The sequence below is a fragment of the Natator depressus genome, chromosome 5, assembly GCF_965152275.1.
Source record: "Natator depressus isolate rNatDep1 chromosome 5, rNatDep2.hap1, whole genome shotgun sequence".
Taxonomy (NCBI): domain Eukaryota; kingdom Metazoa; phylum Chordata; order Testudines; family Cheloniidae; genus Natator; species Natator depressus.
In genome coordinates this window covers 133557901-134132166 of record NC_134238.1, presented here as the reverse complement: position 1 = coordinate 134132166, position 574266 = coordinate 133557901, and the positions used below count along the sequence as shown (strand labels likewise).

The window sequence follows — 574266 nt, the reverse complement described above, 5'->3', positions numbered from 1 at the left end:
GCTGACACAGTCAAGAGCAGGTGCGAGCGCCATCTGCTCTGCAGCATGATGAGGGTGCCTGGCGTCCCACTACCAAGTGCCCTGCCTCTCAAGGGGAAGCTCCACCATGTTTTTTCTGAGCCCAGACTTGTATGAGGAAGGAAGAAATTGGTAGGAAGTCTCAAAGCAGCCAGCCCCCAGCCTTTGCCCTATGCCCTGGGGAGGAGTCAGGTGTCTCCAGGGAGAAATCTGGGGTTTGTGACCCTGCATCCCCACCCACCCTCTGTTCCGCTATTCTGGATGTGAAGGGTGATTCCAGAAATGAAGAGTAATTTCAGGAAAAAATGCAGTAATAGCAGCAGTTTCCGGAAAACACTGGCCCTAGTCGTAACATTAAATACAATAGTCTCAAGAGATATACCTGTGTTCATCAGATCTATCACTCTGCCTTCACATTGTTCACTCTGCTGGTGGGTTCTGCCTCGTCCCCCATTCTTTGTCTGTCTTGTCTATTTAGATTGTAAATTCTTCAGGGCATGGGCCATCTACTATTCTGGGTTTGTACTGTGCCTAGCACAACAGGGGCCCACGGTTAGTTGGCTCTTAGGCACTAAGGTAATGAATATGATTTATAATAATAACTCTCCTGCCACTTTGAGCCAAGGACGCTAGCCTTGGGATGTTACTTCTTAAAAATGAGCTGGGGTTAAAACCATGGAATATTCCTTGTGACAAGTATCCCACAAATTCCATGGACCTTCCTTGTTTTCTTTGCCTTCCCAGGGTTTCCAATTTCCAAACCTTATGTGATCTCGCAGCAGGAATGAGGGGAACAGCCGTGGGTCTCAGACCTCTATGGCTCTGAAAAAAAGTGCTCCTGAGACCGTCTGCACAGGTGAGGAATTGGGTAAACCATCTCAATAACTGTCAGTGGATACAGGAAACATTTGGGATGCCCTACAAAGACTCCAAGTTGTAAGCTCTCCAAGTTCAGGATTGTTCCCTGCAGATGTGGAGTCATTAGGCAGATGTCATTCATGGCTTCCCACCTATCCTGACTGACAGTTGGCAGCAGGTCCCTCCCCAATCTCACTTTCCCCTGAGAGTTCTGGTGAGATGCACGCCCAGAACTGATACCTTCCTCTCTCTCCTCTGGGGAAGGGTTTGGGGAAAATCAGCTCCTGATAGGTTTGATCTCTCCCGCACATATTTTGGTTTGTTCACACCTTTTTCCATTCCTCTCTCTGGTGGAGGGAGTGACCTATGTCTGGATTCTCTCTGTCTCCCATCAGGTGACGGGATGGTGAGTGAGAACGAGGAGACACCCCAGCAGGAAGATGCTGAGCAAGTAGAACCACATGGGATGTTATCAGGAATATCCAAAGGGAATGTTTCTGGGAGTTGTGCACTGCCAGAAAAAGCAAAAGCCTGTGAGATTCAGCACAGGCCAGAGGAAAACTCAGACCTTATTACATGCGAGACCATCAGCTTGGAAGACACATGCTACATATGCCATGAGTGTGGGAAAAGCTTCAGTGGGAACTCTGACCTTCTCACACATCAGAGAATCCACAGGGGAGAGAAACCCTACACGTGCTCTGAGTGTGGGAAAAGCTTCAATCGGAGCTCACACCTTAACAGACATAGGAACATCCACACAGGAGAGACACCCTACACATGCGCTGAGTGCAGGAAAAGCTTCAATCGGAGCTCAAGCCTTATTAGGCATAATAGAATCCACACAGGAGAAAAACCCTACACGTGCTCTGAGTGTGGGAAACGCTTCAGTTATAACTCAGTCCTCATCTCACATCAGAGAATCCACACAGGCGAGACACCCTACATGTGCTCTGTGTGTGGGAAAAGCTTCAATCAGAGCTCAAGCCTTATTAGACATCAGAAAATCCATACTGGGTGGACACCCTACACATGCCCTGAGTGCGGGAAATGCTTCAGTTATAGATCAGCCCTTACCATACATCAGAGAAGTCACACAGGTGACAAACCCTATGGATGTTCTGAGTGTGGGAAACGCTTCATGGATAGTTCAGCCCTCGTCACGCATCAGAGAATCCACACAGGAGAGAGACCCTACATGTGCTCTGAGTGTGGGAAAAGCTTCAATCAGCGCTCACACCTTATCAGACATCGGGCAATCCACATAAGAGAGACGCCCTACACATGCGCTGAGTGTGGGAAAAGTTTTAAGCGGAGCTCTGCCTTCATCTCACATCAGAGAATCCACACAGGAGAGATGCCCTACACGTGCTCTGAGTGTGGGGAATGCTTCAGTTATAGCTCAGCCCTTACGAAACATCAGAGAATCCACCGTGGAGAGACGTCCTACATGTGCTCTGAGTGTGGGAAAAGCTTCAATCAGAGCTCAAGCCTTATTAAACATCAGAAAATCCACATATGAGAGAACTGTAATAAATGCCTTGATTCCAGCTGGCCAAAGATTGTTTTTTACAAAATCACAATTGCCAATTCCCACATAGCGACCTTTGCACCATGTTCACCGTGGTCTCTCAGCTCCCCTAGATGAGTTGCCTGCTTCTGCCTTTTGCAGCTCCCCGTTCTTTGGGGTCAGTCCTGTGATTTTTTTTCTATCCTCTTTTTTCCTTTTGAGTTGTAGGAGTGTGTCTCCCTCCAGCCAGGAATGTTCATCAGCTCCAGGTAGGGGAGAGAGATTTGACCCAACAAGTTACACTGAGGCAAAAACTGCCTGGGCCTTACATTCACTAGGACTGTACGTGGTGTTGGCTGCTCAAGTGACCTTGGTGTAAAAAGACAATTATAGTGGTAGTGCAGATGTAGCCCAGGTGCCGTGGTTGGCATTAGCTTTCCCCTTGACCTGACCTAAACTCCATCACTTTTCCTAGTCTAAACAAACCCTGAGCATCATAGTTATACTGTCCCCCCATTTCAAAGCAATTGTTAGTTATCAAGTTCCCCCTTTGGGAACCATTTTTTTTTATTCCCAGTTGCTCTGATGTTGCTTCAGGTTGTGCTGGAGACCAGATATTTTTACTACCGTTTTCCTCACTTAAAATATATTGAACTATAACAGAGAACAGGAACAGGGCATGGATAGGGAAAAATGTTATTTCACCCTCTGTAGCAGCGGAAGAAGATAGGGTAAGTCAGAGGGATTCCCTTATTCCCCATCACCAACCCAGTCCCCCTGTTGTTAAAGTGGTTAGGTCAATATTTTTTCTAAAGGGCTGGGAAGAGTGTTCCCTAGTAATGACGTGTAACTAAGCAAAATACCCATGCATTTGGCTCCCAAGGAAGCTGTGGCTCAGGTCCTGCAGGAGATCGCTCCTGAAGAAATCTCCTTCCTAATCCGGTAGGAATCATGTTGCTTACTATTTGGGAAATGCAGTCCCTATCTAGGTAGGGATGGAAAAAATGGAAGTGACATTTCTATTCAGCTCACCACTGTCAGATGCTGCAAATGTGTAGAAAATGAAATCTGTGTTGAATGTGATATAGCTGCAGAAAGATACCTATTTTTAATAGATACCTGACATGTGGTGTCTTACAGGGATTCTAAGCCACTCCTGAATTTAGTCCCTAATTTGAATCTGTGCCACCAGATTAAGGAAATAAAAGGGCATATTTGGGGGAGTTATACCTCACTTTCACTACTGATATATTGTGTGGTTGGTGAAGAATCCTATGACAGAGAAGTGTAAAATTACTCCAAGTAAGGTCAAAGATTTGACAAGAACTCAGGTAGAAACTGCAGGTACGAGTGGTTGATTTTCACCCTAGAGGTGGAAGCTATGGTGATGTGTGGTCCAGGTAAACTATTTTTAGAACACTGCTCCCCAGTTAAGTGCCACTGATCATGGTCCTAAAGGATGCCATGATTAAATTGGGAACAACTGTCTTTTACCATTTGGAGCCAAAGTTTCATGAAGCACAGAGAGAAACAGCTGATTCCTTCAGAGCCATTCCATGCCTATGGGTCCCAATCTGGCTGACTTGCTGGACAAGAAGCACTTCCATGCTGGTAGCCAATGATGGTAATGTACCAGATTCCAAGTTCAGACTGCAGGATACATGAATGCTGAGTCCAGAGTCTGTGGTTTGGTCTCGTAGCTTTGCTATTAAGTCCCTATGCATTTGTATTGCTTCTCCACTTGCTGCTACATTGAAAGATTAGAAAGTGTGAAAATAGAGCACAGGTGCTTTTTCTCATAATGCAACCTTCCCACATAGTGTGAGACCCCTTCCACCCACACTTATGGGAGAAGATCCAGGGAGAAATGAACTCACAGAAATGGAAGGCTCCTAGGTAACTGTAGAGTGTGACTTCACACAAAGCTGACTGGGTGGAAATGGGAATTAAGAGAATACTGCCCTATAGGTTTATATTTTGTAATCTTTAAATGAATTGTTACCAGCGACAGTGAAATTAAACATGAAGTTAATTAGTTAACCCTTCCTTCCTAGCAGAGGAAGCCACACCCCGGAAGCTCTGCTGGGCACGCTCCAACTGGAGAACATGTATAAAAGCCTGCAGAGTTTCTCAGTCTGGGCTGACTGCCGGAGGGGAAGGAGGCTCGCCGCCAGCTCCTGAGGAGGGACAGGCTGCACTCCAGGATCCAGAGGCCAGCCAAGCCAAGGCCCAGATGGAGGATCCCCCAAAGTGGAGTACACTGTGTTTATGGTAGGGAGTGACCCAGGGGAACTTTGAAGACAAAGTGTGTTAGAGCCGCAATGACACTCGGCATGTTGCAGGCGGATCCCTGTCGAGCTAAGGCCAAGGGGAACCCCGCCACTAGCAGGGCCCTGGGTCAGGACCTGGTGGAGAGGGTGGACCCAGGTCCCCCTACTAGCCCACCCACACTGCCCTGACACTTGGGGCGAGCTGCATGGACTCCGGTCACTTGGCTGCATTACCCCGCCAAAGGGGGGGCGGTGGCCATTGGGCCACACTTCTCTGACACGTGTGGGTGAGCTGCAAGGACTCCAGCCTCTAGGCCGCACCACCCCGCCTGTGAGGGGGAAGGTATTTGGACTCTGGCCATTGGGCCACACCGCCCTGATACTTGCGGTGAGTTACCTGGACTCTGGCCACTAGGCCGCACTACCCTGCCTGTGAGGGGGAAGTTATATAGACTCTGACTGTTGGGCTGCACCACCTTGCCTGCGAGGGGGAAGGTATATGGACTTTGGCCATTGGGCCACACTGCCCTGACATTGGGAGAGATTTATATGGACTCTGGTCATTAGGGCCCACAACCACGATCAAAGGGGTGATTGTGCAGAAACAGGCCATTAGGCCACATTGGGCCGCCCACAGAGAGATGGGCATGGGAGACTTGAGAGTGGCGAGGGTTCGACACCCCATCCCACCCCTGCCACAAAGGGGTGCTGTGGTGCCAGACCCGCCACAGGCTGATTATGTGATAACTTTCAGTGTTCCAATATAATTCAGATTTTCTTCTAGTTCTCTCCCTGCCCCCTCCTACTATATAGGAAATTGTTGCTAATCCTGAAATTAAAACCTCACTCCAAAGGAATTAGAGTGGAGGAATATGTGAGAGAAATAGCATGGATGAAAATAGAGACCTAGTATAGACTGTCATTATTTCTATTTAAAATTGAATTTATTTTGATAAATTTTTAAATAAATCATCTGTTAGGAGGAAAATTACTTGAGACAAGATGTGTAACAGCCACAGAGTTCCCCAGGTCTCTTGTTTTCAAAGCAAAGATGTCACATTAGGCAGGACATGTCAAAATCTAAACTGGTGATGGATGTGTGATGGGAGCTTTTCTGGGTTGTTTTTTTGGGGTTGTTTTTGCAACCAGTTATTTTTATAGGTGCTAAGGCCCCTTTTCCTTTTAAGTACAACACTTTAACTCTCAGGCCTGGCTCTGGAAACCTTCTCAGAACTGGCCTTGTGTTTCTTTCATGTGTGATATCTTTGGGGTTCACACATCCACACTACATGCGGTTCACAGCAACAGATACTTTGAGAAACCTGCTGGGTTAAGTGGGCCTTTTCCAAACTGACATTGGCCTAAAGTCTGCCTCAGTTCAGCTGGATTGGGACACATCTGTATCAAGGGAGTGGTTCACACCTGATTTTCCCAGAGACCTCGGGGGAGGGGTGGTAAAATAGGATAAGTAGGAATCTACAACAATGAAGTTAAAGATCAGGGTGAAAGACCCTCACTTTGCAGGTCAAAAAGCCTGTTCTGTTCATTCCTTCGGACACATCTGGCACTGGTCACTCTCAGGCAGCACACGGGGTTAGCTGGACCATTGGTCTGACCCAGTATGGCCAGTCTTGCGTTCTTATGTAAGCCCTCTACAGCCTTGTCTACACTGGCAGGCGTCTGCACAGTCAACCAGATTTCTGCAGTGTAACTTCTGAGGTGTGCACACTGCCAAGCCACTTAGTGCGCAGAAACTGCTCAGTAGCAGCGCTGTAAAAATACCACCCTGATGAGAGGCGTACAGCTTTCTGTGCTGGGGCTACAATGCTGCGCAGAGCCCTGTTCCATTACAGCTCTGCGACTGGCCTCGGGTAGGCGTCCCACAATCTCTGTTCTCATCTCTCTGGTCATCGGTTTGAACTCTACTGCACTGCCCTCGGGTGACTAACTGGGAACGCCACCCCTTAAATTCCTTGGGAATTTTGAAAGTCCCACTTCCCACAGAGACCAATTATGGTTACAGACCCATCCTGAAATTAGAGCAAGATATTTTAAAGCTTTATCTCATAGTAAAGTAACACAATTCAAACTTGTCATCGCAGAGGAGCAAGCACTCCGTCATTTCGTATTTATTGCTACTGATCTCACTGAAAAACTTCCGTGGTGCTGCTCCCAGCACTTCAGGGAGTTTTTCCTCTTCTCCCTTCCAGCTGTGGCTGTGAGACTGCCGTACCTCTCCAAATGGCCAGCTTTGCTCTTTGACTTACATCCTTCGCTTATTTGAATGAAGCTGTGTCTGCTACCAGTTTAATTCATAGCTGAGACCTCAGGCACCAGCAGCTAATTACAAAGGCTAAATTCCCATTGCCATCAGTGGGAGGTTATCCAGGGCTGCAGGATTTGGTCCATGATCGACCAAGGTGCTACAACAGCTGCACTCTTACATGGCGAGTCCTGCAGCCTATTACTAAACTGCTCTGCCATAGTCTGCAGGGTGGCCTGACTTGCTGAGAATCTGGCAGAAGAGAGACCCTGGAGCAGAGAAGGAAAATGTCGTCAGCAGTCATAGCCGGCAGGAGCAGGAAAGGTTGAGTTTGTTTTCAAATTTCTCTGCTCAAGCCTTTAATCATTCCTGTGGCTCATCTCTGAACCCTCTGCAATTTATCAGGGAAAACCAACCAACCAACCAAACCAGGCTGTTCTGAGTGATGTAACAATCTATTGCCTTCCAAGGTTGAATATCAATTAGATCGTTCTATTCACCTAAGAGTTCAACTTTAAGGCCTTTTTGTTTTCTAGTTCCAATCCAATCCTGTGCCGCAGCATCATTGTTAACTCATCACTTGGTCACTTCACGTTCACAGAGCTGGCAGGTCTAAGTCTTTCCTCCCACACCAACATGAAAAAAAATCAGTGACAGAAAATGCCCTGAAGCCCCTCTGCTGCCTTGCCCACTAGACTGGGGAAATACACGAGGGAAAGCTCTTTCCTCTCTCCTCTTGACCCTGAGTAACATTTCTGTCTGTCCTTGAGATCCTGCCACAGGGACAAGGGTTGAGGATGTATATGACAATTTAAGGCTTCATTGATTTGTTCATTCCTTTACTCCTTCATTAGTAACAAGGGTGCATGAGCTTGAAATAATCCAGCTCTGACTTTCACACAGGAGGCTATTTCCAGGCTCACAATTACCAAAAAAAAATAAAAATAAAAAAAAAATCTGTCTTTCTAACCTGAACAAGTTGAATCTGAAGTCATTGAGCCCCAGGATGCCTTTCTTTCATCCAGTATTTTTGGAGTATATCACATTAACTGGGTAGGTCTTCCCCTAGGAAGTGTCTGTCCAGTGGCAGCACCCAGTGCACGCTCCCCATTTACAAACTCATCTTCAGTATATAGGCCATTGAACCTAGCGAGGGGGGGAGGATCCCTTTGGTCGGGCTCCAGCCTAAGCAAGCTCCTGGAGCCAGAGCCTGGCAAGCCTGAGTCAGCTGGCCTGGGCCAGCTATGGGTTTTTAATTGTACTGTAGACATAAACTTGGTGTCAAAATCCCAGCTTTCTCATCAGGAAATCAAGCCCTAGTCCACCACGTGACAGGTCAGGCTAGTCACCGCTATATTCATGAGGTCAGAAGCAACAACTGCCCCTGCATAGGGACTTAGGGGAACAACTTGTCCAGCTCCTGGAACAGCTTTGTACAAACATTTCCCCCATCAAAATGATCCAGGGCTTTTAAAATGAGAGTAAGAGAACAAACTAAATCAAAACCAGAGAAACTGCTGTCAATCTCCCCACCACACACAGTTTGGGTCTGAATTTTTGTCCTGAAATTTTGAGGCAATAAAACTCTCACTGCTATTGTCCAGAAACAAACCTAAACCTCCCGTGAACTATCTAGGACTTTGATTGCTGAACCAGCAATGCTTCAGCTCCTTCTGTGAGATTTGCAGCTGCCCAATACTGCTGCTATTCCAGGGGAGCAATTCTTGGCTCCAGTAAGCATTGATCTCAGCCCTGTTCTGTGTATCACGGGTTTCTCTAGGAAAGGGCAGTGAATGGTTCTAGGGTCCAGTGATCCTCATTCAAATCAGGCCAGAACATGAGAATCCTTCCCCTTTCCCAGGCTGTGGGAGGGGAGACATTTAAAGGAGCTCTCTGAGCTATAGCACGTGGCTAAGTAAAGAGAAAAAGCCCTATATTCTCCCTCTGCTTTGGGTGCTGGGTTTACTCCTGAAGCATCTGCTACCCATGTAGTCCCTATGGATCACCCCTAACCCTTGATGCTGCTCCTTTCTACAGAATGTGAAAGGAGCGGAGGCAGTGCAGGAGCCTTCTGGGGACACAGATCTGAGGCTTTGGGAGAGAGAGATTGTCTGAGACATCAGAGCGCTATAAACCATGCAGCCACCTCCTAAATCAGGGGCCTGTTCCAGCCCTGAGTCTGGCTACCAGGGTCCCTCCCACAAAGCAGGGTGCCCACAGACTGCAGCCTGAAAACAGGCAATTGAAACTAACTCATGCTCTCCCTGTCGTGGCTTCCCCTAGACCAAATGGCATCCCAGCCAAGAAGCATCTTTGGTGCGCCCTCACCCCCAATTTGTTAAACCTTTGAATACCTTTTTTTATTGCATTTGTAGCTCATTTCATGATTTCAATATACAATTTGGATGCATGATTTTCTATGTCATAAGACAAATTTGCATGCTACGATCTGTATTTATTCATGCCATATATAAGCAAATAAAAAATTCATTTCCTTTAAGCATATAGAAACTTTTTAATTTTAACAGTAACTGAAATGTACTAATGTCTAGAAATTGAACTGTCACCAACACAGGGTGGAGCAGTATTAAATAGTGTTACAGTAAGAGACAGAGTTAGAATGTTAACCCTAGTCCTTTAGTTCAAAGGTCGCTTTTCTCATCTTTCTCCTCATGAACTGAAGTGCAGCATTACAGAGATCGAAGCACTGGCCAATCTCCTTTTCAAGTGATGAAATAGCAAGTGATATCAGTCTCTCATTGGCCATCGCTGATCGGAGATGTTTTATTGAGACTAAGCTTCAAGGTGAGAAGCAGCTGGCCAAATATAAAAAAATTTGTGCAGGTGCCAAAGTAACTCAGTTGGGTGAGTGTTAGACTGAAGATCTAGAGGTCTCTGGTTCAATCCCAGGCTTTGGCATGCTCTTTCATCCCTCTTTGTGCAGGGGTGAGCTGTTTTCTGGAAGCACAGCAGTTCCTTTACCTGACCCGAGTCACTCATTTTGGGTGCCGCTGTAGGAAAAGACGGTGTGGACTTCCGCACCTGCTTGGCTCACCTCACCTTTCTTTCTTCTCTTGCTCTTTCCCAGGAAGGGGAAGAAAAAGAAGCTCTCCTTCAATCTGGAGTCACAAGGGAGACAGAAGGTTGACTTCCTGGGAGCCAGCTCCAGTTCTTTGCTCTAGGCCAGTCGCCTCTTGGAGCCTTGTAGCTTGGCCTCCTCTGCCCTTGGAGGTTGGCCTACAGAGGCCGGCTCTTCCCGCTGGCCTAAACTTGCATGACTTGCCAAAGGAGAAAGTGAGGTGGGAATGGGGCAAAAGAGGAAGGTAATGCTGAAGAAGGCATGGCAGAAGCTAAGCTAAGCTAACCTCAGTGGGGTTAGTAGAATGCCACCATTCATTCTGTCAAAGCCTGGGAAGGTGCGGTTGGCTGCTGGGAGGTAGAATCCTGTGCCTGCCTCTGGCACCCCAGGGATGGCTACTTGCAGCTCAGGAGAAGAAGCGGGGTTCTGGGTGGAAGGAAAGGTGGCAATGGGGAGTCCTAGTGGGCTCCTTTCTGGCAAGATGGTTTTCAGATTTAGGCTTGGGAGGAACCTGAAAGCTGTGTGTGGACTTGTTCCAGTGAGAACTGCTGCTCCTTTCTTGCCGACCTGGGGGCGCTGGTGACAGCTTGTGGTGGGGCAGGTGCTGACTTGAGTGAATGCGATATAGGAAACCCTAGCCTAAGTCCACTGCTTGTCTCCTGCCTTGTGACATCAAGATTTAAATCTTCCTAGCACGTGCTGCGGATCGTGCATTAAGCCTACCTGGTTGGCCTGGTCATTGCCAAAGTAGCTCAGTTGGGACTGCATTAGATTGATTTGAAGATTTCTGGCCTGGTTCCAGGCTTTAGCACACCCCTTCACTCTGGGCATGTAGTGCTAGGCTTTCTTCTGGGTTTGCAGCTGTGCCTTGAACTCATGAATTTTCCTAATTTCAGAGGCAGCATTTGCAGAGGCCAGTATGTGGGGCTGTGTGCCCCACCTGGGTTAGCTATCCCTGCTACTTGTGGTGCTGCCAGGCTCCCTCCCTGCATAGCAGCTGCTGGAGGGGTAAGTGGAGAGGGTCTGCCTTTGCTGCTTCCTCTCCCTACATTGTTCACATGTGGGAGGGGCTGTTGATTATAAGGGGTGTGGCTGAACCTTGAAATTATGCCCCCCCTTTCAGGGGACTCCAGTTGTCTGTGCCTGGTTTCCAGCTCCTCAGCCAAAGGAAAAAGTGGTATTCTTCACGTGAGTGGCCAGCTCTTACTTTTTCTCATGAAGGGAGGAAAAAAGAGTCTCTTTTCAAAACCCCTGTCCTACCATTGACCGAGTTGTGACTTTCTAAGTTCCTGCTACTGTGGAGGATTTAGAGTTAGTGGGGCCCTGTGTGCATAAAGTCCATGCAACATTCCACTTTCATCCCAGCCCTAGTATGTCTCCAGTAGCCGCTGTCCCCTGGCAGCAGCAAAGGAAGTTTCCACCCATCCAGGAGACCCCAGCTTGGGACTAAACTCAGCTAAGGCTTCTCCTCTCCCCCATCTTGGAATCAAATTCATACTTTTACTATGAGTTAGAGCGTCCCGAATCCCCAGAGTCTGGCTCAATGTCACAAGTTCCCAGTGTCTCCATGGAAGACAATTTGTTAAATCCCAGATGAGTGGAGTTAAATCAGTTCTCAACCTGAGTCCTTTGCTCTTAATCCTGAGGGTATTGTCCCACCATGGAGCCATTTACCTCCTCTCTTTCATACAGAAGCACAATTTTCTTTGCACAGACACAGGAACAGCAAGATCTTTCTCTGTCCCTTGCGCAAAGAAGGGTGTCAAATTCCACGGAACCTTCCTCTTCTGCAATGGAAACAATGGATAAACAGGGGGCCCTGGTCACATCCAGCCCTGGCAGGCAGATGTTCCCTCCCCTTTTCCTTAGTGCTGCTGCTGCTATTTCATGGAATGTCTGGGATGGGGAAAAAGCTGAGTTCATCCAGGTGGAGGGAAAAAAGGACCCTGAAAATCTCAGGGCCTCAGGGAAAACCCAACCCCTGCTACCGGAAAACTGTGGTGTTGGGGATGTGCATGGGAAAGGGACTGTGTGAATTGTCAAGGTGGGGAATGAATAACAATCTACAACTAGATCCACCTCATTAACCACCGACAGAGGCTAATCATACTGCAGATAGAAGGGAAACCGGGAGCGATTCTTTGCTGTTCAGCCAAAGAAACAGTAACCCAATTGCCCCGCAATGAATGTGCTGGGGAAAGCTGGACTTTTCAGGCAGGTCCTGCTTTTCACAGCAGATCCTAAAAACACCTGGAGCTCCCCACACCACTTCTGTGAGGTGTTGAGCTCCTCACAGCACCCCCCCACCACCATTACCTTCCAGCAGGGGGTGGCAGAACCACCCACTCAATACAGGGGAGAGGGCTGATTGTCTCTCTGCACCCTGAATCCAGTGCACACATTCTCTCTCCCACACACATAGAATCTGGCCCTGCTGCAAAGTGATCCCTATGAACCAGCAACCTCCAGGACAGCAGGATTGGCCCTCAGAGCTGGGAATGTGTCCCCCATGCTGCTCTTAGGCCACTGAATGCTTTGGAAACAGGAGGGCCTGCTCCTTTGCTCACACCCAGAGGGGATGTGGCCCAGCAGTCTCCCTGCATGAGTTTCAGTCCTGTTCAGTGAGGGGCAAGTGCCGATTGCATAAAAGGTCTGTGGGGGTTTCTGCTCCTAAGTCACCTTGGTACCTGCCAAAAGCAACCTGTATCCCCTCTGGCAGCAGCTTCTAGGTGGAAGAACTGGGGGAGTTTTTGTGCACCTCTGCTCGCAGACACCAGCCCCACAGCTTCCATTGCCACAGTTGGCAGGATTGGCACTCGGGGCAGAGGCAGCGCTTGGAGACCCCCCTGGCCCCAGGGCCCACAGGGACATGACAGCCACCTCCGGGAGCACACGCCATGCGGAGTGAGGGTGGGCAGGAAGCCACCTTAGCCCCGTTGTGCTGCCGGTGGGGGTCCCCCAGTTCTTTTAAATTGCCCGGGGGTGGCAGGCGCGGTCCGGGGTGACCACACTAGAGGATATTTTATTCCGGTTAAAAGGTACTGGAGTCTCATCACTGAAAAGCCACATCTTGAGTTAGGTTTGAACCAGCAGCCTTTCAATTACCTGGCAAAGGTGAGTACCACAGAGACTGATAACTGCCTACTTCCGAACATTGTGTAAGACGCACCTGCAGGGTGCAGACTGGTTAGTGCAAAGGGGAATATTGCTGGGGTTCTGAGTTCAGGCCTTAGCTGGAGCACTGGTTTCTGTTATGTACCTTTCCCCAACTTGCTTTGCCATAGTCACATGGAAAGTGCCATACCAGAGTAATGAGAGTAAGTTCTAAAATGTGAAGGTTGGTGCATAGCTTGGGACCCCCCCCCCCCCCCGTGCTGCCATTGGCTCTGGGTGAATTGTTCACTGGCAGGGAGGATTGATTCATTTGCTGCTGAGGAAGCTGCCAGGACAGGTCTCTGGGCACCAGATCTCCCTGATTCTTCCAGCACATCCCAGGCTGCCTCCCTGCCCCAGTCACTGCTGCAGGAGGGTCCTGTATGCACTGAGCCTAAAGTCTTTCCAAGCCTTCTTAGGGCAGTTGGCAGCACGTCAGTCACATCATCTGAAGGTCCTGAGTTCAAGCCTCAGAGAGAGCAAATGCTTTTGCTGCCCTGCTTCAGATTTTCTAAAGGAAATCAGAGAAAAGAGACTAGAGCAGAGTGATTTCTAGACACTCTCCCATCCAGCCCACACGCACACTTTTCAAAGGCATTAAATTTTCCTTCTCCTTTATGACTTTAATGCAGCTGGAAATACCAATTCCTAGAGACCCCTTCCCACAGAGCACACAACCGTAGTGCAGAAAGCTGGGGGCTACCAGGTTGTTGTGGGCAAGTAGTGAAAGGGATGCACAAAAAAATCCACTCGGGCCATTGCCTCCCTTACCGCCAAACAGCTTTGACTCCTGATGACTGTGATGCTGAGACTCCACTGCCTCAGCATCCTCAACCTCCACTGGAGGCCGGTTCCTTAGACCCCTGTTCATATTGCAGACCCCAGCCGGTCAGACCCCAAGCCTGCCCAGCCACTCACCTTCTGCCCCAGGTGAACCAGCTGGTGGGCTGCATCCACAGGTAGGCAGCTTATACTGCTCCCCTCAGAGCAGCAGCTGCAGCTGTTGGCAGCTGATCCCCCCCCTAAGGCTTGGGGGAAGAAGCTGGGGATCACATTTTATTTCTTCCACACATCGAGTCTCACTGTGTTTGAACATATTTCTCTCTAACCCTGATTTTAATTCAGAGCCTCTCCCCCCATTTCTGCTTTATGCCTCATTCCTGTACAGATGTGAACACAAAGAAACTTTTGGTGACCACTTGCAGCTACTTCCCTGAAGATTTTTTAATTTAATGATTGCTGCCTCCTACCCCCATTAAGAACAGCTGATTTTATGCCCAGGCACTTCGTCATCCTCCATAACCATGTCATCAAAACCACCTGGATGACTGCTTGAAACTCCTGACACTACACACTCCTCCTCTTTCATGTGTGTGACCTCCACGTGGCTGTTGTAAGATACATTTCCTCCCATTTCTCCTACCTCTAAGGTTTTCACATTGTCATCCAGAGCAGTTTCCTTTTCCGTGTTTCTCTGAGATATTTTCCTCATCTAATTTTGGAGGCTCTTTAAATACTTTTAGTTGGGAGATACTGTACAACCTTGCTAAAGCTTTCCCTGACTTGTTTTCTAATTTAACTCTTTTGCCCTCTACAGCGGCAATTTTGTATGGTCCCACGTAGGTAGGTTTCAACTGCCCTCCCTTTCTTGTTTTCCTTCTTGCGTTCAGTAATATGACAGTGTCACCAACCTTTAATGTTATTTCCCCATATTTATGAGTGTTAGTTTTGGCATACTGTATTTGTTGCTTTTCTTGTGCATTTGAAATATTACTAATAGCCACTTTCGTTTCAGCATCATGGCTACCTTCATTTTTCATGATGTAGTCTTTGTTGTATTCTTCATCGAATTGCTCTAAATCTGTTGGTTTTGGAAACAAATGGAGAAGGAGTTGTGTTTGTAAAATGAACAATCACAAAATAATATATGAACCCGAAAGCTGAAGGACACTTACCATGTACTTGTCTGACACTTGGTCTGGAAATCCTGGCTCAACACCATAGAGTGGTCAATAGGGTGACAGTTTGGTTGTCATGTTTGGTTTTGTTTGCAAAGAAAATACAATGTCACCAAGAAATTCATCCCAATTAGTCGCACTGTCATCAACCATCTTCCACAGTGCTTTGTAAAAAATGGTGATGGATTATTTGTGGGGGAAGGGAAAAGTACTGTCTTTACTGAGAGAAATTGTATGTATTCAGAAAGGTGTAAAGAGGCCATGATAGTGCAGTGGGATAATTCCTTTTACTTGAAATAAAAGACAAGTTGAGTTTCAATGTACTAAAAATGTGAAGCAATTTGTAGCTTCTGTTGTAGTGCATTCTCCTTTCTATTAATACTAGGGTGACCAGATGTCCCCATTTTATCGGGACAGTCCTGATATTTGGGTCTTTTTCTTATATAAGCTCCTATTACCCCCACCACCACCACCCTTCTGTCCTGATTTTTCACACTTGCTGTCTGGTCACCCTAATTAATACTGTAATGTTCAGTGCCCTAAAATTACCTTTTGATGGATTTGTTTGTGTTTTCAGCTAGTCCCTTCGTTTGTGGATGGTATGGGCTGGTCAAGCTCCCTTGTATTCCCACATTTTTGCACATCTCTCGGTTAAGCTGAAAGGAAAAATTGTATGCCATTAACTTTCCTCTGGATAGGTTTGGTGTGTAAAAAGAAAAGAAAGAATACAAGGTTATGTGACAGTGTACCCCATAAGGCTTTATGGGGGGGGAGGGTGTGCTTATAATGTATGTATGATATGACTGGAATATGGTTTTTCTACATATGCTATGTAACATATCTATGTAAAGGTTATGATCTACAGGTTATGTTCATCCTAGTTGTATGCATGTACCATTTGTGTGTTCAAAGTTATGAAAATTGGCTGTATACTTGCTTGATTTCTAAGTAGCCTTAGTTAGAACATTTAGTCACTTCTTGGGAAAGGAATGTGCAAGTTAAGTACTCAGTCAGGAAGCACTTAACAGACAAAAGAGCTTGGAAGGCTCCAATCCACATAAGAAGTCTACCTGAGGATGTTCAGGGTAGCACCTGGGTAATGGCTGTTGGCTTCAAGTCCTGAGTCATGCATGGGCATGTGACTTGCCCATGTGATTCCAAATCTCCATTTTGTGACTGGGTTCTACACAAGGGGAGAGAGGGGTGTCCACCCAGAAGAGAAAGTCTATTTAAACCCTGGGGAGACCCCTCCATTTGGTCTTCAGCTGGCTTAAGTTAGAGCCTATCCAGCCCAGGATACCTGAAGGAAACTGGAACAATGGACAGTGACTACGGGGGGTGTGTGTGCGAGTGATAGCTGGACCCAGACTAAAAGAAGTTTAGTCTGAAAAAGGAGACTCACTGAAACATCTGAGCGTGAAGACAGTATTCAGTTTTTATTTACTGTATTAGAGATAAATCTTGGTGTTTTGTTTTATTTTATTTGGTAATTCACTTTGTTCTGTCTGTTACTACTTGGAACCACTTAAATCCTACTTTCTGTACTCATTAAAATCTCTTTTTACTTATTAATTAACCTGGAGTACGTGTTAGTACCGGGGGCAGGGGAGGGGGGAACAGCTGTGCATATCTCTCTATTAGTGTTACAGAGGGCGAACAATCTATGAGTTTGCCCTATATAAGCTTTCTACAGGGTAAAACAGTTTTATTTCAGGTTTGGACCCCATTGGGAGTTGGGCATCTGAGTGCTAAAGACAGGAACACTTCCTAAGCTGCTTCCAGGAAAGCCTACAGCTGTTAGGGGACGTGGCTCAGACCTGGGTCTGGCTCGGAGCAGGCTAGCGGGTCTAGCTCAAACCAGGCAGGGTTCAGGTGTCCTAGGCTGGAAAGGGCAGGAAAGCAGGGGCAGGAGTAGTCTTGGCACATCAGTTGTCGGCTCCTAAGGGGTTTTCTGTGACCCAACCCCTCACAGTGGCGTAGTCGAGCAGGATCTGTGCACAGCTGATTGCTTTGAGATACTGGTGGTGATTTTAAGTGAAGTTTAAGTGTGGTGACTGGAGAACAGATGAAGTGGTTACTGGTTTGTTATTTTCTGTTTGCTTATTTTGGGTAAGGAAAATAGGGACAGAAAAGGAAGCACAATAAGTAAGAGTGAGGATCAGAACAAGCTAGAACTGTACAGGTTGCAAATTACCCAGAAAGGCTGAACACTGGGCGCTGCAAAAGTCTCTGTTAACTAAGAAGCCCCTGAGCTGAGTGCATCCCAGTTTCAGTGAACTACAGAGGGAGTGTGGCCCAGTACAAGAAAGCAGGAAAGTGACTACCAGTGAAGCAGCTACTAAACTAGAGCTGGCTAGACTGGAAGCAGAAGAGAAAGAAAATGAACATAAGAGACTTATCAAATTTTAAAAAATTTAGAAATTAATGCAGCAGCAGAAGACAGAGAAGAAGATGCCCACAAGACAGCTATGGAGGCAGAAAGAGCCAAAGAGGAGACTTCCCTCAAGAGAGAGATGGAGGCCTAGAAGTATGAACTGGCTGTTATGGATTTGAGGAAACAAACCCCTCCAGCTGCTGGTTCCACTTCCCCAAAAATCCATAGATGGGCGCAACTAAGTCCCCAGTATGATGAAACCAGCGATACTGCCGAATATTTCATCACCTTTGAAAGACTGTGTGTACCCTCCATGCAATCCCTGAAGATCGAAAGATGACCACATTGATAGCAAAATTGACTGGCAGCGCTCTGGACATATTCAGTAAGGTGCCTATTGATGATGCTTCAAACTATGGTAAATTTAAGGAACTGGTTTTGAAACCGTATCAGGTTACACCCGAAACCTACAGGGTTAAATTCAGGAATCTTAAAAGGAGATCTGGATTGAGTAATGTGGTTTATGCAAATGAAATGAGAAATTTGGTAGATAAGTGATTGAGGGGTAATGGCATTACAAGCTTTGAAGGAATGTGTGATTTGGTTACTCAGGAATAGTTCCTGAATGTGTGCAGTGATGATGTAAAACAGTATTTGTGGGACAAAAAGGTAAATGAGGCGGGTGAATTAGCTGGGTATGCAGACTCTTATGCACAAGTTGCAATTAAACATGAGGCCCTGGCAGAGGGGCACAGGGTTGGGGGGAAGCAGAACCACCTTTTTACCCCTGGGGAAAAGGAGGTGGGGCGTTCACCTCCCCATTCCCCTGTGACCCGTCCCAAATCTCCTGTGCAAGCAGAGGAGCCCAAGAGGTGCTCTCGTCGTAAGTCCACTGAGCACCTGAGGAATAAGTGTCCCTCGCTGAGTGGAAACAGGCAACAAGTAACACATGACGCTGCTGCTTCTCAGAGCCAGGCTGCTGCCTCTTTCCACACAGGATGTGTAAAGCTTGCGTCTACAGAACCCAGCAGTGAGCACATGCGTGCTGTTAAACTGAATGGGAGATTAATCACTGGATTGAGAGACACAGGCGCTGAGATTTCTGTGGTCAGGAGGGACCTGCTCCAGGAGGAGGATTTGTCGCCAGGCAAAATGGCAGAACTGGAAAGGGTGGGGGGGCTACTTGCACCTTTAACTGAAGTTCACAGGCAAACTAAAAATTTGCTAGCTGACTGGCACCGTGGCCCACAGCTTGGCACCGTTTCTACTGGGGCTGATTTCTTTAATGTGGCAGAATCTGTCCCAGAGTTGGTGAGCAGTGAGCAGGAAGTGTGCGCTAACAGCCCTGGGGGGTGGGGTGGGGGTGAAGCCACAGGGACTGCTGGGGGAATAGGAGCGTGTCTCTTAGGAGGGGGATGTACCACCCTGTAGCATGGGGGGCCACCCAGCTGCTGGTCAGCAGGGGGAAGGGCCTGCCCTGGGGTGCACAGAGGCATGTGTCCCGAAGGTGGGGGTTGGGGTCCTGGTGACCACTGCTGTGGGAACAGATCTCCAAGGACTCTGTGGCAGGAAGCAAACCCAACCTGAGTGAAAAGGGGGGAATTTTGCTGGCCAGTGAAGGGTCTGTCATAGCTGGTAGCTGTGAGCCCACAGCCAGACCAGGGTCACCTTCTCTTCTGGGGGACACAAGAGTGTCTGACCCAGAGGGAAGCCAGAGAGGGAAGCCCAGATGGAAGGTGAGGGGGGGCCAGAGAGTCCGTCCACCTTTTGTAGGGAGGATCTTTCTCATGACAGACCTCCCTCCTGTGGATCAGGTCAGAGGGGAAAATTGGGGGTCAGATCTCCGAAGGAGAGTCCTCGAGGTCAGGCAGGCCTCTGGGTAAAGGGAGTGGGAGTGAGGACTCCCATCCTATTGCTAGCCCGTTCCACCGGGGTCGTGTATAAGCCAGGAAAATGTGCCACAATATCAGGACCACTCGCCCTCTTTGCTTCTCTGCAGCTGCTCACTCCCTCGCCTTTGCTGTCTCTGCTCCCCTTGACTGTCTCGGCACCTGGCCCCACAGGGCTTCCTTCCAGCTGGAGACTCTGTTTTCTAGGCCTACTCCTGTAGATAGGAGCCTCTCTCCTGATTCCTAAGGACTCCACAGGAGAAAGGGGCTTCTCCAGGAAATTGCCACTGCTTCTGGGAATCTATGCTGCTCTAGACACCGTGAGAAATCTTTTGGCTCCTCATGCACAAGGCAACTGGAAAGCTGAGTGCACATCCAGGGGCTTGAATCCTGGACCCTCAGATTAAGAGCCTGATGCTCTACCAACTGAGCTAGTTGAAAGCATCTACCCTTCTCCCACAAGAGCAAGTAGGCAGGCAGGCAAAAGAGAGGCAAAAAAAAAAAAAAAAGTCCCACCAACCCTTTGTCTTTTTCTCCTCGGCCACTGCCTATCAGCAGGATTCTTCCTCCTCTGCCACCAAATCTCTGCACCTCTACAGTCCTCTGCACCCCAGTCCCCCATGCTTCCTCCTCTGGAGGGACGACTCACGCTTGCACAACTGGAGACAGGGGAGCTGGGCATATTGAGCTCAGGGCTTTGTCGCAGGCTACTATAACTCCAAGAAATCCATGGAGATTTGAACTCAGACTGCAGGGTTCAGAGTCCTGACTGTTTGACCAGGGACCAGATTGCATTGTGCTGTTTGGGCACCTATGAGCTGCACCTGGCAGGCTGGCAGTCTGCACTCACAGGTGCTCTCCAGTTGCTTCCCCTCTCCGAACCGTCTCTCCTCTGCTGTCTCGAGTGTGCGCTCTCTCCCCGCTTGGCTTTCTGAGCCCCCGTTGCCCTAGAATGTGACTTTCCTGCCTGTTGTTGCCTGATCTTTGGATTGTGTATTAATTATATAGATTACTTAAGAATCCCCAGTTATCACTTTAAGGATTGACAGGTTCTTCTCCCAAAATCAGACCCTGTATTATTTAACTTATTCTATAGTTGGGAACCCTGATGTGCACAGTTACAACACTCACACTATAGGAACTCTTTTATATTTAATATAGTTTATTAATATATTTAGCACAGTCACAATTTAACCCCAATTTAACAAGATAGAGAATGTACATCTGCACTTCCATATGCTCACACCATCCCTTGTAGAACAATCTGAAGTGTTAACCATCATCTTCCTCATCACCATCACCTTCCCCATCATCACCAGTGGCATCATTCTGGCCCCTCCCAAGGACTACACCTCCTTCTCCCGCTGCCCCTAGGCTGGGATGCCACTTTTATAATACGTTACGCTGACGCCGTTATGGTTGATGCATATTCGGTAGGGGATTTTTCCCCTTTTCCTTATTTGCATTTCCTCACTTCACTAATTTTGGAGTGTCTTTTCCCTATAGGTTAGTATATTATTGATCTCAACTTATTATTGTAGACGTCAATTCGTCACCCTGGCCGTTTTGTGGTTAGGTGTCACATTTGTTATTTCTGTCCTAACTGGTTATTGCGGGTTTTTCCAAGTTGTGGTGTACCTGTTAAGTTTAAAAGGGTATGAACTTAGGAAAGCCCCTTGGCCAGCCTGCTTTAACACATCATATGTGGACCTTATGCTTTAGCTCATCACCATCTATCTGGCTGAAAGGTCCCAGACATATGTATGCAGACTTTGCCTTAGCTCAACAGACAGGATGTGGCCTGTAAGTCCCTTGCGGTGTTACAATCAAACTACTTTAATATAAACCTCTTATAACCTATTATAATAAAACAAATAACCAGACCATAAGGCAATAAGAAATCCATAAGAAAAGATATGTAGGCAAGGAAGCAGGTTAGCCCTATAGGCTACAGCCTAGACTCTGAGTCGCATCAGGTGGGGCCACTGGCTACCAGGCTTCCATCCAAGTGCGCGGGGCCCAGGGCAGGGAGTGTTACTGATTTAGGAACCTCCCTGTGCCAAGAGGGGACCTGGTGACTGGAGCTGCTGTGGTTGTGTGAGAGACCAAAGGGCACCTCCATTCTGGGATGGAGGGGTCTGGCCTGCAGGCACAATTGCCTTTGCGTTGGGCAGTTTTCTGGCAACCCTGCACAGAAGGGGCTGCAGCTGGCAGCAGCTTAAAGCCCTTCTCTCCCTGCTGCGCTAGGCACGGTTTGGATAAATGCAATGTCCATGTTTCATAGAGGCTCTTGGTGCCTTGATCGGAAGAGCAGCGCAGCTGGGAAGCACTGAACTGGCTCCGTGTTTTCTGTTTGCAGGGTTGGCCCCAGGAGATTAGAGAGACAAAGTGGGGGCCAACTTCTGCTGGGAAGAGACAAGCCTTCAAGCTCCACAGAGCTTGTCCTCAGGCCCTTGTCTCTCTCCCCAACAGAAGTTGGTCCAATAAAGGATATGACCTCCCCTGCCTTGTCTCTTGGTGTTTTCTGCTCCCACGGGCATGGCTGGCTCAGCAGGCTCAGGGAGTAACATCACCACCATTGGAGACAGGAGTGGAGCAAACCTCACAATCCGTGTGGTTACTGCAGGTCTGTCCAGCTGCCCCCTCCTCCCTCAGTGTCAGTCATGCGGGGAGCCTGTCTGCCCCCTCCTCAGCTACAGTCCCCTGGGCAGGGCCAGTCAGTTGGGGTGTGTCCCAGCAGCCCCCTGCTCACTCCCACGTGGAGCCCAGATCTGGGTGACATGGCCCTCTGGTTTGTTTGATCCCTGAGGGGTTTTCTGAGTTCAAATCGGGACCCCAAGTTTCTCCTCACTTGAGGAAATCCCTGTGAAAACTCACCCTTTCCATGTGTCTCTTTCACTCCCTCTGCCAGAGACGTTCCCCATTCTTTTAAGTCCAGCGTGAGGAGAGGGGGAGAGAGAGGTGAGGTTTCAGGCTGCTGTGTTATGGCAGGATTGCTGCTATTAATTGCCAGAACCTGCTAATTCTGAGGAAGAAGCAGGGGGAAAGGGGCAGAGATACAGAGTCAGGGAGTGAAATGGAGAAAATACAGGAAGAATTTCTAGCAAGGGCGAAGTGTAATTAACAGAATCCAGAATATTCCCTGCACATTGTATTACTCTGGGCCTGATTCTCTTCCGCACTGACGACCCTTTCCCTGTCTCTGGCCGTGTCTAGAGGGCTTTATGCCACTGTCGAGCCCCTTTACAGTGCCGTGAAGGTAAAGGTGTTATGTCGTCTTAGTGCAAACAAGAATCAGACTCGTCCTGGGTGTCCAATGACCCCTCCGCACACCCAGGGTCTGTTTTTCAAAGGCTCTGAGCACCCACAGCTCTAAGTGAAGTCAGTGGGACCTGATGGTGTCCAGCACTTCTGACAATCAGGTGCCCAGTGCTTGTTCCATGCAGGGCTCTGGAAGCATTTAATATACTCGGTGGCACAGGGGGCACATGTGGCTCTGTTTGGGGAGGCTCACACACAGGTGCCAGAAGCTCTCTAGAAGTTGGGGGGCCACCGGCGCTTAGATCATGGCCCTGCCACCAAGGCCCCACCCCATGTCATTGTCTTCCTCTGAGGCCCCTCCCTCACGCTGGCACTTATTGCCCAATTCCCCGAGGCACCCCCACTCTTCACTCCTCTCCGCTCCCTCCCCCGACACCCTCCTACCTGCCCCCCGCTCCTCTCTCTCTCTTCCCCCAAGACTCCACTCAGCCCCTGCTTGCTCCTCTCTGCCCCTTTCCTGTAAGGGGGGGCTACCAGGGGAGCCACGGGGCCAGGCCCCCATCTCTTTTTTTCTGCCTTAGGTGAGCAGGGGCCAACAGGTCCTTGGGGAAGGAGACAGGGCAGGAAGAGGTGCAGTGGGGAATGGAAAGAGGCAGAGCATAAGTGGTGCCCCCACTTCTCTGGAGCTTCGCTTCCAGCACTGGGAAGGTGACAATGGGCCCACGTGCCTCCAGAGGGGTGACCCGCCCCACACCCCCAGCAGCTCAGCCTCCCCTGGCCTCTTAGACGTGCTGCCCATGCTCAGCTCCTTCCACACTCTAGAGAGGCGCAGCACTCGGGGTAGGACTGAGCCATGGGGCACTAGGTGAGTGGCAGAGGCTCCGGGAGCTGAGAGTTTGCCTCGCACCCCTCAGGGACACAGCGTGAGGCACCATCCCAGGCATCTCTATGCAAGGAGCAGAACAGGGTTTACTTGGGGTGCAGAGCGTATTGAGAGCCTCTCAGAGGTTTGTCGAGATGAATTGCTCTGGTTAGCAAGTGTGGCTAGAACACAGGCCTCGCTGTGAGCAGGATTTGAACCTGTGCAGGGAAACCCTATTGGATTTCTAGCCCAACACCAGAACCACTCGGCCATCACAGCTTTGAGCCCAGCAATGCCCCAAGGCCAGAGAAACTGGGAAACAATCACAATGCCCAGGCCTGAAGTCATCTGAAATACAGAATTCAAACAGCATACCTGGCTCTCAAAGCACAGGGGGAATTTGTGGGTCTCGTTGTTTAGCCATGTGGTTAAGCATCAAACCAACCCCCTCCTGTGGGGTCTGAAATTATTGCTCTCCCCACTGTAAAGATAGGGACATGGAGATAGAATTAAACTGGCCAAGGTCACACAGTGAGTTAGAATCCACCAGCTCCCTGCTCTAGCCACCAATGTTCGGACTTTCTCGCTTTTATTAAACTGTTTTTATTATTGGACTCTTTTCTCTATTTAGAAACAGGACTAAGCCATGACTGGACTGTCAGACTGGAGAATGGGACCCGGCTCCCTTCACCTGGACCCCAGATTTCTCCTCACTTCAGAGAAACTTGTTTGTGGTCAAATGAACCACATTCAAATGACTACAGATTATGAACCGTTTGTTGTTGTTGCCTTGGTAAATCCCCCCCCCCCCCGCCTTTTCCCTGAGTCAGGAATGATGATTTCTGGGTTCACTCTCATTTCTTTCAGTGTTACGTTAGCATCTATTGCAACTAACTGGTCAGAACCTGTCACTTCCGAAAGTCCCAGATGTGTGTCTCAGTTTCCCCACCTAGCTCCCTTCTTGGTGCCTTTGATTTTCCTCAGAGTCTCCTTCAGAGCACTGGTTTGTTGGCACCAATAACCAAGTCTGATTTCCAGGTCAGCAGACGTGTCCTCCTGTTGCTAGAACTTCCCTTTTTCACATCTAGAAAGAAACAGGTTTTTTCCCATTGATCATTATTTACTTTATTGTCGTATTTTACTCTGAATTTCTTCCCAGTGAGAAACACTGAATTGACGGGCCGGGAGAATGAATCTCTGTGTATCCAGCCACAGAATAGCCCCAGCTCCAGCAATGGTTGTGCAAGCTTCCCTGAGGTGTCCTGTCAATGTGCTTTGTCCCTGATTTCCTGAGACCAGCTCTGGGGACCGGACGGGAGTTCAGTCCCTGTGGGCAATTCACTCCTCGGCCTCCATGCTTTGACCAATAGATTCCAATGGTCCTGCTGGTCTTTATTCTGTGGACATCTGCCCATTTGCAACTGGACTGAGATCAACTTCCCTCAAACCAGCTCATTCCTTACCAGTCTCTGAATGGTCATCATGTCATACAGACTTCTGTTCCTCCTGCCCTGGGCAGAACTGCTGCACTGATGCAGCTGCCCCGCTGGAAGCTCTCTAGTGTAGCCGCTGGAAGCCAGTGGGAGGGAGCTTTCCACCCCCAGCCAGCAGCCATAACCAGGTTAGCAGGAGAAACTCTCTCAGCGACATAGCACTGTCCACACCAGCACTTAGGTCGGTGTAACTTGTGTCACTCGGGGGGTGGCTTCTTCACACCCCTGAGCGACAGACGTTCTACTGACACAAGGGGGAGTGTAGACGCAGCCTTAGCAGAGAAGTGATTTAGAAAACAGGTTTTGTTTTGTAGGAAATGCAGGAACCCCGGGTTTGTAATAAACCAAAGGAGATTCCGACCCCACGAGTCACCTTCACCACTTTGCAGTTGTGCCCTGGGATAGTTGTTTTCTCTCAGCCTGTGCCCACTATCATGCCATGTGAAGGGGAAGGAGCCATGCACCTGTCTAGGGTGCTTCTGACATCCTAGAGGGGAGAAAGAAAAAAAGACTCTCAGTCCCACATGCTACTCACACAGGGGGGGGAACTTTTGTGGTAATTTTAATAGAATCAAGGAGCTTCAAAAGAGTCAAAGGTGCTAACGTGACCCTGTCCCTGTCCAACATTAAACAGGTGAAACAAGGCTGGCTGTTTGGGCTGCTGGACAGAACAAGCCTTCAGGCTGAAAAGCGAGCAACATTTCTCTCAATTTCAGCAAAAAACAACATTAAACAAACCCCCCACAAAAACAGGCACCTGAAAAAGTCCTGCCCCCGACTTCACCTTTCCAAGGTCTTCTCCGCACTCTCTCCCGCTCCGAGTGAGAATCCTACACCTTGATCAACAAACCACAGTCAGACCCAAATGCAGCTGTCCCTCTGCAGGATGTTGGAGAAAAGCACAGGTGAAAAAAACCTCCAGAGTCAGCTGCAAACGGAGCCTTGGCAAGGACTTGGTCGAAATTTGAAGCCGGGATCTCTTGTGTCCTAAAGGAGACTTACACCCTAGTCCAACAAATCCTTTGGGAACTCTAAGAAAACCTGCATTCCACAGGAGTTTCTAAAGACAAATGACCAGCCACACACCCAGGCAGAAGAAGCCTGGGAAGGTACAACAGCAAACACACCCTGGGGGAGGCCTTGTCCGGGAGCTGCAGCCAGGCCCTCTGGCACCTGAAGTGAGACTCAGACCCTTACAGCAACAAGCCACATTTGGCCATTGCTGAAATTGTTAAGCCTCAGAATTTTGGGCCAGAAACCAACAGCCAAATCTAGCTGTAAAACTGAACCACTTGGAAATGACAGGTTTCAGAGTAGCAGCTGTGTTAGTCTGTATTCGCAAAAAGAAAAGGAGGACTTGTGGCACCTTAGAGACTAACGAATTTATTTGAGCATAAGCTTTCGTGAGCTACAGTATGCATCCAATGAAGTGAGCTGTAGCTCACGAAAGCTTATGCTCAAATAAATTGGTTAGTCTCTAAAGTGCCACAAGTCCTCCTTCACTTGGAAATGGCACTTCAAGCGTGCCACAATACCATAGGCAACAGACTGGGTGTGCGCTGTTGGCTGCCGAGAGGTAGAATCCAGTGCCTGCGTCTTTACTTCCCACGGCGAGATATTTTGAGCCCCCAACAATTAGGGGAAGAACAGGGAGATGAAAAGCCAAAGAAAGTTTCAAGAGTTCTCCTTCTTGACTGAGCTGGGTGCGCTGTCCAGGTCACGGATGGTCATTCTGGGGAGGGATGTGGGTCTGGTCCAGTTTGGGCAGGTTGTTCTGGGGAAGGAAGTGGGTCTCAGATATTTGGAGGTTTGGCCCAGAGCCCAGTCTTGTGGGGGCACAGCTGGTAGTCCTGATCCTAGTCTGTCTGCCTCTCTTCTGGCAGAGAAGGTCAAGCAGGTGAGTATGAATAATGATGCTGTAAATAACATGTAATAAAGTCATGGATGTTTTTTCTTTTAAAAAATGTTTTAACAGTTTTCAATCTGCCCCAATTTCATCAGGCTCCAGTAGTTCCTATGAGAGATGTGAAGGATGAGCTATTGTAACTGTTCCCTCTTCGTGGGAGCAACAGCTGGCTGGGGTTTTGGCAGCTCAGGCTTTTGTTAGCTGGTTTTACCCACTGTGTTTTCTTTTGCATGTATTCTTTCATAATGTATTTGATGTACCTGTGTGTATTTGATGTACCTGTGTTTTTCCCCTAAGGCACACAGCTGTACAGGTTTTATCTACAGTCTTTACAAGTTCAAGTTGCAGATGGAGGGGGCTCCCAGCAATGGCAGCCTTGGGGGGGTGTGCGTGGCTAGAAGCTGGGGGACTGGATCGGGACCCCCTACCACTTACTGGTCTCTCTGCCCTGCAGTTTTAGTCCCCCCCAGATTAGCCTGATTATCACAACAAAAGTTTTTTTTCTGCTGCTGCTAACAGCCCACCTTCATCGATTGGTCTCATTAAGAGTTGGTATGGCAACCTCCGTTTTCTCGTGTTCTCAGATTATACAATCTTCCTACTGTATTTTCCACTGCATGCATCTGATGAAGTGGGCTTTAGCCCATGAAAGCTTATGCTCAGATAAATTTGTTAGTCTCTAAGGTGCCACAAGTCCTCCTCTTTAGCTTTTCCTGACTGATTGTGCTGGGGGCTCTGCCTGGCTCCAGCGCTCTGGTCCCTCAGCTACCAATGCCACCTGGGAACCCTGATCAATTCCAGCTTTAAGGAGTGCTGAGATCCATCTGTCTCTTTCTCTGGCTCTCTCTAGGTATAGCCTCCTGACCCTGCCTTATGTGATCAGTTATAGTTTGCTAGCCCTAACTTTTGTAATCAAATTTAAGTTAGATTTAATATTGGAATGGTTTTGTTTGTTTGGCTCCCCTTGTAAGGTTACTACCTGGAAATAAATAACTTTCATGGTTAAGCTGATTGGTCTCCCCCATCATGGGTGTGTTTGGCTTTTCCATTCACTCTGCAGCAATGCTCCTGGGACCTAAGCTAAAGATCCCTGCAGTGCCCAAAGATCCTCTGGGGTTTGCTCATCAAGTGGATGCTGCATGCATCCGATGAAGTGAGCTGTAGCTCATGCTCAAATAAATTTGTTAGTCTCTAAGGTGCCACAAGTACTCCTTTTCTTTTACGGATACAGACTAACATGGCTGCTAGTCTGAAACCTCTCATCAAGTGGGTAACGAGCAGACTGGTTGTGGGGTGAAAGTGGGGACAGGGATGTGCTGAACCTGGGGGCAGAGGAGGGTGGCAGATTAAGGTGTTGCTTAGCCCAGCCCGCTGAGGCCAAGGACATATGAGGGTAACAGCTTTAAATTGCTGTTCAATCCAGCCGACTGAGTGCCGGGACGTATAAGGGGTCAGCTTGTGAGTGCTGATTCCCCAGTCCTCTCAGACATTGTGTGTGTGTGTGTTCATCAGATTTGGGGGCTGGAAGACCCCAGCCCTGGGGAACCGAGGTCCTGCAGGATAGCTCCATTGGGAGGGAACTTGCAGAAGGAAGGAGTAGCGCTCCATAGGAAAACACAAGTAACACAAGCAGTACATTGACAGAATTACAGAATCTTTCCCCCCTGAAGAGTATCCCTAATAAATGAGCATACCCCAAAGTAATGGGCAATTCTGGTAACAGCTCATTTTGGGCTTGTTTTGAAGGGGGATTGACTTCATTCTTGGGACAAGTAACTTGCTATGGCCAAAAATACTTTAGCACTGTGCGCCCTTCCATACAAGTCTTATGTACCAAATACTTTGGGTCTTCCTGGATAAGTCCCTGAATAATCAAGGATCTTTACCAAAAATGTCATCACGTCTTAAAAGGAAGAAAGATTGTCATTGTGTAGACCATGAAACAAGCCCTGCAACTTTTTGAAATGTATCGCGACAGTCCACATGGTGCACATCAAGGAATATTCAAAACGAGAACGACGTTCTTTTTGGGGAGACTAACCACCATTGTGCTAATGTAGTGGCCAAAGGAGAAATCGCCGGCTTCTGGACCTGTGTGCACTGTTGCTTCGGTTCATATGGAAAGCTGCGTAATGCCAGGTTGGGAAACAGGCTTCTGCTTCACTACATCATTATCTGGAATGACTCAACCCGATAGGACACCTCCTACGATACACTGCTACGAGTGACACTCTCAAACAGGTCCCCACAGCTCCCCAGCCTTCCCCCACCAGGAGGCAGGTGTGAGAGGATTGTTCTCCCGAACTGACGGGAAGAAACAAGGCTGAGAAAGGCAAAGGGCCTTGTCTTACATCACACAACCTGTCAGGATAGAGTTAGGAACAGGACCCGGGTGTCCTGGCTTTCAAACTAACCATGAGTCTGGAGTTTCACACACTGAATGATCAGAATAAAGTGACCTGGAACGAGCTACAGACCAACAACCATTCACACTGATTCTTCAGCAAGTGTTTTAGAAGCACGAGAACACCAGCAAGAACCAGGAACGGCTCAGAGACAATCAGCAGCGAGAAGGAGAACAATTCACCAAGCAGATGATTGGTTCTGGCTTATTTGCTGGGCCTTAAACGAGAACAACAAAGTCCTGAATCTCCTCCTTGCCACTTGACCCTTGACTTGATTGCTCAGGCAATCAGCATTGACATTCTGGCGGTGGGCTGAGGGTTCCCCAGATGGCCCAGGGATGGCTCAGGTCACCGGTGAGGATCACTCTCAGAGCACGCTTCCTGTCCCATCTCTTTGGGAGGCCTCCCACCATGAGGGCTACAGAGCAGCCCCCTCCTCACCGGTGGAAGGAGGGAAGCAGGAAATGGGAAACCAAAAAAGACAAACCCCAATGACTCTAAGGGACAAAGGCCGAGCTGGGGGAAAATTGTCCCACCTTAACCTCGTGTTTTCCGTGCTTAGAATTTGGCCAGCACCGGGCGGATCAGGCTGCCTAGGTATCCAACCTCTCTGGGGCTCTTACCTTCTCCACGGGGACGTCTGTCTTCTCGCTCAATGAGCAGTGGGAAAGGAGAAAACTCCAGAGAGGCTCCACCTCGCGCTCACATACATGACCCTGAATTCTCTCTCTGTCCTCAAGGAGACACCTCAAGAAGGAGACTCCCTGCAGCAAAGTCCCGGGGGGCTCTGAGACCCCCCTGCCCTGCAGCCTGTCCTCCCTGGCCATTGTCATGGACTTTCTGTGAGGTCACCACCTCCCAACCTCCTTTGACCAATCAGCTGAGTGCTGCAAAAGGCCCTTGTGATGTCACTGCCACTCCCACCCTGCAGGGCTCATGCCCTGCCCTGAGCCGGCTCCTGTGCGTGTTTGAGCTGCTCCCCCTGGGTCACCCCCACAAACTCAGTGGTCGTGCAAGGGTTCACGCAGGCCACACGTGGAACCATCAGAGGATGCTCAATGTGCTGCACTTGGTTTTGCAGAGATTTGGAGACTTGAAGGCCAGAAGAGACTGTTAGATCATCTCATCTGCCCCCCTGCACATCACAGGCCTCCTGTATGGCGCAGTAGCGAGTTTTGGACCAAAGCAGACTCGAGAAAGGCATCTCATCAAGGGATGGAGAAAGCACCACTTCCCTTGGCAGTCTGGAGGAAATTGACCCCAAGGCCACACTTCTGAGTCTGTATCATAACACACATGCACAACAGCACTGCGCGAAGTATGTACATGTCATCTTAACTCTGATGTTTCCTAATGTTTAAAGGCCTGGTCTCCAGGGTGTTCTTTGTGCTTATAGATCTATTTTGGGGAGAGATGCACTAATTTATTTCCGAGTGGTAGCCGTGTTAGTCTGTCTCAGCAAAAAGAAACGAGAAGTACTCGTGGCACCTTAGAGACTAAGAAATGTATTTGAGCATAAGCTTTCGTGGGCTAAAACCCACTTCATCGGATGCATCCACTGGAAAATACAGTAGGAAGATACATATACAGAGAGAACATGATAAGATGGGTGTTGCCATACCAACTCGAACAGACTAATCAATTAAGGTGGGCTATTATCAGCAGGAGGAAAAAAACTTTTGTAGTGATAATCAGGATGGCCCATTTCAAACAGTTGACAGGAAGTTGTGAGTAACAGTAGGGGGGAACTTAGCACGGGGAAATAGCTTTTACTTAGTGTAATAACCCATCCACTCCCAGTCTTTACTCAAGCCTAATTTAATAGTGTCCAGTTTGCAAATTAATTCCAATTATGCAGTTTCTCGTTGGAGTCTGGTTTTGAAGTTTTTTTGTTGGAGAATTGCAACTTTTAGGTCTGAAACTGAGTGACCAGGGAGGTTGAAGTGTTCTCCGACTGGTTTTTGAATGTTATAATTCTTGATGCTGATTTGTGTCCATTTATTCTTTTGCGTAGAGACTGTCCAGTTTGGCCAGTGCACATGGCAGAGGGGTATTGCTGGCACATGATGGCATATATCACATTGGTAGATGTTCAGGAGAATGAGCCCATGATGGTGTGGCTGATGTGATTAGGCCCTATGACGGTGTCCCTAGAATAGATTTGTGGACAGAGTTGGCAACGGGCTTTGTTGCAAGGATAGGTTCTTGGGTTAGTGGTTCTGTTGTGTGGTGTGTGGTTGCTGGTGAGTATTTGCTTCAGGTTGGGGGGCTGTCTGTAAGGGAGGACTGGCCTGTCTCCCAAGATCTGTGAGAGTGATGGGTCGTCCTTCAGGATACGTTGTAGATCCTTGATGATGCGTTGGAGAGGTTTTAGTTGGGGGCTGAAGGTGACGGCTAGTGGCGTTCTGTTACTTCCTTTGTTAGGCCTGTCCTGTAGTAGGTGACTTCTGGGTACTCTTCTGGCTCTATCAATCTGTTTCCTCTCTTCAGCAGGTGGGTATTGTAGTTGTAAGAATGCTTGACAGAGATCCTGTAGGTGTTTGTCTCTGTCTGAGGGATTGGAGCAAATGCAGTTGTATCTTAGAGCTTGGCTGTAGACAATGGATCGTGTGGTGTGCTCTGGATGAAAGCTGGAGGCATGTAGGTAAGTATAACGGTCCGGTATAGGGTGGTGTTTATGTGACCATCGCTTATTAGCACTGTAGTGTCCAGGAAGTGGGTCTCTTGTGTGGGCTCTCCTTCTGCCCCTCCACCCCCACGAACATGATAAAGTTCTGTGGTGACCTGGAATCCTACTTTCGAAATCTCTGACTCAAGGAATATTTCCAACACACCTCTGAACAACGCACTAATCCACAGAGACCTCCCTACCAACACTACAAAAAGAAGGATTCTGCGTGGACTCCTCCTGAAGGTCGAAAAAACAGACTGGACTTCTACATAGAGTGCTTCTGCTGACAAGCAGGGGCTGACGTGGAAAAGCAGCATCACTGCCCCATAACCTCAGCCGTGCAGAACACAATGCCATCCTCAGCCTCAGAAACAACTCTGACATCATAATCAAAAAGGCTGACAAAGGAGGTGCTGTTGTCATCATGAATAGGTCGGAATATGAACAAGAGGCTGCTCGGCAGCTCTCTAACACCACTTTCTACAAGCCATTACCCTCTGATCCCACTCAGGGTTACCAAAAGAAACTACACCATTTGCTCAAGAAACTCCCTGAAAAAGCACAAGATCAAATCCACATAGACACGCCCCTGGAACCCCGACCAGGGGTCTTCTATCTGCTACCCAAGATCCATAAACCAGGAAATCCTGGACGCCCTGTCATCTCAGGCATTGGCTAGGGGTGCTGGTCACGTAGGGCCTGAGGAGAGAGTCGACACAGCCAGATAATCCTGCTGTCAGGATGCCAATGCCTGAGAGGATTTCATCGCAGTCTCTGACGAGGGGGTTCAGGCTCCAGTGCTCTGCTCTGTTTTCCCAGCCCTGTCCAGGGGGTTGTTTCTAGTTTCAGAAATGGGACAATGTTCACACACTCCCAATGGGTCTTTGCATGAAGCAGGCCCTAAGCCAGGGGCCGGCAAACTTTTTGGCCTGAGATCGGATCAGGTTTCAGAAATTGTATGGAGAGCCGGTCAGGGGAGGCTGTGCCCCCCCAAACAGCAAGGCATGGCCAGGCCCCCACCCCCATCTGACCCCCCGCCTGCTTCTCGCCCCCTGATGGCCTCCCCAGGACTCCTGCCCCATCCACCCCCCCCCCCCCGGTCTCTGTCCCCTGACCACCCCCGGATCACCCCGCCCCTAACTGCCTCCTGCTGCCCCATCCAACCCCCCCTCCTTCCTGACTGCCCCCCCGGGACCCCTACCCCATGAAACCACCTATTCTCCCTGACCGCCCCCAGACTCTCTGCCCCTAACTGACCCCTGCCATAACTGACCCCCACCACCCCATCCACCCCCTCTCCTTCCTGCCTGCCCCCCGGGACCCCTGCCCCATCCAACCATCCCTTCTCCCTGTCCTCTGACCGCCCCTGAACTCCCACCCCTGACTGCCCCCCACCGCCCCATCCACCCCCTCCTCTGCTTCCTCACTGCCCCCGGGGACCCCTGCCCCATCCAACCACCCCTTCTCCCTGCCCGCCCCGGGACCTCCTGCCCCCATTCAAGCCCCTGTTCCCCGCCCTCTGACCGCCCCGACCCCATCCGCCCCCCACCCCTGACCATCCCCCGAACTCCCCTGCCCTCTATCCTACCCCCCTTCCTCCTCCCCCACTCCCTGCCCCCTGACCGCGCTGCCCGGAGCATGGGCCGGCGGCGCCGGGAGCGGAGGCTGCGGGGGGGGGAACAGCAGGGGCGGGACCTGGGGCTCTCCGGAGCTCGGGGCCAGGCGGAACGGCTCAGAGCCCTCGGCCCCCCTTCTGCCCCCCGCTCCCCACATGTCGCTTGCCCCCAACCCCGGGGAGCTGCAGCAGCTTCCCTCTGCCCGGGGCAGGGACTCGCAGCCCCCCACTGGGAGCAGCCTGGACCCCCCTGCCCGCACAGGCTGTCCCGGGAGCAGCTCCCTGCGGGGGCAGGTCTCCCCTTCCACAGGGGGCACTGCTGGGGGCGAGGCTCGGGGTCCCAGTCGGGGGGGGTGCCAGGCCGAGATCTCTGCACAGGGAGAGTCTCGGGGGGGGGGCAGCGGGAATGTCCCTCCCCCACCCACAGCCAGGGCTCGGGGGGCCCCAGCAGCAGCAGCCGAGGCCTGGGGGGCTGGCGAGGCAGTGACCGCAATTCCCTCCTGCTGCCCAGCTGGGCCCCGGGCTTGCTCCACCCGGCGCCTCCGGGATCCTACCACGCTGGAGTCCCTGGGTCTGGCCCGGGGGGGGGGTCTGTCTCTTATTTCATGTCTTGTAGCCTCACCCCCCGGCCCTCCAGCAGGGATGTGGGGCCAAGGGGCCCATTGCTCAGGGGCCCAGTGATTTCAAAGCCCTGGGCGGAGGGGATCGATCTGTATTTCTAAATAAAAATGAAGATACAAAATGTCACGAGATCAGTCAATGCCACAACTTACACCCAGTGGGTGACAGACCCCCCCCCATCCCCTGCTAGTGCACCCCACCAGAGATGCCCCAAGACAAACCAACAGCCATGGCCTGGTGCCACCCCACTACCCCTCCCCACAGCTCCGTGCGGCTGCCTCCCCACAAGCCCCCAGGCCCCAGTGTGGCCGAGCCCCTCCACAATCCCCCCCCGACTGTCCTCCTCGCCCCAAGCCAGGGTGCAGCCGCCCCACCCAGCTGTGCCACCCCCCCACACCCCCCTCCACAGCCCCTCACAGCCATGCTGTGTCCCCTGGGGCCATGGTGCTGCCCCTCACTACCTCCCAACCCAACCGCCACAGCCATGCCTTTGACCCTAGTCCCCAATCCAAGTCCCCTGTAGCCTCTCCCTCCCCCAGATCCCTCCCAGACCCAGTCCCCATCCCTGCAACCCAATCGCTCCCTGCTGACAACCCCCCCTCCTCCTCCCACAGCACCAACCCATCCCCTACCCTCCCTGCAGAGAGCTGACTGGTGGCACAGGGTGCAGCCCAGGACGGGACGGAGGTGTGGCAATGCTGAGCATCACAGGGCATGGGTTTAGACAGCTAGAAAATCACAGGAGCAACACGGATCCACACAGCGGAGTTAGGTGCCGAAACTCCCTGTACAGCACATGGGCCACAGAGGCACCGTACAATACAACTCACAAAAGCCAGCTCACTGGGCAGGGAGCCAGCCAAGCCCGCGAATGGGAGAGACTGACAAGGGGGAGGTGTCCTAGCCCGACCCTTCTCCCACAGCACTCACCTGGGACGTGTCCAGCTGCCTAGCGTAGCTCGGGGCGTGAGTACCAACCTCTGAGTACCAACCTCAGGGCAGAGTGTTACACACCAGGGCACAAACCCCTTTTTGCGGCTACAGACTAACAGGGCTGCTACTCTGAAACCCATGGGGATTGGGAGCTCTACATTTTGATTTCACCCACCAAAAGCCAACTCCCCAGGCACGGTAACAGCCTGAACAGAGCATCACAGACAGTCCCCTTGGGCACTCTCCTCTGTCCTGCCACCTAGGCAAGCCTGCCTTTATGCTAGATCCATGGTTCAGGGAGGCCTGAGCATGAGCTGGTGCTGCCAGCATCACCCCCACACTGTCTGCAAGGGAGAAAGGATTGAACCAGGGTCCCCCGTGTTCCAGGTCACTGTTATCCCCTCTGCCACCCTCAATCTGGGGGCTTTCCCTTCTGCACCTACCTGGCAGGGCATCCCCACGTCAAGGTTCTTGGATCTTAAGAACAATGAAAAATCAATCAGGGTCTTAAAAGAAGAATTTTAATTAAAGAAAAGATAAAATAATCACCTCTGTAAAATCAGGATGTGCCGAGAATTCTGCCTGCACCAGGTGGATCAGACCCAACAGGTTCCAAACCTCTCGGAGCCTCTGACCTTGTCCAAGGGAAGTTCGTTTTCTGGCACAACCAGTGGTAGGAAAGGAGAAAACTCCACAGAGGCTCCTCCTCATGCTCACAGTCGTGACTCCTAATTCTCTCCCCGGCCTCAAGGGGAGACCTGGAGAAGGAGACGTGCGGCAGCAAAGCCAGGGGGGTCTCAGCGACTGCCCTGGCCCTGCACCTCTGCCCTGCCCTGCTGATGTCGGGGTCTCTCTGTGAGGTCACCCCCTCCCCACCACCTTTGCCCAATGGCCTGAGTTCCTGCAAAAGGCCTTTGTGATGTGACTGCCCCACCCACCCCTCCCCTCCAAGCTGATGTCCTGCCCCTGCCCAGCCTCTGTGGAGGTTGGAGTTGTTGCCCCTGGATCTAGGGTTGCCAACTTTCGCACCCAACAAAACTGAACATCCTTGCGCTCCCCTTCGCTGAGGTCCCGGCCCACTCACGCCATCTCCCTCCCCTCCGTTGCTCACTCTCCCCCATGCTCACTCACTCGCTCATTGTCAGCGCGCTGGGGAGGGTCCCTTTTCAACTGGGTGTTGTCGGGATGGATGTGGGAAGGAGGGCTGCCTGCCAAGCACCTTTAGGAGGAGGCGTCCCTCCCTGTCAGAAAATCATCTCCCTCCCTCAGCTCAGTGATGGCCTGAATTGCTCCTTCTCCTGGCAGAGCCAGAGGATTGAAAGCAGCAACATCAAACCCCTGTGTAGCTCGCAGGAATGAACACAAACACGCCCTTGTATCTCAACAGATGGTTACTTTTACCCTTGGGAAACTACAAGCCTAAAGAGAAAGGCGGTGGCACCACATCTAAGGAATAAACACAACACAATCATCATCGTTATGCCCATTGTGACTGCAACATCTTTTTATACACGTCTCATTATCATTCGTGCATTCTTTTCTCTGGAGCCCAGACCTTGACTAGACCTTGACCAAGAAATCTGGATCTTGATGAAAATAATCACCCGCCCCTGGTTAATGCAATGGAGTTGACACCCACTGGGGTGTCCCTACGGAGGTTCAAGTACTAACAACAATGGCTGCCTTTTAGCCATAGTTTTTAAACAGGGCAATACATTGATACAAACCCTGGTTAAATCATTTCTCAGCCTGAGGCCTTCACCCACATGCCTTCGGGCATTGTGCTACCATGGGGACGTTTCATTTCCCTCCTCAATTTCACACAGAGACACAATTTCCTTTGTATGGATGATCCAGGAGCAGCCAAACCTCCCTGTGTCTCTTGTCTGAGCCAGGGCATTCAATTCCTTTGACACTTTCTCCCCTGCAATAGCAAAGGGCAAACAGGGGACGTGGCCACCTTCAGCCCTAACACTGAGATATCGGCTCGGCTCTTTCTTTATGCTGCTGTTGTTAGTCCATGAAACATCAAGGATGGAATGCAAGGCTGAGTTCACTCACCAACCCCCTGACAAATGTCAGTGCCCCAGAGAAAACCTGACCCCTGCTATTGGAATGATATGCTGGAGATCTGAATGGGAAAGGGACTGTTTGAATTGCCGAGGTGGGGAATGAACAACGATCTACAGCAATGTCATGAACACAAACACACTCTAATCATGCTCCAGCCGGAAGGGAAATGGGCAGGAATTCCTGCTGTCCAGCAATGGACACACTTCCCCCCCCCACAGCAGTGCGTGTGCTGGGGAGGCTGGTCTGAGCAAACAATTTGAAGTGATAATTCAGTGAGAAGAGAATCATAGTGTAGTGAGGCAATTGTCCATCAGGTACTTGTGGCTGAGTGGTTAAGGGGATGGACTAGAAACCCCTTGGGGCCTTCCCATGTAGGTTTGAATCCTGGCACCTATGGAAACATTGAACTGGTGTCATTGTAGTCTTCGTGCTGGAGCATCCATGGTGAAAACTGGAGGTAGATCTGGTCTCGCTCTTAGGCCGTCTACACTTAAAAAGCTCCTGTACCACTTTGGAGTAGAAAGTTGCTACAGTGACTGGAGGGGATTTCCCATTGCTCTATGTCATAAATATAAAGGGAAGGGTAACCACCTTTCTGTATACAGTGCTATAAAATCCCTCCTGGCCAGAGGCAAAACCCTTTCACCTGTAAAGGGTTAAGAAGCTAAGATAACCTCGCTGACACCTGACCAAAATGACCAATGAAGAGACAAGATACTTTCAAAGCTGGAGAGGGGGGAAGAAAGGGTCTGTCTGTCTGTGTGATGCTTTTGCTGGGGACAGATCAGGAATGCAGCCTTACAACTCCTGTTAAGTTAGTAAATAATCTAGCTAGATATGCGTTAGATTTCCTTTTGTTTAATGGCTGGTAAATAAGCTGTGCTGGAGGGAATGTATATTCCTGTTTTTGTGTCTTTTTGTAACTTAAGGTTTTGCCTAGAGGGATTCTCTGTGTTTTGAATCTGGTTACCCTGTCAGGTATTTACCATCCTGATTTTACAGAGGGGATTCTTTTACCTTTTCTTTAATTAAAATTCTTCTTTTAGGAATCTCATTGTTTTTTCATTGTTCTTAAGATCCAAGGGTTTGGGTCTGTGTTCATCTGTACAAATTGGTGAGGATTTTTACAAGCCTTCCCCAGGAAAGTGGGTGTAGGGATTGGGGGGATAGTTTGGGGAAAGACATCTCGAAGTGGGCTCTTTCCCTGTTCTTTGTTTAACACACTTGGTGGTGGCAGCATACAGTTCAAGGAAAAGGCAAAGTTTGTACCTTGGGGAAGTTTTTAACCTAAGCTGGTAAAAATAAGCTTAGGGGGTCTTTCATGCAGGTCCCCACATCTGTACCTTAGAGTTCAGCGTGAGGAAGGAACCTTGACACTCTAGTTACACTGACAGAATACAGAGACTGAATTCCCACCCCACCTCCATAGGAGCTCTCTGCAGTTGAATTGTTCTGCAGCCAGCTGCCCATTAGAAATGCTGTTGTGGGACAGTCCCAGACCGAAATAGAGTGTTTCCACCGACGTGCATAGGCTGAAATTGTGGAAAAGCAGCATCACTTGCCCCATAAGCTCAGCTGTGCAGAACACACCACCATCCACAGCCTCAGAAACTACTCTGACATCATAATCAAAAAGCTTGTAAAGGAGGTACTGTCGTCATCATGAATCGGTAGGAATATGAACAAGAGGCTGCTCGGCAGCTCTCCAACACCACTTTCTAAAAGCCATTACCCTCTGATCCCACTGAGGGTTACCAAAAGAAACTACACCATCTGCTCAAGAAACTCCCTGAAAAAGCACAAGAGCAAATCCGCACAGACACCCCCCTGGAACTCCGACCAGGGGTATTCTATCTGCTACCCAAGATCCATAAACCTGGAAATCCTGGACGCCCCATCATCTCAGGCACTGGCACCCTGACAGCAGGATTGTCTGGCTATGTAGACTCCCTCCTCAGGCCCTACGCGACCAGCACTTTCCACACAAAGATGGACTACAGGCCATCAGCAACACTGTCCCCGATAATGTCACGGCAAACCTGGTGACTGAACTTTGTGACTTTCTCCTCACCCATAACTAGTTCACATTTGGGGACAATGTATACCTTCAAACCAGCGGCACTGCTATGGGTACCCGCTGGCCCCACAGTATGCCAACATTTTTATGTCTGACTTAGAACAACGCTTCCTCAGCTCTCGTCCCCTAATGCCCCTACTCTACTTGCGCTATATTGATGACATCTTCATCATCTGGACCCATGGAAAAGAAGCCTTTGAGGAATTCCACCATGATTTCAACAATTTCCATCCCAGCATCAACCTCAGCCTGGTGTGGCGGTTCAATGACAAGACAGAACACAGCTTTTAGCAAGCAAGCAGGCTGGTCTCTGCTAACAGGCTTCTCCCTGTCAGCTTTCCACCTTCCCCTTTATTCTCTCTCTCCCCCCGCGCATTACATTCTCCAACAGATAAAAGGAATACACTGGCTTTGTTTAACATTCTTATTTACCAATTTCTATCTACCGCATTCCTTGCTCTCGGGCCTTGAGCCCAGTCCTGATAGGCTTCCCACGATTCATGTCATCTTGGTGAGATTCCAAGGTTGATGCCCTTGGATGGAGCAGTGTGTGCACTACTCCTACACAACACTTCGGGTGTGCCCTGAATGTTGCCAAGTGCATAAACCTTTATGAATCCTACATCCCCTCCTTTTTTGTTTATTTGTGCTCGGCCATCTCATGGTAGCCATCAATTTGCATTTGCAAGCCAATTAACTCCCGGACAGACAAGGTCATAACTCGTGGAGCCTGCCAGGGCGGATCTCGACAAAGCCTTAACAAAGAGGGAATACATTGTACACAGCAGCAGCAAAAAATAAGCTTAAAAAGGTAAAGTGTGATTGGCCGGGCCCCAATTAGCCATGCTAGAGTACTGGGAAGAGAGGTTCGCGTAAGCAGCAAGCATCATCTCATTCCCAGTTTCCTCAGGGTGATGACATACTGGAATAAGGCACGTACCTAACAATTCTTCAGCTGCTACAAAATCAAATAAACAAAAGTGGGTAACATTTGCTATTGACGCCAATCTTTCCCATAGGTTATATGTCATTCGGGCCCATAACGGAGGAAGCGCTCCCGAGTCAACCCCTCAGGAAATAGCAGGCACAAAAGGCATACAATCAGTACAGAATTAGCAGTAATTTGGGCGAGAATCGCCACAAACAAAGTCTCAGGAGTCTCTGGCTGTTGATCTGCTGCCAGTCTTCGTTGAGCCGCGGTGACCAATGCTTTTACTGCTCCCCATGTCACGGGCTGGCTTGGGACGCTACGTCTCCTCCGTCTCCGTCCTGCCGTTGTCGACCCGGGAGGCACCGCGTTCTCCTCCAAGGTCAGCTGAAACTCCGGTATGGGGTTCGACAGCCCCTTGTGCCACGCCATGCTATTTCAGTGCCGGTCGCACATACCGGCTGGAACCCACAACGGTCCTGCAGGGAGAGACACAGCAGCATATCCCCGACCCCAAGTGATAAAAGGCACTGGGCCCAACCATTGCGGATCGGGCAGCTGATGGTAATAGACAGGCGGTCTTTCCATTTGTGAAAATGCCGATCCGCGGGGGTCTGCTGATCTGCGTTCAGCGTTAAATTATTTAAAGGAAACAAAAGGATATGCAGTTGTTGCTGAATGTCTCCTAAGGTTCGGAGACGCAGCTCCCCTTGTTTTAATAGTTTGTCAAGCAAGGTTTTTAGCGTGCGATTTGCACGTTCGACAATGGCTTGGCCCGTGGAATTATAAGGGATCCCGTGTTTGAGACGGATGTCCCATTGGGCACCAAAGGTGGAGAGGGCTGTGGAGCAATAGGCTGGGGCATTATCCATTTTTATCTGGCTCGGGTGACCCATAACAGCAAAACAGGCTAGCAAATGGTGAATAACTTTGGGAGTGGCTTCCCCATGCTGTGGGGTCGCCCAGAGGAATCCCAGATAGGTATCAATGAAAACATGTAAAAACGAATAGGGGCAGAACTGTGGCACGTGAGTGACATCCATTTGCCACAGCTGATTCGCTGCGGCACCTCTGGGGTTAACGGCATAAGAAAAGGCAGGGGCAGCAGCGGCACAGTGGGGGCAGGAACGAACGATGGAACGTGCATGATCAGCAGGAATATGAAACTGTCGGGCCAAAACAGAGGCAGACTGATGAAAAAAGGCATGGCTTTCAATGGGGTCAGAAAAAACGGAATTTACCTGACCACGTAACGCGCGATCAGCGCGCGCATTGCCCTCAGTGAGTGGCCCAGGCAGAGGGGTGTAACTGCGAATATGAGCAACAAAATAAGGGAAATTACGAGTGGTGAGAAAATACTGTAAGGACAGAAACAGGCGAAGGAGGTCCGCATCGACCTGAGGGGTAATGAGGGCAAGGGGTAAATGATCAATTACCTGATAAACATAATGCGTGTCCACAATCAAATTAAAGGGACAATCAGCAAAAAATTGAAAGGCCAAAATAACAGCAGCTAATTCCAAGGACTTGTAAAGCTCTCCAAGCGTTGTGCATGCAAATATTGTTGTACAAGTGAATGAAGCGCTTTCAGCTTTTCTAGAGGGAGGGGCCACTGGTCAATCCATATGGGCTCTAAGGATTGCCATACCAATGATAATGCGGATGGCAAGGTGGGTGGGGGAGGATTTTGGGCCATTATATATTAATATCGAGGGTGGTGTCCAGCTTTGTAAGTAAATCAAGGCCCCAAATATTGAGGTGGACAGGGAGTACAAAAGGGCGGATTGTAGCAAGGGCACGGCCTCCTGGTTTAGAGACCGTGACCCAAGACAAACTTTGGCGCCCGGGTTTGCTACCCATGATCCCCCACAACTCTTTAGAAGGAACTGTTGGCCAACCGACTGGCCACTCCGGATCACGAATCACTGTAACGTCAGCTCCAGTGTCCACCAGCCCTGTAAAAGGAACATTATTTAAGAGAAGTGTTAACTGAGGTTTCGAGGGGCGGACCGACATTGTCAGAGCAACAAGTGGAGAGGACGTGTTGTGAGACGGCGACTGAGCCAGCGTCGATCCAAAGCCGCCTCCGCCCCGGGCTCGATCCTCTGCGGCTGGCACCTGATAGGGGACTAAAATCAATTGTGCAATTGACCGTCCACGCGGAAGCGATTGCGGAAGATGGGTCCACACCTGAACCTTAATAACGTCGGTGTAATCGGCGTCAATGACTCCTGGGATGACAAAAAAAACCCTGTTTCCCAGCGTGTGAGCGAGGGAGAACCAGACCCACAAATCCGGCAGGGAGAGGTCCCGTCACCTGCGTAGGTATGGCGCAGACCTCCCCCGGCAACTGAAAATCAGCATCCTCCTGCATAATCAAATCAAGCCCTGCACTTCCGGCAGTCGCCGCCCTCATGGAATCTATGGATTGTAAGGCAGAGGAACAGTTGTCTGAGTGGGAAACACCCCCGTTTGGCCCTGGGTTCGGGGGGGACCCGTCGTGCGGTTTCCCGACCCGCTACGACACTGATTAGCCCAGTGATAGCCCTTCCGACACTTGGGGCACTTCTTTGAGGGGCGGGCGGGCGCCGTCGATGAGCAGCACTCCCGCTGAAAGTGACCCTCCTTACCACAGCGGTAACAACGCTTCCCCTCCTTCCCGCTTTTCCTCAGGGCGGCGGCCAGAACTCCAGCCTTATGGGCTTGGGTTCCGATGTTTTGGCACGCCCGCAGCATGGCCGACAGCTCTAGAATTCCAGAGGCTTGTGCAGCCTGGAGAGCACAGCGGCAATCCTCGTTCGCATTTTCAACCGCCATTTTTAGCAGGATCTCCTGAGCCGCTGCAGGGCTATCCACCTGTCGGAGGATAGCCTCCTGCAATCTGTTGGTAAAATCCATAAAGGACTCTGATGCACCCTGACGGATACTGGCAAAGCTTTCAGTAGGCCTGCCCGAATCCGGGACCTTCCGGAAGGCATGCTGGGCGCAGGCGGAAATAATGGGGAAGACAGCCTGAGGGAGTTGAGACTGCAGCTGAACGGTAGCAAACTGGCACTCCCCTGCCAACTGCTCATAAATGACACCTTGCTCTCTATATACCTGGGCTTGGCGTTCCGCCATCTGCCGATACTCACTAAGCCAAATAACATACTGACTGGGCGTCAGCATCATGCCCAACAGCGCCTTCCAGTCTTCAGGCATCAGGGTGTACCCAGTACCTAGCCCTTCAATGAGACCACGCACATACGTGCTAGTCAGGCCGAACTCGCGAATTGCTTTCTTTACCTCTCTGATCACCGAGTAAGGCAAACTGACCCAGTCTGCAACCTGGTTGCCCTGGCCATCATCCTGCCAGGTCACCGGACAAACTGAGACCAGATCAGCCAGCTCCTCTGCTGTAAGATCTGAGCGAGTCCTCGCTGTGTGAACCATTTGTTGCACCAGCGAAAGCCCCTGAGCAGACTCAGACGACCCCCCGGGGGGCCCCAGAGCATGGGGCCCCACGGGCGGAGGGCGATCACACACCGGCTCCGGTGGGGAAGGCCAGGGAGGCGGTGGTAATAGAGGCACTGGGGGCGAAGCAGGGGGAGGGATGGTTGCAGGAGCGGACGGGGGTGGCGGGATCAGCAGCCCCTCTGTTGGCGCGGGAGAGGGTCTTTCTGAGGCGACACACTGTGTCGCATCGTCAGGAGGGGGGATGGCTGCAGGCGCGGACGGGCGTGGCGAGATCACCAGCCTCGCGAGGGAGGGCCTGTCCGAGGCGACACGCTGTATCGCGTCGCGGCAGAGGTGCCAGGCATGTAAAGCCTGCACGGGCGCCCGAGGCTCTTTGTGCAATGTCTGGCCCAACCGCTCCCAGTCCGCTAGCTTAAGGGTTCCAGCTCCAGGGTACCACGGGCACTGGGCACTCACCTCCTGTAGCAGGAGAGTGAGTTCTCGAGTGGGGCAGTCATGCTGAGCCTTACGCAGCAAATACTGTAGCTCATTGCGGTGTTGCACTTGCAAAGCAGAGAGAGAGCTTCCCATACTTACCACAACGAAAAATACTCACCGGGATCCACAAAGCGGATGAGTGACGCGTCTGAAACCCTTGCCGGGCGAGGTGAGTGCCGAGGGCCCCACGTTGGGCGCCAGTTGTGGCAGTTCAATGACAAGACGGAACACAGCTTTTAGCAAGCAAGCAGGCTGGTCTCTGCTAACGGGCTTCTCCCTGTCAGCTTTCCACCTTCCCCTTTATTCTCTCTCTCCCCCCGCGCATTACATTCTCCAACAGATAAAAGGAATACACTGGCTTTGTTTAACATTCTTATTTACCAATTTCTATCTACCGCATTCCTTGCTCTCGGGCCTTGAGCCCAGTCTTGAGAGGCTTCCCACAATTCATGTCATCTTGGCGAGATTCCAAGGTTGATGCCCTTGGATGGAGCAGTGTGTGCACTACTCCTACACAACACTCCGGGTGTGCCCTGAATGTTGCCAAGCGCATAAACCTTTATGAATCCTACAGCCTAGACCAGTCCACACAAGAGATCCACTTCCTGGACACTACAGTGCTAATAAGCAATGGTCACATAAACACCACCCTATACCGGAAACCTACAGACCGCTATTCCTACCTAAATGCCTCCAGCTTTCATCCAGACCACACCACACAATCCATTGTCTACAGCCAAGCTCTACAATACAACCGCATTTGCTCCAACCCCTCAGACAGAGACAAACACCTACAAGATCTCTCTCAAGCATTCTTACAACTACAATACCCACCTGCTGAAGTGAAGAAACAGATTGATAGAGCCAGAAGAGTACCCAGAAGTCGCCTACTACAGGACAGGCCCAACAAAGAAAATAACAGAACGCCAGTAGCCGTCACCTTCAGCCCCCAACTAAAACCCCTCCAACGCATCCTCAAGGATCTACAACATATCCTGAAGGACGACCCATCACTCTCACAAATCTTGGGAGACAGGCCAGTGCTTGCCTACAGTCAGCCCCCCTACCTGAAGCAAATACTCACCAGCAACCACACACCACACTACAAAAACACTTACCCAGGAACCTATCCTTGCAACAAAGCCCGTTGCCAACTGTGCCCACATATCTATTCAGGGGACACCATCATAGGGCCTAATCACATCAACCACACTGTCAGAGGCTCGTTCACCTGCACATCCACCAATGTGATATATGCCATCATGTGCCAGCAATGCCCCTCTGCCATGTACACTGGCCAAACTGGACAGTCTCTACGTAAAAGAATAAATGGACACAAATCAAACGTCAAGAATTATTGGTTTCAGAGTAACAGCCGTGTTAGTCTGTATTCGCAAAAAGAAAAGAAGTACTTGTGGCACCTTAGAGACTAACCAATTTATCTGAGCATAAGCTTTCGTGAGCTACAGCTCACTTCATCGGATGCATACTGTGGAAACTGCAGAAGACATTATATACACAGAGACCATGAAACAATACCTCCTCCCACCCCACTCTCCTGCTGGTAATAGCTTATCCAAAGTGACCACTCTCCTTACAATGTGTATGAAAATCAAGTTGGGCCATTTCCAGCACAAATCCAGGTTCCCCCCTCCAAAAACACACACACACAAACTCACTCTCCTGCTGGTAATAGCAGCAGGATAAGCTATTACCAGCAGGAGAGTGAGTTTGTGTGTGTGTGTTTTTCGGGGGGGGGAACCTGGATTTGTGCTGGAAATGGCCCACCTTGATTTTCATACACATTGTAAGGAGAGTGGTCACTTTAGATAAGCTATTACCAGCAGGAGAGTGGGGTGGGGGGAGGTATTTTTTCATGCTTTGTGTGGATAAAAAGATCTTCTACACTTTCCACAGTATGCATCCGATGAAGTGAGCTGTAGCTCACGAAAGCTTATGCTCAAATAAATTGGTTAGTCTCTAAGGTGCCACAAGTACTCCTTTTCTTTTTGTCAAGAAGTATAACATTCATAAACCAGTCGGAGAACACTTCAATCTCTCTGGTCACTCGATGTCTGACCTAAAAGTGGCTATTCTTCAACAAAAAGACTTCGAAAACAGACTCCAACGAGAGACTGCTGAATTGGAATTAATTTGCAAACTGGATACAATTAACTTAGGCTTGAATAGAGACTGGGAGTGGTTGAGTCATTACACAAAGTAAAACTATTTCCCCTTGTTTATTCCCCCCCCCCCCCCAGTTCCTCAGACGTTCTTGTTAACTGCTGGAAATGGCCCACCTTGATTATCACTACAAAAGGTTTTCTCCCCTCCCAAAACTCTCCTGCGGGTAATAGCTCATCTTAAGTGATCACTCTCCTTACAGTGTGCATGATAAACACCCATTGTTTCATGTTCTGTGTGTATATAAATCTCCTCACTGTATTTTCCACTGAATGCATCCGATGAAGTGAGCTGTAGCTCACGAAAACTGATGCTCAGATAAATTGGTTAGTCTCTAAGGTGCCACACGTACTCCTGTTCTTTTTGTCTAAAGTGTGTGGCTGAGACTCCTCTTGTGGATCACTGTCAGCTCTGCCACCGGTTCAGTGCAGCGGAGTGTGACCTGCGTCTGGCCACTCCTCTGCCCCTGCTCCGCAGGCGATACCGTCGACTCCGCCCTGTCCGCAGGCTCTGTGGAGTCCAGTGTCCGGCCAGCCGCCGGCACCGGAGGGGCCGTGAGGCAGCAGCAGGGTCGCGGTGCCAGCCACCCCGGAGGCGTTTGTGGTGGCCAGGGACTGGCTGGCGTGTTCGCTACCACCATTGCGGGCAGTACAACAGTTGGTGCCAGCAGTGGGGGAAGCAGAAGGGAGCATGATCCTCCGAGCTCCCGTTTGGAACCAGGCCCCTTGCTCTCTGCTTATGTCAAAGCAGGCTTCCCCATCTCGGCACCGATCCCTGGATCCTCAGCACCGTCCCTTGGAGCTGACGGGTACCACAACCCCCTCGTCCCCACAAGGTGACTCATCATCCAAGTTGGAGTTTGAATCTTGCACCCAGCCGACGGACTGGTACCAGTACCCCACCAGTCAGTCCTACGCAATGGTGGATCCCAGGGTGGGGGATCCTCCGAGAGCCCGGCCCAGTGGGCAATGGCCCATGCAGATACAGTGGCCTTTTCAGAACCCCTGGGGTTTTCGTCCGCTGAGAAGGACTCCTCTGTCACACCGAACAGCAGCTGATCTGGACTACGATACAGAGCCAGGTACCGACTCTCAGAACCTGGAGCTACGGGATCCAGTTGGTGCAGAAGGGGAGGAGGAAGGTCCCATGCTGGTGCAGGCTGCCTCCTCCCCCCCAGAAGACGCAGGGATGGGTGTTTTCTCTCCCCAGGACACTTCAAGGCTGTTTTTAACCCTTACCCTGCTGGAGTGGGGCAGCTGCCCCACTACCTGCTCCCTCTCTTTCTGTACCCGATCTCACAAGATCACAGCCAAATGCTCCGTCTGCCTGACAGTGTGGAAGCTCCATGCTTAAATCCCGTGGAACTGGCCTGTTTGGAGCAGGTCTTGCTAGGCAGTAGGAAACCCTCTAGCAGAGCTACTTTACCTCCCCAACTGGAAGTGATTCTCTGTTTGGTCATCACAGCTGGGGGCACTGGAACCTCCCTACAAGTGTGGGGAGCGCAATGGTTTCCGCTTCTTCCCCCGAGGCACCACCCCCGCTCCACCTCTTCCCCTGAGGCTTCCCCCCTCCCCTGCTCTTGCCCACTGCTAAATTGGTAGGGCCATGGCCCCTTGGCCCTGCGGATCCAGCACCCCTGCCTCTCAGCCGCTGAGTCATCTTTCCACGAGTCCAGACTGTTCTGGAGTATCTGCTTCAGCTGAAACAGGAAGGTCTAGCGATTTCATCTATTACGATACGCCTAGCAGCAATCTCAGCGTTCCACCCCCTGCTGGGTGAGCGATCAGTTTTTTCACGCAAAATGTCCATTTACTTCCGCAAGGGCTTCGAAAGACTATGTGACGTTGCACTCCATATGCTTCATGAAAATATGCTTGTGAATGTGAATGTGACATAACTAGAATATGCTTTATGCTAAATGTGCCATGCAACATGTCTTTACAAAGGTTGTAATCTGCTGAATCTGTTTTTCCATTTGCTGGCATGTATCATTTTTATGTCTGAATTTAGGGAAATAAGATATAAAGTTGTATTTCTCTGTGTGTGCTGATGAGTGGCCCATCAGCAAACATTTAACTAACAATGGACTTTGGGGAGACACCAATCCACATCTGCTGAGCTAACAGGTAAACAATGGTGTTGGCCTGCAAGAAAGCTGAATCATTCATGGACATGTGACTTGCCCATGTAGCTACAAACTCCATCTTGCTGCTGTGACTTTGCACAGAAGAAAAAAGAGGTTTCCGCCCAAAAAAGAGAGAGATATAAAAGGCCCTGGAAGCCCCTCCATTTTGGTCTTGAGTGGCTTGAGAGGTTGCCGGTCCGGAGAACACCCCTGTCTATCACCTGAGATGTAAGCTGGAATTAACAAGGACTGTACCAGGGGAAAGGATTGGACCCAAGCTAGGAAAGAATCCAGTCTGTGAAGTATGCTTATTGGAACATCTTTGAGGGTGAGATATTACCTGTAACTAGATCCTCAGTGTATTAAGTTAGCTTTGCGTATTTTTATTTATTTTACTTAGTAACTTACCTTGTTCTGTCTGTTATTACTTGAAACCACTTAAATCCTACTCTTTATACTTAATAAAATCACTTTTGTTTATTAATAAATCCAGAGTAAGAGATTAATGCGGGGGGGGGGGGACGGGACAGCTGTGCATATCTCTCTATCTGTGCTATAGAGGACAAACAATTTATGAATTCACCCTGTATCAGCTTTATACACAGTAAAACAATTTATTTGGGGTTTGGATCCCACTGGGAGCTGGGTGTCTCGGTGCTGGACACATGTAACTTGCTAAGCTGTTAAGTCTGCAGATGTGGAGATGTGGCCCGGGCCTTGGGTCTGTGTTGAGCAGGCTAGCTTGTCTGGCTCAAGCAGAACAGGGATCTGGGGGTCCCAGGCTGGCAGAGAAAACTGGCTCAGAGGTAATTTCAGCACATCAGGTGACAATCCCAAGACCCAACCCGTCACAGGCTATACCTGCAAATCCAGGAACCCATCCCCCTGAGGGACTTAAACCAGGTCCTGTCAAAGCTCACGAGGCCTCCCTTTGAGCCGCTAGCATTGTGCCCTCTTGTACCTTTCCTGGAAGGTCGCCTTTCTGGTCGCAATTACCTCAGTCAGGAGGGTCTCCGAGATTAGACCTCTTATGTCAAAACCTTCATATACAGTGTTCTTTAACGACAAGGTACAACGTCGCTCCCACCCCATGTTCCTCCCAAAGGCAGTCTCTCTCAGTTCACAGTAATTAGGCTATTTTCCTGCCCATTTTCTTCCTGAAGCCGCACAAGAATAGGGAGGAATGACATCTCCATACTCTGGATGTTAGGCAGGACTCCTAGTGTTCTGTATAGAAAGGACTAGATAGAAAGTTGATCTGTAAATATACACAACTCTTTGTGGCAGTAGCTGACAGGATGAAAGGCTCAGAGAATTTCATCCTGGATCACATTGTGCAGTCACATGTGGTACGAGCAGGCAGGTGTCCCACCACCTGCCTTCCTGACGGCCCGTTCTGTGAGACCACAAGCTTCCTCAGTGGTGTTCGTGTCCCAGGCCTGATCCAGGACATTTGCAGAGCAGCCACCTGGGCGTCAGTACATACTTTTTCTTCCAATGGCGCCATCACCCAGCAAGCTAGAGATGCGCTGGGTTTGGTTGGGCAGTGTTGTAATCCACGAGTCCATTGGTAGTCACCGAACGTGGAATGGACGTTTTTGAAACATTTGAAGAAGAAAAAATGGTTACTAACCTTTCTGTAACTGTTGTTCTTTGGGACGTGTTGCACACGTCCATTCCACGAGCCACTGTCCTACCCCTCTGTTGGAGTTGCTGGCAAGAAGGAACTGAGAAGGTGCGGGGTCAACCGGTCCCCTCACCCTGCGACATGAGCGCATCGTACCAGGGGGCGCTAGTGCCAGCCTGAGGGGTATCACTGAGGGGAAAAGTTTCTGGCGACTGTGTGCGGGGCACGCACACCTAGCGTGGAATGGACGTGTGCAACACAGCTCTGAGAACAACAATTACAGGAAGGTTAGTAACTGGTTTTTGTCCAAACCTGGGGCATAGTTCAGGGATGCAGCTTAGTGGGCTTGGCTCTCACCTGTGGCTGTGACACCAAATGGTATTTTAATCCCTTGGCCGACATTTTTCCAAACATGATTAGTGATTTTTGGGTGTCTGATATTCAGAGGCCAGGTGCTTCCACATTCTGATCAGGCCTCCTTAAAGGGTCTTAGTTGGGCACCCAAAATCACTAGTGATTGCTGAAAATCTAGGCATTTACCTCGATGTATCTAAAGCAGGATGGGAGGGGTGAAAATATTTGGGACCCTGTTTGGGTTATTTTTGTGCCCCCACATTCTGCCCTGTTTGCCAAGCGAGGGGTCTGATCCGTTCCCCACACGTTTCAGTCTTCCTTGTGATTCCCCACAGTGATCTCTGTTCACCATAGCCTCCCTCCCTCTCGCCTAAATTCTCCTTCCTGTCCCCATCCCCACCTCCCACCCCCCAGTCTCCCTCCCTGCCTCCTGTCAGCCCAGGGGTGGCTGTATTAACTGAGTCTGCTCTTGGTTGTGTGCGAGATGGGGGCCATTGTTGTGAAGATTAGTCTGGCTGTAGGAAAATGGTGGCCAGCTGAACTAAAGGCCGTCAATGGCCTGATCCTTACAGGGAATCACCTTGAGACAGTGGCCATGTGAAAAAGAGGCCAAGCATCCGAAGTTGGTGCTTTGCCGTTCCTAGATTGAGCTGGGGGCATGGGGAAGATGGGGCAGAGAAACACAGGGACCCTGGGGATTCTGTGAGGTCATTAAACCAGAGCAGAGGTTAGTGTCGGGGACAGACTTCCTGTACCCCCTCCTCACAGGGACGTGGCGGTACTGTGAATGGAGGAGGTGGAGGACCAAGTGACCCTGAGGACCTGCAAAATTAATACAACCACAGCAGGAGAGATGGGTACAGACACCCTGAACACTCTCTCTCTTTCTCTCCTCCTGACTACCAGAACTGGGGGGATCCTCAGAGAACAGAAGAGAGCTGGAGGGGATAGACCCCTGTAATATCCGGAGTACTCCCTTTGGGGTTGTGCCACCCTGCACCCCCTGCAGGGAACATACGAGAACAAGCAGCAGTGAGGTACTCCTTGAAGGTTGTGAGCTCTCTGCAGTGGGTGTGTGTGTGGGGGGGGGGGGAGCACCCCCTGCGGGTTTGGGCTCCCTTCTGAAAGGAGCTGGGAGGGTTTAGGACCCCACAGCAAAAGTGGGAACCCCATTTCTCAGGGGAGGGAGGGCCCAGTAGTAAGGGGAGGACCCACTGGGCTACCTGCAGTGGGGACTGGGTGAGATTTTCAGAGAGAGGCTGCTGCTGACCCTCAGCTGTGTTTCAGGGTTTCACGTTATCCAGACGATATTCGGCTGTGATCTCCGGGAAGACAACGTCATTCAGGGGTTTTACCAGGATTCATATGACGGACGAGACTTTCTTACCTTCGATAAGGAGACCATGACTTGGGTAGCAGCAGACATTGGGGCTCAGATCACCAAGAGGAGATGGGATGCTGAAGTACTTGACAACCAGCAGTGGAAACGCTACCTGGAGGAGAAATGTTTTCCCTGGCTAAGGAGTTCTCTAGAGTACGGGAAGGAGACTCTGCAGAGGAAAGGTAAGATGGGGGACAAGCCCCACCCAAGAGGTCACTACAAGTTACATCTCCATTCCCCAGCCCCAGTTCCAAAATGGAGCAGGGGGGAAGGGTGCAGTTCAGCAAACCTTGCACCAGGGATGGGTAGGGAAACAATCCCTTCCCCCCAGCTCTGCTGGAAAAAAAGATAAGAAATTGAAAATGTTAAAAGCAGCTCACTGTAGAGAAGCTGCATCTCCAGAGCCACTTGACCAAATGAGCCCAAATTTGCAGCACAAATTCTACTTCTTCCCTTGGTGTGTCACAGCAGTTATGAAGGCAATCTGCCTGTGCGTGTTAGAGCACTGAGCTGTAGCTCACAAAAGCTTATGCTCTAATAAATTTGTTAGTCTCTAAGGTGCCATAAGTACTCCTTTTCTTTATACCTTATCTGTTACCATGGACACAAATTCCCCAAATTATTTAGCACCATTACACATCCTAATCTTTCTGTTCCCAAACAGTTTGCACTTGCTCTTCAAGGTTACTTGAAATTTGTACCCAGTTCTTTGCAACATTATACTAGTTGCTTATTTCTCTCACAAACCTCAGCAGAACATTAGCTTGTCCTTTGCCATCTTTACAAATGCCAGGAAGAAAAAGCCACACACAGCCGTGTAATGTGTATTTCAGTGCCACGGGGCTGGGATACTGATTGTTCAACATGTGTAAATCCTTTTGAAATCCCTAATATTGGCTAAATAGTTTTGGTAACAACCTACAAGAAAGTAGCCAATTAATATTAGTGAGTTTGAGGGGCAGTTTACAACCATGTGTCATTTTTTTGTTTAATGATCCTTTCCATCTCTAATTGGTCAGTTTATCTACTTCATTTTTTGCTCCCTGGTCACATTCTTCTCTCTTTCAAATCCAGAGACTGATAGGAAATGAGCACAAACCTAGTGTGTGATTAAGGATTGACATCTGTGACACCTGTATCTGGAGCTTAGTGAAGCCTTTTAGGTACTCGTGTCACTGTGGCTGGGAGCAGAGGCTTCTAGTTTCCACACTCATAGAATCTAGTCAGGGACCTGGATTCGGGGTTCACCGTTGCTGATGCTGTGAATTGGGCACAGAAATCCTCTAACATGGTGGTTCTTCCTCATCAGAGGGCTTCCATCTCATGGACTCTCATCCTCGCCCCCTGCTGGGGTCTGAAAATTTCATGCTGCAAAGCTCCAGCAAAGGCTGCCTGGATTAGAGCTTGGAAACAACTAACTTCAATTTCTTCTTTTTTCCCAGTGCTCCCAACAGCTAGAGTGAGTGACAGGTCATCTCATGACGGCCTCACCACCCTCTCCTGTAAGGTCAGTGGGTTCTACCCCCCGGACATCACCGTGACCTGGCTGAAAAATGGGGAGAGCAGACAGCAAGAGACCTACTCTGAAGGCATCCTACCCAATGGGGACGGGACCTACCAGACCTGGGTGACAATGGAGATTGATCCCGAGATCAAAGCCCATTATTCATGCCACGTGGAGCATGAAAGCCTGTTAGAGCCACTCTCTGTCTCCTGGGGTAAGGCGTTTGTTTTTCTAGTGGGAGAGGGGGAATCCATTAAACTCAAACCCTGAAAAATTCTCATTCGGATTTCTAGGCTGAAGCTGGAATTTCCTCAGGGTCTGTGAGGCCCTGTCCCCGTTGGCCCTGTCCCTCTGCAGTCAAGTTCTTGTGCTAGAGTTGGGACCCACAGTGCCTGGGGCTCATGTCTTGCTCTCCAGTTTTCTGCCTCTGGGGCTGTTAGATACATCTCAGCAATACAGTGTCTCAGAAGGGAGAAGATTAGTCATGAGGCATTAATGCTGGAAGAGAGCAGTCTGAGCTCCTGCATAGGCCAGGGCAGGGAATCACACCAGGGACCAAGCTGGTAGCCTGTGGGCAAACTAGAACTGATCCTTCAGAAAGAGATGCCCATTCCAGATGTAAAGTCTCGAAGGGATGGAGAATTTACCACATCCCAAGGGGAGCTCAAATCTGTCCCTTACTTGCAGTCAGAATTCGTCTTGCTTCAGCTTCCAGCCTGTTCTCAACTTCAGCAGGTTCTCAGAAACATGGCTCTGGGGGCCCTTCATCCTTGCCCATGTGGCCAGAGAGAGATGTTTAATTTTGGGAGCAGCTTGTTTCTGTGTGCAGTGATGCTGGAAGGGAGGGTATGGCCTTGGAATGGAGCGAGGAGGCAGATTAGAGCCCTGCATCAGGAGGGAGAGTCTCCTAGTTCCCTAGCACAAGAAAGTCTTGGAAGAATTTTTTACCCATGGAGCTGCCTTCCAGCCATCTTTTTGCTTGTTAATTGGAATGTGGAAAAATGCAGCATTTGGAAGTGCAAACAATTTCTGAGAGGGCAGCCTGCACCGGGACTCTCGTCAGCAGATGGTTTCACATAACAATGCTGCTACCACGTCCCCTGCCAATTTTTGTGTCATAAACCACATTTCCTTATTCTCTTAGAAATATTTTTCTTTTTGCTGTTTTATTATGTGCCTCTTTCTGACAACAGGAGAAGCTGATTAGTGAAACTGAATGTGTATAGAGAACTCGGGGTTTAACGGGTTTATATAAACCAAGAACAGTATTAAAATATCTCTGTCTTCTCCTGTTCAATTCCTGCCTCCTCTAAAAACACGCATTGTGTCTGTAACTCCATTCTTGGCAGGGAAATCCAGAACTTTGAGGTCAGTTTCCAGTTTGTCACCAGAATCACACAATGGGACTGTTCCATTAGTCATGAAAATCAGCGTGGTCAAGGGAGGGTTAGGGGCTGGGAACCAGGACTCCTGGGTTCTGTCCTTGGCTCTTGCACTGACTCGCTTTCCCCCTCCAATTTAGGGATAATACTGACATCCATCCTCCGCCACACAGAGGTTTATGAGGATTGGTTAATGTTATAAAAGTCTTCTAGTTTAATTGCTACATATGTATTATGATTTGAAGGGGTAGAGGCTGTGTCCAGGACTTTGTATGGTGGGGTGCAATGCATGGTAGGTGCATGGTGGCTGCGTGGAGCTCACTGGAAGGGGTGGAGGGTTGCAGGACTTAGCCCTAACCTGGGGAGCTGACTGACGGATCCCTGCAGTGGGATGAAAGGGGGGGTTTCCCCATTGATCATTCTCTCCATTCCATTTCAGAACCAAATAACAATCTGATTCCCGTTGTGGCTGGAGTTATCACTGCAGTTGTCCTGATTGGTGTTATAATTGGAGTAGTCGTCTGGAAAAAGAAACGCCCAGGTAAAGAGCCTGGGATGGGGGGATTCCCTGGACTTGCTGGGCCCTGCACACCTGCCTAAGGGCAACAGCAGTACAGGAGTCAGTGTCAGTACGCTGTAACTGCCCCAGTACTGTGTACTGCGGGACTGACCTAATGATCCCCAATGGGAGCTGCCAGACCCAGAAAGTGGGTGCAGGTTACAGTTTATATGCGGTTAGGTTTTCTGAAGAGCTCAGCACCGAGTGCACCAAGGTCTTTGGAAACTGTCTCATTGTGTCTTTCTCTCCTGCCCATCATGAGCGCCTGGGACCATGAGTCCATTACTGAGCGCCAGGGGGCTGTGCTGGGCCAGGGGCCCGCTGTGGACACTGATTGCAGTTGGTTCCTGCCTTGGGAGCTGCATTCACTGAAATTTGCCTTCTCTCTGCAGGGAAGAAGGGAGATGGCTATGCTGTAGCTCAGGGTAAGTGACAAGAGACCCATCACCTCTTTTCAAGTGGCCATCCCTGAACAGCCATCAGTGTTTGCACAGTAAATTTCATACAGAGGACTCCAACAATTGTGATTTCAATCATTCCTTGTTTCAGACAGGAATGTGTGAGTTCTAGGTGACTTTCTCCTTTCAGAGAGCTAACGTGATCCCTCCTGGCCTATTATATCCACCACTCAGGAAGGTGGGTGAGCTAATATATCTTTTATTGGACCAACTTCTGTTGGGGGGAGAGGCAAGGTTTAAAAAAGCCCCCCCCCCTTTTTAAAAGTGACCTGCACTCCCTCGCTCCCTGTTCCAGCACCCCTGAGCTGAGTTGCTCCAGCAGCAGGAGGAGTCCCACAGCTGGGCCAGGCATCAACCAAAAGAGCAGAGACATGCAAAGGCCACAGGCCATTACCGGCTACGTGGCACCAAGTCCAAAGAAGGAAACAAAGTGAACTAGTCTCAGTCTCCCATTGACGTTTATTTTCCACTTACCCAGGTAGGTGACGTTGCTACATTTTAGCAATCACTGAAGCAGCAAGTGACAAGTCCCTGTTTGGAAATAAATCTCTTACTTCTTCTCCCAGGTGTTTATTCTCCTAACCCTCCCCCACCCTTCCCACACACATTCTCTCTTTCTCTGAAGGAAGAGGAGCGGTGGCAGAGGACAGAACAAGGGGCAAATGTCTCAAGTTGCAGTGGGGGAGGTCTAGGTTGGATATTAGGAAACACTATTTCACTCGGAGGGTGGTGAAGCACTGGAATGGGTTACCTAGGGAGGTGGTGGAATCTCCTTCCTTAGAGGTTTTTAAGGCCCGGCTTGACAAAGCCCTGGCTGGGATGAGTTAGTTGGTCCTCCTTTGAGCCGGGGGTTGGACTGGATGACCTCCTGAGGTCTTTTCCAACCCTAATCTTCTATGATTCTGTGATTTCCCCAAGAAACTCACAGGTGCCATTAGAAAAGGAGTACTTGTGGCACCTTAGAGACTAACCAATTTATTTGAGCATAAGCTTTCGTGAGCTACAGCTCACTTCATCGGATGCATACTGTGGAAAGTGTAGAAGATCTTTTTATACACACAAAGCATGAAAAAATACCTCCCCCCACCCCACTCTCCTGCTGGTAATAGCTTATCTAAAGTGACCACTCTCCTTACAATGTGTATGATAATCAAGGTGGGCCATTTCCAGCACAAATCCAGGGTTTAACAAGAACGTCTGGGGGGGGGGGGGTTGGAAAAAACAAGGGGAAATAGGTTACCTTGCATAATGACTTATCCACTCCCAGTCTCTATTCAAGCCTAAGTTAATTGTACCCCATTTGCAAATGAATTCCATTTAACAGTCTCTCACTGGAGTCTGGATTTGAAGTTTTTTTGTTGTAATATCGTAACTTTCATGTCTGTAATCGCGTGACCAGAGAGATTGAAGTGTTCTCCGACTGGTTTATGAATGTTATAATTCTTGACATCTGATTTGTGTCCATTTATTCTTTTACGTAGAGACTGTCCAGTTTGGCCAATGTACATGGCAGAGGGGCATTGCTGGCACATGATGGCATAGATCACATTGGTAGGTGTGCAGGTGAACGAGCCTCTGATAGTGTGGCTGATGTGATTAGGCCCTGTGATGGTGTCCCCTGAATAGATATGTGGGCACAGTTGGCAACGGGCTTTGTTGCAAGGATAGGTTCCTGGGTTAGTGGTTCTGTTGTGTGGCTGCTGGTGAGTATTTGCTTCAGGTTGGGGGGCTGTCTGTAAGCAAGGACTGGCCTGTCTCCCAAGATCTGTGAGAGTGATGGGTCGTCCTTCAGGATAGGTTGTAGATCCTTAATAATGCGTTGGAGGGGTTTTAGTTGGGGGCTGAAGGTGATGGCTAGTGGCGTTCTGTTATTTTCTTTGTTAGGCCTGTCCTGTAGTAGGTGACTTCTGGGAACTCTTCTGGCTCTGTCAATCTGTTTCTTCACTTCCGCAGGTGGGTATTGTAGTTGTAAGAATGCTTGATATAGATCTTGTAGGTGTTTGTCTCTGTCTGAGGGGTTGGAGCAAATGCGGTTGTATCGCAGAGCTTGGCTGTAGACAATGGATCGTGTGGTGTGGTCTGGATGAAAGCTGGAGGCATGTAGGTAGGAATGGCGGTCAGTAGGTTTCCGGTATAGGGTGGTGTTTATGTGACCATCGTTTATTAGCACTGTAGTGTCCAGGAAGTGGATCTCTTGTGTGGACTGGACCAGGCTGAGGTTGATGGTGGGATGGAAATTGTTGAAATCATGGTGGAATTCCTCAAGGGCTTCTTTTCCATGGGTCCAGATGAATGTGCAGTCAAATCACTGAAAGAGGCGGAAAAGACCCCCCCACTCCCCACAGCACTGGGGAGCAGACCAGCAAAATCCTGAGATCTCTAACACAGCCCCCCTTTCCTCCTTGGAGTTTTATACTGTTACAGTGACTGCAGCTCTGCTCTGCTCATCGTCTGTCTCACAGAAGCACCAGCTGATGGAAAAGTTGTATGCATGCGAAACACGCTGGTTTTGACCCATATGATTCCCCCAATGCCACCGTCACAAACTGGCTCTAAAATAAAAGGAAGAACAACAATTTGCTTAACAATAATTGATCAGTGAAAAGTCAGGAGGGGGTGGCGGCAGGAGGGAATCACTGGAGATCAGGGGTCAGGGAGAGTAACAGCAGCACACAGCAGTGTGTATTCTGACTCTTCGCGGTGTGTATCAAGGATGGGAGGAGGACACACACACACACACACACACACACACACACACACACTACTACTACTCAGTTTCAGCTGAGGTTGTAAATCAGAATTATGGCCAAAAATAAATGCTGTAAACCAGATTCATTCCCTGCATCTTTGTAAGCGTTGTACTGTGTAATAATCTATAGCATGAAAGGCCCCGAAATCACTCAGCAATACTCCATATGGAACTCTGTTAGGCAACGTGGTTTCACGGCACCGTTAGCATGTAAGCATACTGTGAGAGGCTCACAGACTTACCACCGCTGCCTGCTCCTGTCGGTCGCACCGGGAATTAGCTCAGTCAGCTGTGAAGCACCCCCTGCCAGTGGGATCTTGCCGTTGTCTGCCCTCACTGTTGTCTCCACCACCAGGACACGCGTTGCTCTTGGGACCGCAGTGTCCTATTCAGGACACTGCCCACAGGCAGTGCCCACTACTCCGTTCCCATCCCCTTCCAGGGGTATATCAGCAGTCTAAGTCCACACCTGCCTTCGTGGCCGCCTGCCACTCCAAAGTCTAGTCCCTTACCTCAGGGACAAGGTGCAGTCCATCAGCCACTCTCCCTCATGGACCCTAAATGATCTGGAAAAAGGGATAACCAGTGAGGTGACAAAATTTGCAGATGATACAAAACTACTAAAGATAGTTAAGTCCCAGGCAGACTGCAAAGAGCTACAAAAGGATCTCACAAAACTGGGTGACTGGGCAACACAATGGCAGATGACATTTAATGTTGATAAATGCAAAGTAATGCACATTGGAAAACATAATCCTAACTATATATATACAATGATGGGGTCTAAATTAGCTGTTACCACTCAAGAATGATCTTGGAGTCATTGTGGAGAGTTCTCTGAAAACATCCACTCAATGAGCAGTGGCCGTCAAAAAAGCAAACAGAATGTTGGGAATAATTAAGAAAGGGACAGATAATAGGACAGAAAATATCATATTGCCTCTACATAAATCCATGGTACGCCCACAACTTGAATACTGTGTGCAGATGTGGTCACCCCACCTCAAAAAAGATCTATGGGAATTGGAAAAGGTTCAGAAAAGGGCAACAGAAATGATTAAGGGTATGGAATGGCTTCTGTGTGAGGAGAGATTAATAAGACTGGGACTTTTCAGCTTGGAAAAGAGATGACTAAGGGGAGATATGATTGAGGTCTATAAAATCATGACTGGTGAAGAGAAAGTAGATAAGGAAGTGTTGTTTACTACTTTTCATAACGCAGGAACTCGGGGTCAGCAAACGAAATTATTAGGCAGCAGGTTTAAAACAAACAAAATGAAGTATTCCTTTGCACAACGCATAGTCACCCTGTGGAACTCCTTGCCAGAAGATGTTGTGAAGGCCTAGACTGTAACAAGGTTCAAAAAAGAACTAGATAAGTTCATGGAGGATAGGTCCATCAATGGCTATTAGCCAGGATGGGCAGGGATGGTGTCCCTAACCTCTGTTTTGTCAGAAGCTGGGAATGAGTGACAGGGGGTGGATCACTTGATGATTGCTTGTTCTGTTCATTCCCTCTGGGGCACCTGGCACTGGCCACTGTTGGAAGACAGGACACTGGACTAGATGGACCTTTGGTCTGTCCCAGACTGGCTGTTCTTATGTCCATATATATTGATAGTGGTGAACCATTGTAATCAGCAGTTTCTATCTATGCTGTGTTCTGTTAATTCAAAGATCAAAAGAACATCCTGGCATTTAAATGAATTGTAAACAGGGGATGTTGCGGTATTCATCTCTTTGAAATGTATAGTGTTAGAGGGCTTTCCCCTTCACCCTCTCCCCTGGTTCTTCTCACATAGACAGAGATCAGACCAGAAGTCCGGGAGTGCAGACAATATGATGTTTATTGGGGTTAGTTTCCAATCAAGCATATTCCAAAGCCCTTCTCACCAGTTGGGCTTATCTCTATATGCCAATAGAGTCTGTTCCCCAATGTTCCCTTCCCAGCTTTGACACTACAGAGACTTTATCCCATGTCCCCTTTCCCCCGTTCCCAATTCCTATTCCCCATTCTCATTGTCCATTCCCTATTCCCGCCTCCTCCTTAGCAGGCCCAAATATACATGCAGTGCGCGTGCCCAGTCACACCTCTTACAGCTTATGGTCATGTTCCGTTCTGGAGGGTCGTGAGTTGGGATTTTCATCCCACCTCTTTTGTACCCCACAGGAGGATGAGGCATGAGGTTGTGTCCTGGCCAACGCCAGGTTTTTCTTTGGTGTTTAGTGTTTCTTATGCCTCCCCTGTCCACCATCATTCCCCATTGCCCCTCCTAACTGGTTGCTTGACCTTGCCTTGAGATAAGGAGTTGAGGCAGTCTTTGAGTGTGCGCTCATATATTACATTCCCACCATACCCAGTACCACTTTAGTTCCCTTTCTTATCTCTTTTCACCCCGTCTGCTTGTGGGCCGACGTAAAATGCAGTGTCTGTGTCCTTTGTTTACACATATTAGTATAATATATAAGAATATCAAAAAATCAAACCCAGAATTCTATCTCAGGCTGACAAACAGGCTTATATGCTATAATATAGCAAATCACCTGTGAATGGTGGAGGAACAAGCTTATCATACACATTGTAAGGAGAGTGATCACTTTAGATAAGCTATTACCAGCAGGAGAGTGGGGTGGGGGGAGGTATTTTTTCATGCTTTGTGTGTATAAAAAGATCTTCTACACTTTCCACAGTATGCACCCGATGAAGTGAGCTGTAGCTCACGAAAGCTCATGCTCAAATAAATTGGTTAGTCTCTAAGGTGCCACAAGTCCTCCTTTTCTTTTTGCAAATACAGACTAACACGGCTGGTACTCTGAAACCTGTCTTATGTTAATTCATATAGCTCAGTATGGGAGATGGTCCTCCTTCAAAGACATCCTTATGACACTGCACTCCATATTCTTTATGGAAATATGCTTATGAATATGACAGAACTGGAATACACTTTGTGTAAAATGCTTTATGTAACATACCATTGGAAAGGTTATAATCTACTGAATATGCTCATCCTATTTATATGCCTGTATCATTTCTATATTTAAAGTTAGGAATATGAAGTATAAACTTGTGTTACTAATGTACGGTTTCAGAGTGGCAGCTGTGTTAGTCTGTGTCTGCAAAAAGAAAAGGAGTACTTGTGGCACCTTAGAGACTAACAAATTTATTTGAGCGTAAGCTTTCGTGAGCTACAGCTCACTTCATTTTCCACTGAATGCATCTGATGAAGTGAGCTGTAGCTCAGAAAAGCTTATGCTCAAATAAATTGGTTAGTCTCTAAGGTGCCACAAGTCCTCCTTTTCTTGTTACTAATGTAGTCATGCTAAGTGAGGGCCATTAATGGTAATTCAGGAACTTGATGGCCCCATTTACGACAATAATGAGCTGTGAACAAACTTGTTTTTCCAGTAAGCCTGTAAGGAGAAGTTATAGGGTCCTACAAAGTGATCGTGTCATTTGATGCTGGAATCCATCTTGGATGTGGTATTTTTCCACTAGAGGCATGGAAAAAGTTTAAACAGGAGAACAAAGGATTCCTGCCTTCTGCAAAAGCTATATAAGGGTGGGAAGCCCAACAGGAGGGACCAGTCATGAGAAATCCTGCTTACCACCCAAGATGTCTGCTGGAACTAACAGAGACTGAACAAGGAGAAGGAATGGGCCCAAACTAGAAATGAGTCTAGTCTGTGAAAGAAGCTTATTGGAACATCTTTGAGGGTGAGATATTACACGTAACCAGTTTCTTAGTGTATTAAGCTTAGCCTTGTGTGTCCTGTTTTATTTTGCTTAGTAACTTACTTTGTTCTGTCTGTTATCTCTTATGACCACTTAAATCCTACCTTTTATACTTAATAAAATCACTTTTGTTCAATAAACCCAGTGTAAGTCATTGTTCCCTGGGGGGAGAACAGTCTGTGCGTTACTCTCTTTACAAGGAGAAAGAGGGTGAATAACATGAACTTACACTGTATAAAGTCTGGGGGCTCAGGCTCCTAAAGAGGCTGTGCACTGGGGTGCTGAGGCAAGTCCCTCTAACTGAGCCGCCCCAGAGTCTGTATTCTGCAAAGGGGTGAGGCCCATTATCTGGGTCTGTGCTGGAGGCGGCCTGGCTCAGCAAGGCAGAGTCAAGGGGTGCCCATGCTGGTAGAAGGGTTAGGCTCAGTGGTATCTCAGCACATCAAGTGACAATCCCAAGGGACTGAGAACCTGTGGCAGACCGAAGGGACTGAGAACCCATCACAATCCTAATTGCCTTTTGTTCCCTGAGGAATTCCAACTTGTCAAAAAGGACATGAAATTGTATAAAGGATTCTTGGGTCCTGATTCTGTCATCTCAGATCTGCCTAAGGTTTCATGCAGGGGAAACCTAAGCCATAAGGATTGAGATCCCAGACCGAAGCTGGATTCACCCTGAATATGGACATTGGACTATAACCTATGGACTGGTTTCAGAGTGGAAGTCTTTGTGACTACAAAGCTCACCATCTCTGCTCTGTATCTGCACCTCAGTGAATTGAACTCATGCCTCTATCTGTATAGATAGTTTAACCAGTGCGCTCTCTTTTCTTTGTAAGACAATTTAGTTTAGTTGATAAGAATCGGCTGTAAGCGTGCATTTTGGTGTGTGGCTGGTCCTTTGGGATCAGAAGAACCTTTTCTTTTATATGATGAAATAAGATTTTCAGAAATCTTCATTATATTTGATTTGGATACCTAGATGGAGGCCTGAGGCTGGGCACTTTAAGGGAACTGTGTTGTTTGGACGTCTGAGTAACCAGTGAGGTGATATAGAAGCTATTTTGGGCTGGCTTGGAATATCCACCAGCGTTTGGGGTTTGTCCGCCCATCCTCTTTGCAGTTCACCCTAATTGAGTGACCTCATCTGGCTCCCACCGGGATCACGGTCACAGCCAGAAACATTTATTTTTTGTGTATTGACTCCCTTAGAGCAGTATTAAATAGTCTGTATCCGCAAAAAGAACGAGGAGGACTTGTGGCACCATAGAGACCAACAAATTTATTTGGGCATAAGCTTTCGTGGGCTAAAACCCACTTCATCGGATGCATCCACTGGAAAATACAGTAGAGAGATATATATACACAGAGAACATAGAAAGAAGAGGGTTGCCATACCAACTTTAAGAGACTAATCGATTAAGGTGGGCTATTAACAACAGGAGAAGAAAAACATTTGTAGTGATAATCAGGATGGCCCATTTCAAACAGTTGACAAGAAGGAGGGATCTGACACAGACGCCTCCTGCCCCCAGTGCAGGGAAACTGTGCAACTGAGAAACCGCAGGCCCCACAGGCAGCTGGGAAATGTCCTAGAAATCGCCAAATGGCTGAGTTTCCAACACGCAAAGGGAGCAGGAGGGGCCGGGGTGTGTGGGGAGCACCAGGAGGCTCTCACACTGCTTTGTGACGAGGATCAAATCCCCATCAGTGTGGTGTGTGACAGATCCCGGGCTCACCGAGCTCATGCTGTGGTTCCCATAGAGGAGGCTGCCCAGAAGTACAAGGTAGGGAATTGCTGTCCAGACTCACGGGTAATCACTTTGGAATTTAATTAGAATTTAATGTCATCCCAAGTTCCATGACACAGGTGCAAGTGCAGCATTCAGCTCTGTAAAGCATCCTGAAAGATGCTATAAAAATAAATGATTCTCCAGTCTGGCAAGAAAGACAAAAAATGAAGCTTTTAAATTTGTCTGTCAAGGGAAACTTTTATCTGAGAAGCTGAATCCTTTTCCAAACCAGCTCCCACTGGTGAAATAATCTTTCTACAGAACAGATGCAGTTAAATGACCAGTGAGGTTTAAATCACAAGACCTGCAGGCCAGTCTATGTGAGAGTGTCACCTTCAGACTGGAGAAGGGGGCATTGTGAGCTATTGCTGTTTCTGATTTGTAGCACAATATTTATTATCACTGTTTGCATCCCAGCAGCCTCTACAGGCCCCAAGTGAGCTTTGACCTCCATTGTGCTGGGCCCTGCACAAAACACAGGGAGAAACAGTCCCTGGTGTGAACAGTTTACAGACAAGGGTGGGAGGGGAAACAGAGGCACAGAGAGGGGAAGCATCTTGCGTATCATCACCCAGCCACTCAGTGGAAGAGCACCCAGGGTCTCCTAAGATTCAATCCAGCAGCCTAACCCTTAGGCCATGCTACCCCTGCAGCACTGAGCAATGAGGAGGTCTGTCCATGAAGAGGAAAAGTCTCCTTGAAAAAGGCCCCAAGCCCAGCAGGGAGCTGGGGTTTCCCATTGGGCTTCTGAATTCTCTTGGTGCTCCATGACCAGTGGCGGATTTAGAGTTAGTGGAGCCCTATGCTCAGCTTCATTTCTGGGGCACCTCCTTGGGACCCAGCCAAGAAAAAGGACATTGGCTTTTATCTCCCCCCACCCCCTTTTCCCTTCTTTTTTTCTTCATCCTCCTCCTATATTTAATAGGAAGTAAACGAAAATAAAGGGAGGGACCTTGATTGTTCTTGTCGTCTAACTTATTTTTCCACAGACCACTTGAAAATCGCAGAGGGTCTCGGTGGACCACTTAATGATCATGCCAAATATTGTTTGTGCCGTTAGCTAACTCTGGTAAAGCACTTTGGAGAAGAGCCCTTTATAAAAAACATGTAAAAAAACGCTGGGGTGCGGGGTCTGGCCAGGACTTAGGGTGCGGGATGGGGCTCAGGGCTGGGGTGCAGGGTCTGGGAGGGAGCTAGGGTGCGGGAGGGGGCTCAGGGCTGGGGGTGCAGGGTCTGGGAGGGAGCTGGGGTGCGGGAGGGGGCTCAGGGCTGGGGGTGCAGGGTCTGGGAAGGAGCTAGGGTGCGGGAGGGGGCTCAGGGCTGGGGGTGCAGGGTCTGGGAGGGAGCTAGGGTGTGGGAGGGGGCTCAGGGCTGGGGGAGGGGGTTGGGGTGTGGAGCGCTTACCTGGGGCAGCTCCTGTTTGGTGCGAGGGGTGCAGGTGGGGATGTGGGGGGTGCAGGAGTCAGGGTCGGCAGGGGGCTAGGGGTGTGTGAAGGAGGTGCAGGAGCCAGGGCAGGGGGCTGGGGGTGTGGGCTGGGGTCATGCACGTGCTCCCTGCCCCACCCCAGCTGCCTGCCCTGAGCGGCTCACAGGACAGGGCGGGGGGGGGTATGTGTAGGGGGAGTGCGGGGGGCCCGCCTTTGCTCCGCCCAGCCCCGATTCTACCCTTTTCCCCAAAGTCCCACCCCACCTCTTCTCCGCCTCCTCCCAAGTGCACTGCGGCCCCACCCTTCCCCCTCCCTCCCGGAGCAACCTGAGTGCCGGCAAACAGCTGTTCGGTGGTGGGGGAAGCGCTGGGAGGGGGAGGGGCGGGAATGCAGCATGCTCGGGGGAAGAGGTGGGGGAGGGGAGCGGTTGGCTGCTGGCGGGGGCGGAGCCTGCAGCAGGAGTCCCAGGAGCCAGCAGAACCAAGCTTCTGCCCCTGCCGCTGCCCCGTCCTGGGGCCCCCGTGCCAGGGCACCCTGTGTTTCACTGTGAATCCGCCTCTGTCCATGACTAGTTAAACTCAGATGCCAGCCTGCACTAGAGGAGTTGACTGGGGAGACCCAAGCACCCAGAGTCCACACACACAAGAGCTCCAGACAGCACAGGTCTGTGCCAAATGCCATTTGGATTACAGTGCATTGCAGCAAAACTAACCGCTGGGTGCTGCTGACCAGTGCGGGTCTGAACTGTTCTGTTGTGTACGTGGGCAAGGACCAGCCAAAGGGGTTCCTCAGGTCCCCTAATGCAGCCTTTTGAAATCTCCCAGAATCCACTGCTTCGCGGAGCTTTGCTATGGACTGTGGGGTAACTACCCGGAGGTCATTGCCACTGAAAGAGTTTACGACAGCGATAAGGTAAACCTCAGCTGTCCTTAACACAAACCAACACATCTAATGGGGTTTCCACATGTGCCCAGGCCACTTCTGTCTAACTCGGATGATCCAGAGGGGTTCAGAGCTGAAAATCAATGGGAGTTGGGATTCTTTGAGAATCCCAGCCCATATTTCTAACCCTGGTGACCGCTGGGACTTGTATACCTTTGTTTGCTAAACTGACTCAAAAACAGGTTTATTGATCTGCCACCAGGGATCCTGCTGGTTTAACTCAATGGAGAAAATGAACTAAAGCATTCCAAACAGCCTGAATAGAAAACACTGCCAGTCTCCACAAATAATGTGTCATTTCCATGGTGTCTCTGATGCCATACTGTGATATTCTGGGGCACAATCCTGCCCAATGAGGTGCTGGGTGACCCCTGTCCTGCACCCTTGGGATCCTTACAATGCCTTGCTGTGTTAGCTCCAAGCCTGGGCCACTCACAGCCAGCCTACCAGCCTGCAGGTGCCCTGAGTGTCGGTGTGTATCTGCAGCCAGCCAGCCAGCCTGCCACACTCAGGCTCTCACCTGCCTTGGTTACCACTGAAGTGTGTCCCCAACACACACTCAGTCCAGGATTTCCTCCCAGAATGTAGATTCTGTACTGTGCAGCCCTGGACAGTCCAGAGATACAAGGTCCCTTGTCCATTTGAGTGAACAATACACAACAACTTTCCACCTTAAATGGAGTTACCCAGACAGTTGGATTTAACAACACTGGATTTGTTTCAGTTAAAGAATAAAAGAAATTTATTAACAGAAGAAGATAGGATCTTCAGTGAGCAGAAATAATGAGGCATAAAAGTCAGAAATGGTTACAATAAAAATAAAATGCTTCCTAGTGCCTAAGAACAAACTACAATATACTTGATTCAAAGTAAAGTTTGTAGCATGTCCTTCCAACTAACCACATTTTCCAGGTCAGGATCCCTCCCCCAAAGCCCAACAGCTGTTTCTTTTGTCTTCTTAGGTGCATAAAGGGAGATTGATCCCTTGTGGTGTTTGCCCCTCACTTTTATAGTTCAGCCCCCCTTTAGAAAGTTCTATCCAGCTGAGCAGAGGGAGACATGGAGTCTAATGGGGAAAGATGCTGTCATAACCATAAGGGTAGCCTAAAATTCCTCCTTACCTGTAAGGGTTTAAGAAGCTCAAATAACCTGGTTGGCACCTGACCAAAGGAACCAATGGGGACAAAAGATACTTTCAAATCTGGGTGGGGCGGGAAGAGGCTTTGTTTTGGGTTCTTTGTTTCTGTGTTCGTTCGCTCTTGCGACTAAGAGGGACGGGACACAAATCCATGTCCTCCAAACCCTTCTGAACCCATCTCTCATGTTACAGAAATTGTAAGTACAGCCAGGCAAGGCGTATTAGTTTATCTTTGTTTTCTCAACTTGTGAATATTCCCTTTGCTAGAGGGAGGTTTAGCCCTGTTTTGTTGTAACTTTGAAACTAAGGCTAGAGGGGGTTTCTCTGTGTTTTGTGCATCTTTTGTTACCCTGTAAAGTTATCTTCCAACCTGATTTTACAGAGGGGATTTTTACCTTTTCTCTTTTTTTAAATAAAATTCTTCTTTTAAGAACTGATTGATTTTTTTTCAGTGTCCAAAGATCCAGGGGTTTGGGTCTGTGTTCACTTTGTAACCAATTGGTTAGGATATTATTCTCAAGCCTACCCCCGGGGGGGTGTAGGGCTTGGGGGGATATTTTGGGGGAACAGGAACGCCAGTGGTCCTTTCCTTGATTCTTTGTCTAAATCACTTGGTGGTGGCAGCGTATTGTTCAAGGACAAGGTGGAATTTGTGCCTTGGGAAAGTTTTTAATCTAAGCTGGTAAAAATAAGCTTAGGGGGTCTTTCATGCGGGTCCCCACATGTGTACCCCAGAGTTCAAAGTGGGGAAGGAACCCTGACAGATGCTTCATGCTCTTTTGTCTCACCTGGGTGTGCTGAGATGTCTCCTTTCTTTTCCCTCTCACAATCTGAGGACTCTGTGGTATGCAAATTGAGGTAACCACACGTCCCTTTGTTTAAGACCTGCTTCATGAATTTGGGGCTATGTGAGTTTGAATATGTCCCTTTAACATCATACAGGAGGGATCTCATAACTTTACAGTGTTGTGACATACAGTCTACCATGATATTATTGACCAGTGAGTTGTTAGTTTCCAAATCATACCTCAGAAGGCATTTTTGTACAAAGATTATTACAATGGTGTGAAGGGTGCGTACACAGGGTGCATTCAGTCACACACAGATCTAGTAGGAGTGACAGTCATCTACAGAATCTTGGGGTTTGGGTCAAAAGATAACCCCCCACCCCCTGACACACACACACACACACACACTAGCCTTTAAAATAAAATCAACAAATCATCTCTGTTTATTCAGGAGAGAATCCAGGCCCATTTGAAGACTCTGAGGGAAGAGCGAGAAAAGCTCCTGGGATTTAAAGTGCATAAAGAAAAGAGAACCCAGGAGTAGCTGGTAGGTGACCACACCTGTTTTTCACCTGTTGTGACATGAGAGTGGGAGGTGTGTTTGTTGGTAGATTTCCTTGTGGCTTGGTGAATGTGAGCTTGTGTTTCTCCATGCTCATAGAAATGTGTGTGCGTGTGAGAGAGAGAAAAAAGTTCTCTCCCTGGAGAAGGACAACATCATCGTCTGTAGAATCTGAGATGCATTTGAATGAGTTAAATTCTACCCCGCGTGGCATTCACAAAACTTCTCCCAGACTGAGCTGACCATATCCTGGGCACCACTGTCTGTCACAATCTGTGATCATTACTTGCCTTTTTAGATCATTTGATTACTTTTCTCCCTGACATCTCTCTCAGTGTGGTGCTGAGTCCTGCCTCCTGCTGCTTGGGATCTGGATTCTCAGGGCATGTCTACACAGCCAGCAGCAGGGAGCCTCCAGGCCCAGGTTGACAGACTCAGGCTCCTGTCGTGTGGGACTCAGTAAAGCACTAATGTCAGCCGTGTTTCTAAGCTGCAGGTCAGGCTGGAGCTCAGGCTCTGAAGTCCACCCCTCTCCCTCCCTAGGTCAGAGCCTGAGCTCCAGCCCTAGCTGCAGTGTCACCCACACAGCTGTTATTACTGCAATAGCGCAAGCCCTGTGAGCTCAAGTCTGTTGTCCTGGGCTCGGAGGCTCCCTGCCACACGCCGTGTAAACACATGCTCAGCGGCCATTGATAGCATGGGGTCCTAACCATGTCCAAGATGGAGACTTCCCTTGAGCAGGTATTGGGGCCAAATGGGAAGCTGCAAGAAAATCCACTCCCTCGGAATCACGAAGGATGCTCAAGTGCCAGGAAGTGAAGGATCGAGGGTCTCAAACCGGGGACGGTGGGCCCCGGACCACAGCCACTACCCAGCAGCAAGCTGGACCCAGTGGAGGCGGGGCCCAGCAGAGGCTCCGCCTACGGAGCTCCTGATTGGAGCAGACCTTCGGGTGCACGGCTTAAGTCAGAAGCTGTCTGAGCAGCTGAGCGGCCTCCTGTTCTGCTGCTGGACTGGACCCCGAGGGCAGCGTGGCCCTGGCCTGACTCCGCTGTGACCAGTGGCACCGTTCCCTGAGTCCAGCCTGGTCCACGGCATGGATCGCTGACTGACTCCAGTCCTGACCACGACCTGGCTCCTGGCACCGCTGCTGGCACCGCCTTTGCTGTGACTCCTGACACGCATGGAGGGCCCTGCCCGAGGTGCAATCTGGCTCCGATTCTGGCTTCGGGTCCTGGCTGCCAACCCTGGCTTTGACCACTAGGCCTGACTGCCCATGCCCGGGTCCCTACACAGACGTCTTAGAAACGGAAAAGAGAGTCTCTTGTGTCCGTCTGTACGAGAAGCCCTCAGGCCATGTCCATGTGCCTGGCCAGCCTGGTACCTGGTTTTGTACAGAAACAGACACAGGCCGAGAGGCCGAAGATTGTGTCTGAATTTCAGCAACTGCAGCAGTTCCTGGCGGAATAAGAGCGTCTCCTGCAGGCCCGGCTGGAGACGCCGGACAGGAAGGTTGTAAAGATACAGAATGACAATGTCTGTAAACTCTCTGAGGAGATTTCCCATCTCAGTGAGCTGATCAGTGAGATGGAGGGGAAGGGTCAGAAGCCAGCAAGTGAGTTCCTGCAGGTGAGACTGAGTTAGAAACATCCCAGATCCCTGCCTAGGGAAAGAAAGGCTCCTGACTCATGGGCACTGGGGCCTGAGGTACAAATGGCTATTGCTCTTTGGAGAGTTACAAACACAGAGATATTAGAACTGGAAAATCCCCATTAACTCAATCAATCTATGGCCGGGGGGCCAGGGCAGGGCCTTTTTACCCTGTACAGGAGAACCTGAGAGTTACAAACTGACCAGTCACCCACACGCCTCATTTGGAACTGGAAGTACGCAATCAGGGAGCAGGAGTGGGGGGGTGGGGGGAGTGAATAGAGTACAGTGAGTGCTGTGTTAAACATAAACTACTAAAAAAAAGTAAAGTTTCCTAGTAAAGTTTCAAAGCTGTATTAAGTCAATGCTCAGCTGTAAACTTTTGAAAGAACCACCCTAATGTTTTGTTCAGTGATACGAACATTTCAGAGTTGCGAACAACCTCCATTCCGAGGTGTTCGTAACTCAAAATCCCTTCCCTGGGACCCCCAGCATGTGTCAAGTGGTACTGAGATATTCTCTCTCTCTCTCTTCCCTCTAGGATGTCAGGAGCACCTTGAGCAGGTATGTGGCTCTCTCTTACCCCCCCCCCCCCACTTCACAATGTGGGGAGGGGCTTGGACATAACGTTAACACCACATTTCCCCGGAGCGCCATAGCACAATGTGAAGGGAAGGTCACATTTTGGATACAAATCTCCCCGGTGAAGTTAATCCTGAGGTTCTCACCCTTTTATAGGAGACTCTGGAATTATCTGTTCAGTGGCAGAGACTGACCTGACGTATTTCTTAGAGATGTATCCTTGGGGGACTGGCTGCCTCAGCATTCTGGGGATGGAATATGGGCCTGTCACCTCTAAGGCCCTGGTTACAGTCCAGCCCAGGTCAGCACTGATCCAGAGTCTTTGCCACTTGAGGACTGAGGAGACCTGAGTGGAATGAGCTGGGGGCAGGGCAAGGTATCAGTCTCATTCCTAGTGAAGTGATGTCTACAACACTTAACACGGGAACCTCCTGATCATCCGAGCGTGGAGGCTAAGGAGTAAATTGGCTGAGGAGACTCAATTTGCCTTTTACAGCCAGAGCTGGTCTCTTCAGGCCACAGCTGAAGAATACCTTTAGCTGATATATTGGATTGCCATGGTTTGTGCTGTGCCTGCTCTGAGGCTGGGAAAAGTAAAGGACTTCAAACTCCAGGCCCATTAGAGAAGCAAGCTTTACTAAGCAAGAAATTATGAGTCACTGACTGAAATATAATGGATCTTACCCAAAATACCACGTGGCCAGCCAATCCTTTAGTATCTAAAACTAAAGGTTTGTTATAAAGAAAAAGGAAAGAAGAAGAGCGTTGTTAAACGATAAAGCACTCAAATATATACAGAGATTATCAAAGTCCATAGATCAGGTTCTTAGCAGTAGTGGTGAGTTTGCTGGCTTGAAAGTCCCTCTGGAACACATCCACAGCTTGGATGGGTCATTCAGTCCTTTGTTCAAAGCTTCAGTTTGTAGAAAAGTTCCTCCGGAGGTAAGAAGCAGGACTGAAGACAAAATGGAGATGATACAACTGCCCTTTATATTCCTTTTGCCGAGTGACTTGTACTTCCTGGGTCCCGAACACCATCGCCACAGGACATGGCGTGGAAAAGCCTTAAGCCTGGTCAACGCTGGCACTTTAGAACGCTGAAACTTTCTTGCTCAGGGGTGTGAAAAAACACCCCCCCCCGAGTGATGCAAGTTCAGCTCTCTACAGTGCGAGTGTAGTCGCGGCACCAGTGTGGGGAGCCGCGCTCGCAGCGACGTCAGCTATGCCCCGCGTGGGGCTGGCTTTGGCCACAGCTACACAGCACCGTTCCGTGGCAGCGCTTTATCACTGTTAGTGTAGACAAACCCTTAGAGTGCGGTCCATAGACATGCCCCTGCATGTCTTGCTGACTCATAAGCTGTAGTCCCAGCCTTTCCGTGCTGATGCCAGTCTGTCTGAGGGTGTCACCGGGAAACACAGCACAAGTTTGGAAACACAGATCTACCTACATATCTATAACTCCTAACACAAAAGTGATACACACATATAAACTTGGCAAATTCTAACATTTTCACAGATACTTCACATGGCATAGCTGGTCAGATTCCTTACACTGTTATAATATTGGCACCAAGAATATCAGAAAGTGTCCCACATATTCCATACAAAAAGAAAAGGAGGACTTGTGGCACCTTAGAGACTAACCAATTTATTTGACCATAAAGCTTTCATGAGCTACAGCTCACTTCATCGGATGCATTCAGTGGAAAATACAGTGGGGAGATTTATAAACACAGAGAACATGAAACAATGGGTGTTACCGTACACACTGTAACGAGAGTGATCACTTAAGGTGAGCTATTACCAGCAGGAGAGAAAAGAAACCTTTTGTAGTGATAATCAAGGTGGGCCATTTCCAGTGGTTGACAAGAATGTGTGAGGAACAGTGCGGGGTGGAGGGCGGGAATAAACATGGGGAAATAGTTTTACTTTGTGTAATGACCCATCCACTCCCAGTCTCTATTCAAGCCTAAATTAATTGTATCCAGTTTGCAAAGTAATTCCAATTCAGCAGTCTCTCCTTGGAGTCTGTTTTTGAAGTTTTTTTGTTGAAGAATTGCCACTTTTAGGTCTGTAATCATAGAATCATAGAATATCAGGGTTGGAAGGGACCTCAGGAGGTCATCTAGTCCAACCCCCTGCTCAAAGCAGGACCAATCCCCAATCAAATCATCCCAGCCAAGGCTTTGTCAAGCCGGACCTTAAAAACTTCCAAGGAAGGAGATTCTACCACCTCCCTAGGTAACGCATTCCAGTGTTTCACCACCCTCCTAGTGAAAAAGTTTTTCCTAATATCCAACCTAAACAATCTAAACCCCACTGCAACTTGAGACCATTACTCCTTGTCCTGTCCTCTTCTACCACTGAGAATAGTCTAGAACCATCCTCTCTGGAACCACCTCTCAGGTAGTTGAAAGCAGCTGTAGGCATATTCCAATATTTGTGATTCTGTTCATAAGAAATTGTAAACCTGCAATATTGATTCATAATATTTATTAAATCTGCATTTATAATTCTTCTATTTGACATAATTGTAAATCTGCAATATTGATTTACAATTCTGTATTAAAGCTTGCAAACCGTACCTTGCAAACCGCTCAATTGGCTTTGCTTTCTCTAAATTGATACTTTCTCACTTGTTATTAAGATGGACGCTTGTAACACCAAACCGCTCATATTGACTCTAAATTGATACTTTCTCACTTGTTATTAAGATTGACGCTTGTAAAACTAAACGGCTTAATTGACTCTGCTTTCTCTGTATTGGCGCTTTTCATTGATTGTAATTGAGATTGACGCTTATAAATGTAAACCAATCAATTAACGTTACTTTCTCAAATGGTTATGTTCAATTGGCTCTACTTTGCAAACGGATACTTTGTGATGGAGATTGACATGCTTGTTTGTAACACCCATGAAGAACCGCGAATTGGAGCGGCACTCATAGAAATGTCACATAGAGACCCCCCACCCTCTATAGTTTGGATCAGGAATGTTAAAAAACTGGGAGTCTCAAATAAAATAACAATACTCGGTGAAATGAGAAATACGTTTTTTTATTAAAGTAAGGAATGTATGTGAATGAATGGTGGGTTTTGAATAATCAGGGAAGTGCCAGCCTAGGAATTTAACATCGATTGGCCGAAGAAGACGCCAGGTGGAGACAACCAGAGAACCCCACCGGAGGGCAGACTGGGATCCACCCGACCAATTCAAAGGATGAAGAAAGCTGATGAGCACCTGACAGCCGTCCTGGAGCAGTCATGACTAACAATATGACAAAGCAAATTCCATGGACTGGCATAGGAAGAAATTCCTATAAAAATGGATACTAAGGACTGAGAACTTTGAGTCTCCAGTTCTGCCACTACCCTTCAGGAGCATCGGATGCGCATCTGACACGGACTCGGCTCCACTCTCGTGTACAGGTTACCTGGCCAGTACCCTGTCACGAGCAACCTCTAGGCTGGTAACTATAAACCCCTATGCAGAACTGGTATGAATGAATGAATGAATGAATGAATGAATATATATATATATAGTTAAGCAAGGAATAAGTAACGATAGGACAGTGTGAGTTTTATATTTCTTTATTATATTTACAATAAATGTGGCATTTTGCCTTTCCCCTCTAATAAGATCCTGCTGGTTTTTATTTTATTGGTACAACATTTTGGTGTAACACAGCTATCAAATCCCCCCTCATTCTTCTCTTCCGCAGACTAAACAATCCCAGTTCCCTCAGCCTCTCCTCATAAGTCATGTGTTCCAGACCCCTAATCATTTTTGTTGCCCTTCGCTGGACTCTCTCCAATTTATCCACATCCTTCTTGTAATGTGGGGCCCAAAACTGGACACAGTACTCCAGATGAGGCCTCACCAATGTCGAATAGAGGGGAACGATCACGTCCCTCGATCTGCTGGCTATGCCCCTACTTATACATCCCAAAATGCCATTGGCCTTCTTGGCAACAAGGGCACACTGCTGACTCATATCCAGCTTCTCGTCCACTGTAACCCCTAGGTCCTTTTCCGCAGAACTGCTGCCTAGCCATTCGGTCCCTAGTCTGTAGCTGTGCATTGGGTTCTTCCGTCCTAAGTGCAGGACCCTGCACTTATCCTTATTGAACCTCATCAGGTTTCTTTTGGCCCAGTCCTCCAATTTGTCTAGGTCCCTCTGTATCCTATCTACCACTCCTCCCAGTTTAGTATCATCCGCAAATTTGCTGAGAGCGCAATCCACACCATCCTCCAGATCATTTATGAAGATATTGAACAAAACCAGCCCAAAACAAAACAAAATCGAGTGACCAGAGAGATTGAAGTGTTCTCCGACTGGTTTTTGAATGTTATAATTCTTGACGTCTGATTTGTGTCAATTTATTCTTTTAAGTAGAGACTGTCCAGTTTGACCAATGTACATGGCAGAGGGGCATTGCTGGCACATGATGGCATATATCACATTGGTAGATGTGCAGGTGAACGAGCCTCTGATAGTGTGGCTGATGTGATTAGGCCCTGTGATGGTGTCCCCTGAATACATATGTGGGCACAGTTGGCAACAGGCTTTGTTGCAAGGATAGGTTCCTGGGTTAGTGGTTCTGGTGTGTGGTTGCTGGTGAGTATTTGCTTCAGGTTGGGGGGCTGTCTGTAAGGGAGGACTGGCCTGTCTCCCAAGATCTGTGAGAGTGATGAATCATCCTTCAGGATAGGTTGTAGATCCTTGAGGATGCGTTGGAGGGGTTTTAGTTGGGGGCTGAAGGTGACGGCTACTGGCGTTCTGTTATTTTCTTTGTTGGGCCTGTCCTGTAGTAGGTGACTTCTGGCTCTATCAATCTGTTTCTTCACTTCCACAGGTGGGTATTGTAGTTGTAAGAATGCTTGATATAGATCTTGTAGGTGTTTGTCTCTGTCTGAGGGGTTGGAGCAAATGCGGTTGTATCGTAGAGCTTGGCTGTAGACAATGGATCGTGTGGTGTGGTCTGGGTGAAAGCTGGAGGCATGTAGGTAGGAATAGCGGTCAGTAGGTTTCCGGTATAGGGTGGTGTTTATGTGACCATCGCTTATTAGCACCACAGTGCCCAGGAAGTGGATCTCTTGTGTGGACTGGTCCAGGCTGAGGTTGATGGTGGGATGGAAAATAACAGAACGCCAGTAGTCATCACCTTCAGCCCCCAACTAAAACCTCTCCAGTGCATCATCAAGGATCTATAACCTATCCTGAAGGATGACCCATCACTTTCACAGATCTTGGGAGACAGGCCAGTCCTTGCCTACAGACAGCCCCCCAACCTGAAGCAAATACTCACCAGCAACCACATACCACACACCAGAACCACTAACCCAGGAACCTATCCTTGCAGCAAATCCCGTTGCCAACTGTGCCCACATATCTATTCAGGGGACACCATCACAGGGCCTAATAACATCAGCCACACTGTCAGAGGCTCGTTCACCTGCACATCCACCAATGTGATCTATGCCATCACGTGCCAGCAATGCCCCTCTGCCATGTACATTGGCCAAACAGGACAGTCTTTAAGTAAAAGAATAAATGGACACAAATCAGCATCAAGAATGATAACATTCAAAAACCAGTTGGAGAACACTTCAATCTCTCTGGTCACTCGATTAGAGACCTAAAAGTGGCAATTCTTCAACAAAAAACTTCAAAAACAGACTCCAAGGAGAGACTGCTGAATTGGAATTAATTTGCAAACTGGACACCATTAAATTAGGCTTGAATAAAGACTGGGAGTGGATGGGTCATTACACACAGTAAAACTATTTCCCCTTGTTTATTTCCCCTCCTACTGTTCTTGTAAACGGCTGGAAATGGCCCACCTTGATTATCACTACAAAAGGTTCCCCCCCTCCCTCTTCCCCCCTCCCCGGCTCTCCTGCTGGTAATAGCTCACCTTTCCTGATCACTCTTGTTACAGTCTGTATGGTAACACCCATTGTTTCATGTTCTCTGTGTATATGAAATCTCCCTACTGTATTTTCCACTGAATGCATCCGATGAAGTGAGCTGTAGCTCACGAAAGCTTATGCTCTAATAAATTTGTTAGTCTCTAAGGTTCCACAAGTCCTCCTTTTCTTCTTCCAGTTTATGTACTCTTTGGCATGGTGGTCTGATGCCAAGATAGGGATATGCATCTATAGCCCCTACACAGTTAGGGAACCCATGGCAGAACCATCCACTGCGTCCTGCACATTGCCCAGAGTCACTACCCTTCTTAGCAGAAGTCTGTTAATGAGTAATGGCCCTTCAAACTTGGATCACAACAGACCCCAGAGTAGATTTACCCACTCCAAACTGATTCCCCACTGACCGGTAGCAGTCTGGCATTGCAAGCTTCCACAGAGTGATCACTACTCGCTTCTCCATTGTCAGAGCAGCTCTCATTTTAGTTTTGCTGCACTTTAGGGCTGGGGAAAGCTCTTCACACAGTTCTTGGAAAGTGGCCTTCCGCATTCGAAAGTTCTGAAGCCTCTGCTCATCGTCCCATACATGCATAATGATGAAGTCCTGCCAGTCAGTGCTTGTTTTCCAGGCCCAGAAACGGCATTCAACCATGTTCAGCTGATGTGTGACTGTTGCCAGCAACTGCGAATTGCTCTGCTCTATGTCTTCCAGCAGGGTTGCTTGTGTGGCATCACATGGTTCTGCACAGTGGCTCCTGTATCGGAGGAGACCACGTGAATCCACTCACTGGAGCCGAAGAGTCGAGAAAGTCAAAGAATCTGTTTTGCTCAGAATCCCCACTGGAGAGAGACCCTAAGAGGGCCTGTCAAGGTTCCTTCCCCACTCTGAACTCTAGGGTACAGATGTGGGGACCTGCATGAAAACCTCCTAAGCTTACTTTTACCAACTTAGGTTAAAACTTCCCCAAGGTACAAACTATTTTACCCTTTGCCCTTGGACTTCCACTGCCACCACCAAACTTTATTCTGGGTTCCCGAGAAAACATTGTTTGGAAACGCCTTTCCCCCCAAAATCCTCCCAACCCTTGCACCCCACTTCCTGGGGAAGGTTTGGTAAAAATCCTCACCAATTTGCATAGGTGACCACAGACCCAAACCCTTGGATCTTAGAACAATGAAAAAGCATTCAGTTTTCTTACAAGAAGACTTTTAATAGAAGTAAAAAAGAATGACCTCTGTAAAATCAGGATTGTAAATACCTTACAGGGTAATTAGATTCAAAACATAGAGAATCCCTCTAGGCAAAACCTTAAATTACAAAAGAGACACACAGACAGGAATAGTCATTCTATTGAGCACAGTTCTTTTCTCAGCCATTTAAAGAAATCATAATCTAACACATACCTAGCTAGATTACTTACTAAGTTCTAAGACTCCATTCCTGTTCTGTCCCCGGCAAAAGCATCACACAGACAGACACAGACCCTTTGTTTTTCTCCCTCCTCCCAGCTTTTGAAAGTATCTTGTCTCCTCACTGGTCATTTTGGTCAGGTGCCAGCAAGGTTACCTTTAGTTTCTTAACCCTTTACAGGTGAAAGGATTTTTCCTCTGGCCAGGAGGGATTTTAAAGGTGATTACCCTTCCCTTTATATTTATGACAGGGCCATGACTGTGAGATCAGCCTCGCTCAGTCGCCAGAGAATCTGCTCAAGAAAGAGAGGCAGGAAGTGCCCTGACTGCAGGAAAGGCTTCAGAGACAATTCACACCTTGCTAGACATCAGAGAACCCACATGGGAGATTTCAGAGTAGCAGCCGTGTTAGTCTGTATCTGTAAAAAGAAAAGGAGTACTTGTGGCATCTTAGAGACTAACAAATTTATTAGAGCATAAGCTTTCATGAGCTACAGCTCACTTCATCAGATGAAGTGAGCTGTAGCTCATGAAAGCTTATGCTCTAATAAATTTGTTAGTCTCTAAGGTGCAAGTGAGCTGTAGCTCACGAAAGCTTATGCTCTAATAAATTTGTTAGTCTCTAAGGTGCCACAAGTCCTCCTTTTCTTTTCACATGGGAGAGAAACCCTTCCAGTGCCTCAAATGCGGGAAATGCTTCAGTGCCAACACAAACTTCATGACTCATCAGAGAACCCACAGTGGAGAGAAGTCCTATAAGTGTCTTGACTGTGAGAAAAGTTTCAGGGACAGCTCAGGCCTCACTAAACACCTGAGAATCCACATGGGGGAGGGACCCTACAAATGCAAAGAGTGTGGGAAAAGATTCAGTGTCAGCTCCCACCTTCTGTCTCATCAGAGACTCCACAAGGAAGAGAAGCCCGATAAGTGCCAAGTGTGCGGTAAAAGCTTTAGTCGGGGCACACAGCAGGGCTCAGGCTTGGGTCCCCACTCCCGGGGTCTTGTCATTGTCAGAAGGGGGTTACGGTGCAATGGAATTTGAGAACCCCTGGCCTAGATCCACGAAAGTCATCAAAGCTTTGGGAAGTGACAGCACGTGAGATTCTGGCCATTGTTTCTGCCATGGAATCACAGCGTGATGATGGGATTAAATCCACTGTTGTAGCTGGGTAGCAGGTGTAACTGTGCCTTCGTGGTAACTACGAGTACCAAATTCAGGACAAACTGCTGAGAAATAGGGCAGACAATTCCCAAAGCTAGTGGTTATTCTCCCGTAAGAAGTAAGCTTCTGTTTCACCACACTGGCTAACAAAACGTCAGGAAAGCAGTTTCCTTCTGCATTCCAGTCCTTATATTACCACCAAAAACATTGAATTAAATGATGAGTGGATATTTAAAACCAGTTTCATCAAATAAAAGGGCCATTCATACAGCCAGGTCAATATATCACTCAGATCTTACCCAATAATCACACTGTTGCCAATCCTTTAGAACCTAAAATCTAAAGGTGTATTTATAGAAAGAAAGAAAGGTGAGAGTTAAAATTGGTAAAAGGAGTCAAATACATACAATAAATGCAAAGTTCTTGGTTCAGGCTTGTAGCAGTGTTACTAGCTGGGCTGGAGACAGGCAGATGTGGGGGTGGCAGGGACACAGAATCAAGTAATTGGGGTTTGGGGAGAAGCTGGAGGCTCCTAACCAGCAGGGAGCCTGGGAGATGGAAACCCAGGTACTGGCGAGTGTGACCTCCAGGCCATGGGGAATGGATGCTATAGTGGGGAGGAGTTGCTGGAAGGTGGGGAGGATTTCATATAAATGGAGGTGAGCTGGCTGTGGGGAGGGGAGAGGCAGGTACAGGGTAGGTTTAACCAGAAGGGAGAGAAGAAATGAAAGGGGAAAAAACAGGCAATAATGAAGTAAAACAAGAGTGAATAGAGAAGCCAGGGGGAAGGGGTTCAGTGGTGGGGAACTGATATGAAAAGAGTGAAAACAAAGCAATCCTGGGAAGGGAAAAGCTCGGGGGACAGCTGGAGGGGAAGGGGAAAATGCAGGAAGAGACCTGGGAACCCAAGTTGGAAGGATCTGTGATAGGGAATACAGGAGATTTAGGAGGAGACAGAGAAATAAATGGATGGCAAACACGTGCTAGAGACAATGATATGCACAGCTGGCTGAAATGAAATAAAAGGGAGTAGGAAAGCGAATGCGAGAGCGAGAGGAATCTCGGTCCGACTCGACACACACACAGGATGCCTGGAAAGGACTTTGCTAATATGGGGATAAAAGGCCCTGCTGAGCTAATGGGCTAATTCCATCCCCAACATCCACGTGTCCATAACTGCAAAGAACAATAGTAATTCACATTCACACACTGAGTTACACTGCGCTATCTGACAACTGGACTCCGGGGTCCACAATTCAGGAGCTGACCTCTCTCTGTGTGGGGATCTGGGATGTTTCTAACAGTCTCACCTGCAGGAATTCACTCACCGATCAGCTCCCTGAGACAGGAAATCTCCTCAGAGAGTTCAGTGATTGACTTTCCTTCTGGTTCTTCAGAATCTGCTTGTCCAGCTTGGCCAGCGGGAGTTGCTCTTGCTCCTCAAGGCACAATCTTCCACCTTGTAGCCAATTGGTTCATTTTATCCTTCTTTTATTGTGGGATGTTATGATTACCTAACATGTCATGTCATAGATCATCATTGTGTAGCCCCCAAGGAGCAGGCCTGGGTCTCACCCGCTCCCCACACAGCCAGCGTTACCCTTTCCCTGAGTGGCTCCAGACTGCTCTAGCGCTGGGGGGCGGAGAACTAAGGTTTGGAGTTCAGTAGAGTTTTGTAACCTGAACCCTGCATCCCTTTGTGGTGAGGGGAAATCCAGGCACCAGCAGCCTGACTCCTGCATGAAGAGGATGCCTGCCAGCACTGATTGTCAGCCTCTCTGCAGTGACTGAGGAGTCCAGAGCCATCTCTCAACCTAGAGTTGTGAGGGCACCATCCTTTAGTTAGCTGCTCAGAGAAATGGTTTGGGAGACCCCCTGCTCCCTGGGCTGTGTCCTCGAGCCAGGGGGTTCGGGCTTGGGGATTGTGTTACCTGCTGCCTATTAAAGACTTACCACCTTATCCCACCTGTGAGACATTTGGGCTGCACTGAGCCCAGTCCGCCAAGTTGCTAACTCTGCACAGAAGATATCATGGTCACAGGTTATCACAGGTCCCTACAAAGTGTGTGTAGCAACGGGACACTAATTTTTTAAGTTGGCTGTATCAGGTCATGTGACTGGGGGAATTCACTGGTATAATCAGCAAGAGGTGACCCTGAGAATAGTGTTTTACCCTCTTGTGTTATATTTACCTCCTGTTTAATACAATTACTGTGTTAAATTTGTTGTGTGTGTTTGTGTTATATCTTGGGAGTCTCCAACTCCCTGGCAAGTAAATGAGAGTTACCCTGTGGATGTCTTTTGCACTGCTTTGCTGTAAGAGCCACCACTCCTGGTTCTGCTCACACACAGTCTCCGGCATGCAAAATCATTCCCAGCCATGTTATACAAAAGCTTTGCCAGTCACAAAATTGTATTGCAGAGTGACACCAGCAAATTCCCAGTCCCAGCCTTGTTCCCACAGAAATGCATGTCTTGTACTGCCCAGAACTTTACTGGACAATACAAGCTCATAGAAAGTCTCTCATTTCATTAATAGAATAGGATATGCCTAGATGTTCTTGTCCCAAATTAAGTTCCCAAACTCTTCAGTCCAAACACACTGGTTTAGATAAAACAATAACACAAGTTTATGAACTACAGAAAAATAGATTTTAAGTGTAATAAGGCATAAAAGTCAGAACTGATTACTGTGACACTCTGTACCTCAAAGTAGCACCCTGGAGCCCCCATATTCACCACTGTCACATGATTACAATATGTTTTATGAAAACATGTCATACTGTACTGTTTGCTGCTCATTGATATATTCTTATGCAATTCCTCCCCCATTGAAGATTATCTCCAGCTGGAGTTCAGGTGACAGCCAGTTTGTTTACATATGCCTTCCAGATGTTTTCCATTGCTAATATGTAATGTTCTTGCTTATCCCTTCTTCCTGCCAAAGAACGGCTGCTTAACTTGGTAATAGCCCATTTGACTTTCTTGACACCTGGTGTTGGTCTGACTTTTATTTCTGGGGAACTGGTTTGTGTCTGCTTTTCTAAACTTGGAGCATGTTACAGCAACGTGATACAGTAGAATCTTATAACTTTACATACAATTCTAATACACACATTTTAGCAGGACAATAATATTCAGCAGATTATGAGTTTCCAAATGGTACTTCACAAGGCGTACTTTGTGCAAAATTAATTTTCTTGTAAAAAGGGTGAACATGTGGTACAGCCTATTACCTTCCCTTCAGTGGGGTAGCCTCCTGCTCAGCACATTAAAAAATGAAAGCTTAGATTCTGGAGACCAAAGAACATAGCTTGACAAAGGTGCCAAAATGCCATACTGTCATGTATATAACCCCAGTTGTACCCCCGAGTTAGAGTGAAATAAGATTATGGCATCCTTTTGTACAGTTTTACCTGAAAAAGGATTGAGTAATTACATGCAGCATAGATATTACAGTAAGATCATAATAAATGTATTGATGATTTTAGAAGATGCTTCAGAGACATCAGCTCAGGGAAATTTCTCTTGTCATTTTACACAGATGTTGTGAACCTCTTGTGGAAAGTGAAGGCGTCTTTCCCAAAAGCGGGTTTCATATGCATGTTCCACAATTTGCACTTTTCAGCTTAGCCAAATCTGTTTATTTTATTCTCATCTTCACCCTGTACGAATTAGTTGAATGACTACCTACCCCCATGCACCACTAACCCATGCCCACCCCGGTCAAATATCCCTGTAGTTGGATAGTCCATCTGCTCACTGGAAGGATCAAGTGTATTTTTTTCTTTCTGCTCCTCCCTTTGTGCTTCCCTTTGGCCCCCAGCTATTTTTTATGCAGATGCTGAGCTGCCCTAGCATCTATCAATGGCCTAGAGCCAGCCCTTCTGTGCTGGGTGGGGATGAGTGCCAGGTTAGCACCAGCTGATGAGGTCCTCCAGGCAAGGTAGGTTCTCCTGTACCCAGAGGTGCTGACTCTGTGGGTGCTCTGGGGCTGGAGCACCCATGGGGAAAAATTAGTGGGTGCTCTGCACCCACCAGCAGCCAAGCTCCCCTCACCCCCTGCCCCACCTCCTCCTCCTCCCCTGAGTGCGCTGCGTCCCCGCTCCTCCACCTACCTCCCAGCGTTTCCCCCCGGCATTAGCACACTCTGGGATGGGGGGAGGAGCGGGAACGTGGCGCACTCAGGGGAGGAGGTGGGGCAGAGGCAGGGCCGGGGCGGGGATTTGTGGAAGGGGTTGGAATATTGGCAGGGAGGGGGCAGAGTAGGGGTAGGGACTTTGGGGAAGGGGCTGGAATGGGGGTGGGGAAGGGGTGGGAAGAGGTGGGGCAGGGGCAGGGCCTCATGGAAGGGGTGGAGTGAGGGCAGGGCCAGGGGTAGAGAGGAGGTTGAGCACCCACGTGAAAGAGGGGAAGTCGGCACCTATGCCTGCACCTATACTCCCTTGCTTTGTGCGTGGCACCAGGGCTGGGCAGAAGACAGCCATCCAGAAGCCCGGTGTGGGGCTGCAGAGTGCCTGCCTGGAGGCAGAATCATAGGCACCTAGGGAGCTTTTAGAGTGGAAATCTGGGCTCTGAGCACCTACAGGGTTCAGAGACAGCCAAGTGGGAGTTTGTGAATCCCAGTGGGATCTGATTCTTGGGCTTACCCCATCCAAGAGGACTGCTGGAAACAACTAAAGACTGACCTGGGGACAAGCACTGGACCCACAATGGAAGCGCATCTAGTCTGTGGAAAGATTCTTAGAACAACTGTTAGGGTGAGATATTGCATGCAATAAGTTTCCTTAGTGTGTTAAACTTAGTTTTCATGTTCTGTTTTATTTTGCTTAGTAACCTACTTTGTTCTGTCTGCTCTCTCATATGACCACTTAAATCTTACTTTTATTCTTAATAAAATCACTTTTGTTTTTTAATAAACCCAGTGCAAGTACTTGTTACCTGGAGGGGGCAAGGAGTCTGTGCATATTCTCTTCCACACTGAGGGAGGGTGAAGGAAAAAGCCTCTAACGCTCCTGTTTCCTGGCTCCAGGTAGACATTGTGGCTTACTGGCTGGGGGGGAAGCCAACTATCTAGCTGTGGAACACTCAGTCGGAAAGGGAGCGTGGCTAAGACTTGGGATTACCGTGTTAGAGACCCATCTTCTGTTCCCAACTCTTTGTAGGAGCTGTCTCTTAACTGAGTGGTAAGGGGGCACAACTGCTCATTTCTAACTGTTTCTATGCTTGGGATCATGGCCTTTCTCTCTAGTAAGGGAGATGAATTGCAGGGGATCTAAACCACAGCCTGTATGAACTTGTGGTGACAAATTCCCAGCTCAGGGAACTTTCCCATGCACTGCAAGAAAACTGGGTGTCATGGCCTGTTTGTCACCAATGTCATCTGTGATCTGGGAGCACTCTGGCAAATTGTAGAGTCCAGGCTTAGAGAGGAGAACTTGAGGAAGTGGGAGTGAGAGCAAAGGGCAGTGAAAAAGAAAGGGGCAAGCCAAGGTGGCAGTGAGATGTGTAAATGCTACTGAAAGTGACAGTGTCATTCACTGCATACTCCATCCATTTCAGGCATTAGTCCAGGAAAAGTGGAGTTATTTCAGTGCCTTAAACAAATCTTTGTAGCAACGTTGGCAGTTGTTTCTTTTCTGGTTACTAAATGGTCACGCCCAGTGCCGCTGAACCCCTCACAGTGATGGTAAATAAAGCGTTCCCCGTTCGGAGGTTTTATCCATTTTAATATTTTTTCTTGATCCAGTTTTTGTGGAAGAAGCAGAGGGGACCAGGGATTTGAGGCTCCCTGGACCGAAATACCAGGAGGGTGAGAGGCTGCAAGTTAATAGGAGAGATTCCAGGAAATAGGTCTTGTGCACTCTTAACAATCACACTAGAAATTATGTGATTTTGTGTCACCAAATGCTCCTGCAATGGAGAAATGACCTGCTATGAAGGATGCACAATCTGCTACTGGTCGGCGAAGGGGCAACAGGAATAACCAATGCTAGACAACAGGGGAACGCTGCCTCAAGATGGCATTGCTCACAAAGCACAATGCACACCTTAACCCCTGCCTCCTATGCCCCCCAGCATCCCACAGTCCTAAACACGCCGCCTCCTCCCCGTGGTCATTTACACTCCCCCATGGTCCGCACAGACCAGCCTGCCTCTCCCATAACCTGGAGCCCTCTTCAGCCCATGTCGCTCTTTAGGCCTCCCGAGCACTTGACTAAAAGCGGTTAGGAAGTGAGGCAGGGCTGCGGGATGGGTGAGCACAGAAGCAGGACAAGCACTAGAACGACCCCACCCACCTCACCTCGGGTGCATTTTTTTGTCTAATTTTGTAACCTGAAAGCTAGATGTTTAAACACTTAAATATGTTTAAACTTTTGCTGGGTAAATAGAGTCCGTGGGCACTGAGAGCGCTGATCACTGCACAGGCACCAGCCTTTGATACAGGTGTTAAAGCCCCAAACCTGCCAGTGGCTCCATATGAGTGCAGGGGTCTATCCGTGGGCGGCTCCTTGGAGAATCAGGAGACAGAGCCCCAAAGGGAAGTTCCCAGGTGCAGGGAGCAGCAGCAGGATACATGTGGCTGAGTGATGCCTCCAAATCACATGCAATGCATCCACCGAAAGGGGGGTCGCACTCACAGGGGCAGCTGGATTTGCTCCTGCGGAATGAGCAAAAGCTTTGGTGGATTTTGCTTGCGGGAGGAAAGGGGAAAGATTTTCCTGAGGATGAGGAGGATGAAGAAAGTCTTGGTTTGGGAATTCAGAATTGCCAGCCCCAAATGTTCAAATGCGCTGAGTCAGTCTCACCAAAAGTCATGAGACTGGCTTTAAAACCATGCGATTATGTCAAAAGAGCAGCCTTGGAGTTTGTTTTATTTGCCTTCTGCTTTTCGAGCCTTTAGGGTGCCCTGGGGTCACATTTTGAAGCTTCCTCCACCGCCGCATGGGCTAGAGACTGACCTTTCCCTTAGAGCGAAGGCTGAAATCCTCGCATCGCCACCTGACTCCAGGAGCTGGGGCTTTAAGGAAAACAATCATTACCAGGAGCCTCACGACAAAATCATGAGAGCTGGCCACCTGGGGAATTCAGCGCAGCCTGTGGCAGGAGAAAGGGGCACCCACCCAGTGGCCAGAGCTGACACATGGGCCCAGGTTTTTACCCATCATTCACCTGGCTCCTTTCAGCAGCAGTAACGGTACTAACCCCAGGTGATGTCATGCATGGCCATGGCATAGACTAGGTTAACTCCCTTTCAACTGTTGAATTTAATACTCGCCTTTCATTCCGGTTACAGGTGGGGAACAATAGCAGTCTCCAATGCAAAGGCACACCTGAGGCCCCAGGAGTCTGAAAGAGCCAGCCGCCAGGTCTGTTGCTTCGGTGGCATTCGGTGAGGCGGGGACAGGGATGGTGTGCGTGTGAGAGAGAAGCTGCAGCAGAGAAAGGAACAGAAAAGGCCTGGTCTGGGAGCTGGTGACCCAACCTGGAGAAAGCCGAGAGAGAGAGGTTTTGGGGTGCTGGCTGAGCAGAGTGTTTCAGGTGCTGTGAGCAAGGACGCTGTTCCCTGTTTGTGTCTTTCCATGTTCAGGGAAGCAGGACTGTGTACATCCCTTGAAAACAAAGAAGACGGCGCCAAAGGAAATACAAGACTCTCTCCATTTCTACGCCCAGCCGGAACATCTGCGGGGCCCCAAACTCCCAGTCCTCACTTCAGTTCTGCCCCTGTCACTGCCATCAATTCCATCCCCATCCCAGCGTCACACCTGCAGCTCCTGAGGGTCTTTACTCCCCCTGATCCCAGGCCAGGGTGGGGCGGGCTGCAGGGGGGCCCTCTCCCCCTTCCCAGGCTCGGTGTGGCAGGGAGGGGGAGGAGCAGAGGAGCTGTACTCTTTGTACCCACAACGTGGGGAGGGACCTGCCCTCATACCAGAAGCTGCTTCCCATTAGAACTTGTCACTTTGCTGTTCCTGAGCAGGGTCCCGCAATCACATGCTCAGTAACGTCGGCAAGCCACTGCCCTCGCTCGCCATCGGAATCTGCTCCCTGCAAAAGGGGGCTCAAGGGGAGAAATCGGAGCGGAGGGATGGGCAGGATTTGTACAGGGGCTAAAATACATCCAGAGGAGGGTACATCAGATTCAGGGAGGGGAAGGAGAGAGGCGAAGAGAAGAGAGGCAGGATCTGGGGTTCAGACGGGGGGGGCTGCCCTGCCAGGTAGGTGCAGAAGGGGAAACCCCCAGATTGAGGGTGGCAGAGGGGATAACAGTTACCACAGATGGGGTGAGCCATCAGCAGCAGTTCCAAAACAGGGTGTGGTGGATGGTAGAAGGACTTGTGTTCCTCACTGGATGGTCCATCTCAGCACCCCCTCCCCAGGGCTGTGGTGTTAAAGGCCCCGGGTAGCCCAATGCCCAGGGACCGCAGCTCTTCTCTCGCTGACATGGTGGACTGAGCCGCCACAGGAGACTCGTCTCCATGGGGCGCCCATACAGGAGTCCCCTCCACTGTAGCTCTGTCCGTGGGTGGGGGCTGTTCTCCCACACGCTGAGCCAGAGACTTGCCCCAGAACTGGCCGGTGCAGAGGGATCAGCAGGAAGCCAGGAGGCCCCAAGCCCAGGCAGTCCCCACGGCCATTCCTCAAAAACACAGTGCCTCGGGAGCAGCACAAGCAGGAAGTCCCCTGTGATCAGAGTTGCCCCTGGGGAACCCCACAAAGGGGGATCCCCACCACGAGCGGGAAGGTACATAAAATATACAGCCCCAGGTGACATGGCCTTTTCCAAGGAATCTCCATTGGGCTGAGGGAGGGATGAGGGGTATCCCCAGCTCTGGCCCACTCATTCCCCTCACCACCTGCTGTAGGGTCCCTGGAGCACGCTCTGCAGGGTGTGCAGTTCCACAACAGGGTTGCCAACCATCGGTAAATTCATGGACAGTCCATAAGAAAGAGCTGAAAGTGGACCTGTCCATAAAAATATTTAGATATCAGTAAAAAAACCACCGAGCCTTGCAGTGGAGCTGAGGAGTCCCTTCCCCTTGGCCCCTAGGCGAGCTCTGCACTGCAAGACAGCTGCAGGGAGTCCCCAATTCCCGGTGCGGGGCCGGAGAGGGGAATTCTCCTGGTGGGGGCTCCCTCCAACCTGCTGCTGGCTGACAGGGGCTGCTCTTCTCCGCCTCCGGCTTTGAACTCTTCTCCTGCCGGGCTCCCTTGTGGCTGGGGGGGAAGGGGAGAGGGTACAGCGGGCCAGGCGTAGCAGCCTCCCACAGGCTCCCTGCGGCCCCACCAGTAAGTCACAGCAGGGCAGTCACTTGCTCACTTTTGTCCTTTTGAGCCATCCTTATTAAAGCTAATGTTAAAATTTTTTTTACAAAGTACAGAGGTTAAGAAAAAGAGTTTCTGTACATCTGGGTGTCATGCTTGGGTTATCTACAAATAAAAGTTTTGCTTAAAAGTCATATGAAACATATAGTAGATAATGAGCAATAACCGAGATTTAGGTGTGCAAGTTTAGCAATACTGTTCGGATATTATTGATCAAATATTCAGGTACATCACTCCTGGAAAGTTTTACAGAGAGGTGGTAGTGGAAAGCAAATGTATCCATGAGTGTAGATTGTCCCTCAATAAACCAGATTTTTAGGATAGGCTGTCTGTTGGGAAATACAATCCACCGGGGAAGTATTGGAGTTACTTTCCTGGCTGCGCCTCTCATCAGCACTCCTGCTCATCCCTCCTGGTATTGCCGATGTCCGGTGATGTGTTCTGTGTAGATGTCCCTCGACCACCTGATGGCATCTGACACCACGAGTTGCCGGATCAGCTGAGAGCATAGTGTTGACCAACTCCACATTCTCTCAACACTTGCTCGTTGCTGGGGTCCCATGCAGCCAGGGCTCTGACCATCAACGCAGGGGTTTGGACCTTGTAGCCCCAAGCTCTCAAGGTGTCAGCCAGAGGGACGTACTTCTCCAGCTTTCAGGATCTGGCATAGCGGAAGGCCGGGGTCCTGTTCTCGAAGGGCACTGTGACATCCACCGTAATAATCTTCTGAGCCTCATTTGTGATGACGATGTCTGGACGCAGTCGACTGTCCATTCCAGGGATGGCAGAATTCACGGCAGCCTTCCCCACGGGTGGCAGGATGGATCTGACCAGGTGATCCTGGAGGGTGCTGTGTCGCAGCTGCCAGGCTCTGGAGTGGGGCTTGCAGTCACACAGGACGTGGGCTAGCGTTTTGTTGGCATAGCCGCACTTCCTGCATCGCTTGTCCCGATTCCCGTGGGGGACGGCTCCGTTCAGTGGAATGCAGCTGAGCCGGGCCCGGTGGGTGAACCTCCACTTTGCAAATCGGGTGAAGGAAGTGGTTGCTGGCGTCGCACAGGCACCTCGAAGGCCTCACATAAGAATATGTCTCATAAAAAAACTTTGGTTGTCTGTAATTTTTTTTCTATACTGTCTATAAAAATTATTTTCAGCAGTTGGCAGCCCTGCTTCTGAGCCCCATTCACGTGGGAGCAGGGAGACCTGGTGCAGAGGTTTCCTGTGAGAGCAGATCTGGGAAAAGGGACATGAGTCACCCCCATATTTGTTATCTTTTCTTCACACCAGTTTGTGCTCAAAGGCTCCTTGTCTTTGCAGGCAGGAATTATTGTAACCTTCAGACTTTACAGCAATAAATAATACGGGTAACACCATAAAATGAACCCTTATCAGGTTAAAGGTTGCCTGATGGAAAGCAGCACATTAACTTTCCGGCTGTTGGGAAGTTTCATTCTGAAGAAGAGAAGGAAGAAAAGGTAGAAAACTTCATCTAAAATTGAATGATGAAATAATAGTGGCAGATACTGGCTCACACAGGGGATAGGAATAAGGGTACATAGAATCATAGAATATCAGGGTTGGAAGGGACCTCAGGAGGACATCTAGTCCAACTCCCTGCTCAAAGCAGGACCAATCCCCAACTAAATCATCCCAGCCAGGGCTTTGTCAAGCCTGACCTTAAAAACTTCTGAGGAAGGAGATTCCACCACCTCCCTAGGTAACGCATTCCAGTGCGTCACCACCCTCCTAGTGAAAAAGTTTTTCCTAATATCCAACCTAAACCTCCCCCACTGCAACCTGAGACCATTACTCCTCGTTCTGTCATCTGCTACCACTGAGAACAGTCTAGATCCATCCTCTTTGGAACCCCCCTTCAGGCAGTTGAAAGCAGCTATCAAATCCCCCCTCATTCTTCTCTTCTGCAGACTAAACAATACCAGTTCCCTCAGCCTCTCCTCATAAGTCATACGTTCCAGTCCCCTAATCATTTTTGTTGCCCTCCGCTGGACGTTTTCCAATTTTTTCACATCCTTCTTGTAGTGTGGGGCCCAAAATTGGACATGGTACTCCAGATGAGGCCTCACCAATGTCGAATAGAGGGGAACGCTCACGTCCCTCGATCTGCTGGCAATGCCCCTACGTATACATCCCAAAATGCCATTGGCCTTCTTAGCAACAACGGCACGCTGTTGACTCCTATCCAGCTTCTCGTCCACTGTAACCCGTAGGTCCTTTTCTGCAGAACTGCTGCCGAGCCATTCGGTCCCTAGTCTGTAGCGGTGCATGGGGATCTTCCATCCTAAATGCAGGACTCTGCACTTGTCCATGTTGAACCTCATCAGATTTGTTTTGGCCCAATCCTCCAATTTGTCTAGGTCCCTCTGTATCCTATCCCTACCCTCCAGCGTATCTACCTCTCCTCCCAGTTTAGTGTCATCTGCAAACTTGCTGAGGGTGCAATCCACGCCATCCTCCAGATCATTAATGAAGATATTGAACAAAACCGGCCAGAGGACCGACCCTTGGGGCACTCCACTTGATACCGGCTGCCAACTAGACATGGAGCCATTGATCACTACCCACTGAGCCCGACAATCTAGCCAGCTTTCTATCCACCCTATAGTCCATTCATCTAGCCCATACTTCTTTAACTTGCTGGCAAGAATACTGTGAGGGACTCTGTCAAAAGCTTTGCTAAAGTCAAGGAATAACACGTCCACTGCTTTCCCCTCATCCACAGAGCCAGTTATCTCATCATAGAAGGCAATTAGATTAGTCAGGCATGACTTGCCCTTGGTGAATCCATGCTGACTGTTCCTGATCACTTTCCTCTCCTCTAAGTGCTTCAGAATTGATTCCTTGAGGACCTGCTCCATGATTTTTGCAGGGACTGAGGTGAGGCTGACTGGCCTGTAGTTTCCAGGATCCTCCTTCTTCCCTTTTTGAAAGATGGGCACTACATTAGCCTTTTTCCAGTCATCCGGGACCTCCCCCGATCGCCATGAGTTTTCAAAGATAATGGCCAATGGCTCTGCAACCACATCTGCCAACTCCTTTAGCACTCTCGGATGCAGCGCATCCGGCCCCATGGACTTGTGCTCGTCCAGCTTTTCTAAATAGTCCCGAACCACTTCTTTCTCCACAGAGGGCTGGTCACCTCCTCCCCATGCTGTGCTGCCCAGTGCAGCAATCTGGAAGCTGACCTTGTTCATGAAGACAGAGGCAAAAAAAGCATTGAGTACATTAGCTTTTCCACATCCTCTGTCACTAGGTTGCCTCCCACATTCAGTAAGGGGCCCCCACTTTCCTTGACTTTCTTCTTGTTGCTAACATACCTGAAGAAACCCTTCTTGTTACTCTTAACATCTCTGGCTAGCTGCAACTCCAGGTGTGATTTGGCCTTCCTGATTTCACTCCTGCATGCCTGAGCAATACTTTTAAACTCCTCCCTGGCCATTTGTCCAATATTCCACTTCTTGTAAGCTTCCTTTTTGTGTTTAAGATCAGCAAGGATTTCACTGTTAAGCCAAGCTGGTTGCCTGCCATATTTACTATTCTTTCTACACATCGGGATGGTTTGTCCCTGTAACCTCAATAAGGATTCTTTAAAATACAGCCCGCTCTCCTGGACTCCTTTCCCCCTCATGTTATTCTCCCAGGGGATCCTACCCATCAGTTCCCTGAGGGAGTCAAAGTCTGCTTTTCTGAAGTCCAGGGTCCGTATTCTGCTGCTCTGCTTTCTTCCCTGTGTCAGGATCCTGAACTCGACCATCTCATGGTCACTGCCTCACAGCTTCCCATCCACTTTTGCTTCCCCTACTCATTCTTCCCGGTTTGTGAGCAGCAGGTCAAGAAGAGCTCTGCCCCTAGTTGGTTCCTCCAGCACTTGCACTTGGATGGTAGAAGGACTTGTGTTCCTCACTGGATGGTCCATCTCAGCACCCTCTTCCCAGGGCTGTGGTGTTAAAGGCCTTGGGGGGCCCAATGCCCAGGGACCGCAGCTCTTCTCTCGCTGAAATGGTGGACTGAGCTGCCAAAGGAGACTCGTCTCCATGGGGCTCCCATACAGGAGTCCCCTCCACTGTAGCTCTGTCAGTGGGTGGGGGCTGCTTTCCCAAGAAGGGTTTCTTCCAGCACTTGCACCAGGAAATTGTCCCCTACACTTTCCAAAAACTTCCTGGATTGTCTGTGCACCGCTGTATTGCTCTCCCAGCAGATACCAGGGTGATTGAAGTCTCCCATGAGAATCAAGGCCTGCAATCTAGTGACTTCTGTTAGTTAACTGAAGAAAGCCTCGTCCACCTCATCCCCCTGGTCCGGTGGTCTATAGCAGACTCCCACCACGACATCACCCTTGATGCTCACACTTCTAAACTTAATCCAGAGACTCTCAGGTTTTTCTGAAGTTTCATACCGGAGCTCTGAGCAGTCCTACTGCTCCCTTACATACAATGCAACTCCCCCACCTTTTCTGGCCTCCCTGTCCCTCGTGAACAGTTTAGATCCATCCATGACAGTACTCCAGTCATGGGAGTTATCCCACCAAGTCTGTTATTCCAATCACATCATAATTCCTTGACTGTGCCAGGACTTCCAGTTCTCCCTGCTTGTTTCCCAGGGTTCTTGCATTTGTATATAGGCCCTTGAGATAACTCGCTGATTGTCCCTCTTTCTCAGTATGAGCAGGAGCCCTCCCCTCTCGTGCTCTCCTGCTCGTGCTTCCTCCCGGTATCCCACTTCCCCACTTACCTCAGGGCTTTGGTCTCCTTCCCCCGGTGAACCTAGTTTAAAGCCCTCCTCACTAGGTTAGCCAGCCTGCTTGCGAAGATGCTCTTCCCTCTCTTTGTTAGGTGGAGCCCGTCTCTGCCTAGCACTCCTCCTTCTTGGAACACCATCCCATGGTCAAAGAATCCAAAGCCTTTTCTCCAACACCACCTGCGTAGCCATTTGTTGACTTCCACAATTCGACAGTCTCTACCCAGGCCTTTTCCTTCCACGGGGAGGATGGACGAGAACACCACTTGCGCCTCAAACTCCTTTATCCTTCTTCCCAGAGCCACGTAGTCTGCAGTGATCCGCTCAAGGTCATTCTTGGCAGTATCATTGGTGCCCACATGGAGAAGCAGGAAGGGGTAGCGATCTGAGGGCTTGATGAGTCTCGGCAATCTCTCCGTCACATCGTGAATCCTAGCTCCTGGCAAGCAGCAGACTTCTCGGTTTTCCCGGTCGGGGCGGCAGATAGATGACTCAGTCCCCCTGAGGAGAGAGTCCCCAACCACCACCACCCGCCTCCTTCTCTTGGGAGCGGTGGTCGTGGAACCCCCATCCCTAGGACAGTGCATCTCATGCCTTCCAGTCGGCGGAGTCTCCTTCTGTTCCCTTCCCTCAGATGTATCATCTGGTCCACTCTCCGCAATGGTACCTGTGGAGAGAACATGAAAACGGTTACTTACCTGTATCTGCATTGCTGGTACATGGACACTCCCCTTTCTTCTTCTGGAGGTCACATGCTGCCAAATTTCTTCACCGTCCTCCTGTCCCCGCAGTGCAGCCTGCTCTGAATCTTCAGGACGTTGTGCCCGTAGAAGCATATCCTGATGTCTGTCCAGGAAATCTTCAGCTTCTCTTATGCAACGCGGGGTCGATACCTGTTTCTCCAGACCTTGAACCTTCTCTTCCAATATGGAGACCAGCTTGCACTTTGTACAGACAAAGTCGCTTCTGTCCTGTGGAAGAAAGACAAACATGGCACATCCAGTGCAGGTCACAACAGCTGAACGCTCCCCATCCATATTACCTTCCTTCTACGAGCTTCCTCAGGACCTGTTGTAACTACTCAGAGAAGCCGGCAAGATGTAAGCCTACAGAAGCCCTCAAGGGGCAAGCTGTCACCCTGCCCCAATTGCCCCCTCCTGCTGCCACCCCATTCCCCCCCACTCCCATTCCCCTCCCCATATGCCTCCTTGTCTTCCCACCCCTCTCCTCTCATCTTAGCCTGCTCCCTTCTATCCTTGTCAGATCCAGCTTCATAACAGTTTCCCTCGTCTGTATATGCTTATGTCAGCATTATATATGTATGTTAAGGAAATGGTTTCCAAGAATAACTAGAATTTTGCAGACATGAAGGCGCCCTAGAGATATTAAATACAGCAGAATGAATACATTCCTGAATATACTTACACATTGGTCAAGACCAGTGTTCTGGGCCTTAGACTTTAGACATACTCTTTGCTGAAGATAAAGATTCTAAATAGTTAATACATATAAATGAATCAAATATACAGAAAGAAAGAACTAAAGGTATTACTATTTACTAACAGGTACTAACAGGGGGTGCTGAGAGCTCTGGGCTCTGGACTATCCCTATGGAAGTTGCTAACTTTCTGTTCTCTATTTTAACTAAGGGCTTTCTACGCTGTGTTCCAGGCATCTGATAAACCCTTCTGCTTTTATAGTGCTGGCTGAAAGTCATAGGAATCGATTTCGGCTCAACCCCACTCTGCCCTGGCCCCGCCCCCACTCCACCCCTTCCATGAGGCCCCGCCCCCCCAACCCCTGCCCCACCCCAACTCTGCCCCCTCCCTGCCCCTATTCCAAGTCCTTCCCCAAATCCCCACCCCAGCCCTGCCTCTTCCCCGCCTCCTCCCCTGAGTGCACCACAGTTGTTTGGTGGCAGCTGGGCGGGAAGCGCTGGGAGGTAGGTGGAGGAGCTGGGATGTGGCGCGCTGGGGCTGGGGGGGAAAGGAGGAGGTGGGGCGGGGGTGGGGGCAGGGGGAGCTTGGCTGCTGGTGGGTGCAGAGCACCCACTAATTTTTCCCCATGGGTGCTCCAGCCCTGGAGCACCCATGGAGTCGGCGCCTATGCTGAGAGTCACTCCAGAGTCGGGAAGTGGGGGGTGCATTGCTCCCTTTGGGTGTGCAAGTCTCCCCCAGCTGTCCAATCCAGGCAGACGCACTGGAGGGAGCTCACAGCAGGCGGCAGGGCGGGGTGCTAAGGCTCTGAAGTTCTGTCTCAGGAGGCAATGAAGCCAAGAGGCTTTTACCCCAGTGAGAGAGTGTGATCCTCAGGGGGCTGACACACTAAAGCGGTCCTCCCGTCCCAGGGACTGTTCCAGAGCACCGCACCTGTGGATCCATGACAAACGGTGGCTCCTTCATGTTGCTGGGAGCACACAGACCAAATGCTGGCTCAGCAGCCTGTGTTGGTGGGCTGCTCAAACTTCCTGTGACGCATGGGGGCGCACAGCCAAGTGTTCATAGATTCATAGACTCAGCGAATATCCGGGTTGGAAGGGACCTCAGGAGGGCATCTAGTCCCACCTCCTGCTCAAAGCAGGACCGATCCCCAACTAAATCATCCCAGCCAGGGCTTTGTCAAGCCTGACCTTAAAAACCTCTAAGGAAGGAGATTCCACCAACTCCCTCAGGAACCCATTCCAGTGCTTCACCCGGGGCTCAGGGGCGATTTAAAGGGCCCAAGACTCCAGCTGCCTCTACCGCAGCAGAGCCCCGGGCCCTTTAAATCACTGAGGAGCCCTGGGGGCTCCCGGCTGCCACCGCTACCCCGGGGCTCTGGGCTCTGGCAGAGGTTTAAAGGACCTGGGGCTCCGCTGTGATAGCAGCTGCCGGAGCCCCGAGCCCTTTAAATCCCCGCCTGAGCCCTGCTGCCCGAGCCCTGGGGTAGGGGTGGCCTGGCTCCATTGGGGATTTAAAGGGCCCCAGGGCTCCAGCCGCCGCTACCGCCCCGGCCCTTTAAATGCCCGCAGGAGCCCCACCGCCGCTACCCCAGGGCTTCGGCAGCAGGGCTCCGGCAGGGATTTAAAGGGCCGGGGCAATAGCAGCGGCAGGAGCCCTGGGGCCCTTTAAATCCCCGCCGCCGTTACCCCAGGGCTTTAAATTGCCCTCTCGGAAAGCCGGTCCTGGTATGGCGCACCGGCTCTTACCAGTACGCCGTACCGGGGCGTACCGGCTTACTTTCACCTCTGCCCATAGGAGAGTGGGAGGGGAGCCCTCGAGGTCAGGCAGAGCTCTGGATAAAGAGAGTGGGAGTGAGGACTCAGATCCTTTCGCTAGCTCATTTCGCTGGGGCAGTGCATAAGCCAGGAAAGTTCCCCACCATAGCAGGACCATTCCCCCACTTACATACGTATAAATTAAGGCCCTTGAGGCACTTCAGAACTGTGTGTTCTGGGTACTTTTCGGTGTCAAAATATTTCTGGTCTAGTGTGAGGTGGCCAGGTAGGCTTATTAACTCCATAGGCTGCACCTGGAGGGAGAACCAGGGAGCAGGGTTGATTGTGAGCAGGCTCAGCTCTGCAGAAATAGTTGGGCCTATAAAGCCAGGAAGGTGGCAAGAAGCCAGGAGCAACTGCTGGGAAAGGGCAGTCCGACTCCTCCCTGGGAAGAGGGAAGAAGGTTTAGAGCTGGGGCAGGCAGAGCAAATCAGAGAGCCAGGCACTGCAGGAAGCCGTCCAGGGAAGGAGCAGTGAGGGGAAAGCCCAGAATGGCTGAATGGAGGGTCCCTGGAGGGGAACCTGGAATAGGGGGCAAGCATAGGTTCCCCTAGCAGCCACTGAGGGCGTGGTATAGACCAGTGGGGCAGTGAAGGGGAGGAGTGCCTGGGTCATTGGGAAGAACAGAGAACGGAAGGACTTTACCCTGTAAGCATGGAGAAGGCTGCCTGACCTGCCTGGAGGGCTGAGTCACAAAGTGGATGCTGTGGTTCCTGGGAGAAGAGAACACGTGCAGAGATGGTCTGACTGCATGCAAACTGTGGAAGCCGGGGGGATTGACCTTGAGAACTAATCCCCAGAGTGACCACGACGGGGTGCCAGACTTGTGGTGAGTAGAGCACCCCATGGCATCTGGAATGAGTGAATAACCGTGTGCTACTAATCAGTTCTCATTGCTGAAATATTGTCCTCAAGGTGATGTAACATAAGTATTCACTCAGTTCCCTGAGGCACTTTGAAACCAAGTGTTCTGGATCCTTTTTGGTGTGAAAAGGTGGTTCTGGGCTGGAATGGGTTAATGCAGTGTGTTACTAATTGTTCTAGTACCTGAGATATTGTCCTCGAGGCGATGTGCTGGGTGCATGACACTTTTTCCCTGGGCTACTCTGGAACTGGCTGCTCCAGGTCCTTATTAGTTAAAGAAATGGCTCTGGGCTGGAATGGGTTAATAAGTGTGCTATTAGGTGGTTCTCATTCCTAAAATATTTTTCTTAAGTCTCTTTATCGCACTGTTTATTTCAACAGTTTTATTTATTCAAATGCCATTCTGGGCTGTTCTGGCTTTTACACCATCCTGATTTACAGGAGGTGAGTGACAGGGGAGTCTGCCCCAGAGACTCCAGTGGGTTACTTCTGACTTACCCCAGAGTCCTGTGTGTTTCCTCCCTCTCCCCCATGGCGCGTAACACTAGTTCTCTGGTTTCCTTGTCTGGTTCAGCCTTTAAGCTGTTCCTGCTGCTGGTCTCGGCCACAAGGCAGGTACCTGGCTCCTGCCTGATCCTCCTGGGCCAGAGCCTGCTGGTGCTGCCCCGGGCCTGAGACTTACTTAGCGCCGATGCTCCATCGAGACCTTGACCTTTTCCCTGTGGGGCTGCCAGGCTGTTCCCAGCGGCTCCTGTTTCAGCTGCTTCCTTCCCCACTCTCCCTGCTCAGACCCACACCAATGGAGAGTTGTCCCCCCCACGCCCCACAGCTCTTCCCTCGCCCCATATGAAATATGGCGTGATAAGTGAATGAGCTGACAAGGGCCTGCTCCTGTAAATCCTCCCTGGCAAACCATCCTATTGGTGTCAGTGGGCTGCTGCTGGGCAGAGGGGGCAGGGCTCACTGGGTAGAGCAGACAATGGCGGGGGGAGGGGCAAGGGTGGGGGTGGACGGGGAGGGGGGTAAAGGTGCGGGGGGGGGGGTGTCTCTGGCTGGGAGCATCTGCATGAGCAGCTGAGACACTGCACCCTGTGGACTGCTTGCTCCCTCTCCTGCTGCCTGTTGTGGAGGGAGCTGGGGTTGGGGGGAGGGGATCATGGGACTGGGTAGAACCCGGCCCGCTGGCTCAGCCCCAGGGATCCCACAGACGTGCCCTGCCCCCGAGCCCCGCTCCGAGTGGGTCGTACTGTGGTGCTGACCCGGACACAACAGCCAGCAGTGCACCAGCCCTGAGCAGAGACCCCCCCCCCGCCATCTCTACTCTTCCGCTGCTGAATCGGGAGCCCCAAAATTCTGCCTGACCCTGCGTGACCCTAAGCCTCCCCCCAGGGCGCAGGTCAGACCATTGGTGGGGCGTGAGCCCTGAGCCCAGACAGTCTGTGCTCGCCGGTAACAGTAACTGACCCCTCTCCAGTGTCTCTCCCCAGAGGATCCAGCCCGCCCCAGGTGTGCACGTAACCCAGGCCTGCGTGGTGGGGGGCTCTGCTCGCCTCGAGGGGCACCGCCTCGCCAGCTTAGAATGAGTCTGCCACAGCCATGGCTGTGAGCCAGGTGGCTTTTAGCTCACGCTGGGGAGTAGCGGCCCAGAAACCAAGGCTTTGTCTACACGACCAACATTGAAGCGCTGCTGGGCTGTGTGGTCAGGGCCGTCCTTCCCTGTATGCAAAGCACGCAGCCGCACAGGGCTCCAGGGGATTTGGGGCACCACATTTCCTGGTGCCCTAAGCAGCTGCGTGCTGCCCCAGCCCCTGCCCCTGCCCCTGCTCTGCCCCAGCCCCGCCCCCGCTCCCCGAGGGAGGACTGCAGCAGGGCTGGGGCCTGCACTTACCGGCAGCCAGAAGTGCAGCGAGCTGGCCTCAGCCGTGCTGCTGGTGAGTGCTGGGGGGCGGTTGGTTCCCTCCTGTCCCCGAAGCCAGCGTGCCCCCCACAGGGGGCTGCCTAGGGCCCCAGACTAGCTAGGGACAGCCCTGGGTGTCGTCATGGCACCAGCGCCGGAGAGAGCTCTCCCAGGGCTGTAAAGAAACCGCCCAGAAGGGGAGTAGCTCCCAGCTCTGGCAGCGCTGCTGCACGATCTACGCTGCCCATTTACAGCGCTGCAACGTGCATCGCTCAGGAGGGCGCAGTCTCACGTTTCAGCGCTGTAAAGCGGCAGCGTAGACAAAGCCTACGTTTCAGAAAGCCCAGGTTCAATCCCACCTGCTGCTGACCGGGACCAGTTAGCTTTGTCTGCGTGCACGCGCACAGACACACACTGCTCACAATCACTCCCTCCCCTCCGAGGTGCAGGCTGCGCCAGGATGATTGTGGCAGCTGGTTCACAACTGGCTTCCAGTCAATAGGGTTGCCAACATGGTTAAGGTGTATTTTTATCACCTCCTCCCAAGAGGAGGAGGAGGAGGATGATTTTATTATAAATAAGTAGCACTCACCGACATTTGCCAGGGGGATTTCTTGCTGCTTTTTGCAACACTCAGCAGCTCCCAATTTTGTTGTACAGAGGTGGAAAAATAAGGGACGTCCCTTGGACTGAGGCACCGTTGGCAACCCTATGACATCTCCGGATGTCTAGTGTGGTACAGCCGTTCAGAGCAGGATCCTGGATCTGACTGAACCCTATAGGGCTAACAAGTCGGGACTGGGCCAAGGCCTAGGGTGACCACCCATCCCAAACTGGGCAGGACAGTCCCAAAATATGCATTTGAAGTCCCGGTCCTGGGCTGCATGACTCCAGGACAGCATTTGTCCCCAAGTCCCTCCAGAGCCACTCCATGCCTGCCCGAGGCTCCAGGATGGTGCCAGTTTCTTCCTGGTGGGCAGCTGAGTATGGCCTTAGTTGCCACCCCCTTGCCATGAGGCCCCGCCCCCGGCTCCTCCTATTCCCTGAGGCCCCGCCCCTGGCCAGACCGGAAGCCGGAGCTGAGCCATGGTAAGAGCTGCCCAGTAATCCTGGGTTGCTCTGGGGAGTCCTGGACAGCATGCCCCAAGGGCTGGGGACATGGGCCAGGGGCTGCTCTCAGGCATTGGGGGCCAGGCCTAACTGCGAGGGGAGAGCCCCCTTTCTGGATTACCCCATGCTGACATCATGACACCATGCTGGGGCATTGAGGTTCGCACTGACTACAATGGGAGCGTGTCCCTCACCCTGCTTTCTGCAGCACACAGCCCCCAGTGCCACACATGGGGCATTGGGCTCAACAATGACTGAGTCAAACTTTTACTGAGTCCCAAACTCCCTCCTCTTTCCTGCTCACACCTCCGTTCCAGTCCCTGGCCCCAGTCCCTTCAGCCCCCTAGGGAAAGCTGGCTGGGTGTGGGGCTCCCACAGCCCACGGAAGAAGCTGATTTGCTCTCCAACTGAAGCACTCCCCAACCAGCAGCTCTGGGAGTTTCCATCGATAGCCATGGGCCCCTCAGTTTATTTAAGGGAGTTTGTCTCTGTGTCTAGCAGCCATGTTGGCCAGTTTGGAGGGGGCCAGCATCTCTCAGGAGGAGTTTCCCTGGGGGCTGTTCAAGTTGCTCCCCACCTTGAGGGCTCCATTTCTCACTGTGAGGGAGAAGTTTGTCTTCATGTGAGTCAGGCCTCGCTTCTTAGGGGGCTTGGCTGTGAGAGGGCAGGGGGCCTCAGTTGTGGGGAGACATGGGTGGGTATCTCCCATGGGGGAGCTCTGAGGGAGAGGGATAGAGCCCAGGGCTGGAGTTTGTCTCTGCATGAAATGACCCTCCTCTTCCCCTCTGCTTGGGGCTGGCTGGAAGGTGAGACCCCTGCAGCTGCCCCCTCCCCTGAGCGCTATGAACAAGCTCAGTCCATCTATAGCACATCCCATGCCTCTGCCCTGAGCAGGCAGACTCAGCCCTGGGCCGGGATGCGGGGGGTGTCTCCTCACCTCCAGCAGCAGGTTAGTTTATCATGGAGACTCTGCAGAGACGCCAGCAGCCCTGAGATTGGTGCCCAGAAACAGTCTGTAGCCAGAGCCCCTGCAGCGCCAAGCATCCAGCTGGGGTCAGATTGAATTTTCTTCCCCCCTTCCTTTGTCATGCTCACCTTCCCCCTCTATGCAGCTGCTTTGTACGCCCCACTTCCCAGGACACATTCCCAGGTGCTCTCAGCCTGAAAGGGGCTGTACAGACAGCAGAGCAGGGTGTCCTCTCAGGAGCAGGACTCAGGCCCAGGGATCCTGCCTGTCCTGCTCTCAGGCGTGACTCATGATCACGAATACCAACCTCAGGCCAGACTGTCAAAAACCGGGCAGACACCCCAAGCTGGCAGGGTGTTCTATAACTAGATCTCAACAAGCCAGTAACAAACGTGACCTCCTGATCCCGATAACAGTCTTCCTGTGGAGACCCAGATAGTCCCCTTAAACTCTCAGCCCAGGGGTCTCCAAACTATGGCCCGCGGGCCATATCCGGCCCACCAGAACCTTCTGTCCGGCCCCTGAGCTCCAGCCTGGGGAGGCTAGCCCCTGGCCCTTCCCCTTCTGTCCCCCTTCCCTGCAGCTTCAGCTCACCATGCCGCCCTCCAATGCTCCGGGGGAAGTAGTCAGGGGGCAGGGAGCAGGGGGGTTGGATAGGGGTCAGGGGATGGGTGTATTGGATAGGAGGTGTGGAGTCTGGGGGGGCAGTTAGGGGGTGGGCCCCTACCTGACCCTCCATACAATTTCTGAACCCCGATGTGGCCCTCAGGCTAAACTTTTTGGCCTCCCCTGTTCCAGCCTCTCTTGCCATCCCCACGAGCCAGACTTTGATCGGTGGTCACTTACACCAAAAATCACATCAGGTTGCTTCCAGTTCCAAGAGACCAGTCACTTCCCACAGATCAATTGGTACCCTAGATCTTACACTGAAGACAAAGACTGTATCCAATCCTGTAACAAGCCATCTAAAGGTTTATGAACTAGGGAAAAGGAATAAGTTATTTACAGGTTAAAGTAAGCAAACATATATAAATGAGTTACCATCTAAATCCTAAGAGTAACAAAGTTGTAGTGAACTGTCAAGTTCAAGTGTCTTTCAGGATGACAGAGGAGGCAGTCCCTAGGGATCTCTGGCTTCAGTTTAGTGTCTCTGTCCCTGTGAGTTCAAACAGCAGAGATGGAAATTTTACCTCCCTCTTTTGCTTTTACCCCCCTTCACTGAGGGCTTGTCTACACTGGCAAGTTACTGCCCTGAAACTTTCTCGCTCAGGGGTGTGAAAAAACTTGGGTCCCTTAGGGACAGCTCTGGTGGCGGCCAATAGGAGCCAGGCACCCAACTGCGACTATGCTGACCCCATGGCAGGAGGAGGAGAGCTGACCAAGCCTAACTGGGTTTGCTTGTTTTCCCACCCACCCTGACCCTGACCTGGTGCTCGTAGTTGGGTTGGGCCACAGGGCTTTAATGCACAGTAACACCGTAGGCAGGCCACACTCCTCACACGAGTTGTAACACAAAACCTTCACTCTTATCTCCATAACATCACCTTGGCGTACGCGTGTGATAGGTGCCCACGAATGGCTGAGCTGTTTGATGTCTCGTTTCCCTGGGGACGTAGGAGGTCAGAGCTGAGTTATGTGTTGTAGTGTTAAGTCCCCACGGTATTTCAGTCTGACTGAACTTGCACACTTTGTAAAATGTACAATTAATGGCTTTAAAGCCAAGTGCCATTTGTCCCCATTGTAACCTTTCCGCCAACCGTCTTCTCCCCTATTTCCCATCTCAGAATATGCCCAAAGGTGGACATTCTCTTGGACCTTCCCGGCCCAACAGAAAACTTCTGTCTCTGCATTTCCTGTGCATCGTGTTCTCCCCTGTCCTGCATATTGTCCCCTCAGGCTCAGGTAAGAATCCCTGTGTCGCATGCAGGGCAGTGCAGTGTTGCCATGTACTGTATGGATTTATGCTTTGGTGCGACTAGGAGCAGAGGCACTTGGCACAATTCTGAGAAATCCGCTTTAGTGGGGTCTTGAAAGGGGACTACGGGATCAATGGGATTTGGGCACCTAAGTCTGTTTGATCCCTTTGAAAATCCCAGCCTCAAGACTTTTTGCTCCTCTCCTGTGTTGATAACAGTGCAAACTGGCGTAATGTCGCCATCAGAGAAGCAAGAGGAGTACATATGGTACATTACAGGTACTTTCATTCTAACTCCTGTTTTCAGTCACATGTACTTTTCTCAGGCAGTTCCTCCCTGGCTAAAATATCCCAGGATTCCCCTTAGACCAGAGATTAATTGCTGTGTGAAATCAGTTCTTTGAGATCCTGTGGTCAAAATTTGGTCTTAAAATTCTAAATAAGGTTTTACAATATTTAATAGCACAAAAGCTGATTCTTTCCTGCCATAGGGCTGCGCCAGCAGCAAAAAGCGGCCATAGAATCATAGAAGATTAGGGTCAGAAGAGACCTCAGGAGGTCATCTAGTCCACCCCAGCTCAAAGCAGGACCAACCCCAACTAAATCATCCCAACCAGGGCTTTGTCAAGCCGGCCTTAAAAACCTCTCAGGAAGGAGATTCCACCACCTCCCTAGGTAACCCATTCCAGCGCTTCACCACCCTCCTAGTGAAATAGTGTTTCCTAATATCCAACCTAAACCTCCCCCACTGCAACTTGAGACCATTGCTCCTTGTTCTGTCATCAGCTACCACTGAGAACAGTCAAGCTCCATCCTCTTTGGACCCCCCCCTTCAGAAAGTGAGTGGATGCTATTGTAGGTGGGAGGAAACCTGTCTTAGCTTCCTGCACAGCCAGGGGACAGTTTAGCCATCGGCTGGGTTCAGCACAGAACTTTTGGCATTCTACCCCTCTCCCTTAATCAGTTATTGGCCACCTGTGAACGAACATCACCTGTGAGAATGAAGCCAGTGGAGAGGGCATTTAGGGGCCATTTTATCGACAGCGTAGGGCAAAATCTTACCAAGCCATCACTCAAATCTTACCAAACCATCTGTCAAAAGAATATATTTAGAAGACTGAATTGCTGCATCACATATATTTTCTACATGCTGATTGTTTATTATCTATAGAGGCATAGGAAATAATAAACAGTCTCCAGACAGGATCAGACTGGACATCCATCTAGTCCAGTATCCTTTCTCTGACATGGGACACCACCAGATGGCTCAGAGGAAGGTGAACTAAATCCTATAATGGACATATATGGAACAACCTTCCGCTGGTTGGAAGGCATGACATGCGATGCCCTGAGGTTGGGGGTTCCACGACCACCACTCCCAAGAGAAGGAGGCGGGTGGTGGTGGTCGGGGACTCTCTCCTCCGGGGGACTGAGTCATCTATCTGCCACCCTGACCGGGAAAACCGAGAAGTCTGCTGCTTGCCAGGGGCTAAGATTCGCGATGTGACGGAGAGACTGCCGAGACTCATCAAGCCCTCGGATCGCTACCCCTTCCTGCTTCTCCACGTGGGCACCAATGATACTGCCAAGAATGACCTTGAGCGGATCACTGCGGACTACGTGGCTCTGGGAAGAAGGATAAAGGAGTTTGAGGCACAAGTGGTCTTCTCGTCCATCCTCCCCGTGGAAGGAAAAGGCCTAGGTAGAGACCGTCGAATTGTGGAAGTCAACGAATGGCTACGCAGGTGGTGTCGGAGAGAAGGCTTTGGGTTCTTTGACCATGGGATGGTGTTCCATGAAGGAGGAGTGCTGGGCAGAGACGGGCTCCATCTTACGAAGAGAGGGAAGAGCATCTTTGCGAGCAGGCTGGCTAACCTAGTAAGGAGGGCTTTAAACTAGGTTCACCGGGGGAAGGAGACCAAAGCCCTGAGGTAAGTGGGAAAACGGGATACCGGGAGGAAGCACAGGCAGGAACGTCTGTGATGGGAGGGCTCCTGCCTCATACTGAGAATGAGGGGCGATCAGCAGGTTCTCTCAAGTGCTTGTATACGAATGCACAAAGCCTTGGAAACAAGCAGGGAGAACTGGAGGTCCTGGTGATGTCAGGGAATTATGACGTGATTAGAATAACAGACTTGGTGGGATAACTCACATGACTGGAGTACAGTCATGGATGGTTATAAACTGTTCAGGAAGGACAGGCAGGGCAGAAAAGGTGGGGGAGTAGCACTGTATGTAAGGGAGCAGTATGACTGCTCAGAGCTCCGGTACGAAACTGCAGAAAAACCTGAGTGTCTCTGGATTAAGTTTAGAAGTGTGTGCAACAAGAGTGATGTAGTGGTGGGAGTCTACTATAGACCACCGGACCAGGGGGATGAGGTGGATGAGGCTTTCTTCCGGCAACTCACAGAAGCTACTAGATCGCACGCCCTGGTTCTCATGGGTGACTTTAATTTTCCTGATATTTGCTGGGAGAGCAATACAGCGGTGCATAGACAATCCAGGAAGTTTTTGGAAAGCGTAGGGGACAATTTCCTGGTGCAAGTGCTAGACGAGCCAACTAGGGGGGGAGCTTTTCTTGACCTGCTGCTCAGAAACAGGGAAGAATTAGTGGGGGAAGCAAAAGTGGATGGGAATCTGGGAGGCAGTGACCATGAGATGGTCGAGTTCAGGATCCTGACACAGGGAAGAAAGGTAAGCAGCAGGATACGGACCCTGGACTTCAGGAAAGCAGACTTCGACTCCCTCAGGGAGTGGATGGGTAGGATCCCCTGGGGGACTAACATGAAGGGGAAAGGAGTCCAGGAGAGCTGGCTGTATTTCAAGGAATCCCTGTTGAGGTTACAGGGACAAACCATCCCGATGAGTCGAAAGAATAGTAAATATGGCAGGCGACCAGCTTGGCTTAATGGTGAAATCCTAGCAGAACTTAAACATAAAAAAGAAGCTCACAAGAAGTGGAAGGTTGGACATATGACCAGGGAAGAGTATAAAAATATTGCTCGGGCATGTAGGAATGAAATCAGGAGGGCCAAATCGCACCTGGAGCTGCAGCTAGCAAGAGATGTCAAGAGTAACAAGAAGGGTTTCTTCAGGTATGTTGGCAACAAGAAGAAAGTCAAGGAAAGTGTGGGCCCCTTACTGAATGAGGGAGGCAACCTAGTGACAGAGGATGTGGAAAAAGCTAATGTGCTCAATGCTTTTTTTGCCTCTGTCTTCACTAACAAGGACAGCTCCCAGACTGCTGCGCTGGGCATCGCAACATGGGGAGTAGATGGCCAGCCCTCTGTGGAGAAAGAGGTGGTTAGGGACTATTTAGAAAAGCTGGACGTGCACAAGTCCATGGGGCCGGACGAGTTGCATCCGAGAGTGCTAAAGGAGTTGGCGGATGTGATTGCAGAGCCATTGGCCATTATCTTTGAAAACTCATGGCGAACCGGGGAAGTCCCAGATGACTGGAAAAAGGCTAATGTAGTGCCAATCTTTAAAAAAGGGAAGAAGGAGGATCCTGGGAACTACAGGCCAGTCAGCCTCACCTCAGTCCCCGGAAAAATCATGGAGCAGGTCCTCAAGGAATCAATCCTGAAGCACTTACACGAGAGTAAAGTGATCAGGAACAGTCAGCATGGATTCACCAAGGGAAGGTCATGCCTGACTAATCTAATCGCCTTCTATGATGAGATTACTGGTTCTGTGGATGAAGGGAAAGCAGTGGATGTATTGTTTCTTGACTTTAGCAAAGCTTTTGACACGGTCTCCCACAGTATTCTTGTCAGCAAGTTAAAGAAGTATGGGCTGGATGAATGCACTATAAGGTGGGTAGAAAGCTGGCTAGATTGTCGGGCTCAACGGGTAGCGATCAATGGCTCCATGTCTAGTTGGCAGCCGGTGTCAAGTGCAGTGCCCCAGGGGTCGGTCCTGAGGCCGGTTTTGTTCAATATCTTCATAAATGATCTGGAGGATGGTGTGGATTGCACTCTCAGCAAATTTGCGGATGATACTAAACTGGGAGGAGTGGTAGATAGGATACAGAGGGACCTAGACAAATTGGAGGATTGGGCCAAAAGAAACCTGATGAGGTTCAATAAGGATAAGTGCAGGGTCCTGCACTTAGGACGGAAGAACCCAATGCACAGCTACAGACTAGGGACCGAATGGCTAGGCAGCAGTTCTGCGGAAAAGGACCTAGGGGTTACAGTGGACGAGAAGCTGGATATGAGTCAGCAGTGTGCCCTTGTTGACAAGAAGGCCAATGGCATTTTGGGATGTATAAGTAGGGGCATAGCGAGCAGATCGAGGGCGTGATCATTCCCCTCTATTCGACATTGGTGAGGCCTCATCTGGAGTACTGTGTCCAGTTTTGGGCCCCACACTACAAGAAGGATGTGGATAAATTAGAGAGAGTCCAGCGGAGGACAACAAAAATGATTAGGGGTCTGGAACACATGACTTATGAGGAGAGGCTGAGGGAACTGGGAATGTTTAGTCTGCAGAAGAGAAGAATGAGAGGGGATTTGATAGCTGCTTTCAACTACCTGAGAGGTGGTTCCAAAGAGGATGGTTCTAGACTATTCTCAGTGGTAGAAGATGACAGGACAAGAAGTAATGGTCTCAAGTTGCAGTGGGGGAGGTTTAGGTTGGATATTAGGAAAAACTTTTTCACTAGGAGGGTGGTGAAACACTGGAATGCGTTACCTAGGGAGGTGGTAGAATCTCCTTCCTTAGAAGTTTTTAAGGTCAGGCTTGACAAAGCCCTGGCTGGGATGATTTAATTGGGGATTGGTCCTGCTTTGAGCAGGGGGTTGGACTAGATGACCTCCTGAGGTCCCTTCCAACCCTGATATTCTATGAATATGGGACATTTCCTCCTATTTCCCCATCAGTTAGAGCAGAGGTTCCCCAAATTTCTTATTGCATATCCCTTTCCAGATCTAACAGCTGCCCATGCACCTGTGCCAGAATACAGCCTTTATATTTTAACCCTTTTAATACCAAAGCATTGTACAAATTATAATACACATGAACATAGGACTACAATACAATAATATCATTTACAGTTTTAGTTTCAATGTATACTTACTTTTCTCCAATTTAAGCAATGGCTTATTAATACTGATCACCATTAATGTGATGAATGAGGTTGTTCGAGCACAGGAACATAATGTTTGGAGTGGTAGATGAAAGTTTGAGTTGTAAGTGGTTTTCTACCCAAAGATGCTGACAATACTTTGATTTCATTCCAGTGAGTGACTGGAAAATCCATTTTCACACAGGTAAATTGTAACAAACTGCATCAAAACCTTGACAGCCCTGTCTGACAAGGGGAACTTTGTTTGCGTTTTGATCCAAAACTCTTTTGTTGGAACTCCAGCCTGAGTCTACCGTCGGTTGAGTTGTCCAGAAGATTCTCCTGTTCTTTTATGGACAAATCTTGTGGTGTGTGTTAGAGGGCTTATCCCCTTCACCCTCTCACTCCCTGGTTCTTCTCGCGTAAACAGAGAGCCGCAATACCTGAAGTCCGAAGTTGCAGACAATCAGATGTTTATTAGGATTAACTTCCAGCAAGCAATGATTCCAATTTCCTTTTTTCCCAACTTACTTCCTGTTTGCCCCCAATTTATACAGTAATATTCTCTGCTATATCTCAACCAATCATTTTAATGAAATTTAATTAACCAATCCTAACATATTGTAACATATTATCTAACCAATTATATCCCACCACCTTAATTGGTTTACACCCAGCAAAATTAATTATACAGCAGAGAGAAACAATCAAAGAACCAGATAGAGACCATACAGATAAACAATAAAGTGGGGACCAAAAAGACAAAATAACAAGAATTAAGGGTGTCACAATCAAAATTATTGATAAGCAAGTTCTTGCCAGACAGGATACTACGAAACTAAGTTTTCTTTCAATTTTCTAGGCTCTTCCCTTTCTCTGAAGGTGATAGATTGGATCGTCTAACAGCCCAAAATTGCCTTATTTCAGCATGTCTGAGGACATGACCATATGCTTCCCAGTTTATGGCTGCCCCTGCTATTTAGCCAAAGGCTTAGATTAAGAACAAGGCCTTAGATTATCCTAGTGAGAGAAGGCCTATAAACAGGCAGACTGTGATTTTGACTTTTTTTTGTACCTCTATAACTAGCTAAGTGATAAGAATACACCTAAATCCTTAAAGTATAGGCCTTTACCGACAAGCCTGAATATCTATATCCTAACAGTGTGGGTGTGACGGGATCCCTCAGGGTGCAGCCTGGGACTGTGGAACCGCTGTGCCCTCTGAACTCTCTCCAGCCTGGGCAGCCTCTCACAAGGCCTTGTAGTGACAAGCAGCAAACCCCTCCAGGTGCTGTGATCACTCAACACAACCGCATGTGGAGACCCCACACCCAGTTAGATCACATGAATGCTCCCAGAGCCACTCATGAATCACACAGAGAAAGGCACCAACCAGATCCCTCCTAGCATTGTACCTCAGGAATATGCCATCTAGTTTATTAATTGGTTCACCACTTCATCAATGGAAAGTGGATATACACCAGTCTTTGATAACTGAGCAATTTACCATTCACTTCAGGCACACTCACTGGTAAAGATAAACAGGTCAACAAGTTTATTGGCTACAAAATAGAGATTTTCAGTGGCATTAAGTGATAGGCAAAAAGTCAGAGTTAGTTACCAAAAGAAATAAAACATAATCATGCAGTCTAAACTCTCCACCCTGTTAGACTGGGCAACAACTAGACTAGGCAACAAGGACAAGTGCAGAGTCCTGCACTTAGGAAGGAAGAATCCCATGCATTGCTGCAGACTGGGGGCCGACTGGCTAAGCAGCAGTTCTGCAGAAAAGGAGCTGGGGATTACAGTGGATGAGAAGCTGGATATGAGTCAGCAGTGTGCCCTTGTTGCCAAGAAGGTTACCAGCATATTGGTCTGTATTAGTAGGAGCATTGCCAGCAGATGAAGAGAAGTGAATATTCCCCTCTATTCGGCACTGGTGAGACCACATCTGGAGTATTGCGTCCCGTTTTGGGGCCCTCACTACAGAAAGGATGTGGAAAAATTGGAGAGAGTCCAGCAGAGGGCAACGAAAATGATTAGGGGGCTGGGGCACATGACTTATGAGGAGAGGCTGAGGGAACTGGGCTTATTTAGTCTGCAGAAGAGAAGAGTGAGGGGGGATTTGATAGCAGCCTTCAACTACCTGAAGGGGGTTTCCAAAGAGGATGGAGCTCAGCTGGCCTCAGCAGTGGCAGATGACAGAACAAGGAGCAATGGTCTCAAGTTGCAGTGGGGGAGGTCTAGGCTGGATATTGGGGAAACACTGTTTCACTAGGAGGGTGGTGAAGCACTGGAATGCGTTACCTAGGGAGGTGGTGGAATCTCCTTCCTTAGAAGTTTTTAAGGTCAGGCTTGACAAAGCCCTGGCTGGGATGATTTAGTTGGGGATTGGTCCTGCTTTGAGCAGGAGCTTGGTCTAGATGACCTCCTGAGGTCTCTTCCAACCCTAATCTTCTATGATTCTATAAGCAGCTTTCTCACCACAATGGATGTTGCAGCCCATAGCATACAGATTTCTCTTGAAATCTGGGCCAGTCCCCTCAGTTGGAGTCTTAGTGTTCAGCGTCCTTATTGCTTGCAGTGTAGGTGGGTGAAGGAGAAAGGGGCTCACAGGGGGGCCTGTGTTTGGTTTTTATACCCCCAGTCCTATGTGCTTGGGGAGCACAAGTCCAGGCATGTCTGGGGACGTTGCTGAGTCTCCCAGGCAAAGTTGAGCAATTCCCCTGCTGTGGCCTCATACAGGTGCGTCATTGCATTGTAGCTCCTTTGCTGGACAATGGTTGTTGATGGGTTGATTGATTGCCCTGCATGGGTGCTGGTTACTCTCCTTACTGTTGCCTCTGAGGGAGCTAATATCTGGCTGATTCCCCAATTTACAGCATGTTTTAGTGACAACATACAACACACACTTTAATATGCATTGATATACGTATAGGGATAGAGAAATTACTTTTGGCAGATCCTAACCTTTTCCCTGATACCTTACATGGCATGGTTTACATGTAATATCACAATTATATTCAAGATGAGGAATATGGGGGTTACAGGGCACTCCTCCAAGGTATAGAGTGTCACAGTGGGTACTGCAGACAATTTGTGAAAGGGTAGTGGACCCATCGGTATGCGTTTCCCATTGAGGGAAAGTACTCAGTAATTGCCTCACCAATTCACAGACCTATTGCTTGTTGCCATCTTTAACACTGTCTTGCAATTGTAGTTCATTCATTGTCAGGCATTCATGCAGGTTTGGGAAAATTTGGGTGTTTTTTCTCTGCACAGTGAGCCTAGAATTCCAGCTTTTTTTATTGACTCAGTTTTGTCCTGGACATTGAAGATGGTTGCATTGAGTCATTGAAGTCCTAGATTTAGCTCATTCAGATGAGCGAATATGTCTGACAAGTAGTCTAGCCATGAGACCCAGGCCATGTCATGCAGGTAGTGAGAGCGTGGAAATGGCTCCTCTGTGTTTATAAACACAACAACAAACCCTTGAACTGGGAGTGAAGTTCAAAAAATGTGCCAAGACCTTGCCCCATGACAGCCATTGAACCTCCAGGTGGAGCACTAGATTAACATGCTTGCTTCCTGTCTCGTTAATAGACTGGGAAAGATCCTGGAATTCAAGAGTCAAGCTGTTATAAAGTTTGCCATCTTCACAGCATTGTCCCGCAACTCCTTCCAGTTGGTAGGCATGCTTTTGGCACCATACTGCAATGCACCCACATAGCATTGGGAGCGACTGCTCTGATATGTGTCACTACACCCCTATGCCTACCAGTCATTGGCTTTGCTCCAGCTCTGCAGAGACCAATACATCATGAGCAGATGATATCACGTTAATTTATGAACCTGTCAAGCAATCGGAAAATCTTCCCAGCTGTCGTTCTGGCAGGCAGCAACTGGCAAACAAAATGTCCTCCTGGATTGCACCTCCGTAAATGTACCGCACATACACCAGAAGGTGAGCTACATAACTGACCCCACACCTTACGGAGATTGGAGGTGGGAATTTGTTATATAAAATACGGTCGTTAATTTACTTCCGGGTGTACCAATGAAGACCGATATACAGAGCCCTCACCTCCGATCACAGTACAGCGCGGGTTCAGTTGCCAACCAGCTGTCCGGTCTAACTGAGCTCAGCACTTAGGGGTTTTTTCTCAGTTGTCTAGGTGGCACTATAACTATCTGCGTGTAACAGTGAACTGTGGACAGATGGCTAAAGACAAAGTAGTGTTAAAAAAATCTCAAGGCATCAGTGATGAGAAGTGATGAAATGTGTGGGGTTTTCCCCCCTTTATTCAGTTTCCAACACAACACCTTTCAGATTCAGTGAGTGACCTTATGTGCTGTTCTAATCCATTACATCTAGGTTAATACATCATGCCCAGCACCAAGGTATCCAAGCACCCTCTGATATCTGAATGCCTTGTGCTTGTATTAGAGAGAGGACAAAAAGGAGCTCTTGGTTTCTCACATCCTCTTATTCATCTCCTCTCCACACCAAACCATCCCAGTCTTTTCATTTCCTTCTTTTATGTACAGAAATCCCTCCCTGTCTCTAGTAATCATTAGTCACAATTATGTAGACAGCACCCAGAAGAATGCAGCAGCCATCTAGAAAGGACAGATCCCTGCCCCAGGGAGCTTACACTTCACCCATTAACCCTCACAATGTCCATGGGATCTCCCAATTATCCCACCTTACGTGGTGATGGGGGCGTGGGGTGGGGGGGGAATGGGGCAGAGAGAGAGAGAGGCCTCAAAGTGAGTCAGTGGTGGAGCTGGGACTAGAACCCCATTGTTTCTGGCTTCCAGCCCCACGTTCAGTCTGTGGGACTCCTCCTGCCACCCAGGATACATAGCGTGGCCTGTTTTATCGGTTCTTTTTTGCCTATATTTTTCTGTGTCCTGCTTCTTTAACAGTGAATTTCAAAGTGGTCAGCCCTGCTGAACCCCTCATGGTGTCTGTGGGTGAAGATGCCCTGTTGCCCTGCCACCTCAGCCCCAGGATGAATGCTGAGGACATGGAGGTGAGGTGGTTCCGGTCCAACTTCCCTGAAGTGATCCATTTGTATCAGGATGGGAAAGACCAGCCTGAGCAGCAGATCCTGGAATACCAGGGGCGGACAGAGCTGCTGAGAGACAACATCACTGAGGGAAGCGTTGTCCTGAGAATACACAGCATTAGGCCTGCTGACGAAGGACAGTACAGCTGCTTCTTCCAGTCAAGCACCTTCTATGGAGCAGCCTTGTTGGAGCTGAAGGTGGCAGGTCAGTAGTTTGGGCTGATCGGTGGATTCTCCCAATTAGGGTTGCCACATTTTAGAAAATAATTGACATTTAGTTGCTGTCAGGTGAACACTGCCTTAAGTTTATTATGATTTAGTTGGTGGTTGGCCCTGCTTTGAGCAGGGGGTTGGACTAGATGCCCTCCTGAGATCCCTTCCAACCCTGATATTCTATGATTCTAAGTTTTGTGAAGGTTGTCACATAACCATCTTTATTCTGATTTCAGTAATTTCGTATTCTCTTAAAAATCTACTTTAACTGTGGGTCTATTACAGGAGTGGGAGGATGAGGTTCTGTGGCCTGTGATGTGCAAGAGATCAGACTAGATGGTCACGATGGTGCCTTCTGGCCTTAAAATATGAGTCTAATAAAGTTTATACCTTACACTTTCTCTAGTACTTTAGCTAAAGTTAAGCGATATTAAAAAATCCATGAGAAAGCTGGTACAGATAATTTATTAGTTAAAATTATTTAACCATTTCATGTTTTATATTATGTCATTCTTATGGTATTGCCTAAATCTCCATACCATTTATTGGAATGTTACAAAGTAATCCGCCTAGAAGGAACACACACACACACACACACACACACGTTAAACTCCAAATATAATATTAAAATAATGGTTTAAAGCTATTTTTATCACTCTGGAAGCTAATCAGTACTGTTGGTTCTTATGCCACATTAACCAAAGGTTCAAACAGTTGTAGAAATCTTTAGTATAAAAGCAAATTTAAACTTTCTTTCCCCTCTTTTTGGAAGCAGATGTCAACTTCTTGCACAAAATGTGTATTACTGCTAGGCTGAGAAGTATGAAATGCACCTGGTTTCTCTCGGCTTTGCTTGCTTACAGCACAGAAAGTTTCCTGTCCCAGATAGTGTTAGCCTGATTTATGAGTTCTTGCAGCCTCAGCTCTATCGACTTAGTATTTTTTCGAGACCCAAGGTTAGCCTTGTTAGCGAAACACACATGCACATTATACCCTGAAAGGTATTCACAGGGCTTTAACTCCAGTAACATTTTTCAGAAAAAAACATTTAGCTTAAAAGAGCCAAGTTGTTACTTGAGTAAAAGACGCTTTTATTTTCTATTATATTTGCTACTTATCTTTTGGAACTGATGTGCAGGTGGGGTCAGTCTCAATTTGGTAGCTGTAATGACTGGTTTCTTGAGCTAGAAAATGCAGGTTGTTTCCATTCAAGGTGTTATGGCAGGTTATTCCAGTTCTGTTTCTGGATTTCACAGTGGGTTTCCTAAGGCCTGGTCTAAACTCGAAAGTTAAATTGATAAAAATTGCCTGGCATCAGCCTAGTAGTGCACATGTCTACATTTACGATGGTCTCCTTCTGATGTAAACAGTCCGTTACGCAACATAGTAACACCACCTCCCCAGAAGGTCTAGAGCTAGGAGCAACCTAGTAAGGTAGATGAAGTGCAAGAGCAGACACCACATGGCCTACGTCAACCCTAGAAGTCCTCCAGGAACCTTCTCAGGATGCCAACAGTGGCTGCTCTATCCACAGTTATGAACTCCAGTGCCCAGGGGTCACAGAGACTGGAAACCATGCCCCTTTAAAAGCACCAGGCATTTTTGAAATGTCTTTTCCTGATTTCCCAGCTTGGTGAGCACACCAGCTGTCCCTTGTGTGCAACTGCCCAAACAACGAGGCCAGTTACATGCTCTGGACACACGCCTGCCTGGAGTAAACTGGAGGTGCTGGATCTCCTGGGCCTACTGGGAGAAGAAGCTATGCAGGCACAGCTACGGAACAGTCCTAGAAATGTGGACCTTGACCAGCAGATTGCCTGGGGGGTGCAGGAGAAGGAGTGTGGCAGAGATCAGCAGCAGAGCTGCGTGAAAGGGAAGGAACTGCCGCAGGCATGACAAAGTCAAGGAGGCCAACTGTCCGTCTGGAGCCAAGCTGCAGACCTGCCACTTTTGCAACAAGCTTCATGCCATATGTGGCAGAGACCCTGCTGAACACCATGGATACCTCCAAGGAGCCTGAAACACATCCCCCAGCTGTGAACAGCGAGGAGGAGGAGCAGAATGGGAGATCTGCGGCAGGGGGACCCAGCTACACTGTGAGCCAGGATCTTTTTGAGACTCTGCTGCAGTCTAGCCAGTCCCCTGCAGATGAGCATGCAGGAGCACATGAAGGAACATCAGGTAAGTCTGCATTTTTTCATTACAATTTGTAAATGGAGCCATTGCCACCTGCCCCAATCCCAAGTCTGAAGGACAGAAGTACTGACTTTTTTTAATTGTTTTTCTTTTCCTAGTCATATAGCTAGAGGTTGAGTGGTATCTACTTTCCAGGCTCTTGTATGCAGTTACGCAGAGAGGAGGGGAGGGCATGAGGAGTGGATTATGTACAGAGGAATTGTATTGTATGGGGATATCTCAAGGAAGCTTTCAAGGAGTTACTCTATAATTCTCTTCTGAAGGTTTCTAGGGTGCAAGCCTTAATTTTTCCTCCATGGTAAGACACTTTCCCACACCAGTCCATAGCCTATTACATCAAACAGGCTAACAGCACAGCACCCTGGGTACCTACAGGATACCGGCAGCAGCTTCCTTTCTGTGCCTCCTAGAATCATAGGGTTGGAAGAGACCTCAGGAGGTCATCTAGTCCAACCCCCTGCTCAAGGTAGGACCAACACCAACTAAATCATCCCAGCCAGGGCTTTGTCAAGCCAGGTCTTAAACCCCTCAGGATGGAGATTCCATCACCTCCCTAGGTAACCCATTCCAATGCTTCACCACCCTCCTAGTGAATTAGTGTTTCCTAATATCCAACATGGACCTCCCCTGCTGCAACTTGAGACCATTGGTCCTTGTTCTGTCATCTGCTACCACTGAGAACAGCCAAGCTCCATCCTCTTTGGAACCCCCCCTTCAGGGTGTTGAAGGCTGCTATCAAATCCCCCCTCACTCTTCTCTTCTGAAGACTAAATTAAACCCAGTTCCCTCAGCCTCTCCTTGTAAATCAGTTGCCCCAGCCCCCTAATCATTTTCATTGCCCTCTGCTGGACTTCCTTCAATTTGTCCACATCCATTCTCATGGATCATCAACCTCAGCCTGGACCAGTCCACACAAGAGATCCACTTCCTTGACGCTACGGTGCTAATAAGCCATGGTCACGTAAACACCACCCTATACTGGAAACCTACTGACCGCTATTCCTACCTACATGCCTCCAGCTTTCATCCAGACCACACCACACGATCCATCGTCTACAGCCAAGCTCTACGATACAACCGCATTTGCTCCAACCCCTCAGACAAACGCCTACAAGATCTCTATCAAGCATTCTTACAACTACAATACCCACCTGCGGAAGTGAAGAAACAGATTGACAGAGCCAGAAGAGTACCCAGAAGTTACCTACTACAGGACAGGCCCAACAAAGAAAATAACAGAACGCCACTAGCCGTCACCTTCAGCCCCCAACTAAAACCCATCCAACGCATTATTAAGGATCTACAACCTATCCTGAAGGATGACCCAACGCTCTCACAAATCTTGGGAGAAAGGCCAGTCCTTGCCTACAGACAGCCCCCCAACCTGAAGCAAATACTCACCAGCAACCACACACCACTCAACAAAACACTAACCCAGAACCTATCCTTGCAACAAAGCCCGTTGCCAACTGTGTCCACATATCTATTCAGGGGACACCATCATAGGGCCTAATCACATCAACCACACTATCAGAGGCTCGTTCACCTGCACATCTACCAATGTGATCTATGCCATCATGTGCCAGCAATGCCCCTCTGCCATGTACATTGGTCAAACTGGACAGTCTCTACGTAAAAAAATAAATGGACACAAATCAGATGTCAAGAATTATAACATCCATAAACCAATTGGAGAACACTTCAATCTCTCTGGTCACTCGATTTGAGACCTAACGTGACAATTCTTCAACAAAAGAACTTCACAAACAGACTCCAGGGAGAGACTGCTGAATTGGAATTACTTTGCAAACTGGATACAATTAATTTAGGCTTGAATAGAGACTGGGAGTGGATGGGTCATTACACAAAGTAAAACTATTTCCCCATGTTTATTCCCGCCCTCCACCCCACACTGTTCCTCAGACATTCTTGTCAACCGCTGGAAATGGCCCACCTTGATTATCACTACAACAGGTTTTCTCCCCCCCTCCCCCCGCTCTCCTGCAGGTAATAGCTCACCTTAAGTGATCACTCTGCTTACAGTGTGTATGGGAACACCCATTGTTTCATGTTCTCTGTGTATATAAATCTCCCCACTGTATTTTCCACTGAATGCATCCGATGAAGTGAGCTGTAGCTCACGAAAGCTTATGCTCAAATAAATTGGTTAGTCTCTAAGGTGCCACAAGTCCTCCTGTTCTTTTTGCGAATACAGACTAACACGGCTGCTACTCTGAAAGATTGTTGTGTTATTTTGGGATTGTATGTAATTTCTCTAGAGGGTAGACATGACTAATGTAAACCCTGGGAAGTGGTATGAGCTTCAAAGGACAATTTGAAACAATTGGCTAGCCAAGAATGAACTTTTAGTGAAGTGGGTTTTTCAGGAAATCTCTAAGGGGGAGTACAAATGTATCCCTTCCGATAATACAAGAACTCAGCCTTTGAAAGCTCCACGCCGAGGAGGGGACCTTTGTCTGCTGATCACCTGTTACATGAGGACAAGATCAGAGGCCCAGACTGTATAAAGGAGTGACTCGGAGAGTCATGGGATGATTGTTCTGCACTAAGAGCGGTGATGAACTTGAGATCACAGAAAACCCCCTTGGTGGGAATTGAAGGACTAAACCCTACCAGAACCCTTGATGGAGCTGGGTGATCTCTGACAAGCTATTTGCCTGCATGTAGGTTGTTTTAATGATCTCTGCAAAGTTTTCACCTTAGGAATTAACATGCTTGCTTAGAAAGAGCTGTGTGGTACCTTTATAACTTTGGGCAAATATACTGGTTTTAGCCTCTGAGGAGTAAAGCAAAGCAGGCCTGTGTAGGCAGACTGACTTGCTGGGGAAATCAGTGTACGGAGGGAACTGTATAGCCTGGGAATCCCGTTTTCAAGAGGGAATGAGTGCGCGTTGCCACCCAAAAGATGTGATTGCTAGGGAGCTGGAAGCCTGAGAGTGGGTGTCCTTAGTGGAGCATACAGGGGAAATTCGATGCAGTTGCCCTGTACTGTGAGAGTGGACAACAACAGATGCTATGATTGCGTGAAGTCTTGTATAATGGGATCAGTGATTTCTGTGCCCAGCTTGCATTCATAGCTGTTGCATGAAACATAATAGGTAGAAAAGTGGACCAAAGAATGGACCCTCAGAATTTTTTCCTGGGTTAGAGACTGAACATGTGGTTTAGTTCTGGATATATGGTTTAATAGGGCCTATTTCATAAAGCTGAAAACAATTCTGAGCTAGATGAGCTGGTTACTCTGGGAATTAGCTCAGGCCAGCTCCGGAGCGCCCTCTGAGGGTGGTGTCTTGCCCGTTGATGCTCTCTGTGCTGTCTCCACCTTCCTTGGGACCCACGTTGCTCTCGGATCACGGCATCCTCTTCAGAGCACAGCCCTCCGGCTGTGCCCCCAACTCAGTCCTCCCCCGGGGGGGTATCCTCAGTCCTCAGTCGGCACCTGCCGCCATGGCCAACTACAGCCCCAAAGTATAGCCCCTTGCCTCAGGGGCCAGCCACAGTCTGTATCGGGCCATGCTCCTCCGAGGCCAGGTGCAGTGTGAGGGGGGGAAGGGGGGACCTAGGCCTGCCCGCTGCTGCCATGTCCCGCCTTCCTTCTCTCCCCTCTACTGCTCCTGCTCCCTGGGCCACTTCCCCATGACCCATGCACCACTCAGCTCTTTTTATGAGGGGCCTCAGCCTGGAGCTTACCCTCTCCTCCCCTGAGCCTGACCAGCACGGCTGTATCTCAGGTGCTATCCCTGGGAGCCAGTCCTCCTCCCTTGCTTGTCAGGGAGAGACTCTGCTCTGCTGGGCAACCCCTTATATCTGGGCTGCTCTAGCAGCTGCTTCCTGTCTGACTCCTAAGGAGCCTTCCCTAATTGGTTGCAGATTTGTGTAGCCTCCCTGGCTGCTTCTGCCCCTCCCCCTGCTGGAGTGGGCCACCTGCACCGCTACACCCCCAAAAGCCACAACTGAGTAAAAGAAAAACATGCTGATTAAAAAATGACAGGTTTAGAGCTTAAGTGAAGGCAGCTAGAAAAAGATGGAAGAAAGGGGGAAGTGGTAATAATTCATTAAAATCTGAAGTTTGGAAGTGTAGAAAATTGATAAGGGAAGACAAGGGACATAAGGAGAAATCTATGGCCAGCAGATTTTTAAATATATTAGCAAGAAAATTACTTCTGAGAGTGGTATTGATCCAGTACTACATGGAAATGGTAGAATTATAAGTAGTAATGCAGAAAAAGTAGAAGAGTTCAATAAATATTTCTGTTCTGTATCCGCGGAAAGAAACAGAGGATATAGTCCTATTTTATCGTCATGATAGCATTCTTTCCATTCCACTAGTATCTCTGGAGAATATTAAACAGAAACTTCTAAAGTCAGACACTTTTAAACCAGCAGGTCCAGATAATTTGCATCCAAGAGTTGTAAAAGAGCTTCATGAGGAGTTCTCTGAAACATTAATGTTGGTTTTTCAATAAGTCTTGGAAGTTCCACAAGACTGGAAGAACGCTAGTGTTGTACCAATTTTTAAAAAGTATAAACGTGGTTGTCCTGGGTAATTATAGGCCTGCAAGCCTAATACCAATCTGGGACAAGAGGCTGGAGCAGCTGATATGGAACTTGATTAACAAAGAATTAAAGATAATTAGTACAAATCAACATGGGTTTATGGAAAATAGATCCTGTCCAACTAACTATCTTTGTTGACACGATAACAGGTTTGGTCGATAATGGTAGTAATGTTGACATAATATATTTAGAAGTCTGTAAGGTGTTTGACTTTGTACCACAAAACATTTTGACTAAAAAAAGATTATATAAAATGAACGTGGCACACATTAAATAAATTAAAAACTGGCTAACTGATGAGTCTCAAAATATAATTATAAATGGGGAATCCTCATCAAATGTGTATTTCCAGTGGAGCCCTGCAGGGATCGGGTTTTGGCCCAATGCCATTTAACATTTTTATCAGTGACCTGGAAGAAAACGAAATCATCACTGATAAATTTTGCAAATGATACAAAATGGGGGAGTGGTAAATAATAAAGAGAACAGGTCACTGATTCAGAGTGACCTGGATTGCTTGGAAAACTGGACACAGGCCAACAATGGGCTAAATGCATATGTCTAGAACAAAAGAATGCCGGCCGTGCTTACAGGAAGGGGACTCTATCCTGGAAAGCAGTAACTCTAAAACAAGATGTGGGGGGCGTGGTGGATAATCAGCTAAATGTGAGCTGTGCCCAAAAGACCTAATGTGACCCTAGGATGCATAAACAGGGCAATCTCAAGTAGGAGGAGAGAGACTATCTGGCACTGGTGCAACTGCTGCTGGAATCATGTGTCCAGGTCTGATGCCCACATTTAAAGAAGGATGTTGATAAATTGGAGCGGATTCAGAGAAGAGCCACGAGAACGATTAAATGATTAGAAAACATGCCTAGATTCAAAGAGCTCAGTCTATTTAGCTTCACAAAGATAAGGTTAATGGCTGACTTTATTACAGTCTAAAAGTATCTGTAGGGGGAACAAACATTTGACAGTGGACTCTCCAGTCTAGCAGAGAGACATATAAAGTGACCTAGTGGCTGGAAGTTGAAGCTAAACAAATTCAGCCTGGCAGTAAGGGGTACATTTTTAACAGTGAGGGTAATTAATCATTGAAATGATCTACCAAGGGTCATGGTGGATTCTCCATTACTGACAATTTTTAAATTGAGACTAGATGTTTTTGTAAAAGATCTGCTGTAGGAATTATTTTGGAGCAGTTCGGTGTCCTGCATTATACATCAGACTAGATGATCACAGTGGTCCCTTCTCACCTTGGATTCTGTACACATAATGATAATATCATTGATTCCTCTCCTAGAGTCTTGGTTATCCTCTGACCAGACAACCTGCATTTCGTCATTTCCCATTATCTTAGTTTTTTTGTTAAAGAACCATCAGAATCAGAAGGCATTTTTGGTGACCCATGGAACATTACTTCTGCACAGAAGTAACAAAATAGGGGGCAGTCAATCCTGTGCTTTGGGATTTTTATTTATTTATTTTTTTTTTTTTGCAAGGCCTGCTACACGATCTACATAGGCTTGACTTACTCCATCATTAATGAGGATGGAGTGTTTATCTTCTTGTTCCTCGGTAATGTAAAATACGGCAATGAATAATGGAAATGTAAAAAAAATTAAGTTCCCTCAGGGGGCATGAGGACCCAAGTGGCACCGCCCCCCTCCCCAGCCAATACTGAATGGAAAGAAATATCTTACAGTGGGGGACAGCGAAGTTCTCCAGCCAGCAAAGCAGACACAGAAGCAGTCAGGGCAAGTTCTGGAGTAGGGACTGGTGGGTACTGATGATGTCATCAGGGTACCGACTACAGTATTCACTCTGGACATTATCTCCCCTGTTCTCATTGGCTGTTTGCTGCAGCCCCTCATCAGTCTTCTTACCTCAGCCTCACTCTGTCTGCCTCCATGTTCTCCCACCATCCTCCCCTCCCTCTTCTTCCCTGCCCTGACTGTCTCTCCCCTGCCTTCTACAGCCCTCTTCTTTCCTTTGTCTCCTGGTTCAGCTCCTCCCCTCCTTGCAAAAACCAACCAAAATTTTTTTTTTTTAAAAAACCCATCCCTCCACCTAAAAGTCACGGTATTATCCCCCCATTTGGAGCCCATCACTCTGTTCATGTTATATCCCTTCCCCTTAACTCATTTGCACTGTAAGCTCTTCAGACCAGGGATTGTCTGCTGCTCTATGGTTCTACAGTGCCTAGCCTAGTAAGGCTCTGATCCTGGATGGTTCCTAAGTGCTACCATAATGCTGATTATTCTTATTATTCTACTTCACATGCAAACTCTCACTCTCTGTGCTGAATAGTCACAGAAATGAAGATGGAGGATTAATAGAGGTTTCTTCTATTCTCTTCCAGGTTTGGGCTCTGGGCCCCACATCTCTGTTGCTGACTACGAGGCCGGTGGGATCCGGGTGGTGTGTACATCGGGTGGGTGGTACCCAGAGCCTGAAGTGCTGTGGAGAGATTCTAGTGGGCAGCATGTACCATCACTGTCCCAAACGAAATCCCAACAGGAAACTGGCCTGTTTGAAGCTCAGATTTCTGTTGTTATAAAAGAAAGGACACATCCTGGTTTGAATTGTTACTTCAGGAATCCCCGCCTCAACCAAGAAAAAGAGTCAACAATTCACATAGCAGGTCAGTTCCCATCACAGCCAGACCAAGTAATTGGCAACAAACACTACTAACGATAAGATTATATTAAAGTTATACTGTATATGTGCCCAGGGCTGCTCAAAGAGTATTCCATGTGCGTCTCCTGTCTGGGAGCGTGTAAACCGCCTGTACGCACTAGCACGACCAGGGATCTCTGCCGGTGCGCCTGGTGCCCACCCCATTGGGCGGGGCTGAGGGCAATCCAGCTACCGGAGGAGGTGCCCCAGCAGGGCTCTGGCTCCTATGAGTGGCGGCCCGACATATTTCTGCTTTCACCACTGTGGTTCCTGGTAGAGCCCTGCAGCCCCGCGGATATCCACATCTGCGGCTCTACATTTTGTACCTGCACAGGGCTCTAATCATAATGCCACTACATAAATCCATTGTGCACCCAGACCTTGAATACTGTGTCTTGCTCTGGTTGCCCCATCTCAGAAAGGATATAGTGTCACTGGAAAAGGTTCAGAGAAGGGCAGCAAAGATGATCAAGGGGTATGGACCAGCTTCTATATGTGGACAGACTAAAAAGATTGTGGCTGTTTGACTTAGAAAAGAGATGACTCAGGCAGGTATGATAGAGGTCTATAACATCATGAATGGTGTTGGAAAAGTAATAGAGAAGTGTTATTTACCCCTTCACATATCAGAAGAACCAGGAATCACTCGATGAAATTAATAGGCCACAGGTTTAATACAAACAAGAGGCAATACTTCTTCATACAACACAATTAACCTGTGGAACCTCTTGCCATAGGGAATTGTGATGACCAAAAATATAACTGGGTTCAAAAAAGAACTAGATAAATTCATGGCAGGCATGTCCATAAATGACTACTGGCCAAGATATTATGGATGTAATCCTATCCTCAAGGTGACCTTTAACCTCTCACTGCCCGAAGCCAGGAGGGAAAGGCAAGGGTGGATGTCTCCAAAATTACCCTGTTCTGCATACTCTGCCTGAAACTCTGGTACATGCCACTGTCAGCAGACAGAATACTGGGCTAGATAGACCATTGGTCTGACCCAGTCTGGCTGTTCTTATGGGAACTGGGCATAGATTCATTGAAAGAAAGGGGAAGGCAAATTCTAAGGATGCTCACATGTCTCTGTTCCTGAGGGATGCAGAGGCGGATATGGAGGTACCCCAATAGGTCCCTGTGGCTTGTAATGGGAGATTGGTTGTGGAGGAGCAATTGCCAGGGTGTCCTCAGAGCCCCATCACACTGTTGTCTTCAACGGACAGTCTGGTCGTAACAAATAGGCCTAACCCTGAAAACACGCACTTTGCACTTGCTGATAATCTAAACCCAACTGTGAGCTATGTCTCCATGACTAAATATATATATAACTTGAGAAGGCAGACAAACATGGAAACGTCCAGAGATGGCAAACTACCCCAACTATTAGGAAATAATGTTTTAAATTCTTGTTCCGCTAGAGAGAGGAATGTTGTGGTGATGGGTGAAGACAGCACTTCCACCGATAGATGGAGCTGTATCTTTATCATAGTGTTAAGTAGGTGTATTGTACGTTATTATGTTGTATTTGATCTGCGGGGTCTATGAGGAAGTTCAGTCCTGGCTGTGGTGCTGGAGTTGTTACTTGCAGTGTTCCAGTGAACCCCTATGATTCTATAAGCATTGCATTATGTCATGTGTGAAGCAGCATTAAGGCTATGGTGCAGGTGAAGAAGCAAATCAACAAAGTGTTTTTGTTTTTTTGAGTGACTAGTTTCTGCCTATGTAGGGCCAATCTACACAGCAAATACAGCAATACTAGGGACTTGCCTACAATATGGTTGATCCCTGCCTTGGTTACCACAGAATTCCTTCTTACAGTGTAGGTAGGCCCTAACTGTGTTCTGTAACAGATCAAAGCTTGTACTTCTATTGGCTTCAGAGTGAAATGTGAAGGAACCTTATCTCAGTAGGGAATTTATTTGGAGTCTCAGGAAGGTTTCTCCTGCTCAATCACATTATGTTACCTTTGTGTGCAGAAGTCCTGCTGGTGGCATGATTCTGTCACTGTTTCCAAATTAATTCGGTTTTCTCTTCCAGACCCGTTTTTCCCAAGGACTTCCCTCTGGGCGGTGGCTCTGGCTGTGGTCCTGAGTGTCCTGGGTTTTCTCATTTTCCCAGCCATTTACTATTCTTGGATGCAGCACAGAGGGAAAGGTAAAGTAATAGGGGGAGATTCCTTGGGTGAAACTGTTTCAGCTGAGAGAAATGCAGCAAATGGAGCTATTCTTTACCTCTCACTAATGAATCCAAACCTATTTTTAGTGTCAGATAAAAACTACATTAAACTTGAAGTCAGGTTGGGAATATGTATCTGTAACTCAAAGGTGAATGTTTTATGTATCCCAGAAACAAACATCACAAGCCTGACTAATTCAGCAGGAAGAAATCCCAAACAAGCTAAGGTCTGGAAGCACACAGTAAGACCATCCAAACGGTCTTAATTCTGCCATTTAGTGATGCCAGATGTTAACTGTACAATTCCTGTTAGTGCATGATCGTGCCTGTGGTCTGAGACTAGATTAAAGTTATTTCTAAAGACACATTAGATTTTTTTCAGTTTTTGCAATGTGTCAGGGGCCCCCATTGTCCCTTGAGGGGAACCTGGCTCTATTCCATTTGCACAGCCAGGAGGAGGGAAGGTGTGTGTATGTGACACCATCGTTTACTGTATAATCAGTGATGTAAAGTTGATCAAATCTCTATTGGGTAGTGCAATGGGTTATACCTCTCTAGCACCCCGGTGGGGTGAGAGGGGCACCACCTTCCATTTTTGCTGCCCTTTCTGGGACGGCAGAGTTACTGTAGTCTGGGTTCCAGATTTAGGGTACAGCCCTCCAGCTGTATCTCTTAGAGAGCCTGCCCTCTTCTGGAGAGAAGGGGGTTAAGCAGCCCAAAAGAAAAGGACAGACTGCATCCAGAGCCCCCAGAAGGGCCAGGTCTACTCAGTCTCAGACAGTGTAGAGGTCAAGAGTCTCTGGGAGGAGATCTGGTCCCTTGTATGTCCAAACAACCAAGGCTGGGTCCCAGTGCTCCATACAGAAAAGCCAGTCCCTCTGCTTCCTCAGAGGGCCTGGTTGGCTGCTGTTTTCGGGCGTGTACCCAGTAAACAACCCCTGTGCCCTGGGACTAGGGAGCTCTTGCTCTGTTTACTCCAGAGTGATCTGGGATCCTCCGTTTTAAGGACCTGCCCTTCTCCAGGCTTGGCATATCTCACAAGTGTACTGGGTTGGGGCTGATTGTGCCCAGAGAAGCTCTTTAACCCCTTCGTGGCTGGTGCAGGACACTTCCCAGCCACAGGTAGACAGTGGCCAAGGATATAGTGGCTGGGAAAAAGCCAGTGATGGAAACTTCATTTGGAATGTCCAGGCATTCAGACATTTAAGGGTTGGTTATTTTTTTACAGCTGTTGTTTTGGAATAACATTAAGTTAAGGTTAATAAAAGGTTTTAGTTTATGATAATTATCTAGGCAATGGGGACTCATATAATAAAGAATCCTGTAAAGGGCTAGTCACTATAACACAAGCTCTTGTAATATGTCTGGTTTTGTTTGTTTGTTTTAGGGAAACTCTTGGCTGAACTTCGTAAGTTCTGTTTTTTTCATAATTAAAACTTAGTTAGAAATCATGCCTTCTTCAGACTGTGTTATCTCTGTGTGCTTGATTTCAGGGTGGAGAAGAGCCCAAGTATATGCAGGTAAATGAAGCTGACATTTCATTTATGTCAAAATTCCCCTGCCTCTTTTTACTAATCACACGTAACAAGAAGGAAGAAGACATTTAAAACTTAAAAGTTAAGTAAGGCTTCATTTTAAGAATTTCCAAAATTCCATTTCCCTTTAGTGTATAAAGTCTTTCAGAGGGAAAAGTTCTGACTTGATAAACGTTAGATGGTATTAAATACCCTTTTGGAAAGAGTCAATTACAGACTATAGCATTTGAGCTGTTATTGTCAAATTCCAAACTGTTTCTTTAGTGAACAAAAGAAACACGCGCACTGGGAGAAAAGTATAGTAACGACAGAACGCAGCTTCCGTCTCTCCGGTACAACTTAACTGCTAAAGACTTACAGGCACAGTACCTGACTCAGTCATTAGTCACCCCAGGATCTGGCAATGTTTCATTAAAATCAGGCTGAATTATTGTCTTATCTTACCTCTTCCCACCCTCCACTGTCACCCCACGCATAGACCAGGCCTCAATGATACTTGTCTTCCTTCTTCTTCCTCCCTTGCTCCTTCCTGCAAGCTTCCTCCAAGATGCCAGTTGACAGAACCCTCCCCTACTACCACATCAGAGGGGATAAGAGTCTATGGTTTTTGTTTTTATTTAAAAAAACAAAACAAAACAGATTTTTTCATTTAAATTAAATACAGATTTATTTTTTAAAAATAAACTTATTTAAAATTAAATTTTAAATTGACAACCTAAGTTGAGGCCAAAACTCATTATAATCTATTCAAGTCATGTAATTAAATACAACACATAATTTTAAGCAGTATATTTTTACTGCAAAGTTTTAAAGAAAGTCAGACTACTGAAATGGTGGAAGACACTGGCTAAGCTCTTGGAGCCAGATTTGACAAATTGCTGAACCAGCTTTGACAGCAGTAGCCTCTTCTACTGGTGCAGAGAGAATATTTTCTTCATTGAGATTTATTTAACAGGTTCATTTCAATGATTAGTTCATTCAAAGTTAAGAAATTATTTGTGTGTTGAAAAATCAGGAAAGTTTGTTTTCTAAGCTATGAATATAAAGTGAAGTGAGAGGATGAGATCTACTTGTTCTAACTCTTGAAGGACATGGCGACCAGGAACAACCTGTTCAACTCATTAAGTACAGATAATAATTTGTTAAATAAATCAGCTAGTTTTAAGTGCAAAACATGTTTTGATAAACTTTTTTGTATGAATTCAACACTTTTAAGGTAGTTTTATTTAATTAAAGGAAAACTTCCTTGATTTTAATTGAATTTTAATTTCCATCCAAATAGAGCTTGAAACATAGGCATTGCAATGGGGCAAGGCCATATGGTTATAGAAAAGTAGTGGGAGATAAATATATTAGCTCCAGGCTAAACAAATCCGTGGTACCAGGATAAGTTAAATGGCAGCTGCTCCAGGTCAATTAAGACACCTGGGGCCAATTAAGAACTTTCCAGAAGGCAGGGAGAATGTTAGGTTGATTGGGACACCTGAAGCCAATCAGGGACTGGCTGAAACTAGTTAAAAGCCTCCCAGTTGGTCAGGTGGGTGAGGATGTCAGGAGCTGTGGGAGGAAGCTGTGCTGTTGGAGAGGCTGAGTAGTACACACCATATCAGGCACAAGGAAGGAGGCCCTGAGGTAAGGGTGAAGTGGAGCCTGCTGTGGGGAAGTAGCCCAGGGAATTGTATGTGTCTTGTTTCTAAAAGGTCAGCTACCGTAGCTGATACTATTAGGGTCCCTGGGCTGGAGCCCGGAGTAGAGGGCGGACCTGGGCTCTTCCCTCTCCTTCCCCCGTGTCCCCTCCCTGATTAATCACTGAGACTGGGAGACAACATAGACTGTGCAAGGAAGGATAGCTCCTCCTCACCTCCCTCACTGGCTTAGGATGAAAATGGCTCAGTAGACTGTGACCCTTGTCCAGGGGTGAAAGTAAGTTGGAGGACTTACTGGTACGCCGGAGTCCTGAGCAGGGAGCATGGCCTCAACTGGGCTGGAGCTCCGGGGCCCTGCTGCCCGAGCCCTGGGGTAGCGGCGGCTGGAGCTCCGGGGCCCTTTAAATCCCTGCCGCAGCCCTGCCGCCGCTACCCCAGGGCTTTAAATTGCCCTCTCGGAAAGCCGGTCCTGGTACAGCGCACCGGCTCTTACCAGTACGCCGTACCGGGGCGTACCGGTTACTGTCACCTCTGCCCTTGTCTCTAGAGAGAGAAGGGTTACGTGGAGGGTCACAGTGAGCCTCTGAGGCAAGCGAAATCCACCAGGAAACGTGGGACCCATAGAGACAAGGACAGAGTTTTGTCACAGCATCTAGAGAACTTGAATCACAAGTAAAAAATGAATTTATTAAATAAGAAATCCATCATTCACCATTTTCTAACGTAACAAAAGAAGAAAAAATTAAGCATCTGAATAAATGTAAGTTAAGCTATGTAGCTGATTGATTAATTATATGATATGAGCCCAGATCCTCAAAGATTTTTAGACATCTAACTCTCATTGATTTCAATGGAAGCTAGGAGCCCACACACCTTTAGAGTCTGGGCCATAGCGTATCTTCCTGGTTAGCAAAAAGAAGCACCAAATGTAGTAGAATTGTGAATCAATATGTTTTAATGGTTACCAACTAATAAGAATCAATCTTTCTTTAGGAAAATAACTAAAAAGTCCAAATGCAAAACATGATGAAAATCAATTATTTAAATCAAGGTGTCCTGCTTGCTGATTTAAATCATGATTAAAATCACTTATTTAAACCTCTTCAGTAAATCCATCCTGCACCACCCCATAACCAGGAAGAGTTGGCAGCCTCATTCCAATAAAACGAATGAAAGCACATCTAGTACCTCCCCTTCTAGTCCCTTATAGTCACAGATCTGGATGCTCACAACAAGTTAGGTGCTTAAGTCCCAGTTTCGGGCCAGGTGCACCAAACTCCTGCCTCAGCCCTGTAGGTGCCTAAATGATCAGGATAAAAGTTTGCTAGATGTCTGTTTCGGCCTCTGGGCGTGTGCACCACTGCCTCCCTTTGGGCGTCCGAGCACCTATCTCCTACCTCAACCCCAGAGGTTCCCAAGTCAGGCAAAGACAGGAATTTAGCCACCTCAGGCCCAGTCTGATTGGCATGCTTAGAGGCCACCTGCTGGGTCGAGTCACATTCAAAATGCGGTGGCCGGGCCCATCTTATCCCTTGAAGTCCAGTGGCTGTCACTTACCTGGGGTGCGAGAGACACAGGTTCATTTTCCCCTCTCTGCCTGACAGGGAGAAAAGGTTTGAGTGGTGGGGGTGTCTCCCACCTCTTCTGAGAGGACCCTGGGTAAATCCAGACAAGAATAAGAATAACTCTGGAGCACAATTAGGTACCAGCTGGGAGACCCGGGCCCCTGCTTCAATCCCTCTTTCATTACTTAATCACAGTGAAACAGTTTCCGCAGGAGTCACACATCAGAATAACCCATAGCCCAGTGATTAGAGCTTCTCTTAGGATTTGTGCAGGCATCTCCCACCTCTCTTCTCCCCCTCTTGCAGAGAGGGGAAAATTAAACCTGTTTCACCCACATCCCCGGTAAATGCCCTGGCCTCTGGGCTAAAGGTTATAAGGTGGGCAACCGCCTCCCCCAAGCTAAAATGGCATCGGCACCTCACTCTACAGAGGGTTCCCAGCTTCAGACTCACAAGCTGACATGTGAGTGTCCAGACGTGTGCACCTATCTCTGAGAGAGGGAAGGCCTTCACAGCCCCCTGCCAGGGGCTTGCTTAAGTGGCTCTGCCTAGCATGATGGCTTTTGGGAGTCAGTCTTCAGGCTCCTATAGGAGCTTTAGAGCGTGCCTGGCTCAGGCTTTGGGAGTTGCAACAATTTTTCCAGGCACCTATAATTAGGCTGAGCATCACAATGCCTAACTCCTCTTGAGCATTCAGCCCATCCTCCCATCCTAGTAACCTCCGCGGGTTGTAAAGTGAGTTTAGTTGACTATAAGTTAGAGCAAACCAGATCTCATGGGTTGAGCAGAACCCCTCGAGGCTGGCCCCAGGCAGACTGCGGCCCTTGCTGGACAGGTTTCCCATCAGGTCCCTGTCTCCTTGTGGCTGTCAACACCCCTTGGTCTCCCGGATCTCAGTGCCAAGGGGCTGTGGGGTGCTTGGGGCCGGCTGTATCTCTGTCTCACTCTTGGCCATACTCAGCAGCTGGATACCAAAGGAAGCTCACAAGAAGTGGAAACGTGAACAGATGACTAGGGAGGAGTATAAAAATATTACTCGAGCATGAAGGGGTATAATCAGGAAGGCCAAAGCACAATTGGAGTTGCAGCTAGCAAGGGATGTGAAGGGTAACAAGATGGGTTTCTACAGGTATGTTAGTAACCAGAAGGTGGTTAGGGAAAGTGTGGGGCACGTACCCCTGATAGCAGCTATTAGCACCGTTCAGCCGATCAGTGCACATGCTTCTGTGCATATGGTCTATTTCCTCACACTTGAGTCCTGCTCAGATACCAAGCAACTTGGAGACACGGATGCCATGAGACCCCAGGATAGGGTATTTTGTGTTTATTTTGCACCAAATCAACCCCTCTGTCTCCTTCCCCAGGGAATAAACAGGTCGGGTGTGAATGTCTCACTGCCTCTTGGGGGGAGGGGTATTTAATATTTTCCCTCCATTCCCCCTCTGGGCAAGTGCCTTTATAATTAGGGACTAAAGAGGGTTAATTTCCCTTTGACCCCAGTGACCGGCCCCTGCCCTAGGCTCTGACTCTGTCACTCTTTCCCCAGTGGACGTGATTCTGGATCCAGCCACAGCTCAGTCCAACCTCATCCTGTCTGAGGATCGGAAAAGTGTGAGACATGGAGACACACGACAGGATCTTCCCGACAACCCGGAGAGATTTGAACCTTACGTCGTTGTTCTGGGCATGGAGGGGTTCACGGGCGGGAGGCATTACTGGGAGGTAGAGGTGGGAAAGAAGCCTGAGTGGACTCTAGGGGTTTGCAGGGACTCTGTGAGGAGGAAGGGGAGTATCAGTGTCACATCTGAGAGTGGGTACTTTGTGGTGTGTTTGAGAGACGGAGAAAAATACTGGGCCCGCACTTCCCCCCTAACTCGCCTCCCCGTGAGCGTCAGGCCCGGCCAGGTCGGGGTTTTCCTGGACTATGAGGCAGGTGAGGTCTCGTTTTACAATGTGACTGACCAGTCCCATCTCTTCACTTTCACTGGCACCTTCTCCGGGATGCTCCGCCCTTACTTCAGTCCTTGTCTCAATGAAGGGGGTAAAAATGCGGATCCCCTGATAATCCGCCCAGTCCCGGCTCCGGCCGGAGGGAATCTCGGGCCCTGTCAGTGACCCCCGCAGCAGAGACTGGCCCCTCCCACCACTGACCAGCCCCCAGGCCTGTTCTCAGGGGGAGGGTGTAAAGGCATCAGCTGCCTGCCACCTGCTACCTCCTCCCCTCTCAGCTCTCAGCACCAGGCCTGTGAGCTGCAGGGAGAGGAGAGAGGGAGAGAAGGGGTGGGGTGAGGTGGGGTCAGGCTGCTTGGAAGTGGGGATGCAGGGGCAGAGGGAGGTGCAGGTTCCTGGGCATGTAAAGTGAAAATGTGGGTCTCATGCTGCAGGCATTTCAGACAATTATTTGCACACTGAGTGTGAATGACAGTCAGAGAAGTGCTCCTGCCTGGCCTGGTCTGAAGGGAGAGAGCCACGAGCAGCTGGGGGAGTCCCACGGCTCTGGGGAGGGTGCTGGCCTGACTCAGCTACAGCACAGAGCCCTGCTGAGACAGACAGTGTCGGGGGAGAGGGGTTGGTTGGCTTAGGGGATGAAGTTGCTGCCCCTGACTGGACAGTGTTTCTCTGGGGGAGAAACTCTGCCCGTTTCCCTACAGCCTGTCCGCATGTGCTTGAGGCCCATCGAACTGAAATCACCCCCCATTACACACAGTGACCAGAGTGACAGAGACCTTTTTCTGCCCATGATAGGACCCCACCCAGCATTACCTGCAGCGGGGGGGGGGGGGTTCAGTGGGTTCCCAGGTCCCCTCAAGGCCTTTACCTGCATTATCTGACTCCTAAAGAAAAGCCAACTCCAGGAGCTGAGGGAGTGCAACAGGTCAAATGAGTGACAGGGAATGCCCCAGCATTTACTGTCCTGGGAGGTCTCCTCGCAGGTCTGCTCCACCGTGGCCACAAGGCTCCCACCGCCCCACGTCCTTATTGTCTCTGCCTGGAACCTGGTCCCAGCGTGATGGAGGGAGGGGATGGGGAATGGGGTCAGCTGGGGAAGGAGGATCGGGCCAGAGTATGGGGATTGAGAGCCCAGCCCAAGGGCTGTGTGAGCAATGGGCCCAGAGTGTGTGAATGGGACCTGCTCATGGGAAGGAGCCCAGGAACTTTTCTCCTTCTTCCTCAATGAGCTTGTGCCAGTCGGCCACACAGCCCCACTGACACACTCTTCTCTTCTGCATGGAACCTGCTTCAGTGCCTCAACCCTCCCTTTTCCTTCCTGTCCCTCTTCAAAACCCTCTTCCCAGCGAGTCCTGAAACCACCCTCTGTCCCAGCAGGGAACACGGAAACATAGGTCAGTGCCCTGGGTCTGTGCAGAGTGGGAGCTTCCTGAGCAGGGACCATGTCTGGGGGGGGCTATAGGGATTGTGACCAGGTGCCTGAATGGTATACTCAGGGTAGACTGCAAGGAATAAGGCAGACAATCCCCCATATTGGTGGTTTCTTCTATAATTAGGGTTACTAAGTCAGTAACAAAATTGTCTTTGTAATACCAGCCTGGTTACCAAGAAGCTAAATACGATCCCATTTAAGCATCCCTGCCCTTGACCCCAATCTATAGAGACAATTCTAATATAGTATGAGGTTATTGAAAACCTGATTCACCATATGTGAGGTTCACCAGTCCCAAAGGACTGGAGATTGATCCCCAAGCAAATATGCGTCCCAGATCTTACCCAATAATCACGCAGATGTCAATGCTTTAGTGACTGAAACAAAAGGTTTTAATAATAAAAGGGAAAAAGAAGGAAGAAAGTTGCAGTGGTTAAGAGATCAGGATACATACAGATATGTGAAAAGTCTTCAGGTCCCAGTTTCATAGCAGAGATGGCAATGCTGCTGATTTGTAAAAGTCTTTCTGGAATCAATTTGAAAGGTTTTAGTCCAACAGTCAGTCCAAGGGTAGAGTTTGTTCAGATTCTTCCGTGACAATTCCAGGGTAAATCCAGAGTAAACCCAGAGACCTCAGTCTTGTGGCTTAGACCTTCCCTGTCAAAGTTTAAGCAGACCTGAGATAAAAAAGGATCGAGCTCTGGGATATTTTCTTAATAGTCCTCCAGCAATTGATAAACTTCTTGACAGCAATTATCACAGCAGCATCTTCTCCCAAGGAAGAATAGGCAGTGCAGATTGTTGCTTTGAAGCTAATCTTCTATCTCCTAGATGAACTAGTTGTGTTCATTTACATAAGGCAATTAGCCAGTCAAACTGTCAAGACAGTTCACAGGTAGTTTACTATGTGGAATTACAAGTTTCAAGGAGAGGTTAGGATAATTATATTACTGTACCACAAGTCCCATCTAAATAATAATATACCCTTTGGACCTCTGAATCCATAGAACTCAGCATTATGAAACAGGAACAGGATTAGCATCTACAAGCTAATTAGATCACACTGTTAAAATTCTAACGAGATACAGGTAAACACAGACAAATACACTTAGCAGCTACCCGTGATTTCTATTACTACAAATAAATGGGTTAATGATTGCTGGTCTAGGACATCTCTTTGAAATTCACGTACAAGTAGATTGTCTTGGTTACATTTCAATACGTCTTGTTAAGTTATAGGTCATACCCAAGTTGACCATTCTGTCACCATCACAGAAGCACTGTTAAGAAAGATGCTTTCAGAGCCTTTTACAGAACCAACATCATGTTTGTTGTTTGAGTATTCTGTTAATTAGATTCTTCTTTCTTTCACTGAAAAACGTCTCTGCAGTTATCTTTATACTCCAGGTGCTTTGATGCGATGTGTCATTTCAACTTTGCAGGTTTCATTGCTTCGTATGATAGGATTTGTAAGCATGCGATGCACCTCGGTTGTCAATCACTGAATTCCGTAAAACCAAAATCAATAGAACTATTGTCAAACTTTCTGTTCTTTGTTTGTTTCTTACTATTTGACTGCATTGTCCATGGCTTCAGCACGACTCGCAGGACTAGTATGAGGTTGTTTGAAAAATGTATTCATTTTCAATATAACTCGCTCACACACTGTAAAAATATATTCCACTTCCACCTGCCAAACACGTCTCAGTCAAAACGGACGTCACTTCTGATTTGCTGTTGCAAAGCAGTGAGATTTTGTATGTTGATGCTTATGCAATGTGAGTATTACGGCATTGTTCATGCACCATGGAATTCACTGCGTAAACAGAAACCATTGATTTGTCAGCTAGGCAATGCAGACGGGTGGTGTGTGACTCTTGACAGCGGAGCGGTGGCACGTGACCACCCTCCTCATCACTTCTGGATCTAACAGAGGTTTTCAAACTGTGGGCCGAGCTCTGATCTGACCGAGCAAGGAGGGGTCCAGCTGTGCTGTGTGTAACTCTTGTCTGCCTGCTGCCTGTGCTGCTCGGGGAAGAGGCAGAGCACAGAAGAACAACAGCCTCTGGGTTAGGCCCGATGTGCCAGGTTCTGCAGGCCTGGCTGTCCTCATTGAAATGGACCCAAGCTTTTCCATCCGTGCAGTTAATCCACCTCTGGGAGCGGCAGTAGCTAGGTTGACAGAAGAATTCTTCCATTGACCTAGCTGTGTCTACATCAGGGGTTAGATCAGCGGTCTCAAACACGCGGCCTGCATGCGACCCACAAAGTTATTTCCTGCGGCTCGCCATAGGAGCCAAGCTTCCCTCTGACCACATAAGGAATAGTTAAAGGTGTTTATATTTTATTAAAACTCCTCTTCACATTACAGTTTTTAAAAAGTTAATACATTGACTTTTAATAGCATACTATATTACTCTTCATTGTTTTCATTTTTGACTATACTTTTGTGTCGTCGTATGGAAAGGTTTCAGTGATGCGGCCCTCGGGCCAATGTACTGGTCCCCATGTGACCCTCCTGGTGATTTGAGTTGGAGACCCCTGGGTTAGATCAACCTCACTGAATATGTCACAGCTCTGGGTGAGATAGCTAAGTCAACCTACGCTTTAGGTGCAGGCCTCCGGAAGAATAAGGGTTGGCCTACACGACAGCCAAGGTTCAGCTCTGTCACTGACGTGCTGTACTGTAGATGCTTCCTACACTGATGGAAGTAGGTTTTCCATCACTCTAGTTAATCCCCCGTTCTGGGAGGCAGGTAGCCAGGTCAAAGGAAGAATTCCATTGTCTGCCCCGGGGGTTAGGTCGATCTAGCTCTGGCACTCAGGACACACACATACTTTTTCACAGCCCAGGGTGATGTAACTAAGGTTGATCATAGTTTCAAGTGTAGAACAGGCCTAAGAGGGGTAACCCCAGAGCTTGCAGGAAACACAGGGTCTGAGGGATTGGCTGGCAGCTCAGTGTGTGTGAGGCAGAAGGCCAAGAGAAGCAGTCGTGAGTGTGATCCTGGCAGGACATGGAGAGACAGAGCTTGCTTCATGCACAGAATTCTCTGGAAAGGCAGACTTGGATGTCTGGGTAGCGTTGCCAGATTTCCCGACCAGACAGACTGGACGCCATTGCCACAAATAGCATCTGGGCCATCTGATCAGGAAAGTTGGCAACCCCCTTTCTGAGTAAGGAAAGTGCTGGCTGCTGTTTGTTTCTAATGTTTTCAGGACACAGGAATGTGTGGACATTGTTTGTAAATAGGAACAATTGCACCAAGGAAATACCTGACTCCGTGTAATGGGTGAACTAGGCCCTCAGTGTTCTGCCACACCCATCCCAGGAAAGGAGCAGTGGAGAGGTCCTCCAAGCAGCCAAGAGTGGATGTGAGGAAGCAACCAATCTCAGGGGCTGCTAGACTGGCCAGTCAGGGGCCAGGAAGGCCATATAAAAGGAGCTGCAGACTACAGCAGGAATTAGTTGCTGTATGGAGCTGGAGAAGAAAGGACGGTGTGCCTGGCTGGAAGAGCAGCAGGACCAAAGACAGTCTGCTAGCAGGGACCGGGGAGCGAGAGGCTCCTGGGTGGCTGCTAGGACTATGCCAAGGACAGTTTGCTAGCAGGGACTGGGGGAGGCTGTGGGGACTGCGTAGGGCCTGAGTCTGTGGAGGGCCACAGGAAGATAGTGTCTCCAGGGAGGAAGCCTGGAGATACAGCCCCATACCAGGGTAGGGACTACTTACTGAAAGAACACAGACACACCCAAGCAGACAGGGCACTCAGGAGAGGTGGGTGCTGATCCCGTTACTCTCCTATAATCAATTGCTCCTCCCAGTGGAAGAACCTAGCAAGGCCCCAAACACTGGCTAAGTGCTCAGGTCAAAGGAGCAATGCTACAACCCAAGAGAAAACCTAGACCTGTGGTGGCAAATGCATTGGAGGGAAACCTTTGCAGGGAGTTTCAGCAGCAAGAAGCTTGTGCAGAGGAGTAGATTGCTGCTAACTGTGGACTTCAGCATATTCAGCTTTCTGTGCTGAACAGTCCTTATTGTTCCTTCTCTCTGATCTGACATGCCTCTCCCCAGAGTCAGACAAAACCAAAATGAGGATCCCTGGCTTGTATTTCCCCCCAGCAGATCCAGTCCACACAGTGGTTATGAGTTCAGTCTTGGCCCAAGGAGAAAAAATGACAGGAAGGGGGAGGGGGGGCTGGTAGGATTGTTGCTTTCCCTGCCGTGTGTGGAGTTTTACAAAGTTTAAACTGAAAATCTTCTTTCCAGTTCTCAGGGGGCGCTGTGAATGGGCTGGGCTGTATCCTTTAGACTGCAAAGTCATAAAGCTTTGAGGATTTGCCGTCATCTCACCCTTCAGCTTAAGGGTTGCTCTCGATTAGTTGCTGCTGTTTTCCTGCTGTGTCACTAGCACAGACCAGCTGCCTCTGGCCTTAACCCAGGGAGCCCCGGTAGCCCGGCTGGTCCCAGGCGGGTGGCAAGACACAGCCCAGCCAAGGCTCCTCTGCACACGCATTGTCACTGACATCGCTCAATGGGGTTGAGTTCCCACCGAGTGTTGTTTCAGTGCAAGTCTGTGCGTGGCTGTGGATGCCCCCGGTTTGAATTAAGAAAATCCTAGTTTGATTGAGGACACGTCTACACAGCCCCTGGGAGGTGTGATTCCCAGCCTGGGTAGACGAGCACTCGCTGACTCTGCCGGAGCGAGCACACGCCCATCGCAGTGAGGCCGCGGCTGCAAGAGGGTGGCGTGGGCCAGCCGCTGGAGTACACTCCACCCCGACCCCTTCCTGGACTGTGTAGCCAGACCCTGAGTTTAACTGTTTGTGTTCTGGTTTGTTTGTTTCCGTTTCCCCCTTTGCCTTTCGTTCACTTTCTGCTTCTTTACACCCCCTGCTCCTGTTCCTTGCCGATGTAGTTCCTGCTTCCTTGTTTTCTCATCTTTCTCCTGCTCCACCTCCCAGCCTCTCCTTTCTCTTCACCTCATTCTGCACCGGTGCAGCTGACAGGAGGTGGGACAGACACCTCCCATTGTCAGCAGAAACCATTTCTGCTGCAGAGAGAAGAGAAGACCAGAGATCCCAGCAGCCATAGCCTCAGTGACTCCTGTACGGGAAATCCAAGGGGAAACCAAATGCCCCATCTGTCCGCAATATCTGGCAGACCCAGTGACCCTACAGTGTGGGCACAACTTCTGCCGAGGCTGCATCACTCAGTACTGTGAGACACGGGCAGAGGGATCTATGACCCTGTATGCTGCCCCAGCTGCAGAGCCTGGATCTGGAAAGGGGCTCTCTGGAATAACTATCACACAGCAAATATAGTGGGGAAAATTAAGAAGATGGATTTCAAACCAGCAGAGCCCTGGATCTGTTCTGTGAGGAGGACAGGGAAGCCATGTGTGAGGTTTGTGAGAGATCCCCTGAGCACAGATCTCACACAGTGCTTCTCATGGAGGAGGCTGCAGAAATACAAGGGAGGAAGCACTGTGGATCTGGGTTAATTCAGTCCTTCCCTTTTCAGACTGAGTGTCTCAGAGCCACAGAATCTCCCACTTTCCTGGAGTTTCTCCCTTGATCACTGGCTCCACCTAAATCTCTCCCCTGCAGGCTCTTTCCTCTGGGAAGGTGCAGGGAGCCCTGGCCACTGATGCTGTCACAGCCTGTCAACCCCGCACTGTTCGTTAGGGAGATGTGGGCACTAAAGCTCTGTGTGAGGCATTTTCCTCACACACAGGATTGAAGCAAGATGGGTCCAAGCTGCTGCCAGGCCGGGAATGTGCACACCACGCCCCTGACGGCCCAGGCCCTGCCAGCCAGGTGTTCACATTCATTGTGAACACAGCAGCCCTTGCTCTGCTGCATGGAGCATACATACAGGTGTGGAGTTAAGCACGGGTACTGTGGACTCTGCCCTAGGGACCAATCTCTGGAGCTGCCTGATTAGAACAGACCTCTGGTTTCGTCACAAAATATCAACAATCAAAACGTAACTTTCTAGCCCTTGTGATTGAAAAGTTTGAAAATGTGACCCAAGCATAACGGATACAGTGCCATGTGCCTGAGTCTGCAGAGAGCCTGAGCCATTAGCTCTGAGAGGAGGGAACTACCCCATGCATGTCAATGGGTGTTCTCTCTAAGAGCTGTTGCTCTAGAGTCCTCATTCACCTCTCCCAAGTTGGGGGCTCTGTGTGTGGCAGGCCAGGAAGAAGACAGTGGACCCAGCTCACCATCCCAAGAAAATACACAATACACAAATCTGCTAGGCAGTTTACAGGTACCTAAGTCCCTGTCCCAAAGAGCTTGCCCTGTATAAAGATGAATAGCGACAAACTCCCCCTTCCCTCCAAACAAGCATTTCTACTTTCTTTTCTTTTCAAACATAGTTTGAGCACCTGCTGAATTTTCTGCTGTACTCAGATTGCGTTTACCCCAAATAAAAAAAGAGCCCTTTGACAGAGGTAGATTGTAACACTACGACCCTTTACACAAACTCTGGTTTTTTTGCCCAGGGCCATGTTTGACTCAGTGTTTGTGTACTACTCAGGTTAAATGGCTGCACAGTTGTCCCTTGAACCTCTGAAGTCTGTGATTATTAGCTAGCTTTCAACCCCCTGAGCTTCTCTCTCTCCACATATATGCTCCACTGTCGTTCTTTGGTGCTTGACCCTGAGCAAACAGCAGAGTCAGTGCCAGAAAGGAAACACCCAGTTGTAGTGCAGGTTTGGTGCGTTTAAGTGAACCTTACTCTGTTTCACGGTCCAGAGGGAGCCATGGCGCCAAAGAACCCTGTGGCAAGTCTCCAGCATGAAGCTACTTGTCCAATCTGTTGGAGTCTTTCACGGAACCTGTCACTCTGCAGCGTGGGCACAATCTCAGCCAAGCCTGCACCAGTCAGTGCTGGGAGGGATCCGATACAGACGCCTCCTGCCCCAAGTAAAGAGAGACTGTGGAACAAGAGCCATCAGGCCAAATAGGTAACTAGCGATAGAAGCAGAAACAGCCAAACAGCTGAGTTTAGAGGCACTGGACGGAGCAGGAGGGGAGACGGTGTGTGAGGAACACTGGAAGTAGGGTGACCAGATGTCCCGATTTTATAGGGACAGTCCCAATTTTCTTATATAGGCTCCTATTACCCCCCATCCCCTGTCCCGATTTTTCACACTTGCTGTCTGGTCACCTTAACTGGAAGCCTCTGAAACTGTTCTGTGAAGAGGATCAAACTTCTATTTGTTTAGTTTGCCTTCTGTCAGGGGCTCACAGGGCTCACACTGTGGTTCCCACAGAGGAGGCTGCCTAGGAGTACAAGGTAAGGAATTGCTGTTAAGTTGAATGACTTTAGATTTTGGATAATTTAATACATTAATAATGAGAGTAATAACTATGGATTTTAATTACAGATTAATTTCATAGCAAGTTGCCTATCACAGCTATTGGTGTAACCGCATCACTGAACTCTATAAAGCCTCCATGGCATGAAGCTGGCTATAAAAACGTAAATTATGCAGCATGAAGACTTCAAAGATATCGGAGGTGGGAAACCTTTCTCTGAGAAGCTGAATTCTTTTCCAAATCATTTCCCACTTGGGGTCCATTGAGCAAGAGGGCCCCATGGTTGCAGGGAACCCAGTGTAACTGCATTACTCAGCTCTGTAAAGCCTTCATTATGTGACAGATGCTTTAAAAAGTAAATGATAACGGCAGTGTGGCAAGAAAGGCAACCCCCCCAAAGAATTTAAAGATGTGAGAGAATTTTTATCTGAGAAGCTGAATCCTCTTCAAACCCAGCTCCCACTGGTGACATAAGGGAACAGTCTACAGAACAGAAGCAGTTAAATGACCCGTGAGGTATAAAGCACATGGGTTGCAGGCCCGTCTATGTGAGAGTGTCACCTTCAGAGTGGAGACTAGGAAGCTACAAGCTGTTGTTGTTACTGATTTGTACCACCATGTTTATTATTACTATTTCTATCTTAGTAGCCCCAACAGACCCCAAATGAGATCTGACCGTGATTGTGCTAGGTCCTGCACAAAACACAGCAAGGGACAATCCCTGCCCTGGGCAGGTTACAGTCTTAGTAAACAAGACAAAGGGTGGAAGGGAAAAGAGAAGCACAGACTTGCCCAGGGTCACTCAGCAGCTCAGTGGCAACGATGGGAATAGCACCCAAGTCTCCCAAGGCCCAGACCAGTGCCTTAACCACTAGGTCATGCCGCCTCTACCGCAGCACTGAGCAGTGATGAAGTGCAGCTGTCAGGAGGGAGACACCTTGATAAAGGTCCCAGGCCCAGCAAGGAGAGGAGGTTTCTCACTGGGATGCTGAATTCCCGTATTGCTCCATGAGGGGTTAAGGTCAGATGCTGGTCTGCACTAGAGGAGGTCCCTGTGCTAAGCCCTGTGTGGCCCCTGAACACCTTGAGTCCACACATAAAGGGGATCCAGAAAGCACAGGTCCATGCCAAATAGCATTGGGATTAGACTTGTTTGAGTGTTAGTCTGAAGAGTTTTGTTGTGTATGTCACCCTTCTGCCAGTTGCAATCCACAGCAGCAAGGGCTGGGTTCAATTTCTAGGGGTTCCTGTTCAATAATACAACAATACACCCCAGAACCAGCTCGACTCCCACCCAGTAACTTGGGACAATTACACACCACCCACCACTGGATGCCTCTAAGAGGCAATACTTCCCCTCTCACAAGCACAGCATAAGGAAGAAACTTTTACTAAAAAGGGGGAAAGTCACCGGGCATTAACCGGGGAAAGCGCCACAAGCAGGATCCATAAACGCAAAACCCCTACCCCAGAGTTAGCTGGGCAGTGTCCTTTTGCCTCAGGCTAAGTCCAGCAACCAAGTCCCTTTGACGTGTCTCTCTCTTCTCCCTCCACCACCCCAACTCACAGTTGTTATCCTTGGTCAGTGAAGACCCAGAGTTCAAAGGTGCAGCTGCATGAGTTCACCTCCCACCCTGGGGGGGAAGACACCCTACTCACCTGGATGTCAGCCACTCCATCAGCTGTCCTCTCCGCCACCCGCTCCACTCTGCCAACCACTCTCCAAGCACTGAACACAGCGCTCAGTGATTTCAGCTGTTAGTGAGAGGGCCTCGCTGCTAGTGCAGACTGGAGAATCTCTTGCATCAGAGATACGATCTCATAGCAGGTCTAATGCTTGGGCCTGATTAGTAACAATTTCAGCTTTGTTAGTCAGTAATAAAAGAGATCAACTGAGTCTTAATCAGTTCTGTTACTACACAGTGAAGTGAGGAAAGATCAAATACTGGTTAGGACTCATAGACAGGCACCACACAACCAGATACAAATGCCTACACCATCCTCTCTTAACTCCATTTGACTTTGGTACCCATGTCCCCTGCCTAGCGAGTGCAGTTTAGTTGCGGGTGAGTCCCTCAGTCAGGTTATGCCAGGTACAGTTCTGCCACCTCCTGTTACCCAAGGGTAACAACCCTTTAGTGCCCTTGCACTCAGTAACAAAAAGACTTCGGATCCAACCCCAGCCAAACAGCCCCATCATGCTGAGCACCTAGGCAGGGTGGGCGTGCCCATGCGAACAAAGTTGGGTCCTGAAGTCCTGTTCCCCAACTTGTCACTAGGTGTCAGGGGAGAGCTCCTTCAGACCCTGCTCACAGGTACATGGGCAAGGACGACTCAAAGTGGTCCCACAAGTCCCGTCATGCAGCCTTTTGAAATCTCCCAGAATACACTGCTTCTAGGCTCTTTACTAGGAGGAGGGTACCTGGCCAGAGGGTATTTCTACTGAGAGTGTTCAAGACAGCGCCAGGGCAAACCGCAACCACACTTACCACAAATCAGCCTGTCTAATGGGATTTGCCCTCATGCGTAGGCCAGTTCCGGCTGACCAGCACAATCCCCAGGGGTTCAGGGCTGGAATTCCGTGGGGAGTTGGGCTCCTTGGAGAACCCCAGCCCATATTTCGAGCCCGGGGAGTTTCTGGGTTACGTATAAGTTTGTTCATTTAATCTTCTCAAAAGTAAATGTATTGATTCACCACCATGTAACTCCAGTTTCCAGTTCTGGGCAGTACTGCTAATTAATTTATAAATATCGATCAAGCTTGGATAATTGAGGTTTCTCGCTAACTCATAAAAAGTCTGAACCTGAGTTGGTAACAAGTCTGAATGTGACACCCTCCCAGTCTCCATGGTTACATTGTTAGGGCTCATTTCTTTGGTGGCCCTGATCTCATAGACGGATTAGGACCAACAGTCACCTGGAGCTTGGGTGGGAAAACCTCCCCCTACACTGCCCTCTCAACCCTCCAAACTCCCAAATCATCTGTTTCTACAGGGAAAACCTAGGCCCCTTTGAAGACGCTGAGTGAAGAGAAAGAAAAACGGCTGGATTGAAAGAGACTCTGGGGAGGGGAAATCCGGGAGTGTCTGGTAGGTCAGGGATTGGCAACCTGCAGCGAACCGCAGCCGGGCGGAGCCGTGATCGGCCGAACCTGCGGACGCGGCAGGTAAAGAAAACCGGCCCGGCCCACGAGGGGCTTTCCCTGACGGGCCGCGGGCCAAAGGCTGCCAATCCCTATGGTAGGTGCTTGTTGTTATTAACCTGCAGGCCCAGTGGGGGGTGGGGCGGGGGCGCGGGGGCAATGGCTGAGGGCCCGGGCAATGTAAAAGGGCCTGGAGCCCCCAGCCGCCATGGCAGCGCAGCAGGGCTCAGGCAGGTTTCCTCTGCGCACCGCTCCCGGACCCCACCCAAGCACCGACGCCACAGCTCCCATTGGCCGGGAACTGTGGCCAATGGGAGCTGTGGGGGCGGTGCCTGCGGGGTGGGCAGCGGGGCATGGAGGTCCCCTCCCCCGCCCCCCCAGAGCAACCGCCAGACTGGTGTGCCCCCTGAGGTAAGCGCCCACCACTGACCCCCTCCTGCACCCCAAACCCCTGCCCCAGGCCAAACCAGCACCCCGCCCCCAAACTCCCTCCCAGAGCCTGACCCCTCCCCTCCCCTCCCGCCCCCAAACTGCCTCCCAGAGCCTGACCCCTCCCCTCCCCTGCCCTCCCCTCCCGCCCCCAAACTCCCTCCCAGAGCCTGACCCCTCCCCCTCCCAAACTCCCTCCCAGAGCCCGACCCCTCCCTTCCCTTCCCCTCCTGCACCCAAACTCCCTCCTAGAGCCTGAGCCCCCAAACTCCCTCTGTTGACTAGAAGCCTGACCAAGTGCCTCCACCCTTTGCTACAAACCAAGTCTGTGGATTTATTGGGCAGTCTGATCGGAGCCTGCTGGGCTGTCCAGCCAGAGTCAGTGCAGCCTGCAGAAAGAACACACCCATGCAGCCTGACACCTGACCACACCTCCCACGGCATCACAACAAGCTACCCTGATTTGAGCTCTGGGTGAGGGAGAGTCTGATTACGAATGAGGTTGCAAAGCATCAGCAGTACCCAGTGCATTCTGCTCTGTGCCCTTGTGGCTGGGGGCTAGGGAGGGGGAAAGAAAACAAACAGGTGCTCTGACGACACTCAGTTCAGTGCACTTATGACATCAGAGTGCACTTATGGCACGTTTGTTTTCCACTTGTTTTATATAATGCTTTATGGCAGCTCAGCTGCCGGAGCAAAATACTTTAATTCTTTATTAATTGAGTCCCATAGCAGATATTCCATCATCTTGCCTGGGATGGACGTCAGGCTGACGGCTTATAATTACCCACATCACACCCCGTGTTCCAAGAGTTATGGAAAATCAACTCTGACAGCACAGTGAGTTCCTAAGCCAATTCTTTTAATACTCTTGATGCAAGTTATCTTGACTTGCTGATTTTAAAAAATCTCACTTTAGTAGCTGCTGTTTAACATCCCCCAGAAATCCTTTAGGAATGGAAACCATTTCATCAGCATCACCTGTGACCACAATATCCAGCTATTTCCCAAATACTAAACAGAAATAGTTATTGAAGACCAGCTTTTTCTGCATCATTTTTGACAATTCTACCATTTCCATCTAATAATGGACCATCATCATTGTTAGAATTCCTTTGGTTCTTAATGGTCTTTAAAAAACCCTTCATAACTCCTATGTATCATCCCTAACTCTGCTGCCCATAGCGTTCTCCTGGTGTTTCTGGCCTTCCCTTTTCACTTTTCGATAGTTCTTGGCGGCTGATTTATTTGTATAACTATCAATTTTCACTTTTTGCATTTGACAGCTGGATTGATTGATTGATTTTACAGAGCTGCCGTCAACCAATTTGGTTTAACGCAGCGGGCCCTCTTGTTCACAGCCACACAATCACAATTGGGGACATTCACTGACGTGTTCTTCAACCATGTCCAATTCTCATTCACACTTTTCTATTTCAATTCTTCTGCCCCGCTGATTTGGCTCGAATAATTTTCAGGTTCATGTAATTGGCCTCCTAAAAGCACCAAGTATGCATATCTATGACTGGTCTGGACTTTGTTTGTTTGCAGGTAACAAATGTACTCCAGTCACAAGGACTTGAACTCAAACTGTCACTGGTTTTTAGTTCTGTGATCAATTTTTCTTTCTCTGTCAGGCTGAGGTCTGATGTGCAATTTTCCTGTGTGGGATGCAGCAACTTTTGAGTCAGGAAATTGTCCTCTCTGATATTTAGAAATCCCCCAGGGGATCTGAGCGCCAGCAGCCTCCAGCATGTGTCACTCAGAGTGAAGTACCCCCCTGACACAGCTTGTATCCTGGCTGCTCGAGAGTCACGCACCCTGTTCCCTGGAGCCTCCCCTCGGACCCCGCCACCCCGTTTTCTCCGCCTCCGACCAGGGCTTGGGCCCCCGCGCATCTCCCCGCCCCCGGCTTGGGGCTGCTACAGGAGGCGAGGGGCTGGCACGTGAGGGCAGTGGTGGGTGGGGGCACCCCTCGCCCCAGACCAGCCAATCCCGGGAAGCGGGGCCGGGCCTCCAGCTTCCAGCTCCCGGCTTCCCCTCGTGTCTCCCCGCAGAGCTGGGGCTGGACTTCCCGGGCCACACGCTGCCACCGCCTGTCTCGCCTGCCGGCAGCCCCACTGAGCAACTCCCCACTCTCCCTCCCAGCACTTCCTGCCACCGCAAAACAGCTGTTTCATGGAATTCAGGATGCTCCAGGAGGGTCGGGGAGGAGCGGGGACATGGCATACTTGGGGGAGGAGATGGGGAAGAGGCGGGGTGGGGGTTTGGGGGAAGCGGTGGGATAGAAGCGGGGCAGGGTGGAGCAGGGGCAGGAAGAGAGGGGGAGGATTTAGAGGAAGGGGTTGATTTGGGGGTGGGGCAGAGCAGGGGTAGGAAAAGGTGGGGTGGTGCTTGGGGGAAGGGGTGGAGCGGGCGTGGAGCCTGGGGCAGAGCCGCAGATGAGCACCCACTGGCCAGAGGGGAATTTGGTGCCTACTGAGGGGATGGACAAAGGACTGATAGAGTCATAGAAGATGAGGGTTGGAAGAGACCTCAGGAGGGCATCTAGTTCAACCCCCTGCCCATGGCAGGACCAATCCCCAACTAAATCATCCCAGCCAGGGCTTCGTCAAGCCGGGCCTTAAAAACCTCTAAGGAGGGAGATTCCACCACCTCCCTAGGTAACCCATTCCAGTGCTTCACCACCCTCCTAGTGAACCTAGATCTCCCCCACTGCAACTTGAGACCATTGCTCCTTGCTCTGTCATCTGCCACCACTGAGAACAGCCGAGCTCCATCCTCTTTGGAACCCCCCTTCAGGTAGTTGAAGGCTGCTATCAAATCCCCCCTCACTCTTCTCTTCAGCAGACTAAATAACCCCAGTTCCCTCAGCCTCTCCTCATACGTCATGTGCCCCAGACCCCTAATCATTTTTGTTGCCCTTTGCTGGACTCTCTCCAATTTGTCCACATCCTTTCTGTAGTGGGGGGCCCAAAACTGGACGCAATACTCCAGATTTGGCCTCACCAGTGCCAAATAGAAGGGAATAATCATTTCCCTCGATCTGCTGGCAATGCTCCTACTAATGCAGCCCAATATGTCATTAGCCTTCTTGGCAACAAGGGCACACTGCTGACGCATATCCAGCTTCTCGTCCACTGTAATCCCCAGGCCCCTTTCTGCAGAACTGCCGCTTAGCCAGTCAGTCCCCTGCATGGGATTCTTCTGTCCTAAGTGCAGGACTGTGCACTTGTCCTTGTTGAACCTCAGCAGATTTCTTTTGGCCCAATCCTCTAGTTTGTCTACATCACTCTGGACCCTATTCCTACAATCCAGTGTATCTACCTGTCCCACCAGCTTAGTGTCATCTGCGAACTTGCTGAGGGTGCAATCCACACCATCCTCCAGATCATGAATGAAGATGGTGAATAAAACCGGCCCCAGGAGTGACCCGTGGGGAAGCAGGGGAGGGGGTGGAGGAGAGGGGCATACGGTGAGTGGGAGGGACCCCACAGAGGGGGGTGCAGTGGAGGAGGGGAGGAACTCAGCCAGGCAGCGGTGGGCGGTGTGGGCTGGGAGAAGGGGCGAAGCAGATACAAGAAGAGACGGAGCACAGGCGGGGCACTGGGGCCCAGGCATCTGGGGCCTGGTCATCGTCGGCGGTGCCGGGGAGGCGCCTGTTCCACCCACCATCTGTGCTTCCCTGGAGGGATCTCCAGGATGTCAATGCTGCCCGGAGCTTCCCTTCCCTGCCAGGCCTGAGCAACCAGCGCTTATAACCAGGCCACTCACAGCCTCCCCGCGGGGAGCGTATGGACACAAACCGGCTGGAGAGCAGTTAGGGCAGAAATCCCTGGAGACTCGGGGAGCATCTTCAGTGGATGAGGGTGACACCCCCCACAGGAGCTGAATTTCTGACTCGGGTCTAAGTCGTGCCGTGTGGATGGGGCACCACAGTTGGGAGGCTCTGTTTGCTGCGGTGGATCCACTGGGGGTTGATGCAGTGGGGGGTCTAGTGAAGACCCACTAAATTGACAGCAGAGCCCTCTCCGGTCGCCGTTGGGACTGCGCCGGGAAGGACAGGAGGAAGGTAAGTCGATCGAAGAGCGTTTCCTGTGGTCCCAGCCCAGTCTAGACACAGCAGTACGTCGACGGAAGCGACGTCAAATCCAGCTCTGTTATTCACGCAGTGGGAGCAGCGTAACTTAGGACGATTTACTGCGGTAGGACAGACACAGTCTGAGGCCTGAGTTTCCCCTGCAGTCTGGATGCAAAAACACCGGCTTGGCAACACAAGTCAGCAAGCCCAGGCCACATAGAGACAGGCTTAGTGTGCAGTGTGGACAGACCCTCAGACAACCCCGGTATTGTCAAAGGAGGAAATCCTTCCTGTGTTTTGACTTGCTGGTAGAAGAGCCGAGTGACCTTGGAGCTCACCGAGCTTCACTGACAAACGCAGCGCTCCAGCACCTGAGCTCTCGGGCTCCCTGTTGAAAGAAAAGCTGAATGAGCGACCAAGGTCAAAGAGAGGTGCTCGTCTTTGGACAAGGGCAGGGAGTCCCACCCTCAAAGCGAGAACATTTCTCTCTTTGTCTGTCTGTGTTGGGGCAGGAGCGATAACACGTCCTCCTGCATTTGCTATTTCAGAGAGTAGTTTCTGGCTGTCTTCTCAAAGACAGGGTGCGAAACAGGCCTCAAACCTGACTGAGTGGAAACAAGAACGATGCAGCTCGACTGAGCCAGCTGAGAATTGAGATGTGCCCCTTTGCTCGAGTGAGGGAATGACCCGTGAGGGGACTGGAAACCTGACCGGCCAATTCTTAACTTGCACTCTCTCAGCATCTTTCCTCTGAGTGCCGTCACGGTAGCTTCAATACCCCAGCAGCGGACGCCCTGCCAGCTCTGGGCCCGACAAGCTTTCCTTGGGATTGGATTCTGGAGAGCAGGGGTGCAGGGAAGCCACAGGTGCATGTGACTCCGTGGTGAGGTTTTCCTTGCAAGATGTGTGTGTGAGTCTGTGTGTGTAGGAAGCACTGAGTGTGGCCCTCTCACTGAACCCACAGAGGGCGACGGTGGTCAGAGCGAGACAGCAGAAGTATAAAGGGGCAACGATGAGCATAACGATTATGATCATACCATCGTACCAAAAGGACTGAAGGTAAAAAATCCATTACAATCTACGTACCACACAGACTGTGCTGACAGCTTGTGCCACACGCTCTCAAAGAAACTGCGGAATCACCTGATCAACATCCTCTGCAGCAAACAGGGAAGGATTAAGAATGAGCTCTCAAAACTGGATACTCTCATAAAAAAACAACCTTCCACACAAACTCCCTCGTGGCTGGACTTTACAAAAACTAGACAAGCCATTTACAACACACACTTTGCTTCTCTACAAAAGAAAAAGGACACTGAACTATCTAAACTACTGCATGCCACAAGGGGCCACAGCAATGGTTCCCTCAACCCACCCAGCAATATTGTTAATCTATCCAACTATACTCTCAGCCCAGCAGAAGAATCTGTCTTATCTCGGGGCCTCTCCTTCTGCCCCTCCACCCCCACGAACGTGATACAGTTCTGTGGTGACCTAGAATCTTATTTTTGACGTCTCCGACTCAAGGAATATTTCCAACACACCTCTGAACAACGCACTAATCCACAGAGACCTCCCTACCAACACTACAAAAAGAAGGATTCTGGGTTGACTCCTCCTGAAGGTCGAAACAACAGACTGGACTTCTACATAGAGTGTTTCCGCCGACAAGCACGGGCTGAAGTGGTCGAAAAGCAGCATCACTTGCCCCACAACCTCAGCCGTGCAGAACACAACACCATCCACAGCCTCAGAAACAATTCTGACATCATCATCAAAAAGGCTGACAAAGGAGGTGCTGTCGTCATCATGAATAGGTCGGAATATGAACAAGAGGCTGCTCGGCAGCTCTCCAACACCACTTTCTACAAGCCATTACCCTCTGATCCCACTGAAGGTTACCAAAAGAAACTACAGCATTTGCTCAAGAAACTCCCGGAAAAAGCACAAGATCAAATCCGCACAGACACACCCCTGGAACCCCGACCTGGGGTATTCTATCTGCTACCCAAGATCCATAAACCTGGAAATCCTGGGCGCCCCATCATCTCAGGCATTGGCACCCTGACAGCAGGATTGTCTGGCTATGTAGACTCCCTCCTCAGGCCCTACGCTACCAGCACTCCCAGCTACCTTCAAGATACCACTGACTTCCTGAGGAAACTACAATCCATCGGTGATCTTCCTGAAAACACCATCCTGGCCGCTACGGATGTAGAAGCCCTCTACACCAACATTCCACACAAAGATGGACTACAAGCCGTCAAGAACACTATCCCCGATAATGTCACGGCTAACCTGGTGGCTGAACTTTGTGACTTTGTCCTCACCCATAACTATTTCACATTTGGGGACAATGTATACCTTCAAATCAGCAGCACTGCTATGGGTACCCGCATGGCCCCACAGTATGCCAACATTTTTATGGTTGACTTAGAACAATGCTTCCTCAGCTCTCGTCCCCTAATGCCCCTACTCTACTTGCGGTATATTGATGAGATCTTCATCATCTGGACCCATGGAAAAGAAGCCCTTGAGGAATTCCACCATGATTTCAACAATTTCCATCCCATCATCAACCTCAGCCTGGACCAGTCCACACAAGAGATCCACTTCCTGGACACTACAGTGCTAATAAGCGATGGTCACATAAACACCACCCTATACCGGAAACCCACTGACCGCTATTCCTACCTACATGCCTCCAGCTTTCACCCTGACCACACCACACGATCCATCGTCTACAGCCAAGCTCTGCGATACAACCGCATTTGCTCCAACCCCTCAGACAGAGACAAACACCTACAAGATCCCTATCAAGCATTCTTACAACTACAATACCCACCTGCGGAAGTGAAGAAACAGATTGACAGAGCCAGAAGAGTTCCCAGAAGTCACCTACTACAGGACAGGCCCAAAAAAGATAATAACAGAAAGCCAGTAGCCGTCACCTTCAGCCCCCAACTAAAACCCCTCCAACGCATCATCAAGGATATACAACCTATCCTGAAGGACGACCCATCACTCTCACAGATCTTGGGAGACAGGCCAGTCCTTGCTTACAGACAGCCCCCCAACCTGAAGCAAATACTCACCAGCAACCACACAACAGAACCACTAACCCAGGAACCTATCCTTGCAACAAAGCCCGTTGCCAACTGTGCCCACATATCTATTCAGGGGACACCATCACAGGGCCTAATCACATCAGCCACACTATCAGAGGCTTGTTCACCTGCACATCTACCAATGTGATATATGCCATCATGTGCCAGCAATGCCCCTCTGCCATGTACATTGGTCAAACTGGACAGTCTCTACATAAAAGAATAAATGGACACAAATCAGACGTCAAGAATTATAACATTCAAAAACCAGTCGGAGAACACTTCAAGCCCTCTGGTCACCCGATTACAGACCTAAAATGTGCAATTCTTCAATAAAAAACTTCAAAAACAGACTCCAGGGAGAGACTGCTGAATTGGAATTAATTTGCAAATTGGATACAATTAACTTAGGCTTGAATAAAGACTGGGAGTGGATGGGTCATTACACAAAGTAAAACTATTTCCCCATGTTTATTTCCCCCACCCCACCCCCCACTGTTCCTCCGCTGTTCCTGTTAACTGCTGGAAATGGCCCACCTTGATTATCACTACAAAAGGTCCCCCCCCCCCCCCGCTCTCCTGCTGGTAATAGCTCACCTTAAGTGATCACTCTTGTTACAGTGCGTATGGTAACACCCATTGTTTCATGTTCTCTGTGTATATAAATCTCCCCACTGTATTTTCCACTGAATGCATCCGATGAAGTGAGCTGTAGCTCACGAAAGCTTATGCTCAAATAAATTTGTTAGTCTCTAAGGTGCCACAAGTCCTCCTGTTCTTTTTATGATTGTGTTGTGTTTCATACCTTAGATCTGGTGCCACCACCTTTCTCTTTAGGCTTGTAGTTTCCCAAGGGTAAAAGTAACCATCTGTTGAGATACAAGGGCGTGTTTGTGTTCATTCCTGCGAGCTACACAGGGGTTTTATGTTGCTGCTTTCAATCCTCTGGCTCTCCCAGGATAAGGAGCAATTCAGGCCATCACTGAGCTGAAGGAGGGAGATGATTTTCTGACAGGGAGGGACGCCTCCTCCTAAAGGTGCTTGGCAGGCAGCCCTCCTTCCCAGGTCCCTCCCGAAAACACCCAGTTGAAAAGGGACCCTCCCCAGCCCTCCTCTGCATGGTGAAAATGAGCGAGTGAGGGAGCGTGGGGGAGAGGGAGCGACGGAGGGGAGGGAAATGGCATGAGCGGGCCGGGTCCTCGGCGAAGGGCGGCACAAGAGTGTTCAGTATTGTTGGGTGCGGAAGTTGGCAACCCTAGATCCAGGGGCAACAACTCCAAGCTCCACAGAGGCTGGGCAGGGGCAGGACATCAGCTTGGAGGGGAGGGGTGGGTGGGGCAGTGACATCACAAAGGCCTTTTGCAGGAACTCAGGCCATTGGGCAAAGGTGGTGGGGAGGGGGTGACCTCACAGAGCGACCCCGACATCAGCCGGGCAGGTCCGAGGTGCAGGGCCAGGGCAGTCGCTGAGACCCCCCCGGCTTTGCTGCCGCACGTCTCCTTCTCCAGGTCTCCCCTCGAGGACGGGGAGAGAATTAGGATTCACGACTGTGAGCATGAGGAGGAGCCTCTGTGGAATTTTCTCCTTTCCCACCACTGGTTGTGCCAGAAAACGAACTTCCCTTTGACAAGGTCAGAGGCTCCGAGAGGTTTGTAACCTGTTGGGTCTGATCCACCTGCTGCAGGCAGAATTCTCGGCACAGAAAACACTGGCTTAAGGGGGCAGAAGTTGATTTCCTACCTAGGACTTTGACACTTGGAATCCCTGGGGACCTTGGGGTTTATCCTTTTTGGTTTCCCTTTTCCTTTTTCCTCCCTCCTTTCTCCTCTTCTGTTGCTTCTTTTTCGCCTTTTCCTGGCTTCCCTCCCTCTACCTAGGAGGGGTGTGTGTGGAGTGTGGGCAAAGGGGGGGGTTGCTCTCATTGCGGGGGGTTGCTCTCATTTTCCTCACAAAGAGGTGGGTCCAGATCTGAGAGTGATCCCCTCTGATGGTGACCTGGGCCGTCCTTTGAGACATCTGGTGAGACCTCTCAGCCTCCCACCGCTCAGCATCTCAATGCTGATTGGCCGAGCAGGGGGCTATCGAAGGCGAGGAGACTCAAGTCCTTTTTTGTCTCTTTTCAAATCAGGCAAATGAGTCACAACCAATCCAATGTATGGGATTAATCTTGCTGCTTCTCTCCATTAATTGTCTCTTAGCAGTTCATGATTTCCTCTCGTGTTCTAGGTCTTCTAAAATACTTGCTGAATAATTCCTATGAACAACTGTTGGTCTGTAGGTCACCTGAGAGCCCTTTATTCTGATTGGTCAATGTATGAGATTCAAGATGTGACAGACAGGTTGAAAATCGGGAGCAGTGTTTCCTCTAACTTGGTATGTTCGTGTACGGAATGAATTTTGTTATGTGCACCTTTCATAAATATAAAGGGAAGGGTAAACACCTTTAAAATCCCTCCTGGCCAGAGGAAAAACCCTTTCACCTGTAAGGGGTTAAGAAGCTAAGATAACCTCGCTGGCACCTGACCAAAATGACCGATGAGGAGACAAGATACTTTCAAAGCTGGAGGGGGGAGAAACAAAGGCTCTCTCTGTCTGTGTGATGCTTTTGCCAGGAACAGAACAGGAATGGAGTCTTAGAACTTAGTAAGTAATCTAGCTAGATATGCGTTAGATTCTGTTTTGTTTAAATGGCTGATAAAATAAGCTGTGCTGAATGGAATGTAGATTCCTGTCTTTGTGTCTTTTTGTAACTTAAGGTTTTGCCTAGAGGGATTCTCCATGTTTTGAATCTGATTACCCTGTAAGGTATTTACCATCCTGATTTTACAGAGGTGATTCTTTTACTTTTTTTCTTTAATTAAAATTCTTCTTTTAAGAACCTGATTGATTTTTCATTGTTCTTAAGATCCAAGGGTTTGGGTCTGTGTTCACCTATGCAAATTAGTGAGGATTTTTATCAAGCCTTCCCCAGGAAAGGGGGTGTAGGGTTTGGGGAGGATTTTGGGGGGAAAGACTTTTCCAAGCAGGCTCTTTCCCGGTTATTTATTTGTTAGATACTTGGTGGTGGCAGCAATAAAGTCTAAGGGCAAAAGGTAAAATAGTTTGCACCTTGGGGAAGTTTTAACCTAAGCTGGTAAAAATAAGCTTAGGGGGCTTTTCATTCAGGTCCCCACCTTTGTACCCCAGAGTTCAGAGTGGGGAAGGAACCTTGACAGGATGACAGAGCGGTGGGATTAACTTGAAATCATTTTGAGATCAATTTTGAGATTTTTTGAACTAGAAGCACAGATTTTTTAAAAGGAAATATTTTTTTTCCTTTGGGCTGCTGGAAAGCAGGTTTTAAGCTGAAAGCAGTTAGAGGTTTTTTTTGTCTCTGCTTGGGAGCCAGAGCAGAGACAAAAGGGAATTGTCTTTGGTGAGCTGGAGTTTTCTCTACCTAAAGGCAGGGTAGTTAACCTCCTGCAGGGAAATTCACAAGTTTTTCACAGACCTGAAGAGGGGTTTGTTTGTTTGTTTTTTAGCTAAGAGCAGCTGGAAGGTTTTTCTGTCTATTTGCCAGGAGACAAAGGTTTTAGTTTTTTTTTTTAAGGATTTTTCTGTAGGCTGACAGTCACGATCCGAGAATATCGGGATCCGGTTACAGCACAACCTATATATATATATATACTTTTTTTGACAAGCCAAGTTTTATGTTTGTTTGTTTGTTTTATTTCTAACTCTCTGGTGTAAAGTTAGTTAAAAACAGAGAGGCAAACATGACAGAGCCCAAGGCAGAAACAGCCAAAGAGGCTGCCTACACGAGAGAACTGGAGGCAGCGAAAGAGACAGAAAAAAATCAAGAGGCTGCCCACAGGAGAGCTATGGAGGCAAAGGAAAAAGAAATGGAGGAAGAGGAAAAAGAGAGGAAGCATGCTGAGGAGGAGAAGGAGAAGGCAAAGGCTGAGTGAAATCTACTGGATAATCCTAACCATCCTTCCCCAACAATCCACAAATGGGAGCGACTATGTCCACAGTATGATGAATCCAGTGATATTGCTGAATATTTTCTCACCTTTGAGAGACTGTGCACTCTTCATAAAATTCCTGAAACTCACAAGATGACCACATTGGTTGCAAAGTTAACTGGAAGAGCTCTGGACATATTCAATAAGATGCCTATTGATGAGGCTTCTGACTATAATAAGTTCAAGGATTTGGTTTTAAAGTAATTTCAAATTACATCTGAAACGTACAGAGTAAACTTTCGAACCCTTAAGAGAGGGCCTGGATTAAGTAATGTGGCTTATCTAAACCAAATGAAAGATCTGTTAGATAAATGGTTCCAAGGAAGGGGTGTCACTAACTTTGACGGAATGTGTGATTTGATAGCTCAGGAGCAATTCCTGAATAGGTCCAAGGAGGAAATAAAACAGTGTTTATGGGATAAGGAAATGGACTCAGCAGAAAGTCTTGCTTCTTCTGCTGATCGATACGAGCAGTCCCAGACCACCAGAGAGGCAGGGCAAGCCGGAACAAAATGGGTGGAGGGAGGAGAGAGGAACAACCCTGGTCGCAGTTGGAGCGGATACCAGAAGGGACACCCTCAGACCACACCCTACTACCGGGGGCAGTCCAAGTACACACCAAGGAATACTCCAGACACCCTATCGTCCTGCCACACTGGTCTCCAGCAACCCACCTCGCCCCAGTGACCCGTCAGCTGGATGATGTTTTAAATGTAACAAGCCGGGACATGTGAAGGCCAACTGCCCCAAGAACCCCAAAAGATTACAGTTCATTGCACCGGAATCACACCAGAGGTCCTCGGGCCCAGATACCTCCCAGATACCCTCAGAGCGGAGGGAAACTGTGAGTGTGGGCAGGAAGAAGGTCACCACGTGAAGGGACACCGGAGCACAAGTGTCGGCTATCCATGCTTCCTTACTGGACCCCAATTTAATCGACCCAGAGATCCAAGTGACGATTCAACCCTTCAAGTCCAACTCTTTCAATTTGCCTACAGCCAAGTTGCCTGTCCAGTACAAGGGCTGGTCAGGAACATGGACCTTTGCAGTCTATGATGATTATCCCAACCCCATGCTGTTGGGGGAAGACTTGGCCAAACACGTGAAGCTAGCCAAGAGGGTGGGAATGGTCACCCGCAGCCAGGCTAAGCAAGCCGTCCTGCCTAGCTCTGTTCCGGAAACTTCTACCAGGACCCGGTCAGAGGTGATGGACCCGGACCCCATGCCAACGTCTGCAACAGCAGTAGTGGATCCAGTCCCAGACAGTCCCAGAACTGGAACCGGCAGCAGCCGATAACCCTCTAATGCTCTTATCACATGCTCAGTAACATCTGCAAGTTGCTGCCCTCACTCGCCACCAGAATCTGCTCCCTGCAACCAAAGGCAGGGAAAATCCCCCTGAAGGGGGGAAATTGGAGGGGAGGGATGGACAAAGGGACAAAACAGGGACAGGATCAGGGGTTCAGATGGGGGGCTGCCCTGCCAGGTAGGTACAGAAGGGAAAACCCCCAGACAGAGGGTGGCAGAAGGAATAACAGTTACCACAGATGGGGTGAGCCATCAGCAGCAGTTCCAAAACAGGGTGTGGTGGATGGTAGAAGGATTTGTGTTCCTCACTGGATAGTCCATCTCAGCACCCCCTCCCCAGGGCTGTGGTGTTAAAGGCCCCAGGTGGCCCAATGCCCAGGGACCGCAGCTCTTCTCTAGCTGAAATGGTGGACTGAGCTGGCAAAGGAAACTTGATTCAGGGAAACAGTTTATACCCTCTCCCCAAACCCCCTCAGCATAAAGCAAACGGAAACTTTTATAAGTGTTTAGCCAGTTTCAAAGAATTCCTGGCCAGTTTCCGTCTCTATAACATGTCTGCTTGGAGCCTCATAGTAGCTCAAAATTTGTCATATCTGCTGTCCTGAACCCCCCTGGATTTCTGTAGTTCCGCATCTTTTCATGATTGATTTTTAACGATGTTATTTGGGTGACACTGTCCAGTAGTTCAGGAACCCACCGGAGAGGTCGGAATTAGGAAACCCCCGTAATCCAATCCCCCCGGCCCAAGCTCTTTCATTATTTAGCCTCAGGGAACCAACTTCAAAAGGAGCGCAGGAGAGAGCCCCACCACAGCACCGTGCTTTACACACTGACCTGGAACACGGGGGACCCTGGTTCAACCCTTCCTCCCTTGCACACAGTGGGGGGAGATGCTGGCAGCACCAGCTCATGCTCAGGCCTCCCTGAGCCACAGATCGAGCACAAAGGCAGGCTTGCCTCGGTGGCAGGACAGAGCAGAGTGCCCAAGGGGACTGTCTGTGACGCCTTGTTCAGGCTGTTACTGTGCCTGGGGAGTTGGCTCTTGGTGGGTGAAATCAAAATGTAGAGCTCCCAATCCCCATGGGTTTCAGAGTAGCAGTCCTGTTAGTCTGTATGCGCAAAAAGGGGTTTGTGCCCTGGTGTGTAACACTCTGCCCGAGGTTGGTACTCACACCCCTGAGCTACTCTAGGCAGCTGGACACGTCCCAGGTGAGTGCTGTGGGAGAAGGGTTGGGCTAGGACACCTCCCCCTTGTCAGTCTCTCCCATTCGCGGGTTTGGCTGGCTCCCTGCCCAGTGAACTGTCTTTTGTGAGTTGTGTTGTAAGGTGCCCGTGTCGCCCAAGCATTGTACGAGGAGTTTAGGCACCTAACTCCGCTGTGTGGATCCGTGTTGTTCCTGTGATTTTCTAGCTGTCTAAAACCATGCCCTGTGATGCTCAGCATTGCCACACCTCTGTCCCGTCCTGGGCTGCACCCTGTGTAACCAGTCAGCTCTCTGCAGAGCACAGCTGAGCAATTCCTGATTGACATGGGTGTGTACAGGACAAGAGACAGAGCACTGACTGGAAAGTGACACATCACAGCAAACCCCAAACTTTCCTCCTAGAGGCACGATATTCCCTGTGGGTGCTGGAGGGGGACACTGTGATGGGATCCCCCTGCGGCGCAGCCTGGGACCATGGGACCGCTGTGCCCCCGGAACCCTCTCCAGCCTGGGCTGTCTCTCACAATGCCCTGCTAGTGACCAGCAGCACTCCCGCCAGGTGCTGTTATCACCCAGCACAACCGCATGTGGAGACCCCACACCCAGCTTGATTGCATGAATGCTCCCAGAGCCACTCATGAATCACACAGGGAGGCACCAGCCACATCCCCCCAGCCCTGTATCTCAGGAATATGCCGCCTATATTATTAATTGCTTCCCCACTTCATCAGTGGAAAGTGGCTATACACCAGCCTTTGATAACTGAGGAATTTACCATCCACTTCAGGGAAACTCATTGGTAAAGTTAAACAGGTCAACAAGTTTATTGGCTACAAAATGGAGATTTTCAGTGGTATTAACTGATAGGCAAAACATCCGAGTTAGTTACCAAAAGAAATAAACACCTAAGCTCGCAGTCTGAACTCTCAACCCTCATAGGCTGGGCAACAACAAGACTAAGCAGTTTTTATCCCTCTCCTGGATTTTGCAGTCCATAGCATCCAGATTTCTCCCTTGAAATCTGGGCCAGACCCCTCAGTTGGAGTCTCAAGTCTTCAGTGTCCTTCTTGCTTGCAGTGTAGGTGGGTGAAGGAGAAAGGCCAAGCATGGGCCCCTGTGTTTGGGTTTGGTTTTTATACCCTCAGTCCATGTGCTTGGGAAGCACCAGTCCAGGCATGTCTGGGGGGGGGGCGGGTGGGGGCATTGCTCAATCTCCCAGGGAGGTGGAGCAATTCCCTTGCTGTGGCCTCATGCAGGTGAATCATTGAATGGGAGCTTCCTTGCTGGACGATGGCAATTCATGGGTTGTTTCACACCCCACCCGGGGGTTGCTGACCTTCCTTGCTGGTACCTCTGGGGAAGCTAATTTTTGGCTGATTCCATACCTTACAGCATGTTTCAGTGAAAACCGTACGATTCTTGTCATTTCATAGGCATTGAGGAGACACATATCTAGACAGAGAGAAGAGTGACTTTTGGCAGCTCCTAACCTTTCCCCTGATCCCTTGCATGGCCTGGTTTACGTGTAATATCACAATTCAATCCAAGGTGAGGAATATGGGGGTTACAGGGCACCTAGAGGAGTAGGATTTTATGTTTGCATTTGGCATAATGAAAGATAAGGGATAATCATGTATGAAATGGATTGATGTATGATAGGATCTGACCATATTCTGCCAGTCACCCTTTCTGAGAGCAGGAAGAAACGGCCTCGTGTGCCATTGGTAAAGAGGCATCAGCCAGGTTCTGATGTCTGAAGCTGATTTCAGGCAGGAATAGACCAGAACAGTCCTGGCCACCTTTTGTTTTAGGATAAGGTTTCACTACAGTATTTGCTAGAAGGTCTTGTTCTTATCTGCGTTACAAATTAAGTTGTGTTTCTTGTCTGCATTGCAAACTAAGTTGCATAAGGTTCTTTTGTAATCCCTTTAGTAACCGTATCATCCTTTCTAAAATGTTATCCTGTCTGAAAGTCTCCGTCAAATTGTTTGGTGTGAGTGAGAAATGTGTGCATAGTTCAGAATAAGTGTGAAAAGCCATCACAAATGTCCAGATGGTCAAGAAGAAATGAGAGACTTGGAAACACCAGGAGACAATCAGAAAACATCCATTGTATCCGACGCTAAACATGTTGGCAGCATTGATGACCTCAGAGGCAAGGCAGGCACCCCTGAATGCAAGACAACAAACAAGAGCTAACGATGGGAAGCCAACAAAACCACAGAATGATAACAGCAGAAAACCCGGAGATTAACCCCACTTAAGTACTAACGATTACAGAATGACATTGCAAAATCCATAGAGTAAAGTGGGAATTGACAAGTATAAAGCTGGGGTGTTTTGCCATAAGACTCTAGGTTCAGTCCTGCAAAGCTTCAGAGCATCGGATCGCAACCAACGGAGCCCAGCTCCTCGCTTGTGTTCAGTCTAACTGGCCATTAGATTGACAAGAGCTACAGCAATCTGGTAACTGTAAGACCATCTGCAGGGTGTGTGTGTGTGTGTATGTGTATAAATGCATACGCTAAGAGTTGTATTGTCAATAAATGTGGCGTATTGCCTTTTCCCCTGAAAAGATCCCGTGTGCTTCTTATAAGCATAACGCTCCCCCAAGGTATAGAGGGTCACAAACACATCCCATGACTCTGCCCCCAACAACTGGAAGTAGGACATGAATGTGGAAGAAACAAGAAGAATTGTGTCAATGGTTTATTTACAGTAACTGGAAAGCAGGAAAGTAAAAGGAGCTGAGAAGGAGCTTTCATAACCACAACATATGACAAGGAGACCCACAGATTTTGAGAACAGTTTTCATAATGGCTCTAAAGTGACACTAATGGCTAGGAAGCAACCCATGGAATTAATGAATTACCATCTCACTTGAATAAATCTCTCTGTCCCGCTCACTGTCCCGTTCTTTCTCCTTTTCCTTTGTTGTTGGTCCAAGAGTAGCTTTTCTTTCCCTGCTCGAGAGCATGATTGGCTGTCGGTTGCCCCATCCTCTTCTGGGAGCACGTGCAGAGAACTAGAAAAGCTTTCAAAGACTGGGCTCTTTCTGTTTTGCCTGGGAACGACGGGGCACAGTGACACCAATAGGATGTGGGCATGTCCAGAAGGGACAATGTTGCCTAGTGCAGTGTTTCTCAACCTTTCTGATACCAGGGACTAGCTTGCTGCCTTCCTGAACTGTCAGGGACCACTGGAGGGAACAAACTGAACAATGGTTCCGAGGTATTTCTTGTTCAGCAATAATTGAATGGATACACTGATGGCAAATGCAAGTATAGAAAACCTTTACATTTAAAATATTCATATTCTGTGTCAGGGAAATCTCAGGGACTGGCAAGGAGGCTGCCATGGATCGGCCATGGACCAGTCGCTGAGAAACACTGCCCTATGGAGAGTGCACTGGGCTGGGACTCAGAACACCTGGGTTCTATTCCCAGCTCTGCCACTGGCCTACGAGGTGACCTTGGCCCAGTCATGCCCCAGCCCTGTGCCTCAGTTTCCCCACCTGTACAATGGGGATAATGGTACCAACCTGTTTGTAAATTGCTTTGAGGTCAACTGATTAAATGCACCAGACAGCGCTATGGGCTGCTATTTGTGCAGACAGATTATTAGCCAGTGATGGCAGTTCTGGTTGCCTGGGCATCTCCATTCGGAAGGGCCTTTCCCATTGGTTTCCAACTGCCTCAGACTTCCCTTTTCAGGCTGAAACATTCCTGCTCTGGGCTGTGAGTTGGGCCAGAAAAGGTCCAGCCATTTGTGAGTGTGAAGACAACAGTAGAGGCCGGGGCAGAGGAGGGGGATGCATTCTGTCATTATACAAAGAAAAAACTTGTTTTGAGCTTCTTGTGACCGGGACTGGTATCTCCGCAATCGAGGGCAGAGATCTGGACTGGGACAAGGACTTGGGGCCATGTGACAAAGGGATTTAAATACCTGACGATGCAGAAAGGGGACAGCTGGGATTTCCGAACAGAGACGCCTGACTCCCCATGAAATCACCGGGGTTAGGCACTGAGGGGCGTTTGGAAATCTGGCCCTTAGCTCCCTAAATCGCACACGCATGTTTGGGTGGCCCAGTGGCAACCTGCCTGGGTGTAGCCGTGTTACAGCGCGGGACAGCGCGCAGCAAAGGAGACCCGGGCCCAGACCTGTGCTGGTAACTACGCAGGTCAGCTACACCGATGGGAGCAGTGTGAGTGACTCTGCAGAGGGGATTTACACCAGATTAACTAATTCCATTTACAGTGTAAATGGGTGAAGACCAGATCTCATGCACACATGAGTACTCGGCACGCTGTGGGGCCTCTATCTCTTGTCTGTTACATTGTCCCAGTTCCTGGCATGTGGCTCATGTTCTGTGTCTTCCCCCAGGTCTCAGTTTCCCCACACAGATTCTCCCAACGGCTCCATCACCCTCTCCTGCCACACCAGAGTCTTTTACCCACATCCCATTCATGTCTCCTGGGTGCGGGACGGAGAAGACGTCCCGGCAGAGACAGACTCCAGCAGGATCCCGCCCAACGCCTGTGGCTCCGACTGCACGCAGTCATAGAAATCCTAGAAATCACAGAATATCAGGGTTGGAAGGGACCTCAGGAGGTATCTAGTCCAACCCCCTGCTCAAAGCAGGACCAACCCCAACTAAATCATCCCAGCCAGGGCTTTGTCAAGCCTGACCTTAAAAACCTCTAAGGAAGGAGATTCCACCACCTCCCTAGGTAACGCATTCCAGTGCTTCACCACCCTCCGAGTGAAAAATATCTTAATATCCAACCTAAATCTCCCCCACTGCAACTTGAGACCATTACTCCTTGTCCTGTCATCCGCTACCACTGAGAATAGTCTAGATCCATCCTCTTTGGAACCCCCTTTCAGGTAGTTGAAAGCAGCTATCAAATCCCCCCTCATTCTTCTCTTCTGTAGACTAAACAATCCCAGTTCCCTCAGCCTCTCCTCATAAGTCATGTGTTCCAGTCCCCTAATCATTTTTGTTGCCCTCCGCTGGACTCTCTCCAATTTTTCCACATCCTTCTTGTAGTGTGGGGCCCAGAACTGGACACAGTACTCCAGATGAGGCCTCACCAATGTCGAATAGAGGGGAACGATCACGTCCCTCGATCTGCTGGCAATGCCCCTACTTATACACCCCAAAATGCCATTGGCCTTCTTGGCTACAAGGGCACACTGTTGACTCATATCCAGCTTCTCGTCCACTGTAACCCCTAGGTCCTTCTCTGCAGAACTGCTGCCGAGCCATTCGGTCCCTAGTCTGTAGCGGTGCATTGGATTCTTCTGTCCTAAGTGCAGGACTCTGCACTTGTCCTTATTGAACCTCATCAGATTTCTTTTGACCCAATCCTCCAATTTGTCTAGGGCCCTCTGTATCCTATCCCTCCCCTCCAGCGTATCTACCTCTCCTCCCAGTTTAGTGTCATCTGCAAACTTGCTGAGGGTGCAATCCACACCATCCTCCAGATCATTAGTGAAGATATTGAACAAAACCGGCCCCAGGACCGACCCTTGGGGCACTCCACTTGATACTGGCTGCCAACTAGACATGGAGCCACTGATCACTACCTGTTGAGCCCGACAATCTAGCCAGCTTTCTATCCACCTTATAGTCCATTCATCCAGCCCACACTTCTTTAACTTGCTGGCAAGAATACGGTGGGAGACAGTGTCAAAAGCTTTGCTAAAGTCAAGGAATAACACGTCCACTGCTTTCCCTTCCTCCACAGAACCAGTTATCTCATCATAGAAGGCAATTAGATTAGTCAGGCATGACTTGCCCTTGGTGAATCCATGCTGACTGTACCTGATCACTTTCCTCTCATCTAAGTGCTTCAGAACTGATTCCTTGAGGACCTGCTCCATGATTTTTCCAGGGACTGAGGTGAGGCTGACTGGCCTGTAGTTCCCAGGATCCTCCTTCTTCCCTTTTTTAAAGATGGGCACTACATTAGCCTTTTTCCAGTCGTCCGGGACATCCCCGGAGATGTCCCCGCAGCAGGAGGACGGGCAGTGCTACGCCTGCCGGGTGGAGCACAGCAGCCTGCCAGAGCCCGCACTCATCTGGGGTAAAGGTGGGTGAATGGCAGGGCCCAGGGGTGGGGGAACAGCCCCATGGGAATTATAGAGATGGAGTGAGGCCCTGCAGAAGGAAGGTCAATATCCCTGCCCATTGTTAGTGTGAACTCTTCTTGCTCAAGGTATTCATGTGACCCACAGAAAAGGGTGATGTGTCAGTGACTCTCATTAAGTTCCTGGATAAGGTGCCTTCCTGTGGCAGTGAGTTCCACTGGCTGATGACATTACAAAGGAAGGGCTGGGTTGCTGTATTTGCTGCCAGCTGGCACGTCTGGCAGCACCTGGCAGACTGCCTGCCCTCTGCACCCATCCCTCTCCCCATCCCGGCTCAGCCTTTCCCCTCCCTCAGAGGCCAGGTCTCTGCAGATGCCCTTGGGGAGACGTTCAAAGCGAAGGCCTGTGGGTGCTCTAGGAGGATGCCCCAGCGGGTGCTCCCTGCGGTGACGTGAGCCCTTCTCCATCCCACAGCCTCCCGGGGTCCTGGCCATCATCATCCTGGCCGCGCTGGCTCTGGCTGGAGTCATAGCGTCCAGGGTCATCCTGTGGAGGAAAAATCAGCAAGTAAGAGCCGGTCCCCGCGGAGCTGGGATGTGGGGCGGTTCAACCAGCCCAAGGGGGAATGGCTCCTCCCACTGCCCCCCAAGGAGAGGTGAGGCAGGGCCATGGGGCAGGGCCGATCACCCTAACCCGGCCCTGCTGGGGGCAGAGTGGGCTCTGTCATTGGCTGGGTACTGTGTGCCCTGCTGTGTGTGTGTGGGGGGGCGCACTGGGGTGGGGCTGGCCTGGGTGAGGTGCAGTCGGGGTTGTGTGGAGCCCTGTGTCCAGGGGAGGGGGTCGGGGCCACTGCGGGGGAGGGGTTACTCTGCTCCTCTGCCCTGTCCCTCATTCTCTGCTTGTGTTTCAGGCCCCTACGTTCTGGCAGCCAGTGACTAAATCCTGGGCATGGGGCCCAGACACCCCAGTGAACTATGGGTGGGCGCCTGGTCCCCATTGGGGAAGAAGGGAGCCCAGCAGTGACTGGAGATGGGTGCCCATCACTGGTTACTCTGTGTCTGTGGGAATCTGCGAAGCCGTCTCCAGCCGTCGCCCTTCCCTGGCTCCCCGGGGTTCTCTGACACACGCGCTGCCTGCGTCCAAACCCAGGGAACCCCAAAGAGCCGGAGCAGCATCCACAGGTCACCCCTGAGAGCAGAGCTCATCCAGCATCCCAGCACGCCCTGGGGCCCCTTAGCGTGACCCTGGGGACAGGACTGCAGGCTGGTACCTGGGGCTCCGAGAGACAGGCGTAGGGGTGTTACGCTCTCTCCTGGAGGCCTGTCCATTGTCCCACTGTCAGGACCGGGGGTTTCTGTGCAGAGTGCAGTTTGGGGTCCATCGGGGCACTGCGGGGGAAGCCCAGAGCTGAATTCCCATCCCCCTTCCCTAGCTGGGATCCCCCACAGCTAAAGCAGCCTCTCAACAATCTTCTTCTCACTCCACAGCATAGATGGGAGAAGATTCTGCCTCTAGCTCTTCATCGGGGCAGACACCCGGAATGTGGGTCCCCCGAGCGAGGGGCAGAGAGACCCTGCTGACCCCACTGACTCAGCGATCTCTGTCCCCTGACTCCCTTCTGCTCTGGGGGAGATTCTGGCTTGTTCGTTATAACAGTTTCCTCCTCTGGGTGTTGGGTCGCTCTCCTGCATCTTGTTCATTCCAAGTCACTGATCACGGGGACCTTCTCCAGTCAGGGCCCAGTCTGGATGGTCCATTAAGGGCAGTCAGGGCCCAGTCTGCTTATGCCAGGCTTCTTTAGGGAGAACCAGCCCAGCTCAGCCAGCTGTCAGTACTTAAAGCCCGGCTCCGCCAAGGGCTTCAATGGAAGTTAGGAGAATAAATCCCTTTGTGGAGCTGGGCCTGACTGCCTGGGTGGCAGCTAATGGGCCAATGAGCCCATGGCCTGGAGAAAAGGCTACAAGTGCTCAGGTAGGAGCAAACAGGCCCAAGGGACAGAGCAGGAGAGTTCCAGGGGAAAGAGCTGAGGCGGGAATCTCTCAGCCAGCTGCAGGAGCCCAGCCTGCCAGGAGCTGTCTGCGGCTGGGAGAGGCGCTGCAGTGAGCAGCAAGGGACTGGTTCCAGGGAAGGAATGGAGGGTGGCCATGTCCTGGGGGTGAAGGGCCTGGCTGTGGGGCTGACACACTCACATGCAGTCTGCCCTCCTGCCAAGGGGCTGGGTGAAGGGCTGCCTTGGGTATGCTGAACTTTCCTTTAACTAATCAGTCTCTGGAAGGGGGAGCTGTTCAATGCATAAAGGCCTTGGTTAGCTTACCGATGACCCCCTAGGGCAGGGGGCAGTTGCAGAGCTGTATCTGGGTGCTAGGGCTTTGTGAGATGGCACGTGCCACTTATACCCTCCAAAAATCAGAACATTGATTCACAAATAATGAGACTTTGAACAAAAGAGGGGAGTTTATTTGCATTCTGAGTTTTGAACCTCGGGCAATCACATTTTAAAGCTTTTCTCACTGCCGATCCTCAGAGCCCACTCGGACCAGAGCACAGGCATCCTTGGTGGCATTCCTGGCATTCATCCTGATCCAGGACGTTTGTCGGGCCTCGACATGGTCCTCTGTCCATACATTCATGGCCCGCTATGTCACCACGCAGCAGGTTAGAGATGACGCTGGGTTCGGCAGTGCTGTGTTGCAGTCTACGTGTCCGTGAACTCCTACCCGCCTCCAGAGGTACTGCTTGGGAGTTACCTACTGTGAAATGGACATGAGCAATCACTCAAAGAAGAAAAGACAGTTACCTTTCTCGTAATTGGTGTTTTTCGAGATGTGTTGCTCATGGCCATTCCACAACCCACCCTCCTTCCCCACTGTCGGAGTTCCCAGCAAGAAGGAACTGAGGGTGGGGGGAGCCAGCGGGGCCCTATATCCCACGGCATGTGCGTGCCACTCCAGAAGGCACCAGAGCCGGTCCCCTATGGATATTGCTGTGGGAAAGATTCCCGGCATTGGTGCATATGGTGAGCACACACACCTAAGTTGAATGGACATGAGCAACACATGTCAAAAAACACCAGTTATGGGAAAGGTAATGGTCTTTTACTCCTGTCCCAATAACAAGGAGACTGGGGATCCAACACCAGCCAAAAGTGATCATTTGGGCAAACAGTCCCATCTTGCTGAGCACCTAGGCAGGGTGGTTTTGCCCATGCAAACAAGCTAAGCCCCTGAAGTCCTTTTCCACAGCTCAGCACCAGATGTCAGGGGAGAGCTCATTCAGTCTCTGCTTAAACTTAGATAATATCATTCTCCGCTGCGGGGGCTAATACCAGTTTAAACAGTGGCATTAAACCCCAGCAGGGTGTGTGTAAGCGCACACTAATGCTGCATGTCTCAGGTGCAGCAGGAAATTGATTAGTTCAAAGAAACATGCAGGGCTGCGTCACTTTGCAAACTCCCTTAGGGACTGGCATGACCAGCAATTCAGCTCCAGCTGCCTGCATGAGGCATGTGCCAGGCTGTCATGTGAGCTCTGTGCCAGGCTGCCATGTGAGCTCTTTGGCTGGGCCGCAGGGGGTGCCCAGCTCTGACAGCTAACACGCTCCACTGTTTAATTCCAGCCCCAGTGAGTCGGATGCTGCCACTTCTGAGAAATCATGTGAGGAGGGAGAAACGTTCCCACGCTGGGCTGAGGAGGGCACTGCAGCCTCAACACAACCTTGCCCTGAGGTTAGCTCCTGCTGGGGACGGAGCTGGGATCCTGGGTTGAGAGGGAGAGAAAATCCCCTGATTGTGTGACCCAGCCTGGGACCCCTCTGTCCCGAGTGGTGCTGGGACGCTGACCATGGAACAGGGACAGGATCACTAATGTTTGCAGTGTTGACGTAACTGTGTTGGTCCCAAGATCATTAACGGCACACAGAGGAGAACCCCACCCTAGCTGGGCATGGGGAAGCCAAGAGCAAAGACAGAGACTGAGCTGGGGAGGTTGTTTGGTGCCCCGGCTAAAGTTCCCCATAAACACAGAGGGGTCCCTGGTGAGTGGGGGACAGTGTCCCCCAGTCCAGAGACAGGTGTGTTCTCCCCACTGCATTGAAGGGGAAGGGGGGATCTGAGCCCAGACCTATGGAGAAAAGGCCCAGCGGAGTCAGCCAAAGAGAGGAACTAGAATGAAATCCAACACCTCCCCCCCCACCCCCGCCACCTGGCTCAGACTGTATCTTTGCTCCTGGATTTCCAATATTAGCCCTACAGAGACAGGGGTGAGACAGTCATGCTGAAGAAAGGGTCTGCTGTTTAAACAGTTGCAAGGCCATTACTGGGGTCAGGCAGTGATGTCTAGTCACAGCAGTCTGAGGCGACAACTTGGGGCTGTGAGCAACACGGATCACACACTGGAACTGCAGGGGGAAATTTCAGTTTCCTCCCCCTTGGACTGAGCTCCCAGCAGGTCACTCTGTGTGGGAAGCTTGGGGGGGGGACCCTTAAATCCCAAGGCCTGTCAGATGGGTGTAGGTTAAAGGCCCCATAGGGCACTTTCCATAAGAGCAGGGTTTGCCCCACAGCCCTTGGCTGATATTTCCTCTATGTGTTTGGTTGATGCGCTCTTCCCCAGAGGAGGCTGCATCTCCACGGGGCTGTGGGTGCTGGGTGTGATGGGTTTGGTCACAGAGACCCCCTTGAGACTGTCACTTGATGCGCTGGGGTACCACTGAGAACAACCCTCCTGCCAGAACGGGCGCCCCTTCACTCCTGTCATGCTGAGCCAGACGCTCCAGTCAGCTCCAGCACAGACCCAGAAGTTGGACCACACCCCTCTGCAGTTCCTCAGACACTGAGATTCACTCAGCCATGGGGCTTCTCAGTTAACAGGGACTTTCCCAGCACCCAGTGTTCAGCCCTTCTGGGAGCCTGAACCCCAAATAAATCCATTTTTACTCTGTATAAAGCTTATATAGGGTAAATTCATAAATGTCTGCCCTCTATATCACTGATAGAGACATATGCACAACTGTTTGCCTCCCCCAGGTACGAATTACTTACTCTGGGCTTAATAACAGACAGAACAATGTAAGTCACAAAGCAAAATAAAACAAGCACGCAAGTCTGAGCCTAATACATTAAGAAACGGATTACATGTAATATCTCACCCTCAAAGGTGTTCCAATAAGCTTCTTTCACAGACTAGACTCCTTCCTAGTCTGGGCCCAATCCTGTCCCATTTCAGTCTTTGTTAGTCCCAGCAGACATCTCTCTCTGTTGCTGGGGGGCACCGCTGGAAAAGCAGGGGGGCCCATGAGGGCCACCAGAAAAAAGGGGAGGGGATTGTGGGGGCAGCATGTGATCCTTGTCGGCCCCCCGTACTGGCGCCTCTGGGTGGTAAGCAGGGTTTTTTTCATGATTGGCATCCCCCTTTGTCCTGCTCCACCCCCTTTTGTGGCTACAGCTCACTTCATGAAAGCTTATGCTCAAATAAATTTGTTAGTCTCTAAGGTGCTACAAGTCCTCCTTCTCTTTTTGCGGATACAGACTAACAGGGCTGCTACTCTGACTTCTTCCTGGGCTGGCCCACAGGTACACAGGAAGGTTTGCAAGTAAACAGAGCCATTTACAGTTCATTGATTCTGAAGCACCCTTAATGGCTTCCACTTAATATGTTTATATCAGTGATACAAGTTTATATCTTATTCTCCTAACTGCAGACATAGAAATAACACATGCAAAGAAATAGGATGAACACACTCAGTAGATTATAAACTTTCTAATGATACCATACAAGGGGTATTTAGCATAAAGCATATTCCAGTTATGTCATATTCATAAGCATATTTTCATAAAGCATATGGAGTGTGTCATAAAGAGAAAGGGAAGGGTAAACCCCTTTAAAATCCCTCCTGGCCAGAGGAAATCTCCTCTCACCTGTAAAGGGTTAAGAAGCTAAAGGTAACCTCACTGGCACCTGACCAAAATGACCAATGAGGAGACAAGATACTTTCAAAAGCTGGTAGGAGGGAGAGAAACAAAGGGTTTGTGTGTCGGTCTACATTTTGTCTTTGCCGGGGATAGACCAGGAATGGAGACTTAGAACTTTTAGTAAGTAATCTAGCTAGGTATGTGTTAGATTATGATTTCTTTAAATGGCTGAGAAAAGAATTGTGCTGAATAGAATAACTATTTCTGTCTGTGTATCTTTTTTGTAACTTAAGGTTTTTGCCTAGAGGGGTTCTCTATGTTTTGAATCTAATTACCCTGTAAGGTATTTACCATCCTGATTTTACAGGGGGGATTTCTTATTTCTAATTACTTCTATTTTTATTAAAAGTCTTCTTGTAAGAAAACTGAATGCTTTTTCATTGTTCTCAGATCCAGGGGTTTGGGTCTGTGGTCACCTATGCAAATTGGTGAGGCTTTTTATCCAACATTTCCCAGGAAAGGGAGGGTGCAAGTGTTGGGAGGATTGTTCATTGTTCTTAAGATCCAAGGGTCTGGGTCTGTAGTCACCTAGGCAAATTGGTGAGGCTTTTTACCAAACCTTGTCCAGGAAGTGGGGTGCAAGGTTTTTGGGAAGTATTTTGGGGGGAAAGACGTGTCCAAACAGCTCTTCCCCAGTAACCAGTATTTGTTTGGTGGTGGTAGCGGCCAATCCAAGGACAAAAGGGTGGAATATTTTGTACCTTGGGGAAGTTTTGACCTAAGCTGGTAAAGATAAGCTTAGGAGGTTTTTCATGCAGGTCCCCACATCTGTACCCTAGAGTTCAGAGTGGGGGAGGAACCTTGACAGAGTGCAACGTCACACTGGGCATAGTCAGTGAGGCACTTGAGAGTTAAAGGAACTATAGAAATGGTAGGAAAGCAGGTTTCAGAGTAACAGCCATGTTAGTCTGGATTTGCAAAAAGAAAAGGAGGTCTTGTGGCACCTTAGAGACTAACCAATTTATTTGAGCATAAGCTTTTGTGAGCTACAGCTCACTTCATCGGATGCTCACGAAAGCTTATGCTCAAATAAATTGGTTAGTCTCTCAGGTGTCACAAGTCCTCCTTTTCTTTCTGGTAGGAAAGCAGTGAACCCCAGTGTGGGGGGAGCTCACCCAGCTGATTGGGGGCTGGGAATACAGGATACCCCCCACTCCCACCCCATCTCTGCACTTTGCCTGTAGGGCTCTGGTGCTCTCAGGGTCTCTCTGTGATCACAACCCCCACCCCGGCATGGCTCAGAGGCAGGTGAGGAGCCCGCTTTCCCAGCTTGTAACTGTCAATTACTGGCCTGGCTGGGTGAACCTGGGACCATCTTGAATCCACTGCCTGCTCTTCCCTACGTCTAGGCCGAGGGAGGGTTTTTTCCACTCCACATTCCCAAAGAAACCCACCCGGACACATCCCATCCCCTGAGCCTCTGAAGCTGGGGGAGGGAGAACAGACCCCTGATGGCGGGGGGTGCACCTTGGAGAGCGGGAGGGGGGCGGGGGCTGAGCCCTGTTCTTTGCAGGAGGCCCCCGGGGTGAGGGATTTAAGGCCCCACTCTCAAAAGTGGCCCCTAATTCTGGGTGCCGTGTATTTGGGGGGCCCTGCTTTAAGCCACCCTGAGGCTGGTGTTGTGGAGTGCTGGGCACCCACAATGCTGGTGGAAATCACAGGGAGCTGAGGATGCTCTGCAGCTCTGAGAGTGAGGCCCTGGATGTCTTCACTCGGGCACCTAAAAATGTAAACATCCAGAGGCAGAGGCCATTTTGAAACTATGGGCCCTGGGGCAAGGCTCTGTAATGGCACCAGAAGGGCTGCCCCACAGCCCTACACCACTGATCCACAGCCTGGGACAGATTGATTGGGGCAATCGTCAGATGCAAGGGCGATTCCCATTGGGGTGATCATCTTGCAGTCACTCATGCATGTCAGATATACAAAATAGCTGCCCTGCCCAGAACGAGGCCAGAAATGTTCCACTTTTAGGGTCAGTGCCAGCAGCTCAGAGCCACCCATGGGGAAACAGTCAGTCTGGGAGTCATTTGGCTTGTGGTTGACCATCACCCTCAGCCAGTGTAGGGGGAGGCTCTGAGCGGGGCTGTGGGGAGCGAGAGGTGTGCATGGCAGGGGGGCAAAGCTGGTTTCTGTCCAAACTTCCCTGTGATACAGCATAAACCGAAAGCAAGTGGGACACCCTCTGATAGCACTGGGAGCTAAAAACCAGGTAGCTGCTTTGGGGCTCACCTCCTGTGAACACCCCTCACTGACCCGACCAAGTGGGGTGAGTGTTCCAGATGCAGGAGTCTCCCATTAGCCTGGCTCCCCAAACCAGGAGAGGCCAACCCAGGGCAGTATTCAAACCCCACTGATACTAATGCTAGGGTTGCCAACTTTCTAATTCCAGAAAACCGAACACCCTTGCCCTGCCCACAGCCCCGTCCCTTCCATGAGGCCCCACCCCTTCCCCAGGCTATATCCCCACTCACTCCATCCCCCCTCTCTCTGTTGCTTGCTCTCCCCCACCCTTGCTCATGTGCTCATTTTCATCGCAAGGCAAAACAGGCATATTGATTGTTTTGACAGCTGTATTATGCTCAGTTCAGGTTTTATTTGTTACAGGACGCTAGAGCTGGCAGCAAAATAGTCAAAAGGGATCATTTAAAAAAAATTCACAAAGGTTTTCATGGTTCTTTCCCTCCCCTCTTCCCATTTTTCATAACCAGCTCCATGTTTTTTGTTCACTAAATTTATTGTAATTTTATGTGTGGAATTAGGACCACACATTATCACAGCTGCAATGGGTCCATTAAAGGTCCACTTCTGAAGCCCAAATACAAACCCATAGAGCACAACCATAGCAATGCACACCTGTCCAGGTACCCATATAATTAAATCTGTAGAAACTGACTGCCACACCTACATGCAGATACACACGTGTATTCATGTGTACACACCTCACATGCACTAACACATACACTTCCGCATTATTTATTATTACAATCGTTGGTTAGTGCCTAGAGACCCCCACTAAGATCAGAGCTCCAGGGTGGAAGGTGCTGGACATACACATAAAAAGAGAGTCTGCAACAAAGGGTTTATCATGTAGCTAGACAAAGGTGGGGAGAAATGTATGATCCGTTGACTCTTCTGCAATTACTAATCAACAACATTCACTTTTGAAGAAATAATACATTTCTTTTGGAGTTCCCTTCTCTTTTAAAAACTTGTTATGAAATGAATACACACATATTTTATGTCATTAATATTTTTGTGCGCAAGCCACTAAAAGGAATAAAAGTCAAAGAGTTAGGCTGTAAATTGGCCCACCTTGATTTTCATGCACGTTCTAAGGAGAGTGGTCACTTTGGATAGGCTATTACCAGCAGGAGAGAGAGTTTGTGTGTGTATGGGGGTGGGGGGGGTGAGAAAACCTGTATTTGTGCTGGAAATGGCCCACCTTGATTTTCATGCACGTTGTAAGGAGAGTTTGTGTGTGTGGTTTTTGGAGGGGGGTGAGGGGGTGAGAGAACCTGGATTCCTGCAGGAAATGGCCCACCTTGATTATCATACACATTGTGAAGAGAGTGCTCACTTTGGATGGGCTATTACCAGCAAGAGAGTGAGTTTGTCTGTGGGGGGGGCAGAGGGTGAGAAAACCTGGATTTGTGCTGGAAATGGCCCAACTTGATGATCACTTTAGATAAGCTATTACCAGCAGGAGAGTGGGGTGGGAGGAGGTATTGTTTCATGGTGTCTGTGTATATAATAATGTATTCTGCAATTTCCACAGTATGCATCCGATGAAGTGAGCTGTAGCTCACGAAAGCTCATGCTCAAATAAATTGGTTAGTCTCTAAGGTGCCACAAGTACTCCTTTTCTTTTTGCGAATACAGACTAACACGGCTGTTACTCTGAAACCTGAAAGGCTGTAAATTGTATTCACACAGGTATACACACATACGGCAATACACGCACCTCCCTACACAAAGACACACAGTCTCTTACACATATACAATGCATGCATGCACACACTTGCCTACACAGAAACACTTTTTAACACACTTTTCCAGGGGCTGCCGAAATCATCCAGCTGGGAAGGGAGGAGGATGGGCTGGAGGTGAAAGGATGTGGGGTGATGGAGAGAGGATAGGGAGGGAAAGAGGCCAAGGATGAGAGCAGGGTGTGGGTGACGGGGGCAGTGAAGGAGAGAGGAGCGGGGGTGGGGGGTATGTGGGGTGGACGGGGATGCAGGGGGAGGCAGAAGGCTACAGGTGCATGAGTAGGGTTGCCAATTTTGTTTGGACGGATTCCTGAAATTTTCACCAAATGGCATAATATTTAATTAAAGATTAATCTTTAATTCCTGGAGACTCCAGGGCAACCCTGGAGGGTTGGCAACCCTATGCATGAGGATGTGGGGGGCACAGGGGTGCATAGGGACATAATGGGAATGCAGCAGTGTTTGGAGGTGAATGAGGTGCAGGGCTGTGGGGGTGAGGGACATGGGGATGGCAGCTCTGGGAGGTGGACAGGCTGGGAGGAAGAGTGCTGTAACGGGTTCAGGGCTGGGATGGGTAGGTGTGGGGGGCAGAACAGGGTGTGGTGTGAGAGAGATGCACTGGGGGGGGTTGGAAAAGGAGACATGCAGTGAGGGGGATGGGAGTGCAGGCGATGCAATGACGGGGGTGCGAGGGAGGTGAGACGGGAGGGATGCAGTGAGGGGGATGGGGGTGCAGCCCCATTCCTAGCACTCAGAGACGAGGATACAACATACCTCCAACTCCTGGGTCCGCAAGTGCCGCAGCTGGAGCCTGGCCACAGGAGGAGCACAAGGAGAGGAGGGCCGGGCAGGTGCGGGAGAGGTGCGCGCCACGGGACCCCTCAACAGCCACCTGCTGAGCGCTTGAGTGGCGCTAATTCCTCCCCTGCCCTGACCCAGCCAATGGGACCTGTGCCTGAGGGCGGAGGGAGGGAGGGCAGCATGCCTCCCACCCCCAGCAGCCCCAAGGCTAGGAGCCGGATGTGCTCCGTGGTGCGGTGGCTAGCGGGGAGCCTGCCAGCCCAGCTGTGGTGCTGTGCAAACCGGACATTTAACTGCCCAGTCAGCCGTGCTGACTGGAGCCACCAGGATCCCTTTTGGACTGGGTGTTCCAGTCCGACCAAAACCAGACACCTGGTCACTCTAACACCCACAGTGAGGACTTGTGGCACCTTAGAGACTAACCAATTTATTTGAGCATAAGGTTTCGTGAGCTACAGCTCACTTCATCGGATGCATGCAGTGGAAAATACAGTGGCGAGATTTATATACACAGAGAACATGAAACAATGGGTGTTACCATACAGACTGTAACCAGAGTGATCAGGAAAGGTGAGCTATTACCAGCAGGAGAGCGGTGGGGGGCGAGGGGGTGTGTGTGTGTGTGGGGGGAACCTTTTGTAGTGATAATCAAGGCGGGCCATTTTCAGCAGTTGACAAGAACATCTGAGGAACAGTGGGGGGTGGGGGATAAACATGGGGAAATAGTTTTGCTTTGTGTAATGACCCATCCACTCCCAGTCTCTATTGAAGCCTAAGTTAATTGTATCCAGTTTGCAAATTAATTCCAATTCAGCAGTCTCTCGTTGGAGTCTGTTTTTGAAGTTTTTTTGTTGAAGAATTGCAACCTATCCTTGCAACAAAGCCCGTTGCCAACTGTGTCCACATATCTATTCAGGGACACCATCACAGGGCCTTATCACATCAACCACTCTATCAGAGGCTCGTTCACCTGCGCATCTACCAATGTGATATATGCCAGCATGTGCCAGCAATGCCCCTCTGCCACGTACATTGGCCAAACCAGACAGTCTCTACATAAAAGAATAAATGGACACGAATCATATGTCAAGAATTATAACATTAAAAAACCAGTCAGAGAACACTTCAATCTCTCTGGTCACTCGATTACAGACCTAAAAGTTGTAATTCTTCAACAAAAAGAACTTCAAAAACAGACTCCAACGAGAGACTGCTGAGCCTTGGTACCTCCTCTCCCCGCAAGAGGAGGAGACGAACCAAAAATAGTTCCCAGAAATGATGTAAACAGCCAAGTGACTTGCAAAAGCAGAGAACATAAAGGGGTTAGGTCATCGTCTGCCTGTGCGTAGATCAGGGGGTGGAGCTGGGACTCCTGGGTTCTCTCTCTTGCTCCGGGAGAGAAGTGGGGTGTAGTGGGGTAGAGCAGGGGGCTGGAGCCAGGACTCCTGGGTTCTCTCCCTTGCTGCGGAAGAGAAGTGGGGTGTAGTGGGGTAGAGCAGGGGGCTGGAGCCAGGACTCCTGGGTTCTCTCCCTATACTTACGGCTTCCATGGCAAATCACCGGCCTCTCTTTGTGCCTCTCTCCCCGGCCCCAGGCTGGGGGCAGGACGCCGTGGCGGGGCCGGGGGCACTGGGGTCACCCAGCGCCAGGGAAGGGCTCAGTTCAGACCGTGCAGAAGTCCCTCCTGTGAGAGACAAGGTCCCAGCAGCAGCGGGGAGGTCTCAGGCCGGGGGCTGCGGGGGTCAGAGTAGAGGGGCGCACGGGGCCGGGGTGCACAGGAGCAATGTGGGGTGGGGGGGCTGAGAGCCCCTGGGCCGCGCTGTGACCCCCGTGTGATGGGCCGGCTGGCCCCAGGACCCCTCCCAGAGAGAATCCTGCAGAGCAGGGCCCGGCCATGGGCCGAGCATCACTGGGCGGGGCCGTAATTGCCGCTCCGGTCGTTACAGCCCCGGGGCCAAGTTCTCCGCGGCGCCAACGCGCCCCCTCCCGGTCAGACCGTCGCTTCCCCTTCGCCCGCCTGCCCAGGCCGGGTCTGCCCAGCGACCGGTGACGAAGGCGGGTCTCCGCATCGCTATTGGTGAGATGTTCCCCTCTCAGCCAATCCCTGCAGACTGGAGGCTCTCACGGCCAGGAGCTGGCTCAGCGCCCCGGGGAGCTGTGGGTCCCGGCGCTGCGTCCGGCCCCGCAGCTCGGGGGGTCCGGGCATGGCCCTGGCGCTGCGCCTGCTGCTGCTGCTGGGGGCCGCCGCCCTGCCGGGGGGCCGCTCCCGTGAGTGCCGGGGGGAGACCCCGGGCCGGGGGGGGTGCGGGGAGGGGGGAGCTGGGTGTCGGGGGGGGCAGCCGGGCCGGGGGGTGCGGGGAGGGGGGAGCTGGGTGTCGGGGGGGGCAGCCGGGCCGGGGGGGGGTGCGGGGAGGGGGGAGCTGGGTGTCGGGGGGGGCAGCCGGGCCGGGGGGGGTGCGGGGAGGGGGGAGCTGGGTGTCGGGGGGGGTAGCCGGGCCGGGGGGTGCGGGGAGGGGGGAGCTGGGTGTCGGGGGGGGGCAGCCGGGCCGGGGGGGTGCGGGGAGGGGGGAGCTGGGTGTCGGGGGGGGCAGCCGGGCCGGGGGGGGTGCGGGGAGGGGGGAGCTGGGTGTCGGGGGGGGTAGCCGGGCCGGGGGGTGTCGGGGGGGGGCAGCCGGGCCGGGGGGGGTGCGGGGAGGGGGGAGCTGGGTGTCGGGGGGGGCAGCCTGGCCAGGGGGGGCAGTTCTGGGCTCTGTGTTCAGAGGTGTCGGGAGACCCCCCCGCACCCCCCCAGCACTGAGCGGTCGCTGACAGGGATCAGTGACGTTGCTATAGTGACCGGGGGGGGGGTCCTGGCCCCCTTGTGCCCGGCGCTGCCGGGGGCTGCGGGGGCAATGTGCCGGGGGGGCTGAGCGCCCCGACCCGAGCGGTGACCCCGGCATCCAACGCCGACCGCCCCCAGCCAGGTGTGCGGCCCCGCTCGGACCGGCACCCATGGGTGCTGCACCCGCCGACAAGCCCCTCGCGGCCCCGTGAGGCTCCCGGCTGCGGGGAGTCCCCGGGGCCAGGCGCTGCCCAGGCTGGGTCTCTGCCGCGTCTCCGGGCCGGGCGGGGCTCTCAGACCCGAGCCCTGTGGGCAGAGCCGGGCTGACAGAGGGGGGTAAATTGACCCCCATGGCCCAGGGTTCAGTGACGGGACTCTCGGGCCGTTCGTGGCTCCCAGAAGGTGCTTCAGTTTGACCCCCAGGGCCTGGACTCCTGAGCCTGGCTTGTCCTCGGCTACGTGGGGCTGAGCTGTGTCCGCCCCTGTCTCCTCGCACCCCCAGTCAGCCATGGGCCTGGGCGGCGGGCGGGTGGGTGTGGGGCCCCCTCTTCAGGGGAGGCAAGCCCTCAGCCTGCCCCTTCTGCTTGTGCCCCTCCCCCAGCGGCCGGGGCCACAAGTCCCCCTCGGCCGGAGGAGTCTGGGGCCAGCCCATGCCCTGAGTCTCTGCCCTGTCCCCCACCCCACCTGCCTGGAGCTGCCCCGGGCCAGCCAAGGAGCAACTCCCGTCCCCAGACCCCAACCCCTGAAGCCCCTCGCTCTCCTCCGGCAGAAGCATTTGCTGTGCCCCATGCAGGTTCCTGGGCAGCCGAGGAGGCTGGGTTTGCTACTCGGCTTCCGGGAGTCCAGGGAGGTCACTGATGAACCCAGGAAGCTGAAGAGCACATCCAGCCTCCTCAGCCCCCCGGCATTGCAGGGGGGATAATAAAGCAAAAACTTCCCTCCACAATCCTGCAACTGGGGGTCTGGCGGCAGCGGCAGGGGAAGGCGGAGCTTCCATTGGCCTATTATACCCGCCACGCCTGCCCATGGCAATGGGTCATATCTGTCGTGGATGCACATCTTTAGAGGTGTCATCCTAGGGAAGAGATGTTAACACCCTTTTCTCTGGCTGCTTGTTGGTGCCACGGGGGTGTGTGTGTGTGGGGGGGGGAGGGAAACTTTGGAGCCCCTGGAAATGTGCATTAATCAGGTCTTAGTTTGGGCGTGAGCTCCCGTTGCAGAGAACAGAACAGGTGCTGCGTTTGTGCCGTTAGGATGTCCTGTAGCTGCCGGATAAAGAGCTTCCAGATCCCATTGAGGGTGGGGTGAGGAGAGGGGAAGGCACATCCTGCTTTTCCAGGCATGGATTTGAATCTTCCTTGTTCTCCATGAGGCAGCAGCTCAGACCCTGGGGAGCCCAGCAGCCCGTATTGAGCTGGGTGAGGCTGTGGGGTGGGGTTGGGGTATGTTCGAAGTGGTTCAAGGTGCATTGGTGCCCTTGTGTCACCTCAGTAACAGGCCTGGTTTGACGTAAACAGGGTTAGGCCCCCATGCAGCCTGGCCCTACAGGGTCGAGGACCAGGAAGGAAAGCAGAGAAGTGGGGGTATATGTGTCGGGTTATCCCTGCAGCAATGAGGCAGGAGGCCGTCGTGTCAGGAGGTCACACCCAGAACTGGTGTAACTCCAGTGGTGCAGAGCTTTGGCCTGGGGCCTGCAGGGCTGTGTGTGTGTGCGTGGGCAGAGGAGGACATTGATGATGATCAGAGAGAGTCTGGGCCAAGCTCACATTCTCACTGGCTGGTTTGGCTTTTTTAATGCGTTACATCCAGCACCAAGTCCCGTGGGTGCCTGGCTGGGCCTTCGTTGAAAGAAAAATCCTCTGTGCCCATTACATTAGAGGTGACCTGAGAAGGGGGAAATAGGGGGTCCATTTCTGTTGCTGCCTAAGGCATAGCAAAGGCTGGAAAGGGTTTTTTCCCCTCCTTGTTTTCTTGTAAGTATCATCTGCCCTGTTTTGCTGGAGGTCTGGTTGGAGCAGCAGAGACCTGGGGTGGGAATTCTCAGCCCTCAAATGAAGGGTCACTGGGTGTAGAATCTTTACCAAGGACAGCTTTTCTTTCTTCTGCTCGACAGGTGTTTGGTTAAGTAGGGCCTTTTCTACACTTCAGACTTGCTCTGGTTTAATTAAACTGGTGCAGATAAATCAGTGCAAACCCCTTTGTGGGCCCTCTTATTTTGGTTTCACCGTGGCCTTTTTTAGTTTAGCTTAAACTGATTCCCAGCAACTTAACCTGAACTGAAAAAAGCTTCTGTTACATCAGAATACAAGTGTCCACGTGGGGCTTTGTGCCGGTTTAGCTGAATCAGTTGTGTTTAGTTACATTGGTGCAACTCTCCATGTGGACAAGGCCCAACCGACTTAAGGTAAACAGAAAAAAAGCCACTCTTAGGCTGAGTCTACACTAGACGGCGCAAAGTGCTGCCATGGGAACGCTCCTGCGGCCGCGCTTTGAACTGTCTGTGTGGTGATCCGCGAGCGCTGTGGAGAGAGCTCTCCCAGCGCTCCTGGTAAACCAGGTTGACGAGGGGAATAGCTCCGAGCGCTGGGAGCCTGTCTACACTAGCGCTTTACAGCGCTCTAACTTGCTGTGCTCCGTGGGGGGGCGGTAATTTTTCACACACACACACCGCCGAGCCAGCAGGTTAGAGCGCTGTGAATTGCCAGTGTAGACAAGCCCTTAAACTGGAAAAGGAGGGTCCACAGAGCCTCTTGCACTGGTTTAACTAAACCAGTTTAGCTCACACCTTAACTTAAACTGGTGTGAATTTGTGGGTAGAGAAGGCCACGGTTTTAACAATGAAGTTTAAACAGTTGGAATAAACTTTTTACGGTTGTTTTACATGCAGTGTTTGTACTATTTTTACACCAATCACTTAGGCTGTGTCTACGGTGCACACCTTACAGCGACACAGCTGGGCCGCTACAGCCATGCCGCTGTAAGGCACGCAGCGTGGCCGCTCTTTGTTGGCAGGAAAGAGCTCTCCCGCTGACCAAATAAAACCACCCCCAATGAGGGGCAGTAGCTTTGTTGTTGGGAGAGCATCTCCCTCCTGCAAAGCGCTGTCCCTACCGGTGCTTTTCATCGGTCAAACTTTTGTGGGTTGGGGTGTGTTTTTTTTTTCACACCCACCGATGAAAGTGCAGTGTGGACATAGCTTTAGTGTGGACACAGTTGTACTCAAGGCTTAGATTGTCATAGGAGTATTTCCCGGAGCCCCCAGGCCCCCCCACATTCAACAGCATCAGGCTGGAATCAAGGTTTGAAAATATTTACTGGAGCTCCGCTCCTGCTGAATGTAAACCCTGGTTATACGGATACAGATTATTCCCCTACATTTACTGGTGTAAAGCATGGCTGTACCGATAGCACTGCACTTGCTGTAGGGATTTTAATTATTTTGAGGAACTAAAACTCTTTTGGTTTTGAACCGATTTAAGTATTTGGGTGAAAAGAAACAACCAAATTCAATAGTTAAAGCCGAAGAAAAACGGCGTGGAGCTGGCCTCAACGTAGGGTTGCCAACCCTCCAGGATTGTCCTGGTGTCTCCAGGAATTAAAGGTTAATCTGCAATTAAAGATCGTGTCCTGTGATGAAACCTCCAGGAATGTGTCCAACCAGAACTGACCATTACGATGAGTGTAATGTGTTCGGGGCAGGGACTGTCCCTTGCTCTGTCTGCACAGCCCCAGCCCCAGCATGGTTAAAGCTGGGTTGTGCTACCATGACATGAAATAATAATTCCTTCCCCTCTCATGTTCTCGGGTTACACGCCCGCCCCTCAAGTTCTCCAGCTCACTGTCGAGTCTTTCACGAAAAACAGGGCCAAGAAGACGGGCCTTTCTAGTGGGAAAAGCAAGCCAATTTAAAAAGTAAAGCTCCCTCCTCTCCTCATCCTCAGCGTTATTTATTATTGTTTTATGGTGGCACCCAGGCACCCGAGTCCTGGACCCCACCGTGCCAGGCGCTGTACAGATACAAAACAAAATATGGTCCCATCGGAGTATAAGGCAGATGGGGGATTAGAAGGAGACCGCACTGGCCAGAGTGACAGGCTGTGGTTTCAGAGCACCAGTGGTCTAATGGTTATCCAGGTTTTTAAGCATCCGACCAGAGGAGAGTGTTGAGGAGGGTGTGGAGGATAATGAGGTAGTTTTGCAGACATTTACCAGGAGCTCCTCCGAGGCATGAGGGGGTAGCATGGGACACGGCACAAAGGGGCTTGTGTGAAAATTTAACAAGTGGGTGTTGGAGGCTGGGATCATGTGGCGTTGAGAGTTGACATTTCGGTAGCAAATGAGAGATGACAGGTCGGTTGGGGATAGGCTACGAAGGGCGTCACAGCTGAAAATAGACAGCTTCTATTTGATGAGAAGGAGGAGCCAGTGGAGAGAGGCAAAGAGAGAAGTGACATGGTCAGATCAAGGAGCGAGGAAACGATCTTTTCAGCATCTTCTGAAGGGATCTGAGTGGGCTAAGTCTGCGTTTGTCAAGGCCAGAGAAAAGGATGTTGTAGCGGTTGAGACACGAGATGCTGAGAGCCTGGGCGAGAGGTTTAGCTGTGGGGGTGGACAGGAAAGGCAGTGTCTTAAAGATGCTCTGCAGAAAGAGTCAGCAAGATTGAGGCATAACCTGGATGTGAGGACCTAGAGAGAGCTCCAAGTCAAAGATGACACCCAGGTTACGGTCCTGAGTGGCAGGCAGGATGGTGGCGTTGTCCACAGTGACTGACAAAGGAAGTAGAAGGGAGGTCTTGGGAGGAAGATTGGGAACTCTGTTTTAACCACATTGAGCTTGAGCTGATGACGAGAAAGCCACAAGGAGATGTCAGAGAGACAGGCCAAGATTTTAGTTTGTGCCAAAAGAGACAGATCGGAAGTGGATCGGTAGATCTGTGAGTCATCAGCATGGAGATGGTAGTTGAATTTGTGTTTCCAGATGGCTTTGCCCAGAGATAAGGTGTAGAGGGAGAAGAGAAGGGACCATGACAGAACCCCATAGAAAGCTGGAGGGGGATGAGGAAGATCCTCTGACGGACATGGTGAAGGAGTGATTAGAGAGGTCAGAGGAGACCCAGGAGGGGACAGAGATAAAGAAGCCAAGGGGGACAAGGTATCAAGAAGAGCCTGGTAAATGGTGTCAGAGGCGGCTGGCAAGCCAAAGAGGGTGAGGATGGAGCACTGATTTTGAGTCTTAGTTGGGAAGAGTCATTAGAGACTTTGGCAGGAGCGATTTCCCTGGAGTGCCAGGGGTGGAAGCCGAGGTGGGGAGGGTCTTGGAGGGAATGGAGGACAGGAACTCCAGACAGCGATTGCTGAGGCACATTCAATGAGTTGAGAGATGAAAGGGAGAAGGGGCTGTAGCTGGAGAGGCAAACCGAGTCAAGGGTCTTTACGATGGAAGGTGCTGAAGTGTGTTCATATTGTGAGGGGGAAAGAGCCAGAGGAGAGTGAGAGGTTAAAGAGAAGAGTAAGGGAGGGAGGAGAGCGGGTGTGAGGGAGATCAGGAGATAGGATGGGGTCTGTGGGGTGAGTGGAGGGGTTAGGAGGAGAGCAGATCTAAAAATGTCCACATCTGCAAGGGATAGGGAGGTAGGAATTGAAGGAAGGGAAGGAGAGGGGAGGAGGACTGTCATGTTTTATTGTCACGGACCCACATGACTGGTGTTGTCACACGTAAGAACATAAGAACAGCCATACTGGGTCAGACCAAAGGTCCGTTTAGCTCAGTATCCTGTCTTCCGACAGTGGCCAATGCCAGGTGCCCCAGAGGGAATGAACAGAGCATGTAATCATCAAGTCATCCATCCCCTGTTGCTCATAGGGACACCATTCCTGTCCATCCTGGCTAATAGCCATCGATGGACCTATCCTCCCTGAATTAATCTCATTCTCTTCTGAACCCTGTTAAACCCTGTTTAAACCCTTGGCCTTCACGACATCCTCTGGGAAGGAGTTCCACAGGTTGACACTGTGTTGTTTGAAGAAATGCTTTCTTTTGTTTGTTTTAAACCTGCTGCCTATTAATTTCATTTCGTGACCACTAGTTCCTATGTTATAAGAAGGAGTAAATAACACTTCCTTATTTACTTTCTCCACATCAGTCATGATTTTATAGACCTTTATTATATCCCCCCTTAGTTGTCTCTTTTCCAAGCTGAAAAGTTCCAGTCTCATTAATCTCTCCTCATACAGAAGCCAGTCCATACCCCTAATTGTTTTTGTTGCCCTTTTCCAATTCCGATATGTCTTTTTTGAGATGGGGCGGCCACATCTGCACGCAGTATACAAGATTTACCATGGATTTATTACTCTTGGTGGAATTCTGCAGTTGTTGCATTTGGAGCCGTAGTAAAATTGCAGAATTCCAACAGGAGTAAAAATTTATGTAGAGGCAATATGATATTTTCTGTCTTATTATCTATCCCTTTCTTAATGATTCCCAACCTTCCATTCGCTTTTTTGACTGTCGCTGCACATTGAGTGGATGTTTTCAGAGAACTCACCACACAAGAAAGATCTTGGAGCCATTGTGGAAACAGCTAATTTAGACCCTGTCATTTGATATGTATAGTTGGGATTATGTTTTCCAATGTGCATTACTTTGCAATTCCCAACACTGATCTTCATCTGCCATTTTGTTGCCCAGTCACCCAGTTTTGAGAGATCCTTTTGTAGTTCTTCGCAGTCTGCCTGGGACTTAACTTTCTTGAGTAGTTTTGTATCATCTGCAAATTTTGCCACCTCAGCGTTTACCCCTTTTCCCAGATCATTTATGAATATGTTGAATAGAACTCGTCCCAGTACAGGCCCCTGGGGGACACCACTATTTACTTCTCTCCATTCTGAAAACTGATCATTTATTCCTGCCCTTTGTTTCCTATCTTTTAAGCAGTTACTGGTCGGTGAGAGGACCTTCCCTCTTACCCCATGACAGCTTACTTTGCTTAAGAACCTCTGCTGAGGGACCTTGTCAAAGACTTTCTGAAAATCCAAGTACACTATATCCACTGGATCCCCCTTGTCCACATGCTTGTTGACCCCCTCAAAGAATTATAGTAGATTGGTGAGGCATGATTTCCCTTTACAAAAATCATGTTGACTCTTTCCCAACAAATTATGTTCATCTATGCGTTTTACAATTTTGCTCTTTACTGTAGTTTCAACCAGTTTGTCCTGTTCTGAAGTAAGGTGTACTGGCCTGTAATTGCCAGGATCACCTCTGGAGCCCTTTTTGAAAGTTGGCGTCCCGTTAGCTATCCTCTAGTCATTTGGTACAGAAGCTGATTTAAATGATAGGTTACAGACTACGGTTAGTAGTTCTGCAATTTCACATTTGAGTCCTGGTGACTTATTGCTGTTTAGTTTATCAATTTGTTCCAAAACCACCTCTAATGACACCTCAATCTGGGACAGTTCCTCAGATTTGTCACCTAAAAAGAATGGCTCAAGTTTGGGAATCTCCCTCACATCCTCAGCTGTGAAGACTGATGGAAAGAATTCATTTCGTTTCTCCGCAATGGCCTTATCGTCCTTGAGTGCTCCTTTAGCATCTCGACCGTCCAGCGGCCCCACTGGTTGTTTAACCGGCTTCCTGCTTCCGATGTACTTAAAACAAGAAATGCTATTAGTTTTGGAGTCTTTGGCCAGCTGTTCCTCAAATTCTGTTTTGGGCTTCCTCATTGTATTTTACTCTTCATTTGCCAGAGTTTATGCTTCTTTCTATTTTCCTCACTGGGATTTAACTTCCACTTTTTAAAGGATGCCTTTTTGCCCTCACTGCTTCTTTTACTGTGTTGTTTAGCCAGGTTGGCACTACTTGGTTCTCTTACTATGGTTTTTTAAATTAATTTGGGGTATACATTTAAGTGGAGCTTCTATTATGGTGTCTTTAAAAAGTTTCCATGCAGCTTGCAGGGATTTTACTTTTGGCGCTGTGTCTTTTAATTTCTAACACAGCTCTGGAACAGTTCCTGGGGGGACCCATCAGTGTGGATTTGATTTAAATCATGATTTCAATCACTAGTCTGGAAGACTCGATTTAATCATGGTTTTCTACATAAAAGTGCATTCTTGTTGGTTGTTATAACCTTAATACATATTTCACAAGACTCAGAGGTAGATGTAGGTTTCATCTTTAGAAGGTACACACTATACATTTTTAAACAGTGATTTATTTTGAAAACTTTTCAGATTAGTTTTACAGCAGTTAAGGTTTGACCCTGGTACCGAGTATTGAGACTATTTGGAAGAAAATGAGCTAGAGATAGTGCTTGTCCCATTCGTGTTTTTTAATGCTTATAATTTAACTCTGTCACTGCATATTTCTCTGTTTAAGATCTCACTCAGTTAGTCCACGAAAGCTAATGCCAAAATAAATTTGTTAGTCTCTAAGGTGCCACAAGGACTCCTCGTTGTTTTTGCTGATACAGACTAACATGGCTACCACTCTGAAACAGGCTCAGTGTGGACATTGCTCCACCCATCAAGACTCAGTTTAACAATTTTACCCTCTAGACTTTTTGCACATGGCTCAATTTCTCTTTCATACACTATCCAGGAATTTGCCTGCGACATCTGCTCTGTTGGGTGGACTGTATCCTGGTCTTAATGACTGAACCATGTTAATGAAGTGTGGGTTCTCAATCATGCGGAAAGGAGAGTTTGTTGCATAAACAAACTGGGTAATGTTTTCATCAATTACCTCTCCTGCTCAGGGGCCAGGCAGGAGGGTCCCGCAAGCCGGATTTGGCCCGCGGGCCATAGTTTGCCCACCTCCGATCTAGGGACTGTGCTCCTCTTACCTGCTGCTTACAAACAGGGAAGAATTGGCAGGGGAAGTAGAAGTGGGTGGCAACCTGGGCAGCAGTGACCATGAGATGGTCGAGTTCAGGACTCTCACAAAAGGAAGAAAGGAGAGCAGCAGAATACGGACCCTGGACTTCAGAAAAGCAGACTTTGACTCCCTCAGGGAACTGATAGGCAGGATCCCCTGGGAGGCTAAGATGAGGGGGAAAGGAGTCCAGGAAAGCTGGCTGTATTTTAAAGAAGCCTTATTGAGGGTGCAGGAACAAACCATCCCAATGTGCAGAAAGAAAAGCAAATATGGCAGATGACCAGCTTGGCTTAACATTGAAATTCAGTGAGCTTAAACTCAAAAAGGAAGCTTACAAGAAGTGGAAACTTGGACAGATGACTAGGGAGGAGTATAAAAAAAAAAAAAAGCTCAAGCATTCAGGGGTGTAATCAGGAAGACCAAAACACAATTGGAGTTGCAGCTAGCAAGGGATGTGAAGAGTAACAAGAAGGGTTCCTACAGGTAGGTTAGTAACAAGAAAAAGGTCAGGGCAAGCGTGGGACCCTTACTGAATGGGGGAGGCAACACAGTGACAGGTGATATGGAAAAAGCTGAAGTACTCAATGCTTTTTTTGCCTCGGTCTTCACAGACAAGGTCAGCTCCCAGACTGCTGCACCGGGCAACACAGTATGGTGAGGAGGTGAGCAGCCCTCAGGGGTGAAAGAACAGGTGAAGGACGATTTAGAAAAGCTGGACATGCACGAGTCCATGGGTCCAGATCTAATGCATCCAAGGGTGCTTAGTGAGTTGGCTGATGTGATTACAGAGCCATTGGCCGTTATAGCAGTGTGCCCTTGTTGCCAAGAGGCCAACGGCATCTTGGGCTGTATTAGTAGGAGCATTGCCAGCAGATGGAGGGAAGTGATTATTCCCCTCTATTCGGCACCGGTGATCTTACAAAACTGGTTGAGTGGGCAACAAAATGGTAGGTGAAATTCAGTGTGGATAAATGCAAAGTGATGCACATTGGAAAACATAATCCCAACTATACATATAAAGTGATGGGGTCTAAATTAGCTGTTACCTCTCAAGAGAAATCTTGGAATCATTGTGGATAGTTCTCTGAAAACATGCACTCAATGTGCAGTTTCAGAGGGGTAGCTGTGTTAGTTTGTTTCAGCAAAAACAATGAGGAGTCCTGTGGCACCTTCAAGACTAACAAATTTATATGGGCATAAACTCTCGTGGGCTGGAACCCACTTCGTCAGATGCCTACACGAAAGCTTATGCTCAAATAAATGCGTTGGTCTTTAAGGTGCCACAGGACTCCTTGTTTTTTCAATGTGCAGTGGCAATCAAAGAAGCTAACAGAATGTTGGGAATCATTAGGAAAGGGATTGATAAGACAGACAATATCATATTACCTCTATATAAATCCATGGTACGCCCACATCTTGAATACTGCATGCAGATGTAGTCATTCCATCTGAAAAAAGATATATGGGAATTGGAAAAGGTACAGAAAAGGGCAACAAACATGATTGGGGTATGGGACGGCTGCTACATGAGGAGAGATGAATAAGATTGGAACTTTTCAACTTGGAAAAGAGACGACTAAGGGGGATAGGATCAAAGTCTATAAAATCAAGACTAAGGCTATGTTTTTTCCACGAAGGTCACGGAATCTGTGACTTCCAGCTAACTCCATGACTTCAGCCCACGGCGGCCAGAAGCTGTGGGGTCCCCCTGCCACCTGTAGCGGCTGGGGGTGGGCTACCTGGGCTGTGGGGGGACCAACCACTCCCAGTTGCCCTGGTGGCAGGGGGACCCCGGACCTCTGAGTGGCCTGCAGTTGCCTAGCCCCTGCAGGCGGTGTGTGGGTCACGCAGCTGAGCTCCCCATTTTGTCATGGATGTTTTTAGTAAAAGTCACGGATAGGTCACAGGCTTCCATGAGCTTTTCTTTGTTGCCCGTGACCTGTCCAGGACTTTTACTAAAAATATCCATGACCAAATCAAAGTCTTCATCATGGCTGGTATGGAGAAAGTGAATACCGAAGTGTTATTTACCCCTTCACGTCACACAAGAACTAGGGGTCACCCAAGGAAATTAAAAGGGAGCAGGTCTAAAACAAACAAAAGGAAGTATTTCTTCACACAGTACACAGTCAACCAGTGGAACTCCTTGCCAGAGGATGTTGTGAAGGTCAAGACTATAACATGATTCAAAAAAGAACTAGCTAAGTTCATGGAGGATAGGTCCATCAGTGGCTATTAGCCAGGATGGGCGGGGATGGTGTCCCTAGCCTCTGTTTGCCAGAAGCTGGGAATGGGCGACGGGATGGATTACTTGATGATGACCTGTTCTGTTCATTCCCTCTGGGGCACCCAGCATTGGCCACTGTCGGCAGACAGGATACTGGGCTAGATGGACCTTTGGTCTGACCCAGTCTGGTTGTTCTTATGTTTTGAATAAATTATAGTAAATTGTGTGCACAGCTGGTGTCCTGGCTGCCACCTGTCGCTTGCACACATTCCGCTGCCCAACTTGCCTTCCCCAGCTTCAGCTCCTGCTCTCCTATCCCCCAGTCCTTCTGCCCCACCCTCTCCCATAACACCCCCTTCCTTTTCCCCACACCACACTCCAGCCCTGCCCCTCCTCCTGGGCTTCCTTTCCTTTGTCACACTCCCCTGAACCCTAATACACTCTCCCTATATGCTCCCCTACTCCTCACACATGCTTCAGCCCCCCTATATCCCCCAATCCCTTCCCCTTCTCACTCCCCCTCCAGCCCTGCCTCCCTTTCTCCTTCTACCCCACGATCTCTTTCTCCCCGGTCAAGCTGTTTTGTGAGCTCTTTCCCAGGTCTCCCTCCCATAGGAACGCTCCTGAGGACTGGCGCCGCCTCTTGTGTATTGCCAGGGACTCCCTGGCAGGGTCTGGTTGGGTCTGACTCCCCCTCCCCAATCTCCCCCCCTCCCAGGCCTGCACTCCAGGCGCATATTGGACACGGTGGTGTCGGAGCCCGGCCCGGGGCTGCCCTGGTACAGCCGTGTTGTGTACGTGGACGATCAGGTCATCTACGCCTACACCAGCGAGATGCAGGGGGCGAAGCCTGGCCCAGTGTGGATGGCGGAGAACGAGGGTCCAGAGTTCTGGGACGAGATGACCTGGTGGGCACAGCGCCACCAGAAATGGTTCAGAGCGAGTCTGAACACCCTGAGTCAGCTCTACAACCAGAGCGAGGGTGAGTGCGGGACACGACCCTACCTAGGGACGCAGGGACATGGGGTCGGGGGGCGCGGTTGATGTAAACAGGGTGAAGGGACACAGGGATGCATGTTGGGGATGGGGGGAAGGGACCACCCTCAGGGACATTTTCTCACTAGAGTCAGTGTGAATGTGGGGGACAAAGGGACATGGGGTGGGGGAGGGGCTGCAGGATGGAGGGTTCATGCAAAAGACACTTTTTGACACCCTCCAATGTGGAACACTCATACTGTCCCCTCCCCAAACACCCCCGATTTCTGCTACCAGTCCCACTTGCAGCTGCCTCTGCTGCCTTCGGGGGACCCCCCCACCCCTTGTGTTCAGACCTCACAAGTCAGGCCCCAAAAATCCTGAGTTTGACTTAAATGTCGTGAGTATTTTGGGAAAAATATTGGAGTTTATTTTTCTTTGAGCTGTTAAGGGACAAATTTCCAGGGTTTTCCCTGCTGCTAGAAAGGCTAGAAGTTACTGCTGTAAAAAAACAAAACAAAAACAAAACTCAGACTCTCCCCTAATCCAATGAGTCCAGGAACTGGGGATTTAACACCCCCCCCATCATGAGACACACATTAAAGTCACAAGATCAGGTACGCTGCATTTACCCCAGCCCTGGGGAAAAGCTGCTCACCAGTGAGTCTCCTTCATTGTTCGCTTTGTCTTATTTCCCAAGTGAGTTTATCGAAGGTCATACTCCACAGAGCGAGGGTCTGACATTGACTTGGGCTGGAGAGTTAGTGAGAGAATCAGCCCCTGCAACGTGCAGAGACTCCCGGGCTTCCAAACCCCAGCACGTGTCCCCGGGGTGGAGCCCCCGGGATCAGCCAGGTTCCCCTGCACACTATCGATAGATGTGTAAAGAGCCGTTCTTCCTGCTCAGTCCCTAATGTGGGGGGGGGTGTAGCCATGTGGCCATGCTCCCAATTGTTCTGTCTCACTTAAGACGGTGATGATCCCATCCATAAGCATTCAGTGCCGGACGCTGCTGAACTGTCCCTGGCAGGTGAGGGTCTCTCTGATAAAAAGAAAAGGAGTACTTGTGGCACCTTAGAGACTAACCAATTTATTTGAGCATAAGCTTTTGTGAGCTACAGCTCACTGCATCGGATGTAGCTCACAAAAGCTTATGCTCAAATAAATTGGTTAGTCTCTAAGGTGCCACATGTCCTCCTTTTCTTTTTGTGAATACAGACTAACACGGCTGCTACTCTGAAACTGGTCTCTCTGATGTAATTGCTCTGCCCTTCCTGACGGGACTGGCGAGTGAAAATCCCTGATTCCCCCATCTCAGTAGTACTGGCCTGTCGCATTGGTCCTCACCCAGGAGTGTCCCCAACCCCTTGTTGTAATCACCCCATCACTCCTCCTCCCCCCCCCGCAATCCCTCCTGGCTCCCGCCACTGAGACAGCAGCAATGAGAACTAATTCCCATCCTGCCCTGGACACCTGAGTTTCTGGTGGCCCTGCCCCAGGACTAGGCAACAGGGAGGAGGGTTGCCAAGTGTCTGCCCCCCTAGCCCGCCCCCTCTGTAGCTAGTTTAAGCTTCTCCTGACTAGTCTCGCCCATTGGTCTCCAGCTGCTGACCCTGTCCAACCTGACCTGCTCACACGGACACCGGCCTCCCCAGTGCTGAGAGAGGGGCTCCGCTCACCTGCCCCTAACCCTGCCAGGGCTGGGCGAGCTGCTGTTCTGTCCCCTCTGTCCCTTCCCCAACCACTGTCCTGGCTGCCCCCTCCTTCCCCCATTTACCCCCTCCTCGTAGTCCTGGGGCTGCCAGCTCGCCAGAGACTGTCCTGAGTCCTGCATCTTGGCCACCAACAGTGTTCCCCTCTCTAGCTGTGTCTGCCCCCAACACGCACATGGGGGAATTCAGGGTCTGGTCCCTCTGAGACCCCATCGGTGCCCCAACCCTGCTCATCCCTGTGGAGTGCAGCACAGAGGAGAAGAGGGATAGGTGGGGAGGTCTGACCCACCCCACTCGGGTGCCTGGCTTGGGATCTCTGTGTGTCTGTGACCAGCTGCCCTGCACCTCTCAAGATTCTTAGTGGTTCTTTCCTTGTTACTCCATCCCTTTCCCCCTCCGTTGTTTTCTCACCTTTTGACTTTAGTTGGTGTAAATAGTTAGTTGGACTCTCGTAGCAGAGTTTCTTCTGCTCCTGAAACTGGGCAAGCCTCGGTCTCCGGGCTTAAAACCCGGGGCCTCCTGCGGCAAGCCCAGGCCTTTGAGCGACCGGCACTCTAGCTGTCTAAAGTGCTTGGATGAGACTCCTCTTGCGGATCGTGGTCAGCTCTGCCACCCGTTCAGTGCACATGTGAAACAGGACAGGGAGGCCAGGCTGAAGTCCCTCCTGATGGAAGCGGCACTCAAACCTTCTTCAGAGGCGAGCCAGTCAAACTTGGCACCATGTACCTCGGTGTTGGTACGAAGAGCTGCTGCAGGGAGAGTCCATACAGGACTCTCAGCACCGTTCCCCGTGCCCCGTGCCCAGGGCCAGGAAAGAAACATAAGCAGCAGCTGTCTGAGAGGTTGCCCATTTGTAAGAATGGAGAAGCATGGGGAGTGCCGGGGAGCATGACCAGCATCTGGCCACTCCTCTGCCCCTGCTCCGCAGGCGATACCGTCGACTCCGCCCTGTCCACAGGCTCTGTGGAGTCCAGTGCCCGGCCAGCCGCCGGCACCAGAGGGGCCGTGAGGCACCAGCAGGGTTGTGGTACCGTCCATCCTGGAGGTGTTTGTGGTGGCCAGGGACTGGCTGGCAGTACAACAGTTGGTGCCAGCAGTGCGGGCAAGCAGAAGGGAGCATGTTGCCCCGAGCTCCCGTTTGGTACCAGGCCCCTTGCTCTCTGCTTATGTCAAAGCAGGCTTCCCATCTCGGCACCGATCCCTGGATCCTCAGCACCATCCCGGGGAGCTGACGGGACCACAACCCCCTCGTCCCCACAAGATGACTCATCATCCAAGTTGGAGTTTGAATCTTGCACTCAGCTGAGGGACCTAGTACCAGTACCCCACCAATCAGCCCTATGCAATGGTGGATCCCAGGGTGGGGGTTCCTCTGAGCACCTGGCCCAGTGGGCAATGGCCCATGCAGATACAGTGGTCTTTTTGGAACCCCTGGGGTTTTCCTCTGCTTCCTGTCCCCCCACCCAACATCCCCCATGTAGATGCTCCTACTCAGTGGTGTCTGAGAGAGGGATTCCTCTGTCACACTGAACAGCAACTGATCCGACTAAGATATTGAGCCAGGTACTGACTCTCAGAACCTGGAGCTACAGGATCTGGTTGTTGCAGAAGGAGAGGAGGAAGGTCCCATGCTGGTGCAGGCTGCCTCCTCCCCAGAAGAGGCAGGGATGGGTGTTTCCCCTCCCCAGGACACTTCAGGCCTCTCCAGGAGTTATGGAAGAAGGTGGCCTCGAACATAGGACTGGAAGTGGAGGTTGTTAAAAAGTCCTCCAACAGCCTGGTCAACATCTGGGCTGCGCTGACCCCATCAGAGATAGCTCTGCCTCTCAATGAGGTCATCATCGGTCCAGTGAAAACCCTGTGGCAGACTGTGACTGTTTACGCCCCTTGGGTCAGGGCAGCATGGACTAGCGGCCGGAGTCTATGGAGCAGCCCTTGGGTGGAGGGCAGCACGGCCTAGCGGCCAGAGTGTCTGGGGGTGGGGCACCAACCACAGGCTGTGGTGGCCCACCTGACTCCACCGGGCCCCAACCCAGGGCCTAACAGTGGCGTAGCACCTTGCCACTGACTCAGCAGGGGGGTCCTACCGAAACACGCTGAGGTTTCCCAGGTGGGAGGTACCACTCCGTCACCCTCCCTGGGTCACTTCTGACCAGTCTCTGCGTTGGGGTCTCCCATGAGCCTTTGGATTCTCCGTGGACAGTTGGGCCGGTCGCCTCCCCTGGCTCTTCCAGTCGCCAGGGCTCCAGCGGGCCCGGGGAGGCTCTGATTCCCGGCGCAGTCAGGGGCTGTGGCTGGCCCTCCGCAGGAGCTTCCCACACAGGTCCTTCCCCTTCGGCTGCCAGCTCCAGCTGAGCTGGGCGTCCTCCCTTTATACTGCTAGAGCATTTGGAGCATGTCCCGTCCCACCGGGGAGGCGGGATTTCCGCTGTCAGTAATATGGGCTTAACCCTGTCTGGGCTAGTGCGGGGAAAGCAGACCCTGTCACACAGACCCCTTCCTCACTGCCCCCCACATCAAAGAAGATAGATAGGAAATATTATGTCTCCACCAAAGGGAAGGAGCACTTATACTCCCATTCTTCTCCCAGATCCTTGTTGGCCTTGGCAGCCAATGAGAGGGAAAGGCCAGGGTTGTAAGGGGCAATGCCCAAGGCGAAAGACTCAAAAAAGCAAGAACTTTTTGGTCGGAAAATGTATTCTACCAATGGACTACACCTCCAGCCAACAGGCACTGCTGGGCAGATATGACTTTCACTCCATGTTGAAATGTAAAGACTCGCTTCCCCAAGCCTCCAGGCAGGAGATTGTTGCTCTGGTGGAAGGGAAGGCAGTGGCCGGGTCTTCCCTACAAGCCACCCTTGACACAGCAGTTGTGGTGTCCGAGGCTATGGCGTCAGCAGTGGCCGTGCAGAGGGGCTCCTGACTTCAGTCCTCTGGCCTACAGGCAAAGGTCCAGCAGTCTCTTCAAGACCTTCCGTTTGAAAGGACTTCGCTCTTCTCAGAGCAAATGGACGCCAAACTTCACAGCCTGAATGACTCCAGAGCCACCCTCAAGTCCTTGAATCTCCATGCCCAGTGCCTTTGAGGAAACATTTCAAGCCCCAACAGCCTGCCCACTTCCCAGGCCCACTGCCTTGTTAGGACCTGTTCAAAAAGCAAAGCAGAAGTTATAGGCACAGACAGCTGCCCCCATCTGCCTCAGCCTTGCTGCCTGGCCCTCATGGAGAGTCAGGGGGCTCCAAGCAGAACTTTTGGTAGGGCAGCCGAGGGCATTACACCAATTCCCATACCAGATGCTGCCTCCTTTTTGTTTTTGGACCATCTCTCCTGCTTCAGCTTGGCAGGTCCCTTATCACCACAGACCTTTGGGTGCGGAGTACAGTGGAGGAGGGTTATACGCTTCAGTTCGTTTCCACGCCTCCCTCCTACCCCCCATCCCTTTCCCTCTTCAGGGACCCTTCTCATGAGCAACTTTTAGCCCAGGAGGTGCAAGCCCTTCTCTGTGGAGGAGCCCTGGAACTTAAGTGGGAAAGGCTGTTATTTCCTAATCCCGAAGGCCAGAGGGCGTGGCTGACCCATTCTAGGCCTGCAACACCTCAACTGTTACCTCAAAAGGCTGACGTTCCGCATGGTCTCCCTGGCCTCCATCATTCCTTCCCTGGATCCAGGGGACTTGTACGCCGCCCTCGATTTGAAAGATGCCTATTTCCACATCTCTATTTTCCGAGGCTGCAGAAGGTTTCTCAGGATTGTTGTGAACCAGGCTCATTACCAGTTTACCATCCTCCCATTTGGCCTGTCAGCAGCCAAATGGGTCTTTATGAAATGCATGGCAGTCGTGGCAGCCTTCCTGAGAAGGTGAGGGGTGCAGGTGGAGTCAGTACCTCAATGACTGGCTGGTCAATGGCCAGTCCAAGTTCCAGGTGAAAGCCAGCATCCACCTCGTCCAAGCAACCTTCCAAGCACTGGGCCTGCTGATAAACGACCCAAAGTCAACACTCCTCCCGGCTCAGAGGATAGAGTTTATCAGAGCAGTGCTCGATTCTACCCAGGCCAGGGCCAGAAGCCCACTTCCAGTCAGTGTTGTCACAGGTCAAGGCCCACTCAGGCTGTTGAGTCACAAGGCCTCCTGCATACACGTGGTGTGGTATGCGAGGTTGTACCTCAGACCCCTTCAGGCTTGGCTGGCCTCAGTGTACCGGCCAGACAGCCATCATTTGGACTCGGTGCTCATGGTGCCTGCCCATCTCGGGCACCTCAGGACGCGAGGTCAGTGGTCCCAGCAGGAACTCTTGCTACGGATGAATGTCAGAGAGCTCAAGGCGGTCCGCCTAGCACGTCAGGTGTTCTTACCCTCCATCGCAAGCAAGGTGGTGCAAGTTCTTACAGACAATATGGCAGCCATGTTTTACATCAAGAGGCAGAGAGTGGCCTGCTCTTCCCCACCTGTGTCGGGAGGCCATTTGCTTGTGGGAGTAATGCATAAAGCACTCGATCCACCTCGAAGCTTCTCACCTTTCGGGAGCCCAGAATGAGCTGGCAGATCAGCTCTTCTCACCGCGAATGGTCCCTATGCCCCGACATAGCAAGGGCCATTTTCCAGTGGTGGGGTACTCCCCACGTAGATCTGTTCACAAGCAGACAAAACAGGAAATGTCAGCGGTTCTGCTGTCTGTGTGACTGCAAACTGGGCTCGCTCACAGATGCCTTCTCACTCCCTTGGAGAACGCACCTGCTCTGCACCTTTCCCCCCATTCCTTTTGTGCACAAGGTCTTGCTGAAGGTCAAGGGCGAAAGTTGTTCTCATAGCCTCAGCCTGGGCACGTCGGCACTAGTTTGGCTTATTTCTAGACCTGTCAGTAGCAACTCCAATGCCGCTCCCTCCCCTTCCGGACCTGACCTCGCAAGATCACGGCCAAATGCTCCATCTGCCTGACAGCCCCATGGTTAAACCTGCAGAATGGGCCTGTTCAGAGCAGGTCCGCTAGGTCTTGCTAGGCAGTAGGAAACCTTCTAGCAGTGCTACTTACCTCACCGAGTGGAAGCGTTTCTCCATTTGGTCGACCCAGCAAAGTCTCTCACCAGGGTGCCAGAACCTCCCTAGGAGTGGTGAGACCGGTGCTGAAACTGTGGCTCCGCCCCCTTCCCCCTGCTCTCACCTGCTGCTAAAGTGGCAGGGCCATGGCCCCTCGGTCCCCCTGTTCCGGCACCCCTGCCTCTCGCCCACTGAGTCATCTCTCAGATGGAGCAGATACTCCAGAACAGTCTGGAAACAGCGGACACAATATGGACAAGAGTACACAGAAATTACAAGAGCAACTTGCTGCGAGCGCCAACAGTTGGGCACACAATACACACTGCAGGATGGCGCGAACAGAATTTTAACCCTATCAAAGGAGGAGAAGCAGTGTTTTTGGTGGTGGCCAGGATGTTGGACCATACTGCAGTGGTCAGGACTCTCAGTGTTGCTGTGGATTATCATAGCAGCTGGTGTATTGTTAACTCTATCTGTGTTATGTTGCATATGGAAACAATCAAGGGGGGTACAACCCCCTAGAGAACAGCCACTAATTATAACCTATAAGTAATGTAGTAAGCCCTCCCCCCCAGTGTACTGGACAGCCTGGACCCAACCTTCTCGGGCCCACTATAATGGGAAGTCTGGAACACTAATTAGAATAGGTGTGGTATGCCTGTACGAGAGAAGTTGCAGCGTATTGTACTACACGAGGGGCGGTGGGACAGATGGAATATCGACACCTTCTAACTTGATGGCTGGCCCTATCAGGAAGTGTGTCGCCATATGTCCTGGGGGGGAGGGATAGCTCAGTGGTTTGAGCATTGGCCTTCTAAACCCAGGGTTGTGAGCTCAATCCTTGAGGGGGCCATTTAGGGATCTGGGAGTTGGGGATTGGCCCTGCTTTGAGCAGGGGGTTGGACTAGATGACGTCCTGAGGTCTCTTCCAACCCTGATAGTCTATGCTTTTCCAGGGATACCTGGGCAGGAGGATCCCAAAAAGGGGAGGGGTGTGGAGTGTTAGGATATAGATATTCAGTCCAGTCTGTAAAGGCCTGTACTTGAAAAATTTAGGTATATGTTTATCATTTAGCTAGTTATAGAGGTATAAAAGAAAGAATCACTGTCTGCCGGTGTAAGGGCCTTCTCTCACTGTGACAGTCTGGGGCCCTGTTTTTAAGCTAAGGCCTCTGGCTAAGCAGTAAGAGCAGCCATAAGCTGGAAAGCATACAGTCATGTCCTCACACATTTCAAACCAGTCCTATTGAAATAAGGCAATCTGGGGCTGTTAAAAAGGTGATCCGTTCTATCATCTCCAGATAAAAGGAAGAGCCTAGAAGATGTACAAGAAAATTTAGTTTGATAGTTTTCTGTTTGATAAGAACAGGAGGACTTGTGGCACCTTAGAGACTGACCAATTTATTTGAGCATAAGCTTTCGTGAGCTACAGCTCACTTCATCAAAAGCTCATGCTCAAATAAATTGGTTAGTCTCTAAGGTGCCACAAGTCCTCCTTTTCTTTTTGCGAATCCAGACTAACACGGCTGCTCCTCTGAAACCTGTCTGGCAAGAACTCACTTATCAATAGACACACCTGGGAAACCCTTATGTCTTTATAGAAGTAGCTGTAAAATCCTCACTTCTGTATTGTTTTGTTGTTATAGTTCCCACTTTGCTATTGTTTGTTTGCATGGTCTCTGTCTGGTTCTGTGATTGATTATACAGCAGGCAGAAACAATTTTGCTGGGTGCAAACTAATGAAGGTGGTGGCAGATAATTGCTTATCTAATCATGTTACAATATGTTAGGATTGGTTATGTAAATTTCAGTAAAATCGTTGGTTAAGGTATAGCTTAAAATATTACTGTATAAATTAGGGGCAAACAGGAAGTAAGTTGGGATTCGAAAATGAGGAAAAAGGAACTTGGATTTAAGCTTGCTGGAAGTTCACCCCAATAAACATTGAATTGTTTGCACCTTTGGACTTTGGGTAGTGTTGCTCTCTGTTCATGCGAGAAGGACCAGGGAGGTGGGAGGGTGAAGGAATAAGCCCTCTAATAAGCAAGATCTAGCAGTTTCATCTGTTAAGGTACACCTACCAGCAATCTCAGCATTCTAACCCCTGCTGGGGCGGCGGTCCGTTTTTTCACATGAAATGTCCATTCACTTCCTCGCGGGCTTTGAAAGGCTATATCCGTTGTCATAACCGTACAGCTAAGGGTAGCTTAGAATTCCTCCTTACCTGTAAGGGGTTAAGAAGCTCAAATAACCTGGTTGGCACCTGACCAGATGGATCAATGGGGAAAGAAGATACTTTGAAATCTTGGGTGGGGGAAGGCTTTTTGTGTGTGTGTTCTCTTGGGAAGCAGAGAAGCATCAGGTCAGAAAACTCCTTCTCCTATAAACCATCCTAAAAGTCTCTCATATTACAAAAATTAAAGGAGTACTTGTGGCACCTTAGAGACTAACCAATTTGCCTTGGGGAAGTTTTAACCTAAGCTGGTAGAAATAAGCTTTGGGGGTCTTTCATAGGGGTCCCCACATCTGTACCCTAGAGTTCAGCGTGGGGAGGGAACCCTGAGACCCGCAAATCTTGGAACCCATCCCCCTGGGGGACTTAAAACTGGTCCTGTCAGAGCTCACAGGGCCTCCCTTTGAGCCACTGGCATTGTGCCCTCTGTTGTACGTTTCCTGGAAGGTCGCCTTTCTGATAGCAATTACCTCAGTCAGGAGGGTCTCAGAGCTTAGAGCTCTTCTGTCAAAACCTCTGTGTACAGTGTTCTTTAACAAGAAGGTACAACGTCGCTCCCACCCCATGTTCCTCTCAAAGGTAGTCTCGCAGTTCATGTAATCAGGCTATTTTCCTTCCTATTTTCTTCCCGAAGCCGCACAAGAATAGGGAGGAATGACATCTCCATACTCTGGATGTTAGGCACGCCCTAGTGTTTTATATAGAAAGGACTATATAGAAAGTCGATCTGTAAATCCACGCAGCTCTTTGTGGCAGTAGCTGATAGGATGAAAGGCTCAGAGAATTTCATCCTGGATCACATTGTGCAGTCACATGTGGTACGAGCAGGCAGGTGTCCCACCACCTGCCTTCCTGACGGCCCGTTCTGTGAGACCACAAGCTTCCTCAGTGGTATTTGTGGCCCAGGCCCAATCCAGGACATTTGCAGAGCAGCCACCTGGACGTCAGTATGTACTTTTTCTTCCATCTACGTCATTGCTCAGCAAGCTAGAGATGACACTGGGCTTGGCTGGGCAGTGTTGTAATCCACGAGTCCATGAACTCCGAGCCCACCTCTTAAAGTACTGCTTGGTAGTCACCGAACGTGGAATGGACGTTTTTGAAGCATTTGAAGAAGAAAAAATGGTTACTAACCCTTCTGTAACTGTTGTTTGAGACGTGTTGCACCATCCATTCCCCGAGCCGCCCTCCTACCCCTCTGTTGGAGTTGCTGGCAAGAAGGAACTGAGAAGGTGCGGGGTCAACCGGTCCCCTCGCACTGCAACATGAGCGCATCGTACCAGGGGGCGCTAGTGCCAGCCTGAGGGGTATCACCGAGGGGAAAAGTTTCCGGCGACTGTGTGCAGGGCACGCACACCTAGCGTGGAATGGACGTGTGCAACACAGCTCTGAGAACAACCGTTACAGGAAGGTTTTTGTCCAAACCTGGGGCATGGGTCAGGGATGCAGCTTAGTAGGCTTGGCTCTCACCTGTGGCTGTGACACCAAATTGTATTTGTATTTTAATCCCTTGGCCTACATTTTTCCAGAAGTGATTAGTGATTTTTGGGTTTCTGAGATTCAGAGGCCAGGTGCTTCCACATTCTGATAAGGTCCCTTTGAAAGGTCTCAGTTGGGCACCCAGAATCACTAGCGATTGCTGAAAATCTAGGCATTTACCTCAATGTATCTAATGCAGGGTGGGGGAGGGGTGAAAATATTTTTGGGACCCCGTTTGGGTTATTTTTGTGCCCCCACATTCTGCCCTGTTTGCCAAGCGAGAGGTCTGATCCGTTCCATTCACGTTTCAGTCTTCCTTGTGATTCCCCACAGTGATCTCTGTTCACCATAGCCTCCCTCCCTCTCCCCTAAATTCTCCTTCCTGTCCCCATCCCCACCTCCCACCCCCCAGTCTCCCTCCCTGTCTCCTGTCAGCCCAGGGGTGGCTGTATTAACTGAGTCTGCTCTTGGTTGTGTGCGAGATGGGGGCCGTTGCTGTGAAGATTAGCCTGGCTGTAGGAAAATGGTGGCCAGCTGAACTAAAGGCCGTCAGTGGCCTGATCCTTACAGGGAATCACCTTGAGACAGTGGCCATGTGAAAAAGAGGCCAAGCATCCGAAGTTGGTGCTTTGCCATTCCTAGATTGAGTTGAGGGGACGGGGAAGATGGGGCAGGGAAACAGAGGGACCTTGGGGATTCTGTGAGGTCATGAAACCAGAGCAGAGGTTAGTGTCGGGGACAGACCTCCTGTACCCCCTCCTCACAGGGACATGGGGGTACTGTGAATGGAGGAGGTGGAGGACCAAGTGACCCTGCGGACCCTGCAAAATTAATACAACCAGAGCAGAAGAGAGTGGGGAACAGACCCTCTGCACACTCTCTCTCCCTAAAAGGACCCTGACGACAATAGGCTCCCTCCTGAAAGGAGCTGGGAGGGTTTAGGACCCCACAGCATAAGTGGGAACCCCATTTCTCAGGGGAGGGAGGGCCCAATAACAAGAGGAGGATCCACTGGGCTACCTGCAGTGGTGTCTTGGTGAGATTTTCAGAGAGAGGCTGCTGCTGACCCTCAGCTGTGTTTTAGGGTTTCACATTATCCAGGTGATAAGTGGCTGTGATCTCCGGGAAGACAACGTCATTCAGGGGTTTTACCAGGATTCATATGACGGACAAGACTTTCTTACCTTCGATAAGGAGACCATGACTTGGGTAGCAGCAGACATTGGGGCTCAGATCACCAAGAGGAGATGGGATGCTGAAGTACTTGACAACCAGCAGTGGAAACGCTACCTGGAGGAGAAATGTATTCCCTGGCTAAGGAGTTCTCTAGAGTATGGGAAGGAGACTCTGCGGAGGAAAGGTAAGATGGGGGACAAGCCCCACCCAAGAGGTCACTACAAGTTACATCTCCATTCCCCAGCCCCAGTTCCAAAATGGAGCAGGGGGGGTAGGGGGCCGTTCAACTAACCTTGCACCAGGGATGGGTGGGGAAACAACCCCCCCGCCCGCTCTGGTGGAAAAAGATATAAGAAATTGATAAATGTTAAAAGCAGCTCACTGTAGAGGAGCTGCATCTCCAGAGCCACCTGAACAAATGAGCCCAAATTCACACCACAAATTCTGCCTCTTCCCCTGGTGTGATGCAGCAGTTATCAAGGCAATCTGCCTGTGCGTGTGCATGTGAGAGCAGTCTGAAAAATAGACTGTAGAGAAAGCCCCACTGTACTTTAATTATGGAAGTGCCACCACTTCTTTGGACACCAGCTTCAAACACCATATAATTCTTCCTCATTCACTGTCGCACCATCATATTCGTTGTGTTACCCCCGGCCCCTCTGTTCCACCAATGACGGTAGTTTTGTCCTTGTTGCCTCTTTGTCCAAACTTCTCCCACGGTCATCTATGTGCTTCGTTCCATGCCATCCCCTACATGTGGAATTGCCCTCCCCATACTAATGCAGAAGAAGGCTCCCCTTGTCCTTGAAGTCTCCCCTCTCAAGACCTACCTTTGCTGCGACACTTCCTTACTTATTACTCGATTCTTTTATCAATAAGACCTCAGATAATCACACTCAGTCACATTTATTACCAAAGCTTTTTAGTTAAAGATTAATCAGCACAAACAGAGAAGGGAAGAGGTTAAATGCTTTACCACTCCGACTCAGGAGGACAGTTGCAGCATAGTCTGCTTCAAAATGTTAACTCACTATTACCCATGTATGTACCTTCTCTGTTACCTTGGACACAAATTTCCCAAATCAGTTAGCATCATTATACACCCTAATTTTTCCCTTCCCAAACACTTTGCCCTTGCTGTTCAAGGTTACCGGAAATTTGTATCTAGTTTTTTGCAACAATTATACTGTTGCTTATTTCACTCACAAACCTCAGCAGAATATTATCTTGTCCTTTTGTCATCTTTACAAATGTCAAGAAGAAAAAGCCACACACAACCGTGTAATGTGTATTTCAGTGCCACGGGGCTGAGAAACTGATTGTTCAACATGTGTAAATCCTTTTGAAATCCATAATATTGGGGTAAATAGTTTTGGTAACAACCTACAAGAAATTAGCCAATTAATATTAGCTAGTTTGAGGGGCAGTTTACAACCATGTGTCTTTTTTTTTTTGTTTAATGATCCTTTCCATCTCTAATTGGTCAGTTTATCTAGTTCATTTTTTGAGTCCTAGCCAGGGCAAGACTCTTCGCTTTCATATCCAGAGACTGATAGGAGATGACCACAAACATAGCGTGTGATTAAGGATTGACATCTGTGACACCTGTATCTGGAGCTTAGTGAAGCCTTTTAAGGTACTCGTGTCACTGTGGCTGGGAGTAGAGGCTTCTGGTTTCCACACTCATAGAAGCTGGTCAGGGACCTGGATTCCGGGTTCACCGTTGCTGATGCTGTGAATTGGGCACAGAAATCCTCTAACATGGTGGTTCTCTCTCATCAGAGGGATTCCGTCTCATGGACTCTCATCCTCTCCCCCTGCTGGGGTCTGAGAATTTCATGCTGCAAAGCTCCAGCAAAGGCTGCCTGAATTAGAGCTTGGAAACAACTAACTTCAATTTCTTCTTTTTTCCCAGTGCACCCAACAGCTAGAGTGAGTGACAGGTCATCTCATGACGGCCTCACCACCCTCTCCTGTAAGGTCAGTGGATTCTACCCCCGGGACATCACCGTGACCTGGCTGAAAAATGGGGAGAGCAGACAGCAAGAGACCTACTCTGAAGGCATCCTACCCAGTGGGGACGGGACCTACCAGACCTGGGTGACAATGGAGATTGATCCCAAGGTCAAAGCCCATTATTCATGCCAGGTGGAGCATGAAAGCCTGGTTGAGCCACTCTCTGTCTCCTGGGGTAAGGCGTTTGTTTTTCTAGTGGGAGAGGGGGAATCCATTAAATTCAAACCCTGAAAATTCTCATTCGGATTTCTAGGCTGAAGCTGGAATTTCCTCAGGGTCTGTGAGGCCCTGTCCCCTTTGGCCCTGTCCCTCTGCAGTCAAGTTCTTGTGCTAGAGTTGGGACCCACAGTGCCTGGGGCTCATGTCTTCTCTCCAGTTTTCTGCCTCTGGGGCTGTTGGATACATCTCAGCAATACAGTGTCTCCGAAGGAAGAAGATTAATCATGAGGCATTAATGCTGGAAGAGAGCAGTCTGAGCTCCTGCATGGGCCAGGGCAGGGAATCTCACCAGAGTCCAACCTGATAGCCTGTGGGCAAACTAGAACTGATCCTTCAGAAAGAGATGCCCATTCCAGATGTAAAGTCTCTATGGGATGGAGAATTTACCACATCCCAAAGGGAGCTCAAATCTGCCCCTTACCTGCAGGCAGAATTCGTCTTGCTTCAGCTTCCAGCCTGTTCTCAACTTCAGCAGGTTCTCAGAAACACGGCTCTGGGGGCCCTTCATCCTTGCCCATGTGGCCAGAGAGAGAGGTTTAATTTTGGGAGCAGCTTGTTTCTGTGTGCAGTGATGCTGGAAGGGAGGGTATGGCCTTGGAATGGAGCGAGGAGGTAGATTAGAGCCCTGCATCAGGAGGGAGAGTCTCCTAGTTCCCTAGCACAAGAAAGTCTTGGAGGAATTTTTTACCCATGGAGCTGCCTTCCAGCCATCTTTTTGCCTGGTTAATTGGGATGTGGAAAAATGCAGCATTTGGAAGTGCAAACAATTTCTGAGAGGGCAGCCTGCACCGGGACTCTCGTGAGCAGATGGTTTCACATCACAATGCTGCTACCATGTCCCCTGCCAATTTTTGTGTCATAAACCACATTTCCTTATTCTCTTAGAAATATTTTTCTTTTTGCTGTTTTATTATGTGCCTCTTTCTGACAACAGGAGAAGCTGATTAGTGAAACTGAATGTGTATAGAGAACTCGGGGTTTAACGGGTTTATATAAACCAAGAACAGTATTAAAATATCTCTGTCTTCTCCTGTTCAATTCCTGCCTCCTCTAAAAACACGCATTGTGTCTGTAACTCCATTCTTGGCAGGGAAATCCAGGTCAGTTTCCAGTTTGTCACCAGAATCACACAATGGGATTGTTCCATTAGTCATTAAAGTCAGCGTGGTCAAGGGGGGGTGAGGGGCTGGGATCCAGGACTCCTGGGTTCAATTCTTGGCTCTTGCACTGACTCGCTGTGTGACCTTCAGCAAGTCTTACCCCCCTCCAATTTAGGGACGATACTGACATCCATCGTCCCCCACACAGAGGTTTATGAGGATTGGTTAATGTTATAAAAGTCTTCTAGTTTAAGTGCTACATATGTATTATGACTTGAAGGGGTAGAGGCTGTGTCCAGGACTTTGTATGGTGGGGTGCAATGCTAGGGGCATGGTAGCTGCGTGGAGCTCACTGGAAGGGGTGGAGGGTTGCAGGACTCAGCCCTAACCTGGGGAGCTGACTGACTGATCCCTGCAGTGGGATGGAAGGGGGGTTTCAGTGGGGGGAAGGGATTTTTCCCCATTGATCATTCTCTCCATTCCATTTCAGAACCAAATAACAATCTGATTCCCGTTGTGGCTGGAGTTATCACTGCAGTTGTCCTGATTGGTGTTATAATCGGAATAGTCATCTGGAAAAAGAAACGCCCAGGTAAAGAATTGGAATGTGGGAACTCCCTGGACTTGCCGGGCCCTGCACACCCACCTAAGGACAACAGCAGTACAGGAACCAGTGTCAGTACTGTGTAACTGCCCCACTGTGGTACTGAGCTAATGACCCCCAATGGGAGCTGCTGGAGGGAGAGACCCAGAAACTGGGTGCAGGTTACAGTTTATATGAGGCTAGATTTTCCAAAGAGCTCAGCACCCAGTGGGCTGAGTTCTTTGGAAACTCTGTCTCATTGTGTCTTTCCCTCCTGCCGATCATGAGCGCCTCGGACCTTGAGTCCATTACTGAGCGCCAGGGGTCTGTGCTGGGCCAGGGGCCCGGTTTCTAAGGTGCGGACACAGATCGGAGTCGGTTCCTGCCTTGGGAGCTGCATTCACTGAAATTTGCCTTTTCTCTGCAGGGAAGAAGGGAGACGGCTATGCTGTAGCTCAGGATAAGTGACAAGAGACCCATCACCTCTTTTCAAGTGGCCATCCCTGAACAGCGATCAGTGTTTGCTTGTGGATTTTAGCCTAGAGGCTCTGACAGGAGATCCTCGCTCCCACTCATAGGCCTTGTCTACACTGAGGATTTTAAGGAAATCTCCAACTATTGCTCTAGTACCATAGAATCATAGGACTGGAAAGAACCTCGAGAGGACATCTAGTCCGGTTCCCTGCACTCAGGGCACGACTGTTTCATCTCTAGACCATCCTTGACAGGTGTTTGTCTAACCTGCTCTTAAAAACCTCCAATGATGGAGATTCCACAACTTCCCTAGGTAATTTGTTCCAGGGCTCAACCACTCTGGCAGGAAGTTTTTCCTAATGTCCAACCTAAACCGCCCTTGCTGCAATTTAAGCCCATTGCTTCTTGTCCTGTTCTCAGATGTTGACAAAAACAATTTTTCTCCCTCCTCCTTGTCACAACCTTTTATGCACTTGAAAACTGTTATCACATCTCCCCGTCAGTCTTCTCTTCTGCAGACTAAACAAACCCAATTCTTTCAATCTTCACTCATAGCTCATGTTTTGTAGACTGTAAATTATTTTTGTTGCTCTTCTCTGGACTTTCTCCAATTTGTCCACTATCCTTCCTGAAATGTGGTGCCCAGAACTGGACACAATACTCCAGCTAAGGTCTTATCAGCGCAGAGTAGAGTGAAAGAATTACTTCTCTTGTCTTGCTTTCAACACTCCTGCTGATACATCCCAGAAGGATGTTTGCTTTTTTTGCAACAATGTTACACTGTTGACTCATATTTAGCTTGTGATCCACTATGACCTCTAGATCCCTTTCCTCAGTACTATTTCCTAGGCAGTCATTTCCCATTTTGTATGTGTGCATCTGATTGTTCCTTCCTAAGTGGAGTACTTTGCATTTGTCCTTATTGAATTTCATCCTGTTTACTTCAGACCTTTTCTCCAGTTTGTCCAGATCATTTTGAATTAGAATCCTGTCCTCCAAAGCACTTGCAACCCCTTCCTGCTTAATCACATCAGCCACAATCACATCAGCCACAATATCAGAGGCTCGGTCACTTGCACATCTACCAATGTGATATGTGCCAGCAGTGCCCCTCTGCCATGTACATTGGCCAAACCGGACAGTCTCTATGTAAAAGAATAAATGGACACCAATCAGACGTCAAGAATTATAACATTCATAAACCAGTTGGAGAACACTTCAATCTCTCTGGTCACTCGATTACAGACCTAAAAGTAGCAATACTTCAACAAAAAAACTTCAAAAACAGACTCCAAGGAGAGACTGCTGAATTGGAATTAATTTGCAAACTGGATACAATTAACTTAGGCTTCAATAGAGACTGGGAGTGGATGGGTCATTACACAAAGCAAAACTATTTCCCCATGTTTATCCCACCCCCCCACTGTTCCTCAGACATTCTTGTCAACTGCTGGAAATGGCCCACCTTGATTATCACTACAAAAGGTCTCCCCCATGCCCCCGCTCTCCTGCTGGTAATAGCTCACCTTAAGTGATCACTCTGGTTACAGTGTGTGTGGTAACACCCATTGTTTCATGTTCTCTGTGTATATAAATCTCTCCACTGTATTTTCCACGGAATGCATCCGATGAAGTGAGCTGTAGCTCACGAAAGCTGATGCTCAAATAAATTTGTTAGTCTCTAAGGTGCCACAAGTCCTCCTTTTCTTCCTGCTTAGTATCTCCACAAACTTTATCAGTGTACTCTCTATGCCATCATCTAAATCATTGCTGAAGATATGGACTAGAAGTGGACCCAGAACTGATCTCTGTGTGGGACCCAACTTGTGATGCCCTTCCAGCCTGACTGCGAACCACTGATAACTACTCTCTGGGAGCGGTTTTCCAACCAGTTCTGCACCCACCTTACAGTAGCTCCACCTAGGCTGTATTTCCCTACTTTATGAGACGGCCATGTGAGACAGTAGCCGAAGTCTTAGGCTTCGTCTACATTAGCAACGTAAAAGCGCTGCCACGACACCAGCGTGTAATCGCGGCGCCGTCGCTAGGAGAGAGCTCTCCCAGCGCTCTAAAAAAGCTTACCTTTTTGGCCTTCCCTGTCCTTGCTTTTAATGTATTTATAGAATGACTTTTTGTTACCCTTTATGTCTCTAGCTAATGTAATCTCGTTTTGTGCCTTGGCCTTTCTAATTTTGTCCCTGCCTGCTTGTGTTGTTTGTTTATAGTTATCCTTTGTAGTTTGATCTAGTTTCCACTTTTTGTAGGAGTCTTGAGTTTCAGATCATTGAAGATCTCCTGGTTAAGCCTGCGTGGTCTCTTGCCATCCTTCCTGTCTTTCCTATGCAGTGGGATAGGTTACACTTGTGCCCTTGATAATGTCCCTTGAATACTTTCCAACTCTCTCAAACTGTCTTTCCCTTTAAACTTGCTTCCCCTGCAGAGCCTTCCTCTTAGGGACGGCCCTGCTGCCATGTGATCTTACCTACCAACTTCCTGAGTTTGCTAAAGTCTGCCTTCTTGAAATCCATTGTCTTTATTGTGCTGTTCTCCCTCCTACCATTCCTTTGAATCGTGAACTCTATGGTTTCATGATCACTTTCACCCAAGCTGCCTTCCACTTTCAAATTCTCAACCAGTTCCTCCCTATTTGTCAAAATCAAATCTAGAACAGCCTCTCACCTAGTAGCTTTCTCCACTTTTGGAATAAAAATTGTCCCTAATAGATTCCCAGAATTTGTTGCATAATCTGCGCTCTGCGGTATTATTTTCCCAACAGAGGTCTTCTTCAGTAGTGTAGAGTGCTGCTGACATGTTGTCTATCGTTGCTCAGAGGAACTCTAGATGATACAGTGGTTAAAGCCACTTGAACCCCATCTCCTCAATTGCTCCACCATTGCTCTCTCTGGTGGAATTGCATTGCTTGTGGGTACGGGTCTCAATTTTGCTAGTGCAGACAAGGTGATAGTCAGGAATGTATACGGTGGTTTTGGGCTGAATTATTATCCCCCTAGAGCTGGGCTGTGTGTGGCTGAGTGTGACCCTGAAGGTGTCTGACCTGCTTTTAATGTTACACTTCTTTTGACTTACCTGAAAGTTGGGGTTCAGTGCTCGTGAAATCTGGGCCTGATCCAAAGACTGTGAAGCCAATGGGAGTCTTTCCACTGACTTCAGATCAGCACCACTCTGTCTCCTCGATGACCACGAGTTCAAATCCCCTCCTCAGTTGTCTCCTTTAGGAACAAGACCAAGACTAACAACTATGGGAGATATTTACACAAATTATGGACTGTCTCAGAGGCCATCTAATGCCTGGCACCAAGAGCTGGTATAAAATGCACAGATCTGCCGGGCCCTGCTAGGGTGTAGCCGTCCAGCTCTCTCTTTACCCTCTCAGGGGTGCCCCCAGCGGGTAACTGAGGGGGTTTGAGAAGTGCCAACAAAATCTCCTCAGAGCACCACCCTTCCTCCTACAGCTGGCCCTCAGTCCTGCCTCCCTCCCTCCCTCCCTCCTCGTTGCTCCAGAAAAACAGAAATTCACATGCAGGAACTTTGTTAATGGGGAGTTAAGGTTGCAGGTGCGCAGCCCTGCCGTGGGCTCCCTGTGTCCTGTCAGAATGGGTGTGTAAGCGTGTAGGCGGGTGTGGCTCTCCCTCGGTGTCCGTCTCTGAGGGAGGCCACACCCCTTTGCGGACACACTCCTGGAACAACAGTCTAAGCAAGGGGGCAGTTGGCCGTCTAAGGCGCCAACCCTCCGGCAGGGTAGAGCAGGGAACAGCCTGGGGCTCAGGCAGGGGCTATCGACTTGCTCAGGCCTCCGGGCCTAAGGTGGGGAGGCTGCCAACCCCGGGGTTAGGGTGCCAGGGGAATGTGAGCCCACCCGACTCCACCATGTCCCAGCCCAGGGCTGTAACAACGGCAGAGCGGTCTGCCACTGGCTCAGCGGGGATCCAGCCGCAACACACTGACTAGTGCCAGCCAGCAACGTAGCCGGACAGCAGTCAGCTGCCCCTGGGCTACTTCCTCCTCTCCCCTCCCCCTGGGTGGAGCTGAACCCCGGGTTGTCCTCCGTCTCCCCGCAGTGCACGCTGCCAGTGGCAATCCCAGCAGCTCCTCAGCGTCGGGCTTCTCGCAGTTCTGCTGTCCCAAGGACGCATCCAAGATACCAGGAGTCCTCCAAGGGCTCCAGCAGCGGGCTGGAAGCGTGTGACTTCCTCAGCAACTCCTGCTCAACTGAGCTGTAGGGCTCGCCTCTTAGATGTCCAGTTCCCGTCCTGTCCTTCTGCTTCCTGCGTGGCAGCCGAGGTCTGGCCCTCCCTTGCTCTCAGCCTCTGAGGGAGGCCACGCCCCTTTCCTACAGAGTGTTTAATTCCCAGAAGTCAAAGGTTGGCAAACCAGCATATGCAGAGGTAGAATGATGCTTCCCACACAACTCGAACTCTGCCCCAGTGGGTCTGGGAATAGAAACAGGAAGTAGAACAGCACCATGCCAAACCAGACTTGTCCTTGTCTGTGTGCCCAGCACCACCCCAAATCAGCATGCCTCTTCATACCGTCCACACTGTTCGGTGCAGCGCCATTGATTAAGGTGGGAATTGCTGTTCGTTGGCAGGGGGTGAGGGTGACGTCTGTGGTCTGTCTCTGGGAACAGACGGAAGGGGGCAGAGTTGTTTGGCCTGAGTATCCTTAGCCCAGCATCTCCTACTTTGCCAGCCGTTGAATGTTGAGTATTCCAGACTCCCGTTCTGACGAGGCATGAAGAGCACAGAGCAGTGCTGACCCCCTGCAGTGGTGACGTTTTTTGCATGTGAATAATGGAAATCCTGGGCAGCTGCCCTGTAGACTGGTCTGTGCACCAACCAGCTCACTGCTAGGGAAGAGTGAGGTGATGACTGTTCCCTTTGGATAGGAGTCCCTGTATCTACTAACTCCGATGAAACCCTGCCCTGTGAGAGATGCTAATATCCTCTCTCTTCTCCTCCTCCTCTGCACAGAAAATGACCAAGGATCTAGTGGCTCTGACCTATCTGCCAAGGGTAAGTGATGGAGGCTGTAGCCTAGAGGTTCACTGCTCTCACTGAGGCCTCTGGAGAGAGACACCTAGTCCAAGTCATTGGACCCTCTAGCAAACCAGCCCCAAGGAGCGGGACGGGGGGTTCTGGATCTCTTATTTCCCTTTTATTCACATGGGGGTGCAGGAACAGATTTGTAGCCAAATCCCCCTTGTTTTATCTGCAATGAATTTAGGTGTGAAAGACTCTAGTGAGAGGGATTTCTCTGTGGCTGCTGACACAGCGTGGGCTGAGCTCAGCTTTTGCAAGGATAACTCCAGCTGCTTCAGAGAACAGTCTCCAGGGGAACTGCAGGGAGGAAGCAGGAGGGACAGAGCCCAGCACTTGGGGCTCCAGGAACACGGGTCGCTGACACTGGAGCTACAAGCTTTGTCAGCGGGGTTAGAGATTCTGTCCACTGAACCCTGCAGCCACTAGGGCGACCGTCCCACAGCAGCGTGCACTGTCATTGCAAAACACGATGGCAGGTTCCCTTTAATAGACGTTGCCTGTGTTTAACTTCTGCAGCTTAACTGAGCCTGTTGGAGTCTGTGCCGCAACGTGAGGGGATCCCAGAGAGGAAGACGGATGAGCTCTGCTCTGTCTCCCTGCAAGAACCAGTCAACCCCTCCCTAGCTTTTCTCTGGCACTTGGAGTGTCCTGTGTGGGATTTCCGGCCTCATCTATCTGCTCGCTGAACCACTTTTTGCTTTTCAGATGTAATAGTTTTCTGTAATAATGTTTTATTTGCACAAAATAATTTCCAACATTTGAATGGATAAAAACTCTGTTAGTCAGAGCTTAGTATTTGCTAGCGTTCAGTGATGCACTCAGTGCTCTGGCTGCGCAGTGCTGTCTGCACACCCTGCACGGTGCGCTAGATCTGTGAGCAGTAACTGCTTGTGTGTCTATGGTGGGGGCGTCTTTCTTTTCTGTAGAATTTCATGATTATAACATTGTAAATGGCCGGGTCTACTCGCAGCTGGTAGCGCTGTTGCTATCATCAGCTGCGGAAGTCTGTTGGACAGAAATAAGTGTCTGTGTTTAGTTTATAAGTGCCTCTAATGTCCTTTTCACCATTCTTGGAGCCATAGAAATGCTGGGCTAAAAGGGCCCTCAAGGTCATCAAGTCCAGCCCCAATCTCAGGAAGCACCAAGTTAACCTAGACCATCCCTGACAGATGTTTGTCCAACCTGTTGTTAAAAACTTCCAATGACAGGGATTCCACATCCTCTCTAAGCAACCTGTGTGGTGAAGTGGGACATTTTCCTAATGTTGCGTGTGTATACTGTGTGTGCCTCAGTTTCCCTCATGTGCTGCATGTCTACCCAAGGTGGGAGGGGGGGTGTCTGTTGTTCTAGAAGACCAGGTGTGACCCAGTCTAGCAGCCTGGACACTCTGTAACTTAGCGACTGATGACCCGAAGGCCCATCCGAACTTGGAGCCAGCCAGTTATGGGCAGCAGAGAGAACAAAGAGCTGAAGAGAGAGTCACCTGGAGACCTGTTTGCCCGGGAAAGAAGACAAAGATGGAGGCGGGACCTTGGAGGTGATATGGGGTGGGCCACAGAAAGGAGGAGTCACTTCTGGGCTGGGAACAAAGAATGGCCTGATCCCACCTGGACGGGGACAGACCCAGATGGACGCCCCGGAGAACGTCTTGCAATCTGCACCAGACGTACAATAAACCCGTCGGTGCTGCGCTGGCTGAGAATCGCTGCAGGCTGGAGAGAGGCAGGCATGCTGGAGGCTCAGATGTGTGGTACTGGAAGGCGGAGGAGAAGCCTACAGCTTAAACCCCGAGCAAAGCGTGACCTTATGTAGGGTCAATACTCTAAAGGCCGATTCCTCCTGGGGCCATACGGAGCCAAGAGAGCACTGGCCTGTGAGTCCGTGACAACCTGTTCCACAGTGAACTGTCCTTATAGCTAGAGAGTTTTTCCTAATGTGTAACCCAAATTCCCCCTTCTCCTACTATCAGTGCACCCGGAGAACAATTGATCACCGTCCTCTTCAGAGCAGCCCTTAATGCAGGGATAGTTAATTATTTTTTGTTAAGCTCCAAATTTCTTGGTCAAGATATAGTCACGGCCCAGACTCAAGAGAAACATTTTTCACACCACAAGTGCCCCTGTTCAGCGAACACATACAATGCTGTGAAATATACCCAGGGCCTATGCTGTTTATATTCTTAGTGCATTAAATGAAAAATAAAATCAAACCACTGGATAGCCTAAAAATAACCTCCAAGGAAGATAACAAGGAGTCTGGTGGCACCTTAAAGACTAACTGATTTATTTGGGCATAAGCTTTCATGAGCCCACAAAAGCTTATGCGCAAATAAATCTGTTAGTCTTTAAGGTGCCACCAGACTCCTTGTTGTTTTTGGGGATACAGACTAACATAGCTACCCCCTGATACTTGTCTCCAAGAAAGATATAATTTATCTGAAATGTTGAGAAAGTATTTAGAAAAATGTCAAGTAGGTGCAACTATTAGCATTAAAAATACTTTCAGGAAACAGGTTTAAGTTTGTGTGTGAGTTTTGTCAAATATGGTTATTGTAGGTGTAACTGCATAGAGAGAAACAGATTCAAAACTTTTTCAGCCTTTTGTGGTTTATTTACCATGAGTATCAGAGTTTGAAAGAAACACTTAGTACACCTGAACTCTTCATCTTTTATGATTCAAGCCTTTCCACTAACAAACACCCACCCACCACCACTCCCAGATCCTTCTCAGCAGCGCCGCTGCCGAGCCAGTTTGCCTCATTCTGTATTTGTGCATTTGGTTTTCCTTCCCTACGTGGCGCACCTCACATTGATCTTTGTTGAATTTCATTTTGTTGCCTATTGCCCAGTTCTCCAATTTATCCAAATCCCTCTGAATATTAGCTCTGTCCTCTGAAGTGTTGGCAACCTCCTTCCCCCCACCCCACAGCTTTGTGTCATCTGCAGCATTGATCAGTCTGCTCTCTGTACATACATCCAGGTCATTAATAACGATGTTAAACACTGGACCCAGAACAGATCCCTGTGGAACCCCACTTAAGACCTCCTCTTTTGCCCTCACAATTTACAGCTCTCTCCTTCCCCTCGGGGTGCAATGACCCTCTACGGGTTAACAGGACCTTTTTCCAGTGAAAGAGCCTTTATCACACAGTGAATATTCTTAAACGTGTACATGTATTTATTAGCAATCAACAACTGATCAGCAGACTACTAATGCTCACCACTCCCAATAAAGCAGACAGACATCTCCTTATGGCCAGTCAGCGTTGTGTCATCTGGGGCTCTGGCTTCTCCACAGTCTGGTCATGCAAGGGTTAAAAATCCTAGCAGTTCTGGTCTTGAGCCGTATCCCCGAGTTACGTTCCAATGAGCTTGTTTTCTCATCCTCATATAGTTAAAATGAGAATTCTTCTTATAATACCTTTGCCAATTGTTTTACTCAAATCATGACTATACCCTGCATCAAACCAATCATATCCCCTAATGGGCTATAACAATTTCTCTAGCAACAGCAAAACCTTATAATTTCCGCTTATCAGCAAAAGCAGCTTTTAACTAAAACTCACACGGGCGCCCAGTAAGAACCTTGCAGATACTGCAGGGCTGCGTGTCCATACTCCCTTCTGTTCCAGTGAATCTGTGACGTTCCTGGATCTGTCCCTGTGAGTGATGCTGCAGCTGCACCTGGCACTCGTTGTCCGTGCACTCAGGAGCACAGCAGGGGAGCCGCTTCATTCCTTCCCCCGTGGTGGGCTGCACGGACCCACCACAGGCTGGTGAGGGCGGCAGGTGAGAGACAGAGATGGCCTGGAGACCCCTCCCTTACCAGCTTCTGCAGACTGGGCCAATCCCCTCTGCCTGTCCCATGGAGCCTGCAGCGCTTGCTGGGTTAACGCTAACCTCCTGGGTGACTCTGCATCACACCACAGTGTAACCGGGACGTGTTGGTGGCTCCTCCCTGGGGAATTGGGTGCTTGGTGCCCAGGGTTCATCTCTGCTAGTGGCAGAGAGCACAGGAGCAGCCAGTGCAAACTTTATAGCCTTCCCCTCTGCTCATGGTTGGCTGGGCTTAAAGATGCCTCTGAACCAGGCACCTTCACCCAAAAGGGAGCTGATTCCTGGCCCATCGCAGGGCGTGAGCTGGCATCAAAAAGCTCACTCTGGGCAGGGCCTTGTACCCTTACTACCCCTATTTCTCCAGAGTTGAAAGGTCAAAATCCTCCTCAACTCTTCCTTTCAGATGAATAGCGTCTGAGCTGCGTGGACCGTGATTTGCACTAGTTGGTGTGGGGATGGGGGAGCTTGGTGTTGGTTGGGGTTGGGAAGCTCCCTGTGCATATCCCCCATCCCACAGCCCACTCCAGGCTCATCCATGCCCCCCTGTGGTCTCCCAGGAGCTGGGGCTGCCTCCTCTCTGTGTGATGAGTTCCCTTCTTGATGGAGGCTCTTGCAGCTGCTGTGATCTGGTGTAGTTTCACTCTGTTGTGGCTGTGATGATGACTGTGCCTGTTTCAGGCAGCCCAGGGTCTGTGTGTGAGGGAGCGGCTAATGGGCTGTTTTGATCTAGAACAGGGGTTCTCCAAATTCATTGCACCATGACCCCTTTCTGACAACAAAACTTACTACATGTCCACAGGAAGGTGACTGAAGTCCAAGCTTGCCTGAGCCCCACTGCTCTGGGTCGAAGCCCAAGGGCTTCAGCCCCAGGAAGAGGGCCTGTAACCTGAGCCTCCTTGCCTACCAGGCAAGTCTAAGCCAGCCTGGTGACCCAATTAAAATGGGTTCACAGCCCACTTGGGGGCCCGACCCACAGTTTGAGAACAGCTGATCTAGAAAGTTAAAAAGTTTTGACTGGTACCTAAGTAGCAGCTGCCCTTAATGATTTTATAAAAGAGAATGTTTTACATAGTCTATTCTGATATGCCAGTAGTAGCCGTGAAATACAAGAAATCATGTAAAAATAATCTACTAAAATAACTAAATGAAATTTCAAAATTGTTATATTTTCTAAAATGATTTTTTTTCTTTTTTTAAAAATTCTCTCTCATTGGCAGTTTAAAAAAATTTATTTTCTTTCTGAATTGGATCAAAAGCAAATATAAATATGTTAAAATTCCCCATAAAATAGAAATTCCAGGTTCTGACCAGCTCTCCCCATAATTCCTGCCTCCCAACCCTCATTATAACAGCCAATGCTGGTCAAACTATAATGCAATTAAGACAGTTTAATAGAGCCTGATGAAGAAACCAGGGGTAGTCTGTTCTCTGTACAGCGCCTAGCGCAGTGGGACCCTGGTTCATGCCCATGGCCCCTATGGTAAGCATAGGATAAAGGACAGTTCTGTGGGCAGAGGGATCTGGAATGCGGGGAGTGGGGTGTGACGCGTCCTGGAGCCAGCAGAGGGCAGCAACGACCTCCTGACAGACCTGTGCTCCAGCTCCTGTCGCTGGGGTCCTGAGTCCTGGTTCTGTCCCCAGCCTGTGCTGGAAAATGCACAAAGAGCAGGACTGACCTGCCTCTCTCCCGCAGTGTGATCCTCACACAGAGACTCCAGCTCCGGCACAACACTTCACAGGGCAGCTGAATTTTCTGGGGGAAATTAGCTAAATATAGGGTTCAAAACCAATCATTTCTTAAAACGTCCCCTCGTGTCTCACTTTCCTAATCTAGCCTTTCTGACAGGCCAGGTGAGATGATCAGAATGGGGCCTTCTGTCCTTAACATCTTTGAATTGGGGGAAAGGTGCAAAGTTGAAATGTTAGTAGCCACTTAAAAGCGGCAAAGAGTCCCGTGGCACCTCGTAGTCTACCAGACGTCTTGGAGCATGAGCTTTCGTGGGCGAATCCCCCCTTCGTCGGAGGCACGGAGTGGAAATTTCCAGAGGCGGGTGTAAATGTGCAAGCAAGAATCAGGCTAGGGATAACGAGGCCGCACTTGGGCAAGTCTCTTCATGAGGTTGATGGAGTTCCGCTCCGTACGGCTAAAGTACGATACTTGACACCATGCGAGGCACTGCGTTTAGCCGTACGGAGCGGAACTCCATCAACCTCATGAAGAGACTTGGTACAGACAAGGCCCGAGGGAGGCAGGCTCAGCCTCGTGGGAGGGGGCACTGGGACACAGGGGTCCATGGGCTGTGAGATGGGGAGAAGGGGGAGCTGTCTGAGGCCAGTGAGAGGAACCCGTGAACTGGGTGGTTTCCTGGCAGGGAAGCTGTGGGAACCTCTCAGCCGGCAATTACTCTCCCCATGTAGGTTTCCATACACTCCCCCTCCCCCACACATCGGGGGAGGGGAAGTGATGCAGCTGACGCTGTGTGGGGGCAGCAGTGAACAGCTCTGCACCCCCCTTTGGCTCCCCCAGACAGGGAACTAGCTACAGCTCTCCAGGAGCTCCCCCAGCGCAGGGCACTGGAGGCTCTGATGGCGGGTGGGGGGAAGGGAGACATGAATGGGGTCTGGAAGGATGAGGGGGCTGACCGGCTCATCCGTCACAGATTGACAGGCTCTGTGCTCTGCTCTGCCTTTAAACAGGCTCCTGGGAGTGACCAGGCCCCAAGGTTCACACTGACCCACAAGGGCAGGCCGGGCAGCCGGAATGACTCTGGGATTGGGCCTTTGGCCTCCAGCACCTCCTGCTTCCCACCGTTTACACCTACAGCAAATCCACCTGTGTTTAGATTCCTGCGCAGACTTTACCACCCAGATCCTCAGTGATGTTTCACCTCCCAGCTCCTGTTCATTTCAATGGGAACGAGGCACCTAAATCCCTTTGAGGTTCTGGCCCCACTGTCTTAGGAACCCAGTCAGTATTCTGCAAAGCAGCCTTTGAGAACAAAGGAGCATTTATTCATCCCCTGGAATCCAGCAGGAGAAGGTTTGTAGGTTAGTGTGGCAAAGGGACGCTTAAGGCAGAGTCCATATGGGTAGGAGCAATGGCCCCAAGAGACCAGGCAGTTCTCTGCAGAGTTGGGGGAAGTCACCTGCTCTGAGGCCGCGTCTACACCTAAAATTTAGATCAACCTAAGCTTCTGAAGCATTCATGGCCTGTGTGACAGATAGGCTGACCTAACCCCCACTGAAGGCACCTAGGTCGATGAAAGAAAAAACCCTGTAAACCTGTAGCTGCTAATGGTGGAGACATGCCCTTAGCTCTGGTCTACACTAGGAGTTTAGGTCGAATTTAGCAGCGTTAAATCGATGTAAATCTGCACCCGTCCGCATGATGAAGCCCTTTTTTTCGACTTAAAGGGCTCTGAAAATCGATTTCCTTACTCCACCCCTGACAAGTGGATTAGTGCTTAAATCGGCCTTGCCAGGTCGAATTTGGGGTACTGTGGACGCAATTAGACGGTATTGGCCTCCGGGAGCTATCCCAGAGTGCTCTATTGTGACCTCTCTGGACAGCACTCTCAACTCAGATGCACTGGCCAGGTAGACAGGAAAAGGCCCGCAAACATTTGAATTTCAATTTCCTGTTTGCATGGTCACCTGCAGCTTGCCACGCTAGCCAGAGCTCATCAGCAGAGGTGACCATGCAGAGCTCATCAGCAGAGGTGACCATGAGGAGTCCCAGAATTGCAAAAGAGCTCCAGCATGGACCGAACGGGAGGTACGGGATCTGATCGCCGTATGGGGAGAGGCATCCGTGCTATCAGAACTCCGTTCCAGTTTTCGAAATGCCAAAACCTTTGTCAAGATCTCCCAGGGCATGAAGGACAGAGGCCATAACAGGGACCCGAAGCAGCGCCATGTGAAACTTAAGGAGCTGAGGCAAGCCTACCAGAAAACCAGAGAGGCAAACGGCCGCTCTGGGTCAGAGCCCCAAACATGCCACTTCAATGGTGAGCTGCATGCCATTTTAGGGGGTTCAGCCACCACTACCCCAGCCATGTTGTTTGACTCCTTCACTGGAGATGGAGGCAACACAGAGGCAGGTTTTGGGGCCGAGGAAGATGATGATGATGAAGTTGTAGATAGCTCACAGCAAGCAAGTGGAGAACCGGTTTTCCTGACAGTCAGGAACTGTTTCTCACCCTGGACCTGGAGCCGGTACCCCCCGAACCCACCCAAGGCTGCCTCCCGGACCCGCCAGGCGGAGAAAGGACCTCTGGTGAGTGTACCTTTTAAAATACTATACATGATTTAAAAGCAAGCATGTTTAAAGATTAATTTGCCCTGGCATTTGCGGCTCTCCTGTATGTACTCCCAAAGCCTTTGCAAAAGGTTTCTGGGGAGGGCAGCCTTATTCCGTCCACCATGGTAGGACACTTTACCACACCAGGCCAGTAGCACGTACCCGGGAGTCATTGTACAACAGAGCATTGCAGTATATTTTTGCTGGCGTTCAAACAACATCCGTTCTTTATCTCTCTGTGTTATCCTCAGGAGAGTGATATCATTCATGGTCACCTGGTTGAAATAGGGTGCTTTTCTTAAGGGGACATTCAGAGGTGCCCATTCCTGCTGGGCTGTTTGCCAATGGCTGAACAGAAATGTTCCCCGCTGTTAGCCACAGGGAGGGGTGAGGGGCTAGCCACGTGGTGGGGTGAGGCAAAATGCGACCTTGTAACGAAAGCACATGTGCTGTGTATGTAATGTTAACAGCAAGGTTTACCGTGAAAGAGTGTACCCATTGTTCTAGAAAATGTGTCTTTTTAAATACCACTGTCTCTTTTTTTTCTCTCCACCAGCTGCATATGTTTCAAGGATCACAGGATCTTCTCCTTTCCAGAGGCTAGTGAAGATTAGAAGGCGAAAAAAACGCATTCGTGATGAAATGTTCTCTGAGCTCATGCTATCCTCCCACACTGACAGAGCACAGACGAATGCGTGGAGGCAGACAATGTCAGAGTGCAGGAAAGCACAAAATGACTGGGAGGAGAGGTGGCGGGCTGAAGAGAGTAAGTGGCGGGCTGAAGAGAGGGCTGAAGCTGAAAGGTGGTGGCAACGTGATGAGAGGAGGCAGGATTCAATGCTGAGGCTGCTGAAGGATCAAATCAATATGCTCCAGTGTATGGTTGAGCTGCAGAAAAGGCAGCAGGAGCACAGACTGCTCCTACAGCCCCTGTGTAACCAACCGCCCTCCTCCCCAAGTTCCATAGCCTCCTCACCCAGATGCCCAATAACGCGGTGGGGGGGCCTCCGGCCACCCAGCCACTCCACCCCAGAGGTTTGCCCAAGCAACAGAAGGCTGGCATTCAATAAGTTTTAAACTTTTAAAGTGCTGTGTGGCCTTGTCCTTCCCTCCTCCACCACCCCGCCTGGTGCTTCTCTCCTCCACCACCCCTCCTGGGCTACCTTGGTAGTTATCCCCCATTTGTGTGATGAATGAATAAAGAATGCATGAATGTGAAGCAACAATGACTTTATTGCCTCTGCAAGTGGTGATGGAAGGGAGGAGGGGAGAGTGGTTAGCTTACAGGGAAGTAGAGTGAACCAAGGGGCGGGGGGTTTCATGAAGGAGAAACAAACAGAACTTTCACACCGTAGCCTGGCCAGTCATGAAACTGGTTTTCAAAGCCTCTTTGATGCGCACCGCACCCTCCTGTGCTCTTCTAACCGCCCTGGTGTCTGGCTGCGCGTAACCAGTGGCCAGGCGATTTGCCTCAACCTCCCACCCCGCCATAAACGTCTCCCCCTTACTCTCACAGATATTGTGGAGCGCACAGCAAGCAGTAATAACAGTGGGAATATTGGTTTCCCTGAGATCTAAGCGAGTCAGTAAACTGCGCCAGCGCGCCTTTAAACGTCCAAATGCACATTCTACCACCATTCTGCACTTGCTCAGCCTGTAGTTGAACAGCTCCTGACTACTGTCCAGGCTGCCTGTGTATGGCTTCATGAGCCTCGGCATTAAGGGGTAGGCTGGGTCCCCAAGGATAACTATAGGCATTTCAACGTCCCCAACAGTTATTTTCTGGTCTGGGAATAAAGTCCCTTCTTGCAGCTTTTGAAACAGACCAGAGTTCCTGAAGATGCAAGCGTCGTGTACCTTTCCCGGCCATCCCACGCTGATGTTGGTGAAACATCCCTTGTGATCCACCAGAGCTTGCAGCACTATTGAAAAGTAACCCTTGTGGTTTATGTCCTCGGTGGCTTGGTGCTCCGGTGCCAAGATAGGGATATGGGTTCCGTCTATGGCCCCACCACAGTTAGGGAATCCCATTGCAGCAAAGCCATCCACTATGACCTGCACATTTCCCAGGGTCACTAGCCTTGATAGCAGCAGATCTTTGATTGCGTGGGCTACTTGCATCACAGCAGCCCCCACAGTAGATTTGCCCACTCCAAATTGATTCCCGACTGACCGGTAGCTGTCTGGCGTTGCAAGCGTCCACAGGGCTATCGCCACTCACTTCTCAACTGTGAGGGCTGCTCTCATCTTGATATTCTTGCGCCTCAGGGCAGGGGAAAGCAAGTCACAAAGTTCCATGAAAGTGCCCTTAACGCATGTGAAAGTTTCGCAGCCACTGGGAATCGTCCCAGACCTACAACACTATGCGGTCCTACCAGTCTGTGCTTGTCTCCCAAGCCCAGAATCGGCGTTCCACCGCATGAACATGCCCCATTAGCACCATGATGCATGCATTGGCAGGGCCCATGCTTTCAGAGAAGTCTGTGTCCATGTCCTCATCACTCACGTCACCGTGCTGACGTCACCTACTCGCCTGGTTTCGCTTTGCTAGGTTCTGGTGATGCATATACTGCTGGATAACACGCATGGTGTTTAATGTGCTCCTGATTGCCAAAGTGAGCTGAGCTGGCTCCATGCTTGCCGTGGTATGGCGTCTGCACAGAAAAAAGGCGCGGAACAATTGTCTGCTATTGCCCTGACGGAGGGAGGGGCGACTGACGACATGGCTTACAGGGTTGGCTTATAGGGAATTAAAATCAACAAAGGGGGTGGCTTTGTGAGAAACTGAATGGCCCCCTCAAGGATAGAACTCAAAACTGGGTTTAGCAGGCCATTGATTTCACAGAGGGAAGGAGGAGAAAATGAATACAAAACAAATCTGGTCTATTTCTTGTTTTGAGCCACTTCATCTATCTTTATACATCTTGCTGGCAGCAGACTGTGCAGTACGACCGCTAGCCATCGTCATCTCCTGGGTGCTCGGCAGAAGACGGTGCAGCATGACGACTAGCCATCATCTTCTGCTGGCTGGAGGTTAAAAGACAGCGCACTGCCGGTAGGACTGAATCGCCACGAGACGAAACAAGGGAAATGACCTGGCTGAGTCACGCCCATGTTTGCCCAGGCGCCCGATTAAAAGAGCACCCAGGACTATGTTGATGACGGCTACCAGTCATACTGCACCGTCTGCTGCCAAAAGGCAATAAGCTGCTGCTGTGTAGCAATGCAGGACCACGTCTGCCAGCACCCAGGAGACATACGGTGACAGTGAGCTGAGCAGGCTCCATGCTTGCCGTGGTCTGGCGTCTGCATGGGTAACTCAAGAAAAAAGGCGCAAAAGGATTGTCTGCCCTTGCTTTCACGGAGGGAGGGAGGGAACGGGGGCCTGACGATATGTACCCAGAACCACCCGCGACAACGCTTTAGCCCCATCCGGCACTGGGATTTCTACCCAGAATTCAAATGGGCGGTGGAGACTGCGGGAATTGTGGGATAGCCACCCACAGTGCAACGCTCCGGAAGTCGACGGTTGCCTCGGTACTGTGGACACACTCCGCCGACTACATGCACTTAGAGCATTTGTGTGGGGACGCACACAATCAACTGTATAAAAACGCTTTCTACAAAACCGACTTCTATAAATTCAACCTAATTTCATAGTGTAGACATACCCTTAGTCCCAGTAACTCTTAAAAACAATCATACCCTGGGCTGCTCCCCTTGCCCAGGCATTGCCCAGCTCTGTCCCAGCAGTGACAGAAAATCTTGGCCTGTGTCTCTGTCTCCTTGTAGATGTCTCACCATCAGTTCAAGTTAAATGTAGCTAAAACAGAGCTCCTAATCTACGCCACCCCACCCCCAGTTCTCCCTGCTATCGCCTTTCTCAATCACTGTGGACACCACCAGCCTCCTGCCTGTCACTCAGGCCCATAACTTGGGTGTCATTTTGGTCTCGGACCTCTCTGTAGGTTCTCACATTGATGCTCTGTCGAAATCTTGCTGAGTCAGAATTCTCAGCTCACCCCCACAGCTGTAACTCCCACCCCCCATGCTGCCCCCCACACTTGGCAGAAGCCCCCATCAGCACCCGCACGGCTACCTTATTAGCCTCCTTCAAATCCCTCCAAGGTGTCTGCAAAAAACCTGACGATGGTGAAGTTGCTGGTGTCCTGTCATCACAGCTGATCGTGCTGACCAGTGTTGTCCCATTGCTTCCTTGTGCTCCTCTGTCTGTCTCCATCTAGTGTTTCTTGAATTAGCATCGTGCCCCCTCTCCACCCGGTTACCTTCTTTCATGCTAATCTGCGAACAGGTTTTGATGGACAGGTCTGGGTTCTCCTGGGTCCCGCCCCCCACCCAGCTGGGTGTCTCTTCTTTATGTTTCCCTGTGAATGTATTTGGCGGTACCTCCACCACCCTCACTCCTTCCCGGCAGGGTCCCCAGGGCGGCTTGGGAGGAAAATGCCAACCACAGGGTAACCCCCACTGACCTGCGAGAAAGTTGGAGACTTCCACGAAATAACACAAATACATAGAACATACTCAACACAGTAATTATATTAAACAGGAGACAAATATAACATAACCGAGTAAAACACTATTCTTTGTGCCCACGCTGACACTACCCGTGACTTTCCCCAGTCACATGACCTGATGGAGCAAATGTGAGATCAGTGTCCCATTGGTACGCGTGCTTTGTTGGGGCCCTTGATGACCTATGACCACGATATCTTCTCTGCAGTGGTTTAGCAGGGTGGCTGACTGGGTTTGGTACAGCCCAAAGGACTCACAAGCGGGAGGAGGTGGTAAGTCCTTCCACAGGTTTAATATGCAGCCGGTGATAAAATCCCCAAACCCGTATTCCCTGGCTTGAGGACACAGTTCAAGGAGTAGGGGGTCCCCAAATCAAATTCCCGGACTGACTAACTAAAAGATGGTGCATTCACAAACTCCATGGATGATCCTCGGATTCAGAGATGACTCTGGACTCCTCGGTCATGGCAGAGGGGCTGATCTCTGCTGGCAGGGCCTCTTCAGGCCCGAGTCAGGCAGCTTTGTCCCAGGATTTCCCCTCACCACCCAGGAGTGCAGGGCTCAAGGTGCAGATTACAGAACTGGACTAAACTCCAAACTGTCGTCTCCTAGCCCAGCATCCAGACACACTCCCAGCAGGCCAGCCCTGGACTAGCAGCCGGAGCAGAGCTGGCCATGTGGTGACTGGTCTCCCCTAGGGAGCTGGGAGCGAACTCAGCCTGGCTGGGGAAGTTTCCCAGCAAAACTCTACAAACTGGGAGTAATCAGTGGGGAAGAAAAAGCCCAGCGGAGGGATCTGCTGTCAGGTCCCTAGAGGCCAGTTGTCGGGGGAACCCTGCATGCTGGCCTGGGACTCCCCAGCTCCCCACACAGCCAGGCCTGCCCTTGCCCTGCCTGGCTCCAGACTGACTCAAAAATGGATTCTCCCCTTTCCTGAGCTCCCTGGGAGGGCATCTCACTCCCTAATGGTTTCCGGGCAGACTCTGAATCTGCCTTGGCTTCGCCTCCCTGCCAGGGACAGTGCCCCTCCCTGAGCTTCCCGCAGGCAGAGCCCCAGGTCAGCTCCTTGGGGGTTACACTGGTAAAAAAACAAAACAAACAACAACAAAGCAGAAAACAAACCCGTGACCTAGAGGGGAAGTGAAGGCAGCTATATAAAATCACTCTGTCTCTGGGAGTCCTGAGGAAGTGGAACCACACAGGACAGTTTGGGAAGAGCCAAAGGGGATGTTTGCTGGAGACGAGGGATGGGAAGAACTTGGAAGACTCAGCCCACAACACGGGGCAACAGGGAAACAGCCAGGGCAGAGACAGGGTGAATCCACTCACCGGAGCAGAGGGGTTGGAAAAATCAAAGAAACTGCTCAGCAGAGACTCCCCACTGGAGACAGATCCGGTATGTTTGGTGACTGTGGGAAAAGTTTTGCTGGGACTTCAGCCCACATTACTCCGCACAGCAGGCAATCCACATGGGAGAAAAACGCTATCGATGGGCCGAGTGCAGGGAAAGCTTCGGTCGGAGCTCCCAGCTTATTTCACAGCAGAGACAGCACACCGGAGGGAGACCCTGTGGATGCCCTGCCTGTGGGAGCACTCGCAGCACTGCCCTCATTCACCATCAGAGAATCCACATAGGATTGAAGCCCTACAAATGCCCCCGTATGGGACGAGCTTTGCTCGGCACTCACACCTTGTTGTACATCAGAGAATCCACACGGTGAACAACCCTGTGGAGAAAAGAAAAGAAGTACTTGTGGCACCTTAGGGTATGTCTACACTACGGAATAAGGTCGAATTTATAGAAGTCGGTTTTTTAGAAATCGGTTTTATATATTCGAGTGTGTGTGTCCGCACAGAAGTGCATTAAGTGCATTAACTCGGCGGAGTGCTTCCACAGTACCGAGGCTAGAGTCGACTTCCGGAGCGTTGCACTGTGGGTAGCTATCCCACAGTTCCCGCAGTCTCCGCTGCCCATTGGAATTCTGGGTTGAGATCCCAATGCCGGATGGGGCTGAAACATTGTCGCGGGTGGTTCTGGGTACATATCGTCAGTCCCCCCCTTCCCTCCCTCCCTCCGTGAAAGCAAGGGCAGACAATTGTTTCGCGCCTTTTTTCCTGAGTTACCTGTGCGGACGCCATACCACCGCAAGCATGGAGCCCGCTCAGGTAACCGTCACCGTATGTCTCCTGGGTGCTGGCAGACGTGGGACTGCATTGCTACCCAGCAGCAGCAACCCCTTGCCTTGTGGCAGCAGACGGTGCAGTATGACTGATAGCCGTCCTCGTCATGTCCGAGGTGCTCCTGGCTGCGTCGGCTCGGAGCGCCTGGGCAGACATGGGCGCAGGGACTAAATTTTTGGTGACTTGACCAGGTCATTCTCTTTAGTCCTGCAGTCAGTCGTATTAAACCGTCTAATGGTGAGCAGGCAGGCAATACGGATTGCTAGCAATCGTACTGTGCCATCTTCTGCCAGGCAGGCAAGAGATGAGGATGGCTAGCAGTCGTACTGTACCATCTTCTGCCGAGCAGCCATGAGATGTGGATGGCTTGCAGTCCTTCTGCACCGTCTGCTGCCAGCCAAAGATGTAAAAGATAGATGGAGTGGATCAAAACAAGAAATAGACCAGATTTGTTTTGTACTCATTTGCCTCCTCCCCTGTCTAGGGGACTCATTCCTCTAGGTCACACTGCAGTCACTCACAGAGAAGGTGCAGCGAGGTAGATCTAGCCATGTATCAATCAGAGGCCAGGCTAACCTCCTTGTTCCAATAAGAACAATAACTTAGGTGCACCATTTCTTATTGGAACCCTCCGTGAAGTCCTGCCTGAACTACTCCTTGATGTAAAGCCACCCCCTTTGTGGATTTTAGCCTCCTGAAGCCAACCCTGTAAGCCGTGTCGTCAGTCGCCCCTCCCTCCGTCAGAGCAACGGCAGACAATCATTCCGCGCCTTTTCTCTGTGCGGACGCCATACCAAGGCAAGCATGGAGTCCGCTCAGCTCACTTTGGCAATTAGGAGCACATTAAACACCACACGCATTATCCAGCAGTATATGCAGCACCAGAACCTGGCAAAGCGCTACCGGGCGAGGAGGCGACGTCAGCGCGGTCACGTGAGTGATCAGGACATGGACACAGATTTCTCTGAAAGCATGGGCCCTGCCAATGCATGCATAATGGTGCTAATGGGGCACGTTCATGCTGTGGAACGCCGATTCTGGGCTCGGGAAACAAGCACAGACTGGTGGGACCGCATAGTGTTGCAGGTCTGGGACGATTCCCAGTGGCTGCGAAACTTTCGCATGCGTAAGGGCACTTTCATGGAACTTTGTGACTTGCTTTCCCCTGCCCTGAAGCGCATGAATACCAAGATGAGAGCAGCCCTCACAGTTGAGAAGCGAGTGGCGATAGCCCTGTGGACGCTTGCAACGCCAGACAGCTACCGGTCAGTTGGGAATCAATTTGGAGTGGGCAAATCTACTGTGGGGGCTGCTGTGATGCAAGTAGCCAACGCAATCAAAGATCTGCTGCTATCAAGGGTAGTGACCCTGGGAAATGTGCAGGTCATAGTGGATGGCTTTGCTGCAATGGGATTCCCTAACTGTGGTGGGGCCATAGACGGAACCCATATCCCTATCTTGGCACCGGAGCACCAAGCCACCGAGGACATAAACCACAAGGGGTACTTTTCAATAGTGCTGCAAGCTCTGGTGGATCACAAGGGACGTTTCACCAACATCAACATGGGATGGCCGGGAAAGGTACATGACGCTCGCATCTTCAGGAACTCTGGTCTGTTTCAAAAGCTTCAAGAAGGGACTTTATTCCCAGACCAGAAAATAACTGTTGGTGATGTTGAAATGCCTATAGTTATCCTTGGGGACCCAGCCTACCCCTTAATGCCATGGCTCATGAAGCCGTACACAGGCAGCCTGGACAGTAGTCAGGAGCTGTTCAACTACAGGCTGAGCAAGTGCAGAATGGTGGTAGAATGTGCATTTGGACGTTTAAAGGCGCGCTGGCGCAGTTTACTGACTCGCTTAGACCTCAGCGAAACCAATATTCCCACTGTTATTACTGCTTGCTGTGTGCTCCACAATATCTGTGAGAGTAAGGGGGAGACGTTTATGGTGGGGTGGGAGGTTGAGGCAAATCGCCTGGCTGCTGGTTACGCGCAGCCAGACACCAGGGCGGTTAGAAGAGCACAGGAGGGTGCGGTACGCATCAGAGAGGCTTTGAAAACCAGTTTCATGACTGGCCAGGCTACGGTGTGAAAGTTCTGTTTGTTTCTCCTTGATGAAACCCCCCGCCCCTTGGTTCACTCTACTTCCTTGTAAGCTAACCACCCTCCCCTCCTCCCTTTGATCACCTCTTGCAGAGGCAATAAAGTCATTGTTGCTTCACATTCATGCATTCTTTATTCATTCATCACACAAAGAGGGGGATGACTACCAAGGTAGCCCAGGAGGGGTGGTGGAGGAGGGAAGGAAAATGCCACACAGCACTTTAAAAGTTTACAACTTTAAAATTTATTGAATGACAGCCTTCTTTTTTTTGGGCAATCCTCTGTGGTGGAGTGGCTGGTTGGCCGGTGGCCACCCCACCGCGTTCTTGGGCGTCTGGGTGTGGAGGCTATGGAACTTGGGGAGGAGGGCGGTTGGTTACACAGGGGCTGTAGTGGCAGTCTGTGCTCCAGCTGCCTTTGCTGCAGCTCAACCATACACTGGAGCATACTGGTTTGGTCCTCCAGCAGCCTCAGCATTGAATCCTGCCTCCTCTCATCACGCTGTCGCCACATTCGAGCTTCAGCCCTCTCTTCAGCCCGCCACTTACTCTCTTCAGCCCACCACTTACTCTCTTCAGCCCGCCACCTCTCCTCCTGGTCATTTTGTGCTTTCCTGCAGTCTGACATTATTTGCCTCCACGCATTCGTCTGTGCTCTGTCAGTGTGGGAGGACAGCATGAGCTCGGAGAACATTTCATCTCGAGTGCGTTTTTTTTTCTTTCTAATCTTCACTAGCCTCTGGGAAGGAGAAGATCCTGTGATCATTGAAACACATGCAGCTGGTGGAGAAAAGAAAAGGGACAGCGGTATTTAAAAAGACACATTTTATAAAACACTGGCTACACTCTTTCAGGGTAAACCTTGCTGTTAACATTACATACATAGCACATGTGCTTTCGTTACAAGGTCGCATTTTGCCTCCCCCCACCGCGTGGCTACCCCCTCAACCCTCCCCCCTCCCTGTGGCTAACAGCGGGGAACATTTCTGTTCAGCCGCAGGCAAACAGCCCAGCAGGAATGGGCTCCTCTGAGTGTCCCCTGAAGAAAAGCACCCTATTTCAACCAGGTGACCATGGATTATATCTCACTCTCCTGAGGATAACACACGAACGGATGTTGCTTGAACGCCAGCAAACATACACTGCAATGCTTTGTTGTACAATGATTCCCGAGTACGTGTTACTGGCCTGGAGTGGTAAAGTGTCCTACCATGAAGGACGCAATAAGTCTGCCCTCCCCAGAAACCTTTTGCAAAGGCTTTGGGAGTATATCCAGGAGAGCCACGAATGCCAGGGCAAAGTAATCCTTTCACATGCTTGCTTTTAAACCATGTATAGTATTTTAAAAGGTACACTCACCGGAGGTCCCTTCTCCGCCTGCTGGGTCCAGGAGGCAGCCTTGGGTGGGTTCAGGGGGTACTGGCTCCAGGTCCAGGGTGAGAAACAGTTCCTGGCTGTCGGGAAAACCGGTTTCTCCGCTTGCTTGCTGTGAGCTATCTACAACCTCGTCATCATCATCATCTTCTTCGTCCCCAAAACCTGCTTCCGTATTGCCTCCATCTCCATTGAAGGAGTCAAACAACACGGCTGGGGTAGTAGTGGCTGAACCCCCTAAAATGGCATGCAGCTCATCATAGAAGCGGCATGTTTGGGGCTCTGACCCAGAGCGGCCGTTCGCCTCTCTGGTTTTCTGGTAGGCTTGCCTCAGCTCCTTCAGTTTCACGCGGCACTGCTTCGGGTCCCTGTTATGGCCTCTGTCCTTCATGCCCTGGGAGATCTTGACAAAGGTTTTGGCATTTCGAAAACTGGAACGGAGTTCTGATAGCACGGATTCCTCTCCCCATACAGCGATCAGATCCTGTACCTCCCGTTCGGTCCATGCTGGAGCTCTTTTGCGATTCTGAGACTCCATCATGGTCACCTCTGCTGATGAGCTCTGCATGGTCACCTGCAGCTTGCCACGCTGGCCAAACAGGAAATGAGATTCAAAAGTTCGCGGTTCTTTTCCTGTCTACCTGGCCAGTGCATCTGAGTTGAGAGTGCTGTCCAGAGCGGTCAAAATGGAGCACTCTGGGATAGCTCCCGGAGGCCAATACCGTCGAATTGTGTCCACAGTACCCCAAATTCGACCCGGCAAGGCCGATTTAAGCGCTAATCCACTTGTCAGGGGTGGAGTAAGGAAATCGATTTTAAGAGCCCTTTAAGTCGAAATAAAGGGCTTCATCGTGTGGACGGGTGCAGGTTTACATCGATTTAATGCTGCTAAATTCGACCTAAAGTCCTAGTGTAGACCAGGGCTTAGAGACTAACCAATTTATTTGAGCATAAGCTTTCGTGAGCTACAGCTCACTTCATCGGATGGCTGTAGCTCACGAAAGCTTATGCTCAAATAAATTGGTTAATCTCTAAGGTGCCACAAGTCCTCCTTTTCTTTTTGCGAATACAGACTAACACGGCTGTTACTCTGAAACCTGTGGAGAAAGCTTCCAGTACAGTTCAAAGCTTCTCACACATAAGAGAAAACACATGGGAGAGAAACCTTATAAATGCCCTGAGTGTGGGGAAAGCTACAGTGACAGCTTCAATAGGCATTGGAGGGTGACACTGGAGAGAAGCTCCTCAAATGCTGTGATATTTGGAAAAGCTTCAGTAAGAGCTCAGACTTTATTGCACATCAGAGAATACACACAGGAGAGAAACCCTATAAATGCCTCCCTGATATGGGGTGGGATAGGGTGGGATCTGAGTTACTACAGAGAATTCTTTCCTGGGTATCTGGCTGGTGAATCTTGCCCAGACGCTCAGGGTTCAGCTGATGGCCATATTTGGAGTCGGGAAGGAATTTTCCTCCAGGGCAGATTGGAAGAGGCCCTGGGGTTTTTTCGCCTTCCTCTGTAGCATGGGGCACGGGTCACTTGCTGGAGGATTCTCTGCACCTTGAAGTCTTTAAACCAGGATTGGAGGACTTCAATAGCTCAGACATAGTGAGAGGTTTATTGCAGGAGTGGGTGGGTGAGATTCTGTGGCCTGCATTGTGCAGGAGGTCAGACTAGATGATCATAATGGTCCCTTCTGACCTTAATATCTATGAATCTATGAAACTATGGTAAGAAATTCCATTATAGCTCAGACGTGACTAAACATCAGAATAATAGAATCATAGAATATCCGGGTTGGAAGAGACCTCAGGAGGTCATCTAGTCTGACCCCCTGCTCAATGCAGGACCAATCCCCAACTAAATCATCCCAACCAGGGCTTTGTCAAGCCAGGCCTTAAAAACCTCTAAGGAAGACGATTCCACCATCTCCCTAGGTAAAGCATTCCAGTGCTTCACCACCCTTCTAGTGAAATAGTGTTTCCTAATATCCAACCTAGACCTCCCACCACTGCAACTTGAGACCATTGCTCCTTGTTCTGTCATCTGGTACCACTGAGAACAGCCGAGCTCCATCCTCTTTGGAACCCCCCTTCAGGTAGTTGGTAGTAATCCCCCCTTACTCTTCTCTTCTGAAGACTAAATTAAACCCAGTTCCCTCAGCCTCTCTTCCTAAGTCATGTGCCCCAGCCCCCTAGTCATTTTCGTTGGTGTCTGCTGGATTCTCTCCAATTTATCCACATCCTTTCTGCAGTGCGGTCCCAAAAAACTGGGCACAATAGATGTGGCCTCACCAGTGCAGAATAGAGGAGCATAATCATTTCCCTCCGTCTGCTGGCAATGTTCCTACTAATTCATCCTAATATGCTGTTGGCCTTCTTGGCAACAAGGGCACACTGCTGACTCATATCCAGCTTCTCGTCCACTGTAATCCCCAGGTCCTTTTCTGCAGAACTGCTGCTTAGCCAGTCAGCACCCAGCCTATAGCGGTGCATGGGATTCTTCCGTCCTAAGTGCAGAACTCTGCACTTGTCCTTATTGAATCTCATCAGATTTCTTTCAGCCCAATCCTCCAATGTGCCTAGGTCACTCTGGACCCTACTCCTACCCTCCAGTGTATCTACCTCTCCCCCCAGTTCAGTGTCATCCACAAACTTGCTGAGGGTGCAGTGCAACCCAGCATCCAGATCATTAGTAAAAATGTTGAACAAAACCAGCCCCAGGACCAACCCCTGGAGAACTCTGCTTGATACCGGCTGCCAACTAGACATGGAGCCATTGATCACTACCCGTTGAGCCCGACAATCTAGCCAGCTTTCTATCCACCTTATAGTCCATTCATCCAACCCATACTTCTTTAATTTGTTGGCAAGAATACTGTGGGAGACCGTATCAAAAGCTTTGCGAAGGTCAAGGTATATCACATTCACCGCTTTCCCCATATCCACAGAGCCAGTTATCTCATCATAGAAGACAATCAGGTTGGTCAGGCATGATTTGCTCTTGGTGAATCCATGTTCACTGTTCCTGATCACCTCCCTCTCCTCCAAATGCTTCAAAATGGAGTCCTTGAGGACCTGCTCCATAATTTTTCCAGGGACTGAGGTGAGGCTGACCAGTCTGTAGTTCCCCAGATTCACCTTCTTCCCTTTTAAAAAGATGGGCACTATATTTGCCTTTTTCCAATCGTCCACGACCTCCTCTGATCAACACGAGTTTTCAAAGATAATGGCCAAGGGCTCTGCAATCACATCAACCAACTCCTTTAGCACTCTCAGATGCATTGCATCTGGCCCCGTGGACTTGTGAATGTCCAGCGTTTCTAAGTAGTCCTTAACCTGTTCTTTCTGTAACCCTTCTGCCTGTCAGAGTTGGCAGCAACAAGGGCCAGGTTCAGTGTCTAGGGGTTCCATTCCAATAACACAATGCAAACTGGCTCGAGCCCCCACCCAGTGACCTGGGACAAATATATACCACCCCCGCTGGGCGCCTCCAAGAGGCAATACTTCCCCTCTCGCAAGCACCTAGTCTGAGTGTAGCAAAAAGCCTTTTAATAATAGAGAGAAACAATGTGGCATTATGTTGGGGAAACACCACCAACAGGATTCATGAGCAAAAAACCCACCCCAAGCAAATTGGGGCGTGTCCTTTCCCTTTGGTTCTTGAGTCCAGCAACCCAAAATCACCCAAAGTCCCAAAAGTCCAACGACCCAAAAGTCTCTGTCCCTGGTCAGGGCAGCCCCAGAGTTCGAAAGTTTATCTGCAGAGTTTTACCTCCCAACCTGGGTGGAGATGGGGGTGTGCGTGTGTTAAGGGGCACCTTACATGGTCCAACGCTGATGGCCCCACCTCTCCACGGGGCTCCGCTCTGCCAGCCGCCCCATGAGCTGCTCTAGGCATCTGACAAACTGCTCTGCTCTGCTCCACCAGCCGCTCTGCTCCACCAGCCACTCTGCTCGCCGTCCCGCAAACTGCTCCACCCTATATCTTCAGGCTCCCCCACTACTTAACACCACGCTCAGTGACTTCAGCTCTGAGTCAGTTCAGCTCCGTTGTGATTGCAGCTTGTAGTAGGGGAGCCTCAGTGCTGGTGCACCATTAGCCCAAAGTGAATTCAGCTCAGCAGCCTGTACCTAGACTCCTAATGGAATCAAAATTAGCTCTGACATTCCACAGTGGAGAGAGGAAGAAGTGCAATTAGCATGTAAGGCCCTCACCAAGGAGCCCATGCCACCAAGTATTAATACCTATCCCCAACCTCTCTCAATTCACAGAGTTTTGGAACCCATGACCCTTGCCTAGCGAGTGCTACTTAGTTGATGGCGAGTCCCTCCATCATAACAAAAGGCCAAGTGCAGTTCCACTGTCCTTGATTCCCATAATCAGGGTAACAACAATTGATTCTTCCTGCCCCAATAACAGAGACACTGGGGTTCCCACAGCCGCCAAAGTGACCATTTGGGCAGCTATGGCCTCATTCTAGGCGGGGTGGGTGTGCCTATGCAAATGAGATCGGCACCTGAAGTTCTTTTCCACAACTTGCCACACCTCACCACCAGATGTCAGAGTGGAGCTCATCCTGACTCTGCTTACATTTCTCCACTGAGGGCTGCTCACCTCCTCCCCGTATTGTGTTGTCCAGTGCAGCATTCTGGGAGCTGACCTTGTCTGTAAAGACCAAGGCAAAAAAAGCATTGAGTGCTTTAGCTTTTTCCACATCATCTCTCACCAGGTTGCCTCCCATTCAGTAAGGGTCACACACTTTCCCTGACCTTCTTCTTGTTGCTAACATACGTGTAGAAGCCCTTCTTGTTACCCTTCACATCCCCTGCTAGTTGCAACTCCAACTGTGCTTTGGCCCTCCTGTTCAATCAATCTGGTTGCCTGAGATATTTGCTATTCTTTCTGCACATTGGGATGAGAATTCACACAGGCAAGAAATCCTAAAAGTGCCCTGACTAGGGATTCGCCAAGTGAATATCACCTTTGCCATTTCCCATGAACGTCGGAGCATCAGGCCAGGCTGGAGTGGCCATATAATGCGGATATGCAATGGTTATAAAGCAGAGAATAAATCACATTCCTGGCACAGAGTCGTGTAGGGCAAGAGGCTGAGATAAGATTCCCACATTGTGATGGGATTTGTTTATGATTTTTCAAGAAGCTCTGAATGTCCTCTGATCAACTCCTCCATCAACACAATTTGTCAGTTCAGGCCATAGTCGAGGAGCACTTGCTAACACTTAACTCTGACATAGCAGCATCCACAAGTAATGGTCTCTATCATCTCCCCTTGGCTAGGAGATGCTGTTCCTTCCTGGCAGATAAAAATCTGGCCTCAGTTACTGACAGCTTTGTCACCCCTCAGCAGGGCTGCAGCGATGTGATCTGCCTGGCCATGAAACCATCAGTGCCGGGGGACCTTCAGCTAGTACAGAATGCTGCAGTGCATCTTCTCTGAAACACAAGCTCCTGTGAGAATGTCACGCCTGTCCTCCACTCCCTGCATGGCCTGCCCACCGAATATCAAATTGTGTTCAAGATCTTGGGCCTTGTCTTCTGGGTGCTCCATGGCCTCAGCCGAGGTTATATAAAAACTTCCTAAAGCTCTGTGATGAAGACCACAGACAGCAACTTTCATTGCAACTCAAGCACAAGGAAACAGGCCACAATAACTGTAATGTTTATTTGTGTGGGAGAGAACTGTCTTTGTGGCCGGTCTCAGGTGGTGGAATGAACTCCCCCAGGAACTAAGGATCCTCACCAACCTGACCATCATTTACTCCAAGTGCTTGGACTTTGCTTTCTCTAGTATAAATACATGTCAACATGCTCACTTATCGCAACAAACCTAGCAGAACTCTTCCACTGCACACGCTTCTCCCCCAGAAAGGATGAAAGGACAAAAAACATAGGCAGAAGGTTGCTTATCACACTACTGAAAGGTGATCAGACACTGTGGGGAGGAACATGGTATGAGCACCAATAGAGAATAGAAGAGACTTTTGCTGCCATGCAGCTACAACCTTATTATCTTATTATCTGTGACTTTTCATTTATACTTGACAGTAAACTATTTAATAAAATGGATACATTCAGGAGCAATAATGGTCTCCACTGGGTTTGAAATGCTATGTCCTGACCTAGGCTTAGTGGGGATGATGGTTTATTTGTGATTTTCTTGCTTTGCACGAGGAGGAATAACATGGGTCTGAGTTTCTCAGAATCATTCATCTGCAGAGGAGAAGAATGCGAAAATGGGCCTTCATGGGGTGAGACGGGACCTTCAGGAAAATCTCTTGACATGTTTCTTTTAAATTACAGAGTCTAGGAGGGCTCTGCTGTTTATTCCCTACAGGTACCATGCATTCCTAGATCTAGACGGGTTATCTAGATGACTGAGGTGCTGATTGTTCCCTTTAGAGTTACACACTGCCACTGTCATAGGTCTGTAGTTCTACTTCATGATACATGTCTCCTCTACAAAGCCCTGGACTAAGAATGTGAAATCCATGACCACATTTCTTATACCTGCTCCACAGGGTTGGGGGATTAATCCGCAGACATTTAGAATCCAGATGCATTAAGTACAATATGTTTCTTTTCTAATTAGCTTTCTACTTCATTTTTTTATACAGGCACTTATCAGAAGAAATATCAAAATGTTCACTTCAGAGTCATGACAGAGAAAAGATATTGAGTCTAATTCCCTGGTATCTCAAAATACCTGATCAACCTAGAATGGAATAAAAATGAAAATTAGAGATTCTGTTAGACAGTTAACTGGCTGCTTTTATGAACTCGTGGTAATGTTGAGTGAAAGGAACTTCACAGTGTACTTACAGCCCATGGGCTACGGAGGGAATCCAGGTGGTTTCAGCTAAAGGGGAAGAGGAAAAAAACTCTGATCTTAGGCCTTGTCTGCACAGGACAGGTTTTCCTGTCTATGTTTTTCTACCACACCTGTGTGAGTTCAGAGACAGGGCACAAGCAAACAACTTCCCTTCGGAACCAGTGTGTCTGCTGTTGTGATGTTGTTAAATTACTTTGCCGCATTCTGAGCAGGTATCCCATGATGCAATGTTCTACCCACCCCCCCTCCACCTGGACCACCCCGCCAAGCTCCCCCAGGGCCCAGATCCCTCCACTGAGTCCTCCGTACCCAGACACGCCTGCCAAGCCTCAACCATCTTCCCCAGACCTCCCTGCAGAGTCCCCTTACCCCTGCACCCAGATGCCCCCCACACCCACACTGAGGCAACTGCACTCACAGTGCCCCACACAGAACCTTCTCCCTGCACATCTGCATCACCCCATCTGAAGCCCATCCCCACTTGGATCCTGCTAGACTGAGCCTGCCTGCCCACACCTGGATTGCGGGGCAGGGCTGGGCATGTGTGCGAGACTCTGTCCCTCTCATTTGCTATCTCGGTGCACCCAGCACGGAGGGGCAGGCAGGGTCCAAAGGTGATTCTGGGGCAGGCCTGGCCCTTGTGCTGTTTCTCTGCTGTGCAGATTGCTGGATTGGGGCTGGAGCCCGGGCTCTAGGACCTTACAGGGTGTGAGGGTCTCAGAGCTCTGGCTCTAGTCTGAGCCCAGAAGTCTGCACAGGAATGAAACAGCCCCATAGCGCAAGCCCCAGAAGCCTAACTCAACTCACCTGGCATGGGCCAGCCTGTTGTATCAACCAGGCCAGGTACTAACAAGCTTCAACAGGACTTTATTTTCAAAGTGGAAACCTCTTTACCAAGCTGCTGCTGCACCCTCTGTAGCTCTCTCCCAGCCTCTCAACTCCTCTCCTCTTCTTCCTGTTTCCTGTCCTTTCAGACTCCCAACAGCCAGTGCTCCCAATTCCAATAATTACAAGCAGCATCTAAACACCACATTCCCTTCTCTGTTAAGAGACTCTCCCAATTAAAATAAACATTATTGTTCTAACCACAGGAACAAATATGAAACAAGACACTATACTGTTGGCAGAAATATTACACTGAAAACACTGTAGATACCACATAACCTAGTCTCTAGTCCAGACAGGTGGTCGTCTGGGTCTGACAGGCCGTCCCTCAAGCCCCGGTTCCAGTGCAATGTCTTGTTGTGTTGGTACTACGGTGAAGTCATCCCATGCAGACTGGGTGTTGGCATAATCTCCTCTTGGTGCATAGGCAGGTGCAAGATAAGAAGCATTCCATACCCGCCCATCAGAAAGTCGATAGGTGTAAGGTCCCTTCTTCTCCATGATTTTAAGAGGAGCTGTGAATTTATGGTCCCCTTTGCCTAAAATTCCAGGTTTTCGTATTCTCACGAAGGAACCACACTCAAACTTTGGTTCCTCAGCACCCCGCCCCTTGTCTGTGAAAGCCTTAGACTTTGCTTGGTTCTGTTCAACTGTCTTTCTCACATCATCCTCGTTTGGGGCATCAGGTCATGCCTTTAACAATCCGGCAATGTTCAGTTTAGTATTCATCTGTTTCCCATGCAGTAACTCTGCTGGTGATTTTTGCGTTGTGGCATGTCGTGTAGCCCGGTATGTTTGCAAGAAATCAGTAGGGAAGGGTATCCGCAATCGCCCTTCTAGTTTAGCTGTTTGCAAACTCTCTTTCAAACTTCTGTTAAACCATTCGATTTCCGCATTGGCTTGAGGGTAATATAGGGATGACCTTCTGTGTCAAATGTTCCTCTCTGCTAGAAAAGTTTCAAGCTCCAGGGAAGTAAATTGACTACCATTATCTGAAACCAGTTCTTTGGGGTTACCTTCCCTGCTAAAAACTGAAGAGAGGAACTTAATTACTGTAGCAGAAGAGATTTGCGATGTAAACGCTACCTCAGGCCATTTACTGAAATAGTCTATTAAAGTGATGGCATAATGGCAGTCAATTGGAGCAGTATCAAAGGGACCTACAATATCAATCGCCACTTTTTCCCCATGCAGATGCAGGAAGAGGAACAGGCTATAATGGAGGGGTACATGTCACGGCTGTCTTATCATGCATTTGGCAAGTGACACAGGATTTTATGAGTGCTTCAGTTTGAGAGTCCATCCCTGGCCTCCAATACAGATCCCGTAGTCGTTGTTTGGTTCGGACACTTCCTCGATGAGTATCATGTGCCAGGTGTATGAGTTTTGACTGTAATTCTTCGGGCACAGGGAGCCGGTGTGTACCTCGTAGCACACAGCCATCAAACAAAGAAAGTTCATCCCGAACTCTAAAATAAGTCAGCAAAACTGGGTCAAGGTTTTTAGGGTGACTGGGCCATCTCTTTGTCAGAAATTCCCGTAGTTTTTGTTGAATTGGACACGCTGAACAAGGAGCTTGAAATTGTTCTCTTGTAACTGCAGCGAGAGCGCTTGTAATAAGCGCAACCACGACATCCTCATCCTCCGGTGGACCATCTGGTGAAGGCAAAGGCAGGCGAGAAAGGCAATCAGCAACCATGTTTTGGTTTCCAGGCTTATATTCCAGTTCATAATGGAAAGAGAGTAGTCCTGCAGACCATCGAGCAGTACAGTATCCTGCTCTGCCCAGTCCTTGCGTGGTGAGCAACGTCGTCAAAGGGCTGTGGTCTGTGCGCAACTTGAATGTGCGGCCCCACAGGTAAGTTCTCCATTTTTCAGTAGCCCAGACACAAGCAAGTGCTTCTTTTTGGACTGTAGAATATTTCCTCTCAGCATTACTTAGTGTCCTGGAAGCAAATGCAACAGTCCTCTCTGTGTTGTCCTCATGCAGTTGTGTGAGAACAGCCCCAAGTCCATAATCAGGAGCATCAGTAGTTACAATTGTGGGCAATGCAGGACTGAATAGTGCAAGTACTGGACTAGGTACAATCAAGTCTTTCACCGTTTCGAAACTAGCTTGTGCATCCGTTGTCCACACTAAGGTTGAACTTCTCCATAGTAATTCCCATAATGGTTCAATGACAGAAGCATAACTGGGAATGAATTTTGCATACCAGGAGGTAAGACCCAAGAAGGAACGTAAGGTTTGCAAATCTGTTGGAGGAGGAGCATTTGAAATTGCCAGGATATGATCTGGATCAGGTTTTAGTCCAGCCTGTGAAATTGAATGCCCCAGAAAAGAGAGTTCAGTTTGTCTAAATTTGCATTTGGACCTATTGAGCTGGAGGCCTGCTTTGCTGATACAGTTTAGTACAGACTGCAGGTTATTGTCATGCTCCTCAGAAGTATTTCCAAACACGATAATGTCATCCAGATAGCACTGAACTCCATGTTGATTCTTCAGAATCAATGACATCATTTTTTGAAAGGCACTTGGGGCAGATGCGAGACAGTATGGAACATGTTTAAAACAAAATAGTCCCTTATGTGTAATAAATACTGTGAGGTCTCTGCTATCTTCATGCAACATAACCTGGTGGTACACGCTCTGCAAATCAAGGGTAGAAAACATCTTTGCTCCACGGAGTTCTGCAAATACTTCTTCTATGTGAGGAAGAGGATGGCTGTTAATCACAATAGCTTTATTTGGCTCCCTTAAGTCCACACAAAGGCAAATGCCTCCACGCTTCTTCTGCATCACTACGACAGGTGAAACCCGTTCTGAGGAGTCGATCTCTTCAATAATGTCCTTTTGAACAAGTTTTCTAAGTTCCTCTGAAACAGCTTCCCTGACTGAAAATGGTAAGTGCCGTAACTTCTGTCGTACAGGCATCACATTGTTCCGCATTTTAACTTTATGCAGAAACCCAGAAGCACAGCCGAGTTTCTCCTCACCTTGGTGTTGGGTCCCAGCTGAAACTGGTGTGTGGACCGCAAGAGTGCTTTGCTGAGGAAGATCAATTCATCCATTAACTACCCTGAGATTTAAAGCAGCCAATACATCTCTGCCAAGGATAGGAGTGCCATTGTGGACAATGTAGAACTCTGCAGTTACTCAGCAATGACCAAAAGTAACTATTGCTGGCAGGCAGCCATGTACTGGAATATGGTTTTTCAAATAGCACACCAAGTGAAGCTTGGGTTCAGTAAGAGGCACATCTCTAAAGTAATGCAGATAGATGGAATCAGGTAGTATAGATACTGCTCAGCCAGTGTCCAACGTTAGCTGAATAGAGTGTGGTTTGCCTGAGGGTATGGCAGAAACGTTTCCAGTCCACTTTATCTGTTCTGGAATATGTGCAGTAGTGATTTTGTCCACGCTCAGCACAGTAACAACTGGTATTGTAACTGCATGCACCTGTTGATTGAACTGGCTGCTGCGACATACTTTAGCAAAATGTTCAATCTTTTTGCAATGATTTTACTGAGCTACTTTTGCTGGACATCTTGTGTAGCTTTCAAGGTGTTGTGGGGATCCATAACAAAAATATGCTTCTACTGTATTTTGAATTTGCTGATTCAGTGGTTTTTCATTAGTTTTCCTCTTTGCAATTGTGTGTCTGCGGTGGTAGTGAACTTTTCTGCAAAGGAGTCACAGCCTGGACTGTGCCTCCTGTATCCATGCTCACTATTTTGGCTTCAGCTGTAGCTGACTCAATCTGCGTAGCAATGGTTATTGCTTTTTCCAGTCTAAGTTGTGGTTCTAGAAGTAAGCGTTCTCTTACATGAAGCATGGTTGTTTTCTCAATGAGCTGGTCTCTAATTATCTCATCTGCCATATTCCCAAAGTCACAAATTACAGTCAGACTCCTCAGGGAAGCAATATACTGCATTCTCGTTTCTCCTGGTTTTTGCTCACGCTGGCGAAATCTGTAGCGATTAGCTACTACATTCACTTTTGGCACCAAAAAAAATCCTTAATGGAGGAGTGTAGTCTCATATTTATCATCTGCAAGGGGAAAAGTGTAAAATATACACTGCCCTTCTGCTCCAAGGCAGTGGATTAGCAGAGGAAGCTTTCTTACTTCAGAAATCTCTGTAGCACTGATTGCAAGCAGATAAGTCTCAAACCTATGGATCCAGGTAGTCAAATAAATTGGAGGCTCACCTGAGCGTTGCAGAAAGGCTGCAGGTGGGTTCAGAGGCAGAAGATCCATCCTCGTTGCCAAAATCTTGTATCAACCAGGCAAGGTACGAACAAGCTTCAACAGGTCTCAATTTTCAAAGTGGAAACATCTTTACCAAGCTGCTGCTGCACCCTCTGTAGCTTTCTTCCAGCCTCTCAACTCCTCCCCTCTCCTTCCTGTTTCCTGTCCTTTCAGACTCCCAACAGCCAGAGCTCCCAATTCTAATAATTACAAGCAACATCTAAACACCACACAGCCACAGGGTTTTCTTTGCTGGGTAAACATATCCTTCTGTGCTTGACATCCATGGAAATATATTAATATTGCCATCTGCCCTGTGGAGCTCTAGAGACGTGACTGGTAAGTAATCTATTTATCAAAACCCATTTCTGAATCTGTTTTGTTGTCTGTATTGTTGACAGCTATTTTGAAATAAATTACCAAAACAACCGAAAATGGTATGATTATATTGTGCTGCTTTGACAAATGAAAGATGCAGAATTTTACAATGTCGTGCACTGAATTTTTATTTTGGGGGGCACAGAATCCCCTCAGGGGTAGCGTATGTATGTTAACACTATGCTATATGCTACAAATGGTAATGCTATGTTAATAAGTTTTGGTTTTTGTCATGTAGCACATGCTTTACTCTTCTATTACTTCATTCTAGTGTTCTTCATTCTGACAATGTTAGTTCTGCTTGTTCTGCAAAATCAATAAAATTTGATAAAAATTAAAGATCTCATGACTCCTTTGCATTGATCTCAGAAAATACAATTATTTTGCTATCTCACAGGTTTTTCAAACATGTGTCTACAATCAATCTGTGATGGGTTGGACACCCCCATGTACTGGGGGTTTCTCCTGCTCCACCAGCCTAGATTCCCTTTCCCTGTTTTGCTGAATTTGGCTCTCCGGTCTCTTGCAGCACACACACACAGGTAGGGCCACACCCCACTGCAGCCACAGACTGAAGTCAGCTCTGTGTGAGAGGATTCACCCAGCACTCACCTGCCCACCTCTGCTGGGGGATAAACCCCAAATAATATTTTCTTGCACTGGTATAGAAATATCTGTACAGCACAAGCTCATAAAATGTCGCCCTCTTCCTCAATGTGAAGAGAGATGTGGACTCCCCTGACCCCGTTAGAAATTACATAAACTGGGTTTAATAATAAACAAAATAAATTGCATTAACTACAAAAGGCAGATTTTTGGTGGCTAAAGAGATAGCAAACAGAACAAAGCAGACTACTAAGCAAATAAGATAAAACACACTAACTAAGCTTAGAGACTAACAAATTTATCTGAGCATAAGCTTTTGTGAGCTACAGCTCACTTCATCGGATGCATGTTGTGGAAAATACGGAGGGGAGATTTTATAGACACAGAAAACATGAAACAATGGGTGTTACCATACAGACTGTAACAAGAATGATCAGGTAAGGTGAGCTATGACCAGTAGGAGAGCGGGGGCAGAACCTTTTGTAGTGATCATCAAGGTGGGCCATTTCCAGCAGCATTTCCAGGGCTGAGGGTTCCCCAGATGGCCCAGGGATGGCTCAGGTCACCAGTTAGGAGCACTTTCAGAGCACGCTTCCTGTCCCATCTCTTTGGGAAGCCTCCCACCATGAGGGCTAGAGAGCAGTCCCCACGTCGCCAGTGGAGGGAGGGAAGCAGGAAAAGGGAAACCAAAAAAGACAAATCTCAATGACTCTAAGGGACAAAGGCCAAGCTGGGGGAAAACTGTCCCACCTTAACCTAGTGTTTTCCATGCCTAGAATTTGGCCAGCACTGGGTGGTTCAGCCTGCTTAGGTACCAAACCTCTCTGGGGCTCTTACCTTCTCCACAGGGACGTCTGTCTTCTTGCTCAATTAGCAGTGGGAAAGGAGAAAACTCCAGAGAGGCTCCACCTCGTGCTCACATATGAGACCCTGAATTCTCTCTCAGTCCTCAAGGAGACACCTCAAGAAGGAGACTCCCTGCAGCAAAGCCCCGGGGGTCTCTGAGATCCCCCTGCCCTGCAGCCTGTCCTCCCTGGCCGTTGTCGTGGACTCTCTGTGAGGTCACCGCCTCTCAACCTCCTTTGACCAATCAGCTGAGTGCTGCAAAAGGCCCTTGTGATGTCACTGCCACACCCACCCCTGCCCTGCGCGAAGTATGTACACGTGACCTTAACTCTGATGTTTCCTAACGTTTAAAGGCCTGGTCTCCATGGTGTTCTTTGTGCTTATAGATCTATTTTGGGGAGAGATGCAATCATTTATTTCAGAGCGGTAGCCGTGTTAGTCTGTATCAGCAAAAAAACCTGAGGAGTACTTGTGGCACCTTAGAGACTAACAAGTGTATTTGAGCATAATCTTTCGTGGGCTAAAACCCACTTCATTGGATGCATCCAGTGGAAAATACAGTAGGAAGATATATATTCACAGAGAACATGATAAGATGGGTGTTGCCATACCAACTCGAACAGACTAATCAATTAAGGTGGGCTATTATCAGCAGGAGGAAAAAAACTTTTGTAGTGATGATCAGGATGGCTCATTTCAAACAGTTGACAGGAAGGTGTGAGTAACAGTAGGGGGGAACTTAGCACGGGGAAATAGCTTTTACTTAGTGTAATAACCCATCCACTTCCAGTCTTTACTCAAGCCTAATTTAATAGTGTCCAGTTTGCAAATTAATTCCAATTCTGCAGTTTCTCGTTGGAGTCTGGTTTTGTAGATTTTTTGTTGGAGAATTGTGACTTTTAGCTCTGAAATTGAGTGACCAGGGAGGTTGAAGTGTTCTCCGACTGGTTTTTGAATGTTATAATTCTTGATGGCTGATTTGTGTCCATTTATTCTTTTGCGTAGAGACTGTCCAGTTTGGCCAATGCACATGGCAGAGGGGCATTGCTGGCACATGATGGCATATATCACATTGGTAGATGTTCAGGAGAATGAGCCCATGATGATGTGGCTGATGTAATTAGGTCATATAATGGTGTCCCTAGAATAGATATGTGGACAGAGTTGGCAACGGGCTTTGTTGCAAGGATAGGTTCCTGGGTTAGTGTTTTTGTTGTGTGGTTGTTGGTGAATATTTGCTTCAGGTTGGGGGGCTGTCTGTAAGCGAGGACTGGCCTGTCTCCCAAGATCTGTGAGAGTGGGGGATCATCCTTCAGAATATGTTGTAGAACCTTGATGATGCGCTGGAGAGGTTTTAGTTGGGGGCTGAGGGTGACGGCTGGTGGCGTTCTGTTCCTTTCTTTATTGGGCCTCTCCTGGAGAAGGTGACTTCTGGGTATTCTTCCCTTCAGCAGGTGGGTATTGTAGTTTTAAGAACGCTTGATAAAGACCCTGTGGGTGTTTGTCTCTGTCTGAGGGATTGGAGCAAATGCGGTTGTATCTTAGAGCTTGGCTGTAGACAATGGATCGTGTGATGTGGTCTGGATGAAAACTGGAGGCATGTAGGTAAGTATAACGGTCTGGTATAGGGTGGTGTTTATGTGACCATCGCTTATTAGCACTGTAGTGTCCAGTGTGGCCGAGCCCCTCCACAGTCCCCCCCCCGACTGCCCTCCTCGCCCCAAGCCAGGCTGCAGCCGCCCCACCCAGCTGTGCCACCCCCCCACATACCCCCTTCCACAGCCCCCCACAGCCATGCTGTCCCCCTGGGGCCATGGTGCTGCCCCTCACTACCTCCCAACCCAACCGCCACAGCCATGCCTTTGACCCTAGTCCCCAATCCAAGTCCCCATCCCTACAACCCAATCGCTCCCTGCCGACAACCCCCCTCTCTTCCTCCCACAGCATCAACCCATCCCCTACCCTCCCACAGCTCCCACCACACAGACCCCTCCACCTCCCAGCTCTGCCACCTCCCCATCACCCGCCACCCCGCCCACCCCGTCAGACACCCTCCCCCGCTGGCGCACCAGGGTTTCCCCAAAACCCACCAACAGCTATGAATTAAAAACCCCATAGTGTTGGTTGGAGCCTCCTGGAGCCATGGTCCCTACCTGGAGACGCTGAAATCTCACTCTTATCTCTCTCCTCCTGCCTCCAGCTCGGAGCCAGGCTCCGGACAGTTACGTGGTGACGTAATGAACTGATGATAGTGGAAGAAAAAAACCCCAAAAGTGAAGCCAAAAGCGCAAGCCGGGCAGGCAAGGCAAATCGCAGGCTGCTGCCATAGACTAGTCCTCCCCCTCCTCCAATAACCCACCCAAACCGGGACACCACAGACCCCATGGACCTCAAACCAACCACCTGGAAGCAGCAGCAAGAAGGCAGCAAGGACACAGGCTGGCAGAGCATGGAAGGAAAATCAAAACGGAAAGAGCCCAGTCTTTGAAAGCTTTTTTAGTTCTCTGCACATGCTCCCAGAAGAGGATGGGGCAACCGACAGCCAATCATGCTCTCGAGCAGGGAAAGAAAAGCTACTCTTGGACCAACAACAAAGGAAAAGGAGAAAGAACGGGACAGTGAGCGGGACAGAGAGATTTATTCAAGTGAGATGGTAATTCATTAATTCCATGGGTTGCTTCCTAGCCATTAGTGTCACTTTAGAGCCATTATGAAAACTGTTCTCAAAATCTGTGGGTCTCCTTGTCATATGTTGTGGTTATGAAAGCTCCTTCTCAGCTCCTTTTACTTTCCTGCTTTCCAGTTACTGTAAATAAACCATTAACACAATTCTTCTTGTTTCTTCCACATTCATGTCCTACTTCCAGTTGTTGGGGGCAGAGTCATGGGATGTGTTTGTGACCCTCTATACCTTGGGGGAGCGTTATGCTTATAAGAAGCACACGGGATCTTTTCAGGGGAAAAGGCAATACGCCACATTTATTGACAATACAACTCTTAGCGTATGCATTAATTCACACACACACACACACACCCTGCAGATGGTCTTACAGTTACCAGATTGCTGTAGCTCTTGTCAATCTAATGGCCAGTTAGATTGAACACAAGCGAGGAGCTGGGCTCCATAGGTTGCGATCTGATGCTCAGAGGCTTTCCAGGACTGAACCCCGAGTCTTATGGCAAAACACCCCAGCTTTATACTTGTCAATTCCCACTTTACTCTATGGATTTTGCAATGTCATTCTGTAATCGTTAGTCCTTAAATGGGGTTAATCTCCGGGTTTTCCGCTGTTATCATTCTGTGGTTTTGTTGGCTTCCCATCGTTAGCTTTTGTTTGTTGTCTTGCATTCAGGGGTGCCTGCCTCGCCTGTGAGGTCATCAATGCTGCCAACATGTTTAGCGTCGGATACAATGGATGTTTTCTGATTGTCTCCTGGTGTTTCCAAGTCTCTCACTTCTTCTTGACCATCTGGACATTTGTGATGGCTTTTCACACTTATTCTGAACTATGCACACATTTCTCACTCACACCAAACAATTTGACGGAGACTTTCAGACAGGATAACATTTTAGAAAGGATGATACGGTTACTAAAGGGATTACAAAAGAACCTTTGCACAACTTAGTTTGCAATGCAGACAAGAAACACAACTTAATTTGTAATGCAGATAAGAACAAGACCTTCTAGCAAATACCTTAGTGAAACCTTATCCTAAAACAAAAGGTGACCAGGACTGTTCTGGTCTATTCCTGCCTGATATCAGCTTCAGACATCAGAACCTGGCTGATGCCTCTTTACCAATGGCACACGAAGCCGTTTCTTCCTGCTCTCAGAAAGGGTGACTGGCAGAATATGGTCAGATCCTATCATACATCAATCCATTTCATACATGATTATCCCTTATCTTTCATTATGCCAAATGCAAACATAAAATCCTACTCCTCTAGGTGCCCTGTAACCCCCATATTCCTCATCTTGGATTGAATTGTGATATTACACGTAAACCATGCCATGCAAGGGATCAGGGGAAAGGTTAGGAGCTGCCAAAAGTCACTCTTCTATCTGTCTAGATATGTGTCTCCTCAATGCATATGAAATGACAAGAATTGTATGGTTTTCACTGAAACATGCTGTAAGTTATGGAATCAGCCAAAACTTACCTTCCCCAGAGGTAACGGCAAGGAAGGTCAGCAACCCCCGGGTGGGGTGTGAAACAACCCATCAATAGCCATTGTCCAGCAAGGAAGCTCCCATTCAATGATTCACCTGCATGAGGCCACAGCAAGGGAATTGCTCCACCTCCCTGGGAGATTGAGCAATGCCCCCACCCGCCCCCCCAGACATGCCTGGACTGGTGCTTCCCAAGCACATGGACTGAGGGTATAAAAACCAAACCCAAACACAGGGGCCCATGCTTGGCCTTTCTCCTTCACCCACCTACACTGCAAGCAAGAAGGACACTGAAGACTTGAGACTCCAACTGAGGGGTCTGGCCCAGATTTCAAGGGAGAAATCTGGATGCTATGGCCTGCAAAATCCAGGAGAGGGATAAAAACTGCTTAGTCTTGTTGTTGCCCAGCCTATGAGGGTTGAGAGTTCAGACTGCGAGCTTAGGTGTTTATTTCTTTTGGTAACTAACTCGGATGTTTTGCCTATCAGTTAATACCACCGAAAATCTCCATTTTGTAGCCAATAACCTTGTTGACCTGTTTAACATTACCAAAAAGAACAGGAGGACTTGTGGCACCTTAGAGACTAACAAATTTATTTGAGCATGAGCTTTCGTGAGCTACAGCTCACTTCATTGGAATGCATCTGAAAGCTTATGCTCAAATAAAATTGTTAGTCTCTAAGGTGACACAAGTCCTCCTTTTCTTTTTGCGATTACAGACTAAGACAGCTGCTACTCTGAAAGCTGCCTAGAGTAGCTCGGGGCGTGAGTACTGTTAGGGGGCTTATTCCTTCACCCACCTACTTCCCTGGTTCTTCTCGCATGAACAGAGAGCAACAATACCCGAAGTCCAAAGGTGCAAACAATTCGATGTTTATTGGGGTGAACTTCCAGCAAGCATGATTCCAGTTTCCTTCCTTAGTATCCTCCTTCCCAGCTCTGACACCACAGAGCCTTACACCTGTGTCCCTGTTCCCATTTCTCCCTTTAACCAAACAGGATTCCAGTTTCCTTACTCCCATTCCCTGTTCCCATTTCCCCCTTTAGCAAAACATGGTTCCAATTTCTCCACCCCCATTCCCTGTTCCCATCTCTCCCTCACACACACCCACCCACGCCCTCCCACCAAGGCCCCCCCACTTCCTCATTGACTACAGATTATATAGTAAAACTTGAGTTCGGCTTAGCTATACCTTAACCAATCATTTTCCTGAAATTTAACTAACCAATCCTAACATATTGTAACATGATTATGTAACCAATTATATCCCACCACCTTAATTAGTTTACACCCAGCAAAATTAATTATACAGCAGACAGGAACAATCACAGAACCAGACAGAGATTATACAGACAAACAATAGCAAAGTGGGAACTATAATGACAAAACAATACAGAAGTGAGGATTTCACATCCCAGTATTGATAAGTGAGTTCTTGCCAGACAGGATGCTGTTTCCTTTTACATTTTCTAGGCACTTCCCTTTCTCTGGAGGTGATAGGAATGATCAGGACAGGATTGTATTCCTAACAGCCCAATAGCACCTTATTTCAATGTGACTAGGTTGGAATGTGAGGATGTGACCGTTCGCTTCCCAGCTTATGGCTGCCTCTGCTGCTTAGCCAAAGGCCTTAGCCTAAGCACAGGGCCTCAGACTGTCACAGTAAGAGAAGGCCCTTACACCAGCAGACAGTGATTTTGATTCTTTCTTTTATACTTCTAGAACTAGCCAAGTGATAAGAATACCCCTAAATTCTTAAAGTACAGGCCTTTACAGACAGGCCTGAATATCTATATCCTAACAAGTACTAACCTCAGGGCAGAGTGTTACACACCAGGGCACACACCCCATGGGGATTGGGAGCTCGATATTTTGATTTCACCCACCAAGAGCCAACTCCCCAGGCAGGGTAACAGCCTGAACAGGGTATCCCAGACACTCCCCTTGGGCACTCTGCTCTGTTGCTACCTAGGCAAGCCTGCCTTTGTGCTCGATCTGTGGTTTAGGGAGGCCTGAGCATGAGCTGGTGCTGCCAGCATCACCCCCCACTGTCTGCAAGGGAGGAAGGGTTGAACCAGGGTCCCCCGTGTTCCAGGTCAGTGTGTAAAGCACGGTGCTGTGGTGGGGCTCTCTCCAGCGCTCCTTTTGAAGTTGGTTCCCTGAGGCTAAATAATGAAAGAGCTCGGGCCAGGGGGATTGGATCACGGGGGTTTCCTAATTCCGACCTCTCTGGTGGCTTCCTGCTCTACTGGACAGTGTCACCCAAATAATAGTGTTAAAAATCAATCATGAAAAGATGCGGAACTACAGAAATCCAGGGGGGTTCAGGACAGGGAGACCAATTCAGGCAATCAGAACGGCAGATATGACAAATTTATAGAGACAGAAACTGGCCAGGAATTCTTTGAAACTGGGTCAACACTTACAAAAGTTTCCGTTGCTTTAGGCTGAGGGGGTTTGGGCTAGGGTGTAAACTATTTCCCTGAATCAAGTTTCCTGTGGCAGCTCAGTCCACCGTGTCAGCGAGAGAAGAGCTGCGGTCCCTGGGCATTGGGCCACCTGGGGCCTTTAACACCACAGCCCTGGGGAGGGGGTGCTGAGATGGACTATCCAGTGAGGAACACAAGTCCTTCTACCATCCACCACACCCTGTTTTGGAACTGCTGCTGATGGCTCACCCCATCTGTGGTAACTGTTATCCCCTCTGCCACCCTCAATCTGGGGGTTTCCCCTTCTGCACCTACCTGGCAGGGCAGCCCCCCCATCTGAACCCCTGATCCTGTCCCCGTTTTGTCCCTTTGCCCATCCCTCCCCTCCAATTTCCCCCCTTCAGGGGGAGTTTCCCTGCCTTTGGTTGCAGGGAGCAGATGCTGGTGGTGAGTGACGGCAGCAACTTGCAGATGTTACTGAGCATGTGATAAGAACATTAGAACATAAGAACGGCCAGACGGGGTCAGACCAAAGGTCCATCTAGCCCAGTGTCCGTCTGCCGACAGTGGCCAGTGCCAGGTGCCCCAGAGGGAATGAACAAACAGGAATCATCCCGTGATCTATCCCTTGTCGCCCCATTCCCAGCTTCTGACAAACAGAGGTTAGGGACACCATCCCTGCCCATTGTGGCTAATCGCCATTGATGGACCTAGCCCCCATGAATCTATCTCATTCCCTGTTGAACCTTTTCATCCCAGGACCCTGCTCAGGAACAGTGAAGTAGCAGGTTCTAATCAAGAAGCAGCTTCTGATACCAGGGGAGCTGCTGTTCCCCTTACCCTCCCGTGGGGACGAGCAGCCCCCCCAGCTGTCTCTCTGCCCCTGGCCCCCTTCACCTCATCACCCCTTCAGCCTCCCTCCAAATGTCCCCTTCCCCCCCCATCACCTCTTCAGCCCCCCATCACTCCCTTCAGTCTCTCCCAACTGCCCCGGTCCCCCTCCCATCATCGCCCCCCTCAACCTTCCCCCTGCCTCCCAGGCTCCTCCCCAGCTGCCCTTTCAGTCTTCCCCCCCTACAACCAAATGCCTTCCTTCAGCCTTCCCCCTGAAACTCTCACCCAGCTGCCCCATCTGACCCCCTTTAGCCTCCCTCCCCCGCAACTGCCCCTTCACCCCCTCACCCACTTCCCTCCCTCTGCCTCTCCCCAAATTCCCAGCTCCACCTTGTTTAGGTTCCCTTCCCCACAACCATCTGCTTCCTTCCCCTGGGGAACAGGGGCAGGAAATGCTTTTGAAAAAAACTTTTGTAAAGTAAAAAGTAAAAGAAACCAAGCAAGCCCCTCCCTTGCTTTGTGCTGGGCGCCCAGCTGTGGGCTTGTGTGTGTTCGGGTGGGGAGGGGTTGTTCTGAGCACTCTCCCTTCAGAGAACGGGTGGAGTTGGCCAAAGGGGCATGCTGAAACTTTAGCAGAGAATTCCTTTCTCCATTATGTTAGCTAAGCGTTGCTGTTAAATATCAGCTGACGAATGCAGCATTTGGAACAATCTGACTGTACATCCCTTGCCCTCTCAGTTGCTGTCGTTCTCACACCCTCTGCTCTTGTGAGCTCACCACATGACACGGTGGCTTATTACCATAGCATCTTGGAGATTACACGGGACCTAAGTTTATGAGGTAAAAAATGAAGCATAACTCCTTCCCTTCCCCCTTTTGACTTAGGAAAAATAAATCCTGTCCCCTCCCCCAGTCCCAACCTGGCCCCACCGGAGCTGCTGCGGCCAGGAGAGAGGTGCCTCTAACCTGGCCCTGAGCTGCTGTGGTGAGAGAGGGCTGGGGGGAGCCCTCTCTCCGTGGGGCAACCTGCACCCCAAACCCCTCATCCCCAGCCCCACCCCAGAGCCCACACCCCCCAGCCGGACCCCTCACACCCTTGCACCCCAACCCTCTGCCCTAGCCCTGAGCCCCATGTCCCTGTCCCCACCCCACAGCCCACACCCCAACCCTCTGCCCACCTGAGCCCCCTCCCACACTCCGAACCCTTCAGCCTCACCCCAACACACACTCTCCATGTGCAGAATGAATTTTGGAATCTGCACCAAGAGACAGGTGAGGGGTCACACCTCACTTCCCTATTGGTGCACATAACAAAATTCATTCCCTACACGGACCTAACAAATGAGAGGAAACACTGCTCCTGACTTTCAACCTGTCTGTCACATCTTGAATCTCATACATTGACCGATGGGAATAAAGTGCTCTCAGGTGACCTGCAGACCAACAATTGTTCATAGGAAATATTCAGCAAGTATTTTAGAAGACCTAGGACAAGAGAGGAGATCACGAACTGCTCAGAGACAATTAATGGAGAGAAGCAGCAAGATGAATCCCATCCATTGGATTGGTTGTGACTCATTTGCCTGATTTGAAAGGAGACCAAAAGGACCTGAGTCTCCTCGCTGTCGATAGCCCCCTGCTCGGCCAATCAGCATTGAGACGCTGAGGGGTGGGAGGCTGAGAGGTCTCACCAGATCTCTCAAAGGACGGCCCAGGTCACCATCAGAGGGGATCACTCTCAGATCCGGACCCACCTCTTTGTGAAGACCTCCCGCAATGAGAGCAACCCCCTCCCTCGCCCACACGCCACACACACCCCTCCTTGGTAGAGGGAGGGAAACTGGGAAAAGGGAAAAAAGAAGCAAGAGAAGAGGAGAAAGGAGGGAGGAAAGAGGAAAAGGGAAACCAAAAAGGATAAACCCCAAGGTCCCCAGTGATTCCAAGTGTCAAAGTCCTAGGTAGGAAATCAACTTCTGCCCCCTTAAGCCAGTGTTTTCTGTGCCGAGAATTCTGCCTGCACCAGGTGGATCAGACCCAACAGGTTCCAAACCTCTCGGAGCCTCTGACCTTGTCCGAGGGAAGTTCGTTTTCTGGCACAACCAGTGGTGGGAAAGGAGAAAACTCCACAGAGGCTCCTCCTCATGCTACGACGTGAATCCTAATTCTCTCCCCGTCCTCAAGGGGAGACCTGGAGAAGGAGACGTGCGGCAGCAAAGCCGGGGGGGTCTCAGCGACTGCCCTGGCCCTGCACCTCGGCCCTGCCCCGCTGATGTCGGGGGTCTCTCTGTGAGGTCACCTCCTCCCCACCACCTTTGCCCAATGGCCTGAGTTCCTGCAAAAGGCCTTTGTGATGTGATTGCCCCACCCGCCCCTCCCCTCCAAGCTGATGTCCTGCCCCTGCCCAGCCTCTGTGGAGGTTGGAGTTGTTGCCCCTGGATCTAGGGTTGCCAACTTTCGCACCCAACAAAACTGAACACCCTTGTGCCCCCCGTCGCCGAGGTCCCGGCCCGCTCACGCCATCTCCCTCCCCTCCGTCGCTCCCTCTCCCCCACGCTCATTCACTCGCTCATTGTCAGCACACAGAGGAGGGCTGGGCAGGGTCCCTTTTCAACTGGGTGTTGTCGGGACAGACCTGGGAAGGAGGGCTGCCTGCCAAGCACCTTTAGGAGGAGGCGTCCCTCCCTGTCAGAAAATCATCTCCCGCCCTCAGCTCAGTGATGGCCTGAATGCCTCCTTATCCCGGCAGAGCCCGGGGATTGAAAGCAGCAACATCAAACCCCTGTGTAGCTCGCAGGAATGAACACAAACACGCCCTTGTATCTCAACAGATGGTTACTTTTACCCTTGGGAAACTACAAGCTTAAAGGGAAAGGCAGTGGCACCAGATCTAAGGAATGAACACAACACAATCATCATCGTTACGCCCATTGTGACTGCAACATCTTTTTATACTCGTCTCATTATCATTCGTGCATTCTTTTCTCTGGAGCCCAGACCTTGACTAGACCTTGACCAAGAAATCTGGATCTTGATGAAAATAATCGCCCGCCCCTGGTTAATGCAATGGAGTTGACACCCACTGGGGTGTCCCTACATAGGTTCAAGTACTAACAACAATGGCTGCCTTTTAGTCATAATTTTTAAACAGGGCAATACATTGATACAGACCCTGGTTAAATCATTTCTCAGCATGAGGCCTTCACCCACATGCCTTCGGGCATTGTGCTACCATGGGGACGTTTCATTTCCCTCCTCAATTTCACACAGAGACACAATTGCCTTTGTATGGATGATCCAGGCGCAGCCAAACCTCCCTGTGTCTCTTGTCTGAGCCAGGGCATTCAATTCCTTTGACACTTTCTCCCCTGCAATAGCAAAGGGCAAACAGGGGACGTAGCCACCTTCAGCCCTAACACTGAGATATCGGCTCGGCTCTTTCTTTATGCTGCTGTTGTTAGTCCATGAAACATCAAGGATGGAATGCAAGGCTGAGTTCACTCACCAACCCCCTGACAAATGTCAGTGCCCCAGAGAAACCCTGACCCCTGCTATTGGAATGATATGCTGGAGATCTGAATGGGAAAGGGACTGTTTGAATTGTCAAGGTGGGGAACGAACAACGATCTACAGCAATGTCATGAACACAAACACACTCTAATCATGCTCCAGACGGAAGGGAAATGGGCAGGAATTCCTGCTGTCCAGCAATGGACACACTTACACCCCTGCACAGCAATGAGTGTGCCAGGGAGGCTGGTCTGAGCAAACAATTTGAAGTGATAATTCAGTGAGAAGAGAATCATAGTGTAGTGAGGCAATTGTCCATCAGGTACTTGTGGCTAAGGGTTAAGGGGATGGACTAGAAACCCCTTGGGGCTTTCCTACGTAGGTTTGAATCCTGGCACCTATGGAAACATTGAACGGTTCTCATTGCTGTAGTCTTCATGCCGGAGCATCCATGGTGCCAACTGGAGGTAGATCTGGTCTCACTCTTAGGCTGGCTACACTTAAAAAGCTCCTATAGCACTTTGGAGTAGAGAGTTGCTACAATGACTGGAGGGGATTTCCCACTGCTCTAGCGACACTGACAGAATACAGAGACTGAATTCCCACCCCACCTCCATAGGAGCTCTCTGCAGTTGAATTGTTCTGCAGCCAGCTGCCCATTAGAAATGCTGTTGTGGGACAGTCCCAGACCGAAATAGAGTGTTTCCACCGACGTGCATAGGCTGAAATTGTGGAAAAGGAGCATTGCTTGCCCCATAAGCTCAGCTGTGCAGAACACACCACCATCCACAGCCTCAGAAACTACTCTGACATCATAATCAAACAGCTTGTAAAGGAGGTACTGTCATCATCATGAATCGGTAGGAATATGAACAAGAGGCCGCTAGGCAGCTCTCCGACACCACTTTCTAAAAGCCATTACCCTCTGATCCCACGGAGGGTTACCAAAAGAAACTACACCATCTGCTCAAGAAACACCTTGAAAAAACACAAGAGCAAATCCGCACAGACACACCCCTGGAACCCCGATCAGAGGTATTCTATCTGCTATCCAAGATCCATAAACATGGAAATCCTGGATGCCCCATCATCTCAGGCATTGGCACCCTGACAGCAGGATTGTCTGGCTATGTAGATTCCCTCCTCAGGCCTTACGCTACCAGCACTCGCAGCTATCTTCAAGACACCACTGACTTCCTGAGGAAACTACAATCCATTGGTGATCTTCCTGAAAACACCATCCTGGCCACTATGGAAGCCCTCTACACCAACTTTCCACACAAAGATAGACTACAAGCCACCAGGAACGGTATCCCCGATAATGTCACGGCAAACCTGGTGACTGAACTTTGTGACTTTCTCCTCACCCATAACTAGTTCACATTTGGGGACAATGTATACCTTCAAATCAGCGGCACTGCCATGGGTACCCGCATGGCCCCACAATATGCCAACATGTTTATGGCTGACTTAGAACAACGCTTCCTCAGCTCTCATCCCCTAACGCCCCTGCTCTACTTGCGCTATATTGATGACATCTTCATCATCTGGACCCATGGAAAAGAAGCCCTTGAGGAATTCCACCATGATTTCAACAATTTCCATCCCACCATCAACCTCAGCCTGGACCAGTCCACACAACAGATCCACTTCCTAGATTACAGTGCTAATAAGCGATGGTCACATAAACACAACCCTATACCGGAAACCTACTGACCGCTATTCCTACCTACATGCCTCCAGCTTTCACCCAGACCATACTACACGATCCATTGTCTACAGCCAAGCTCTACGATACAACCGCATTTGCTCCAACCCCTCAGACAGAGACAAACACCTACAAGATCTCTATCAAGCGTTCTTACAACTACAATACCCACCTGCTGAAGTGAAGAAACAGATTGACAGAGCCAGAAGAGTACCCAGAAGTCACCTACTACAGGACAGGCCCAACAAAGAAAGCAACAAAACAGCACTAGCTGTCACCTTCAGCCCCCAACTAAAACCTCTCCAGCACATCATCAAGGATCTACAACCTATCCTGAAGGACGACCCATCACTCTCACAGATCTTGGGAGACACGCCAGTCCTTGCTTATAGACAGCCCCCCAACCTGAAGCAAATACTCACCAGCAACTACACACCACACAACAAAAACACTAACCCAGAAACCTATTCTTGCAAAAAAAGCCCAATGCCAACTCTGTCCACATATCTATTCAGGGGACACCATCACAGGGCCTAATCCCATCAGCCACACTGTCAGAGGCTCGTTCACCTGCACATCCACCAATGTGATATATGCCATCATGTGCCAGCAATGCCCCTCTGCCATGTACACTGGCCAAACCGGACAGTCTCTACGTAAAAGAATAAATGGACACAAATCAGACGTCAAGAATTCTAACATTCAAAAACCAGTTGGAGAACACTTCAATCTCTTTAGTCACTCGATTACAGACCTAAAAGTGGCAATTCTTCAACAAAAAAACTTCAGAAACAGACTCCAATGAGAGACTGCTGAATTGGAATTAATTTGCAAACTGGACACCATTAAATTAGGCTTGTATAAAGACTGGGAGTGTGTCATAAATATAAAGGGAAGGGTAAACACCTTTAAAATCCCTCTGGCCAGAAGAAAAACCCTCCTGCACAGAAATTCACAAGTCTTCAGAGACCTGAAGAAGTTTTTTTTTTTTACCTAAGAGCAACTAGAGGGGTTTTCTGCCTATTTGCCTGGAGAGAAAGGTGTTAAATTTTTTTTTCTTTTTTTGGATTTTTCTGTAGCCTGACAATCACTATCAGAGAATATAGGTATCATATTACAACAGAGCAAAATTTTACAAGCCAAGTTTTTTTCTGTTTGTTTGTTTTATTTCTAACTCTCGGGTGTAAAGTTAGTTAAAAACAGAGAGGCAAAGATGACAGAAACCAAGACACAACACAAATTGGAGTAAGCCAGACTGAAGGCAGCGAAAGAGGCAGAAAAAGCCCTAGAAGCTGCCCACAGGAGAGCTATGGAGGGAAAGGACAAAGAAATAGAGGCAGCGAAAAAGGCAGAAAAAAACCAAGAGGCTGCCCACAGGAGAGCTATGGAGGCAAGGGCCAAAGAACTGGAGGAGAAGGAAAAAGAAAGGAAGCATGCACTGGAGATGGAGAAGGCAAAGGCTCAGCAGAATATACCAACAAACCCTAGCAATCCTTCTCCAGGTACCACTTCCCATCCCAGAAAGTTCCCCACCTACAAGGCAGGCAATGATACCGAGGCCTTCTTAGAAAACTTCAAAAGGGCCTGCCTAGGGTACAGCATCTCTACAGACCAATACATGGTAGAGCTGAGGCCACAGCTTAGTGGACCCTTAGCTGAGGTGGCGGCTGAAATGCCGAAGGAACACATGAACAAGTATGAACTGTTTAAAACCAAGGTGAGAGTCAGAATGGAGCTAACCCCCGAGCATTCCAGTCAGCGGTTCAGAGCCCTAAGGTGGGAACCAGACGTGTCATTTACCCAACATGCCTACCACATTGTGAAACATTGGGATGCCTGGATATCAGGAGCAAGTGTTAAATCTCCAGAAGATTTGCCCTTCCTAATGCAAATGGAGCAGTTCTTAGAGGGTGTTCCTGAGGAAATAGAAAGATACATCCTAGATGGGAAGCCCAAAACTGTAATCAAGGTGGGGGAGATTGGAGCCAAATGGGCGGAGGTGGCAGAGAAGAAAAAAACTGGTCTCAGTGGGAGTGGATACCAGTAGGACAACCTCAGACCACACCCTACTACCGGGGGCAGCCCAAGAGCCCACCTACCCCCCAAGGAACCCTCCAGCCACCTTATCGTCCCGCCACACCGTTCTCCAGCAACCCACCTCGCCCCAGTGACCCGTCAGCTCGACGATGTTTTAAATGTAATGAGCTGGGGCATGTAAAGGCCAACTACCCCAAGAACCCCAACAGATTACAGTTCATTGCACCAGAATCACACCAGAGGTCCTCAGGCCCAGATACCTCCCAGATAACCCTTGGAGCGGAGGGAAACTGAGTGTGGGCAGGAAAAAGGTCACCGCGTGGAGGGACACCGGAGCACAAGTGTCGGCTATCCATGCTTCCTTAGTGGACCCCAGTTTAATCAACCCAGAGATCCAAGTGACGATTCAACCCTTCAAGTCCAACGTTTTCAATTTGCCTACAGCCAAGTTGCCTGTCCAGTACAAGGGCTGGTCAGGAACGTGGACTTTTGCAGTCTATGATGATTATCCCATCCCATGCTGTTGGGGGAAGACTTGGCCAATCGTGTGAAGCTAGTCAAGAGGGTGGGAATGGTCACCCACAGCCAGGCTAAGCAAGCTGTCGCGCCTAGCTCTGTTCCGGAAACTTCTACCAGGACCCGGTCAGAGGTGATGGACCCGGACCCCAAGACAATGTCTGCAACAGCAGTAGTGGATCCAGTCCCAGAGACCCAGACAGAGCCAGTCCCAGAACCGGAACCAGTGGAGCAACCAGCACCAGAACCATTGCCAGCCCTGAGTCCAGTGCTTGCAACCACAACACCAGAGGGCCCCACCGAACCTGAACCGGCAGCAGCCGATAACCCTACACAAGAGGCTCAGCCAGAGCCTGAATCCCAATATAGTGCACCAGCAGAGAGCGGTTCACAGTCAATGGAAACAGCCCCATCCCCTACATTGCTTCCAGAGGGACCAAGCCTAAATCCACAATCCAATCAGGAACCGATGTCTCCAGCATCAAGGGAACAGTTCCAGACCAAACAGGAAGCAAACGAAAGCCTCCAGAGGGCTTGGGCGGCGGCACGGAGCAACGCACCACCTCTCAGCTCTTCTAATCGATCCAGGTTTGTTGTAGAAAGAGGACTTTTATACAAGGAAACTCTTTCTGGTGGACACCAGGAAGACTGGCATCCTCAGAGACAGTTGGTAGTTCCAACTAAGTACCGGGTCAAGCTCTTGATCTTAGCCCATGATCATCCTAGTGGCCATTCTGGGGTGAACAGGACCAAAGACCATTTGGGGAGGTCATTCCACTAGGAGGGAATGGGCAAGGATGTTTCTACCTATGTCCGGTCTTGTGAGGTATGCCAAAAAGTGGGAAAACCCCGAGACCAGGTCAAAGCCCCTCTCCAGCCACTCCCCATCACTGAAGTTCCATTTCAGTGAGTAGTTGTGGATATTCTGGGTCCTTTTCCGAAAAAGACACCCAGAGGAAAGCAGGACATACTGACTTTCATGGATTTTGCCAGCCGATGGCCGGAAGCAGTAGCTCTAAGCAACACCAGGGCTAAAAGTGTGTGCCCGGCACTAGCAGACATTTTTGCCAGGGTAGGTTGGCCCTCCGACATCCTCACAGATGCAGGAACTAATTTCCTGGCAGGAACTATGGAAAGCCTTTGGGAAGCTCATGGGGTGAATCACTTGGTTGCCACCCCTTACCATCATCAAACAAATGGCCTGGTGGAGAAATTTAATGGGACTTTGGGAGCCATGATATGTAAATTCATAAATGAGCACTCCAATGATTGGGACCTAGTGTTGCAGCAGTTGCTCCTTGCCTACAGAGCTGTACCACACCCCAGTTTAGGGTTTTCCCCATTTGAACTTGTATATGGCTGCAAGGTTAAGGGGCCATTGCAGTTGGTGAAGCAGCAATGGGAGGGCTTTACACCTTCTCCAGGAACTAACATTCTGGCCTTTGAAACCCACCTACAAAACACCCTCCGAACCTCTCTAGCCCTTGCTAAAGAAAACCTACAGGATGCTCAAAAAGAGCAAAAAGCCTGGTATGATAAACATGCCAGACAGCGTTCCTTCCAAGTAGGGGATCAGGTCATGGTCTTAAAGGCGCTCCAGGCCCATAAAATGGAAGCGTCGTGGGAAGGGCCTTTCACGGTGCAGGGGCGCCTGGGATCTGTTAATTATCTCATAGCATTCCCCACCTGCAACCAAAAGCCGAAGGTATACCATATTAATTCTCTAAAGCCCTTTTATTCCAGAGACTTAAAGATTTGTCAGTTTACAGCCCAGGGAGGAGATGACGCTGAATGGACTGAAGGTGTCTACTACGAAGGGAAAAGTGCTGGTGGCGTGGAAGAGATGAACCTCTCCATGACCCTTGGGCGTATGCAGCGACAGCAGATCCAGGAGCTGTGCACTAGCTATGCACTGACGTTCTCAGCCACCCCAGGACTGACTGAACGGGCATACCACTCCATTGACACAGGTAATGCTCACCCAATTAAAGTCCAACCTTACCGGGAGTCTCCTCAAGCTAAAACTGCTATAGAATGGGAGATCCAGGGTATGTTACAGATGGGTGTAATCCACCTCTCTGGCAGTGCATGGGCATCTCCAGTGGTTCTAGTTCCCAAACCAGATGGGGAAATACGTTTTTGCGTGGACTACCGTAAGCTAAATGCTGTAACTCGCCCAGACAACTATCCAATGCCACGCACAGATGAACTATTAGAGAAACTGGGATGGGCCCAGTTCATCTCTACCTTGGACTTAACCAAGGGGTACTGGCAGGTACCGTTAGATGAATCCGCCAAGGAAAGGTCAGCCTTCACCACACATTTTGGGCTGTATGAATCTAAGCCCTGGTCTACACTAGGACTTTAGGTCGAATTTAGCAGCGTTAAATCGATGTAAACCTGCACCCGTCCACACGATGAAGCCTTTATTTCCACTTAAAGGGCTCTTAAAATCGATTTCCTTACTCCACCCCTGACAAGTGGATTAGCGCTTAAATCGGCCTTGCCGGGTCGAATTTGGGGTACTGTGGACACAATTCGACGGTATTGGCCTCCGGGAGCTATCCCAGAGTGCTCCATTGTGACTGCTCTGGACAGCACTCTCAACTCAGATACACGATTGTCTGCCGTTGCTCTGACGCAGGGAGGGGCGACTGATGACACGGCTTACAGGGTTGGCTTACAGGGAGTTAAAATCAACAAAGGGGGTGGCTTTACATCAAGGAGTATTTCAGGCAGGACTTCACGGAGGGTTCCAGTAAGAAATGGTGCACCTAAGTTATTGTTCTTATTGGAACAAGCAGGTTGGTCTGGCCTCTGATTGATACATGGCTAGATTTACCTCGCTGTACCTTCTCTGTGAGTGACCGCAGTGTGACCTAGAGGAATGAGTCCCCTCGACGGGGGGCGGGGGGTGGGGGGTGGGGGTTTGTAGCCAGACAGCCAGCCCCCCCCCTCAGACCAGCATTGCTGGGAACACGAGGGAACCAAAACAACAGGGCACTTAACATAAATTCCAGCACAGCCTTTGAAGCTGAGAGAAGCACAGGTGTGCTGCTACAATGTGCCTCTGGGAACATATACAACGATTAGGCTCACAGCAGACAGAGGCGCTGTGACAGACATGGCTCTTAGCCCCTACTAAATAGCGTGATGCACACACCCCAACATCCTAGGTGGGAAAATATTTACCCTAATAAAAGGAATGTCCAGTAGTCGAAACTTATTGTTTCTCTCCCTTGCAAGTGTAAACTACTCTTGCGAGAGCTGGCGTCGCCCAGACAGACCAGCCCAATTTGGCATAAGAAAGGAGAAAGAGAATAAAGGAGTACAGAGCTATAAGTAGGGGACCTACAGCACCATGATTTTTGAGTGCTTTTCACTATCTATCTGCTGGTCAGATAAGTGACAGCCTCCCAAGGCTTCTGCAGCTAAGAGGGTCCCCAAGCCTTGTCCCTTATTCGTCTTTCCGCGGAATTGAGTGACCGATCCTGGCTTGGCACCGCTGGAATCGAGAGATGCAAGGAGGGTAAGAAGCACCCACACCTGATCTCCTATCTTTAGTGTACACATACTTTGAAATAGAGCTCTATACTTTGTTTTCTTTCTTTGGGATTGTAGCTTCAGTTTTGTAACCTGTTTGTGTGTGTAACATCTCTACATTTAAATAAGTAGGCACTAGCAATTTTGTAACCACATGATTAGAATCTAGTTTAATAAATTTTGGTAACCATTTGTGCATAAGCCTGACTTGTTTCTCTGGTTTACTGTAAAGCAGCCAACACAATTAAAGAACCTCAGCCGTTTTGGCTATAAAGCCTGGCCATTAGGTGAGAGTACTAAGAGCCTAGCGTTGAGTTGTGCCGCCTCCACGGGGCAAACTCTTGGGGCGCCTGTCAGTCAATCCTGACTGCCCACTGCGAAGGAGCTCTGAGCTCTAGCAGTTAAAGTCACGGGTGGTTAGGACCTTGGGGCATCCGTCAGCCTAGCCCGGGCTGCCCGCCGCGAAGGGACAGTGCGTCCTAGCGGTTAAAGTCACGGATGGTATAAAATGGGCATAGCTGGCACCTCACCAAACATCCTTGGCCATCGGCTAACAGGGTTGCAAATGAGTACAAAACAAATCTGGTCTATTTCTTGTTTTGATCCACTCCATCTATCTTTTACATCTTTGGCTGGCAGCAGACGGTGCAGAAGGACTGCATGCCATCCACATCTCATGGCTGCTCAGCAGAAGATGGTACAAGAGGACTCCTAGCAATCCGTATCGCCTCCCTGCTCACCATAAGATGGTTCAATAGGACTGACTGCAGGACTAAAGCGAATGACCTGATCAAGTTACTCCAAATTTAGTCCCTGCGCCCATGTCTGCCCAGGCACTCCTGATCGACCTCATAGAGGCGACCAGGAGCACCTCGGACATGACGATGATGGCTACCAGTCCTACTGTACTGTCTGCTGCCACAAGGCAAGGGGTTGCTGCTGCTGTGTAGCAATGCAGTACCACGTCTGCCAGCACCCAGGACACATACGGTGACGGTGAGCTGAGTGGGCTCCATGCTTGCCGTGGTATGGCGTCTGCACGGGTAACTCAGGAAAAAAGGCGCAAAACGATTCTCTGCCCTTTCTTTCATGGAGGGAGGGAGGGAAGGGGGGCCTGACAACATGTACCCAGAACCACCCACGGCAATGTTTTAGCCCCATCAGGCATTGGGATCTGAAACCAGAATTCCAATGGGCAGCGGAGACTGCGGGAACTGTGGGATAGCTACCCACAGTGCAACACTCCGGAAGTCGACGCTTGCCTCGGTACTGTGGAAGCACTCCGCCGAGTTAATGCACTTAATGCACTTAGAGCATTTTCTGTGGGGACACACACACTCGAATATATAAAACCGATTTCTAAAAAAACAACTTCTATAAATTCGACCTAATTTCGTAGTGTAGACATACCCTAATGTACTCCCTTTTGGGCTGTGGAATGCACCCGCCACCTTCCAAAGACTTGTAGATGGTCTCCTAGCAGGATTAGGAAAATATGCAGTTGCCTACTTTGACGATGTGGCCATATTTTCGGATTCCTGGGCAGAACACCTGGATCATCTACAAATAGTCTTGGAGTGCATAAGGGAGGCAGGACTAACTGTTAAGGCTAAGAAGTGTCAAATAGGCCTCAACAGAGTGACTTACCTTGGACACCAGGTGGGTCAAGGAACTATCAACCCCCTACAGGCCAAAGTGGATGCTATCCAAAAGTGGCCTGTCCCAAAGTCAAAGAAATAGGTCCAATCATTCTTAGTCTTGGCCGGATATTACAGGCGATTTGTACCGCAATACAGCCACATTGCCCCCCACTGACAGACCCAACCAAAAAGAAACAGCCAAATGCCGTTCAGTGGACCGAAGAGTGTCAGAAGGCCTTTAACCAGCTTAAAGCGACACTCATGTCTGACCCTGTGCTAAAGGCCCCAGACTTTGACAATCCGTTCCTAGTAACCACAGATGTGTCCAAGCTTGGTGTGGGAGCAGTTTTAATGCAGGAAGGACCGGATCAAGAATTGCACCCTGTAGTGTTTCTCAGCAAGAAGCTATCTGAGAGGGAAAGCAACTGGTCAGTCAGTGAAAAAGAATTTTACGCCATTGTCTACGCTCTGGAAAAGCTACGCCCATACGTTTGGGGACAGCGTTTCCACCTGCAAACCGACCATGCTGTGCTACAGTGGCTTCATACCACCACGGGAAATAACAAAAAACTTATTTGGTGGAGTTTAGTGCTCCAAGATTTTGATTTTGACATCCAGCACATCTCAGGAATTTCTAACAAAGTGGCTGATGCACTCTCCCGTGAAAGTTTCCCAGAATCAACTGGTTAAAATCGTCCTTGAGATGTGAAAAATATTGTTAGTCTTTATATACTTGGTAGTATATTTAGAGGTGCGTGTGTCTTATTAACTCTGTTTTCTCCTAGAGTTCCAGGAAGAAATCCCAGCCAGCGTTTCACCCTATCTGTGATTTGGGTGGCGTGTCATAAATATAAAGGGAAGGGTAAACACCTTTAAAATCCCTCCTGGCCAGAGGAAAAACCCTTTCACCTGTAAGGGGTTAAGAAGCTAGGATAACCTCGCTGGCAAAAATGATCAAAATGACCAATGAGGAGACAAGATACTTTCCAAAGCTGGAGGGGAGAGAAACAAAGGCTTTCTGTGTGTGTATGATGCTTTTGCCAGGGACAGAACAGGAATGGAGTCTTAGAATTTAGTAAGTAATCTAGCTAGATATGCGTTAGATTCTGATTTCTTTAAATGGCTGATAAAATAAGCTGTGCTGAATGGAATGTAGATTCCTGTTTTTGTGTCTTTTTGTAACTTAAGTTTTTGCCTAGAGGGATTCTCTATGTTTTGAATCTGATTACCCTGTAAGGTATTTACCATCCTGATTTTACAGAGGTGATTCTTTTACTTTTTCTTCTATTAAAATTCTTCTTTTAAGAATCTGAATGCTTTTTCATTGTTCTTAAGATCCAAGGGTTTGGGTCTGTGTTCACCTATGCAAATTGGTGAGGATTTTTAACAAAGCTTCCCCAGGAAAGGGGGTGTAAGGTTTGGGAGGATTTTTGGGGGAAAGACGTTTCCAAACGGGCTCTTTCCCAGTTATATACCTATTAGACATTTGGTGGTGGCAGCGATAAAGTACAAGGGCAAAAGGTAAAATAGTTTGTACCTTGGGGAAGTTTTAACCTAAGCTGATAAAAGTAAGCTTCGGAGGTTTTCATGCAGGTCCCCACATCTGTACCCTAGAGTTCAGAGTGGGGAAGGAACCTTGACAGAGTGGATGTGTCATTATACAAAGTAAAACTACTTCCCCTTGTTTATTTCCCCCCCACACACACACACACACTGTTCCTCACACGTTCTTGTCAACTGCTGGAAATGGTCCACCTTGATTATCACTATAAAAGGGTTTTTTTTGGTTTTGTTTTCCTCTTCTCTCCTGCTGGTAATAGCTCACCTTAACTGATCACTCTCATTATAGTGTGTGTGGTACCCCCCATTGTTTCATGTTCTCTGTGTATATAAAATCGTCCTACTGTATTTTCCACTGCATGCATCCGATGAAGTGGGCTGCAGCCCATGAAAGCTCATGCTCAAATGAATGTGTTCGTCTCTAAGGTGCCACAAGTGCTCCTTTTCTTTTTGTGTATACAGACTAACAGGGCTGCTATTCTGAAACCTGTCTAAGGCCCACAGTGACTGTACTGCAGCAAGGGGCAAACTTTACAGGCCCCAGAGCCTTGGTACCTCCTCTCCCTGCAAGAGGAGGAGACGAACCAAAAATAGTTCCCAGAAATGATGTAAACAGCCAAGTGACTTGCAAAAGCAGAGAACATAAAGGGGTTAGGTCAACGTCTGCCTGTGCGTAGATCAGGGGGTGGAGCCAGGACTCCTGGGTTCTCTCCCTTGCTCCGGGAGAGACTTGGGTCTAGTGGGGTAGACCAGGGGGCTGGAGCCAGGACTCCTGGGTTCTCTCCCTTGCTCCGGGAGAGACCTGGGGTCTAGTGGGGTAGACCAGGGGGCTGGAGCCAGGACTCCTGGGTTCTCTCCCTTGCTCCGGGAGAGACGTGGGGTCTAGTGGGGTAGACCAGGGGACTGGAGCCAGGACTCCTGGGTTCTCTCCCTTGCTCCGGAAGAGAAGTGGGGTCTAGTGGGTAGACCGGGGGCTGGAGCCAGGACTCCTGGGTTCTTTCCCTTGCTCCGGGAGAGACGTGGGGTCTAGTGGGTAGACCGGGGGCTGGAGCCAGGACTCCTGGGTTCTCTCCCTTGCTCTGGGAGAGAAGTGGGGTCTAGTGGGTAGACCAGGGGGCTGGAGCCAGGACTCCTGGGTTCTCTCCCTTGCTCCGGGAGAGACGTGGGGTCTAGTGGGGTAGACCAGGGGGCTGGAGCCAGGACTCCTGGGTTCTCTCCCTTGCTCCGGAAGAGAAGTGGGGTCTAGTGGGTAGACCAGGGGGCTGGAGCCAGGACTCCTGGGTTCTCTCCCTTGCTCCGGGAGAGAAGTGGGGTCTAGTGGGTAGACCAGGGGACTGGAGCCAGGACTCCTGGGTTCTCTCCCTTGCTCCGGGAGAGACCTGGGGTCTAGTGGGTAGACCGGGGGCTGGAGCCAGGACTCCTGGGTTCTTTCCCTTGCTCCGGGAGAGACGTGGGGTCTAGTGGGTAGACCAGGGGACTGGAGCCAGGACTCCTGGGTTCTCTCCCTTGCTCCGGGAGAGAAGTGGGGTCTAGTGGGTAGACCAGGGGGCTGGAGCCAGGACTCCTGGGTTCTCTCCCTTGCTCCGGGAGAGAAGTGGGGTCTAGTGGGGTAGATCGGGGGCTGGAGCCAGGACTCCTGGGTTCTCTCCCTTGCTCCGGGAGAGACGTGGGGTCTAGTGGGTAGACCAGGGGGCTGGAGCCAGGACTCCTGGGTTCTCTCCCTAGATGTGCGGCTTCCAGGGCAAGTCGCGGCCTCTCTTTGTGCCTCTCTCCCCGGCCGCGGACGGGGCAGGGACGCTGTGGCGGGGCCGGGGTTCCTGCGGTCACGGCCCGCGCAGGGAGCGCGGCGGCGGGTTCATTCACTCCCTCCACACAGGGGTTCAAGGCCCGGGCCCGCAGACACGGGACCGGCCCCGCCAAGGCGCCGCGGGGCGGTCTCCGGCCGGGGGCTGCGGGGGTCGGACGGGAGGCGCTGACGGGGCCGGGGGCGGCGGGGATAATGGGGGGGGCTGGGAGCGCCCGGCCCGAGCTGTGCCCCCCGCTCACGCCGACCGCCCCCAGCAGGGGCAGCGGCCCCCGGCTCCAGCCCCGGGCGGGGACCAGCGGGCTCCGGGGAGGCGGGGCGGGGCCGGGCCGGGCGGAGCGAATCGCTGCCCCGGTCCCCGCGGCCGCGGCCGCGTCCCCCCAGCGCCAAACTCCCCGCCTCAGACTGTCCTGCCCCGCCGCGTTCTGCCCAGCGACCGGTGACGCAGGCGGGCCTGTGCGTCGCTATTGGCGGGATGTTCCCTCCCCCCAGCCAATCCCTGCCGCGGGGCGGTTCCCTCGGGAGGGGGCGGGACTCGGAAGGGGCGGGGCCGGGGCCGGGGCCGGGGCCGGGCCTGGACAGGCCGAGGCGAGGCGTTCTGCCCAGCGACCAGTGACGAAGGCGGGTCTCCGCGTCGCTATTGGTGGGATGTTCCCCTCTCAGCCAATCCCTGCAGACTGGAGGCTCTCACGGCCAGGAGCTGGCTCAGCGCCCCGGGGAGCTGTGGGTCCCGGCGCCGCGTCCGGCCGCGCAGCTCGGGGGGTCCGGGCATGGCCCTAGCGCTGCGCCTGCTGCTGCTGCTGGGGGCCGCCGCCCTGCCGGGGGGCCGCTCCCGTGAGTGCCGGGGGGAGACCCCGGGCCGGGGGGGGGAGCTGGGTGTCGGGGGGGGCAGCCGGGCCGGGGGGTGCGGGGAGGGGGGAGCTGGGTGTCGGGGGGGGCAGCCGGGCCGGGGGGGTGTCGGGGGGGCAGTTCTGGGCTCTGTGTTCAGAGGTGTCGGGAGACCCCCCCCGTGCCCCCCCCGGCACTGAGCGGTCGCTGACAGGGATCAGTGACGTTGCTATAGTGACCGGGGGGGGGGGTCCTGGCCCCCTTGTGCCCGGCGCTGCCGGGGGCTGCGGGGACAATGTGCCGGGGGGGCTGAGCGCCCCTGACCCGAGCGGTGACCCTGGCATCCAACGCCGACCGCCCCCAGCCGGGGGTGCGGCACCGCTCGGACCGGCACCCATGGGTGCTGCACCCGCCGACAAGCCCCTCGCGGCCCCGTGAGGCTCCCGGCTGCGGGGAGTCCCCGGGGCCAGGCGCTGCCCAGGCTGGGTCTCTGCCGCGTCTCCGGGCCGGGCGGGGCTCTCAGACCCGAGCCCTGTGGGCAGAGCCGGGCTGAGGGTTAGTGGAGGGAGTAAATTAACCCCCCAGGTAGGCCAGGGTTAAATGAAGGAAAAAGGCTTCTTGGATCTCTCCGACCTTTAATGGCTCCCAGACGGTTCTTCACGCTGGGTTTAACCCCAAGGCCTGGAACTCCGGAGTGTGGCTTGTCCTTGGCTACCTACGGCTAACTTGTGTCAGCACCAGTCTAGTCGCACTCACAGTCAGCAGTGGCGATGGGTCATATCTGTAGTGGAAGCATATCTTTAGGGGTTTCAGAGGAGCAGCCGTGTTAGTCTGTATCCGCAAAAAGAAAAGGAGGACTTGTGGCACCTTAGAGACTAACAAATTTATTAGAGCATAAGCTTTTGTGAGCTATAGCATCCGATGAAGTGAGCTGTAGCTCACGAAAGCTTATGCTCAAATAAATCTTTAGAGGTGTCATCCTAGGGAGGAGATGTTAACCCCCGCTCTGTCTCTGGCTGTGTGTTGGCGCCCCAAGGCGGGGAGAGTTTGGAGCCCCTGGATCTGTGCATTAATCAGGTCTTAGTTTGGGCATGAGCTCCTGTTGCAGAGCACAGAACAGCTGCTGCTTTTGTGCTGTTAGGATCTCTTGTAGCTGCCGAATAAAGAGCTTCCGGATCCCATTGAGGGTGGGGTGAGGAGAGGGGAAGGCACATCCTGCTGTTCCAGGCATGGACTTGAATCTTCCTTGCTCCCTATGAGGCAGCAGCTCAGACCCTGGGGAGCACAGCAGCCCATACTGAGCTGGGTGAGGCTGTGGGGTGGGGTTGGGGTTGGGGTTTGCTTGAAGTGGTTTAAGGCGCATTGGTGCCCTTGTGTCACCTCAGTAATAGGCTTGGTTTGTCCTAAACAGGGTTAGGCCCCAGTGCAGCCTGGCCCTATGGGGTCACAGAATCATAGAAGATTAGGGTTGGAAGAGACCTCAGGAGGTCATCTAGTCCAACCCTCTGCTCAAAGCAGGACAAACCCCAACTAAATCATCCCAGCCAAGGCTTTGTCAAGCCAGGCCTTAAAAACCTCTAAGGATGGAGGTTCCTCCACCTCCCTAGGTGACCCGTTTCAGTGCCTCACCACCCTCCTAGTGAAATAGTGTTTCCTAATACCCAGCCTAGACCTCCCCCATTGCAACTTGAGACCACTGCTCCTTGTTCTTTCATCTGCCACCACTGAGAACAGCTGAGCTCCATCCTTTTTGGAACCCCCCTTCCGGTATTTGAAGGCTGCTATCAAATCCTCCCTTACTCTTCTCCTCTGCACGCTAAATAAGCCCAGTTCCCTCAGCCTCTCCTTGTAAGTCATGTGCCCGAGCCCCCTAATCATTTTCAGTGCCCTCCACTGGACTCTTTGCAGTTTGTCCACATCCTTTCTGCAGTGGGGGGGGGGGGGGGACCAAAACTGGCCACAGTACTCCAGATGTGGTCTTACCAGTGCCGAATAGAGGGGAATAATCTCTTCCCTCGATCTGCTGGCAATGCTTCTACTAATGCAGCCCAGTATGCTGGTAGCCTTCTTGGCAACAAGGGCACACTGTTGACTCATATCCAGCTTCATGTCGACTGTAATCCCCAGGTCCTTTTCTGCAGAACTACTGCTTAGGCAGTCGGTCCCCAGCCTGGTAGTGCATGGGATTCTTCTGTCCTAAGTGCAGGACTCTGCACTTGTCCTTGTTGAACCTCATCAGATTTCTTTTGGCCCAATCCTCCAATGTGCCTAGGTCACTCTGTATCCTATCCCTACCCTCCAGCACATCTATCTCTTCCTAGCTTAGTGTCATCCGCGAACTTTCTGAGGGTACAATTCATCCCATCATCCAGATTGTTAATAAAGATGTTGAACAAAACCGACCCCTGGGGCACTCTGCTTAATACCGGCTGCCAGCTAGACACTGAGCTGTTGATCACTACCCGTTGAGCCCAACAATCTGGCCAGCTTTCTATCCACCTTATAGTCCGTTCATCCAATCCATACTTTTTAAACTTGCTGGCAAGAATACTGTGGGAGACCATATCAAAAGGTTTGCTAAAGTCAAGATAGATCACATCCACCGCTTTCCCCATATTCACAGAGCCAGTTATCTCATCATAGAAGGCAATCAGGTTGGTCAGGCATGTCTTGCCCTTGGTGAATCCATGTTGACTGTTCCTGATCACCTTCCTCTCCTCCAAGTGCTTCAAAATGGAGTCCTTGAGGACTGAAGTGAGGCTGACCGGTCTGTAGTTCCCCATATGCTCTTTCTTCCCTTTTTTAAAGATGGGCACTATATTTACCTTTTTCCAATCGTCTGGCATCTCCCCTGATGGCCACGAGTTTTCAGAGATAATGGCCAATGACTCTGCAATCACATCAGCCAACTCTCTCAGCACCCTCGGATGCATTCGATCCAGCTCCATGGACTTGAGCATGTCCAGCTTTTCTAAATAGTCCTGTTCTTTCACCACTGATGGCTGCCCACCTCCTCCCCATGCTGTACTGCCTAGTGCAGCAGTCTGGGAGCTGACCTTGTCTGTGAAGACCGAGGCAGAAAAAGCATTGAGTACTCCAGCTTTTTCCTCATCATCTCTCACTAGGTTGCCTCCCCCATTCAGTAAGGGTCCCACACAGTCCCTGACCTTCTTCTTGTTGCTAACATACTTGAAGAAACCCTTCTTCTTACCCTTCATATCCCCTGCTAGCTGCATCTCCAATTGTGCTTTGGCCTTCCTGATTACATCCCTACGTGCTTGAGAGTATTGTTATACTCCTCTTTAGCAATCTGTCCAAGTTTCTACTTCTTGTAAGCTTCCTTTTTGTATTTAAACTCCCCAAAGATTTTCACTGTTAAGCCAAGCTGGTCACCTGCCATATTTGCCATTCTTTCTGCACATCAGGCTGGTTTGTTGTTGTGCCCTCAATAAGAACAAACAGCCAGCCAGCTCTCCTGGACTCCTTTCCCCCTCGTATTAGCCTCTCAGGGGATCCTGCCCATCAGTTCTCTGAGGGCGTCAAAGTCTCCTTTTCTCAAGTCCAGGGTCCGTATTTTGCTGCTTTCCTTTCTTCCTTTTGTCAGGAGCCTGAACTCGACCATCTCATGGTCACTGCTGCCCAGGTTGCCACCCACTTCTACTTCCCCTATCAATTCTTCCCTGTTTGTGAGCAGGTCAAGAGGAGCACGGCCCCTAGTTGGTTCCTCCAGCACTTGTACCAGGAAGTTGTCCTCAACACTCTTCAGAAACTTCCTGGATTGTCTGTGCACTGCTGTATTGCTCTCCCAGCAGATGTCAGGGTGACTGAAGTCTCCCATGAGAACCAGGGCCGGTGATCTGGAAACTTGTTAGTTGTCTACCTCATCCTCCGGGGCTGCGGGAAGGGTGGCCAGCATATCCCTCTGCCCGCACCGCTTCCCGCAGCCCCCATTGGCCTGGAGCAGCGAACTGCGGCCAGTGGGAACCACGATTGGCCGAATCTGTGGACGCGGCAGGTAAACAAACCGGCCCGGCCCGCCAGGGGCTTTCTCTGAACAAGTGGCGGACTGGCTTTGAGAACCACTTGTCCATAGCACACACCCACCACGACATCACCCTTGTCGCTCTCTCCTCTAAACTTACCTAAAGACTCTCAGCAGGCTTTTCATTAGAGAATGGAAAGTTACAGCAAAGTCTATCTGGGTCTCTCCAGAACCCAGAACTTTCTCTTTTGTCCCAGTCCAGAAGCTTCTCCTCCCTCCAACAGCCCACACTTAGCCCCCGGGGGCTCCTCCCTAGTCTTTTGTTTTTGTTCCTGCCAAACACTGTCACCTGGCCTCGTCAGCTCTTTGTTTTCCATCTGGTCACAGCTGGCCGGCTTCCTGCAGAGGATGGGTCATCCATGGTCATTAGTTGCTAGGTGCCAAATGTCTGGGCAGTTGTCTTCTGGGACTTCCCATCAGCATGGGACCCACACCCCAGTTAGTGAGGCATCAGTCACACCTGGATCTTTGCCGAGCAATTAATCCTTTCCCCCACCCTGTTAACCATGCAGCTCATAGGGGAAACTGAGGCACACACAATATTCAGTATAAAATATGGGGAGATGTGGCTGATGAGTGATGCTGAGAGAGAACCAGTGATAGCTGGAGAAGGGCAATCAGCACTGGAGAGCTCAAAGAGCAGGGCCTGGTGAACCCAAGTCCAGTGCATGGCCCTTTTGGAGAGCTGACCCAGGGCTGCTGGGTGAATGCAGAGGGGAGGGTGAGGAGATGGGGAGCAGAGGGTCGGATAGGCCATCGCCTTGGAAGCTGAAGTTACCGAGGATGAGTGTGTGAGGCTGGAAGGGAGAACCAGTTGTGGGGATCAGAGTGGCAGTGTATAATCCCCCTGAGCAGTGTCTGACGTCAGTGGGATGCTCACTGGTGTGAAGGGATCAGGGGTTCAGTCACTGCAGCACCAGGCCATTTGTCTGGGAGCTATCGCCCTTCCCCACCCCCTGCTTTGGCCCTGATTCTGCCTGTGGATCTGTGGGGTGAACCCGACTATAGGGACGGGTGATCAGCTTGTGAGCTCCTTGGAGGAAGAGCCTGTGCAGTGACTGGCACAAGAGGGGGCCTGGTCCCTACAGGGGACATAACTTATTCATGCTGTGGCTGCACCGAAGTCCAAAGCAGACTGCGAAGAGTTACAAAGGGATCTCACAAAACTTTGTGACTGAGCAACAAAATGGCAGGTGAAAATCTGTGGATAAATGCAAAGTAATGCACATTGGAAAACATAATCTCAACTATACATATCAAACGATGGGATCTAAATTAGCTGGTACCACTCAAGAAAGAGATCTTGGAATCATTGTGGATAGTTCTCTGAAAACATCCATTCAATGTGCAGTGGCAGTCACAAAAGCAAACAGAATGTTGGGAATCATTAGGAAAGGGATAGATAATAAGAAAATACCATATTGCCTCTGTATAAATCCATGGGATGCCCACATCGTGGATACTCTGTGCAGATGTGGTCACCCAATCAGGAAAATATCTATTGGAACTGGAAAAGGTACCAAAAAGGGCAGCAAACATGATATGGGGTATAGAACAGCTTCCATAGGAGGAGAGATTAATAAGACTGGAACTTTTCAGCTTGGAAAAGAGGCGACTAAGGGGGCTCTGATTGGGGTCTGTAAAGTCATGATGGTTGTGGAGAAAGTGAATAAGGAAGTGTTATTTACCCCCTTAACATAACACAAGAACTAGGGGTCACCAGATGAAATTAATAGGCACCAGGTTTAAAACAAATAAAAGGAAGTATTTCTTCACACAATGCACGGTCAACCTGTGGAACTCCTTGCCAGAGGATGTTGTGAAGGCCAAGAGTATAACAGGGTTCAAAAAAGAACTAGATAAGATCATGGAGGACAGGTCCATCAATGGCTATTAGTCAGGATGGGCAGGGATGGTGTCCCTAGCCTCTGTTTGCCAGAAGCTGGGAGTGGATGACAGAGGATGATCATTTGATGATTGCCTGTTCTGTTCATTTCTTCTGGGGCACCTGGCATAGGCCAATGTCAGAAGACAGGAGACTGAGCTAGATGGACCTTTGGTCTGACCCACTATGGCCGTTCTTATGTTCTTAATAAATTATCGTAAATTGTGTGCATAGCGCAGGCCCTCGCTCCCACCTGCAACTTGGACACATCCCCCTGCCCTCCCCTTGTATCCCTTGCTTCAGCTTCTGCATCTCCTACAGCCCCAGCCCTTCTCCTGCTCCACCTTCCCACTCCTGCTCCTCACACCCCCCTCCAGCCCTGCTCCTCCTTCGGGCCCCCTTTCCTTCTTCATACTCCCCTTTAGCCCCCCCTGTGCTCACAGTACACCCTCCCTGTCTACTCCCCTACTCCTCACAAGCTCCAGCACCCCTCCCCTCTCTCCCTCATGCCCCCCCTCCAGCCTTGCCCCCCTTCTTCTCCTACCTCAACCCCTCTTTCTCCCTGGTCAGGCTGAGCTGTGAGTCCTTTCCCAGGTCTCCCTCCCACAGGAGTGCTCCTGAGGGCTGGTGCCACCTCGTGTGTATTGCCAGGGGCTCCCTGGCAGGGTCTGGCTGGGTCTGACCTCCCTGCCCCCAATCTTTCCCACCAGGCCTGCGCTCCAGGCGCGCATTCCAGACGGTGCTGTCGGAGCCCAGCCCAGGGCTGCCCTGGTACAGCCGTGTTGGGTACATGGATGATCAGGTCATCTATGTCTACACCAGCGAGCAGGGCTGGCTCTAGGCACCAGCAAAACAAGCAGGTGCTCGGGGCGGTATTCCAGCGCCGGCCATGCCGCCCCTCGAAATGTGCCCCCTCCGCCTGCTCCCCTGAGCGCACTGCCGCCACTCCGCTTCTCCCCCCTCCCTTCCAGGCTTGCCGCGCGCCAAACAGCTGTTAAGCCTGGGAGGGAGGGAGGGAGAAGCCGAACAGCGGCGCGCTCAGGGGAGGCGGTGGTGGTGGAGTGGAGGTGAGTTGGGGCGGGGAGCGGTTCCTCTGCGCGCCCCCCCATTACTTCCTGCGCTCCCCCCCACCCTCGCTCCCCTGAACATGCTGCTTCTCCCTTGCCTGAGAGGGAGGGGGGAGAAGCGGAGCAGCGGCATGTTCAGGGGAGCAGGCAGAGCGGAGGTGAGCTAGGGTGGGGGTTGTGGGGGGGGAGCCGCAGGAAGCAATGGGGGGGGGAATGCGGCACTCCCGGGGGAGGAGTCAGGGCTGGGGGTTTGGGGAAGGGGTTGGGAAAGGGTGGAGTTGAAGCGGGGGTGGGGGGGCATGAAAAAAAGCAGGGGTGGCCAACAGTTTTTTTGCTTGGGGCGTCAAAAATCCTAGAGCCGGCCCTGCCCCCCGGGCTCTGCCCCCCCAGCGCCTGCAGGAGCCAAGCCAGCCCTGGGAGAGCCACCGCCCCGGACTGGGCCAGGTCCTGAGTCTCCCAGCCCGAGGGGGCAGGAGGGAGCCAGGGCAGAGACTGGCAGGGGCAGCAGGAGCAATGGGGGGAGGGAAGGGGGGTTCCCGGTTCCCAGCCTTGCCCAGCCCCATTCCTGCAACCCTCTGCCCTGGGGCAGTGACCCTCCTGGGGAGAAGAGGAGGGGCAGGGAGAGGAAAAGCCAGTTCCTGTCTCTGCCTGGTGCCCGTGCTGCTGGGGGGATGCGCTGCCCTGGGGACAGGGTTGGGGGGGTTCCCCCAGAGTGGCTCCCCCAATTCTGCTCTTTGGCTGCACAATTTCATTCTTTTCAGTTCTTTATAAAGTGCTGAAATTACCAGATTGACCTTGCGTCTGAGCCAGCCTGGCAGTGCCTATGTTCATCTACAAGGTAGAAAGTCTCTGTCCAGAGTGAAAAAGTGTTATCAACTTTTGAACTAATTCGGTAGCAGAAGGATTTAGGCTGGTAACTTCACATTTGACACAGAGAGAATTCCTAGGTCAGACATGCTCGTCTCTCAGCTCTGGTTAAAAATGACCTGTGATGTGTGTTTTTTCTGAGGGTTGAATAACTCCATTCTGCGCACACACTGATTTCTTCTTCCATTTGATAAGTTGTGTTTGTTGACTTATTTCAGAGTAGCAGCCCTGTTAGTCTGTATTCGCAAAAAGAAAAGGAGTACTTGTGGCACCTTAGAGACTAACCAATTTATTTGAGCATAAGCTTTCGTGAGCTACAGCTCACTTCATCGGATGCATAAAGTGGAAAGTACAGTGAGGAGATTTTATATACACACAGACCATGAAAAAATATACATTGTAAGGAGAGTGATCACTTAAGATGAGCTATTACCAGCAGGAGAGTGGGGTGGAGGGAGAGAAAACCTTTTGAAGTGATAATCAAGGTGGGCCATTTCCAGCACGTTTCCAGGAGTTAACAAGAAGGTCTGAGGAACGGGGGAGGGGGAGGAATAAACAAGGGGAAATAGTTTCACTTAGTATAATGACTCAACCACTACCAGTCTCTATTCAAGCCTAAATTAATTGTATCCAATTTACAAATTAATTCCAATTCAGCAGTCTCTCGCTGGAGTCTGTTTTCGAAGTTTTTTTGTTGAAGGATAGTCACTCTGAGGTCAGAAATCGAGTGACCACAGAGATTGAAGTGTTCTCAGACTGGTTTATGAATGTTATAATTCTTGACATCTGATTTGTGTCCATTTATTCTTTTACGTAGAGACTGTCCAGTTTGTCCAGTGTACATGGCAGAGGGGCATTGCTGGCACATGATGGCATAGATCACATTGGTAGATGTGCAGGTGAACGAGCCTCTGATAGTGTGGCTGATGTGATTAGGCCCTATGATGGTGTCCCCTGAATAGATGTGTGGGCACAGTTGGCAACGGGCTTTGTTGCAAGGATAGGTTCCTGGGTTAGTGGTTCTGTTGTGTGGTTGCTGGTGAGTATTTGCTTCAGGTTGGGGGGCTGTCTGTAAGCAAGGACTGGCCTGTCTCCCAAGATTTGTGAGAGTGATGGGTCGTCCTTCAGGATAGGTTGTAGATCCTTGATAATGCGTTGGAGAGGTTTTAGTTGGGGGCTGAAGGTGACGGCTAGTGGCGTTCTGTTATTTTCTTTGTTGGGCCTGTCCTGTAGTAGGTGACTTCTGGGTACTCTTCTGGCTCTGTCAATCTGTTTCTTCACTTCCGCAGGTGGGTATTGTAGTTGTAAGAATGCTTGATAGAGATCTTGTAGGTGTTTGTCTCTGTCTGAGGGGTTGGAGCAAATGCGGTTGTATCTTAGAGCTTGGCTGTAGACAATGGATTGTGTGGTGTGTCTGGGTGAAAGCTAGAGGCATGTAGGTAGGAATAGCGGTCAGTAGGTTTCCGGTATAGGGTGGTGTTTATGTGACCATCGCTTATTAGCACTGTAGTGTCCAGGAAGTAGATCTGTTGTGTGGACTGGTCCAGGCTGAGGTTGATGGTGGGATGGAAATCGTTGAAATCATGGTGGAATTCCTCAAGGGCTTCTTTTCCATGGGTCCAGATGATGAAGATGTCATCAATATAGCGCAAGTAGAGTAGGGGCATTAGGGGATGAGAGCTGAGGAAACGTTGTTCTAAGTCAGCCATAAAAAAGTTGGCATACTGTGGGGCCATGCGGGTACCCATTATCAGTGCCGCTGAGTTGAAGGTATACATTGTCCCCAAATGTAAAATAGTTATGGGTGAGGACAAAGTCACAAAGTTCAGCCACCAGGTTTGCCGTGACATTATCGGGGATAGTGTTCCTGATGGTTTGTAGTCCATCTGTGTGTGGAATGTTGGTATAGAGGGCTTCTACATCCATAGTGGGCAGGATGGTGTTTTCAGGAAGGTCACCGATGGATTGTAGTTTCCCCAGGAAGTCAGTGGTGTCTCAAAGATAGCTGGGAGTGCTGGTAGAGTAGGGCCTGAGGAGGGAGTCTACATAGCCAGACAATCCTGCTGTCAGGGTGCCAATGCCTGAGATGATGGGGTGCCCAGGATTTCCAGGTTTATGGATCTTGGGTAGCAGATAGAATACCCCAGGTCGGGGTTCCAGGGATGTGTCTGTGTGGATTTGTTCTTGTGCTTTTTCAGGGAGTTTCTTGAGCAAATGCTGTAGTTTCTTTTGGTAACCCTCAGTGGGATCAGAGGGTAATGGCTTGTAGAAAGTGGTGTTGGAGAGCTGCCAAGCAGCCTCTTGTTCATATTCCGACCTATTCATGATGACAACAGCACCTCCTTTGTCAGCCTTTTTGATTATGATGTCAGAGTTGTTTCTGAGGCTGAGGATGGCATTGTGTTCTGCACAGCTGAGGTTATGGGGCAAGTGATGGGGCAAGTGATTTTCCACAATTTCAGCCCGTACACGTCGGTGGGAGAGCTCTATGTAGAAGTCCAGTCTGCTGTTTCGACCTTTAGGAGGAGTCCACCTAGAATCCTTCTTTTTGTAGTGTTGGTAGGAAGGTCTCTGTGGATTAGTATGTTGTTCAGAGGTGTGTTGGAAATATTCCTTCAGCCCCCAACTAAAACCTCTCCAACGCCTTATCAAGGATCTACAACCTATCCTGAAGGACGACCCATCACTCTCTCAAATCTTGGGAGACGGGCCAGTCCTTGCCTACAGACAGCCCCCCAACCTGAAGCAAATACTCACCAGCAGCCACACACCACACAACAGAACCACTAACCCAGGAACCTATCCTTGCAACAAAGCCTGTTGCCAACTGTGCCCACATATGTATTCAGGGGACACCATCACAGGGCCTAATCACATCAGCCACACTATCAGAGGCTCGTTCACCTGCACATCTACCAATGTGATATATGCCATCATGTGCCAGCAATGCCCCTCTGCCATGTACATTGGGCAAACTGGACAGTCTCTACATAAAAGAATAAATGGACACAAATCAGATGTCAAGAATTATAACATTCATAAACCAGGTTTCAGAGTAGCAGCCGTGTTAGTCTGTATTCGCAAAAAGAAAAGGAGGACTTGTGGCACCTTAGAGACTAACCAATTTATTTGAGCATAAGCTTTCGTGAGCTACAGCTCACTTCATCGGATGCATGAAAGTGGAAAATGCAGTGAGGATGTTTTTATACACACAGACCATAAAAAAATGGGTGTTTATCACTTCAAAAGGTTTTCTCTCCCCCCACCTCACTCTTCTGCTGGTAATAGCTTATCTAAAGTGATCACTCTCCTTACAATGTGTATGATAATCAAGGTGGGCCATTTCCAGCACAAATCCAGGGTTTAACACGAACGTCTGAGGAGCGGGGGCGGGGCGGTGTAGGAAAACAAGGGGAAATAGGTTACCTTGCATAATGACTTAGCCACTCCCAGTCTCTCGGAGAACACTTCAATCTCTCTGGTCACTCGATTTCTGACCTCAAAGTGACTATCCTTCAACAAAAAAACTTCGAAAACAGACTCCAACGAGAGACTGCTGAATTGGAATTAAATTTGCAAATTGGATACAATTAACTTAGGCTTAAATAGAGACTGGTAGTGGTTGAGTCATTATACTAAGTGAAACTATTTCCCCTTGTTTATTCCCACCCCCACTGTTCCTCAGATGTTCTTGTTAAGTCCTGGAAATGTATATAAATCTCCTCACTGTACTTTCCACTTTATGCATCCGATGAAGTGAGCTGTAGCTCACGAAAGCTTATGCTCAAATAAATTGGTTAGTCTCTAAGGTGCCACAAGTACTCCTTTTCTTTTTGTTGACTTAGGATCTGATTTTGCCAAACGCTTCCTTTCTTTAGCCATCTGAGCAGTCTCATTGACTTTATTAAATCAGTGTTTGTGGCCAGGTTCATAAATGTCTCTCAGATTTATTCCTGGTGACGGGCAGAGTCTGTTCTATAATCAAGTGACCAAACCCTGGAACTTTAATTAGAGGACCCTAAAAGTACATTCCTAAATTCATACTGAGGCAGTGGAATAAGTGGCCTGGTTATCGATAGCTCTGGACACTCGGAACCAAACCCCATTGTTGCAGGCTCAGCATTTTTGAAACTCAGGCCACTTATTGAGATAACTGAATGTTGGGCCCTAACTTGATGCTCATTTGTTTGCTTGACCCCAAGTAGGAGTTCCAATTTCTAGACCTGACATGATCTCCTGGCTGGAGTGAAGGGAGAAGCTGTGGGTCTCCAATCTCCAGGGAGAGGTGGAAACAGAGATACTGACAGATGCCCACAGAAGTAAGGAATTGGCAAAAGTGGCTCAGAAACCTTTTTACATTCTCATGACAAATGCCACTCCTGAGTTTTCACCAGTCCTGTGTGCCTATGTAGAAACAAAAAGAAAAGGAGTACTTGTGGCACCTTAGAGACTAACCAATTTATTTGAGCATAAGCTTTCGTGAGCTAGAGCTCACTTCATCGGATGCATTCATTGGAAAATGCATCCGATGAAGTGAGCTGTAGCTCACGAAAGCTTATGCTCAAATAAATTGGTTAGTCTCTAAGATGCCACAAGTACTCCTTTTCTTTTTTGCGAATACAGACTAACATGACTGCTACTCTGAAACCTATGTAGAAACAAACACTGTCCTCCATATTCAGATGGGAATGAGGTGGCAGAATTGGTTCCCTTCTTTCTCTCCTCTGGGAAAGGATTTGGGGGCAGTTGTTTGGTTTATTTCTCCTTTCCTACTCCCCTTTGTGATGTCCCCTTTTTTCTGCATCTCAGTGGGTGACTCCAAACCGGATTCTCTCTCTGTCCCAGCAGGTGATGGGACGGTGAGTGAGACCAAGGAAGAGAACCTGAGCTGGGAGTCCTGAGCAGGTGAAACCACACAGGACAGTTTGGGAAGATCCAAGGTGAATATTTCCCAGTGACCACGGATGGGAAAAACTTTAAGACTCAGCCCAGGCCACAGAGGCAACAGGGAAAAGAGCCAAGGCCGAGACAGGGTGGACCAGCTCACCGGAGCAGAGGAGTTGGAAAAATCAAAGAAACTGCTCAGCTGACAATCCCCACTGGAGATAGTCACCAAACTTATTGGGTCTCTGGGAAAAGCTTCCCTGGGAGTTCAGCCCATATTACTCCGCAGACAGTCCACATGGGGAAAAAACCCTACAGATGTGCTGAGTGCGGGAAAAGCTTCTCTCAGAGTACTACGCTCATTAACCATCAGAGAATCCACACCGGAGAAACACCCTATACATGTCTGATCTGTGGGAAAAGCTTCCGATACAGTTCAGTCCTTGTTACGCATCAGAGAAAACACACTGGAGAGAAACCTTATAAATGTCCTGAGTGTCAAAAAACATTCAGTGGCAGCGGAAACTTTAACAGGCATCGGAAGATGCACACAGGAGAGAAGCCTTTCAAATGCAGCGAGTGCGGGAAAAGCTTCAGAGAGGGCTACCACCTTGTTTCACATCAGAGAATGCACATGGGAGAGAGACCCTATGGGTGCCCTGACTGTGGGAAACACTTCTCTGACACTGCTGGACTCATTATCCATCAGAGAATCCACACAGGAGAGAAGCCCTATACATGCCCCAAGTGTGGGATCAGCTTTGTTCAGCCCTCACAACTTGTTAGACACCAGAGAATCCACACAGGAGAAAAGCCCTATAAATGCCTGACCTGTGGGAAAAGCTTCAGTGATAAATCACTTTTAAATCAACACCAGAGAATCCACACAGGAGAAAAACCCTATATATGTCTGACCTGTGGGAAAAGCTTCCGATACAGTTCAGCTTTTACCACACATCAGAGAAAACACACTGGAGAGAAACCTTATAAATGTCCTGAGTGCGGGAAAAGCTTCAGTAACATCACAACCTTTAACGGTCATCGGAAGATACACACAGGAGAGAAGCCCTTCAAATGCTGTGATTGTGGGAAAAGCTTCAGGAGGCGCCCGGACCTTAATACACATCAGAGAACACACACAGGAGAGAAACCCTATAAATGCCTGACCTGTGGGAAAACATACCGGTGTAGCTCACACCTTTCTAAACATCAGAGAATCCACACAGACAAGAAATCTTTGAAGTGCCCTGACTAGGGAAGGGCCAAGTGAATAACGTCTTTGCCAATTCCCATGAACCTCAGAGCGTCAGGCGAGGCTGGAGTGGCTGTGTAATGGGGATATGCAATGGTTATAAAGCAGAGAATAAAATCACATTCCTGGAACAGAGTAGGCTAGAGCAAGAGGCTGGAATAAAGTTCCCACATTGTGATGGGATTTGATTATGATTTTTCAAGACGCTCTGAACATCCTCTGATCAACTCCTGCATTTAAGTTAATTCCCCACAATTTGTCAGTTCAGGCCATAGTCTAGGAGCAGGTTGGATTCCTCATTGACACTAAGCTCTCACATAGCAGGATCTGCAAGTAATGGTCTCTATCATCTCCCCTTGGCTAGGAGATGCCGTTCCTTCCTGGCAGACACAAATCCAGTTACTTACAGCTTTGTCACTCCTCAGCGGGGCTGCAGCAATGTGATCTGCCTGGCCATGAAACCATTGGTGCGGGGGGACCTTCAGCTAGTACAGAATGCTGCAGTGCATCTTCTCTGCAACACAAGCTCCTGTGAGCATATCACTCCTGTCCTCCACTCCCTGCATGGCCTGCCCACCAAATACCAAATTGTGTTCAAGATCTTGGTCCTTATCTTCAAGGTGCTCCATGGCTTGGGCCCGGTTTATTTAAAACACTTCCTAAAGCTCTGTGAAGAAGACCATAGACAGCAACTTTGCATCTCTAGGACATTGAAACTGTCCAAAATAAGGGTAAAGTTTATTTGTGCGGAGACAAAACTGCCTTGATGGAAAGACTCAGACATTGGAATGAACTCCCCCAGGAGCTAAAGACCATCACCAACCTGACCACCTTCTGCTCCTGATGTAAGCCACATTTCTTTGACTTTGCCTTCTGTAGTATAAATATATATCAACACATATACTTACTGCCACAAACAAAAGCTACCATAACAGAACTCTTCACTGTACAACTTCTCCCCCAGGAAATGATGAGAGAATGAACATATGACAAAAGGTTGCTTACTGCACTACTGAAAGATGCTCACATACTGTGGGGATGAGCCTGGTGTAAGCATCCACACAGAACAGAATTCTGCTGCCATGCAGCTACAGTCTTATTCTCTGTAATTTAGCATCCCACACTCATCGAGGCTTAGGGCTGAAGAGACCTCAGGAGGCATCTAGTCCAAGTTCCAGTGTTCCCTCTAATTTTCCGCACTCATGTGCAGAATGAATCTTGTTTTGTGACACCAACATGGAAGTGATGTGTGACAGATCTCCTCCATATTGGTGCACACACAGGCGCCAACTTTCGTTGGCGCTGGTGGGTGCTCACGCGCTCTGCCCCCTCCCTGCCCCTATTGGATCCCTCCCCAAATCCCTGCCCTGGCCTTGCCTCTTCCCCAAGCGCACCACGTTCCTCCTCCTCCCTCCCAGCGCTTGCGCCGCGCAAGCACTGGGAGGGTGTGGGGAGAAGCAGGATGCGGTGGCCCTCTCAGGTGAGGAGGCGGAGGCTGGGGGGGAGGGGGGGCAGGTTGGGGAGCTGCAGGTGGGTGCTCCGCACCCACCAATTTTTCCCCGTGGGTGCTCCAGCCCCGGAGCGCACACAGAGTCGGCATCTATGGGTGCACTTTTCAAAATTAATGGGGTGGGGCTGAGGGGTTTATTTGGTGTGTGGGAGGGGACTCCAGGCTAGGGCAGAGGGTTGGAGTATGGGGGTGAAGGCTCTGGCTGGGAGCGAGGGCTCTGGGGTAGGGCTGGGGATGAGGGATTCAGGGTGCAGGAGGGGGGCTCAGGGCTGGGGCAGAGGGTTGGTGTGAGGTGAAGGCTCTGGCTATAACAAAAATATATAACTACACCAGCCAGATAAGATTTACCAGAAACTATAAACTATTCAGCCCCAGTTTCAAAATGTGAGTTAAATTGTCTTGCTTTCAGACCCTATTTGTATAGAAATTGCATTAAAGCACAAGTGTACGTGAATTGAAAATTTATACGTTTTATATAGGATCAAAGAGACTGTTGTATTGGGACCAGTTGGCTTTTACCATTTACTTTCCCAACTTCTCTATCCCTTGCAGTCTGTCTTTCACCTACTCTTTCTGCTCAGGTTGCTTTCAACAAAAGGGAAGAGTAATTTTCTCTTAATTCGGTTGCCTTGAGTGATGTCGCTTTCTCGTTTGAAAACACAAGGCAAAGAACAGTTCTTGGTTTTGTTTTGGTGTTTCTCCCACCTGTTCACATTTTCATCAGCACCCTTTGGGAGCTCCTCTTCTTAGGGTGGATAAAAATCACAACTTTAAAATTTTTATTTAAATTATGACATTTAAATGTAGGGTTTTTTGAAAATTTTAAATCAAATTTCTTATTTACATATTGCTAGTTCTTCTCTTCCATTTTATGGTCTTAAATTGTCAAAGTGAATGTTTTCTACTTGTTTGTTTTTTTAGTTTCCTAAGTGTTAATAACCCCACCCCAGCCTCCTGCCCTGAGCCCCCCCCTGCATTCCAACCCCCTCATCGCCAGCCGTATCCCAGTGCCCGCAACCCCAGTCAGCACCCTCACCACCTGCAGCCCCCTCCTTCATTCTGAACCCTGTATTTTTCACCATACCCTGGAGCCTGGGGGGCCCACAAAATCTAATAGCTCTGGGACCCCAGAAGAGTTAATCTGGCCCTGGGTGCAGACAGGCTGCGTCGGGGCTAAGGCCAGAGGACTCCCCCCAAGCCCTCTCCCCGCCAGCAGCATGGTGCTCCAGGGGAAGGGGCCTCTCCGTCATCGCTGGCAGCAACGAGCTCTGGGGGAAGGGGCCTGTCTCTCCCTGCCAGGCGCTGGCAACATGGAGCTTCAGGGGAAGGGGCCTCTCTCCCTGCCAGGTGCTGGCAACATGGAGCTCCAGGGGAAGGGTCTTCTCTCCCTGCCAGGCGCTGGCAACATGGATCTCTGGGGGAAGGGGCCTCTCTCCCCCCGCCGGCAGCAGTGAGCTCTGGGGCCGGGAGAGAGGCCTGCAGCAGCCCTTCATGCCCCAGCTGGCTCCCCTCTCACCTCCCTCTCTCCAGGCCCCTGCTGCATGTCCCTTTATAGCTGCTGCATGACCACACGGCTGAGAGGGAACTTAGACTCCAACCCCTGCTCAAAGCAAGACCAACCCCAACTAAATCATCCCAGCCAGGGCTTTGTCAAGCCGGGCCTTAAGAACCTCAAAGGAAGGAGATTCCACCACCTCCCTAAGGAACCCATTCCAGTGCTTCACCACCCTCATGGTGAAATAGTGTTTCCTGATATCCAACCTAGACCTCCCACCACTGCAACTTGAGACCATTACTCCATGTTCTGTCATGTGCAGCCACTAAAAACAGCTGAGCTCCATCCTCTTCAGGTAGTTGAAGGCTACTATCAAATGCTCCCTCATTCTTCTCCTCTGCAGACTAAATAAGCCCAGATCCCTCAGGCTCTCCTCATAAATCATGTGCCCCAGCCCCCTAATAATTTTCGTTGCCCTCCGTTGGACTCTCTCCAATTTGTCCACATCCTTTCTGTAGTGGGGGGGACGGACCAAAACTGGACGCAATACTCCAGGTGTGGCCTCACCAGTGCCGAATAGAGAGGAATAATGACTTCCCTCGACCTGCTGGCAGTGCTCCTGCTAATTCAGCCCAATATGCTGGTAGCCTTTGTGGCAACAAGGACACGCTGTTGACTCAATTCCAGCTTCTCGTTCACTGTAATCCCCAGGTCCCTTTGTGCAGAACTGCTGCTTAGCCAGTCGGTCGCCAGCCTGTAGAAGTGCATGGGATTCTTCCGTCCTAAGTACAGGACTCTGCACTTGTTCTTGTTGAACCTCATCAGATTTCTTTTGGCCCAATCCTCCAATTTGTCTAGGTCACTCTGGACCCTATCCCTATCTTCCAGCATAGGGAGAGGGTCCAACTTTTCATTTCTACTTGATAGTACGTTATTTAATAAAATGGATAATTCAGGAGCAATAATGGTCTCCATGAGGTTTGAAATGCAATGTCCTGAGCTTGGCCTTGGGATGACTATTTATTTGTGACTTTCCTGCTGTGCAGGAGGAGGAATAACATGGGTCTGAGATTTTCAGATTCATTCATCTGCAAAGGAGAAGAATGTGAGAATGGGCCTTCATGGGGTGAGATGGGACCTTCAGGAAAGTCTCTTGACGTGTTTCTTTTAAATTACAGAGTCTAGCAGGGCTCTGCTGTTTATTCCCTGCAGGTACCATGAATTCACAGATCGAGAAGGTTTAGCTCAGTGGTTCTGAACCCGTGGGCCACTTGCAGCCCAATCAGCCCACAGCTGTGGCTCATGTGACATCCTGAGGGGCATTCAGGTAGTATAGATGTTGTGTGGATGCAGCCCACATAACACAGAGAAAGCTGCATTGTGGCCCACAATGGTAAATAGGTTGAGAACCACCAGTTTAGCTAGATGATTTTGCTTATGCAATGTTCCCTCTAATTTTTTATATCCGTATGCGGAATAAATGTTATGTGCACCAATAAGGTGATGTGTGGTAGGGGTGGGGCCAAGGTGTTCAGAGTATGGGGGGGGGTTGAGGGCTGGGGCAGAGGGTTGGAGTGTTGGAGGTGAGAGCTCCAGCTGGGGGTGCGTTCTCTGGGTTGAGGTCAGGGCTGAAGGGTTTGGGGTGCAGGAGGGGCCTCAGGATTGGGGCAGAGGGTTGGGGTGCAGGGAGCGAGGGCTCCTCCTAGGGGTGCAGGCTCTGAGGTGGGGCCAGGTATGAGGGGGTACAGGCTGCAGCAGGGAGTGAGGAGTCCCCAGCCCTCTCTGTGCAGCAGCACGGGGCCAAGGGAGAGGCACTTCTCCCCGCCTGCATGGCCTTGATAGCCTGCTGCACAGCTGTGCGGCTTAGAGGGAACTTAGGTTGCTACCGGGCACTATGAAGGAAACACCACTGAGTGGTGCGATCCCTACAATCATTGATACAAACAGGCTGCTCCACGTGTCATGGCAGTCACACAACCAGACAGCTTTGGACGGGTTGGGAGACACCCACACTGATGCCCTGCATGTATGGCTGGAGGAGGAGGAGGAAATTGGGCAATTACCTCTGCATGACATTTTCCTGGAGTGGCTTCCCTGGGTGGAGTGCTACGTCTGGGCTTGGCCAACTAGCATGGGCTGGTGGGGCAGGAGAGTGCTGCAGAGCTGGGAGGAACGGCTGTGGGAACCGGATGTGGGGAGGTTGAAGTGTAGGTTCCTAGAGAACTGTGCAGCGCTCAGCCCGGAGCTGCAGGGGTGGAGTCCTGACACGAGAGTTCCCCTTGGCACGAAGAAGCATGTGGCCAGGGCCAGTCTTAGGGCAGGGCAATGTGGTCCCCTGCCTAGAGTGCTGTAGCCAGGGGCACCGTGGTGCAGAGGCTGCCTGTGGGCTGCAGCCTGGCGTGGCAAGAGCGTCTGCTTCCCTGCTCCTGAGCAGAGCCCCCCTGCTCCCCACCCACAGGGTGTCCCTCCCAGCATGGCCCCAAGTTCTGCCCCTGCCCTCTGCCACTGCGAGCCGGGTCTCCCTGTGACTTTGCACTCCATATTCTTTATGGAAATATGCTTATGAATATGACATAACTGGAATATGCTTTATGCAAACTGTCTCTTGTAACACTGAAAAAGTTATAATCAACTGAATGTGCTCATCCTATTTGTATGCATGTATCATTTCTATGTCTGAAGTTAGAAATATTTGGTATAAACTTGTTGTGAATGGTTTTGTTTTCCTGTAAGTCTTCCTGCGGATGTGTGGGCTAGCCCATAAAGTATGGAGACTGGGGTCTCACAGGGACATGTGACCATGTCACTTGATACTGGAATCCATCTTTGGCCAGGTACTTTTCCATAAGGAACTGGGACGGTCAAGCTGAAATAAAGGACTCCTGCCTTTTGCCAAATCTATATAAGGGGGTGAAACAGGAGAGAAGCTGCGGCCAGTCAGGAGAAAGTTCCTGCTCACCATCCAGGATGTCTGCTGGAACTAACATAAACTAAACAGGGGGAAGGATTGGGCCCGGATTAGAAATGAGTCTAGTCTGTGGAAAAAAAGCTTATTGGAACATCTTTGAGGGTGAGATACGACATGTAACTAGTTTCTTAGTGTATTAAGCTTAGCCTTGCGTTTTGTTTTATCTTACTTAGTAACATACTTTATTCTGTCTGTTATCTCTTATAATCACTGAAATCCTATGTTCTGTACTTAATAAAATCACTTTTGTTCATTAATAAAACCAGTGTAAGTAATTGTTCCCTGGGGGGAGAACAGTCTGTGCATATCTCTCTTTACAAGGAGAAAGAGGGCGAATAATATGAACTCACACTACGTACAACTTATACAGGGTGAGATGAGTTTATCTGGGGTTCAGGCTCCCAGGAAGGCTGTGCACTGGGTGCTGGGGCAAGATCCTGTTAACTGAGCTGCCCCAGGGCTGAGGGAATCTCCCTGTCTATTCGGCAGAGGGTGTGGCCCTATCTCTGGGTCTGTGCTGGAGGAGGCCTGCAGGATCTGGCTCAGCAAGGCAGAGTTAAGGGGTGCCCATTCTGGCAGAAGGGTTAGGCTCCATGGTATCTCAGCACATCAAGTGACAGTCCCAAGGGGGGGCTCTACAAGTGAACCCGCCACACTCCCCTTCCCCTCCTCCCACCACCCCAGATTGTCCCAGCCCTGCTGTTCCTCTTTCCATGGGCCCAATGGAAGATGAATGTGGACAGCCAATGGGAGCTGGAAGTTGCCAGACTCTTCCAGGGTGGGAGGGGAAGGGACAGGACTGGGAATTAAAACTGCAGGGCAGAGAGCCAAGTAAGTGTTGGGGTCCCGATCCAGTCCCCCAGCTTCTAGCCGCCCCAGCTCCCAGGGGACTCTTTCCCTGTGCTCCCAGCTCACACACCTTCCAGGGGCACTCCCTATGCCCAGAGCTCCCAGCCCCCCTCCATGTCAACACAGTTCCCAGGAGGCCCCCCACACTCTGACCGTACAGGTCCCCAAGCCTCCCAGTTCTCAGCCCCCTGCTGCCATTCTTCCCAGCTCTCAGGAGCTCCCCCTTTTTCTTACTCAGCCCAAAGGCATGTGCTAGTGCAGGGGGTTGGGGATATTTCGGGAGCCAACCTTCCACCGTCACCACCCACCCTAGCTACCTCCACTGCGCTGGAGCATTTTAACCTCCCCCTCCCCAATAGCCCCCTGCTCTGGGCCTGGGGTGGGGCACTTGAAGATTGGAGAGGCTCAGTATTGGGGTGGGAGAAATCTGCCCTTCTGGAGCCTGCATGTTACTGCCCCCTCCCGGTATCCCCACACCAGTGTGAGTCTATCTAGCCACGTCTGGTTCCTTCCCTCCCTTTCTGGGGCTCTCAGGTCAACATGCACCCCTGCCACCACAGCCCTCTGGTGCCCTCCTGTCACAGCGCCCCCCCTTGGGCTGCCGACCCTCTGGGCTCTGGCAGAGGAGCTGGATGCGGGGCTGAGTGGGAGAGGTTAGGAGGTGCAGGAGAGGGACGCCTGCCCCAGAGCCCGCTCACCCTGTCGGAGCGCGGCAGAGCGCCTGCTCCATCGTCTTGGTTGTCCTGCGCAGCGACCAGATGAGGGGTCCCTGGGAAACTGGCTGGGGGGGTCAACGTGACCGCTGTGGGGTTTCTTATGGTGCCTATCACCATGGCATCCAGACGTGAGTCACTGCGGGGCAAGACCAGCCCTCTGGATGGGTGATGTGGTCAGGGAGGTGTTGTGGTTAAGAGGCAAGAAGCAGGGTGGGCCTGGAGTGCGAGGTCACGGAAGGAAGTTGGGGGCAATGGGGTGGGGGTAGAGGCAGCGTGGGCTGCAGGGAGAAGGGGAGCCTTGGACGGCATCTGAAGACAGGGGTGCCAAAATACAGGTTTGCCCAGGGTGCTGTTTTCTCTAAGGATGGCCCTGCACGTGGCCAGCGCCAGGCGGGAGCTCCCCACATCCGAGAGGCTCAGGCGTGTAGCTAACCAGTGTTGGATCAAAGGCTGGGGACGTGTGTGCTGCTCCAGAGGGGGTGCTGCTCAGCGGGGGTGTGAAGCTTGGCCATGCACAGGAAGTTCCTGATGGCTTTGCATGTTTGAGGTTCCTGAGTGGAATTGTGGGACTCATGTGCCTAATCATTGCCCCCCGCACCAGCTCTTACAGCTTATCAAAGGCCTGGGCTATTTCTTCGTGGTGCAGCAAGGCCTGGTTGGTCGCCCTGGCAAGGTCACTGGTATTCATGTGGGCTGGGCTGGCCAGGATGGTGGTGACAGGAGCTTCTGCTTTGTTTTCTGCAATGAAAATGGGAACCTTTGCTCCCAAGGCGAGTGTGGACACTCAGGTGTTTGTGGTTCCTCCTGTGGTTCTGAGAGACCCACCTTACCCTCTGCTTCCCTGGAGTAGGAACCTTTCACTGGAGAGGAGACAGCAGCTTTGGACTATACTCTGGGGAGCTGCAGATTGACAGCTCTGTGCCAGGTGCTTTGGGGGAGATCCACATTGATGGGTGAGTGGTGGACAGGGAGCGATTCTCTGGAACGTGTGGAACAGGCAGAGAAGATGCCACCGTGTAACACCCCGAAACAGTAAAGGAAATAGGGGCGTGAAGGTGCCGTGAATCTACCAAGGTGGAAGGGCAGGAAATGAATGTGCTGTAAGCAAAGAAATGACTGAAATATGTTGCAGTTTTGATTTTATTAGGAATTGATGCTTGGGGAATGTTACATATTGATGGAAATATTGCAGACTGACTTTTTTTAGTAGAGTTGGACATTTGAAAAAATAACACCAATTGATTAAAAAAAGTTAACAAATAACATAGTGCAGAAAGAGCCAGATTAACTCTCCTGTGGGCTATTAGATTTTGTGGGGCTCCTGGAGGCTTGGAGTACAAGAGTGGCCTCAGGGCCGGGGCAGGGGATTGGGGTGTGGGAGGGGGTGCAGCTCCAGCTGGTGGGGTGGGCTCCGGGGTGGGGCCAGGGATGGGACAGGGGGTTGAGGTTCAGCAGGAGATTTGGGGTGTGGTATCTGGGAGGGAGTTTGGGTGCAAGGGGGCTGTGGGCTGGAATGGGGGTTGGGGTGCAGGTTGGGGCTCTGGGCTCAGGTTGGGGTGCAGGAGGGGGTGCGGGGTGCAAGCTCTGGCTGGGAGGTGCTTACAGCTCTTGGTCAGCAGCACAGCAGGGCTAAGACAGGATCCCTGTCTGCACCGGCTCCGTACTTTTCTGCTCCATGACGTGGCCAGCTAATGGGAGCTGCGGAGCCAGTCCTGGGGACGGGGCCAGCATGCAGATATTCCTGAATGTCCCTCGCCTAGAGGCTGCAGGGGCACACTGGCAGGCCGGATGAAAAGAAGCAGTGGGCCCCAGGCCCTGGGCTGCAGCCCCTAAACCCTCTGCATTAATCCAGCCCTGAGTGCAAATGTAGGGCCAATGGAGCGGAGGTTGAACATAGTCAAAGTGCTGAATGAACCTCTGTTTGTGCCGATGGGCTCCCACTCTCATGAAAGCTGGGTGCTAGGAGCTGGGCATAGAGTCATAGAGCTTAAGGCCAGAAGGGACCATCCGCTCATGCTTTGCTTTTCCTGGGGGTGGAATAGCGGGAGCAAAGCCGTGCTACTTGGGAGGGGGTGGTGTCAATGGAGACTGCACTATCCTGTGTTCTCCCCTGGGTGCAGGACATGGCTTGATTGGGCAGCTAGTCATGATTTTGGCAACAGAATGTTCTCCCTCACAGCTGTTTGCATCTGCACCAGATGCATCATCTCACTTTCCCAGGCCAGGCGCTCCCTTTCCATCTCTTTCTGTTCACTTATGAGACTTTCACATCACTTCTGGAAACCTCTTCTCCTCACTTCTGCCTACAGGGTCCTCTGCTGGGAGGAAACCACAATTTCAGCTATTAGTACCTGTTAGTAAATAGTAATACCTTTAGTTCTTTCTGTATATTTGATTCATTTATAGATATATGTTAATTATTCTATAGAATCTTTATCTTCAACACTGGTCTTGACCAACCAGTAACCCTAGTCAGGAATGTATTCATTCTGCTGTATTTAATAACTCTAGGCTGCCTTCATGTCTGTAAAACTCTAGATATTCTTGATAACCATCTCCTTAACATATATATATAAAATGTGAACATAAGCATGTGTAGACAAGGGAAACTATAGGTTATAGAAGATGTTTTCTGTTCGGGAAATCAACATGGAAGAATGATTGTGGAGTAAGAAAGACCCACTGAGAGATATTAACTTCAAGAATTGTTAGTCCTCTCAGCTGTAAATAATCATGCCTTCACATAGGAGTCACGTAAACTGAGACTGTTTAAAAATGACATCACAACATATGTTTCTGGGAGAATAATCTTGGCAACTAGGTTTCCTTTGTCTGAAACCCTGTATAATGATAGTGATATGAAAACTCCGGGAGAATGAAAACTGTGTGTCAGGACAGACACATATCTGACTCTTAGTCTGACAACAAAGGGTGGTAATGTATTTGTTTATTTCTGTATTCTGTATAGTGGTGTGGTAATCTCTGATTAATAATCTCAGTTTAAATCATTTCAGTTGAGCCTGTTATTTTGATAATCTCAAATCGTTAACTCAGACATGCAACACGTCTTTTCTCATCTTCTTTCCGTTCCCTTCAAGATTTTCCAGGCATTCAGTGGCTGATAATGCCTCTCTATGCATGGACTGTTCATTGCAGGAGCTAGGAGAACTCAGAGCTATCAGAAATGGTTCTTGTCCCAACACTCATCTCCATGACAACCGTGATAACATGTTGCTTTGGTTTCATTTTTTGAATCATAGAATCATAGAATATCAGGGTTGGAAGGGACCTCAGGAGGTCATCTAGTCCAACCACCTGCTCAAAGCAGGACCGATCCCCGACTAAATCATCCCAGCCAGGGCTTTGTCAAGCCTTGTCCCATCTGCTTTTCCAGACCGGGGTGCTCTTGGAGATGGAAGGACATTTTCTACCTTACTTCACCCTTGAATAGGATGCCTGTACAACGGCTGGGAGGGGGTGGGGGGGAAAGAAAGGGATAGGTTAATATTTGCAGGTACACTTCTGCAGCCTGTTCTTATATTGGAGGATTTTACCTTGAGGTGTGTTCCAGAGAGGCAGCTAAGGGTCTTGTTCAAAAAGGCAATGGGTAAACCAGGAAGATTTGTAGTGCTGCTATTTAGTAAGATGGTGCCCCCACAGCTGGTGCAGGAGTGGAGGGGAAACACCCCCTGTCCTGCCAGCCGTTGCAGTGTGTGTCATGCCAAAATACAGCACTGTCCGCCCCTTAGAGAAGAGAATTTAACACCCAAAGCACAAACAGCAGTGCAAAATTAATGGATTTTTGCAATATTTGGTCTTAACCCAAGAGGTTAACGATGTAGCCACAAATGCCTTAACTCTATGCATCATGAAATGACTCTGTGGCCTCCTCTGGGCTAGTTGCCTCCCATTAGAGTGATTGCCTGAAGCTGTAAAGGGAGCTAAAGGCTCAGGGCATAGATCACCCTGTGAGCCAAAGGACTTTGTTGCTTTTCCTCTTTCCCTATCTGCTGTTACGATAAACATGCCAGTTACGCCATGTGTTGGATGTTTAACCCGCAAGGTGCTGCCCCCTTGCCCAGCGGAAGGATGTCTGTTGTTCATGGGAGACGGCAGATCTGTGTCCAACTTTCTTCTTTGCCAAGCTGATCCAGCTAATTCCTCCATTCAGTCCAGCGACACTGAACACAGTTAATGGCAGCTGGAGGCCCTGCAGATGCATGTGGACTTGAAATCTATGGCACCCCATCTCTTAGTCCAACCGTGTGTCTGCGTATTATGGCACCCAGTGGCTGTTGCCAGCCCCCGGCACCACATCATGAGCGCCAGGAGATGGACAAAGGTGACGGGCAGTAACTTGTGACAGGCAGACCCCGCTCTGTGAGAATTTGCTATCTGAAGTCCAGGAGATGGGGACGGGTGGGTGGGATGTAGCAAATTCTGACAGCATAGCAAACGGGAGGATCTAGGTGCCAGTATCTGCTACTGGCAGCAAATTGTGCCAGGGAGCAGTCTTGGGACGAGCCTCATAGGAGCCCATCCCTAGTGCTGCTCAGCAGATCAGAGATTGAACTTTCTGGGTCAGACGCCACCACTGCTGCCTTTATTGCCCTGGTTTTCAACCTATTTGCCATTTGGGCTGTATACAGTATTACCTGTGTCATAAATGTAAAGGGAAGGGTAACCCCTTTAAAATCCCTCCTGGCCAGAGGAAAAATCCTCTCACCTGTAAAGGGTTAAGAAGCTAAAGGTAACCTCGCTGGCACCTGACCAAAATGACCAACGAGGAGACAAGATACTTTTAAAAGCTGGGAGGAGGGAGAGAAACAAGGGGTCTGTGTCTGTCTGTATGCTGCTTTTGCTGGGGATAGACCAGGAATGGAGTCTTAGAACTTTAGGAAGTAATCTAGCTAGGTATGTGTTAGATTATGATTTCTTTAAATGGCTGAGAAAAGAACTGTGCTGAATAGAATGACTATTCCTGTCTGTGTGTCTTTTTTGTAACGTAAGGTTTTGCCTAGAGAGATTCTCTATGTTTTGAATCTAATTACCCTGTAAGGTATCTACCATCCTGATTTTACAGAGGTGATTTCTTTACGTCTATTAAAAGTCTTCTTGTAAGAAAACTGAATGCTTTTTCATTGTTCTCAGATCCAAGGGTTTGGGTCTGTGGTCACCTATGCAAATTGGTGAGGATTTTTACCAAACCTTCCCCAGGAAGTGGGGTGCAAGGGTTGGGAGGATTTTGGGAGGAAAGACGTATCCAAACTACGTTTCCCAGTAAACCCAGTTAGAGTTTGGTGGTGGCAGTGGAGATCCAGGGACAAAGGATAAAATTAATTTGTACCTTGGGGAAGTTTTAACCTAAGCTGGTGAAAGTAAGCTTAGGAGGTTTTCATGCAGGTCCCCACATCTGTACCCTAGCGTTCAGAGTGGGGGAGGAACCTTGACAACCTGTATGGCCCGGGGATGTCACATGGGTCGCAGTCGTGTGTAGACTGGGCCACAAGCAGCCCACGGGCTGCAGGTTGAGAACTTGAGATCCAGGAACCAGGCTGAGTTGCTGCTGCTCCCCAGTGGGGTGTGTGCGGGGAGCACCCTTCCCTAGCTCCCCTCTGTGCCCGGCTTGGGGGGACATTCTCTGGGTGGGGGCTGGAACCAGCCCCTCAGGCAGCCCCAGGCTCTGCCAACACCAGCTCCTGAGCTGCAGACTCCAGGTGAGGGGAGAGACGTTTGGGAAAGAGCTGGGGCTGGGCAGGAAAGTGACTCTGCACCAATGGCCCCTCCTCACCTCAGCTCCACTCCCAGGCAGGGGTCTGCCAGTCCCAAAGCTGCTGCCCTCCCTGACACCCCCAGGCTCTTACCCAAACCCTCCTTCCTGGACAGGAGAGTGACTGCTCCTCCAGATTTTTAATCAGGGATGTGAGGAACCCAGGATATCTGCAGCGTGACAAGGTGAAGGAGAGAGGATGTGGGAGGGATGGCCCTGAGTTGGGGAGCTGTGGGGTTATGGGAGAGCCAGGAAGTAACAAAGGAGGTGATGTCATCATCATGAAGAGATCGGATTATGAACAGGGGGCCACTAGACAACTCTCCCAACAACACATATTTACAGGCCACTACCCTCTGATCCAGTACCAAAAGAAACTACACCGTCTGCTCAAGAAACTCCCTAAAGATACACAGGAACAAATCCGCACAGACACACCCCTAGAGCTCAGACCAGGGGTATTCCATCTGCTTCCCAAGATCCATAAACCTGGGAATACTGGATGCCCCATCATCTCAGGCATTGGCACCCTGACAGCAGGATTGTCTGGCTATGTAGACTCCCTCCTCAGGCCTATGCTACCAGCACTCCCAGCTATCTTCGAGACACCACTGACTTCCTGAGGAAACTACAATCCATCGGTGAACTTTCTGAAAACACCATCCTGGCCACTATGGATGCAGAAGCCCTCTACACCAACATTCCACACAAAGATGGACTACAAGCCGTCAGGAACAGTATCCCTGATAATGTCACGGCAAACCTGGTGGCTGACCTTTGTAACTTTGTCCTCACTCATAACCATTTCAGATTTGGGGATGATTTATACCTTCAAGTCAGTGGCACTGCTATGGATACCCGCATGGCCCCACAGGATGCCAACATTTTTATGGCTGACTTAGAACAACATTTCCTCATCTCTTGTACCCACGTGCCCTCCTCTACTTGCGCTACATTGATGACATCATCATATGGACCCACGGGAAGGAAGCCCTTGAAGAATTCCACCGGGACTTCAACAATTTCCATCCCACCATTAACCTCAGCCTGGACCAGTCCACACAAGAGATCCACTTCCTGGACACAACCAGGCAAATAAGTGATGGACACATAAACACCACTCTTCACCAGAAACCTACTGACCGCTATACTTAACTACGTGCCTCCAGCTTTCATCGAGAACACACCACACGATCCATTGTCTAAAACCAAACCCTAAGATACAACCACATTTGCTCCAATCCCTCAGACAGAGACAAACACCTTCAGGATCTCTATCAAGCATTCTTAAAACTACAACACCCACCTGGGGAAGTGAAGAAACAGATTGACAGAGCCAGACAGGTACACAGAAGTCACCTACTACAGGACAGGCCCAACAAGGAAAATAAGAGAATGCCACTGGCCATCACCTATAGCCCCCAGCTAAAACCTCTCCAGTGCATCATCAAGGATCTACAACCTATCCTGGAAGATGATCCCTCACTCTCAAAAACCTTGGGAGACAGGCCAGTCCTCGCTTACAGACAGCCCCGCAACGTGAGGCAAATACTCACCAGCAACTACATACCACAGAACCACTAACCCAGGAACCTATCCTTGCAACAAACCCTGTTGCCAACTCTGTCTGCATATCTACTCAAGTGACATCATCACAGGACCTAATCACATCAGCCACACCATCAGGGGCTCATTCACCTGCACATCCACTAATGTCATATATGTCATCATGTGCCAGCAATGCCCCTCTGCTATGTACATTGGCCAGACCGGACAGTCTCTATACAAATGAATAAATGGAGACAAATCTGACATCAAGAATGGGAACATTCACAAACCAGTGGGAGAGCACGTCAACCTCCCTGGGGCCGGATGCGTTGCATCCGAGAATACTAAAGGAGTTAGCGGCTGTGATTGCAGAGCCATTGGCCATTATCTTTGAAAACTCATGGCGATCGGGGGAAATCCCGGACGACTGGAAAAAGGCTAATGTAGTGCCCATCTTTAAAAAAGGGAAGAAGGAGGATCCTGGGAACTACAGGCCAGTCAGCCTCACCTCAGTCCCTGGAAAAATCATGGAGCAGGTCCTCAAGGAATCAATCCTGAAGCACTTACACGAGAGGAAAGTGATCAGGAACAGTCAGCATGGATTCACCAAGGGCAAGTCATGCCTGACTAATCTACTTGCCTTCTATGATGAGATAACTGGTTCTGTGGATGAAGGGAAAGCAGTGGACATGTTGTTCCTTGACTTTAGCAAAGCTTTTGACATGGTCTCCCACAGTATTCTTGCCAGCAAGTTAAAGAAGTATGGGCTGGATGAATGGACTGTAAGGTGGATAGAAAGTTGGCTAGATTGTCGGGCTCAACGGGTAGTGATCAATGGCTCCATGTCTAGTTGGCAGCCGGTATCAAGTGGAGTGCCCCAAGGGTCGGTCCTGGGGCTGGTTTTGTTCAATATCTTCATAAATGATCTGGAGGATGGTGTGGATTGCACCCTCAGCAAGTTTGCAGATGACACTAAACTGGGAGGAGAGGTAGATATGCTGGAGGGTAGGGATAGGATACAGAGGGACCTAGACAAATTGGAGGATTGGGCCAAAAGAAATCTGATGAGGTTCAACAAGGACAAGTGCAGAGTTCTGCACTTAGAACGGAAGAATCCCATGCACCGCTACAGACTAGGGACCGAATGGCTCGGCAGCAGTTCTGCAGAAAAGGACCTAGGGGTTACAGTGGATGAGAAGCTGGATATGAGTCAACAGTGTGCCCTTGTTGCCAAGAAGGCCAATGGCATTTTGGGATGTATAAGTAGGAGTATTGCCAGCAGATCGAGGGACGTGATCGTTTCCCTCTATTCGACACTGGTGAGGCCTCATCTGGAGTACTGTGTCCAGTTTTGGGCCCCACACTACAAGAAGGATTTGGAAAAATTGGAGAGAGTCCAGCGGAGGGCAACAAAAATGATTAGGGGACTGGAACACATGACTTATGAGGAGAGGCTGAGGGAACTGGGGATGTTTAGTCTACGGAAGAGAAGAATGAGGGGGGATTTGATAGCTGCTTTCAGCTACCTGAAAGGGGGTTCCAAAGAGGATGGATCTAGACTGTTCTCAGTGGTAGCAGATGACAGAACAAGGATTAATGGTCTCAAGTTGCAGTGAGGGAGGTTTAGGTTGGATATTAGGAAAAACTTTTTCACTTGGAGGGTGGTGAAACACTGGAATGCGTTACCTAGGGAGGTGGTGGAATCTCCTTCCCTAGAAGTTTTTAAGGTCAGGCTTGACAAAGCCCTGGCTGGGATGATTTAATTGGGGATCGGTCCTGCTTTGATCAGGGGGTTGGACTAGATGACCTCCTGAGGTCCCTTCCAACCCTGATATTCTATGATTCTATGACACAGTGACAAACTTGAAAGTTGCCATACTTAAAAAAAAACCTTCAAAACCAGACTTCTGTGTGAAACTGCTGAGCTGGAATACATTGGCAAGTTTGACTGTATCATACTCAGCCTGAATAAAGACTGGGAATGGCTCGTTCACTGCAAAAGATTTTCTCCCTCTTCTGGTATTCACAACTTCTCATCAACAGTTAGTAATGGGCCACATCCCCCCTGATTGTACTGACCTCATTAGCACTGGTCCCCTGCATAGTAATGCTTCACACCCATCTCTGTAAGCATATATTTATTCACCTGCCAAACTCCAGCTTGCACTTCTGCATCCAAAGAAGTGGGCTGAAGCCCACGAAAGCTTATGCTGTAATAAATGTGTTAGTCTTTAAGGTGCCACAAGAATCCTCGTTGTTTTTCAAGGAAGTAAAGTTATTATTTATATTATATATCTAATATTATATCATTAATATATAGAATCATAGAATCAAAGCACTGGAAGGAACCTCGAGAGGCCATCAAGTCCAGCCCCCTGCACTCATGGCAGGACCAGCACCATCTATAAGATCCCTGACAGGTGTTTGTCTAACCTGCTCTTAAAAATCTCCAATGATGGAGATTCCACAACCTCCCTAGGCAATTTATTCCAGTGCTTAACCACCCTGACAGTTAGGGAGCTTTTCCTAATGTCCAACCAAAACCGCCCTTGCTACAGTTTAAGCCCATTGCTTCTTGTCCTATCACCAGAGGTTAAGGAGAATAATTTTTCTCCCTCCTCCTTGTAACAACCTTTTAGGTACTTGAAAACTGTTATCATGTCCCCTCTCAGTCTTCTCTTTTTCAGACTAAACAAACCCAGTTCTTTCAATCTTCCCTCATAGCTCATGTTTTCTAGACCTTTAATAATTTTTGTCACTGTTCTCTGGACCATTTCCAATTTGTCCATATCTTTCCTGAAATGTGGTGCCCAGAACTGGACACGATGCTCCAGTTGAGGTCTAATCCGCACAGAGTAGAGAGGAAGAATTACTTCCCATGTCTTGCTTACGACACTCCAGCTAATACATCCCAGAACGATGTTTGCTTTTTGTTGCAACAGTGTCACACTGCTGACTCATATTTAGCTTGTGGTCCACTATGACTCCTAGATCCCTTTCCACAGCATTCCTTCCTAGGCAGTCATTTCCCATTCTGTATGTGTGTGGCTGATTGTTCCTTCCTAAGTGGAGTACTTTGCATTTGTCCTTATTGAATTTCATCTTATTTACCTCAGACCATTTCTCCAGTTAGTCCAGATCATTTTAAATTTTCATCCTAGCCTCCAAATCATATAAATGATTAATATCACAGAATAAATGCCAACAGCCAGTGTTCCATACTGGGGATATGTGCTAATGTAAACCAGATTGATTGTGTAATGTTACACTCCATATTCTTTATGGAAATATGCTTATGATATGGATATGGCAGAACTGAGATGTACTTTATGCAGGATGGCTCATGGAAGATATCATTGAAAAGGTTACAATTTGTTGAATGTGATTATCCAGTTTGTGTGACTGTATCATTTCTGTATCTGAAGTTAGAAATATTGACCACGTATCTGTATTTCCAATGGGTTACTTTGGGTGTCACTCACAACTAGACCTGCAGGTACAGCAGTGACAAGCCAGACAGGCTGATGGCCCATTAGCAAAGACAGTGGACTGTGAAAGGGCTTAATCTTCCTGTGGACGCTCCGGACAGCTTGAGAGTAATGGCTGCCACAGCCCTGCAGATACCTGGGTCCGAGTCATCTGGCACTGGACCCTCCCCCCTTTCGAATGCCAGTGTTTTTCCACTGGAAGACAAAAGGTCCCCACTATACACAAGAGCTATATAAGGCAGGGGAGTGACATCCTCATGGTTTTCCTCTGCCTCCCCACCCAAAGAGACACTGAAAAGCACCTGAAAGCAAGAACTGAACTGGGGGAAGAAGGGTTGAGCCCAGGCTGGAAGGGCATCTAGCTTGTGAGCAATAATACCTGAAATCTCAGGCTGCGGACAGATGCCACCGGCTTTCAAGACCTTCTATAATCTGCCTGTGACAATATTTACGGTGAAAAATTATTATTTGTAGCCAGTTTCTTTAGTGAATCAAGCTTAGTTAGTAACGTGTTTTGTTTTATTTGCTTAGTAATCTGCTTTGTTCTGTTTGCTATCTCTTTAGCCACCAAAATTCTGCCTTTTATAGTTAATGCAATTTATTTTGTTTATTATTAAACCCAGTTTATGTAATTTCTAACTGGGGGGGGGCAAGAAATCGTCCACATCTCTCTTCACATTGAGGAATAGGGCAACATTTTATGAGCTTGTGCTGTACAGATATTTCTATACAGTGCAAGAAAATATTATTTTGGGTTTATTCCCCAGCAGAGGTGGGCAGGTGAGTGTTGGGTGAATCCTCTCACACAGAGCTGACTTCAGTCTGTGGCTGCAGTGGGGTGTGGCCCTACCTGTGTGTGTGTGCTGCAAGAGACCGGAGAGCCGAATTCAGCAAAACAGGGAGAGGGAATCTAGGCTGGTGGAACAGGAGACAGTGAAATCCCCAGTACATGGGGGGGTCCAACCCATCACAGATTGATTGTAGACACATGTTTGAAAAACCTGTGAGATAGCAAAATAATTGTATTTTCTGAGATCAATGCAAAGGAGTCATGAAATCTTTAATTTTTATAAAATTTTATTGATTTTGCAGAACAAGCAGAACTAACCTTGTCAGAATGAAGAACACTAGAATGAAGTAATAGAAGAGTAAAGCATGTGCTACATAACAAAAACCAAAACTTAGTAACATAGCATTACCATTTGTAGCATATAGCATAGTGTTAACATACATACGCTACCCCTGAGGGGATTCTGTGCCCCCCAAAATAAAAATTCAGTGCACGACATTGTAAAATTCTGCATCTTTCATTTGTCAAAGCAGCACAATATAATCATACCATTTTCAGTTGTTTTGGTAATTTATTTCAAAATAGCTGTCAACAATACAGACAACAAAACAGATTCAGGAAATGGGTTTTGATAAATAGATTGCTTACCAGGCACATCTCTAGGGCTCCACAGGGCAGATGGCAATATTAATATATTTCCATATATGTCAAGCACAGAAGGATATGTTTACCCAGCAAAGAAAACCCTGTGGCTGTGTGGTGTTTAGATGTTGCTTGTAATTATTAGAATTGGGAGCTCTGGCTGTTGGGAGTCTGAAAGGACAGGAAACAGGAAGGAGAAGGGAGGAGTTGAGAGGCTGGAAGAAAGCTACAGAGGGTGCAGCAGCAGCTTGGTAAAGAGGTTTCCACTTTGAAAATTAAGTCCTGTTGAAGCTTGTTCGCACCTTGCCTGGTTGATACAACATTTTGACAATGAGGATGGATCTTCTGCCTCTGAACCCACCTGCAGCCTTTCTGCAACGCTCAGGTGAGCCTCCAATTTATTTGACTACCTGGATCCATAGGTTTGAGACTTATCTGCTTGCAATCAGTGCTACAGAGATTTCTGAAGTAAGAAAGCTTCCTCTGCTAATCCACTGCCTTGGAGCAGAAGGGCAGTGTATATTTTACCCTTTTCCCCTTGCAGATGATAAATATGAGACTACGCTCACTGCATTAAAGAATTTTTTTGTGCCAAAAGTGAAAGTAGTAGCTAATCGCTACAGATTTTGCCAGCGTGAGCAGAAACCAGGAGAAACGAGAATGCAGTATATTGCTTCCCTGAGGAGTCTGATTGTAATTTGTGACTTTGGGAATATGGGAGATGAGATAATTAGAGACCAGCTCATTGAGAAAACAACCATGCTTCATGTAAGAGAACGCTTACTTCTAGAACCACAACTTACACTAGAAAAAGCAATAACCATTGCTACGCAGATTGAGTCAGCTACAGCTGAAGCCAAAATAATGAGCATGGATATAGGAGGCACAGTCCAGGCTGTGACTCCTTTGCAGAAAAGTTCACTACCACCGCAGACACACAATTGCAAAGAGGAAAACTAATGAAAAACCACTGAATCAACAAATTCAAAATAGAGTAAAAGCATGTTTTTGCTGTGGATCCCCACAACACTGAAGGTCCCCCCGGCACTGATGGTTTCATGGCCAGGCAGATCACATCGCTGCAGCCCCGCTGAGGGGTGACAAAGCTGTCAGTAACTGAGGCCAGATTTTTATCTGCCAGGAAGGAACAGCATCTCCTAGCCAAGGGGAGATGATAGAGACCATTACTTGTGGATGCTGCTATGTCAGAGCTTAGTGTTAGCAAGTGCTCCTCGACTATGGCCTGAACTGACAAATTGTGTTGATGGAGGAGTTGATCAGAGGACATTCAGAGCTTCTTGAAAAATCATAAACAAATCCCATCACAATGTGGGAATCTTATCTCAGGCTCTTGCCCTACACGACTCTGTTCCAGGAATGTGATTTATTCTCTGCCTTATAACCATTGCATATCCGCATTACATGGCCACTCCAGCCTGGCCTGATGCACCGACGTTCATGGGAAATGGCAAAGATGATATTCGCTTGGCGAATCCCTAGTCAGGGCACTTTTAGGATTTCTTGCCTGTGTGAATTCTCATCACAATGTGCAGAAAGAATAGCAAATATGTTCGGCAACCAGATTGACTTAACAGGAAGGCCAAAGCAGAATTGGAGCTGCAACTAGCAAGGGATGTGAAGGGTAACAAGAAGGGCTTCTACAGGTATGTTAGCAACAAGAAGAAGGTCAGGGAAAGTGTGAGACCTTTACTAAATGGGGAGGCAACCTAGTGAGAGATGATGTGGAAAAATCTAAAGCACTCAATGCTTTTTTTGCCTTGGTCTTCACAGACAAGGTCAGCTTCCAGAATGCTGCACTGGGCAGCACAGTGTGGGGAGGAGGTGACCAGCCATCAGTGGAGAAAGAACAGGTTAAGGACTATTTAGAAAAGCTGGACATGCACAAGTCCATGGGGCCAGATGCAATGCATCCGAGAGTGCTAAAGGAATTGGTTGATGTGATTGCAGAGTCATTGGCCATTATCTTTGAAAACTCATGGCGATCGCGGGACGTCCTGGACGATTGGAAAAAGCCAAATATAGTGCCCATCTTTTTAAAAGGGAAGAAGGTGAATCTGACAGACTGGTCAGCCTCACCCCAGTCCCTGGAAAAATCATGGAGCAGGGCCTCAAGGACTCCATTTTGAAGCACTTGGAGGATAGGAAGCTGATTAGGAATAGTCAACATGGATTTAGCAAGAGCAAATCATGCCTGACCAACCTGATTGCTTTCTATGATGAGGTAACTGGCTCTGTGGATATGGGGAAAGCGGTGAAAATGATATACCTTGACTTTCGCAAAGCTTTTGATACGGTCTCCCACAGTATTCTTGCCAACAAATTAAAGAAGTATGGGTTAGATGAATGGACTATAAGGTGGATAGAAAGCTGGCTAGATTGTCGGGCTCAACGGGTAGTGATCAACGGCTCCATGTCTAGTTGGCAGCTGGTATCAAGCAGAGTTCCCCAAGGGTTGGTCCTGGGGCTGGTTTTGTTCAACATTTTCATTAATGATCTGGATGCTGGGTTGCACTGCACCCTCAGCAAGTTTGTGGATGACACTGAACTGGGGGGAGAGGTAGATATGCTGGAGGGTACAGATAGGATCCAGAGTGACCTAGGCACATTGGAGGATTGGGCTCAAAGAAATCTGATGAGGTTCAACAAGGACAAGTGCAGAGTTCTGCACTTAGGACGGAAGAATCCAATGCACAGCTACAGACTAGGGACCGAATGGCTCGGCAGCAGTTCTGCAGAAAAGGACCTAGGGGTTACAGTGGACAAGAAGCTGGTGTTAAGGAAAAGTTAGCACGTGACTCCATTTTGGTTTGGGGCCCACCATTGTTTAAATGCCAGCACATCATACCCCAGGAGGAGTGATCCTTAGATACTGAATCCCTGTGAAAATCCTCCTCCTTGTCTCCAGCCTGCCTTGACTCCCAGTATCTGGTTTTTGTCAGTCTCTAACTCCCTGTCTCTTGGCCTTGATGTGAGGCCTCCCATCCTGATAATAAAAGTTACTGATGCATGGCTTTAGGACCATGCTGTGTAATTAACATACTGGTATAGCACGAGGAATGCACCAAGCAGGGATAGGTGGTAGATAAGACAAGGGTTTGTTTATTGGCTAAGGTTTCCGATGCACGAGGGCAACATGCTTTGCTAAAAAGTATATAACCTTTGTATAATCTGTATTCAGGGTCCCCTCCTGGCTAGCAGGGGGGCACCACGCTCGAGCGTAATAAACGTAGTGTCTTTTGGGAACTCTGCAGTTGTGGACTTTGTTTCTGTGCCTCAGCCTAGATTCGAGCTGTGCGTGACCTATCAGGTACAATTCGCAACATTGGTGTGCGTGTCCTATCAGGTATAATTCACAGCATTTGTGTGCGTGTCCTACCAGGTGTAATTCGTAACACTGGATATGAGTCAACAGTGTGCCCTTTTTGCCAAGAAGGCCAACAGCATATTAGGCAGGCCTGGCTGTATGGGGAGCTGGAGGGTCCCAGGCCAGCATGCAGCGTTCCCCCGACAACTGGCCACTAGGGACCTGACAGCAGATCCCTCCGCTGGACTTTTCCCTCTCTACTGATGACTCCCAGTTTGTAGAATTTTTCTGGGAAACTTCCCCAGCCAGGCTGAGTTCGCCCCCAGCTCCATAGGGGAGACCAGTCACCACATGGCCAGCTCTGCTCCCTAGGGGAGACCAGTCACCACATGGCTAGCTCTGCTCTGGCTGCTAGTCCAGGGCTGGCCTGCTGGGAGTGTGTCTGGACACTGGGCTAGGAGACGACAGTTTGGAGTTTAGTCCAGTTCTGTAATCTGCACCTTGAGCCCTGCACCCCTGGGTGGTGAGGGGAAATCCTGGGACAAAGCCGCCTGATTTGGGCCTGAAGAGGCCCTGCCAGCAGAGATCAGCCCCTCTGCCGTGACTGAGGGGTCCAGAGTCATCTCTGAACCCGAGGAACATTCATGGAATTTGTGAGTGTACCATCTTTTAGTTAGTCTGGGAATTTGTTTTGGGGATCCCCTACTCCCTGAACTGTGTCCTCAAGCCAGGGAGTACGGGTTTGGGGATTTTATCAGCGGGTGCATATTAAACCTGTGGAGGGACATACCACCTCCTCCCGCTTGTGAGCCCTTTGGGCTGTACTGAACCCAGTCAGCCACACTGCTAAACAACTGCAGAGAAGATATCGTGGTCATAGGTCATCAAGGGCCCCAACAAAGCACACGTACCAATGGGACACTGATCTCACATTTGCTCCATCAGGTCATGTGACTGGGGAAAGTCACGGGTAGTGTCAGCGTGGGCACGAAGAATAGTGTTTTACCCGGTTATGTTATATTTGTCTCCTGTTTAATATAATTACTGTGTTGAGTATGTTCTATGTATTTGTGTTATTTCGTGGAAGTCTCCGACTTTCTGGCAAGTAAGTGGGGGTTACCCTGTGGTTGGAATTTTCCTCCCAAGCCGCCCTGGGGACCCTGCCGGGAAGGAGCGAGGGTGATGGAGGCACCGCCAAATAAATTCATAGGGAAACATAAAGAAGAGACACCCTGCTGGGTGGGGGGCGGGATCCGAAGAACCCAGACGTGTCCATCAAAACCTGTTCGCAGACTGGCGTTAAAGAAGGTAACCGGGTGGAGAGGGGGCATGACACGAATACAAGAAACACTAGATGGAGACAGACAGAGGAGCACAAGGAAGCAATGGGACAACACTGGCCAGCACGATCATAGAATCATAGAATATCAGGGTTGGAAGGGACCCCAGAAGGTCATCTAGTCCAACCCCCTGCTTGAAGCAGGACCAATTCCCAGTTAAATCATCCCAGCCAGGGCTTTGTCAAGCCTGACCTTAAAAACCTCTAAGGAAGGAGATTCTACCACCTCCCTAGGTAACGCATTCCAGTGTTTCACCGCCCTCTTAGTGAAAAAGTTTTTCCTAATATCCAATCTAAACCTCCCCCATTGCAACTTGAGACCATTACTCCTCGTTCTGTCATCTGCTACCATTGAGAACAGTCTAGAGCCATCCTCTTTGGAACCCCCTTTCAGGTAGTTGAAAGCAGCTATCAAATCCCCCCTCATTCTTCTCTTCTGCAGACTAAACAATCCCAGCTCCCTCAGCCTCTCTTCATAAGTCATGTGCTCTAGACCCCTAATCATTTTTGTTGCCCTTCGCTGGACTCTCTCCAATTTATCCACATCCTTCTTGTAGTGTGGGGCCCAAAACTGGACACAGTACTCCAGATGAGGCCTCACCAGTGTCGAATAGAGGGGAACGATCACGTCCCTCGATCTGCTCGCTATGCCCCTACTTATACATCCCAAAATGCCATTGGCCTTCTTGGCAACAAGGGCACACTGTTGACTCATATCCAGCTTCTCGTCCACTGTCACCCCTAGGTCCTTTTCCGCAGAACTGCTGCCTAGCCATTCGGTCCCTAGTCTGTAGCGGTGCATTGGATTCTTCCATCCTAAGTGCAGGACCCTGCACTTATCCTTATTGAACCTCATCAGATTTCTTTTGGCCCAATCCTCCAATTTGTCTAGGTCCTTCTGTATCCTATCCCTCCCCTCCAGCGTATCTACCACTCCTCCCAGTTTAGTATCATCTGCAAATTTGCTGAGAGTGCAATCCACACCATCCTCCAGATCATTTATGAAGCTATTGAACAAAACCGGCCCCAGGACTGACCCCTGGGGCACTCCACTTGACACCGGCTGCCAACTAGACATGGAGCCATTGATCACTACCCGTTGAGCCCGACAATCTAGCCAGCTTTCTACCCACCTTATAGTGCATTCATCCAGCCCATACTTCCTTAACTTGCTGACAAGAATACTGTGGGAGACCATGTCAAAAGCTTTGCTAAAGTCAAGAAACAATACATCCACTGCTTTCCCTTCATCCACAGAACCAGTAATCTCATCATAAAAGGCGATTAGATTAGTCAGGCATGACCTTCCCTTGGTGAATCCATGCTGACTGTTCCTGATCACTTTCCTCTCATGTAAGTGCTTCAGGATTGATTCTTTGAGGACCTGCTCCATGATTTTTCCAGGGACTGAGATATCCACAGATATCAGCTGTGATAACAGGACACCAGCAACCTCACCATAGTCAGGTTTTTTGCAGACACCTTGGAGGGATTTGAAGGAGGCTAATAAGGTAGCCGTGCGGGTGCTGATGGGGGCTTCTGCCAAGTGTGGGGGGCAGCATGGGGGATGGGAGTTACAGCTGTGGGGGTTAGCTGAGAATTCTGACTCAGCAAGATTTCGACAGAGCGTCAATGTGAGAACCTACAGAGAGGTCCGAGACCAAAATGACACCCAAGTTATGGGCCTGAGTGACAGGTAAGAGGCTGGTGGTGTCCACAGTGATTGAGAAAGGCGGTAGCAGAGAGAACTGGGGGCGGGAGGTGGGGGTAGATTAGGAGCTCTGTTTTTGCCACATTTATCTTGAGACGATGATGAGACATCCACAAGGAGACAGAGACATAGGCCGAGATTTTCATCTGGAGAGAAGGAGACAGGTCACGAGCAGAGGTAGATCTTTGAGTCATCAGCACAGTCGTGGAGCATATCAAGGGCCTCTGCCTTTTCAAAGAAACTCGCGTCACTGCTGGGACAGAGCTGGGCAATGCCTGGGCAAGGGGAGCAGCCCAGGGTATGATTGTTTTTAAGAACTACTGGGATTAAAGGCATGTCTCCACCATTAGCAGCTACAGGTTTACAGGGGTTGTTCTTTCATCGACCTAGGTGCCTTCAGTGGGGATTAGGTCAGCCTATCTGTCACACAGGCCATGAATGCTTCAGAAGCTTAGGTTGATCTAAATTTTAGGTGTAGATGAGGCCTCAGAGCAGGTGACATCCCCCAACTCTGCAGAGAAGCAAAGTGAAAAGGCTGCACCTGGAGCTAAAGGAAGGACAGGTGTGAGGAGACAAGTCTTAATGCGGCTGCTGCAGACACACAAAGAGAGTGAAGATGGAGCTGAGAACTGCCTGGTCTCTTGGGGCCATTGCTCCTACCCATATGGACTCTGCCTTAAGCTTCCCTTTGCCACACTAACCTACAAACCTTCTCCTGCTGGATTCCAGGGGATTAATAAATGCTCCTTTGTTCTCAAAGGCTGCTTTGCAAAATACTGACTGGGTTCCTAAGAAAGGGTGTCCAGAACCTCAAAGGGATTTAGGTGCCTCATTCCCTTTGAAATGAACAGGAGCTGGGAGCTGAAACATCACTGAGGATCTGGGTGGTAAAGTCTGCACAAGAAGGTAAACAAAGGTGGATTCTCTGTAGGTGTAAACGGTGGGAAGCAGGAGGTGCTGGAGGCCAAAGGCCCAGTCCCAGAGTCATTCCGGCTGCCCGGCCTGCCCTTGTGGGTCAGTGTGAACCTTGGGGCCTGGTCACTCCCAGGAGCCTGTTTAAAGGCAGAGCAGAGCACAGAGCCTGTCAATCTGTGACGGACGAGCCGGTCAGCCCCCTCATCCATCCATGCCCCCGTTCATGTTCCCCTTCCCCCCACCCGCCATCAGAGCCTCCAGTGCCCTGCGCTGGGGGAGCCCCTGGAGAGCTGTAGCTAGTTCCCTGTCTGGGGGAGCCAAGGGGGGGTGCAGAGCTGTTCACTGCTGCCCCCACACAGCGTCAGCTGCATCACTTCCCCTCCCCCGATGTGTGGGGGAGGGGGAGTGTATGGAAACCTACATGGGGAGAGTAATTGCCGGCTGAGAGGTTCCCACAGCTTCCCTGCCAGGAAACCACCCAGTTCACGGGTTCCTCTCACTGGCCTCAGACAGCTCCCCCTTCTCCCCATCTCACAGCCCATGGACCCCTGTGTCCCAGTGCCCCCTCCCACGAGGCTGAGCCTGCCTCCCTCGGGCCTTGTCTGTACCAGGAGAAGAGCTGTTTTCTTGCCATGTGACTAACAGGCGCTAACATCTGAGTGAAGATGAGGTAGGTGTCAGTTTAACATGAGTTAGCAGGTCAAGTTAAAGACAAGGCTCCCCGCTAGGCTGTCCCTTGACCTGTTAACGTGAGTGGAGATTACACATGGCCTTGTCTTCACTAGGATTTTAGCCCATGTTCCCTGACACACTGTGAGAAACACCTGTTGTCTAGTGTGGACACACCCTACACCAGCAGACTGGCTGTCCTGAGCCAGGCTGAGAGCACCAGAAAATGGAAGTAGCCAGCCATGCAATAGGTATTGGCTTCCCTCTGTGTAGAATAATGAATTACTGTCTTGGATGAATTTCCTACTGAATCGTGGGCTACTAGCTAAACTTCCCCAAGGCAAATCCCACAGGGCCGTAGCCTCCTTGCAGACTGAGCACCAGCCGTATCGATCTCCAGCTCAGTCCTGCAGATGGTTTCACAGGAAGTTCAGTCTATGTTCTTTGCTGGCGATCTTATCAGACCACTGAAGCCTTTGGCCGCTCTGTGTAGTGCCAGTCCTTTATAAACACGCTTTGGGAGTCATTGGTCCTCTATCCTCATAGATCCCTACTAGAAAATGGCTGAAACCAAACCAGTGCTGATGGAAGAGATTGCTGGGGTCAGCTCCAAATATTCTCACTGCTGACCTTGATGGCCACTTAGGTGATGAATGCAGGTTGCCCCCTTCACACTATTTAGCGTCATATTAAAATAAATAAATAAATAAATAAATAAATACAGATCAATGTGGCCCAATTAGGGTTAGAATGAACAAGTGGCTACTAACATTTCAACTTTGCACCTTCCCCCAATTCAAAGATGTTAAGGACAGAAGGCCCCATTCTGATCATCTCATCTGGCCTTTGAGAAAGGCTAGGTTAGGAAAGTGAGACACGAGGGGACGTTTTAAGAAATGATTGGTTTTTAACCCTATATTTAGCTAATTTTCCCCCAGAAAATTCAGCTGCCCTGTGAAGTGTTGTGCCGGAGCTGGAGTCTCTGTGTGAGGATCACACTGTGGTAGAGAGGCAGGTCAGTCCTGCTCTTTGTGCATTTTCCAATACACGACTAATGACCCCAGAGACACAAGTTGGAGTACAGGTCTGTCAGGAGGTTGTTGCTGCCGTCTGCTGGCTCCAGGACGCTTCACACCCCACTCCCAGCATTCAAGATCCCTCTGCCCACAGAACTGTCCTTTATCCTATGTTTACCATAGAGGCCGTGGGCATGAACCAGGGTCCCATTGCGCTAGGCGCTTTACAAACAGAGAACAGACTATCCCTGGTTTCTTCATCAGGCTCTATTAAACTGTCTTAATTGCATTATAGTTTGACCAGCATTGGCTGTGATAATGAAAGTGAAAGCCGTGTTATAATATGGGCTGGGAGGCAGGAATTATGGGGAGAGCTGGTCTAAACCTGGAATTTCTATTTTATGGGGAATTTTAACATGTTGAAATTTGCTTTTGATCCAATTCAGAATAAAAACAATTTTTTTTTGAAACTGCCAATGAGAATTAAAAAAAAAAGAAAAAAAATCATTTTAGAAAATATAACAATTTTGAAATTTCATTTAGTTATTTTAGTAGATTATTTTTACATGATTTCTTGTATTTCACGGCTACTACTGGCATATCAGAATAGACTATGTAAAACATTCTCTTTTATAAAATCATTAAGGGCAGCTGCTACTTAGGTACCAAGGTCCCTAAAAGGGAGCCAGCCAGCCAGCGGCCCAGACAGCTGCAGCAGTCCAGGAGCCAGAAAGCAGAGCTGTAAACAGGGGAGTCTGAGGGGGAGTTTGCAAGGGGAGTTTGTCTTGTGGTGCTTGTTGGGGGTTTGGCTTTGCTGTGGGGGATGGGGTTTTGGGTATGGTTTGTGTTTCCCAGATGAACAGGGTTTAGGTGGGAAGGGTATGACAGACACAGAGGCAGCAGTGGGAGTGACCCATGTCGTGGAAGACACAATGGAGATGACTGGATGTGGAAGCTGCGGTATGTCCATGATCCTGGAGGGGGCACCTGGTAAGAGTTTTGTCTGCATGAAATGCCGTCTGCTAGAGCTGATGGAGGAAAAGATCCGAGGTTTGGAGATGCAGGTGGAAAGTCTGGTTGAGTTTAGAAAGGGGTTTGAGCAGATTATGGAGCAAAGACATGAGGTATCTGAAGGGAAAAGCTCAGACTTGCACATGGAAGCAGGACTGGGGAATTCTGAGGGGAGACTACTGGGTGAGGAAAGTGGTCAGTGGAAGCATGTGACTAAAAGAACCAGGCAGAGGAAAAGACGGGCTAGTGAAGGAGAAATAGAGCTCAAGAATAGGTTTGCAGAGTTGGAAAATGAAAAAGGGGCTCAGCAGGTAGTCACTGAAGGTGGAAGGGCAAGGAAGAAGAGAAGAGCAGCTAGCCCTATAGGAAAAGGGGAAGAGTCAATGGAGACTACACCAAATCTGAGCCCCAGGAGGATACAGGATGGGTTGAAGAGGATTACAAGGGAGAATAGGAATGGAAAGAACTTGCAGCCAGAGGGAACAGGGGATAGACTGGAGAATAGCACCATCACCAGGAAAAGGCAGGTCTATGTGATTGGGGACTCTTTACTGAGAAGAATAGACAGGCCTGTAACCAGAGCTGATCCAGAGAACAGGAGGGTGTCTTCCAGGTGCTAACATACACTATGTAGACCTGAGGTTGAAAAGGATCCTAAAGGGAGTGGGAAAGAATCCCCTAATTATCCTTCATGTGGGAACAAATGATACGGCTAGATTCTCGCTGGAAAGTATCAAGGGAGACTATGCCAGGCTGGGGAAGATCATAGAATCATAGAATATCAGGGTTGGAAGGGACCCCAGAAGGTCATCTAGTCCAACCCCCTGCTCGAAGCAGGACCAATTCCCAGTTAAATCATCCCAGCCAGGGCTTTGTCAAGCCTGACCTTAAAAACCTCTAAGGAAGGAGATTCTACCACCTCCCTAGGTAACGCATTCCAGTGTTTCACCACCCTCTTAGTGAAAAAGTTTTTCCTAATATCCAATCTAAACCTCCCCCATTGCAACTTGAGACCATTACTCCTCGTTCTGTCATCTGCTACCATTGAGAACAGTCTAGAGCCATCCTCTTTGGAACCCCCTTTCAGGTAGTTGAAAGCAGCTATCAAATCCCCCCTCATTCTTCTCTTCTGCAGACTAAACAATCCCAGCTCCCTCAGCCTCTCCTCATAAGTCATGTGCTCTAGACCCCTAATCATTTTTGTTGCCCTTCGCTGGACTCTCTCCAATTTATCCACATCCTTCTTGTAGTGTGGGGCCCAAAACTGGACACAGTACTCCAGATGAGGCCTCACCAGTGTCGAATAGAGGGGAACGATCACGTCCCTCGATCTGCTCGCTATGCCCCTACTTATACATCCCAAAATGCCATTGGCCTTCTTGGCAACAAGGGCACACTGCTGACTCATATCCAGCTTCTCGTCCACTGTCACCCCTAGGTCCTTTTCCGCAGAACTGCTGCCTAGCCATTCGGTCCCTAGTCTGTAGCGGTGCATTGGATTCTTCCATCCTAAGTGCAGGACCCTGCACTTATCCTTATTGAACCTCATCAGATTTCTTTTGGCCCAATCCTCCAATTTGTCTAGGTCCTTCTGTATCCTATCCCTCCCCTCCAGTGTATCTACCACTCCTCCCAGTTTAGTATCATCCGCAAATTTGCTGAGAGTGCAATCCACACCATCCTCCAGATCATTTATGAAGATATTGAACAAAACCGGCCCCAGGACCGACCCCTGGGGCACTCCACTTGACACCGGCTGCCAACTAGACATGGAGCCATTGATCACTACCCGTTGAGCCCGACAATGTTATTAAAGATGCTTAAGGAAATCGAGGCTCAAGTGATCTTTAGGGGAATTCTGCCTGTTCCTAGAGAAGGGCAACAAAGGTGTGACAAGATTATGACTATCAACAGATGGCTTAGACAGTGGTGCTATAAGGAGGGCTTTGGGATGTATGGCACTGGGAGGCATTTATGGACAGAGGACAGTTCTCTCGGGATGGACTTCATCTGAGTAGGGAAGGAAATAGACTTCTAGGATGAAGGCTGGCACAACTGATTAAGAGAGCTTTAAACTAGCAATTTGGGGGAGATGGTTGGGAGATGCCCAGGTAATCTCCACGCCGGATTTTAGCATTGAGAGGGAAGAAAACAAAGTAAGAAAGGATACAGCCGTGGGTAGGAGAATGTATATAAGGAGGAAGGGCAGTGTGGACACCAGTCTAATAGGTTATACTGGCTGTAGAATGACCGTGCCTAATAGGGAACAGAATGTGAGTGAGGCCAAACAGCAAAAATTAAGATGTTTGTACACCAATGCGAGGAGCCTAGGTAACAAAATGGAGGAACTAGAGCTACTGGTGCAGGAAGTGAAACCAGATATTATAGGGATAACAGAAACATGGTGGAATAGTAATCATGACTGGACTACGGGTATCAAAGGGTATGTGCTGTTTAGGAAAGACCGAAATAAAGGTAAAGGTGGTGGAGTAGCATTGTATATCCAGGATGAGGTAGAATGTAAAGAAGTAAGAAGCGATGGAATGGATAAGACAGAGTCCGTCTGGGCAAAAGTTGCATTGGGGAAGAAAACTATTAGAGCCTCCCCTGGGATAGTGCTTGGGGTCTGCTATAGACTGCCGGGATCTAATTTGGATATGGATAGAGCCCTCCTTTAATGTTTTTAATAAAGTAAACAAATAAATTGGTTAGTCTCTAAGGTGCCACTAGTATTCCTTTTCTTTTTGCAAATACAGACTAACACGGCTGCTACTCTGAAACCTGTCTAATGGAAATTGTGTGATCATGGGAGACTTTAACTTCCCAGATATAGACTGGAGGACGAGTGCTAGTAATAATAATAGGGCTCAGATTTTCCTAGATGCGATAGCTGATGGATTCCTTCATCAAGTAGTTGCTGAACCGACTAGAGGGGATGCCATTTTAGATTTGGTTTTGGTGAGTAGTGAGGACCTCATAGAAGAAATGGTTGTAGGGGATAATCTTGGTTCGAGTGATCATGAGCTAATTCAGTTCAAACTGAACGGAAGAATTAACAAAAATATATCTGCAACTAGGGTTTTTGATTTCAAAAGGGCTGATTTTCAAAAATTAAGGAAATTAGTTAGGGAAGTGGATTGGACTGAAGAATTTATGGATCTAAAGGTAGAGGAGGCCTGGGATTATTTTAAATCAAAGCTTCAGAAGCTATTGGAAGCCTGCATCCCAAGAAAGGTGAAAAAATTCATAGGCAGGAGTTGTAGACCAAGCTGGATGAGCAAGCATCTCTGAGAGGTGATTAAGAAAAAGCAGAAAGCATACAGGGAGTGGAAGATGGGAGGGATCAGCAAGGAAAGCTACCTTATTGAGGTCAGAACATGTAGGGATAAAGTGAGACAGGCTAAAAGTCAAGTAGAGTTGGACCTTGCAAAGGGAATTAAAACCAATAGTAAAAGGTTCTATAGCCATATAAATAAGAAGAAAACAAAGAAAGAAGAAGTGGGACCGCTAAACACTGAGGATGGAGTGGAGGTCAAGGATAATCTAGGCATGGCCCAATATCTAAACAAATACTTTGCCTCAGTCTTTAATAAGACTAAAGAGGATCTTAGGGATAATGGTAGCAGGACAAATGGGAATGAGGATGTGGAGGTAGATATTACCATATCTGAGGTAGAAGCGAAACTCAAACAGCTTCATGGGACTAAATCGGGGGTCCCAGATAATCTTCATCCAAGAATATTAAAGGAATTGGCACATGAAATTGCAAGCCCATTAGCAAGAATTTTTAGTGAATCTAAACTCAGGGGTTGTACCATATGATTGGAGAATTGCTAACATAGTTCCTATTTTTAAGAAAGGGAAAAAAAGTGATCCGGGTAACTATAGGCCTGTTAGTTTGACATCTGTAGTATGCAAGGTCTGGGAAAAAATTTTGAAGGAGAAGGTAGTTAAGGACTTTGAAGTCAATGGTAAATGGGACAAAATACAACATGGTTTTACAAAAGGTAGATCGTGCCAAACCAACCTGATCTCCTTCTTTGAGAAAGTAACAAAGTTTTTAGACAAAGGAAACGCAGTGGATCTAATTTACCTAGATTTCAGTAAGGCGTTTGATACTGTGCCACATGGGGAATTATTAGTTAAATTGGATAAGATGGGGATCAATAGGAAAATTGAAAGGTGGATAAGGAATTGGTTAAAGGGGAGACTACAACGGGTCCTACTGAAAGGTGAACTGTCAGGCTGGAGGGAGGTTACCAGTGGAGTTCCTCAAGGATCAGTTTTGGGACCAATCTTATTTAATCTTTTTATTACTGACCTCGGCACAAAAAGTGGGAGTGTGCTAATAAAGTTTGTGGATGATACAAAGCTGGGAGGTATTGCCAATTTAGAGAAGGACAGGGATATCCTACAGGAGGATCTGGATGACCTTGTAAACTGGAGTAATAGTAATAGGATGAAATTTAATAGTGAGAAGTGTAAGGTCATGCATTTAGGGATTAATAACAAGAATTTTAGTTATAAGCTGGGGACACATCAATTAGAAGTAACGGAGGAGGAGAAGGACCTTGGAGTATTGGTTGACCTAGGATGACTATGAGCCACCAATGCGATATGGCCGTGAAAAAAGCTAATGCAGTCTTGGGATGCATCAGGAGAGGTATTTCCAGTAGGGATAAGGAGGTTTTAGTACCGTTATACAAGGCACTGGTGAGACCTCACCTGGAATACTGTGTGCAGTTCTGGTCTCCCATGTTTAAGAAGGATGAATTCAAACTGGAACAGGTACAGAGAAGAACTGCTAGGATGATCCGAGGAATGGAAAACTTGTCTTATGAAAGGAGACTCAAGGAGCTTGGCTTGTTTAGCCTAACTAAAAGAAGGTTGAGGGGAGATATGATTGCTCTCTATAAATATATCAGAGGGATAAATACCGGAGAGGGAGAGGAATTATTTAAGCTCAGTACCAATGTGGACACAAGAACAAATGGATATAAACTGGCCACCAGGAAGTTTAGACTTGAAATTAGACAAAGGTTTCTAACCATCAGAGGAGTGAAGTTTTGGAATATCCTTCCAAGGGAAGCAGTGGGGGCAACAGATCTATCTGGCTTTAAGATTAAACTCGATAAGTTTATGGAGGAGATGGTATGATGGGATAACATTGTTTTGGTAATTAAATATTCATGGTAAATAGGCCCAATGGCCTGTGATGGGATATTAGATGGGGTGGGATCTGAGTTACCCAGGAAAGAATTTTCTGTAGTATCTGGGTGGTGAATCTTGCCCATATGCTCAGGGTTTAGCTGATCGCCATATTTGGGGTCGGGAAGGAATTTTCCTCCAGGGCAGATTGGAAGAGGCCCTGGAGGTTTTTCGCCTTCCTCTGTAGCATGGGGCACTGGTCACTTGGCTGGAGGATTCTCTGCTCCTTGAAGTCTTTAAACCACGATTTGACGACTTCAATAGCTCAGAGATAGGTGAGAGGTTTCTCGCAGGAGTGGTGGGTGGAATTCTGTGGCCTGCATTGTGCAGGAGGTCAGACTAGATGATCATAATGGTCCCTTCTGACCTAAATATCTATGAATCTATGAAACATTTTAACTTTCTAGATCAGCTGTTCTCAAACTGTGGGTCAGGACCCCAAAGTGGGTTGCAAACCCATTTTAATGGGGTCACCAGGCTGGCTTATACTTGCTGAGGGCTTCAGCGCTAGGTAATGGGGCACAGGTTACAGGCCCCCTCCCCCCCCCCGCCTGGGACTGAAGCCCTGGGGCTTCAACCCCACACCCAGAGCAGTGGGGCTCAGGCGGGCTTGAACTTCGGTCCCCCCTCCTGGGGACATGTAGTAATTTTTGTTGTCAGAACGGGGTCATGGTGCAATGAAGTTTTAGAACTCCTGTTCTAGATCAAAACATCCCATGAGCCGCTCCCGCACAGAGCCACTGGGCTGCCTAAAACTGGCACAGTCATCATCACAGCCACAACAGAGTGAAACTACACCAGATCACAGCAGCTGCAACAGCCCTCCATCAAGAAGGGAACTCATCACACAGAGAGGAGGCAGCCCCAGCTCCTGGGAGACCGCAGGGGGGTATGGATGAGCCTGGAGTGAGCTCTGGGATGGGGGATATGCACAGGGAGCTCCACAACACTGAGCCCCCCCTCCCCATTCCCACACGAACTAGTGCAAATCACTGTCGATGCAGTTTAGACATTATTAATATCTTAATGTAAAGGAAGAGTTGAGGGGGATTTTGACTTTTGAACTCTGGAGAAATAGGGGTAGGTAAGGGTACAAGGCCCTGCTCAGAGTGAGCTGTTTGATGCCTGCTCACGCCCTGCAATGGGTCAGGGAATCATCTCCTTTTGGGGTGAAGGTGCTTGGTTTAGAGGCATCTTTAAGCCCAGCCACCCATGAGTGGAGGGGAAGGCTATAAAGTTTGCACTGTGAAGGGCCAAAATCCATGTGCTGTTTACATAAAAACCTGATATATGCTGTCAGCTCTTTCTACAGGCTCGAAGTCCAGAGTTTGGTCAAGCAGCCGAGAGGCCCAGTAAAAAGTGAACAATATTGGCTAAGAGAAGCAGAACAAACAAAAGACAACCTTGCTTTTACTGAGATATGCATGGTCAGCAAAATGCCAGATGGGGAGCAGTAATTGGCACTCTTATCTGAAGATGCAGACAGACCAGAGGAATGAAAGAGGCCCTGTGTCTGGGTCTGTGTATACTCCTCTGCAAAGGAGGTAACCATGCTGTCCCCACACACCAACCTTGAGTTTATGGAAGAGGTTCAAGTATGTCAGTATGAGATATGGCATCCTCCTCCCCTCCCCAGATACCACTGTCTGCCTTTGGAAACACAAATGAGCAACTTGAAACACAACTTCTATGGCCATGTACTTTTTAATGTTTTTCTGCTTTAACCCCCAGGTATGTACCTGTTGAACAATCAGAGGAGCTACTTCATTCCTATGGACCCCAAATCAGAATTCAACAGATATATTATATACTTTATATATTGTTTAAAGAAAAACACCTGTGTACTAATTGTATGTTACTTGTTAACCTGAAACCATGGGCGGAGACATTATGTAATCTTTGACTATTGGCTACTGTGCTTATCTTGTCTTGCTGCTAGACCTATCCAGGGGCTTGGGACCACCTACCCCGTCATTTCCCTCCGCCCATGGAAAACCCATATAATTCATGGTAATCAATTGTTTGGCAGTGTCTCTGAGCCTAATAAGCAAAGTGACACTCCGCCAGCACTGTGCGTAATAAACCCATGTGCTTGATTCTACACGGTGTCCATTTTGTTCCTTCACACTGGCTGCTCCAGTACTTTCTACCGCTGGGAGAGATGAACCCTGGGCACCAAGCACCCAAATTCCCAAGGGAGGAGCCACCAGCATGGCCCGGTTACACTGTGGTGTGATACAGAGTCACCCAGGAGGTTAGCGTTAACCCAGCAAGCGCTGCAGGCTCCATGGGACAGGCAGAGGGGATTGGCCCAGTCTGCAGAAGCTGGTAAGGGAGGGGTCTCCAGGCCATCTCTGTCTCTCACCTGCCGCCCTCACCAGCCTGTGGTGGGTCCGTGCAGCCCACCACGGGGGAAGGAATGAAGCGGCTCCCCTGCTGTGCTCCTGAGTGCACGGACAACGAGTGCCAGGTGCAGCTGCAGCATTACTCACAGGGACAGATCCAGTAACATCACAGATTCACTGGAACAGAAGGGAGTATGGACATGCTAACCCGGAGTATCTGCAAGGTTCTTACTGGGCGCCCGTGTGAGTTTTAGTTAAAAGCTGCTTTTGCTGATAAGCGGAAATTATAAGGTTTTGCTGTTGCTAGAGAAATTGTTATAGGCCATTAGGGGTTATGATTGGTGAGATGCAGGGTATAGTCATGATTTGAGTAAAACAATTGGCAAAGGTATTATAAGAAGAATTCTCATTTTAACTATATGAGGATGAGAAAACAAGCTCATTGGAACGTAACTCGGGGATACGGCTTAAGACCAGAACTGCTAGGATTTTTAACCCTTGCATGACCAGACTGTGGAGAAGCCAGAGCCCCAGGTGACACAACGCTGACTGGCCATAAGGAGATGTCTGTCTGCTTTATTGGGAGTGGTGAGCATTAGTAGTCTGCTGATCAGTTGTTGATTGCTAATAAATACATGTACATGTTTAAGAATATTCACTATGTGATAAAGGCTCCTTCACTGGAAAAAGGTCCTGTTAACCCGTAGAGGGTCATTGTACCCCGAGGGGGAGGAGAGAGCTGTAAATTGTGAGGGCAAAAGAGGAGGTCTTAAGTGGGGTTCCACAGGGATCTGTTCTGGGTCCAGTGTTTAACATCGTTATTAATGCCCTGGATGTATGTACAGAGAGCAGATTGATCAATGCTGCAGATGACACAAAGCTGCGGGGTGGGGGGAAGGAGGTTGCCAAAACTTTGGAGGACAGAGCTAAAATTCAGAGGGATCTTGATAAATTGGAGAACTGGGCAATAGGCAACAAAATGAAATTCAACAAAGAAATGTGGGTGCACCATGTAGGGAAGGAACACCAAATGCACAAATACAGAATGAAGCAAACTGGCTCGGCAGCAGCACTGCTGAGAAGGATCTGGGAGTGGTGGTGGGTGGGTGTTTGTCAGTGGAAAGGCTTGAATCATAAAAGATGAAGAGTTCAGGTGTATTAAGTGTTTCTTTCAATCTCTGATAATTATGGTAAATAAACCACAAAAGGCTGAAAAAGTTTTGAATCTGTTTCTCTCTCTCTATGCAGATACACCTACAATAACTATATTTGACAAAACTCACACACAACTTAACTGTTGCCTGAAAGTATTTTTAATGCTAATATTTGCATCTATTTGACATTTTTCTAAATACTTTCTCAACGTTTCAGATAAATTGGAGACAAGTATCAGGGGGTAGCCGTGTTAGTCTGTATCCACAAAAACAACGAGGAGTCCGGTGGCACCTTAAAGACTAACAGATTTATTTGGGCATAAGCTTTCATGGGCCCATGAAAGCTTATGCCCAATTAAATCGGTTAGTCTTTAAGGTGCCATGGGACTCCTTGTTATCTTTCCTGGACGTTATTTTCAGGCTATACAGTGGTTTGATTTTATTTTTCATTTAATACACTAAGAATATAAACAATATAGGCCCTGGGTATATTTCACAGCATTGTATGTGTTCGTTGAACAGGGGCACTTGTGGTGTGAAAAATGTTTCTCTTGAGTCTGGACCGTGACTATATCTTGACCAAGAAATTTGGACCTTGACAAAAAATAATTAACTATCCCTGCATTAAGGGCTGCTCTGAAGAGGACGGTGATCAATTGTTCTCCAGTTGATAGTTGGAAAAGGGGGAATTTAGGTTACACTTTAGGAAAAACTCTCTAGCTATAAGGACAGTTCACTGTGGAACAGGTTGTCACAGACTCACAGGCCAGTGCTCTCTTGGCTCCATATGGCCCCTGGTAGGAACCGGCCTTTAGAGTATTGACCCTACATAAGGTCACGCTTTGCTCGGGGTTTAAGCTGTAGGCTTCTCCTCCGCCTCCCAGTACCACACGTTTGAGCCTCCAGCATGCCTGTCTCTCTCTAGCCTGCAGCGATTCTCAGCCAGCACAGCACAGAAGGATTTATTGTATGTCTGGAACAGAGCACAAGATGTTCTCAGGGGTGTCCATCTGGGTCTGTCCCCGTCCAGGTAGGCTTAGATCGCTCTTTGTTCCCAGCCCAGACGTGACTTTCTTTCTGCGGTCCACCCTATATCACCTCCAAGGCCCCGCCTCCATCTTTGTCTTCTTTCACGGGCAAACAGATCTCCAGGTGACTCTCTCTTCAGCTCTTTGTTCTCTCTGCTGCCCATAACTGGCTGGCTCCAAGTTTGGATGGGCCTTCGGGTCATCAGTCGCTAAGTTACAAAGTGTCCAGGCCATGGTCTGGGGTCCAGTCTGCTAGACTGGGTCACACCTGGTCCTCCGCAACAATAGACACCGCCACTCCCACCTGGGTTAGACACGCAGCGCATTGGGGAAACGGAGGCACGGTCTACGTATGCAATGTTAGGAAAATATCCCACTTCATCACACAGGTTTCCTAGAGAGGATGTAGAACCCCCGTCATTGGAAGTTTTCAACAACAGTTTGGACAAACGCCTGTCCGGGATGGTCTAGGTTTACTTGGTGCTGCCTAAGATCAGGGGCTTGACTTGACGACCTCTTGACATCCCTAGTAGCCCGGCATTTCTATGGCTCTATCAATGGTGAAAAGGACATTTGAGGCATTTGTAAATTAAATGCAGACATTTATTCCTGTCCAACAGACTTCCGCAGCTGATGATTGCAACAGCGCTGCCAGCTGCGAGTAGACCCGGCCATTTACCGTGTTATAATCATGAAATTCTACAGAAAAGAAAGACGTCCCCCACCATAGACACACAAGCAGTTACTGCTCACAGATCTAGCGCACCGTGCAGGGTGTGCAAAGAGCACTGCGCAGCCAGAGCACTGAGTGCATCACTGAACGCTAGCAAATACTAAGCTCTGACTAACAGAGTTTTTATCCATTCAAATGTTGGAAATTATTTTGTGCAAATAAAACATTATTACAGAAAACTATTACATCTGAAAAGCAAAAAGTGGTTCAGCGAGCAGATAGATGAGGCCGGAAATCCCACACAGGACACTCCAAGTGCCAGAGAAAAGCTAGGGAGGGGTTGACTGGTTCTTGCAGGGAGACAGAGCAGAGCTCATCCGTCTTCCTCTCTGGGATCCCCTCACGTTGCGGCACAGACTCCAACAGGCTCAGTTAAGCTGCAGAAGTTAAACACAGGTAACGTCTATTAAAGGGAACCTGCCATAATGTTTTGCAATGACAGTGCACACTGCTGTGGGACGGTCGCCCTAGTGGCTGCAGGGTTCAGTGGACAGAATCTCTAACCCCGCTGACAAAGCTTGTAGCTCCAGTGTCAGCGACCCGTGTTCCTGGAGCCCCAAGTGCTGGGCTCTGTCCCTCCTGCTTCCTCCCTGCAGTTCCCCTGGAGACTGTTCTCTGAAGCAGCTGGAGTTGTCCTTGCAAAAGCTGAGCTCAGCCCACGCTGTGAGAAATCCCTCTCACTAGAGTCTTTCACACCTAAATTCATCGCAGATAAAACAAGGGGGATTTGGCTACAAACCTGTTCCTGCACCCCCATGTGAATAAAAGGGAAATAAGAGATCCAGAACCCCCCGTCCCGCTCCTTGGGGCTGGTTTGCTAGAGGGTCCAATGACTTGGACTAGGTGTGTCTCTCCAGAGGCCTCAGTGAGAGCAGTGAACCCCTAGGCTACAGCCTCCATCACTTACCCTTGGCAGATAGGTCAGAGCCACTAGATCCTTGGTCATTTTCTGTGCAGAGGAGGAGGAGAAGAGAGAGGATATTAGCATCTCTCACAGGGCAGGGTTTCATCGGAGTTAGTAGATACGGGGACTCCTATCCAAAGGGAACAGTCATCACCTCACTCTTCCCTAGCAGTGAGCTGGTTGGTGCACAGACCAGTCTACAGGGCAGCTGCCCAGGATTTCCATTATTCCCATGCAAAAAACGTCACCACTGCAGGGGGTCAGCACTGCTCTGTGCTCTTCATGCCTCGTCAGAACGGGAACCCGGAATACTCAACATTCAACGGCTGGCAAAGTAGGAGATGCTGGGCTAAGGATACTCAGGCCAAACAACTCTGCCCCCTTCCGTCTGTTCCCAGAGGGGTCCCTCACGCAGACCACAGACGTCACCCTCACCCCCTGCCAATGAACAGCAATTCCCACCTTAATCAATGGCGCTGCACCGAACAGTGTGGACGGTATGAAGAGGCATGCTGATTTGGGGTGGTGCTGGGCACACAGACAAGGACAAGTCTGGTTTGGCATGGTGCTGTTCTACTTCCTGTTTCTATTCCCAGACCCACTGGGGCAGAGTTCGAGTTGTGTGGGAAGCATCATTCTACCTCTGCATATGCTGGTTTGCCAACCTTTGACTTCTGGGAATTAAACACTCTGTAGGAAAGGGGCGTGGCCTCCCTCAGAGGCTGAGAGCAAGGGAGGGCCAGACCTCGGCTGCCACGCAGGAAGCAGAAGGACAGGATGGGAACTGGACATCTAAGAGCCGAGCCCTGCAGCTCAGTTGAGCAGGAGTTGCTGAGGAAGTCATACGCTTCCAGCCCGCTGCTGGAGCCCTTGGAAGACTCCTGGTATCTTGGATGCGTCCTTGGGACAGCAGAACTGCGAGAAGCCCGACGCTGAGGAGCTGCTGGGATTGCCACTGGCAGTGTGCACTGCGGGGAGACGGAGGAAAACCCGGGGCTCAGCTCCACCCAGGGGGAGGGGAGGGGAGGAAGTAGCCCAGGGGCAGCTGACTGCTGTCCAGCTACGTTGCTGGCTGGCACTAGTCAGTGTGTTGCGGCTGGATCCCCGCTGAGCCAGTGGCAGACCGCTCTGCCGTTGTTACAGCCCTGGGCTGGGACATGGTGGAGTCGGGTGGGCTCACATTCCCCTGGCACCCTAACCCCGGGGTTGGCAGCCTCCCCACCTTAGGCCCGGAGGCCTGAGCAAGTCGATAGCCCCTGCCTGAGCCCCAGGCTGTTCCCTGCTCTACCCTGCCGGAGGGTTGGCGCCTTAGACGGCCAACTGCCCCCTTGCTTAGACTGTTGTTCCAGGAGTGTGTCCGCAAAGGGGTGTGGCCTCCCTCAGAGACGGACACCGAGGGAGAGCCACACCCGCCTACACGCTTACACACACCCATTCTGACAGGACACAGGGAGCCCACGGCAGGGCTGAGCACCTGCAACCTTAACTCCCCATTAACAAAGTTCCTGCATGTGAATTTCCGTTGTTCCAGAGTAACAAGGAGGAGGAGGAAGGGAGGCACAACTGAGGGCCAGCTGTAGGAGGAAGGATGGTGCTCTGAGGAGGTTTTGTTGGCACTTCTCAAACCCCCTCAATTACCCGCTGGGGGCACCCCTGAGACGGTAAAGAGAGAGATGGACGGCTACACCCTAGCAGGGCCCAACAGATCTGTGCACTTTATACCAGCTCTTGGTGCCAGGCATTAGATGGCCTCCGAGACAGTCGATAATTTATGTAAATATTTCCCATAGTTTTAGTCTTCGTCCTATTCCTACAGCTAATTACAGGAGACAACTGAGGAGGGGATTTGAACTCGTGGTCATCAAGGAGACAGAGTGGTGCTGATCTGAAGTCAGTGGAAAGACTCCCATTGGATTCACAGGCTTTGGATCAAGCCCAGATTTCACGAGCACTGAACCCCAACTTTCAGATAAGTCAAAAGAAATGTAACATTAAAAGCAGGTCAGACACCTTCGGGGTCAACTCAGCCACACATAGCACAGCTCTAGGGGGATAATAATTCAGCCTAACACTACCGTACACATTCCTATCGCCTTGTCTACACGAGCAAAATTGGGACCCATACCCACAAGCGATGCAATTCCACTAGAGAGAGCAAAGGTGGAGCTATGGAGGAGATGGGGTTCAGGTGTTTTTAACCCTTGTATCATCTAGACCTCCTCTGAGCAAGGTTAGAGAACATGTATCTACAGTCACCCTACACTACTGAAGAAGACCTCTCTTGGGAAAATAAAAGAGCATGGCACAGGTTATCCAACAAGTTCTTGGAATGTATTGGAGACAATTTTTCTTTCAGCAGGTGGAGAATGCTACTAGGGGAGAGGCTGTTCTAGAATCATAGAATATCAGAGTTGGAAGGGACCTCAGGATGTCATCTAGTCCAACCCCCTGCTCAAAGCAGGACCAATCCCCAACTAATCATCCCAGCCAGGGCTTTGTTAAGCCTGACCTTAAAAACCTCTAAGGAAGGAGATTCCACCACCTCCCTAGGTAACGCATTCCAGTGTTTCACCAACCTCCTCGTGAAAAAGTTTTTTCCTAATATCCAACCTAAATCTCCCCCACTGAACTTGAGACCATTACTCCTTGTTCTGTCATCTGCCACCACTGAGAACAGTCTAGCTCCATCCTCTTTGGAACCCCCTTTCAAGTAGTTGAAAGCAGCTATCAAATCCCCCCTCATTCTTCTCTTCTGCAGACTAAATAATCCCAGTTCCCTCAGCCTCTCCCCATAAGTCACGTGCTCCAGCCCCCTAATCATTTTTCAGAGTAACAGCCATGTTAGTCTGTATTCGCAAAAAGAAGAGGAGTACTTGTGGCACCTTAGAGATTAACCAATTTATTTGAGCATAAGCTTTCGTGAGCTACAGCTCACTTCATCGGATGCACACTGTGCTCACGAATGCTTATGCTCAAATAAATTGGTTAGTCTCTAAGGTGCCACAAGTACTCCTTTTCTTTTTGTGAATACAGACTAACACGGCTGTTACTCTGAAACCTGTCATTATGCAAGGCACTGCATTTAGCCGTATGGAGTGGAAATCTATCAACTGCATGGAAAAACTTGTACAGATACAGACAGACATCATCTTCCTTTCCAAATGCAAACAGATGGACATCGTACCAAAAGGACTGAAGGTAAAAAATCCATTATAATCTACATACCACACAGACTATGCTGACAGCTTGTGCCACACGCTCTCAAAGAAACTGCGGAATCACCTGATCAACATCCTCTACAGCAAATAGGGAAGGATTAAGAATGAGCTCTCAAAACTGGATACTCTCATAAAAAACCAACCTTCCACACAAACTTCCTCGTGGCTGGACTTTACAAAAACTAGACAAGCCATTTACAACACACACTTTGCTTCTCTACAAAAGAAAAAGGACACTGAACTTTCTAAATTACTACATGCCACAAGGGGCCACAGCAATGGTTCCCTCAACCCACCCAGCAATATTGTTAACCTATCCAGTATGCATCCGATGAAGTGAGCTGTAGTTCACGAAAGCTTATGCTCAAATAAATTGGTTAGTCTCCAAGGTGCCACAAGTACTCCTTTTCTTTTTGCTAATCATTTTTGTTGCCCTCCACTGGACTCTTTCCAATTTTTCCACATCCGTCTTGTAGTGTGGGGCCCAAAACTGGACACAGTACTCCAGATGAGGCCTCACCAATGTCGAATAGAGGGGAATGATCATGTCCCTTGATCTGCTGGCAATGCCCCTACTAATGCAGCCCAATATGTCGTTGGCCTTCTTGGCAACAAGGGCACACTGCTGACTCATATCCAGCTTCTCATCCACTGTAATCCCCAGGTCCTTTTCTGAAGAACTGCTACTTAGCCAGTCGGTCCCCAGCCTGTAGCGGTGCATGGGATTCTTCCATCCTAAAGTTCAGGACTCTGCTCTTGTCCTCGTTGAACCTCATCAGATTTCTTTTGGCCCAATCCTCTAATTTGTCTAGGTCCCTCTGTCTCCTACCCCTATCCTCCAGCATATCTACCACTCCTCCCAGTTTAGTGTCATCTACAAATTTGCTGAGGGTGCAATCCACACCATCCTCCAGATCATTAAAGAAGATATGGAAATCTGAGTGTCTCTGGATTAAGTTTAGAAGTGTGAGTAACAACAGTGATGTAGTGGTGGGAGTCTGCTATAGACCACCGGACCAGGGGGATGAGGTGGATGAGGCTTTCTTCCGGCAACTCGCAGAAGCTACTAGATCGCACGCCCTGGTTCTCATGGGTGACTTTAATTTTCCTGATATTTGCTAGGAGAGCAATACAGCGGTGCATAGACAATCCAGGAAGTTTTTGGAAAGCCTAGGGGACAATTTCCTGGTGCAAATGCTAGACGAGCCAACTAGGGGGGAGCTTTTCTTGACCTGCTGCTCACAAACAGGGAAGAATTAGTGGGGGAAGCAAAAGTGGATGGGAATCTGGGAGGCAGTGACCATGAGATGGTCAAGTTCAGGATCCTGACACAGGGAAGAAAGGTAAGCAGCAGGATACGGACCCTGGACTTCAGGAAAGCAGACTTCGACTCCCTCAGGGAACAGATGGCCAGGATCCCCTGGGGGACTAACATGAAGGGGAAAGGAGTCCAGGACAGCTGGCTGTATTTCAAGGAATCCCTGTTGAGGTTACAGGGACAAACCATCCCGATGAGTCGAAAGAATAGTAAATGTGGCAGGCGACCAGCTTGGCTTAATGGTGAAATCCTAGTGGATCTTAAACATAAAAAAGAAGCTTACAAGAAGTGGAAGGTTGGACATATGACCAGGGAAGAGTATAAAAATATTGCTCGGGCATGTAGGAATGAAATCAGGAGGGCCAAATCGCACCTGGAGCTGCAGCTAGCAAGAGATGTCAAGAGTAACAAGAAGGGTTTCTTCAGGTATGTTGGCAACAAGAAGAAAGCCAAGGAAAGTGTGGGCCCCTTACTGAATGAGGGAGGCAACCTAGTGACAGAGGATGTGGAAAAAGCTAATGTGCTCAATGCTTTTTTTGCCTCTGTCTTCACGAACAAGGACAGCTCCCAGACTGCTGCGCTGGGCATCGCAACATGGGGAGTAGATGGCCAGCCCTCTGTGGAGAAAGAGGTGGTTAGGGACTATTTAGAAAAGCTGGACGTGCACAAGTCCATGGGGCCGGACGAGTTGCATCTGAGAGTGCTAAAGGAATTGGCGGCTGTGATTGCAGAGCCATTGGCCATTATCTTTGAAAACTTGTGGCGAACGGGGGAAGTCCCAGATGACTGGAAAAAGGCTAATGTAGTGCCAATCTTTAAAAAAGGGAAGAAGGAGGATCCTGGGAACTACAGGCCAGTCAGCCTCACCTCAGTCCCCAGAAAAATCATGGAGCAGGCCCTCAAGGAATCAATCCTGAAGCACTTACACGAGAGGAAAGTGATCAGGTACAGTCAGCATGGATTCACCAAGGGAAAGTCATGCCTGACTAATCTAATCGCCTTCTATGATGAGATTACTGGTTCTGTGGATGAAGGGAAAGCAGTGGATGTATTGTTTCTTGACTTTAGGAAAGCTTTTGACACGGTCTCCCACAGTATTCTTGTCAGCAAGTTAAAGAAGTATGGGCTGGATGAATGTACTATAAGGTGGGTAGAAAGATGGCTAGATTGTCGGGCTCAACGGGTAGTGATCAATGGCTCCATGTCTAGTTGGCAGCCGGTGTCAAGTGGAGTGCCCCAGGGGTCGGTCCTGGGGCTGGTTTTGTTCAATATCTTCATAAATGATCTGGAGGATGGTGTGGATTGCACTCTCAGCAAATTTGCGGATGATACTAAACTGGGAGGAGTGGTAGATACGCTGGAGGGCAGAGATAGGATACAGAGGGACCTAGACAAATTGGAGGATTGGGCCAAAAGAAACCTGATGAGGTTCAATAAGGATAAGTGCAGGGTCCTGCACTTAGGACGGAAGAACCCAATGCACCGCTACAGACTAGGGACCGAATGGCTAGGCAGCAGTTCTGCGGAAAAGGACCTAGGGGTGACAGTGGACGAGAAGCTGGATATGAGTCAGCAGTGTGCCCTTGTTGCCAAGAAGGCCAATGGCATTTTGGGATGTATAAGTAGGGGCATAGCGAGCAGATCGAGGGACGTGATCGTTCCCCTCTATTCGACATTGGTGAGGCCTCATCTGGAGTACTGTGTCCAGTTTTGGGCCCCACACTACAAGAAGGATGTGGATAAATTGGAGAGAGTCCAGCGAAGGGCAACAAAAATGATTAGGGGTCTGGAACACATGACTTATGAGGAGAGGCTGAGGGAACTGGGATTGTTTAGTCTGCAGAAGAGAAGAATGAGGGGGGATTTGATAGCTGCTTTCAACTACCTGAGAGGTGGTTCCAGAGAGGATGGTTCTAGACTATTCTCAGTGGTAGAAGAGGACAGGACAAGGAGTAATGGTCTCAAGTTGCAGTGGGGGAGGTTTAGGTTGGATATTAGAAAAAACTTTTTCAGGAGGAGGGTGGTGAAACACTGGAATGCGTTACCTAGGGAGGTGGTAGAATCTCCTTCCTTGGAAGTTTTTAAGGTCAGGCTTGACAGAGCCTTGGCTGGGATGATTTGATTGGGGATTGGTCCTGCTTTGAGCAGGGGGTTGGACTAGATGACCTCCTGAGGTCCCTTCCAACCCTGATATTCTATGATTCTATGATATTGAACAAAACCAGCCCCAGGACTGACCCTTGGGGCACTCCGCTAGATACTGGCTGCCAACTAGACATGGAGCCATTGATCACTACCCGTTGAGCCTGATGATCTAGCCAGCTTTCTATCCACCTTACAGTCCATTCATCCTGCCCATACTTCTTTAACTTGCTGGCAAGAATACTGTGAGAGACTGTATCAAAAACTGTGCTAAAGTCAAGGAATAACACGTCCACTGCTTTTCCCTCATCCACAGAGCCAGTTATCTCATCATAGACTTGCCCTTGGTGAATCCATGCAGACTGTTCCTGGTCACTTTCCTCTCCTCCAAGTGCTTCAGAATTGATTCCTTGAGGACCTGCTCCATGATTTGTCCAGGGACTGAGGTGAGGCTGACTGGCTTGTAGTTCCCCGGACCTTCCTCCTTCCCTTTTTTACAGATGGGCACTACATTAGCCTTTTCCGAGTCATGTGGGACCTCCCCCGATCGCCATGAGTTTTCAAAGATAATGGTGAATGGCTCTGCATTTGACTCATTAGATTTGATTTTGACAAATAGGGAGGAACTGGTTGAAAATTTGAAAGTGGAAGGCAGCTTGGGTGAAAGTGATCAGGAAATGATAGAGTTCATGATTCTAAAGAATGGTAGGAAGGAAAACAACAGAATAAAATAATGGATTTCAAGAAGGCAGACTTTAGGAAATTCAGGGAGTTGGTAGGTAAGACCCCCTGGGAAGCAAGTCTAAGGGGAAACACAGTTCAGGAGGGTTTGAAAGTTCTCGAGGAGACATTATCAAGACCACAAGTACAAACTATCCCACTGCACAGGAAAGAAATGAAGGATGGCAAGAGACCATGCTGGCTTAACCAGGAGATCTTTAATGATCTAAAAATCAAAAGAAGAGTCCTACACGAAGTGGAAACTAGGTCTGTCAAGGTTCCTTCCCCACTCTGAACTCTAGGGTACAGATGTGGGGACCTGCATGAAAGACCCCCTAAGCTTATTCTTATCAGCTTAGGTTAAAAACTTCCCCAAGGTACAAACTTTGCCTTGTCCTTGAACCCTATGCTGCCACCACCAAGCGTGTTAAACAAAGAACAGGGAAAGAGCCCATTTGGAGACGTCTTCCCCCAAAATATCCCCCCAAGCCCAACACCCCCTTTCCTGGGGAAGGCTTGATAAAAATCCTCACCAATTTGCATAGGTGAACATAGACCCAAACCCTTGGATCTTAAGAACAATGAAAAAGCAATCAGGTTCTTAAAAGAAGAATTCTAATTGAAGAAAAAGTAAAAGAATCACCTCTGTAAAATCAGGATGGTAAATACCTTACAGGGTAATCAGATCAAAACATAGAGAATCCCACTAGGCAAAACCTTAAGTTACAAAAAGTCACAAAAGCAGGAATATACATTCCATTCAGCACAGCTATTTTACCAGTCATTAAACAAAAGAAAATCTAATGCATTTCTAGCTAGATTGCTTACTAACTTTTTACAGGAGTTCTGAAGAGCATTCCTGATCTGTTCCCTGCAAAAGTATCACACAGACAGACAGAGCCTTTGTTCCCCCCCACCCCCAGCTTTGAAAGTATCTTGTCTCCTCATTGGTCATTTTGGTCAGGTGCCAGCGAGGTTATCTTAGCTTCTTAACCCTTTACAGGAGAAAGGGTTTTGCTTCTGGCCAGGAGGGATTTTATAGTTCTGTATACAGAAAGGTGGTTACCCTTCCCTTTATATTTATGACAAGGTCAAATTCCAAAGATAACTGTAAACAAATAACACAAGTATGTAGGGACAAAATTAGAAAGACCAAGGCACAAAACGAGATTAAACTAGCTTGAGACATAAAGTGTAACAAAGAAACATTCTAAAAATACATTAGAAGCAAGAGGAAGACCAAGGACAGGGTAGGCCCGTCAGTGAATGGTGAAGAAAAGACAATAACAGAACATGTGAAAATGGGAAAAGGGCTAAATGACTTTTTTGTTTCAGTTTTCACCCAAATGATTCATAGTGATTGGACGTCTAACATAGTGAACACCAGTGAAGTTGAGGTAGACTCTGAGGATAAAATAGGGAAATAACAAGTTAAAAATTATTTAGACAAGTTAGATGTCTTCAAGTCACCAAGGCCTGAAGAAAAGCATCCTAGAATACTCAAGGAGCTGACTGAGGAGATATCTGAGCCAAAATCTCTGAAAAGTCATGGAAGATGGGAGAGAGGACTGGAAGAGGGGAAATATAGCGCCAATCTATGAAAAGGGGATTAGGGACAACCCCAGGAATTACAGACCTGTCAGTTTAACTTCAGTACCCAGAAAGATAATGAGGCAAATAATTAAGCAATCAATTTGCAAACACCTAGAAGATAATAAGGTGATAAGTAACAGTCAGCATGGATTTGTCAAGAACAAATTGTGTCAAACCAACCTGGTAGCTTTCTTTGACAGGGTAACAAGCCTTGTGTATATGGGGGAAATGGTAGATGTGGTATATCTTGACTTTAGTAAGGCTTTTGATACTGTCTCACAGAACCGTCTCATTAACAAACTAGGGAAATACAACCTAGATGGTGCTACTATAAGGTGGGTGCAGAACTGGTTGGAAAACCGTTCCCAGAGAGTAGTTATCAATAGTTCACAGTCATGTTGGAAGGGAATAATGAGTGGGGTCCCTCAGGGATCAGTTCTGGGTCTGGTTCTGTTCAATGTCTTCATCAATGGTTTAGATAATGGCATAGAGAGTACACTTACAAAGTTTGCAGACGATACCAAGCTGGGAGGGGTCACAAGTGCTTTGGAGGCTAGGATGAAAATTCAAAATGATCTGGACAAACTGGATAAATGGTCTGAAGTAAATAGGATGAAATTCAATAAGGAAAAATGTAAATTACCCCACTTTGGAAGTTGCACACATAAAGAATTGGGAAATGACTGCCTAGGAAGGAATACTGCAGAAAGGGATCTAGGGGTCATAGTGGATCACAAGCTAAATATGAATCAGCAGTGTGACACTGTTGCAAAAAAAGCAAACATCATTCTGGGATGTATTAGCTGGAGTGTCGTAAGCATGACACGAGAAGTAATTCTTCCTCTCTACTCTGTGCTGATACAGCCTTAACTGGAGTATTGTGTCCAGGAAGGATGTGGACAAATTGGAGAAAGTCTACAGGAGAGCAACAGAATGATTAAAGATTGAGAAAACATGACCTATGAGGGAAGATTGAAAAAATTGGGTTTGTTTTGTTTGTCTGCAGAAGAGAAGACTGAGGGGAAGATATGATAACCTTTTATGTACTTGAAAACTATTGTTACAAGGAGGAGGGAAAAAACTGTTTTCATCAACTTCTGAGGACAGGAGAAGAAGCAATGGGCTTAAATTGCTGCAAGGGAGGTTTAGGTTGCACATTAGGAAAAAAATCCTGTCAGGGTGGTTAAGCATTGGAATAAATTGCCTAGAGAGGTTGTGGAATCTCCCTAATTGGAGGTTTTTAAGAGCAGGTTAGTCAGGGATGGTCTAGATAATACCTAGTCCTGCCATGAGTGCAGGGAACCAGACTAGGTGTCCTCTTGGGGTCCCTTCCAGTCCTACGATTCTATGGTACTAGAGCAATAGTTGGAGATTTCCCTAAAATCCTCATTGTAGACAAGGCCTATGAGTGGGAGCGAGGATCTCCTGTCAGAGCCTCTAGGCTAAAATCCACAAGCAAATACTGATGGCTGTTCAGGGATGGCCACTTGAAAAGAGGTGATGGGTCTCTTGTCACTTACCTGGAGCTACAGTGTAGCCATCTCCCTTCTTCCCTGCAGAGAGAAGGCAAATTTCAGTGAATGCAGCTCCCAAGGCAGGAACCAACTGCAATCAGTGTCCACAGCAGGCCCCTGGCCCAGCACAGCCCCCTGGCGCTCAGTAATGGACTCATGGTCCCAGGCGCTCATGATGGGCAGGAGAGAAAGACACAATGAGACAGTTTTCAAAGACCTTGGTGCACTCGGTGCTGAGCTCTTCAGAAAACCTAACCGCATATAAACTGTAACCTGCACCCACTTTCTGGGTCTGGCAGCTCCCATTGGGGATCATTAGGTCAGTCCCGCAGTACACAGTACTGGGGCAGTTACACCGTACTGACACTGACTCCTGTACTGCTGTTGCCCTTAGGCAGGTGTGCAGGGCCCAGCAAGTCCAGGGAATCCCCCCATCCCAGGCTCTTTACCTGGGCGTTTCTTTTTCCAGACGACTACTCCAATTATAACACCAATCAGGACAACAGCAGTGATAACTCCAGCCACAATGGGAATCAGATTGTTATTTGGTTCTGAAATGGAATGGAGAGAATGATCAATGGGGAAACCCCCCCTTTCATCCCACTGCAGGGATCCGTCAGTCAGCTCCCCAGGTTAGGGCTAAGTCCTGCAACCCTCCACCCCTTCCAGTGAGCTCCACGCAGCCACCATGCACCTACCATGCATTGCAACCCACCATACAAAGTCCTGGACACAGCCTCTACCCCTTCAAATCATAATACATATGTAGCAATTAAACTAGAAGACTTTTATAACATTAACCAATCCTCATAAACCTAACTGTGGGAGAGATGGATGTCAGTATCGTCCCTAAACGGGAAAGGGGGAAGACTTGCTGAAGATCACACAGTGAAGCAGTGCAAGAGCCAGGAATAGACCCCAGGAGTCCTGGCTCCCAGACCTCCTACTCTAACCCACTAGCCTCCACTTACCTCCCAGAGCCAAGGACAGAACCCAGGAGTCCTGATTCCCAGCCCCTAACCCCCTTTGACCACGCTGACTTTCATGACTAATGGAACAGTCCCATTGTGGGAGTCTGGTGACAAACTGGAAACTGACCTCAAAGCTCTGGATTTCCCTGCTATTAATGGAGTTACAGACACATGTTTTTTGAGGGGGGCAGGAAGTGAAGAGGGGATGATAGAGATATTTTAATACAGTTCTTTGTTTATATAAACCTGTTGAACCCCGAGTTCTGTATACACTTTCAGTTTCACTAATCAGCTTCTCCTGTTGTCTGAAAGAGCCACATAATAAAACAGCAAAAAGAAAAATATTTCTAAGAGAATAAGGAAATGTGGTTTATGACACAAAAATTGGCAGGGGACGTGGTAGCAGCATTGTGATGTGAAACCATTTGCTGACTAGAGTCCCAGTGCAGGCTGCCCTCTCAGAAATTGTTTGCACTTCCAAATGCTGCATTTTTCCACATCACAATTAACCAAGCAAAAAGATGGCTGGAAGGCAGATCCATGTGTAAAAAAATTCTTCCTCGACTTTTTTATGCTAGGGACATAGGAGACTCTCTCCACTGATGCAGGGCTCTAATCTGCCTCCTCGCTCCATTCCAAGCCCATACCCTCTCTTCCAGCATCACTGCACAGAGAAACAAGCTGCTCCCAACATTAAACATCTCTCTCTGGCCACATGGGCAAGAATGAAGGGCACGTAGAGCTATGTTTCTGAGAATCTGCTGAATCATAGGTCTGGAAGGGACCTTGAGAGGTCATCCAGTCCAGTCCCCTGCACTCATGGCAGGACCATGAGTGCCTGAAGTTGAGCCCGGGCTGCAAGCTAAAGCAAGACCAATTCTGTTTGGAAATAAGGGGCAGATTTGAGCTTCCCCTAGGATGTGGTAAATTCTCCATCCCTTGGAGACTTTACATCTGGAATAGGCAATCTCTTTCTGAAGGATCAGATCTTGTTTGCCCACAGATGACCAAACTGGATGCTAGGGTCCCTGGTGTGATTTCCCACTTCCCTGGGCTATGCAGGAGCTCAGATCAGATGATTAGAATGGTCCCTTCAGGCATTAATGTCCACTTGTTAATCTTCTCCCTTCAGAGACAGTGTATTGCTGAGATGTATCAAACAGTCCCAGAGGCAGCAAACTGGAGAGCAAGACATGAGCCCCAGGCACTGTGGGTCCCAATTCTAACATAAGAACTTGACTGCAGAGGCATAGGGCCAAAGAGGACAGGACCTCATAGACCCTGAGGAAATTCCAGCTTCAGCCTAGAAATTAGAATGAGATTTTTTCTGGGTTTGAGAGTAATGGATTCCCCCTCTCCCACTCGGAAAACAGACAAACGCACAAACTCCTTACTCCAGGAGACAGAGAGTGGCTCTAACAGGCTTTCATGCTCCACGTGACATGAATAATGGGCTTTGATCTTGGGATCAATCTCCATTTTCACCCAGGTCTGGTAAGTCCCATCCCCACTGGGCAGGATGCCTTCAGAGTAGGTCTCTTGCTGTCTGCTCTCCCCATTTTTCAGCCAGGTCACGGTGATGTCCCGGGGGTAGAACCCTCTGACTGTACAGGAGAGGGTGGTGAGGCCGTCATGAGATGACCGGTCGCTCACTCTAGCTGTTGGGCGCACTGGGAAAAAGACAAAATTGAAGTTACTGTAGTTGTTTTCAAGCTCTAAACCAGGCAGCCTTTGCTGGAGCTTTACAGCATGAAATTCGGAGACCCCAGCAGTGGGAGAGGATGAGAGTCTATGAGACGGAATCCCTCTGATGAGAGAGAAACCACCATGTTAGTGGATTCCTGTGCCAAATTCACAGCATCAGCAACGGTGAATCCTGAATCCAGGTCCCTGACCTGGCCTCTGCTCCCAACCACAGTGACACAAGTACCTTGAAAGGCTTCACTAAGCTCCAGATACAGATGTCAATCATGTGCTAGGTTTGTGCCAATCTCCTCTCAGTCCCTGGATTTGAAAGAGAGAAGAATCTTGCCCTGGCCAGGAAGCAAAAAAATGGGCTGGATAAACTGACCAATTAGAGATGGAAAGGGCCCATTAAACAAAAGTGACAGTGCTAAATTGCCCTCAAACTAGCTAATATTAATTGACTAATTTCTTGTAGGTTGTTACCAAATCTGTTTACCCCAATATTATGGATTTCAAAAGGATTTACCCTTATGTTGAACAATCAGTTTCCCAGCCCCTTGGCACTGAAATATACATTACACTGCTGTGTATGGCTTTTACTGCTTGGCATTTGTAAAGATGGCAAAGGACAAGATGATGTTCTGCTGAGGTTTGTGAGAGAAATAAGCAACTAGTATGTTGCAAAAAAACTGGGTACAAATTTGAACAGCAAATGCAAACTGTTTGGGAAGGGAAAGATTAGGGTGTGTAATGATGCTAACCAATTTGCATAAAATTAACAAGTAATAAAAGAACAAGTAATAAGTATGGAAGTGTTGAAGCAAAGGTAGGTCTTGAGAGGGAAAACTTTAAGGACAAGGGGAGCCTTCTTCTGCATTAGTATGGGGAGGGCAATTCCACATGTAGGGGATGGTATAGAAGAAAGCACATGGGTGACTGGGAGAAGTTTGGACAAAGAGGCAACAAGAACAAAGCTACTGTCATTGGTGGAACACAGGGGCTGGGGGTAACATAACAAATATGATGGTATAGACAGTGAATGAGGAAGAATTGCATGGTGAATAAAGCTGGTGTACATAGAAGTGGTGGCTTTTCCATAATTAATCAAAGTGCTCTAAAATGCACACACACAGGCAGACTGCCTTGATAACTACTGTGTCACACCAGGGGAAGAGGTAGAATTTGTGCTGCAAATTTGGGCTCATTTGGTCAGCTTCTCTACAGTGAGCTGCTTTTAACATTTTCAATTTCTTATCTTTTTTTCCAGCAGAGCTGGGGGAGGGGGGGAAGGGGTTGTTTCCCCACCCATCCCTGGGGCCAGGTTAGCTCAACTGCCCCCCACCCCCTGCTCCATTTTGGAACTGGGGCTGGGGAATGGAGATGTAACTTGTAGTGACCTACTGGGTGGGACTTGTCCCCCATCTTACCTTTCCTCTGCAGAGTCTCCTTCCCATACTCTAGAGAACTCCTTAGCCAGGGAATACATTCCTCCTCCAGGTAGCGTTTCCACCGCTGGTTGTCACCTATTTCAACATCCCATCTCTTCTTGGTGATCTGAGCCCCAATATCTGCTGCTACCCAAGTCATGGTCTCCTTATCGAAGGTAAGAAAGTCTCGTCCATCATATGAATCCTGGTAAAACCCCTGAATGACGCCGTCTTCCCGGAGATCACAGCCGTATATCGTCTGGATAACGTGAAACCCTGAAACACAGCTGAGGGTCAGCAGCAGCCTCTCTCTGAAAATCTCACCAAGACCCAACTGTAGGTAGCCCAGTGGGTCCTCCCCTTGCTATTGGGCCTTCCGTCTCCTGAGAAATGGGGTTCCCACTTATGCTGTTGGGTCCTACACCCTCCCAGCTCCTTTCAGCAGGGAACCCAAACCTGCAGGGGGCGCTCCCCCCTCCCCCCCCACTGCAGAGAGCTCACAACCTTCAAGGAGTACCTCATTGCTGCTTGTTCTTGTATGTTCCCTGCAGGGGGTGCAGTGTGGCACAACCCCAAAGGGAGTACTCTGGATTTTGCAGGGGTCTATCCCTCTGCACGCTCTCTCTTTCCTAAAATGACCCCCCCTACCAGAACTGGGGGGATGCTCAGAGAGCAGAAGAAAGAGAGTGCAGAGAGTCTATACTCCACTCTCTTCTGCTCTGGTTTTATTAATTTTGCAGGGTCCTCAGGGTCACTTGGTCCCCCACCTCCTCCATTCACAGTACCCCCATGTCCCTGTGGGGAGGGGGTACAGGAGGTCTGTCCCCGACACTAACCTCTGCTCTGGTTTAAGGACCTCACAGAATCCCCAGGATTCCTCTGTTTCCCTGCCCCATCTTCCCCGTGCCCCCAGCTCAATCTAGGAACGGCAAAGTACCAACTTCGGATGCTTGGCCTCTTTTTCACACGGCCACTGTCCCCAGGTGATTCCCTGTAAGGATCAGGCCACTGACGGCCTTTAGTTCAGCTGACCAACATTTTCCTACAGCCAGACTAATCTTCACAACGGCCCCCATCTCACACACAGCCAAGAGCAGATTCAGTTAATACAGCCACCCCTAGGCTGACAGGAGGCAGGGAGGGAGACTGGGGGATGGGGACAGGAAGGAGAATTTAGGGGAGAGGGAGGGAGGCTATGGTGAATAGAGATCACTGTGGGGATCACAAGGAAGACTGAAACGTGTGGGGAACGGATCAGACCCCTTGCTTGGCAAACAGGGCAGAATGTGGGGGCACAAAAATAATCCACACAGGGTGTCATAAAGGGAAGGGGTTAAGAAGCTCTGATACAGTACTATAAAATCCTCTTATCTGTAAAGGGTTAAGAAGCTCGGTAACCTGTCTGGCACCTGACCAAGAAATGACCAATGGGGGGGGGGAGGCTTTGTCTGTCTGTGTGATGCCTCTGCCTGGGGACCGATCAAGGAAACAAGCAATTCAACTCCTATAGCGTTAGTAAGTAATCTAGCTAGAAAATGCGTTAAATTTTCTTTTGTTTTTGGCTTGTGAAATTCACTGTGCTGGAAGGAATGTGTAGTCCTATTTTTGTCTCTTTTTGGAATTTAAGGTTTTGCCTAGAGCGATTCTCTATGTTTTGAATCTGATTACCCTGTAAGGTATTTACCATCCTGATTTTACAGAGGGGATTCTTTTACCTTTTCTTTAAATAAAATTCTTCTTTTAAGAACCTGATTGATTTTTCATTGTTCTTAAGATCCAAGGGTTTGGGTCTGTGTTCACCTGTAACAATTGGTGAGGATATTATTATCAAGCCTTCCCCAGGAAAGGCAGTGTAGGGCTTGGGGGAATAGGACTCCAAGTGGTCCTTTCCCTGTTCTTGTCTAAATCACTTGGTGGTGGCAGCACACTGTTCAAGAACAAGGTGGAATTTGTGCCTTGGGAAAATTTTTAACCTAAGCTGGTAAAAATAAGCTTAGGGGGTCTTTCATGCGGGTCCACACATCTGTACCCTAGAGTTCAGAGTAGGGACGGAACCCTGACACAGGGTCCCAAATATTTTCACCCCTCCCCCGCCCTGCATTAGATACATCGAGATAAATGCCTAGATTTTCAGCAATGACTAGTGATTTTGGGTGCCCTCCTGAGCCCTTTTAAAGGGGCCTGATCAGAAAGTGGGAGCACCCAGCCTCAATCTCAGACACCCAAAAATCACTAATCACTTCTAGAAAAATGTAGGTCAAGGGATTAAAATACAATTTGGTGTCACAGCCGTAGGTGAGAGCCAAGCCGACTAAGCTGTGTTCCTGAACTATGCCCCAGAGCTGGACAAACACCTGCAATGGTTGTTCTCGGAGATGTGTCCATTCCATGCTAGGTGTGCGTGCCCTGCACACGGTCACCAGAAATTTTTCCCTCGGTGATACACCTCAGGCTTGCTCTAGCGCCCTCTAGTGCGGCGCGTTCATGTCGCGGTATAAGGAGACTGGTTGACCCCGCACCGTCTCCGTTCCTTCTTGCCAGCAACTCCAACAGAGGGGTAGGAGGGTGTGTCGGGGAATGGATGTGTGCAACACGTCTCAAAGAACAACAGTTACAGAAAGGTTAGTAACCATTTTTCTTCTTCAAATGCTTGCACACGTCCATTCCATGTTCAGAGACTCCTAAGCAGTACCATAAGAGGTTCATGGACACGTGGATTACAACACTGCCCAACCAAACCCAGTGTCATCTCTAACTTGCTAGGTGATGGCATAGTTGGAAGAAAAAGTATGTACTGACGCCCAGGTCGCTGCTCTGCAAATGTCCTGGATCAAGCCTGGGTCATGAACACCACTGAGGAAGCTCGTGCTCTCATAGAAGGGGCTGTCAGGAAGGCAGGTGTTGGGACACCTGCCTGCTCATAGCACATGCGAATGCACAATGTGATCCAGGATGAAATTCTCTGAGCCTTTCATCCTATCAGCTACTGCCACAAAGAGCTCCGGGGATTTAAGGATCGACTTTCTATATAGTCCTTTCTATATAGAATACTGGGACGCCCTGCCTGACATCCAGAGTATGGAAATGTCATTCCCCCTATTCTTGTGAGGCTTAAGAAAATGGGCAGGTGTCAGGGTTCCCTCCCCACTCTGCACCCTAGGATACTGATGTGGGGATCCGCATGAAAGACCCCCTAAGCTTATTCTTACCAGCTGAGGTTAAAAACTTCCCCAAGGCACAAATTCTTCCTTGTCCTTGGATGGTATCGCTGCCATCACCAAGTGAGTTAGACAAAGATTTAGGAAAAGGACCACTTGGAGTTCTTGTTTCCCCAAAATATCCCCCCAAGACCCTTCACCCCCTTTCCTGGAGAGGCCTGAGAGTAAACAAGGGAGCACAGACCAGACCCTTCGATTTTTAGAACACTAAAAACCAATCAGGTTTTTAAAAACAGAACTTTATTATAAAGAAAAAGAAGCACCTCTGTAAAATCAGGATGGAAGATAATTTTACAGGGTAAGAAGATTTAAAACAGAGGATTCCCCTCTAGGCAAAACTTTAAAGTTACAAAAACCAGGAATAAACCTTCCTCTTAGCATACGGAAAATTTACAAGCTAAAACAAAAGATACTCTAATGCATTTCCTTGCTATTATTTACAATTTATGTAAATTTAGATGGATCATTTCAGTAGAAGCTGGATTACTTACTTGGTCTCTCTCTTTGTCTCCAAGAGCCCAACAAAAACTCCCCCCCCACCCTGTCCCGATTTGAAAGTATCTTCTTTCCCCATTGGTCCTTCTGGTCAGGTGCCAACTAGGTTAACGGAACTGATTAATCCCTTACAGGTAAACGAGGGATTTTATGATACCCTTAGCTGTATGTTTATGACAGCAGGAAAACAGCCTGATTACTATGAACTGCGAGACTACCTTTGGGAGGAACACGGGGTGGGGGCGACGTTGACCTTGTTGTTAAAGAACACTATACATGGAGGTTTTGACAGAAGAGCTCTAATCTCTGACACCCTCCTGACTGAGATAATTGCTACTAGAAAGGCGACCTTCCAGGAAAGGTACAAGAGGGCATAATGCCAGTGGCTCAAAGGGAGGCCCCGTGAGCTCTGATAGGACCAGGTTTAAGTCCCCCAGGGGGATGGGTTCCCAGATTTGCAGATATAGCCCTTCAAAGCCCTTGAGCAAGTGAATGGACATTTCATGTGAAAAAACTGATCAACCACCCAGCAGGGGTAGAATGCGGAAAAGGGGAGGTCCGGAAGGGGAGGGAGTGGCATTGGAGTTGTTACTGACAGGTCTAGAAATAAGCCAAACTAGTGCCGATGTGCCCAGGCTGAGGCTAAGAGAAGAACCTTCGCCCCTGACCTCAGCAAGATCTTGTGCAGAAAAGGAATAGGGGGGAAGGCGCAGAACAGGTGTGTTCTCTAAGGAAGTAAGCCCTGGTCTACACTAGGAGTTGAGGTCTAATGTAGCAGCGTTAAATCGATTTAACAGCAGGTGAAAGCAGCCAGAAACCCACCCAAGGCTGCCTCCCGGACTCGCCAGGCGGAGAAGGGACCTCTGGTGAGTGTAACTTTTAAAATAGTATACATGGTTTAAAAGCAAGCATGTTTAATGATTAATTTGCCCTGGTATTCGCGGCTCTCCTGGATGTACTCACAAAGCCTTTGCAAAAGGTTTCTGGGGAGAGCAGCCTTATTCCGTCCACCATGGTAGGACACTTTACCACTCCAGGCCAGTAGCACGTACTCGGGAACCATTGTAGAACAAAGCATTGCAGTGTATGTTCGCTGGCGTTCAAACAACATCTGTTCTTTATCTCTCTCTCGGTTATCCTCAGGAGAATGATATCATTCATGGTCACCTGGTTGAAATAGGGTGCTTTTCTTAAGGGGACATTCAGAGGTGCCCGTTCCTGCTGGGCTGTTTGCGTGTGGCTGAACAGAAATGTTCCCCGCTGTTAGCCACGGGAAGGGGGGAGGGGCTAGCCACGTGGTGGGAGGAGGCAAAATGCGACCTTGGAACAAAAGCACATGTGCTATGTATTTAATGTAAACAACAAGGTTTACCGTGAAAGAGTGTACCCATTCTTCTATAAAATGTCTCTTTTTAAATCCCACTGTCCCTTTTTTTTTCCTCCACCAGCTGCATGTGTTTCAAGGATCACAGGATCTTCTCCTTTCCAGAGACAAGTGAAGATTAGAAGGAGAAAAAAAACGCACTCGTGATGAAATGTTCTCTGAGCTCATGCTGTCCTCCCACACTGATATAGCACAGATGAATGCGTGGAGGCAGACAATGTCAGAGTGCAGGAAAGCACAAAATGACGGGGAAAAGAGGTGGCGGGCTGAAGAGAGTAAGTGGCGGGCTAAAGAGAGGGCTGAAGCTGAAAGGTGGTGGCAGCATGATAAGAGGAGGCAGGATTCAATGCTGAGGCTGCTGGAGGATCAAACTAATATGCTCCAGCATATGGTTGAGCTGCAGGAAAGGCAGCTGGAGCACAGACTGCCGCTACAGCCCCTGTGTAACCAACCGCCCTCCTCCCCAAATTCCATAGCCTCCACACCCAGACGCCCAAGAACACGGTGGGGGGGCCTCCGGCCACCCAGCCACTCCGCCTCAGAGGACTGTCCAAGCAACGGAAGGCTGGCATTCAATAAGTTTTAAAGTTTTCATAGAATCATAGAATAATAGAGTTGGAAGGGACCTCTGGAGGCCATCTAGTCCAACCCCCTGCCCAGAGCAGGACCAATCCCAACTAAATCATCCCAGCCAGGGCTTTGTCAAGCCTGACCTTAAAAACTTCTAAGGAAGGGGATTCCACCACCTCCCTAGGTAACGCTTTCCAGTTTTTCACCACCCTCCTAGTGAAAAAGGTTTTCCTAATATCCAACCTAAACCTCCCCCACTGCAACTTGAGACCATTACTCCTTGTCCTGTCATCTGCTATCACTGAGAATAGTCTAGATCCATCCTCTTTGGATCCACCTTTCAGGTAGTTAAAAGCAGCTACCAAATCCCCCCTCACTCCTCTCTTCCGCAGACTAAACAATCCCAGTTCCCTCAGCCTCTCCTCATAAGTCATGTGTTCCAGACCCCTAATCATTTTTGTTGCCCTTCGCTGGACTCTCTCCAATTTTTCCATATCCTTTTTGTAGTGTGGGGCCCAAAACTGGACACAGTACTCCAGATGAGGCCTCACCAATGTCGAATAGAGGGGAACGACCACATCCCTCAATCTGCTGGCAATGCCCCTACTTATACACCCCAAAATGCCATTGGCCTTCTTGGCAACAAGGGCACACTGTCGACTCATATCCAGCTTCTCGTCCACTGTCACCCCTAGGTCCTTCTCTGCAGAACTGCTGCCGAGCCATTCGGTCCCTAGTCTGTAGCGGTGCATGGGATTCTTCCGTCCTAAGTGCAGGACTCTGCACTTGTCCTTGTTGAACCTCATCAGATTTCTTTTGGCCCAATCCTCCAATTTGTCTAGGTCCCTCTGTATCCTATCCCTACCCTCCAGCGTATCTACCTCTCCTCCCAGTTTAGTGTCATCCGCAAACTTGCTGAGGGTGCAATCCACAAAATCCTCCAGATCATTAATCAAGATATTGAACAAAACCGGCCCCAGGACCGACCTTTGGGGCACTCCGCTAGATACTGGCTGCCAACTAGACATGGAGCCATTGATCACTACCCGTTGAGCCCAACAATCTAGCCAACTTTCTACCCACCTCGTAGTGCATCCATCCAGCCCATACATCTTTAATTTGCTGACAAGAATACTGTGGGAGACCGTGTCAAAAGCTTTGCTAAAGTCGAGGAATAACATGTCCACTGCTTTCCCTTCATCCACAGAACCAGTTATCTCATCATAGAAGGCAATTAGATTAGTCAGGCATGACTTTCCCTTGGTGAATCCATGCTGACTGTTCCTGATCACTTTCCTCTCGTCTAAGTGCTTCAGAATTGATTCCTTGAGGACATGCTCCATGATTTTTCCGGGGACTGAGGTGAGGCTGACCGGCCTGTAGTTCCCAGGATCATCCTTCTTCCCTTTTTTAAAAATGGGCACTACATTAGCCTTTTTCCAATCTTCTGGGACTTACCCCGATCGCCATGAGTTTTCAAAGATAATGGCCAATGGCTCTGCAATCACATCCGCCAATTCCTTTAGTTTTAAACTTTTAAAGTGCTGTGTGGCCTTGTCCTTCCCTCCTCCACCACCCCTCCCGGGCTACCTTGGCAGTTATCCCCCTATTTGTGTGATGAATTAATAAAGAATGCATGAATGTGAAGCAACAATGACTTTATTGCCTCTGCAAGTGGTGATCGAAGGGAGGAGGGGAGGGTGGTTAGCTTACAGCAAAGTAGAGTGAACCAAGGGGCGGGGGGTTTCATCAAGGAGAAACAAACAGAACTTTCACACCGTAGCCTGGCCAGTCATGAAACTGATTTTCAAAGCTTCTCTGATGCGCACCGTACCCTCCTGTGCTCTTCTAACCACCCTGGTGTCTGGCTCCACGTAACCAGCGGCCAGGTGATTTGCCTCAACCTCCCACCCCCCCCCCCATAAACGTCTCCCCCTTACTCTCACAGATATCGTGGAGTGCACAGCAAGCAGTAATAACAGTGGAAATATTGGTTTTGCTGAGGTCTAAACGAGTCAGTAAACTGCGCCAGCGCGCTTTTAAATGTCCAAATGCACATTCTACCACCATTCTGCACTTGCTCAGCCTATCGTTGAACAGCTCCTGACTACTGTCCAGGCTGCCTGTGTATGGCTTCATGACCCTCGGCATTAAGGTGTAGGCTGGGTCCCCAAGGATAACTATAGGCATTTCAACATCCCCAATGGTTATTTTCTGGTCTGGGAATAAAGCCCCTTCCTGCAGCTTTTGAAACAGACCAGAGTTCCTGAAGATGCGAGCGTCATGTACCTTTCCTGGCCATCCCACACTGATGTTGGTGAAACATCCTTTGTGATCCACCAGTGCTTGCAGCACTATTGAAAAGTACCCCTTGCGGTTTATGTACTCGCCGGCTTGGTGCTCCGGTGCCAAGATAGGGATATGGGTTCCGTCTATGGCCCCACCACAGTTAGGGAATCCCATTGCAGCAAAGCCATCCACTATGACCTGTACATTTCCCAGGGTCACTACCCTTGATATCAGCAGATCTTTGATTGCGTTGGCTACTTGCATCACAGCAGCCCCCATAGTAGATTTGCCCATTCCAAATTGATTTCCGACTGACCGGTAGCTGTCTGGCTTTGCAAGCTTCCACAGGGCTATTGCCACTCGCTTCTCAACTGTGAGGGCTGCTCTCATCTTGGTATTCATGCGCTTCAGGGCAGGGGAAAGCAAGTCACAGAGTTCCATGAAAGTGCCCTTAACGCATGCGAAAGTTTCGCAGCCACTGGGAATCGTCCCAGACCTGCAACACTATGCGGTCCCACCAGTCTGTGCTTGTTTCCCGGGCCCAGAATTGGCATTCCACCGCATGAACCTGCCCCATTAGCACCATAATGCCCGCATTGCCAGGGCCCGTGCTTTGAGAGAAGTCTGTGTCCATGTCCTCATCACTCTCGTCACCGCGGTGACATTGCCTACTTGCCCGGTTTCGCTTTGCCAGGTTCTGGTGCTGCATATACTGCTGGATAATGCGCATGGTGTTTAATGTGCTCCTAATTGCCAAAGTGATCTGAGCAGGCTCCATGCTCGCCGTGGTATGGCGTCTGCACAGAAAAAAGGCGCCGAACAATTGTCTGCCGTTGCTCTGACGGAGGGAGGGGCGACTGACGACAGGCCTTACAGGGTTGTCTTACACGGAATTAAAATCAGCAAAGGGGGTGGCTTTACATCAATGAGAAACAAAAACAACTGTCACACAGAATGGCCCCCTCAAGGATTGAACTCAAAACCCTGGGTTTAGCAGGCCAATGCTCAACCCACTAAGCTATCCCTCCCTCTGGTATTTCAGGCAGGACTGAATCTCCATTAAAGTTTTCAAGGTGCCCCTAACAGACCTCACCAAAACGATTGTCGGCTGTTGATTTCACAGAGGGATGGGGGAACAAATGAATACAAAACAAATCTGGTCTATTTCTTGTTTTGATCCACTCCATCTATCTTTTACATCTTTGGCTGGCAGCAAACGGTGCAGTAGGACTGCAAGCCATCCTCATCTCCTGCCTGCTCACCGTAAGATGGTACAATAGGACTGTCTGCAGGACTAAAGAGAATGACCTGGTCAACTCACTCCTAATTTAGTCCCTGCACTCATGTCTGCCCAGGCGCTCCTGACCGACCTTACCGAGGCGGCCAGGAGCACCTCGGACATGATGAGGATGGTTTTCAGGCCTTTTGCACAGTCTCCTGCCACAAGATAATGGGTTGCTGCTGCTGTGTAGCGGTACCGCATTGCATCTGCTAGCACCCAGGAGACATACGGTTGACAGTGAGCTGAGCGGGCTCCATGCTTGCCGTGGTATGGCGTCTGCACAGGTAACTCAAGAAAAAAGGCGCGAAACGATTGTCTGCCGTTGATTTCACAGAGGGAGGGAGGGCCTGACGACATGTCCCCAGAACCACCCGCGACAATGTTTTTTGCCCCATCAGGCATTGGGATCTCAACCCAGAATTCCAATGGGCAGTGGAGACTGGGGGAACTGTGGGATAGCTACCCACAGTACAACACTCCAGAAGTCGACGCTAGCCTCGGTACTGTGGAAGCACTCCGCCAAGTTAATGCACTTAATGTACTTAGAGCATTTTGTGTGGGGACACACACAATTGACTATATAAAAACGATTTCTAAAAAACCGACTTCTATAAATTTGACCTAATTTCGTAGTGTAGACATACCCTTAGAAGGCATCCGGGAGTGAGCCCAGGTTGCAGTCACACAGACAGCAGAACTGCTGACATTTCCTGTTCTGAGCTCTCTGATGTTTATCCGTAGCAAGAGTTCCTGCTGGGACCACTGACCTTGTGTCCTGAGGTGCCCGAGATGGGTAGGCACCGTGAGCACCGAGTCCAAATGATGGCTGTCTGGCTGGTACAGTGAGGCCAGCCAAGCCTGAAGGGGTCTGAGATGCAACCTCGCATACTGCACCACGTATATGTACAAGGCCTTGTGACCCAACAGCCTGAGTGGGCCTTGACCTGTGATGATACTGACTGGAAATGGGCTTCTGGGATGAAGGCCCCGGCCTGGGTAGAATCGAGCACTGCTCCGATAAACTCTATCCTCTGAACTGGGACGCGTGTTGGCTTCTGCTCGTTTATCAGCAGGCCCAGTGCTCGAAAGCTTACTTGGACGAGGTGGATGCTGGCTTTCACCTGGGACTTGGACTGGCCATTGACCAGCCAGTCACTGAGATCTCAGGAAGGCTGCCATTATTACGGAAGCAGGAGAGATGGTCCAAAAACAAAAAGGGGGGCAGTATCTGGTATGGGGACTGGTGTAATGCCCTCGGGTGCCCCGGCAAAAGTTCTGCTTGGAGCCCCCTGTCATAAATATAAAGGGAAGGGTAAGCCCCTTTAAAATTCCTCCTGGCCAGAGGAAAAATCCTCTCACCTGTAAAGGGTTAAGAAGCTAAAGGTAACCTCGCTGGCACCTGACCAAAATAACCAATGAGGAGACAAGATACTTTCAAAAGCTGGGAGGAGGGAGAGAAACAAAGGGTCTGTGTCTGTCTGTATGCTGCTTTTGCCGGGGATGGAACAGGAATGGAGTCTTAGAACTTTTAGTAAGTAATCTAGCTAGGTATGTGTTAGATTATGATTTCTTTAAATGGCTGAGAAAAGAACTGTGCTGAATAGAATGACTATTCCTGTCTGTGTGTCTTTTTTGTAACTTAAGGTTTTGCCTAGAGAGATTCTCTATGTTTTGAATCTAATTACCGTGTAAGGTATCTACCATCCTGATTTTACAGAGGTGATTCCTTTACTTCTATTAAAAGTCTTCTTGTAAGAAAACTGAATGCTTTTTCATTGTTCTCAGATCCAAGGGTTTGGGTCTGTGGTCACCTATGCAAATTGGTGAGGATTTTTACCAAACCTTCCCCAGGAAGTGGGGTGCAAGGGTTGGGAGGATTTGGGGGGGAAAGACGTGTCCAAAGTACGTTTCCCATTAAACCCAGTTAGAGTTTGATGGTGGCAGTGGAGATCCAGGGTCAAAAGGATAAAATTAATTTGTACCTTGGGGAAGTTTTAACCTAAGCTGGTGAAAGTAAGCGTAGGAGGTTTTCATGCAGGTCCCCACATCTGTACCCTAGAGTTCAGAGTGGGGGAGGAACCTTGCCACCCCCTCAGTGTCCTTGAGGGCCAGGCAGCAAGGCTGAGGCAGATGGGGGCGGCTGTCTGCACCTGTAACTTTTTTGAACAGGTCCTGACAAGGCAGTGGGCCTGGGAAGAGGGCAGGCTGTTGGGGCTTGAAATATTTCCTCGAAGGCACCAGGGCATGGAGATTCAAGGACTTGAGGGAGGTTCTGGCATCTTTCGGGCTGTGCAGTTTGCTGTTTGCTCTGAGAAGAGCGAAGTCCTTTCAAACGGAAGGTCTTGAAGAGACTGCTGGACCTTTGCCTGTAGGCCAGAGGACTGAAGCCAGGGGCCCCTTTGCATGGGCACTGCTGATCCATAACCCCGGCCGTCGCATTTGCTGTGTCAAGGGTGGCTTGTGGGGAAGCCCTGGCCACAGTCTTCCCTTCCACCAGAGCAACAATCTCCTGCCCGGACTCTTGGGGAAGCGAGTCTTTACATTTCAACATGGAGTGTAAGTCATATCTGCACAGCAGTGCCTGTTAGCTGGAACTGTGGAGCTGTAACCACTGGTAAAATAGATTTTCCTACCAAAAAGGTCTTGCTTTTTGAGTCTTTTGACTTGAGCGTTGCCCCTTACAATCCTGGCCTTTCCCTCTCATTGGCTGCCGAGGCCACCAAGGATCCGGGAGGGGGATGGGAACATACGTACTCTTACCCTTTGGCGGAGACATAGTACTTCCTATCTGCCTTCTTTGACTTGGGGGACAGTGAGGAAGGGGTCTGCCACAGGGTTTTAACTGGACCCATGATGGTCTCATTGAGAGGCAGAGCTACCTTCGACAGGGTCACTGCAGCCCAGATGTTGACCAGGTTGTTGGAGGACTTTTTAACTATCCCCACTTCCAGCCCTAAGTTCGAGGTCACCTTCTTCAGTAACTCCTGGTGAGCCTTGTAGTCGTCATGGGGAGGCAAAACACCTATCCCTGCCTCTAGAAGTTTTTAAGGTCAGGCTTGACAAAGCCCTGGCTGGGATGATTTAGTTGGGGATTGGTCCTGCTTTGAGCAGGGGGTTGGACTAGATGACCTCCTGAGGTCCCTTCCAACCCTTATATTCTATGATTCTTTGGGGGTGGGGGGTAGGAGGAGGAGGCAGCCTGCACCAACATGGGACCTTCCTTCTCTCCTTCTCCAGCAACCAGATCCTGTAGCTCCAGGTCCTGAGAGTCAATACCTAGCTCAGTATCGTAGTCCGGATCAGCTGCTGTTTGGTGTGACAAAGGAATCCTTCTCTCAGACACCACTGAGTAGGAGCCCCTAGGCAGCAGAGGAAAACCCCACCGGTTCCAAAAAGGCCACTGTATCTGCATGGACCATTGCCTACTGGGCCACGAGCTCAGAGGAACCCCTGCACCGGGATCCACCATTGCACAGGGCTGATTGGTGGGATGTGGGTACCAGTCCCTTGGCTGGATGCAAGATTCAAACTCTAACTTGGATGATGAGTCATCTTGTGGGGACGAGGGGGTTGTGGTACCCGTCAGCTCCAAGAGACGGTGCTGAGGATCCAGGGATCGGTGCCGAGATGGGGAAGCCTGCTTTAACATAAGCAGAGAGCAAGGGCCTGGTACCAAACAGGAGCTCAGGTCAACATGCTCCCTTCTGCTTGCCCGCACTGCTGGCACCAACTGTTGTACTGCCAGCAATGGTGGTACTGGAAGTGCCAGCAAATCCCTGGCCACAACAAATGCCTCTGGGATGGATGGTACTGTGACCCTGCTGGTGCCTCGCTGCCCCTCTGGAGCCGGCGGCTGGTTGGATTCACAGAGCCTGTGAACAGGGCGGAATCGACGGTATCACCTGCGGAGGAGGGGCAGAGGAGTGGCTAGATGCAGGTCGCACTCCCCTGCACTCCCCATGCTTGTCCATTCTTAGAGATGAGGACCCTCTCAGACAGCTGCTTCTTCGGTTTCTTTCTTGGCCCTGGGCTTGGGGAACAGTGCCGAGTCTCCCATATGGACTCTCTCTGCAGCAGCTCTTTGTACAAGCACTGAGGTACACGGTGCCAAGTTTGACTGGCTCAGCTCTGAAGAAGGTTTGAGCGCCGCTTCCATCAGGAGCGACTTCAGCCTGGCCTCCCTGTCCTGTTTCACATGTGGACTGAACTGGTGGCAGAGCTCACAGCGATCCGCAAGAGGAGTCTCATCCATGCACTTTAGACAGCTAGAGTGTAGGTTGCTCAAAGGCATGGGCTTGCCGCAGGAGGCCCCTGGTCTGAAGCCCGGAGACTGAGGCATGCCCAGTTCCAGGAGCTATGAGAGTCCAACTAACTATTTACATCCTGGAAGCCTGGGAAAGATGACTTGGGTTTGGAACAGGATCTATATCCCCTCCTGCATGCTTTGGCAGGAGCGATGGACATCTTTGATTTGTCTGAGGAGTTGGCCACCACCTTACACACTGATGCCCCAGATAATTTCCCCTCCTGAACACTTGGATGATGCTAAGGTCACTGCTGCCTGGCCAGCTGCCTTCCAGGCACACAGCTGCATATTCTGACAGGTAACGGCATTGCAGCCCCTGGCTCTGGCTGAGGACCAAAAGGCATCCAGATGGGAGTCAGAAGTGACGGATGCTACCAGGGAAATTGTTCTGAGAGCCCCCAGATCAAAGTTTTTCCTATATTTGAGAGGGACAGATTCATACAGGCCGGTCAGTCCTGCTGGGCAGAGCAAGGGACGTAGCGGGAGCTCTCAGGGTTACAGAGGCTGCCTCACAGTGTTGTGCCCATCCTCCTGTCTGGGAGGGGATCTTAGATTGAAATCTGCCTCTGAAGGCATTGCTGTGTCCTTACCTAGGCACGTCCCTGCTGCATCGACTTTAGGAAGGGAAATAAACTCTGATTCGGACTGGTGCATGCTGTACCGTCTCTTAGCCGCCTTGCTCCCTCTCTCAGTGTCTCCTGGGGCTGCCCGTTCTTCCCAGGCCATGTCTATCAAGGCCACGCTGAGAGAAATATGCGGTTCGGTTTGGGATCCTCAGGGACAATACTGTGGGGGCGGGGGGAGGCGTGTTGCACAAGGTGTTTTTGCCTTTCAGGCTCCTGTAAGCAGTACATACAACATCTGAGGAGGCTCTTAGAAGGAAGACATGGATAACGAGCAATCAGCTGTTGTGACCTGCACAGGATGTGCCACGTTTGTCTTCTCCCAGAGGACAGAAGCGACTTCGTCTGTACAAAGTGCAAGCTGGTCTCCATATTGGAAGAAAAGGTTAAAAGGACTAGAGAACCAAGTATCAACGCTGTGTTGCATCAGAGAAAATGAAGAATTTCTGGATAGCAGTCAGAGTTTGGTTCTGGAGGCACAGCATACTGAAGAATCAGAGAGGGCAGCACAGAACGGGGAAGAATATTGGCAGCATGTGACCTCCAGAAGAAGAAAGAGGAGAACTTATGTACCCCCAATGCAAATAGAGGTAAGAAACCGATTTCAGTCTCTCTCCACAGGTACTACTGCAGAGAGGGATTTGGAAGAGCTCTCTGAGGAAAGGGATAGGAAGAAGACCCCATCGACCGGAAGGCATGAGATGCATTGTCCTAGGGATGGGGGTTCCATGACCACTACTCCCAAGAGGTGGAGATGGGAGGTGGAGGTCGGGGACTCCCTCCTAAGGGGAACGGAGTCATCCATCTGCCGACCAGACCGGGAGACTCGAGAAGTGTGCTGCTTGCCTGGAGCTAGAATTCAGGATGTGATGGAGTGTCTGCTGAGACTGATCAAGACCTCGGACTGCTACCCCTTCCTACTTCTCCACGCGGGCACCAATGATACTGCCAAGAATGACCTTGAGCAGGTTACTGCAGAGTACATGGCTCTAGGAAGAAGGATAAATGAGTTTGAGGTGCAAATCAGGTTCTCGTCCATCCTCCCTGTTGAAGAAAAAGGCCCAGGTAGGGATCGTCAAATTGTGGAGGTGAATGCGTGGTTACGCTGTTGGTGTTGGAGAGAGGGCTTTGGATTCTTTGACCATGGGATGTTGTGCCGAGAAGAATGATTGCTAGGAAGAGATGGGATCCACATAACGAAGAGAGGGAAGAGCATCTTCACAGGAAGGCTTGCTAACCTAGTGAGGAGGGCTTTAAACTAGGTTCGCCGGGGGATGGTGACCTAAGCCCAGAGGGAAGTGGGATACTGGGAGGAAACACAAGGAGGAGGGTGCAAGAGGGGAAGCCTCCGGATACATACTGAGAAAGTGGGGCAACCGGCTAGTTATCTTACTAGCAAGAAGCCTGGGAAACCAAACAGGAAGAATTGGAAGTCCTGGGACAGTCAAGGAACTATGACGTGATTGGAACAACAGAAACTTGGTGGGGAAGTTCACGACTGGAGCACTGTCACGGATGGGTATAAACTGTTCAGGAAGAACAGGCATGGGAGGAAAGGTGGAGGAGCTGCATTGTATGTAAGAGAGCGGTATGATTGCCCAGAGCTCCAGGATGAAACTGGAGAAAAGCCTATTGAGAGTCTTTGGGTTAAGTTTATAGGCGAGAGCAACAAGGGTGATGTAATGGAGGGCATGTGCTATAGAAGGATGAGGTAGACGAGGCTTTCTTTGGACAACTAACTGAAGTTTCCAGATCACAGGCCCTGGTTCTAATGGGGGACTTCAAGCACCCTGACATCTGCTGGGAGAGCAATACAGCAGTGCACAGACAATCCAGGAAATTTTTGGAGAGTGTTGGGGACAACTTCCTGGAACAAGTCCTGGAGGAACCAACCAGGGGCTGTGCTCCTCTTGACCTGCTGCTCACAAACAGGGAAGAATTGGCAGGGGAAGTAGAAGTAGGTGGCAACCTAGGCAGCAGTGACCATGAGATGGTTGAGTTCAGGATCCTCACAAAAGGAAGAAAGGAGAATAGCAAATTATGTACCCTGGAGTTGAGAAAAGCAGACTTTGACTCCCTCAGGGAACTGATGGGCAGGATCCCCTGGGAGGCTAATATGAGGGGGAAAGGAGTCCAGGAGAACTGGCTGAATTTTAAAGAAGCCTCATTGAGGGTGCAGGAACAAACCATCCTAATGTACAAAAACAATAGCAAATATGGCAGGCGAGCAGCTTGGCTTAACAGTGAAATCTTTGGTGAGTTTAAACACAAAAAGGAAGCTTACAAGAAGTGGACACTTGGACAGATGACTAGGGAGGAGTATAAAAATATTGCTCGGGCATGCAGGGGTGTAATCAGGAAGGCCAAAACACAATTGGAGTTGCAGCTAACAAGGGATGTGAAGGGTAACAAGATGGGTTTTTACAGGTATGTTAGCAACAAGGAGGTGGTCAGGGAAAGTGTGGGACCCTTACTGAATGGGGGAGGCAACCTAGTGACAGATGATGTGGAAAAAGTTGAAGTACTCAATGCCTTTTTTTGCCTCGGTCTTCACAGACAAGGTCAGCTCCCAGACTGCTAACCTGGGCAACACAGTATGGGGAGGAGGTGAGCAGCCCTCAGTGGTGAAAGAACAGGTCAGGACTATTTAGAAAACCTAGACATGCACAAATCCATGGGTCCAGATCTAATGCATCCAAGGGTTCTGAGGGAATTGGCTGATGTGATTGCAGAGTCATTTGCCATTATCTTTGAAAACTTGTGGTGATCAGGGGAGGTCCCGGATGATTGGAAAACAGTAAATATAGTGCCCATATTTTTAAAAGGGAAGGAGGAGAATCCAGGAAACTACAGCCTCACTTCAGTCCCTGGCAAAATCATGGAGCAGGTCCTCAAGGAATCCATTCTGAAGCACTTGGAGGAGAGGAAGTTGATCAGGAACAGTCAACATGGATTCACCAAGGGCAAGTCATGCCTTACCAACCTGACTGCCTTCTATGATGAGATAACTGGCTCTGTGGATATGGGAGTACTTGTGGCACCTTAGAGACTAACCAATTTATTTGAGCATAAGCTTTCGTGAGCTACAGCTCACTTCATCGGATGCATACTGTGGAAAATACAGAAGATGTTTGTTTTTATACACACAAATCAGGAAAAAATGGGTGTTTATCACTACAAAAGGTTTTCTCTCCCCCCACCCCACTCTCCTGCTGGTAATAGCTTAAGTAAAGTGATCACTTTGTCCTTACCCATAACTATTTTACATCTGGGGACAATGTATACCTTCAAATCAGCGGCACTGCTATGGGTACCCACATGGCCCCACAGTATGCCAACATTTTTATGGCTGACTTAGAACAACGCTTCCTCAGCTCTCGTTCCCTAATGCCCCTACTCTACTTGCGCTATATTGATGACATCTTCATCATCTGGACCCATGGAAAAGAAGCTCTTGAGGAATTCCACCATGATTTCAACAATTTCCATCCCACCATCAACCTCAGCCTGGTCCAGTCCACACAGGAGATCCACTTCCTGGACACTACAGTGCTAATAAACGATGGTCACATAAACACCACCCTATACCGGAAACCTACTGACCGCCATTCCTACCTACATGCCTCCAGCTTTCACCCTGACCACACCACATGATCCATTGTCTACAGCCAAGCTCTAAGATACAACCGCATTTGCTCCAACCCCTCAGACAGAGACAAACACCTACAAGATCTCTATCAAGCATTCTTACAACTACAATACCCACCTGCGGAAGTGAAGAAACAGATTGATAGAGCCAGAAGAGTACCCAGAAGTCACCTACTACAGGACAGGCCTAACAAAGAAAATAACAGAACGCCACTAGCCGTCACCTTCAGCCCCCAACTAAAACCCCTCCAACGCATTATCAAGGATCTACAACCTATCCTGAAGGATGACCCAACACTCTCACAAATCTTGGGAGACAGGCCAGTCCTTGCCTACAGACAGCTCCCCAACGTGAAGTGAATACTCACCAGCAACCACATACCACACAACAGAACCACTAACCCAGGAACCTATCCTTGCAACAAAGCCCGTTGCCAACTGTGCCCACATATCTATTCAGGGGATACCATCACAGGGCCTAATAACATCAGCCACACTATCAGAGGCTCGTTCACCTGCACATCCACCAATGTGATATATGCCATCATGTGCGAGCAATGCCCCTCTGCCATGTACATTGGTCAAATTGGACAGTCTCTATGTAAAAGAATAAATGGACACAAATCAGATGTCAAGAATTATAACATTCATAAACCAGTCGGAGAACACTTCAATCTCTCTGGTCACGCGATTACAGACATGAAAGTTGCGATATTACAACAGAAAAACTTCAAATCCAGACTCCATCGAGAGACTGCTGAATTGGAATTCATTTGCAAATTGGATACAATTAACTTAGGCTTGAATAGAGACTGGGAGTGGCTAAGTCATTATGCAAGGTAACCTATTTCCCCTTGTTTTCCTAACCCCCCCCCCTCCTCAGACGTTCTTGTTAAACCCTGGATTTGTGCTGGAAATGGCCCACCTTGATTATCATACACATTGTAAGGAGAGTGATCACTTTACATAAGCTGAAAGAAAAGGAGTACTTGTGGCACCTTAGAGACTAAGCAATTTATTTGAGCATAAGCTTTCGTGAGCTACAGCTCACTTCATCGGATGCTATTACCAGCAGGAGAGTGGGGTGGGGGGAGAGAAAACCTTTTGTAGTGATAAACACCCATTTTTTCCTGATTTGTGTGTATAAAAACAAACATCTTCTGTATTTTTCACAGTATGCATCCGATGAAGTGAGCTGTAGCTCACGAAAGCTTATGCTCAAATAAATTGGTTAGTCTCTAAGGTGCCACTAGTACTCCTTTTCTTTTTGTGAATACAGACTAACACGGCTGTTACTCTGAAACCTGTGGATATGGGGAAAGTGATGGACGTGATACATGTTGACTTTAGCAAAGCTTTTCATACCATCACCCATAGTATTCTTTCCAGCAAGTTAAAGAAGTATGGGCTGGATGAATGGACTATAAGGTGGATAGAAAGCTGGCTAGATTGTTGGGATCGATGAGTAGTGATCAACGGCTCGATGTCTAGTTGGCAGCCAGTATCAAGCAGAGTGCCCCAGGGGTCGGTCCTGGGGCTGGTTTAGTTCAACATAGAATCATAGAATATCAGGGTTGGAAGGGACCTCAGGAGGTCACCTAGTCCAACCCCCTGCTCAAAGCAGGACCAATCCCCAACTAAATCATCCCAGCCAGGGCTTTGTCAAGCCTGACCTTAAAAATATCTAAGGAAGGAGATTCCACCACCTCCCTAGGTAACGCATTCCAGTATTTCACCACCCTCCTAGTGAAAAAGGTTTTCCTAATATCCAACCTAAACCTCCCTCACTGCAACTTGAGACCATTACTCCTTGTTCTGTCATCAGTTACCACTAGGAACAGTCTAGATCCATCCTCTTTGGAATCCCTTTTCAGGCAGTTGAAAGCAGCTATCAAATCCCCCCTCATTCTTCTCTTCCATAGACAAAACAATCCCAGTTCCCTCAGCCTCTCCTCATAACTCATGTGCTCCAGTCCGCTAATCATTTTTGTTGCCCTCTGCTGGACTCTTTCCAATTTTTCCACATCCTTTTTGTAGTGTGGGGCCCAAAACTGGACACAGTACTCCAGATGAGGCCTCACCAATGTCGAATAGAGGGAAACGATCACGTCCCTCAATCTGCTGGCAATGCCCCTAAATATACATCCCAAAATGCCGTTGGCCCTCTTGGCAACAAGGGCACACTGTTGACTCATATCCAGCTTCTCGTCCACTGTAACCCCTAGGTCCTTCTCTGCAGAACTGCTGCCGAGCCATTCGGTCCCTAGTCTGTAGCGGTGCATGGGATTCTTCCGTCCTAAGTGCAGGACTCTGCACTTGTCCTTGTTGAACCTCATCAGATTTCTTTTGGCCCAATCCTCTAATTTGTCTAGGGCCCTCTGTATCCTATCCCTACCGTCCAGCGCATCTACCTCTCCTCCCAGTTTAGTGTCACCTGCAAACTTGCTGAAGGTGCAATCCACACCATCCTCCAGATCGTTTATGAAGATATTGAACAAAACCGGCCTCAGGACCGACCCTTGGGGCACTCCACTTGATACCGGCTGCCAACTAGACATGGAGCCATTGGTCACTACCCGTTGAGCTCGACAATCTAGCCAACTTTCTATCCACCTTATAGTCCATTCATCCAGCCCATACTTCTTTAACTTGCTGACAAGAATACTGTGGGAGACCGTGTCAAAAGCTTTGCTAAAGTCAAGGAACAACATGTCCACCGCTTTCCCCTCATCCCCAGAGCCAGTTATCTCGTCATAGAAGGCAATTAGATTAGTCAGGCATGACTTGCCCTTGGTGAATCCATGCTGACTGTTCCTGATCACTTTCCTTTTCTCCAAGTGCTTCAGAATTGATTCCTTGAGGACCTGCTCCATGATTTTTCCAGGGACTGAGGTGAGGCTGAGTGGCCTGTAGTTCCCAGGATCCTCCTTCTTCCCTTTTTTAAAGATGGGCACTACATTAGCCTTTTTCCAGTCGTCCGGGACGTCCCCGGATCACCATGAGTTTTCAAAGATAATGGCCAATGGCTCTGCAATCACATCTGCCAACTCCTTCAGCACTCTCGTTTGCAGCGCATCCGGCCCCATGGACTTGTGCTCATCCAGCTTTTCTAAATAGTCCCGAACCACTTCTTTCTCCACAGAGGGCTGGTCACCTCCTCCCCATGCTGTGCTGCCCAGTGCAGTAGTCTGGGAGCTGACCTTGTTCGTGAAGACAGAGGCATCTTTATTAATGATCGATGGGATGGATTGCACCCTCAGCAAGTTCGCAGATGACACTTGGGGGGAGAGGTATATATGCTGGAAGGTAGAGATAGGGTCCAGAGTGACCTAGACAAATTGGAGAATTGGGCCAAAAGAAATCTGATGAGGTTCAATAAGGACAAGTGCAGAGTCCTGCATTTAGGACGGAAGAATCCCATGCACTGCTACAGGCTGGGGACTGACTGGCTAAGTAGCAGCTCTGCAGAAAAGGACCTAGGAGTTACAGTGGATGAGAAGCTGGATATGAGTCAGCAGTGTGCCCTTGTTGCCAAGAAGGCCAACGGCATATTGGGCTGCATTAGTAGGAGCATTGCCAGCAGATCAAGGGATGTGATTATTCCCCTCTATTCGGCACTGGTGAGGCCACACCTGGAGTATTGCATCCAGTTTTGGTCCCGCCACTCCAGAAAGGATGTGGACAGATTGAAGAGAGTCCAGTGGAGCGCAATGAAAATGATTAGGGGGTTGGGGCACATGACTTACGAGGAGAGGCTGAGGGAACTGGGCTCATTTAGTCTGCAGAAGAGAAAAGAGTGAGGGGGGATTTGATAGCAGCCTTCAACTACCCACAGGGGGGTTCCAAAGAGGATGGAGTTAGGCTGTTCTCAATGGTTGCAGATGACAGAACAAGGAGCAATGTTCTCAAGTTGCAGCAGGGGAGGTCCATGTTGGATATTAGGAAACACTGTTTCACTAGAAGGGTGGTAATGCGCTGGAATGGGTTACCTAGGGAGGTGGTGGAGTCTCCATTCTTAGAGGTTTTTAAGGCCTGGCTTGACAAAGTTGGTGTTGGTCCTGCTTTGAGCAGGGGGTTGGACTAGATGCCCTCCTGAGGTCTCTTCCAACCCTTATCTTCTATGATTCTATGCTGAGCGGTGTCACTGCTATTCTGATCTGGCTCCTCTTTGTCTGTCTTAGATGTTTCCTTGGGCGGTCGCTCTAAACCGGAAACTGCCCTCTTACACCTGGATTCGAAGGATCCCAGCTGGAATCAGAGAGCTGTCCCTCCTCCCAGGGGACACTGAGGGCTCCTGCACCTGCCAGACCTGGATTCGTGCTTCCTTCTCTCAGAGCTGCCCCTCCCTGAAGAATCGGCAGCAGCAGACTCTGACCCAGACCACGCTGAGGGATCCTGTGCCGGGGCTTAACTCCCCTGAGCTGCTCTGCTTTTCCTTTGGGTTTGGGGAGAAGAAGAAGCCTGATGACTGTGAGGTCTGCTCCACCTGCCCCAGTGCCCTCCACACAGATAGCAGGGATCCTGCAGGGGGCCCAGCTGCACCCAGGTGGTGGGGGAAGCCTGATCAGCAGCAGCTCCAGCACACTCAGAAGCCCTAAATCGTCAGGAGTCGACATTAACGCTGCCAAGATGCACGACTCGAGAACAGTGTTGCACAAGCCAACAGCCCTGGGACTGCGAGGGGGAGGGGGTAAATGAGGGGAGGAGGGCAGGAAGGGGCAGTTGGGACAGTGATTGGGGGGAGGGCGGGGGGACAGAACAGCAGCTTGCCAGCGCAGGGTTAGGGGCAGGTGAGTAGAGCCCCTCTCTCAGCACTGGGGAGGCCGGTGTCCGTGTGAGCAGGTCAGGCTGGACAGGCTCAGCAGCAAGGGACCAATGGGTGAGACTAGTCAGGAGAGGGTTAAACTAGCTACAGAGGGGGCGGGCTAGGGGGGCAGACACTTGGCAACCGTCCGCCCTGTCGCTTAGTCTTGGGGCAGGGCCCCCAGGAACCCAGGTGTCCAGGGCAGGATGGAAATTAGTTCTCATTGCTGCTGTCTCAGTGCTGGGAGCCAGGAGGGATTGGGGGGAGGGTACTAGGAGGGGCTGGGGACACTCCTGGGTGAGGACCAATGTCACAGGCCAGTATCACTGACACAGGGGAATCAGGGGACTGGTGAGTGAAAATCCTGTCAGGAAGGGCAGAGCAGGGCCGGGGGCAGGAAGTCCATCAGCGAGACCCCCACAAGCCAGGGACAGTTCAGCAGTGCCAGGCACTGAACTTTTATGGATCATCACCATGCTGAGACAGCACAATCAGGGGCCTGGCTACAGCCCTCACATTGGGGACTGAGCAGGAAGAACAGCTCTTTACACATATATCGATAGTGTGCAGGAGAACCTGCCTGACCCTGGGCGCTCCAACTGCGAGCAATGGTCTCAAGTTGCAGTGGAGGAGGTCTAGGTTGGATATTAGGAAAAACTATTTCACTAGAAGGGTGCTGAAGCACTGAAATGGGTTACCTAGGGAGGTGGTGGAATCTCCATACTTAGAGGTATTTAAGGCCTGGCTTGACGAAGCCCTGGCTGGGATGATTTAGTGGGTGCTGGTCCTGGCATGAGCAGGGGGTTGGACTAGATGACCTCCTGAGCTCTCTTCCAACCCTCATTGTCTATGACATGTGCTGTGATTTCTGCTGCCAGGAGTAAGGCAGTCCTGGAGTTTCTGCACGTTACAGGGGCTGATTCTCTAACTAACTCTCCAGCCAAAGTCAATGTCAGACCCTCCTCCTGAGGAGTGAAGAGGAATCTGACCTTAGCTAAACTCACTCTAGAAAAAAGACAAAATGAACAATGAAGGCTCACCAGTAAGCAGCTTCTCCCCAGGGCTGGGTGAATGCAGCGCTGCCTGCTCGTGTGACTTAACTGTGCATCTCATGATAGTGGGTGGTTTTGTTAAAGCCCGAGCTCCTGGGATTAGGGGAGTCTTCGCTCTTTTTTAAAAGTAATAAGAGCAGCAGTGAAAACCCTGAAAATTTGTCCCCGAAAGGCTCAAACCAGAAAGCAAATAAAAATAATCTCCAATGCGTAGACTGGTAGACTGTCGGTCCTTCATCAGTTCAGACTGAGCCGATCACAACACATCTTCCAATCTTCTCTCGCTCTGGCCATCCTTCGCCATGCTAGTCCATATCTCCTTGATAGGAAATCCAGTTTCCTTTTGAAGACCTGGCACCTGAGATTCTTTGCAGCCTCTCGTCGTTCAAATGCCTCACTGCCTCCGGAGTGGGGATCGAGGAATGTGCAGAGAACCGAGACTTGGTTTTCCATGTTGTTTTAGCCATTGTTTTCAGCCACCCGCTGGCTGGGTTGTCAGTGGCGCGTTAACCTCTCCAATTTAGCTAGTTTACAGCCTCAGAAAGAGGGATTATACGCCCCTCCACAGAGGAAGCAACCCCCTCGCTGGGCTGACACCTTGACAGCATGGTTAGACCTGCCGGAGAATGCACTCCGCTACCATCGCTGTCGAACAGCCAGGGTTACCGCTGCGCCACGCTGAGGCATTGAAGTAGGATTTGCAGCAGAATCTCCAATATTATTCCCACAATACTCATGACACTTAAGATAAGGCAAACTCAGCATTTTGTGGGCCTGACTTGTGATGTTTGAACACTTGGGGCTGTCGATATTGGGATTCCCCATCACTCGGTGTCTGGGCATTGAGCCAAGACATCTCAAGAGCCCTGTTCTAGCTCTAGGGTCTGACAGCGTCACTATCGTAGCCGGGAGGAACAAACCCCTCCGTGCAGGAATCGCTGGGTACGATTCTCTGGCCTGGGTGACCAGAAGGCCGTACTAGTCATGTCTGATGGGACCTTCTGGCCTTTGCACCTCTGCTGCTCTGCCTGGGAAATGACCACACATGAAGGGCGGGGTGTCCTCCGAAGCAGCTGCAAGTGGGACTGGTAGCAGAAATCTGGAGTGTTTGGGGAGGGAACAGCATGACAGTCCCATTCTGGAGGGTGTCAAAAAAGTCTTTCACGTGAAAACCTCCATCCTGCAGCCCCCCGCTCCCATGTTCACACTGACTCCTATGAGAAAATGCCCCTCTGGGCCTTCCATCCCCTCCCCCCGCTCACACTGACACCACCATCCCCGATGTGGATCCCTGTGTCCCTTCCACCTGCTTACATCAACACGCCCCTCTCTGTGTCCGTGGGCCAGGCCTTGCCTTGCACTCACCCTTGTTGTGGTTGTAGAGCTCACGCAGGGTGTTCAGACTCGCATTGAACCAGGCCTGCCAGCGCCGTGCACGCCAGGTCTGCTCATCCCAGTGCTGTGGGTCCACGTTCCGCGCCATCCATTCTGTGTGGGGCTCCACCCTCCGCTTCTCGCTGGTGTAGTCCACGAAGAGCTGATCATCCACGTAGCCAGCAGCGCTGTACCAGGGCAGCCCCGGGCCGGGCTCCGACACCACTGTGTTGTATATGCGCGTGGAGTGCAGGCCTAAGGGAGGGGAAGATTGGGGAGGGGAGGGGGTCAGATCGAAGCTCCTGACAATATGAGAGAAGTAGCACCAGGTCTCAGGAATGCTCCTGTGGGAGGGAGACCTGGGGATGGACCCACACAACAGCCTGTCCAGGGAGAAAGAGGGGTCAGGGTAGGAGGTGAAAGCCGGGGGGGGGCGGGGGGGGTCAGGGCTGAAGAGGGGCAGAGGAAGTACGGGGGGCTGGAGTGTGTGTGAGGAGTAGGGGAGCAGATGGGGAGAGTGTATTGGGGGTACGGGGGCTGAAGGGAGTGAGAAGAAGGAAAGGGGGCCCAGGAGAAAGGGCAGGGCTGGAAGTGGGGGTGAGGAGCAGGAGTGGGATGTTATGGGGGAGTGTGGCGTAGGAGAGGGGCTGGGGGGCAGAAGCTGAAGCTGGGGGGAGGGGGAGGGTTAGGGGGAAGTGTCCAAGCTGCAGGTGGGAGCCAGGGCCCCAGCTATTTACATAATTTACTATAATTTATTAAGAACATAAGAATGGCCATACTGAATCAGATCAAAGGTCTGTCTAGCCCAACATCCTGCCTTCCAACAGTGGCCAGTGCCAGGTGCTTCAGAGGGAATGAACATCAAATGAACACCCTGTCACCCATTCCCAGCCTCTGGCAAACACAGGCTAGGGACACCATCCCTGCCCATCTTGGCTAATAGCTCGCAGATCCTGGCCATTGCAGTCTGAAGTCACAGAGATTGCTGGAAGTCATGAATTCCATGACTTCTGTGGCCTCTGTGAAAAACCATAGCTTTAGTCATGATTTTATATACCGTTATCATAACCCCCCTTAGTTCTCTCTTTTCTAAGCTGAAAAGTTCCAGTTTTATTAATCTCTCCTCATACGGCAACCGTTCCTTACCCCTAGTCATTTTTGTTGCCCTTTTCTGAACCCTTTCCAATTCCAATATATCTTTTTTGAGATGGGGCTGTACGGGGAGACTTTGGCAAACCAGTAAAGTGCCTGAAACCACTATGGCTTATTGCTAAAAGCAGCCAAGTCAGCAGGTTTAGCTTAACCAAGCGGGGGGGGGGGGGGGGGTTGGGTGCCATAGAGAGGGTAGCTTGACCCCGTGTCCTTCCTGATAAGAACTGTGTTGTAGTTGCTGGTACATGCAACTTAGAAGAGCAGGATGTGCCCCAGGAATGGGCCTCAAGGCTGCAAACTCTGGAAAAACCTGCACCTGGTTAATCGATAATCAGAAGGAGCCTCTTGCTTGCCCATTGGAACTGCTTGCTTAACAAGTTTGCTTTAAGGGACATGTCATTCTATTACTAATGTATAAATAAGGGGGAAAAGTTTGAGGTGGTGGGACTCTTCAGGACTGGACTCTCCCTCTGGCTGCATCTCGTGTTCCCCACTAGCAGACGGGCTGCCGCTGTGCCACTCGAGAGCCACGCTCAGCTTCGGCTGCCACTGTGCCACTCGAGAGCCACACTCAGCTTTGGTAATTATCGAGGGTTGGGAGTGTTTTACTAACCTGTTGTGGAGGTGTGTATAAGTACTTGAGACGAAGTAAAGTTTAGCTTTAAGTGAAAGCACTCTTGTGTTGTCCTGTTTGTGCCGCCATCTATTGGTCGGCCAGCCATGTCTCCCCTGATTTATTTCCTGACACCACCTCACACAGAGTAAAAGTTACCAAGAGCTTTGGGTTGAAAGAACCCTGGGTAACAGGGCAACCACATCTGCATGCAGTATTCAAGGTGTGGGCATACCATGGATTTATAGAGAGGCAATATGATATTTTCTGTCTTATTATCTATCCCTTTCCTAATGATTCCCAACATTCTGTTCATTTTTTTGACTGCCGCTGCACGTTGAGTGAATGTTTTCTGAGAACTATCCCCTATGACTCCAAGATCTCTTTCTTGAATGGTAACAACTAATTTAGATCTCATCATTTGATATGTGTAGTTGGGACTATGTTTTCCAGTGTATTACTTTGCATTTATCCACACTGAATTTCATCTGCGATTTTGTTGTCCAGTCACCCAGTTTTGCAAGATCCATTTGTAACTCTTTGCAGTCTGCTTTGGACTTAACTTATTCATGCTGTGGCTGCACCCTAGGTCCCCTGTTGGGACCAGGCCCCCTGTTGTGCCAGTCACTGCATGGGCCCTGCCCCATGGAGCTCACAGGCTGATCACCCGTCCCTACAGTCGGGTTTACCTCACAGATCCACAGGCAGGACCAGGGCCAAAGCAGGGGGTGGGGAGGGGCTGCAGCCACTGAACCCCTGATCCCTTCACTCCAGTGAGCATCACATTGACATCAGACACGGCTCAGGGGAGTTACACACATATCTGGGGTTTGGGGCCTGGGGATCAGGCTGACACAGGCTGATGCCTTGTTTGGTCCTGTCAATTCCTCAGTGTCTCAGGGGATATTTAGTCTCAGACCTGGCAGACTCTCAGTGTGCACCCTCACTCACTCACACAGCCCCCGTGGAGCCCTCACTCACCTGAGTAATTGTAAGCGGGGGAATGGTCCCGCTATCGTGGGAACTTTCCTGGATTCTGCACTACCCCACTGAAGTGGGCTACTGAAAGGATCTGAGTCCTCGCTCCCACTTCCTTTAGCCAGAGGCCTCCCTGCCCTTGAGGACTCCCCTTCCACTCTCCTACCTGGCAGAGTCCTCGTAACCCCAACAAGGCTGGGCCCAGGATTCCTGGGGGGCTCGACCCCCAACCCTGCTGTGGTCACCTAGGACAGGGGTTAGTACTCTGGGGTACTCTCTCTGCACTGGGCAAGTCCCTGACCCACTGATCATTACAGACAATTTAAAGCAAATATAAGCTGTTTAATCGACAATTAATTTAAAAAAGAATAAGGAAAAATGGGAAAGGTTAAAGAAAAACACATCACCCCGCTCTGTGGCAGGGAACATCACAAACAGTGCCTCTGGAACGTCAGGGCACTTCACAGTCTGCTCCTTGTAAGTCCCAGGCCCCCTGCTCAGGCCCTGGCTGTGCTGCAGGGATGCTGCGGGTTGGACACTTGCTCTGGTGGTGGCCACACATCTCCGGACTTTGGGCGGTGGGACCCTTCTTCCCAGCATCAGCCCCCTCCCAGTCTGGCCTGCAAGGATCCTTGGCTGGGGGTGTCTTTCTGTGCTGTGCCCCTTTGCCCATGGTCCCCCCTTGGCTGGCCCCAGTTGCTCACCATACGCGGCTCTAGCTCCAGCCCCAGCCCCACTGTTCTAGCTCCAGCTCCACTCTGCCTCAGCACTGATGCTGCTGCTCTGCCTCCAGCCCCCTGGGCTGCTGCTCCGGCCCCTCTGGCTCTGTGGCTGCAGCCCTGCTCCCAGCACAGGATCTGCTCTCCCTGGGCTGTGTCTCTGGCTCTGTGGCTGCAGCCCTGCTCCCAGCACAGGATCTGCTCTCCCTGGGCTGTGTCTCTGGCTCTGTGGCTGCAGCCCTGCTCCCAGCACAGGATCTGCTCTCCCTGGGCTGTGTCTCTGGCTCGATGGCTGCAGCTCTCCCCCCAGGACAGGTCTGCTCTGAGGGCTGTTTCTGTGACACTGCTCCCAGCTCAGACCTGCTTTTCTGGCCCCTCTGGCTGGCTCTGCTCCCCAGCTCAGCTTGGGCCCCTGCTCTCTCCTTGGCTCGGCCCCACTCCATTGGACCCAGGCAATTCCAGCTCACAGGGAGGATGGGACCCCCGGCCTCCTGACTCCCTGATTAGCCTGCCCGCCCTGTCAATTAGGCTGACCTGGAGCATTGGCCTCTCCCCATTGACCCTGGGACTGTCAGTCTCAGGGTCTTGATTTCCCATCGACCCTCCCCCTTTTGGTACTGGGAGCTAGCAACGAAAATCCCCCCACTGAATGTTAGTAAGAGGGCTGGTCAAATCCAGTCTCCCCAGCAGGCAGAGGGGGCCTGGAACCAGGAGTTTCTCACACCCTAGGCAATGTCCAAACCACTGGGCTCCTCCCACACTGTTGTGTGAGTTCATGTGTGGGTTCGATCCAGCAAGCAGCCTGAGCACCCCCACCGCATCGGGCCCCCAGACAAGGACGGAGGACATCTGTCATCTGGGCCCATGCATCACTCTGGGGCCCAGGCATCCAGGAGCCTAGCAGGAGGCTGCAGGGCACAGGAACACAGGTCCCAAGGGAACTGTTAATGCACAACTGTAGGTGCCAAGTGAGTTCAGGGACCTACCGTGCTCAGCAGCAGCCGAGTGGGAGGAGATTCTGTGAATCCTAGTGGTCTGATTCTGGGATTTAGGCACCTTAGCCCCTTTATGGATTTAGCCCGGGAGCAACAGGGACAGCATGGAGCAGAGTCTGATCCCACTCCTGCCTCTCAGAGGCTGGGCTCCCTCCCTCTGACACTGCCCTGCAGTGGCCTCTCCCCTCCCACTCGCCTGGGATCAGACCATGATGGGACGGAGGCTTCTCCTCTCCTGTTCCTGCTGCTTCCATAGAATCATAGAATATCAGGGTTGGAAGGGACCCCAGAAGGTCATCTAGTCCAACCCCCTGCTCGAAGCAGGACCAATTCCCAGTTAAATCATCCCAGCCAGGGCTTTGTCAAGCCTGACCTTAAAAACCTCTAAGGAAGGAGATTCTATCACCTCCCTAGGTAACGCATTCCAGTGTTTCACCACCCTCTTAGTGAAAAAGTTTTTCCTAATACCCAATCTAAACCTCCCCCATTGCAACTTGAGACCATTACTCCTCGTTCTGTCATCTGCTACCATTGAGAACAGTCTAGAGCCATCCTCTTTGGAACCCCCTTTCAGGTAGTTGAAAGCAGCTATCAAATCCCCCCTCATTCTTCTCTTCTGCAGACTAAACAATCCCAGCTCCCTCAGCCTCTCCTCATAAGTCATGTGCTCTAGACCCCTAATCATTTTTGTTGCCCTTCGCTGGACTCTCTCCAATTTATCCACATCCTTCTTGTAGTGTGGGGCCCAAAACTGGACACAGTACTCCAGATGAGGCCTCACCAGTGTCGAATAGAGGGGAACGATCACGTCCCTCGATCTGCTCGCTATGCCCCTACTTATACATCCCAAAATGCCATTGGCCTTCTTGGCAACAAGGGCACACTGCTGACTCATATCCAGCTTCTCGTCCACTGTCACCCCTAGGTCCTTTTCCGCAGAACTGCTGCCTAGCCATTCGGTCCCTAGTCTGTAGCGGTGCATTGGATTCTTCCATCCTAAGTGTAGGACACTGCACTTATCCTTATTGAACCTCATCAGATTTCTTTTGGCCCAATCCTCCAATTTGTCTAGGTCCTTCTGTATCCTATCCCTCCCCTCCAGCGTATCTACCACTCCTCCCAGTTTAGTATCATCTGCAAATTTGCTGAGAGTGCAATCCACACCATCTTCCAGATCATTTATGAAGATATTGAACAAAACCGGCCCCAGGACTGACCCCTGGGGCACTCCACTTGACACCGGCTGCCAACTAGACATGGAGCCATTGATCACTACCCGTTGAGCCCGACAATCTAGCCAGCTTTCTACCCACCTTATAGTGCATTCATCCAGCCCATACTTCCTTAACTTGCTGACAAGAATACTGTGGGAGACCATGTCAAAAGCTTTGCTAAAGTCAAGAAACAATACATCCACTGCTTTCCCTTCATCCACAGAACCAGTAATCTCATCATAAAAGGCGATTAGATTAGTCAGGCATGACCTTCCCTTGGTGAATCCATGCTGACTGTTCCTGATCACTTTCCTCTCATGTAAGTGCTTCAGGATTGATTCTTTGAGGACCTGCTCCATGATTTTTCCAGGGACTGAGGTGAGGCTGACCGGCCTGTAGTTCCCAGGATCCTCCTTCTTCCCTTTTGTAAAGATTGGCACTACATTAGCCTTTTTCCAGTCATCCGGGACTTCCCCCGTTCGCCACGAGTTTTCAAAGATAATGGCCAAGGGCTCTGCAATCACAGCCGCCAATTCCTTCAGCACTCTCGGATGCAACTCGTCCGGCCCCATGGACTTGTGCACATCCAGCTTTTCTAAATAGTCCCTAACCACCTCTATCTCCACAGAGGGCTGGCCATCTCTTCCCCATTTTGTGATGCCCAGCGCAGCAGTCTGGGAGCTGACCTTGTTAGTGAAAACAGAGGCAAAAAAAGCATTGAGTACATTAGCTTTTTCCACATCCTCTGTCACTAGGTTGCCTCCCTCATTCAGTAAGGGGCCCACACTTTCCTTGGCTTTCTTCTTGTTACCAACATACCTGAAGAAACCCTTCTTGTTACTCTTGACATCTCTTGCCAGCTGCAGCTCCAGGTGCGATTTGGCCCTCCTGATATCTTTCCTACATGCCCGAGCAATATTTTTATACTCTTCCCTGGTCGTATGTCCAACCTTCCACTTCTTGTAAGCTTCTTTTTTATGTTTAAGATCCGCTAGGATTTCACCATTAAGCCAAGCTGGTCGCCTGCCATGTTTACTATTCTTTCGACTCATCGGGATGGTTTGTCCCTGTAACCTCAACAGGGATTCCTTGAAATACAGCCAGCTCTCCTGGACTCTCTTCCCCAGTCCCTCCCTCTCCCCTCCTCACTCCATCTCTTCTTTTGCCCAGCCCTGCACCTAATTTCTCTGTTCTCCCCTCCACGCTGCTGTCATCTGCCATCCACCCAGCTCCTCCCCTTGTCAGCCCTCTCTGGTCCCCACCACGGCTCTCCCTTCCAGCCTCCCACACTCGTCCTCCATAACTTCAGCTTCTAAGGTGATGGCCCATCTGACCCTCTGTTCCCCAGTTCCAGGATCAGCTGGAAAGCAAAAGGCTGAGGAGGAGGCCAGGTGACAATGTTTGCCAGGAACAAGAACAAAAGACTAAGGAGGGGGCCTCTCAGGGCTAAGTGTGGGCTGTTGGAAGGAGGAGAAGCTTCTGGATTGGAACTAAAGAGAGAGCTCTTGGTCCTGGTCAGACCCAGATGGACTTTGCTGTCACTTTCTGTTCTCTATGTTAACTAAGGATGTTCTACACTGTGCTCTAGTCACCTAATAAACCCTCCTGTTTTTACAACACTGGCTGAGAGTCACTCCAGAGTCAGGAAGTCGCAGGGAGCCTTCCCCAGGAGTCTAGTTCAGGTGCTCTCCCTGAGGGGAGCTCACGGCATGAAGCAGGGTGTTGAAGGCTCTGAAGTTCAGTTCCAGGAGGCGATGAAGCCAAGCAGCTTACCCCAGTGAGAGTGCATGACCCTAAGGGGATTGACACACTGAACGGATCACCCCAGGAACTGTTCCAGAGCTGTGTTAGTTAAACAGAAATTAAAAGACACAGCTCCAAAAGTGAAATCCCTGCAAGCTGCATGGAAACTTTTTAAAGACACCATAATAGAGGCTCAATTTAAATGTATACTTAAAATTAATTAAAAAACATAGTAAGAGAACCAAATAGTGCCACCATGGCTAAACATAGTAAAAGAAGCAGTGAGAGGCAAAAAGGCATCCTTTAAAAAGTGAAACTTAAATCCTAGTGAGGAAAATAGAAAGGACCATAAACTCTGGCAAATTAAAGTGTAAAATATAATTAGGAAGGCTAAAAAAGAATTTGAACAACAGCTTGTTAAAGACTCAAAAAGTAATAGCGAAAAAAATTTTTTTTAGTACATCAGAAGCAGGAAGCCGGCTAATCAACCAGTGGGGCCACTGGACAATCGAGATGCTAAAAGAGCACTCAGTGACGATAAGGCCATTGCGGAGAAACTAAATGAATTCTTTCCATCAGTCATCATGGCTGAGGATGTGAGGAAGATTCCCAAACTTGAGCCATTCTTTTTAGGTGACAGATCTGAGGAACTGTCCCAGATTGAGGTATCATTTCTGGTGGTTTTGGAACAAATTGATAAACTAAACAGCAATAAGTCACTAGGACCAGATGGTATTCACCCAAGAATTCTGAAGGAACTCAAATGTGAAATTGCAGAACTACTAACTGTAGTCTGTAACCTATCATTTAAATCAGCTTCTGTACCAGATGACTGGAGAATAGCTAACGTAACACCAATTTTAAAAAAGGACTCCAGAGGTGATCACAGTAATTATAGGCCGGTAAACTTGACTTCAGTACCAGGCAAATTGGTTGACTACAGTAAAGAACAGAATTGTCAAACGCACAGATGAACATAATTTGTTGGGGAAGAGTCAGCACGATTTTTGTAAGGGGAAATCATGCCTCACCAACCTACTAGAATTCCTTGAGGGGGTCAGCAAGCATGTGGACAAGGGGGATCCAGTGGTACAGTGTACTTGGATTTTCACAAAGCCTTGACAAGGTCCCTCAGCAAAGGTTCTTAAGCAAAGTAAGCTGTCATGGGATAAGAGGGAAGGTCCTCTCACCAACTGGTAGCTACTTAAAAGATAGGAAACAAAGGGCAGAAATAAATGGCCAGTTTTCAGAATGGAGAGAGGTAAACAGTGGTGTCCCCCAGGGATCTGTAGTGGGACCAGTCCAATTCAACGTATTCATAAATGATCTGGAAAAAGGGGTAAACAGTGAGGTGGCAAAATTTTCAGATGATACAAAACTACTCAAGAAAGTTAAGTCCAAGGCAGACTGTGAAGAGCTACAAAAGGATCTCTCAAAACTGGGTGACTGGACAACAAAATGGCAGATCAAATTCCATGTTGAGAATTGCAAAGTAATGCACACTGGAAAATAGAATCCCAACTACACATATCAAATGACGGGGTCTAAATTAGCTGTTACCACTCAAGAAAGATCTTGGCGTCATTGTGGATAGTTCTCTGAAAACATCCACTCAATGTGCAGCAACAGTCAAAAAATCAAATCATTAAGAAAGGGATAGATAAGAGGATAGAAAATATCATATTGCCTCTATATAAATCCACAAGATGCCCACATCTTGAATACTCCATGCAGATGTGGTGACCCCATCTCAAAAAAGATATACTGGAATTGGAAAAGGTTCAGAAAAGGGCAACAAAAATAACGAAGGGTATGGAATGGCTTCTGTATGAGAAGAGATTAATAAGACTGGAACTTTTCAGCTTGGAAAAGAGATCACTAAGGGAGGATATGATAGAGGTCTATAAAATCATGACTGGCGTGGAGAAAGTAAATAAGGAGTAAATAACAATTCGTTCTCATAACATAGGAACTACGGGTCACCAAATGAAATTAATAGGCATTAGATTTAAAACAAACAAAAGGAAGTATTTCTTCACACAACGCACAGTTAACCTGTGGAACTCTTTGGCAGAAGATGTCGTGAAGGCCAAGGGTTTAAACAGGGTTTAAAGGGTTCAAAAGAGAACTAGATAAATTCATGGAGGATAGGTCCATTGATGGCTATTAGCCAGGATGGGCAGGAATGGTGTCCCTATGGGTGACAGGATGGATCATTTGATGATTACACTGTCTGTTCATTCCCTCTGGGGCACCTGGCATTGGCCACTGTCGGAAGACAGGATACTGAGCTAAACGGACCTTTGTTTGACGCAGTGTGGCCGTTCTTATGTTTGACAGCACCAGTCATGTGTATCCATGACAATAAAACATGACAGTCCTCCTCCCCTCTCCTTCCCTTCCTTCAATTCCTACCTCCCTCTCCCTTGCAGATGTGGACATTTTTCCATCTGCTCTCCTCCTAACCCCTCCACTCACCCCACAGACCCCATCCCATCTCCTGATCTCCCTCACACCCGCTCTCCTCCCTCCCTTACTCATCTCTTTAACCTCTCACTCTCCTCTGGCTCTTTCCCCCTCACAATATGAACACACTTCAGCACCTTCCATCGTAAAGACCCTTGATTCGGTTTGCCTCTCTAGCTACAGCCCCACCTCCCTTTCATCTCTCAACTCATTGAATGTGCCTCTGCAACTGCTGTCTGGAGTTCCTGTCCTCCATTCCCTCCAAGACCCTCCCCACCCCGGCTTCCACCCCTGGCACTCCAGGGAAATCGCTCCTGCCAAAGTCTCTAATGACTCTTCCTAACTAAGACTCAAAATCAGTGCTCCATCCTCACCTTCCTTGGCTTGCCAGCCGCCTCTGACATCATTTGCCAGGCTCTTCTTGAAATCTTGTCCCCCTTGGCTTCTTTATCTCTGTCCCCTCCTGGGTCTACTCTGACCTCTCTAATCACTCCTTCACCATGTCCATCAGAGGATGTTCCTCATCCCCCTCCAGCTTTCTATGGGGTTTTGTCATGGTCCCCTTCTCTTCTCCCTCTACACCTTATCTCTGGACAAAGTCATCTGCAAACACAAATTCAACTACCATCTCCATGCTGATGACTCACAGATCTACCGATCCACTTCCGATCTGTCTCTTTCGGCACAAACTAAAATCTTGGCCTGTCTCTCTGACATCTCCTTGTGGCTTTCTCGTCATCAGCTCAAGCTCAATGTGGTTAAAACAGAGTTCCCAATCTTCCTCCCAAGACCTCCCTTCTACCTCCTTTGTCAGTCACTGTGGACAACGTCACCATCCTGCCGGCCACTCAGGACCGTAACCTGGGTTTCATCTTTGACTTGGAGCTCTCTCTAGGTCCTCACATCCAGGTTATGCCTAAATCTTGCTGACTCTTTCTGCAGAGCATCTTTAAGACACTGCCTTTCCTATCCACCCCCACAGCTAAACCTCTCGCCCAGGCTCTCAGCATCTCGTGTCTCAACTGCTACAACATCCTTTTCTCTGGCCTTGACAAACGCAGACTTAGCCCACTCAGATCCCTTCAGAAGATGCTGAAAAGATCGTTTCCTAGCTCCTTGATCTGACTATGTCACTTCTCTCTTTGCCTCTCTCCACTGGCTCCTCCTTCTCATCAAAAAGAAGCTGCCTATTTTCAGCTGTGAGGCCCTTCGTAGCCTATGGCCAACCGACCTGTCATCTCTCATTTGCTGAGGATGAGGATAGCAGGGAGCTTTATTTTTTTAAATTGGCTTGCTTTTCCCACTAGAAAGGCCCGTCTTCTTGGCCCTGTTTTTTTGTGAAAGACTCGACAGTGAGCTGGAGAACTTGAGGGGCGGGCGTGTAACCCGAGAATATGAGAGGGGAAAGAATTATTATTTCATGTCATGGTAGCACAGCCCAGCTTTAACCATGCTGGGGCTGTGCAGACAGAGCAAGGGACAGTCCCTGCCCCGAACACATTAAGCTCATCATAATGGTCAGTTCTGGTTGGACACATTCCTGGAGGTTTCATCACAGGACACAATCTTTAATTGCAGATTAACCTTTAATTCCTGGAGACACCAGGACATTCGTGGAGGGTTGGCAACCCTACGCTGAGGCCAGCTCCACACCGTTTTTCTTTGGCTTTAAAATATTGAATTTGGTTGTTTGTTTCTTTTCACCCAAATACTTAAATCGGTTCAAAACCAAAAGAGTTTTAGTCCCTCAAAATAATTAAAATCCCTACGGCAAGTGCAGTGCTATCGGTACAGCCATGCTTTACACCAGTAAATGTAGGGGAATAATCTGTATCCGTATAACCAGGGTTTACATTCAGCAGGAGCGGAGCTCCAGTAAATATTTTCAAACCTTGACTCCAGCCTGATGCTGTTGAATGTGGGGGAGGCCTGGGGGCTCCGGGAAATACTCCTATGACAATTTAAGCCTTGAGTATAACTGTGTCCACACTAAAGCTATATCCACACTGCACTTTCATCGGTGGGTGTGAAAAAAACACACACCCCAACCCACAAAAGTTTTACCGATGAAAAGCACCGGTAGGGACAGCGCTTTGTAGAAGGGAGACGCTCTCCCAACAACAAAGCTACTGCCCCTCATTGGGGGTGGTTTTATTTTGTCAGCGGGAGAGCTCTTTCCTGCCAACAAAGAGCGGCCACACTGCGTGCCTTACAGCGGCTGGGCCACTGTAAGGTGTGCACCGTAGACACAGCCTAAGTGATTGGTGTAAAAATAGTACAAACACTACATGTAAAACAGCCCTAAAAAGTTTATTCCAACTGTTTAAACTTCATTGTTAAAACCGTGGCCTTCTCTACCCACAAATTCACACCAGTTTAAGTTAAGGTGTGAGTTAAACTGGTTTAGTTAAACCAGTGCAGGAGGCTCTGTCGCTGCCTCATGGAGAACAAGGAAGATTCAAATCCATGCCTGGAAAAGCAGGATGTGCCTTCCCCTCTCCTCATCCCACCCTCAATGGGATCCGGAAGCTCTTTATCCGGCAGCTACAGGACATCCTAACAGCACAAACGCAGCACCTGTTCTGTTCTCTGCAACGGGAGCTCACGCCCAAACTAAGACCTGATTAATGCACATTTCCAGGGGCTCCAAAATTTTCCCCCCACACACACACCCCCGTGGCACCAACACGCAGCCAGAGACAGAAAGGGGGTTAACATCTCTTCCCTAGGATGACACCTCTAAAGATGTGCATCCACGACAGATATGACCCATTGCCATGGGCAGGCGTGGCGGGTATAATAGGCCAGTGGAGGCTCCGCCTTCCCCTGCCGCTGCCGCCAGACCCCCAGTTGCAGGATTGTGGAGGGAAGTTTTTGCTTTATTATCTCCCATGCAATGCCGGGGGGCTGAGGAGGCTGGATGTGCTCTTCAGCTTCCTGGGTTCATCAGTGACCTCCCTGGACTCCCGGAAGCCGAGTAGCAAACCCGACTCCTCGGCTGCCCAGGAACCTGCATGGGGCACAGCAAATACTTCTGCCGGAGGAGAGCAAGGGGCTTCAGGGGTTGGGGTCTGGGGAGGGGAGTTGCTGCTTGGCTGGCCCGGGGCAGCTCCAGGCAGGTGGGGTGGGGGACAGGGCAGAGACTCAGGGCATGGGCTGGCCCCAGACTCCTCCGGCCGAGGGGGACTCGTGGCCCCGGCCGCTGGGGGAGGGGCACAAGCAGAAGGGGCAGGCTGAGGGCTTGCCTCCCCTGAAGAGGGGGCCCCACACCCACCCACCCGCCGCCCAGGCCCATGGCTGACTGGGGGTGCGAGAAGACGGGGGCGGACACAGCTCAGCCCCACTTAGCCGAGGACAAGCCAGGCTCAGGAGTCCAGGCCCTGGGGGTCAAACTGAAGCACTTTCTGGGAGCCATGAACAGCCCGAGAGTCCCGTCACTGAACCCTGGGCCATGGGGGTCAATTTACCCCCCTCTGTCAGCCGGGCTCTTCCCACAGGGCTTGGGTCTGAGAGCCCCGCCCGGCCCGGAGACGCGGCAGAGACCCAGCCTGGGCAGCGCCTGGCCCCGGGGACTCCCCGCAGCCGGGAGCCTCACGGGGCCGCGAGGGGCTTGTCCGTGGGTGCAGCACCCATGGGTGCCGGTCCGAGCGGGGCCGCACACCCGGCTGGGGGCGGTCGGCGTGAGATGCCGGGGTCACTGCTCGGGTCAGGGGCGCTCAGCCCCCCCGGCACATTGTCCCGGCAGCGCCGGGCACAAGGGGGCCAGGACCCCCCCCCGGTCACTATAGCAACGTCACTGATCCCTGTCAGCGACAGCTCAGTGCCGGGGGGGAGGGCGCGGGGGGGTCTCCCGACACCTCTGAACGCAGAGCCCAGAACTGCCCCCCCCGGCACCCCCCGGCCAGGCTGCCCCCCCCGACACCCAGCTCCCCCCTCCCCGCACCCCCCGGGCCGGCTGCCCCCCCCCGCACCCCCCCGGCCCGGCTGCCCCCCCCGACACCCAGCTCCCCCCTCCCCGCACCCCCCCCCGGCCCGGCTGCCCCCCCCGACACCCCCCCCGGCCCGGCTGCCCCCCCCGACACCCAGCTCCCCCCTCCCCGCACCCCCCCCGGCCCGGCTGCCCCCCCCGACACCCAGCTCCCCCCTCCCCGCACCCCCCGGCCCGGCTGCCCCCCCCGATACCCCGCTCCCCCCTCCCCGCACCCCCCGGCCCGGCTGCCCCCCCCCGACACCCAGCTCCTCCCTCCCCGCACCCCCCGGCCCGGCACCCAGCTCCCCCCGGCCCGGCTGCCCCCCCCGACACCCAGCTCCCCCCTCCCCGCACCCCCCCCCCCGGCCCGGGGTCTCCCCCCTCCCCGCACCCCGGCCCGGGGTCTCCCCCCGGCACTCACGGGAGCGGCCCCCCGGCAGGGCGGCGGCCCCCAGCAGCAGCAGCAGGCGCAGCGCTAGGGCCATGCCCGGACCCCCCGAGCTGCGCGGCCGGACGCGGCGCCGGGACCCACAGCTCCCCGGGGCGCTGAGCCAGCTCCTGGCCGTGAGAGCCTCTAGTCTGCAGGGATTGGCTGAGAGGGGAACATCCCACCAATAGCGACGCGGAGACCCGTCTTCGTCACTGGTCGCTGGGCAGAACGCCTCGCCTCGGCCTGTCCAGGCCCGGCCCCGGCCCCGGCCCCGGCCCCGCCCCTTCCGAGTCCCGCCCCCTCCCGAGGGAACCGCCCCGCGGCAGGGATTGGCTGGGGGGAGGGAACATCCCGCCAATAGCGACGCACAGGCCCGCCTGCGTCACCGGTCGCTGGGCAGAACGCGGCGGGGCAGGACAGTCTGAGGCGGGGAGTTTGGCGCTGGGGGGACGCGGCCGCGGCCGCGGGGACCGGGGCAGCGATTCGCTCCGCCCGGCCCGGCCCCGCCCCGCCTCCCCGGAGCCCGCTGGTCCCCGCCCGGGGCTGGAGCCGGGGGCCGCTGCCCCTGCTGGGGGCGGTCGGCGTGAGCGGGGGGCACAGCTCGGGCCGGGCGCTCCCAGCCCCCCCCATTATCCCCGCCGCCCCCGGCCCCGTCAGCGCCTCCCGTCCGACCCCCGCAGCCCCCGGCCGGAGACCGCCCCGCGGCGCCTTGGCGGGGCCGGTCCCGTGTCTGCGGGCCCGGGCCTTGAACCCCTGTGTGGAGGGAGTGAATGAACCCGCCGCCGCGCTCCCTGCGCGGGCCGTGACCGCAGGAACCCCGGCCCCGCCACAGCGTCCCTGCCCCGTCCGCGGCCGGGGAGAGAGGCACAAAGAGAGGCCGCGACTTGCCCTGGAAGCCGCACATCTAGGGAGAGAACCCAGGAGTCCTGGCTCCAGTCCCCTGGTCTACCCACTAGACCCCACTTCTCTCCCGGAGCAAGGGAGAGAACCCAGGAGTCCTGGCTCCAGCCCCTGATCTACGCACAGGCAGACGATGACCTAACCCCTTTATGTTCTCTGCTTTTGCAAGTCACTTGGCTGTGTACATCATTTCTGGGAACTATTTTTGGTTCGTCTCTTCCTCTTGCGGGGAGAGGAGGTACCAAGGCTCTGGGGCCTGTGAAGTTTGACCCATGCTGTAGTACCGTCACTGTGGGCGTTAGTATCACTGGGCTTTGGATACTGCCCTGGGCCAATCTCTCCTGGTCTGGGGAGCCAGGCTAATGGGGAACTTCCCCATCTGGGATGCTGTCAAGGCTGATTCCCCACTCAGGCACTTCGAGCGCAGAAGATGGGGATCCACAAGGTCTCTAAAAAATAATACTGGCCACTTCAGGCTTGTATTAAACTCCCAAGGTTACAGATCCCACTGGCCTTGGGTTGGTCAATGCTGCCACCACCCAAGTGCAGAACCCCTTTGAGAGCCCAGGAAGGCGCACTTGGGAATTCCTTCCTGTGGGGTACCCCCAAGCTCTTTCCCCCCCGCCTCCGGAAAAGAGCTGAGAAAAGGAAAAGAAAAAGAAATCCGCTGTTGCCACCAACTAACTGAAAAACATGTGCACAGACCTCTTAAGACACAGAAATCCAAGCATGTTCTTTAAAAAGGTAAATGTTATTAAGAAAGAAAGAAAGAAAGAACATGTGGCAAATCAGGCTGTTGCTAGATATTAAAAGAGCAGCTGCAAGGATTCAGCACCAAGAATGGCGTTCTTGGGGTCCAGCTTAAAGGTTACAAAAACACCTTGTTTAGCACAGAGGAATCCAGAAGCCCAAAATAAAGAGATAAACCTGATCACGTCTAAACTAAACGTTTCCTGTTCTACTTGCATATCTGTGGTTCCAAATGGCTGATTTCTAGGTATGATGCTGATGACTTTTCATACCTGGTCCAAGCTTTACAGCATACCCTGCTGCTCTCTGTGTCTCTCCAGCTGAGAGAACAACAACAACACAGACAAAAAGAACAGGAGGACTTGTGGCACCTTAGAGACTAACACATTTATTTCAGCATAAGCTTTCATGGGCTGCAGCCCACTTCATCGGATGCATGCAGTGGAAAATACAGTATGACGATTTTATATACACAGAGAACATGAAACAATGGGTGTTACCATACACACTCTAACGAGTGTGATCAGGTAAGGTGAGCTATTACCAGCAGGAGAGAAGGAAAAAAAAAACCTTTTCTAGTGATAATCAAGGTGGGCCATTTCCAGCAGTTGACAAGAACCTGTGAGGAACAGTAGAGGGGAAAATAAGCATAGGGAAATAGTTTTACTTTGTGTAATGACTCATCCACTCTCAGTCTTTATTCTAGCCTAATTTAATGGTGTCCAGTTTGCAAATTAATTCCAATTCAGCAGTCTCTCGTTGGAGTCTGTTTTTGAAGTTTTTTGTTGTAATATTGCGACTTTTAGGTCTGTAATCAAGTGAGCAGAGAGATTGAAGTGTTCTCCGACTGGTTTTCGAATGTTATAATTCTTGACATCTGATTTGTGTCCATTTATTCTTTTACGTAGAGACTGTCCGGTTTGGCCAATGTACATGGCAGAGGGGCATTGCTGGCACATGATGGCATATATCATCTTCAGGTTGAGGAGCTGTCTGTAAGCAAGGACTGGCCTGTCTCCCAAGATCTGTGAGAGTGATGGGTCGTCCTTCAGGATAGGTTGTAGATCCTTGATGATGCGCTGGAGAGGTTTTAGATGGGGGCTGAAGGTGACAGCTAGTGGCGTTCTGTTACTTTTTTTGTTGGGCCTGTCCTGTAGTAGGTAACTTCTGGGTACTCTTCTGGCTCTGTCAATCTGTTTCTTCCCTTCAGCAGGTGGGTATTGTAGTTGTAAGAACGCTTGATAGAGATATTGTCGGTGTTTGTCTCTGTCTGAGGATTTGGAGCAAATGCGGTTGTATCATAGAGCTTGGCTGTAGACAATGGATCGTGTGGTGTGGTGTGGTCTGAATGAAACTGGAGGCATGTAGGTAAGTCAGTAGATTTCCGGTATAGGGTTTTGTTTATGTGACCATTGCTTATTAGCACTGTAGTGTCCAGGAAGTGGATCTCTTGTGTGGACTGGTCCAGGCTGAGGTTGATGATGGGATGGAAATTGTTGAAATCATGGTGAAATCAAGGGCTTCTTTTCCATGGGTCCAGATGATGAAGATGTCAAGTAGAGTAGGGGCATTAGGGGACGAGAGCTGAGGAAGTGTTGTTCTAAGTCAGCCATAAAAATGTTGGCATACTGTGGGGCCATGTGGGTACCCATAGCAGTGCCACTGATTTGAAGGTGTACATTGTCCCCAAATATGAAATAGTTATGGGTGAGGACAAAGTCACAAAGTTCAAGCCACCAGGTTTGCCGTGACATTATCGGGGATACTGTTCCTGTTGGCTTGTTGTCCATCTTTGTGTGGAATATTGTTCTACATCCATAGTGGCTAGGATGGTGTTTTCAGGAAGACCACCGATGGACTGTAGTTTCCTCAAGAAGTCAGTGGTGTCTCGAAGATAGCGAGGAGTGCTGGTCGCGTAGGGCCTGAGGAGGGACAGACATACATAGCCAGACAATCCTGCTGTCAGGGTGCCAATGCCTGAGATGATGGGGCATCCAGGATTTCCAGGTTTATGGATCTTGGGTAGCAGATAGAATACCTCTGGTCGGTCCTCTAGGGGTGTGTTTTTGTGGATTTGCTCTTGTGCTTTTTCAGGGAGTTTCTTGAGCAGATGGGATAGTTTCTTTTGGTAATCCTCAGTGGGATCAGAGGGTAATGGCTTGTAGAATGTGGTGTTGGAGAGCTGCGTAGCCGCCTCTTGTTCATACTCCGACCGATTCATGATGACGACAGCACTTCCTTTGCAGGCTGTTTGATTATGATGTCCGAGTTGTTTCTGAGGCTTTGGATGGTGGTGTGTTCTGCACAGCTGAGGTTATGGGGCAAGTGATGCTGCTTTTCCACAATTGCAGCCCGTGCATGTAGGTGGAAACACTGTATTTCGGTCTGGGAATGTCCCACAACAGCATTTCTAATGGGAAGCTGGCTGCAAAACAATTAAACTGCAGAGAGCTCCTATGGAGGCAGGGGGAATTCAGTCTCTGTCAGTTGAATTCCGTCAGTGTAACAAGAGTGTCAAGGTTCCTTCCCCACTCTGAACTCTAGGGTACAGATGTGGGGACCTGCATGAAAGACCCCCTAAGCTTATTTTTACCAGGTTAGAGTAAAAACTTCCCCAAGGTACAAACTTTGCCTTTTCCTTGAGCCGTGTGCTGCCACCACCAAGCATGTTAAATAAAGAACAGGGAAAGAGCCCGCTTGGAGACGTCTTCCGCCAAAATATCCCCCCAAGCCCTACACCCCCTTTCCTGGGGAAGGCTTGATAAAAATCCTCACCAATTTGTACAGGTGAACTCAGACCCAAACCCTTGGATCTTAAGAACAATGAAAAAAACAATCAGATTCTTAAAAGAAGAATTTTAATTAAAGAAAAGGTAAAAGAACCACCTCTGTAAAATCAGGATGGTAAATACCTGACAGGGTAATCAGATTCAAAACATAGAGAATCCCTCTAGGCAAAACCTTAATTTACAAAAAGACACAAAAACAGGAATATACATTCCATTCAGCACAGCCTATTTTACCAGCCATGAAACAAAAGGAAATCTAATGCATTTCTAGGTAGATTACTTACTAACTTTTTACAGGAGTTCTGAGCTGCATTCCTGATCTGTTCCCTGCAAAAGCATCACACAGACAGACAGACCCTTTCTTCCCCCCTCTCCAGCTTTGAAAGTATCTTGTCTCTTCATTGGTCATTTTGGTCAGGTGTCAGCGAGGTTATCTTAGCTTCTTAACCCTTTACAGGTGAAAGGGTTTTGCCTCTGGCCAGGAGGGATTTTATAGCACTGTATACAGAAAGGTGGTTACCCTTCCCTTTATATTTATGACATAGAGCAATGGGAAATCCCCTCCAGTCACTGTAGCAACTTTCTACTCCAAAGTGGTACAGGAGCTTTTTAAGTGTAGACGGCCTAAGAGCGAGACCAGATCTACCTCCAGTTTTCACCATGGATGCTCCAGCACGAAGACTACAATGACACCAGTTCAATGTTTCCATAGGTGCCAGGATTCAAACCTACATGGGAAGGCCCCAAGGGGTTTCTAGTCCATCCCCTTAACCACTCAGCCACAAGTACCTGATGGACAATTGCCTCACTACACTATGATTCTCTTCTCACTGAATTATCACTTCAAATTGTTTGCTCAGACCAGCCTCCCCAGCACACGCACTGCTGTGGGGGGGGGGAAGTGTGTCCATTGCTGGACAGCAGGAATTCCTGCCCATTTCCCTTCCGGCTGGAGCATGATTAGAGTGTGTTTGTGTTCATGACATTGCTGTAGATCGTTGTTCATTCCCCACCTCGGCAATTCAAACAGTCCCTTTCCCATTCAGATCTCCAGCATATCATTCCAATAGCAGGGGTCAGGTTTTCTCTGGGGAACTGACATTTGTCAGGGGGTTGGTGAGTGAACTCAGCCTTGCATTCCATCCTTGATGTTTCATGGACTAACAACAGCAGCATAAAGAAAGAGCCGAGCCGATATCTCAGTGTTAGGGCTGAAGGTGGCCACGTCCCCTGTTTGCCCTTTGCTATTGCAGGGGAGAAAGTGTCAAAGGAATTGAATGCCCTGGCTCAGACAAGAGACACAGGGAGGTTTGGCTGCTCCTGGATCATCCATACAAAGGCAATTGTGTCTCTGTGTGAAATTGAGGAGGGAAATGAAACGTCCCCATGGTAGCACAATGCCCGAAGGCATGTGGATGAAGGCCTCAGGCTGAGAAATGATTTAACCAGGGTTTGTATCAATGTATTGCCCTGATTAAAAACTATGGCTAAAAGGCAGCCATTGTTGTTAGTACTTGAACCTCCGTAGGGACACCCCAGTGGGTGTCAACTCCATTGCATTAACCAGGGGCGGGCGATTATTTTCATCAAGATCCAGATTTCTTGGTCAAGATATAGTCAAGGTCTGGGCTCCAGAGAAAAGAATGCACGAATGATAATGAGACGAGTATAAAAAGATGTTGCAGTCACAATGGGCGTAACGATGATGATTGTGTTGTGTTCATTCCTTAGATCTGGTGCCACCGCCTTTCTCTTTAGGCTTGTAGTTTCCCAAGGGTAAAAGTAACCATCTGTTGAGATACAAGGGCGTGTTTGTGTTCATTCCTGTGAGCTACACAGGGGTTTGATGTTGCTGCTTTCAATCCCTGGGCTCTGCCGGGATAAGGAGGCATTCAGGCCATCACTGAGCTGAAGGAGGGAGATGATTTTCTGACAGGGAGGGATGCCTCCTCCTAAATGTGCTTGGCAGGCAGCCCTCCTTCCCAGGTCCGTCCTGACAACACCCAGTTGAAAAGGGACCCTCCCCAGCCCTACTCAGCGTGGTGAAAATGAGCGAGTGAGTGAGCATGGGGGAGAGTGAGCGACGGAGGGGAGGGAGATGGCGTGAGCAGGCCGGGACCTCGGCGAAGGGCGGCACAAGGGTGTTCAGTTTTGTGGGGTTCGAAAGTTGGCAACCCTAGATCCAGGGGCAACAATTCCAACCTCCACAGAGGCTGGCCAGGGGCAGGACATCAGCTTGGAGGGGAGGGATGGGTGGGGCAGTGACATCACCAAGGCCTTTTGCAGGAACTCAGCCCATTGGGCAAAGGTGGTGGGGTGGGGGTGACCTCACAGAAAGACCCCGACATCAGCAGGGCAGGGCAGAGGTGCAGGGCCAGGGCAGTCGCTGAGACCCCCCCGGCTTTGCTGGCGCACATCTACTTCTCCAGGTCTCTCCCCTTGAGGACGGGGAGAGAATTAGGATTCACGTCTGTGAGCATGAGGAGGAGCCTCTGTGGAGTTTTCTCCTTTCCTACCACTGACTGTGCCAGAAAACAAACTTCTCTTTTACAAGGTCAGAGGCTCCGAGAGGTTTGGAACCTGTTCGATCTGATCCACCTGCTGCAGGCAGAATTCTCGGACCTTGGGGTTTATCCTTTTTGGTTTCCCTTTTCCTCTTTCCTCCCTCCTTTCTCCTCTTCTCTTGCTTCTTTTTTCCCTTTTCCCAGCTTTCCTCCCTCTACCAAGGAGGGGTGTGTGTGGAGTGTGGGCGAGGGAGGGGCGGTTGCTCTCATTGCGCGAGGTCCTCACAAAGAGGTGGGTCTGGATCTGAGAGTGATTCCCTCTGGGGATGGTGATGGGGCAGAGGGTTGGGGTGTCGGGTGGGGTTGAGGATGAGGGGCTCAGGGCTGGAGTAGAGGGTTCAGGTACGGGGGGGTGAGGGTTCTGACTGGGGGTGCGGACTTTTGGGTGGGGTTGGGGATGAGGGTTTTGGGGTGCAGGTTGCCCCAGGGAGAGAGGACTCCCCCGCCCTCTCTCACCACAGCAGCTCAGGGCCATGTGAGAGGCACCTCTCTCCTGGCCGCAGCAGCTCCTGTGTGGCTGGGTTGGGACTGCGGGAGGGGACAGGATTTATTTTTCCTAAGTCAAAATGGGGAAGGGAAGGAGTTATGCTTCATTTTTAACCTTATAAACTTAGGTCCAGTCTAATCTGCAAGACACTATGGTAATAAGACACCACGTCACGTGGTGACCTCACAAGAGCAGAGGGTGTGAGAACTACAGCAGCTGAGAGGGCAAGGGATGTACAGTCAGATTGTTTCAAATGCTGTATTCGTTAGCTGACATTTAACAGCAACGCTTAGCTAACATAATGGAGAAAGGAATTCTCTGCTAAAGATTCAACATGCCCCTTTGGCCACCTCCACCCCTTCCCTGAAGGGAGTGTGCTCAAAACAACCCCTCCCTACCTGCGACACACACACACACAAGGCCACAGCTGGGTGCCCAGCACAAAGCAAGGGAGGGGCTTGCTTGGTTTCTTTTACTTTTTACTTTGCAAAAGGTTTTTTCAAAAGCATTTCCTGCCCCTGTTCCCCATGGGAAGGAAGCGGATGGTTGTGGGGAAGGGAACCTGAGAGTGGTGGAGCCGGGAACTTGGGGAGAGGCAGAGGGAGGGGAGTGGGTGAAGGGGCAGCTGAGGGGGAGGGAGGCTAAAGGGGGTCAGGTGGGGCAGCTGGGTCAGGGGTTTGGGGGGAAGGCTGAAAGAGGGCAGTTTGGTGTATGGGGGTGGGGGAGACTGAAAGGGCAGCTGGGGAGGAGCCTGGGGGGCAGGGGAAGGTTGAGGGGGGCGATGAGGGGAAGGGGACATATGGGGGAGACTGAAGGGGGCAATGGAGTGAAGGGAATCAGGGGTAGTGGGGGGAAGTGGGAGGAGGCTGAAGGGGCAATGGGGGGAGGTTGGGGGAGGCTGAAGAGGGCAATGGGGGGGTGAACGTATCAGGGGTGGTGTGGGGAAGGGAACAGTTGGGGGAGGCTGAAGGGAGCAATGGGGGAAAGGAGACCAGGGTCGGTGGGGGGGCAGTTGGGGGGAGACTGAAGGGGTGGGGGGGAAGTTGGGGGAGGCTGAAGGGGGCGAATGGGGAAGGGGAATTTTGGGGGGAGGCTGAAGGGGTGATGAGGTGAAGGGGGCCAGGGGCAGAGAGACAGTTGGGGGGGCTGCTCATCCCCATGGGAGGGGAGGGGGAAGAGCAGCTCCCCTGGTATCAGAAGCTGCTTCCTATTAGAACTTGCTACTTCACTGTTCCTGAGCAGGGTCCTGTAATCAAAAGGTTCAACAGGGAACTAGATAGATTCATGGCGGCTAGGTTCATCAATGGCCATTAGTTGGAGAACACTTCAGTCTCTCTGGTCACTCAATTACACACCTAAAAGTCACAATATTACAACAAAAAAACTTCAAAAACAGACTCCAATGAGAGCCTGCTGAATTGGAATTAATTTGCAAACTGGACACCATTAAATTAGGCTTGAATAAAGACTGGGAGTGGATGTGTCATTACACAAAGTAAAACTATTTCCCCAAATTTATTCCCCCCCCCCCCACTGTTCCTCACACGTTCTTGTCAACTGCTGGAAATGGCCCACCTTGATTATCATGACAAAAGTTTTTGTTTTTTCCCCTCTCCTGCTGGTAATAGCTCACCTTACCTGATCATTCTCCTTACAGTGTGTATGGTAACACCCATCGTTTCATGTTCTCTGTGTATATAAATCTCCCCACTGTATTTTCCACTGAATGCATTCGATGAAGTGAGCTGTAGCTCACAAAAGCTTATGCTCAAATAAATTTGTTAGTCTCTAAGGTGCCACAAGCACTCCTCGTTTTTCTTTAGGTGTAAGTTGTGGCATTGACTGATCTAGTGACATTTTGTATCTTCATTTTTATTTAAAAATACAGATTGATCCCCTCCGCTCAGGGCCTTGGAAATCACTGGGCCCCTTGGCAATGGACCTTGTCATAAATATAAAGGGAAGGGTAAACACCTTTAAAATCCCTCCTGGCCAGAGGAAAAACCCTTTCACCTGTAAAGGGTTAAGAAGCTAGGATAACCTCGCTGGCACCTGACCAAAATGACCAATGAGGAGACAAGATACTTTCAAAGCTGGAGGGGAGGGAGAAACAAAGGCTCTGTCTGTCTGTGTGATGCTTTTGCTGGGGACAGAACAGGAATGGAGTCTTAGAACTTAGTAAGTAATCTAGCTAGATATGTGTTAGATTCTGTTTTCTTTAAATGGCTGAGGAAATAAGCTGTGCTGAATGGAATATAGATTCCTGTTTTTGTGTCTTTTTGTAACTTAAGGTTTTGCCTAGAGGGATTCTCTATGTTTTGAATCTGATTACCCTGTAAGGTATGTACCATCCTGATTTTACAGAGGTGATTCTTTTACTTTTTTTCTTCAATTAAAATTCTTCTTTTAAGAACCTGATTGCTTTTTCATTGTTCTTAAGATCCAAGGGTTTGGCTCTGTGTTCACCTATGCAAATTGGTGAGGATTTTTATCAAGCCTTCCCCAGGAAAGGGGTGTAGGGTTTGGGGAGGATTTGGGGGGGAAAGACGTTTCCAAGCGTCAGGGGGGATTTGATAGCTGCTTTCAACTACCTGAAAGGGGGTTCCAAAGAGGATGGATCTAGACTGTTCTCAGTGGTAGCTGATGACAGAAGAAGGAGTAATGGTCTCAAGTTGCAGAGGGGGAGGTTTAGGTTGGATATTAGGAAAAACTTTTTCACTAGGAGGGTGGTGAAACACTGGAATGCGTTACCTAGGAAGGTGGTGGAATCTCCTTCCTTAGATATTTTTAAGGTCAGGCTTGACAAAGCCCTGGCTGGGATGATTTAGTTGGGGATTGGCCCTGCTTTGAGCAGGGGGTTGGACTAGATGACCTCCTGAGGTCCCTTCCAACCCTGATATACTATGCTTCAAGCGGGCTCTTTCCTTGTTATATATCTGTTAGATGCTTGGTGGTGGCAGCGATAAAGTCCACGGGCAAAAGGTAAAATAGTTTGTACCTTGGGGAAGTTTTAACCTAAGCTGGTAAAAATAAGCTTAGGGGGTTTTCATGCAGATCCCCACATATGTACCCTAGAGTTCAGAGTGGGGAAGGAACCATGATGGGCCCCTTGGTCCCCAGGCCCCTTGGTCGGGGGGTGAGGCTACAAGACATGAAATAAGAGACAGACCCCCCCGACCAGACCCAGGGACTCCAGCGTGGTAGGATCCCGGAGGCGCTGGGTGGAGCAACTCGGGGCCCAGCCAGGCAGCAGGAGGGAATTGCAGTCTCTGCCTCGCCAGCCCTCCGGGCCTCGGCTACTGCCGCTGGGGCACCCCCTCCGATTCCTGGCGAGGGAGGGACATTCCCGCTGCCCCCCAACCCCTGAGAGACTCTCCCCATGCAGAGACCCCGGTCTGGCTTCCCGACTGGGACCCCAAGCCCCGCCCCCGGCAGTGCCCCATGGGGAGAGAAGGGGAGACCTGCCCCTCCAGGGAGCTGTTCCCAGTGCAGCCTGTGTGGGGCAGGGGGGCCCAGGCTGCTCCCAGTGGGGGGGCTGCGAGTCCCTGCCTCGGGCAGAGGGAAGCTGCTGCAGCTTCCCAGGTTTGCAGGGGGTTGGGGTGGGGCAGCGACATGTGGGGGCAGGAGCTGGAATGGGGCTGAAGAGGGGCAGGGGGCTCTGAGCCAGAGGGCATTGGGGGGGACCAGGGATGTGGAAGGGGGCAGGAATTGGGGAACAGGAATGCAGGGGGTGGGTGGGGGACCAGGGATGTGGAGGGGGCAGGAGGGGGGATGCAGGGGGCGGGAGGGGGCCATGGGGATGTGGGAGGGGGCAGGAGGGGGAATAGGGATGTGGAGGGGGAATGCAGGGGGTGGGAGGGGGCCACGGGGATCATAGAATCATAGAATATCAGGGTTGGAAGGGACCTTAGGAGGTCATCTGGTCCTGCTTTGAGCAGGGGGTTGGACTAGATGACCGATCCCCAGTTAAATCATCCCAGCCAGGGCTTTGTCAAGCCTGACCTTAAAAACTTCTAAGGAAGGAGATTCCACCACCTCCCTAGGTAACGCATTCCAGTGCTTCACCACCCTCCTACTGAAAAAGTTTTTCCTAATACCCAACCTAAACCTCCCCCACTGCAACTTGAGACCATTACTCCTTGTCCTGTCATCCGCTACCACTGAGAATAGTCTAGAGCCATCCTCTTTGGAACCCCCTTTCAGGTAGTTGAAAGCAGCTATCAAATCCCCCCTCATTCTTCTCTTTTGCAGACTAAACAATCCCTGTTCCCTCAGCCTCTCCTCATAAATCATGTGTTCCAGTCCCCTAATCATTTTTGTTGCCCTCCGCTGGACATTTTCCAATTTTTCCACATCCTTCTTGCAGTGTGGGGCCCAAAACAGGACACAGTACTCCAGATGAGGCCTCACCAATGTTCAATAGAGGGGAACGATCACGTCCCTCGATCTGCTGGCAATGCCCCTACTTATACACCCCAAAATGCCATGGGCCTTCTTGGCAACAAGGGCACACTGTTGACTCATATCCAGCTTCTCGTCCACTGTAACTCTTAGGTCCTTTTCTGCAGAACTCGTGCCTAGCCATTCGGTCCCTAGTCTGTAGCGGTGCATGGGATTTTTCCGTCCTAAGTGCAGGACTCTGCACTTGTCCTTGTTGAACCTCATCAGATTTCTTTTGGCCCAATCCTCTAATTTATCTAGGTCCCTCTGTATCTTATCCCTACCCTCCAGCGTATCTACCTCTCCTCCCAGTTTAGTGTCATCTGCAAACTTGCTGAGGGTGTAATCCACACCATCCTCCAGATCATTAATGAAGATATTGAACAAAACCGGCCCCAGGACCGACCCTTGGGGCACTCCACTTGATACTGGCTGCCAACTAGACATGGAGCCATTGATCACTACCCGTTGAGCCCGACAATCTAGCCAGCTTTCTATCCACCTTATAGTCCATTCATTCAGCCCATACTTGCTGGCAAGAATACTGTGGGAGACCGTGTCAAAGGTTTTGCTAAAGTCAAGGAAAAACACGTCCACTGCTTTCCCCTCATCCACACAGCCAGTTATCTCATCATAGAAGGCAATTAGATTAGTCAGGCATGACTTGCCCTTGGTGAATCCATGCTGACTGTTTCTGATCACTTTCCTCTCCTCTATGTGCTTCAGAATTGATTCCTTGAGGACCTGCTCCATGATTTTTCCAGGGACTGAGGTGAGGCTGACTGGCCTGTAGTTCCCAGGATCCTCCTCCTTCACTTTTTTAAAGGTGGGCACTACATTAGCCTTTTTCCAGTCATCCGGGACCTCCCCCGATCGCCATGAGTTTTCAAAGATAATGGCCAATGGCTCTGCAAACACATCTGCCAACTCCTTTAGCACTCTCGTTTGCAGCGCATCCGGCCCCATGGACTTGTGCTCCTCCAGCTTTTCTAAATAGTCCCGAACCACTTCTTTCTCCACAGAGGGCTGGTCACCTCCTCCCCATGCTGTGCTGCCCAGTGCAGTAGTCTGGGAGCTGACCTTGTTCGTGAAGATAGAGGCAAAAAAAGCATTGAGTACATTAGCTTTTCCACATCCTCTGTCACTAGGTTGCCTCCCTAATTCAGTAAGGGGCCCACATTTTCCTTTACTTTCTTCTTACCTGAAGAAATATACCTGAAGAAACCCTTCTTGTTACTCTTAACATCTCTTGCTAGCTGCAACTCCAGGTGTGATTTGGTCTTCCTGATTTCACTCCTGCATGCTCAAGCAATATTTTTATACTCTTCCCTGGTCATTTGTCCCATCTTCCACTTCTTGTAAGCTTCTTTTTTGTGTTAAAGATCAGCAAGGATTTAACTGTTAAGCCAAGCTGGTCACCTGCCATATTTACTATTCTTTCTACACATCGGGATGGTTTGTCCCTGGTAACCTCAATAAGGATTCTTTAAAATACAGCCAGCTGTCCTGGACTCCTTTCCCCCTCATGTTATTCTCCCAGGGGATCCTGCCCATCAGTTCCCTGAGGGAGCCAAAGTCTGCTTTTCTGAAGTCCAGGGTCTGTATTCTGCTGCTCTCCTTTCTTCCCTGTGTCAGGATCCTGAACTCGACCGTCTCATGGTCACTGCCTCCCAGGTTCCCATCCACTTTTGCTTCCCCTACTAATTCTTCCCTGTGTGTGAGCAGCAGGTCAAGAAGAGCTCTGCCCCTGGTTGGTTCCTCCCTCACTTGCACCAGGAAATTGTCCCCTACACTTTCCAAAAACTTCCTGGATTGTCTGTGCACTGCTGTATTGCTCTCCCAGCAGATGTCAGGGTTATTGAAGTCTCCCATGAGAACCAGAGTCTGCGATCTAGTAACTTCCATGAGTTGCCGGAAGAAAGCCTTGTCCACCTCATCCCCCTGGTCCGGTGGTCTACAGCAGACTCCCACCACGACATCACCCTTGTTCCTCACGCTTCTAAACTTAATCCAGAGACTCTCAGGTTTTTCTGCAGTTTCATACTGGAGCTCTGAGCAGTCATACTGCTCTCTTACATACAATCCCCCACCTTTTCTGCCCTGCCTGTCCTTCCTGAACAGTTTAGATCCATCCATGACAGTACTCCAGTCATGAGTTATCCCACCAAGTCTCTGTTATTCCAATCACATCATAATTCCTTGACTGTGCCAGGACTTCCAGTTCTCCCTGCTTGTTTCCCAGGCTTCTTGCATTTGTGTATAGGCCCTTGAGATAACTTGCTGTTTGTCCTGCTTTCTTCGTATGAGGAAGGAGTCCCCCCTCTTGCGCTCTCCTGCTCGTGCTTCCTCCCGGTATCCCACGTCCCCACTTACCTCAGGGTCTCCTTCCCCCGGTGAACCTAGTTTAAAGCCCTCCTCGCTAGGTTAGCCAGCCTGCTTGCGAAGATGCTCTTCCCTCCTTCATTAGGTGGAGCCCGTCTCTGCCTAGCACTCCTCCTTCTTGAAACACCATCCCATGGTCAAAGAATCCAAAGCCTTCTCTCCGACACCACCTGCGTAGCCATTTGTTGACTTCCACGATTCAACAGTCTCTACCCAGGCCTTTTTCTTCCATGGGGAGGATGGACAAGAACACCACTTGCGCCTCAAACTCCTTTATCCTTCCCAGAGCCACGTAATCTCCAGTGATCCACTCAAGGTCATTTTTGGCAGTATCATTGGTGCCCACGTGGAGAAGCAGGAAGGGGTAGCGATCTGAGGGCTTGATGAGTCTCAGCAGTCTCTCCGTCACATCATGAATCCTAGCTCCTGGCAAGCAGCAGACTTCTCGGTTTTCCCGGTCGGGGCGGCAGGTAGATGACTCAGTCCCCCTGAGGAGAGAGTCCCCGACTACCACCACCCACCTCCTCCTCTTGGGAGCGGTGGTCGTGGAACCCCCATCCCTAGGACAGTGCATCTCATGCCTTCCAATCGGCGGAGTCTCCTTCTGTTCCCTTCCCTCAGATGTATCATCTAGTCCACTCTCCACATTAGTACCTGTGGAGAGAACATGAAAACGGTTGCTTACCTGTATCTGCATTGCTGGTACATGGACACTCCCCTTTCTTCTTCTGGAGGTCACATGCTGCCAAATTTCTTCACCGTCCTCCTGTCCCCACAGTGCAGTCTGCTCTGAATCTTCAGAATGTTGTGTCCGTAGAAGCATATCCTGACATCTGTCCAGGAAATCTTCAGCTTCTCTTATGCAACGCAGGGTCAATACTCGTTTCTCCAGACCTTGAACCTTCTCTTCCAATATGGAGACCAGCTTGCACTTTGTACAGACAAAGTCGCTTCTGTCCTGTGGAAGAAAGACAAACATGGCACAACCTGTGCAGGTCACAACAGCTGAACACTCCCCATCCATATTACCTTCCTTCTACGAGTTTCCTCAGGAGTTGTAGTAACTACTCAGAGAAGCCGGCAAGATGTAAGCCTCAGTGGGCTCTCTCCAGGCAAACTCGCTCTGTTAGCCTCTCTGCTGTTCACTGCTCAGCTGGTTCGCAGCTGACTGGCTTTTTATAACTGTCAGGCCCACTCAAGGCTCACCTGGAACAAAGCACTCCCAATTCACACTTTTCAAACAATGTAGGATGTGGGGATGCTGCAGGGAGGCTGGGGGGACACACAGGTATCGGGGCAGGGGGAGATGACTGGATGTGGAAGCTGTGGTATGTACATGATCCTGGAGGGGGTACCTGGTAAGAGTTTTGTCTGCATGAAATGCCGTCTGATGGAGGAAAAGATCCGAGGTTTGGAGATGCAGGTGGAAAGTCTGGTTGAGTTTAGGAAGGGGTTTGAGCAGATTATGGAGCAAAGACAAGAGGTATCTGAAGGGAAAAGCTCAGACTTGCACATGGAAGCAGGACTGGGGAATTCTGAGGGGAGACGGGGTGAGGAAAGTGGTCAGTGGAAGCATGTGACTAAAAGAATCAGGCAGAGGAAAAGACGGGCTAGTGAAGGAGAAATAGAGCTCAAGAACAGGTTTGCAGAGTTGGAAAATGAAGAAGGGGCTCAGCAGGTAATCACTGAAGGTGGAAGGGCAAGGAAGAAGAGAAGAGCAGCTAGCCCTATAGGAAAAGGGGAAGAGTCAATGGAGACTACACCAAATCTGAGCCCCAGGAGGATACAGATGGGTTGAAGAGGATTACAAGGGAGAATAGGAATGGAAAGAACTTGCAGCCAGAGGGAACAGGGGATAGACTGGAGAATAGCACCATCACCAGGAAAAGGCAGGTCTATGTGATCGGGGACTCTTTACTGAGAAGAATAGACAGACCTGTAACCAGAGCTGATCCAGAGAACAGAAGGGTATGCTGTCTTCCAGGTGCTAAGATATGGGATGTAGACCTGAGGTTGAAAAGGATCCTAAAGGGAGCAGGAAAGAATCTCCTAATTATCCTTCATGTGGGAACAAATGATACGGCTAGATTCTCACTGGAAAGTATTAAGGGAGACTATGCTAGGCTGGGGAAGACGCTTAAGGAAATTGAGGGTCAGGTAATCTTTAGTGGGATTCTGCTTGTTCCTAGAGAAGGGCAACAAAGGTGTGACAAGATTATGACTATCAACAGATGGCTTAGACAGTGGTGCTATAAGGAGGGCTTTGGGATGTATGGCACTGGGAGGCATTTATGGACAGAGGACAGTTCTCTCGGGATGGACTTCATCTGAGTAGGGAAGGAAATAGACTTCTAGGATGAAGGCTGGCACAACTGATTAAGAGAGCTTTAAACTAGCAATTTGGGGGAGATGGTTGGGAGATGCCCAGGTAATCTCCACGCCGGATTTTAGCATTGAGAGGGAAGAAAACAAAGTAAGAAAGGATACAGCCGTGGGTAGGAGAATGTATATAAGGAGGAAGGGCAGTGTGGACACCAGTCTAATAGGTTATACTGGCTGTAGAATGACCGTGCCTAATAGGGAACAGAATGTGAGTGAGGCCAAACAGCAAAAATTAAGATGTTTGTACACCAATGCGAGGAGCCTAGGTAACAAAATGGAGGAACTAGAGCTACTGGTGCAGGAAGTGAAACCAGATATTATAGGGATAACAGAAACATGGTGGAATAGTAATCATGACTGGACTACGGGTATCAAAGGGTATGTGCTGTTTAGGAAAGACCGAAATAAAGGTAAAGGTGGTGGAGTAGCATTGTATATCAATGATGAGGTAGAATGTAAAGAAGTAAGAAGCGATGGAATGGATAAGACAGAGTCCGTCTGGGCAAAAATTGCATTGGGGAAGAAAACTATTAGAGCCTCCCCTGGGATAGTGCTTGGGGTCTGCTATAGACTGCCGGGATCTAATTTGGATATGGATAGAGCCCTCCTTTAATGTTTTTAATAAAGTAAACAAATAAATTGGTTAGTCTCTAAGGTGCCACTAGTATTCCTTTTCTTTTTGCAAATACAGACTAACACGGCTGCTACTCTGAAACCTGTCTAATGGAAATTGTGTGATCATGGGAGACTTTAACTTCCCAGATATAGACTGGAGGACGAGTGCTAGTAATAATAATAGGGCTCAGATTTTCCTAGATGCGATAGCTGATGGATTCCTTCATCAAGTAGTTGCTGAACCGACTAGAGGGGATGCCATTTTAGATTTGGTTTTGGTGAGTAGTGAGGACCTCATAGAAGAAATGGTTGTAGGGGATAATCTTGGTTCGAGTGATCATGAGCTAATTCAGTTCAAACTGAACGGAAGGATTAACAAAAATATATCTGCAACTAGGGTTTTTGATTTCAAAAGGGCTGACTTTCAAAAATTAAGGAAATTAGTTAGGGAAGTGGATTGGACTGAAGAACTTATGGATCTAAAGGTAGAGGAGGCCTGGGATTACTTTAAATCAAAGCTGCAGAAGCTATCGGAAGCCTGCATCCCAAGAAAGGGGAAAAAATTCATAGGCAGGAGTTGTAGACCAAGCTGGATGAGCAAGCATCTCTGAGAGGTGATTAAGAAAAAGCAGAAAGCATACAGGGAGTGGAAGATGGGAGGGATCAGCAAGGAAAGCTACCTTGTTGAGGTCAGTACATGGAGGGATAAAGTGAGACAGGCTAAAAGTCAAGTAGAGTTGGACCTTGCAAAGGGAATTAAAACCAATAGTAAAAGGTTCTATAGCCATATAAATAAGAAGAAAACAAAGAAAGAAGAAGTGGGACCGCTAAACGCTGAGGATGGAGTGGAGGTCAAGGATAATCTAGGCATGGCCCAATATCTAAACAAATACTTTGCCTCAGTCTTTAATAAGACTAAAGAGGATCTTAGGGATAATGGTAGCAGGACAAATGGGAATGAGGATGTGGAGGTAGATATTACCATATCTGAGGTACAAGTGAAACTCAAACAGCTTAATGGGACTAAATCAGGGGGCCCAGATAATCTTCATCCAAGAATATTAAAGGAATTGGCACCCGAAATTGCAAGCCCATTAGCAAGAATTTTTAATGAATCTGTAAACTCAGGGATTGTACCGTATGATTGGAGAATTGCTAACATAGTTCCTATTTTTAAGAAAGGGAAAAAAAGTGATCCGGGTAACTATAGGCCTGTTAGTTTGACATCTGTAGTGTGCAAGGTCTTGGAAAAAAATTTGAAGGAGAAAGTAGTTAAGGACATTGAAGGCAATGGTAAATGGGACAAAATAGAACATAGTTTTACAAGAGGTAGATCGTGCCAAACCAACCTGATCTCCTTCTTTGAGAAAGTAACAGATTTTTTAGACAAAGGAAAAGCAGCGGATCTAATTTACCTAGATTTCAGTAAAGCGTTTGATACTGTGCCACATGGGGAATTATTAGTTAAATTGGAAAAAATGGGGATCAATAGGAAAATTGAAAGGTGGATAAGGAATTGGTTAAAGGGGATACTACAACGGGTCCTACTGAAAGGTGAACTGTCAGGCTGGAGGGAGGTTACCAGTGGAGTTCCTCAAGGATCAGTTTTGGGACCAATCTTATTTAATCTTTTTATTACTGACCTCGGCACAAAAAGTGGGAGTGTGCTAATAAAGTTTGTGGATGATACAAAGCTGGGAGGTATTGCCAATTTAGAGAAGGACAGGGATATCCTACAGGAGGATCTGGATGACCTTGTAAACTGGAGTAATAGTAATAGGATGAAATTTAAGAATTTAAGTGAGAAGTGTAAGGTTATGTATTTAGGGATTAATAACAAGAATTTTAGTTATAAACTGGGGATGCATCAATTAGAAGTAACGGAGGAGGAGAAGGACCTTGGTGTATTGGTTGATCATAGGATGACTATGAGCCACCAAAGTGATATGGCTGTGAAAAAAGCTAATGCAGTCTTGGGATGCATCAGGAGAGGTATTTCCAGTAGGGATAAGGAGGTTTTAGTACCATTATACAAGGCACTGGTGAGACCTCACCTGGAATACTGTGTGCAGTTCTGGTTTCCCATGTTTAAGAAGGATGAATTCAAACTGGAACAGGTACAGAGAAGGGCTACTACGATGATCCGAGGAATGGAAAACTTGTCTTATGAAAGGAGACTCAAGGAGCTTGGCTTGTTTAGCCTAACTAAAAGAAGGTTGAGGGGAGATATGATTGCTCTCTATAAATATATCAGAGGGATAAATACCGGAGAGGGAGAGGAATTATTTAAGCTCAGTACCAACGTGGACACAAGAACAAATGGATATAAACTGGCCACCAGGAAGTTTAGACTTGAAATTAGACAAAGGTTTCTAACCATCAGAGGAGTGAAGTTTTGGAATAGCCTTCCAAGGGAAGCAGTGGGAGCAAAAGATCTATCTGGCTTTAAGATTAAACTCGATAAGTTTATGGAGGAGATGGTATGATGGGATAACATGATTTTGGTAATTAAATATTCATGGTAAATAGGCCTAATGGCCTGTGATGGGATGTTAGATGGGGTGGGATCTGAGTTACCCAGGAAAGAATTTTTTGTAGTATCTGGCAGGTGAATCTTGCCGATATGCTCAGGGTTTAGCTGATCGCCATATTTGGGGTTGGGAAGGAATTTTCCTCCAGGGCAGATTGGAAGAGGCCCTGGAGGTTTTTTGCCTTCCTCTGTAGCGTGGGGCATGGGTCACTTGGCTGGAGGATTCTCTGCTCCTTGAAGTCTTTAAACCACGATTTGAGGACTTCAATAGCTCAGACATAGGTGAGAGGTTTTTCGCAGGAGTGGGTGGGTGAGATTCTGTGGCCTGCGTTGTGCAGGAGGTCAGACTAGATGATCATAATGGTCCCTTCTGACCTTAGTATCTATGAATTCTGGGGCTCAGGGGGAGAAGAGCTGGACTAGAGGAAACTCCGAGTGTCTGATAAAGGGAAGGAAAGGGGGCTGTGGGGTGGCTGGAGGCAGAATATGGAGCAAGCGGAGACTGGCTGAGGAGGACAGAGACAGAGGGCAGGAGAAGGGAGGGGGATGGGCAGAGATACAATGGCAGCTCTCCCAGCCCAAGGGGTAGGAGCGGCAGAGGGGGCTGCCCCAGCCAATCTTTTCCCCTAGAAATGGTCAAACAAGCATTGGGGTGGGTGGACACTGGCAGGGGACTTCTCCCCTGAGGGCTCAGAAGGCCCCCCACCCCAACCCCTGCTCAGTGCTCAAAATTTAGTCTTTGATTTCCTTGAGACAATCTCACTTTTTGGGGACCTGATTCCTGATGTTAAATGTTTCAGGTTGACAGAACTGAAGAGGGCCCTGCTCTGATTTCTGTGCAGGATTCTGTGTCCAGCCAGAGTCATCGCTAGCAGGAGCAGGGAAGGAGTTCAGCTGAGAATTATTTTGGTTTTTTTCAGTTCAGTTCAGGATCAGTCAATAAAACAAAATTATGGCTCAGGTTCGGTTCCAGTCCCAGTACAAAATCCCTGTATGACCAGGTTCTCTGGTTACAATGTGAGTCCAGAGTAGCATATTTCAGAGGGGAAACCGTGTTAGTCTGTTTTAGCAAAAACAACGAGGAGTCCTGTGGCACCTTAAAAACTAACAAATTTATTGGGGCATAAGCTTTCATGGGCTATGTCATAAATATAAAGGGAAGGGTAAACATCTTTAAAATCCCTCCTGGCCAGAGGAAAAACCCTTTCACCTGTAAAGGGTTAAGAAGCTAGGATAACCTCGCTGGCACCTGACCAAAATGACCAATGAGGAGACAAGATACTTTCAAAGCTGGAGGTGGGGAGAAATAAAGGGTTCTCTCTGTCTGTGTGTTGCTTTTGCCGGGACCAGAGCAGGAATGCAGGTCAGAACTCCTGTAAAGGGCTAATAAGCAATCTAGTTAGATATGCGTTAGATTCTGTTTTGTTTAAATGGCTGAGAAAATAAGTTGTGCTGAATGGAATGTATATTCCTGTTTTTCTGTCTTTTTGTAACTTAAGGTTTTGCCTAGAGGGATTCCCTATGTTCTGAATCTGATTACCCTGTAAGGTATTTACCATCCTGATTTTACAGAGGTGATTCTTTTACTTTTTCTTGTATTAAAATTCTTCTTTTAAGAATCTGATTGCTTTTTTCATTGTTCTGAAGATCCAATGGTTTGGGTCTGTGTTCACCTATGCAAAGTGGTAAGGATTTTTATCAAGCCTTCCCCAGGAAAGGGGTGTAGGGTTTGGGGAGGATTTTGCGGGGGAAAGACGTTTCCAAGCGGTCTCTTTCCCGGTTATATATCTGTTAGACGCTTGGTGGTGGCAGCAATAAAGTCCAAGGGAAAAAGGAAAATAGTTTGTACCTTGGGGAAGTTTTAACCTAAGCTGGTAAAAATAAGCTTAGGAGGTTTTCATGCAGGTCCCCACATCTGTACCCTAGACATGTCAAGGCTCCTTCCCCACTCTGAACTCTAGAGTAATTAGATTCAAAACATAGAGAATCCCTCTAGGCAAAACCTTAAGTTACAAAAAGACACACAAACAGAAATCTACATTCCATTCAGCACAGCTTATTTTCTCAGCCATTTAAAGAAAACAGAATCTAACGCATATCTAGCTAGATTACTTACTAAGTTCTAAGACTCCATTCCTGTTCTGTCCCCGGCAAAAGCATCACACATACAGAGAAAGCCTTTGTTTCTCTCCCCCCTCCAGCTTTGAAAGTATCTTGTCTCCCCATTGGTCATTTTAGTCAGGTGCCAGCGAGGTTATCCTAGCTTCTTAACCCTTTACAGGTGAAAGGGTTTTTCCTCTGGCCAGGAGGGATTTTAAAGGTGTTTACCCTTCCCTTTATATTTAAGACATGCCCCCCAAATCACAGATAGGGTGAAACGCTGGCTGGGATTTCTTCCTGGAGCTCTAAGAGAAAACACAGTTAATAAGACACATGCACCTCTAAATATACTACCAAGTATATAAAGACTAACAATATTTTCCACATCTCAAGGATGATTTTAACCAGTTGATTCTGGGAAACTTTCACGGGACAGTGCATCAGCCACTTTGTTAGAAGCTCCTGAGATGTGTTGTATGTCAAAATCAAAGTCTTGGAGAGCTAAACTCTACCGAATAAGTTTTTTGTTATTTCCTGTGGCAGTATGAAGCCACTGTAGCACAGCATGGTTGGTGTGCAGGTGGAAACGCCGTCCCCAAACATATGGGCGTAGCTTTTCCAGAGCGTAGACAATGGTGTAACATTCTTTTTTGCTGATTGACCAGTTGCTTTCCCTCTCAGACAGCTTCTTGCTGAGAAACACTACAGGGTGGAATTCTTGATCCAATCCTTCCTGCATTAAAACTGCTCCCACACCACGCTCGGACGCATCTGTGGTTACTAGGAATGGATTGTCAAAGTCTGGGGCCCTTAGTACAGGGTCAGACATGAGTGTCACTTTAAGCTGGTTAAAGGCCTTCTGATACTCTTTGGTCCACTGAACGGCATTTGGCTGTTTCTTTTTGGTTAGATCTGTCAGTGGGGTGGCAATTTGGCTGTATTGCGGTACAAATCGCCAGTAATAACCGGCCAAGCCTAAGAAGGATTGAAGCTGTTTCTTTGACTTTGGGACAGACCACTTTTGGATAGCATCCACTTTGGCCTGTAGGGGGTTGATAGTTCCTTGATCCACCTGGTGTCCAAGGTAAGTCGCTCTGTTTGTTTAGGCCTATTTGACACTTCTTAGCCTTAACAGTTAGTCCTGCCTCCCTTATGCGCTTGAAGACTTTTTGTAGATGTTCCAGGTGTTCTGCCCAGGAATCTGAAAATATGGCCATATCATCAAGGTAGGCAACTGCATATTCTCCTAATCCTGCTAGGAGACCATCTACAAGTCTTTGGAAGGTAGCGGGTGCATTCCGCAGCCCAAAAGGGAGTACATTAAATTCATACAGCCCGACATGTGTGGTGAAGGCTGACCTTTCCTTGGCGGATTCATTTAGCGGTACCTGAGTACCCCTTGGTTAAGTCCAAGGTAGAGATGAACTGGGCCTGTGACAGTTTCTCTAATAGTTCATCTATGCATGGCATTGGATAGTTGTCTGGGCGAGTTACAGCATTTAGCTTACGGTAGTCCACACAAAAATGTATCTCCCCATCTGGTTTGGGAACTAGAACCACTGGAGATGCCCATGCACTGCCGGAGTGGCGGATTACACCCATCTGTAACATACCCTGGATCTCCCATTCTATAGCAGTTTTAGCTTGAGGAGACTCCCGGTAAGGTTGGACTTTAATTGGGTGAGCATTACCTGTGTCAATGGAGTGGTATGCCCGTTCAGTCAGTCCTGGGGTGGCTGAGAATGTCGGCGCGTAGCTAGTGCACAGCTCCTGGATCTGCTGTCGCTGCATACGCCCAAGGGTCATGGAGAGGTTCACCTCTTCCATGCCACCAGCACTTTTCCCTTCATAGTAGACACCTTCAGGCCACTCAGCGTCATCTCCTCCCTGGGCTGTAAACTGACAAACCTTTAAGTCTCTGGAATAAAAGGGCTTTAGAGAATTAATATGGTACACCTTAGGCTTTCAGTTGGAGGTGGGGAATGCTATGAGATAATTAACAGCTCCCAGGCGCTCCTGGACCATGAATGGCCCTTCCCATGACGCTTCCATTTTATGGGCCTGGGGCGCCTTTATAGAATCATAGAATATCAGGGTTGGAAGGGACCTCAGGAGGTCATCTAGTCCAATCCCCTGCTCAAAGCAGGACCAATCCCAACTAAATCATCCCAGCCAGGGCTTTGTCAAGCCTTAAAAACTTCTAGGGAAGGAGATTCCACCACCTCCCTAGGTAACGCATTCCAGGGTTTCACCACCCTCCTAGTAAAAAAGTTTTTCCTAATATCCAACCTAAATCTCCCCCACTGCAACTTGAGACCATTACTCCTTGTCCTGTCACCTGGTACCATTGAGAACAGTCTAGAGCCATCCTCTTTGGAACCCCCTTTCAGGTAGTTGAAAGCAGCTATCAAATCCCCCCTCATTCTTCTCTCCGCAGACTAAACAATCCCAGTTCCCTCAGCCTCTCCTCATAAGTCATGTGTTCCAGTCCGTTAATCATTTTTGTTGCCCTCCAGTGGACTCTTTCCAATTTTTCCACATCCTTCTTGTAGTGTGGGGCCCAAAACTGGACACAGTACTCCAGATGAGGCCTCACCAGTGTCGAATAGAGGGGAACGATGACGTCCCTCGATCTGCTGGCAATGCCCCTACTTATACATCCCAAAATGCCATTGGTCTTCTTGGCTACAGGGGCACACTGTTCACTCATATCCAGCTTCTTGTCCACTGTAACCCCTAGGTCCTTTTCTGCAGAACTGCTGCCGAGCCATTCGGTCCCTAGTCTGTAGCGGTGCATGGGATTCTTCCATCCTAAGTGCAGAACTCTGCACTTGTCCTTGTTGAACCTCATCAGATTTCTTTTGGCCCAATCCTCCAATTTGTCTAGGTCCCTCTATATCCTATCCCTACCCTCCAGCATATGTACCTCTCCTCCCAGTTTAGTGTCATCTGCAAACTTGCTAAGGGTGCAATCCACACCATCCTCCAGACCATCATGGTCTTAAGAACTGCTCCATTTGTATTAGGAAGGACAAATCTTCTGGAGATTTAACACTTGCTTCTGATATCCAGGCATCCCAATGTTTCACAATGTGGTAGGCATGTTGGGTAAATGACACATCTAGTTCCCACCTTAGGGCTCTGAACCGTCAATGGGAACGTTCGGATGTTAGCCCCATTCTGACTCTCGCCTTGGTTTTAAACAGTTCATACTTGTTCATGTGTGCCTAAAGCATTTCAGCCACCACCTCAACTAAGGGTCCACTGAGCTGCGGCCTCAGCTCTACCATGTATTGGTCTGTAGAGATGCTGTACCCGAGGCAGGCCCTTTCGAAGTTTTCTAAGAAGGCCTCAGTATCATCGCCTGCCTTGTAGGTGGGGAACTTTCTGGGATGGGAAGTTGTACCTGGAGAAGGATTGCTAGGGTTTGTTGGTATATTCTGCTGAGCCTTTGCCTTCTCCATCTCCAGTGCATGCTTCCTCTCTTTTTCCTTCTCCTCCAGTTCCATCTGTCTGAGTTCTACCCATCTTTCATGTTCCTTTTATCTTTCCTCAGCCTCAAATCTGGCTAATTCCAGCTTCTGTTGAACAGTACAGTCTGTCATCCTAACCTCTCTGTTTTTAACTAACTTTACACCCGAGAGTTAGAAAGAAAACAAACAAAAAAAAACTTGGCTTGTAAAATTTTGCTGTGCTGTCCGGATACCTATGTTCTCTGATAGTGATTGTCAGCCTACAGAAAAATCCTTAAAAAAAAAAACACTAACACCTTTGTCTCCAGGTAAATACGCAGAAAACACCTCTAGTTGCTCTTAGGAAAAAAAACTTCTTCAGGTCTGTGAAGACTTATGAATTTCCCTGCAGGAGGTTAACTACCCTGCCTTTAGGTAGAGAAAACTCCAGCTCACAAAAGACAATCCCCTTTTGTCTCTGCTCTGGCCCCAAAGCAGAGAAAAAAAAACCTCTAACTGCTTTCAGCGTAAAACCTGCTTTCCAGCAGCCCAAAGGGAAAAAAAAATATTTCCTTTTAAAATCTGTGCTTCTGGTTCAAAAAATCTCAAATTGATCTCAAAATAATTTCAAGTTAATCCCATCGCTCTGCCACCATGTCAAGGTTCCTTCCCCACTCTGAATTCTAAGGTACAGATGTGGGGACCTGCATGAAAACCTCCTAAGCTTATTTTTACCAGCTTAGGTTAAAACTTCCCCAAGGTACAAACTATTTTCCTTTTTCCCTTGGACTTTTTATTGCTGCCACCGCCAAGCATCTAACAGATATATAACCAGGAAAGAGCCCGCTTGGAAACATCTTTCCCCTCAGAATCCTCCATAAACCCTACACCCCCTTTCCTGGGGAAGGCTTGATAAAAATCCTCACCAATTTACATAGGTGAACACAGACCCAAACCCTTGGATCTTAAGAACAATGAAAAAAGCAATCAGATTCTTCAAAGAAGAATTTTAATACAAGAAAAAGTAAAAGAATCACCTCTGTAAAATCAGGATGGTAAATACCTTACAGGGTAATCAGATTCAAAACATAGAGAATCCCTCTAGGCAAAACCTTAAGTTACAAAAAGATACAAAAACAGGAATCTACATTCCATTCAGCACAGCTTATTTTCTCAGCCATTTAAAAAAATCAGAATCTAACGCATATCTAGCTAGATTACTTACTAAGTTCTAAGACTCCATTCCTGTTCTGTCCCCGGCAAAAGCATCACACAGAGAGAGAGAGCCTTTGTTTCTCCCCCACTCCAGCTTTTGAAAGTATCTTGTCTCCTCATTGGTCATTTTGGTCAGGTGCCAGCGAGGTTATCCTAGCTTCTTAACCCCTTCCAGGGTTTTTCCTCTGGCCAGGAGGGATTTTAAAGGTGTTTACCCTTCCCTTTATATTTATGACAGGCTACAACCCAGTTCCTCAGATGCATGGAGTGGAAATTACAGTAGGCAGGTATAAATATATAATACATGAAAAGATGGCAGTTACCTGACCAAGTGGAGGACCAGTGCTAAAGAGGCCAATTCAATCGGGATGGATGTGACCCACTCCCAACAGTTGAGGAGAAGGTGTGAATACCAAGAGAGGGAAAATTACTTTTTGTAGTGAGCCAGTCACTCCCAGTCTCAATTCAGACCCAGCCTGACAGTGTCAAGTTTGCAAATGAATTCCAGCTTTTTTCTAAGTCAGCCATAAAATGTTGGCGTACTGTGGGGCCATGCAGGTACCCATAGCAGTGCCGCTGACTTGAAGGTATAAATCAGCCCCAAATCTGAAATGGGTATGGCTGAGGAGAAAGTCACAAACCTCAGCCACCAGCACACATGGTGGCTAAGCTTTGTGACTTTGTCCTCACCCACAACCAGTTTAGAACAACACTTCATCGGCTCTCGTCCCCAAGTGCCCTCCTCTACTTATGCTACAGTGATGACATCTTTATTATCTGGACCCACAGGAAGGAGGCCCTTGAAGAATTCCACTAGGACTTCAACAATATCCACCCCACCACCAACCTCAATCTGGACCAGTCCACACAAGAGATCCACTTCCTGGACACTACAGTGCTAATAAGTGATGATCACATAAACACCACCCTATACTGGAAAGCTACTGACCACTATACTTACCTACATGCCTCCAGATTCCATCCAGGACACATCAAATGATCCATTGTCTATAGCCAAGCCCTAAGATACAACCACATTTGCTCCAATTCCTCAGACAGAGACAAACATCTACAGGATCTCTATCAAGCATTCTTAAAACTACAACACCCACCCAGGGAAAAGAAGAAACAGATTGACAGAGCCAGACGGGTACCCATAAATCACCTACTACAGGACAGGCCCGACAAGGAAAATAACACAACACCTACAGCCCCCAGCTAAAGCCTCTCCAGTGCATTATCAAGGATCTACAATCTATCCTGGAAGACAATCTCTCACTCACAGACCTTGGAAGTCAGGCCAGTCCTCACTTACAGGCATGATGGCCACATTCTCCAGCCACTCGTCTGTTGTTTCTTCTCACTTCCTCCTGGCCACTGTGGTCTGCCTGCCTGCCTCTTTCCTCCTGTGTTAGCTCCCTGTCATTAGCAGTCAGCAAAAGAGCAAAAGCCGTCTCTCACTGTGCCTTAGGGTATGCCTACACTGCACAGTTGTTGACAAAACTTTTGTCTTTCGCGGGTACTTAAAAAAGCCCCCCCGCGAAAGACAAACATTTTGCCTACGCAAGCGGCAGTGTGAACGCAGCTTTGTCGGCAGGAGAACTCTCCTGCCGACAAAGCTTATGCCACTCGCAGGGCTGGAAGAATTTTGTCAGCAAAAGTGCCAACAAAATTCTGCAAAAGAGCGTTCAAATCCACTGACTTTTAGCGACAAGGTTGTGTCGACACAGCCTTGTTGCTAAAAGCTGCGTGGTGTAGACAAGCCCTTAGTGGGTCAATTCAGGGAAAAGTGCTGAGAAATGGGGCAGGAACACCCGAAAAGCAGTGGTCATTCTCTGATAAGAGATACCAAACCAGCAACAAAAGTAAACTTCTGTTTCACCACACTGGCTAACAAGAAGTCAGAAAAGCAGTCTCCTTTGGCATTCCAGTCCTTTTATTGCCACCAAAAACATTGAACTTGCTGATGAGTGGTTATTTGAAGCCAATTTCATCAAATGCAAGGGTTCTTCAGATCCTAAAGGACCAGCCACATACCCAGGTCAATACACAACACAGATCTTAGCCCAGTAATCGTGCTGTTGCCAATCCTTTAGTATCTAAAATCTAAAGGTTTACTGAGAAAGAAAGAAAGAAAGAAAGAAAGAAAGAAAGAAAGAAAGAAAGAAAGAAAGAAAGAAAGAAAGAGGCTAGAGTTAAAATTCGCTAAAGGAATCAAAGACATACAATAATTGCAAAGTCTTTGGAGCAGGCTTGTGGCAGTGATGGAATAAGCTCTTGGCTTATAAGATCCCTGGTTGCTTCTGAATCACTGGTAGCAGGGTCGTCCTTCCCCGTATGCAAACTACACAGCTGCGGGCTGCTCCAGTGGCCAGCCCGATCCCCTGGCTGGCTAAGCTGGCCCCTCGTGGCCAGGAAAGCTGCCCCCGCTCCCGCCCGCTCCCGCCCACTCCACCCCTTCCCCTAAGCCCCCGCCCCACCTCCATTCCACCCCTTCCCCCCCAACCCCCCTCCCCTGAGCTACGCATCCTGTGGGACTGCAGCAGGGGTCGGGCCCGCCCTGTAATCACTGGGCGGTGGAAAGTGGAGTGACCTGGCCCCAGCCTGCTTCTCTCTGCCGGCTCCCAGCAGCGCCACCGGTGAGTGCTGGGGGCGGTTCCCCTCCTACCCCCCCCAAACCCCAAGGCTGGGAGCCAGGGGAACAGAGCAGAGTGGGCTGTGTCTGGGTCGCTCCACTTCCCACTGCCCCGTGAGTGCGGGGGAGGGCCCAACCCCTGCTGCCTCCCTGCACTAGCTGCTCCGGGCCCCCACAGCCCTTGGGCACAGCCCCCGCCCCCCGCGGACGCCTGGGGATGCCCCCCCTGTGGAACCCTGGAGCCAGCCCCCCACCCCCCCCCGTGGGCACCACAATCTCTTGGGATGGCCCTTACTGGAGGATCCTCAGTCCTTTGGTTAGACTGCTCCCATTAGTATAAGGTCATAGTCAAACGGTTTAAGCAGGAAAGGGGCCAAATGGAGATGTTTCCAGGGTCTTTTATAGCTTCTGCCATGTGCATGGAAACCTCCATTGTTTCAGACAAAGCCCTCAGCAGAGACAGTGGAAAATTACAGGTAACAAGATGGTGTTTGGAGTCCCATGGGCAAGTCCCACGTCCAAGGATGATTTTGCTTAGTCACAGCAGCAGCCATGACCTGGACTCCAGATGGAACGTTCACAGAAAAGTCCACTGGGTGTAGATTGGCGTCTCCCATGGTCCACTGGGAGTTCAGTGTTCCCTGGTGAGCCATTTAACTTGAATAGTCACTTCAAGATGTGCAGGCTAAATACCTTGTGGGTGCTAACTCAGATGCAAACATATTTGAAATACAGGTATAAAGCCACTGTGCATAGCTTCAAATGCAAAAATGATCCAGGCATATCAATAGCACAAACATATTCAGCAAATCATAGCTTTTCTAACGACACCGTACTTGCCACACCTGTATAAGATTGGTTGCAATTCTATAACAGTGGTGGCAACAGTCATGTCCATGATCATATTTTAATCAGATAATGTCACATGGTGCTCCCCAGGCCTTCAGCTATGCAGGGTCTCGAATCCACAGGCTCGGCCTCTTTGGCGCTATGGTCTGGCCAGCTGCACCAGGCAGCCCCTGGGAAGCTCCGCAATGTGTTCTGCCAGCGTCGGCTCAGATGCAGAAAAAGGCATGTGAAAGTTCATCAACTGTGACAAGGAGCGTGAGGAGCGGATCTCTGCCTTTCCACATCATCTCACCTTTGGCAACTTTCTGTTAGGGACAAAGGGGGCAAGAGGAGAGCCCTGCCATAAGCATCTTCTCCTACAAGTGGGGAAGGCAACTGGCCAGGGACATACGTCCCTTTCAGCCCCCAGGTGAAGGAACTAGCTGAGAGAGGGGAGAGAAGGAGGTGACCAGAGCCTATTCCCTGCAGGCTGGCCTTGTGCACGCTGGACCCTCCTCCACCAGGACTCTTGCCTGCTCCCTGTAAGCTGCTCAGCCTGTTTCTCTTTTGGCCTCCCTGCCCATAGCAGTCAGCTCAAGGAAGACACACCACTTCCCTAGGACTGTCAAGTGGCCGGCATGGGGCTTGAGCCCACAACCTTGGTGTTGTTAGCACCACACTCTAACCAACTGAGCTAGCCATCCCACAGGAAACAGCCTGACAAGCGGCCCTTTCGGAAAGGAGCCACGGGCAGCTACAGGGACCTTGTGGCCTCTGGAACGAGATGGGAGGGGGGGTGAGGGCAGCTGCTCACCTGTGGGGGAATTAGCTCAAGTGGTAGAGTGCTTGCTTTGCACGTGAGAGGTAGTGGGATTGATGCCCATGTTCTCCAGTGGCAGGGGTGTCCTTATCCTTTCTTTTCAAAGGCATTGCCAACCAGGGGCCTAAGTCCCTCCAGTGGCCCCCTACTTGGCCTCCCAAAAAGCCAGCCCTGGCAGGGCAGAAACTACTTGGCCCCAGCCCTCCTTCGCCTGGCAGTGGCAGGAGCACTGGAGAGACAGGCTCCAGGGGGGCGGAGTTTGCTCAACTGGAAAAGTGCTGGCTTCACATGTGAGAAGTAGTGGGATCGCTCCCCAGGTTCTCCAGTCTGCTCTCTTGGGGTGAGGGATTGGTCCCTTTCTTGCTGACCTAAGGCTACAGCGCCAGCCCTTTGCCCCTCCTCCATGCTCCTCTGCACAAAGCTGATTGGCTAGGAGGGAGTGCCTCTCAACGACACATACGCTTCTGATTAAGGTATTTTAGTGCTTGTGGACCCAGATTATATTACATTGATTTTGCCTCTTTTCAGAAATGACTTGGGGTTGGGTTTTTGATGGTATCAGGCACCGGAGGAGGCAGAGAGGGGCCTCGTGCAGTTGTCAAAGAGGGTTAGGCACCAGGGGTAGATGCGCAAAAAGATTTAGATGCCCAGCTGCTACTCTCATTTTAGGTACCTGAATCTGACATTTCGATACCACCGATCCTCAGCCTGCCCCCCCACCCCCACCCCCAAGCTGTTCCTTAACTCAGGTGTCTAAAGATGCTGTGAACCTAAATTTCTTTCACTTAAATCTGCCAAGTGCCTACAAATCTGGTATAGAATCATAGAATGCTGAAGGAATTGGCGGCTGTGATTGCAGAGCCCTTGGCCATTATCTTTGAAAACTCGTGGCGAACGGGGGAAGTCCCGGATGACTGGAAAAAGGCTAATGTAGTGCCAATCTTTAAAAAAGGGAAGAAGGAGGATCCTGGGAACTACAGGCCAGTCAGCCTCACCTCAGTCCCTGGAAAAATCATGGAGCAGGTCCTCAAAGAATCAATCCTGAAGCACTTACATGAGAGGAAAGTGATCAGGAACAGTCAGCATGGATTCACCAAGGGAAGGTCATGCCTGACTAATCTAATCGCCTTTTATGATGAGATTACTGGTTCTGTGGATGAAGGGAAAGCAGTGGATGTATTGTTTCTTGACTTTAGCAAAGCTTTTGACACTGTCTCCCACAGTATTCTTGTCAGCAAGTTAAGGAAGTATGGGCTAGATGAATGCACTATAAGGTGGGTAGAAAGCTGGCTAGATTGTCGGGCTCAACGGGTAGTGATCAATGGCTCCATGTCTAGTTGGCAGCCGGTGTCAAGTGGAGTGCCCCAGGGGTCGGTCCTGGGGCCGGTTTTGTTCAATATCTTCATAAATGATCTGGAGGATGGTGTGGATTGCACTCTCAGCAAATTTGCAGATGATACTAAACTGGGAGGAGTGGTAGATACGCTGGAGGGGAGGGATAGGATACAGAAGGACCTAGACAAATTGGAGGATTGGGCCAAAAGAAATCTGATGAGGTTCAATAAGGATAAGTGCAGGGTCCTGCACTTAGGATGGAAGAATCCAATGCACCGCTACAGACTAGGGACCGAATGGCTAGGCAGCAGTTCTGCGGAAAAGGACCTAGGGGTGACAGTGGACGAGAAGCTGGATATGAGTCAACAGTGTGCCCTTGTTGCCAAGAAGGCCAATGGCATTTTGGGATGTATAAGTAGGGGCATAGCGAGCAGATCGAGGGACGTGATCGTTCCCCTCTATTCGACACTGGTGAGGCCTCATCTGGAGTACTGTGTCCAGTTTTGGGCCCCACACTACAAGAAGGATGTGGATAAATTGGAGAGAGTCCAGCGAAGGGCAACAAAAATGATTAGGGGTCTAGAGCACATGACTTATGAGGAGAGGCTGAGGGAGCTGGGATTGTTTAGTCTGCAGAAGAGAAGAATGAGGGGGGATTTGATAGCTACTTTCAACTACCTGAAAGGGGGTTCCAAAGAGGATGGCTCTAGACTGTTCTCAATGGTAGCAGATGACAGAACGAGGAGTAATGGTCTCAAGTTGCAATGGGGGAGGTTTAGATTGGATATTAGGAAAAACTTTTTCACTAAGAGGGTGGTGAAACACTGGAATGCGTTACCTAGGGAGGTGGTAGAATCTCCTTCCTTAGAGGTTTTTAAGGTCAGGCTTGACAAAGCCCTGGCTGGGATGATTTAACTGGGAATTGGTCCTGCTTCGAGCAGGGGGTTGGACTAGATGACCTTCTGGGGTCCCTTCCAACCCTGATATTCTATGATTCTATGATTCTATGAATCATAGAATATCAGGGTTGGAAGGGACCTCAGGAGGTCATCTAGTCCAACCCCCTGCTCAAAGCAGGACCAATCCCCAATCAAATCATCCCAGCCAGGGCTTTGTCAAGCCTGACCTTAAAAACTTCCAAGGAAGGAGATTTTACCACCTCCCTAGGTAACGCATTCCAGTGTTTCACCACCCTCCTAGTGAAAAAGTTTTTCCTAATATCCAACCTAAACCTCCCCCACTGCAACTTGAGACCATTACTCCTTGTCCTGTCCTCTTCTACCACTGAGAATAGTCTAGAACCATCCTCTCTGGAACCACCTCTCAGGTAGTTGAAAGCAGCTATCAAATCCCCCCTCATTCTTCTCTTCCGTAGACTAAACATTCCCAGTTCCCTCAGCCTCTCCTCATAAGTCATGTGTTCCAGACCCCTAATCATTTTTGTTGCCCTTTGCTGGACTCCAATTTATCCACATCCTTCTTGTAGTGTGGGGCCCAAAACTGGACACACTACTCCAGATGAGGCCTCACCAATGTCGAATAGAGGGGAACGATCACGTCCCTCGATCTGCTCGCTATGCCCCTACTTATACATCCCAAAATGCCATTGGCCTTCTTCGCAACAAGGGCACACTGCTGACTCATATCCAGCTTCTCGTCCACTGTCACCCCTAGGTCCTTTTCCGCAGAACTGCTGCCTAGCCATTCGGTCCCTAGTCTGTAGCGGTGCATTGGGTTCTTCCGTCCTAAGTGCAGGACCCTGCACTTATCCTTATTGAACCTCATCAGGTCTCTTTTGGCCCAATCCTCCAATTTGTCTAGGTCCCTCTGTATCCTATCCCTGCCCTCCAGCGTATCTACCACTCCTCCCAGTTTAGTATCATCCGCAAATTTGCTGAGAGTGCAATCCACACCATCCTCCAGATCATTTATGAAGATATTGAACAAAACCGGCCCCAGGACCGACCCCTGGGGCACTCCACTTGACACCGGCTGCCAACTAGACATGGAGCCATTGATCACTACCCGTTGAGCCCGACAATCTAGCCAACTTTCTACCCACCTTATAGTGCATTCATCCAGCCCATACTTCTTTAACTTGCTGACAAGAATACTGTGGGAGACAGTGTCAAAAGCTTTCCTAAAGTCAAGAAACAATACATCCACTGCTTTCCCTTCATCCACAGAATCAGTAATCTCATCATAGAAGGCGATTAGATTAGTCAGGCATGACCTACCCTTGGTGAATCCATGCTGACTGTTCCTGATCACTTTCCTCTCGTGTAAGTGCTTCAGGATTGATTCCTTGAGGACCTGCTCCATGATTTTTCCGGGGACTGAGGTGAGGCTGACTGGCCTGTAGTTCCCAGGATCCTCCTCCTTTCCTTTTTAAAGATTGGCACTACATTAGCCTTTTTCCAGTCATCCGGGACTTCCCCCGTTCGCCACGAGTTTTCAAAGATAATGGCCAATGGCTCTGCAATCACATCTGCCAATTCCTTTAGCACTCTCGGATGCAACTCGTCCGGCCCCATGGACTTGTGCACGTCCAGCTTTTCTAAATAGTCCCTAACCACCTCTTTCTCCACAGAGGGCTGGCCATCTACTCCCCATGTTGTGATGCCCAGCGCAGCAGTCTGGGAGCTGACCTTGTTCGTGAAGACAGAGGCAAAAAAAGCATTGAGCACATTAGCTTTTTCCACATCCTCTGTCAGTAGGTTGCCTTCCTCATTCAGTAAGGGGCCCACACTTTCCTTGGCTTTCTTCTTGTTGCCAACATACCTGAAGAAACCCTTCTTGTTACTCTTGACATCTCCCAGCTGCTCCCTGTGTCTCTTGTCTGAGCCAGGGCATTCAATTCCATTGAAACCTTCTCTCCTGCAAGGGCAATGGTCAAACTGAGGGGCCGTGGCCACCTGCATCCCTGACAGTGGGACATTCGCTTTCCTTTTTCTTTAGGGTGCTGCTGTTGTTCCATGGAAGGTCAGGGATGGAATAAAACCAGTTTATTCTTGCTGGGTGACAAAAAATCAGGGGACACTAATTTTTAGGATTGATTAAACAAACTTTAGATTTGAATTAATATCATAAAAAATCATTCCCGATTCCTTCAAATAACACCATCACATGAAATAAGACTTGAAACAAACCTTGTTAGCAAAGGCAAATTTCCAAAACAATGCTCACAACATTATTCATTTCTACTCCACCCCCACAGGAGGTGTAGGCATTTCCCATTGAACTGCTCTGCATCCACCTTCCCATTAGAAATGTTGCTACTGGATATTCCCAGACTTGGAAAACTATGAAGTGGAGAATTTGAAGAGCAAATTTGGCCTGGTCCTTGTATCTGCTAACAACAACTTCTCCACTGCAGAGTCACCACAGCACTGGAGCCTGAGGAGACAAATTAGAGCCAACTGGTGTAAAGGTTTTCTGGCTGCTGATTGGTCATTTAAAACTACCTTCCTATCAGGTAAAACTCCACGTTCTCACACTGCAGGATCTTTTCACACTGCATGGAGCAGAGTGTGTGGATGGGCGGTTTGTGGGTGAACTGTTCCGTTTTCTCTCTTCATTCACACAGATCTGAGATTCTGCACTCCTTGGCCTGACTTGGAAATGCCCCGTCATGGAAACTTCAGAGTGAAAACCCCTTCCCAAAATCACATCCTCTCACTGAGCTGTGAGGACAGGAACCTTCAGGGTGAAAAAACTGAGACTGAGGAGGAAAAGTGACACCTCATTAAAGATTTGACTCTGTTAAAATGAATGGAGAATATTTTGTCTGGGAACAAATTCAAGAAAAACTCAGCCTGTTGTCAGAAAGGGGATTCAAACCTATTTTGGCTAAGGACGTCTCCAACATCAATATATTGCCAGGCACGGCTCAACCATTTTGAACAGAAGAAAGGAAGCCACCTCAGTATGTAACAAAGTTAGAGTCTGATTCCTCCAGAGGGAGAAGGAGTTCCTTTTTCTGTCCTTCATAACCAGCCCTCTTCCTTGGATTGCACTTTGCTGGGGATCTGGATAGGGGGAAAGGAGCTTCTGAGGATTAATTTAACACCATAGTTTGTTTTTATTCATTGATTTTAAAGGCAGGCTGAATCTCTATGAACATCTGGTCTGAGCTGCTGCATAACAGTCCAGAGGATTTTACCCAGAGAGTCCTACATGGACCCCAACACTGTATGGTTGAACTAAGACAGATCACTCAGAAAGTCATCATGTTTGGATGTAAAGATGTGAAATGGTACGGGGATGGGGAGGAAACTGGCCCATGTTTCAAGCTTAAATTCTGCAATTTCTACATCTAAGCATAAAACTCAGGTCTGCACTGGCCACGAATTAAGCCCAGGGCTGCTGTATGGGAGACAAGAATTCTCCCACAGAACCAGAAAGTGTGCAAAATATAACAAAGTGACCTGTGCACAATAGACCCTGCCTGCTGCCAAAACCGCTCTGCCGCAGGGCACAGGAGCGTGGCTGACACTCTCAGGAGCTCTCTGCTTCTGGTCAGAATGCTTTGGGAATTAAGTCATTAAAGATATAGAGATTGATGGGTTCAAGTTACATGATGTGCCCTGTGGCTTTAAGGGATTGGAGAAATGCTGAAGAGGTTAAAGGATGCAGAGCTGGGTAGCTGGGTGTGGTCCCTCAAAGTTGTTGTGCTCTAGTGAGACTGAGCAGTTGCGGGGATTGTGCAAGCTGTGGTGTTTACATGCAAATATAAAATTGAATGAAACCCCATTTTTAAAACCACCAGTGTCTGGGAATGGAAGAGAAGCTCTTTGAAATAAGTGTCTCCTTCACACTCTCCAAGATCACTGGCTCCAAGGCTATATTGCCTCAGGGAGCTCGGCGGTGGAGTATTTGACAGCAGATCAAGAGGTCTCTGGTTCAAATCCAGGTGCTCTCTTAAACGTTCTCTATTTTAATTGAAATATATTTTCATATCCATCTCCTGTGTCTTCAGGAGTTTCGCTGAATGGGGATGTGAAATGAATTTAATCATTCAACATTTTTCCTGTTAAAATGTACAAACACCGAGCAAACCTGTCCAGCTGAAAACAGTTCCTGTCCTTTGAGGCTCTAGTTTGTTTTAATCGATTAAACAAAGCTAAGTTTCAGTGGGGGAGCCGTGTTAGTCTGTTTCAGCAAAAACAAAGAGGAGTCCTGTGGCAACTTAAAGACTAACAAATCTGACAAAGTGGGTTCCAGCCCATGAAAGCTTATGCCCAAATCAATTTGTTAGTCTTTAAGGTGCCACAGGACTCTGTTTGGTCAAACAAAGATAGAATATGAATGGACATGTGCTGGCCCCTGTTCTCCACGAGCTCGGCTGTGCAGAAGAAAAAGAACCACGTCCAGGTGGGGCTCAGGAGTTCACAGAGATCACCAGCACCTTGACTCCTTCACAGTCAGCCAGCAGTAGCTGGGCCCCAGGACAAGACACAAGAACCAGCCAGTGGCTCTAAGCAGGAAAATAGCCCCCAAGAAACTGGCTAGAGCTGCCAGGATCCCCAGAAAGGCCACCATGCCCATGTCCAGGAATAGTCCTAAGAAAGTGGTGGCTGCAGCAGGGACAAAAAAAGGCAGAATAAAGTCCCACAAACGTCACTGCTGAGTAACAAAAAGGGTTTCTTCAGGTATGTTAGCAACAAGAAGAAGGTCAAGGAAAGTGTGGGCCCCTTACTGAATGGGGGAGGCAACCTAGGGATAGAGGATGTGGAAAAAGCTAATGTACTCAATGCTTTTTTTGCCTCTATCTTCACGAACAAGGTCAGCTCCCAGACTACTGCACTGGGCAGCACAGCATGGAGAGGAAGTGACCAGCCCTCTGTGGAGAAAGAAGTGGTTTGGGACTATTTAGAAAAGCTGGATGAGCACAAGTCCATGGGGCCAGATGCACTGCATCCAAGAGTGCTAAAGGAGTTGCAGAGCCATCGGCCATTATCTTTGAAAACTCATGACGATCGGGGGAGGTCCTGGATGACTGGAAAAAGGCCCATCTTTAAAAAAGGGAAGAAGGAGGATCTTGGGAACCACAGACCAATCAGCCTCATGTCAGTCCCTGGAAAAATCATGGAGGAGGTCCTCAAGGAATCAATTCTGAAGCACTTAGAGAAAAGGAAAATGATCAGAAACAGTCAGCATGGATACAACAAGGGCAAGTCATGCCTGACTAACCTAATTGCCTTCTGTGATGAGATAACTGGCTCTGGATGAGGGAAAAGCACTGGACGTGTTATTCCTTGACTTTAGCAAAGCTTTTGATACAGTCTCCCACAGTATTCTTGCCAGCAAGTTAAAGAAGTATGGGCTGGATGAATGGACTATAAAGTGGATAGAAAGCTGGCTAGATCGTCGGGCTCAAAGGGTAATGATCAATGTCTCCATGTCTAGTTGGCAGCCGGTATCAGCAAGTTTGCAGTTGACACTAAACTGGAAGGAGTGGTAGATATGCTGGAGGGTAGGGATAGGATACAGAGGGACCTAGGCAAATTAGAGGACTTGGCCAAAAGAAATCTGATGAGGTTCAACAAGGACAAGTGCAGAGTCCTGCACTTAGGACGGAAGAATCCCATGCACCGCTATAGACTAGGGACCAAGTGGCTAGGCAGCAGTTCTGCAGAAAAGGACCTAGTGGTTACAGTGGACAAGAAGCTGGATATGAGTCAACAGTGTGCCCTTGTTGCCAAGAAAGCTAATGGCATTTTGGGATGTATAAGTAGGGGCATTGCCAGCAGATCGAGGGACGTCATCGTTCCCCTCTATTCGACACTGGTGAGGCCTCATCTGGAGTGCTGTGTCCTGTTTTGGGCCCCAAACTACAAGAAGGATGTGGAAAAATTGGAAAGCGTCCAGCGGAGGGCAACAAAAATGGTTAGGGGACTGGAACACATGACTTATGAGGAGAGGCTGAGGGAACTGGGATTGTTTAGTCTGCAGAAGAGAAGAATGAGGGGGGATTTGATAGCTGCTTTCAACTACCTGAAAGGGCGTTCCAAAGAGGATGCATCTAGACTGTTCTCAGTGGTAGCTGATGACAGAACAAGGAGTAATGGCCTCAAGTTGCAGTGGGGGAGGTTTTGGTTGGATATTAGGGAAAACTTTTTCACTTGGAGGGTGGTGAAACACTGGAATGCGTTACCTAGGGAGGTGGTGGAATCTCCTTCCTTTGAGGTTTTTAAGGTCAGGCTTGACAAAGCCCTGGCTGGGATGATTTAATTGGGGGTTGGTCCTGCTTTGAGCAGGGGGTTGGACTAGATGACCTCCTGAGGTCCCTTCCAACCCTGATATTCTATGATTCTAAGGTGGTCAAGAGCCCACCTAAAAGCAAGACAGGAGAGAGCAGGGCTAAGAAGGCGGCCCTGTGAAAGAAGTGATTTCCATGGGGATGACTCCTGCTCCCCAAATGCCCTTTTAAGACTCCCAGAAAGAGTCAGATCCCACAGGACAAACAGCCCCCACGGAGAGCAAAGTAAGGTGGTGGCAATGAGGGGTGTTTGGGAGGAGGGTGTTTCTCTTACATAGGGGAAGTGTTATGTTTTGTAAACCACCTTCCAGATGAATGCGGCAGTGACAGGAGATCTGCCCATAGCTCCTATGTGAGTTTGTGATCTGCTTCTGCTGTCTAAGAGGGACATTCACTATTTGAGGCATACCTATGCAGCACATCTGTGATGATGACAGGTTACAAATGCTGGGTGCAGTGACAGATGAGATCAGGGGAGGTTCTGGAAGGGGAATGGCAGTGCCACACAGGATCATAATACTCAGACAGGGGCCTCACTTTCACTTCCCCTTTGTTTTCCATCACCCATTCCCTAACAGACCCTCCACACACACAGACAGAGTCACAACCCTCTCCGTGTCCCACACACACTCCATTGGCTACAACCTCTCTGTGACTCCCCCAGATGGGGGCTTGTCTCTGCATTGCCCCAACAGGGAAGGAGAGAGGCTGAAGGAGGAAAAGAAACAGGTGGGGCTAGACAGTAATGGAAGAGATACTTCTAGGGCCGGCTCTAGGTTTTTTGCTGCCCCAAGTGGAGTGACACCAAAGCAAAAACAAAAAGGGGGGGGGGGCGGAATGCTGCCCCTTGAAAAGTGCTGCCCCAAGCCCATGCTTGGTTTGCTGGGTTTAAATCACCTAGAGCTGGCCCTGGACACTTCCTGCTCCTCCTCTTCTTAAGAGACACCTTAAGCTCACGCTTGAGAAGTTCCAGCCCTAGGTGATTTAAACCAGCCACCTTCCCATTAACAGCTGATGGCAGCAACCAGCTTTATTACTGAAGGATGGCCACCTGTTCCTGCCTTCCTGGGGACTTTAACACGGATTTTGTGCTGTTCACTCAACCCCCCCTCCCCCGTCCAAATCCATCCTTGAGACAAGGAGGCCAGCACTTCAATGTGTGCTCCAGGGATGCAAGGGGCTAGTGCATGGCACTGATAGAGCAGGGCTGAGGGGAGGGATGCTGAGGTTGTGAGTTTAAGCTTTACCTGAAGCACTGTCTGTGGAAAATACAATTCCTGCTCAGAAGACACTGAGAAAGGGAGACATCAAGGTCAGTCCCCTTCACTTGTTACTTTGTCTGCAGCAGTGGTTCTCAACCTATTTGCCATTGTGGGCCGCCTATGCAGCTCTCTGTGTGTTACGTGGGCCGCATCCACAAAATATATATACTACGTGTATATCTCTGAGGATGTCACGTGGGCTGCACCTGTGCTGATTGGGCCGCAAGCGGCCCATGGGCCCCAGGCTGAGAACCCAGAGTGCCGGGCAGCATCTACAGCTCTGTGATACTCTGCTGACCACCAACCCTCTGTGTCACCATGGCTCAAGGAGAGTCTAGAGCATGGCCCATCCTGTGAGTCTTGACCCCCTGGCCCCCCCTCCATCTACTCCTGGGGGAATTCTGCCCCACTGTGAACCTCAGTTCCCTGTAAGCAGTGTGGCCGCAGCCTATTTAGCGCCACGCAGCCACTCAGGAAACCCACCAAGCCGGGACCTGCTGCGGCTGGGGGAGAGATGCCCGACCCCAACCCCAACCCCAACTTAGCCCTGGACTTGCTGCAGCCACCCCCCTGATCCCCTCCCCTCCACCCCCGGCCCTGCCCACATTCCTTCAAGTCCCCACCCCGCCTATTCCTGCCCTTGGTCCACCCCGTCCCACCTCCTCCCCTGAGAGCTCCCAGTCCCCGCTCCTCCCCCTCCTTCCTGGAGCTGTTCGTGGTGGGCGGGAGGGGGAGGAGTTGGCAGTGGGGCCCCCAGCAAATGAGAGGCACTGGGGGCCAGAGGGAGCTTGGCTGTCTTGGTGTCTCTGAGCAGCACCCAGTAATTCTTCTCTGTGGGTGCTCCAGCCCTGGGGCAACCCTCCCCAGGCCCCAACTCAGCCCCGGACCTGCCACAGCAGGGAGAGGCACCTCTCCCCCCCACCCCCCCGGCCCAGGTGCTGCTGTGGAGAGAGAGAGCTGGGGAGAGTCCTCTCTCCCCGCTGTAGCCCCAGAGCACCCTCCTGTACCCGAAACCCCTTATCCCCAGCCCCACCGCAGAGCCTGCACCCCCAGCCGGAGCCCTCACACCTTGCCCCAAACTCTCTGCCCCAGTCCTGAGACCCCTCCCACACTCTTAAACCCCTCGGTCCCACCCCCACCACATGCATTTTGTGTGACACATCACCTCCATCTGGGGGCACATAAAATTCATCCTGCACATGTGTGGGCAAAATTGGAGGGATCCTGCTTCAGATGGGCCAGGTTCATGTGCTGCACAGAATGTGTTTTCTCTGCAGAAAACACGTCCTGCCAGCAATGTGCTGCAGCTCTACCGTTAGCCACCAGCCGCTGGTGCTGCATCAGAGCAGGGAGCAGCCGTGCTCAAGCCCACGTGGTTTCTGCTGCAGAGAGAGAAGAGAAGAGGCTGGGGTCCTCACAGTGCCCCTGCCTTTCGGGCCAGGTCAGCAGGCATATGGGAGTTGGACACTGTGGGGCCCATGAGGCTGTTGTGAGTCACAGACTGGGGTTCAACAGAACTAGTGGAGGGGACATGTTTGGATATAGATACTCAGGCCTGTCTGTAAAGGCCTACACTTTAAGAATTTAGGTGTATTTGTAAGCAGTGTCAGGATGAGCTCCACTCTGACATCTGGTGGTGAGGTGTGGCAAGTTGTGGAAAAGAACTTCAGGGGCCGATCTCATTTGCATAGGCACACCCACCCCGCCTAGAATGAGGCCATAGCTGCCCAAATGGTCACTTTGGCTGCTGTGGGATCCCCAGTGTCTCTGTTATTGGGGCAGGAAGAATAAATTGTTATTACCCTGATTATGGGAACTGTGCTTGGAACTGTACTTGGCCTTTTGTTATGATGGAGGGACTCACCATCAACTAGCATTCGCTAGGCAAGGGTCATGGGTTCCAAAACTCTGTGAATTGAGAGAGGTTGGGGACAAGTATTAATACTTGGTGGCATGGGCTCCTTGGTGAGGCTCTTACATGCTAATTGCACTTCTTCCTCTCTCTACTGTGGAATGTCAGAGCTAATTTTGATTCCATTAGGAGTCTAGTTACAGGCTGCTGAGCTCACTTTGGGTTAATGGTGTACCAGCACTGAGGCTCCCCTACTACAAGCTGAATTCACCAAAGAGCTGAACTGACTAAGAACTAAAAGAAAAGGAGGACTTGTGGCACCTTAGAGACTAACCAATTTATTTGAGCATAAGCTTTCGTGAGCTACAGCTCACTTCTTCGGATGAAGTGAGCTGTAGCTCACGAAAGCTTATGCTCAAATAAATTGGTTAGTCTCTAAGGTGCCACAAGTACTCCTTTTCTTTTTGCAAATACAGACTAACATGGCTGTTACTCTGAAACCTGACTAAGAGCTGAAATCACTGAGTGTTGTGTTAAGTAGTGGGGGACCCTGAAGATATATTGTGGAGCAGTTTGCGGGACGGCTGGAGTGCCTTGTGGACAGGCTGGTGGAGCAGTTCGTGGGACGGCGGGAGCTGCTTATGGGCTGCAGAGCGGAGCCGAGCAAAGCAGTTCATGGGCCGGCTGGTGGAGTGGAGCGAAGGTCTATGGAGCTGTGGGGCGGTCAGCTTCAGATCATGTAAGGTGCCCCTTACCTCTCTTCCCCCCCCCCCCCATCTCCACCCAGGTTGGGAGGTAAAGTCCTGCAGATAAACTTTCGAACTCTGGGGCTGCCCTGACCAGGGACAGAGACATTTGGGTCATTGGACTTTTGGGACTTTGGGTGATTTGGGGTTGCTGGACTCAAGAACCAAAGGGAAAGGGCATACCCCAAATTTGCTTGGGGTAGGTTTTTGCTCATGGGTTGTGTTATGAATCCTGTTGGTGGTGTTTCCCCAACATAATGCCACATTGTTTCTCTCTGTTATTAAAAGGCTTTTTGCTACACTCAGACTAGGTGCTTGCGAGAGGGGAAGTATTGCCTCTTGGAGGCGCCCAGCAGGGGTGGTATATATTTGTCCCAGGTCACTGGGTGGGGGCTTGAGCTGGTTTGCATTGTGTTATTGGAATGGATCCCCTAGATATTGAACCCGGCCCTTCTTGCTGCCAACTCTGACGGGCAGAAGGGTTACATATTCTTAACACTTAGCTAGTTATAGAGGTATAAAACAAAGAATCAAAATCACAGACTGCCTGCTTATAGGCCTTCTCTCCCTAGGATAGTCTGAGCCCTTGTTCGTAGGCTGAGGCCTTTGGCTAAACAGCAGGGGCAGCCGTAAGCTGCAAAGCCCACGGTCACAATCGAAACCAGTCACATTGAAATAAGGTGCTATTGGGCTGTTAGAAAGGTGATTCTGTCCTGATAGTGCCATCACCACCAGATAAAGAAACGAATCTTAAGATCGTTAAAGAAACTTAGTTTCATAGCATCCTGTCTGGCAAGAACTCACCTATCAATAGTTGTGATTGTGAAACCCCCACTTCTTGTTATTTTGTCTTTATGGTCCTCACTTCTCTATTGTTAATCTGTATGGTCTCTGTCTGGTTCTTTGATTGCTTCTGTCTGTTGTATAATTAATTTTGCTGGGTGTAAACCAATTAAAGGTGCTGGGATATAATTGGTTAGATAATCATGTTACAATATGTTAGGATTGGTTAGTTAAATTTCAGTAAAATGATCGGTTAAGGTATAGCTGAGAATATTACTATATCAATTGGGGGCAAACAGGAAGTAAGTTGGGGGAAAAAGGAAACTGGAATCATTGCTTGCTGGAAGCTAACCCAAATAAACATCAAATTGTCTGGTTTCAGAGTAGCAGCCGTGTTAGTCTGTATTCACAAAAAGAAATTGTCTGTACCTTCTGACTTCTAGTTTTGTAGATCTGTTTATGTGAGAAGAACCAGGGAGTGGGAGGGTGAAGGGATAAACATTCTAACATCTTGGTGCCATGACTCACATGCATTGCATCAGACAGGTGAGTGGCAGCCTGTAAGTCTCCCTCTGCAACAGTCCGTGCAGCTGCTTGGAGGGGGTTATTATGGCAAACTTTCATGATGGTAGTTGTGGGTTCTGGCAAGCCAGGGTAATGGATTTTTTGGATTAAGGGATACGGAAGAATCAGGGCCCATTCCAGTTACGAGAGTCAACCTGGGATGAGATTAAGAAAGAAATGAGGGCAGTGTTAGGAGCCCACCCTCTTTGGTACATGGGGAGCAGAAGAAGGTGCCTCTGGAGACAGGATGCCTTCCAGGGAAAGGAGGAACTTCAGTCCACTTGTAAGGGGTTTAACATAAATGGAGCATTGTGGGAGACTGTCCATGATCTTTCGGGTTTGGTGCTGCTTCAGCAGCTTGAGGGCTGCTGAAGGATTGTGGATTGGAGTTGGGGGCAGTTAAGGATAATTTGATACAACAGCCTTTGGAGTCAGAAGCTGTGAATAGGCCACCTTAAGAGACAGATGCTGGGACGTGGTCCTAGGGGAGTGGAGAAACAAAAGTTCAAACTGAAAAACTGTTGGATTTGCAGGAGCAGGTAATAATCCCCACTCTTCTCCCAGAGCCAGGATAAATAGCCTGGGGGTAAGGGTTCCAACCCTCATGCTTCAGGGCATAAACCAAGCACTAACTGTCAGGTGTTGGAAGAGATATCTTCCATGGGCAGGTTATTTCATAACTGTCTACTGCAGGGTTTCTTGCACTTCCAGATGACATAAAGAAAGGTGCTTATTGTTGGAGACAAGCTAGTGGACTAGGTGGACCACTGGTCTGATCCAGTCTGGCAATTCCTGTATCAAATTGAAGAGACTGAGAACTGCTAATTTAATATAATCAAAGAATTGCCAGGTCTAGAATGATGTAATCTCTGCCTTTCCCTGCCTTCTGCCAGGAGTAAGCATGAGCAGGATGTAAATGGCTTCCCTTCCCAAGAATTTGGCATTTTATCTCTTTTCACAGGGGTAAACATTAACGTCAATTCACTCATTGCAAAAGAGCATTTACAAGAATTTATGTCATCCCGTGCTGTTTGTTTAGATCCTCTGCCTTTGAAGTTGTTTTGGACAATCCCCATTGTGACTTTTAACTCATTCCTGAACCTTTGTCTATCTTCAGTTATTGGCTCTTCTTTAGCCTCAGGGGTCCCTTCAGTACGGATCCTGCATCCAGTCACAATCTTGGGGCTGTGGTGTCGCCAGGGCTGTCCTTAGAATTTATGGGGCCCTACACAACCCCCCACATGTGCCCCTCATGTGTCTTGTTTCTGCCCCCAGCCAGGGCTCCCCCATGCACTCCCCCTGCCCTCCCCTCCCCATGGTACGTTACCTGGGGCAGTGCAGCAGGGAAGGGGTTAAATGCCTGGATGCTGTGGAGGCTGCCACTTGGAGTTAAAGGTGCTTCAGCCTCCAGTGAACGGGGAGCCGCAGCTAGGAGGAACTGGCGGTGGCCCCGGGCCCCGCGCCTTGCGTGGCCCCGTGCTTCAGGGGGATGCGGAAGTGTGGGGCCCAGGATGGCCCGGAGAGTTAGCAGGGGACCTGGCACCAGCAGCAGGGGTCGGGCCTGACTCCACACTCACCAGCGGGAAGCAGGGCGACCCGGCCCCAGCCTGCTCCAGTCCGACGGCTCCCAGCATCGCTTGGAGAAGGGGGTTTGGGGGAAGGGTGGAATGGGGGCAGAGCAGGGGCTGGAGCTTGGGGAGGGGGGTGGAGCAGGGCAGAAAGAGATGGGGGCAGGGCCTGGTGTGGAGAGGGGATTGTCCCAGGCCCCGCACCCCGCTAGGGATGGCCCTGGTGGCATTAACCAGGGAACCTCTCCTCCCAGCGTTTGCATGTTCACATCACCATAATTTGGGGCACCACCAGGACAGCAGGTAAGGGATGGCCCTGGGTGTTGCAGACTCGGGTGAGGTGAGAATGCAGGGTGCTCCTGCACATTGGCAGGCCCTGTCTGGAGCTGTCTCCCAACCCCAGGGCCGCACATATGAAAGAAGCCCATCTCCCCTCTTGGGATCAACCTGATGCCCTCACCCCCGGGACTGAGTCCTTCTCCAGCCCCCTTTCCTGAAGGGCTGTGATGTGGGATCTGTGGGTTAAGAAAATCCTCCCTCTGTCCAGGTGTCCCTGATACCAGCAGCATTCTTTCTGCTGCTTCCTTTGTGGTGCCAGGCAAGGGGAAGCCACCCCCCAGCCCCAGCCAGCCGGGTCATTTCCATCTTCACACAGATGCCTGTTCAGCCTGAAGGCTCCTTGGATTCAAATCCTTGGCTGTTACAGAGGCAGGGACTGAATTTTGCCTTAAAGAGATACCGTCCTTTTCCACAAGTATGTCAAAATGGATGTCCTGGTGAATCGCAACTCCCGCTCCCCCTGGGGATCAGATGTGCCTGAGCGCAGCAGGGTAAAACAGGACATAGGCACTGGGGCCTGGAGAGAGAGCCCGTCTGCCACCACCCAATGTCCCCAAGGGGTTGGCTGTGTGACTGCTTTCCTCTGAACTGTCAACTACACCATTCACTCTCTGAGTCTGAGTTCCAGGCTGCTTGCCTGGTGGAGTGGGGCCGGGGGGGGGACGGGGACGTAGAGGCTGAGTCAGCCCCCCTGTGTGGGGCGTCTATCCCCAAGTGACCAACAGGAGGACATTCCTGTGGTAACAACACCACTTGCCAGGGTGCTGGCTGGGCACACTCACTTGCTGAGAGGGTTGGTCAGGGCTTTGGTTCTCTCCCACTGGAGCTTTCCTAGGCAATTTTCCATCTTCTTCAAAAGGCCTTTCCCTGTTTTCCTTTCCTGGGACCCCCTCTAAGCCGCCATCCCTGGTGCTCTCTTGGGCCAGGGCTATGCTTTCCTCAACTGCAAAACTCTGGCTGTGAACAATTGGAGCAGCTTGTTCAGTGGCAGGCACCTCTTCCACCCCTTTGTCTCTGAGGGCACTGGGCAGGCTGCCTTCTGCTGCGCTGCAGGAGTTCATCTCACCACCTCCCTTTGCTGCTGGAGACACGCTGTTTCTCTCAGCGGGGATGTCGTCCACTGCCCCCACTTGTCAATCGCTTTGTAAACCATCTTCTTCTTTGTGCACCATGGCTAAAGGTACAATACTCCTAGATTGTCTTCTTAACACAAGCTCTGCCATTGCGCCAGGCAACGGGTCAGATTTTGGAAACACACTCGACTTAACCAGAGAAATTTGTGTCCCTGTATCTTTCCATCCCATGTCTACTCTGTCATTGATTTCCCTGCAGTAATAGGCTTCATCTCGAGCTCTGCAGAGCCAAGCCTCTCAAAGCCTTTCAAGTAATCCTCGGGTGCTTCAGAGGTGTCGGTGCTGGGGACAGCTGAATTAATGTGAACTGGCTGAGGCTTGGTTTTTCTCAGCTCAGGGCCCTGATTTGTCCGGTGCTCTGGGTAGTTCCACTGATCACACTTCCTCAGGCTCTTCCTTGAGAGGAGATTTATCATGTGAATTACTAGGAGAGGAATGATCCTGGGGAAGTCAGTGCCTAGCCTCCCAACTCTGACCTTTGACTTTGTTTAATGAACAGATGAAAGATAAAAGCATTGTATTCAATCCTTTAAGTGTCCATACAATTTCTGTGCACATTGGACTTGAAAAGTTGTCTTTCTTCATCTGTACACCACAAGTGTCCATTTTAAATCAAAAGATGCATAATGACCCATTGGCTACTTCCCTATGATACACAGGGTCACAAACATTGTGGTAATCACAGTGGGTTTCAGCCTGTAGGATCACCTGTAAAGATTTTTCCTTCCTTTAAAGAGGGCAGAACCCAAACCCCATTCAGAAGATGCGGGGAATCTTACAGTAAATTCTTCCCACATGGTCCCCTTCATAAAGCCCGTTTGTCAGAGTTTGCCTTAGCACAAGAAAATAACACCATGCAGTGGTAACCACACAAACAAGACTTTATTTACTAGAGGGAAAAGGACTAGGATAGGATAGAGAAGGGGTGGATTAACAAAACTTTAATTCTGGAAATGCTCCACTCTCACAAACAATTACACCCAGGAGGTAATGTTGATGTTCTCTCTCCCTTCTCTTGCAGGGACAGCGATGGACGGCTGCTGCTCTCTTGACATTGGACGTCAGGGACGGACTTCATGATGGACACAGGAATGAGTGAGTAGACCTAACTAAAAACCCTTCCTATCCCTCTTTGCGTCGTCTCTGCCTGGATGTTAGACCCTATCTACGCGGATTCAATCCGTGCGTGGGAGTGTGCTTCCCAACCCAAAATAATACAGCAAATGGCAAAAGGTCACCATATTCTTTTCCCAAGTCCAAGATGGCCACCTTACAGATAACCCAAAAGGTACATGCCTTTCTTCCCTTCTTTTACGAAAATTTGGCAGGGGCAACCAGCATTTTACACACCCGGAAACTGGATTTGACCAATCGGGGGATGTTCCGGGGCAGGGTGACCCATCCAGGAGGGGGTTGTATATCCCCTCTGAGAACTCCTCCCTGTGTCCTCTACCAATTGAAGTGGGCGTCAGCCCTGTAGGACCACCCCGAGAGGGGATTTGACCAATTAAGGGAAATGCCGCAGTGGAGTGACCTGCCCGCAACAGGATCCTGTGGTCCCTCTAAAACGTCCCCACACCACCCTCTACCAGTTGGTGAGGGTTTCACTCCCACCTTAAGCCATCTCAGAAGGGAAACGTACCAATCAGAACAGGTATAGCCCGAAGGTCTTCAAAAGACATCCTTGGAATGAGACAGCCTCTTCCACGCAGTGTTGTGTTGCAACTTCCAGGGCGATGCTGCCAGCCACGCAAACATGGAGCTCCAGAGATTGGCAGCTTCTGGCCTAGGCCTTCCGGCACTGCCTATTCTGATCGTTATGTTTCCCTTCTGGGATGTCCTAAGGGGTGTGTGCGAAACCCTGACCAATTAGTAGAGGACGGTGGGGGGATTTCATGGAGGGGTGATGGGCCCCTCTTGCAGGCAGGTCACCCCACCATGGCACTTACCTTATTTGGTGAAATCCCCTCTCTGGTTGGTCCTAAGGGTCTGAGGCCCACCCCAAGAGGGAGGAGTTCTCGGAGGGGTCACATGACCCACTTCCGGGTGGGTCACTCTGCCCCCAGAACTTTCCCCAATTGCTCAAATCCATTCCTGAGGCAGATGGATGGAGATAAAACACCCCCAGATTGGTAGAGGAGTGGGAGGATCTCTTAGAGGGGTCACATGCCACTCCTTGCTTCTACAACTGTTTGCATCTTGACCACAAAAGTCTTATGTCATGGGGTCAGTCTCACGGTGACAGATGAGTGATGCCTTAGGGGTGAAGGGGCGAGGTTCCATGGTTGAAATCAAATAACTGCCCTGAGCCTCAGGGTGGTTTGGCCTAAGGATCAGAGTCAAAATGGCTGCCCTCCCACTCAGCGCTGTGTGGCCCAATGCCCAGAGTCCATGCAGCTGCCCTCTCTGATGGGGCTCTGTGGCTCAACGTCCAGAGTCCGTGTGGCCGCCCTCTCCATCGGGGCTGTGTGGCTCAACAACCAGAGTCCGTGCGGCTGTCCTCTCCGTCGGGGCTGTGTGGCCCAACGACCAGAGTCCATACAGCTATCCTGTCTCTCACGCCTGTGTGGCCTGATGGCAACAGACAATATGGCTGCTTTCTCCCTCAGTGCTGTGTGGCCCAATGGCCAGAGTCAATATAGCTGCCCTTCAGTGCAGAGAGTTCAGAGGCAAGATGGTCGCCCCTCCTCTTGGGGCTGTGCAGTCTAGTGGCACACTGGGGAGGTGGGCTGCCACCCAAGGATGGATGGCGGCCAGGGCAGGGGGACCCAGGCCCTCATTACTCCACCAGGTCCTAGCCTAGGGCCTCGTCCATGGAAAATGTGTTTGCCATTGAGTCAGTGGGGATCCAACCAGAACATGCTAATGTCACTCAGCATGACAATGGCTAGTTCACCCAGGTTACTTCCTATGAGATGTCTCTAGGCCATGGTCTGGGGGTCTCTGGGTTCCCGGCGTGGGAAACTCCCAGATTCTCCAATCTCCCTTGCATGTCTGCAGGCACCCGGAGATGCGGCTGGGTCTCAGCGCCTTGGGGCTCTGCAGTCAGGGGTTTCAGCTGCTTCTGGACTGGAGCCTACAGTGTGCATCCTCCATTTTCAGTGGTCTGCCTAGCGTGAGCTGAGCTGCTCCCTTTCACACTGGTGCTCCAGTTGGAGCATGTCCGGCAGGGCTGGGGAGGGGCTTGGCTTTCTCCACCTAGACTATGGGGTTATGTGTGGCTGGTTCAGCCCGGCACATGCTGCTCTGCCTCTTCTGTCTCCTCCTTCCCATGCAAAGTTGCTTTGCCGTCTCACAAGAGATGGGATCAGTGGTGGGCTCAATTGGCTCCTGTTCACCTCTAGATGTCTGGAAGAGGGAGAAAGGGCAGGAACACAAATGAGAAGAACAAAACCTTCAAGCAGAGTAGTTTTCCATGGCACAACACCACCCCACTTTGCTGATGCTCATTTGCAACTTCCCTGAGAGCTGGCATTTGTTAAAGAGAGCACCCAACCCCCCGCAACCTCCGCTACCCTGTGGGCTGGCAATGGTAAAAGGGAGTCGGGGAGAATTTCTCCTCTCTCCGCCTGGCTCTGATGAGTGGGGGACCCACATGCGAGAAGCTGTGTGAATGTCGGGCTCTGTGCAGTGGGATGAGATGTCCTACATGGTGCCCAAAGGTGGGGTTGTCCTGCCTCTGCAGTGACTTCATTCTAGTGAGAGAGATTTCAGAGATCAGCTACAGGGTTCCACCCTGTAACCCTGTGTGGGAAGGGGGCAGAAGTGGGACAATGATGCACTCATGAAAGAGGGGAGTAGGGCTAAGGGGGGCCCTGCACTGCAGCCACTAAACCCCTGCGTGCTGTGTTGCGGCTGGGCCGGCTCTGCCTGGCTGGGGTGGGGGCAAGGCGGCTCCGCACGCTGCCATTCCTGTCTCCCGCCCCCAGCCACGTCGTCACGACGAGCACCGCACTGGGAACCTCTGTCCCGGGGGCCGATCTTGCCTGTAGGCTCTGCCCCCCCCTGCAGCTCCCATTGTTCGGGAATTGTTAATCTGGCCCTTGCCCTACTCCCCAGCCTGTTCCAATCCTGCTCTTGACGCCTGACTCCGGCTCCAACCCTTGGCTCCCCTCGGCTCTATCTCCACCACTCTGACCACTAGGCCCCAGCCCCACTGCTCCAACCACTGGGCCCAACCAGCCGTGCTTTGGCTTCTGACACCAGCGATATGTAGGAGTTGTTCACCTCACTGCTTTCCACGTGTATGGCCCTGCCTTGGTCAGTGCTGGTTTTCATCTGCCATTGTGCTACCCAGTGACATGGCTTTCTTATATCCCTTTGAACTTCTTCAAAGTCTTCTCTAGGCCTGACTAATCTACATAATTTTGGGTCATCTGCTGATATCCACCTCGTAGTTCAGCCCCGGTTCCGAACATAAGAAAGGCCATACTGGGTCAGCCCAAAGGTCCATCTAGCCCAGTATCCTGTCTTCCGACAATGGCCAATGCCGGGTGCCCCAGAGGGAATGAACAGACAGGCAATCATCTAGTGATCAGTCCCCTGTCACCCATTCCCAGCTTCTGGCAAACAGAGGCTAGGGACACCAAAAAGTTGAGAAGTGTCTGTTGTATTTACCATAGCAGGACAAAGAGCTCTTCTGTGTCGGTCCCAGTTCCCTAGTCGAATGCAGAACCCGACACGAGATTTCCAAGCTTCTGCAACCATTTATAATGTCTGTTGAGGATGTACCACGTGGTCCTGTCCGATTTCAAAGGCACTTCGTGAAAAGCTGAAACCAAGAGGAAATGGGTTGAAAACCCCATGGTGCTGATGTGACTGGTACCTAGGAAACCTCCACTTCCGATGGCCATTGCCCCATGCTATTAGCTCCCCAAGATTCTAAGGGCACAAGAACAACAACTCCGCTCCTCCCAAAATAGCCCTGGACAGAGAGGAGACCCCATTCTTGCATAACTTCCCCCTCTGCTGGCATACACTCGTACACACAGACGGTTGGGGGCACTTGTTCTTTGGATGGAACAGGAAAGTGACAACAGCAGCGCCGTTAAACCATCAAACATTTAGGCTGAGATTCACAAAGGGATTTAGGCTCCTAATGTCTACTGAAATCCTTTGTGGCCCTGTGCCTTCATTCCCTAAGAGCTCACAGGGAAAAGTGTTTCCCATGTGCCCTCATGGGATTTCCTATGAGCTGATAACCAATCTCTGAGCGAAGTTCCCTAGCCTGCAACCACTCCATTACAAAAAGAAAAGGAGTACTTGTGGCACCTTAGAGACTAACCAATTTATTTGAGCATAAGCTTTCGTGAGCTACAGCTCACTTCATCAGATGCATTCAGTGGAAAATACAGTGAGGAGATTTACATACACACAGAACATGAAAAAATGGGTGTTCTCATACACACCGTAAGGGGAGTGATCACTTAAGATGAGATATTAGCAGCAGGAGAGCGAGGGGGAGAAAACCTTTTGTAGTGATAATCAAGGTGGGCCATTCCCAGCAGTTAACAGGAACGTCCGAGGAGCAGTGGGGGGTGGGGGAAATAAACATGGGGAAATAGTTTTACTTTGTGTAATGACACATCCACTCCCAGTCTCTATTCAGGCCTAAGTTAATTGTATCCAATTTGCAAATTAATTCCAATTCAGCAGTCTCTCGCTGGAGTCTGTTTTCGAAGTTTTTTTGTTGAAGGATAGTCATTTTGAGCTCTGAAATCGAGTGACCTGAGAGATTGAAGAGTTCTCCGACTGGTTTATAAGATTCATCAACAAAAAAACTTCAGAAACAGACTCCAACAAGAGACTGCTGAATTGGAATTAATTTGCAAATTGGATACAATTAACTTAGGCTTGAATAGAGACTGGGAGTGGATGTGTCATTACACAAAGTAATCTTTACCCTACAGAGGGTAATCGTCGTCATCATCATCATCATCCTTAATAACAACAGCCCTTTTCAATTCAGTCAGGCCTTCCTTTAGAGACTTTCTGACCTTTATGAAGAAGGTCTTCCCACACAGCTGTAAGGCTACGTCTACACTAGGAGCTAGGGATGGAATTCCCCTGCTCCCCTACACATATTGTGGTACCTCAGTGAAAGCTCGCGTGACCATCCTTCTTCCGTAAACGCTGTCCTTAGATTGAGAGGGACACATTCAAACCTGTGTTCAAGCCCTGTGCTGCACCCCTGTGCTTCCCACGGAGGCACAAACACACAGAGGTATTTCCTTACCTTCATACAGGCGGGAGATGCCATCTTCATTCACTGTTTCAGTCAACAAATCACAATAATGATGGATAGTATTTCTTAGACATACAATGAATACAGTGGCTCTCATGGCTTTTCAAATCCTTTGCTGAAAACTGCTAAAAATGCAGCCATTCCCCCAAGACACCCTTGGGAAATTCAATACATTCCTTATATCTGTTCACAAAGCACATTAGAGAAAGCATCAGACGGCCAGAAGTTACTGAGAGGCTGATTTGCAAAGGAGATTGAATTCACATCATTCTGGTTTCCCCTAGGCGCAGCCAAAGGGTTGTTGTGGGTAGGGGAAGCTGGTGCAGTTGATACAGCTAAGTTGCTCCCTTCATCTTCGAATACATGTTAATTCACACACACACACACACACACACACACACACACACACACACACTCCGTTTTGGGATTCTGGTACTGTTGAAGGGAACAGAGCAGCAGTCTAGAAAAGGGCTCTGAAGGAAGCATCGAGAAAAGATCAAGTGAATTTGCTTTGCTTACCAATGAATAGGGCTGCTGAATGTCTTATTGTTGTCTGTGAGCTTTCCAGGTACTGTAAGGCCTGGAACAGGAATTTGGGGATGTGGCTCTCGTTGTTCTGCATCTAGAAAGAAGGAAGGAAGAAATGCACAATATGCAAATGACATGTTCTTCCCACAGTGAATAGTCCAGGAAAGCCAAAGCATATAGCCAGGGCATGGCAACCGCCAATATGAACCCATACACCATAGTAGCACCTTTCTGAAGTTACTATCGTGTTCTCCAGAACCTCAGCTTTCACTGGAAAAGACAAACATTTGGAGGTCAGACAGTTGTGGAGAAAAATTTCAAGAATGTGAACGGATTGTAACTCCTGCAGAAATGACCCAGCAGAGAGCCTGGAATGGAGTCCTGCAACCCGACCGAAGCGGATGGGGACTCAGGGTGTGGGGTTAGAAAGGTCTCCCTCAAGTCCCCATTCACCACTCTCAAGGCACAAGGAATTCACCTACCAAGCAGATCCAGACACACTTCAAAAGCTGTGAGGAGCCATCCCAGGCCATGCTGCGGAACAGAGTCTTCAAATGAGCCCACCCGAGGAACACTGCACAGCGGAAGAGCGTCAGTTTACATGGCTGCAAGAGAAGGGGAGACCAAGAGGGTTCTCCCTGAGAGAGGGATAATCTGGGGGACATCGAACCTTCCCGGTCCCTTGTTCTCCTGCTTTTCCTGCTAGTGGAGATTCCTGTAATTTGTTCTACACAGGACTGTGCTCAGGAATCATAGAATCATAGAATATCAGGGTTGGAAGGGACCTCAGGAGGTCATCTAGTCCAACCCCCTGATCAAAGCAGGACCAATCCCCAATTAAATCATCCCAGCCAGGGCTTTGTCAAGCCTGACCTTAAAAACTTCTAAGGAAGGAGATTCTACCACCTCCCTAGGTAACGCATTCCAGTGTTTCACCACCCTCCTAGTGAAAAAGTTTTTCCTAATATCCAACCTAAACCTCCCCCACTGCAACTTGAGACCATTACTCCTTGTCCTGTCCTCTTCTACCACTGAGAATAGTCTAGAACCATCCTCTCTGGAACCACCTCTCAGGTAGTTGAAAGCAGCTATCAAATCCCCCCTCATTCTTCTCTTCCGTAGACTAAACATTCCCAGTTCCCTCAGCCTCTCCTCATAAGTCATGTGTTCCAGACCCCTAATCATTTTTGTTGCCCTTCGCTGGACTCTCTCCAATTTATCCACATCCTTCTTGTAGTGTGGGGCCCAAAACTGGACACACTACTCCAGATGAGGCCTCACCAATGTCAAATAGAGGGGAACGATCACGTCCCTCGATCTGCTCGCTATGCCCCTACTTATACATCCCAAAATGCCATTGGCCTTCTTGGCAACAAGGGCACACTGTTGACTCATATCCAGCTTCTTGTCCACTGTCACCCCTAGGTCCTTTTCCGCAGAACTGCTGCCTAGCCATTCGGTCCCTAGTCTGTAGCTGTGCATTGGGTTCTTCCGTCCTAAGTGCAGGACCCTGCACTTATCCTTATTGAACCTCATCAGATTTCTTTTGGCCCAATCCTCCAATTTGTCTAGGTCCCTCTGTATCCTATCCCTGCCCTCCAGGACATCTACCACTCCTCCCAGTTTAGTATCATCCGCAAATTTGCTGAGAGTGCAATCCACACCATCCTCCAGATCATTTATGAAGATATTGAACAAAACCGGCCCCAGGACCGACCCCTGGGGCACTCCACTTGACACTGGCTGCCAACTAGACATGGAGCCATTGATCACTACCCGTTGAGCCCGACAATCTAGCCAACTTTCTACCCACCTTATAGTGCATTCATCCAGCCCATACTTCTTTAACTTGCTGACAAGAATACTGTGGGAGACCGTGTCAAAAGCTTTGCTAAAGTCAAGAAACAATACATCCACTGCTTTCCCTTCATCCACAGAACCAGTAATCTCATCATAGAAGGTGATTAGATTAGTCAGACATGACCTACCCTTGGTGAATCCATGCTGACTGTTCCTGATCACTTTCCTCTCATGTAAGTGCTTCAGGATTGATTCTTTGAGGACTTGCTCCATGATTTTTCTGGGGACTGAGGTGAGGCTGACTGGCCTGTAGTTCCCAGGATCCTCCTTCTTCCCTTTTGTAAAGATTGGCACTACATTAGCCTTTTTCCAGTCATCTGGGACTTCCCCCGTTCGCCACGAGTTTTCAAAGATAATGGCCAATGGCTCTGCAATCACAGCCGCCAATTCCTTTAGCACTCTCGGATGCAACTCGTCCGGCCCCATGGACTTGTGCACGTCCAGCTTTTCTAAATAGTCCCTAACCACCTCTTTCTCCACAGAGGGCTGGCCATCTACTCCCCATGTTGTGATGCCCAGCGCAGCAGTCTGGGAGCTGTCCTTGTTAGTGAAGATAGAGGCAAAAAAAGCATTGAGCACATTAGCTTTTTCCACATCCTCTGTCAGTAGGTTGCCTCCCTCATTCAGTAAGGGGCCCACACTTTCCTTGGCTTTCTTCTTGTTGCCAACATACCTGAAAAAACCTTTCTTGTTACTTTTGACATCTCTTGCTAGCTGCAGCTCCAGGTGCGATTTGGCCCTCCTGATTTCATTCCTACATGCCCGAGCAATATTTTTATACTCTTCCCTGGTCATATGTCCAACCTTCCACTTCTTGTAAGCTTCTTTTGTATGTTTAAGATCCGCTAGGATTTCACCGTTAAGCCAAGCTGGTCGCCTGCCATATTTACTATTCTTTCGACTCATCGGGATGGTTTGTCCCTGTAACCTCAACAGGGATTCCTTGAAATACAGCCAGCTCTCCTGGACTCCTTTCCCCTTCATGTTAGTCCCCCAGGGGATCCTACCCATCCGTTCCCTGAGGGAGTCGAAGTCTGCTTTCCTGAAGTCCAGGGTCCGTATCCTGCTGCTTACCTTTCTTCCCTGTGTCATGTTAAGGAAAAGTTAGCACATGTGACTCCATTTTGGTTTGGGGCCCACCATTGTTTAAATGCCAGCACATCATACACCAGGAGGAGTAATCCTTAGATACTGAATCCCTGTGAAAATCCTCCTCCTTGTCTCCAGCCTGCCTTGATTCCCAGTATCTGGTTTTTGTCAGTCTCTAACTCCCTGTCTCTTGGCCTTGATGTGAGGCCTCCCATCCTGATAATAAAAGTTACTGATGCATGGCTTTAGGACCATGCTGTGTAATTAACATCCTGGTATAGCATGAGGAATGCACCAAGCAGGGATAGGTGGTAGATAAGAAAAGGGTTTGTTTATTGGCTAAGGTTTCCGATGCACGAGGGCAACATGCTTTGCTAAAAGGTATATAACCTTTGTATAATTTGCATTCAGGGTCCCCTCCTGGCTAGCAGGGGGGGCACCACGCTCGAGCGTAATAAACGTAATGTCTTTTGGGAACTCTGCAGTTGTGGACTTTATTTCTGTGCCTCAGCCTAGATTCGAACTGTGCGTGACCTATCAGGTACAATTCGCAACATTGGTGTGCGTGTCCTATCAGGTATAATTCGCAGCACTTGTGTGCGTGTCCTACAAGGTGTAATTCGTAGCACTTGTGTGCGTGTCCTACCAGGTATAATTCGCAGCAGTTGTGTGCGTGTCCTACAACGTGTAATTCGTAACAGTCAGGATCCTGAACTCAACCAAGTCATGGTCACTGCCTCCCAGATTCCCGTCCACTTTTGCTTCCCCCACTAATTCTTCCCTGTTTGTGAGCAGCAGGTCAAGAAAAGCTCCCCCCCCAGTTGGCTCGTCTAGCACTTGCACCAGGAAATTGTCCCCTACGCTTTCCAAAAACTTCCTGGATTGTCTATGCACCGCTGTATTGCTCTCCCAGCAAATATCAGGAAAATTAAAGTCACCCATGAGAACCAGGGTGTGCGATCTAGTAGCTTCTGTGAGTTGCCGGACGAAAGCCTCATCCACCTCATCCCCCTGATCCGGTGGTCTATAGCAGACTCCCACCACTACATCACTCTTGTTGCACACACTTCTAAACTTAATCCAGAGACACTCAGGTTTTTCTGCAGTTTTGTACCGGAGCTCTGAGCAGTCATACTGCTCCCTTACATACAGTGCTACTCCCCCACCTTTTCTGCCCTGCCTGTCCTTCCTGAACAGTTTATAACCATCCATGACAGTACTCCAGTCATGTGAGCTATCCCACCAAGTCTCTGTTATTCCAATCACGTTATAATTCCTTGACATCACCAGGACCTCCAGTTCTCCCTGCTTGTTTCCAAGGCTTTGTGCATTCGTATATAAGCACTTGAGATAACCTGCTGATCGCCCCTCATTCTCAGTATGAGGCAGGAGCCCTCCCCTCACAGACATTCCTGCCTGTGCTTCCTCCCGGTATCCCGCTTTCCCACTTACCTCAGGTCTTTGGTCTCCTTCCCCCGGTGAACCTAGTTTAAAGCCCTCCTCACTAGGTTAGCCAGCCTGCTCGCAAAGATGCTCTTCCCTCTCTTCGTAAGATGGAGCCCGTCTCTGCCCAGCACTCCTCCTTCATGGAACACCATCCCATGGTCAAAGGAGAGGAAACTGAGACTTGGCTGGAGAAAGCCAGAGCCATCCCATCCTTTGGATGGTTTGGGGCGGTTGCCCAGGGCCCCGTGCTTTGGGGGACCCCGCACTTCAGGGGGACACAAGATCTGGGCCGTACTGGGGCCAGCAGCAGTACTCCCGGCCCTGCTACGCTATGCCCCATCTGTTTCCCAGAAGAAGGCTTTCTTCCAAATTGTGCTGTGTGCTGTGAGGATGGATGAGGCACTAGGCTCCAGCATGGAATGAAGCAGGGAGGAGAAGACTCTACTTGGGCAAGGGGCTCCGGCGATGAATGGAGTGGGGGCCCCAGGAGATTCTGCTCTTTGCTCTTAAGGAAATAAGAGTCACCAGTGTCACACTCTTATCCTGGTCTTCAAGATGCAGCAGCAGTGGGAGGAAGCAGTGGATGATTTCCTGCTGCACGATGGGTTTGTCGGGGTCCTGCACCCTGCTCACCACGTTGCCAAGCAGTAATATGGCAACTGAGCGCACACTGCCCTTCTCCTGGCAATGACACACAGGGGGTGGGGACGCCCAGTGAAAGCCAGGCAGTATCAGAGCATAATGCGACAGAGTCATAATCCGCACGCTGCTCCAGTTCCCCCTGTGTGAACTGACTTGGCTGGCGGGAACAGGAAGGCCACCAGGCCAGAGCCATAGACATCTTGTGTAGGGCCTGAGACACTGTGCAGGACAGTGCAGCCCCAGCGTGTCCCAGAGGCAGTTTCTGTCTGGAGAGCACAGAATCCTAGAACCCAAGACGATTAGGGGAGAGGGAGGGAAGGCTGCTGGAGACTGGTCTGGGGAAGAGGAGAAGCAGCTGCTGGAGCCTTCCAGGGATGCGCTGCTACAAAACACAGCATTTCTTTTGCTCTTTGGTGCCCCTGAGAACTGGGCCATTCCCAACCCACCTCTTTCCTGCTGAGAATCTCCACCTCTTTGGGGGCCTGTGTTCTCCAGACAGCTGGTCATCTGCCCAGTGCCAGGCCCCCTCTCCCCCAGGCCAGGCTGCAGCAGGGGCTGGGAGCATGGCGCTGAGGCTGAGCTTTGCCAAGAAGAGCTGTGACAGGGGGGTGGCTCAGTAGGAGATTCTCCACCCATGGCAGGGGCACTCCTTGGAGGCTCCATGGCAGGCCTGAGGGGCGGGAGGAAGGGGATGGGGAGGGAGAGACAAGGGCATCAGAGACAGGTGGAGGGGGGGGAATGGGCTTCTTTTGGGGTTCCAAGCCTTACGTCATCAATGAGGGGGCGAAGGCTGACTGCAATGTCCTGGGAGATGGAGCCAAGCCCCTCCCTGTTGAGGAGGTAGATGATGTCTGCAGCTTTATGCATGGCCTCCATGACACGCCCTCCATCCCGGTCACAAAACATGGCCACGATTGCTGGCATCTGGGCCCGTAACAATTCCACCTGCAGGAATGAAGAAGGCAGCTCATTACTATCCTGGGTGACAGCCTGGAGCACATGCTGGACCACTCCCACCTATGAGAAACCACGGATGGCACAGCCTCCCAACAGGGCAGAAAGTCATTCTCCTGTCACTCTGTGCCAGCTGCTCTCTGAAACCTTTGTCTTTGCTCACCCTGCTTCCCCCATTGCATCACATCTGCAGTCAAGGGTCAGCTCAAAGGAGCAGGGACCACGTCATGCCTTGATTTGCTCAGGAAAGCACCTCCACCATTTGAGGGTTGTGTGTTAAACAACAAGGCTTGTGTGGGGATCTCGCTCTCATTTCTGAGCTATTTGATCGACATCGGCTTCCTGGGTCCCCTGGGCAATCCACGGCTTTCATCTTTCCTGGCTGGAACACAATACTGCCAAGGCCTCGCAGACTGAGCCACCGTATGATGGGATTTGCATCTTTGGTCCATTCCATGAGCTGTGCCTGGAGGTCTGATCTTGTCAGGATGGTGTCAATGGAAGGACTCTGGAGAAACTGGAAAGAGTCAAATCAACATCAGATTGAGGAGCAGAGGTCTTACTGTGGGGGTCTGTTCCCTGGACAGTCGTCTTTACCAAAGGGCCACTTACTCCTGTGCAAAGTCTCTGGTGTGTAGGGAGCCAGTTGCTGCTGTTTCAGTTCGTTCATTCCTCAAAGTTAAACTAATGCACATGTCACAAATAAGCCCCCAGGGAAAGGGGACTCTCCAGGCCTCATTGAGCACCATGTAGAGAGTCGTGGGGCAGAAGAAAAGCAGAACCCCAGGAAAAGGTGAGGAGAGAAGCATGGCCTTGGGGCACTGGAGAAACATGGCTTCTTGTCCCATAACCCCATCTAGCACATCCAGCCAGGAGCAACCTCACTCTGTCTCTCCCTCCCTCTCTTTGCCATGCCCCAAAACCATCCCTGTGCGGAGAGGAGCCAGCTGGCGGTAAGGCTGCTAAGCTGCTGACAATGTACCCCAGAACTTACTGGCCTGAGCTGCTCTCCAGAAAGCCCATTTGTGCCTGCCAACTAATGAATCTCACCTCAGTGCAGAAAGCCATTGCGATATTTCTCTGCTCCTCCTCCTTCTCACTCTGGATGATGGTGATTGCCTGTCTGAAAACTGCAGGGAGCTGAGGGTTCTCAAACTCGATCATGGCTCTGGAACATGGAACAGAAAGTCCCGTGTGATTATCAAGGGGGAGAGAGAGTTCCTTTCTAGTTGCTGGGCTGAGCTGGCAGCCTGGAACAGAGGAATATTTCACACGGAAATCCCATTCCCAAGAGAGACCCAATGAAGAGGAAACTTTGGGCTCCCACCTTGCAATCAGGCCGACACCCTGCGAGTAGTAATATCAGGAGGCTATCATGTTCCAACCCCGCTGAAACTGGAGACTGGCAAATTCCTTCCAGTAGCCAGGCATGGAGAAAAGAGTCTTCACAGCCTCCACTGAGGTGCTAAAGACAAAAAAAAAAAAAGCAAAAAAAAAACCCATTGTCAAGCAACGAGATCAGCCCCAAGCATGGCAAATCTGCACAAGTCCTGGGACACATAGCATGGTCAGCAGTAGCTAGCCTCCCCAAGGATAGATCCAGTGTGATACCCTGTCTACACTGCAGTTTCATTGAGTTTGTAACCAATTAGTGACACTGTAGCTTCTTAAGATGGTTGGTGTCATCACTCACTATGGTTGAATACTTGATACAGGATCTACGACCTATCCTGAAGGACGACCCATCACTCTCACAGATCTTGGGAGACAGGCCAGTCCTTGCTTACAGACAGCCCCCCAACCTGAAGCAAATACTCACCAGCAACCACACACCACTCAACAAAACACTAACCCAGGAACCTATCCTTGCAAGAAACCCCATTGCCAACTGTGTCCACATATCTATTCAGGGGACACCATCATAGGGCCTAATCACATCAGCCACACTATCAGAGGCTCATTCACCTGCACATCTACCAATGTGATATATGCCATCCTGTGCCAGCAATGCCCCTCTGCCTTGTACATTGGCCAAACTGGACAGTCTGTACGTAAAAGAATAAATGGACACAAATCAAGAATTATAACATTCAAAAACCAGTCGGAGAACACTTCAATCTCTCTGGTCACTCGATTACACACCTAAAAGTGGCAATTCTTCAACAAAAAAACTTCAAAAACAGACTCCAACGAGAGACTGCTGAATTGGAATAATTTGCAAACTGGATACCATTAACTTAGGCTTGAATAAAGACTGGGAGTGGATGTGTCATTACACAAAGTAAAACTATTTCCCCATGTTTATTCCCCCACCCTCCCCCACGCCACTGTTCCTCACACGTTCTTGTCAACTGCTGGAAGTGGCCCACCTTGATTATCACTACAAAAGGTTTTTTTTCTCTCCTGCTGGTAATAGCTCACCTTACCTGATCACTCTCGTTACAGTGTGTACGGTAACACCCATTGTTTCATGTTCTCTGTGTATATAAAATCTCCCCACTGTATTTTCCACTGCATGCATCCGATGAAGTGAGCTGTAGCTCACGAAACCTTATGCTTAAATAAATTTGTTAGTGTCTAAGGTGCCACAAGTACTCCTTTTCTTTTTGCTGATACTTTACTGTGATAGGTAACAGGACTCAAGCGGGCATGTGGGTCCAGATCCTTAGTTGGTGTAATCGAGCAAAGCTCTATCAGTTTATGTCACCTGAGGTGTCTTCTGGCGCTCTGTCTTTCCCGTGTAGATGGAAGCCCCTAACTGTGCCCACAGAACCAGATGACCTGGTCCCTCTTCCTCCTGTCTGCCTGTGAGGCTGACATCCTGCGGTGCCTGGCCCCATGTGCTGCCGGTGTGGCTCTGCCCGCGTTTGGGGAGAGAGGCCCACGGGTTTGCTCAGCAGGCACTGATGAAAGCACTGACCCTTTGGTGGGTGGCACATGTGGTTGGATGCACAAACATGACTGCTGCCTGACTGTGTAGGGAAAGCAGCTGGCCTGTGGACTGCGTCAGATGAGCGAGTGTGACTCACAAGAACGCATGGCTCTCAACCCTTTTCCCTCAAGAGAGACCTGCACCCAACTGAGCCTGGGCTAACGACAGCACCTGAACAACTGATGGCCATGAACAGACCCCATGTGTTTAGCCGAACAAATCTGTTCTTCCTTTTCCTTTCAGTCATTACCTTAGGAGGCTGAGGCAGCTGGATCCCTCCTCGGGGCTGGATGTCTGCCTGGCCATGTAGGTCCCGGGCAAGTGCAGATCCATCACATACTGCACTTGCCTGACGCAGAGGATGAGCATCTGGGGATACATTTCCAGGATGGCTTCTCGGTATCCCCATAGGACAAGGACCTCCTAAATGGTCTTAATTGCCTGGAGGGGGGAAATAATTTCACTCAGCTCTCCCAATCTGCCACCTGCCCCCATTGCCATTCGCTATTGTCCTTTTGTCACGTGTCATTTCCTCTCCAGCATATTAAAAAACAGTATTGGCTCCTGAGAGGGGTGGAGACATTTGGAGGCTCCTGAACCTTCACCCATTCCTGGAACGGAAGCAGGATGGAAAGATCAGAAGAGTCTGGATGACGTTATTCCCCATTATTTCTCTGCAGGGGTGCAGGGAACCAACAGGTGCATCTGACTCCTTGGTGAGGTTTTCCTTGCAAGCTGTGTGAGTGAGTCTTTGTGTGTAGGAAGCAATGAGTGTGGCACTCTCACTGAACCGACAGAGGGTGACGGTGGTCGGAGAGAGACAGCAGAAGAATAAAGGGGCAACAAAAATGGCATCAGATTAGCAGACCTTTGCTTTAATTACTAGGCCAACTTGAGTGATGTGCTTGCTGTCGTTTCACTGCTTCTGAGGTCTCTGAGTCCTGTAATCTTTCCCCAAGTTTATTTCCTGGCTTGACACAGGAGGTCTGTACTACTGAAAAAGATTAAGTGACAGGGACAAAACACTCAAATCCCTCCTGGTGGGAGGAGCCAGGTTTGCTCTTCAAATTCTCTCGTTCGTAAATGTCCAGGTCTGGGAATGTCCCACAACAACATTTCTAATGGGAAGCTGGCTGCAGAACAATTCAACTGCAGAGAGCTCCTATGGAGGTGGGGTGGGAATTCAGTCTCTGTATTCTGTCAGTGTCGCTAGAGCAGTGGGAAATGCCCCCCAGTCACTGTAGCAACTCTCTACTCCAAAGTGCTACAGGAGCTTTTTAAGTGTAGCCAGCCTAAGAGCGAGACCAGATCTACCTCCAGTTGGCACCATGGATGCTCCGGCACGAAGACTACAGCAATGAGAACAGTTCAATGTTTCCATAGGTGCCAGGATTCAAACCTACATGGGAATGCCCCAGGGAATTTCTAGTCCATCCCCTTAACCACTCAGCCACAAGTACCTGATGGACATTTGTCTCACTACACTATGATTCTCTTCTAACTGAATTATCACTTCAAATTGTTTGCTCAGACCAGCCTCCCCAGCACACGCACTGCTGTGCGGGGGTGTAAGTGTGTCCATTGCTGGACAGCAAGAATTCCTGCCCATTTCCCTTCTGTCTGGAGCATGATTAGAGTGTGTTTGTGTTCATGACATTGCTGTAGATCGTTGTTCGTTCCCGACCTTGACAATTCAGACAGTCCCTTTCCCATTCAGATCTCCAGCATATCATTCCAATAGCAGGGGTCAGGTTTTCTCTGGGGAACTGACATTTGTCAGGGGGTTGGTGAGTCAACTCAGCCCTGCATTCCATCCTTGATGTTTCATGGACTAACAACAGCAGCATAAAGAAAGAGCTGAACCGATATCTCAGTGTTAGGGCTGAAGGTGGCCACATCCCCCGTTTGCCCTTTGCTATTGCAGGGGAGAAAGTGTCAAAGGAATTGAATGCCCTGGCTCAGACAAGAGACACAGGGAGGTTCTGCTGTTCATGGTTCATGGTTCAAGGCCTCAGGCTGAGAAATGATTTACCTGGGGTCTGTATCAATGTATTGCCCTGATTAAAAACTATGGCTAAAAGGCAGCCATTGTTGTTAGTACTTGAACCTATGTAGGGACACCCCAGTGGGTGGCAACTCCATTGCATTAACCAGGGGTGGGCGATTATTTTCATCAAGATCCAGATTTCTTGGTCAAGGTATAGTCAAGGTCTGATAATGAGACGAGTATAAAAAGATGTTGCAGTCACAATGGGCATAACGATGACAATTGTGTTGTGTTCATTCCTTAGATCTGGTGCCACTGCCTTTCCCTTTAGGCTTGTAGTTTCCCAAGGGTAAAAGTAACCATCTGTTGAGATACAAGGGCATGTTTGTGTTCATTCCTGCGAGCTACACAGGGGTTTGATGTTGCTGCTTTCAATCCCCCGTCTCTGCAGAGATAAGGAGCAATTCAGGCCATCACTGAGCTGAGGGAGGGAGATGATTTTCTGACAGGGAGGGATGCCTCCTCCTAAATGTGCTTGGCAGGCAGCCCTCCTTCCCAGGTCTGTCCCGACAACACCCAGTTGAAAAGGGACCCTCCCCAGCCCTTCTCATCCCGGTGAAAATGAGCAATTGAGTGAGCATGGGGGAGAGTGAGCGATGGAGGGGAGGGAGATGGCATGAGCGGGCTGGGACCTCGGCAACGGGGCGGGGCAAGGGTGTTCAGTTTTGTTGGGTCAGAAAGTTGGCAACCCTAGATCCAGAGGCAACAACTCCAACCTCCACAGAGGCTGGGCAGGGGCAGGACATCAGCTTGGAGGGGAGGGGTGGATAGAGCAGTGACATCACAAAAGCCTTTTGCAGGAACTCAGCCCATTGGGCAAAGGTGGTGGGGAGGGGGTGACCTCACAGAGAGACCCCGACATCAGCGGGGCAGGGCAGAGGTGCAGGGCCAGGGCAGTTGCTGAGACCCCCCCGGCTTTGCTGGCGCACATCTCCTTCTCCAGGTCTCTCCCCTTGAGGACGGGGAGAGAATTAGGATTCACGACTGTGAGCATGAGGAGGAGCCTCTGTGGAGTTTTCTCCTTTCCTACCACTGACTGTGCCAGAAAACAAACTTCTCTTTTACAAGGTAAGAGGCTCAGAGAGGTTTGGAACCTGTTCGGTCTGATCCACCTGGTGCAGGCAGAATTCTCGGCACAGAAAACGCTGGCTTAAGGTGGCAGAATTTGATTAATCTTGCTGCTTCTCTCCATTAATTGTCTCTGAGCAGTTCATGATTTCCTCTCATGTTCTAGGTCTTCTAAAATACTTGCTGAATAATTCCTATGAACAACTGTTGGTCTGTAGGTCACCTGAGAGCCCTTTATTCTGATCAGTCAATGTATGAGATTCAAGATGTGACAGACAGGTTGAAACTCAGGAGCAATGTTTCCTCTAATTTGTTATGTCCGTGTGCAGAATGAATTTTGTTATGTGCACCAATAGGGAAGTGAGGTGTGACCCCTCACCTGTCTCTTGGTGCAGATTCCAAAATTCATTCTGCACATGGACAGTGTGTGGCAGGGGTGAGGCTGAAGGGTTCGGAGTGTGGGAGGGGCTCAGGTGGGACAGAGGGTTGGGGTGTGGGCTGTGGGGTGGGGACAGGGACATGGGGCTCAGGGCTAGGGCAGAGGGTTGGGGTGCAAGGATGTGAGGAGTCCGGCTGGGGGTGCAGGCTCTGGGGTGGGGCTGGAGATGAGGGGTTTAGGGTGCAGGTTGCCCCACGGAAAGAGGACTCCCCCCAGCCCTCTCTCACCACAGCAGCTCAGGGCCATGTGAGAGGCACCTCTCTCCTGGCCACAGCAGCTTCTGTGGGACTGGGTTGGGACTGGGGGAGGGGACAGGATTTATTTTTCCTAAGTCAAAAGGGGGAAGGGAAGGAGTTATGCTTCATTTTTTACCTCAGAATCTTAGGTCCCGTCTAATCTACACGATGCTATGGTAATAAAACACCATGTCATGTGGTGACCTCACAAGAGCAGAGGGTGGGAGAACCACAGCAACTGAGAGGGCAAGGGATTTATAGTTAGATTGTTTCAAATGCTGCATTCGTTGGCTGACATTTAACAGCAATGCTTAGCTAACATAATGGAGAAAGGAATTCTCTGCTAAAGATTCAGCATGCCCCTTTGGCCAACTCCACCCCTTCCCTGAAGGGAGTGTGCTCAGAACAACCCCTCCCCACCCCAACACACACAAGCCCACAGCTGGGCATCCAGCACAAAGCAAGGGAGGGGCTTGCTTGGTTTCTTTTACTTTTTACTTTACAAAAGTTTTTTTTCAAAAGCATTTCCTGCCCTTGTTGCCCAGGGGAAGGAAGCAGATGGTTGTGGGGAAGGGAACCTCAACGAGGTGGAGCTGGGAATTTGGGGAGAGGCAGAGGGAGGGAAGTGGGTGAGGGGGTGAAGGGGCAGTTGCGGGGGAGGGAGGCTAAAGGGGGTCAGATGGGGCAGCTGGGTGAGAGGTTCGGGGGGAAGGCTGAAGGAGGGCAGTTGGGTGTAGGGTGGGGAAGACTGAAAGAGCAGCTGGGGAGGAGTCTGGGAGGCAGGGGGAAGGTTGAGGGGGGCGATGATGGGAGGGGGACCGGGGCAGTTGGGGGAGGCTGAAGGGAGTGATGGGGGGCTGAAGAGGTGATGGGGGGGAAGGGGACATTTGGAGGGAGGCTGAAGGGGTGATGAGGTGAAGGGGACCAGGAGCAGAGAGACAGTTGAGGGGGCTGCTCATCCCCACGGGAGGGGAGAAGGAAGAGAAGCTGCCCTTGTATCAGAAACTGCTTCTTTATTAGAACTTGCTACTTCACTGTTCCTGAGCAGGGTCCTGGGATCAAAAGGTTCAACAGGGAACTAGATAGATTCATGGGGGCTAGGTCCATCAATGGCGATTAACCAGGATGGGCAGGGATGGTGTTCCTAACCTCTGTTTGTCAGAAGCTGGGAATGGGGTGACAAGGGATGGATCACCGGATGATTCCTGTCTGTTCATTCTCTCTGGGGCACCTGGCACTGACCACTGTCAGCAGACAGATACTGGGCTAGATGTACCTTTGGTCTGACCCAGTCTGGCTGTTCTTATGTTCTAATGTTCTTATCACTTGCTCAGTAACATCTGCAAGTTGCTGCCATCACTCACCACCAGCATCTGCTCCCTGCAACCAAAGGTAGGGAAAATCCCCCGAAGGGGGGAAATTGGAGGGGAGGGATGAGCAGAGAGACAAAACAGGGACAGGATCAGGGATTCAGATGGGGGGGTGTCATAAATATAAAGGGAAGGGTAACCACCTTTCTGTATAGAGTGCTATAAAATCCCTCCTGGCCAGAGGCAAAACCCTTTCACCTGTGAAGCATTAAGAAGCTAAGGTAACCTAGCTGGCACTTGACCCAAAATGACCACTGAAAGGACAAGATACTTTCACATCTAGAAGAGGGGGTGACCAAAGTGTCTGTCTGTCTGTGTGATGCTTTTGCAGGGAAAAGATCAGGAATGCAGCTCAGAACTCCTGTTAGTTAGTAAGTAATCTAGCTAGAAATGCATTAGATTTCCTTTTGTTTCATGGCTGGTAAAATAAGCTGTGCTGGAATGCATATTCCTGTTTTTGTGTCTTTTTGTAGCTTAAGGTTTTGCCTAGAGGAATTCTCTACATTTTGAATCTGACTACCCTGTAAGGTATTTACCATCCTGATTTTACAGAGTGATTCTTTTACCTTTTCTTTAATTAAAATTCTTCTTTTAAGAATCGGATTGATTTTTCATTGTTCTTAAGATCCAAGCATTTGAGTCTGTGTTCACCTCTACAAATTGGTGAGGATTCTTATCAAGCCCTCCTCAGGAAAGGGGGGATAGAGCTTGGAGGGATATTTGTGGGGAAGACGTCTCCAAGTGGGCTCTTTCTCTGTTGTTTGTTTAAAATGCTTGGTGGTGGCAGCATACGGTTCAAGGACAAGGCAAAGTTTGTACCTTGGGAAGTTTTAACCTAAGCTGCTAAAAATAAGCTTAGGGGGTCTTTCATGCAGGTCCCCACATCTATACCCTAGAGTTCAGAGTGGGGAAGGAACCTTGATGGGGGGATGCCCTGCCAGGTAGGTGCAGAAGGGAAAACCCCCAGATAGAGGGTGGCAGAGGGGATAAAAGTTACCACAGATTGGGTGAGCCATCAGCAGCAGTTCCAAAAGAGGGTGTGGTGGATGGTAGAAGGACTTGTGTTCCTCACTGGATGGTCCATCTCAGCAGCTCCTTCCCAGGGCTGTGGTGTTAAAGGCGCTGGGTGGCCCAATGCCCAGGGACCGCAGCTCTTCTCTCGCTGACATGGTGGACTGAGCTGCCACAGGAAACTTGATTCAGGGAAATAGTTTACACCCTCCCCCCCAAACTCCCTCAGCATAAAACAAACGGATACTTTTATAAGTTTTTAGCCAGTTTCAAAGAATTCCTGGCCAGTTTCCATCTCTGTAACATGTCTGCTTGGAGCCTTATAGTAGCTCAAAATTTCTCATATCTGCTGTTCTGGTTGCCTGAATTGGTCTCCCTGTCCTGGAACCCCCTGGATTTCTGTAGTTTCGCATCTTTTCATTATTGATTTTTAACAATGTTATTTGGATGACCCTGTCCAGTAGTTCAATCCTTCCTCCCTTGCAGACAGTGCGGGTGTGTGATGCTGGCAGCACCAGCTCATGCTCAGGCCTCACTGAACCATGGATCTAGAAGAAAGGCAGGCTTGCCTAGGTGGCAGGATAGAGCACAGTACCCAAGGGGACTGTCTGTGACGCCCTGTTCAGGCTGTTACCGTGCCTGGGGAGTTTGCTCTTGGTGGGTGAAATCAAAATGTAGAGCTCCCAATCCCCATGGGTTTCAGATAGCAGTCCTGTTAGTCTGTAGCCGCAAAAAGGGGTTTGTGCCCTGGTGTGTAGCAGTCTGCCCTGAGGTTGGTACTCATGCCCCTGAGCTACTCTAGGCAGCTGGACATAACCCAGGTGAGTGCTGCGAGAGAAGGGTAGGGCTAGGACACCTCCCCCTTGTCAGTCTCTCCCATTCGCGGGTTTGGCTGGCTCCCTGCCCAGTGAACTGTCTTTTGTGAGTTGTGTTGTAAGGTGCCCGTATCGCCCAAGCATTGTACGAGGAGTTTAGGCACCTAACTCCGCTGTGTGGATCCGTGTTGTTCCTGTGATTTTCTAGCTGTCTAAAACCATGCCCTGTGACGCTCAGCATTGCCACACCTCCGTCCTGTCCTGGGCTGCACCCTTTGTAACCAGTCAGCTCTCTGCAGAGCACAGCTGAGCAATTCCTGATTGACATGGGTGTGTCCAGGACAAGAGACAGAGCACTGACTGGAAAGTGACACCTCACAGCAAACCCCAAATGCTCCTCCTAGAGGCACGATATTCCCTATGGGTGCTGGAGGGGGACACTGTGATGGGATCCCCCTGCGGCGCAGCCTGGGACCATGGGACCGCTGTGCCCCCCGGAACCCTCTCAAGCCTGGGCTGTCTCTCACAATGCCCTGCTAGTGACCAGCAGCACTCCCGCCAGGTGCTGTTATCACCCAGCACAACCGCATGTGGAGACCCCACACCCAGCTTGATTGCATGAATGCTCCCAGAGCCACTCATGAATCACACAGGGAGGCACCAGCCACATCCCCCCAGCCCTGTATCTCAGGAATATGCCGCCTATATTATTAATTGCTTCCCCACTTCATCAGTGGAAAGTGGCTATACACCAGCCTTTGATAACTGAGGAATTTACCATCCACTTCAGGGAAACTCATTGGTAAAGTTAAACAGGTCAACAAGTTTATTGGCTACAAAATGGAGATTTTCAGTGGTATTAACTGATAGGCAAAACATCCGAGTTAGTTACCAAAAGAAATAAACACATAAACTCGCAGTCATAAACTCTCAACCCTCATAAACTGGGCAACAAAAAGACTAAGCAGTTTTTTTCCCTCTCCTGGATTTTGCAGTCCATAGCATCCAGATTTCTCCCTTGAAATCTGGGCCAGTCCCCTCAGTTGGAGTCTCAAGTCTTCAGTGTCCTTCTTGCTTGCAGTGTAGATGGGTGAAGGAGAAAGGCCAAGCATGGGCCCCTGTGTTTGGGTTTGGTTTTTATACCCTCAGTCCATGTGCTTGGGAAGCACCAGTCCAGGCATGTCTGGAGGGGTGGGAGGCGGGCAGCATTGCTCAATCTCCCAGCAAGGTGGAGCAATTCCCTTGCTGTGGTCTCATGCATGTGAATCAATGAATGGGAGCTTCCTTGCTGGACAATGGCTATTGATGGGTTGTTTCACAACCCACCTGGGGGTTGCTGACCTTCCTTGCTGGTACCTCTGGGGAAGGTAATTTTTGGCTGATTCCACAATTTACAGAATGTTTCAGTGAAAACCGTACAATTCTTGTCATTTCATATGCATTGAGGAGACACATATCTAGACAGAGAGAACAAAGACTTTTGGCAGCTCCTAACCTTTCCCCTGATCCCTTGCATGGCATGGTTTACATGTAATATCACAATTCAACACAAGATGAGGAATATGGGGGTTACAGGGCACCTAGAGGAGTAGGATTTTATGTTTGCATTTGGCATAATGAAAGATAAGGGATAATCATATATTAAATGGATTAATGTATGATAGGATTTGACCATATTCTGTCAGCCACCCTTTCTGAAAGCAGAAACAAACGGCCTCGTGTGCCATTGGTAAAGAGGCATCAGCCAGGTTCTGATGTCTGAAGCTGATTTCAGGCAGGAATAGACCAGAACAGTCCTGGTCACCTTTTGTTTTAGGATAAGGTTTCATTACAGTATTTGCTAGAAGGTCTTGTTCTTATCTGCATTACAAATTAAGTTGTGTTTCTTGTCTGCATTTCAAACTAAGTTGCGTAAGGTTCTTTTGTAATCCCTTTAGTAATCATATCATCCTGTCCGAAAGTCTCCGTCAAATTGTTTGGTGTGAGTGAGAAATGTGTGCATAGTTAAAAATAAGTGTGAAAAGCCATCACAAATGTCCAGATGGTCAAGAAGAAGTGAGAGACTTGGAAACAGCAGGAGACAATCAGAAAACATCCACTGTATCTGACGCTAAACATGTTAGCAGCATTGATGACCTCAGCGGCGAGGCAGGCACCCTGAATGCAAGACAACAAATAAGAGCTAACCATGGGAAGCCAACAAAACCACCAAATGATAACAGCCGAAAGTCCTCAAGTGGGGTTAATCTCCGGGTTAACAATTACAGAATGACATTGCAAAATCCACAGACTAAAGTGAGAATTGACAAGTATAAAGCTGGGTTGTTTTGCCATAAGACTCTGGGTTCAGTCCTGCAAAGCCTCGGAGCATGGGATCGTGACCGACAGAGCCCAGCTCCTCACTTATGTTCAATCTAACTGGCCATTAGATTGACAAGAGCTACAGCAAACTGGTAACTGTAAGACCATCTGCGGGGGTGTGTGTGTGTGTGTGTTATTAAATGCATATGCTAACAGTTGTATTTTCAATAAATGCAGCATATTGCCTTTTCCCCTGAAAAGATCCCGTGTGCTTCTTATAAGCATAACACGCTCCCCCAAGATATAGAGTGTCACAAACACATCCCATGACTCTGCCCCCAATAATTGGAACTAGGACATGAATGTGGAAGAAACAAGAAGGATTGTGTTAATGGTTTATTTACATAACTGGAAAGCAGGAAAGTAAAAGGAGCTGAGAAGGAGCTTTCATAACTACAACATATGGCAAGGAGAGCCACAGATTTTGAGAACAGTTTTCTTAATGGCACTAAAGTAACACAAATGGCCAGGAAGTAAGACAGGGACTTAACGAATTACCATCTCACTTGAATAAATCTCTCTGTCCCACTCACTGTCCTGTTCCTTCTCCTTTTTCTTTGTTATTGGTCCAGGAGTAGCTTTTTTTTCCCTGCTAGAGAGCATGATTGGCTGTCAGTTGCCCCATCCTCTTCTAGGAGCATGTGCATAAAACTAAAAAAGCTTTCAAAGACTGGGCTCTTTCCGTTTTGATTTTCCTTCCACTCTCTGTCGGCCTGTGTCCTTGCTGCCTTTTTGCTGCTGCTTCCAGGTGGTTGGTTGTATGTACATGGGATCTGTGGTGTCCCAGTTTGGGTGGGTTATTGGAGGAGCGGGAGGACTAGTCTACGGCAACAGCCTGCTACCCCCCTGAGAGACTCTCCCCATGCAGGGACCCCAGCCCGTCCCCCCTGACCGGGACCCTGAGCCCCGCCCCCCGGCAGTGCCCCCTGGGGAGAGAAGGGGAGACCTGCCCCCCCAGGGAGCAGCTCCCAGTTGCAGCCTGTGCGGGGCGGGGGGGCCCAGGCTGCTCCCGGTGGGGGGGCTGCGAGTCCCTGCCTCGGGCAGAGGGAAGCTGCTGCAGCTCCCTGGGTTTGGGGGGCAGCGACATGTGGGGACCGGGGGGCAGAAGAGGGGCAGGGGGCTTTGAGCCATTCCGCCTGGCCCTGAGCTCCTGAGAGCCCCTGGTCGCGCCCCCGCTGTTCCCCTCCCGCAGCCTCAGCTCCCACTGTCGCCGGCCAATGCTCCGGGCAGCGGGGCTACGAGCCCGGCTGGCCCCGGGGCTCTGTGCAGCGCGGCCTGGCGGCCTGTCCTGGTGCAGCCACCCCCCAACCCCCGGTGCTCCAGGCAGCATGGTAAGGGGGCAGGGAGCGGGGGAGGGGGTGGGATAGAGGGCAGGGGAGTTCGGGGGGTGGTCACGGGTGGGGGGTGGATAGGAGTCGGGGTGGTAAGAGGGCGGGGAACAGAGGGTTGAATGGGGGCAGGAGTTCCCAGGGCAGTCAGGGAGAAGGGGTGGTTGGATGGGGCAGGGGTCCCCGGGGGCAGGCAGGAAGGAGAGAGGGGGTTGGATGGGGTGGTGGAGGTCAGTTAGGGGTGGAGAGTCTGGGGACAGTCAGGGAGAAGAGGTGGTTTCATGGGGCAGGGGTCCTGGGGGGGGGGCAGTCAGGAAGGAGAGCGGGGGTTGGATGGGGCAGCGGGGGGCAGTCAGGGGTGGGAGTTCCAGGGGCGGTCAGAGGACAGGGAGAAGGGGTAGTTGGATGGGGCAGGGGTCCCGGGGGGCAGACAGGAAGGAGAGGGGGGGTTGGATGGGGTGGTGGGGGTCAGTTAGGGGTGGAGAGTCTGGGGGCAGTCAGGGAGAAGAGGTGGTTTCATGGGGCAGGGGTCCCGGGGGGGGCAGTCAGGAAGGAGAGCGAGGGTTGGATGGGGCAGAGGGGGCCAGTTCAGGGCGGGTTCCGGGGGCAGTCAGGGGACAGAGAGCTGGGGGGGAGTGGATGGGGCAAGGGTTCTAGGGGACCCCTCAGGGAACAGAGGGGTTGTATGGGGCAGGAGTCCCGGGGCGGCTGTCAGAGGGCGAGAAGCAGGCGGGGGCGGGGGCCTGGCCATGCCTTGCTGTTTGGGGAGGCACAGCCTCCCCTGACTGGCTTTACATACAATTTCTGAAACCCGATCCAATCTCAGGCCAAAAAGTTTGCCTGCCCCAGCTTAGGGCCTGGTTTATGCAAAGTCCCATTGGGAGTGTGTGAACATTCCCCCATTTCTGAAACTGGAAACAAACCCCTGAACAGCGCTGGGAAAACAGAGCAGAGCACTGGAGCCTGAACCCCCTAGTCAGAGACTGCAATGAAATCATCTCAGGCATTGGCACCCTGACAGCAGGATTATCTGGCTATGTCGACTCTCTCCTCAGGCCCTAGGTGACCAGCACCCCTAGCCAATGCCTGAGATGATGGGGCGTCCAGGATTTCCAGGTTTACGGATCTTGGGTAGCAGATAGCATACCGCTGGTCGGGACTCTAGGGGTGTGTCTGTGCAGATTTGTTCTTGTGCTTTTTCAGGGAGTTTCTTGAGCAGATGGTGTCGTTTCTTTTGGTAACTCTGAGTGGGATCAGAGGGTAATGGCCTGCAGAATGTGGTGTTGGAGAGCTGCCTAGCAGCCTCTTGTTCGTATTCCGACCTATTCATGATGACGACAGCACCCCTTTTCTCAGCCTTTTTGATTCCGATGTCAACGTTGTTCCTGAAGCTGTGGATGGTGTTGTGTTCTGCACGGCTGAGGTTATGGGGCAAGTCATGCTGCTTTTCTACCACTTCAGCCCGTGCTTGTCGGCGGAAACACTCTATGTAGAAGTCCCGTCTGCTGTTTTGACCTTCAGGAGGAGTCCACCTAGAATCCTTCTTTTTGTAGTGTTGGTGGGAAGGTCTCTGTGGATTAGTGTGTTGTTCAGAGGTGTGTTAGAAATATTCCTTGAGTCTGAGACGTGGAAGGTTGGATTCCAGGTCACCGCAGAACTGTATCATGTTCGTGGGGGTGGAGGGGCAGAAGGAGAGGCCACAAAAGAGACCCACTTCCTGGACACTACAGTGCTAATAAGCGATGGCCACATAAACACCACCCTATACCGGACCGTTATACTTACCTACATGCCTCCAGCTTTCATCCAGAGCACACCACACGATCCATTGTCTACAGCCAAGCTCTAAGATACAACCGCATTTGCTCCAATCCCTCAGACAGAGACAAACACCTACAGGATCTCTATCACGCGTTCTTAAAACTACAGTACCCACCTGCTGAAGAGAAGACACAGATTGACAGAGCCAGAAGAATACCCAGAAGTCACCTACTCCAGGACAGGCCCAACAAAGGAAGTAACAGAACGCCACCAGCGTCACCTTCAGCCCCCAACTATAACCTCTCCAGCGCATCATCAAGGATCTACAACATATTCTGAAGGATGATCCCTCACACTCACAGATCTTGGGAGACAGGCCAGTCCTCACTTACAGACAGCCCCCCAACCTGAAGCAAATACTCACCAACAACCACACAACAAAAACACTAACCCAGGAACTTATCCTTGCAACAAAGCCCATTGCCAACTCTGTCCACGTATCTATTCTAGCGACACCATCATAGGACATAATCATATCAGCCACGCCATCATGGGCTCGTTCTCCTGAACATCTACCAATGTGATATATGCCATCGTGTGCCAGCAAATGCCCCTCTGCCATGTGCACTGGCCAAACTGGACAGTCTCTACGCAAAAGAATAAATGGACACAAATCAGACGTCAAGAATTATAACATTCAAAAACCAGTCGGAAAACACTTCAACCTCCCTGGTCACTCAATTTCAGAACTAAAAGTTGCAATTCTCCAACAAAAAAACTTCAAAACCAGACTCCAATGAGAAACTGCAGAATTGGAATTAATTTGCAAACTGGACACTATTAAATTAAGCTTGAGTAAAGACTGGGAGTGGATGGGTTATTACACAAAGTAAAAACTATTTGCCCATGCTAATTTCCCCCCACTGTTACTCACACCTTCTTGTCAACTGTTTGAAATGGGCCATCCTCATTATCACTACAAAAGTTTTTTTCCTCCTGCTGATAATAGCCCACCTTAATTGATTAGGCTGTTTGAGTTGGTATGGCAACACCCATTTTTTCATGTTCTCTGTGTATATGTATCTTCCTACTCTATTTTCCACTGGATGCATCCGATGAAGTGGGTTTTAGCCCACAAAAGCTTATGCCCAAATACATTTGGTAGTCTCTAAGGTGCCACAAGCGCTCCTTGGGTTTTTTTTGCTGATACAGACTAACACGGCTACCACTCTGAAATAAATTAGTGCATCTCTCCCCAAAATAGATCTATAAGCACAAAGAACACCATGGAGACCAGGCCTTTAAACGTTAGGAAACATCAGAGTTAAGGTGACGTGTACAAACTTCACACAGTGTTGGTGTGGCTGTGTGTTATGATACAGACTCACAAGTGTGGCCTTGGGGTCAATTTCCTGCCCCCCACAGCATCAATTTCCTCCAGACTACCAAGGGAAGTGGTGCTTCCTTCATCCCTTGATGAGATGCCTTTCTAGAGTCTGCTTTGGTCCAAAACTCGCTACTGCGGCATACAGGAGGCCTGTGATGGGCAGGGGGGCCAGATGAGATGATCTAACAGTCTCTTCTGGCCTTCAAGTCTCTAAATCTCTGCAAAACCGCGTGTGGCACATTGAGCAGCCTCTGATGGTTCCACGTGTCGCCTGCTTGATTCCTAGCACTAACACTGAGTGTGTGGGGGGTGACCCACGGGGAGCAGCTCAAACATGCACAGGAGCTGGCTAGGGGCAGGACATTAGCCCTGCAGGGCAGGGCTGGGTGTGGCCGTGACATCGCAAGGGCCTTTTGCAGCACTCAGCTGATTGGTCAAAGGAGGTTGGGAGGCGGTGACCTCACAGAGAGTCCATGACAACGGCCAGGTAGGACAGGCTGCTGGGCAGGGGCGATCTCAGAGACCCCCGTGGCTTTGCTGCAGGGATTCTCTCCTTGAGGACTGAGAGAGAATTCAGGGTCATGTATGTGAGCGCAAGGTGGAGCCTCTCTGGAGTTTTCTCCTTTCCCACTGCTAAATGAGCGAGAAGACAGCCATCCCTGTGGAGAAGGTAAGAGCCCCAGAGAGGTTTGGTACCTAGGCAGCCTGATCCACCTGGTGCTGGCCAAATTCTAGGCACGGAAAACACTAGGTTAAGGTGGGCCCCCACCTAGACCTTTGTCCCTTAGCGTCATTAGGGTGTGTCTTTTTTGGTTTCCCTTTTCCTGCTTCCCTCCCTCCACTGGCGAAGAGGGGGCTGCTCTGTAGCCCTCATGGTGGGAGGCCCTCCCAAAGAGATGGGACAGGAAGCATGCTCTGAGAGTGCTCCTCACCGGTGACCTGAGCCATCCCTGGGCCATCTGGGGAACCCTCAGCCCACCACCAGAGTCTCAATGCTGATTGGCTGAGCAGGGGTCTAGTGGCAGGGAGGAGATTCAGGACTTTGTTGTTCTCTTTTAAGGCCCAGCAAATAAGCCAGAACCAATCATCTGCTTGGTGAATTGTTCTCCTTCTTGCTACTGATTGTCTGTGAGCCATTCCTGGTTCTCTCTGATGTTCTAGTGATTCTAAAACACATGCTGAAGAATCACTGTGAATGGTTGTTGTTCTGTAGCTCATTCCAGGTCACTTTATTCTGATCATTCAGTGTGTGAAACTCCAGACTGATGGTTAGTTTGAAAGTCGGGACACCTGGGTCCTGTTCCCAACTCTATCCCGACAGGTTGTGTGATGGAAGACAAGGCCCTTCGCCTTTCTCAGCCTTTGTTTCTCCCTCTGTCAGTTGGGGAGAACAATCCTCTCACACCTGCCTCCTGGTGGGGGGGGGGGGGCTGGGGAGACCTGTTTGAGAGTGTCACTAGTAGCAGTGTATCATAGGAGGTGTCCTATCGGGTTGAGTCATTCCAGATGTTGATGTCGTGCAGCAGAACCTCGTTTTCCCAACCTGGCATTACGCAGCTTTCCATGTTAAGCGAATCAACAGTGCACACAGGTCCAGAAGCCGGCGATTTCTCCTTTGGCCGCTAGATGGCGCTGCAGCCTCGCACTTTCCTGTTCTCCTGGTTATAGCAATGGGGGTTAGTCTCCCCAAAAAGAACAGGTTTCAGAGTAGCAGCTGTGTTAGTCTGTATCCGCAAAAAGAAGAGGAGGACTTGTGGCACCTTAGAGACTGACAAATTTATTTGAGCATAAGCTTTCGTGAGCTACAGCTCACTTCATCATCACGAAAGCTTATGTTCAAATAAATTTGTTAGTCTCTAAGGTGCCACAAGTCCTCCTTTTCTTTTTACCAAAAAGAACGCCGTTCTTGTTTTGAATATTCCTTGATGTCCACCATGTTGACCGTTGTGATACGTTTCAAAAAGTTGCAAGGCTTGTTTCATGGTATACACAATGACAATCTTTCTTCCTTTTAAGACATGACTATATTTTTGGTAAAGATCCTTGATTATTCAGGGACTTACCCAGGAAGACCCAAAGTATTTGGTACATAAGACTTGCGTGGAAGGGCGCACAGTGCTAAAGTATTTTTGGCCATAGCAGATTACTTGTCCCAAGAATGAAGTCAATCCCCCTTCAAAACAAGCCCAAAATGAGCTGTTACCAGATTTGCCCGTTACTTTGGGGTATGCTCATTTATTAGGGTTACTCTTCTGTGTGTGTGGGAGATTCTGTAATTCTGTCAATGTACTGCCTGTGTTACTTGTGTTTTCCTATGGAGAGCCACTCCTTCCTTCTGCAAGTTCCCTCCCAATGGAGCTATCCTACAGGACCTAGGTTCCCCAGGGGTGGGGTCTTCCAGCCACCAAATCTGATGAACACACACACACACATTAACGTAGCATGTCTGAGAGGACTGGGGAATCAGCACTCACAAGCTGACCTCTTATGTGTTCTGGGACTCAGTTGGCTGGATTGAACAGCAATTTAAAGCTGTTACCCTCATATGTCCTTGGCCTCAGCGGGCTGGGCTGAGCAATACCTTAATCTACCACCCTCCTCAGCCCCCAGGTTCAGCACATCCCTGTCCCCAACCATTGTCCCCACAACCATTCTGCTCGTTACCCACTTGATGAGAGGTTTCAGAGTAGCAGCCATGTTAGTCTGTATCCATAAAAAGAAAAGGAGTATTTGTGGCACCTTAGAGACTAACAAATTTATTAGAGCATAAGCTTTCATGGGTTACAGCTCACTTCATCCAATGCATACAGCATCCACTTGATGAGCAAACCCCAGAGGATCTTTAGCTTAGGTACAAGGAGCGTTGCTGCAGAGTGAATGGAGAAGCCAAAAACACCCCTGAGAGGGGAGAGCAATCAGCTTAACCGTGAAAGTTATTTATTTCCAGGTAGTAACCTTACAAGGGGAGCCAAACAAACAAAACCGTTCCAATATTAAATCTAACTTAAATTTGATTACAAAAGTTAGGGCTAGCAAACTATAACTGATCACATACGACAGGGTCAGGAGGCTATACCTAGAGAGAGACAGAGAAAAAGACAAATGGATCTCAGCACTCCTTAAAGCTGGAATCGATCAGGGTTCCAGGTGGCATTGGTAGCTGAGGGACCGGAGCGCTGGAGCCAGGCAGAGCCCCCAGCACAATCAGTCAGGAAAAGATAATGAGTACTTGTGGCACCTTAGAGACTAACAAATTTATTTGAGCATAAGCTTTCATGGGCTAAAGCCCACTTCATCAGATGCATGCAGTGGAAAATACAGTAGGAAGATATACATATACACACACACACACACACACACACACAAACAACACGAGAAAATGAGGGTTGTCATACCAACTCTTAAGGAGACCAATCAATTAAGGTGGGCTATTAGCAGCAGGAGAAAAAAAAACTTTTGTTGTGATAATCAGGCTAATCTTGGGGGGAGGACTAAAACTGCAGGGCAGAGAGACCAGTAAGTGCTAGGGGGTCCCGATCCAGTCCCCCAGCTTCTAGCTGCCCCCCCCTTAAGGCTGCCATTGCTGGGAGCCCCCTCCATCTGCAACTTCAATTTGTAAAGATTGTAGATAAAACCTGTACAGCTGTGTGCCTTAGCGCAAAAAGTTACACACAGGTACATCAAATACATTATGAAAGAAAATATGCAAAAGAAAACACAGTGGGTAAAACCAGCTAACAAAAGCCTGAGCAGCCAAAACACCGGCCAGCTGTTGCTCCCACTAAGAGGGAAGTTACAATAGCTCATCCTTCACATTTCTCATAGGTTTCAGAGTAACAGCCGTGTTAGTCTGTATTCGCAAAAAGAAAAGGAGGACTTGTGGCACCTTAGAGACTAACCAATTTATTTGAGCATGAGTTTAGTTGCATCCGATTAAATGAGCTGTAGCTCACGAAAGCTCATGCTCAAATAAATTGGTTAGTCTCTAAGGTGCCACAAGTCCTCCATTTCTCATAGGAACTACCGGGGCCTGATGAAATTGGGGCAGATTTAAAACTGTTAAAACATTTTTAAAAAGAAAAAACATCCGCAACTTTGTTACATATTATTTACAGCATCATTATTCATACTAGCCTAGCTTGGCCTTCTCTGCCAGAAGAGAGGCAGACAGACTAGGATCAGGACGACCAGCTGTGCGCCCAAAAGACTGGGCTCTGGGCCAAACCTCCAAATATATGAGACCCACATCCTTCTCCAGAACAACCCCCCCAAACGGGACCAGACCCACATCCCTCCCCAGAATGACCATCCTTTACCTGGACAGCATACCCAGCTCAGCCAGGAAGGAGAACTCTTGAAACTTTCTTTGAGTTTTCATCTACCTGTTCTTCCCCTAATTGTTGGGGGCTCAAAATATCTCGCTGTGGGAAGCGAAGATGCAGGCCCTGGATTCTACCTCTCAGGAGCCAACAGCACACACACAGACTGTTACCTATGGTACTGTGGCACGCTAGAAGTACCATTTCCAAGTGGTTCAGTTTTACAGCTCGATTTGGCTGTTGGTTTCTGGCCCAAAATTCTGAGGCCTGACAATTTCAGCAATGGCTAAATGTGGCTTGTTGCTGTAAGCATCTAATTCTCACTTCGGGTGCCAGAGGGCCTGGCTGCAACTCCCGGACAAGCCCTCCCCCAGGGTGTGTTTGCTGCTGTACCTTCCCATTTCCAGGCTCCTTCTGCCTGGGTGTGTGGTTCGTCATTTGTCTTTGGAAACTCCTGTGGCATGTGGCTTTCCTTAGAGTTTCCAAAGGATTTGTTGGACTAGCGCATGAGTCTCCTTTACGATGCAAGAGATCCCGGCTTCAAATTTCGACCAAGTCCTTGCCAAGGCTACTTTTGCAGCTGACCTTGGAGGTTTTTTTCACCTGTTTCAGAGTAACAGCCGTGTTAGTCTGTATTCGCAAAAAGAAAAGGAGTACTTGTGGAACCTTAGAGACTAACCAATTTATTTGAGCATGAGCTTTCGTGAGCTACTCAATAAATTGGTTAGTCTCTAAGGTGCCACAAGTACTCCTTTTCTTTTTTCACCTGTGTTTTTCTCCAACATCCTGCAGAGGGAGAGCTGTATTCGGGTCTGAATGTGGTTTGTTGGTCCAAGTGTAGGATTCTCACTCGGGGCGGGAGAGAGTGTGGAGAAGACCTTGGAAAGGTAGTCAGGGGCAGTACTTTTTCAGGTGCCTGTTTTTGTGGGGGTTTGTTTAATTTTGTTTTTTGCTGAAATGGAGAGAAAGGATGTTGGCTTTTCAGCCTGAATGCTTATTCTGTACAGCAGCCCAAACTGCAAGCCTTGTTTCACCTGTTTAATGTTGGACAGTGACAGGGTCACGTTAACACCTTTGACTCTTTTGGAGCCCCTTGATTCTATTTAAATTACCACAAAAGTTCCCACCCCCTGTGTGAGTAGCATGTGGGACTGAGAGTCTTTTTTCCTTTCTCCCCTCTAGGATGTCAGAAGCACCCTAGACAGGTGCATGGCTCCTTCCCCTTCACATGTCATTATTCTGGGCACAGGCTGAGACAAAACAACTATCCCAGGGCACAACTGCAAAGTTGTGAAGGTGACTCGTGGGGTCGGAATCTCCTTTGGTTTATTACAAACCCAGGGTTCCTGCATTTCCTACAAAATGAAAACTGTTTTCTAAATTGCTTCTCTGCTAAGGCTGCATCTACACTCCCTCTTGTGTTGGTAGAACGTATGTCACTCAGGGGTGTGAATACACCACCCCCCGAGTGACACAAGTTACACCGACCTAAGCGCCAGTTTGGACAATGCTTTGTTGCTGGGAGAGTTTCTCCTGCCAACCTGGCTGCAGCTGCTCACTGGAGGTGGAGAGCTCCCTCCCATTGGCTTCCAGCAGCTACACTAGAGAGCTTCCAGCGGGGCAGCTGCATCAGTGCAGCAGTTCTGCCCAGGGCAGGAGGGAACAGAAGTCTGTATGACATGATGACCATTCAGAGACTGGTGAGGAATGAGCTGGTTTGAGGGAAGTTGATCTCAGTCCAGTTGCAAATGGGCAGATGTCCACAGAATAAAGACCAGCAGGACCATTGGAATCTATTGGTCAAAGCATGGAGGCCGAGGAGTGAATTACCCACAGGGACTGAACTCCCGTCCGGTCCCCAGAGCTGGTCTCATGAAATCAGGGCTGAAGCACATTGACGGGACACCTCAGGGAAGCTTGCACAACCATTGCTGGAGCTGGAGCTATTCTGTGGCTGGATACACAGAGATTCATTCTCCCGGCCCCTCGATTCAGCATTTCTCACTGGGAAGAAATTCAGAGTAAAATACGACAATAAAATAAATAATGATCAATGGGAAAAAAGCCTGTTTCTTTCTAGATGTGAAAAAGGGAAGTTCTAGCAACTGGAGGACACGTCTGCTGACCTGGAAATCAGACTTGGTTATTGGTGCCAACAAACCAGTGCTCTGAAGGAGACTCTGAGGAAAATCAAAGGTACCGAGAAGGGAGCTAGGTGGGGAAACTGAGACACGCATCTGGGACTTTCGGAAGTGACAGGTTCTGACCAATTAGTTGCAATAGATGCTAACATAACACTGAAAGAAATGAGAGTGAACCAAGAAATCATCATTCCTGACTCAGGGTAAAAGGCTGTGGGATTATCCAAGGCAACAACAACAAACGGTTCATAATCTGTAGTCATTTGAATATGGTTCATTTTACCACTAACAAGTTTCTCTGAAGTAAAGAGAAATCCAGGGTCCAGGTAAAGGGAGCCGTGTCACATTCTCCAGTCTGACAGTCCAGTCATGGCTTAGTCCTGTTTCTAAAATAGAGAAAAGAGTCCAATAATAAAAACAGTTTAATAAAAGCTAGAAAGTGCGAACATTGGTGGCTAGAGCAGGGAGCTGGTGGATTCTAACTCCCTGTGTGACCTTGGCTAGTTTAATTCTATCTCCATGTCCCTATCTTTACAGGGGGGAGAGCAATAATTACAGACCCCACAGGAGGGGGTTGGTTTGATGCTTAACCACATGGCTAAACAACGAGACCCATAAATTCCCCCTGTGCTTTGAGAGCCAAGTTTGCTGTTTGAATTCTGTATTTCAGATGACTTCAGGCCTGGGCATTGTGATTGTTTACCAGTTTCTCTGGCCTTGGGGCATTGCTGGGCTCAAAGCTGTGATGGCCGACTGGTTAAAGTGTTGGACTAGAAATCCAATAGGGTTTCCCTACACAGGTTCAAATCCTGCTCACAGCGAGGCCTGTGTTCTAGCCACACTTGCTAACCAGAGCAATACATCTCTACAAACCTCTGAGAGGCTCTCAATACGCTCTGCACCCCAAGTAAACCCTGTTCTGCTCCTTGCATAGAGATGCCTGGGATGGTGCCTCACGCTGTGTCCCTGAGGGGTGCGAGGCAAACTCTCAGCTCCCGGAGCCTCTGCCACTCACCTAGTGCCCCATGGCTCAGTCCTACCCCGAGTGCTGCGCCTCTCTAGAGTGTGGAAGGAGCTGAGCATGGGCAGCACGTCTAAGAGGCCAGGGGAGGCTGAGCTGCTGGGGGTGTGGTGCGGGTCACCCCTCTGGAGGCACGTGGGCCCATTGTCACCTTTCAAGTGCTGGAAGCGAAGCTCCAGCGAAGTGGGGGCACCACTTATGCTCTGCCTCTTCTCATTCCCCACTGCATATCTTCCTGTCTCCTTCCCCAAGGACCTGTTGCCCCCTGCTCACCTAAGGCAGAAAAAAGAGATGGGGGCCTGGCCCCGTGGGTCCCCTGGTAGCCCCCCCTTACAGGAAAGGGGCAGAGAGGAGCAAGCAGGGGCTGAGTGGAGTCTTGGGGGAAGAGAGAGAGAGGAGCAGGGGGCAGGTAGGAGGGTGTCGGGGGAGGGAGCGGAGAGGAGTGAAGAGTGGGGGTGCCTCGGGGAATTGGGCAGTAAGTGCCAGCGTGAGGGAGGGGCTTCAGGGGAAGACAGTGAAATGGGGTGGGGCCTTGGTGGCAGGGCCATGATCTAAGCACCAGTGGCCCCCAACTTCTGGAGAGCTTCTGGCACCTGTGTGTGAGCCTCCCCAAACAGAGCCACATGTGCCCCCTGTGCCACCGAGTATATTAAATGCTTCCAGAGCCCTGGATGGAACAAGCACTGGGCACCTGATTGTCAGAAGTGCTGGACACCATCAGGTCCCACTGACTTCACTTAGAGCTGTGGGTGCTCAGAGCCTTTGAAAAACAGACCCTGGGTGTGCGGAGGGGTCATTGGACACCCAGTATGAGTCTGATTCTTGTTTGCACTAAGACGACATAACACCTTTACCTTCACGGCACTGTAAAGGGGCTCGACAGTGGCATAAAGCCCTCTAGACACGGCCAGAGACAGGGAAAGGGTCGTCAGTGCAGAAGAGAATCAGGCCCAGAGTAATACAATGTGCAGGGAATATTCTGGATTCTGTTAATTACACTTCGCCCTTGCTAGAAATTCTTCCTGTATTTTCTCCATTTCACTCCCTGACCCTGTATCTCTGCCCCTTTCCCCCTGCTTCTTCCTCAGAATTAGCAGGTTCTGGCAATTAATAGCAGCAATCCTGCCATAACACAGCAGTCTGAAACCTCAGCTCTCTCTCCCCCCCTCCTCACGCTGGACTTGAAAGAATGGGGAAGGTCTCTGGCAGAGGGAGTGAAAAAGACACTCGGAAAGGGTGAGTTTTCACAGGGATTTCTTCAAGTGAGGAGAAACTTCGGGTCCCAATTTGAACTCAGAAAACCCCTCAGGGATCAAACAAACCAGAAGGCCAGTTCACCCAGATCTGGGCTCCACGTGGGAGTGAGCAGGGGGCTGTTGGGACACACCCCAACGGACTGGCCCTGCCCAGGGGACTGTAGCTGAGGAGGGGGCAGACAGGCTCCCCGCATGACTGACACTGAGGGAGGAGGGGGCAGCTGGACAGACCTGCAGTAACCACACGGATTGTGAGGTTTGCTCCACTCCTGTCTCCAGTGGTGCTGATGTTACTCCCTGAGCCTGCTGAGCCCTGTGACCCTTCCCAGCCACGCCCGTGGGAGCAGAAAACACCGAGACACAAGGCCGGGGAGGTCATATCATTTATTGGACCAACTTCTGTTGGGGAGAGAGACAAGGGCCTGAGGACGAGCTCTGTGGAGCTTGAAGGCTTGTCTCTCCCCAGCAGAAGTTGACCCCCATTTTTGTCTCTCTAATCTCCTGGGACCAACCCTGCAAACAAAAAACACGGAGCCAATTCAGTGCTTCCCAGCTGCGCTGCTCTTCCGATCAAGGCACCAAGAGCCCCTATGAAACATGGACATTGCATTTATCCAAACCCTGCCTAGCGCAGCAGGGGGGAAGGGCTTTAAGCTGCTGCCAGCTGCAGCCCCTTCTGTGCAGGGTTGCCAGAAAACTGCCCAATTCAAAGGCAATTGTGCCTGCAGACCAGACCCCTCCATCCCAGAATGGAGGTGCCCTTTGGTCTCTCACACAACCACAGCAGCTCCAGTCACCAGGTCCCCTCTTGGCACAGGGAGGTTCCTAAATCAGTAACACTCCCTGCCCTGGGCCCCGCACACTTGGATGGAAGCCTGGTAGCCAGTGGCCCCACCTGATGCGACTCAGAGTCTAGGCTGTAGCCTATAGGGCTAACCTGCTTCCTTGCCTACATATCTTTTCTTATGGATTTCTTATTGCCTTATGGTCTGGTTATTTGTTTTATTATAATAGGTTATAAGAGGTTTATATTAAAGTAGTTTGATTGTAACATAGCAAGGGACTTACAGGCCATATCCTGTATGTTGAGCTAAGGCAAAGTCTGCATACATATGTCTGGGACCTTTCACCCAGATAAATGGTGATGAGCTAAAGCATAAGGTCCACATATGATGTGTTAAAGCAGGCTGGCCGAGGGGCTTTCCTAAGTTCATACCCTTTTAAACTTAACAGGTACACCACAACTTGGAAAAACCCGCAATAACCGGTTAGGACAGAAATAACAAATGTGACACCTAACCACAAAACGGCCAGGGTGACAAATTGACGTCTATGATAATAAGTTGAGATCAATAATATACTAACCTATAGGGAAAAGACACTCCAACATTAGTAAAGTGAGGAAATGCAAATAAGGAAAAGGGGAAAAATCCCCTACCGAATATGCATCAAACATAACAGCGTCAGCATAACGTATTATAAAAGTGGCATCCCAGCCTAGGGGCAGCGGAAGAAGGAGATGTAGTCCTTGGGAGGGGTCAGAATGATGCCACTGGTGATGATGGGGAAGGTGATGGTGATGAGGAAGATGATGATTAATACTTCAGATTGTTCTACAAGGGATGGTGTGAGCATATGGAAGTGCAGATGTACATTCTCTATCTTGTTAAATTGGGGTTAAATTGTGACTGTGCTAAATATATTAATAAACTATATTAAATATAAAAGAGTTCCTATAGTGTGAGTGTTGTAACTGTGCATATCAGGGTTCCCAACTATAGAATAAGTTAAATAATACAGGGTCTGATTTTGGGAGAAGAACCTGTCAATCCTTGAAGTGATAACTGGGGATTCTTAAGTAATCTATATAATTAATACACAATCCAAAGATCAGGCAACAACAGGCAGGAAAGTCACATTCTAGGGCAACGGGGGCTCATAAAGCCAAGCGAGGAGAGAGCGCACACTAGAGACAGCAGAGGAGAGACGGTTCGGAGAGGGGAAGCAACTGGAGAGCACCTGTGAGTGCAGAGTGCCAGCCTGCCAGGTGCAGCTCATAGGTGCCCAAACAGCACAATGCAATCTGGTCCCTGGTCAAACTCTGAGTCAGGACTCAGAGTCAGGACTCTGAACTCTGCAGTCTGAGTTCAAATCTCCATGGATTTCTTGGAGTTATAGTAGCCTGCGACAAAGCCCTGAGCTCAATATGCCCAGCTCCCCTGTCTCCAGTTGTGCAAGCATGAGTCTTCCCTCCAGGGGAGGAAGCATGGGGGACTGGGGTGCAGAGGACTGTAGAGGTGCAGAGATTTGGTGGCAGAGGAGGAAGAATCCGAGAGGTCTGCTGCTTGCCAGGGGCTAAGATTCGCGATGTGACGGAGAGACTGCCGAGACTCATCAAGCCCTCGGATCGCTACCCCTTCCTGCTTCTCCACGTGGGCACCAATGATACTGCCAAGAATGACCTTGAGCGGATCACTGCGGACTACGTGGCTCTGGGAAGAAGGATAAAGGAGTTGGAGGCGCAAGTGGTGTTCTCGTCCATCCTCCCCGTGGAAGGAAAAGGCCTGGGTTAGGGACCGTCGAATCGTGGAAGTCAACGAATGGCTACGCAGGTGGTGTCGGAGACAAGGCTTTGGATTCTTTGACCATGGGATGGTGTTCCATGAAGGAGGAGTGCTGGGCAGAGACGGGCTCCATCTTATGAAGAGAGGGAAGAGCATCTTTGCCAGCAGGCTGGCTAACCTAGTGAGGAGGGCTTTAAACTAGGTTCACTGGGGGAAGGAGACCAAAGCCCTGAGGTAAGTGGGAAAGCGGGATACCGGGAGGAAGCACAGGCAGGAATGTCTGTGAGGGGAGGGCTCCTGCCTCATACTGGGAATGAGGGGCGATCAACAGGTTATCTCAAGTGCTTATATACAAATGCACAAAGCCTTGGAAACAAGCAGGGAGAACTGGAGGTCCTGGTGATGTCAAGGAACTATGACGTGATTGGAATAACAGAGACTTGGTGGGATAACTCACATGACTGGAGTACAGTCATGGATGGTTATAAACTGTTCAGGAAGGACAGGCAGGGCAGAAAAGGTGGGGGAGTAGCACTGTACGTAAGGGAGCAGTATGACTGCTCAGAGCTCCGGTACGAAACTGTGGAAAAACCTGAGTGTCTCTGGATTAAGTTTAGAAGTGTGTGCAACAAGAGTGATGTAGTGGTGGGAGTCTGCTATAGACCACCGGACCAGGGGGATGAGGTGGATGAGGCTTTCTTCCGGCAACTCACGGAAGCTACTAGATCGCATGCCCTGATTCTCATGGGTGACTTTAATTTTCCTGATATCTGCTGGGAGAGCAATACAGCGGTGCATAGACAATCCAGGAAGTTTTTGGAAAGCGTAGGGGACAATTTCCTGGCGCAAGTGCTAGGGGAGCCAACTAGGGGGGGCGCTTTTCTTGACCTGCTGCTCACAAACCGGGTAGAATTAGTGGGGGAAGCAAAAGTGGATGGGAATCTGGGAGGCAGTGACCATGAGTTGGTTGAGTTCAGGATCCTGACGCAGGGAAGAAAGGTAAGCAGCAGGATACGGACCCTGGACTTCAGGAAAGCAGACTTCGACTCCCTCAGGGAACAGATGGCCAGGATCCCCTGGGGGACTAACATGAAGGGGAAGGGAGTCCAGGAGAGCTGGCTGTATTTCAAGGAATCCCTGTTGAGGTTACAGGGACAAACCATCCCGATGAGTCGAAAGAATAGTAAACATGGCAGGCGACCAGCTTGGCTTAATGGTGAAATCCTAGCGGATCTTAAACATAAAAAAGAAGCTTACAAGAAGTGGAAGGTTGGACATATGACCAGGGAAGAGTATAAAAATATTGCTCGGGCATGTAGGAAAGATATCAGGAGGGCCAAATCGCACCTGGAGCTGCAGCTAGCAAGAGATGTCAAGAGTAACAAGAAGGGTTTCTTCAGGTATGTTGGCAACAAGAAGAAAGTCAAGGAAAGTGTGGGCCCCTTACTGAATGAGGGAGGCAACCTAGTGACAGAGGATGTGGAAAAAGCTAATGTACTCACTGCTTTTTTTACCTCTGTCTTCACGAACAAGGTCAGCTCCCAGACTACTGCACTGGGCAGCACAGCATGGGGTGGAGGTGACCAGCCCTCTGTGGAGAAAGAAGTAGTTCGGGACTATTTAGAAAAGCTGGACGTGCACAAGTCCATGGGGCCGGACGAGTTGCATCCGAGAGTGCTGAAGGAATTGGCGGCTGTGATTGCAGAGCCCTTGGCCATTATCTTTGAAAACTCGTGGCGAACGGGGGAAGTCCCGGATGACTGGAAAAAGGCTAATGTAGTGCCAATCTTTACAAAAGGGAAGAAGGAGGATCCTGGGAACTACAGGCCAGTCAGCCTCACCTCAGTCCCTGGAAAAATCATGGAGCAGGTCCTCAAAGAATCAATCCTGAAGCACTTACATGAGAGGAAAGTGATCAGGAACAGTCAGCATGGATTCACCAAGGGAAGGTCATGCCTGACTAATCTAATCGCCTTTTATGATGAGATTACTGGTTCTGTGGATGAAGGGAAAGCAGTGGATGTATTGTTTCTTGACTTTAGCAAAGCTTTTGACACGGTCTCCCACAGTATTCTTGTCAGCAAGTTAAGGAAGTATGGGCTGGATGAATGCACTATAAGGTGGGTAGAAAGCTGGCTAGATTGTCGGGCTCAACGGGTAGTGATCAATGGCTCCATGTCTAGTTGGCAGCCGGTGTCAAGTGGAGTGCCCCAGGGGTCAGTCCTGGGGCCGGTTTTGTTCAATATCTTCATAAATGATCTGGAAGATGGTGTGGATTGCACTCTCAGCAAATTTGCAGATGATACTAAACTGGGAGGAGTGGTAGATACGCTGGAGGGGAGGGATAGGATACAGAAGGACCTAGACAAATTGGAGGATTGGGCCAAAAGAAATCTGAGGAGGTTCAATAAGGATAAGTGCAGGGTCCTACACTTAGGATGGAAGAATCCAATGCACCGCTACAGACTAGGGACCAAATGGCTAGGCAGCAGTTCTGCGGAAAAGGACCTAGGGGTGACAGTGGACGAGAAGCTGGATATGAGTCAGCAGTGTGCCCTTGTTGCCAAGAAGGCCAATGGCATTTTGGGATGTATAAGTAGGGGCATAGCGAGCAGATCGAGGGACGTGATCGTTCCCCTCTATTCGACACTGGTGAGGCCTCATCTGGAGTACTGTGTCCAGTTTTGGGCCCCACACTACAAGAAGGATGTGGATAAATTGGAGAGAGTCCAGCGAAGGGCAACAAAAATGATTAGGGGTCTAGAGCACATGACTTATGAGGAGAGGCTGAGGGAGCTGGGATTGTTTAGTCTGCAGAAGAGAAGAATGAGGGGGGATTTGATAGCTGCTTTCAACTACCTGAAAGGGGGTTCCAAAGAGGATGGCTCTAGACTGTTCTCAATGGTAGCAGATGACAGAACGAGGAGTAATGGTCTCAAGTTGCAATGGGGGAGGTTTAGATTGGATATTAGGAAAAACTTTTTCACTGAGAGGGTGGTGAAACACTGGAATGCGTTACCTAGGGAGGTGGTAGAATCTCCTTCCTTAGAGGTTTTTAAGGTCAGGCTTGACAAAGCCCTGGCTGGGATGATTTAACTGGGAATTGGTCCTGCTTCGAGCAGGGGGTTGGACTAGATGACCTTCTGGGGTCCCTTCCAACCCTGATATTCTATGATTCTATGAATCCTGCTGATAGGCAGTGGCTGAGGAGAAAAAGACGAAGGGTTAGTGGGACTTTTTTTTTTTTTGCCTCTCTTTTGCCTGCCTGCCTACTTGCTCTTGTGGGAGAAGGGTAGATGCTTTCAACTAGCTCAGCTGGTACAGCATCAGGCTCTTAATCTGAGGGTCCAGGATTCAAGCCCCTGGATGGGCACTCAGCTTTCCAGTTGCCTTGTGCATGAGGAGCCAAAAGATTTCTGACGGTGTCTTGAGCAGCATAGATTCCCAGAAGCAGTGGCAATTTCCTGGAGAAGCCCCTTTCTCCTATGGAGTCCTTAGGAATCAGGAGAGAGGCTCCTATCCACAGGAGCAGGCCTAGAAAACAGAGTCTCCAGCTGGAAGGAAGCCCTGTGGGGCCAGGTGCCGAGACAGTCAAGGGGAGCAGAGACAGCAAAGGAGAGGGAGTGAGCAGCTGCAGAGAAGCAAAGAGGGCGAGTGGTCCTGATATTGTGGCACATTTTCCTGGCTTATACACGACCCCGGTGGAATGGGTTAGCAATAGGATGGGAGTCCTCACTCCCACTCCCTTTACCCAGAGGCCTGCCTGACCTCGAGGACTCTCCTTCGGAGATCTGACCCCCAGTTTTCCCCTCTAACCTGATCCACAGGAGAGGGGTCTGTCATGAGAAAGATCCTCCCTACAAAAGGTGGACAGACTCTCTGGCCCCCCCTCACCTTCCATCTGGGCTTCCCTCTGGGTCAGACACTCTTGTGTCCCCCAGAAAAGAAGGTGACCCTGGTCTGGCTGTGGGCTCACAGCTACCAGCTATGACAGACCCTTCACTGGCCAGCAAAATTCCCCCCTTTTCACTCAGGTTGGGTTTGCTTCCTGCCACAGAGTCCTTGGAGATCTGTTCCCACCGAGGTGGTCACCAGGACCCCAACCCCGACCTTCGGGACACATGCCTCTGTGCACCCCAGGGCAGGCCCTTCCCCCTTCTGACCAGCAGCTGGGTGGCCCCCCATGCTACAGGGTGGTACATCCCCCTCCTAAGAGACACGCTCCTATTTTCCCAGCAGTCCCTGTGGCTTCACCCCCACCCCACTCCCCAGGGCTGTTAGCACACGATTCCTGCTCACTGTTCACCAACCCAGGGACAGATTCTGCCACATTAAAGAAATCAGCCCCAGTAGAAACGGTGCCAAGCTGTGGGCCATGGTGGCAGTCAGCCAGCTCAGCCGGCAAATTTTTAGTTTGCCTGTGAACTTCAGTTAAAGGTGCAAGTAGGCCCCCCACCCGTTCCAGTTCTGCCACTTTGCCTGGCGACAAATCCTCCTCCTGGAGCAGGTCCCTCCTGACCACAGAAATCTCAGCGCCTGTGTCTCTCAATCCAGTGATTAATCTCCCATTCAGTTTAACAGCACGCATGTGCTCACTGCTGGGTTCTGTAGACGCAAGCTTCACACATCCTGTGTGGAAAGAGGCAGCAGCCTGGCTCTGAAAAGCAGCAGCATCATGTGTTACTTGTTGCCTGTTTCCACTCAGCGAGGGACACTTATTCCTCAGGTGCTCAGTGGACTTACGACGAGAGCACCTCTTGGGCTCCTCTGCTTGCACAGGAGATTTGGGACAGGTCACAGGGGAACGGGGAGGTGAACGCCCTGCCTCCTTTTCCCCAGGGGTAAAAAGGTGGCTCTGCTTTCCCCCCAACCCTGTGCCCCTCTGCCAGTGGTTCATGTTTAATTGCAACTTGTGCTTGTGCATAAGAGTCTGCATACCCAGCTAATTCACCCACTGCATTTACCTTTTTGTCCCACAAATACTGTTTTACATCACCACTGCACACATTCAAGAACTATTTCTGAGTAACCAAATCACACATTCCTTCAAAGCTTGTGTCACGGAGTCCCTGGGCGATACTCTGGAACTGCTCCCCATGAAGCCAGTCAGGACTCTGGGGCCGTCGCCTTTCTGTGAGCAGCCTGTCTTCAGGACACACAGCTCACACAGCTTCCACCTTCCTGGGTCTGACCTCGGAGCATTCAGCATCCTCTGCCCCTCCGTGCGCTTCCCCCAGCGAGTCCGCTCGGGCAGGGCTCCTGGGGAAGCCAGAGGGTCCTGCACCCCGACTTCGCAGTCAGACTTGACTCTCAGCCAGCCAGTAAAACAGAGGTTTATTAGATGACAGGAACATGGTCTAAAACAGAGCTTGCAGGTGCAGAGAACAGGACCCCTCAGCTGGGTCCATTTTGGGGGGGGGGGGGGCAGTGAGCCAGACAACCACGTCTGCACTTCACTCCATGTCCCAGCCAGCCCCAACCTGAAACTCCCTCCAGCCCCTCCTCCTCTGGGCTTTGTTCCTTTCCCGGGCCAGGAGGTCACCTGATTCCTTTGTTCTCCAACCCTTTAGCTCTCACCTTGCAGGGGGGAAGGGCTCAAGCCATCAGTGGCCAGGAAACAGGGTGTCGGCCATTCTCTGTGTCCAGACCCCTGCACACACCTGCCCTCTAGGGCTCTGCAATGATCACACACCCTTCTCCCACCCCCTAGATACTTAAGAACTGCATAGGGGAAACTGAGGCACCCCCACAATATTCGGAGGAAACATTAAGAACAGTCCCACTTCGTCACAGCTTGTAATGCCATTACCCCTCAATCACTTATCTACCAAATTTCTCATTTCATTCGCATAAACCACATGACTCAATCCAGATCTCCTTTTAAGACTCCTGAATTTAACCCTGTAGGTTTCGGGTGTAACCTGATACGGCTTCAAAACCAGTTCCTTATATTTACCATAGTTTGAAGCATCATCAATAGGCATCTTACTGAATATGTCCAGAGCGCTGCCAGTCAATTTTGCTATCAATGTGGTCATCTTTCGATCTTCAGGGATTGCATGGAGGGTACACACAGTCTTTCAAAGGTGATGAAATATTCGGCAGTATCGCTGGTTTCATCATACTGGGGGCTTAGTTGCGCCCATCTATGGATTTTTGGGGAAGTGGAACCAGCAGCTGGAGGGGTTTGTTTCCTCAGCTCCATAACAGCCAGTTCATACTTCTAGGCCTCCATCTCTCTCTTGAGGGAAGTCTCCTCTTTGGCTCTTTCTGCCTCCATAGCTGTCTTGTGGGCATCTTCTTCTCTGTCTGCTGCTGCATTAATTTCTAATTTTTTTAAATTTGATAAGTCTCTTATGTTCGTTTTCTTACTCTTCTGCTTCCAGTCTAGCCAGCTCTAATTTAGTAGCTGCTTCACTGGTAGTCACTTTCCTGCTTTCTTGTACTGGGCCACACTCCCTCTGTAGTTCACTGAAACTGGGATGCACTCAGCTCAGGGGCTTCTTAGTTAACAGAGACTTTTGCAGCGCCCAGTGTTCAGGCTTTCTGGGTAATTTGCAACCTGTACAGTTCTAGCTTGTTCTGATCCTCACTCTTACTTATTGTGCTTCCTTTTCTGTCCCTATTTTCCTTACCCAAAATAAGCAAACAGAAAATAACAAACCAGTAACCACTTCATCTGTTCTCCAGCCACCACACTTAAACTTCACTTAAAATCACCACCAGTATCTCAAAGCAATCAGCTGTGCACAGATCCTGCTCGACTACGCCACTGTGAGGGGTTGGATCACAGAAAACCCCTTAGGAGCTGCCAACTGATGTGCCAAGACTACTCCTGCCCCTGCTTTCCTGCCCTTTCCAGCCTAGGACACCTGAACCCTGCCTGGTTTGAGCCAGACCCGCTAGCCTGCTCTGAGCCAGACCCACTAGCCTGCTCTGAGCCAGACCCAGGTCTGAGCCACGTCCCCTAACAGCTGTAGGCTTTCCTGGAAGCAGCTTAGGAAGTGTTCCTGTCTTTAGCACTCAGATGCCCAACTCCCAATGGGGTTCAAACCCTAAATAAAACTGTTTTACCCTGTAGAAAGCTTATATAGGGCAAACTCATAGATTGTTCGCCCTCTGTAACACTAAGAGAGATATGCACAGCTGTTCCCCCCTCCCCTGCCCCCGGTACTAACACGTACTCCAGGTTAATTAATAAATAAAAAGAGATTTTAATGAGTACAGAAAGTAGGATTTAAGTGGTTCCAAGTAGTAACAGACAGAACAAAGTGAATTACCAAACAAAACAAAACAAAACGATTTATCTCTAATACAGTAAATAAAAATTGAATACTGTCCTCACTCTCAGATGTTTCAGTGAGTCTCCTTTTTCAGACTAAACTTCTTTTAGCCTGGGTCCAGCTATAACTCACACCCCCTCCCCCCCCGTAGTCACTGTCCATTGTTCCAGTTTCCTTCAGGTATCCTGGGCTGGAGAGGCTCTAACTTAAGCCAGCTGAAGACCAAATGGAGGGGTCTCCCTGGGGTTTAAATAGACTTTCTCTTCTGGGTGGACACCCCTCTCTTCTCTTGCGTAGAATCCAGTCACAAAATGGAGATTTGGAATCACATGGGCAAGTTACATGCCCATGCATGACTCAGGACTTGCAGCTAGCAGCCATTACCCAGGTGCTACCCTGAACATCCTCAGGTAGACTTCTTATGTGGATTGGAGCCTTCCAAGCTCTTTTGTCTGTTAAGTACTTCCTGATTGAGCACTTAACTTGCACATTCCTTTCCCAAGAAGTGACTAAATGTTCTAATTAAGGCTACTTAGAAATCAAGCAAGTATACAGCCAATTTTCATAACTTTGAACACACAAATGGTACATGCATACAACTAGGATGAACATAACCAGTAGATCATAACCTTTACATAGATTATGTTACATAGCATATGTAGAAAAACCATATTCCAGTCATATACATACATACATACATAAGCACCCCCCCCATAAAGCCTTATGGGGTACACTGTCACATAACCTTTTATTCTTTCTTTTCTTTTTACACACCAAACCTGTCCAGAGGAAAGTTAATGGCACACAATTTTTCCTTTCAGCTTAACCTAGAGATGTGCAAAAAAGTGGGAATACAACGGAGCTTGACCAGCCCATACCATCCACAAACCAAGGGACTAGCTGAAAACACAAACAAATCCATCAAAAGGTAATTTTAGGGCACTGAACATTACAGTATTAATTAGGGTGACCAGACAGCAAGTGTGAAAAATCAGGACAGAAGGTTGGGGGGGGGGTGGTAATAGGAGCCTATATAAGAAAAAGACCCAAAAATCAGGACTGTCCCTATAAAATGGAGACATCGGGTCACCCTAGTATTAATAGAAAGGAGAATGAACTATGACAGAAGCTACAAATTGCTTCACATTTTTAGTACATTGAAACTCAACTTGTCTTTTATTTCAAGTAAAAGGAATTATCCCACTACACTATCATGGCCTCTTTACACCTTTTTGATTGCATACAATTTCTCTCAGTAAAGACAGTACTTTCCCCTTCCCCCACAAATAATCCATCACCACTTTTTACAGAGCACTGTGGAAGTTGGTTGATGACAGTGCGACTAATTGGGATAATTTCTAGGTGACGTTCGGTTTTGTTTGCAAAGAAAACACATGACAACCAAATTTTCACCCTATCGACCACTCTATGGTGTTGAGCCAGGATTTCCAGACTAAGTGTCAGACAAGTACATGGTAAGTGTCCTTCAGCTTTCGGGTTCATATATTATTTTGTGATTGTTCATTTTACAAACACAACTCCTTCTCCATTTGTTTCCAAAACCAACAGATTTAGAGCAATTCGATGAAGAATACAACAAAGACTACATCATGAAAAATGAAGGTAGCCATGATGCTGAAACGAAAGTGGCTATTAGTAATATTTCAAATGCACAAGAAAAGCAACAAATACAGTATGCCAAAACTAACACTCATAAATATGGGGAAATAACATTAAAGGTTGGTGACACTGTCATATTACTGAACGCAAGAAGGAAAACAAGAAAGGGAGGGCAGCTGGAACCTACCTATGTGGGACCATACAAAATTGCCGCTGTAGAGGGCAAAAGAGTTAAATTAAGACAAGTCAGGGAAAGCTTTAGCAAGGTTGTACAGTATCTCCCAACTAAAAGTATTTAAAGAGCCTCCAAAATTAGATGAGGAAAATATCTCACAGAGAAACACGGAAAAGGAAACTGCTCTGGATGACAATGTGAAAACCTTAGAGGTTGGAGAAATGGGAGGAAATGTATCTTACAACAGCCCCATGGAGGTCACACACGAAAGAGGAGGAGTGTGTAGTGTCAGGAGTTTCAAGCAGTCATCCAGGTGGTTTTGATGACATGGTTATGGAGGATGATGAAGTGCCTGGGCATAAAATCAGCTGTTCTTAATGGGGATAGGAGGCAGCAATCATTAAATTAAAAAATCTTCAGGGAAGTAGCTGCAAGTGGTCACCAAAAGTTTCTTTGTGTTCACATCTGTACAGGAATGAGGCACAAAGCAGAAATGGGGGGAGAGGCTCTGAATTAAAATCAGGGTTAGAGAGAAATATGTTCAAACACAGAGAGACTCGATGTGTGGAAGAAATAAAATGTTATCCCCAGCTTCTTCCTCCAAGCCTTAGAGGGGGATTAGCTGCCAACAGCTGCAGCTGCTGCTCTGAGGGGAGCAGTATAAGCTGCCTACCTGTGGATGCAGCCCACCAGCTGGTTCACCTGGGGCAGAAGGTGAGTGGCTGGGCAGGCTTGGGGTCTGACCGGCTGGGGTCTGCAATATGAACAGGGGTCTAAGGAACCGGCCTCCAGTGGAGGTTGAGGATGCTGAGGCAGTGGAGTCTCAGCATCACAGTCATCAAGAGTCAAAGCTGCTTGGCGGTGAGCAAGGGGGCAATGGCCCTAGTGAATTTTTTTTGTGCATCCCTTTCACTACTTGCCCACAACAACCTGGTAGCCCCCAGCTTTCTGCACTACGGTTGTGTGCTCTGTGGGAAGGGGTCTCTAGGAATTGGTATTTCCAGCTGCATTAAAGTCATAAAGAAGAAGGAAAATTTAATGCCTTTGAAAAGTGTGTGTGTGGGCTGGATGGGACAGTGTCTAGAAATCACTCTGCTCTAGTCTCTTTTCTCTGATTTCCTTTAGAAAATCTGAAGCAGGGCAGCAAAAACATTTGCTCTCTCTGAGGCTTGAACTCAGGACCTTCAGATGATGAGACTGACATGCTGCCAACTGCCCTAAGAAGGCTTGGAAAGACTTTAGGCTCAGTGCATACAGGACCCTCCTGCAGCAGTGACTGGGGCAGGGAGGCAGCCTGGGATGTGCTGGAAGAATCAGGGAGATCTGGTGCCCAGAGACCTGTCCTGGCAGCTTCCTCAGCAGCAAATGAATCAATCCTCCCTGCCAGTGAACAATCCACCCAGAGCCAATGGCAGCACGGCGGGGGGAGGAGTCCCAAGCTGTGCACCAACCTTCACATTTTAGAACTTACTCTCATTACTCTGGTATGGCACTTTCCATGTGAATATGGCAAAGCAAGTTGGGGAAAGGTACATGGATAACAGAAACCAGTGCTCCAGCTAAGGCCTGAACTCAGAACCCCAGCAATATTCCCCTTTGCACTAACCAGTCTGCACCCTGCAGGTGCGTCTTAGACAATATTGGGAAGTAGGCAGTTATCAGTCTCTGTGGTACTCACCTTTGCCAGGTAATTGAAAGGCTGCTGGTTCAAACCTAACTCAAGATGTGGCTTTTCAGCGATGAGACTCCAGTACCTTTTAAACGGAAGAAAATATCCTCTAGTGTGGTCTCCCCGGACTGCGCCTGCCACCCCCCGGCAATTTAAAAGAACTGGGGGACCCCCACCGGCAGCACAACGGGGCTAAAGTGGCTTCCTGCCCACCCTCACTCCACATGGCGTGCTGCTCCCAGAGGTGGCTGTCATGTCCCTGGGGCCAGGGGGGTCTCCAAGCGCTGCCCCCACCTCGAGTGCCAACCCTGCCAACTGTGGCAATGGAAGCTGCGGGGCTGGTGTCTGTGAACAGAGGTGCACAAAGATTCCCTCAGTTCTTCCACCTAGAAGCTGCTGCCAGAGGGGATGCAGGTCGCTTTTGGGAGACGCCTGAGGTAGGCACCGCACCCCTCACCCCCTCCCACACCCCAACCCCCTGCCCCATCCCAGAGCCCACACCCAACTCCCTCCCAAATCCTGCCCCCACATCCTTCCTACACCCCAACCCCCTGCCCCATCCCAGACCCTGCACCCAAATTTCCTTCCAGAGCCTGCGCCCCATACCCCCTCCCAAACCCGTGCCCCAGCCCATAGCCCACACCCAACTCCCTCCCCAAGCCCACCCCTGCACTCCCTCCTGCACCCCAATCTCCTGCCCCAGCCCAGAGCCCACATTCAAACTCCCTCCCAGAGCCTGACCCCTCTCCCTCTCACACCCAAACTCCCTTTCAGAGCCTTGGGGGGGGGGGGGGGTGTTTGTGTGTTTGCAGGACTTGGCCCCATTGTGGGCACCACCAAAAATTATACAAACCTGCCACCCCTGTCCAGCCCAACCTTCTGCTGACGCACCTCAGCCCCCACTCGTGCAGGGTTTGATGTTTTCATTACTTAAATTCCAGGATGTTGAGGCATTTCAGCTCCCCTTTGTCAAGAGGGAACCTTCACCCCACTCCCAACCAGATTCTTGTCCCTGGGATCACTGTAGGGAGGCTGGGTCCCTCTTTGTCTTTTCTCTCTCTAGGACAGGCCAGGGTGCCTATAACTGGGGCATCTGAGCTCCTAGGACCTTCTGTGGAGCTGCCATTTCCCTTCCCCTTCTATGGTCTCCTCTGTCATTGATTCCAGCCTTTTTTCTATCCATCGTCAGCACCATCCCAAGCCAGCTGCACTCCCCTCAAAAAGACAGTGTCCCCTGGTGGGTGTAAATCACTGACCTCTCTCCTCTCTGAGCACTGACTGCCCCTCAGCTTCCTTGCCTCTCGGTCTGTGCAGATGGGACCCTCCAGTGCAGGAGCATTCTCCCTTCTCATCTGGGGGGAAGGATAGCTCAGTAGTTTGAGCATTAGCCTGCTAAACCCAGGGTTGAGAGTTCAATCCTTGAGGGGGCCATTTAGGGATCTGGGGCAAAAATTAGATGACCTCCTGAGGTTCCTTCCAACCCTGATATTCTATGATCTACCATTGTGCCAAGCAGCATCGCAGGTGGGAATCTTAAAAATACCAAGGTGACTTAGGAGCAGAAACCCCCACACACCTTTTATGCAATCGGCACTTGCCCCTCACTGAACAGGATTGAAACTCATGCAGGGAGACTGCTAGGCCACATCCCCTCTGGGCGTGAGCAAAGGAGCAGGCCCTCCTGTTTCCAAAGCATTCAGTGGCCTAAGAGCAGCATGGGGGACACATTCCCAGCTCTGAAGGCCAATCCTGCTGTCCTGGAGGTTGCTGGTTCATAGGGGTCACTTTGCAGCAGGGCCAGATTCTATGTGTGTGGGAGAGAGATGTGTGCACTGGACTCAGGGTGCAGAGAGACAATCAGCCCTCTCCCCTGTATTGAGTGGGTGGTTCTGCCACCCCCTGCTGGAAGGTAATGGTGGGGGGGGGGTGCTGTGAGGAGCTCAACACCTCACAGAAGTGGTGTGGGGAGCTCCAGGTGTTTTTAGGATCTGCTGTGAAAAGCAGGACCTGCCTGAAAAGTCCAGCTTTCCCCAGCACATTCATTGCGGGGCAATTGGGTTACTGTTTCTTTGGCTGAACAGCAAAGAATCGCTCCCGGTTTCCCTTCTATCTGCAGTATGATTAGCCTCTGTCGGTGGTTAATGAGGTGGATCTAGTTGTAGATTGTTATTCATTCCCCACCTTGACAATTCACACAGTCCCTTTCCCATGCACATCCCCAACACCACAGTTTTCCGGTAGCAGGGGTTGGGTTTTCCCTGAGGCCCTGAGATTTTCAGGGTCCTTTTTTCCCTCCACCTGGATGAACTCAGCTTTTTCCCCATCCCAGACATTCCATGAAATAGCAGCAGCAGCACTAAGGAAAAGGGGAGGGAACATCTCCCTGCCAGGGCTGGATGTGATCAGGGCCCCCTGTTTATCCATTGTTTCCATTGCAGAAGAAGGTGGTTCCGTGGAATTTGACACCCTTCTTTGCACAAGGGACAGAGAAAGATCTTGCTGTTCCTGTGTCTGTGCAAAGAAAATTGTGCTTCTGTATGAAAGAGGTGGTAAATGGCTCCATGGTGGGACAAAACCCTCAGGATTAAGAGCAAAGGACTCAGGTTGAGAACTGATTTAACTCCACTCATCTGGGATTTAACAAATTGTCTTCCATGGAGACACTGGGAACTTGTGACATTGAGCCAGACTCTGGGGATTCGGGACGCTTTAACTCATAGTAAAAGTATGAACTTGATTCCAAGATGGGGGAGAGGAGAAGCCTTAGCTGAGTTTAGTCCCAGGCTGGGGTCTCCTGGATGGGTGGAAACTTCCTTTGCTGCTGCCAGGGGACAGCAGCTACTGGAGACATATTAGGGCTGGGATGAAAGTGGAATGTTGCATGGACTTTATGCACACAGGGCCCCACTAACTCTAAATCCTCCACAGTAGCAGGAACTTAGAAAGTCACAACTCGGTCAATGGTAGGACAGGGGTTTTGAAAAGAGATTCTTTTTTCCTCCCTTCATGAGAAAAAGTAAGAGCTGGCCACTCACGTGAAGAATACCACTTTTTCCTTTGGCTGAGGAGCTGGAAACCAGGCACAGACAACTGGAGTCCCCTGAAAGGGGGGGCATAATTTCAAGGTTCAGCCACACCCCTTATAATCAACAGCCCCTCCCACATGTGAACAATGTAGGGAGAGGAAGCAGCAAAGGCAGACCCTCTCCACTTACCCCTCCAGCAGCTGCTATGCAGGGAGGGAGCCTGGCAGCACCACAAGTAGCAGGGATAGCTAACCCAGGTGGGGCACACAGCCCCACATACTGGCCTCTGCAAATGCTGCCTCTGAAATTAGGAAAATTCATGAGTTCAAGGCACAGCTGCAAACCCAGAAGAAAGCCTAGCACTACATGCCCAGAGTGAAGGGGTGTGCTAAAGCCTGGAACCAGGCCAGAAATCTTCAAATCAATCTAATGCAGTCCCAACTGAGCTACTTTGGCAATGACCAGGCCAACCAGGTAGGCTTAATGCACGATCCGCAGCACGTGCTAGGAAGATTTAAATCTTGATGTCACAAGGCAGGAGACAAGCAGTGGACTTAGGCTAGGGTTTCCTATATCGCATTCACTCAAGTCAGCACCTGCCCCACCACAAGCTGTCACCAGCGCCCCCAGGTCGGCAAGAAAGGAGCAGCAGTTCTCACTGGAACAAGTCCACACACAGCTTTCAGGTTCCTCCCAAGCCTAAAACAAAAAACCATCTTGCCAGAAAGGAGCCCACTAGGACTCCCCATTGCCACCTTTCCTTCCACCCAGAACCCCGCTTCTTCTCCTGGGCTGCAAGTAGCCACCCCTGGGGTGCCAGAGGCAGGCACAGGATTCTACCTCCCAGCAGCCAACCGCACCTTCCCAGGCTTTGACAGAATGAATGGTGGCATTCTACTAACCCCACTGAGGTTAGCTTAGCTTAGCTTCTGCCATGCCTTCTTCAGCATTACCTTCCTTTTTTGCCCCATTCCCACCTCACTTTCTCCTTTGGCAAGTCATGCAAGTTTAGGCCAGCGGGAAGAGCCGGCCTCTGTAGGCCAACCTCCAAGGGCAGAGGAGGCCAAGCTACAAGGCTCCAAGAGGCGACTGGCCTAGAGCAAAGAACTGGAGCTGGCTCCCAGGAAGTCAACCTTCTGTCTCCCTTGTGACTCCAGATTGAAGGAGAGCTTCTTTTTCTTCCCCTTCCTGGGAAAGAGCAAGAGAAGAAAGAAAGGTGAGGTGAGCCAAGCAGGTGCGGAAGTCCACACCGTCTTTTCCTACAGCGGCACCCAAAATGAGTGACTCGGGTCAGGTAAAGGAACTGCTGTGCTTCCAGAAAACAGCTCACCCCTGCACAAAGAGGGATGAAAGAGCATGCCAAAGCCTGGGATTGAACCAGAGACCTCTAGATCTTCAGTCTAACATTCACCCAACTGAGCTACTTTGGCACCTGCACAAATTTTTTTATATTTGGCCAGCTGCTTCTCACCTTGAAGCTTAGTCTCAATAAAACATCTCCGATCAGCGATGGCCAATGAGAGACTGACATCACTTGCTATTTCATCACTTGAAAAGGAGATTGGCCAGTGCTTCGATCTCTGTAATGCTGCACTTCAGTTCAATGAGGAGAAAGATGAGAAAAGCGACCTTTGAACTAAAGGACTAGGGTTAACATTCTAACTCTGTCTCTTACTGTAACACTATTTAATACTGCTCCACCCTGTGTTGGCGACAGTTCAATTTCTAGACATTAGTACATTTCAGTTACTGTTAAAATTAAAAAGTTTCTATATGCTTAAAGGAAATGAATTTTTTATTTGCTTATATATGGCATGAATAAATACAGATCGTAGCATGCAAATTTGTCTTATGACATAGAAAATCATGCATCCAAATTGTATATTGAAATCATGAAATGAGCTACAAATGCAATAAAAAAAGGTATTCAAAGGTTTAACAAATTGGGGGTGAGGGCGCACCAAAGATGCTTCTTGGCTGGGATGCCATTTGGTCTAGGGGAAGCCACGACAGGGAGAGCATGAGTTAGTTTCAATTGCCTGTTTTCAGGCTGCAGTCTGTGGGCTCCCTGCTTTGTGGGAGGGACCCTGGTTTCCCAGACTCAGGGCTGGAACAGGCCCCTGATTTAGGAGGTGGCTGCATGGTTTATAGCGCTCTGATGTCTCAGACAATCTCTCTCTCCCAAAGCCTCAGATCTGTGTCCCCAGAAAGCTCCTGCACTGCCTCCGCTCCTTTCACATTCTATAGAAAGGAGCAGCATCAAGGGTTAGGGGTGATCCATAGGGACTACATGGGTAGCAGATGCTTCAGGAGTAAACCCAGGACCCAAAGCAGAGGGAGAATATAGGGCTTTTTCTCTTTACTTAGCCACGTGCTATAGCTCAGAGAGCTCCTTTAAATGTCTCCCCTCCCACAGCCTGGGAAAGGGGAAGGATTTGATTTGAATCCTGATTTGAATGAGGATCACTGGACCCTAGAACCATTCACTGCCCTTTCCTAGAGAAACCCGTGATACACAGAACAGGGCTGAGATCAATGCTTACTGGAGTCAAGAATTGCTCCCCTGGAATAGCAGCAGTATTGGGCAGCTGCAAATCTCACAGAAGGAGCTGAAGCATTGCTGGTTCAGCAATCAAAGTCCTAGATAGTTCACGGAAGGTTTAGGTTTGTTTCTGGACAATAGCAGTGAGAGTTTTATTGCCTCAAAATTTCAGTACAAAAATTCAGACCCAAACTGTGTGTGGTGGGGAGATTGACAGCAGTTTCTCTGGTTTTGATTTAGTTTGTTCTCTTACTCTCATTTTAAAAGCGCTGGATCATTTTCATGGGGGAAATGTTTGTACAAAGCTGTTCCAGGAGCTGGACAAGTTGTTCCCCTAAGTCCCTATGCAGGGGCAGTTGTTGCTTCTGACCTCATGAATATAGCGGTGACTAGCCTGACCTGTCACGTGGTGGACTAGGGCTTGATTTCCTGATGAGAAAGCTGGGATTTTGACACCAAGTTTATGTCTACAGTACAATTAAAAACCCATAGCTGGCCCAGGCCAGCTGACTCAGGCTTGCCAGGCTCTGGCTCCAGGAGCTTGCTTAGGCTGGAGCCCAACCAAAAGGATCCTCCCCGCCTCGCTGGGTTCAATGGCCTATATACTGAAGATGAGTTCGTAAATGGGGAGTGTGCACTGGGTGCTGCCACTGGACAGACACTTCCTAGGGGAAGACCTACTCAGTTAATGTGATATACTCTAAAAATATTGGATGAAAGAAAGGCATCCTGGGGCTCAATGACTTCAGATTCAACTTGTTCAGGTTAGAAAGACAGATTTTTTTTTTTTTTTGGTAATTGTGAGCCTGGAAATAGCCTCCTGTGTGAAAGTCAGAGCTGGATTATTTCAAGCTCATGCACCCTTGTTACTAATGAAGGAGTAAAGGAATGAACAAATCAATGAAGCCTTAAATTGTCATATACATCCTCAACCCTTGTCCCTGTGGCAGGATCTCAAGGACAGACAGAAATGTTACTCAGGGTCAAGAGGAGAGAGGAAAGAGCTTTCCCTCGTGTATTTCCCCAGTCTAGTGGGCAAGGCAGCAGAGGGGCTTCAGGGCATTTTCTGTCACTGATTTTTTTTCATGTTGGTGTGGGAGGAAAGACTTAGACCTGCCAGCTCTGTGAACGTGAAGTGACCAAGTGATGAGTTAACAATGATGCTGCGGCACAGGATTGGATTGGAACTAGAAAACAAAAAGGCCTTAAAGTTGAACTCTTAGGTGAATAGAACGATCTAATTGATATTCAACCTTGGAAGGCAATAGATTGTTACATCACTCAGAACAGCCTGGTTTGGTTGGTTGGTTGGTTTTCCCTGATAAATTGCAGAGGGTTCAGAGATGAGCCACAGGAATGATTAAAGGCTTGAGCAGAGAAATTTGAAAACAAACTCAACCTTTCCTGCTCCTGCCGGCTATGACTGCTGACGACATTTTCCTTCTCTGCTCCAGGGTCTCTCTTCTGCCAGATTCTCAGCAAGTCAGGCCACCCTGCAGACTATGGCAGAGCAGTTTAGTAATAGGCTGCAGGACTCGCCATGTAAGAGTGCAGCTGTTGTAGCACCTTGGTCGATCATGGACCAAATCCTGCAGCCCTGGATAACCTCCCACTGATGGCAATGGGAATTTAGCCTTTGTAATTAGCTGCTGGTGCCTGAGGTCTCAGCTATGAATTAAACTGGTAGCAGACACAGCTTCATTCAAATAAGCGAAGGATGTAAGTCAAAGAGCAAAGCTGGCCATTTGGAGAGGTACGGCAGTCTCACAGCCACAGCTGGAAGGGAGAAGAGGAAAAACTCCCTGAAGTGCTGGGAGCAGCACCACGGAAGTTTTTCAGTGAGATCAGTAGCAATAAATACGAAATGACGGAGTGCTTGCTCCTCTGCGATGACAAGTTTGAATTGTGTTACTTTACTATGAGATAAAGCTTTAAAATATCTTGCTCTAATTTCAGGATGGGTCTGTAACCATAATTGGTCTCTGTGGGAAGTGGGACTTTCAAAATTCCCAAGGAATTTAAGGGGTGGCGTTCCCAGTTAGTCACCCGAGGGCAGTGCAGTAGAGTTCAAACCGATGACCAGAGAGATGAGAACAGAGATTGTGGGACGCCTACCCGAGGCCAGTCGCAGAGCTGTAATGGAACAGGGCTCTGCGCAGCATTGTAGCCCCAGCACAGAAAGCTGTACGCCTCTCATCAGGGTGGTATTTTTACAGCGCTGCTACTGAGCAGTTTCTGCGCACTAAGTGGCTTGGCAGTGTGCACACCTCAGAAGTTACACTGCAGAAATCTGGTTGACTGTGCAGACGCCTGCCAGTGTAGACAAGGCTGTAGAGGGCTTACATAAGAACGCAAGACTGGCTATACTGGGTCAGACCAATGGTCCATCTAACCCCGTGTGCTGCCTGAGAGTGACCAGTGCCAGATGTGTCAGAAGGAATGAACAGAACAGGCTTTTTGACCTGCAAAGTGAGGGTCTTTCACCCTGATCTTTAACTTCATTGTTGTAGATTCCTACTTATCCTATTTTACCACCCCTCCCCCGAGGTCTCTGGGAAAATCAGGTGTGAACCACTCCCTTGATACAGATGTGTCCCAATCCAGCTGAACTGAGGCAGACTTTAGGCCAATGTCAGTTTGGAAAAGGCCCACTTAACCCAGCAGGTTTCTCAAAGTATCTGTTGCTGTGAACCGCATGTAGTGTGGATGTGTGAACCCCAAAGATATCACACATGAAAGAAACACAAGGCCAGTTCTGAGAAGGTTTCCAGAGCCAGGCCTGAGAGTTAAAATGTTGTACTTAAAAGGAAAAGGGGCCTCGGCACCTATAAAAATAACTGGTTGCAAAAACAACCCCAAAAAAACAACCCAGAAAAGCTCCCATCACACATCCATCACCAGTTTAGATTTTGACATGTCCTGCCTAATGTGACATCTTTGCTTTGAAAACAAGAGACCTGGGGAACTCTGTGGCTGTTACACATCTTGTCTCAGGTAATTTTCCTCCTAACAGATGATTTATTTAAAAATTTATCAAAATAAATTCAATTTTAAATAGAAATAATGACAGTCTATACTAGGTCTCTATTTTCATCCATGCTATTTCTCTCACATATTCCTCCACTCTAATTCCTTTGGAGTGAGGTTTTAATTTCAGGATTAGCAACAATTTCTTATATAGTAGGAAGGGGCAGGGAGAGAACTAGAAGAAAACCTGAATTATATTGGAACACTGAAAGTTATCACATAATCAGCCTGTGGCGGGTCTGGCACCACAGCACCCCTTTGTGGCAGGGGTGGGATGGGGTGTCGAACCCTAGCCACTCTCAAGTCCCCCATGCCCATCTCTCTGTGGGCGGCCCAATGTGGCCTAATGGCCTGTTTCTGCACAATCACCCCTTTGATCGGGGTTGTGGGCCCTAATGACCAGAGTCCATATAAATCTCTCCCAATGTCAGGGGAGTGTGACTCAATGGCCAGAGTCCAGGTAACTTGCCCCAAGTATCAGAGCAGTGTGGCCCAATGGCCAGAATCCATATACCTTCCCCCTCACAGGCGGGGTGGTGCAGCCCAACAGTCAGAGTCTATATAACTTCCCCCTCACAGGCAGGGTAGTGTGGCCTAGTGGCCAGAGTCCAGGTAACTCACCGCAAGTATCAGGGCAGTGTGGCCCAATGGCCAGAGTCCAAATACCTTCCCCCTCACAGGTGGGGTGGTGCGGCCTAGAGGCCGGAGTCCATGCAGCTCACCCACACATGTCAGGGAAGTGTGGCCCAATGGCCACCCTCCTCTATTAGGCGGGGTAATGCAGCCTGGTGGCTGGAGTCCATGCAGCTTGCCCCAAGTGTCAGGGCAGTGTGGGTGGGGTAGTAGGAGGACCTGGGCCCGCCCTCTCCATCAGGTCCCGACCCAGGGCCCTGCTAGTGGCGGGGTTCCCCTTGGCCTTAGCTCGACAGGGATCCGCCTGCAACATGCCGAGTGTCGTTGCGGCTCTAACACACTTTGTCTTTAAAGTACCCCTGGGTCACTCCCTACCATAAACACAGTGTACTCCACTTTGGGGGATCCTCCATCTGGGCCTTGGCTTGGCTGGCCTCTGGATCCTGGAGTGCGGCCTGTCCCTCCTCAGGAGCTGGCGGCGAGCCTCCTTCCCCTCCGGTAGTCAGCCCAGACTGAGAAACTCTGCAGACTTTTATACGTGTTCTCCAGTTGGAGCGTGTCCAGCAGAGCTTCCAGGGTGTGGCTTCCTCTGCTAGGAAGGAAGGGTTAACTAATTAATTAACTTCATGTTTAATTTCATTGTCGCTGGTAACAATTCATTTAAAGATTACAAAATATAAACCTATAGGGCAGTTTTCTCTTAATTCCCATTTCCACCCAGTCAGCTTTGTGTGAAGTCACATTCTACAATTACCTAGGAGCCTTCCATTTCTGTGAGTTCATTTCTCCCTGGATCTTCTCCCATAAGTGTGGGTGGAAGGGGTCTCACACTATGTGGGAAGGTTGCATTATGAGAAAAAGCACCTGTGCTCTATTTTCACACTTTCTAATCTTTCAATGTAGCAGCAAGTGGAGAAGCAATACAAACGCATGACTTAATAGCAAAGCTACGAGACCAAACCACAGACTCTGGACTCAGCATTCATGTATCTTGCAGTCTGAACTTGGAATCTGGTACATTTCCTCATTGGCTACCATCATTTGCCCAGCATGGAAGTGCTTCTTGTCCAGCAAGTCAGCCAGATTGGGACCCATAGACATAGAATGGCTCTGAAGGAATCAGCTGTTTCTCTCTGTGCTTCATGAAACTTTGGCTCCAAATGGTAAAAGACAGTTGTTCCCAATTTAATCATGGCATCCTTTAGGACCATGATCAGTGGCACTTAACTGGGGAGCAGTGTTCTAAAAATAGTTTACCTGGACCACACATCACCATAGCTTCCACCTCTAGGGTGAAAATCAACCACTCGTACCTGCAGTTTCTACCTGAGTTCTTGTCAAATCTTTGACCTTACTTGGAGTAATTTTACACTTCTCTGTCATAGAATTCTTCACCAACCACACAATATATCAGTAGTGAAAGTGACATATAACTCCCCCAAATATGCCCTTTTATTTCCTTAATCTGGTGGCACAGATTCAAATTAGGGACTAAATTCAGGAGTGGTTTAGAATCCCTGTAAAACACCACATATCAGGTATCTATTAAAAATAGGTATCTTTCTGCAGCTATATCACATTCAATACATTTCATTTTCTACACATTTGCAGCATCTGACAGTGGTGAGCTGAATAGAAATGTCACTTCCATTTTTTCCATCCCTACCTAGATAGGGATTGCATTTTCCAAATAGTAAGCAACATGATTCCTAACGGATTAGGAAGGAGATTTTTTCAGGAGCGATCTCCTGCAGGACCTGAGCCACAACTTCTTTGGGAGCCAAATGCATGGGTATTTTGCTTAGTTACAAGTCATTACTAGGGAATACTCTTCCCAGCCCTTTAGAAAAAATATTGACCTAACCACTTTAACAACAGGGGGACTAGGTTGGTGATGGGGAATAAGGGAATCCCTCTGACTTACCCTATCTTCTTCCGTTGCTACAGAGGGTGAAATAACACTTTTCCCTATCTGTGTCCTGTTCCTGTTCTCTGTTATAGTTCAATATATTTTAAGTGAGGAAAATGGTAGTAAAAATATCTGGTTTCCAGCACAACCTGAAGCAACATCAGAGCAACTGGGAATAAAAAAAAATGGTTCCCAAAGGGGGAACTTGATAACTAACAATTGCTTTGAAATGGGGGGGACAGAATAACTGTGATGCTCAGAGTTTGTTTAGACTAGGAAAAGTGATGGAGTTTAGGTCAGGTCAAGGGGAAAGCTAATGCCAACCACAGCACCTGGGCTACATCTGCACTACCACTATAATTGTCTTTTTACACCAAGGTCACTTGAGCAGCCAACACCACGTACAGTCCTAGTGAATGTAAGGCCCAGGCAGTTTTTGCCTCAGTGTAGCCTGTTGGGTCAAATCTTTCTCCCCTACCTGGAGCTGATGAACATTCCTGGCTGGAGGGAGACACACTCCTACAACTCAAAAGGAAAAGAGGATAGAAAAAAATCACAGGACTGACCACAAAGAATGGGGAGCTGCAAAAGGCAGAAGCAGGCAACTCATCTAGGGGAGCTGAGAGACCACGGTGAACATGGTGCAAAGGTTGCTATGTGGGAATTGGCAATTGTGATTTTGTAAAAAACAATCTTTGGCCAGCTGGAATCAAGGCATTTATTACAGTTCTCTCATATGTGGATTTTCTGATGTCTAATAAGGCTTGAGCTCTGATTGAAGCTTTTCCCACACTCAGAGCACATGTAGGACGTCTCTCCACTGTGGATTCTCTGATGTTTCGTAAGGGCTGAGCTATAACTGAAGCATTCCCCACACTCAGAGCACGTGTAGGGCATCTCTCCTGTGTGGATTCTCTGATGTGAGATGAGGGCAGTGCTCTGCTTAAAACTTTTCCCACACTCAGCGCATGTGTAGGGTGTCTCTCCTATGTGGATTGCCCGATGTCTGATAAGGTGTGAGCGCTGATTGAAGCTTTTCCCACACTCAGAGCACATGTAGGGTCTCTCTCCTGTGTGGATTCTCTGATGTGTGATGAGGGCTGAACTATCCATGAAGCGTTTCCCACATTCAGAACATCCATAGGGTTTGTCACCTGTGTGACTTCTCTGATGTATGGTAAGGGCTGATCTATAACTGAAGCATTTTCCGCACTCAGGGCATGTGTAGGGTGTCCACCCAGTATGGATTTTCTGATGTCTAATAAGGCTTGAGCTCTGATTGAAGCTTTTCCCACACACAGAGCACATGTAGGGTGTCTCGCCTGTGTGGATTCTCTGATGTGAGATGAGGACTGAGTTATAACTGAAGCGTTTCCCACACTCAGAGCACGTGTAGGGTTTTTCTCCTGTGTGGATTCTCTGATGTCTAATAAGGCTTGAGCTCCGATTGAAGCTTTTCCTGCACTCAGCGCATGTGTAGGGTGTCTCTCCTGTGTGGATGCTCCGATGTCTGTTAAGGTGTGAGCTCCGATTGAAGCTTTTCCCACACTCAGAGCATGTGTAGGGTTTCTCTCCCCTGTGAATTCTCTGATGTGTCAGAAGGTCAGAGTTCCCACTGAAGCTTTTCCCACACTCATGGCATATGTAGCATGTCTCTTCCAAGCTGATGGTCTCGCATGTAATAAGGTCTGAGTTTTCCTCTGGCCTATGCTGAATCTCACAGGCTTTTGCTTTTTCTGGCAGTGCACAACTCCCAGAAACATTCCCTTTGGATATTCCTGATAACATCCCATGTGGTTCTACTTGCTCAGCATCTTCCTGCTGGGGTGTCTCCTCGTTCTCACTCACCATCCCGTCACCTGATGGGAGACAGAGAGAATCCAGACATAGGTCACTCCCTGCACCAGAGAGAGGAATGGAAAAAGGTGTGAACAAACCAAAATATGTGCGGGAGAGATCAAACCTTCAGGAGCTGATTTTCCCCAAACCCTTCCTCAGAGGAGAGAGAGGAAGGTATCAGTTCTGGGCGTGCATCTCACCAGAACTCTCAGGGGAAAGTGAGATTGGGGAGGGACCTGCTGCCAACTGTCAGTCAGGATAGGTGGGAAGCCATGAATAACATCTGCCTAATGACTCCACATCTGCAGGGAACAATCTTGAACTTGGAGAGTTTACAACTTGGAGTCTTTGTAGGGCATCCCAAATGTTTCCTATATTCACTGACAGTTATTGAGATGGTTTACCCAATTCCTCACCTGTGCAGACGGTCTCAGGAGCACTTTTTTTCAGAGCCATAGAGGTCTGAGACCCACGGCTGTTCTCCTCATTCCTGCTGCGAGATCACGTAAGGTTTGGAAATTGGAAACCCTGGGAAGGCAAAGAAAACAAGGAAGGTCCATGGAATTTGTGGGATACTTGTCACAAGGAATATTCCATGGTTTTAACCCCAGCTCATTTTTAAGAAGTAACATCCCAAGGCTAGCGTCCTTGGCTCAAAGTGGCAGGAGAGTTATTATAATAAATCATATTCATTACCTTAGTGCCTAAGAGCCAACTAACCTTGGGCCCCTGTTGTGCTAGGCACAGTACAAACCCAGAATAATAGATGGCCCATGTCCTGAAGAATTTACAATCTAAATAGACAAGACAGACACAGAATGGGGGATGAGGCAGAACCCACCAGCAGGGTGAACTATGTGAAGGCAGAGTGACAGATCTGATGAACACAGATATATATCTTGAGACTATTGTATTTAATGTTATGACTAGGGCCAGTGTTTTCCGGAAACTGCTGCTATTACTGCATTTTTTCCTGAAATTACTCTTCATTTCTGGAATCACCCTTCACATCCAGAATAGCTGAACAGAGGGTGGGTGGGGATGCAGGGTCACAAACCCCAGATTTCTCCCTGGAGACACCTGACTCCTCCCCAGGGCATAGGGCAAAGGCTGGGGGCTGGCTGCTTTGAGACTTCCTACCAATTTCTTCCTTCCTCATACAAGTCTGGGCTCAGAAAAAACATGGTGGAGCTTCCCCTTGAGAGGCAGGGCACTTGGCAGTGGGACGCCGGGCACCCGCATCATGCTGCAGAGCAGATGGTGCTCGCACCTGCTCTTGACTGTGTCAACAGCACCTCTTCCCTGATCATCTCCCCTGCATGCAGCTGGCTCACGTCCCGTCTCCCCAGCACACAGACGGCTCTAGGCTCTCAATGCTCAGTGTCTGGGCCCCACCTCCCCCACACAGCTGGCTCCTGTCCTCTCCCGCAATGCACTTTCAGGCTGTAAAGGATTATATATTGCTCATGTTATTGAGAGATAGGTTTCCTGTGCAATCTGGTATCACTAAGGCTGGATCTCAAGGCTGGTTATACAGAACTCCATCTTTTGAAGCTTTGCCCCATACAGAAAGGGGCAGTGACTGATTTTACCTCTTTCAGGAGACTGAAGACGACAGACAGACTTTTTGGGGAGAAACAGCTGAGTCTGAGCTGACTGAAGGGGGTCTTTTTGGGCTACAAACTGACATGACCTGATAACCAAGACGTAAGCTTTTAAAGAAGGTTTTAATACACTTTGGAAATGATCGGGGATTCCCAAAAGGACTGATGGGAAATATGCATTTTGATGCTCTTCTTGCTTTACATCTTTTTCTTATAAGGCACACTGACACTGTCACGGATCCATAGGATCTGTGAAATGCCCTGGCTTTTAAACAGTCCTTGGGAGGTGCACCTTGAGTGCACTAGACCCCCAAGGATAGGCCAATGTAGCTTCAACACCTACGACTGAGCCTCTGGCTTCAACACTATTTCAACCTGTGAGCTCTGCCAACAGGTCCAACTGAATGACACTCGTGTTCAGAGACTGTTCATCATTCAATGCACAGTGCAAGTGTGTGCTGTGACACTGGGCAGACTTTTAAAACATAGCAGGGTTTATTAGTCAATCGAAACGCAGCATTGAAAGTCTTTAGATTAGCACAGAGAACCAAAGACGACAATATAGTCCATGCTGGCCAATGCCCTTGAGCCATGCTGCTCAAGAAAACAGTTTGGTTTCCATTCACTGTACCTGTCCATTTGTATTCTCTCCAATAGAGCTCCCTGCATCTGCGAGCCCAGTTCTTCCTGCTCCCAAAAACATAATGAGTCCATAAATGCTTCACTCAGCCAAGGGGAGATCCTCCCGTGGACAGGTGACAATTATTCCCTTGTCTCTGTCGGGTATTCCATTGATGTGGGTTGGTCCCAGCCAGTCCTTAATGACCCATTCATATCACCCCATGACAAAACACCTCATGTCTCCTGCTCTTTCTAATCATAGCAATACCAATCAGAGAGGGAAACTGAGGTGTGTATTGGCATCGTAGAAGTATCACCAAAATTCCCAACTCTATCTCACACACAGTGCTTACAGCCCTTGGAGAAAAAGCAAAGCACAGGAACTAGAGGTTGGTCCAGTGAACACAATGTAGGAGAAACTGCAAACCTGGTCAAAAAGGAGAGGCATGTGGGTCCCTACCCATAGAGAGGGGCTGGCTAGAGGCCTGATACCTGAGCGGGCATTCCTTGAGCAGACCATGGAGGCAGGTCAGAGGTTTAGCTGTCCCAGAACTGTGATATTGCAAAAGCACATTGTGGGGAATTAGGAAATCTAGTGATTCAGGTATAATGGGAGGGAGAATTAAACTCCTCCAGTGTGTGGAGAAGGCTGGGGAATTAAACACTGAAATTCAGGAGCAACAGCCTCTAATTCTTCCAATGAAGTAAGCTGCAGTTCACAAAAACTTATGCTCTAATAAATTTGTTAGTCTCTAAGGTGCCACACATACTCCTTTTCTTTTTACGGATACAGACTAACATGGCTGCTACTCTGAATCCAGAAAAGGAGACTGTAAGAAACAAGAACTGGGCCACACAATGTCAGAAGGGACAGGTTCCAAGATCCAAGGAGCCCGGAGGGAAGGCAGCTTGTAGCTGCTGCAGATGGAGACAGAGGGGCCAAGAGTCTCTCCAAACTGTCACTCCTGTTCACCCCGACCTGATTTTATGATCTTTGACCTAGTCTCAAGTTTGTGTGCAATTTTATACTCGCTAGAGATAAGATGTCATTATCAGAAAATTGCTTATTAGCTTGCAATATGCATGGAGGGTCAAGGAGGTGAACATAAATAAATGGGCTATTAAGGGCAGGTCTACACTACAGCCAGGATCCACGCTCTGAGACTGATCCACTGGTGGTCGATTTAGTGGGTCTAGTTAAGACCTGCCAAATCAACTGCAGATTGACTGCAGCTGGCTCTCCAGTCAACTCCTGTACTCTACCCCCACGCTCTCCCATCGCCCACCCGCAATGTACTCCCTGCAGTAACTCAACCTAAGTTATGTTCACTCCAGCTACATTATTCACATAGCTGGAGTTGCGTAGCGTAGGTCAGCTGACCATGGTAGTGTAAACATAGCCTAAGCTTGCTACAGTTAAGGGCCTTATATTAGGTTGAGGCTTTGTGGGAGTGATTATGATGAAGTCTATGATTTAGCTGAATAGGCCTCAGGATAAGGAGAGAATCCCAGGTGAGATATTTTGACTCCACATTTTAAAAAACTAACAAGTAATCACCAACAGGTGCAATACACCACAGGATTCTGAAAGAAGGGGCGGGCTTTAGCAGTTAGGTTGCTATGCAGTAGCTCAGCAGCTGGGCCGCATTCGTATATTAGAATTATTAATAAATAGTGATGTAAATAAGTGATGTAAATCATGAGTATTAATGCTTGATGCTTAATTATGGACTTCCCAAAGGCCACATATGGGTTGGGGCAGCTATTGACATTACTGTAATCAGAATAAAGGAGCAGATATAGTACAGAGCAATCCTATTACCATAAGTGGATAAAATACCTCTCTTAGTTACCATTTTTTCATTTGTCAGGTCACCAAGATAGTGTAAACTGAAGGAAGGCCTTCCTTCTGATGGACTCCCTTGCCCCTCGATCTTTGTTTCCAATGGTGACCATAACTTGGAAGTATGCACAGTGCAAGACTCTCTTTACTATACTTACCTTAGCCTAATCATTATGCATATTGATCCTTGCCTATGATTCATAGAATCATAGAATATCAGGGTTGGAAGGGACCTCAGGAGGTCATCTAGTGCAACCCCCTGATCAAAGCAGGACCGATCCCCAATTAAATCATCCCAGCCAGGGCTTTGTCAAGCCTGACCTTAAAAACTTCTAAGGAAGGAGATTCCACCATCTCCCTAGGTAACGCATTCCAGTGTTTCACCACCCTCCTAGTGAAAAAGTTTTTCCTAATATCCAACCTAAATCTCCCCCACTGCAACTTGAGACCATTACTCCTTGTCCTGTCATTCGCTACCACTGCGAATAGTCTAGATCCATCCTCTTTGGAACCCCCTTTCAGGTAGTTGAAAGCAGCTATCAAATCTCCCCTCATTCTTCTCTTCCGTAGACTAAACAATCCCAGTTCCCGCCCTCTCCTCGTAAGTCATGTGTTCCAGTCCCCTAATCATTTTTGTTGCCCTCCGCTGGACTCTCTCCAATTTTTCCCACATCCTTCTTGTAGTGTGGGGCCCAAAACTGGACACAGTACTCCAGGTGAGGCCTCACCAATGTCGAATAGAGGGGAACGATCACGTCCCTCGATCTGCTGGCAATGCCCCTACTTATACATCCCAAAATGCCACTGGCCTTCTTGGCTACAGGGGCACACTGTTGACTCATATCCAGCTTCTCGTCCACTGTAACCCCTAGGTCCTTTTCTGCAGAACTGCTGCCTTGTCACTCGGTCCCTAGTCTGTAGCGGTGCATTGGATTCTTGCGACCTAAGTGCAGGACTCTGCACTTGTCCTTGTTGAACCTCATCAGATTTCTTTTGGCCCAATCCTCCAATTTGTCTAGGTCCCTCTTTATCCTATCCCTACCCTCCAGCGTATCTACCACTCCTCCCAGTTTAGTGTCATCTGCAAACTTGCTGAGGGTGCAATCCACACCATCCTCCAGATCATTTATGAAGATATTGAACAAAACCGGCCCCAGGACTGACCATTGGGGCACTCCGCTTGATACTGGCTGCCAACTAGACATGGAGCCATTGATCACTACCCGTTGAGCCCGACAAGCTAGCCAATTTTCAACCCACCTTATAGTGTATTCATCCAGCCCATACTTCTTTAACTTGCTGGCAAGAATACTGTGGGAGACAGTGTCAAAAGCTTTGCTAAAGTCAAGGAACACCATGTCCACTGCTTTCCCTTCATCCACAGAACCAGTTATCTCGTCATAGAAGGTAATTAGATTAGTCAGGCATGACTTGCCCTTGGTGAATCCATGCTGACTGTTCCTGATAACTTTCCTCTCATCTAAGTGCTTCAGAATTGATTCCTTGAGGACCAGCTCCATGATTTTTCCGGGGACTGAGGTGAGGCTGACTGGCCTGTAGTTCCCAGGATCCTCCTTCTTCCCTTTTTTAAAGATGGGCACTACATTAGCCTTTTTCCAGTAGTCCGGGACTTCCCCGGATTGCCATGAGTTTTCAAAGATAATGGCCAATGGCTCTGCAATCACATCCGCCAACTCCTTTAGCACTCTCGGATGCAACGCATCCGGCCCCATGGACTTGTGCACGTCCAGCTTTTCTAAATAGTCCCGAACTACTTCTTTCTCCACAGAGGGCTGGTCACCTCCACCCCATGCTGTGCTGCCCAGTGCAGTAGTCTGGGAGCTGACCTTGTTCGTGAAGACAGAGGTAAAAAAAGCAGTGAGTACATTAGCTTTTTCCACATCCTCTGTCACTAGGTTGCCTCCCTCATTCAGTAAGGGGCCCACACTTTCCTTGACTTTCTTCTTGTTGCCAACATACCTGAAGAAACCCTTCTTGTTACTCTTAACATCTCTTGCTAGCTGCAATTCCAATTATAACTGCCTGTATTAAATTAAGTTTCTGTGTGTTTCACCAAATTTCATCTTCTCAATTAACTTTGAGCAGCCATGTAAAAGGGCAAGTTGTACCCCAATATGTAGGTATAAAAATTGTACAGGCTATACTACCACCCTGACATCATCAACAAAGTGCCCATTTGTGCCCGGGTAGTGGCCCTGCTGTGGGAGGGAGGAATGCAGCAAGGACTCAGGATCGGTGGATGGGGTTGCTGTGCATAGAGACGGGAAGGTTATATGGGGAGGGGGGTAATGAGTGGGAGAGGGAGGTCAAGAGTTAAAATAATAATGTTTGGGGGAAAATGTATAATGAAGTGAAACTGAACAGAAATAAAACTGGAGTGCAGGCTGTAAAGCAAAAAGGCCTGGGCAGGGATTTGGGGTTAAAGATCTGGGATCCCCCACAGCTCTAGATTCCCAAAACTCTCCTACCTCCCACTGATCCACCCAGCCCACCTCCTGGGTGCCTTTCCTCCACACTTCCCTCACCTTCTTCCCATTACTCTCAGCAACCACCACGTCCAGGCACCTTGGGAGCTTCCTATGTTCCCCCCTCGTCTTTCACTACCTCATCCCTCCCTGCTCCTTCTTACCTCTAATCCGGCACACACACTCCCCATGTCCTAGCACCCCAGAATTAGCTACTCCCCGCTTCTCCTCCCCTCTCGCGGCTCTGTTCTCCCTTCACCCATGGGGTCCTGAATGGCAACGTTATACACTCTCCTATCAAAAGCTGAGCTCATCTGACTGTCACACAAGACATGCATGAGTCATACACCTATTTACTCAATTTAGAATTCTACAGGCAGCATATTTTCCTTTTAAAATGAGGAAAAGGCATGAAAGCTCTAGTTATTAATGTAGTTATTAATGTGTCCAGTAATGATAAATTAAATGCAATTTTAAAATGACTGACAGCACCAAAAAGGCACATGTCCAAAAATTATTCTAGTGGGTGGGAGATAAGGCAAAAACAGTGGCGGGGTGGGAGGGGCAGAACTTGTCAAAACTTGCATGACGAATACAGGTATAAAGTTATTACTACTCAAGTTCTTTAGAGACCCCACAGCTTCTTATAACCCAGGGGACAGGACTCCGTACCCAGCCAGACCACAGTCTCATAGTTCTCCTGCATGACATCCCTGTAGAGGGCTCTCACAGTGGGGCCCAGCAGAGCCCCCTCTTCCCTGATGAAATATACAGCCACCTCTTCGAAAGTCACCGGTCTCTGAAAGAGCAAGAGTCCAACACTCAGTATCTGCTGCCCAGTCACAACCCCACTATTCACAGAACAGCAGCACCAGGTAAACGGAAGCTTCAGGAGGCACGTTAACAGAGTCCCACCCCCACCTTGCTTAGAGCAGCCAGGAGGCCATCAGAGGGTAGAAAAAGAGAACCATTGTGACTCCCAGCTGACAGACTAAGGCAGGGTTTTCACATTCATCACATACCTACTAGCCAGAGCCTGATATAGGAGATGGGGCTGTCTCTGGACCCTGCTGGTGGCTCCCTGGTAGGAATCCCAACTCTACAAATAAACTATATGGAAGAAAGGGGAAGTCGATAGTAAAGAATATAAGTTAGAAGGTCAGAATTGTAGAAAATTGGTAAGGGAAGCTATCAGAAATCAATGATCAATAAATGAAAATAAGAAGGAAGTTTTTAAAGGTTTATAAAGTTCAAAATTAATCCTAACAATGGTAGTGGTAAATTACTATACAGAAATGGTGGAATTATCAACAATAATGCAGAAGAGATAGAAGTGTTCAATAAATATTTCTCTCCTGGGTTTGGATAAAAACACATGATGTAGTCATATCATAAGATGTTGACGACAACACTCTCTCCATTCCAACAATAACTCACGAGGACATTAAACAGCAGCTATTAAAGTTAGACATGTTTAAATCAGCAGGTCCAGACAACTGGTATCCAAGAGTTTTAAAATACCTGGTGGAGGAGTGTGGTGGACTGTTAAGGTTGAATTTACTTAGGTCTTGGAACACTGGGGAAATTCCAGAAGACTGGAATAAAGCTAATGCTGTGCCAATATTTAAAAAATGTAAGAGAGATGACCCAGCTAATTAAAAGCGTGTCAGTCTGACATCGATACTGGGCAAGATAATGGAGCATCCAATACTGGATTTCATTAATAAAGAAATAAAGGAGGGTAATATAATTAGTACCCATTAACAAAGGTCTAGAAAAAATAGATCCTATCAAACTAATTGGATATCCTTAGCGGATGAGATCGAAAGTTTGATTGCAGCCAGTGATGAGTTGCCAAAATCTTAACAACGGGTTCCCTCCTCACCCCACGAGGGGGTCATTGCCCACATCCGCCCCCCCGGGACTCCTGCCCCATCCAACCCCCCCACGTTCCTTGATGCCCCCCCCCGAGGACCCCTGCCCCGTCCGCCCCCTCCCCTGTCCCCTGACTGCCCCCAGAACCAGGCAGGAGGGTCTCGTGGGCCACCATAGTGGGTGCCCACCCCACCCCTAAGAGCCAGAGGCACCTGCTGGGGGGCAAGGTGGGGAGTCCCGGCGCTGCTTACCTGGGGCAGCTCCCAGGAAGCATCCAGCAGGTCCCTCTGGCTCCTAGGGGCGGGGGAGCATAGCTAGGGGGGAGCAGCCGCTCCCCCACTGATCACATCAAAAGTGGCACCTCAGGCGCCGACTCCCTGGGTGCTCCGGGGCTGGAGCACCCACGGGGAAAATTGGTGGGTGCAGAGCACCCACCGGCAGCTCCCCACCCCGTGCCTGGCCCCAGCTCACCTCCGCTCCGCCTCCTCCCCTGAATACACCACCCCGCTCTGCTTCTCTGTGCCCGCCACCCACCCCCCTGGCTTCCCGCAAATCAGCTGTTCGGGAGGAAGCCTGGGAGGGCTGAGAAGCAGGCAGTGGCTTCACACTCAGGCCAAGGGTGGCGGAGATGAGCTGGGGCGGGGAGCGGTTCCCCTGCCCCCCCGGGTTACCTGCTGTGGTGTGGGTGGCCCTCCTCCCCCGCCCGAGCTCACCTCCGCCTCCCTGGGCCTGCTTCCCACGCGAACAGCTGATTTGCGGGAAGCCTGGGGGGGGGTGGAGAAGCAGAGCGGGGTGGCGCGTTCAGGGGAGGAGGCGGAGGTGAGCTGGGGCCGGGGGTGGGGCAGGGAGCTGCCGGTGGGTGCTCTGCATCCACCAAATTTTCCCCTTGGGTGCTCCAGGGCTGGAGCACCCGTGGAGTCGGCGCCTAAGGCGCCACTTTTGGCCGGTTAAATTTAGAAGCCTTTTTAGAACCGGTTGTCCCTCGCAGAACAACCGGTTCTAAAAGGGCTTCTAAACAACCGGTTCTAGCGAACCGGCTCCAGCTCACCACTGGTTGCAGCTAATAGTATTGATGCAATATACCTAGACTTCTGTAAGGCATATGACTTGGTTCAGCACAATATTTTGACTAAAAAACTAGAATGATACAAAATAAACGTGGCATACGTTAAATAGATTAAAAACTGTGATTGTAAATGGGGAACCGCGGTTGAGTGGATCTATTTCTGGAGGGTTCCCGCAAGGATTGGTTCTTGACCCTGTGTTATTTAACATTCTTATCGATGACCTAGAAGAGAATATAAAATCCTCACTGATAAAGTTTGCAGTTTCCACAAAGACTGGGAGTGGTGGTAACTAATGAAGTGTCAGTAGATTCAGGCTCCAGCACTGGAAGTCTGGGACATTTTCCCAGCCCTGGCTGGAGGGTTATTTCCTGTTCCACAAAGACGGGAAGTTCCATTCCCAACTCCTGTGCCTTGAAATAAGACCCTGCCTGACAGGACACCCCATATTCAGCATAGTGGTATGATTATAATATGATTAGGACAGAATTATAATGCATTTTGTGCAATATGCATCATGTGTGGTGTCATCGGAAAAGTTATGATTTGCCGAGTATGATTATCCTATTTGTGTGCATGTATCATGTTTGTATCTGAAGTTATGGATATAGACTATGTATGAAGTGGTGGATAAGCTGGAGGGTAGGGATAGGATACAGAGGGACCTAGATAATTTAGTGAATTGGGCCAAAATAAAAGTGATGGGGTTCAACAAGGACAAGTACAGAGTCCTGCACTTACGATGGAAGAATCCCATACACTGCTACAGACTAGGGACCGAGTGACTAGGCAGCAGTTCTGCAGAAAAGGACCCAGGAGTTACAGTGGATGAGCAGCTGGATATAAGTCCGCAGTTTGCCCTTGTTGCCAAGAAGGCTAACGGCATTTTGGGCTGTATAAGTAGGAGCACTGCTAGAAGATCAAGAGACGTGATCATTCCCCTCTATTCGGCATTGGTGAGGCCTCATCTGGAGTACTGTGTCCAGTTTTGGGCCCCACAGTACAAGGAGGATCTGGAAAAATTGGAAAGAGTCCAGCGGAGGGCACAAAAATGAATATAACAGGGTTTAAGACAGAACTGGATACATTCATGGAGTTAAGTCCATTAATGGCTATTGGCTAGGATAAGTAAGAAATGGTGTCCTTAGCCTCTGTCAAACGTGGGTGGTGGATGGCAGGAGAGAGATCACTTGATCATTACGTCTTAGGTTCACTCACTCTGGGGCACCTGGCATTGGTCACTGTTGGTAGACAGGATACTGAGCTGGATGGACCTTTGGTCTGATCCAGTACAGCCATTCTTATGTTCTTAATAGGGGGCTGGAGCACATGACTTATGAGGAGAGGCTAAGGGAACTGGGTTTGTTTAGTCTGCAGAAGAGAAGAATGAGGGGGGATTTGATAGCTGCTTTCAACTACCTGAAAGGGGGTTCCAAAGAGGATGGATCTAGACTGTTCTCAGTGGTAGCAGATGACAGAACAAGGAGTAATGGTCTCAAGTTGCAGCGGGGGAGGTTTAGGTTAGATATTAAGAAAAACTTTTTCACTAGGAGGGTGGTGAAGCACTGGAATGGGTTACCTAGGGAGGTGGTGGAATCTCTTTCCTTAGAAGTTTTTAAGGTCAAGCTTGACAAAGCCCTGGCTGGGATGATTTAGTTGGGGATTGGTCCTGCTTTGAGCAGAGGGTTGGACTAGATGACCTCCTGAGGTCCCTTCCAACCCTGATCTTCTATGAGATTCTAATCTGGGCCACAGTCTTACACTCCTTTGCACAGAGGTGGGTGTCCAGATCTCAGTTTTACCTGTCACAACAGGGGTGCAGATCTCACTTGGGATCTTCACAACAGCGGGGTCTGACCTATGTTGGGGTCTCTGCAGTGCCTGGCGGAACAGGACCCAGATCTCACTTGGGGTCTCTGCAGCTCCAGGAACAACAAGGTCCCTGATTTTGTTTGCCATCTCTGCAGCACCTGGCACAACTGGAGCCTGATTTCACTTGGTGTTGATGCAGGGCCTGGCACAAAAAGGGGGAGGAGCTCAGTCAGGGTCACTGTAGCACCTGGTACAGCAAGGTCCCTGCTCTCTGTAAGGGTCTGTGCAGTTCCTGGCACAAAAGGTACCCCAAACTTGGTTAGGGTTTGTGCAGTGCCCGGCACACTGGGACACCTGATCTCAGTCAAGGCCTGAGCCACGCTCAGAACAATAACAGCCTTGATCTCACGCAGACACCTGCGGAGAAAAGCAGGAAGATTTTCAAGAATTTGATATCAGTATTTCAGAACTGAGGAGAAAATGGGGCACAAACTAAGTATCTGCCAATATAAGAGAGAAGCCCAGCATCTGAGAAGATTTTACGTCACCATTTAACAGGTCAAGAGAAAAGAGGGAAAGTTTGAGGGGAACAACAACAGAGTGGGATGGATTCTTGTTGCCTCACATTCACATGGCCAGCAGGGAGCCCTGGGTGATGTGGCTTTCCCAGGGGAAAGGAGTGGGGCTGGAGTCAGGTCAGAAGGGAGGGGCTGGCCATGGTATCTGGGAATGTGACTAGCAGGCAGTGGGTTGGGCAAGGTGGGGGTGGGGGAAGTAGCTGGGACTGGAAACCTGGGGTTGAGCCCTCTCCCTGGGGGATGCTTGCTCCTCCCTCCCCTTCCTGGGCCTTCCCATGCCCTGTGGCCGGCAGAGAGTGGCCCCCCCAGCCCAGCCCAGCCCAGCCCAGCGGTATCCCTGTCTCAGGGCTCTCCCAGCCTCTGCCCATTAACCCTCTTCCCAGTTCAGAAATCACTCAGGGGAACGATTTCCCACCGAAAAAAGGACAAGTCACTGCAGGTAAAAATGGGGCAGAGACACCAGAAACCTGAGATTTGAACTGGCCACGGGTGAAGTGGGGAGCAAATGGGGTACAATGGGGGGAGGAGAACAAAGACCCTCTCAGCGATATGGGCGGGGGGGGGTCACCCTGGATGTTGCTCGTTGCTCTCTAGAGAGAAAGGGGGCAGGACGGGGGTCCCCAGGGCAGCGGGAAATCCGAGGGGATCTCAGCCCCCCCTTCTCTCCCCACTCCTTGGGGGTCACCTGCTCCTCTCCCCTCCCGCCCATGTCCGGGCTGCACAGACATTTCCCACCCGCCCCCGGCAGCCTCCCGCCCAGCCACACGCAGGAAGCCCAGGGCAGAGCCTGGCCGGGCCCGCGGGGCGCTGGGCTCCTGCCGGGGCAGCAGCTCCGAGCCCCCCACGCCGCGGGCGCGGGCCCCCGGGGGCAGATCCCGCCGCTGCCAGATGTCTGGTCCCCCCGGACACTGGGGCAGAGTCACCGCCCGGCCCCGCCCCCGGCGCTCGCTCCGGTACCTGGCGGCTGCAGCTCCGCAGCACGGGGTGGCTCCAGCGGGAGCAGGGCCCGGGCCGGGCACGGGGAGTTAACGGGTCTCCCCGGCACAGACCCTCTGCTCAGCCCGGCCCCGCAGCCCCAGGGAGCAGCAGCGGGGCAGCTCTGCCTCTGCGCATGCGGGGCTCTCCCCAGCCCCCCGATCTGCGCATGCCCAGAGCCGGGAGACACAAAAACTCTTCTCCGGCTCCGGGAGAGGACCCAACGGCCCCGCACGAGCCAGGCAGAGCCACAGCGCCCCGCGCGCGTTCACTGCCCGGCTCGTCCTCCCCGGCCCAACGTCACTTCCGCTCCCAGGAGAGTCAAGAACTACATCTCCCATCCTGCCCCGGGGGGCACTTCCGTCCTCCCCGGCCCAACGTCCCTGCCGGTCCCTGGAGAGTCAGGAGCTGTATCTCCCAAGCAGGCTGCTGCAGCCAGAGCTGCTGCTCAGGGGTGACTTATCACACAGACCCTGAGTGTGTCCTTGAATGCCGGCTGGGAGTATCCAGACAAGGGAGCTCCAGCAGCAGAACATTGAAACTCACCCAGGATGACAGCGGACACAACTCCTCACTGCTCTGGATGGCACCTCAGGGTGTCAAAATGGCCGAGGCTGGTAGTGAAACTCCTTGAGACATTGAGAGTCTTGCTCCCCCTTCACCGTGTGTAATAGCCACAATCGCTCTTCTCTGCAGGCTGCCCTCATTGCCAAAGTCACATGACACCCATTCTTATTTTTCACATTCAGCTTTTCCAGACTAATTAGGATCTGTTGCTCCTGAATTATAGCTTCTCACTTCCCAGTGTTCTGCACACCGAGGGATTTTCCTACTCCCTCCCATTACACTGGGCTCACTAGATTCCCTAGTACGTAAATCCAGCCACAGCGGGTCAGATCAAAGGTCCATCTAGCCCAGTACCCTGTCTTCTGACAGTGACCAAGGCCAGGTGCCCCAGAGATAATGAACAGAACAGGAAATCAACAAGTGATCCATCTCCTGACGTCCATTCCCAGGTTCTGGCAGTCAGGGGCTAGGGACATCATCCATGCACATTCTGGCTAATGGCCATTCATGGACCTATCCTCCATGAATTTACCTTGTTCTTTTTTCGAACTCCATTCTAGTCTTAGCCTTCACAGCATCCCCTGGCAAAGAGTTCCACAGGTTGACTGTGCGTTGTGTGAAGAAATGCTTCCTTTGGTTTGTTTTAAATCTGCTGCCCATTACTTTCATTGGGTGACTCCTAGTTCTTGTGTTAGGAGGAGGAGTAAAAAACACTTCCTTATTTACTTTCTCCACAGCAGTCTTTATTTTAGAAATTTCTATCATACCTCCCCTTCGTTGTCTCTTTTCCAAGCTGAAAAGTCCCAGTTTTTTTAATCTCTCCTCATAAAGAAGCTGTTCCATACCCCTAATCATTTTTCTTGCTCTTTTTTGAACCTTTTCCAATTCCAATTGTGGAAGAAAATGAAATCCACTCTCAGGTTGGAAGCAACAAAATCAGAGACAGCTTTATTCAAACAATTGCAAGGGAAGAAAACAGCTGGCAGAGAGCATCTCTGCCTCAGTTTCTCCAAAGTACAAGCAAAATCACACAAGCATTTATATCTCTTTGTGACATGCAGAAATTGAAGACGTCTACATTTTATTTAGGCTATTTACTATCTAATCCAGTATTTTCTCACTTTCTCTTCTCAAAACATCGTTATCTCAAGACTAGGTCACACTGACTATTCTGCTGTTTCCCACTCGCTTCTGACGTGAGCCCTGCTTCTACAGGTCTCGCGATATTAGGCTAAGACTTAACAAAACAGTTGCTCTGTTTCTGACACTTAAATGGCTGCACTTAAACCCTCTCTTTCTTTCCCTGCTTCCACACTCCCTGCTTTTGTGCTTCCTTTATCACAACTAACGTTCTTAAACCTCCAATTGCATCAAGCCTTGTATTTCTGTTTCTAGCTCAGGAGGATCAGAATCAGCCCTATAAATCTTAACTGGATATAACGATAACACCTTATTAGTATGAACATGAAAGGCATTTTTGTTAGTACGTCCCTTACAACAACAGTAACATATTACTATACTAAACAAAAGCAATACACGCATTAATGTCCCCATTGTAATAATATGCTGGAGTTGTTTCATTGCCTTAGTTACAGAGCACATTACATCATAATTAGTACACAAAGTAGACGCTCTATCGGCTGTATGAAAAGCACGTTTTTCAATTTGATATATATTCTGAAGCACATGGATTTGACCCTGTAAGTCAGAAATTTTCCTAACCTCTGGTAAGAGTGAGTGTAAATTTTGAAACCGGTCGGGTATCAAAGTGGTCCAATTAAAAGAAATCTGATACCCAAGGTCCAATTGTAGGGTTTTGTCTGCAGGCCAAGAAATAATGTGATTTCCTGTGATTGTAGTGAGATTAAAATGTAAGTCTTGCAAAGCGGTGGCCTTAACATATACACAACTATCATTAGCTTGGAAAAGTAACTGTCCTGTCAGGGTAGGCCCTTGTCCCATACCTTCCCAACAGACTGTGTCAAATACTGTGACAACTTCCCCTTGCTTCAATTTCCTTATGTAAGCAGTGTCAGGATGAGCTCCACCCTGACATCTGGTGGTGAGGTGTGGCAAGTTGTGGAAAAGAACTTCAGGGGCTGATCTCATTTGCATAGGCACACCCACCCCGCCTAGAATGAGGCCATAGCTGCCCAAATGGTCACTTTGGCGGCTGTGGGATCCCCAGTGTCTCTGTTATTGGGGCAGGAAGAATAAATTGTTATTACCCTGATTATGGGAACTGTGCTGGGAACTGTACTTGGCCTTTTGTTATGATGGAGGGACTCACCATCAACTAAGTAGCACTCGCTAGGCAAGGGTCATGGGTTCCAAAACTCTGTGAATTGAGAGAGGCTGGGGACAAGTATTAATATTTGGTGGCATGGGCCCCTTGGTGAGGGCCTTACATGCTAATTGCACTTCCTCCTCTCTCTGCTGTGGAATGTCAGAGCTAATTTTGATTTCATTAGGAATCTAGTTACAGGCTGCTGAGCTTGCTTTGGGCTAATGGTGTACCAGCACTGAGGCTCCCCTACTACAAGCTGAATTCACCTAAGAGCTGAAATCACCGAGCGTTGTGTTAAGTAGTGGGGGAGCCTGAAGATATATCGTGGAGCAGTTTGCGGGACGGCTGGAGTGCCTTGTGGACAGGCTGGTGGAGCAGTTCATAGGACAGCGGGAGCTGCTTGTGGGCTGCGGAGCTGAGTGAAGCAGTTTGTGGGGTGGCTGGTGGAGTGGAGTGGAGCGGAGCGGAGCGAAGGCCTATGGAGCTGTGGGGCGGTCAGCTTCAGATCATGTAAGGTGCCTTTTAACCCCGCCCCCATCTCCACCCAGGTTGGGAGATAAAGCTCTGCAGATAAACTTTTGAACTTTGGGGCTGCCCTGACCAGGGACAGAGACTTTTGGGTCATTGGACTTTTGGGACTTTGGGTAATTTGGGGTTGCTGGATTCAAGAACCAAAGGGAAAGGACACGCCCCAATTTGCTTGGGGTGGGTTTTTTGCTCATGGGTTGTGTTATGAATCCTGTTGGTGGTGTTTCCTCAACATAATGCCGCATTGTTTCTCTCTGTTATTAAAAGGCTTTTTGCTACACTCAGACTAGGTGCTTGTGAGAGGGGAAGTATTGCCTCTTGGAGGCGCCCAGCGGGGGTGGTATATATTTGTCCCAGGTCACTGGGTGGGGGCTCAAGCCGGTTTGCATTGTGTTATTGGAATGGATCCCCTAGATGTTGAACCCGGCCCTTGTTGCTGCCAACTCTGATGGGCAGAAGGGTTACACTTACACATTGAAGCTGCGGGGATTTATAAGGGCCATAATATCCACTGATTCCCTATTTCAATCCAAATATCAGGTGTTATTCCAGGAGCACTAACAACAAATCGGCTAGGCATACCAGGTGGTCTAATCTCCCAGACATCACGGTGAATAATCCAGTCCTACATGCATCCTCCCCATGGACCCGGCAGGATTCGGTATGTAGGAGTCCACACCCCGGCTACTGGCCCATATGCTTGGAAGGAGCACTGCGAGTACTTGCAACTCCATCCTGAAAATCTCCAAGTATGTCTCCATGGCCACAAATCAGATGGTACTCCTGAAACATTAGTAAGGGCAGTGGGCCAAGCCTGATGCTCAAGATCACTCCGAATGACCATCAGCTGGTCATTCAGGAAATCCTGAATCTCCGAACATGCTAGATCCCACTGCAATTCCTTTCCTGCCTCAGTGACATTCAACACCATTCCTGTCAACAGCTCCAGGGTCATTGAACTAAGGGTGGAAATAACATGTAATTCACCAACTCCAGCTTGCACCTGAGTCAGTTGTGTCCAGTAATAAGACCAGTGGCTTTCTCTAGTTGTCCTAATTTCTCATCATGTAGTTGTCCCTTAAGAATATTCCAAATTGCTGCTGCACTATTTGCACCATCCCATAAGTGACCAGCTAAGTCTCTTTTCTTTCAAGAGGAGACCCATGCTCTTTGCTGTTCTAGCCAGATAGCAGCTCCCTTGGAACAATTGGGATACGTGGAAGTAATTTGAAAGCTAGATAGGGGCAGGGTGAATGTCACAGTCCCTAATGTGGCATTAATTATGGTTATTCAATGTCCTAGTACATCTTTTTCGGGGATAGCATTGTACCACATCTGTTTAAGTATTTTCAAATATTTTTGATAGGCATTAACATCGATAGCATAAGAAGAGGTATATTGTAAGATGGTACAGGTTAAATTGTTAGTTATTGGGATCATTTCAGTACAGGTAAAATTTCTAGTGGCAGAACATATTCTCTGAGTATGAGTCTGGTTATTTACTAAATGGATAACTAAATAACAACAAAGGCCCCTTTTTCCCAATACACTACAAACCCCTGGAATGGCCATCATATAAACACCTTCATAAAACCCATCTATCTCCCATTCAAATTCCCTAGAATCATTTGTGGTAATGTCATATATGTCTATTTCTACTGGTCCATTTGTTCTCCATCCAATTGTTTACTCATATGACATGTCCTGAACCTTAAAAAATAAATTTTCCAAACAATACTTAAATAAATCACCAGCATGTGAAGGCCTTGGCCATTGGGTTTCATCAGAATAGATAGTATTGTCTGTATCTGGGTATATTACAGGGGTGGTAATGGCAGTGATAATGGAGGTAATGTCAGGGGCAGTGGTTGTGGCAATAAGGCGTTTTTGATATTCCTCATCTGAAATCCAATTAGGGAGATCTGTACATTCCCAGGGTACCTGTCCAACAGCACACTGTGAAGCCGAAGGAATGAACCCCAAAATCCAATGAACACCACATTCCCAAGGTTGGTCACAAGATTTCCTCCCTGCCAGCCTACAATACTCCGTTTCTTCCACCAGGGCCAGTTCTTAATGTCCTTTATAGTCAGGAACTCCTGGGCCTTGGCAGGTTCGGCGGAGCGAGCGTTTCTTTTTCTTCTTTCCTGGAACAGTCATGGTCCAGTATCATACAGGGGAGAGGTTACCAGCACATCACCCTGCAGAGCTCTGGTTTCTTTAGCAAATGCTGATGACACAATGATTTCATCAGTGGACAAGGGAGAGGTTACGAGCACTTCACCTTGTCCTTTTCTCCTGCCGTTCAGGAGAAGGAACAGAAGTAGAAACAAGCTGATCAGCAGTTGATGGCCTCAACCCATCTTGAAAAAACATCAACTAGTACTCATACATATTCATAATTACAACATTTAGACATTTGAATAAAATCAATCTGAATATTTACAAACGGTCCCCACGGAGCGGGATGGGCTGCTTGTCTGGTTTTAACAGCTTTACCAGCATTGTGTTGCTGGCAGATTGAACATTGTTGGCAGTGGTGCTGGGACACCAATCGCATCCCACTGCAGCAAGCATCCCCCCCTTTGCTCACATGCGCCACCCCGTAGTGCACACAAGCAAGATAGGGCAGAAGCACTCTCGGCGCAACCAGCCGGCCATACTGGAAGCGCCAAAAATACTCAGGGTGTAAAGTGCACCCAACAACACTCCTAGAACGTTTTTCGGTCTCTGGTGCCATCTCCTGGATCCTGGCAAGGTCATGGAGGGAAGCTTATGGAGGTTGCTCAACTAAGGCGAAAATAAAAGCAGCCTGAGGGGCAGAAAGGGCCGCATCCTTGGCTGCTGAATCAGCCGAAGCATTTCCACGAGTAACTTCATCATGAGGGGTTTGATGAGCCAGGCATTTTACAATGGCAACAGCTTTGACCACCAAAGAGCATCCAAAAGAGCAGATACATACTGACTATTCTTAATGGGTTTAGGACTAGGGTGTTAGAGGGTTAGGTTTAAGGGTGTAGGGGTAGGGTTTAGGGTGGGGGCTAGGGGTTTAGGGGTAGAGGGTAGGTTAAGGGTGAGGGTTGGGTTTAGGGATAGACAAGAAAAAAGCAAACTATTATGGCTGCAGTATTAATCTTCTAGCCTACTTGATGCATTTCTTCAGCCCTCATGGCATATCTGGATTCTCTAGATGCTAAGATTTCATTTACAAAGCCAAGTAGATTCCAGCCTTCATGATAACAATTGCAAGGGTATCTTTGCAAGCTGAGTAATCCAAAGTAATGTTACCTTCATGAATCTGCAGAGACTGAAGCAACAGATTTTGATTCTTCTCTTTCATATGCTAGTGTAAATCAGGAGACAAAACCATGGAAAACGACATCCTCGTGGACTGACAAATGTGAACAGCCCTGCCCCAATTACTCTCAATGGGATGTTTCAATCGTCAGCATTAAATATTTCATAGCCAGATCACCTTAGCAGATGAAATGGGGAAGGGACTAGGAATCAAGAGTTGTTGCAGGGAGGAAAATGCAGACGGAAGAAAGGGGGGGGGGGGGAGACCAGAAAGGAAGATATGGAAAGAAAAGATAAAACGCACTGTCCTAAGGTTGAGCATATTTTGCTATTGAGTGATGCTGAATGCGAATTTGTTCAGAGCCAAGAAATACTAAAAGCTTAGACTGAGATTTTTAAAGAGTATAAGGGGGTTAAGTACACAAATCCCAGTGACTTTCTGTGGGAGTTAAGTATCTAATCTCTTTTGAAAATTCCAACCTTAGTCACTACATGAAGGCGGACACTTACACAAATGCATTCCAGAAGTATGGTACAAGTACCCTGATACCAAGTATGGTACAAACACACCCCAAAGATAACGAGAACACACTGACCCCTCCTAAAGAGAAGGTCAGGATGACAGTATAATGGATAGAGATGTTTTGATCGAACCAACATGTACAAGGTAATGGATGGTAACAACCCACGTCAGGGGGAAGTAACTAACTATGGTCCAAATACTTGTTTGTATTAGTGTATAAAATGGAGTCTCAGGGGGAGCGTCTTTGGCCGGCCTGCGGGGGGTGGGGAATAGAAAGTTCTGCCATTCACTGAGCTGCGTCCATTGTCACGGGCATACATGTCCTAGTATCCCCGTAGAATCTGTTGGATGCTATTACCTTTCTTTGTTGACAATAAACCTGGCCGGGTGCCTTCGTACCTTAATGAATCTCATGGTCATTGGGCAGTTTGATCAAGGTCTGCTGTGCCAGCTGTCTGCACAGAGCTGGGATGGCACACAGAGGGAACACACGCAGCCACACATTTGACAATATCATTTTACAATATCTACATATGCCAGACTAGACCAACAGTATTTTAAATGTGCAGTATTCAAGACTAAAGCAGACAAGAAAAGGGAAAGCTACGAAGTGTGCTTCTCAAAAGGCGCACTCATAGTGGTACCCTGTAATGAAATTAGGGGCAAGATTTTTCAGAAGATCCCCTGTAATGTACTAATTATAGCAGACTCTGAACACCCGTTTCCCTTTGAAGGGTGCTCCCAGACAATTAGGTAAGCAGGTCACACTATAAATGGTTGACATCTACTCAGCATATTCCAAAAAAATGAGTCTGCAAATGGACTGTACTAAATTAAACTACATTGTGTTAGGGCCTATTTCCTTGGCTAGTTACTACACTGCAAGCCAGGGTGCGAATCTATGGCACACTGGTTTGCCATGCCGTAACAACTGGTGTGGACACTGCTACAGCGCAGTGAAAATCCCAGAGCGTGGCTTAGTGGAACTTTCACTGCGCTGTAGCAGCGTCCACATCGGACGTTACCGAGCAGCAAGCTGGCGCACAGCAGAGTCACAGCCTGGCTTGCGGGTAGTGACTTGTCATACAGAAATAAAAGCAAATAAGAACAGAAAACTAAAAGATTCCTCTCCTAGCCAGCTGGAAGAGTTACCTCCACCTGCTGGAGACATGAAAATAATTGAGCAGGGTCATCCACCCACTTCATTTTTTATGAGGCGGCACAACAAGAGTTTTGCTTTTTTCTTGCCCTCATTTGCTGGTAAGAAGGAATTATACCGAGCTAGCACAGGAGAATTTGGAAGGGGGAAAATTCTGTGTCTTCTTTAAATGCAGATCCAAGAATTGTATAAAAAGTGTTTGCTGGGAAATGCAAGCAAATATGCTTTGTATCAAATGTGTCAAAAATGATGGATTCATACAGAATACAAATATTAGCGGAGGCTACAAAGCTGTAAATTGTCTAGTATAATAGCTTTTCAAACAAAACTAATTTAGGTAAACGTTTTTAAGTCTGAAAGAATTTTGTTTTTTGTATCAAAACCTGAACGTCTGCTGGAGGGTGAAGGTACCAAGTTCCTGTAACTTCATGATGACATTTTATTATAACTCTTCATTCACATTTCAACCTGGTATTCCATATTTTATTGAATTTCAAATGTTTGAGATATTTACATTTACCTTAATGCTGCAATCAGGACAATTTAATACTGTATCTCTCAGCCACAATACAGCATCTGGAGTCCACATGCCAATGTTACGGGGAAGATCTGCTAAACAGCACTTCATAGCCTAAAAGACATGGAGTACGTTAATGGTACAATTTAATTACATGGCACTCTTCAACAGATTATGTTATACTATTGAAGTTTACCTGCACAGAAACTAGGTAGTTTATTACAAGCTTTAACTCAGATGGATTAAAAGATATATGATATTAAAAGAGTGAAAGAAGGAGCCTATTATGCTGCAAGTTACTTCAACCACTAAGAATGCGGTGGTCTGCAGAATGGAGTCCCTTTACCCATTCAGTAAGACTACCACCACAGCCTTCTACTGTCCGCACCCAAGAACGTAATCTGTATTTATTTAAAACTGTACACTATGAAGAGTTAGAGTGCACAACCTAACATTACTTTAAGGCTACATCTACACTGTGCTCAAGTGTGGTCCACAAGGTGGGGGTGGGTGGGGGGGAAGAGTGTGTAGACCTGCAGAGGGCACCAAAGTGTTGTGCGTTAACTGCCCTGAGTGGATGCTGCTGGAGCAAATTGAAAGGTCCGTAAGTTCACGTTAATGTAGCCCAGTTTGAAAGAGGACGACGTTAACGTGAGCTTTGGACTACAGGGGTGTGAACTGCTGACTGCCTCCTGTGGACGTTGCTGGCGCAAACGAAAAGGAACCGTAGTGCAGAACAGGCGATCTTAAAATGTTTTAAAACCACAAATCATCGCAGAGCACACATCGAAAATGATCAAGACTAAGACATGGCCAAGAGAGGTATAGAGGCCATCAGCTTTACTTAAAAATGAGGTTTGTACCTGGGGCGGTAGGGTGATTATTTCCCTCAGGAACTGTGATGGAATATCTCGAAGCTCCGATACTTTTACAGAGGCAACTGTTCCAGTATCCATGAACTGCACATCTAGTGCACGACTACTGTGAACGCTCGTTATCTGAAATGAGAATGCGAGCGGTAAGGACAACTTGTTACTAGCAAGAGAGAACACAGTACCTTGAAAAAGCAAATACACAGTTTAAGGAAACGGAAGAAAATAGGTTGCCAGTGCATTTTATTTTCCAGGTTATGATGCTATGCTTGTTGAAATGAAATATGCTAAATGACAACACAAAAACTGTAAGATAGACCTACAGGGATCTATTTCCCATTCCATCAGCTCAAGTAAAAGATTACTTATGTGTGTTTACTATTTGAGTAAGTAGCCAATGTAAAATGATACACATGCCAAAATCAGTGTCAAAGAATTCAATGATCCAGATTTTAGCCAACCCCCAGACCTGCAAAAATAGCAGATGCTATGTGGGAAATCGAAGAAGAGCAGCAATTTTCAGTTGACACAGGGAAGTTAGTTCAGTGGTGAAAAAAACCAACCAACCACCCACCTGGTTCTTACCTCCACACGAGCCCATTTTCCTTTACAATGGAACATGCAGATTTTGCCACAGAAAGGTAATGAGACGAAACATTCAGGTGCCTGCTGCGATAAAGAAACAAGGGTAAATAATAACGCTGTTTTTGAATTTTTTTTTTTGAAGAATGGCTACTTTTAAATCTGTTCTTGAGTATTCCTGAAGCAGACTTCAAAGAGAAACTGCTGAGCTACAATTCATTTGCAAACGTAACACCATCAATTTGGGCTTCAGTAGGGACTGGGAGTGGCTGGCTCACTACAAAAGCATTTTTCCCTCTCTGGGTATTGACACCTCCTCCTCAATTATTGGGAGTGGACCACATCCACCCTGACTGAATTGGCCTTCAACATTGGTTCTCCACTTGTAAGGTAACTCCCTTCTCTTCATGTGCCAATATATATTTATACCTGTGTCTGTAAATTTTCACTCCATGCATCTGAAGAAGTGGGTTTTTTTACCCACGAAAGCTTATGCCCAAATAAAATCGGTTAGTCTTTAAGGTGCCACCGGACTCCTCATTGTTTTTGTAGATACACACTAACACGGACACCCCTCTGATACTTAAATAGTTTCTGTTTATCACTTTGGATCTGTCCTAAGGGATTTTAAAAAAAATATTCAAGGTTATATTTCCAAGGAGAGAATGAGCACCAGAGCTGCCCTAAACCTTGATAGGCAAAGCTGGAAAAGGTTTAAAAACTGGTCTGCTTAACTGCACTGCTTTTTACTTTGATGTGGCATGTGGGTCTTGCAAGGGCCACGGTGGGCTTGCACCTCACCTCTACAAAAGCCTTGCCCATCAGAAAAGTCAGGCAAGAATGAGAGGCACAAGGGGATCTCTTTGGGGGTGGGGGAGAGCATCTTGATTGTTTATATGAGGAGGAAACCTATTGGGTTGGGTGTAAACCGTTCTTATCCAGAGAAGCATAAAAATGACAGACCAAGAGCAGAGACTCCTACAAGAGATGGCTTGCAAAAGCTTTAGCAAGGAGACCAAAACTGAAACGTTCATCAAGCTGGGTATTAGAATGTCAAAAGCATCTCCCATATCCTGGAGCCAAAAGGGATGATGATGATGAAAGCTCTCCTCATTTCCATCTCAGCCCATTACAGATTTGAAAACAGATGCAACCCACATGCTTTATAGTGTAGTTGACTTTTTGGCACAAAGAAAGGAATCACAGGTTTCCGTTTGAAGTCTCTGCCTGCACATCTGCAAACTGCAGGGCAGAGGGACTCACTAAGAGAGGGCCAGGAACATTCAGAAATAGGGTGTGGCAGTTGCTACACGTGCTCAGTAACTTTTTTTAAGAAGTTGTAGGAGAGGTTTTCATTTAGGGCAAGCAGGCTTGAAGGTCCCATGCTATTTATCATCTGAGAATGTAGCCAGATTCTGAGGGGAAAGGTTATAAATACAGAAGTTAAAGATAGCCCTGTGGACTTAATGGCTGACCCATACAGGACCAAGACATGTCTGCTGCAAGGGCTGGGTCCCTATCCCTGTCCCACTTAGGACACAGGTGAGTGCTAGTCCAGCTTTCCTTATTAAGGAAGCAGTCTATTAAATAATGTTTGACTCCATGGTAGTATGTTTTACAGACCTAGAGGGAGGATCTGGGAAGGGAGAATGTGTCACACCTAGTGGCTACAGAGACGATGGAACCTACATTTAGCTATTAGCTAATTGAGTTAAACTGCAATCTTGCCCCAGTTAAAGAGAGAACGGGGCAGAGCTCAGTGAGGTGATGGTTTGTATACGCTTACCTGACTTGGCTCATGGGGAAAAGCTCGTGCTCTACAGAATGAGAGTCTTAGAGATCCAGGGAATGGATAGTGGATATGCTGATCCCAAAAGCTGTATGGATTCAGACTACAGATTTCTGTCTCACCAACAAGTGAGCCAGCCAACTATTAACTCGAGGGTTGGAACGCTGCTAGCTGGTAGGGTCCCCAGACTTTTGTTTGCTGACAAGGCTCCAAAGAGTTGGGCTGCAACTCAGGTTTTTCCATTTTCAAGCTCAGAAGAGTGCAGACGACACCCTATATAAATCATGGTCACTCTATAAAGACTAAAAAAAAAAATCACCTGAAAAAACATTAGCGTGTTTGTGTGCACCAATGTACAGAAGTGTAAACGTCATGTTGAAACCTTGCATTGAAATATAGAATAGCAACAAAGTGGGGACGTCTGTATGAGAAAGAACAGGAAATTTACTACATCCAGTTTACTAGCTTTTGTTTAAGAAATTATTCCTAAGTATTCCAAAAACTATTTACAATAGTTTTTGTGTTTAATAAAGGTTTTACTAAGAAATTGTATGGTACTCTGAAGCTGGCTGGGAACAGTTACTAACAGCTACATTCAGGGTTTTAGATAACGGCCCTATTTAATACTAATGCTTTCTGAAATGTCCTGAAAGACAGAATTCCTGCTCGGAGCCTCTGTAAAGAGTTAAGCTGAGATGCAGGGAGTGTAAGACAGTAAAAAAAATTACCTCAGCATCTCCCTTCTCCTTACACACCTTGTAATGGAAGTAGTCTTCCAACTTTTGCAAGATCTCGCAGAGTTTGGCTAGGCCCTTCGATGGCACCTGGCAATATAGGGTTCCGTCAGAGCAAACGTTGGTGACTCTAACATTTGTATATAAAGCATCTGCCTGCAACAAAATATTTGAAGGAAGACATTTAACAAGTTTCTGGTATTGTGCTCCTTCCCCATGATGGAACACTTCAGAATTTTAAATGAACAAGTATTACCTCATAAATAAAACAGTACCTGAAGGTGTAGTTCAAGCGATTTGTCACATAAGGCCTTCAGACAGGTGACGTTGATATTTATATCATCCTCTCCTGAGGTGTCATACAGAACAACAAGCGGAATATCACTCTTTTCCAGTATTTCCACAGCAAATATCTTGCCACAGGTTTGTGACTCAACAACTTTCACTAGAACAGGATCATCACAGAAGACTTCCAGCCCTGTGAAACAAGCAGTTCAGCATTTCCACACATTTTCCTTGAAACTTCCCACAGGGAAGTATAGTATCTCTGCCAGCGACTGGGAGCTCAGCTCCAAGAATCAGAACACAACAGGAGATGTACTGTATTCGTAAACAGACCTCCCCCTAGTTTTCTGCAACATTCTTCTTTAGTGTAATTTTTCCCCCCTAAATGTTTCTGTATCATACACTTTCAAGACTAGTGCTAAAGGAATTGGACTCTTTCAAGACGAGAGTGCTAAAGGAATTGGCGGCTGTGATTGCAGAGCCATTGGCCATTATCTTTGAAAACTCGTGGCGAACGGGGGAAGTCCCGGATGACTGGAAAAAGGCTAACGTAGTGCCAATCTTTAAAAAAGGGAAGAAGGAGGATCCTGGGAACTACAGGCCAGTCAGCCTCACCTCAGTCCCTGGAAAAATCATGGAGCAGGTCCTCAAAGAATCAATCCTGAAGCACTTACATGAGAGGAAAGTGATCAGGAACAGTCAGCATGGATTCACCAAGGGAAGGTCATGCCTGACTAATCTAATCGCCTTTTATGATGAGATTACTGGTTCTGTGGATGAAGGGAAAGCAGTGGATGTATTGTTTCTTGACTTTAGCAAAGCTTTTGACACGGTCTCCCACAGTATTCTTGTCAGCAAGTTAAGGAAGTATGGGGCTGGATGAATGCACTATAAGGTGGGTAGAAAGCTGGCTAGATTGTCGGGCTCAACGGGTAGTGATCAATGGCTCCATGTCTAGTTGGCAGCCGGTGTCAAGTGGAGTGCCCCAGGGGTCGGTCCTGGGGCCGGTTTTGTTCAATATCTTCATAAATGATCTGGAGGATGGTGTGGATTGCACTCTCAGCAAATTTGCAGATGATACTAAACTGGGAGGAGTGGTAGATACGCTGGAGGGGAGGGATAGGATACAGAAGGACCTAGACAAATTGGAGGATTGGGCCAAAAGAAATCTGATGAGGTTCAATAAGGATAAGTGCAGGGTCCTGCACTTAGGATGGAAGAATCCAATGCACCGCTACAGACTAGGGACCGAATGGCTAGGCAGCAGTTCTGCGGAAAAGGACCTAGGGGTGACAGTGGACGAGAAGCTGGATATGCGTCAACAGTGTGCCCTTGTTGCCAAGAAGGCCAATGGCATTTTGGGATGTATAAGTAGGGGCATAGCGAGCAGATCGAGGGACGTGATCGTTCCCCTCTATTCGACATTAGTGAGGCCTCATCTGGAGTACTGTGTCCAGTTTTGGGCCCCACACTACAAGAAGGATGTGGATAAATTGGAGAGAGTCCAGCGAAGGGCAACAAAAATGATTAGGGGTCTAGAGCACATGACTTATGAAGAGAGGCTGAGGGAGCTGGGATTGTTTAGTCTGCAGAAGAGAAGAATGAGGGGGGATTTGATAGCTGCTTTCAACTACCTGAAAGGGGGTTCCAAAGAGGATGGCTCTAGACTGTTCTCAATGGTAGCAGATGACAGAACGAGGAGTAATGGTCTCAAGTTGCAATGGGGGAGGTTTAGATTGGATATTAGGAAAAACTATTTCACTAAGAGGGTGGTGAAACACTGGAATGCGTTACCTAGGGAGGTGGTAGAATCTCCTTCCTTAGAGGTTTTTAAGGTCAGGCTTGACAAAGCCCTGGCTGGGATGATTTAACTGGGAATTGGTCCTGCTTCGAGCAGGGGGTTGGACTAGATGACCTTCTGGGGTCCCTTCCAACCCTGATATTCTATGATTCTATGACCCTGAGTCATCAGGTTGGGAAGAAGACGCAATGGGACTGGACCATCCACAGAGAGCTCCAACAGCACAGTGTACCAGTGCTGTTGGGCCACGCCGGAGCCACCAGAATCACTCGCGCCCTGTCCCTGCGCACTCTGAGCAGGACCCTATGCACCAGGGGAAAGGCGTAAAATAGTCAGCCCATCCACAGGAGCAAGAAGGCATCTGTGAGAGAGCCCAGGGAGCGGCCTTAGAGGGAGCAGAACACCAGGCATTTCCAATTACTGCGGGAGGCCAACGGGTCGACCTGGGGAAACCCCCACCTTCAGAAGATGGGGTGGATGACATCTGGTCAAAAGTGACCACCCATGGGAGCGGAAGGACCTGCTCGGGTGGTCCGCCAGCGTGTTCTGGACCCCAGGTAGAAAGGACGCCACCAGGTGAATGGAGTTGCCAATGCAGAATTCCCACAGTCGAACGGCCTCCTGACAAAGGGGGTGGAGTGGGCCCCCCTTGTTTGTTGATGTAGAACATGGCTGTAGTGCTGTCTGCGAGGACTGCCACACAATGACCCTGCAGCTGCTCCTGGAAGGCTTGACAGGCAAGGCGCACCGCCATCAGCTCCCGGATGTTGATATGAAGGGAGAGCGTGGACGGGGGCCATAGGCCCTGTGTCCCTGAGGTGGGCGCCCCATCCCAGGGCTGACACATTCGTGACCAGAGACAAGAAGGGCTGCAGGCTGTGGAAAGGGAATCCTTTGTATACCACCCGGGGATTTAGCCACCAGTGGAGGGAGGCCAGGACCCGCTCTGGGACGGTGACCACCAAGTTCAGGCTGTCTCGACCTGGGCGATAGACTGATGCTAGCCAGGCTTGTAACGGGTGGAGTCAAAGTCTGGTGTGCCTGGTCATGTATGCGCAGGAGGCCATGTGGCCAAGAAGACTCAGGCAACTTCTTGCTGATGAGCTTGGGAAGCTTTGAAGGCTCTGGACGAGGCCCACTATAGCCTGGAAACAAGCGTCCGGCAGGAGGGCTTGTGCCTGCACAGAGTCAAGAACCGCCCCGATAAATTCTATTCTCTGGGTCGGTTCTACTGTCGACTTTGCCACGCTGAGAAGGAAGCCTAACAGACGAAACGTGTCCGTGACCAAGCAGAGGTGGGACTGCACCTGTTCTTTGGTGCGTTCCCGGATAAGCCAGTCATCGAGGTAAGGGTAAATCTGCACCCGCCGTCACGAAGGAAGGCTGCCACGACCGCCATACATTTGGTGAACACTCGAGGGGCTGTGGAAGACCGAAGGGAAGGGCCGTGAACGGACAGTGTTTGCAGTTGACCACAAAGCGGAGGAAGTGTCTGTGCGCCGGATGAATCGCTTTGTGGAAATACACGTCCTTCATGTCGAGGGTGGCATACCAGTCTCCAGGGAAGGTATAATGGTACCCAACGAGACCATGTGGAACTTCAACTTTACCATGTACTTGTTGAGACCGCGCAGGTCCAGAATGGGCAAAAGCCCACCCTTTGCCTTGGGGATAAGGAAGTATCGGGAGTAAAACCCCTGCCCCTTAGCTCCCTCAGAACCTCCTCAATTGTCCCCATGGCGAGGAGCATCTGAAATTCCTGAATAAGAAATTGCTCATGAGAAGGGTCCCTGAAGAGGGACGGGGAAGAAGGGTGGGAGGAAGGGGGGGGGAGGAAATTAGAGAGAGTATCCCGCTTCCACCACGCAGAGGACCCAGTGGTCCATGGTTATGTGAGACCAAGCATGGTGGAAATGGGATAAAACTATTCAAGAAAGGTGGGGTAGGATCCTGAACGAGGTCTGGTACGCCGTCTTAGGGCGGCCCTTCAAAAGGCCTGTTTTGAGCCTGACGAAGGCTCGGACGGGCCCTGGCCTTGCCCAGACTGGGGGTTGGAGGGCTTCCTCCTACCATTACGCCCCTGCCTCCTATAGAAAGCCTGCCTCGGCTGAGGAGGAGCATAGGAGCGTTGTTGTGGCTGCTGGGGTTTGAAGGGTTTCCGCTGGGTAGCCAGTGTGTGCATGCCCAGGGACTTCATTAACGCCCTTGAGTCCTTAAGGCTTTGTAGCCTTGAATTGGTCTTTTCTGAGAACAGGCCTGCTCCATCAAAGGGGAGGTCCTGCAGTGTTTGCTGAAGTTCCGGTGGCAGGCTGGAGGCTTGCAGCCAAGAGATGGGGATCACTGTGATCCCCGAGGACAAAGTACGTGTGGCGGAGTCCACAGCGTCCAGTGAGGCCTGCAAAGAGGTCTGTGCCACTGTTTTGCCCTCTTCCGCCAAAGCCCCAAACTCCTCTCTGGACTCAGGAGGTACTAACTCCTTAAACTTCAGCATGGAGTTCCAGGAGTTAAAATTGTAACGGATCAGGAGCGCCTGCTGATTAGTGATCCTGAGCTGAAGTCCCCCCGAGGAATAAACTTTGTGCCCATGCAAATCAAGGCCCTTGGCATCCTTTGATTTGGGTGCTGGGGCCTACTGCCCATGCCATTCTTTTTCGTTCACTGACGCCACCACGAGCGAACAGGGCTGTGGGTGGGTGAAGAGATAATCATACCCCTTCGAGGGGACAAAGTATTTCCACTCCACTCCCTCAGAAGTCGGGGGGGATGGACGTAGGTGTCTGCCAGATTGTCCTGGCGGTGCTTTGGATGGTCCAAATAAGGGGTAAGGCCACCCTTGATGGAGCTTCCGCAGGCAGAATTTCCACCGCGGGGTCCTCCACCTCTACCACCTCCTCCGCCTGCAGGTTCATATTCCGCGCCACCCTGCGCAGGAGGTCCTGGTGGGCACGGAGGTCTATTGGAGGGGGACCTGAGACTGCAGTGCTTGTCACTGCCTTGTCAGGTGAGGATGAGGCGGCCACGGGGGAAAGAGGGTCATTTAGGGCCTCTTGCGGAGCCGGGGCCAGCTGTCCTGTGCCAGCAACCTCAGGGCCTGGACCAGGAATCTGCATTGGAGGAGGTCCTGTAGCGGGGAGAGAAGCTGCCACAGTCTCCATGCCCCCCGGGGAGGGCAGACTGGCGGTAGCCTCTGGCACTCGTGGCTCGGAGAGAAGCCCCAGATGGAGCACCCTGGGCCTGGTGGTACGCCCAGGGCATCGAGAACGGCCACTGAGTGAGCCCTTGAGCGGGACCCTGCTCCTGCGCCTGCCAAGGCCCAGCCCCTGACTCCAGGCGGTTGTGGTCCAAATGGCGAAGGTCCAAGAAACACTACCCCGCCTCTGATCCTGAAGAACGAGAAGCAGAACGTGAGGGCCACGGTGGTGCCGAGTGGCTCTGCGCTGGGTCACGTCGATGAGGAATGGGGCCGCAATGCTGGGGAGCGGTGCCGGGACCTGGACCAGTACCGAGACCTGGAACGGTGCCTGGATCTGGGCCGAGATGACGACCGGCGTTGAGAGCGGCGTCGGGTCCGGATCTACTCCTCGACAACAACCGGCAGATAGAGCGGTGCCGCAATCGGGACTGGCGATGGGAGTCCAAGCGGTGCTGCAAGGATGCCTGGCGCCGAGACTGTGAGTGGCGGCAGGAGCGGGAACCGTGCCGAGAACAGGAACGGTGCTGCAGCTCGACCGAAGGGTGGAGAAGGGCTGGCTTGCCCCGGAACGGTGCTGTTCGTACAGGCCCCGGTGCCTTGGCACGGGGCTGAGGGGATGCCTATGCCATCATGGCAATAAGATCCCTTGCAGCCGCAGAAGTATCCAGGGGAAATGGAAACTGGATCTCAACCGCGCTGCAAGTCGCAGAGTCCAGGGGTACCAGACTCTCCCCTCAGGGCCGGAGTCAATGGTGCCGAAGCCGTAGGCTGTGCCCTAGAGGCTCCCCTGCGGGACGCGTCTCCACGGGTGGTTCCAGGGAGGCTGCTCTCTGTGGAGGTGGGCCACCCTTTCCCGGTGCCGCTTCTGGCCAGGAGAATGGGAGCGGGGCCGGGCCGACAATGTCGGTTGCGGTGCCAAGGAGCACCGGTGCCGCGGGTCTCAACCAGAGTCCAACCGCGGTGCTGCTCCGGCTGCTGCCGCTGGGGCGCTGTGCACCGAGGCGCTCGGCGCTGGATCCTGGCGCGCCCCAGGAGGCTGAGGGCTACGAGCTGCCTCCCTGAGGAGCTGCTTTGAACGGAAGTTCCACTCCTCCTCAGCCCGTGGGCAAAACCCTTTGCAGATCCTGCACTTCTCTGCTCGAGACTCCCTCAGACACTTGGGGCAAGAGTCATGGGGGTCGCCCGTTGGCCTGGGCTTAGAGCAGGAACCGCAGGGCTTGAATCCCGGAGCCTCGGGCATGAGCTCAAGAGAAGAATCGGGAAGGAGGGGAAAGACCCCCCCCAACCCCACTAACACAAAGTAAACCACTAACTCCAACACCTCGAACTATCCACTATTAGGTAGACGCTAGGGAGAGTGGAGAACAGCGAAGCAGGACCAACCCTCCGACCCACCCTCCCTGTTCCCTGTCCCCTGACGGTCCCTGTCCCCAGGACTCCTGCCCCATCCACTACCCCCTGCTCCCTGACCACCCCCAGACTGGCCGCCGCCCCAACCAACCCCTCCGCTCCTTCCTGACTGCCTCCCCCAGGACCCCTGCCCCATCCAATCACCCCTTCCCCCACCCCCTGACCACCACCTCGAACTCCCCTGCCCTTTATCCAAGCCCCCTGCTCCCTGCCCCCTTACCGAGCTGCCTGGAGCACTGGTGGCGGGACAGCCACGCCGCCCAGAGCACCGGGTCAGGCTGCGGCTCTGCAGCTGTGCTGCCCGGCAGCCCAGAGCATTGCGCCGGCGGCATGGCCGCGCGTGAGGGGGAACAGCAGGAGAGGGGACGTGGCCCGCGGGCCGGACGTGGCCCACCTCTGGTCCATACAGTGCCTTGTATAATGGGGCTCCAAACTTGGAGGGTCTGGAAGACCTGCCCAGCAACATAAATAAGATGCAACAAGCAAGTGTAATAAAAGGAATGAAGGAAAGAGGGAGGGAGGATGAGGGTAACTAGCTTTCTCCATTAAAAGATAAAATAAATACTAAGAAAACCAGGAGAAACTTCAGCTCATCTCTTCCTAGTCTTAAATCAAGCTTCTACCATGAAATATACATTCAAGATCCCTCGAGAATCAAGAAAATACATTATTTTCTTCTGCTAAAACAAAAGCCTTTTGAAAACAGACCCAGCTTTAATAATCTAACCAAAATAACAGATCAAATTAATGTTTTCATTTTAACTCCATTCCTCCCTATTTCTTACCTTCATTTCCCAGGTTTCTCTGAAGTAGGCAGTAAGGTTTTGGGGGTAAGGGCTCTTTTCCTGCCCCAACCTCTGGTAAGTTACATGCAAAATTATGGTACTAGATATTTAATAATTCTCTCAGAAAAGTTCCTCTTACCTGCTAGTCTACATTTCGCAGCTTGGAATGGAAGCGAATAGAAGCATCTACCTAGTTTGTACACTTTGTTGTTTTCAATAATCTCACTGAAGCCATAATCAACATAGCACACCTAATAATTGAAAGAGAAACATTTATTTTTCATATTACAAGTATGTTAGTACTATTTGAATGATTTATCCAGAATACACACACTTGGTGGACTTATTATTTAGTGATCACATTTTTATACAGCCAGCTGTTAATACAAATCTGTTTCTCATTAACACGGTATATACTTTGCAATACCATTATATGAAAATTCTTCAAACTAATTTAATGTCAATAAAAAAAAAGTTTAGAAAGTGCTCCACACCCTTCTTCTCTTTCCTGAAATCACTGCAAGCTCAGCGTTAGCTGTTCCTTGGAACACCAACACTTCAAAGGGTACAAAATGACAGCGCTTCCGAGTACCTATTACCTCAGAATGGTACAGAAGATGGCAGTAAAGTGGTAATTCTGAATTTTTTGGCTTTTGTGGGTTTAAGCTAGACCCTTTAATAGTATTTCAGTGCAGTTCTAGGTATTTCCTTTTTGTTTTTATAATGAGAACGGAATCTTTTTGATTCTCAGTTCTGATGATTACACGGTTTCAGAATACTGCAGACTTCATACCATCTCGATAAGTAAATTGTTTAGTCAGTGGGAGAAAATGGTGGTTGGTGGTTGGAACAGAAGAAGCTACAGTGCTGCTTTGTATCAGCTTATACAGATGGTCTCTTGTATTTCTGAACTATACACTGCGCCATGCTAACGTCTTGAAGATCACCAGGCTCAGGGAGAGCGATTTAGAAGCCTTTCTGAAAATCTGATGTGCTAGCCAGACACTCCAGAAAGCCAGACTTCCAGATTTCTTGTTGAAGAGATACTTGAGAAAGCAGGCTCTTCTTGCCATGCACCACTGGCCTCCCTACTGTGCAACCAAGTGCAGTTAGCTGAAATCTGGAGAGAAATCAGCGGGACGTTAGCTACTATTGTCCTGGCAGTTTTTCTGCAGCTAACGCTAAAGTCTTCGAATACTGGACAGATTCCCCCATCTCATGACTTCCCAGCTGAATGAGAACTCTCAGTTTTGGAACAGATACTTAAAACTGCATGTGTCCACTTGACTAATTTGTGAAAGGGAGTTGTATTAGAAGTGTGTTTAGCAGATCTTAGTGGAAGTTTGTCATGCTGACTGGGGAAGCAGAGACTGCAAAAAATAAAAACCTACAATTTAAGGTTACTTAGTATAACTACATAGTGACACTAGACACGAACGACTTGAAATTTTTCTTAAAAACTCTTCCACTTCAGTCATGTTCTAATTCTCTAAAAGTAAAGCCCCCCAAAATACAACTCTGACTCTAGAGAACAGAGAACAAGAAGAGAAACTGCAGCAGTGTGAAAAGTTTAATCATTTTGTTCAAGGTATTTTAGTAACCAGCATGCTGAGTACAACAACAGGAATACCCACTCAGCGTAAGTGAGCCTAAGCACTCGTGTTAACAAGCTGCAAAAGACACAGTAAGGATGGACTTGTGGTAACTGCACTAGGACTTGACTCAGGAGATCAGCATTCTAGTTCTCTACTGCCATTTACAGTCTATATCTGGAAGATGGAGATACTACTTCCACGTTTCATAAGGATGCACAGGATACATTAGTATATTAGAGATACCAATGAACACAGAAAAGCCTAAAATAAAAATAAGGAAAAAGGCAACAGACCATTTACTTCAGCAGCAGTGCTGTAATTATTTTAAAAACCCCACTTTGTTTTTCATGTAATGAAGAGCAAAAGCAATTTGTTGCTGAGTACTGCAGAGTGATTCTTCTGTGATAAAGGCACAGCTATTACCTGTATTATTATTATTTACACTAATTCTTTTTCACAAAAAAAGTGTCAAAAAGAAAGAGTTGCTTGCCTTTATTCGATTGTCTTCCACTGAAATTATCTGAGCACGCAACCAGGCATCTTCCTCGGCATGTACAGCGACAAGTTGTCCAATGCTTACAGACTGCATCAGCAATACTGTCGGATTCTGACTATAATATTCTTTCATCTCATCTTCCATTAGTTCTTGAGCAGCAGAATAGTCTTTGCCCACGTACCTAGAGTATGTCACGGGAAACAAATCCACCAAAGGGGTAAGAACAGCAACAGAAAATTTGAGCAGATGCAAAAACTGAAACAGAAAAGCATACCTGTAGGTATTTAGTCACATCAGAATCTGAACTTTCCTTCTCACAGAAATGAAGACACAGAAACAGAGTCATAGTTCTTAGAGAAGCGAAGCATTAGTAGTACTGTCTGAAGCTAGGTAAGGATCTAATGAGAGACGCAATATAACTGTTTGTGACACAAATTGGACTCGATTGTAAGTGTCCCAAAAGAAAATTTCTCGTGGCTCAGTCCAATACCACAAGGGACCTTACTGTACTCTTCAGAACCTGAACTTTTACAGTGAAAGTCCCTAGCACTTCTGGTAGTGAAGGCATGTTTACTTTTATAAGCTGAGTGGTGTCTGAAGTCAGGAAATTGGAACTTGTTATAGTTGAAACTTTAAGGGATTGTGACCCTCCACCTTCATGGAAACGTTCATTAGATCAGTGGGATTTCACCAGAGTTAAACTTTGTGCCAAGGAAGTTTCCCCACCTGAAGCTTCGGGAAACTAGAGCCGCTTTCGACATCAAACTAAAGCTTTAGGCAGCAGACCATCTGCTGCAGTCTCTCTCCTGGATCTCCAGACTTGATCCCCGATACTAGGCTGCTGTCCTCCTTCATCCCTAGACAATTTCTTTCCCAGAACAATCCATTCTTCAACCGTCTCAGATTCTGATCTCCCTGATTCCCCCTCCATCCATTTCCCTTGGCTGCGACTTGTGGAAAAAGGGAAGTTATTTTCTTTAACTGTGTTTAACTCTAATCCTTTACTCATTACTATTCACGTGCTAGTCCAGCTGCTACTGTGCCATCAGCTGTCACACTGCTTCCTTTCACTTGTCAGTGGCAAAATGCAGTGCTGCAGTCTAGTAGACAGACTGCTACAGCAGCCCAGCTCTAAAGAGAAAGCTTTCTATAAACCCAAACCAAGGGTGGAAGAGTGCCAATTTCATTTAAATAACTATTAAAAATTATGCCATATGATCACGCAGGACACCCTTGCTTAACTAGTTTCTGGCAATATTCAAACATCCTATTAACAGGGCATTAAATGATTTTCTTCTCTCAAAGCTGGTGAAGTATCAAATTAAGTTTATACCCAGGAGAGAGATTTCCTTTTCCTGATTCTTTGAAAGCGATCTTTACATGACATTTACTTAGATGGCAGAATCACAACCCTCCACTGTATGCCAGGGTGTCCATCTACATGTTATATATTACAAAGTATCTGCTTTGTATTCCATGTAATTCACCTTTGTAAAGAGAGCCCATTACATATCAAGCCATGAAAACAGGAATTATTGCATTTTTAGCTCGAGTTCATTTCAAACATGAAATTCACTTCATTTGAAAACTGAAAATGCAGCTCAATTTTTTAAACGTTCACGATAGCAGTGTGCCCCTGCTGTGTTCCTTCCAAAATAGTAAACTAACAGAATTTAAACACATCTGTCTACATATAAAGAGAATCAACTCGAGTGATCAGGAAGCTTTAGCTTCAATGAGTGAGTTTTTTCCTAAGGGAAAACAACAGAAGTTACTAACTAGCTATCCTGCTGGAAAGAGTTAAATCACAAACACGTACCTACATTGTAGGCTCTACACCTGTAAATATATGCGCATACCAACCTGCCTCGGGCGGCAATAGCCCCCGATGAAGTTTATCAAGCACTTTAACCACTTCACTTGCATTCTACCTACAAAATCATGCTCACTAGGACTATTTCTAACAGTGCAAAGCTGAATATCTTAAAATCCCCATCCAACTGCTTCAACTTCTATTCTACCCTGGTTAAATCTCAGACAGCAGGGTATCATCCAAGCACCAATCTATGCTAAACAAAGGAACAGCAGAGACACCGTCATGGTCCAAGCAAATAAAAGAGGACTCTGATCACATTGATAGCATTGCAGCCAATGACAGCATTGTAGCTTCCCTAGTGACTTCATACTCCTCCAGCAGGACAGACGACATCATGGAATGGTGAATATCCCATTGGGGCAGATGCATAATTGCATAATTTCTCCCTCTTAGAGGGCAAACTATCCAAAGCACTTTCTTCTTCCCATGGCAAAGACCTGAAATCAAGGAGCAAGTCTATCTAGCTCTGAAAAGTGAATTATCTTGCCCACAAAGAGAAATATTTCACACTATTTCCAAGGTCAGGCAGCTTGGACTCAGCGGGATGTCTACCTCCTGAAACCACTTCATTCATTTACCTCCCAGATATCACTGGGGAGTAGAATGAAACCTCTATCTCCCATGATCACCAATGTGAGATTCCATTAATCCTTCATGACAAGATGGATTCAATTCAGAGGGCAACTTCCACCACTGCATTCGAGCTTCTATGCTTCATCTTTTGAACGGGATAGAAATGGAGGAGATCAATAGTCTAGGTCAAGACTGTTGCAATATCTAGCAAGAGACGTGGTGTTCTCCCTCAGAATTCAAACCCAGCTGGGCTTTTTCACCTTACTTCATACCAGTAAAACGGATCTCATGCATCACCAGGAGCAAAGATGAGCTCTGCTTGTCCTAAATAACAGTCATACCAGGACAAGGGTATAATCTCTCCCTACGCACACATCATTTACGGCCTACACTACATCATTTACGGCGGCGCAACTGCACCAATGCAGGTGTGCTACTGTAATGCTTCTGATGAAGACGCTCTAAGCAGACAGAAGAGATCTCTCCGATGTAGAAGCCCTCTACACCCACATTGCACACAAAGATGGACAAGCCATCAGGAACAGTATTCCCGATAATGTCACGGCAAACCTGGTGGCTGAACTGTGTGACTTTGTCCTCACCCACAACTATTTCGCATTTGGGGACAATGTATACCTTCAAGTCAGCGACACTGCTATGGTACTCGCATGGCCCCACAGTATGCCAAAGTGGTTATGGTTGACTTAGAACAACGCTTCCTCAGCTCTCGTCCTCTAACGCCCCTACTCTATTTGGGCTACATTGATGACATCTTCATCATCTGGACCCATGGGAAGGAGGCCATTGAGGAATTCCACCGGGATTTCAACAATTTCCATTCCACCATCAACCTCAGCCTGGACCAGTCCACACAACAGATCCAGTTCCTGGATACAACAGTGCAAATAAGCGACTGTCACATAAAGACCACCCTATATTGGAAACCTACTGACCACTATACTTATCTACATGCCTCCAGCTTTCATCCAGACCACACCACACGATCCATCGTCTACAGCCAAGCTCTAAGATACAACCGCATTTGTTCCAATCCCTCGGACAGAGACAAACACCTATAGGATCTCTATCAAGAGTTCTTAAAACTACAGTCTCCACCTGCTGAAGGGAAGAAACAGATTGACAGAGCCAGAAGAGTACACAGAAGTCACCTACTACAGGACAGGCCCAACAACAGAATGCCACTAGCCGTCGCCTTCATTCCTCAACTAAAACCTCTCCAGCGCATCATCAAGGATCTACAACCTATCCTGAAGGATGATCCCTCAGTCTCACAGACCCTGGGAGACAGGCCAGTCCTCGCTTACAGACAGCCCCCCAACCTGTAGCAAATACTCCCCAGCAACTACACACCACACAATAAAAACACGAAACCAGGAACCTATCCCCGCAACAAACCCTGTTGCCAACTCTGTCCACATATCATAGGACTCTGACACCATCATAGGACCTAACCGCATCAGCCACACCATCATGGGCTCGTTCTCCTGCACATCTACCAATGTGATCTATGCCATCATGTGCCAGCAATGCCCCTCTGCCATGTACATTGGCCAAACCGGACAGTCTCTATGCAAAAGAACAAATGGACACAAATCAGACGTCAAGAATTATAACATTCAAAAACCAGTCGGAGAACACTTCAACCTCTCTGGACACTCAACAACAGACTTAAAGGTGGCAATTCTTCAACAAAAAAACTTCAAAAACAGACTCCAATGAGAAACTGCAGAACTGGAATTAATTTGCAAACTGGACACCATCAAATTAGGCTTGAATAAAGGCTGGGAGTGGATGAGTCACTACAAAAACTAAAAACTAATTTCCCCATGCTATTTTCTCCCTACTGTTACTCACACATTCTTGTCAACTGTTTAAAATGGGCCACCCTGATTACCACTACACAAAAGGGATTTTTCCTCCTGTTGATAATAGTCCACTTTAATTGAATTGTCTTGTTAGAACTGACCCCCGTTTGGTAAGGCAACTCCCATCTTTTCATGTACTGTGTATGTATATCTTCCTACTGTGTTTTCCACTCCATGCATCTGAAGAAGTGGGTTTTAGCCCACAAAAGCTTATGCCTAAATACATTTCTTAGTCTCTAAGGTGCCACAAGTACTCCTCTTTGTTTTTACTGAATCTCACGATTGTCACAGTGGCTATGAAATCTTAAACCTAGAAGAGCTACTCAAATAGATATTGAATTCATCCAGAACAAGCAGCCTTAGCAACACCTAACAGCAACTGGGACAGAACTTTGGTCAGCTCAGATAGGATCTGAAATGTATTGAGAGCATCCCACTTCAACAATACCTTAAGTTTAATCCACATTACATACTCCAATGAAGCCAATTTTGGAATGGAGGTCACTCACATCTGAGATCAGAAGCAAAACAGTCATCACTCAAGTAGATTATATAACATTCTCCTTCACCTTCTCTGTGTCAGACATAGGGAATGTTCCTCTGACAAACCATAGGCAAGTTCAACCAACAGGAGACTGAGCTGCTCATTCACAACCTGAGCCTTCAGGGGAGGTTCTGTAGTATGTACAGGCAATGGAATAAGATTAGCTATAGATATTTCTGTTTCAGGTTGGGAATATGCAGGGCTACATAAGCTGTACTAGAAATGTAACTTTTAAGAACTGCAACAGATATGTGATGGATGAGCCTACACCCCAGAACAACTTGGCAGAGGATACAGGGCATACAATCCAAGACAATGCTTTCAAATTTTGAGTGCAGAAAACTACATTGATAATCAGGGTCATCAAGCAGTCCTTATCGAGAAGAGGAGTAAGTGGGTGGTGTGGATGTCAGCGTGTGTGACAAGCAGAAACTGTGTTAATCTCAGAATGCATTATTCTGATGCTCTTGGAAAGCCTGTGTTCACAGAAGCAGCGATTAAGCAGTGTTGAAGCCTCCCTAACGCTCTCAAACACTGAAGTGTTCTGTCCTGCTCCTTGTTGAGCAGGAATTTTTCCTTGCTCTTCCCACGTGGACTCCATAGAAGGAACCTAAGAAAAGGGATCATTGATCTGAGCTGATGCAGCAAATCGGACACCCATGTGGAAGTGTGAAATGCACGGAGCCAAAGTGCATGGTGCTCAGTATGAAATGCCTGCTGAAACTGGCATTGGCAAAGTGACAAAAATGGCACAACTCTGTCTCTGGAGGAAAAACCCCACGCTAGACCCAGTACATACAGTGTAGACTTTTTAAATGTAAGCAGCTCCCAAAATGTAATTCTTCATGTCAGAATCCATCCACTTTGAAGAGTTAATCTCAAACAGGTAAAAGCGTAAGCGACACGCTAAGTGTACAATAAATTATTGTTATCAAAATGAAAAATAAAAAAAAGTGTTCAGCATGGTTCCAGATCTGACAGAACACAAAGCGATGGGGAGAAAGACTGTGCACCCCCCCTTACTGATGCGAAGCATGCAATCTGCACGGGTCGATTAACGTTCTAGCATACAAGAACAAGTCCTTGCTTCCACTGGCCATTTCCCCCGCAAAAAATCATCCCACAGTTGCGGCCACCAGTTCAGATTGACCAGTACCTTTGTTTTTTAAATTAATTTATCTGAATAACTGAACTCTTCCTATATTTTCAATTCCCCCGTGTAGTAAGTGTATTGCCATTTTTTAATAACCTAGGCTCAGTCACAAACTCAAGTGGCCTTTTCTTTGTGTTGATCAGTGATTTTTTCCATTCAGAGAAAGTCTGGTATACCACCTTGGTTAAAAGTTTTGGCACAGACTAGTTTACTGGGTTTAGAGCAGAGTTCAAGATAAAATTACAACCACCCCTTGCAATTGTAGCACTTAAATACAACAGAGTAAGAACTTGCTTGAGGTAAAGGACAACGTGAATGGTGTTAAGGCTCAGACTGAGAAAGGAAAGTGTTGGTCCTCTAGTCACATTTTGCCCATAAACCCAAAATAGATGGCTGTTTCTGATAGAATTAGCAGCATAATGGGTTAATCATCATTAGGCTTTAGAGTCAACACTCATTTAGAACAGTATCCATCTTTCTACAGACCAACACCACTGTTTTGAGGCACTTAATTTTCTCTTTAACTAAAAGGATTGGAAATTTACTTTTGAAATTTAGCAGAAATTGCTATAATTGATTATATATATATATATATATATATATACACACACACACACACACACACACACACACACACGATCAATTATACCAATTTCTGCTAAATACTAAAAATGTATAAGGGATTTGGAACCAAATCATGCATAAAGGTAGTCTATTTAAATGTCTCCCCCACCCATCTTTCCTCCTATTGCTCATCATACCTTGCATCATTAGTAAGCTCTTGAGAAACAGTCCTTCCCCCCAAAGTATTTGTAGAGTGCTTAGCACAATAGGGCCCAGATCCTGATTGGGGCTTTTGATGATTACTGGAAAAAAATTATGAAATGTAAGCTTAAACTCTGCAGAAACGGACTTAGCCACGAGAGGAGTGTTGATACACCACTCTACCGAGTATCTACTAAGTTCATTCTGAGGTGCCATGTAAAGTAATTTTCAAGGGTTTGTAACTCGACTTTTTTGGATGAAAAGTTGGCCGAGTGGCGGCTGTATCTGTATTTCACAGAGATTACGTTTTCTACATTCTATCACAGCGTGAAGACGACTAGTAAACCTGCCGTGGGATTCCCCGACACAAAGCAGCCACTTTAGATAGGGGAGCATAGCAGCAGCAGCCGCCCTTTCTAAAGCAGCGGAGCTATTTTAACGTTGGTCCTTGGTGGACTAACCCACAAACGAACATGCAAACAGTTCAAAGCACTAGTCGATCACTGCGCTATTAAAGTGCACAGGCATTGTTCTCATGTTTCCATTACACTGCAGTTTTCCTTTATATTGGAAGAAATACACCTCGACTAAAGGATAAAGAGTCATAGTTTTAAGAGTCAGCTATAATAGGAAGGTGACATCTGAACAGTATGGTGAAGAAGAAGAGGACAGTTTAAAAACCCTACTTTCCAATGACAGCTGAACAGTCTCAGCCCTTCTCTGCTTCTCACTCTAAAGCTTACGCTGGGATTCGTTCAATGAATCTTCACTGAGCTCATTTCTGTTCAATTTTGCAGACGCAAACTAAATATTTTTATAGTATTTTAAATGTGTTAGTATTTTTAGTAACTATTACAGTCTGTTAGTGGAGTTTTCTATTGGTCTGTTTTCTTTTGTAAAATAGCTTTTTGTGAGCAAAGTAGTGAGGAAGTTGATTGTGCAGAATGATCCCTGGATTTTAGAAAAAATGAAGAAAGAGTGTGAAATAAAGACTTGCCTAATAACAACTTCATTCGTGTTGTTCAGTTCTACCACCAATACAGATGGAGATGCTTCCGCCGGAATGATTAAAGGAGGGACCATTATATTTTCTGGACCCTGCTCTTTGGTCTTTTCCATTAACTGAGAGCACTCTTGCTCAACCATTATCTTCAGATCTTCAGGGATATGGACACGATCAGTGGCATTCAGATTCTCATCAATGTATTTTTGTGGTTTAGCATAGAGGATTGCCTTTTTAGGGCTGTCACTTATCTGGTTGACAGTGCATATATCAGATAATAAGTCAAGATTATTCAGAGCATCCTCAGGAAATTTTACTTTGTATGTGTCTTCATACACCTTGGGAAGTGCATTAGCCCAAAGACCATTGGAATACTTAAACAAAATTTCTGCAACTTTCTGTTTGAAGTCACTATTCAGAGAAGCTGAATTGGTCTCCATAACTGGCTTTAAGAAAGGATCTGCTTTTGAAGAAGTAAGGTTCTGAGATGTTCCTTCATGGTCTATGCCACTCGTCACTAAGTGTTGCATTTTCTTAGCAGGATAAAGGAATACATCTGTATGCCCACCAGTGCACACTTTTTCCACCTTGAAAAAAGGAAAGCACAGTGAGACATTGACCATTTGTAAGTAATCGAACCAAAATATTTTAAGAATGAACAACTATGCATTTTAGACAATCTTAGGAAGACATCTACAGGGATTTAAGCATGAGCTATTTTGTGCAATGATTTCCCTTAACATCTCCTTTTCCCTTTACAGGGGGCATTGAGCAGGAAAGCGGGACACACAGCCTTCCCAAAGTGGACACTGGATCTACTTACTACATTAGGAGGTGCTTAAAAGGCAAGTTTCCTCTTCTCCCCCTGTGATGGGCAGAACATAATCCAATCTACTCCAAAACTGATTTTCCCAGCCTTGGACCCGAGAGCCCATTATTTTACATGACAGTGAAATCAGCACTGATCTGACCTCCTCGTTGACGGTTTTAGCAGAGGACAAACTCAAGCATGAGATATGCTCCTCTGCTCAAGATTAGCTCGGTTCTTGGACTGACTTTAACTAAATCAATAAGTGCACTTTGGAGGCCTATCAAATCTAGAGTAGGGGCCTCAAAACCTCCTCAAAGCATTCCCAGGCAGCTCCAGGGTCTCTGAAATTTGTCCACTAATGACCTCTCCACTTTGTATGAGGCCCCAAGCCCCTCCACAGGGGAAGAATATTAAAATATGCCAAGTCCCCATTGATGAGGGATTTGGCAGTGCATTTTTAGAGAGACTGGAGCCCTCTGGTGAGGCTCCTCTCTGGAGGCTGACTGCTGCCACATAGAGGGGAGGCCCTACCTGTGGGACTGTTGAAGAACTCATTTTCAGAAGCCCAGAGATGCCCTATGCAGGAAGGGGATTGTCTAGCCCAGAGAGCCATCCTATTAATAAGCACACTGGCATTTAGCGCAAGGAATGTAGGGAGACGAGCCAGAGAAGAGATGGAGATGTGAACAAAGATTCAGAAGAAGCAGAGATGAGATAGAATTGTAGAGAAATAAAACAGACTAAGATCACATGCGGATAGATTAACTCGAGGGATTTAAGGAGCTGTTAAATCTCCCATTTGACTGAAGCAGAACTAAATTAAAACAAAGATTAAAACAGAACTGGTAACCACTGCTATACATGCGACTTTGTACAGACTCCCACTTGAAGAACCCACCATTAACAAAACAAAACAAAAACACACACCAGTGAAAGTCAGTCTCAATTCAGAATGGCTGAGCGACCGTGTTGTTACTCTGCAGGCTTCCTCCACCGAATGCAGAGGCTCTAGCAGCGATCCCCTCGTGGAGCATGCTAGGTCTCCGGAAGTGGCTTGCCCATTTCTGTGAACACCTTTTTAAGGGTAGTGGTCTTAGAGGCTGTTTCCTTTACACTTGAAGTGCCAGGGAGATTTGTACTTCTATTGGAAGAATGAGGAGAATTCACACTTTTTGGAGCTCTTCTCACATTCTGGATTCCGGAAGGAAGGGAAGGTGGATGGAGTAAATCACAACAAAATTAGGTGCTCTCTTTCAAAATGAATGCGGTGCAGGGCTTTGGGACCTTATACATGCTTTTCTGAGGCAGTGGCTGTGGTGGCCTCTTTAACTACCAGGAGCTGGAGAAAATTTGAGGGGCCATCTGTAATCTGAATAAGGTGGTGTGGATGCAACAACAAACTTCCATCAAGAATGCTGAATTTTTCATGTAGAGTCATCTAAATTTCTTTATTTGGCTTTGTTTGAATGACAGAGCCCAAGAAACTTGTTGACTGTGGGCAACAAAAGCTCCTAGACTCGTTAGTACGGCACTCTGACCTCATGGACTGCATTTTTGGGCTGTGAAGCCTGGGAATGAGAGACAGACAGAGACACATACGTCCACCAATGCTTCTCCAAAGGTGCTTACCTTGCAGTGCTATAGGTAGGGCAGAACCCTTAGTGTGGATGTGCCGAGGCAACATACAAAAAGCCCTCCACAGTTACTAGTAAATAGCTTCTCTCTAGCGTTCAAGAGTCTGATTATACAAATATAACTGAGACTGTGTGCAGCTGTGTAACTGTGGTTCTTCGAATACCTTGCCCCTGTAGATCCATCCTGGAGTGGAAGGCTTTGCCAGCCTTCTAAAAAGACCCTATTTAATAATGGGCTCTTCATTTTAGCAAAGAAAGGTACAACGCAATCCAGTGGCTGGAAGTTGGAAGCTAGACAAATCCAGAAGGGAACTAAAGGTGTAAATTTTTAACCCATGGAACAATTTACCAACGGTGTATCTTCTATCACTGATAAATTTGTAAATCAAGATAGGAAGTTTTTCTACAAAAAGATCTACTCTAGGAATGATTGTAGGGACGTTCTCTGGCCTGGGCTATACAGGAGGTCAGGCTAGAGGACCGTAACAGTCCCTTTGGGCCTCAGAATCCATAAAAGCAATGGCAATTGGAGTCGCTTGAGCACCCCTTTGCAGAACAGTGGTTTCAGGCCTGCAGGTATAAGACTGAGCACACTCTAAGCTGTCACTGGTTTCTGCAACGCATTGAAATACCTATTACAAAGTCCCAGCTGGGAAAGAAGGCATGGGGATTCGCACAAGCATGTATTTAAACTAATCTTCCTCATTTGAGAATGACTTCTGCAGATCCACATTCAATTTAACAGTACAATACAAGGAAAGGAGGACAGAGAAGTACTAATCGAAGTGTTCAAGAACTTCTCTCCCAAATGAGATGCTGAATTAAGAACAACTTTGCATGAATGGAACTCCGAATTCCATTGTACATCACACAAAGGGCAACACTCCGTTAAGCATGCCTTGGAATGGAGGCCTTAGGGCCTCTCAAAGAGGAACCCCAGCTCTAGCGTAACAAGTCTGAACACAAGGTCCAATCCACTTGAACCAGAGTTAATCTTCATCCGAAAAACATTATCTCCAAAAACTAGAGAGAGCCTAGGCGGCTTTACAGGACACCTTTCCTAAATGGAAATAAAAGCTCTGTGTTCAACAAGTTTACACAAGTCTCAAACTTCTTCAGGAAGTCTTAGATTTAGGAATGAAACTTGGTGCATAAATGGAATAAATAGTTTCCCAACTCAAGATGGTGACTTTTCCAAACAAAGTGTTTTATGACTCCCCTCCCCCGCCCTGGATGTCCAACCATGAACATTGGCAGAAACATTTTTTTGAACTATAATCATACCCAAAACTACTACTTATGTAAAAGAATAAATGGACACAAATCAGATGTCAAGAATTATAACATTCAAAAACCAGTTGGAGAACACTTCAGTCTCTTTGGTCACTTGATTACAGACCTAAAAGTGGCAATTCTTCAACAAAAAAACTTCAAAAACAGACTCCAACGAGAGACTGCTGAATTGGAACTAATTTGCAAACTGGATACAATTAATTTAGGCTTGAATAAAGACTGGGAGTGGACGGGTTAGTACACAAAGTAAAAGCTATTTCCCTGTGCTAATTTCCCCCCTACTGTTACTCACACCTTCCTGTCAACTGTTTGAAATAGGCCATCCTGATTATCACTACAAAAGGTTTTTTTCCTCCTGCTGATAATAGCCCACCTTAATTGATTAGTCTGTTCGAGTTGGTATGGCAACACCCATTTTTCCATGTTCTCTCTGTATATATTATCTTCCTGTTGTATTTTCCAGTGGATGTATCCGATGAAGTGGGTTTTAGCCCATGAAGGCTTATGCCCAAATAAATTTGTTAGTCTCTAAGGTGCCACGAGTACTTCTCGTTTCTTTTTGCTGAGACAGACTAACACGGCTACCACTCGGAAATAAATTAGTGCATCTCTCCCTAAATAGCGCTATAAGGACAAAGAACACCCTGGAGACCAGGCCTTTAAACGTTAGGAAACATCAGAGTTAAGGTGACATGTACAAACTTTGCACAGTGTTGTTGTGGATGTGTGTTATGATACAGACTCAGAAGTGTGGCCTTGGGGTCAATTCCCTGCCCCCCACAGCATCAATTTCCTCCAGATTGCCAAGGGAAGTGGTGCTTCTTCCATCCCTTGATGAGATGCCTTTCTCGAGTCTGCTTTGGTCCAAAACTCGCTACTGCGCCATACAGGAGGCCTGTGATGCGTAGGGGGGCCAGATGAGATGATCTAACAGTCTCTTCTGGCCTTCAAGTCTCCAAATCTCTGCAAAACCGAGTGCGGCACATGGAGCATCCTCTGATGGTTCCACGTGTGGCCTGCGTGAACCCTTGCACGACCACTGAGTGTGTGGGGGTGACCCGGGGGAGCAGCTCAAACACGCACAGGAGCCGGCTCGGGGCAGGACATGAGCCCTGCAGGGCAGGGGTGGGGGTGGCAGTGACATGACAAGGGCCTTTTGCAGCACTCAGCTGATTGGTGAAAGGAGGTTGGGAGGCGGTGACCTCACAGAGAGTCCATGACAATGGCCAGGGAGGACAGGCTGCAGGGCAGGGGGATCTCAGAGACCCCCGGGGCTTTGCTGCAGGGAGTCTCCTTCTTGAGGTGTCTCCTTGAGGACTGAGAGAGAATTCAGGGTCTCGTATGTGAGCGCGAGGTGGAGCCTCTCTGGAGTTTTCTCCTTTCCCACTGCTCATTGAGCGAGAAGACAGACGTCCCCTTGGAGAAGGTAAGAGCCCCAGAGAGGTTTGGTACCGAGGCAGCCTGATCCGCCCGGTGCTGGCCAAATTCTAGGCACGGAAAACACGAGGTTAAGGTGGGACAATTTTCCCCCAGCTCGGCCTTTGTCCCTTAGAGTCATTGGGGTTTGTCTTTTTTGGTTTCCCTTTTCCTGCTTCCCTCCCTCCTCTGGCGAGGAGGGGGCTGCTCTGTCGCCCTCATGGTGGGAGGCCTCCCAAAGAGATGGGACAGGAAGCGTGCTCTGAGAGTGATCCTCACCGGTGACCTGAGCCATCCCTGGGCCATCCGGGGAACCCTCAGCCCACCGCCAGAGTCTCCACGCTGATTGGCTGAGCAGGGGGTCTCCTGGCAGGGAGGAGACTCAGGACTTTGTTGTTCTCTTTTAAGGTCCAGCAAATAAGCCAGAACCAATCATCTGCTTGGTGAATTGTTCTTCTTCTCACTGCTGATTGTCTTTGAGCCGTTCCTGGTTCTCGCTGGTGTTCTCGTGCTTCTAAAACGCTTGCTGAAGAATCAGTGTGAATGGTTGTTGGTCTGTAGCTCATTCCAGGTCCGTTTATTCTGATCATTCAGTGTGTGAAACTCCAGACTGATGGTTCGTTTGAAAGTCAGGACACCCGGGTCCTGTTCCCAACTCTATCCCGACAGGTTGTGTGATGGAAGACAAGACCCTTCGCCTTTCTCAGTCTTCGTTTCTCCCTCTGTCAGTTGGGGAGAACAATCCTCTCACACCTGCCTCCCGGTGGGGGGAGGCTGGGGAGCTGTGGGGACCTGTTTGAGAGCGTCACTCGTAGCAGTGTATCGTAGGAGGTGTCCTGTCGGGTTGAGAGGATGATGTCGGGTCCAGAGGATGATGTCGTGCAGCAGAACCCCGTTTTCCCAACCTGGCGTGACACAGCTTTGCATGTGAACCGAACCAAGGGCGCACACAGGTCCAGAAGCCGGCGATTTCTCCTTTGGCCACTAGATGGCGCTGCAGGCTCCCACTTCCCCCTTCTCCTGGTCAGCGCAATGGGGGTTAGTCTCCCCAAAAAGAACGCCCGTCTCGCTTTGAACGTTCCTTGACGTGCACCCTGTGGACTGTCGGGATACGTGTCCAAAAGTTGCAGGGCTTGTTTCATGGTCTACACAACGACAATCTTTCTTCCTTTTAAGACGTGACGACATTTTTGGTCAAGATCCTTGATTATTCAGGGACTTATCCAGGAAGACCCAAAGTATTTGTCCATAAGACTTGTATGGAAGGGCGCACAGTGCTAAAGTATTTTTGGCCATAGCAGGTTACTTGTCCCAAGAATGAAGTCAATCCCCCTTCAAAACAAGCCCAAAATGAGCTGTTACCAGAATTGCCCATTACTTTGGGGTATGCCCATTTGTTAGGGTTACTCTTCTGGGTGGGGGGGGGAGATTCTGCAATTCTGTCAATTTACTGCTTTTGTCACTTGTGTTTTCCTATGGAGCGCTACTCCTTCCTTCTGCAAGTTCCCTCCCAATGGAGCTATCCTGCAAGACCTAGGTTCCCCAGGGCTGGGGTCTTCCAGCCCCCAAATCTGATGAACACACACACACACACACACACATTAACGTAGCATGTCTGAGAGGACTGGGGAATCAGCACTCGCAAGCTGACCCCTTATGTGTCCCGGGACTCAGTCGGCTGGATTGAACAGCAATTTAAAGCTGGTCCCCTCATATATCCTTGACCTCAGCGGGCTGGGCTGAGCAACACCTTAATCTGCCACCCTCCTCTACCCCCAGGTTCAGAACATCCCTGTCCCCACCTTCACCCCACAACCAGTCTGCTCGTAACCCACTTGATGAGCAAAGCCCACAGGATTTTTGGGGCTGCAGGGATCTTTCGCTTCGGGACAAGGAGCGTTGCTGCAGAGTGAATGGAGAAGCCAAAAACACCCATGGAGGAGGGGGTGGGGGGGAAAGCAATCAGTTTGACCATGAAAGTTATTTATTCCCAGGTAGTAACCCTACGAGGGGAGCCAAACAAACAAAAGCGTTCCAAGATTAAATCTAACTTAAATTTGACTACAAAAGTTAGGGCTAGCAAACTATAACTGATCCCATAAGGCAGGGTCAGGAGGCTATACCTAGAGAGAGAGAGAGAAAGAGATGGATCTCAGCACTCCTTAAAGCTGGAATCGATCAGGGTTCCCAGGTGGCCTTGGTAGCTGAGGGACCGGAGCGCTGGAGCCAGGCAGAGGCCCCAGCACAATCAGTCAGGAAAAGATAATGAGGAGGACTTGTGGCACCTTAGAGACGAACCAATTTATTTGAGCATAAGCTTTCATGGGCTAAAGCCCACTTCATCAGATGCATGCAATGGAAAATACAGTAGGAAAATATATAGATATAGATATAGATATCTATATATATACAGAGAACACAAGAAAACGGAGGTTGCCATACCAACTCTTAATGAGACCAATCGATGAAGGTGGGCTGTTAGCAGCAGCAGAAAAAAAACGTTTGTTGTGATAATCAGGCTAATCTGGGGGGACTAAAACTGCAGGGCAGAGAGACCAGTAAGTTGTAGGGGGTCCCGATCCAGTCCCCCAGCTTCTAGCCGCCCACCCCCTTAAGGCTGCCATTGCTCGGAGCCCCCTCCATCTGCAACTTCAACTTGTAACGATTGTAAATAAAACCTGTACAGCTGTGTGCCTTAGCGCGAAAAGTTACACACAGGAACATCAAATACATTATGAAAGAAAACATGCAAAAGAAAACACAGTGGGTAAAACCAGCTAACAAAAGCCTGAGCTGCCAAAACCCCAGCCAGCTGTTGCTCCCACGAAGAGGGAACAGTTACAATAGCTCATCCTTCACATTTCTCATAGGAATTACCGGGGCCTGATGAAATTGGGGCAGATTGAAAACTGTTAAAACATTTTTAAAAAGAAAAAACATCCATGACTTTATTACATGTTATTTACAGCATCATTATTCATACTCACCTGGCTTGACCTTCTCTGCCAGAAGAGAGGCAGACAGACTAGGATCAGGACCACCAGCTGTGCCCCCAAAAGACTGGGCTCTGGGCCAAACCTCCAAATATATGAGACCCACATCCTTCTCCAGAACAACCCCCCCAAACTGGACCAGACCCACATCCCTCCCCAGAATGACCATCCGTGACCTGGACAGCGCACCCAGCTCAGCCAGGAGGGAGAACTCTTGAAACTTTCTTTGGGTTTTCATCTACCTGTTCTTCTACCTAATTGTTGGGGGCTCAAAATATCTCGCTGTGGGAAGCGAAGATGCAGGCACTGGATTCTACCTCTCGGAAGCCAACAGCGCACACCCAGACTGTTGCCTACGGTATTGTGGCACGCTAGAAGGGCCATTTCCAAGTGGTTCAGTTTTACAGCTCGATTTGGCTGTTGGTTTCTGGCCCAAAATTCTGAGGCCTGACAATTTCAGCAATGGCCAAATGTGGCTTGTTGCTGTAAGGGTCTGAGTCTCACTTCAGGTGCCAGACGGCCTGGCTGCAGCTCCCAGACAAGCCGTCACCCAGGGTGTGTTTGCTACTGTACCTTCCCATTTCCAGGCTACTTCTGCCTGGGTGTGTGGCTGGTCGTTTGTCTTTGGAAACTCCTGTGGAATGCAGGTTTCCTTCGAGTTCCCAAAGGATTTGTTGGACTTGGGCGTGAGTCTCCTTTAGGATGCAAGAGATCCCGGCTTCAAATTTCGACCAAGTCCTTGCCAAGGCTCCGTTTGCAGCTGACCTTGGAGGTTTTTTTCACCTGTGTTTTTCTCCTCCATCCTGCCTGCAGAGGGAGAGCTGCATTCGGGTCTGATTGTGGTTTGTTGGTCAAGGTGTAGGATTCTCACTCGGGGCGGGAGAGCGTGTGGAGAAGACCTTGGAAAGGTGAAGTCAGGGGCAGTACTTTTTCAGGTGCCTGTTTTTGTGGGGTTTTTTTTTAATTTGTTTTTTGCTGAAATTGAGAGAAATGATGTTGGCTTTTCAGCCTGAACGCTTGTTCTGTCCAGTAGCCCAGACTGCCAGCCTTGTTTCTCCTGTTTAATGTTGGACAGGGACACATGAGCACCTTTGACTCTTTTGGAGCCCCTTGAGTCTATTGAAATGACCACAAAAGTTCCCACCCCCTGTGTGAGTAGCATGTGGGACTGAGCATCTTTTTTCCTTTCTCCCCTCTCGGATGTCAGAAGCACCCTAGACAGGTGCATGGCTCCTTCCCCTTCACATGGCATGATAGTGGGCACAGGCTGAGAGAAAACAACTATCCCAGGGCACAACTGCAAAGTGGTGAAGGTGACTCGTGGGGTCGGAATCTCCTTTGGTTTATTACAAACCCGGGGTTCCTGCATTTCCTACAAAATGAAACCTGTTTTCTAAATCGCTTCTCTGCTATGGCTGCATCTACACTCCCCCTTGTGTCGGTAGAACGTATGTCGCCCAGGGGTGTGAAGAAGCCACCCCCCGAGTGAGACAAGTTACACCAACCTAAGTGCTGGTGTGGACCGTGCTATGTCGCTGGGAGAGTTTCTCCTGCCAGCATGGCTATGGCTGCTGGCTGGGGGTGGAGAGCTCCCTCCCGGCTACACTAGAGAGCTTCCAGGGGTGCAGCTGCATGGGTGCTGGGAGGTCACTGTAAGCTCCCCAGTGCAGCCACAGCCTTAGGGCAGGGACGATGCCCCAGGACTCTGGGGATACAGTCCGGGCCTGTCACCTCCAGGGCACTGGTGTTCTCTTCTGCCCAGGGCAGGAGGAACAGAAGTCTGTATGACATGATGACCATTCAGAGACTGGTAAGGAATGAGCTGGTTTGAGGGAAGTTGATCTCAGTCCAGTTGCAAGTGGGCAGATGTCCACAGAAAAAAGACCAGCAGGAACATTGGAATCTATTAGTCAAAGCATGGAGGCCGAGGAGTGAATTGCCCACAGGGACTGAACTCCCGTCCGGTCCCCAGAGCTGGTCTCAGGAAATCAGGGCTGAAGCACATTGACGGGACACCTCAGGGAAGCTTGCACAACCATTGCTGGAGCTGGAGCTATTCTGTGGCTGGATACACAGAGATTCATTCTCCTGGCCCCTAAATTCAGCATTTCTCACTGGGAAGAAATTCAGAGTAAAATACAACAATAAAGTAAATAATGATCAATGGGAAAAAACGGTTTCTTTCTAGATGTGAAAAAGGGAAGTTCTAGCAACAGGAGGACACGTCTGCTGACCTGGAAATCAGACTTGGTTATTGGTGCCAACAAACCAGTGCTCTGAAGGAGACTCTGAGGAAAATCAAAGGCACCAAGAAGGGAGCTAGGTGGGGAAACTGAGACACACATCTGGGACTTTCGGAAGTGACAGGTTCTGACCAGTTAGTTGCAATAGATGCTAACGTAACACTGAAAGAAATGAGAGTGAACCCAGAAATCATCATTCCTGACTCAGGGAAAAGGCGGGGGGGGGGGGGGGGGGGATTTACCAAGGCAACAACAACAAACGGTTCATAATCTGTAGTCATTTGAATGTGGTTCATTTGACCACAAACAAGTTTCTCTGAAGTGAGGAGAAATCTGGGGTCCAGGTGAAGGGAGCCGGGTCCCATTCTCCAGTCTGACAGTCCAGTCATGGCTTAGTCCTGTTTCTAAATAGAGAAAAGAGTCCAATAATAAAAACAGTTTAATAAAAGCGAGAAAGTCCGAACATTGGTGGCTAGAGCAGGGAGCTGGTGGATTCTAACTCACTGTGTGACCTTGGCCAGTTTAATTCTATCTCCATGTCCCTATCTTTACAGTGGGGAGAGCAATAATTTCAGACCCCACAGGAGGGGGTTGGTTTGATGCTTAACCACATGGCTAAACAACGAGACCCACAAATTCCCCCTGTGCTTTGAGAGCCAGGTATGCTGTTTGAATTCTGTATTTCAGATGACTTCAGGCCTGGGCATTGTGATTGTTTCCCAGTTTCTCTGGCCTTGGGGCATTGCTGGGCTCAAAGCTGTGATGGCCGAGTGGTTCTGGTGTTGGGCTAGAAATCCAATAGGGTTTCCCTGCACAGGTTCAAATCCTGCTCACAGCGAGGCCTGTGTTCTAGCCACACTTGCTAACCAGAGCAATTCATCTCGACAAACCTCTGAGAGGCTCTCAATACGCTCTGCACCCCAAGTAAACCCTGTTCTGCTCCTTGCATAGAGATGCCTGGGATGGTGCCTCACGCTGTGTCCCTGAGGGGTGCGAGGCAAACTCTCAGCTCCCGGAGCCTCTGCCACTCACCTAGTGCCCCATGGCTCAGTCCTACCCCGAGTGCTGCGCCTCTCTAGAGTGTGGAAGGAGCTGAGCATGGGCAGCACGTCTAAGAGGCCAGGGGAGGCTGAGCTGCTGGGGGTGTGGGGCGGGTCACCCCTCTGGAGGCACGTGGGCCCATTGTCACCTTCCCAGTGCTGGAAGCGAAGCTCCAGAGAAGTGGGGGCACCACTTATGCTCTGCCTCTTTCCATTCCCCACTGCACCTCTTCCTGCCCTGTCTCCTTCCCCAAGGACCTGTTGGCCCCTGCTCACCTAAGGCAGAAAAAAAGAGATGGGGGCCTGGCCCCGTGGCTCCCCTGGTAGCCCCCCCTTACAGGAAAGGGGCAGAGAGGAGCAAGCAGGGGCTGAGTGGAGTCTTGGGGGAAGAGAGAGAGAGGAGCGGGGGGCAGGTAGGAGGGTGTCGGGGGAGGGAGCGGAGAGGAGTGAAGAGTGGGGGTGCCTCGGGGAATTGGGCAATAAGTGCCAGCGTGAGGGAGGGGCCTCAGAGGAAGACAATGACATGGGGTGGGGCCTTGGTGGCAGGGCCATGATCTAAGCGCCGGTGGCCCCCCAACTTCTAGAGAGCTTCTGGCACCTGTGTGTGAGCCTCCCCAAACAGAGCCACATGTGCCCCCTGTGCCACCGAGTATATTAAATGCTTCCAGAGCCCTGGATGGAACAAGCACTGGGCACCTGATTGTCAGAAGTGCTGGACACCATCAGGTCCCACTGACTTCACTTAGAGCTGTGGGTGCTCAGAGCCTTTGAAAAACAGACCCTGGGTGTGCGGAGGGGTCATTGGACACCCAGGACGAGTCTGATTCTTGTTTGCACTAAGACGACATAACACCTTTACCTTCACGGCACTGTAAAGGGGCTCGACAGTGGCATAAAGCCCTCTAGACACGGCCAGAGACAGGGAAAGGGTCGTCAGTGCGGAAGAGAATCAGGCCCAGAGTAATACAATGTGCAGGGAATATTCTGGATTCTGTTAATTACACTTCGCCCTTGCTAGAAATTCTTCCTGTATTTTCTCCATTTCACTCCCTGACTCTGTATCTCTGCCCCTTTCCCCCTGCTTCTTCCTCAGAATTAGCAGGTTCTGGCAATTAATAGCAGCAATCCTGCCATAACACAGCAGCCTGAAACCTCACCTCTCTCTCCCCCTCTCCTCACGCTGGACTTGAAAGAATGGGGAACGTCTCTGGCAGAGGGAGTAAAAAAGACACATGGAAAGGGTGAGTTTTCACAGGGATTTCCTCAAGTGAGGAGAAACTTGGGGTCCCGATTTGAACTCAGAAAACCCCTCAGGGATCAAACAAACCAGAGGGCCATGTCACCCAGATCTGGGCTCCACGTGGGAGTGAGCAGGGGGCTGCTGGGACACACCCCAACTGACTGGCCCTGCCCAGGGGACTGTAGCTGAGGAGGGGGCAGACAGGCTCCCCGCATGACTGACACTGAGGGAGGAGGGGGCAGCTGGACAGACCTGCAGTAACCACACGGATTGTGAGGTTTGCTCCACTCCTGTCTCCAATGGTGGTGATGTTACTCCCTGAGCCTGCTGAGCCAGCCATGCCCGTGGGAGCAGAAAACACCAAGAGACAAGGCGGGGGAGGTCATATCCTTTATTGGACCAACTTCTGTTGGGGAGAGAGACAAGGGCCTGAGGACAAGCTCTGTGGAGCTTGAAGGCTTGTCTCTCCCCAGTAGAAGTTGGCCCCCACTTTGTCTCTCTAATCTCCTGGGACCGACCCTGCAAACAGAAAACACGGAGCCAGTTCAGTGCTTCCCAGCTGCGCTGCTCTTCCGATCAAGGCACCAAGAGCCTCTATGAAACATGGACATTGCATTTATCCAAACCGTGCCTAGCGCAGCAGGGAGAGAAGGGCTTTAAGCTGCTGCCAGCTGCAGCCCCTTCTGTGCAGGGTTGCCAGAAAACTGCCCAACGCAAAGGCAATTGTGCCTGCAGGCCAGACCCCTCCATCCCAGAATGGAGGTGCCCTTTGGTCTCTCACACAACCACAGCAGCTCCAGTCACCAGGTCCCCTCTTGGCACAGGGAGGTTCCTAAATCAGTAACACTCCCTGCCCTGGGCCCCGCACACTTGGATGGAAGCCTGGTAGCCAGTGGCCCCACCTGATGCGACTCAGAGTCTAGGCTGTAGCCTATAGGGCTAACCTGCTTCCTTGCCTACATATCTTTTCTTATGGATTTCTTATTGCCTTATGGTCTGGTTATTTGTTTTATTATAATAGGTTATAAGAGGTTTATATTAAAGTAGTTTGATTGTAACATAGCAAGGGACTTACAGGCCACATCCTGTCTGTTGAGCTAAGGCAAAGTCTGCATACATATGTCTGGGACCTTTCAGCCAGATAGATGGTGATGAGCTAAAGCATAAGGTCCACATATGATGTGTTAAAGCAGGCTGGCCGAGGGCCTTTCCTAAGTTCATACCCTTTTAAACTTAACAGGTACACCACAACTTGGAAAAACCCGCAATAACCGGTTAGGACAGAAATAACAAATGTGACACCTAACCACAAAACGGCCAGGGTGACGAATTGACGTCTACAATAATAAGTTGAGATCAATAATATACTAACCTATAGGGAAAAGACACTCCAAAATTAGTGAAGTGAGGAAATGCAAATAAGGAAAAGGGGAAAAATCCCCTACCGAATATGCATCAACCATAACGGCGTCAGCGTAACGTATTATAAAAGTGGCATCCCAGCCTAGGGGCAGCGGGAGAAGGAGGTGTAGTCCTTGGGAGGGGCCAGAATGATGCCACTGGTGATGATGGGGAAGGTGATGGTGATGAGGAAGATGATGGTTAACACTTCAGATTGTTCTACAAGGGATGGTGTGAGCATATGGAAGTGCAGATGTACATTCTCTATCTTGTTAAATTGGGGTTAAATTGTGACTGTGCTAAATATATTAATAAACTATATTAAATATAAAAGAGTTCCTATAGTGTGAGTGTTGTAACTGTGCACATCAGGGTTCCCAACTATAGAATAAGTTAAATAATACAGGGTCTGATTTTGGGAGAAGAACCTGTCAATCCTTAAAGTGATAACTGGGGATTCTTAAGTAATCTATATAATTAATACACAATCCAAAGATCAGGCAACAACAGGCAGGAAAGTCACATTCTAGGGCAACGGGGGCTCAGAAAGCCAAGCGGGGAGAGAGCGCACACTCGAGACAGCAGAGGAGAGACGGTTCGGAGAGGGGAAGCAACTGGAGAGCACCTGTGAGTGCAGACTGCCAGCCTGCCAGGTGCAGCTCATAGGTGCCCAAACAGCACAATGCAATCTGGTCCCTGGTCAAACAGTCAGGACTCTGAACCCTGCAGTCTGAGTTCAAATCTCCATGGATTTCTTGGAGTTACAGTAGCCTGCGACAAAGCCCTGAGCTCAATATGCCCAGCTCCCCTGTCTCCAGTTGTGCAAGCGTGAGTCTTTTAATAGATTCATAGATATTAAGGTCAGAAGGGACCATTATGATCATCTAGTCTGACCTCCTGCACGATGCAGGCCACAGAATCTCACCCACCCACTCCTGCAATAAACCTCTCACCTATGTCTGAACTACTGAAGTCCTCAAATCATGGTTTAAAGACTTCAAGGTGCAGAGAATCCTCCAGCAAGTGATCCGTGCCCCATGCTGCAGAGGAAGGCGAAAAAGCCCCAGGGCCTCTTCCAATCTGCCCTGGAGGAAAATTCCTTTCCGACCCCAAATATGGCGATCAGCTGAACCCTGAGCTTGTTGGCAAGATTCACCAGCCAGATACCCACGAAAGAATTCTCTGTAGTAACACAGATCCCACCCCATCTAACATCCCATCACAGGCCATTGGGCCTATTTACCATGAATAGTTAAAGATCAATTAATTGCCAAAATCATGTTATCCCATCATACCATCTCCTCCATAAACTTATCGAGTTTAATCTTGAAGCCAGATAGGTCTTTTGCCCCCACTGCTTCCCTTGGAAGGCTGTTCCAGAACTTCACTCCTTTGATGGTTAGAAACCTTCATCTAATTTAAAGTCTAAACTTCCTGGTGGCCAGTTTATATCCATTTGTTCTTGTGTCCACATTGGTACTGAGCATAAATAATTCCTCTCCCTCCATGGTATGTATCCCTCTGATATATTTATAGAGAGCAATCATATCTCCCCTCAGCCTTCTTTTGGTTAGGCTAAACAAGCCAAGCTCCTTGAGTCTCCTTTCATAAGACAGGTTTTCCATTCCTCGGATCATCCTAGTAGCCCTTCTCTGTACCTGTTCCAGTTTGAATTCATCCTTCTTAAACATGGGAGACCAGAACTGCACACAGTATTCCAGGTGAGGTCTCACCAGTGCCTTGTATAACGGTACTAACACCTCCTTATCCCTACTGGAAATACCTCGCCTGATGCATCCCAAGACCACATTAGCTTTTTTCACGGCCATATCGCATTGGCAGCTCATAGCCGTCCTGTGATCAACCAATACTCCGAGGTCCTTCTCCTCCTCCGTTACTTCTAATTGATGCATCCCCAGTTTATAATTAAAATTCTTGTTATTAATCCCTAAATGCATGACCTTACACTTCTCACTATTAAATTTCATCCTATTACTATTACTCCAGTTTACAATGTCATCCAGATCCTCCTGTAGGGTATCCCTGTCCTTCTCTGAGTTGGCAATACCTCCCAGCTTTGTATCATCCGCAAACTTTATTAGCACATTCCTGCTTTTTGTGCCAAGGTCAGTAATAAAAAGATTAAATGAGACTGGTCCCAAAACCGATTCCTGAGGAACTCCACTGGTAACCTCCTTCCAGCCTGACAGTTCACCTTTCACCTCTGTAGTCTCCCTTTTAACCAATTCCTTATCCACCTTTCAATTTTCATATTGATCCCCATCTTTTCCAATTTAACTAATAATTCCCCATGTGGCACCGTATCAAACGCCTTACTGAAATCCAGGTAAATTAGATCCACTGCGTTTCCTTTGTCTAAAAAATCTGTTACTTTCTCAAAGAAGGAAATCAGGTTGGTTTGGCACGATCTACCTTTTGTAAAACCATGTTCTATTTTGTCCCATTTACCATTGACCTCAATGTCCTTAACTACTTTCTCTTCAAAATTTTTTCCAAGACCTTGCATACTACAGATGTCAAACTAACTCCTCCTGAAGGTCGAGACAGCAGACTGGACTTCTACATAGAGTGCTTCCGCCGACGTGCACAGGCTGAAATTGTGGAAAAGCAGCATCACTTGCCCCACAACCTCAGCCGTGCAGAACACAACACCATCCACAGCCTCAGAAACAATTCTGACATCATCATCAAAAAGGCTGACAAAGGAGGTGCTGTCGTCATCATGAATAGGTCGGAATATGAACAAGAGGCTGCTCGGCAGCTCTCCAACACCACTTTCTACAAGCCATTACCCTCTGATCCCACTGAGAGTTACCAAAAGAAACTACAGCATTTGCTCAAGAAACTCCCTGAAAAAGCACAAGATCAAATCCGCACAGACACACCCCTGGAACCCCGACCTGGGATATTCTATCTACCACCCAAGATCCATAAACCTGGAAATCCTGGGCGCCCCATCATCTCAGGCATTGGCACCCTGACAGCAGGATTGTCTGGCTATGTAGACTCCCTCCTCAGGCCCTACGCTACCAGCACTCCCAGCTATCTTCGAGATACCACTGACTTCCTGAGGAAACTACAATCCATCGGTGATCTTCCTGATAACACCATCCTGGCCACTATGGATGTAGAAGCCCTCTACACCAACATTCCACACAAAGATGGAATACAAGCCATTAGGAACACTATCCCCGATAATGTCACGGCAAACCTGGTGGCTGAACTTTGTGACTTTGTCCTTACCCATAACTATTTTACATTTTGGGACAATGTATACCTTCAAATCAGCGGCACTGCCATGGGTACCTGCATCGCCCCACAGTATGCCAACATTTTTATGGCTGACTTACAACAACGCTTCCTCAGCTCTCTAACGCCTAACGCCCCTACTCTCCTTGCACTATATTGATGATATCTTCATCATCTGGACCCATGGAAAAGAAGCCCTTGAGGAATTCCACCATGATTTCAACAATTTCCATCCCAGCATCAACCTCAGCCTGGTCCAGTCCACACAAGAGATCCACTTCATGGACACTACAGTGCTAATAAACGATGGTCACATAAACACCACCCTATACCGGAAACCTACTGACCGCTATTCCTACCTACATGCCTCCAGCTTTCACCCTGACCACACCACATGATCCATCGTCTACAGCCAAGCTCTGCGATACAACCGCATTTGCTCCAACCCCTCAGACAGAGACAAACACCTACAGGATCTCTGTCAAGCATTCTTACAACTACAATACCCACCTGCGGAAGTGAAGAAACAGATTGATAGAGCCAGAAGAGTTCCCAGAAGTCACCTACTACAGGACAGGCCTAACAAAGAAAATAACAGAACGCCACTAGCCATCACCTTCAGCCCCCAACTAAAACCTCTCCAACGCATCCTCAAGGATCTACAACCTATCCTGAAGGACGACCCATCTCTCTCTCAGATCTTGGGAGACAGGCCAGTCCTTGCCTACAGACAGCCCCCCAACCTGAAGCAAATTCTCACCAGCAACCACACACCACACACCAGAACCACTAACCCAGGAACCTATCCTTGCAACAAAGCCCGTTGCCAACTGTGCCCACATATCTATTCAGGGGACACCATCACAGGGCCTAATAACATCAGCCACGCTATCAGAGGCTCGTTCACCTGCACATCCACCAATGTGATATATGCCATCATGTGCCAGCAATGCCCCTCTGCCATGTACATTGGTCAAACTGGACAGTCTCTACGTAAAAGAGTAAATGGACACAAATCAGATGTCAAGAATTATAACATTCATAAACCAGTCGGAGAACACTTCAATCTCTCTGGTCACGCGATTACAGACATGAAAGTTGTGATATTACAACAAAAAAACTTCAAAACCAGACTCCAGCGAGAGACTGTTGAATTGGAATTCATTTGCAAATTGGATACAATTAACTTAGGCTTGAATAGAGACTGGGAGTGGCTAAGTCATTATGCAAGATAACCTATTTCCCCTTGTTTTTTCCTACCCCCCCCCCCCAGACGTTCTTGTTAAACCCTGGATTTGTGCTGGAAATGGCCCACCTTGATTATCATACACATTGTAAGGAGAGTGATCACTTTAGATAAGCTATTACCAGCAGGAGAGTGGGGTGGGGGGAGAGAAAACCTTTTGTAGTGGTAAACACCCATTTTTTCATGCTTTGTGTGTATAAAAAGATCTTCGATACTTTCCACAGTATGCATCCGATGAAGTGAGCTGTAGCTCACGAAAGCTTATGCTCAAATAAATTGGTTAGTCTCTAAAGTGCCACAAGTACTCCTTTTCTTTTTAACAGGCCTGTAGTTACCCGGATCACTTTTTTTCCCTTTCTTAAAATTAGGAACTATGTTAGCAATTCTCCAGTCATATGGTACAACCCCTGAGTTTACAGATTCATTAAAAATTCTTGTTAATGGGCTTGCAATTTCATGTGCCAATTCCTTTAATATTCTTGGATGAAGATTATCTGGGCCCCCCGATTTAGTCTCATTAAGCTGTTCGAGTTTCGCTTCTACCTCAGATATGGTAATATCTACCTCCATATCCTCATTCCCATTTGTCATGCTACCATTATCCCTAAGATCCTCATTAGCCTCATTAAAGACTGAGGCAAAGTATTTGTTTAGATATTGGGCCATGCCTAGATTATCCTTAACCTCCACTCCATCCTCAGTGTTTAGCGGTCCCACTTCTTCTTTCTTTGTTTTCTTCTTATTTATATGGCTATAGAACATTTTACTATTGGTTTTAATTCCCTTTGCAAGGTCCAACTCTACTTGACTTTTAGCCTGTCTCACTTTATCCCTACATGTTCTGACCTCAATACGTTTCAGAGTAGCAGCCGTGTTAGTCTGTATCCGCAAAAAGAACAGGAGGACTTGTGGCACCTTAGAGACTAACCAATTTATTTGAGCATAAGTTTTCGTGAGCTACAGCTCACTTCATCGGATGCATTCAGTGGAAAATACAGTGGGGAGATTTATATACACAGAGAACATGAAACAATGGGTGTTACCATACACACTGTAAGGAGAGGGATCACTTAAGATGAGCTAATACCAGCAGGAGAGCGGGGGGGAGGGGGGGATAATCAAGGTGGGCCATTTCCAGCAGTTGACAAGAACGCCTGAGGAACAGCGGGGGAGGAAGAGAGGAATAAACATGGGGAAATAGTTTTACTTTGTATAATGACCCATCCACTCCCAGTCTCTATTCAAGCCTAAGTTAATTGTATCCAGTTTGCAAATTAATTCCAATTCAGCAGTCTCTCCTTGGAGTCTGTTTTTGAAGGTTTTTTGTTGAAGAATTGCCACTTTTAGGTCTGTAATCGAGTGACCAGAGAGATTGAAGTGTTCTCCAACTGGTTTTTGAATGTTATAATTCTTGACGTCTGATTTGTGTCCATTTATTCTTTTACGTACAGACTGTCCAGTTTGGCCAATGTACATGGGAGAGGGGCATTGCTGGCACATGATGGCATAGATCACATTGGTAGATGTGCAGGTGAACGAGCCTCTGATAGTGTGGCTGATGTGATTAGGCCCTATGATGGTGTCCCATGAATAGATATGTGGACACAGTTGGCAATGGGCTTTGTTGCAAGGATAGGTTCCTGGGCTAGTGTTTTTATTGTGTTGTGTGTGGTTGCTGGTGAGTATTTGCTTCAGGTAGGGGGGCTGACTGTAGGCAAGGACTGGCCTGTCTCCCAAGATTTGTGAGAGTGATGGGTCGTCCTTCAGGATACGTTGTAGATCCTTGATGATGCGCTGGAGAGGTTTTAGTTGGGGGCTGAAGGTGACGGCTGGTGGCATTCTGTTACTTTCTTTGTTGGGCCTGTCCTGGAGTAGGTGACTTCTGGGTATTCTTCCCTTCAGCAGGTGGGTATTGTAGTTTTAAGAACGCTTGATAGAGACCCTGTAGGTGTTTGTCTCTGCCTGAGGGATTGGAGCAAATGCGGTTGTATCGCAGAGCTTGGCTGTAGACAATGGATAGTGTGGTGTGGTCTGGATGAAAGCTGGAGGCATGTAGGTAGGCATAGCGGTCAGTAGGTTTCCGGTATAGGGTGGTGTTTATGTGACCATCGCTTATTAGCACCATAGTGTCCATGAAGTGGATCTCTTGTGTGGACTGGTCCAGGCTGAGGTTGATGGTGGGATAGAAATTTTTGAAATCACTGTGAAATTCCTCAAGGGCTTCTTTTCCATGGGTCCAGATGATGAAGATCTCATCAATATACCGCAAGTAGAGTAGGGGCGTTAGGGGACGAGAGCTGAGGAAGCATTGTTCTAAGTCAACCTTAAAAATGTTGGCATACTGTGGGGCCATGTGGGTACCCATAGCAGTGCTGCTGATTTGAAGGTATACATTGTCCCCAAATGTGAAATAGTTATGGGTGAGGATAAAGTCACAAAGTTCAGCCACCAGGTTAGCCGTGACATTATCGGGGATAGTGTTCCTGGCGGCTTGTAGTCCATCTTTGTGTGGAATGTTGGTGTAGAGGGCTTCTACATCCGTAGCGGCCAGGATGGTGTTTTCAGGAAGATCACCGATGGATTGTAGTTTCCTCAGGAAGTCAGTGGTATCTTGAAGGTAGCTGGGAGTGCTGGTAGCGTAGGGCCTGAGGAGGGAGTCTACATAGCCAGACAATCCTGCTGTCAGGGTGCCAATGCCTGAGATGATGGGGCGCCCAGGATTTCCAGGTTTATGGATCTTGGGTAGCAGATAGAATACCCCAGGTCGGGGTTCCAGGGGTGTGTCTGTGCGGATTTGATCTTGTGCTTTTTCCGGGAGTTTCTTGAGCAAATGCTGTAGTTTCTTTTGGTAACCCTCAGTGGGATCAGAGGGTAATGGCTTGTAGAAAGTGGTGTTGGAGAGCTGCCGAGCAGCCTCTTGTTCATATTCCGACCTATTCATGACGACGACAGCACCTCCTTTGTCAGCCTTTTTGATTATGATGTCAGAGTTGTTTCTGAGGCTGTGGATGGCATTGTGTTCTGCACAGCTGAGGTTTTGGGGCAAGTGATGCTGTTTTTCCACAATTTCAGCCCGTGCATGTCGGCAGAAGCACTCTATGTGGAAGTCCAGTCTGCTGTTTCGACCTTCAGGAGGAGTCCACCTAGAATCCTTCTTTTTGTAGTGTTGGTAGGAAGGTCTCTGTGGGTTAGTGTGTTGTTCAGAGGTGTGTTGGAAATATTCCTTGAGTCGGAGACGTCGAAAATAGGATTCTAGGTCACCACACAACTGTATCATGTTTGTGGGGGTGGAGGGGCAGAAGGAGAGGCCCCGGGATAGGACAGATTCTTCTGCTGGGTTAAGAGTATAGTTGGATAGATCAACAATATTGCTGGGTGGGTTGAGGGAACCATTGCTGTGGCCTCTTGTGGCATGCAGTAGTTTAGATAGTTCAGTGTCCTTTTTCTTTTGTAGAGAAGCAAAGTGTGTGTTGTAAATGGCTTGTCTCGTTTTTGTAAAGTCCAGCCACGAGGAAGTTTGTGTGGAAGGTTGGTTTTTTATGAGAGTATCCAGTTTTGAGAGCTCATTCTTAATCCTTCCCTGTTTGCTGCAGAGGATGTTGATCAGGTGGTTCCGCAGTTTCTTTGAGAGCGTGTGGCACAAGCTGTCAGCATAGTCTGTGTGGTGTGTAGATTGTAATGGATTTTTTACCTTCAGTCCTGTTGATAGTCATAATCTTGTCACACCTTTGTTGCCCTTCCCTAGGAACAGAAAGAATCCCCCTAAAGATCACCTGAGCCTCGATTTCCTTAAGCGTCTTCCCCAGGCTGGCATAGTCTCCCTTGATACGTTCCCATGAGAATCTACCAGTATCATTTGTTCCCACACGAAGGACGATCAGTGGATTCTTGCCCGCTCCCTTTTGGATCCTCTTCAACCTCAGGTCCACATCCCGTATCTTAGCACCTGGAAGACAGCACACCCTTCTCTTCTCTGGATCAGCTCTGGTTACAGGCCTGTCCATTCTTCTCAGTAAAGAGTCCCCGATCATGTAGACCTGCCTTTTCCTGGTGACGGTGCGATTCTCCAGTCTATCCCCTGTTCCCTCTGGTTGCAAGTTCTTTCCATTCCTATTCTCCCTTGTAATCCTCTTCAACCCATCCTGTATCCTCCTGGGGCTCATATGTGGTGTAGTCTCCATTGACTCTTCCCCTTTTCCTATAGGACTAGCCGCTCTTCTCTTCTTCCTTGCCCTTCCACCGTCAGCGATTACCTGCTGAGCCCCTTCTTCATTTTCCAACTCTGCAAACCTGTTCTTGAGCTCTATTTCTCCTTCACTAGCCCGTCTTTTCCTCTGCCTGGTTCTCTTAGTCACATGCTTCCACTGTCCATTTTCTTCACCCAGCAGTCTCCCCTCAGAGTTCTTCGGTCCTGCTTCCATCTGCAAGTCTGAGCTTTTCCCTTTAGCAACCTCATGTCTTTGCTTCACAATCCGCTCGAACCCCCTTCTAAACTCAACCAGACTTTCCACCTGCATCTCCAATCTGCGGATCTTTTCCTCCATGAGCTCTATCAGGCGGCATTTCATGCAGACGAAACTCTTTCCAGGTCCCCCCTCCAGGATCATGTACATACCACAGCTTCCACATCCAGTCATCTTCATTGTGTCTTCCACTACTTGGGTCATTACCACTGCTGCCTCTGTTTCTGTCATCGCCTTCCCAACTAAATCCTGTTAATCTGGGAAACACAAACCACACCAAAACCCACCCCCCACAGCAAAGCCAAACCCCCAACGAGCACTGCAAGACAAATTCCCCTTGCAAACTCCCCTGTTTACAGCTCTGTGCTGCTGCCTGACTGGCTGCCTCCCTTGATAGGACCCCAGTCAGAGAAGCCCCGGCCCCGAATCAGGGCTCAGCTTCTCTCTCGGCACACTGCCCCTACCAGCCTCTACACATATACATAATACAAACACAAAACCAAATACCTTCTCCTCCAACAGAACTCCCACTCCAGGGGAGGGAGCATGGGGGACTGGGGTGCAGAGGACTGTGGAGGTGCAGAGATTTGGTGGCAGAGGAGGAAGAATCCTGCTGATAGGCAGTGGCCGAGGAGAAAAAGACGAAGGGTTGGTGGGACTTTTTTTTTTTTTTTGCCTCTCTTTTGCCTGCCTGCCTACTTGCTCTTGTGGGAGAAGGGTAGATGCTTTCAACTAGCTCAGTTGGTACAGCATCAGGCTCTTAATCTGAGGGTCCAGGATTCAAGCCCCTGGATGGGCACGCAGCTTTCCAGTTGCCTTGTGCATGAGGAGCCAAAAGATTTCTCACGGTGTCTTGAGCAGCATAGACTCCCAGAAGCAGTGGCAATTTCCTGGAGAAGCCCCTTTCTCCTGTGGAGTCCTTAGGAATCAGGAGAGAGGCTCCTATCCACAGGAGCAGGCCTAGAAAACAGAGTCTCCAGCTGGAAGGAAGCCCTGTGGGGCCAGGTGCCGAGACAGTCAAAGGGAGCAGAGACAGCAAAGGAGAGGGAGGGAGCAGCTGCAGAGAAGCAAAGAGGGTGAGTGGTCCTGATATTGTGGCACATTTTCCTGGCTTATACACGACCCCGGTGGAATGGGCTAGCAATAGGATGGGAGTCCTCACTCCCACTACCTTTACCCTGAGGCCTGCCTGACCTCAAAGACTCTCCTTCTACTCTTGTGTGTGGCAGAGTCCTCATAACCCTGGTAAAGCTGGGCCCAGGATGTCTGGGGGGCTCGACCTCCAGTCTTGTTGTGGTCACTTAGAACAGGGACTAGGGTGTCCCCGCTCTGGGGTACTCTCTCTGCTCTGGCCGCTTCCCTACCCAGTGGAACTGCTGCATTTGCACCTGGATCTAACCTTCTAACCAGGATCCTAGACGATTTCAGCTACTACTGGCTGCAATGGGAATCAAGACAGCACTAGTCAAAGGTGAGGGGCTGAGAGCATCTCCAGACGGTTCTCTGCATTTCACAAGCAGGGCCAGATTAAGGTCATGAGAGGGTCTAAGGCTAATGGGAGGGAAGAGCCTAAGTATGAATTACATATAGCAGGAAAAATTATGAAGTCATCAAATGGAGTGCAGTTCAGTTGAGGGCAAGTCCCTCAGTCAGGCTGTGCCAAGCACGGTTCTGCTGCCCTTGATTCATACAACCAGGATAACAACACTTTAGTGCCCTGCCCCAATAACAAAGTGACTTGTGATCCAACCCCAGCCAAAAGTGACCATTTGGACAAAGCAGCCCCATCGTGCTGAGCGCCGAGGCAGGGTGGGTGTGTCCGTGCAAACAAGGTCAGCTCCTGAAGTCCTGTTTCCCAGCTCACACTAGGGGTGTCAGGGGAGAGCTCCTTCGCACCCTGCTTGCATTAAGAATGGCCTAGTTCAATAGAGGGTCTCAACAGCACCAGGGAGGTGTGAGTCCCAGCTCAGGTCAGGCCCGCCGACAGGGGGGTGGGACAAAGGGGGCAATTGCCCAGGGCCTGGGCCATTTCAAAGGGCCGGGGGGACCCTGCCGCACAGGAGAGAGTCACATGCCTCCTAGCTGCAGAGGCAGCCGGTGCCCCACCCCGCAACGTTGCTCTGTCCTGCTGCTCCTGCCTGGGCCTCTCCTGCTAGGTGTGCAGAGCTGGGGGGGGGGGGACCAGACAGCAAGTGTGAACAATCAGGACAGAGGGTGGGGGGCAACAGGCGCCTGTATAAGAAAAAGCCCCAAATATCAGGACTGTCCCTATAACGTCGGGACGTCTGGTCACCCTACTGGGGGGGTGCTGATGTCAGGGTGTCCCCCTGCCCCTGTACCCATCTCCGCAGAGCAGGGGAGAGGGGACACAGCCGGGCGCCGGAGAACTCAGTGGCGGAGCTGCTCCATTCTCCTCTGGATGGGGTGTGGGAGACTTGGCGCCTTTCTTAAAGAGACAGTGCACTGTTTCTGAGATTGCCCCAGCAGCCAGCTCACAGTCTCTCTCTCACACACACACACACTCTTTCCTGTCTCTGTGTCACACACGCACACACACACACACACACACTGTCCTCTCTCTGTGTGTCAGTCACGCGCTCACAAACACTGTCCTGTTACTCACTCTCTCTCTTTCACACACACACACACACACACACACACACACTGTCCTGTCTCTGTGGCACATTCACCTCCCAACACATACTGGTATTATTGTTGTTGGTTGTTACTACTTGGTACTTCCTGCAATGTGCATATACCCTCTGTAATTTTATTCTTTCAAAGGGTGCAATTTTACTGTTTTGACTGGTCGACGCATTTCATAATTTTTTTCTCTTACACTTAAATTTACTTCTTTGAGCAGTGAGTGCTAAAATGCCCAGCTGTCCTAGCTGGAGTCACTAGCCCTACGGTAACTTGTTGAACATACATATGACATCGAGGTTTTTGGTTTTACTGGGGTGCACATCTGCACGTGCCTCGGTGCACAGAACACGCCTTGCACACATGGATGAAAAAAGAGGGAACATGCCAGCAGCATGGGCGCAATGCGGCCCAAATGTCAGGTGGACCCGCTTCGTAGGGGGCCCATTGTCTATTCTGCCCTGGGGCCCCCAACTGCTGTCCCGGGCCTGGCCTGGGTACATGTCCTCACGCTGACACCGCTGGGGCCCGCACACTACCGACAGTAAAGAGGCCACGGCAGTGAGGGGGCAGCTCAGACTCGCTGCTGGAGGGGAAGCAGCCCCAGTGCCCCAGGGAAGGGGAATCCCAGCGGTGCAGAGGGGCTGCAGCCAGCTCCCCAGTGCACAGGCTGGGGGAGGGGCTGACTTTAGGGTGGACAGGCCATAGTGTCTGGAGCCCTGTGTCCTGGCCCCGGGCGGGGGGGGTCACCTCCCCACCCCCCCTGCACGTCACCTGCAGAGAACCCAGTTACTGGGGTGCAGCGAATGGCGCTGGTGGCGACTGACCGAGTCCCTGGCGGGGTGGGGGTGGATCCAGAGGCCGTTTAAGTGGCTGCGAATCTTTCCACTGATTTCAGGGAGCATCAGATCAGCTCATGGGACCTTCCCGTGCCTTGGGGGACCAGCCTGCCAGAGACGTTTGTTAACACTCAGGTTGTCGGTGTCTCTGGGGAACTGCCTGATGAAGGTTTCTCAGTCATTTTAACATACAAATGACTAAGATCTATTGGAGTTTTAATGATCATTGGGATGGTTAAACCCCCAGAGACCAGCCATCCCCACCTTCACTGAAACGAGCTGTGAGTATCTAAGGGACATAGCCTTTGCCTCGGCCCATAGTAACCAGGCTGGGAAACAGGGAAATCCTTAGGGCCCAATCCTGGCAGCTGCTGAGCACCCCCAGTTCAGCATGAAGTCAGGGCTCAGCCCTGCTCTGGGCATTCTGGGAATTGTCTCCCTGGAATCAGTAGCTGCAAATGCCACAGACCGAGGCCGTCCTGTGCCTGGCCACTCCCCACTGCCCTTCGCTTCCAGCTCCCTGGCGTTTCTCCCCAGGTCTCAGTCTTTGACAGAGCTGCTGCTTTGCAGTCGTGACCAGGATCCACATTTTCCTGAACACCCCAGGCCCGGCCAGGGGTTTCCTCAGGAAATGGGGGAGAAAACGTCTTTTTGCTTCTTATATTTCCAGAACTCGTTCCAGAACTCTGCCCCCCACCTCCCGTGTTTGTCTACCTGGGGTGCTGGTCCCAAGGCATCTTCTCATACTGCTGCTTGCTCCATATGCCAATGGACTTCCAGTGAGCTGCCTGGCACTGCTTAACTCACATGTGAAAGAAAGTATCAGGGGCTAGCCGTGTTAGTCTGTATCCACAAAAACAACAAGGAGTCCGGTGGCACCTTAAAGACTGACCCATTTATTTGGGCATAAGCTTTCGTGGGTAAAAACCCCACTTCTTCAGATACATGGAGTGAAAATTACAGATGCAGACATAAATATACTAGCACATGAAGAGAAGGGAGTTACCTCACAAGTGGAGAACCAGTGTTGACAGGGCCAGTTCGATCAGGGTGGATGTGGTCCACTCCCAACAATAGATGAGGTGTCAATTCGAGGAGAGGCAAAGCTGCTTTTGTAATGAACCAGCCACTCCCAGTCCCTATTCAAGCCCAAATTAATGGTGTTAAATTTGCAAATGAATTTTAGTTCTGCTGTTTCTCTTTGAAGTCTGTTTCTGAAGTTTTTTTGTTCAAGTATAGCTACTTTCAAATCTGTTATCGAATGTCCAGGAAGACTGAAGTGTTCTCCTACTGGCTTTTGTATGTTACTGTTCCTGATGTCCGATTTGTGTCCATTTATTCTTTTCCAGAGGGACTGTCCGCTTTGGCCAATGTACATGGCAGAGGGGCATTGCTGGCACATGATGGCATAGATCACATTAGTAGACATGCAGGTGAACGAGCCTCTGATGGTGTGGCTGATGTGGTTGGGTCCTCTGATGGTGTCACTAGAGTAGATATGGGGACAGAGTACGCAATGAGGTTTGCTACAGGGATTGATTCCTGGGTTCGTGTTTCTGTGGTGTGGTATGTGACTGATTGCGGGGCTGTCTGTAAGCGGGGACTGCCCTGTCTCCCACAGTCTGGGAGAATGAGGGATCTTTTTCCAGGATAGGTTGTAGATTGTTGGTAACATGCTGGAGAGGTTTTAGCTGGGGGCTGTATGTGATGGCCAGTGGCATTCTGTTATTTTCATTGTTAGGCCTGTCCTGTAGTAGGTGACTTCTGGGTACTCTTCTGGCTCTGTCAATCTGTTTCCTCACTTCCCCAGGTGAGTATTGTAGTTGTAAGAATGCTTGATAAAGATCTTGTAGGTGTTTGTCTCTGTCTGAGGGATTGGAGCAAATGCGGTTGTATCTTAGGGCTTGGCTGTAGACAATGGCTCATGTGATGTGTCCTGGATGGAAGCTGGAGGCATGTAGGTAAGTACCATTGGACTCCTTGTTGTTTATGTGAAAGAGAGAGGCTCATTTAGCTACCCGGCTGGGTGCATTGGCCAGCCTGTGACATGTTCCTTTCCAGCCTGTCTGTGGGTTCACTCCAGGTACCCATGTAACTCAGGAAGTGTTCAAGGAGCTCTGGAGGGAGCTGGCTGGTCACGGTGCCCACCAATCTTCTAACCTGCCAGGATGTGGCACTCCCAAGCCACGCACATGCTGAATGGCTGAGATGAGGAGCAGCTGCGTTTGGCGGCACATCACTCCATAACCTACCACTAAAATGTTTAGAAACCATGAGCCCATTTTAAAGGGTTTTTCCTGATTGTGTGAACTAAACAAACCATTAGACAACAGCAACACAAGAGAAACAATTACAACACACCCTGCACTACAGAGTGCCCCTCCCGGGCTCTGCTGCAGGATTTGAATTATGTCTCTTCAGATACCACCCCCGGCCTTCAGCTCTGGGAATCATTACTGTGCTGTGTGTGGACCAGCCACCAGCAGGGATGTGACAACGACTTCGCCAGTGGGTTAGACATGTGTTAGTCAGAACATTTGGGATCAGGACTCTGGGTTCCTATTGCTGGCTCTGGTGTGGTGCAGGGGCGATGGAAGCTCCCTAAAAGTGTGGGGGGGGGGCCACTGGCACCTGAACCATTGTCCCACCCCTCTCACTGCCCCTTTCTTGCTGTCCCTGGGCCACCCCTTTCCCCCAAGCTCCCATCCTTGCGCCGCCCTTTCCCCAGAAGGCCCCACCCATGTACCACCTCTTCCCCTACAAGGTCCCATCCCCCACTCACTCTCTGCCCCTCCCCCTGTTGGCCAGTAAAAAGTGGGAGGGCATAACCCTGAAAAGTGATGGGGCCATGGCCCCCCCCCCCGACCGCCTTTTCTGGTACCCCTGGTGTGCCGTAATGGTTGGCAACAGGAGAGCTAAAGACCAGATATCTGACACTTTGTGACTAAAGCCAGTGGGGTGAATAGCTAAGACCCAGGGCTTCCACACTAGAGCCCCTACTTCTAGACCCATTTTGACCTTGTGCAACTTCTCTGTTAATTCATTAGCACAAGGGGCTGCCAAGCTGTCCAATGCTAGATCGCCTTCTAGGGCTGTGGAGATGAAGTCATGGTCAGCCATACGGGCTGGGAGGGGCCTGCAGACACAGACAGGCTCAGTAGCAGAGAGATGATTTGAACTCATGCTTCTGGCTTGTTTCACTGCGCCCCAGCCCATGTGTTTTGTCCTTGTCATTGGACAGTGGCCCCACTCCCCCGTCCCGCTGTTCCGCTCAGCAGTCTGGGAATGGTCCTGTTGGTACAGTCAGCTGCAAGTGACATGGGCTGAGGGATTCATCTCTCCAGCCTCCTCCTCACAGCTCCCGGAGGCCACTTCTGTTGGCCAAAAGTAACTGCCTGTCCCGTGTGTCTGACTGATGACTGCAATGCTCTGGCAATAAGTTCACTAGCAAAACCCCAGCAGCAGAGAGATCCTCTGCCTGAGCCATCCCCCAGCGCTGACAGCCTCGGGCGGCCACGCAGCAGGAAGACTGACTGGTTAGAAGGGAGTTTACAGCCGTGGAACCAGTTTGCCTTACACACTTTTGACAATGGATCTCATCCCTGTATGAGTCAGGATCTGTGACAATGCTGTATCCGATTGCTCAGGAAGTAACCGGCTGCTTCCCCAGCAGCATCTCCGGGCAGCATGCCTTTCCCATCGCAGCTGCAGCTCCTGTTCTGGTCACAGGCGGCCACTCCCCAGAATCACTGTTGAATCTGATCTCAGATCCACTCTGTCGCAATAGACTCCGGGCTGCAGTGTCCAGCCACATGAAACAGCCACAGAATGAAGGCGTGTGACTGGTGGCTACAAAGCTCCAGCCATGGATTCTCCAGCAAAACGGGAGCAGCGCCAGCCTTCACCTTAAAGAAAATAATTTCAGCTCACACCATCCAGCTGCAAGAATGTACAGATTTCCCAGTGCAATGCATTACATAGCTGCAACATTGCGCCCAGCCGTATGGCAGCCCCTGTAACCAGCCACATCCCTGGCAAGCATTCCGTTCTCACCACAGCTGGGGTTCCATGGCTGGTCCCAGGGGGCTGCTCCCCAGACTCGCCCAGACCCCCTCTGTCTGTCTCCAGATCTCCTCCTGCAGCCAGACTGGACAAGTGGCCTGAGAGCTTGGGGACTGGAGTTCTCTGGTTAGCCCATCCACTGTACAGCGCAGGAGCCCCAGGGCCAGTTCCCCGCACACCTGCTGCCATCTGCAAAGAGCCAGGAGCCCACGAGAGCTGAGGAGACTGTGCAGAGAAACAGAAGCAGCAGCCACCAGGCTAAGAACAGCTGCGCTCTTGGCCAAGAGACCTAGCACTAAACCAGGAACCCCTAGAGCTCTCTGTTTATCCCACACTCTGTACAGTGAAGGACCCCTAGTGTGAGCTCCCCTAACATCCGCGGGTGGGAAGGAGCTTGGTCTCCCAATGAGTCCCTGGTCTCTCTGCTGGGACTGACAGAATGGGACACAATCAATGCAGGCCTTGCTGGGTGTGGTTGTGTGCATAGGCATTGATTGCATGGGTGCTCTGGGGCTGGAGCACCCACGGGGAAAAATTAGGGGGTGCTCCACACCCACCGACAGACCAGTTCCCCCCCACACCCCCTCCCCCAATCCTGCTGCGTCCCTGCTCCTCTCCCTCCCAGTGCTTCCCGCCCACCATGAAACAGCTGTTTCGCGGTGCTTCGCTCTGGGAGGGAGGGGGAGGAGAGGGGTGGGGACTTATGGGGGCAGGTTGGGGCAGAGCCAGGGCGGGAAGAGTCGGGGCAGGGGTGGGGCCTTGGGGGAAGGGGTGGAATGGGGTGGGGCAGAGCACTCACCGGCCAGAGGGGAAGTCAGCACCTATGGTTGGGTGTGATGGGGTCACCTGTCCCACTAGGGCCCAGGCTGAGATCCCAGCACATTCCAACCCAGCCCCTCAACTTTCAATCTCTGTATGCTGGTGCGGGAGGCTGCTTGCAGCCCCAGTGGCTGGTTTTCCTTTGTTCCCCACCAGAGAAGGAGCAGGGACTGGCAGAGACTAGGGGAAGGGGAGAGAGGTTTGAGTGTCTGTTTCTCATCCCTTCCTCCAAAGGGGTCTGATCAGAAACAGGAGGTCCCCAGTGGGGAAGCCAGTCTAGGGAATGCAAACAGACCTGGAGGGAGACGGGGGTCTGGGCAGTTGTGTCCAATAGAAAGTGGCTGGGTGTTCAGAGACAGCCTGAGCATTTTAGAGCAGGCCTGAAAAAGGAAACACTTTCACTCCTGTGGATTGTAAAGGGGGATCTACCAACCCCAAACGGAGCGGAGGTTTTTAGGGGGAGGGGAGCCCCTCCAGCCAGCCGGCAAGCAGCCTGAGCACCCCCCGCTGCCTCTGCTGCCAATACTAGAGCCTGCAGCTGCAGCCGACGCAGGAGCCAAGACCTGCCCCAAAGGAGAGAGCGCGGAGACGGGGGGGCAGAGGCAGAAAGGGCCGGGGCAGTGGGAGCGGGCGGGCAGACAATGCCACCGCTGCTTCAAGCCTCAGCTAAGAACTTTACAGTTACTGCTCGTATTTGATTCCGTGAACCAATTTTACCGCTCACCTGATTTTTATGAACAAACCCTTAGATTTTAGGTGCTAAGGGATCGGCATCCGCATGATTTTGGGGTGAGAGCTAAGGTAGATAGTGACCTGGGTGTGTGATTTGAGCTTTGGGATCAGAAGAACCTTTTTGTTTTTTGGATGAGACTGGTTGTAAAGAACCTCTCCTCTCTGAACCCAGTGGTTTTGGTGGTGATATAAAAACTGGACTGCCTTAAGGAAACGGCTTTTATGACTTCTCGTAGCCAGTGGGGTGAAGCAGAAGTTAGCTTTGGTTGCTGGTTTGGTATATCCTAATCCGCCCTATTTCTCAGCAGTTTGTCCTGAATTTGGCACCCTCAGCTGTGTCCCAAAAAGACTCTGTGGTTACACCTTGAAAGACATATCAAGGACTGATGACATCACCATTATCACCGGACTCTGCATAGACTGACCTGGTGACTGGGGGAAGGGTCAGAAAAATTTTGTGCGTGTTTGTCCATCTGTCCCCTTATCCTCCTGTCCCAGGTTCTGGCTGCACATTTCCCCAGACACTTTATTCCAAAGCACACTGGTTCAGAGTAAAACATGAAACAAGATTACTAACTACAGAAAAACAGAAGTGATATCAAACAGATCAAAGCAGATTACCTAGTAAATAAACAAAACCGCAAACGAAGTCTAAAAGACTAGGAAGATTGGGTATGATTTAGCAATTGCTTACCCTGACTGATGACACAAGCAGGCTTGCAGGTGCTGAAGGCACAAGCTCCACTCCTGCTCCAAATCATTTTCTTTTGGAGCTTCTTTCAGGTGTTCAGCAACGTGAAAGTAAAGAACAACCAGTGATGCCATTCCCTGCCATCAGCTGTTCCATATGGCAGAAACTCTTTCCTTCAAACTCGGTTCCCAGACCAGTTTGTGGGAAAACATAGGTATGCAAATGGAGATTCGTGTCATGTGGTCTGGTCACATGCCCTTGCCTACCTTGCTGAGTCCATTACTCAGAGGCTGTCTGGAGCATTCTCAAGCAGGGTCACCAGGTGGGGGACAAGATTCTCCTAAGGCCTGTTGTTTCCCCTGATGGCCTTCGCAACCAGCTGTCTACACTGGAAGCATCTTACCTAGTGGGTGTCACCCAGGTGTAACTACATTTGAAATAAAGATGCATAGTCAATATTCATAACTTCAGCGACCAAATTGACACATGCATACAAATAGGATACTCCTATTCAGCAAAACATAACTTTTCCATTGACACCTTACACGACCCATCTTGTACAAAATGCATCATAATTATGACAAATATGGGGTGTAGTGTCAAAGGTAGTTTCTCTCTCCCTTCCCCCAGCAGGTTGGCAGGAAGGCCCCTCAGTTCAGCAACCAGGGTTGCAGCAGGGAAGAGGGGCTGACCAGGACTTCTCTGCCTGGGCTTTGCTTAGACCAGGGAAAACCAGAGGGTCACTGATCAGTTCTGGGTCAGCTCCTGCTGGAACCTGCTCCTAGACATGGGCAACTGGATTCTTGAGAACCAAATGCCACTGCTGTGTGTGGGAATTAGTGGGAATTAATGGAGTTTTTACTATGGCCAGCCCTAGTCAGGGCACTGAGAGAACAACTGAAGTGTTTTCCATGCTAAGGACATCTGAGAGGCTCTTCCCTTTATGGACCTGCTGATGCTTGATGCCATGTGAACACCAAATGAAGCTTCCCCCACATTCAAGCTCCTTCTTCTCTGAATTACCTGATGGGGAATAATGTGTGAACTCGAACTGAATCTTTTCCTGCATTTATTGAAGTTTTTCCCACAATCCAAGCATTTATGGGTTCTCTCTTATGTGGACTGTCTGATGTGAAGCAAGGTTTGATCTTCAAATGAAACTTTTTCCAAAGTCAGAGCATTCATAGATTCTGTCTGGTGTGGATTCTCAGATGTTTATGAAGTTATGAGCTGGGACTGAAGCTTTTCCTTTCATCCAAGCATTTATAGGGTCTCTCTCCCAAGTGGATTCTCCTGCGTCAAATAAGGCCTGAGTGCTGACTGAAGCTTTTCCCACACTCAGGGCATTTATAGGGTCGCTCTCCTGTGTGGATTCTCTGGTGTACAATAAGGGCTGATGGTGCACTGAAACTTTTCCCACAATAAAAGTACTTATATAGTCTCTCTCCTGTGTGGATTCTCCTATGGCAAATACGGCCTGAGTGCTGACTGAAAGTTTTCCTACAATTTACGCATTCATAAGGTCTCTCTCCTGTATGGATTCTCCCATGCTTTATAAAGCCAGACTGCCGACTGAAGCTTTTCCCACAGCCCAAGCATTTATAGGGTTTCTTTTCTTTGTGATTTGTCTGCTAGGCTGTGGTTTCCTGGGGACCTTTGCCTCCTCTTCCACATTCAATGGATTTATCCACTTTCTTCCAAGAGCTGTTTCCCAGCTTCCTCACTGACCTGTGCTGATTACTCCAGGCTTTTCTCTGTTCCAAGCACTGGGAAAAATTCCCTTCTCATAAATGTCTCCTGTAGTTCCACTTTCCCAAGACCTTGCTGCTGTGGATTCCCCTCCTCGTTCTCACTCATTGTCTCATCACCTGCTGGGGGGGAGAGAGAGAATCCAGGCAGGAGTCAGTGCCTGGGCTGGCAGAAAAGACACAAAGGGGAGTAGCAAAGAGGGAAAACAGAACACAGCAGCAGTTGGGGAGACTAAGAAATTGGATTCTGTCTCCACACCCCATCCAAACACTCCCAGGGAAGTGAAGTCAGGGAGAAAACTCCTGACAGCCAACAGGGTGGGTGGGAAGCCATGCGCGATATCTGCCATGATGATATGACACCTGCTGCTGACCAGAGCCTGACCGGGTGAGATGAGGCAGAACTGAGGGAGCTCACCCCACATTTTGGGGATTTTCAGATTTCCTTCATTTGCCAGATAGTTTCTGCATCAGTGTCACTGATTCCTCACCTGTGCAGGTGCCTCTTGGGATGTTGCTTTGGCCTGGAGATCCGGGACCCACGGCTCTTCCCCTGCTTCCAGCCAGGCGATCAGGTCAGGTTTGGGAGTGCGGAGTCCTACTCAGGAGGTGAAATCAGGCATGATCAGAATGCACTGAGGATTGGTGGAGTATTTGTCACAAAGGGCACATCTTGAGTTTAACCTGACCCCATGATTTCCTGGGGAGCTGTGGGATGTGAACAGAGGGGAACATGGTCACTGAGCCCCCTTGGGAGAGGCCGATGTCTGTGGGGGGAGTTCTCACAGCCTTCCTGGGAGTGTTCAGGGTCTGTGGGCTCTGGGGGACTTGCTGAGGCACACACAGCTCTGGTGTTAAACCCCTGCCTATGCCTGAACCCCCAGAGCCCTCCCCACACATGGAGCTAGTCGCAGGAAGGGAGGTGCACAGAGATCCTGTGTGTGAGTGAGAATAGATGCAGAGAGGATAATACACTGTTTCTGCCCCCATGAAAGCTGGAGGGACGGGGATGAATTATCACATCCATTAGATTCATAACTCCTCTATCCCATTGGAGGGGGTTTGGACGTGAACGCCTCTCTCGCAGTGGCTATGTGACCCATTCCCCTGCAATGTAACTGACCAGATTCAGAAATGCAGGCCCCGTGGCTTCACATACCTGAGGGGACAGGAATCCTTACCCAGCGAGGTCACAGGCTCATCGTTCTCCTGCATGATGTCCCTGCAGAGGGCTCTCTGAGTGGGGTCCAGTAGAGCCCCCCACCCCACGGTGAAATACACAGCCACCTCCGCAAAGGTCATGGGCACCTGAAACAACAGGTGCCCCCAGCTCAGTGCCTGCTGCCCCTGCCACAATCCCACTATTCATGGGGGAAGAAGCACAAACCTAGGACAGGTCTGGGAGAGCAGAGGAGCAGAATCCCACCCCACCCTGCTCAGAGTGGCCAGGAGGCTGCAGGGAACAGAGCGGGGAGAGCGCCATGTCCCTCCCAGCAGACGGAGGAGGGCAGGGTCTTCTCATTTACCACCCAGCTCCTAGGCACAGTGGGAGGCAAAGCTCAGTGCAGGGGAACAGGGACAGGAATCCCAGCACCTTCCCTTTGTATTTCATCGCAGTCTCTGACGAGGGGGTTCAGGCTCCAGTGCTCTGCTCTGTTTTCCCAGCCCTGTCCAGGGGGTTGTTTCCAGTTTCAGAAATGGGGGAATGTTCACACACTCCCAATGGGGCTGTTCATAAATCAGACCCAAGGCTGAGCATGTCCCAGCAGGCTTATCAGTCCCTGTCCCCGCACCTCACCCTGAGTGTTTCCTGCCCCTCCCCCTCTACAACAACCCTCCCCAGCAGCTCCCCCCAAAATCCCCTCCCTGCGCTGGATCCACCACAGCCATTTCCCTTCCCTGGCCCCAAGGAAGATGGGACAGTCTGGAGCAAACCCGGGTCGTTATTCTGCAGCCTGTCAGGGCGAGAAGGGAAATTCGGGAGGTTTCTGAATTAGTGTTAGTCCATTTCACACCCCGATTCCCCCCAGGCTCTTTCCCCGCAGACAGACACTCGAGACTCTGCCATGCTGGGAGAAGCCTCAGTGATGTCATTACAACACAGAGCCAACCTCTCCCACTGGGACTAAACCCACGAGATGCTATTAAACTGTCCCAGGAACAGGGCTTCTGAGCCAAACACCAGAAAAGAGCAGAATCAAAGGAGCCACTTTGGGGGATCCCCCCTGACACTGTCCCCCCAGCCGCACATTCCCCCAGCAGCGTGGGTACCAGGCAGAGGCAGGAACTGGCTTTTCCTCTCCCTGCCCCTCCGCTCTCCCAGGAAAGTCAATCTGCCCAGGGGGCTGCAGTGAATGGAGCTGGGCAAGGCTGGGTGCCCGCAACTCCCTCCCCATTGATTGCTCCAGCTGCCCCTTCCAGTCTCTCCACGCTCCCTCCTGCATGAAGAACTGGTCACTGTCCTGCCATTCCCATAGGCATTTCCTCTCCAATAGCTACAGCAGGTCTCCCCTTCTCTCCCTGGGGGGCACTGCTGGGGGCGAGGCTCGGGGTCCCAGTTGGGGGGGGGCCGGGCCGGGATCTCTGCCTGGGGAGAGTCTCTTGGGGGGGAGGGGGGCAGGGGGAATGTCCCTCCCCCGCCCGCAGCCAGGGCTCGGGGGGCCCCAGCAGCAGCAGCCGAGGCCTGGGGGGCTGGCGAGGCAGCGACCGCAATTCCCTCCTGCTGCCCGGCTGGGCCCCGGGCTTGCTCCACCCGGTGCCTCCGGGATCCTACCATGCTGGAGTCCCTGGGTCTGGCCCGGGGGGGGGGTCTGTCTCTTATTTCATGTCTTGTAGCCTCACCCCCCGGCCCTCCAGCAGGGATGTGGGGCCAAGGGGCCCATTGCTCAGGGGCCCAGTGATTTCAAAGCCCCGGGCGGAGGGGATCGATCTGTATTTCTAAATAAAAATGAAGATACAAAATGTCACGAGATCAGTCAATGCCACAACTTACACCCAGTGGGTGACAGACCCCCCCCCATCCCCTGCTAGTGCACCCCACCAGAGATGCCCCAAGACAAACCAACAGCCATGGCCTGGTGCCACCCCACTACCCCTCCCCACAGCCCCGTGCGGCTGCCTCCCCACAAGCCCCCAGGCCCCAGTGTGGCCGAACCCCTCCACAATCCCCCCCCGACTGCCCTCCTCGCCCCAAGCCAGGGTGCAGCCGCCCCACCCAGCTGTGCCACCCCCCACACCCCCCTCCACAGCCCCCCACAGCCATGCTGTGTCCCCTGGGGCCATGGTGCTGCCCCTCACTACCTCCCAACCCAACCGCCACAGCCATGCCATTGACCCCAGTCCCCGATCCAAGTCCCCTGTAGCCTCTCCCTCCCCCAGATCCCTCCCAGACCCAGTCCCCATCCCTACAACCCAATTGCCCCCTGCCGACAACCCCCCTCTCCTCCTCCCACAGCACCAACCCATCCCCTACCCTCCCACAGCTCCCACCACACAGACCCCTCCACCTCCCAGCTCTGCCACCTCCTCCCCACCCGCCACCCCACCCACCCCGTCAGACACCCGCCCCCGCTGGTGCACCAGGGTTTCCCCAAGACCCACCAACAGCTATGAATTAAAAACCCCATAGTGTTGGTTGGGGCCTCCTGGAGCCATGGTCCCTACCTGGAGACGCTGAAATCTCACTCTTGTCTCTCTCCTCCTGCCTCCAGCTCCGAGCCAGGCTCCGGACAGTTACGTGGTGAAGTGATGAACTGATGATAGTGGAAGAAAAAAATCAAAACCCAAAAGTGAAGCCAAAAGCGCAAGCCGGGCAGGCAAGGCAAATCGCAGGCTGCTGCCATAGACTCGTCCTCCCCCTCCTCCAATAACCCACCCAAACCGGGACACCACAGACCCTATGGACCTCAAACCAACCACCTGGAAGCAGCAGCAAAAAGGCAGCAAGGACACAGGCCGGCAGAGCGTGGAAGGAAAATCAAAACGGAAAGAGCCCAGTCTTTGAAAGCTTTTTTAGTTCTCTGCACATGCTCCCAGAAGAGGATGGGGCAACTGAGAGCCAGTCATGACAAGGGGGAAGTGTCCTAGCCCAACCCTTCTCTCACAGCACTCACCTCACCTGAGCTGTAGCTCACAAAAGCTTATGCTCTAATAAATTTGTTAGTCTCTAAGGTGCCACAAGTCCTCCTTTTCTTTTTGCGAATACAGACTAACACGGCTGTTACTCTGACAGCTGCCTAGCGTAGCTCGGGGCGTGAGTACCAACCTCAGGGCAGAGTGTTACACACCAGGGCACACACCCCATGGGGACTGGGAGCTCGACAGTTTGATTTCACCCACCAAGAGCGAACTCCCCAGGCAGGGTAACAGCCTGAACAGGGTGTCCCAGACACTCCCCTTGGGCACTCTGCTCTGTTGCTACCTAGGCAAGCCTGCCTTTGTGCTCGATCTGTGGTTCAGGGAGGCCTGAGCATGAGCTGGTGCTGCCAGCATCTCCCCCCACTGTGTGCAAGGGAGGAAGGGTTGAACCAGGGTCCCCTGTGTTCCAGGTCAGTGTGTGAAGCACGGTGCTGTGGTGGGGCTCTCTCCCGCGCTCCTTTTGAAGTTGGTTCCCTGAGGCTAAATAATGAAAGAGCTCGGGCCGGGGGGATTGGATCACGGGGGTTTCCTAATTCCGACCTCTCCGGTGGGTTCCTGAACTACTGGACAGTGTCACCCAAATAACATTGTTAAAAATCAATCATGAAAAGATGCGGAACTACAGAAATCCAGGGGGGTTCAGGACAGGGAGACCAATTCAGGCAATCAGAACGGCAGATATGACAAATTTATAGAGACGGAAACTGGCCAGGAATTCTTTGAAACTGGGTCAACACTTATAAAAGTTTCCGTTGCTTTAGGCTGAGGGGGTTTGGGGCGAGGGTGTAAACTATTTCCCTGAATCAAGTTTCCTGTGGCAGCTCAGTCCACCGTGTCAGCGAGAGAAGAGCTGCGGTCCCTGGGCATTGGGCCACCCGGGGCCTTTAACACCACAGCCCTGGGAAGGGGGTGCTGAGATGGACTATCCAGTGAGGAACACAAGTCCTTCTACCATCCACCACACCCTGTTTTGGAACTGCTGCTGATGGCTCACCCCATCTGTGGTAACTGTTATCCCCTCTGCCACCCTCAATCTGGGGGTTTCCCCTTCTGCACCTACCTGGCAGAGCAGCCCCCCCATCTGAACCCCTGATCCTGTCCCCGTTTTGTCCCTTTGCCCATCCCTCCCCTCCAATTTCCCCCCTTCAGGGGGAGTTTCCCTGCCTTTGGTTGCAGGGAGCAGATTCTGGTGGCGAGTGAGGGAAGCAACTTGCAGATGTTATTGAGCATGTGATAAGAACATTAGAACATAAGAACGGCCAGACGGGGTCAGACCAAAGGTCCATCTAGCCCAGTGTCCGTCTGCCAACAGTGGGTACTCAGCTGTGGGCTTGTGTGTGTTGGGGTGGGGAGGGGTTGTTCTGAGCACACTGCCTTCAGGGAAGGGGTGGAGCTGGCCAAAGGGGCATGTTGAATCTTTAGCAGAGAATTCCTTTCTCCATTATGTTAGCTAAGCGTTGCTGTTAAATATCAGCTGACGAATGCAGCATTTGAAACACTCTGACTGTACATCCCTTGCCCTCTCAGTTGCTGTCGTTCTCACACCCTCTGCTCTTGTGAGCTCACCACATGACACAGTGTCTTATTACCACAGCATCTTGGAGATTACACGGGACCTAAGTTTATGAGGTAAAAAATGAAGCATAACTCCTTCCCTTCCCCCTTTTGACTTAGGAAAAATAAATCCTAGCCCTCAGCCCCTCGTCCCTGTCCCCACCCCACAGCCCACACCCCAACCCTCTGCCCACCTGAGCCCCCTCCCACACTCCGAACCCTTCAGCCTCACCCCTGCCACACACTGTCCATGTGCAGAATGAATTTTGGAATCTGCACCAAGAGACAGGTGAGGGGTCACACCTCACTTCCCTATTGGTGCACATAACAAAATTCATTCCCTACACGGACGTAACAAATTGGAGGAAACACTGCTCCTGACTTTCAACCTGTCTGTCACATCTTGAATCTCATACATTGACCGATGGGAATAAAGTGCTCTCAGGTGACCCAGATATTATTCAGCAAGTATTTTAGAAGACCTAGAACATGAGAGGAAATCATGAACTGCTAAGAGACAATTAATGAAGAGAAGCAGCAAGATTAATCCCATACATTGGATTGGTTGTGACTCATTTGCCTGATTTGAAAGGAGACCAAAAGGACCTGAGTCTCCTCGCTGTGGATAGCCCCCTGCTCGGCCAATCAGCATTGAGACACTGAGGGGTGGGAGGCTGAGAGGTCTCACCAGATGTCTCAAAGGACGGCCCAGGTCACCATCAGAGGGGATCACTCTCAGATCCGGACCCACCTCTTTGTGAGGACCTCCCGCAATGAGAGCAACCCCCTCCCTCGCCCACACCCCACACACACCCCTCCTTGGTAGAGGGAGGGAAGCCGGGAAAAGGGAAAAAAGAAGCAAGAGAAGAGGAGAAAGGAGGGAGGAAAGAGGAAAAGGGAAACCAAAAAGGATAAACCCCAAGGTCCCCAGGGATTCCAAGTGTCAAAGTCCTAGGTAGGAAATCAACTTCTGCCCCCTTAAGCCAGTGTTTTCTGTGCCGAGAATTCTGCCTGCAGCAGGTGGATCAGACCCAACAGGTTACAAACCTCTCTGAGCCTCTGACCTTGTCCAAGGGAAGTTCGTTTTCTGGCACAACCAGGGGTAGGAAAGGAGAAAACTCCACAGAGGCTCCTCCACATGCTCACAGACGTGAATCCTAATTCTCTCCCCGGCCTCGAGGGGAGACCTGGAGAAGGAGATGTGCGGCAGCAAAGCCGGGGGGGTCTCAGCGACTGCCCTGGCCCTGCACCTCGGACCTGCCCGGCTGATGTCGGGGTCGCTCTGTGAGGTCACCCCCTCCCCACCACCTTTGCCCAATGGCCTGAGTTCCTGCAAAAGGCCTTTGTGATGTGACTGCCCCACCCACCCCTCCCCTCCAAGCTGATGTCCTGCCCCTGCCCAGCCTCTGTGGAGGTTGGAGTTGTTGCCCCTGGATCTCGCGTTGCCAACTTTTGCACCCCACAAAACTGAACCCCTTGTGCCCCCCTTCGCCGAGGTCCCGGCCCGCTCACGCCATCTCCCTCCCCTCCGTCGCTCCCTCTCCCCCACGCTCCCTCACTCGCTCATTGTCACCGCGCTGAGGAGGGCTGGGGAGGGTCCCTTTTCAACTGGGTGTTGTCGGGAGGGACCTGGGAA

At 49.4% G+C, this 574266-nt stretch overlaps 8 protein-coding genes, 2 long non-coding RNA genes and 6 other non-coding genes across 22 annotated transcripts in view; 9 read left to right on the top strand and 7 right to left on the bottom strand.

Moving 5' to 3' along the window:
- Nucleotides 1-5931, top strand: part of LOC141987880 (uncharacterized) — a 25703-nt gene extending 19772 nt beyond the window's left edge. The window contains exons 3-5 of one of the 4 annotated variants that reach the window (XM_074953729.1): nt 763-874; nt 1272-2564; nt 4444-5931. In XM_074953729.1, coding sequence (XP_074809830.1) covers nt 835-874; nt 1272-2398 — 1167 coding nt within the window. In that variant the 5' untranslated portion in view covers nt 763-834 and the 3' untranslated portion in view covers nt 2399-2564; nt 4444-5931. Of the gene's footprint in view, nt 1-762; nt 875-1271; nt 2656-4440 lie in introns of all 4 variants that reach the window. The other 3 variants (XM_074953728.1, XM_074953727.1, XM_074953726.1) reach the window with 3 other exon arrangements.
- Nucleotides 4005-55699, top strand: LOC141988019 (class I histocompatibility antigen, F10 alpha chain-like). The gene is made up of 6 exons (XM_074953839.1): nt 4005-4010; nt 4540-4657; nt 51728-52003; nt 53264-53539; nt 55147-55248; nt 55659-55699. The coding sequence occupies exons 1-6, from the start codon at nt 4005-4007 to the stop codon at nt 55697-55699; spliced, it is 819 nt and encodes a 272-aa protein (XP_074809940.1).
- On the top strand, nt 9766-9838 carry TRNAF-GAA (transfer RNA phenylalanine (anticodon GAA)). The gene has a single exon. It is a non-coding gene; the product is annotated as a tRNA-Phe (tRNA).
- TRNAS-AGA (transfer RNA serine (anticodon AGA)) lies at nt 23693-23774 on the bottom strand. The gene has a single exon. It is a non-coding gene; the product is annotated as a tRNA-Ser (tRNA).
- Nucleotides 55700-97262: 41563 nt separating the features above from the next.
- Nucleotides 97263-132643, top strand: LOC141987879 (butyrophilin subfamily 1 member A1-like). The gene is made up of 8 exons (XM_074953725.1): nt 97263-97752; nt 103546-103663; nt 113674-114021; nt 123166-123447; nt 125523-125639; nt 127048-127068; nt 127154-127180; nt 131953-132643. The coding sequence occupies exons 2-8, from the start codon at nt 103549-103551 to the stop codon at nt 132519-132521; spliced, it is 1479 nt and encodes a 492-aa protein (XP_074809826.1). The 5' UTR covers nt 97263-97752; nt 103546-103548; the 3' UTR covers nt 132522-132643.
- A 44760-nt stretch (nt 132644-177403) lies between these two features.
- LOC141987882 (class I histocompatibility antigen, F10 alpha chain-like) lies at nt 177404-213758 on the top strand. Of its 3 annotated transcripts, none has more exons than XM_074953731.1 (7): nt 177404-177514; nt 189888-190151; nt 201690-201965; nt 203697-203972; nt 205607-205708; nt 211165-211206; nt 211750-213732. In XM_074953731.1, the coding sequence occupies exons 1-7, from the start codon at nt 177451-177453 to the stop codon at nt 211752-211754; spliced, it is 1029 nt and encodes a 342-aa protein (XP_074809832.1). In that variant the 5' UTR covers nt 177404-177450; the 3' UTR covers nt 211755-213732. The 3 variants fall into 3 exon arrangements, with proteins under 3 accessions (XP_074809832.1, XP_074809831.1, XP_074809833.1); XM_074953730.1 differs by having other exon boundaries at nt 205607-205791; XM_074953732.1 differs by lacking the exon at nt 201690-201965 and having other exon boundaries at nt 205607-205791; nt 211750-213758.
- Nucleotides 213759-267845: 54087 nt separating this feature from the next.
- Nucleotides 267846-283419, top strand: LOC141987883 (uncharacterized). Its single transcript, XM_074953733.1, has 2 exons — nt 267846-267964; nt 280668-283419. Exon 2 carries the CDS (start codon nt 281002-281004, stop codon nt 281956-281958), a length of 957 nt encoding a protein of 318 aa, XP_074809834.1. The 5' UTR covers nt 267846-267964; nt 280668-281001; the 3' UTR covers nt 281959-283419.
- A 38670-nt stretch (nt 283420-322089) lies between these two features.
- Nucleotides 322090-377115, bottom strand: LOC141987878 (class I histocompatibility antigen, F10 alpha chain-like). 2 transcript variants are annotated; one of them, XM_074953723.1, is made up of 8 exons: nt 376995-377115; nt 362715-362978; nt 337679-337954; nt 335960-336235; nt 334044-334145; nt 333601-333633; nt 323093-323134; nt 322090-322562 (listed from the first exon to the last, which is right to left on the bottom strand). In XM_074953723.1, exons 1-8 carry the CDS (start codon nt 377056-377058, stop codon nt 322558-322560), a joined length of 1062 nt encoding a protein of 353 aa, XP_074809824.1. In that variant the 5' UTR covers nt 377059-377115; the 3' UTR covers nt 322090-322557. The 2 variants fall into 2 exon arrangements, with proteins under 2 accessions (XP_074809824.1, XP_074809825.1); XM_074953724.1 differs by lacking the exon at nt 335960-336235.
- A 977-nt stretch (nt 377116-378092) lies between these two features.
- On the top strand, nt 378093-570894 carry LOC141987119 (uncharacterized). Its single transcript, XR_012639446.1, has 3 exons — nt 378093-379180; nt 425757-425830; nt 570650-570894. It is a non-coding gene; the product is annotated as an uncharacterized LOC141987119 (long non-coding RNA).
- Nucleotides 407703-407776, bottom strand: TRNAV-AAC (transfer RNA valine (anticodon AAC)). The gene has a single exon. It is a non-coding gene; the product is annotated as a tRNA-Val (tRNA).
- On the top strand, nt 461453-461534 carry TRNAS-AGA (transfer RNA serine (anticodon AGA)). Its single transcript has one exon. It is a non-coding gene; the product is annotated as a tRNA-Ser (tRNA).
- On the bottom strand, nt 478183-484762 carry LOC141987877 (uncharacterized). The gene is made up of 2 exons (XR_012639629.1): nt 480168-484762; nt 478183-480017 (listed from the first exon to the last, which is right to left on the bottom strand). It is a non-coding gene; the product is annotated as an uncharacterized LOC141987877 (long non-coding RNA).
- On the bottom strand, nt 480685-480757 carry TRNAF-GAA (transfer RNA phenylalanine (anticodon GAA)). The gene has a single exon. It is a non-coding gene; the product is annotated as a tRNA-Phe (tRNA).
- Nucleotides 484785-502391, bottom strand: LOC141987876 (uncharacterized). Its single transcript, XM_074953721.1, has 4 exons — nt 502118-502391; nt 489694-489805; nt 488005-489336; nt 484785-486121 (listed from the first exon to the last, which is right to left on the bottom strand). Exons 2-3 carry the CDS (start codon nt 489731-489733, stop codon nt 488171-488173), a joined length of 1206 nt encoding a protein of 401 aa, XP_074809822.1. The 5' UTR covers nt 489734-489805; nt 502118-502391; the 3' UTR covers nt 484785-486121; nt 488005-488170.
- On the bottom strand, nt 495505-532810 carry LOC141987910 (tudor domain-containing protein 7-like). Its single transcript, XM_074953747.1, has 10 exons — nt 532350-532810; nt 524550-524736; nt 522604-522715; nt 515266-515468; nt 514985-515146; nt 512471-512554; nt 511877-512011; nt 511017-511127; nt 496504-496630; nt 495505-495614 (listed from the first exon to the last, which is right to left on the bottom strand). Exons 1-10 carry the CDS (start codon nt 532793-532795, stop codon nt 495505-495507), a joined length of 1677 nt encoding a protein of 558 aa, XP_074809848.1. The 5' UTR covers nt 532796-532810.
- On the top strand, nt 543502-543583 carry TRNAS-AGA (transfer RNA serine (anticodon AGA)). Its single transcript has one exon. It is a non-coding gene; the product is annotated as a tRNA-Ser (tRNA).
- Nucleotides 570895-574266: the final 3372 nt, after the last annotated feature.

Excerpts from the sequence above, each read along its gene's own strand:
- LOC141987910 (XM_074953747.1), bottom strand. The coding sequence starts at position 532,795 with ATGGAGACCAATTCAGCTTCTCTGAATAGTGACTTCAAACAGAAAGTT. Across the intron at positions 522,716-524,549 it reads TGGAAGACAATCGAATAAAG|GTGTGCTATGTTGATTATGG; the intron begins GCAAGCAACTCT and ends TTCAATTATTAG. Across the intron at positions 515,147-515,265 it reads CGCTTGAACTACACCTTCAG|GCAGATGCTTTATATACAAA; the intron begins GTACTGTTTTAT and ends ATTTTGTTGCAG.
- LOC141987882 (XM_074953730.1), top strand. The coding sequence starts at position 177,451 with ATGGCCCTGGCGCTGCGCCTGCTGCTGCTGCTGGGGGCCGCCGCCCTG. Across the intron at positions 177,515-189,887 it reads CCTGCCGGGGGGCCGCTCCC|GCCTGCACTCCAGGCGCATA; the intron begins GTGAGTGCCGGG and ends CCCCCCTCCCAG. Across the intron at positions 205,792-211,164 it reads ACAGCAGTACAGGAACCAGT|AAAATGACCAAGGATCTAGT; the intron begins GTCAGTACTGTG and ends TCCTCTGCACAG.
- LOC141988019 (XM_074953839.1), top strand. Across the intron at positions 4,658-51,727 it reads TGGAGTACACTGTGTTTATG|GGTTTCACGTTATCCAGACG; the intron begins GTAGGGAGTGAC and ends GCTGTGTTTCAG. Across the intron at positions 52,004-53,263 it reads GGAGACTCTGCAGAGGAAAG|TGCTCCCAACAGCTAGAGTG; the intron begins GTAAGATGGGGG and ends CTTTTTTCCCAG.
- LOC141987876 (XM_074953721.1), bottom strand. The coding sequence starts at position 489,733 with ATGGCTCTGAAAAAAAGTGCTCCTGAGACCGTCTGCACAG. Across the intron at positions 489,337-489,693 it reads TCCTGAGACCGTCTGCACAG|GGAGTGACCTATGTCTGGAT; the intron begins GTGAGGAATTGG and ends TCTCTGGTGCAG.
- LOC141987879 (XM_074953725.1), top strand. The coding sequence starts at position 103,549 with ATGCCCAAAGGTGGACATTCTCTTGGACCTTCCCGGCCCAACAGAAAA. Across the intron at positions 103,664-113,673 it reads TATTGTCCCCTCAGGCTCAG|TGAATTTCAAAGTGGTCAGC; the intron begins GTAAGAATCCCT and ends CTTCTTTAACAG. Across the intron at positions 123,448-125,522 it reads GTCAACAATTCACATAGCAG|ACCCGTTTTTCCCAAGGACT; the intron begins GTCAGTTCCCAT and ends TTTCTCTTCCAG.
- LOC141987878 (XM_074953723.1), bottom strand. The coding sequence starts at position 377,058 with ATGGCCCTAGCGCTGCGCCTGCTGCTGCTGCTGGGGGCCGCCGCCCTG. Across the intron at positions 337,955-362,714 it reads GCTCTACAACCACAACAAGG|GGTTTCACGTTATCCAGACG; the intron begins GTGAGTGCAAGG and ends GCTGTGTTTCAG. Across the intron at positions 334,146-335,959 it reads GCCACTCTCTGTCTCCTGGA|AACCAAATAACAATCTGATT; the intron begins GTAAGGAGTTTG and ends ATTCCATTTCAG.
- LOC141987883 (XM_074953733.1), top strand. The coding sequence starts at position 281,002 with ATGGGGAAAAAACCCTACAGATGTGCTGAGTGCGGGAAAAGCTTCTCT.